General features: G+C 36.1%; 20 protein-coding genes across 22 annotated transcripts; 7 read left to right on the top strand and 13 right to left on the bottom strand.

Moving 5' to 3' along the window:
• Positions 1 to 22,663: 22,663 nt before the first annotated feature.
• LOC117338561 lies at positions 22,664 to 49,818 on the bottom strand. Its single transcript, XM_033899921.1, has 3 exons — positions 49,750 to 49,818; positions 35,703 to 36,114; positions 22,664 to 26,981 (listed from the first exon to the last, which is right to left on the bottom strand). Coding segments are annotated over exons 2-3 (906 nt in total). The 5' UTR covers positions 35,705 to 36,114; positions 49,750 to 49,818; the 3' UTR covers positions 22,664 to 26,077.
• A 45,509-nt stretch (positions 49,819 to 95,327) lies between these two features.
• LOC117338539 (alpha-L-fucosidase-like) lies at positions 95,328 to 108,540 on the bottom strand. The gene is made up of 8 exons (XM_033899900.1): positions 108,088 to 108,540; positions 105,805 to 105,911; positions 102,509 to 102,639; positions 101,221 to 101,354; positions 100,619 to 100,716; positions 99,455 to 99,587; positions 98,343 to 98,513; positions 95,328 to 97,643 (listed from the first exon to the last, which is right to left on the bottom strand). The coding sequence occupies exons 1-8, from the start codon at positions 108,435 to 108,437 to the stop codon at positions 97,316 to 97,318; spliced, it is 1,452 nt and encodes a 483-aa protein (XP_033755791.1). The 5' UTR covers positions 108,438 to 108,540; the 3' UTR covers positions 95,328 to 97,315.
• A 110-nt stretch (positions 108,541 to 108,650) lies between these two features.
• LOC117338550 (methyltransferase-like protein 22) lies at positions 108,651 to 123,815 on the top strand. Its single transcript, XM_033899912.1, has 9 exons — positions 108,651 to 108,927; positions 110,588 to 111,055; positions 112,736 to 112,776; positions 115,321 to 115,465; positions 115,940 to 116,059; positions 118,348 to 118,422; positions 120,212 to 120,311; positions 121,863 to 122,031; positions 122,991 to 123,815. The coding sequence occupies exons 1-9, from the start codon at positions 108,846 to 108,848 to the stop codon at positions 123,027 to 123,029; spliced, it is 1,239 nt and encodes a 412-aa protein (XP_033755803.1). The 5' UTR covers positions 108,651 to 108,845; the 3' UTR covers positions 123,030 to 123,815.
• Positions 123,816 to 130,193: 6,378 nt separating this feature from the next.
• LOC117338528 (polycomb protein SUZ12-like) lies at positions 130,194 to 147,135 on the bottom strand. Its single transcript, XM_033899889.1, has 15 exons — positions 146,936 to 147,135; positions 145,697 to 145,743; positions 145,066 to 145,130; positions 144,121 to 144,192; positions 142,830 to 142,882; positions 142,478 to 142,542; positions 141,905 to 142,139; positions 140,832 to 141,028; positions 140,109 to 140,277; positions 139,097 to 139,308; positions 138,448 to 138,605; positions 138,092 to 138,184; positions 135,126 to 135,231; positions 133,895 to 133,974; positions 130,194 to 132,451 (listed from the first exon to the last, which is right to left on the bottom strand). The coding sequence occupies exons 1-15, from the start codon at positions 147,033 to 147,035 to the stop codon at positions 132,247 to 132,249; spliced, it is 1,857 nt and encodes a 618-aa protein (XP_033755780.1). The 5' UTR covers positions 147,036 to 147,135; the 3' UTR covers positions 130,194 to 132,246.
• A 1,562-nt stretch (positions 147,136 to 148,697) lies between these two features.
• LOC117338522 (phospholipase B-like 1) lies at positions 148,698 to 165,345 on the top strand. Its single transcript, XM_033899880.1, has 10 exons — positions 148,698 to 148,806; positions 149,764 to 149,983; positions 150,866 to 151,088; positions 152,548 to 152,709; positions 156,821 to 156,965; positions 157,378 to 157,578; positions 158,696 to 158,836; positions 159,807 to 159,992; positions 162,602 to 162,708; positions 163,021 to 165,345. Exons 1-10 carry the CDS (start codon positions 148,707 to 148,709, stop codon positions 163,201 to 163,203), a joined length of 1,668 nt encoding a protein of 555 aa, XP_033755771.1. The 5' UTR covers positions 148,698 to 148,706; the 3' UTR covers positions 163,204 to 165,345.
• An 8,313-nt stretch (positions 165,346 to 173,658) lies between these two features.
• Positions 173,659 to 199,577, bottom strand: LOC117338510. The gene is made up of 12 exons (XM_033899869.1): positions 199,372 to 199,577; positions 187,529 to 187,693; positions 187,151 to 187,294; positions 186,687 to 186,825; positions 185,998 to 186,188; positions 184,185 to 184,311; positions 183,347 to 183,364; positions 181,743 to 182,007; positions 178,305 to 178,444; positions 177,696 to 177,851; positions 175,848 to 176,026; positions 173,659 to 174,836 (listed from the first exon to the last, which is right to left on the bottom strand). The coding sequence occupies exons 1-12, from the start codon at positions 199,471 to 199,473 to the stop codon at positions 174,615 to 174,617; spliced, it is 1,848 nt and encodes a 615-aa protein (XP_033755760.1). The 5' UTR covers positions 199,474 to 199,577; the 3' UTR covers positions 173,659 to 174,614.
• A 6,318-nt stretch (positions 199,578 to 205,895) lies between these two features.
• LOC117338499 (zinc metalloproteinase nas-6-like) lies at positions 205,896 to 220,351 on the bottom strand. Its single transcript, XM_033899858.1, has 12 exons — positions 220,262 to 220,351; positions 219,864 to 219,876; positions 218,993 to 219,043; positions 218,489 to 218,535; positions 217,855 to 217,933; positions 217,063 to 217,198; positions 215,716 to 215,894; positions 214,251 to 214,604; positions 213,274 to 213,291; positions 211,604 to 211,741; positions 206,782 to 207,032; positions 205,896 to 206,050 (listed from the first exon to the last, which is right to left on the bottom strand). The coding sequence occupies exons 1-12, from the start codon at positions 220,322 to 220,324 to the stop codon at positions 205,961 to 205,963; spliced, it is 1,419 nt and encodes a 472-aa protein (XP_033755749.1). The 5' UTR covers positions 220,325 to 220,351; the 3' UTR covers positions 205,896 to 205,960.
• An 11,202-nt stretch (positions 220,352 to 231,553) lies between these two features.
• On the bottom strand, positions 231,554 to 233,154 carry LOC117320117. Its single transcript, XM_033874818.1, has 2 exons — positions 233,143 to 233,154; positions 231,554 to 232,066 (listed from the first exon to the last, which is right to left on the bottom strand). Exons 1-2 carry the CDS (start codon positions 233,152 to 233,154, stop codon positions 231,554 to 231,556), a joined length of 525 nt encoding a protein of 174 aa, XP_033730709.1.
• Positions 233,155 to 235,881: 2,727 nt separating this feature from the next.
• On the bottom strand, positions 235,882 to 394,724 carry LOC117338457. Its single transcript, XM_033899813.1, has 34 exons — positions 394,509 to 394,724; positions 392,082 to 392,147; positions 387,177 to 387,254; positions 386,287 to 386,418; positions 383,564 to 383,691; positions 382,505 to 382,610; positions 381,457 to 381,574; positions 379,996 to 380,093; positions 379,727 to 379,807; positions 373,902 to 373,986; positions 373,431 to 373,532; positions 372,949 to 372,980; positions 372,476 to 372,569; positions 370,793 to 370,884; positions 370,111 to 370,191; positions 369,300 to 369,419; positions 367,909 to 368,106; positions 367,074 to 367,199; positions 366,122 to 366,211; positions 365,361 to 365,475; positions 364,285 to 364,441; positions 362,872 to 362,936; positions 362,558 to 362,692; positions 361,736 to 361,884; positions 360,581 to 360,693; positions 253,705 to 253,824; positions 251,678 to 251,753; positions 249,673 to 249,796; positions 249,171 to 249,256; positions 247,837 to 247,933; positions 246,814 to 246,904; positions 244,574 to 244,684; positions 244,159 to 244,228; positions 235,882 to 239,141 (listed from the first exon to the last, which is right to left on the bottom strand). Exons 2-34 carry the CDS (start codon positions 392,127 to 392,129, stop codon positions 239,121 to 239,123), a joined length of 3,339 nt encoding a protein of 1,112 aa, XP_033755704.1. The 5' UTR covers positions 392,130 to 392,147; positions 394,509 to 394,724; the 3' UTR covers positions 235,882 to 239,120.
• Positions 286,492 to 297,265, top strand: LOC117338467 (BTB/POZ domain-containing protein 17-like). 3 transcript variants are annotated; one of them, XM_033899824.1, is made up of 2 exons: positions 286,492 to 286,650; positions 294,656 to 297,265. In XM_033899824.1, exon 2 carries the CDS (start codon positions 294,811 to 294,813, stop codon positions 296,263 to 296,265), a length of 1,455 nt encoding a protein of 484 aa, XP_033755715.1. In that variant the 5' UTR covers positions 286,492 to 286,650; positions 294,656 to 294,810; the 3' UTR covers positions 296,266 to 297,265. The 3 variants fall into 3 exon arrangements, with proteins under 3 accessions (XP_033755715.1, XP_033755730.1, XP_033755722.1); XM_033899839.1 differs by lacking the exon at positions 286,492 to 286,650 and adding an exon at positions 286,758 to 286,776; XM_033899831.1 differs by lacking the exon at positions 286,492 to 286,650 and adding an exon at positions 292,780 to 292,799.
• Positions 394,725 to 394,852: 128 nt separating the features above from the next.
• Positions 394,853 to 396,684, top strand: LOC117338490 (40S ribosomal protein S2). The gene is made up of 5 exons (XM_033899849.1): positions 394,853 to 395,112; positions 395,417 to 395,524; positions 395,669 to 395,842; positions 396,046 to 396,205; positions 396,436 to 396,684. The coding sequence occupies exons 1-5, from the start codon at positions 394,882 to 394,884 to the stop codon at positions 396,600 to 396,602; spliced, it is 840 nt and encodes a 279-aa protein (XP_033755740.1). The 5' UTR covers positions 394,853 to 394,881; the 3' UTR covers positions 396,603 to 396,684.
• Positions 396,685 to 405,062: 8,378 nt separating this feature from the next.
• On the bottom strand, positions 405,063 to 407,973 carry LOC117338435 (actin-85C-like). The gene is made up of 2 exons (XM_033899791.1): positions 407,667 to 407,973; positions 405,063 to 406,165 (listed from the first exon to the last, which is right to left on the bottom strand). The coding sequence occupies exons 1-2, from the start codon at positions 407,796 to 407,798 to the stop codon at positions 405,161 to 405,163; spliced, it is 1,137 nt and encodes a 378-aa protein (XP_033755682.1). The 5' UTR covers positions 407,799 to 407,973; the 3' UTR covers positions 405,063 to 405,160.
• A 5,672-nt stretch (positions 407,974 to 413,645) lies between these two features.
• LOC117338446 lies at positions 413,646 to 417,082 on the bottom strand. The gene is made up of 2 exons (XM_033899802.1): positions 416,623 to 417,082; positions 413,646 to 415,742 (listed from the first exon to the last, which is right to left on the bottom strand). The coding sequence occupies exons 1-2, from the start codon at positions 416,948 to 416,950 to the stop codon at positions 415,075 to 415,077; spliced, it is 996 nt and encodes a 331-aa protein (XP_033755693.1). The 5' UTR covers positions 416,951 to 417,082; the 3' UTR covers positions 413,646 to 415,074.
• A 1,913-nt stretch (positions 417,083 to 418,995) lies between these two features.
• On the top strand, positions 418,996 to 421,915 carry LOC117338424. Its single transcript, XM_033899781.1, has 2 exons — positions 418,996 to 421,178; positions 421,229 to 421,915. Exon 1 carries the CDS (start codon positions 419,815 to 419,817, stop codon positions 421,120 to 421,122), a length of 1,308 nt encoding a protein of 435 aa, XP_033755672.1. The 5' UTR covers positions 418,996 to 419,814; the 3' UTR covers positions 421,123 to 421,178; positions 421,229 to 421,915.
• Positions 421,916 to 427,797: 5,882 nt separating this feature from the next.
• Positions 427,798 to 478,181, bottom strand: LOC117338412 (kinesin-like protein KIF19). The gene is made up of 20 exons (XM_033899771.1): positions 477,792 to 478,181; positions 473,718 to 473,798; positions 459,764 to 459,877; positions 452,295 to 452,382; positions 449,788 to 449,924; positions 445,408 to 445,533; positions 444,573 to 444,852; positions 444,058 to 444,242; positions 441,201 to 441,354; positions 440,690 to 440,786; positions 440,276 to 440,353; positions 439,988 to 440,046; positions 439,602 to 439,786; positions 438,866 to 439,079; positions 438,470 to 438,588; positions 437,987 to 438,087; positions 434,300 to 434,843; positions 433,818 to 433,854; positions 433,552 to 433,587; positions 427,798 to 433,058 (listed from the first exon to the last, which is right to left on the bottom strand). Exons 1-20 carry the CDS (start codon positions 477,834 to 477,836, stop codon positions 432,946 to 432,948), a joined length of 2,793 nt encoding a protein of 930 aa, XP_033755662.1. The 5' UTR covers positions 477,837 to 478,181; the 3' UTR covers positions 427,798 to 432,945.
• Positions 478,182 to 495,384: 17,203 nt separating this feature from the next.
• On the bottom strand, positions 495,385 to 503,743 carry LOC117338404 (dynein intermediate chain 3, ciliary-like). Its single transcript, XM_033899760.1, has 12 exons — positions 503,561 to 503,743; positions 502,738 to 502,899; positions 502,296 to 502,414; positions 501,526 to 501,668; positions 500,354 to 500,467; positions 499,647 to 499,909; positions 499,125 to 499,304; positions 498,639 to 498,682; positions 497,682 to 497,817; positions 497,279 to 497,425; positions 496,885 to 496,983; positions 495,385 to 495,951 (listed from the first exon to the last, which is right to left on the bottom strand). The coding sequence occupies exons 1-12, from the start codon at positions 503,741 to 503,743 to the stop codon at positions 495,727 to 495,729; spliced, it is 1,815 nt and encodes a 604-aa protein (XP_033755651.1). The 3' UTR covers positions 495,385 to 495,726.
• A 994-nt stretch (positions 503,744 to 504,737) lies between these two features.
• LOC117338397 (AP-5 complex subunit zeta-1-like) lies at positions 504,738 to 523,576 on the top strand. The gene is made up of 19 exons (XM_033899747.1): positions 504,738 to 504,784; positions 507,758 to 507,895; positions 508,381 to 508,585; positions 508,993 to 509,039; positions 509,566 to 509,663; positions 510,565 to 510,732; positions 511,598 to 511,816; positions 512,167 to 512,204; positions 512,961 to 513,123; positions 514,167 to 514,345; positions 514,829 to 514,912; positions 515,468 to 515,667; positions 516,386 to 516,472; positions 517,196 to 517,318; positions 518,097 to 518,229; positions 518,904 to 519,092; positions 520,410 to 520,564; positions 520,765 to 520,812; positions 523,391 to 523,576. Exons 1-19 carry the CDS (start codon positions 504,738 to 504,740, stop codon positions 523,461 to 523,463), a joined length of 2,394 nt encoding a protein of 797 aa, XP_033755638.1. The 3' UTR covers positions 523,464 to 523,576.
• Positions 523,577 to 524,225: 649 nt separating this feature from the next.
• Positions 524,226 to 545,896, bottom strand: LOC117338389 (ADP-ribosylation factor-binding protein GGA1-like). Its single transcript, XM_033899735.1, has 17 exons — positions 545,832 to 545,896; positions 544,699 to 544,859; positions 543,514 to 543,612; positions 541,858 to 542,016; positions 540,889 to 540,954; positions 540,091 to 540,171; positions 539,510 to 539,647; positions 539,161 to 539,245; positions 536,629 to 536,727; positions 534,876 to 535,001; positions 533,575 to 533,666; positions 532,488 to 532,722; positions 529,900 to 530,044; positions 529,336 to 529,568; positions 527,620 to 527,783; positions 527,214 to 527,324; positions 524,226 to 526,666 (listed from the first exon to the last, which is right to left on the bottom strand). Exons 1-17 carry the CDS (start codon positions 545,866 to 545,868, stop codon positions 526,574 to 526,576), a joined length of 2,124 nt encoding a protein of 707 aa, XP_033755626.1. The 5' UTR covers positions 545,869 to 545,896; the 3' UTR covers positions 524,226 to 526,573.
• A 1,292-nt stretch (positions 545,897 to 547,188) lies between these two features.
• On the top strand, positions 547,189 to 552,448 carry LOC117338382 (WD repeat-containing protein on Y chromosome-like). Its single transcript, XM_033899723.1, has 2 exons — positions 547,189 to 550,760; positions 551,687 to 552,448. The coding sequence occupies exons 1-2, from the start codon at positions 547,290 to 547,292 to the stop codon at positions 552,041 to 552,043; spliced, it is 3,828 nt and encodes a 1,275-aa protein (XP_033755614.1). The 5' UTR covers positions 547,189 to 547,289; the 3' UTR covers positions 552,044 to 552,448.
• Positions 552,449 to 565,553: 13,105 nt separating this feature from the next.
• On the bottom strand, positions 565,554 to 569,200 carry LOC117338373. Its single transcript, XM_033899710.1, has 2 exons — positions 568,586 to 569,200; positions 565,554 to 567,699 (listed from the first exon to the last, which is right to left on the bottom strand). The coding sequence occupies exon 2, from the start codon at positions 567,634 to 567,636 to the stop codon at positions 566,077 to 566,079; it is 1,560 nt and encodes a 519-aa protein (XP_033755601.1). The 5' UTR covers positions 567,637 to 567,699; positions 568,586 to 569,200; the 3' UTR covers positions 565,554 to 566,076.
• Between the last annotated feature and the right edge of the window lie 7,516 nt (positions 569,201 to 576,716).

Raw genomic sequence — 576,716 nt, 5'->3', positions numbered from 1 at the left:
TTTTGCCGATTTAGAGTGCTATCTCACTGAAGCATACTGCCGAAGACATCCAGCAGCACACCCCACCCGGTCACATTATACTGAAAAATAAAGAAAGATACATGGTAAAGAACAAGGGGCCAAAATGAGTTCTTCAGGTCTGTCTGGCGAAATTGTCTGTAAGAGAGATAAGAAAACTATTCTTAATTTTCATGTATAACATAATATGTTTGGCAAGTCTATAGTATATATAACAGTGTTGTGTCCATACTAATAAGATACAGCATAGGTATTTGACAGGTATGTTTCTTGTAAATAAGACCTTTCTATTGGTACTACATTTGCGAACCTGATAACTTTACCCGTTACCTTCGATCTACATTAAAATAAATAATTCCGAATTTCAACCAACAAGTGAGCTATATTGTCTTCTGATAACTCTTGTCTTACTAGGGACCCTAATACATGGGAGAATTCAAAAGTGGGAGTGGACTCAATGGCAATTATGACTTTATTATTGGATAACACTGTAGTTTGAAAGCCATATTAACTGACTGACAAACAGACCAGCATACATTACATATTTATGGTTTTCCATTACAAGGTTCATGTACATTTTGTGCAAGTGACTCAAGAAGCAAATGCTGCATTTCTACAAATACATACTAACCCGGTTAATGCCTTATCCCAACGTCATCATCAAATGTCTGTAAATTCAAGGGCTTTGGTTTCTCGGTCATGCTGTGAAGGTGATCTATGAAATATTTCTCCTTATCTTTGTACAAAATCTCATGGATTGCAAAATCCTGTCCATCTTTGCCCTTACACCACTTTGTCTCTTTTGTTGAGCTACCGATACACCACTTGTGCAAGATGCGTCTCCCGACGAATTTAGATCTACGGTGTCCGATGGGACGTCCCGTAAAAGATGCAATTCTTTCTGGGGTCTCACTTTGGTGTGTGTTGCCACTAGCACTGGTGGAAGGAACTGCTGAATCTATAAAATAATGAATACATAAATGATCAATGATGTATCATATATTTAGATTAAACAATGTTTCTAATATTCAGAAAAACCCTACCATTACACATCACATTTCATTGGTGAAATCTCACAACTTGCTGAGATTAAAGCAATACACAAAACAATAATAGCCAGTGCTGTAAACATAATGCTTACTGTTATACCCTCAACTTGCACAAAAAGCAGAAATGAAATTTATAAGTACCATCATATGTAATAGATAGGGATGTCATAAAAGTGCACAACTCCAAGGTATATTTTTCGGCATAGCCGTGTAGATTTCTTTTTGCCCGGATATGACGCGACAGGTAGCGTTACTGGTCAAGGTGAAGTATGTGATTGGTCAATGTAGCGGTAAATGCAAAATACAGAACGAAACAAAGCTAAGATTGAATGCAAGCTGAATAAGTGGATGAATCTTTTCAAATGACACATTAATACAATTATATTCCTGATTCAAATACAGTCTTATTATCAGCAAAAATAATTCAAACTGATATAATTTTGTTATCCGTGCTGAAACGAATTGGACCGTTAATTTATTTCACAAGCAGGCAGCAGTTTTACATTCTAACCACCAGCATTAAAACTATGCCGTCTATCTTTTTAAAGATATTTCTTGTTTGAAATCTGTTGCAATCCTACCTTAGTTAGTTATACGGTTGTGAGGCTTGATAAAAATCAGTTGAGCGGGTTTACAGTTCTGCCCTGGGCAATGTTCTATTTACAGATGGACACCTTGATTACAGTATACTCCCCCTAACTTTGTTTCATGTGTTTTAAAAGAATATCATTGTAAGATAAATACTTAACCTGATGTGTGATTCGATGATTTTGATGCCATTGTTGCATTACTGCCTCAAAGGAAAACAAACCATCCATTTTAATAACATTATCAGGACAACAAACAAGAGGCATAAAAGGCCTGCCTTTCGCTCACACATACATTAAGCCGTCATTACCGACAGGATGATTGTTTTTACCTTTCCCATAAACATTACTGAACTGTAAATCTGAAGTAATTTGAGGCATTTATGACAATCAATTATATGACCAGTAACCAGAGCCTTATGGAACGTCAGGAGAGCATAAAAGCATTTTAATCTTAGCTACACGTTAGCCTTTGACCACTATCTAAAGATACTATTTGACCTAAAAAAAACTACAAAATCTAAAAAATATAAATTGATGTAATATATATTAACATACCGGGTATTATGATAATTACCCAATGGTTTATCTGGTTAGCATACGCTTGTGTTGGTTTCATTCCTAGGTAGAGCCAGCTCGATAAGCATTGCCTTATAGTAGAAAGCAGTCAATTTTGGTTCCATAATAACACAAACTTGTATCCCTCAATATTCTTTCAATATGAAACGGATATGGGTTGGTCCTACGTACCACAAAATCCACCAAAGGTGTTCATCTGACCTTGGTACTGATAAAAGAAAGTGTGGATTTTTTTAGATGAAGAGATCCATTATGCAATTCCTGACAAAAGTTCCTCTCTGTAGCCATCTCCTGGGGGATTTTCCTTATATTATAGAAGATTTTTAACTCCTACAAGTCCATGCTCATTGCCCTCTTTCACTTTACTATCTGGGCTAGCTGCCAAGAACTTGTGGTTTTCATCAATGACTAGGCCTACAGGAGATACGGTCACTATCTTCTTTCTGGTGTATTCCGTAATGGTGATAGGCTCATTGTTAGTTCCATATGATGTAAATCGATTGCCTGTGAAACTCTTTACAATAGATCCATTACCAATGATCTGACATTCCGGTTAACGTTTCTGCGTACAACATCCCCAAATATGGACGAAGTCAGTTGCTTCTTACGTTCTTCATTCCACACAACATTGAGAGACAGCTCTCTGGTTAAAGCTTCGATTCCTCTTAGTTTGTCACTTGTCCGTGTTGTGTGAGTGGACATATTCTTTGTATACTCCTCTTTGAGATCTTTTGCTGAAACATCTTCCTCTACATCCAGCATATCTTCATCATACTCCTTACGCGCTCTCGTGCTGGTGGACTGACGCACGTGACATTTTACATTTGTATGCCTGAGCTTTTACTTCCGGTTTGAATTTACTGCGTCGACTTACTTACAAATGTCTTGCCCATTGATGATAGTGTGATGTAAATGCTGACCCTAGTTTGATACCTAAACAACTGGGGTCATACTACACCATAGCATCGACTCTGCCAAGATCTTCGGTTTTAGAGTTTGCCGCCATCAAATTTTGAACGTATCTGCATCCATGACTCAGCCAAGTTTGTTGTGAAGTTTCCTATCAGACGAGAGCTTTTTGATGCAAGACGATTGATCAAAACACTGTAATCCCTCAACATTTCTGGATCAATACTCGAGAAAGTGGATAGCTGGTATCTGCTTTCCTCAATATCCCCATCATATATCGCATCATTCCACAATAGCTGTAGTTCCAACAAAACAGACGGAATGATCAGAATCACCAGCATTTATGTCAATAGATGCAGGTTCTAATGGCGTGTCTGAACGGGTTACTGACTTCTAAAGTAAAGTGTGCTGTGGCTGTTTTTTTCTTTACAATAGTTACTACAATGTGCCACCAAACAAATGATGGATATAATTAGAGATGTCATAATGTTGCTGTCGTGCGGCACAATTTGTGTTAAAATCTGTAGACCGCTTGCGGATTGCACGTCTAACACCTTTAACAAGCCTTATCCTCATTTGTTTTGGTAAATTTCCCACGTCCTTTATAAAGTGGTTTGGCCTCCACTAACTTTTCTAGATTTGACCTCAGACATTTGTTGCACGCTATTAGACGAATAAAGCGAACTCCGTGCAGTTTTTAGCCTGCATAAACCCTTCAATAATGATATCTGCCTTCATGGCCTTACTGGTTTCATCCCAATTTTTAAAACATAGGTGAGGAGTTGAATCAGTGTCTTGCCTCTTCAGATGAACATATGTAGCGCGTGTTACGTACTCCTATGTGAAGTAGTTTGCTAGTCACAGCTCCAACAATGACACCAACTCCTCATTGGGCATTGTATGTATGTTTGTGAGATCGTTTGGACTACCCTCCAACACAAACAATAGATATGGCTGGCACTCCTTGGTGGTAGTCATTCCTTGCAATGGCTAAACGTTTTAGCTCAATATCCGGTATTGAGCCCTGCCTTTCCAACCCCCATGGAGCCCATCCCTCCTTTTATACAATATTTGATCCCTTTGGCTAATAATGCTCCAGACCAAATTTCATCAAATTCGATTCAGGCATTCAGGACAAGTAGCGATTTGGTTTGGTTTTATTTGTTAAACGTCCTATTAACAGATAAGGTCATTTAAGGACGGCCTCCCGTGCTTGCGATATGCATGCGTGTGGTGAGTGCGTATGTGTGTTGTGGCAGGCTGCGGTATGAAGATTTTTGCCGATTTATAGTGCTACCTCACTGAAGCATACTGCCAAACACATCCAACATGACATCCCACCCGGTCACATTATACTGACAATGGGCGAACCAGTCGCCCCACTCCTAATATGCTGAGCGCTAAGCAGCAACTACCATTTTTAAAGACTCTGGTATGTCTCGGCCAGGGGACAGAAGCCAAAGCCTTTCTCACTGAGGAGAACGCTCAACTATAGGCCAAAAGTAAGGCATTGTCAAGGGAGACATTAGGGAAAAGAATATTGGTAAGAAAGAGAAAAGATAAGATCCCAAGTTTAGCCGCATTTTACGATCAGTCAATTGGGCAGCAGGTACAATTCTTACGCCCTACCTGCAGGGCTAGATTAGGAATTTGATACTTATCTTCTTTATATGATGGTAAGAGGTGACTAGATTTGGGTTCATATCTTTTATATCTTTATAATTATGATTGTAAGAGTTGACTAGATTGGGTATCTCCTTTTTCATCTTATATGTATGATTGTAAGAGACGACTAGATTTGGGGTCTTATCATTTATCTTCTTTATGTTATTGTAAGAGGTGACCAGATTTTTGACCTTATCTTTTCTTCTTCTTTATATGATTGTCAGAGGTGACTAGATTTGGAATCTTATTCAATTGTATCCTTTCGATGAGGTTAATACATGGTTTTATCGACATTAAAAAACATATCAACCTCGGACGATGAGGTCGATACATGGTTTTATCGACCCAAGAAAAAATATCGACCGAGGACGGAGTCCGAGGGAAATATGTTTTCTAGGGTTGATAAAACTATGTATCGACCTCATCGAAAGGCAATAATAGTTTTATTATAAATTGATATTCTATATATTAATTCAAACAACAAAATTATGTTTCCTTCAATGAATTTTATTCATATTCTCTAACAATGTATTATAACAATTAGTACTCCTCTCAAGGAAGCATTTTGCAGAATTTTATTTGTTATAGATATTGTAATTTAATAGGAAGTTTTGAAACTTTTGTGTGGTTGGTGAAGCAATGGGAAAGTGACACATGGATTTTGTTACTGCATTATTTACAAACTGTGGAGAGGATATCGTCAAACTCATTGACCATCAGATCCTGTATTAGCATGCCCAACTGCGAATTTGTTAATGGCTGCAATTGATCAAGCGAAATTTCATCTTAAACATTATGCACAATTGAATCATTTTCTTTGTTTTTTCATTTAATTTTTCCGACATCAACCTTTTGGATTTTTTCATCTGTTTTCCCAGAATAAGACTTCAAGCTACTCTCAGATTCCAGCACTGAAACAGTGGTAGCTCGACAAAAATGGTTGGTACATATATTTATCCTGCAACTGCCACCGCATTGTCGGAATACATCCACCGTATAAAGTTTTACTGTATACGGCAGTGCCGGAAAACAGCTGTATTTTGGAATCTTAGCACATGCGTCAGTTCGACTGACCTTCTTCAAAGTAAACTACGTTTAAAAGGCGAACATATTTCTGTCATTTTTGACACTGTTTCACTTCAAAATTATTATTTTTGATGATAATTTTCATGACTGTTGCAGGATAAACAGAATTCATGGCCAGTGTCTTAAAATATAAGCTGTATTTTTGGCTCGGGACAGAAAGACAAAAGCGGTTCGCCAAGGCTCGCCACTTTTGTCTTTCTTTACCCTTGCCAAAATACAGCTTATATTTTAAGACACTGACATGTATTCTCTATTAATAAGACCCGATAATTTCCTGATTACTGACATAAATTCACCATGTCTATTATATCCAGGTACAATGTTATAGTGAACTCCATCCTTGGGCTCTTTTCCTGCCTGTAGGAAAAGCTTCTGACGGCTTGGATTTACTCACCTCGGGTATTTTGCAAATGACCCCACAAGGCATCTTATACTGCCTGGAAATATTGTTAAAACACACTTGAACACTCAGAACACACTTAAAAATATGTCTGGTTAGACCAACAAATCTATATTTTATTAACACTGTCTGAAATATGCCGTATCAATACACAGACAATGTAAGCTTATATCTTTTATTTCATAAAAAGTGTGTCTTATTGAAATATTGAAAGTATTATTCAATTCAAATATCATTACTTGCGAAAACAAGATAATACTGACAATATCGTGTTCACGTACTTTTATTGATAGCATACATTTTATTCCATTTGTCTGGTAAACAAATAATGCCCCAAACAGCGTCTGCTGTTACTGCAAAATTACTTTCTTTTCATGGTTTTCTTCACTTTCTACCAAAATGGAGCATGATGTCCAGAAAGACCTTGGAATACCCTGTTTTCAATTCCTTTGTCATTCTTTTGAAGGCTGTACTGTTTGAACTCACCAAACTCACCAGCGGTAATATTGATATTATCATGGGTGGGGTCTTTTGCATTCAAGGTACCTCTGTAAACCATGTTTGTACGAAATCAGATTTTGTTGTGTAGTTGCCCTTTCCTGGATCGCATTTCCATGTAGAAATTACCAAGTGAGGTGTCCTGGTCCAAGTCACTTTTCGTGAATACCTCGAAGTTATATGATTCCCCTAACGATGTGAAATACTCCCTTAAAGCTTTAACAGTTGTTGATGTGTCCATTTTGTATTTTTCGACTCCACACCGTCGATAATAGCCTCTTTTTGTTCGTTTATAGGAACGGCGAACCTGTCAAGCGGTGTCAAGGTCTTTCGGAGCTCTTGACGTTACGTCTTATATCTATTTTTAGAAACACCCAGTCTACCAGCTTTTTTGGACGGCCGGTCATATGACTTTTTTATCGGGACATTTACCTTTGTCTTTTTAAGGATTGATTTGAATTTTTTTTTTTTTTTTTAGTTTTTTTCAACAGACCTCGACTACATTCGTAGTCTTGAACATATACAATTTTTTTAGCTAACTTGTGTACTTATTTTCCGTGAACTAACTTCCGCAGGTCTAAAAGATCCAGTCAATGTTTGGTCGAGCTTCCCTTCCTTTCTGGCGTTTTTCCCAGAGTTGTGAAGCAAAACTTGGGCCCACACCTGGGAGAACATCTTCTTCACATATCTTTTCTTGGTGAAACTTTGATTGTTCTGGGTATTATGTTATGTGCTGCAGTTTCTCTTTTATTTTGAAGGGTCACAAATTCCTCGATCCTTGTTTTATTGGGTCATCAACACTTTTTCATGTTGATAGTGCTGGAATATCAAGTTCAAACGGTAACTTCGTCTTTCCACCATAAACTTATGAGAAGTATTTCCCTTTGTTGATTCATGCCCAGATGTACTGTATGCAATAATGGCTGAGGGAAGTTTAATGTCCCATTCAGATTGATTTCAATTAACATACGTTGATGGTTATACACAGAGTCCTATTGTATCTTTCGATCAATCCTCCTGTTTTGGGATGGTATGGACATGAAATTCAATTCCAAATACTACACAGTTTCGGCTGATTCGTCCTTGATAGGTTTTTACATCAACCCATTGTTTTAAATAATCTTTTAATCTAAGTTAATATCGAATTCCTTAAAAATGTTGGAAAATAGGAAGAATGTCATTTATTTTGTAGCAAAAGTCAAAATAAAATACCGTGCGTCTCTTCTCTCGGAATTCAGAATGACAAACACCATTTAACAACTTATATCTCTCCGTCCCGTTCAAATAATTCAATGGTAGGAAATATAACTGGTTCCTATTCATTTAGTTAAAAGATAAACCGATGTAAATTATCCATTGTAGAATTTTGACCTGGTCATTTTATTTCTATTGAAGAAAATATGCCTGAGTAATTTTTCAACAGAAAAATGATATACACGGGACATTTTTTCCATTGTAGAAAATGAACCCGAGTTACTTTTCCATAGAAGAAAATATACTATTTTTCCATCGTAGAAAAATATATTATACCGGGTCACGTTTCCACTGCCGAAATAATACACCCGAATCACTTTTCCACATCAGAACATATACTTGGGTCACTGTTTTCCTTAATAGAAAATATACCAAGGTCATTTTTCCACAGTGAAAAAAATATTGCATGATTCAGTGTCAGTTTATACGAAATTAAGATTTTCCGTGTAACCAACGAACCTGTGATATTTAAATGTATGAAATTGTTAAATATGGTATTAATATGAGTTTGCTTTAAGAACTTGGGTTTAGGATGAGTCACATTATAATATATATTTTGGACTGGCAATGCATTACGTTTCTTAAAATAATCAGTATCTGCCTTATATAGCATTAACGTCTTAGGATTTTCCCAATGGGATCTGTGAATTCGTTACAGTCAATTGGTATTCTGACATATCCTAGTCTGTATAGAACATTTTCAGACTTTTGGGGTCTATATAGTAATGATCCTTAATGAAAGGACAACCAGAAGATTCACAAATTGGACGGCTATTTATTGTTTGCCTCTCACATAAAAAGGAAATAAATTACTGGATAGCATTTCATATTCCAGACGAAAATACCAAGAGACACAATACAACGTTGGTTAAGCTATTTATCTAGTATCGACATACAATTATACATCACAGTAATAGAAAAAAATAATTAAAAAACCGCTTGATGAAAGTTGTAAATTTTGTTTATATCAATTTGATCTCAACAATATAACAGCTATCTTTTGTAAGGCGTTGATGTTACGTTATATAGATATAACGTTGATTAAATGGTGTTATAAAGAAATCGTCACCCCAAGAAATTCACAGAAGCTTTGTTTTACATCCTTATTTTGAATTTGTAAATGCAAGGAATGATCCAGGCTGTATATACAGATTCTTAACTCGTTCTCCACTTTGTATTTTGTGTTGCTGTTGTGCACGTATATAACGATTGTGTATATAATATGTACTAATGGGCAATATGGCCCACAGTTATATTGAAATTGATTTTTTTAAATTGACTTTTGTATATTTTTAACAGCAAGACCATTAAAGGACGTGCCAGGTTTGGATGGTGGAGGAAAGCCTGAGTACCGGAAAAAACTGCCACACTTCAGTTTCGAACTCATGAACAACTGGGCCATGGCGGCCCAGAGGTGGAGACTAGCGGTACAATATCGAACACCTTAACAAATCGGCTAACTCAACGAATGGAGTAGGCATACAAGATATTGCATTGTTATGATGGCTGATATCTTTAATCGCGTTTGATTTTCATTTGATCTGTTCGGGACGAAAAAAACGAAATTTAAGAATTGCTAATTCTCGTATTTGAGGGCTAAAAGCCGAAAGGGAAAGAATCTAGATACATAATTTTGTTTAATTCACAGACGATATGGCACAAATCGACCACCAAGCATTGGCTAAACAATAATATGTGTATACGTGGTAGGCAAAAAATATTGCCCCCCTAATTTCGTAGAACTAGAAACATTAATCTGCTGTTTGATATGTACCTGACGTATGACCGTTAATGCCATATGTATGATATTGATGTTGTTCGATATCGTAAATTCTTCCTCACAATATCTCAATTATATACAGTTTTGTATTACCAACAGGGAAAGGTACGACATGACTTACCGAATGGAAAATTTAGTTAATTAAAAATAACTATTACTATTATGAAAGTGAAAGGGTAGTATAGTGGATTGTTTTCTCTTTCTCTGTAATGACAAATATCACAGGACAGAAGTACCACCAACATAATGATCTTTATCGGCAGTAATACTGGAATATTTATTGTTCAATTATTCGATATCATATAAGTATACCCTCGTTTTGAAAACTAGGACATAGCCTCCTTGTTCCATATCCATTTTCTCAACACACGAATGCATGTCGCACGCACGGGAGGCTGTCCTTAAATGACCTTAGCTGTTAGTAGGTCGTTAAACAAAATAAACCAAACTAAACCTGATGTTTTTGAGATAGCCTTTTTGTATACGACTCTCCATCTTTTACGTGTCGTTATTTTATATAGTTTTCATCATCGATTCCTAAACAGTATTTAGTACATTCCTTCTGAAATTTCGTATTTTCCTTGTCAAATCATCTCATTCTTTTGGGGTACTTCCCTGTCTTAAGGCAGAGCCTCACTTTATCCATCGTGGCCGGAGTGACCAACAATGGCGGGTCGTACCTGGAGCTGATCAGTAGGATTTTGTATGTTTATCTGTCCATACTTGGAGTTAACAGCCATGTCTATGTTCGGTGTCGATGGGATGTCGGAACCATTCCGAATTTCTGATACCTGGAGCTGATAGTAGGATTTTGTATGTACCCAATTGCCTGACTCAGACGACTTTATTTGTCCATACTTGGAGTAAACAGCCATGTCTATGTTCGGTGTCGATGGGATGTCTGAATCCATTCCAGATTTCTGATACCGAGCTGCACACGAGTAGATTTTCATCACAGTACAACTACGACAGGAATTCAAATCATATCCTTCGAATCACCAACGCATAGTGCCTGTGATACGTTGTGTTATTATTTAGTTATTTATCATAGTAACACAAATGACGAAGGAAGACAACTTTATTTATATGAATATATTCCAATGTTTATACTCATTTTAAATATGTGTAAACTTCGCATCAATGTATGTTTATACATTGCGATGTAGGTGTTCATTTCATTCAAAAGAGGACTTGTCAGGGTACAGGCCGACCATCACTGCGCCATTGAAACGTTCTTTTTTTAAGAACGTGTATGTGGCGCAGCGGAATCCGGAACTATATGCCTGTTAACTTTCAATTGGCGTATTTCTACTATGCTACAAGAGTTATCTTTCTTCTTTGACCTTTTCTGTATTTTAATGTAAATATACTTCATGCGTTCATATAACGCTGTAAACCGCATATAGCAGACCATGTGATTTTGGGGTGGGGGTCCGCAATGATGTAAGCCTTTATGATGTATTGTTGTATACAAAACCAGTGCTTATTGTTATTTTACAATCTCAATGATAGTGTTGAAATAATTGGATATTTGCATTATGTTGTGATATGAACTGTGTGATCATAGCTAGTCATCTCCTCCAATATTTTTCACGCTGTTTAGGTCGTAATTTTGAGATTGAGTTGTCTTATATAAGTCTTGAGACTCCATTCATCAGAGTATTTCACAACCATTATGCATTTATATATAGTATATCTTGTATGTAGTTATTAGATTTGATAAAGTTTTTTTTCTATTATAGCATAAGTTGGTTATTGAATCTAGTCTGCTATCCTTTCTAGTTAATTCCATTTGTATTTACATGAGAGGTATATGTAAAGTATGTAATGTATCATGTGAGATTGTAAAGCAAATCTTGCAATTGTCTGTTACAGTTCTTTACTAACAATAGACCAAAGTACAATATGGTTAAGACAGATATTTTATTATTCTTTGACCAAGCAGGCACTCTGCGGCTATTTCTGGCTAGGGGATTGGGTGTCGTAGATCGTGAGTTCGAGGTACGGTCATTGCACGAGTCATAAAGTTGTCTTCTTTCGTCATTTGTTTCTATGTTAAATGTATATATATGGTTACATATTGTTAAGCACTTTTGCTGTCACATTTCTGATGAGGGTAATAATTTAATGTATTGTATCACTTAAACATAAAAGACAACATACAGAAACATATAATCATTACCGAATAATATTTAAAACATATCAAGAATACATCTATTTACTGTTGAACAAGAGAAGTTTTATAGCATGCTGTAAGTTTACGACATCCTTATATTCTGCTTAAGAGAATTAGTAAATGGAAATTTCATGTTTCCATATTCCATAGACTAGCTCTACGTGTAGCTGGTCGAATACCCCCATGTGAAACCTAAGTGACTAGAAGGAAAGTCTTTCTTCCTTCGAAATAATACCGGTAATAACAGTGGTGAAAAGCACCAAATTACTGAACCTGAAGAGCAGGGATCCTACCCTGACCCCTTCCCAAGAAACCCCCAGGTCCACGCATCTGACTACGTGTCACAGTTCCAACACACAATATAAGTAATCCATGAAATATACAAACTATCAATCATAATCAAATATCTTATTTCTTATAAAGAAATAAATAATGAACATTTGCATAATTATATCTATGTAAGTGACCATGGAATAGTATGTGTATGTAAATGTATATATTACAAATGTAGCTATGTAATAATGTAATGATTAGTTAATCATCACTTTCGTAGTGATGATAATGATAACAAGCATATGCATGTGTAAGTTATAATACATACTTTCACCAACCACAGAACATGTATAACTTTGGTTAAGGGTTCATCTAACACATAATATGAGAAGTGATGAAGATATCATAACAAGATCCATTTATATTAAAACACCACAGCCGTTGCAGAGTTTGATATATCTGATGTGTATGGTCCTCTCCAGTCACATGGCTGGTCATTTCACTAGAATATGTGCATTTCAGGGATTAGTCAGTTTTATCACATGATTGATCAGTTTCTGCAGTTTTAGGCATCGTGAGTTTTTCTGTGCGCCACACTTTTTTCTGCTTTTTTCCAAAAATTAGATCGGATTTCTACGTATCCATTACTTATGTGTATACGACTTGCGTGGGCTGTGTTGGGAGATAAGTTTTCCCGAGGAATCTGTTTTACAGGAATCAAGAGGTAGGATTAATTACGTTTTAGACCTAATTATGACGATAGTTAAGAACAATGGCAACTCGAAATCGACAATCGTCTACGGATGTTTGACATTCCTACGATATTAAAAAAAAAAAAATAACTGGACGGTTGGAATGTTTAGGGAGAAACTACCATACATCGGCATTTGGACTCCTTCGTCGATGCGTAAAACGTTAAAAAGAATGTACGCTGATAATTCGAAAAGAATGCCTCGAAGGTCTACGGCGAGTGCAAGTGAAATATAGACATAAGCACGAACACTATTCCAGTATACGTCGGTAGGCAGACAAGATCTCGTTCTCGGTTGGTTTCGGAAGATATTCGGCAAATAAATAACTCTCCGAATGCAGCTGGTGTGATTTCAAACAGCGATTCCGACACTTACGGGCCGATAATAACAAACCACACGAGTAGGACGGAAGTGCATGTTGCTGCAGCAAGAGGGGTTGCTCACGCACCTTCAAACATGGCGGCGACTTTGCACATAATGTGGAGTAATTACACAGCGAAATCAATCTCTTTCTTTAAAGAGATATAGAGAGAAAAGTGCACTCGGTTAATGATACGAACAAACTTAAAGCAGACATTGCAAAATTAGCAGGACGCACAACATAGAAACGGAACATTCGACAGACAGAATGACTTCGCCAGAGATCTCTTAGGTTTGTACCCTCATATCCAATATACTGTCGGCGTATCCGCTGATTGCTTGTCATCACTTGATCTCGTGTGAGACAATTTGAGGAAACTGATTGTAGAAGGCAAGAACGTTAATCTAGCCGCCTTGCTGATTCCAGATTTCGAAGTGGCTAGAGACAGGGTTTTACACATGACTGGAGTTTAGTTTCATATCAAAGTCCCCGTGGACCCGAGGCTCAACAAAAACCTCAGCATCAGTGAATTCATTACTGCTGTCTCAATAAAGGAGATGAAGTTTATAAATAGCAAGAATATTATATATTTTAGAATATTATACATTTTCATAACTCATACGGGGCTAAATTATATAAGTACTTCTCGGCAAGAAGCGTATATGCTCTCCACCAGCTGAACACTAAAGTAAATTGGATCCTTGACGACAACAATCTCCTTGCCATGTTAATGGCTGTCGCAAAACATGAACATGTCCCTGTGGAGCTTCGTTACACATACCGGCTTTTCTGTCCTCTAAACAAATTCATAATAAGTATCCTCGATCACATGACAGTGTACTTCAACAAGCAAAGCCCGATTCCAGGATGACATATCAATAGAATATTTCACCCCTTTTGGGGTGAGATAGGGGGATCTCAACCCGATGAGGTATTGCTTAATTTGCAAACACGAGGCTTGCCGAGGGTTTGGGGACTTAACAATCTCCCCCCGAGGGTTGAGATCCCCCTATCTCATCCCAAAAAGTGTTGAATTATTATTTTTCTCTTACCCTGTTTCCCAATCGAAGGGTGAACCAAATCCAAACATATGTGAACAACAACACATGGACGGCGGATGAATATTGTGATAAGGCTGCAGCAGACGCTTTACACCTCACGATGTGGATTTCATATAAAATATAAATTTCCGATTAGCTTGTCAAAATGAACACTTAACACTCAGTTAACTCTGATAATAATACATATTTTAATTTCTTTGTGAATAATATTGATATTTAATATTCAAACGTTTCAGATCAGGTCATAGTGACGTCATCTTATCGAGAACAAGAGCACGTGTAGCTTGTCTTTTCCCTAATAAAATAATCTCACCATGGTAAAACTGCGGATATCTCTATCCAGGGTAAGAGAAATTTATAAACCATCTTGCAGCAGTTGAGAAACATGGAAGGTCCAGAGTTAGTGCTGAAGGCTTAGATCTCTGCAACAAGTACAACAACGGAAGATGTTTCCATACCCTCCTGTATACTAGTATTTACAGATGCAAAAATTGTTTGAATAACTCTGTCTGCTGTGTCCTGCAACAGAAACAAAACATGACAAAATGCCAATTTTGGATAAGAGGCATCTACACCTACCAATGTGAACAACTTACGATAGGAGCTACATCATCACCCAGACCAAGAGTGGGTTGAATATCTGTGATCTGGTTTACAACATGGACTGTACATTTCGGTGAAAACCGATGTGGATTCAAACAAAGTAGGTAAAAATCTGCGATCGGCAATTAATGAGGCAGATGTTACCACATAACTGATAGAAAAAGAAGTTTTAACACATTTCTGGTTGGACTTTTTCAAAAGCCCTCTTTCGATTAGTTTCGATTTAGTCCGATTGCTTTATCTACAGGAAAATACTCAGGGAAGGTAGGACTTTTCGTAATTTGTTCTTCCCGGTAAGATGTAATCATTAATTCCAGTGTAAATGAATTGATCGACAGGGAGAAATGTTCACTTAGCCACGTCAGAATAGAAGATGCAATAAACAGCATACAAGATATAAGAGTGACAGCAGCAATGTGATAAAACTGACATCACAGATGCATTTAAATTGATCCCAATACACAGAGTGGCACCTCATCTCTCTAAGATGGAAGGATAAATACTATTTTTACCAAAGTTTAGCTTTGGGTGCCGATTCAGTCCAAATATAGTTGACACTCTATTAACAGCAATCTGTTGGATAACGGAAAATAAATAAATATCGGAAACATTCTGCACTTGCTTGATAATTTTTTCACTATCAATCTACCTACCATGGATGGAAACCACACTATGGCAATTTTAAAATTTCATATTTTATCACGTGAATATCCCTCTAACAATACACAAAACAGATGTTCTTGAATACCTAGGAATTGTTTTAGACTCTAAGGGCGTGGAAGCTAGATTGTCCGTAAATAAATTGGAAACACTTCTCCATATGATCGAGGAGTTCCAGGGAAGAAAGTCCATCACTAAATTAGAACTTTTGCAATTACTGGGTCATTTCAATTTGCCTCACGAGTGTTACACGTAGGTATATCATACATTTCATACCTAATAGCTTTGTCAACAAAAGTCAACTCCTTGAGACACCGCGTTAAACTATCTAGGGAATGCCGGTAGGACCTTGATATGTGGATATTTTTCTTAAGAATTGGAATGGAGTTTGCTTGTTTTGTGATCAAGCCTTTTCTCATGCACATATTATATGGAGCTCTATACCGCTGCTTCTGCCGCAATAGGTTTATGAGGTTATTTCAGTAGTGATTCTGTTCAGCTTCGCTACTCCCCTTAGTTCAGGGGACATTAAGGAACTTGTCCATTGCATTCAGGAAAACAAGTTCTGTTCTGGTGTGACAATGTAGCAACAGTAGATATTTTGACAAAGGCAGATCTAAAGCCTTACAGATGATGACTTGACCTTATTTGAAGCACAACACCAATATACTGTTAGTGCTGATTATGTACCAGGTGTGCACAATATCATTGCAGTTGTTCTATCACGTTTAAAGGTGGCAAAGATCCGGAATTGAGCACCGAATGCGGATCCAGCACCACATACGGTCCCACAGATGGAAAAAAATTGTGGAACTTCAGTGCCACCCCGAACCAGAATGGCATATGAGACAGGTTTTAAAACATATCTTCCCTCTCTTACACGGAATCAGCATTGTGGCGTTGCACCTCCAGTTGGTGAGGACCTTTTAGTTTTATCAGTGGAACACTCTTACCAGTCTTTAATATTAAGCCACTCCACAATCAAGACGACATTTGTGGCATTAAGCACATGTGTCTGCATTTCTGCATGCGTCCCGTGTCACTTCTACCACTGTTCTACAACAGTATCAAAAGACAAAAGACAGACTTCCTATAACAGTGAGATCCTAGCTAGTCTATATGCTTCGTTGACTGGAGTTGGTTTTTTTTAGGATTCACAGATCCCATGTTGGAAACCGTGTGTATTATGGCTTAATATGGCTTTTTTGGTTTCTTACGATGTGGGGAGTTTAATCCAAGAGTAAACCTTTGTGTTGAGGATGTCACCATTCAGGAAGACCATGTTGTGGTAAAGTTAAAAACAGACCCTTTTCACAAAGGAGTGACTATTCAGGTATTTAAAACATATAAACAAGTGTGTCCTTATGTAAGTATGATTAAATATTTACAGGTTCGCAACAGAAGGAACAATTTAAGATGTCGTGCTTTGTTTATAACAAACTCTAATACTGTCTTAACTAGTGTTATTGAACTGTTTAAAGCGTACACTAGCTGAAATAGGACTGGACCCAGGTTTATAGGGAACAACCAACCAATTGAAAAAATAGATTTTTGAAACAGCCCCTGTGTATAAAAGTTGAGCTAAGGATAAAATGTCTGGCAGCCACTGATTGGCCACTATGTTATGAAGCGAGAAAATAGATATGTAGCCTGATAGGTAACTATCAATAAGAAATGTTGATATTAATTTCGTAAGTCAGATTGATTTTTTCCCAAAAGTTCAGGTAATAACAATTAACATGTAAACATTTAAGATTTTTGAGAATTTTTACTGCGAAATTCACCGAATTTTCAAAATGGCTACCCTGGAGAAAATTTGAGCTGAAGGACCCAACTTTTTAATTTTTTTTGTTTTTTTTGATTAGGTGTTATATCAGACCCTAAACTTTTGTTATAAACCATAATTGTCATATTGAATTCAAGAATTTGAATGAAATACTGGAAAATGTTAACACTAAATTATATGGGAAATCAATTGGTTGGTTGGTCTCTTATACAATAAACGTTCTTTTCGGATATGGACAGTTACATCTGCCGCCTCAAACAATGTTCAGTATCATTTAATAAAGACATTAGGGCGCTGGTCTTCTGATATTTATTGTAGGTATATAAAACACCTTAAGTGACATTGAAGAAAGCGCAGTCTACCATGGCCATAATAGGATATATATATAATCGTATCAGAAGTATGGAACAAATCTCGGAGTTCCGAAAACTAGTTTGTCTGTAGGCATTTCGCCATAGACCTTTACCGTGTTCTTTGTATACAAATTCATGTTTTGTAAATAATTATTTCATATCCGTGCTGCTGATGAGTAAACTTTATGAGCTTTCCAAGAGCTGCCTACAGCCAAATTAAACGATGTCTTCCTTATGTAAAAAGTACTATACACAGCATGGTATATGTAGGTATTTGTTAATATAAGGTTGTGCACATGAACAGGTACAGGTTGATTTTTAGCATATGTAGCAAAGTCTGCTTACATAAGTCTCAGTTAACAATGTTTTTGATTGGCTATCTCTACAGAAACCCTAGTTACCCCGTGACTTGCAGTAAAATTACCAACAAATGTTATCATTAAAAGTTTCAGGTGACAATTACAATTGCAATACAAGAAGCCACAGAACAGCTTCTAATATAGTATACAGGTAGCCACAGTTACCAACTCATTCACTAGTTCCAACATCTACCGCTTCGTTACAGTTACCACTTATGCACAGTAGCCGCTGCTACAATAAGAGGTAACCGCAGTTACTATCTCAATACTGTAGCCGCAGCTACCACAAGTATACAGGTAACCGCAGTTACTATCTCAATACAGTAGCCGCAGCTACCACAAGTATACAGGTAACCGCAGTTACTATCTCAATACAGTAGCCGCAGCTACCACAAGTATACAGGTAACCGTAGTTACTATCTCAAAATAACATGTATAACAAATGTACATAAAATATATTTGAATTTGTATTTGCTCAAATTTGATATAATAAGAATCTTTTCTCAATTCGTCATGCTGCTAAGTTATTAAGAAGCATTTGTGTAGCAGAATAGAGCTGTGGTATATCCTTAATTTAAAAAATATGAATAAATATCTTAACAAGATACTGTAACGGTTGCGTGCCTACAGTCCGTTACCAAGTTCCATCTTGGACCCAATATATATCTAACTGTTGTAAGAAAACATAAACATTGCCGACAATATATACAAATCAATGGCTAGTCTACCTGACTTCAATATATGTATATAATTATTACCTAATTTACGCCTGGTAAATATTTAACACTCTGATAGCCTGAATACAACCTGTTATCTAGATAAACCAACTGTATCACAATGTACCTACACTCGTACACCCTGTACCGCAACACTATGTGATCACGTCAACTTGACCGCGACACACGTACACCGTGACTGCGACTACCTTAACCGAGACACACTTTGACCGAGTCACCCGTTTACCAAAACACGGCAAACACTTATCTCGGTACTTGTCACAGTCACCGTAACACAGTACGTCGCCCTGTACTGTGATATCCTGTAACGGAACCCTAACTTATGCAGCTAGGCCCAAACCTACTCAGCTTGGTCAATTTACCTTTATTTACCTTTTTGTAATGCTGAGTGTTCCTTCATCCGGCGGGCTGGAGAACAACCGAACAACTAAGCCTGCCCGTCTGATGGAGCCTCTATTTATACCCCCGGCTAGGATGGAATTAACCAATCAGAATCGCTCTTACAAACACATACATATTCAAGGACTTGAGCAAGACTATACAGCTACAGATCGTTTATTAATCACAATATTTACATTCATTCGCTTGATAAGTTCTTGATAGACTTCTGTAACGACCCAAGCATACTAGTTAGGTTCTCTATAGCCTCACCTCCGTGATTGGGATTATGATCTGGGTCTACCCCCGAGGCAGATATAACATATTTCATTTCACCCCTTCTGTCCCTTTCCACCTTACAGAATGACTCTATCTCGACAGCTAAACCAACAGCCTCATTCAGTGACTTTGGTCTGGACTGTTTTATTCTCAGTCGCATATCGCCGTCGGGTAGGGCATCAATGAAATTATCCTTAGCCATCATCTCTACTACATCTCGAGATACCGTAGGGTAAGCCAGATATGTCAGTCTTTTAATTCCTTCACCTAGCTCCGGAATTGTCTCTGATGGTCCCAATCTCTTCTGTTTCAACATCGAACGATATAGCTCCGTTTGGTTTTTCGGAGCAAATCGCGCCTCGAGTGCTGATGTTAACGAGGTATATTGACACGGTTTGTCTTTTGACATGTTACCTAATACAGTCTGTGCGTGACCCCTTAATGACGCTGCGAGATATAACCCTTTTTGTGACTCCGTCCAGTGGTTGATACTGCTACAAGCTTCAAAATGTGCCTGATAATCCAACCAAGAACACGTTCCATCGTATGTCGCTGGCTTCATGTAATTAGTCATGGGTTTCGGTCTCATCTCAGCTTCGTCACGTATTTCCTTTTCATGGTCACTTGTTTTCCGTCTCCGTATGGTAACATTGTCGTCGATATTATTTCTGTCCGTAAGAGGGTTATCATGTGTGGACCCCTGTTGACTGGAGTACGAATCTCCGTAGTCCTCGTATTTTGTACTCTGTGACCACAGTCCAACATCATCATGGGCACGTGTGTTACTGGTATCATCATCAAACCTAACCGATAGCCGCGGACCCATATACATAGTATCCCTAGTGTTTTTGTAACCAACACTTTTACCAGACGGCCCACGTAGAATCCAAACCAGAATCCCTAGGTCCACTACCTTTCACCTGCTTATGTTTACTAGACAGAGGAGTTGACTGTGACTTTAACCTAATGCTAGTGTCATTTAATGCTGCTATCCTCGCATCTAAATCGGCGATCTCTCCGGTTAAATCAATGTTATCCATTTTGACATATATAAATGAAATATAGCTACCACAATAAACAGATTATACCTACGTACTTGTACTGAATAATGTAACTAACTTACTACGAAAACTATACCAAACACGTAGAAATTAAAATAAAACAAAACAATTTTCTGACAACAGTGACTGGATCCCACAACGCTGCCACCAATTTATGTAACGGTTGCGTGCCTACAGTCCGTTACCAAGTTCCATCTTGGACCCAATATATATCTAACTGTTGTAAGAAAACATAAACATTGCCGACAATATATACAAAACAATGGCTAGTCTACCTGACTTCAATATATATATATAATTATTACCTAATTTACGCCTGGTAAATATTTAACACTGTGATAGCCTGAATACAACCTGTTATCTAGATAAACCAACTGTATCACAATGTACCTACACTCGTACATCCTGTACCGCAACACTATGTGATCACGTCAACTTGACCGCGACACACGTACACCGTGACTGCGACTACCTTTACCGAGACACACTTTGACCGAGTCACCCGTTTACCAAAACACGGCAAACACTTATCTCGGTACTTGTCACAGTCACCGTAACACAGTACGTCGCCCTGTACTGTGATACCCTGTAACGATACGTGATACTGGTACAACAGTGGAACCCTAACTTATGCAGCTAGGCCCAAACCTACTCAGCTTGGTCAATTTACCTTTATTTACCTTTTTGTAATGCTGAGTGTTCCTTCATCCGGCGGGCTGGAGAACAAACGAACAACTGAGCCTGAGCAGCGAATCAATGAAAGTATAAAGTTTTGCAGTAAAAATTTAAGATTTTGCAGTGAAAATACAAGTTTTCGTTTTTGACCAATAAGAGTGAACCTTTGTGTTCACCTCATTGAAACTTGCCGATATTTCCATTTCAAAATGGCGACGTCAAGTTGACGTGTAATCACGTCACAAAGACACTCCCGCACTTTCTGACACTATTAGTTTTACGATGTTTTTGACTTTGTTTTTAAGCATATAAAATGCAATAAAAAGAAAATCAAATGGTTTCTCGTTTAGTATTACATATATTTCACTCGTATGACAGAATATTTCGATTTCTTTCGATCGTTCTTCGCACGCGTGAAAATATCGATATTCTGCCATACTCATGAAATATATGTTATATTAAACGGGAAACCATTTAATATCCTCTATATATTTACACATTCAATATGACAATCATTCCACTTAAAATGTATAGACAATTCCTGAAAAATAATTTGATATGGTGAGAAGTTGTTGATTTATTTATTTATTTATTTATTTATTTATTTTGCTTTCATCATGTAACCATATTGGTCTACAATCTTGTATTGTGTATACAAAATCTATAAAAAAAAGATCAGTATGCATGTATGCAAATTAATGAAACTTTTAATTATTAACAAACATAAGTCTTATAAGTGGTAAGTGTATAATACCCTTGCAAGTCTATAATGAACGTATTATATTTGTTTAATATATTAATTATTATCTTAAAATAATGTTAAAAAATGTGAACAGTAGCTTATATATTTAAATATTTACACTATTAAGAACCCTCTACCTCCCTTGAAATTCTTAATGTAGAATACTGGCTTTTCTCAATACATGAACTACATACAATATCATTAAACTAGATTAAGAAAAAGATTTTAGATATATTTTGTATATTAACCAACCGTTACAAATGTATGCACATTGTATAATTGATTGTGGTCCTGATGGCTTTAAGTAGCATGTATCAGCAGATATAGGCCATTACACGTACAGCTGTAATACTTACACCTTGAACATTCATAACTCAGTACTTTAAATTGTATCCAGTACTTAGAGACGTGTGTACATGTAACACAACAACGATAACAGCATGGTTTTGTAAATCCTAATGACCTATGTAGTTCCAAAATAGATGTAGCCTAGATATCTTTGATAGCTCCTTTTGCACAATTCTTCACAATCCAATGTTGACGATACCAGGTACATGTCTTGAACAGGCTCTCATTTTAATGGCCATCTCTCTTTCTAACTTTTTTTTTTTTTTGACAGACTGGAATGGCTTGTATTATCAAAAAAATCTACTGCGATACGTTCATATTATTTAATGCCATCTTGCGTTAATAGAGTGAAGTGCTAGTTGAAACTATTTGTTCATCAAAGATGAGCTGTACAACATCTGATCAGTATGTGCTGACTTGATAATTGAAGGCAAACCAAATCCTACTTGTTAGCATGCATATACATCCATCAATAGTCCAACTCGTGTTGAAACCATGCTTCCTCCGAACCTACCTTTAACATCTTTTACGATGAATCTACTTAATGCAACATATATGTTTACTTGTTGTTCTGCTAATTTTCCATATTACCTTATGTTAATTATATCCCTGTCCATCAGCCCACGGTTTTGGTTTCTTTGTACATCATCATCATGTTTATGTTATGCAAGTATTGATGTGTCCACAGTCTCCCAAAGTAGTGTTTTTTCACAATGGATAATTATTATATCTTTGCAAATATTTATGTGGGGACCCATCTTTTCTTATATTGTGAGGACTATTACCATATCACATACCCTCGTAGTTCATTATTTATATCTGCTTATCACTTAACTACAGAATGGTTGCCACAGCGTTATATCTCTTTAATAATCAAAAACACCAAGTATCATGAATGTACAGCACAAACTATATTGAATCTTTGCAGCGATATAGAGCTAAATCCAGAGACCCCTTAAGTCTTAAAATGTCTAATCTTAATATAAGATCACTCAGAAACTGGGTATAATTATTTCACAAGCGCTTAGGGATAATTTTCAGCAGTGATGGAAAACGGACTCGCCCTAGCATAATTACAGGATTAAGACGAGGGACATCATACAATTAGCTTCATGCAGATACTTCCAGACGAAAACAACATAAGCTAGTACTAATGAATAAAATTTTAAACAATTAGTTCAAAATATTTTAGAGATATTGTTGAAATCTTCATAAATAGAAATGAAAATACTAGATATCCTTTGAGAAACCCATTTTATGTAAAACTGAAAATAATGCTAACAGCTTTTTTACGTCAACTATTAGAGAATTTAGTCTACTCACATTTGATACTACATGTACAAACATTAATTCAATAAAACAATTAAAAAAACAATTAAACATCTAGATCATAACTTATTACAGCTATCAATGTATTTAAATATATCGGAATTAGAAAATATAACATTTATTTTGTCAACTCAGAAATAACGCCAGTAACCTTAACTCCGATCTGCACAGTAGCGATCTGAGTGAATCAACAGCATGTAGATGTAATCATGAAATTAAAAATGCACGATACTATATACTCTAGGTGACAGAAGCATCAAAGTCTATCACAAATATATAGCCATGATCACTAACATCTACATACTCTTCTGAATGGATGTATATTGTACCACTAATATAAATAAATCTATTCTACAAAATTATTACTGAATTTGAATACCTAGCTAAAAGATTTGATATGTGTTAATCCTCACAACTTCAGCGAAATCTAAAACATTATAAATGACTCTCAGCTGCTGCTTGAGAGAAAAAATAGAGCTATTCTATATCATGATGTATATTATAAACAAACAACAATAATATAAATATGAATTTCTGATGGACTGGACTTGAGTGAAATCATAGTGAGGTACGTAAATACGTCCGCGTACAAGCTTGACCAGGTGTAGACTCCGCCGATAGTGGTCACGCACGGCCGAACATCAACTCTGGGACAAGGTAACATAAACACCTTCGCTTAGAGAAGTTAGTTCGTCATGTACATTCAGAACAATATTATAATCAAACAACAATAATATAAATATGAATTTCTAATGGCCTGGACTTAAGTGAAACCATAGAACTATTATATAGCATGATGTTTATTATAATTAAGCAACAATAATATAAATATAAATTTCTGATTGACTGGACTTAAGTGAAACCATAGAGCTATTATATATCATGATGCATATTATAATCAAACAACAATAATAAAAGTATGAATTCTGATTGACTGGACTTGAGTGAAACCATATAGCTATTATATATCATGCTGTATATTAAAATTAAACAACAATAATATAAATATTAATTTCTGATTGATTGAAATGGATAGATATTGTTATATATGACAATAATATGGTGTTAGATACTTGATGGTGATGAAATATAATCTTACTATTCTCGTTATATCATATGGGTGATCTCCAAACATTGAGAAAAATTATCCTACAAATTAAAACTGTCCTAGTACGAAATACCATGCTATGCAGAGTTACTGATGAACTGTCATGCATCTATGTTGGGTAAATGGTCGATTGTTTATATACACAGGGACCTTATGACATGTTTTCCACTGAATCAGTGCGTGCAGGTATGGTATGATGATAATTGAGTCAATGAATTTCTTTTAACACTCAAAATAACTTGAAGTTCTCTCCCTTTACTTGTGATAGTAGATACCACTGTGGAATAATGCAGTATACACTAATTTTCATTGTAATAATATGGAAATGACTTATATATCCTATGCCTGATGTCTGACCCTTTGATATATTGAACGTCAATAAAATTTTGTTTAGATTACAAAAAAAAAGAAGAAAAATCTTCCTTTGAAATTTCATTTCAATAGATGTTATCTGTTCTTTCCGGTGCATCATAATTAACACAGTCACAATTAAGACACTAAATATCAATAATCAGTTTTACATGTACATGTTGAAAAGAATATATTCGAAAAAAGATATATTGTCGTTTTCTCATCTAAATTAGATTTCATCAGTAGCCTTATACACATGGACAGGTAATTCTAAAAATTTGTGCTCCAATCACACTAATACGCAACCAGTTGTTCCCAAAATTAGAAATGATCATTCTGCTCTTTTTCAACCATCCCTTTAAAATGTCATTCATTCTGCTAGACTAAAGAAATAATGATAATACTAAATTCATTAGTCAAAATGATACTTACTCTTCACCTGCCAAGATTCATTCTGCTCATTTGAAAAAATCTATAACACTTTACAGAAATTGCAACATACAATGTACTTAATTTCCAATGGATTATCCGTTATTTGCATGTTTTTGTGCATTAAGTAGCGTAAGCGACCGTCCTTCAATTTTAACAATACTCATATACTAGAACTAATCGTGCGGTTCTACTCAATAAATGTGTGTGATTACGATAACATGAAATCAAACTTTTCCAAAACAGAAAGCAAATCATCAACCAGTGACCGACACTTCGCGTTTTCACGCTCTGTATCTCCACTTTCTGTTCTATCATGCGTTTTCCTGCCCTTGCGATGGACCTGCTGTCATTGTACATTTCACGCCCACCCCTAACTTATACATCCCTCAACTATATTTATTAAGTAATGCAGATACATATGTGTTCTTTTATTTTTCTGTCCAACTTTCCCACCAAAATTTATGCTGAAAAACGAGCTTGTGCGTTTTAGGTAAAAGTTCTTGATACCAGCAAAAACGTTTCACAGGATGGCAAACTGCCGGCACTCTATGAGACTGGAACTGGATGTTTCGGAACTGGTGTATGTTGTTCGTCGAAAGCAAATAATCCAGAATTGCATATTCACACCCTTCACAGTTCAGTGTAATAAGGTCAACTTTCTTTTCTGAAATCCGTAGCATTTCGAAGAACCTCGAAACAGCAAGTATCTGAAGTTTAACATTACCTTTATGTTTGCTGAATATTGAGGTAGCATCATCGCCTCTATTGACAAGGAAGGTTCTGTTCCTAACATCGACTCCAAAGTTATACAAAACAATGTTCGACGAATTTTTGAATTTCTGTTTCAATATTTCGAAAAATTCAGCAACAGGCTCCAGGATGACATACACGCCTGGATGATACCGCGAGTTAAACTCGTTGGCATCCAGTCCCTGATGACCACCGGCTTCGATCATAAAACTGTTACTGTTTAAATACGAATGACTTTTGTATCTGATGTTTTTATCAGCATGTGTTTGTTGTAAACCTTTTGCTCCGTCAGTGTTGTAGTTGATCATGCAATGCTCGACTCTTTCTAATTGTTCTGGAGTCATTGATGTTCCAAAGTCTATGTAGCTATAGTTACTGGTGCAGGATTTCGGAACCAACTCGGGCGTGTTACTACGGTTTTCGCTCGATCCGATGATTTGCTTCTGTGCTTGCAGGGGTACATCAGTTCGCTTGTCATGAATATGATACTTCGCTAGATTGTATACGATGAATAAAAAGGAAAGGATGCACGTGCATTGCATCAGTGTCGTTATGTGGCGCATCTTGCAGACGTGATCCTTCCTGGAATGTAAACACATACAGTAAATTATTGGAAGGTTACTGGGTACGACAATGGTAACATCATATCAAATTGATCTTACATCAGGTATGTATGTTTCAGTGTCAACGGAAAACTTGTAAGCTGACCTTCATTCTAATCTCTATTGTTTTTTTTAATACAACATATCGTGTTAGATTATCAAAACAGATCAACGTTATTCGTGTTAGTATACCAGATGTGTGATACCAGTCTTTTTTATAATTGATAAGTCACTGGTTATCATGTTATGACCTACATAATTAGCAAGTTATATTTTTATCGTCTACATGTCTCTGCCTTTTGCTAGTTTCGTCTCACTGACTAGTCACTTATCCGCCGGCTTTAGCTAGTTCCTGGTTTGCTGTGTTCTTTCTGACTTATATGATTAGCTAGTTACTAGTTTGCCGTGTTTCTATCTGACTTATATGATTAGCTAGTTACTGGTTTGCCGTGTTCTATCTGACTTATATGATTAGCTAGTTACTGGTTTGCCGTGTTCTATCTGACTTATATGATAAGCTAATTACTGGTTTGCCGTGTTCTATCTAACTTATATCATTAGCTAGTTACTGGTTTGCCGTGTTCTATCTGACTTATATGATTAGCTAGTTACTGGTTTTCCGTGTTCTTATCTGACTTATATGATTAGCTAGTTACTGGTTTGCCGTGTTCTATCTGACTTATATGATTAGCTAGTTACTGGTTTGTGTTTCAATCTGACTTAAATGGCTAGCTAGTTACTAGTTTGCCGTGTTCTTTCTGACTTATATGATTAGCTAGTTACTGGTTTGCCGTGTTCTTTCTGACTTATATGATTAGCTAGTTACTGGTTTGCCGTGTTTCTATCTAACTTATATGATTAGCTAGTAACTAGTTTGCTGTGTTCTATCTAACTTATATGATTAGCTAGTTACTGGTTTGCCGTGTTCTATCTAACTTATATGATTAGCTAGTTACTGGTTTGCCGTGTTCTATCCGACTTATATGATTAGCTAGTTACTGGTTTGACGTGTTCTATCTGACTTATATGATTAGCTAGTTACTGGTTGTTGTGTTTCAATCTGACTTAAATGGTTAGCTAGTTACTAGTTTGCTGTGTTCTATCTGACTTAAATGATTAGCTAGTTACTGGGTTGCAGGCTATATAGATCTGTTAATTGCTAGGTTTCGTCCCACCGAAAACACAATGTTCTGACTGCCTTCTTTAGTTACTAGTTTACCGTCTACATGACTCCGCCTTTTGCTAGGTTTTGTCTTAACCCATTGTAAGCAGTGTTTTGCTTGCATTGCATAATTATATATTTACTACATTACTCCGCCTACTGTTGGGTTTCGTCTCCCCGACTTGTCAGTGTTCTATCGGTAGACGTTCTAGTGATGCTGATGGAACTATATCTAATGGAAAGTCAGAGGGAACTAGTAAAGGTGTTGTTTCGTAGAATACCAGTCACATCAGGTAACGTGCATATGTAGTTGAACATTTATCCCTTTTTATCTAACATTTATCAACCACTCAGAGCGATGACAATAAAAGTTGTCAATTTAAATTCATGATCTGGCCATTCTCCTATTGATTTTTGTTTTCATTAAAAAAAATCCTCATATAAAAAATCATCATCCAGCTCATCAATGAGAAACTAATACGAAGCAAAATAGAATATTGATAATTAAATAAATGACAATAAATGGCCTTTTACATTGAAGAGCCCCTATCTGTATTATTTCAATACCTCTTAATCGTTGAAGTATATAATAACGATTTATCTATCTGTTATAAGTTGGCACATATTAATTACTGGCATTAAGTGAAATAAATACTCTTTTTCGACATAATATGCATTTGTCCTGTTTCTTGGCAAAAATAAATCATAGCATAGTATTGCCAGTGTGTTGTTTTGTATGTTTCGTGTGCTAAACAAGAGTGTATTCAATTGAGTTAAGAAAATGGTTAAACAATATGAAAAATACCGACAGTGCAAAGTTCTATATTACAGCTTTGTATAGTGCTTAGGGAAGTGTCCCGCCGTCTAGTTTCCAACCTCCCCATTGAACAGAATGCGTGTATATTAAAGATAGAAGACGCTACCTGGAACGTTTTATTTACATACAGTAGGGTAGTATTTAATATCAATAATATACTCATGGTTAAAACCGGCTTTAAAGTTTTAAGTTCGCCTTTGTTGATCCTTCTGAATAAAATGATACGCGTGCACATTTGTGAAGCTCCTCAAAACTATTCACTATTGATGCATGTGGTGTGGCTGCAGCTGTGTATCTGACTACGTTGTCACTACACTGACAAATACATCGACCAATATGTACACGTCTTCTTTAGCCCTTTCAACCCTAGAAACTTTAGTGGACTCTGCTATTGAAGTAAAATATGGTCTGTAGTTGAGAGTAGATTAACTTTTCCTCAAGTGTAAAGAATAAATATAGAGCATAACATTTCAGAGCCAAGAAAAGTGTATATAAAAATATCGTAATTGCAGAGTTGAATCAAAATTAAATACCTAAGAAATCAATAGGCCCCTTTCATTTCTTCAATTCATTATCAAATCTCAATTTTTCCTGATCTTCTTTACTGGTTGAATACTTTTTTTTACGTGGTATAAGACTCTTTAATATAATAGATAAGTGAATTTAAGCTTAGCGTCTGGTTTTATATATACTGAAACAAAAAAGAAACGCAACTTCAAATTGTAGGTTTAATAAAATAATACTTGTGAGCATTATGTTTAAATTTCATATGTAATAGTTAATATTGAATATTGATGTAACATCCTTTAAATGTTTAGAGATTTTTAAGAACAGGTCACTTTGCTAGAAGGTCATGATTGGTAGTACCCTACGTGAATCCAAGTTGAAATGGCAGCAGTTTTGAAACCGTGCCCTAATATCGTGTGTGTCCTCCTCGAACAGTTATCACATCTCTAATTATTTGTTGCATTGAGTTCATCAGGGCATTGACTTTCCGTATTGGAATGTTATTCCATTCTTGGACGAGTGCATTTGCTAACTGAGAAAGGGTATTTGGGGGGTTACGGCGATTTCGAATTCTTCTGTCTAATTCATCCCACAAATGCTCGATTGGGGACAGGTCGGGGCTATATGGAGGCCAATCTATAGGAACAATGTTCTGTGTCGCAAGAAAGTCTCTACAGACTCTTGCAACGTGTGGTCTCGCGTTATCTTGCTGAAAGGTTAGATGATGCTGCCTAACAAACGGCACAACATGGGGCCTAAGGATCTCATCCCGATAGCGTACGGCCGTTAAATTCCCATTGACTATCACCAAAGGCGTCTTCAAACCATGGGAGATTCCCGCCCAAACCATAACTGATCCACCCCCAAATCGGTCGTGTTCCAAAACACAGGCGTCAGCAAAACGTTCGCCTCGACGCCGGTACACACGTTGACGGCCATCTGCTCGAAATAACGTGAATCGAGATTCATCGGTGAAGAGCATAGACCTCCAACGTCTCATAGGAAAACGTCTGGGCATATGTGCCGTTGCCCATTGCATACGACGTGCTCGACGTTGCGGTGTTAGTGGTAAACCAACGTACTGTCGCCTTGCACGCAAATTAGCCTCACGCAGTCTGTTGATCACTGTTTGGGGATGAATTCGACGGTTATGATTACCAATCGTATTCCTTGCCGTTTCAGCGGCCGTTAATCTCCTGTTACGTAGGTGTGCCAACCTAAGAACCCGGTCTTGACGTCGCGACGTTACGCGTGGACGTCCTGATCTCGGCTGGTCATCGACTCTTCCTGTTGCGTTAAGACGTGAAACTAATCGACTAATAGTCGATTTGTGAACTCTGAATTGTCGAGCGACGTGAAGTTGCGTGTTCCCTGCCAGAAGCATCGCTATAGCACGTCCTCTATCAACCTTTGATAACCGTGGCATAATTTTAAAAGGAATTATTGTTTGCAAAAGTATTGGCGATGATGTGGCTCAATGTTAGTGATGAATTGATACTGGTTTGAATGAAAAAAGAACGCATATGTTTGTACAGGCACGGTTTTTGATGTTTTTACCGCGCCGGAAGTGCATAGGTCTCTAGTCACACTTGGGTGATTTTGAAGATTGGTATGGGTGTTAGGCAGGGTGCATGTTTATTTCCGCGATTTTTATACAGATATGTTTATTTAATACAAAATTAATCACAATTTTCCATGTTGCGTTTCTTTTTCGTTTCAGTATATATACAATTTCATGATCATCGTCAAAACTGTTATCAGGAATACTTTCATTGTCAACAGGCAGCCCAAAAAGAAAACTAATTTTATTGAATAAAAAGGGAATAAGAAGAGCCTCGAATGAAATTTAATATTTTCTATAAAAAAAATCGGAGCATTCCCACATAATATGTTTATAGTTTCTCTCTTTGAATAACAAAAAAGAACAGTGTGGATTATATAATAGTCCTATTTTGAACATGAAGGAATTTGTAGTAAGGATTTATTGTACTATTCTGTACTAAAGCCATTGTAATTTGATATTTCTAGTTGCTTAAATAATTTCGATAACCTGTTCTCCAATTAAAGACACTTAATTATAATAATTCTATCCATCTCTTTCTACCTGTTGGAATTGTATATTCCTTAGCCCTAATATCATATAAATTCTTGGTTCCTTTCCTTTTCATTAAAAATATTCAATATTACATGGAATTCCTGGAAGAGATGTTTGGCTACTTTCAAAATTAAATTTGGTACAATAGGATTTAAGAGCAGAAACTATACCATGGAATTGAAGAAAATTTGTGTTTAGCCGATAGATCTGGCTAAATTTTTGAAATGTATAAAGAGTGCAAGAAGCAAAATCTGCCAATAGGTCATTCACTACCGTGACACCTCTGTTATACTAATCCTTATAAAATATAATCTTTTGCCAACAATCATATCCCTATAAAACCATAAAGGAGTTTTCGAAATACTTATTCTAATATTATGTTCCCTTATTTTTTCTTTAAACCTTATCCAAGTCGACATTCCTGTATTTAAACACTATCAAAAGTAGATAATATATGCATATCTGTGTATGTTTTCAGAATCACTTGCCATTTAGTGGTTTTTTGATACAATCTTCTAATTAATCCAAGTTTCAAAGAATCAATCAATACCCTTACATCTACCATTTTCAGTCCTCCATCAAAATAAATCTGAATAACAGTATCTCTCTAAACTTTATCCGTATTACTATCCCATAAAAAGTGAAAAATGGCTGTTTATTCAGGAATGGAACATCTGGGTCTGGCAAAGCCATTGATAAGGTTTAAACTGTTATTTCAATGTAATTAAATTCTTATTATATTTTAATTTGGGAATTTCATGAAGATTACCAAGAAGTGTGCATTAATCCTTTCTCCCATTGTAATTCCAACTCAAGCAAAAAGTTGTCCTCACTATATTTTTGCTCCCTATCCAGATTACCTGAGTTTTGTCAATGATTAATTTAAGGCCAGATAACTTTGAGAAAGCATTCAATTCTGTAATATATTCTTTCAAAGATACCATCTAATATAAGAGAGGTGTCATCAGCATATTGAGAGATAAGAATGGGAATATTACTTAATGTATATCTTTAATTTTATTACTATTTTTTAATCTAATTGCCAACATTTACACACAAAGAATGAAGATATATGGGGCGATCGGATCCCCTTGATGGCTACATCTCTTCATACTTCGGAACGATAACAAATTTCCTTAATCACTCAGGTATAACCTACCGGTAGCCCTAGTCGTCTTCGATGATCTCCGCCGCCATTGAAATCTGCGATCGGTGAGTAAATTTTACGGAACAGTAAAAGAAGCGGATCAGTTTTCAACACACACAATTAGCGATGTCTTCACTTACACTCAAAGTGTCAGGTTTAAACTTACATACATGTTGTGTAAATATCCATGTTAATCGATTATTTGTCATTCAATCATGCCTTATCCAACTGATCGGCATTCCGCATTTTATATATGCATATAACGTAAGCACATGTGTCTTCAGCAGAAAAAAACGTTAACATAAGTGTGCATTGTACTTCTATTGCTTTTTCTTTGAAACGTGATAAAATTGTTTTATAAACGATACATATTTTGTTTAATTGATAAAATCCTTAGTTGATGAACAGTATTTTCTTTATTTTATTGCGTTTGAGGTAAATTAACTCAACTTTGCGATGCGAGCCAGGCGACGATCAACACAAAGACACCGAGGACATTGAAACGTTAAATGGCTAAGGTCATTATCAAGAAAAGATTTTCTGTTAGTCCTTTGAACTTCGAAATATACATTTGAGAATATACATTTGACTGTATATCTTCTACTATTTGTATGCAATTCTCTGGAAATATCTACTAATGAGAAGCTTTTTGTAATTTCTATCAATTTCTCCCTAGCCTGCTGATAATTCACTTTTTTATAACTTCTATCATGATCTAAATCGGGATTTAAAACCAAGTTAAAATCTCCACAGATCATGAATCTATCATTTCCAAAATAACCTAATGAATCCGCTATACTATCATAAAAATGTTTGGACCATACAAAATGACAAGAGAAAAATTGGTGCCTTCTACAATGAATATCGAACGCCAAGAAATTCCCTGAAATATTCCTCTTTTTCCTTTTTACCTTATTTTCAAAATTGTTATTAAGAATACAGACAGACAGACAGACAGACAGACAGAACGTGTGTAATGGTTATAATGCTATTATTTACCAAAATACGGGCTACGTTCTGAACAAAGTATAGAATCATTACTTACCTGAGTAATGATTAAGGAAATTTAAGTACGAGAAAGAAGCTTGATTGTGTAGCCCAGTTACTGCTAAAAAGAACAAAGTCTAGATTGTTTTAACAAGTAAAGCGATTATTCAAGTCCGGTATCATTACATGTTGTCACGCAAACAATTTCGGTATTTAAATGCCTTGTATTTCAACTAGAATGTGTATTTAACCAACCATACTTCATATTTATGACAGACCTTGAATTATTTGTGTCAGATCATGCTACATTCAGTATGATTTGCCACATAAACTCGTGTCATTACCAGAAATAATATCGGATTTATTGACAATGCTAAGACCAGAAAGCGTTTTGTGTGTCGTATGGAGATTTTTTACTGTCTAGTGTAGACTTATTTTTTATATTATTAAATTGCGTTGTTACGTCATATCATGCTACATTTTCAAACCATAGCAAGACAATTCTATACTCAATAATGAAGTATTATCTGTTTGACAATGGGTTATATCTATACTTACAAGTATAACATAGTGCACTCCAGCGGTTGTCACCGATGTATTTGTATCAATCAGTTTTTAACATTCTCTGACAAACTCAACATACCTACGCATTATATATATATATATATATATATATATATATTACTACGGTTACCATTATTCATATGACCATTCCTCCCTTGTTTTAATATTGATTTTTGTTGTTATGTATATAGATATTGAAGAAAAACTAGGTCCTCTATGCAGTCTAGACATTGTTTGTTTAAACATCCATTCGGTTAAGTAAACAAACCGGTTTTATTAGAAGCTGAATCAAATGATAAAGAAACTATATGATAAGTGAAAGTTATTTAAAATGTTTAATATCAGTGACTTACATTAGAAGAATGTTCTAATCAGATTTTCAAAATGGACCACTGTCTAAACCAAGGGGGTGGCATCATGGTATATTATAAAGAATAAGACTTAACGTTGAGAGTCCTGATTTAGAGTTGCTTTGGTCAAATAACATAATTTTCCTAGGATGTATTTATAGAGCTCCTGATAGTAACATCAGCTACTACTGAGATCGATTTGATTATATATACTTAATCCTGAAACTGATGACTCACATCACACACATTCAGATATTTTTTTTATTACTGGTGACATTAATGTAAACATGAGTAATATTTAACCTAACTACTTGAAAAGACTCTTAACAAAATATAATCTGTACAACAATGTTAAGGATCCTACAAGAATAAATCAAGACTCCTCTACCTCAATTAATATTGTCCTTACCTATAATGATAATATTGTTAAAAAAGTGTATTTGTATCTCCTCCAATCTGAAGTGACCACTCTGTAATTATTTTCATTGCTTCCTATGCTGTGTTTAGAAAACAAGCATACTTAAAAAAGGTAATCATGTACAATTATGCTGAAATTGTTTAAATGAATCAAATGTTTGATAATATAAATTAAATAACTATAGAAAAACAACAAGATGTGAATGGTTTTAATGCTTTACTTGTTGATAATATAAATCAAGCTAAATGATTGTATACCTATAAAGAAAATCACTATTCGTTCGAATGATAAGCCTTGCATATCAATAGGGGTAAGATTGAAATTAAGACAGAAGAATAGAATTAATAAAAATAGCATTACAGACCAATAGTCCTGATCATTATTAACAGTTTGAAGGATCAAACGAATGTATGCCTATTCTTATGTGGCTACTTCGAAGTAGACTTTCCAGTTTACAAATTTGAAATTAATAACCATAGTACAATGTACCAATAGATAGATTTGAAGTGAGAATCGGCGGGTAGCTCTTTGATAGGGCAGTTGTGACAAAATAATCATGTACACGTCTATTAAAAATGAGGTGGTTAAATTATCCTGCAAATAACAGAGAAAAGAACAGAAATTAAATGTTTTATTTTCTCATGTGGTACTCACATTTAGGTTCAAGGTCAGCGTTGTTATCAATTAAGTATCAAAGTCTGCGATGATAAGTAAATGGTCGGTAAATGGCGTCCTCACGAAGTCAGAGTTGTTTTCACTTCAATGTCACAGGCTATGCTGGTCGGTAAATGGCGCTCTCACAGAGTCGGCGTTGTTCTCACTACAATGTCACAGGCTATGCTGGTCGGTAAATGGCGCTCTCACAGAGTCGGCGTTGTTCTCACTTCAATGTCACAGGCTATGCTGGTCGGTAAATGGCGTCCACACAGAGTCAGTGTTGCTCTCACTTCAATGTCACAGGCTATGATGGTCGGTAAATGGCGTCCTCACGAAGTCAGAGTTGTTTTCACTTCAATGTCACAGGCTATGATGGTCGGTAAATTGTATCCTCACAGATAGATTTTGTCTGTTAGCAGGAAAATTTAAAACTTGTGTATGTTATAAACAGTGCGTTTCCCCCGTTACTATTCAGGCACTAGTAGAAATTGATTTCATGCAACTGCCTGCTATGAATATATTTATATGAATGTCGGTTTTTAATTACATACGGATCGTTCGATGCAGCTTGTTAAGCATTTCAATAAAATTAGAGATATTTGTGCAATAGAAATTGTAACTGGTTACCAATCAGGTTGTGTAATAGTAAGAATAGTAAGGTAACTGACCAAAAGAATTGTAACATATTTATGTTACATATATGGTCAAAATACTCTGGTATGTAATATTTTTTCTTCTCTATCTTAATTAGAAAAAAGACGACCCCATAAACAGTTCCACGTGCCATTTTCTGTATGCACAAAGTGTGTTGATATTCAAATGACCGTATATTCTGAAAATAGTGTATGTGACGTAATACAAATCATTGCCTTTACTATGGGCCAAGTTTATTGATATTTAAATGGCCGTGTGTCATTACATAACACAACACATATACATTATGTTGTGTTTTTATAACGTCTATTGGAAAGCATTAGTTAGTTAGTCTGGTTCGTTTGGGAGTTTGCCAACAGCTTTTGTGTTGTATTGAAGGCATCGGTCCTAAGGTGGTTTTATTTACTGTAATGCTCATCATCGCAAACTTCATATCTTACCTACCATATTTGTTGAAACTTAAAAAAATGAATGTCAAAGGTCAAAAAACGATTTCTACAAGTACATTGTTTTTATTTTCATGCGATTAAATTATGTTCTTTGTTCTCGTCGAACTTCATACAATGTGTGCTGTAAATGTTCTTGCCTAAGATAAACAATCATAACTGATTTTTAAAGGTCATTTGAGGGTCATATTTACAACAAAAAACATTTAATACTATTGAGAGAATTGTAAATCGCATAATAGATGGAGGTTCCTGGGTTTAAGATCAATCTAACAGTCTTTACAGTAAGTACATGTAATATATGTAACATATGTGGATTAAACGAATCTGAGTAAATTGTAATCAATTGTGTGTGTGGAATTATAGGCCTACATTGATATTAAAAGTGTGCTATCAATAAAACCCTCTCCTTACAGGTATCGCCAGAACATTATGATTTATAACAAATAATATATGTATGAAGACTATCGGAAATGAGAAAGTCGATAGGAATACCGATATTTGAAAAGTAAGGAGGTATGGCCAGGGCAAGGGGTTCAACAAAATCAAACAGTAAAAGGTATTTTCCAAAAAGTAACGTGAGAGAAAAATCATTGATGTCCGTTACAACAGAGATTTATCATCTATGTATGATACTGATATTCACAAATTAATTTTCATTGATATCGGAATTACCAACATAATTTTCAATGTTTCAATATGTATATAAAATATATGCGCTTTGTACGATTTAATGTCTATTTTCATTATTTATTTATTTATTTGATCATCGATCCCCATGAAACCATGCGGTGCATGCTTAATAATTCTCCATATTCAGGTAAGAAATAATTTTAAGGATGTCAATGCCATATAATTCTCCATGTTCTGGTCAGAAATAATTTTAAGGCTTTGAATGCCATATAATTCTCCACATTCGTATCAGGAATAATTTTAAGGCTTTGAATGCCATATAATTCTCCACATTCGTATCAGGAATAATTTTAAGGCTTTGAATGCCATATAATTATCAATATTCTAGTCAAAAATAATGTTAAGGCTGTGAATGCCATATAATTCTCCATATTCTAGTCAGTAAAAATTCTAGGGCTGTGCTTTCCATATAATTCTCCATATTCTGACCAGTAATAATTTTAAGGCTCTGAATTCCATATCATTTTCGATATTCTGGGCAGAAATAATTTTAAGGCTGTGAATGCGATATAAGTATCAATATTTTGCTCAGAAATGATTTAAAGGCTGTGCTTTCCATATAATTCTTCATGTTCTGGCCAGTAATAATTTTTAGGCTGTGAATGCCATATAATTCTCCATATTCTGATTAGAAATTACTGTAAGGCTTTGAATGCCATATTATTATCTATATTCTAGTCAGATAAGATTTTAAGGCTGTGAATGCCAAATAATTTTCCGTATTCTGGTCAGAAGTAATTTCAAGAATGTGAATGCCATATATTTATCCATATTGTGGTCTGATGTAATTTTAAGGCCGTAAATACCATATTATTACATATTCTGACCAGTAACAAAATCAAGGAAGGTCATACGTCATTGGTAAATTGATTGGGAAAATGTTATCATAATACGTTTTTGACACACTCCTGTACCATTTATATGCGACACAAACGTAACAATACTTATTTCAAACATATAAGAGAAGTTACACGCACCTTAATCAACAACAAAGTTTCCAAGGTCTTATAATACAGACAGTCTGACTGGTGTCAGACAATTTTACTTCCTCTTCAGCTCTTGTCTTGTTTTATATTTACACCGTTGGTATTGCCACTCATATAGTGTTGACAAACAACTGACATACAAACAAAACCGTAACCATCACTCAAATTCGATAAAAATTGACAAAATATGAAAATAACGTAGATTTGTATAGAGTCCTTTAAAATAAGACCCGGCGACCGAATATAATAAAGTTGCTAGTTTCCGATCCTCACCACGCTAGATAGATAAACCAATGGCATACCGCATGTACACGAGTTGCATAATCTGTTTTGTATACATGGGCGTATGCTCCTATTGTGTCAAACGTGACTTTACAGCTTGTTCACGTCGTAAACGTAATGAAATTTAATCGGATTTCTCATCGACACGTGAAAATCCTTCTATCATCCACATTTACAAATATTCTGTGGATGCGGTAACATATACTACTGTCGTTTTCAATTGGTATCATATTTGTTAAACTCGTCTCTCAAATTCCTTGCTGGAAGTGGTTTACTCATATCAACTTGTTAAATGTGTATGCTTAATGTAAAAATAATGAATCAAAGAGAAAAGATATACCCTGGTACTATCAAAATGCATGACCTTTTTACTTTATACAATGTAATACTATTGTAAGATATTAGCATATTTCTAGAACAAACTAGAAATACCACTGGATGTACACTCGTTTATTACTGTGGTCTATTCTTCATTGTTATCCGCCATGTATAGATAATGTAATACATATTTAACTCGTGTACCATAATTTGTATGTATGAGAGTAATAAATAATCTTGAATATAAAATGAAGGTGATATTAACAATAACCTTAATCGATTTATATAATTTTGATTTGAATAAATATAACTTCGATGATTTCATTGAATAAAATTCCATTATCAATTAAAAAAAATATTTTAACGTTTAGGAAGACTTTCGCGATCAACTACATATGTTTCAATGATTAAAGTCTTTGGATTTTGTACTCTAATAAATCAATTTTCAGACCAAGTCTTTATTGTATAACCCTCCTCAGAATTCAATGATTCGTAGATGCTTTTTGTCGTCTTCTGTAACCGACTTACCAGGTATCTTATCTGATATTATATCGTCTTCTGTCACCGACATACCAGGTATCTTACCTGATGTTATATCGTCTTCTGTCACCGACATACCAGATATCTTACCTGATATTATATCGTCTTCTGTCACCGACATACCAGGTATCTAACCTGATGTTATATCGTTTTCTGTCACCTACATACCAGGTATCCTATCTGATGTTATATCGTCCATCACACGCTATATCACATCCTTCATCACAAAATGAGTCAACATGACACCCTCTATCACACTTGTCACCATGGCATCCTCTATCAAAAAGAAGTCACCATGACAACCCTCTATCACACGTGTCACCATGGCACCCTCTATCACAAAAGAAGTCACCATGACACGCATTTTCACAAAAGAAGTCACCATGACACTCTCTACGACAGAATGAGTCACCATGACACCCTCTACCACATAATGAGTCATATGTAATATTTAATGTGCTCTGTGTCCCAGCTCTTTGTTTCAGAATGATGAGAATGAGAGACAGGGGTTACTATCCGGTGGATCACTTGCATTTCAGAGAATTGTTATAAATCTCTGAACCCCAGGCCTGTTCTGATGGATATCAAAGATTTTGATCTTCAGGTATTCGGAGCAGGTGGGTCCAAGTTACCATACTTGGGATATATTGAGGCAGATGTCAGTATTCCATTTCTGTCTGATTGCGTGATGTGTGTACCTATATTGGTAACACCGATGACCAACTATAACAGACAAGTTCCTGTTATTGTTGGCACAAATATTATACGTATGTGTAGGGATATACAACAGGCTAGCTCTGATTCTACTTTTCCAGATGCTTGGCAGTCTGCTGTTGACAGTTTGTGTGTCAATAATCCCATGGTGGTGAAATCTGCCAATACATACCCAGTGTCCATAGGTCCAAACCAGGTAAAGACTGTCCATGGGTTGGTACGCAAGGTGGGGAACTTTAGTACAGCTGTGACAGAACAGGACAGCTCACTGCAATCCGGGAACCTGGTGGTATGTCCAAGGGTAGTGTCGCTGGAATGCGCACCTGGTAGACTCAAACGTATACCAGTCCGGATCTGTAATCTGTCTACAGAGTCAATTACTATCTCTCCAAAATCACCTTTGTGTACTCTAACAGATGTAAAGGTAATGGACAGGTGGTCCCCAGAACCCTCTGACAAAGATGATACTGAATCCTCTAAGGATCAGGTGGAGGGGGAATGGTGGGACAAACTGGGGGTCTCAGTAAACAAGGACAACCTCTCTCCTGAACAGTTGGAGAGAGCATACCAGATACTGGGCAAGTGGCAGCATATTTTCTCCACATCCTCAAAGGATTTGGGAAAGACAGACTTGGTGCAACACGAGATAAAACTCTTGGACGATGTTCCATTTAAGGAACCATATCGTCGTATTCCACCAGGGATGTATGAGGAAGTGAGACAACATCTTAAGGAGATGATGGAGTCTGACGCTATCAGAGAGTCTCACAGTCCCTACTGTTCGAATGTGGTCCTCGTTCGAAAGAAAGATGGGTCCCTAAGATTTTGCATTGATTTGCGTAAACTCAATGGGAAAACCATTAAGGATGCCTACACCCTACCTAGGGTGGAGGAAACCTTGGACTCCTTAATTGGATCAAGATACTTCAGTAAGCTGGACCTGAGGTCTGGATACTGGCAAGTCGAGATCAAGGAGGAGGACAAGGCAAAGACAGCTTTTTCTGTGGGACCACTAGGTTTCTTTGAATGTAACCGCATGGCATTTGGTCTAACTAATGCGCCAGCAACTTTTCAAAGATTGATGCAAGCTTGTATGGGTGAAAGCCATCTTAAGGAATGTTTAATTTTCCTGGATGACATTCTCATATTTTCAGACACCTTTGAGGAACACCTCAAAAGACTGGAGGGTGTGTTTGAACGGCTTGAAAAACACGGCTTAAAGCTAAAGCCCTCCAAATGTGAATTCTTTAAGTCTCAAGTGTGCTATCTGGGGCACATTGTTTCTGAGGAAGGAATTCAAACTGACCCAGATAAACTTGCGGCGTTGAAGACATGGCCAGAACCTGTCAATGTCAAGACGCTACGCTCATTTCTAGGTTTCACAGGGTACTACAGGAGGTTCATTAAGGATTATGCAAAAATCATAAAACCTTTAAATGATCTTCTTGTTGGACACTGTACCCACAAAAATGTTAAGGGGCCAAAGAAAAAGATTCCCTGGGTATGGGGGGATAGTCAGCAGAAGGCTTTCGATACCATAGTCAGTCTTCTAGCTTCTCCACCTGTGTTAGCATATGCAGACTTCACTAAGCCTTTCATTGTTAACACAGATGCCTCTGTAGAAGGTTTAGGTGCTGTGCTGTACCAGAATCAAGGGGGCCATGAAAGGGTGATTGCGTTTGCCAGTCGAGGTTTACGTCCGAGTGAAAGAAACTACCCAGCTCATAAGTTGGAATTTCTTTGTCTCAAATGGGCACTCACTGACAAGTTCCATGATTACCTGTATGGCAACACCTTTGAGGTACGTACAGATAACAACCCTCTAACCTATGTGACGACCACAGCGAAGCTGGACGCAGCAGGTCATAGGTGGTTAGCCTCACTCTCAAACTATAACTTTAAATTATTTTATAGAGCGGGCCGTCTCAATGGGGATGCTGACGGGTTGTCAAGACGACCGTATCAGCAAGAGGAAGTTTTCCCAGATGTAGTGAGAGCAGTTACCTGTGCTTCTTTGTCCACTAGAGAGGAGTTGCCTTTAGCAGAAACTGTGGTACTCTCAAATACATCATCCCTAGAACCGGAGAACAACACCCTAAATATAGGGAATGTAAAACTCTCTGGTGTGGATTGGGAAAAACAACAGTCCTTAGATAAACATCTTAGGAGGGTGATAGATTTTGTCAGGGAGGGGATTCGACCTGATAAAAAGATATTGAAACACGAACCTGAGGAGGTGTGTCAATATATGCGGGAGTGGCGGCTGTTGAGGCTACTTAAGGGTGTTCTGTATAGAAACACCACAGTAGATGGTGACCCTGTTCAACAGTTAGTCATTCCCAAGGCATATAGGGAGAAAGTCCTCAGGGGAGTGCATGAAGATGTCGGTCATCAGGGACGTGGCAAGGCGAAGGTTTTTCTGACCAGGCCTTGATGCTGAGGTGAATAGTTGGGTTGAAAGCTGTGGTAGGTGTGTTCGTAGAAAAACCCCTACTGTCCCAAGTGCAGAGTTAGTCAATATCCAAAGTTCCCGTCCAATGGAGCTTCTCTGCATTGACTATTTGACCTTAGAAAGGTCAAAGGGGGGCTACGAAAACGTGCTTGTTATCACTGACCATTTCACCCGCTATGCCCAAGCAATTCCAACCAGGAACCAATTAGCGAGTACCACCGCCAGGGTGTTGTACGAACAATTTATGGTCCACTACAGCTTTCCTGCCCGTATTCATAGTGACCAGGGCAGGAATTTTGAAAGCAAAGTTATCAAAGAACTTTGCAAGATAGCTGGAGTGGAGAAAACCAGAACTACCCCTTACCATCCTATGGGCAATGGCATGGTCGAACGGTTCAACCAAACACTGTTGAAAATGTTAGGTACTATGGAGGAAGAACAAAAATCCAGTTGGAAATCCTATGTGGCTCCTCTTGTTCATGCATACAATGCAACAAAACATGAGACCACAGGATATTCTCCTCATTACTTAATGTTTGGTTGGCACCCGAGACTTGGTGTAGATGCATTTCTTGGCATCGATACCAGTTCTGAGACTGTAGGGAGTCGTCAGAATTATGCCCAGAAACTTAAGCGTCGGTTAGACTTTGCCTACAAAGCTGCCTCGGCTGAAAGTGAAAGGAAGGGTAAGCGGTACAAAGATAGGTATGATAGGGGGGTTAGAGAAGCTACCTTAGAAGTAGGAGACCGGGTTCTGATGAGGAACGTTGGTATATGTGGCAAGCAAAAGTTGGCAGATAAATGGGCTAAGGAACCCTACATTATCCTTAGTGTGCCAAATGTTGATATGCCTGTATACAAGATCCAGAAAGAGTCGGGAAAGGGACCTATAAAAACTGTACATAGGAACCTGCTCCTCCCTTTCATGTGGTTACCCAGAACAGCGGGTGCCCAGGAACCAAGGGAGACAACCCGAAATCATCAGAATGCCGGAATAGAGTTAGTTGAGAGTTCCTCCTCAACTACTGACTCTGATAGCTCAGATGAGGGTGGGAGTCAAACACCCAGATATGTTATTCCTGCTAGGAGACCCAGACGCACTGTTGCTGAGTCGCGACAGCCAGTGCAACCACATACTGTTGGTTCAGGGGATTCTCCGAAACAGGGTAATAAGGGTGTGTGTCGAAATTCCAACACTGCAGGCAGTGAAAGTCAGACACAAGACTCTATACCAGCTGCAAGGCCCAGGCGAGTCTGTAAATCTCCTAACTTGTATGGGGAATGGCTCATGGGAACCTTGGTACCGTCCAATTCTGGAGCTGAGGTCTACGTCTAGATACTCAGAGCAGTGGGAGAATGTCGTGGTGGACAAGTTTACTTCAAATTGTGAAATTAATATTTAATCTCTACAGCTACTTGTGTGTATTACCTTATGGTTTACCATTAAATAAGTAGAAACTGCAGCATAATTGTAATTTACATTCAATTATAAAGTAAAAGATTAATATTCACATCAGGAAAGCTTTGTTCCACATGGCAGAGGAGAAAATCTCTAAGTAGTTATGGAATATATAATTATATTACCTTGGGACACTGGCCAAGGTGATAATTTCATTTTATACAGATGTTAATTGTAGATTTTTCATTCTATAGTGTTATATGAGCAGTTATCTTGTATTCCTCGTAGGTAGGGATTGCCCCAATCACTTGGATATTAGATAATTAGCTGCTCATTCTTTTATATTATTAGTAGATTCAACCATTGTGGTTGATATATTAGTTTAAATGCCAGGAGTCATTTTCCTTTGCAGGGGAGAATGTCACGGTGTTCAAACTTTAATAGTCTGACCAACACCTGTACATGTAAAGTGTGTATAGATACTTGCGCTGTGTGTCCTGTATAATGTTTGTACAAGTCCCTGTGTCATATAATGTCCTATGTACCTGTGTATATAGTTGTTATGGTGACGTATGAGAGGTGAGCGCAAGGATTGGTTGAGTGTGTCACTTTGACCCTGCATGACCCTATACCCGTGCACGTGGAAAACCTTACCTGGGCCTTGCCCAGGTGAGTGCAGCCACAACGGCTATAGACCCCACACAAGCCACACGTCCGGTATAAGCCTGTGCGCTTTATGGCCACAGTGCTTCTAGGTAAGTTGATTTAATTTAAAATAATAATATAAATACATATTTAATGTATTTTAGCTATTTGATATATAAAATACATTGAACTAATATATTTGCATTTTAAATATCTTGCCCTTAATATGTTAAAATATTTAACATATGACATACACGTGGTCGGGCTCTATAGGGTGAAAGCTATTGTAAAAATAATGTATTATAATTGTTAATTGTAAAAGTGTAACTATGGAATAAAATAGAATATAATATAAACATATAAAATATACCTAAATGAATATTTAATGCGTTAAGTATTAAATAATGTAATTGTCGGCATCGTTTACACGTGTCCGTATGTATTTTAGGTATTGTTCTTTTTATTTCAGGTCACTGTCTCCGTGTGTCTGTTTTTATGTCCAATAAACTGTTTTAAATGTTAAACATCGTTGGTGCATAATTTAAGAAGATAATCCACATATTTATAATACTCGTGTGACAAATATATCTATTCGACTTAAAGTGTGTTGTGTGTAATAACAATGTAGTATTAACACTAGTGTGATGTATGCTTTAACACTAGTCTGGTGTGTGTAATAACACTAGTGAGATGTGTGTAATAACACTAGTGTGATGTGTGATATAACACTAGGGTGATGTGTTTAATAACACTAGTGTGATGTGTATATAACACTGGTGTGATGTGTGATATAACACTAGGGTGATGTATTTAATAACACTAGTGTGATATAACACTAGTGTGGTGTGTGTATTAACACTAATGTGATGTGTGTAATAACACTAGTGTGATGTGTGTTATAACACTGGTTTGATGTGTATAATAACACTAGTCTGATGTGTGATATAACACTAGGGTGATGTATTTAATAACACTAGTGTGATGTGTGATATAACACTAGTGTGATGTGTGTAATAACACTAGTGTGATGTGTGTAATAACACTAGTGTGATGTGTGTTATAACAATGGTTTGATGTGTATAATAACACTACTGTGATGTGTGTAATAAAATTAGTGTGATGTGTGTAATAACACTAGTGTGATGTGTGTAATAACACTAGTGTGATGTGTGTAATAACACTAGTGTGATGTGTGTAATAACACTAGTGTGATGTGTATAATAACACTAGTGTGATGTGTGATATAACACTAGTGTGATGTGTGATATAACACTAGTGTGGTGTGTGTATTAACACTAGTGTGATGTGTGTAATAACACTAGTGTGATGTGTGTAATAACACTAGTGTGATGTGTGATATAACACTAGTGTGATGTGTGTAATAACACTAGTGTGATGTGTGATATAACACTGGTGTGGTGTGTGTTATAGCACTGGTTTGATGTGTATAATAACACTAGTGGGATAGGTGTTATAACATTAGTGTGATGTGTATATAACACTGGTGTGATGTGTGTAATAACACTAGTGCGATGTGTATAATAACACAAGTGTGATGTATGATATAACACTGGTGTGATGTGTGTAATAACACTACTGTGATGTGTGTAATTAAATTAGTGTGATGTGTATATAACACTGGTGTGATGTGTGTAATAACACTAGTGCGATGTGTATAATAACACTAGTGTGATGTATGATATAACACTGGTGTGATGTGTGTAATAACACTACTGTGATGTGTGTAATTAAATTAGTGTGATGTGTATATAACACTGGTGTGATGTGTGATATAACACTAGGGTGATGTGTGTAATAACACTAGTGTGATGTGTGTAATAAAATTAGTGTGATGTGTATATAACACTGGTGTGATGTATATAAGAACATTAGTGTGATATGTATATAACACTGGTGTGGTGTGTGTAATAACACTAGTGCGATGTGTGTAATAATACTAGTTTGATGTGTGATATAACACTAGTGCGATGTATATAATAACACTAGTGTGATGTATGATATAACACTGGTTTGATGTGTGTAATAACACTAGTGCGATGTGTATAATACCACTAGTATGATGTGTGATATAACACTAGTGTGATGTGTGTAATAACATTAGTGTGATGTGTGTAATAACACTAGTGTGATGTGTGATATAACACTAGTGTGGTGTGTGTATTAACACTAGTGTGATGTGTGTAATAACACTAGTGTGATGTGTGATATAACACTAGTGTGATGTGTGTAATAACACTAGTGTGATGTTTGATATAACACTGGTGTGGTGTGTGTTATAGCACTGGTTTGATGTGTATAACAACACTAGTGGGATAGGTGTTATAACATTAGTGTGATGTGTATATAACACTGGTATGATGTGTGTAATAACACTAGTGCGATGTGTATAATAACACTAGTGTGATGTATGATATAACACTGGTGTGATGTGTGTAATAACACTACTGTGATGTGTGTAATTAAATTAGTGTGATGTGTATATAACACTGGTGTGATGTGTGATATAACACTAGGGTGATGTGTGTAATAACACTAGTGTGATGTGTGTAATAAAATTAGTGTGATGTCTATATAACACTGGTGTGATGTATGTAAGAACATTAGTGTGATATGTATATAACACTGGTGTGATGTGTGTAATAACACTAGTGTGATGTGTGTAATAACACTAGTGTTATGTATGATATAACACTAGTGTGAATGTGTGTAATAACACTAGTGCGATGTGTATAATAACACTAGTATGATGTGTGATATAACACTAGTGTGATGTGTGTAATAACACTAGTGTGATGTGTGTAATAACACTAGTGTGGTGTGTGATATAACACTAGGGTGATGTATTTAATAACACTAGTGTGATGTGTGATATAACACTAGGGTGATGTATTTAATAACCTAGTGTGATGTGTGTAATAACACTAGTGTGATGTGTGATATAACACTAGGGTGATGTGTTTAATAACACTAGTGTGATGTGTGTAATAACACTAGTGTGATGTGTGCAATAACACTAGTGTGATGAGTGTAATAACACTAGTGTGATGAGTGTAATAACACTAGTGTGATGTGTATAATAACACTAGTATGATGTGTGATATAACACTAGTGTGATGTGTGTTATAGCACTGGTTTGATGTGTATAATAGCACTAGTGGGATAGGTGTTATAACATTAGTGTGATGTGTATATAACACTGGTATGATGTGTGTAATAACACTAGTGCGATGTGTATAATAACACTAGTGTGATGTATGTTATAACACTGGTGTGATGTGTGTAATAACACTACTGTGATGTGTGTAATAAAATTAGTGTGATGTGTATATAACACTGGTGTGATGTATGTAAGAACATTAGTGTGATGTGTATATAACACTGGTGTGATGTGTGTAATAACACTAGTGCGATGTGTATAATAACACTAGTATGATGTGTGATATAACACTGGTGTGATGTGTGATATAACACTGGTGTGATGTGTGTAATAACATTAGTGTGATGTGTGTAATAACACTAGTGTTATGTGTGATATAACACTAGGGTGATGTGTGTAATAACACTAGTGTGATGTGTGTAATAACACTAGTGTGATGTGTGTAATAACACTAGTGTGGTGTGTATAATAACACTAATGTGATATGTGTAATAACACTAGTGTGTAATAACACTAGTGTGGTGTGTATAATAACATTAGTGTGATGTGTGTAATAACACTAGTGTGGTGTGTATAATAACGCTAGTGTGAGATGTATAATAACACTAGTGTGATGTATGTAATAACACTTGTGTGATGTGTGTATTAACACTAGTGTGATGTATCTTATAACACTAGTTTGATGTGTGTAATAACACTAGTGTGGTGTGTGTTATAACACTGTGTTAGTAAAGTCACTTTATATTGACGGACGCAATGTGGAAATATTACTGATGTTGACGCAAAATTACAGTAAGGACGGTACTCCTATTTAGGTTGTGATTTACTGTAATAGTATTTTTCACGAAAGCGAAGAAACATTTAACCAAGCATGCTTAGGAACAATTTAATGCCCAGTGATTAAATTATAAAAACTAGTTGATAGTTTCTATCATTATGAATATTTTTTGCATTGGATTCGAACTCCGTAGGAAAAAAATGCATCAAAATGTCATTCGTGAAGCGCATTGAGATATGACACACTAACGTATATACTGTTAGTAAACGTAAATAAACTTAAATAATACGAAAATGTTCGAAAAGTAAAAGTTACACACTCTCCCAAGTCGAATGACACACTCTCCCAAGTCGAATGGCACACTCTCCCAAGTCGAAATGGGCGCTGTTTATGTAGGAATCATGACGTAGATGCTACGACAGCGCCACGTCTCCCCATCACCTGACCACTGACAAAAAGTTGACCACATAGCTGGTCATCTGACCCGCAGTCGGGCTTCGGTCATCTCAACATGATAATTAGTTAAAATGGGGTATACCATCTATTAATGTTATTCTTCAATAGTTAAAAAAAAAAAGGTGTCATCCCGGGACATTGTCCACTTAGTACACAATACAAGAACTTGGAGTTAGATTGCTAATTTACCTGCAATGCACCGTTAACTATCAGTACTCAATTAAGACCAATTATAATCCACATTATGTCTGCCCAACTATACTGATCATGGCTATCTTTGTACATGTATCATAAGTATAACCAGCAATATTTAACAAAATAAATCACAATTAAAGATAGACAATTACTCAAAATAAAACCAATATAAATAAATACGATTACGCAATAAATACGTAATCAAGCCTATTGTGTTATATATAATTACAATTACAATACATACACCTGTACATATATTTATACCTATCCACTTCATTTATGCAAATGAAGTTGAGTAAAAATCTTACCTGTTTTGTCAGGCGCAAAATCAGAACTTGCAAGCGTACTTTGTGGCCAACCTCTCGGCTACCTTCCTGTCACATGAAGCGCCCGTCTTCTTCCTGTTTCCTTATAATTACCTATCTGGTCACGTGAATGACAAATAATACATCTTTCCTTTGCTTGATCAGATGACATTTGTCACATGCTCGCTGCCTACAATGAGTTCAACAACAAAATACCCCAGGGAGATCAGGGCTTGATGAAAGCAAACAACAGGGACGTTAAGATACAAGGTGAAATATAAATCCTGGTTATATCCATACAGTCAATGCTTAGGGCATTGCTTTCTCGGCTGGGACTATAACTATCCTCATATGGGTTAGGGCATTGCTTTCTCGGCTGGGACTATAACTATCCTCATATGGGTTAGGGCATTGCTTTCTCGGCTCGGACTATAACTATCCTCATATGGGTTAGGGCATTGCTTTCTCGGCTCGGACTATAACTATCCTCATATGGGTTAGGGCATTGCTTTCTCGGCTGGGACTATAACTATCCTCACTATGGGTTAGGGCATTGCTTTCTCGGCTGGGACTATAACTATCCTCATATGGGTTAGGGCATTGCTTTCTCGGCTGGGACTATAACTATCCTCATATGGGTTAGGGCATTGCTTTCTCGGCTGGGACTATAACTATCCTCATATGGGTTAGGGCATTGCTTTCTCGGCTGGGACTATAACTATCCTCATATGGGTTAGGGCATTGCTTTCTCGGCTCGGACTATAACTATCCTCATATGGGTTAGGGCATTGCTTTCTCGGCTGGGACTATAACTATCCTCATATGGGTTAGGGCATTGCTTTCTCGGCTGGGACTATAACTATCCTCATATGGGTTAGGGCATTGCTTTCTCGGCTCGGACTATAACTATCCTCATATGGGTTAGGGCATTGCTTTCTCGGCTGGGACTATAACTATCCTCATATGGGTTAGGGCATTGCTTTCTCGACTGGGACTATAACTATCCACACAGGGGTTAGGGCATTGCTTTCTCGGCTGGGACTCTCACAATCTATACAGGGGTTAGGGTATTGCTCCTTCAGGGCGGAGTTCAGAAATACAAACGTCATGTACCCGTCCAATGGAAAGAGGAATGGTAAAAACAAAATCCTCTTCCCGTAAAATATAATGATCAAAATATCTGTTATCGGAAAAATCATCAAACAGCTTTGCAAGTCGTCATCGAGTGCAAATTTTATGATCGAAATATATTTTTGTACCTGAAATGCTGACAGTATTTAATGGACAAATAGTCTTAAACGGTATATACTACTTCCAAGTCCAACCGTACAAAAAACTGTAAATATTTTGGTTAAACTCAGATGATTTAAAGCTGTTTATTTGTGTATGGTATATGAGTCCCAGGTAATCAGAATACAAACACACATATCGAACTTTATTCATTATACCTTTTTAAACATGCTAGCTTACATGTTTAGCATGTGCTGGCCCTGATCGAAAAGTAATGGGGTTCATAATGAAAACATAAATACCCGAATGAAATCCATATCGTTGGGAAAATTACCCTACACCAACCGTGTACAATCAAGTAATCAAATACCAGTCTAAAAGAAAAGAATAAACAGCACGCCACCCAACAGCCCTAGCTAGTTAACAATAAGGTATGAAATGTGTCCTTTCTGTGTCCCTGGTAAGTCAATATATAGACTAAATTGGACTGTAGCCTCAAAGAACTCCAAGGCGTTAACGCTGTTGCCTTTTACATTCGTCCAGCAGAGTGTACCAGTCTAAATAGTCGTGCATCTGACTAATAAAGAGTGTACCAGTCTAAATAGTTGTGTATCTGACCAATAGAGAGTGTACCAGTCTAAATAGTCGTGTATCTGACCAATAGAGAGTGTACCATTCTAAATAGTCGTGTATCTGACCAATAGAGAGTGTACCAGTCTAAATAGTCGTGTATCTGACCAATAGAGAGTCTACCAGCCTAAATTGTCGTGTATCTGACCAATAGAGAGTGTACCAGTCTAAATAGTCGTGTATCTGACCAATAGAGAGTGTACTAGTCTAAATAGTCGTGTATCTGACCAATAGGGAGTGTACCAGTCTAAATAGTCGTGTATCTGACCAATAGAGAGTGTACTAGTCTAAATAGTCGTGTATCTGACCAATAAGAGTGTACAAGTCTAAATAGTCGTGTATTTAACCAATAGACAGTGTAATCGTCTAAATAGTCGTGTATCTGAACAATAAAGAGTGTACTAGTCTAAATAGTCGTGTATCTGACCAATAGAGAGTGTACTAGTCTAAATATTCGTGTATCTCACCAATAGAGAGTGTACCAGTCTAAATAGTCGTGTATCTGACCAATAGAGAGTGTACCAGACTAAATAGTCGTGTATCTAACCATTAGAGAGTGTACCAGTCTAAATCGTCGTGTATCTGACCAATAGAGAGTGTACTAGTCTAAATATTCGTGTATCTGACCAATAAAGAGTGTACCAGTCTAAATCGTCGTGTATCTGACCAATAGAGAGTGTAATAGTCTAAATCGTCCTGTATCTGACCAATAGAGAGTGTACCCGACTAAATAGTCGTGTATCTGACCAATAGAGAGTGTACTAGTCTAAATAGTCGTGTATCTGACCAATAGAGAGTGTACCAGCCTAAATAGTCGTGTATCTGACCAATAGAGAGTGTACTAGTCTAAATAGTCGTGTATCTGACCAATAGAGAGTGTACTAGTCTAAATATTCGTGTATCTCACCAATAGAGAGTGTACCAGTCTAAATAGTCGTGTATTTAACCAATAGACAGTGTAATCGTCTAAATAGTCGTGTATCTGAACAATAGAGATTGTACCAGTCTAAATAGTCGTGTATCTAACCATTAGAGAGTGTACCAGTCTAAATCGTCGTGTATCTGACCAATAGAGAGTGTACTAGTCTAAATATTCGTGTATCTGACCAATAAAGAGTGTACCAGTCTAAATCGTCGTGTATCTGACCAATAGAGAGTGTAATAGTCTAAATCGTCCTGTATCTGACCAATAGAGAGTGTACCCGACTAAATAGTCGTGTATCTGACCAATAGACAGTGTACTAGTCTAAATAGTCGTGTATCTGACCAATAGAGAGTGTACTAGTCTAAATCGTCGTGTATCTGACCAATAGAGAGTGTACCAGCCTAAATAGTCGTGTATCTGACCAATAAAGAGTGTACCAGTCTAAATAGTCGTGTATCTGACCAATAGAGAGTGTACCAGCCTAAATAGTCGTGTATCTGACCAATAGAGAGTGTACTAGTCTAAATAGTCGTGTATCTGACCAATAGAGAGTGTACTAGTCTAAATATTCGTGTATCTCACCAATAGAGAGTGTACCAGTCTAAATAGTCGTGTATCTAACCAATAGACAGTGTAATCGTCTAAATAGTCGTGTATCTGAACAATAGAGAGTGTACCAGACTAAATAGTCGTGTATCTGACCAATAGAGAGTGTACTAGTCTAAATAGTCGTGCATCTGACCAATAGAGAGTGTACCAGTCTAAATAGTCGTGTATCTGACCAATAGAGAGTGTACCAGACTAAATAGTCGTGTATCTGACCAATAGAGAGTGTACCAGTCTAAATAGTCGTGTATCTGACAAATAATGAGTGTACTAGTCTAAATAGTCGTGTATCTGACCAATAGAGAGTGTACCAGTCTAAATAGTCGTGTATCTGACCAATAGAGAGTGTACCAGTCTAAATAGTCGTGTATCTGACCAATAGAGAGTGTACCAGTCTAAATAGTCGTGTATCTAACCAATAGAGAGTGTACCAGTCTAAATAGTCGTGTATCTGACCAATAGAGAGTGTACTAGTCTAAATAGTCGTGTATCTGACCAATAGAGAGTGTACCAGTCTAAATAGTCGTGTATCTGACCAATAGACAGTGTAATAGTCTAAATAGTCGTGTATCTGACCAATAGAGAGCGTACTATTCTAAATAGTCGTGTATCTGACTAATAGAGAGTGTACCAGACTAAATAGTCGTGTATCTGACCAATAGAGAGTGTAATAGTCTAAATAGTCGTGTATCTGAACAATAGAGAGTGTACCAGTCTAAATTGTCGTGTATCTGACTAATAGAGAATGTACTAGTCTAAATAGTCGTGTATCTGACCAATAGAGAGTGTACCAGTCTAAATAGTCGTGTATCTGACCAATAGAGAGTGTACCATTCTAAATAGTCGTGTATCTGACCAATAGAGAGTGTACCAGTCTAAATAGTCGTGTATCTGACCAATAGAGAGTCTACCAGCCTAAATTGTCGTGTATCTGACCAATAGAGAGTGTACCAGTCTAAATTGTCGTGTATCTGACCAATAGAGAGTGTACCAGTCTAAATAGTCGTGTATCTGACCAATAGAGAGTGTACCAATCTAAATAGTCGTGTATGTTACCAATAGACAGTGTAATATTCTAAATAGTCGTGTATCTGAACAATAGAGAGTGTACCAGTCTAAATTGTCGTGTATCTGACTAATAGAGAATGTACTAGTCTAAATAGTCGTGTATCTGACCAATAGAGAGTGTACCAGTCTAAATAGTCGTGTATCTGACCAATAGAGAGTGTACCATTCTAAATAGTCGTGTATCTGACCAATAGAGAGTGTACCAGTCTAAATAGTCGTGTATCTGACCAATAGAGAGTCTACCAGCCTAAATTGTCGTGTATCTGACCAATAGAGAGTGTACCAGTCTAAATAGTCGTGTATCTGACCAATAGAGAGTGTACCAGTCTAAATAGTCGTGTATCTGACCAATAGAGAGTGTACCAATCTAAATAGTCGTGTATGTTACCAATAGACAGTGTAATATTCTAAATAGTCGTGTATCTGACCAATAGAGAGTGTACCAGACTAAATAGTCGTGTATCTGACCAATAGACAGTGTAATAGTCTAAATCGTCGTGTATCTGACCAATAGAGAGCGTACTAGTCTAAATAGTCGTGTATCTAACCAATAGAGAGTGTACCAGTCTAAATAGTCGTGTATCTGACTAATAGAGAGTGTACCAGTCTAAATCGTCGTGTATCTGACCAATAGAGAGTGTAATAGTCTAAATCGTCCTGTATCTGACCAATAGAGAGTGTACCCGACTAAATAGTCGTGTATCTGACCAATAGAGAGTGTACCAGTCTAAATAGTCGTGCATCTGACCAATAGAGAGTGTACCAGTCTAAATAGTCGTGCATCTGACCAATAGAGAGTGTACCAGTCTAAATAGTCGTGTATTTAACCAATAGACAGTGTAATCGTCTAAATAGTCGTGTATCTAACCATTAGAGAGTGTACCAGTCTAAATCGTCGTGTATCTGACCAATAGAGAGTGTACTAGTCTAAATATTCGTGTATCTGACCAATAGAGAGTGTACCAGTCTAAATCGTCGTGTATCTGACCAATAGAGAGTGTAATATTCTAAATAGTCGTGTATCTGACCAATAGAGAGTGTACCAGACTAAATAGTCGTGTATCTGACCAATAGACAGTGTAATAGTCTAAATCGTCGTGTATCTGACCAATAGAGAGCGTACTAGTCTAAATAGTCGTGTATCTAACCAATAGAGAGTGTACCAGTCTAAATCGTCGTGTATCTGACCAATAGAGAGTGTAATAGTCTAAATCGTCCTGTATCTGACCAATAGAGAGTGTACCCGACTAAATAGTCGTGTATCTGACCAATAGAGAGTGTACTAGTCTAAATCGTCCTGTATCTGACCAATAGAGAGTGTACCCGACTAAATAGTCGTGTATCTGACCAATAGAGAGTGTACCAGCCTAAATAGTCGTGTATCTGACCAATAAAGAGTGTACCAGTCTAAATAGTCGTGTATCTGACCAATAGAGAGTGTACCAGCCTAAATAGTCGTGTATCTGACCAATAGAGAGTGTACTAGTCTAAATAGTCGTGTATCTGACCAATAGAGAGTGTACTAGTCTAAATATTCGTGTATCTCACCAATAGAGAGTGTACCAGTCTAAATAGTCGTGTATCTGACCAATAGAGAGTGTACCAGTCTAAATAGTCGTGTATCTGACAAATAATGAGTGTACTAGTCTAAATAGTCGTGTATCTGACCAATAGAGAGTGTACCAGTCTAAATAGTCGTGTATCTGACCAATAGAGAGTGTACCAGTCTAAATAGTCGTGTATCTGACCAATAGAGAGTGTACCAGTCTAAATAGTCGTGTATCTAACCAATAGAGAGTGTACCAGTCTAAATAGTCGTGTATCTGACCAATAGAGAGTGTACTAGTCTAAATAGTCGTGTATCTGACCAATAGAGAGTGTACCAGTCTAAATAGTCGTGTATCTGACCAATAGACAGTGTAATAGTCTAAATAGTCGTGTATCTGACCAATAGAGAGCGTACTATTCTAAATAGTCGTGTATCTGACCAATAGAGAGTGTACCAGACTAAATAGTCGTGTATCTGACCAATAGAGAGTGTAATAGTCTAAATAGTCGTGTATCTGAACAATAGAGAGTGTACCAGTCTAAATTGTCGTGTATCTGACTAATAGAGAATGTACTAGTCTAAATAGTCGTGTATCTGACCAATAGAGAGTGTACCAGTCTAAATAGTCGTGTATCTGACCAATAGAGAGTGTACCATTCTAAATAGTCGTGTATCTGACCAATAGAGAGTGTACCAGTCTAAATAGTCGTGTATCTGACCAATAGAGAGTCTACCAGCCTAAATTGTCGTGTATCTGACCAATAGAGAGTGTACCAGTCTAAATTGTCGTGTATCTGACCAATAGAGAGTGTACCAGTCTAAATAGTCGTGTATCTGACCAATAGAGAGTGTACCAATCTAAATAGTCGTGTATGTTACCAATAGACAGTGTAATATTCTAAATAGTCGTGTATCTGAACAATAGAGAGTGTACCAGTCTAAATTGTCGTGTATCTGACTAATAGAGAATGTACTAGTCTAAATAGTCGTGTATCTGACCAATAGAGAGTGTACCAGTCTAAATAGTCGTGTATCTGACCAATAGAGAGTGTACCATTCTAAATAGTCGTGTATCTGACCAATAGAGAGTGTACCAGTCTAAATAGTCGTGTATCTGACCAATAGAGAGTCTACCAGCCTAAATTGTCGTGTATCTGACCAATAGAGAGTGTACCAGTCTAAATTGTCGTGTATCTGACCAATAGAGAGTGTACCAGTCTAAATAGTCGTGTATCTGACCAATAGAGAGTGTACCAATCTAAATAGTCGTGTATGTTACCAATAGACAGTGTAATATTCTAAATAGTCGTGTATCTGACCAATAGAGAGTGTACCAGACTAAATAGTCGTGTATCTGACCAATAGACAGTGTAATAGTCTAAATCGTCGTGTATCTGACCAATAGAGAGCGTACTAGTCTAAATAGTCGTGTATCTAACCAATAGAGAGTGTACCAGTCTAAATAGTCGTGTATCTGACTAATAGAGAGTGTACCAGTCTAAATCGTCGTGTATCTGACCAATAGAGAGTGTAATAGTCTAAATCGTCCTGTATCTGACCAATAGAGAGTGTACCCGACTAAATAGTCGTGTATCTGACCAATAGAGAGTGTACCAGTCTAAATAGTCGTGCATCTGACCAATAGAGAGTGTACCAGTCTAAATAGTCGTGCATCTGACCAATAGAGAGTGTACCAGTCTAAATAGTCGTGTATTTAACCAATAGACAGTGTAATCGTCTAAATAGTCGTGTATCTAACCATTAGAGAGTGTACCAGTCTAAATCGTCGTGTATCTGACCAATAGAGAGTGTACTAGTCTAAATATTCGTGTATCTGACCAATAGAGAGTGTACCAGTCTAAATCGTCGTGTATCTGACCAATAGAGAGTGTAATATTCTAAATAGTCGTGTATCTGACCAATAGAGAGTGTACCAGACTAAATAGTCGTGTATCTGACCAATAGACAGTGTAATAGTCTAAATCGTCGTGTATCTGACCAATAGAGAGCGTACTAGTCTAAATAGTCGTGTATCTAACCAATAGAGAGTGTACCAGTCTAAATCGTCGTGTATCTGACCAATAGAGAGTGTAATAGTCTAAATCGTCCTGTATCTGACCAATAGAGAGTGTACCCGACTAAATAGTCGTGTATCTGACCAATAGAGAGTGTACTAGTCTAAATCGTCCTGTATCTGACCAATAGAGAGTGTACCCGACTAAATAGTCGTGTATCTGACCAATAGAGAGTGTACCAGCCTAAATAGTCGTGTATCTGACCAATAAAGAGTGTACCAGTCTAAATAGTCGTGTATCTGACCAATAGAGAGTGTACCAGCCTAAATAGTCGTGTATCTGACCAATAGAGAGTGTACTAGTCTAAATAGTCGTGTATCTGACCAATAGAGAGTGTACTAGTCTAAATATTCGTGTATCTCACCAATAGAGAGTGTACCAGTCTAAATAGTCGTGTATCTGACCAATAGAGAGTGTACCAGTCTAAATAGTCGTGTATTTAACCAATAGACAGTGTAATCGTCTAAATAGTCGTGTATCTGAACAATAGAGAGTGTACCAGACTAAATAGTCGTGTATCTGACCAATAGAGAGTGTACTAGTCTAAATAGTCGTGCATCTGACCAATAGAGAGTGTACCAGTCTAAATAGTCGTGTATCTGACCAATAGAGAGTGTACCAGACTAAATAGTCGTGTATCTGACCAATAGAGAGTGTACCAGTCTAAATAGTCGTGTATCTGACAAATAATGAGTGTACTAGTCTAAATAGTCGTGTATCTGACCAATAGAGAGCGTACCAGTCTAAATAGTCGTGTATCTGACCAATAGAGAGTGTACCAGTCTAAATAGTCGTGTATCTGACCAATAGAGAGTGTACCAGTCTAAATATTCGTGTATCTGACCAATAGAGAGTGTACCAGTCTAAATAGTCGTGTATCTGACCAATAGAGAGTGTAATAGTCTAAATCGTCCTGTATCTGACCAATAGAGAGTGTACCCGACTAAATAGTCGTGTATCTGACCAATAGAGAGTGTACCAGTCTAAATAGTCGTGCATCTGACCAATAGAGAGTGTACCAGTCTAAATAGTCGTGCATCTGACCAATAGAGAGTGTACCAGTCTAAATAGTCGTGTATTTAACCAATAGACAGTGTAATCGTCTAAATAGTCGTGTATCTAACCATTAGAGAGTGTACCAGTCTAAATCGTCGTGTATCTGACCAATAGAGAGTGTACTAGTCTAAATATTCGTGTATCTGACCAATAAGAGTGTACAAGTCTAAATCGTCGTGTATCTGACCAATAGAGAGTGTAATAGTCTAAATCGTCCTGTATCTGACCAATAGAGAGTGTACCCGACTAAATAGTCGTGTATCTGACCAATAGAGAGTGTACCCGACTACATAGTCGTGTATCTGACCAATAGAGAGTGTACTAGTCTAAATAGTCGTGTATCTGACCAATAGAGAGTGTACTAGTCTAAATCGTCGTGTATCTGACCAATAGAGAGTGTACCAGCCTAAATAGTCGTGTATCTGACCAATAAAGAGTGTACTAGTCTAAATAGTCGTGTATCTGACCAATAGAGAGTGTACTAGTCTAAATATTCGTGTATCTCACCAATAGAGAGTGTACCATTCTAAATAGTCGTGTATTTAACCAATAGACAGTGTAATCGTCTAAATAGTCGTGTATCTGAACAATAGAGAGTGTACCAGACTAAATAGTCGTGTATCTGACCAATAGAGAGTGTACTAGTCTAAATAGTCGTGCATCTGACCAATAGAGAGTGTACCAGTCTAAATAGTCGTGTATCTGACCAATAGAGAGTGTACCAGACTAAATAGTCGTGTATCTGACCAATAGAGAGTGTACCAGTCTAAATAGTCGTGTATCTGACAAATAATGAGTGTACTAGTCTAAATAGTCGTGTATCTGACCAATAGAGAGTGTACCAGTCTAAATAGTCGTGTATCTGACCAATAGAGAGTGTACCAGTCTAAATAGTCGTGTATCTGACCAATAGAGAGTGTACCAGTCTAAATAGTCGTGTATCTAACCAATAGAGAGTGTACCAGTCTAAATAGTCGTGTATCTGACCAATAGAGAGTGTACCAGTCTAAATAGTCGTGTATCTGACCAATAGACAGTGTAATAGTCTAAATAGTCGTGTATCTGACCAATAGAGAGCGTACTATTCTAAATAGTCGTGTATCTGACCAATAGAGAGTGTACCAGACTAAATAGTCGTGTATCTGACCAATAGAGAGTGTAATAGTCTAAATAGTCGTGTATCTGAACAATAGAGAGTGTACCAGTCTAAATTGTCGTGTATCTGACTAATAGAGAATGTACTAGTCTAAATAGTCGTGTATCTGACCAATAGAGAGTGTACCAGTCTAAATAGTCGTGTATCTGACCAATAGAGAGTGTACCATTCTAAATAGTCGTGTATCTGACCAATAGAGAGTGTACCAGTCTAAATAGTCGTGTATCTGACCAATAGAGAGTCTACCAGCCTAAATTGTCGTGTATCTGACCAATAGAGAGTGTACCAGTCTAAATTGTCGTGTATCTGACCAATAGAGAGTGTACTAGTCTAAATAGTCGTGTATCTGACCAATAGGGAATGTACCAGTCTAAATAGTCGTGTATCTGACCAATAGAGAGTGTACAAGTCGAAATAGTCGTGTATCTGACCAATAGAGAGTGTACCAGTCTAAATAGTCGTGTATCTGACCAATAGAGAGTGTACCAATCTAAATAGTCGTGTATGTTACCAATAGACAGTGTAATATTCTAAATAGTCGTGTATCTGACCAATAGAGAGTGTACCAGACTAAATAGTCGTGTATCTGACCAATAGACAGTGTAATAGTCTAAATCGTCGTGTATCTGACCAATAGAGAGCGTACTAGTCTAAATAGTCGTGTATCTAACCAATAGAGAGTGTACCAGTCTAAATAGTCGTGTATCTGACCAATAGAGAGTGTACCAGTCTAAATAGTCGTGCATCTGACCAATAGAGAGTGTACCAGTCTAAATAGTCGTGCATCTGACCAATAGAGAGTGTACCAGTCTAAATAGTCGTGTATCTGACCAATAGAGAGTGTACCAGTCTAAATAGTCGTGTATCTGACCAATAGAGAGTGTACCAGTCTAAATAGTCGTGTATCTGACCAATAGAGAGTGTACCAATCTAAATAGTCGTGTATGTTACCTATAGACAGTGTAATAGTCTAAATAGTCGTGTATCTGACCAATAGAGAGTGTACCAGACTAAATATTCGTGTATCTCACCAATAGAGAGTGTACCAGTCTAAATAGTCGTGTATTTAACCAATAGACAGTGTAATCGTCTAAATAGTCGTGTATCTGAACAATAGAGAGTGTACCAGACTAAATAGTCGTGTATCTGACCAATAGAGAGTGTACTAGTCTAAATAGTCGTGCATCTGACCAATAGAGAGTGTACCAGTCTAAATAGTCGTGTATCTGACCAATAGAGAGTGTACCAGACTAAATAGTCGTGTATCTGACCAATAGAGAGTGTACCAGTCTAAATAGTCGTGTATCTGACAAATAATGAGTGTACTAGTCTAAATAGTCGTGTATCTGACCAATAGAGAGCGTACCAGTCTAAATAGTCGTGTATCTGACCAATAGAGAGTGTACCAGTCTAAATAGTCGTGTATCTGACCAATAGAGAGTGTACCAGTCTAAATATTCGTGTGTCTGACCAATAGAGAGTGTACCAGTCTAAATAGTCGTGTATCTGACCAATAGAGAGTGTAATAGTCTAAATCGTCCTGTATCTGACCAATAGAGAGTGTACCCGACTAAATAGTCGTGTATCTGACCAATAGAGAGTGTACCAGTCTAAATAGTCGTGCATCCGACCAATAGAGAGTGTACCAGTCTAAATAGTCGTGCATCTGACCAATAGAGAGTGTACCAGTCTAAATAGTCGTGTATTTAACCAATAGACAGTGTAATCGTCTAAATAGTCGTGTATCTAACCATTAGAGAGTGTACCAGTCTAAATCGTCGTGTATCTGACCAATAGAGAGTGTACTAGTCTAAATATTCGTGTATCTGACCAATAAGAGTGTACAAGTCTAAATCGTCGTGTATCTGACCAATAGAGAGTGTAATAGTCTAAATCGTCCTGTATCTGACCAATAGAGAGTGTACCCGACTAAATAGTCGTGTATCTGACCAATAGAGAGTGTACCCGACTAAATAGTCGTGTATCTGACCAATAGAGAGTGTACTAGTCTAAATAGTCGTGTATCTGACCAATAGAGAGTGTACTAGTCTAAATCGTCGTGTATCTGACCAATAGAGAGTGTACCAGCCTAAATAGTCGTGTATCTGACCAATAAAGAGTGTACTAGTCTAAATAGTCGTGTATCTGACCAATAGAGAGTGTACTAGTCTAAATATTCGTGTATCTCACCAATAGAGAGTGTACCATTCTAAATAGTCGTGTATTTAACCAATAGACAGTGTAATCGTCTAAATAGTCGTGTATCTGAACAATAGAGAGTGTACCAGACTAAATAGTCGTGTATCTGACCAATAGAGAGTGTACTAGTCTAAATAGTCGTGCATCTGACCAATAGAGAGTGTACCAGTCTAAATAGTCGTGCATCTGACCAATAGAGAGTGTACCAGACTAAATAGTCGTGTATCTGACCAATAGAGAGTGTACCAGTCTAAATAGTCGTGTATCTGACAAATAATGAGTGTACTAGTCTAAATAGTCGTGTATCTGACCAATAGAGAGTGTACCAGTCTAAATAGTCGTGTATCTGACCAATAGAGAGTGTACCAGTCTAAATAGTCGTGTATCTGACCAATAGAGAGTGTACCAGTCTAAATAGTCGTGTATCTGACCAATAGAGAGTGTACCAGTCTAAATAGTCGTGTATCTGACCAATATAGAGAGTGTACCAGTCTAAATAGTCGTGTATCTGACCAATAGACAGTGTAATAGTCTAAATAGTCGTGTATCTGACCAATAGAGAGCGTACTATTCTAAATAGTCGTGTATCTGACCAATAGAGAGTGTACCAGACTAAATAGTCGTGTATCTGACCAATAGAGAGTGTAATAGTCTAAATAGTCGTGTATCTGAACAATAGAGAGTGTACCAGTCTAAATTGTCGTGTATCTGACTAATAGAGAATGTACTAGTCTAAATAGTCGTGTATCTGACCAATAGAGAGTGTACCAGTCTAAATAGTCGTGTATCTGACCAATAGAGAGTGTACCATTCTAAATAGTCGTGTATCTGACCAATAGAGAGTGTACCAGTCTAAATAGTCGTGTATCTGACCAATAGAGAGTCTACCAGCCTAAATTGTCGTGTATCTGACCAATAGAGAGTGTACCAGTCTAAATTGTCGTGTATCTGACCAATAGAGAGTGTACTAGTCTAAATAGTCGTGTATCTGACCAATAGGGAATCTACCAGTCTAAATAGTCGTGTATCTGACCAATAGAGAGTGTACCAGTCTAAATAGTCGTGTATCTGACCAATAGAGAGTGTACCAATCTAAATAGTCGTGTATGTTACCAATAGACAGTGTAATATTCTAAATAGTCGTGTATCTGACCAATAGAGAGTGTACCAGACTAAATAGTCGTGTATCTGACCAATAGACAGTGTAATAGTCTAAATCGTCGTGTATCTGACCAATAGAGAGCGTACTAGTCTAAATAGTCGTGTATCTAACCAATAGAGAGTGTACCAGTCTAAATAGTCGTGTATCTGACCAATAGAGAGTGTACCAGTCTAAATAGTCGTGCATCTGACCAATAGAGAGTGTACCAGTCTAAATAGTCGTGCATCTGACCAATAGAGAGTGTACCAGACTAAATAGTCGTGTATCTGACCAATAGAGAGTGTACCAGTCTAAATAGTCGTGTATCTGACAAATAATGAGTGTACTAGTCTAAATAGTCGTGTATCTGACCAATAGAGAGTGTACCAGTCTAAATAGTCGTGTATCTGACCAATAGAGAGTGTACCAGTCTAAATAGTCGTGTATCTGACCAATAGAGAGTGTACCAGTCTAAATAGTCGTGTATCTAACCAATAGAGAGTGTACCAGTCTAAATAGTCGTGTATCTGACCAATAGAGAGTGTACCAGTCTAAATAGTCGTGTATCTGACCAATAGACAGTGTAATAGTCTAAATAGTCGTGTATCTGACCAATAGAGAGCGTACTATTCTAAATAGTCGTGTATCTGACCAATAGAGAGTGTACCAGACTAAATAGTCGTGTATCTGACCAATAGAGAGTGTAATAGTCTAAATAGTCGTGTATCTGAACAATAGAAAGTGTACCAGTCTAAATTGTCGTGTATCTGACTAATAGAGAATGTACTAGTCTAAATAGTCGTGTATCTGACCAATAGAGAGTGTACCAGTCTAAATAGTCGTGTATCTGACCAATAGAGAGTGTACCATTCTAAATAGTCGTGTATCTGACCAATAGAGAGTGTACCAGTCTAAATAGTCGTGTATCTGACCAATAGAGGGTCTACCAGCCTAAATTGTCGTGTATCTGACCAATAGAGAGTGTACCAGTCTAAATTGTCGTGTATCTGACCAATAGAGAGTGTACTATTCTAAATAGTCGTGTATCTGACCAATAGGGAATGTACCAGTCTAAATAGTCGTGTATCTGACCAATAGAGAGTGTACAAGTCGAAATAGTCGTGTATCTGACCAATAGAGAGTGTACCAGTCTAAATAGTCGTGTATCTGACCAATAGAGAGTGTACCAATCTAAATAGTCGTGTATGTTACCAATAGACAGTGTAATATTCTAAATAGTCGTGTATCTGACCAATAGAGAGTGTACCAGACTAAATAGTCGTGTATCTGACCAATAGACAGTGTAATAGTCTAAATCGTCGTGTATCTGACCAATAGAGAGCGTACTAGTCTAAATAGTCGTGTATCTAACCAATAGAGAGTGTACCAGTCTAAATAGTCGTGTATCTGACCAATAGAGAGTGTACCAGTCTAAATAGTCGTGCATCTGACCAATAGAGAGTGTACCAGTCTAAATAGTCGTGCATCTGACCAATAGAGAGTGTACCAGTCTAAATAGTCGTGTATCTGACCAATAGAGAGTGTACCAGTCTAAATAGTCGTGTATCTGACCAATAGAGAGTGTACCAGTCTAAATAGTCGTGTATCTGACCAATAGAGAGTGTACCAATCTAAATAGTCGTGTATGTTACCTATAGACAGTGTAATAGTCTAAATAGTCGTGTATCTGACCAATAGAGAGTGTACCAGACTAAATAGTCGTGTATCTGACCAATAGAGAGTGTACCAGACTAAATAGTCGTGTATCTGACTAATAGACAGTGTAATAGTCTAAATAGTCGTGTATCTGACCAATAGAGAGTGTGCCAGTCTAAATAGTCGTGTATCTGACCAATAGACAGTGTACTAGTCTAAATAGTCGTGTATCTGACCAATAGACAGTGTAATAGTCTAAATAGTCGTGTATCTGACCAATGGAGAGTGTACCAGTCTAAATAGTCGTGTATCTGACCAATAGAGAGTGTACCAGTCTAAATAGTCGTGTATCTGACCAATAGAGAGTGTACCAGTCTAAATAGTCGTGTATCTGACCAATAGACAGTGTACCAGTCTAAATAGTCGTGTATGTTACCAATAGACAGTGTAATATTCTAAATAGTCGTGTATCTGACCAATAGAGAGTGTACCAGACTAAATAGTCGTGTATCTGACCAATAGACAGTGTAATAGTCTAAATCGTCGTGTATCTGACCAATAGAGAGCGTACTAGTCTAAATAGTCGTGTATCTAACCAATAGAGAGTGTACCAGTCTAAATAGTCGTGTATCTGACCAATAGAGAGTGTACCAGTCTAAATAGTCGTGTATCTGACCAATAGAGAGTGTACCAGTCTAAATAGTCGTGCATCTGACCAATAGAGAGTGTACCAGTCTAAATAGTCGTGCATCTGACCAATAGAGAGTGTACCAGTCTAAATAGTCGTGTATCTGACCAATAGAGAGTGTACCAGTCTAAATAGTCGTGTATCTGACCAATAGAGAGTGTACCAGTCTAAATAGTCGTGTATCTGACCAATAGAGAGTGTACCAATCTAAATAGTCGTGTATGTTACCTATAGACAGTGTAATAGTCTAAATAGTCGTGTATCTGACCAATAGAGAGTGTACCAGACTAAATAGTCGTGTATCTGACCAATAGAGAGTGTACCAGACTAAATAGTCGTGTATCTGACTAATAGACAGTGTAATAGTCTAAATAGTCGTGTATCTGACCAATAGAGAGTGTGCCAGTCTAAATAGTCGTGTATCTGACCAATAGACAGTGTACTAGTCTAAATAGTCGTGTATCTGACCAATAGACAGTGTAATAGTCTAAATAGTCGTGTATCTGACCAATGGAGAGTGTACCAGTCTAAATAGTCGTGTATCTGACCAATAGAGAGTGTACCAGTCTAAATAGTCGTGTATCTGACCAATAGAGAGTGTACCAGTCTAAATAGTCGTGTATCTGACCAATAGACAGTGTACCAGTCTAAATAGTCGTGTATCTGACTAATAAAGAGTGTACTAGTCTAAATAGTCGTGTTTCTGACCAATAGAGAGTGTACCAGTCTAAATAGTCGTGTATCTAACCAATAGAGAGTGTACCAGTCTAAATTGTCGTGTATCTGACTAATAGAGAATGTACTAGTCTAAATAGTCGTGTATCTGACCAATAGAGAGTGTACCAGTCTAAATAGTCGTGTATCTGACCAATACAATAAAGAGTGTACCAGTCTAAATAGTCGTGTATCTGACCAATAGAGAGTGTACCAGTCTAAATAGTCGTGTATCTGACCAATAGAGAGTGTACCAGTCTAAATAGTCGTGTATCTGACTAATAAAGAGTGTACTAGTCTAAATAGTCGTGTATCTGACCAATAGAGAGTGTACCAGTCTAAATAGTCGTGTATCTGAACAATAGAGAGTGTACCAGCCTAAATAGTCGTGTATCTGACCAATAGAGAGTGTAATAGTCTAAATAGTCGTGTATCTGACCAATAGAGAGTGTACCAGTCTAAATAGTCGTGTATCTAACCAATAGAGAGTGTACTAGTCTAAATAGTCCTGTATCTGACCAATAGAGAGTGAACCAGTCTCAATAGTCGTGTATCTAACCAATAGAGAGTGTACCAGTCTTCATTGTCGTGTATCTGACCAATAGAGAATTAATATTCTAAATAGTCGTGTATCTGACCAATAGAAAGTGTACCAGTCTAAATAGTCGTGTATCTGACCAATAGAGAGTGTACCCGTCTAAATAGTCGTGTATCTGACCAATAGAGAGTGTACCAGTCTAAATAGTCGTGTATCTGACCAATAGAAAGTGAACCAGTCTAAATAGTCGTGTATCTAACCAATAGAGAGTCTACCAGTCTTCATTGTCGTGTATCTGACCAATAGAGAGTTAATATTCTAAATAGTCGTGTATCTGAGCAATAGAGAGTATAATAATCTAAATAGTCGTGTATCTGACCAATAGAGAGTGTACCAGTCTAAATAGTCGTGTATGTGACCAATAGAGAGTGTACCAGTCTAAATAGTCGTTTATCTGGCTAACAGCGCGTGGTGACCACGCGGCTAGAGCGTGATGACAGCGAGACATACCTAGTCACAACATGTCGACCATGAGGCTATGGCGTGCCGACTGGAAGGGAAACAGTAAACTAAAACCATGATGATATGGCCTTAATAGCGAATGAATTTTACACTTTTTATCGGGAGGAGTTAAGTCTACCTACAGAAAAGGAGAAACGATTACAGAACAGATGGTTAAAAGCGGAGTAAATATAGTATTATGGTCTCTGATTTCCAAGAGATATTCCCATCGGATATTTGTAATTATATACCTCAAATATTGAAGTAAATCTGTCATAACCGAGTTGTCAATTTACCTAGAGAGGATATCAAATGTAATCAGAACAGGTTTTCCTTCCCTGTGTGTATAGCGTATTGATATTTAAATGACATAAAGCATTTTTCTCACTAAAATTTCAAGCTGATGCCAGGTTTGGGAGTATTATCGACATGTTGTTTTTTTTCCACATTCGCATAGTTTTGTATTCATATTAATTACAAGCAAAGTTTGTCTGATTTTTTTATTTGAAAAGATCTCGTGTCTTGTTAAGATTTTTCTTCAAGTACGGCAATTGACAAATTTTGTTATAATAGAAACTTGAAAACAACAATTTTAGCATTGTGACACGAATGGATTTTATTTTACAAAACTATTTAAGATATTTCTATTGAGGATGAAAGCCGTGTACCTGTCTAAAAGGAGTTGATTGATCCAAAAGTCAAAATGAGTGTAAGGGTCAAAACGTCATGTATTTGTCGAAAACAGAATGTAATGGTCGGAAAGTCATGCTTTCCTCAGAATAGAGAGATTGTAATAGTAAACAAAATCATGAAACAGTCTAAAAGGTGATGTAATGGTCAAACAGTCATTTTCTGTTCTGGCAAAAGAGAGAGTTATGTTTAAACTTAACAGCACTATATAATAAGGGAAGTAAAACTCGTACATCTCATGTACGTTATCCAATGAAAGGTATTATTCGAATGGTCTTTCTACCTGTATGATATACTTACATTGGGTATACACAGATTGTGGATATCTTAGTGGGGACGTTTTCTACACCATAACATTGAGAATTTTGGGGGGATGGGTTATGTTGGCGTTTGTCTCCTTGTGATAAAGTGGAACTGATATCGACTTTGTAGTGCTACCTCACAGAAGTACACTGCCGAAGACAGCGGGCAGGACATCCAGTCACCTTATACTGACAACGGGCGAATCGGTCGTCTCACTCCCAAAAATGCTGAGAGCTAAGCAGGTGTATCAACTACATGTACCATTTTAGAGACTCTGGTATGCTTTGGCCAGGGTGAGGGTACCCTAAGCCTTATTCACAGGGTAAACCACTCATCTAAAGGGCACAAGAGGGACAACGTCAAGGGAGACACAACCCAGAGCCTTTTTACATGGTCAACCGCTCATCTAAAGGCCAAAAGCGAGACAGTGGCAAGGGAGCCATTAGAAAGAAGAAATGACTGCAGAAAGGAGATAAAAGATAAAATCCCAAATCTAGTCGCATCTAACAATCCTACAAAGAAGATACAATATAAGATCCCAAATCTAGTCGCTTCTTACAATCACTGAGCACCGATTAACTGCTGTAAGTTGGTAGGTTTCCTGGTATTTCCCCACTGGCTAACAGTTTTAAGTTGCTTGGTTTCCGGGTATAACCGCACGGAGTAACTATTGTAAGTTGGTAGGTTTTCGGATATACACAAACTGAGTAACTTGTTATATTGATATTGATCGACATGGACCTTTGACCTTTGATGACCCATAAAATTACCTTTTATATACATTTTAGTTATTCATGTAACATGTATATGATTTTGATCGAGGTGAATAAACAATTTGTCCTATTAAACGTTCGGTTATTTATTCATAAACTGAGATCCACTGTAACATTTGAATATGAAACCGGTGTCATTTTGAACATCTGATATGGAAATGGGTCGATATGTTGCAGGATCCATTATCAGCGTTGAATATCCGGGGTGGTTTTGAATGTAATCGGTAAGGGTTGATAATGTTTTCTCCTTGATGCTCATAGCAAGGGAACATTGTAAATACTGAATATGAAATCGGGCTCATTTTAATGTAATTGGTAAAGGTCGATGATATTTTCTCTTCGATGATCGTAACTTGGGAACCCCATTGAACGTTGAATACGAAACCAGTGTCACTTTAAAAATGTGATATGTAAATGATTGAACACTCTGATATTGATTATCATATTCCAATGTAAATGTTCAACGATATTTTCCTTTTTTGTTCGATTAGATACAATATATCTTAAATACTAGCTGAATGTCTTCAGTGACTGATCACATTCTTCGCAGGGGTATGAAAACATCAATATGGTGTGGTCTCACTTATATTATGTATAGTGAATTGATAACGTTTTGCATATATGTATTTTTCTGTCGTTACAAACAGTTAGCTCTGTGTGACGTGAAAAAATTACCCGGGGTCATTATTCTACGCTGAGAACATCAGAAGTAGAAAAATAACCGATAGCTATTGAAAATGATCCGGTTAGTGTTTTCTTTTGAAAGAGTGATATAATAAAATAATTGAAATTGCAATAAATTGATTCAATGAATTATTAACCAGAATAAGAAAAACAATGCATCATGGACAATCTTGGAGGAATTTAGGAAATCTTCGGAAATCTTTACGGGGTGTGGGGGTGGTTTGGGTGGGTGGTGTGGCCCATTTAATTTTCGCAACGACTTATTTGATAACAGTGCCCATCGACAAATACATTTAGTGTTTTAGTATGTGCTTCAGAACACTCTCCTTTGTCTGGTCAAAATGTTTCCCGTTTAGATATTTGCAAGTGTATGGTCGAGCCCCATGTTGGAAAATGAACGCGCCTGTTATTATTTGGTACTATAGACACACAGAGTTTGAAACGGATGCCACGATGGTTAAAGTGAGGCTCTAGGCTTTACCTTAAGACAGGGACGTACTCCAAAAAGATGAGATGATCAGGCACAGAAAAAAAGGAAATTTCAGACGAAAATGCAACAAATACTGTTTAAGAGGCGATGATGAAAACTACATAGAATAACGAAAGGTAAACGATTAAGAGTCGTTAATAAAGAGGATATCTAAAAAAAAAAAAGCATCAGAAAAATGGATGTGGAACAAGGAGGGCATGTCGGAATTTTCAAAACGTGGCTTTACTTATATTATGGTATCGAATAATTGAACAGTAAACATTAAAGTATTAAAGATAAAGATTATCATGTTGGTGGTACTTCTGCCCTGTGATATTTGTCATTACAGAGAAAGAGAAAACAATCCACTAAACTACCCCTTCACTTTCATACTAGTAATAGTTATATTTTTATAGACTAAATTTTCCATTGGATAAGTCATGTCGTACCTTTCCTGTTGATAATACAAAACTGTATATAATTGAGATAATGTGAGGAAGAAGTTACGATATTGAACAACATCAATATCATACATATGACATTAACGGTCATACGTCAGGTACATATCAAACAGCAGATTAATGTTTCTAGTCCTTACGAAATTAGGAGGGCAGTATTTGTTTGCCTACTTTGCCGACTACGTATACATACATTATGACTAAGGTGGTGGTCGATTTGTGTCATTTCATCTTTTATAACATATATAATCTCAATGCATTAAGTAACACAAACACATATTGAATATCCTCATCTATCAAAGTAAGGTTAAAGTTCTATTTGACTATTTTAGGTTAGGGGAAATCGGCCCCACGCCTACACATAATATCAATAAATTTGAACAAACTTTGGCAAACTTACTTACCGAATAATGGATTTCCGCACTTTAGTAAAAATAACTGAATTTAAGCAAAATGTTTACGAATGCATACAATTCACTTGCTAGCCTTGTGAAAAGAGAATGCAAAAGCCAGAGTTTATGCAGAACAGCTTCTAGTGGTGATGGGGCAGGAGGCGGGAATGCAAATAAACAAATAAACCCATTAACCTTTGGCCTTTGCACTCTCCTTTCCGCTAAAGTGACGTCACTTGAGCTGACTGCGCAGTCTCGCGCTGCTCACATGATCTTTTCATTACCATATTAGACGAGTAATTATTATATAAAATCGATACATTATACGGTATACATAATAAAATATAAACCACAAGCACATAACATAATTGCAATTAAATACATGTATTTAATTGTTTATTTATGCCTCCTCTATTCGTTGTGTTGTCCGAGTTGTGCAGGTGTTCGACATCGTACCACTAGTCCTCCGCCTCCAGGGCGACTTGGCCGAATTGATTTCGAAACAGAAGTTGGGCATTTGTCCGGATTTTTTCGGTACTCCAGTTTTCCTCCACCATCCAAACCTGGCACGTCCTTTAATGGTCTTTGCTGTTAAAACAAACAAACAAACAAACAAATTGATAAAAAAGGAACCAGTCGTTGTTTTACAAATTCAAAACAATGATGTAAAAAAATGCCTCTGTGAATTTCTTTGGGTGACGATTTCTATTATAACACCCTTTTACGAATGTTATATCAATATAATGTAACATCAACACCTTACAAAAGATTTATGTTGTTGAAAACAAATTAAAATAAACAAGATTTACGACTCTCATCAAACTTTGGTCTTCTGAAGTTCTGCCCTGCAGGTAGGGCGTAATAATTGTACCTGATGCCCCCATTGCATGATCGTAAGAGGCGACTTAATTCAGGATCTTATATTTTCTCTTTTCTTCCTAATGTCTGCCTTGACAATGCCTCACTTTTGGTCTTCAGTTGAGCGTTCGCCTCTGTGAGGAAGGCTTTGGGTTCTGTTCCCTGGCCGAGACATACCAGAGTCATTAAAAATGGTAGTTGCTACTCCTGATTAGCGCTCAGCATTTTGGGAGTGGGGCGACTGGTTGGCCCGTTGTCAATATAATGTGACCGGGTGGGGTGTCCTGCCGGGTGTCTTCGGCAGTATGCTTCAGTGAGGTAGCACTATAAATCGGCAAAAGTTCCGGCCTATCACAAGGAGCCTTAACACAATCATACCGCAGCCTCCCAAAACACGCATACGCACTCACCACACGCATGCACGTCACACGCACGGGAGGCCGTCCTTAAATGACCTTAGCTGTTAATAGGACGTTAAACAAAATAACCCAAACCAAAGTCTCTTGGTATTTTCGTCTGGAGTATGAAACTTTTTTTTCAGCCACCATAGATATCAGCAATCATAACAATGTAATATGTTTTATGCCTTCTCCATTAGGGTGGGGCCGCCTTGGCCGAGTTGTTAATAAGTTAGAAGCCGAAGTTAGGTAGTTTCCAGGTACTGACCGTAGGTCGATGGTTTTTTGCGGATACTCCGGCTTTCCTCCACCATCCAAACCAGGCACGTCCTTTAATGATCTTTGTTGTAAATAGAACGTAAATAATAATAAAACTATTATAAAACCCACACTAACCAATCGTTGTGTTTACAAATTCAAAATGGTATATATAAGGCTTCAGCTCTGCCTTTTGAGAATTTCCTGGAGTGACGATTTCAATTAACACGCTCTGACGAATGTTATATATAATGTAGCATCAACGCCTTACAAATGATATAGCTGCTATATTGTTGAAAACAAATTGATATGAGCAAATTTAACTTTCATGTATCTTCGGTTTTTAGAACGCAAAGTACTGCGATGTATATGTGAATGTAGATACTGGCAAAATAATTTAACCGACGTTGTATTATATTTTTGTCCAGAGTATGAAATGTTATCCAGTAATTTATTTCCTTTTTATTTGAGAGGCAAACTGTGAAATAGCCGTCAAATTTGTTAATTTTCTGGTTGTCCTTTCATTAAGGATCACTACTATATAGACCCCCAAAACGTCTGAAAATGTTCTATACAGACTAGGGTAGGTCAGAATACCCAAGACAGTAACTAATTCACAGATCCCTGTGGGAAAAACCTATGACGTTAATGCTATATAAGGCAGATGTTGATTACGTCGGTTTATCTTTTTACTAAAGGAAAATGAACCAGTCATATTCCCTACCGATGAATTATTATCGAATTCATTAAAGACAACTTTTATGAAAAAAAAATTGTAACGTTTGATATATTTATATAAATGTACTTACCAACATTTGGATAAAGTAGGATTTAATAGCAAAGCGTACATTGGGCTTACGTAAGCACCACAGAAGACATCGGGACCACTGTCTATGGTAGCGATAAGAACATAAGATTCATTTTTGTAAGCAAGTAAGTTCAGATGTGACCAATAAGCTAAATTACCTCTTGTCTTACAGCGACAGGCAAAACAATTTAAGATCTGGAACAACATGGTAACAGGGATTACATCATGTTAAATGTCACTTGTCACTCTAGCTGCCATGTGATTCTGTTCTGATAACTCGACACTCGGGATCAATATAGAGAAGGCACGTGCGGGATTTTAGTTTGACTTGTGCTACAAAACAAATGACATTTTTCCTATTTTCAAACATTTTTCAGGAATTCGATATTTACTTAGATTAAAGGATTATTTAACACAATGGATTGGTGTAAAACCCATCAAGGACAAATCGGCCGAAACTGTGTAGTATTTGGAATCGAATTTCAAGTCCATACCATCCCAAACAGGAGGATTGATCAAAAGATACAATATATAATCATCGACGTATGTTAGTGAAAATCTGAATGGAACATTAAACTTCCCTCAGCCATTATTGCATAGAGTACATCCGGGCATGAATCGACAAAGGCACATCCATTCTCATAGATTTATGTCAGAAAGGCAAAGTTACTGATTAAACTCGATATTTCAGGTGTTCCAGCAGGAACCCCTGCAGAAAACCCACTTAAGCAAGAATCGAGGAATTTGTGACACTTCACACTCTAAGAGACTCTACAACACAGAATATAAACAATCCCAAATCAAACAAAAGTTTTATCACGATGAAAAAGTTTTGATCTCGAAAGGGAAAAAGTAAGCAAGAATCTGGAGCAGCACTTAGTTCCAAAGAAGAGGAAACATGTTTACCAATCAGTGTTAAATAAAGAGAAGTGATACTACCATTATGTATGAATGGGAAGAGTCCCTCGAAGATAATTTGTGCTACTATTACCAATTTTTTTTCTTTCAAAATCACTAATTTGGCGAATATGTGTATTCGGAAATGTACAGTTTACATTATTATTTAGGATAATCATCTACACCTGCGCTTGCGGCATTCGAAGGGATTATTCCATGGAACACGCCAAATCACAAAGAGTTTCTTTTATTCATATATATATAAAGCATGGTATCCAGAAGTACATAACAATGTAAAATGTGTGCCCTACTTGATACATGTGCTGAAGTTAACGTACACTCGATAGTATTTATTGTAATGAATTAGTTTAATAATAGTCATTGATGTAAAGTTTTACATGAATATACCTCTTTCGACGATAAATTCTGTGAAATGTCGGTAAGTTTGGTGAAATGTCGACCGGACGTAATTTTGTCGAATTCAGAAACGAAAATATCGGATTGGTACACCAATTACAGTTCTTTAATTAATAGCAATATAGCTATTTCATATATTCATTACTCAATTCTTGTAATTCAGATTGCTTCCTCGAGTTCGACAACTATATTTACAAGCTCACAGGTCAATCCACCCTAGCCTTAGCGGTGTCTTCAACGACACACAGCAAAATATGTAATGATAATGAATTTTTATTCGGTATCCATTTTCATTGGTAATATGGAATGCTTTATTGCAACAACAACAAAAAGCCGCCTTTGTGATTTCGATAGTCGTTTTGATAAAGAATCCTTTGGGTTTTATACATACAAACACCCTCACACCCATCCACACACACACACCGTTTAAAACGCCCTTCGTACACTAGTTTTCCTGCACGATACAGACCGCACATTCTTGCTTTCGTATATGCATCCTGTGCACACTGCACATCGTGTACGTTGTAACCACACAACTCAATGAGAGAAAAATCTCCATCAGCTGTTTATTGAATTATCTCATTTCTGTTAGTGGCCAGGAAGTCCATGGATGAATGAATGCTGGCATCTCTTGTATTCTCTTCATATCGTGTTGGAGGCTGTTACATATGTTGATGGTGCTCAGGAGATAACTATATAAGAAAAGATCCAGCTGGGCTGGTATCTGGTATAAGTTAACTGCTTATATTCAAGTTCTAGAGTCTGAAGGTTTTAATAGATGGGTCAGGCTGTTGTCCACATGATGATTTAGGATTTTATGAAACAACAACACCCAGGCTCTTGCTCTGTGTAGTTGGATCTGGTCCCATCCTAGTTCCTGGAGCATGATTGTTACGCTTCCTTGCTCTGTAGTGTTATAGTCGCTCATAGCAAATCTGGCCGCCCCTCTTTGAACTCCTTCCGATTGTTCAATTTGGGAAAGGATGTAAAGATCCCAAGCTATTGCAGCATACTCTAGAATTGGTCTTACCAGGGTGGTTTATATACTGGATTTGACTTGACTTCTTGTGGGCATACACGCAGGTTCCTGCGAAGAAAACCAATGTTTCTTGATGCCTTGGTAGATATGTTGTTGATATGTTCTCGCCATAATGTACATATGTATGTTATGGTGACCCCTAAGTATTTGCTGGATTTTACTTACTCTAGCTGTATCTATGGAGGTTGCAAGTTGCTTAACTAACTTTTCTTTTTCAGTTGATTTGCATGGCCACGAATTTTTCTGAAGGGAATCACATCTGCCAGGCACATTCCCATTTCTGGAGGCTCTCAAGATCTTGTTGGAGACGTTGGTGGTGCAGAGTCTTTTTGATGGTCCTATAGAGGATACAGTCATCGGCAAAAGCCGGACTTTCGATGTTACTTGATCTGGCAGGTCATTGATAAATAGGAAAAACACCATAGGGCCTATCACCATCCCTTGGGGGACTTCAATTATAACCTTAGAGGGTTAAAATGGTTGTCATTCGACGTTAAGTAGCTGTTTCCTGTTATGTAAGAAATCTGCAATCCAACCGTGGGTGTTACTTCGGATGCCGTAATGAGTTTCCAGATCAGTCTTTGACACTTTATTAAATACTTTACTGAAGTCAAGGAGCACTAGCTAGGTCAATATTCACCTATGTCTATGATGCTGGCAAGCTCGTGGATGGTGTGGATGAGCTGTGTCTCGCATGATCTTTTCTTGCGGAAGCCGTGTCGAGCATCAAATAGGATGGCATGGTGGTCAAGATACTTCATGACCGAGAACTTTGGATGATATGCTCAGCAATCTTGGAGCAGACGAATGTTAGGGGCTCTGGTCTGTAATCAGCCGCGCAGGCTTTGTCACCTTTCTTAAAAATGGGCATGATGTGTGCGTTCTTCCAATCCTATCCGGAACATTGCAACTTTCTAATGATAGTTGATATATCCTGCGCAGTTCTGGAGCCAGTTTGACAAATAGTTCCTTTAGTTGACTCTACGGGCAACCGAGTATGATTTCTACTGTGGAATAATGACCCTAGGTAGCTTTAAACGTGAGAATATGACCCCGGGTAATTCTAACTCATGTCCTTTTTTCACGTTGCACCGGTCACACCAGGCAAGTTTGATCCAATCACAGTTGTATATGACAGTAAGGGTAATATTGTCATTGCTGACTGGACAAGGAACACAATAGAACTGAAAAGTGGAGAAGGGAAGTACATAAAAACACTTCACACAAACAAAGGAGACCAGGAAGTAAAAGGGCGTGTTGCTGTAACAATTAGTGTTAGATACATGTGAACCGGGACTCAAACTCCTCAATCTTGAGTGAAGATACAGAAATTAATATCAATGGACTTAAACAACATTAACTTTATATTGTATCACTATGGCCGATATATTCTTCTGATGGATACTTTTATCATCAGTGTTAGAATGTGTTTGCCATATTCTTTCACTGATTTGTTGTAACATTCATATCATACTAAAAGAGATATTTGTTATAACATCAGGTAAAATAACTGGTATGTCGATGACAGAAGGCGATATAGCATCAGGTAAGATACCTGGTTTGTCGGTGACAGAAGACGATATAACATCAGGTAAGATACCGGGTATGTCGGTGACAGGAGGCGATATAGCATCAGGTAAGATACCGGGTATGTCGATGACAGAAGGCGATATAGCATCAGGTAAGATACCCTGTATGTCGGTGACAGAAGGCGATATAACATCAGGTAAGATACCCGGTATGTCGGTGACAGAAGGCGATATAGCATCAGGTAAGATACCGGGTATGTCGATGACAGAAGGCGATATAGCATCAGGTAAGATACCGGGTATGTCGGTGACAGAAGGCGATATAACATCAGGTAAGATACCCGGTATGTCGGTGACAGAAGGCGATATAGCATCAGGTAAGATACCCGGTATGTCGGTGACAGAAGGCGATATAGCATCAGGTAAGATACCCTGTATGTCGGTGACAGAAGGCGATATAACATCAGGTAAGATACCTGGTATGTCGGTGACAGAAGACGATATAACATCAGGTAAGATACCCGGTATGTCGGTGACAGAAGACGATATTACATCAGGTAAGATACCTGGTATGTCAGTGACAAAGACGATATAACATCAGGTAAGATACCTGGTATGTCGGTGACAGAAGACGATATAACATCAGGTAAGATACCTGGTATGTCGGTGACAGAAGACGATATTACATCAGGTAAGATACCTGGTATGTCAGCGACAGAAGACGATATAGCATCAGGTAAGAAACCCGGTATGTCGGTGACAGAAGACGATATTACATCAGGTAAGATACATGGTATGTCGGTGACAGAAGACGATATAACATCAGGTCAGATACCTGGTATGTCGGTGACAGAAGACGATATAACATCAGGTAAGTATGATGGCTGATTTGTGCCATTTTCGCTTTTTCGCCATGGAAAAACCGCGAAAAAGCGAAAATCGAATGTTAAAATTTCGCTTTTTCGCGTTAAACTATCACGAAAAAGCGAAAATGGGAAATAGCGAAAAAGCGACAAATGCACGCGAAAAAGCGAAAACGTTTTCGTCCTACAATCCGGCGCTTTTCGCGGTATTTTATCGTTTTTTCACTTTTTCGCCTTCCGATTGACATGCTAAGCAAATGCAAAGCTCATGGAGGACGCCATTACTGCATTGTAAGTAAGATCAGCTGGTGTTTACAACCCCCTTAATCCCTCCTTTAAACGCCGCAAGGACATTGTTAACATCATAATTTAACATTTACGAATAGCGAGTGTAATACACCATGTTGCCACGTGTCGAGAATTGTCAAGATTCAAGTAGTATATGTAAACATATGAGAAATTTATTACAGTCTATTGTATAGATATTCATTTTTTACACATGTTTGATTATTATTTTTATGATTATTATCTATGATGTTGATTTGCATGAGTTTCAGATAAATTCGGAAAAACCATTATCAAAATTTACATTGTTAATAGATAAACATCAACACTAAACTAAAACGTTTGATTCATGTTGATCATGGTGTGTACGGGCTAAAAGGAACATTACTTTTATATATTAGATACATACCTTTATTTTTGTTCAATTGAGTGTTTATATTCTAGGATTCATGTTTTGCATTTTCCGGCATACCCCTACTGTTAGTACATGCCGCTAGGATTTCAAGCGATTTGCTTTAAAAAGAGTCATCTATCGTCAATGCTTGATTACTTTAGCAGACGCCATTTTTGTTATTATCGAATTTGCTTACTTTCAAAGGGTAACATGCTGCATAACTACGATGTATACTTTAGTTTGGAACTATCATTATAACTAAATAAAAATAAAAATATAAAAAAAAATATTATTTTGCTTGGTAAGTTTCCATGTTGTTCTGGTTTAACACAGAACACACCTATTAGGGCATGGGCGTTTTCAACACCTGAACATCTGATATGATTGTCGCTAGTAGCTTGAAACTAACTAACCACTTCTTTTAAATACAAAAAAGACCAGCTTTTCACACGTAATGACATTTTATCAACATGGAGTCGTCAGTTAAAAGGCGTATTGTGATACTCTGGGAAGTACGTGACATCTTGTTTGTTCAGATTATTTGTAAATGGATCAATGTATTGTACATTGTATTTGCATTGTTGTGATAGTTCCTCCCAAATCTTGTAAGTTGTGTTACTACTATTCTACAAAATGACATAAAAATGCGTTTTGTAAGTGTTGAATTTTTTTTATTTCTGTTTTTGTTTTATTCTTTAAAATGAGCAAGCTAACATGTCTTGTTCATCTATGAAATAAAGCACTTAAATGTAGAATGTGTGTGTGTGTGATTTCATTCGTTTTATTAAGTGGGTGTGTCTTGAGTGAATAAAGAATCTTGAATCATGAATTATTAATAATAGATTTAATCTATATCCGACTTGCTAGCAAAATAGAAGTATGCATCTTTTACAAGGTAGATATACATATACATATATTTATATTCTGTTTTGCCGTCGCCTATACATCATTAGTAAACCAAATTGCAGTATATCACACTATACTACAATTTGCAATGCCCCGTCACATGACGTTATTCTCACGCCATGTTGGACTACGTTACGTCAACGCTTTGTACTCTGCCTCAGATAACATATACAATGGCTTTAAATCAATAGCTTAGATGACATTGATTTAAATCAAACTCTTCCAGTAAATAAACACACGGAAAGAGGGAGAACGTTTACAGACTATATTCCAAAGAAATAGACACAGTTATATTTTTAAAAAAATATCCTTAATGTAAATATAAGCAATGAACTGTAACCGGATGTAGTATATAGTCGACATGAATACAATTTGGGTGACGGGTAACGGGCGACATTTTATTTATCTACCACCCAAAGTTAATATTGCGTTTATGACGTCATAATCACTGTGACGTCACATTACACCTCTGTGAATTCCATGCTTTAACAAGATAGATATTATGCAATTTGATTAAGTGTCGTTGAAAAAATCATTCTCTTGTAGTCTGAATTTAGATAACCAAAGGGCCAAAGGCCCTGAGAAACGTCAGGGTCTGAGGTCATATTATAAGAAATTTAAAATTGGATTTTATAGTCGGACAGTAACATTTGTATCAGATGAAATGTCTTCATCTGGGTCTGGTATTCCTATTCTATATATATATTTCAGCTGACAACTTTACAATAGCTGAGTATAGTTCTTTCCCCCATTTCTTTAATGCTTGTGGAAGATTATTGATATACTCCTGAATCAGTAACGCTGCTTGTAAACTTTGATAAAACTGAACGACAAATCGGTCAGAACATGTTGTTCAAGTAACTACAACTAAAGATAAAATGAAAGATGCACGCAGCCGAATTTTTTTTTAATTTTATTTGTGCTACAAGTTATTAATAAGGCCTATCAAACATCTATTTTATGACCCGTAGTAACACATTTTCACTCCGATAGAAAACTGCGGTCGCGTTGTCCGACGAGAGATATCTAGTTTTGACACCGACGCCAGTACATTAGATTCTTTTCAAACAACAAATAATAACCTTATCAAATAAAATCCTCACGAAAAACGGCAATGTAGTTTGTTACAACTTGCCCTCAATTCCTGGTCATATTTCTTGCGTATTCTAGCGACATACAAATAAATATGTTGCCCTTGAACAACATGGACGGTGTTGACAGATCAGCTCCGATAGAAATGTGATTTCTGTCTATTTCGGGGTCAGGTTTGGTACATACTCGTTGCTGTATGATGCATTGATTAACATTTAAGCTACATACACTTTGCCGTACCTGTGATGTGACCTATTCGAGCTGAATATCATTATTTTGAAAGTGCTTATTGTGACATGTATGCATTCTTTTGATCATCGAACCGTGAACATAAACATGTACGTGAACGTGTACATTTGAAATGAACTGATACCATAATAACATGTACACACATTTCTTACATGAACTTTACCACTTCCGTTTATGCTAAAGTACATAGCATTATTCTCTGCATCGACATTATATTTTTTATGTGCTTATTGTGACATGTATGCATTCCTGTGATCATCGAACCGTGAACGTAAACATGTACGTGAACGGGTACATTTGAAATGAACTGATACTTACCCTATTTACCCGTACACATGTCTTATATGAACTTTACCATTCCAATTTCCTCTAAAAGAGCGTTATCCTCTTCATCGACGCCAACCCCGATCACCAGAGACAATAAAAAGCAGAAACATTATCATCAACCCCGTTACCCGATAGTGTGTTTGGTTTCAATTTATCCTCGATGACTTCCACACCCCCTACCCTCCAGCAGGGAATCCATAATCCTCAGACAGGTCTTATACCTTTTCCACAACCTAGCTTTTCCGAGTCATCTTTCCTGCCCGCCGATCCTGGGAATGCGAAGTTGTCGGATATTGATGTACAGCGGATCGCCATGGCTGTCCGTGTCCACATGTCCAACGACCTACAGACCATACAGCAGAATGTACAACAGCAGATTGCCCCGCTTGTGGAGAAAGTGGCTAGGCTCGAGGCTGAAAACGATGAGCTTCGCCACCAACTAGACGACCTGGAGCAGTACGGGAGGAGAACTCTTGTTCGCTTCTCCGGTTTTCCAGAACAGACGGGAGAGGATACTTCCGCAATCATCCTGAAGGCAGCTGAAGATTGTGGTGTTGACCTCCCCCCACAGATTCTTTTATACCCTCTTCTGTTGACTTATGGAACACACTTCCTGAAAACATCAAATCCAATCCGTCCATAACTAACTTAAAAACATGCCTTAACTCCGACACTATTTCTGCTCACTCTGTCCCCCAGCACTATTACCACTGCAGAAGCAGACACGGCCAGATCCATCATGCACGTCTAAGAATGAATTGCAGCTCATTGAATACTCATCTGTTCGCTCGAAACTTAGTTGATAGCCCTATGTGTTCGTGAAATATGTCTACTGAAACTACTGAACACTTCCTCCTCCATTGTGCCAATTACCGGCAGCTTAGACTTCAATGTTTTAATCGCCTTCCTCCTAACTACAATGCTAACCTTTTACTCTATGGTAGTTCAGAATTCCCTGTTCAGTTCAACGAAGTTATTTTTGATTGTGTTCAAAGTTTCATCATTCAATCTAAACGTTTCTGAAATTACCACTGTCTTTATGCTAGAAATCCTATTTATCGTCGCGATAATTATATACACTTTGTTTGGCGCAGATTTCGTTAAGATTTTGTGTTTGTATTGTTTTACTATATATCAATAGTACATATTCACAGAAATACATGTACAGTCCCAATACTTATATCATATAGTGTAAGTACATATTTGTTATGAACTCTGATGATAAAAAACAGTGTTTGTTCCATTCTTGCATTTTTGATGCCAACCCCGATGCCACCAAGTAATCCCCAACCCAACCCCTGCACCCGCTCCTTTTCTCTTCCCTGCACATTATATATATATATATGTATATAAATAAATATATATGACAAATGTATTATTAATTTTGTCAATATCAGTCCATAGCCTATATCTACATCAGGAGACGGATTAATATAAGTACCAAGTACTTGTTTCTGTATCCTTATATTTGTATTATTTGTATGTACCATTGCTTTAACCAAATAAAATACAGTTTAAACCAAATATGAAAATGCGAACGGTCGTTGGTTTAGTAATTAGCCTACAGTAGACATAACCGCCATAGTGATGAGTCATGTGACAGCTGAAGTTATCTCGTGGAATGCTCGGGTGCATTTGACTACGTAAATAGGATTGGTTTTAAGCTATCAAATGTTCCTGCATATGAACTCAGGATGAACAGATGTGGACAGTTTCTCTGTGAATGCATGTAAATTTCCAAGACGATCAAACTGATTTTGTCTACTTTCGTTTTCAAGGCAGTATCGAGACAGAACTACGCAATCCTACGCCAACAAAATTGCATATACTGACGAGGAAAAATGTTGATATTTATACTCTAAAAGAGTCTAGAACACCAAACATTCACATTTCATTTTAAATAATTGCAGTAAACACGGTTTACATCACTTAAATTGTGTCAATAATTGCTATCAAAATAGGAACTATATTAGGCTGCGGATGTATATCATTTGTATGACAGAAAAGAGGAATAGTTAGCCGGAACAGATCTGTCAGTAACAACATTTTCCCACCACGCCTATAACGGCAGGTGCCAAAGGCACCCTGACGTTAAAACATGTCAATTTATAATAAAACTATTATTGCCTTTTGATTTCGGTCGATACATGGTTTTATCGACATGAGAAAAAAATATCAACCTCGGACTTAGTCCTCGATCCAAATTTTTTTCAGGTCGATAAAACCATGTATCGACCTCATCAAAAGGCTATAATTGTATAGTATTGTATTCGTGCCGTATTTATAGGTCTTTGTGGAATGTGCAAATATAGACGAATGTATGGAAACACAAATTGTCAGTGTTGAAGTAATCTGAGCAACCGGTGACATGTACATGTAGGTAAAAGTATGACCTTTGACTTACCGATATAGGGTATGTAGACATACCAATGCTAAAAATATATTTGGAAGTCATTTGACAAATAAATTTTATCCGTAATGGCTCATGATCTTTGAATTGAATCATTATTTGATAAATTATAGGCAATACCTACATAATAATAAAGCTGCGTTAATATTGTGAAATATCAAGAAGTTGTTTCAAATTTATGAATATGACGGTTAGAAGAACAATAGCAGTTTCGAATATCGTACTGTATAGCACCCTAGTCGGCAAGCATTGCTCATTATAAATGCATTTTCCCGTCATAACGAATGCAGTTTTATTTGAATAATGTTTAAGGTGGGATGAATTGAATGTTTATTCCGCAGATCTTTGTGGCATCTAGGACATACACCATCCTACGATCAGTTCTTCAGTCAAAATGTTTTATTTATCTATAATCTTTACCATTCCAAACTGAAGTAATGTCTTCATTCTCTAGTTATTAGAGGTATATTTTCCTTCCAGGAAAGGCATTACAAGTTCATAGTTGTGAACTTTGCAGGAGCATATTCTATTCGATAACATATTCGTTGAGTTTGGTGACAAATCAGATCTGTTCCCAACACCACACATTTTCGACGGATGACAGATGTCAACTTCTGTCGGAGAAATGAACTACATAGAGATGGTTCGAAAACTGCAAGATGGTGAAGGTTGTGACAAAGTTCTACCGTCGCCATGATCACCTCGGGCAAAACTCATTAAGTGATCTTGTGTCGTTGCTTCTAAATATGTCTTGTGATTCCGTTCATCGAATTATCATATGATTTTATTTTCCTATGGGTCAAGTGATCATTAAGAAGTCTCGAAATGAGATTTAAACTAGCCTGAAACCTTGAAAAAGTACACCCCTTAAATCACGCACACTTCTATTGGCGTCTAGTTGTGTTTAAAATACAATACTTTCCCCTTACTTACTAACTATACGTTTTTCCTTTGCACAAATTGAAAACAAATCACTAATTACAATGTATGAATATTAGTTAAAGCATCTACGAAGTCCTTAATTGTCCAAACATAACCTAATTCAAGAGGAGAATATGATAGTGTGACAATGTTGAATTCACGTGTACAGCATGGTACAAAACAGAATTTACTATTCCTCTTTTATTAATTTTAATTAACTTCAAAACAACTTCAAATGCCAAATCATTGTTGATTTTAAATGCATAATTGAAAACAAAAGTACATTTTAACAAATCAACGAATTTCTCTACAAGCAGTAAATTTTGCACAAAATCACAGGATCGCACCATTAGTGTTCCCAACAAGCTGTCCGAAGAGCTAGACTGCTTCATCCGCTGAAGATGGCATACGTAAACCTCTTTCACTCATAAAAGTGTGGAATTGTGCTGCATTAATATCCACACAACCCCTCGGAATGGGCACCTGATATTCTGCAGTTACTGCATCCAAATCCCTTGATCAACAGCTATTTTATAGTCAATAGCTCCTGTGATTAAAACGTAAATTAAATATTATTTTATTACGCATTTTTTCATCGTGTATGTTTCGAACATCATACACACCACAAACCAGTGAATATATAAATATATCATTATTTATATAATACTTAACTCGAATCAAAAGATCTATCTCGCAAAATAAAAAAAAAATCGTATACATGTGGTAAATAAATAATAATGAATATAATATGTAAACATTAATTTATGACTAGGTCACTTCGAGAACAAAGCCAGGTTTTAGTGTCCCAAAACAAATGATTTACAGCCGTAACTACAAAAATAAGATATTTTACCGTACAAACTTGGGATGTAGAACAGCATATCTGGTTTACCATATGGTGTTTCTTGTCTATACCTCCTTACACTATGATGATTCCATTCCATTCGAATTGAATCCAACTTGTATTGCTGCAAATCCATAAAGCAAAACCTCATGCATTCTCTGGAAAACAATATCGATCCGTAGATATACTATTTCATGCAGTTTGAAATATACTTAGTTTTGTAAGAAACGTTCCAAACGCGAAATATTTGATAAAAACAACAAATGACTCTCCAAAATTTCCAATTTAACTCCCTGCAGTCGCAACGTTGTGTTTTATTCAGTCAATGTCAGTATTCGATATTTTTGATGCACACCAAAAACATACTAATGAATTTTAATGTAAATACTATCTGTGTCACAGCGAAAACCCCAGGGCAAGTTCACAGCAAATTAATAATAAAAATAACAAATTGGGTGGTGCGTTTTAAACTGATTCTAACGTGGCATGTTCATTCAAATAATCAGATGTTAAAATACAGTCTTGGTAAAAGATACGACACAAAGATACACAACAGAATAGGTCACTTACATATGCATGGCGTTAGTTGTACACAAAAACCCAGACGCTTCCATATCACTGAACAGGTTCATCCAAAACTGACATCCACCTTGCTTATTGGACAACCACCAGCGCTCAATACGCTAAAATTGATCAATATTTTATATTTCATTTTATTTCTTTTTTTTAATTTTAAGCGTGTATCTTAATTCGATCCTATATTTACAGGGCAAATAATTACTCTTTAGGCATTTAAAAATATTTATGGTGTATTTATTCACGAATTGGATATTCTTGCAATGATCACTAATGAATAACTACTGAAAAAACACCACATTCTGTTTGGTCAAAATTAGCGATTTGGATGTTGTGACAACTAGAAGTTTGACAATAACGTGAACGGAATCAACTTTTAATTATTTTACTAACTGAGAACCTCGTTTTCTAGTACAATTGACCATTCACAATAAATTCATGGTTTAACTTCTTGCATATAAATATTGAAGTTATTTTTCATTTTTTAATATACGAAATCAATATACTTGATTGGAGTTGGAGGAGGCTTTTATAACGCTATTTTCTGCTGCCATTTCATTTTCATGTTCCCATCGAAATGACTTTTGCATGTCTTCAACCAAAATGTTTTCTGTTCCACCGTCCATTCGAACACATCGTGGAACACCTCCGAAAAATAATTCACAAATATCACATTGGTAAAGCAATTTAAACGTCCAGCAAATCCGCATGGCTTACAGACATTTATGGAATGCCATGGTTGCCACAGATGGAACAAAATACAATATTGGCTTATAATTTCATTATCAAATATGACTTCATCAATATATGTTTAGGTTTGGTCAATATAATTATACAGTATATGTCACATAACCATGAACGCATAAGATTACGAGTTAGAACCATATAAGCATATTATGATCAATATCGTATTTTATACACAATTTATTATTTCAATACCTTTAATTTCGATCAAGTATTCCAAGAAAAACGTCCCTATAATTTTCGGATTGTTGGTATTTGCTAGCTTCAGCCATAAATTCCGACGGGAGAAAAATAAAAGCCAAATATACACTATGCTCTTGTATCGAAAGGTCATTACAATTGTTAAAGGAGCATCCACGCGATATGAAAATTTGTCACCGAAGCTGAAACTGGAATATTCAAGAAACCTTTCATCGTCTCTCGGTTTTCGGGAGTTTTACGTAGAAAACATATGTTTTTACTGTTTGTTACGTCATAATTGAAATTTTCTAAAACTATTGTAGATGAAATGTCAACGATTTTGATTTGACGTTATTTTACAGCTCTATAGTTTCGTAGACGCTATATATGCCAAGTGGCAAAAAGTATTATACAAAAAGTATTGATTGCAAATCATTTATGCAAGGCATCAATTCTTTAAAAATAATTACCCACAAATTGCCCCATGGCTAGTAACGCTTCAATTTATCATATCCATCGATGTGTATCAAATGATTTGGTTCTTTATTAATATGTATCCGCCTGCTGAACTGATGTCGTCTTCTTCTTGAGACACCCTCGGGATCCAAGTTTCTCAGTACATCTGATACAACAGTTCTGAATGAAGAACAGAAAATTCAAAAATGCGCTTATTGAATCAGTAAGTGTTTGCGATATCATCTATTGTATTATAAACTAAATGTATGTATGTAAATCTATTCAAAATATGATAATTGCATTCTTGTATATTTTGTACAATATTGCGGAAGGGCGATTTGTAAGTTGTGATAACTTGTGCCCAATCCTCTTGTTTAAATTTTGCAATGAAATATGTTTAAGCTTAACTTGATTATTGAGCGACAATCGGGAAAAGTAGACCTGGTTGAGAGATTATTACCTTAGAATTCGATGCCATGTTATGAAGAATTCTGTCAATAGTTAACGAAATATAAAACGAAAACTACCTGATAGATGAAAAATAACAAAATGGGAAGCATATGCACAATATATGTACATACCTCGGAACCACAATTCCGTGTCTTGTCAAAAGTCTGCGTGTTATACTTCTGTATCCAAGGCAAGATCCACTGTTTTGAAGTTCATGCTATAGTGAAATTTAAAGAATATTTTACCAATAAAATCGTTTAATTTGTAACCATGATAAGTAAGAAATATCTTTAAAAAAAGATAAACGGCAGAATCTTAATCATTTCAATGCAGATTGCATTGTTTCATTGGGGTTTACGTATGATTATTTCATTTTTTTTTTTTTAATAGACTAAATTCAACTGATAAGGGATAGTATTCAATTATGTATGTTAACGTCGAAACATTATGTATCAGGTATCCATTTTATGTACTTAAAAATTAATCTGTTGATTTAAGTCTCATAGTGTGAAAATTAAAAGGAGGTAACTCGCAAATATTGGCTTTTATCGATTTTCTAGGGAACTGAGTCAGTTAACTGTTTTGTTGGCCTCGCGCCCTTTTATTTTTCAGGGAATCTCGAATCGGGTAACTGACGGTAACAATAAACATGTATAAATTAAAGGGAAACATGTAATTATCCAGCTTACATTTAAACTCTAACTTCGCGTCTTATTTCTGTATTTACCGTTTTATTCACATAACAGAGACAGCAAAATCAGTGCGCTTCGTTTTTACATAAATTCTGATTTCCGCATTAATTAACCAATCACAGACATCAAATCTACCAGCAGCGCCACCTGTCGCGTCATATCCGGTATCAAAAGTAAATTTATAGGCTCTGCGTAAAAAACCTTGTCTGTTTGTAGTCTCTTCATGAATGTAAGCATATTCATATTGACAACATACTCTACAATTTATCTAGATTACACACATGTCTTCTCTTAAACAAGTGAAATGAGGGCGTTGCTGCAACTCCACAGTGATAAGATTAAAGAGGCTTACCCGCAGACGGACCGGTAAACGGCACATCTCCGATCACTAAATAAACTTCAGTACACGTTTCTATGTGACAAAATTAGAGTCTTTCCTACTTTATTTCTTGAAAACAATTACAGAATATGTATTTAAAAGACGTTTTAAAACTCAACCTGAGAGGGAAATGTATGGAATATAACGGCAAATCTTCTTTGTAAATCGCCGCTGCCTTTGAAGTTATCACTGTGCGGAACTGTGCACGTGCTTGTTTCTTTGATGTGTCAATCAAATTAGACTCCGCTTTATAGCGAGGACTTATTGCGGGTTGCGATTAAATAAATAATATTTAAAAAATAAGGTTTTAATATCACTTTTCAGCGTTTTATAAGGAAAATAAAATGAAAAACTCAACAATTCCAACAATCTGTCATGTGTAAACAATCTTTTTCTATTAGCCAATTTTTCTGATCTCTCTGCGGGCAAGCCTCTTTAATGCATTTCACAACATCCTTTTTTCTGAGTTCCTTGTAATTTCACTGCTGAAAGGGCCATTCCGTCCCGAAATTATATATCTGTAAAATAACTTAATACCGAAACCGTTGACTCTTCATTTAATCAATTAAGACGAAACATAAATGAAAATGCCCTCTTCAGTACCCACCGATAGGAAACGAACGAAAGTGAGAATGCATTTCTGTCAATGGCGAAAGTACGAATGTTACTACTCATACCCGAATTATTTTTCGACGAGGAAAATATATATTCGTAAGACGTAGACTTATAACATGATAATAATAATAACAATCATAAATCGAGGTTTTATATACCGCTTTATCACGATCTTAGAGGTCGTCTAAAAGCGTTTTACAAATTATTATCCGTGGCTATAGGGCCTTGGCAACCAGCCAATATCGTTCTCAGTTCCCTGGGGAGCATACAGCCGGTGCTGTCATTTCGGCGCTCACAGCTAGCATTCTACAATTTCTAGCACTGCTCCACCACGTACTCATTTACAGCTGAGTAGACTGGAACAAGTAGAGTAAAGTATCTTGCTCAAGGATACAACATAAGTGTCGTGACCGGACTCAAACTCGCAACCATCGGTCTCGAGCCCGGCGTCCTACCGCTAGACCGCCGTACCACTTTATTTTCATTTAAAATGAAATGAAAAATGTTTAAGAAAACTCTAACCAAAGAGTAGGTTACTGTTACTTAGTTAAGCATTTGAGCAAATTTGTAATTATTAATAAAAAAAATCATCAAAAAACCTCAATTTATTATAACCGTATATAGCTTGGAATTAGTACTTCCAAATGTATTGGGATATTGACATGAAGTTTTCAATTTAAAAAAAAATGGGTAACATACAAATAGTGATGAAGTTTTTTTGCTTTTTTTTCTATGGAGCATCTAATTGGACATATATTTAAGTATTATATCAATGCTTTTGGGTTTGTTTTTTTGTGATTTAAGATTATTTAGAATAATAAAACTAATGTTTCTTACTTGTATGGCTATTTCAACTGCAGAAAGAGGAATATCGTTTCTCCCATATAGCCCATACCTTCTTTAAACTCGATTCAGCTGTTTTAAGCTACAACAGTGAATTATATAACATACATAATGTACAATACTGCAACTGTAATGAATAGCAATCAAAGTATTGTAAAACTGGATAATTCCAAAGGAACCTAAAAAATATGGTCATTTAATTTGTAAAAAAAAATATGAATGCATCTTACAACTTCATTAATAAATGCTAGATATCCAACTTATTTACTCAACTTCTGAATATGCACCAGAGAGTAATTGACACATATACATGTACTTCATATATATGTATATAGAGACAACATGTATATACTCACCTTATTGATATCGAGTGTCGACAGAATAAGATGATTATAATTTCAGAGTACGTATTATCTTATCAAATAATTTCCTTCTTGCGTTAAGGCATTTAATCGAATTATACATATTAAAGTGTACATATAAATAAAAATGTTTTAAAATCATACAAAACTACAAGAGTTTGCTTAAGGATACGTTCCACAAAGTCATAATCATCTCCTGATACGGAAGAATAAACGGGAGGCATCTTCTTACAAATGGCGAATGATATGGAAATACTGCGCATGTTAACCGGAAGGCGAAAAAGTGAAAAAATACCACGAAAAAGCACCGGATTGTAGGACGAAAACGTTTTCGCTTTTTCGCGTGCATTTTGTCGCTTTTTCGCTATTTCGCCTTTTCGTGTTAGTTTAACGCGAAAAAGCGAAATTTTAACATTAGATTTTCGCTTTTTCGCCATGCCAAATTAGACTATTGCATATACTCTCCCTTGCGATACTCTTTGGTAAGGTGTTCAGTGAAAACCATGATGGTTTGGTCTGTGTTGTATTTGTTTAACGTCCTATTAACAGTCAGGGTCATTTAAGGACGTGCCAGGTTTAGGAGGTTGGAGGAAAGCCGGAGTACCCGGAGAAAAACCACCGGCCTACGGTCAGTACCTGGCAACTGCCCCACGTAGGATTCGAACTCGCAACCCAGAGGTGGAGGGCTAGCGTTAAAGTGTCGGGACACCTTAACCACTCGGCCACCGCGGCCCCTTTGAGACCCGGTATGACTAGTCTTAATAAAGGGCCCGAATTGCCCATATACTGATGTTTCTACAATGATTACTTAAAATAATTACTCACATTTTACTATATATATAGGATTTGGTACACGTATCTAGATGAATACATTCATGACGACATGGGAAAACTGTGGATCCTATTTGCAAAAGGTCCATACCAGCCTAGGTTGAAAATCTCTAATCACAAGAGTTGAATGGTAGCAAACGAGTTACCTATGCAAATTCACAGAGCCTTACTCTAAAATGAACAGTTCTGTAATTTCAATCCTATGTATTCCCATGTTACGCTTAATTGAAATAAGTTATTCTTCTGATGTATAAAGCGTACTTGGTAAACTCCCAATATATTTCAACATGTAGATGATTTAGTATATAGAAATATTTGTATATTTGTCTATCATTGTCATTATGCTTTGTGTCAAAAGGAAAATAAAAACAATGTGTAGATGTCTATAATATATTTGTAAATATTTTAATATGTACAATGTATATTAATATGAGTGTTACAGGACAGTCCTACTGTTGAATTGGTTACGTATTAATCACTAAACTAGACATTTCACAGAGGGAAGGGCCTAAAATTTGCACTCTTACAGTTTCACACAAGAGATTTGTTTTATAAAATAATTATATAGCACCTTGTTAATCCACTCGATACATTCGAAACTTAGGCGCGGAAAGCGAGACTCCGTACCAACAAACAATATGGCGAAGGTCTTTCCTGAACATGTTAAGAATCTTCCCCAGTTCTGTATCCTCTCTTATTTCACCAATGTAAACATCATACCGTTAGTCTAAGACTAATATTGACTCTTTGTTTGGTGGTCTTAAAGTTGACCTTTTACAATCACCCTTTACTACATAATATCTACCGTTGAATTTGTTTAAGTTTTCTGGGAAAAGGCAATCACTTAAAATTATTGGCCAGCCATCATTTACATGTGGCCTCAAAGTTCTGTCTCCCTCTGTTTAAGATAATTTTGCTCAGAACTCAAAGCTTTTGTCCTGACAACTGTTGTTCAGCTTGCTGGACTTTTCCGATTTCTTTGTAACGGGTTAAACATCTAAATAAAACAATGTCATGTGTTGTTATATCCACGAGTATCGATGGGTGATTGGCCATTTGTAACACTTCATGTTGAAGAACTGAAACTTCATAGTTTGGCATCAAAAGTTGATGTTTACACCAAATAAATAACAAAACCAAATAATATAGATACAAACAAACATGCTTCCATTGTTTGGATTTTATCTTTCTCCCGTTACTATGCCCTTCTCTCCCAGATCTCGCGGTCGAGACGATATACCGCTAACCTCGAAGTTGTGAATCGTAACAGAATTCCATACATCACACATTATTATAATTATATTACTATATATAGAGTTAAACATTAATTAATACTCATGCTGCAGTGATGTTTGGGGGTATCCTGGAATAAGGGTTTTTTTTTGTCTCTTGATCTGTTCACCTGCTTGTGTCGTGCTTTTGAAGTAACGTCTTTTTTACTTCCATTCAAGTGAGGTTTTCATTTATTTTCAATAACTTTTCAATAATGACACCTGATATTGGGCCTGAGCATGCTTGGGCTAAGTGCCAACAAGTTTGTTCAATCTTAAAAGATACTCTTATTTTTTATATGGTATTATATCTCAGTTTACTGTCAGAACTTCAGACGCCTGTGATGAAATAAACCAAGATTTATGTTGAAACTAATATTTTTAAAACAAGTTATATATACTGGTTACATGCATGTATAAATATCACAAAATTAAAGCGTATATTTAAATTTAAATTTGCAAAAAAAAAAAAAAAAAAAAAGAAGTTTGTTCAATCTTTAAGCAGCCTTTCCTCTAAATGACCAAAATGCCCAAGGACCCGATAATTATTTGACAAATGCAGCATATTTGATGAATTATACGGAAATATTCAAATACAGGTATGCTTATAAGACAGCAGGTGAGTTGTGGTGGCTAATGTTATCCAACATGACAGTTTTGTTATTTTTCGATTTAATCGAACATTATAGAAATATTTTATTTTCCCAATCCTATCTATGGAGATTGACATGGTGTCAGGGCCAGAGGAAACTCGGGCTAAATACATATAAACTGAACAAAGTTATGTGCTTTTCTTACTGTCGTGATCTATATACACTGTATACATGAAGTTTGAATACATCATTTATTGTATGTTAAAGAATTCTATGATAACTTATACTGCTACTAAGGTAATATGATGATGAAAATTTTAAAATCTGTCCTACTTTCTAACTATTTCTGTATATATGACTATGATATTGCTTGAAATATCAATCTATTTAGAGGGTAAAGGTGGCAATTAGATTGTATGATAATTATCATTAGTGCGACTGCGTTGAAAATCAATCTAGGATCTTGCTATTGTTGCCATGCCATTTTTTTTCAATTTTCATTTAACACAAAGTAAACCGACTCTTCAGATAAAAAAAAATCTAAGCAAATACACAACAGATTGTGGTCTTTTGAACCATGCAGAATGAATTGAATTTGTGAAAAATACGATTAAGTGTGTATTGCTATGGTGTTTATAGTTGCTATGTGATTAAAATATTATCAAAATCGTCATGTACGTTGTCTCACAGGTAAGTCTGCAGGCACTCAAGTGTGTCCAACGAAAATGGTAATTTAACCAGACAAAATGGGATTTCCTCGGAAAATGGGAATTTCCTCAAAAAATGGGATTTTAATCAATCAGATGAGAATCTCTAGAATATAATGGGAATTAGCTTACCCAAATGGTAATTCCTCAGAAAATGTTAATAATTCCCCTTATGCGCGAGATAAATCCCATTTTGTATTCCCAAGTGTCATATGTCTGTTTTTTTTCTTTATAAACACTGTTTGTCATTCATATGCATCAGTTTTGCAGTTCAACGTCAGAAAATGTGAATAGATATTCTAGTTCCCCTTTGCGTGAGGAAAATCCCATTTTTGTATTCCCTAATGAATCTCATGTCTTTGTTTTTTCCTTCATTAACACTGTTTGTCATTCATATGCATCAGTTTTGCAATTGGTCAGATTATTTTTACCCACAACCAATGAAATACTGTACAACATGAAATGGTTGTTGTGTATAAACTTTTCTTTGTGTGGTTGCTATGGAAACACTAACATAAATACAATGAATATTGATTGCTGTATGTATTTTTGTTATCTAATTATTGTTCATTGTTGTAGGGGCTAACGACAAAAGTTTGTGCCCACAAAATAATATGCACCAACCCACGAAAGAAAGTACACAGACATTTCATGTTTTACAGTAGGTAACCACGTCCCTACAATTTTGTTAGGACTTAGTCGAAAACACATGAGACTCGGCTCTGCTGTTTTGTAGGTTTCCAATGACGATTCAAGTGGTACAGAAAGTGAAAGAGAATATTATTATATATATATGTTGTCAAGTAAACATTTTGGTGTCTACAGTAAAACATGAAGTATGTCACTTGTTTGACTGCACTGTGAAATGATTTAGGAAAAGACAACATAGATCTTCATATTATCTTTATTTGAGGTTTAATTTTCTCAAAAAACATTAACAAAAATACTTAAAATAAACAAATATTTATAGAGATATCTTACAAGTGATAAGTGAGAGATATACCATTATACAACTGAGGTATGTGGACTAAAAATCTTTAGCAGCTCTCTGAAATTAAGATGTTTAGGATTTTTCCATGACTGCCACAGAATCATTTTCCGTGAGATTGTTATGACAGAGGCACATTTTTCAAGAAAACGAATATATTATTTCATTCTTTTAAAAAAAATACCGACATGCACTTCAGAAATAGGTAATCTATATTGATTTAAGAAAAATTTCATATTTCAATATGGTTGAAATTTAATTTGAAGAAACTATTCAACCACTGATAATATTTCTCTCAAATGTATAACCTTAAATATATGTTTTGGCTAATTTTTTTTTCCACCAAATATTTCAGTTGCAATTATTTTATAAATAATGCTGGTAAAATAAATTAAAGGGAGACAACTACAGACTAGATTATGCTTGGAATTCTTTTTTGGTGTAAAGATTTCTTTCTCCAGTGCCTGAGCAATTACAAAAGAGGATTTCAATAAATCATCAAGATAATATAGTCATTCACACACTAAATACATAATATGTAGGTAAGATATATATATATTTTCAATTTCATTACTTCTAGTGCTTTTATTGTTTTAACACATATAGATTTTCGAAGAAAAATCAACACATCATCATTACTGTTCACAATATCTGAAAATAGAATATTTACATGTATAGAATAAAAAATACCATTCATTCTACTCATAAATCAGGTGAGTGAAAGCAATCTGAAAATAACTCTATGAGATAATTGACATGCATCACAAAAACATTTCTATTGGAATGTTTGAAAAAAATATTAGGAATAAAATCATGCCAGATTTTTATTCCACAAGACAATCTCATCAATGGAATACTTTGAAAAACATATATTTACATGAGCAAAAAAGCCAAATAATCTAACCGATGAATTATAAAACAAAGATATTTCTTTACAAAATCTTGTCGTTAATTTCAAAAAAGGAAAACAAAATAATGATTAATGAAAATCAAATGAGATTGCCATAATAATATATTAAGTAACAATAAGAAAAACAAAATATTTTGAAACATAAGCACTAGAAATATAAGTAAACATTTACAATATGTTTAATAAGATGTAAGCGTGTTAAAAATGAGTATACAACATATAGAAGTCATCTAAATGAAGGCTATTTCACTTCTCTGAGGACAAACCAGTTTGTCAATTATTTAATGTAACATTTCAGGCTTATTACATCTTGAATGAGCTGCAGATGTTAATACAGGATTTAAAAGTCTTTGACAAGACTTGTCTGAAAGTGACATCAGACTAAAATGTCTGTAAATGAACATATCTCATCTTATAGATTAACTATTTAGTCCACAGTGAATGAAACAGGCCTTGTTTTTCTTTAGTAACAGACTAAAGATATAATGATCGCAGGATCGGTCCTCAGTAGAAGTTTTACCATTTGTATTGCTCAAACTCTCTTATAAATATAATATTCAAATTTACTGCCAAATTTAAGTTGAACATGTTAACTCAGATCTATATGGGATAGAATAGTGTATACAAAACAAAATCTATAATTATTTAAAACATTTCGTAATCAATTTCAAATGTGTTTCGTCTAGTTTTGAGTGTTTTCATAAAATCTCACAAAGGGACAAAAGCTTGTTAAACTAGTGATGTGTGAAGTGGTGGAGTGGATTATAAATATCATAAAAACTCACAGGGACTTGGCAATTGGTACAAAAATATCGTGCCTAATTTGACATCCTGTCAATATAATTTTAAAAAATGCTGCTCTTTTTTTTAAATACCAAAATAAAACCTGTGAATTATGCCGTCACTATGTTTAAACAATGAACTGAATACCATCCCTGTAATAAGAAAAACAACAATGGTGTCAGAAAAAACAGTTTCACAGGAAGTCCACCATGTCTATAGGCTTGACAAAGACATCTTTGTCAGGTTTGTGATGATTTGGTACATGTTGGTTTTCCAAATTTGTCATCTTCAGGACCCATGCATCATAGGAAGGCATCAAAGGGACAGGAATGTTTGGAAACACGATCTCGGTTGTGTTGTTTAGTCCAGCATAGAACTTGAACGGTTTGTCATATCCAAGCATCTTGATGACCGTGTTTGGTCCAGTGATTGGAGCTCCTAGGGTCTGTACATCATACTCTGGCCATGTTAGGATAATAGCATACACAGATGTTCCATTGGCGTCTTTCTTGGATGTATACCTAGAAAAGATATTCATCATTTGTGTATCCAACAAAGACCGTATTTTACAATGGACAAACCCAATCTCGGGGACAAGCCCAATCTCGGGGACAAGCCCAAGCTCGAGGACAAGCCCACGCTCGGGGACAAGCCCAATCTCGGGGACAAGCCCAATCTCGGGGACAAGCTCACGCTCGGGGACAAGCCCAATCTCTGGGACAAGCCCAATCTCGGGGACAAGCCCACGCTCGCAGACAAGCCCAATCTCGGGGACAAGCCCACGCTCGCAGACAAGCCCAATCTCGGGGACAAGCCCACGCTCGCGGACAAGCCCAATCTCAGGAACAAGCCCATGCTTGTGGACAAGCCCATGCTTGGGGATAAGCCAACCCCTCTATTTTATTATTTTATATTGCAGGGCAGGTTTTAACAGGCAATCCACAGTCAATTTTGATATCATTATCCAACGGCTACAACTCTTGTATAAAGTGGGACAGGTGATACAACATGTGAATGTGACATACGCATATTGGGGCCAACCCAACAGTAGTAGTAGGGGATTAAAGGGAACTAATTACTCTTCTTGTTAACAACAGAGTGAACAGACAGAATGACAGACGGATGGATAAGGTGCAATTTTATAAACCCCCTCCCCTGTAATTCTTCTGTCAACAAGGAATTGAAAACTCAACAAAAATGTGCAAAATGAAATAATGTACCAGACACTTTTGTCAAATGTGTCACTCTGTGTGTGCCAGGGTTTAGATTTGTAGATAGCCTCTCCGTTGACCTTCATCCATGCTCCAAACTGTCTCAGCCTCTGTTCAAAAATCGGGATGATTCGTCCATCAGCTGTAGGGCCGACATTCATTAATAGGTTACCACCACAGCTGTTTATACAAAGATAATGAAAATCTCAATCAATACTCTTTGTGTAATTAAAACTAGTCATCTCTTTTCTCTCTATTTTAACTGTTGAATCTTTTCCACTTTTCCTCTCTAGCTCTAGACAAGCATTTTTTTCTCATCACGTTTTATGTAAAATCAGTGATATAAGCATCATCAGACACCCACAAGACTCTGTTTGAGTTGAGTCCCATGACTCAGATAACAGAGCAGAGTCCCATGAGTTTCCAACAATAAGCTGTTTGATGTATGATACAGGGCAAATTCAATTAGTCCTTACCAACAGACATCAAAATAGTCGGTTAAGAAGTATATTTAGTTTTACCAACAGATATCAAAGTTGTTGGTTTCAGGAGTATAATAAGTTATTTTCCGTACATATTTTGTAATTCTAATTCCTGAAGCGAACGATGCAGGTGGCCATGCAGAATCGACAATTTCCAACGGTATTACATGTAACTGGTGAAAAAGGTCAGCAATGGCCCCATTGTGTGGCTATACATCCAACAAACTTCATATATAATTATGATCCACTCTGACCTTGACATTTGGACCAAAACGACATTGTCCTTAACCCGGTGACCTTGATTTTTTGGTCAGTTAGTTTCTTGTTGAATTCTGACCAACTATTGCTTGATAATGTCCTAACAATGTTCTCCAGTGGGGAATTCTAGTATTTCTATGAAGGGATGCACAAAGTGTGACCTTGACCTTTTGACCTTGAGTTTTATTGTGAACTGAACAAATTTCCTGTAAATCGAGCCATAAAGTAATCCGCCATGATCCAAGAATCACAGATTGAGAGGCTAATTATCATACAGCACAAACTATCCGCATTCAAGGCCCTAATAAATTTGACTTCCTGTTACAAATCACAACCAACCATTTTGATGAACTCACACTTCACATGGGCACCATGACATACCTAACGGTCTCGGCCATCACAGTGATCAGTTCGTTGACAGAACGACAGTCCTCGGCAGTGACATCACGGCGGTGAGTCCACGCCCTTTTATCCACTGTCATACAGTTCTCCCATTTGGGAGTGAATAGTTTTCCTGTGAAAAGAACAAGCAACAAGCATATGGAACATTTTTGTTAAAACAAGCATGCTGGGTATTGTTAAAGTGTCTGTATACATATCCCCTGCCGACCCCTAATATAAATAGTAACAGTGAGCTTGACCTTGACCTAAATACCTTGAAACTTGAACTTGTTCTCATACTGAAGTTACATACCAACTTTCACCAACATACCTTAACGCATGGCGGAGAAAAATGTGGAAAACTGAGTGGACGGACGGACTGACATTGAGGAAACCTAAAAATAGCCCCCTCCCCCCCCCCCCCCCTCCCCAGGGGACTAATAATCTATTATTAGGTCTAATAATCTGTTATGAGGTCATCTGCCAGATGTAGGTTTTCCCCAGGTTTTCCGGTTTCCTCTCACACTAAAACCCACTGAGTACTTCTGTCTGGACCAACAGGAGTGATAAATATAAGTCTGTAGAACTTGATTTGCCACTTTTGTAAAATAAATATCCTCTGTATTTAGAAATAAATGGTTTACTTGACCTGGCAGCGAGGTAGTTTTTGCCTACAATGGCTGCATATCATAACAAGAGGCCCAGGGACCTTAAATGTCACCTGAGTACTGATTTGTACACACTGATAGATGTTTTACTTATAAACGGCCATTTAACACATCTCAGCCCTATGACCTTGAAAGCGGGTCAAGGTCATTTATTTGAACAAACTTGGTAGCCATTCATCCAGCATGCTACTGGTACATTATCTTGACCCTGGACCTCTTGGTTATTGAGAAGTCATTTAAAGATTTTTAGACATTTGACCCCTGTGACCTTTAAAATAATTCAAGGTCATTTATTTGAACAAACTTGGTAGGCCTTAATCCCAGTATGCTACTGGCCCAATATCATGACCCTGGATCTCTTGGTTTTTGAGAAAAAGTGAAAAATGTAAATTGCTTATGATTCACAATGGACGATGCAGGACCAAAGGCGATTGCATAAGGTCATTTGAGACTTACCAGTGGCAGTGACAGATATATCAACTGATAAATTTCCTACCTGGGTTGAATCTGTCGTTGCAGTTCCAGAAGCCTCCATGTCGACATCTGGTGTTATTTCCCCAGCGGTCATTGGTCACCACTGTATCTTTCACTGGACTGAAAAAACACATTTCAACAATTATACCACAGTGCTGAATGATGTATAACATGCATGTACATGTATAATGACCGGCAGGTGATTCTAAACATAATGTGGATGATTTATATACGTATCTAGATTTATAATTCTGCTTCAGGAAAGAAGTGGTATTCAGTCAAAGAACACTTCCAATAGACTCACCCTTGGGTCAGGTTTGTTGTGTAACAGAATATCAGAGCTGATCAATACAAGGAAATCACATAAAGAAAAACAGAGAGATTTCTGTCCAATACTATTTTGGTAATTAGAGGAACAGATATAATGATTGACAGTCTGAACATGACAAAGACAAAAATGTCAGATGGTAGGAAAACATAAATAGTTCGGCTTTAATATAATGCACAGGTTATAAAATTTTTATCCTTTCAAACCTCTAACAGTAAATTTGACAAAGAATGATTCCTGAAATCTTCAAGCCATGAATGTTATATGTAGTGCTACAAATATCTAGGAATCCGTACCTTTCATTGTAAAGCCAGGCAATAAATTCTGTAGAGTTCCAGTAGGTATCCTCAGCCTCCCAGTCACCGTCGGACCAGACAACATCAGGTTTGTAGTTGTTGACAAGCTCATACAGCTCAGGCATAGTCTTTCTCTAAAGAGTTATACATGCTACATTACTGTAATACTGTATTTATCCTGTAATATACACTATGTTACTGTAATACCGTATTTATCCTGTAATATACACTATGTTACTGTAATACCGTATTTATCCTGTAATATACACTATGTTACTGTAATACCATATTTATCCTGTAATACACACTATGTTACTGTAATACTGTATTTATCCTGTATAACCATGTTACTGTAATACCGTATTTATCCTGTAATATACACTATGTTACTGTAATACCATATTTATCCTGTAATATACACTATGTTACTGTAATACTGTATTTATCCTGTATAACCATGTTACTGTAATACCGTATTTATCCTGTAATATACACTATGTTACTGTCATACCGTATTTATCCTGTAATATACACTATGTTACTTTCACACCGTATTTATCCTGTAATATACACTATGTTACTGTAATACCGTATTTATCCTGTAATATATACACTATGTTACTGTAATACCATATTTATCCTGTAATATACACTATGTTACTGTAATACCATATTTATCCTGTAATATACACTATGTTACTGTAATACCGTATTTATCCTGTAATAAGTCCAGGTGGAGGGTTACAGGTGATATATACCATGTCATGTTACTGTAATACCGTATTTATCCTGTAATATACACTATGTTACTGTAATACCATATTTATCCTGTAATATACACTATGTTACTGTAATACCGTATTTATCCTGTAATATACACTATGTTACTGTAATACCATATTTATCCTGTAATAAGTAATAATTCCTTAGTCCTGAAGTAAACTTACTCTAACCAGTTCCTGAGTCCTGTAGTTAATTAATTCACTCTAATGAATTCCTGGTTCCTGTAGTTAATTGATTTACTCTAACGAGTTCCTGAGTTTTGTAGTTAATTAACTTACTCTAACGAGTTCTTGAGTCCTGTAATTAATTAACTTACTCTAACGAGTTCCTGAGTCCTGTAGTTAATTAACTTACTCTAACGAATTCCTGATTCCTGTAGTTAATTGATTTACTCTAACGAGTTCCTGAGTTTTGTAGTTAATTAACTTACTCTAACGAGTTCTTGAGTCCTGTAATTAATTAATTTACTCTAACGAGTTCCTGAGTCCTTAGTTAATTAACTTACTCTAACAAATTCCTGAGTCCTGTAATTATTCTTCTTGTCAGCGATATATAACGGATTAAAGAACTCAAACAGAGAATGGTACACCCCAAAATGCATATCCTTCTTCTTCTTAACAGCAGTGGCCAGCTCAGCTATACAAAAATAAGACCAAAACATTTTCAAGACATTTATATGAATAAAACACAAATGTAAGAATGTGAAGTAAAGCCAAATATATATGGAGGAATCATGTATAATGTATCATTATACATGATGTGATTATGAATTCAAACAGAAATGAGAATATATATTCAAAGGTAGTTTAAACATTGCCGTGATACCTTCTACCAGTGGTATGTGGGCCAATGATTATTTAAAAAAAAAAAAAAAAAATATCATTGATGACGATTTTGAAAAGGCCAAAAAAAAAAACTATCATTGATGACGATTTTGAAAAGGCAATCAATTTGAAATTTCTGAAAGTGTTCATAAATCTTTGGCTTCGCAAATTTTTGTTATGTTACCGAACCAAGAAGTAGTTGATCTATTAATCTTACATTATACTGATATATTCATTGGTCGTTTACAGTGGACCCGCGATAATCCGGACGCCGATAGTCCGGAAAACTCGCAGTCCGGACGGAATAGCACGGGAACGGATTTCTGTAACGTTATTTGTACTCACCAGTCCGGAAATTCGGTTTCCGATTCCGGAAGCCCATTTTGGGAACGGAAAGTACTTTTCATTAGTAAATTTCCCCCGATAATCCGGACGATTTTTTCACCACGAGGAAAGAAAAATGTCGGGCAAGTCACCCGTGTCGACAGCTGTACAGACTATCGCTTGACACTGTGCGTAGTCATAGCGACCGCTGCCAGGTCATAGCCCCGGGTGTTTACCTGTGTTACAATGTAGCTCTGTTTTTATAACGGTACATTGCTTTTCTTTACGATCGACCTAAATGCTTCAGTATTAAAGGGTTTTATAGTGTAGACTGGTCTTGCTTTTATCAACTTGACGTACAATATCTATTATAGTTATTTTACATATTGCAATTTCGTAGTTAGCAATAATTAATTCACTAACATACAGTATGTGATACGATACTTAATCAATCACAAATGCATGTAATAAATTTATTATCGGTAATTAACATCACCAGAGACCTCTGACATCACTAACAATTGTGTTGGGTAAACAAGGATATCGGCTTGTAACACCGTTACGTGTAATGACGACTCATTGAAAGATGCATGTTATTAATTACACACATGGTACATTTACCGGGTCTTTCATTTCAGGTTCATAATTTACGTAAAAAAACGTACATTGTACATAGTGGGTCTTTCATTTCAGGTATTTAACGTATGTAATTTCTACTCGTTTGTGAACCTCTGGGACGTAACCCATGTGTGTTGTTTGTAGGTCACATATGTCCGCTATAAATAAAACAACTTTCACTTCACATGTTCTTTTAAAAACATTGTTTATTTTTTAGTTTCTACAAAATAAAAGAAAACAAGAATCATATCAAGAACATAAGTATATTTATTTTTTAAAAAGACTGACAATAAGACGTGTTTATGAAACGTCATTAAAACGTCCCGTATTGTATAGAGTCAAGGGAGATAACTCTTACACAACAATTTTTTTTGACCTGGTAGACGAAATTCGGTAGTCCGGAAAACTCGTAATCCGGACGGTTTGGGCTGGGAACGAAGGTGTTCGGATTATCGAGGGTCCACTGTATATTAACAACCATCAAATACTTTATTTGTGTTCAGTATTAAAATATTGATAGCAAAGGCTAAGCCATGTAATAAATATACTTGAGATGTACTTAAGATGTACATAAATTTTCTACAAAAGGGCAATTCTGTGCTAAATTTAGAAAACACATCATATCTGCCAATTCCCATTCATCACTGCCTTCCACAATTACTCATTCACAGTTTTATCTTTAAACACATTCATATCCTCTTTTAACCTTGAGATGGGGATGGAGGTTTTTTTCAGGACCAAATAAAACCAGTATTGTAATATTTACATTTGATAGACTTGTTATCTGTGTAAAAGGAATGGGTTGGTGATTCGTGTTAAATAAGGTGTCTGTCAACCAGCTGATCATGATGAAGCATGCTTACTTGGTTCATGATGTTGAGTAGTGCATAATTATCTGATTACCACATTCGAGACAAGGCCTGGGGGACCTGGGAGATCTGGGTTTGTTTGTTTGTTTGTTTTTGTTTAACGTCCTATTAACAGCCAGGGTCATTTAAGGACATGCCAGGTTTTGGAGGTGGAGGAAAACCGGAGTACCCGGAGAAAAACCAATCGGCCTACGGTCAGTACCTGCCAACTGCCCCACGTAGGTTTCGAACTCGCAACCCAGAGGTAGAAGGCTAGTGATAAAGGGAGATCTGGGTTCAATTCATATGTGGACAATTTGCAGGAAGGTGTTTTCTATAGTGCTAAACTAAAATAACATGATAGTGTTCAGGTATTGAGAGTCTAGGCTGAAGAGAGTTGGGAAGCCACGATAAAAAAAACTCAAAAAAACCCAGGGAGAGTAGTGTAAAAGGATTGATTCCAGCTTACAGGCACCTTGTTTGCCAGAGACTCTGGTTTGATCATATTTACTGCTAGCTGGGGAAATTGACAGGTGTTCCAAAGCACCTAAAAATCCCACCGTGATGGGTCGTACTAAGAGTCTTTGTTGAGTAAAACTGGGAAATCTTAAGAAAAACAGGGGGAGTAAAGTATAAACGGAATGACCTGGTATGCCAGAAACCTCAGTTTGATTCCTGTCAGAGGGACTTATTTGTCAGAGTTACTTCCCTTTGTTCCACTATGTCAATGGTATAGCAATATAGCTTGACAGCCAATTCAGTGTGGTCCGAGAATGGTGGGACTTCGTTGGTGTATGTATTTGTGTTTTTCCCTGTCCTTTTACATCAGTAATGAGACAAAGAAAATAAAGTCTTGAATCAAAACTTGTAGGGATTAATCTAGATTTTAGGGGAAACTACCCTTTTTTTACCATAGGGGAAAATCAGTTCTGAAAAGGGGAAATTTAAACATCACAAAGTTTCAGTTTTTTGCTTTAAAAACACATTTTCCAAGTAAAAACAGCAAATGGTTAATTAGGAAAGCAAATCTGGAGTATTTGGGAATATGATTGCCATAAAAATGAGGGAAAATACAATATTTCTGTGAATTTAACAGCAGTCTGAGGGGAAAAAAGGAACAAATTCTGAGGGGAAACTACCCATAAACGGTAGTAAAAAATCCCTAGATTGATCCAATTAAAACTTACCCACTAGATCTCTTTTGGGTCCAACGTCACCAGCATTCCAGTTCCAGGAATAGTTGGATGGCCACATGGTGAAGCCTTCATGGTGTTTTGTAACCAACACCACATATCTGTATAAACAGAGGCAAACAATTTTTGTAAACATGGTTATTTTCGCAGTATTTAATTTTGTGATGTCGAAATGTAAACTATACGCGCTGGGGTATTTTTCGCGATTGACCCACCTTCGTTTCTAGTTCAAGTTTACTCAAATTAATATCAAAATAATACACGTGGGGGGAATTTTTGCGATCAAAAGTGTCCTGCATAATTAGCGCAAATTTCCCCCTCAAGTAAATTTCCATGTTTACAGTAGTCTAAACATACATATTTGAGTGATAATCTTATTTTAGCATTTTTTGGGGTAAGATGCCAGGGATCAATCTAGGGATTTTTTTACTGCCGTTTATGGGTAGTTTCCCCTCAGGATTTTGATCCTTTTTTCCCCTCAGACTTTTGTTAAATTCACTGAAATATTGTATTTTCCCTCATTTTTATGGCAATAATATTCCCAAATACTCCAGATTTGCCTTCCTAATTAACCATTTGCTGTTTTTACTTGGAAAATGTGTTTTTAAAGCCAAAAAACTGAAACTTTGTGATGTTTAAATTTCCCCTTTTCAGAACTGATTTTCCCCTATTGTCCAAAAAGGGTAGTTTACCCTAAATTCTAGATTAATCCCTGGGTCATGCATTACGCTTAATTTCTATTACATTAATCACACTTTCTATAAACTATTTCTATATGAAAATAATTTTGGAGCGTGCCCCAATTCATCATGATCTGAAATCAATTCATAGATTGGCAGTTAATTTATTTTTCAAAATTAATTATCATTAAGTATCAATAAAACATGCAAATAGTTAATTATAGTCCAAGTTCCCTCTGGCCCTTAGGTCTACACCAGACATTTTGTCAGGACCAGATTGAGGAAACCCAGGCTAATTTGATTACTAATAAAATCATGACATCTTGATAAAGATGATGTTAGCGTTTGGGCTATGGAGTTCAAAGGCATATGGATGCCATCTGATTTTATTTTAAGATTATATTGTAGCAGTGCCAGTGTGTTAACTTATAGTAATTTTATCGTGTCAGATCTCCATTTTATTACATTGAACTTGAAGTACCCGTAAAATAGTTAAAATGCAATCTAAATCTAGCACATAACTTACTTAGCCCAAGTTTCCTCTGGCCCTGACACCATGTCACTACTATATGATAAGAGGGAATTCTCCAATGATGTTTGGTGTCACCAAGATTTTGGTGCAAACACAATAAAATCGGGCATGACATAACATCTACCTCACATATATGGATAAATCAGATATTTACATGTATTACCCCAAAACACCCATTTAGTCCCAAATTGATGTTATATTCCGTCCGTATAGACCCTCGTTTTTCACTGGTCAAAATCTCACTTGACTCGACGCCATAATGCTAACTATGTAGTCGCGGGTAGCATATTAAAATCACCCTAAAAAGTGTGTGATGGAGTGAAAAGAAAAAAACCCATTTATTTCTATATAATTTACTGCTTAAAATTTGTAAATAATGTATTCTTGTATTAAATATGATGGGTTTGGGGAAATAATAAGCTTAGTTTTCTTGACTTAAACTATGCAATAAGAAAACACAATAAATGATATTTGGTCTTTTCGATCCATTGCATTCCGATTCGGATGGTTATATAAGTTGCACTGTCACTTACAAAATGGCGGGTCAACAGTGTGGAGTTTTAACCAGTATAAAGCGAGCTATATATATGTATGGTATATGGACGGAATAGAAAACCAGGACAAAATGGGTGTTTTGGAGTAAATAAATATGTGACATAGGTGTTATGTCACACGTACAACCAATTTTATTATGTTTGCACCAAAATCTTAGCGACACCAAAAATTAAACGGTGTCGGAGAATTCCACGTTTTCATATAGTAAGCCTAGTGCGCTCTGGACCTACATCTGACATGGGCCGTTTTTGTTGTTGCAGTCCAAACGGTTCGTCCAGTTGGATCGGTGTTGTTAGTTTATGAACCAAAGACGGACCTGGCGATTTTTTTTTATTTTCAGACGATCCTTGACAAAAACTCTCAAGGCCTGTATTAACAGTTTCGGGTCCATCAATATATATGTTTGAAATATTACATTTAAAACCTGACGAACCGGTTTGTCCGCATAAACGAACAGGCCCATGGTGTCAGGGCCAGGGGAAACTCGGGCTAGTTATTAGGCCTACTCACTTTGCTCCGGAGGCTTCAAAAATATCTGCCCATCCGTCAGGGTTATAAAAAGATGCGTGGAAACGCGGTCCAAAATCAGCAAATGTGAAGTCTGGTCCATAGTTATCGTGTACAAACTGCACGTAGTCAGGATATTTGTGATTGTAAAAGTAGACAAACCAAGCTGACCTGTATGCGGGCACAGAAAATAATCCCCAGTGCAAGAATATACCAATTTTGGACTCGTCGTACCATGCCGGCAACGGCCTTGAGTCTAAGGACTTCCAGTCGGGCGTATACGTCACTGCATGTGTAGCCGATAGGCCTACTATGAATGAAAATATCTGAAGAAATGCTGATTTTGCCTCCATGATTGTTTACAATCACGAGACTTGTCCCAGTCGTTATCTCAACGAAACACAAAATGCAGCAAAGGGTACAAAAAGCAAAAGGCGGAAATGTTTTACGTTAAATTAGGCCTAGTTGGTCAATCGGAACTCCTCGTCATTTTCTACGAAACGAAACTAGAGGGAGGCGAGGTACTCCGATTGCTAGTTGGGAAGTACTACAGTGCGGAATGGACACACTGACCGGATTTACCATAATTGATATTAAGCATATGCGGTGAAATCTATTTAGAGAAAACGATCGTGTTAATTAAGGAAACTATTTTCCTTTATTTCATCAATTGAATTAAGTGTAAAAATAGAGAGTGTACCGCGCTTAAATGTTTGTTAATTTCCAACCGGAAGACAAGTGCTCGTTTTACTCTCTCTCAAATGGAGCCCGGAGAGAAGGTCCTTTCAGATGTTCATTTGTACCACTCAAGCGAATTTTTGTCAACAAAATTCAATAATTCTGGTATTTATTGATGAGTAATTCATATCTCAAAACCTAAACCTCTATACATGTCTATAACGTTCAGCACAGGAACTAGTGAAATAACAAGGACTAGCTAGGCCTAGCAGTTAGCCTACAATACATGTACATATATTACTATTAGGCTAGCCCAGACCTTACTTTAGTGTTAACCAAGTGTGCCAATATAGATATTAAGGTTATTAATTTGGAAAAGTGTTTTAATTTTACGAGATGAAGGGCAATACATTCACACAGACATCAATTGTGGTCCTCTTTCTTCTAATGTATGGTTACAAGTAGGGATTAGAGAGGATATCAAAATACTCGAGGATCAGATAAGACAGGGTGTCAGAATACTCAGGGGTCATATTAGACAGGATGTCAGAATACTAGGGGTTAAATTTGAGAGTATATACCGTATAGTGGGAAATTTTAGCAGTCATAAAATTTGGCGATTTGGTCATGTCGAAAACTGAAAGTTAAATTTTGGAGGGTTAAAGTTTAGCGATTTCCCTGATCTAGGGTTTTAATTTGGCGTTGAGCATATATATTACCTACTGGTATATATAGATAATTATGTTAAGTCCATACATCCAATCGATATTGATTAAGTGTGTTTTGTATTATTGATCCTCGATCTGTCTCGAAACCGGAAACTATTACCATAAAAATTCAAACGAACACATACATGTAGATTTGTCAAGTTAGTGTTTATATGGGAATTTAATCAACCGTAAGATATCGCCATGGTCATCTATTGTATGATGTGTATACGTACAAGTAAGTTAAACAATGAGTCTACAGGTAAAGTGTTAACATCAGTACATTGAATGATATGGGTAGATGGCTTTGTTTTCACAAAAAATAATTATGATGCAGTATATATCATACTTGTATTGATATACATGTATCATGAGTAGTTGTTCACTAGCTATTCGTATGTACCTATCAGCATTTTGGCCGACAGTTGCCAGGCAACAACCAACGTTACGCACCATTCATTACTCTCTTGAGTTATCAAAGGTAAATGGTGGTCGGGACGCAAACTATTGGTGAAATTGAAATTTTTGCGTCTTTTTATTTGGCGGTGTTAAAATTTGACGGGTAAAATTTTGGTTGGCGATCTTTATACGGACCCGCCAAATTAAAGCCGCGCTAAAATTTCTCGCTATACGGTAATAATACTCAGGGGTCAGATTAGACAGGATGTCAGAATACTAGGGGTTAAATTAGAGAGGATATAAAATACTCAGGGGTCATATTAGGCAGGATGTTGGAATATTCAGGGGTTAGATCAGACAGGATGTCTGAATACTGAGGTGTCAGAAAAGACATGATGTCAGATTAGAGAGGATGCAGAATACTCAGGTTTAGATTAGACAGGAAGTGGGTCAGATTAGAGAGGATTTCAGAATGCTCAGGAGTCAGATTATAGCCGATGCTGGAATACTGGCGACAAATAGGGGTCTATTATACAGGATGTCAGAATACACATGGCCAGATAAAACAAGATATCAGAATATTCAGCCATCACATAGAGAGGACGTTGGAATACTCTAGGGTCAATCTAAATAATGAGTCGGAATACTCAGAATATAAAATTTAAACTGTGTTTTCACTCAACAACACTCATCATAAAATTATTTGTTATCTAATTCAGTGACAAGATTTGAAATCAAGTTACCATCAGGTGATAGTGACCAGGCTGGAGACAATGCTGTACAATCTGAGGACAGCGTTGACACAACTGGACAAACAGAAGACAGAACGTTGCAGACAGAACGCTGTAGTGTGGAGACGGATGAGGATGGTGACCTGATTCTCCGAAGGTGTCAGGACAATGAAAATACAACAGTGGAGAGAGATCGTCATCCATGTTTGGAGACGGATGAGGACGGTGACCTGATACTCCAGAGGTGTCAGAACAATGAAAATACAACAGTGGAGAGAGATCGTCATCCATGTTTGGAGACGGATGAAGACGGTGACTTGATTCTCCAGTGGTGTCAGAACAATGAAAATACAACAGTGGAGAGAGATCGTCATCCATGTTTGGAGACGGATGAGGACGGTGACCTGATTCTCCAGAGGTGTCAGAACATCGAAAACAGAACAGTAATAACTTTAGGTATTACGGTTATTTATTACTTTCTAATAATCTACTGATAATTCAGACCTCAAGGTGGCGCCTATTTTAGTGGCCATGGCGCTTTAGATTCACCATTGGCGACCAGTTATTGACCTCTAAGGTGCCTGCATGGCCACTAAAAAAAATGTGTAAATTTGCTGTTTGGTTAATCTTTCAAAGGCTGCTGTCAATGCTAAAATGATCTAAAGAATTAAAGAATTTTTCATAAATTCAAGACAACTAGGCCAGGCGACTAACTTTGCCAATTGGTGCCTAGATTTTTCGGCATAGCCGTCTAATTTTGTTTTGGCCCCGGATATGACGCGACAGATGGCGTTACTGGTCAAGATGAAGTATGTGATTGGTCAATGTAGCGGTCAATGCAGCGGTCAATGCAAAATGCAGATATGCAGTTAAAAACGAAACAAAGTTAAGATTGAATGCAAGCAGCAAAGTGGATGTATCTTTTCAAATGAAACATTAATAAATCATATTCCTGATTCAAATGCAGTCTTATTATTACCAAAAATTATTCAAACTGATCTAATTTTGTTATCCGTGCTGAAACGCATCAGTTCGTTGATTTATTTCACCAGCAGTATTACATTATAACCACCAGCATTAAAACTATGCCGTTTATCTTTTTTAAAGATATTTCTTGTTTGATCTGGTAGCCAATTTGGCCACCTGGTAAATATATACACTTTGAGCCCTAGCTGTAATTCATTCCAAATAACCAATTTCTAAAAGTTAATCAATTCTATCTCGCTAATTAATTATATATCTACATGCTTATACATACATGTGAATGAAGCTATTGTTATATAATGAAGGGTGGCCGGGTGGCACAGTGGTAACACTTGCCTTTCAACTAGGTATAGCCACAGTTAGATTACCCATTAAGACATAGAAAGGGTCACCTGCCCAACAACGTGGCTTTTCTGCGAGTAATTCTGTTTCCTCCCACAGTAATTGTAAGACACCTTGTTCACTTCCATGCGGGCTTCTAGAGTGATTTACCCATATAAGTTGTTATAACCTGCTTCACAATTGCAGTAAAATAGATAAAGCTTACGTTTATTTTGATGTAACACACAAGATATCATGTTGTTAATTTAGCTTATTTTGTGACTGTTCATCTTTGATTGTAGACTCCAGTTTCATCCTTAATATAAACTCTTATCTTAAAATTTCCATAGGAAAACATTTCAAAATTAAAAAAAGAAAAATTCTTAAGATCTCACACAACTAAATCAGAGACTGTTTCACCTGAATAAGGCCTAAATTGTTTATAGGTAAGCATATTTTAAGGTAAGCATATTAAATAGGTAAGCATATTTTATAGGTAAAGCATATTTTATAGATAAGCATATTTAATAGGTAAGCATATTTTATAGGTAAAGCATATTTAATAGATAAGCATATTTTTGGGTAAAGCATATTTTATTGGGAGGCATATTTTATAGGTAAGCATATTTCATAGATAATCATATTTCATAGGTAAGCAATAAGCATATTTTATAGGTAAGCATATTTGATAGATAAGCATATTTTACAGGTAAGCATATTATATATATTTTAAGACACTGACCATGTATTCTCTATATATATCTCTATTGTTGAATTACAGTTTATATTTCTGTATCAAATCTAATATATACAGATTTATTTTCATTATAGAACACAGTCTTGCAACAGAACTTAAGGATGTCGGTGAACAGGTATGTTTATTTTGTTTACCTACAACTTTTTTACAAATTAAATTAATGACCCTATGAAATTGCCAAAATAAATAAATAAATAAATAAATAAATTTGTAAAATTCAGCAGTGTTGATTGCCTGTATGATTTAACTTCCCTCTGTTTATGTAAAGTTTAACATACATTTATTTTAGACATGCTTGTACAAATATTCATCAGCACTTAAAAATTTACTTTCAAATTAATTACAAGTATCTAAATATATGACTCTAATTTACTAAGTATGGATTATTGGTTGGTTTTCGAGTAATGATGGATTTATTACACTTAGAGCATCAATCTACAGTTTATAGGTCCTGGGTTCGAGTCCCGTACACAGTTTATAGGTCCTGGGTTTGAGTCCCGTACACAGTTTATAGGTCCTGGGTTCGAGTCCCGTACACAGTTTATAGGTCCTGGGTTCGAGTCCCGTACACAGTTTATAGGTCCTGGGTTAGAGTCACGCACACAGTTTATAGGTCCTGGGTTCAAGTCCCGTACACAGCTTATAGGTCCTGGGTTCGAGTCCCGTACACAGTTTATAGGTCTTGGGTTCGAGTCCCGTACACAGTTTATAGGTCCTGGTTTCGAGTCCCGTACACAGTTTGTAGGTCCTGGGTTCGAGTCCCGTACTCAGTTTATAGGTCCTGGGTTCGAGTCCTGTACACGGTTTATATGTCCTGGGTTCGAGTCATGTACACAGTTTATAGGTCCTGGGTTCGAGTCCTGTACACAGTTTATAGGTCCTGGGTTTCGAGTCACGTACGCAGTTTATATGTCCTGGGTTCGAGTCCTGTACACAGTTTATAGGTCCTGGGTTCGAGTCCCGTACACAGTTTACAGGTCCTGGTTTCGAGTCCCGTACACAGTTTATAGGTCCTGGGTTCGAGTCCCGTACACAGTTTATAGGTCCTGGGTTCGAGTCCTGTACACAGTTTATAGGTCCTAGGTTCGAGTCCCGTACACAGTTTATAGGTCCTGGGTTTGAGTTCCGTACACAGTTTATAGGTCCTGGGTTCGAGTCCTGTACACAGTTTACAGGTCCTGGGTTCGAGTCCCGTACACAGTTTATAGGTCCTGGGTTCGAGTCCCGTACACAGTTTATAGGTCCTGGGTTTGAGTCTCGTACACAGTTTACAGGTCCTGGGTTCGAGTCCCGTACACAGTTTATAGGTCCTGGGTTCGAGTCCCGTACACAGTTTATAGGTCCTGGTTCGAGTCACGTGCACAGTTTACAGGTCCTGGGTTCGAGTCACGTACACAGTTTACAGGTCCTGGGTTCGTGTCCCGTACACAGTTTACAGGTCCTGGGTTCGAGTCACGTGCACAGTTTATAGGTCCTGGGTTCGAGTCCCGTACACAGTTTACAGGTCCTGGGTTTGAGTCCCGTACACAGTTTACAGGTCCTGGGTTCGAGTCCCGTACACAGTTTATAGGTCCTGGGTTCGAGTCCCGTACACAGTTTATAGGTCCTGGGCTCGAGTCCCGTACACAGTTTACAGGTCCTGGTTTCGAGTCCCGTACACAGTTTACAGGTCCTGGGTTTGAGTCCCGTACACAGTTTACAGGTCCTGGTTTCGAGTCCCGTACACAGTTTACAGGTCCTGGGTTCGAGTCCCGTACACGGTTTATAGGTCCTAGGTTCGAGTCCCTGTCCGGACTACAGCTTGAGCTTCCCCACAATATTTTCACAACATTTTCAGAAAGTTTTGTGCAAGTAATAGCAACTGCTAAAATTCACAATGTTTCTTATCCTTTTGTTTGTTTGTTTTTGTTTAAAGTCCTATCAACAGCCAGGGAATTATCGCCTTACTAAGACATCAAGGAGGAGAATATTAACATTTTGTTTATAATTTCTGTAGGAATACCTGGAATAAGTTCATGTTTTAGGGTGCCAAGGTCATCAATTAATTCATTGCCACAGCTTCTATTGATACAACACATCTTGTCATTGTTCTAAATTGATTGAATTTTAATGGTGTAATGGTTCAACGATGCATCAATGTATTGCATCGCAGAGTGGTATATGTACATCGATGCATCATCTATCCTTAATTTGTGTCGCGATACTTGAAAATTTGTAGTTATCTCCCTTGACAAACGTTAACTTACGTTTTGTAGTATACAACATGGCGGACAAGGCCATTCCAGCGAAGATCTTTCAAATCCAAATTATCTAAATTCAAGAACACATTGTGGGAAACGAACAAATGTAGACAAACACCCCAATATTCAGGAAATACCAGTACCACAAACAAAACATGACTTCTGTACAATGAAATACCAAATATCTGATAGGTCATCAGCTTCTCGTATATCATGATACGTATCGTATCGTGACTCCTGTATTGTGATACATATCGTATCGTGACCCCTGTAGCGCGATATGAATCGTATTGCTGCCCACCTTGCGATACACAGCTCTAATAAATTCATATCTTGGTCAAATATGAGAATACCTCATACGAATTTGAATATGAAGTGATTTGCATCATTTGCATTGTCTTGTATATGTATATGTGCAGGTTTGGGCAGGAGCCTTGGTTCTATGTGATTTCATTCTGCATCATATGTCCGACTTCTGTCAGAAGGTTGTCCTTGACCTTGGAGCTGGTACAGGATTGACGACAATAGTAGCAGCCATGACAGCGAAAACCGTTTACTGTACAGGTGAGAGAAAAAAACTTTGATGTGTTCACAGACATAGAATGATAACACCTGAATCGTTTTACATGTTATAGAGATTCAATTTTGTATTCATCAGCTGAAAAATTCCAAAGAATAATCAGGGGAAGTAACTCCATTGACGTGAATATTATGGTATGGCATCATCCGTCTGTCCGTCACCGTCCGTCTGTCAGTCCGTCCATCTGTCTGACATAAACTTTCTCCTCCCAGATTTATTGACTGGTATTTTCGAAATTTGGTATGCTTTACAATATCATGATATGTTACTTTGTTTCCCTGAAAGAATTTTTTATTCCAGTTTTGTTGCAAAAGTTATTACCTTTTGGTTATTAGAATAAATACGGTAGTAATGTTTTTTGTCTGCAGACCTCATACATTTTTTCAACCAGTTTCTTTGAAACTTGGTAAGATTTATAACTATGATCTAAAGTTCCATTTTCTTCTTCACTGTTACAGATGTAGGTGAGAGTGTGCTTGGTATGGCTCTACATAACATACAGCTAAATACTGACCTGACATTGAACTGTGACATTGTTGTCAGGGAACTGGACTGGTGTCAGGGCACACTTGTACAAGGTATACACTACATCCTCGATACATTGGGGGTTACATTTCTGCACTCCAGGAATCGTCCTCGATACTCTAGGGGTTACATTCACTTTCCCTTTCTGCACTCCAGGAAACGTCCTCGATACCCTAGGGGTAACATTCACTTTCCGTCTCTGCACTCCAGGAAATGTCCTCAATACTCCAGGGGTAATGTTCACTTTCCCTCTCTGCACTCCAGGAAACGTCCTCGATACCCTAGGGGTAACATTCACTTTCCGTCTCTGCACTCCAGGAAACGTCCTTGATACTCCAGGGGTCACATTCACTTTCCCTCTCTGCACTCCAGGAAACATCCTCGATACATTAGGGGTTACATTCACTTTCCCTCTTTGCACTCCAGGAAACATCCTCAATACTCCAGGGGTTACATTCACTTTCCCTCTCTGCACTCCAGGAAACGTCCTCGATACCCTAGGGGTAACATTCACTTTCCGTCTCTGCACTCCAGGAAATGTCCTCAATACTCCAGGGGTAATGTTCACTTTCCCTCTCTGCACTCCAGGAAACATCCTCGATACATTAGGGGTTACATTCACTTTCCCTCTCTGCACTCCAGGAAACATCCTCGATACATTAGGGGTTACATTCACTTTCCCTCTCTGCACTCCAGGAAACATCCTCGATACTCCAGGGGTTACATTCACTTTCCCTCTCTGCACTCCAGGAAACATCCTCGATACATTAGGGGTTACATTCACTTTCCCTCTCTGCACTCCAGGAAACATCCTCGATACTCCAGGGGTAATGTTCACTTTCCCTCTCTGCACTCCAGGAAACGTCCTCGATACATTAGGGGTTACATTCACTTTCCCTCTCTGCACTCCAGGAAACATCCTCGATACATTAGGGGTAATGTTCACTTTCCCTCTCTGCACTCCAGGAAACGTCCTCGATACATTAGGGGTTACATTCACTTTCCCTCTCTGCACTCCAGGAAACATCCTCGATACATTAGGGGTTACATTCACTTTCCCTCTCTGCACTCCAGGAAACATCCTCGATACTCCAGGGGTTACATTCACTTTCCCTCTCTGCACTCCAGGAAACATCCTCGATACATTAGGGGTTACATTCACTTTCCCTCTCTGCACTCCAGGAAACATCCTCGATACTCCAGGGGTTACATTCACTTTCCCTCTCTACATTCCAGGAAACGTCCTTGATACTCTCGATACCCTAGGGGTTACATTCACTTTCCCTCTCTACACCCAGGAAATGTCCTCGATACTCTCGATACCCTAGGGGTTACATTCATTTTCCCTTTCTGCACTCCAGGAAATGTCGATACTCCAGGGGTTGTGTTCACTTTTACTCTCTGCTGACCCCTGAAATGATCTTTGATAATCCTAGGGTTACATTCAATTTCACTCTCTGCTGACCCCTTAAATGATCTTTGATAATCCTAGGGTTACATTCAATTTTACTCTCTACTGACCCCTGAAATGATAATCCAGCGGTTGTGTTCTCTTTCACTCTCTGCTGATCCCTAGAAAATATGGCACCAATCCAATTGCTTGTTATGTGCCTTAGATTTTGCCATGACATATTCCAGGGGCGTTGAGATCACAAATGAAAGAAACCCATGGAGTATTGAGGTTGAAAAATGTGGGATGTAACACAATAGTCAAATTAGCATAACTGTTTGTTTTTGAAATTATGGCAGTAATTGGTGCTGATTTTGTGAAAGATTAAGTACAGAGCAACCCGCTTATTTGCATAGCCCTTTTTCCATGACAAAATATGCAAATAACCGGAGTATTCATATAGGCGGAGTTGGGTTTTGGCCCCTCTTAAATACACATGTAGATCATCAGGTAGGTACTCAAAATGGGCGCTATATGATTCATTGATTGTTTACGTTATTTGCATCGAACGTAACCTGTATTGTGAACCAATGATTAGATAACGTTGTACATCGTGTCAAATCAATATGTAAGTTAAAACACATTTCATAATACTTTTATTAAGGGAAAATCACAAAAATACCTGAAAATCAATTAAAAATTTTCGATTTTTTGAAATTTTTATTTGCATATAAGCGGGAATCGGTGTTTTAGTCGATGCAAATACACAGGATTCAAATACAAAGATAAAGAAGAAGAAAATCGGGACCTGAGAATTTTATGCAAATAAGATGGTTATTCAAATAAGCGATATGCAAATAAGTGGGCTCCTCTGTATATGTAGTTCTATACAATGTAATCAGGAGAGTTTTTTTGTTTATATACTGTAGTAGTATTTTATTGTGTTTTCAGGTAAAGGAAAGTTTCAACTGACTGAGTCGGACATTACAGACATCTTACAAGCTGATATCATCATTGCTGCTGATGGTAATTTAATTGTCTGTTACAAAACTTTAACTTAAGACAAACAATAGTAAATGTGGTTAGTGGTCTCCAGGTTTCTAATAGGTCAGCAATGGGCCTTGACTCCAGGGTCTGACCTCCAGACCACATTGAAATATATAACCCCAGTCTGACCTCCAGACCACATTGAAATATATAACCCCAGGGTCTGACCTCCAGACCACATCGAAATATTTAACCCCAGTCTGACCTCCAGACCACATTGAAATATTTAACCCCAGGGTCTGACCTCCAGACCACATTGAAATATTTAACCCCAGGGTCTGACCTCCAGACCACATTGAAATATTTAACCCCAGGGTCTGACCTCCAGACCACATTGAAATATATAACCCCAGGGTCTGACCTCCAGACCACATTGAAATATTTAACCCCAGGGTCTGACCTCCAGATCACATTGAAATATATAACCCCAGGGTCTGACCTCCAGACCACATTGAAATATTTAACCCCAGGGTCTGACCTCCAGACCACATTGAAATATATAACCCCAGGGTCTGACCTCCAGACCACATTGAAATATATAAATCCAGGGTCTGACCTCCAGACCACATTGAAATATATAACCCCAGGGTCTGACCTCCAGACCACATTGAAATATATAACTCCAGGGTCTGACCTCCAGACCACATTGAAATATATAACCCCAGGGTCTGACCTCCAGACCACATTGAAATATATAACTCCAGGGTCTGACCTCCAGATCACATTGAAATATTTAACCCCACAGTATGACCTCCAGACCACATTGAAATATATAAATCCAGGGTCTGACCTCCAGACCACATTGAAATATTTAACCCCAGGGTATGACCTCCAGACCACATTGAAATATATAAATCCAGGGTCTGACCTCCAGATCACATTGAAATATTTAACCCCAGGGTCTGACCTCCAGACCACATTGAAATATTTAACCCCATGGTCTGACCTCCAGACCACATTGAAAAAAACTCTTTCAATGTTGTAGAATAATAAATTTAAGCTAAAAGTGGTTAACAAATATATCTCCAAATTTAAATACTTGAATTTTATTCTTGTCTCTTATACATTTCATAATTCTTCTCTTATTCAATCACATAATGATGCATTGATAACTTATGATATCAAATACCTATGTATTATTTCAATGGTTATTGTTCATGTGTACAATGCCTTTGACTTGTTCTATATTGACCTATGGTCTGTACAAGTTTTATACAGTGAGTTAAGTTCATTACAAACTGATTGTCCCCTGTAACCACCCGCTATTTCCCCAATTTTGAACCTGGTGTTATTTCAGAATAAGTATATATAAAATACCATTACACCATGCATACATTCGACCAGATATTTTATAGAATCTGCCACCCTGTCAATAATTGATCAATGAGAAGACCTTGTCTTGTATATGGTGACATTGACCTTTGTACATTGACCTGTGACCTTGTCCTATGTAAACTGACTGATGGCCTTGTCCTGTGAATGTTGACATGACTTCTGTTTGTGCATGGAGAGCTTGACTTGTTCTCTTTACAATGACCTATAACCTTGTTTTATGTGTGGTGACCTTGACCTCCTTTTGTGTATGATGACCTTGACCTTGTTCTCTTTACAATGACCTCTAACCTTGTTTTATGTGTGGTGACCTTTGTCCTTGTTTTGTGTATGGTGATCTTGACCTTGTTCCCTGTACACTGACCTTTGACCTCAGTTTGTGAATGGTGAACTATGACCCTTTATCTAAAGTGATGATCCATGTCTTTGTGTTTAGTAATCTATGATGACGGCCTGACTGATGCCTTACTAAATACAATACACATGCTGATGTCACAAGGACCAGCTAAGACCCTTTACATGGGACTGGAGAAAAGGTAAGATTTAAACGAGTAAATCTAAATTTCTCGGTAGTTATCTCCCTTGACAATATTGAGACATACTTTTAATTCTATTTAAATTAATACTCATTTTACAAGATACTGCACTAGATTCCTATTGCTGAACTCTTTTGACAAGGAAACACATATCATATATGTAGCTTAATTACCTCCTTAAGAGAAATAATTTTGCTGTAACATAATGTAATTATATTGAGATGTACTTTTGCTTGATTCTTTTTCACTCTACATTGTTAAGTATTGTAAGTATTATACCAACACAAGGCTCAACTTTAAGTGTTTTATCAAGAATATAAATGGAGAGTTTACACATTTTTCATAATTTCAATATGCAGTGTAGCAAGCTTTGGATAATAGTACTTGTTTCATTTTTCAACCTTCCATCATCGTTTTACCTTTGTTCTCATTTCCTTATACTCCTGTGTTGCAAACCTCCTTTTTAATGCCAAAACATTCAAAGACAGAAGATGACATACAAAAAAGCTTTTTACTCAATAATTTTTAAACTCCATGTACAACAAGTTCAAGTTCAACTTCAAGTTGCATGATATTTTTTTTTTTTTAATAAAATAGTAATTAAGCTACACGTAGTTAACAAATAAATCCTCCCCAAACTAGAGGATAGGGCTTATTTGAGGATAAATACGGTAATTAACTTTAACACTAGAGAATGGAGCTTATTTGAGGATAAATACGGTACTTAACTTTAACACTAGAGGATAGGGCTTATTTGAGGATAAATACGGTACTTAACTTTAACACTAGAGGATAGGGCTTATTTGAGGATAAATACGGTACTGAACTTTAACACTAGAGGATAGGGCTTATTTGAGGATAAATACAGTACTTAACTTTAACACTAGAGAATGGAGCTTATTTGAGGATAAATACGGTACTTAACTTTCACACTAGAGGATGGGGCTTATTTGAGGATAAATACGTTCTTAACTTTAACACGAGAGGTTGGGACTTATTTGAGGATAAATACGGTACTTAACTTTAACACGAGAGGTTGGGACTTATTTGAGGGTAAATACAGATAAGGTATAAAACATTTACACTAGGGGAAGGGGCATATTTGAGAATAAATACGGTACCAACTTTTACACTAGATGATGGGGCTTATTTGAGGATAAATATGATACTAAACTTTTACACTAGGGGTGGGGGCTTATTTAGGGATCAATACCAAAATATACACAGATGAATTGTTGGTTTATATAAAATTAATTTATTTTACAACAATTGCGAAACAAGTTATATCAATTTATATTAATCACGCTTGTTGGCCCGGACAGAAGCGTGTGAAAGGTCTTACTTTGGAAGGAAACCGGAGTACTCGTGGAAAACCCACGTGGTTTTGGCAGGTGACCCCATACCTTTTCAAATCAGATCGGGGAATCGAACCCCGGCCACATAGGTGAAAGGCAAGTGTGTTACCACTGTACCGCCTGACCACCCACTGCTGGTTTATGACAAGTACCTGTATATTACACCTGTATAAATTTTACCTGCCTCTGTCCCCAGATTGGTGTTCACCCTGTCAGATCTAGATATTGTCTGCCCTGCCTATACCCACTTCCTTGAAGGCCTAAACAGACTGACACAGCTGGGCTGTAAGGGGAGACAACTCCTTTACTCCAAGGTGGATGAAGACCTGCCCATGTATCTCAACTACAACAGAACTAAACAACTGGTAAATTAAAAATTCTAATTAGGAATTTAATGATTAAAGACATGCATGGATCAAAGAAATAGTCTCAGAACTGGCAATATTTAAAAGAATGTCCCACTCTTTCAGGTAATTTAGACACTATTTTCATTGATCGACTTTTGTCCAAGGTATTGTGTATTATGAATGCATGGACTCCTGAAAAAAGTTGGATTCTTCATAATTTTCATGCTTCAAAATACTATGGGGACCACTTTAACAGCATTTCTGTCATGATTTTATTTTTTATTTTTCTAAATTATATTATTACAAAGGCTAAAATTTATATTCTTAGCAAGAGTACCACAGTGCGGAACAATGAACACGTGTTAAATGCCATATAGTGCTATAATTATACTATTGCATTAAAAAAAAGATTAACATCAGCTTATGAGTGGGATATGCTGTAACCCTCACGATAAAGTCAATGTTTACCAGTAATCAGGAGTAACTTAAGTTGTCTCATTAAACACAACTTGATATCGTGATTATAAGGTCTACCATTCCATCCAAAAAATTTAAGATTTCAGGACAAAAATCAAACACTGAAATAATCAAAGGGGAATCACATTTGCAAAAACAGTCAAATCAAAAAGCCTCTCGGGGAAACAACTGTATGTCATATGGTTAAGAAGCTAAAGAGATTGGAGGACAACAACAAAAAATAGAAAATGCAAAAGGCCAAGAAGGCCCGAAAGCATCATCAAATTACCAGGTCTGCCAACCATTCGGACCATGACAAATGAGAAACGACCTTAGAGATTGCTTTTTGAAGTATATTATTTGTAATTATATGTACAGATCTTCATCAATTTTATAATGTAATTATGTAACCACTTATTTTGATTTAATTGACTATATAAACTCAGAATATTAGGAAAATAGTTTGTTTTGAAGGAATTCAAATCTGAGCTGTAACTTTAATATGTTGAAATTTATTGTAGGAAATTTGGAAAATTCAGTCCATTATACCAAATGGATGACTGCTTACATCATGCCATATTCATTACGAGAGAAATGAAGGTGTATGGGGGCAGCAATGGCTCAGTCGATTAGTGTATTTGCCTACATGACCTCCAAGTCATGATCCAAGATGCGTGGTTCGATGCTCCCTACCTGTGTCGGTTTGTATTTCTCGGGAAGCTGAGAAACAGGCCAGTCTGTGCTGTCGTGGTTGTGTCCCTGGGCAAAACACTTCATCCTAATTGTTCTGGGTTGCATGCAACAGGCCTTCCGTATGTTGTTCAGTGAGGTAGTCACCAACTACTACAAGGAGATCCCTCTTCAAAATGACCCTTACTGTTCACGGGGCTATAAATCTCACAACATACAATCCTGTGCATGGAAACTTATCAATAATGGTGTAGTTTCTTGGAATAAAATCAGTTAAAGTATCAGCCAATTAAACTCCATGCTGCAGATTCATTTCAGAAGCCTGACGACTATGAATCACCGTCTTCAACAATAGTTTAAATAGGTGAAGGACGAAGATGGAGGGTGTACAATGTACATTTGTCATTAAAGAAAATAAGATCCAATGTCTGGTATAGGTAGTTCTGTATGTACGCTAGTGTCCCTAGGATGGATTCAAAATGAAATACACGAGTCTGGTTTATAACACTTCATAAACAAGGAGTACACAGATTTAATTGTTTACATATTTTGACATACTAAGTATGCCGTCCTCAGAACCTGTACGCTAATACTAGGTATGCCGTCCTCAGAACCTGTAGGCTGTATACAATTAAACTTATTGATGATCTACCTAAGGATGTTGTCTGGTCTTCTTAACTTAAAATTTTGTTAAATACCATGGTCATAATCAAAGGAACTTCTCATTCTTATGACCCCGAATGGGCCGCGGTGGCCGAGTGGTTAAGGTGTACCGACACTTTAACACTAGCCCTCCACCTCTGGGTTGCGAGTTCGAAACCTACGTGGGGTAGTTGCCAGGGACTGACTGTAGGCCGGTGGTTTTTCTCCTGGGTACTCCGGCTTTCCTCCACCTCCAAAACCTGGCACGTCCTTAAATGACCCTGGCTGTTAATAGGACGTTAAACAAAAACAAACCAAACCAAACCCAGAATGAAAAATTAACTGGGGATAATTTTTCATTCTGGGTCATATGAACGTGTCAAGCCCCTGTGGTCATAGACAGGTCCCTGAACTTTTTATACAATGTATTTGGTCTCTAGTAGGAAATGTCTGATTCTAGACAAAGTTTCAAACTAGGGGGAGATAATATAAGAATTCAGCTGGGCAATTCTTTTACGAAAACTTGGGGGCTTGTGGCCATGTCATTGATAGTCATGGTTTAATGAATTATAATTTGTCTGATGTCCGAAAATTTGATGAATACAGAATTTTTGGGAATGGTAGACCTAGATTAATCAAATCTGTTGCCTAACCCACCTCAAATGATATCTTATAGATAGTCTACCGAGATAAATTTCTCCAACACAACGGTACAGGATTCTTTTTCTTGTACATAGTTATTTCAAAATTGCATAAAAATCATGCAATTAAAACTATTTTTGTTTTCTTTATTTTAACTTAATTGTCGCCCATATGGGTTATGAGAGACAACAAAATAGACAGCAATTTTTGTTATAGAAGAAAGGTCATAAACACAGGGGCTTGACACTTTCCTTATGACCCAGAATGATAAATTGACACCAGGGTCGTTTCAATTAAGACATTACTTTGCACCAAATGTCATGCGAAAGTGCCAGGTAGATTAGACGAGACAGAAAAATCTAGTACTGGGTAGTACATGCAAGATTTCCCTGTCGTTTGTACAAGAAATATTGTTCAAGTATCTGATTAAGAGAGGAGTTTCAGAAACAAACCTCTAACTGTTAAACCACATTTAGGAAAAGATTTTACAAATCTTTAGAATTCTCTGGGATTAAAATAGATATCGGAACAAATATTTTCATTGAAATGTTTTTATTTTGTTGAATTTAGGAAACAAGCATACAAATGCATCAAGATACAAACCTTACAGGAACTATTACATCCAACTTGTAAAATCTCGATCTAGACATCAAAAAACAAGTACGCAGCTTTGTCCAAACAACTCATTGTTCCAATCTATTTGAAACAATAACAATCATAAACACAAGATCTTGCAAAGAAACATTTCCTTAATTCACTGGGAATTTTTTTCATGAGTTGCCAAGAAAATTAATGTATATATGATCCGGGCCAACATTTCACACAAGTATTTGTTGGGTTTCACCGACTGATTACTTGAAATTTCTATAAAAAACATGATGTATTTGAGTTTGAGATGTGATTTTTGTTAATTAAGTTCCAATGTTTCTAGAATATATGTAATGAATGTATAAAATATTGCAAGAAGTTAGAATTCATCATGAGTGATCATCAACCGGTTTGTTACAAATACCATACTTTCTAATAGAATTATCAAAAACATATATATATATGTAAACCATATACCACCTCACAAAATAAAACGTATTACACAGATTTGTATGACATCACAACTACAGCTGGTCACATGATACACAAATTTTGATGACATGAACTGATGTCAACATAACTATACTTTGTTCACTTGATTATTAGCCATTTACACCTAGTTCCAAAAATAAACCTCAATTATTTGCCGCCAAATGCCAGTAAATCAGAGCATGTCGACAACTATTTTCCGCGAAATATTCATACAGTTGAACTTTTGACCTCATTATGAGTGCAAAGTTAGTAACAATAACAAATCTAAGTAATCTTGTGTAATCCTACATCTGAATACAAAATGTATTCCAACATCTTGGGTTATTCTACCTCTGAATAATCCAACATCTTTTCTAATCCGACCATTGAGTATTCTGACAAAGCTTACATAGCTGTGACTAAACTTATTTTAGTTTTTATATCAATCGATTTGGACACCCTGTCTAAACCAGCCAATTTGATGGATCTACCAGATGTCAGATTAGACAGGTTTCACTGTAGATTGCATTTCTCTCTGGTTAAAAATCCATGTCCTGAAGTCTGTGAATGAATATAAATAAAATTCCTTTTGTTCTGCAAATACTGTTTTAATTTATTAAAAATAAAAACTGACAAGGCACAACTTATATCACAAGGATTGGATACTGTAAACATACAAATTTTAGAGGAAATTTTATTTTACACTTTTCACGCTGAAAGTATTCTGCTAAATTATGACTGCTAATTTCAGTTCCTGTCTACTCTTTTCTTTGACAAGTACTTAGTGGGCAAAATTATCAATGCTGAGCTTAATCTTTCAATTCATTTTTTTTCTCTATCTCAATTTGAATACCTCCAAAATAAGTACATATACTGTACTCTAACAACATACCAAGCTTAAGACACAAAAAAAGTACAGATAAGTCTTACAAGTGCAGCCAGAAATTGCTATCCATGTATAATAATCATAAGACTGGCATGTATATCCATTGTTTGTAAATCACACAAAAAAATTGTAAATCTGTTCCAGCAACAGTATAACATTACAAGAAGCCAAACAAAATCTGGTCCAGTAATTTTGTCTTTATTGGAAAGTTGCCAGTAAAATTTCAGTCAAATCACTTTTGGTCTGCAAAATATTATAATCCTATCTACAGAAACATGTCCTGTTTCAAGCATACATTCCCCTTTTTCTGGAATTACTTTTATGAGGATCCAAAGCTTCAGGATTAATCACCCTTTAATATTGTCTTCTAATTTGAATCTGTGTAGTCACTTCTGCCTGCTATATTCTTATTAAATTATGGAACTAATCTATATGCACCAATCTATATGCACAATAAATATGATTTTAGTATGAATTAAAGTTACGAAAATTTCCAACTTTTTTCTCAGAAAACATTTCTTTTTTTCTCAGAAAAACATTTCCTTTTTTTTTTTTTTTTTTTTTAAATTTATCACATAATTTCAGACCATGACCCCTCTTTCTTGCTTATCAAGAAAAATCCTAATTTTATATAAAATATAATGCAACAATTGTAATAACATTCTTAAATGAATCTTGACAAGATGCAGGATGGTGGAAAGATGAATTGATAATAATATGAAACTATCTTATGAAATCAAATTAAGAACTGCATGTACATTAAAAAAAACTTAAGCACTTCACAGTTGTATCAAATTCACCTTGAGCAGTGTGATGGGTGTGTTTGTAACGGGTAGCATGCTGTACACGGGCTACCAAGCATGTTGAAGAACCCACAGCCACTGTTGGAAACCCGATTGATGTTCAAGCACCGATGTTCATCTTTGTGAGGTAGGTAGTAACGCTCGTTACGGAACTTTTGAGAAAGTAGATGTCTTAAAAATGATTCAATTTCTTGATATAACAAATTCTGCAGTCTCATCAGTAAATTGTTTCTAAACTCACAACACTGTTCCTGAGAAAGATCTTTTTGTCGGAACAAAAGTATTCTATGTCCGATTCTTGGGCATATTGTCGAAAATTCCATTTTCATATCAGTTAAAAGATGGAAAACAAATCCACCTTAACTAAAGTTGCCTTATAAACACACAAGTAGCCAACCTATAGTTTTTTAACAATCCTACTTGAATGAACAATTATTTATAACCATCTATAAAGACCTAAACACAAAACATAATCCTATACTTGTATGTAGGCAGAATGATTTTGCCAAGGAATATCTTGGTATAGCATCACAACTTGTGTCTATATCTTATTTTACAAAACTATCCAGCGATTTTTTTGTTCCAACCAAAGAATTTAATAAGTTCATTTACAAAAGCTCCAATTACTTAAAAAGTAGAAAATATGGAAAACAGACCCATTTTTGGAAACTGTCGGAGTGCAAGGTCGTTTAACATTACCGATAACATTCCTCGAGAAATTGAAATTGCCAAAGGGAGACAATTTCGAAGCTAGGTTATCTCCCCTTGCCTATATCGATCTATATCTAGGTACGTACGCTGTAGAGTACCGGTTTCCGGTTTTAATACAATGGTTTATTTTCAATAGGGTTCACCTTTGAAATTTTTTTTAATAAGTTATGTCACAGTTTTGTGCTTTTATCCCCCACTCAATGAAGTGATATCAAAATGATCCCATAGATGCCCTTGGTTGTCTTAACAATGTAAAATAATTTTACATAAACACAGTGATGATGGAAAATCTTATCGGAATGGAAAGATACAAGGATTCTAACAAATTTCTCAAAACTCGGGATGTCACCACTTAACAACTGCAGATGTATAAAAACGGCTGTAAGGATGCATTAGAAAAAGAGGCCACGAAATATTATATCTGCCTCCATAACAATTATACAATACTATCGCGCACTTAAATTAAGGAATTATACAATACCACAAAAAAAAAAAAAAAAAAATTGTGGCTATCAAACAACATGCATACATATAGCTATACACTGTATATATATTTTTGAGTGGTTACTCGCAATGAGATGGATATTTAAAATCGTGATTATCTGGCATATCGAGGATTAATTGAAAGATGAGCACTGGAAAAATTATTCATGGATACAAATCATATCGTCACAGAAAAAGAGGGCAACCTACAAATGAAATTTCAGAAAGATCCCTTCAGCAATTTCTGATAAATAGCAACAACAAACTTGAATTGTCAAAATCCAAGATGGCTGCCTGTCGGCCATGTTGTTTTCCTATTGGTCCTAAGATGCAATATGCAGAACTACAGACCAAGGGCAACTTACAAAAACGTTTGAGAAAGATCCCTTCAGTACTTTCTCAGAAATAGCGATAACAAACTTCAATTGTCAAAATCCAAGATGGCTGCCAGTCGGCCATGTTGTTTTCCGATTGGTCTCAAAATGTAATATGCATAACTAGGCACCAAGGGGAACCTATATATGAAATTTGAGAAAGATCCCTTCAGTACTTTCTGAGAAATAGCGATAACAAACTTCAATTGTCAAAATCCAGATGGCTGCCTGTCGGCCATGTTGTTTTCCGATAGGTCTCAAAATGCAATATGCATAACTAGGCACCAAGGGGAACCTACATATGAAATTTGAGAAAGATCCCTAAGATTAAAAAAATATCTGCATGTTATGATTAAACTTTGAATCTTCAATGATGCAAGAAACAAAACTGGATAAAAGTAACTTAAGTCAAAATGTTTAATATGAACACACATACACCATGAACAGCAAGGCCAAACAAATTTTTTTTGTTTCCAAAATTGTTTGTGCCAACTCAAAAATTTGTGTAAATTATACAATTTGGAATATTCTAAGCATTTGTGCTTAAGGGAGGAAAACAAATTGAAATAAAACAATTCTTTTTGCAAACAAACTTAGGCAATAGACTCCTAATGTCTTGGTTTATTTGTCCTTCATTCAACAGAATCAAAGAATATTACAAGAAACAGATATTTTTTTTATTTGGCCTTACATGATGCGAGAGATCAGTATGACTAGTGATGCAAAGTGAAATGGCAATGATTACTGATAATAGTGCCTTTTACAACTCCTGACACACTAAATATATCTTGCGTAGACTTGGGGTTATATACCACAGGCTTCTACTAGTCCTGGGACCTGGACGTTTGTTTTGTCAACAAACCAGTTCGTAAATTTCTGAACATTTCATGCCAAATTATTGTCTCACCCTAAGATATTACTTGTAATACAGGACTTTTAAGTCTTTCTCAAGGTTTGTCAGAAAGAAAAACAAGATCACGAGGCCCGTACTTATCTCTTAAAACACAACTCTGGTAAAAATGGTCAACGAATACTACCCACGCTATTGAAAATAATTTGGTTTGGTTTGGTTTTATTTCTTTAACGTCCTATCAACAGCTAATGTCATCTAATTGAAAGTATGGTTTTATTTCTTTAACGTCCTATCAACAGCTAAGGTCATCTAATTGAAAGTAAAGTATTTAATAGAAATTAGTATCACGGACAAAGGTCAAAGGTCATAGAACTGTTATCATTACAGTTTTGGAACGATTGTAGGGCATTCGTAGTTAATCGCACCATAGCCAAATGAAAGCAAGTGTTACCAAACTTGAAGCAAGTCTACAGCTAGTAGATTCTTCACTCATGCAGGATGGCAGCGAGTCGAATATAGTTTAAAATATTATATTTCAGCGGTGAATCAAAAGAGAGCTGTAGTTTGGTACTTGCAGTATAGTACAGTACAGAAGCACCCCTATATATACAGCTTTTGATATCCTCGTCATTTAGTCTGTGTTTTTTTTTTATGATCATGTTGCAGTATTTCGGTGAAAATGTCTATTTTACCAGGTGACCTACTATTCCTATGTTTCATTCAGACTAATATCAACATCAGTTAATAAATACAGTAAGAATTGTAAATTTGGCTTTGAACGAGACTAAACACCATTCTATATGTGAATATTATTTTGCAATGATTGTGAATAAAGTTTTGTCACACGGTACCCAGAGAAAACCCATATGGATGGGCGGTGACAAAAATACCTTTTCATGTCAACTCTGAGAATTAAATCCTGGTTGCCATGGTGAAAAACACTGTTGTACATACATGTCTCGTGAGATTGGACATGAATATTTGTGCTAAATTTCAGAGGTAAATGAAATATAGAAACAGAAACAGTATTTCTGACAATATTTCTCACAATTTTAAACTGTTTTCTACCGCAGCAAGCCTCACCCCACCCCAATAGAGACAAGTCGGGCAATATCACTTACAACCACATAATCTGTAACAGATAAAATCATTTTACATATTTTCCAGCACAATGAAACCTCCGGATGATGTGGGAAGGGAGATAACCCACGGCAACATGAAAGTCAAAGAAAAATAAATTCTCACAAAATTTTACACACAGATTTATCCAGTATGAGTGACTAACATAAAAATGTTTAAAACTTAAAAATTTGAACGAAGATGCTGACAACTTGACGAACATTTGAAAAGTTTAGTTTTACATCCAATAGTTTAGCTGCTCCATTGGTAGTTTTAGTCCCTGATGTTTATCATTTAATTCATGCATAGAAGTAACAACAGAACAATCGGCCCACATACACACACCACACGTCGTGTTTGAAACGTGAAAAGACCGACAAATCCACCCAGAGTCACCCTTTTGATTTTTGAGTCAAAGTTCAAACGGAGTAAAATTTTGTTCGTAACAATTAAATAATAAATAACATTATTATATGAAAGATTACTGTACATCTTATGTACGTGTACCCCCGAATCTTCTATCATCTTTGACTCCTCTCTGTCTCAGAAGTTCGGTCTTTTCCAGCTCAAAATAATTTCCATATATGCAAACCCACGTTTCATTCAAACAATCCTCCCACTCTTCATCCATACTGACAATTATATACATCATAATGGCAAACATTCGAAATTTCATTCAGTATACGAAACTAACAATGTGTTACAACGGAGAGACACCAGTATGCCGTACCAACCTGTTTGTGAGGGAATCTTGTTTTCATCTCCCAACACATACAAATTTAATTTGAAACAACTCAATTTCGCTGTTCCATATCTTGACTGGAGCATTCTCTATAGCCATACGCGTTCTTTCTCAAAAGTTTTCTATGGGTTATATTTTAACTTTCACAGATATTCAAACAAATACCATGGAAAAGGAACATACACATACATTCAATAATTAAAATATCATCTGCATTGATATTCCAACGAAGAACAAATTTGCGGTACCACTGTGGCACTCCGGTGATGTAAACCCTGGAGTCTGTCCGCGGCCAGAACAGATGCAAAAACTTGTGGATGGTAGCATGGAAGAGGGCTAACATTATGTGGCTTGTAAGTTTAATGATGAACTCAATCTCATGCTAAAACATATCTCTTTCTCCAAGACATTTATCTATAGACTTAGAAGCAACTTTCCCAAAGTTGATATACTGAGTTGACACGAAAACAAATTTTTAAAATATATTAAATGCGCAAGGAGGATGCCGAAAGTTTAAAAAGTATGTTCTTTTGAATACAGAAATAGGTTGGGGAAAAAAGTAGACAATTTCTGAAAGGATCAAATATGTTGATATCACAAGAGTAAAATCATCTTCAATATATTAAACTTTCAAAACAAACTTGATATTGAAATAAGAAAATACCCGACCACTACTTAAACTAATAATATAATATTTTCTCCCTTCTATGCTACAATCCAAAATCCTCACAATCTTGCAAGAAAATTTTCTGCCAAAGAAGCCTGCAGTTTGATCACAAAGTCGCGGACATTTGATCTCGAAGATTTTCTAACGCTGCCATTGTCCGCTGCACATTTTCTGGTCGGATTAGACTGAAGTCAAACAGGTTTATCACATGAAGAAGGAGGTTCCTGCACAGAGACCTGGTCACAATGTCCTGTCCATGTTCCTCGATAAACGTGTCGCATGCCTGGGGAATCTGACAGTCGGCAATGTAGCTACAACACATAAATATTTCTATAGTGAAATTTTCTTAGACAAGGTAAAAAGGCTGAACTATTTCTAGTAAAACTTTCTTAGACGAGATAAAACAGCTAAACTATTTCTACAGTAAAACTTAGACGAGGTAAAACAGCTTAACTATTTCTACAGTAAAACTTTAGACAAGGTAAAAAGGCTGAACCATTTCTAGTAAAACTTTCTTAGACAAGATAAAACAGCTTAACTATTTCTCCAGTAAAACTTAGACGAGGTAAAACAGCTTAACTATTTCTAAAGTAAAACTCAGACGAGGTAAAACAGCTAAACTATTTCTACAGTAAAACTTAGACGAGGTAAAACTGCTAAACTATTTCTACAGTAAAACTAAAACGTGGTAAAACAGCTGAACTATTTCTACAGTAAAACTAAGATGAGGTAAAACAGCTAAACTGTTTCTACAGTAAAACTTAGACGAGGTAAAACAGCTTAACTATTTCTACAGTAAAACTAAAACGAGGTAAAACAGCTTAACTATTTCTACAGTCAAACTTAGACGAGGTAAAACAGCTTAACTATTTCTACAGTAAAACTAAGATGAGGTAAAGCAGCTAAACTATTTATTTCTACAGTAAAACTTTCTTAGACCAGGTAACTATTTCTACAGTTTAACTGCCTTAAGATGAATAGACTTAATACCTGTGAATTATGAAGAAAATTAACTTTCCAAATACGGTTCAAACTTCTAAAACCGTATCAAAATTTTTTGGATATAATTATATAACAATAAGTATTGTGGAATTGATATAAACAGGTTTTAATGTATCTAAATTTTATCACCACTACCTGCTTCACCAAAACTACAGACAATTTTTTTGCTGGTGCTTATTCATTTTTAATGCAAGAGATATATAGTTGGCAGCTCTGACAGCCTATGGCTGAAAGGATTAGGCTACTGGTTAATGTTTGGCAACCACTTTCCCTAGATCTATATATATTTTTTGGTATTTGTAATAAGCCCCCTCCCCTAGTATAAAACTTAAGTCTCTGCCAACAAATAAGCATTTGCCCACAAATACGCCTCTGTCCACAGATAATCCTCTACCCACAAAAACTCGTCCACAAATAAGCATGTACCCACAAATAAGCCCCCTCCCCTAGTGTAAAACTTAAGTCTCTGCCAACAAATAAGCATTTGCCCACAAATACACCTCTGTCCACAGGTAAACCTCTACCCACAAATAAGCCTCCACCCAAATAAGCATCTGTCCACAAATGAGCACCTTCTATACTTTTGCAGAAAAACTAATTCACAAACAAAAGTATGGTTGAAAGAATGCATTACTTTTTTCACTTTCTTTCTTGTGAAAATGCTTTTGAACATTTAGCTATGAAAATTCAATATTCAAGTAATTTTACTCCCAAAAGAGTAAATAATAATGAAATCCGAAAATGTTACTTACTCGTGTTTCATTATATGCAGGTTCCATAATTTCATAAGTTCTTTTTCACCTTCATTGACATCTGTAAACTCATCTATCATCTGTGAAAATAAAGTATTATGGTAAAATTAAATGAGTTACTGTAGCGTACATGTTTTAACAGTATTCTTATTTTCATGATTTTCACGGAGAAAGTATGGCAACAAAATATGATTGTGTTAATCCTATTTACCACTGCTATGGCAAAAAATTGAGTATATTAAAATTTGAGGATGCGTTAAAACTTGAGTTTGCTAATTTTAGAGGATGAGCTAAAAATTTGGGTATGATCATTTTAGAGGATGAGCTAAGAATTTGAGTATGCTCATTTCAGAGGATGAGCTAAGAATTTGAGTATGCTAATTTCAGAGAATGAGCTAAGAATTTGAGTATGCTAATTTCAGAGAATGAGCTAAAATTTGAGTATGCTAAAATAACTACATTTACAGTAGTTTTTATTAATAAATATAATTTTAATTCATCTGACTTGTTGAATATGAACATTTCAATTTCTTAAATTTCACTTTGATTTCTTAAATGTGGCATGTATTTTTACAGTATTTTCAGAATTATCTTGGCCATTTGTTTTTAAATAGGACATATATCTCTTCTACAGAACATGTAGAGAATTTCTTTAAAAACTCCAGCTCCAGCAAGCACAAAAGGTTACCATTTGCAAATATGGTGTAAATGCTCAAAGGTTAAAAGCCAAACTGCAAACTACTGATTCTTCGACATATACCACCAACATATTTAACATTTTAAAACTTAACACAAGAAAATTCATTTTTTTCATGTTTCAACTTTGATGAAGGAATCATTTGTAACTCATCTTGTACATATATATTATTAAAGGAAATTATCATAACATTTTAACACTGAATACTACAAAAAAAGTTTTCTGTTTTTAGGAACTGAATCAAGTCATTTGTATACAGCACCCTTTAGAACTATTTTCCGTGTCTAGTCTTCACTCTATTATATAGCATAAAGTACAACATTGTTTAGGTCACAGTACAGGCCCTTTTCACCATTTTGTACTATATGCTGTATATAAGCTGCTTATTTTTGACCAATTAAGTCATTCAAATTTCAAAATTTTAAAATCTTGTATCTTTTATCAGAAGACAAAATGGCCAGGAAACACTATGAATTACAGTTTTCTACGTCTAGCATTGATTTCATTGTGTGAAATTTTTTAACTAACACAAACCTGTACTGTTTTTTGTCGTAGCCACAAGGGGTCGCTTTCTTCCTCCGTCTCGACATTAATCTCCTGCGGCGTGATGGGTAAACGAGTCCCAGTCTGATAGTATAACCTGAAAACACGTCGTAATAGATGTTGATAAAAACCAAGACATGCTGGTAAAATATACAGGATCTTAAGAGATTTCATTTCATATGAGCTTTAATGAAAACGGTCTGTACAAGTATACTATTGCAAACCTTTGAGAGGCTAGTTATATAGAATCTTTTTATGAAATCTAGTTTTTTCTGAGGGCTATTAGAGGCCGTCATTGGAGCCAATGCCCAACTAAAATTATCCCATATTTAAGCTAAATTCCAAAAATAAATGTGAACATGTAACTCAGAAAACCAACACTTAGAACCGATTTGAAGTCAAAATGGGGCGGATAAAATTAAACAGAGGTAGTTATTTTGTTGCCAAATATCTATCTGATGTTGTAACTTCAATGTCCATTTTATTACATCAGGATTGATTTCCAACTTGCACAAGCAACAAAAAAATAGTCCAAGAAATATCACATTAGTGATGTACATATTTACATACTGATTACATGTTGAAATAATACTATGTACGACCTCTATATATCTTACCTATTGTGTTCCACCTCTATATATAATTTACCTATTGTGTTCCACCTCTATATATAATTTACCTATTGTGTACCACCTCTATATATAATTTACCTATTGTGTTCCACCTCTATATATAATTTACCTATTGTGTTCCACCTCTATTTATAATTTACCTATTGTGTTCCACCTCTATATATAGTTTACCTATTGTGTACCTCTATATATAATTAACCTATTGTGTATCACCTCTATATATAATTTACCTATTGTGTTCCACCTCTATATATAGTTTACCTATTGTGTACCACCTCTATATATAGTTTACCTATTGTGTTCCACCTCTATATATAATTTACCTATTGTGTTCCACCTCTATAGATAATTTACCTATTGTGTACCACCTCTATATATAATTTGCCTATTGTGTACCTCCTCTATATATAATTTACCTATTGTGTACCACCTCTACAGTAAAACACGGTTATAACGAATTCCAGGGGACCAACTGAATCAGTTCGTTATATCGATAGTTCGTATTACGTGTATTACGAAATTTATTGTTTTTTCCTAAAAACTTCGCTGTATGAAAATATGAAAATAAAATTACAAGCATGTACAAATTAAAAGCAATTCAATTATTTTAAGTCAGTGATAATTTTCTGCCGAAACTTTTCATGTGAGGCAAGTGTGTACAAAGTACTAAAAACATCTGACATATCATTTTGGAACTCCAAAAAATGGCTTATCTCGTGTAAATAATCACTCGCCGTAGCGCCACTGATTACGGAATGTTCCTACTCTGTCTCTATTTTCTCCTCGTCTTCACTATCCAAAACGTTCATAACGTCTTTTACAACATCTGCATCGATACTGACGAAATCGGTCGCGGTGACCTTTACCCCGGAAGTCTCGTTTTCACTAGCTCTCAATCGCTTGATGATAAAGCCATTGCGAAACATACATGTACTGTGTACACACTAATAAGACATCTTAGAATGGATTAACAATTTGACATACACATCGTCAAAACAACTCACTTTATTCAGAGGTCATCGAAAACATAACTCACTGATTCAATAGCCGAACAAATATATACCCTGAAACATGTCCTCGGGTGCCTATCGAAAACACCGTCGTGATCACCAGGGCATGACTCCGACTTCGGAGATGAGTTCGTACTAAAGTGTTAAAATAACATGGAATTTCAGCCGACGGGACCGCTAAATTGGTTCGTTATAGACAATATTTCGCTATGTGAAATTCGCAATATAAATACAGAATTACATAGAAGTAAGAGGGAGAAAAGCTGGGGAATCGGGATCAGTTCGTAATATCCATAAAATCGCTAAAAGCGTGTTCGTACTAAACGTATTTTACTGTATATATAATTTACCTATTGTTTTCCACCTCTATATATAATTTACCTATTGTGTACCTCCTCTATATATAATTTACCTATTGTGTACCACCTCTATATATAATTTACCTATTGTGTACCACCTCTATATATAATTTACCTATTGTGTACCACCTCTATATATAATTTACATATTGTGTACCACCTCTATATATAATTTACCTATTGTGTACCACCTCTATATATAATTTACATATTGTGTACAACCTCTATATATAATTTACCTATTGTGTACCACCTGTATATATAATTTACCTATTGTGTACCACCTCTATATATAATTTACCTATTGTGTACCTCCTCTATATATAATTTACCTATTGTTTTCCACCTCTATATATAATTTACCTATTGTGTACCTCCTCTATATATAATTTACCTATTGTGTACCACCTCTATATATAATTACCTATTGTGTACCACCTCTATATATAATTTACCTATTGTGTACCACCTCTATAGATAATTTACCTATTGTGTACCTCCTCTATATATAATTTACCTATTGTGTACCACCTCTATATATAATTTACATATTGTGTACCACCTCTATATATAAAGTTACCTATGGTGTACCTCCTCTATATATAATTTACCTATTGTGTACCACCTCTATATATAATTTACCTATTGTGTACCTCCTCTATATATAATTTACCTATTGTGTACCACCTCTATATATAATTTACATATTGTGTACCACCTTTATATATAATTTACCTATTGTGTACCACCTCTATATATAATTTACCTATTGTGTTCCACCTCTATATATAGTTTACCTATTGTGTACCACCTCTATATATAAAGTTACATATCGTGTTCCACCTCTATATATAAAGTTACCTATTGTGTACCACCTCTATATATAAAGTTACCTATTGTGTTCCACCTCTATATATAAAGTTACCTATTGTGTTCCACCTCTATAGATAATTTACCTATTGTGTCCCTGTACTAGCTGCCTACTTGTCTGATGATTATCATTCTCATGGTCCATGAATTCTGTTAAACTTTCCTCTGGTCGCTTCGGTCTAAAACAAAATCATGAAAAATTTAACATAGTCACCAGTGAAAGATTCTGTTCATCACATAAATGAAATTCATCAGAATGTCAATGAAACCTTACAAATCAATTTTCATACAAGACGGGCAAATTTCAACTCGGATGTTATGTTTTTCCAAAGAACAATTACATCATAAATTATTTGTGACATCTTGATAGCATTTTTTATGGCAGGGCTGTTTCACACAGCAGACCAGGCCAGCTATGTAATAAATTCCTAAGGCTACGTACCTGTAAACGATGACGTGCGTCACTGGGGTACGTCGGACAGGGCCATTCCGACTGAAGGCGTACCCTATGTGACTATGTAGATCCTGAGGACTCCCAGCATACGCACCGTCATATCGCTCATTGATGGATACATCCACCATGGCACCTTTGGGATGAGGCTGTCAAAACAGGAAATAAATATCGTTCATACAGACTTTTGAGTTATAAAATTCCAGCTCATCAATAAATACAATTTTTCTTTTTTTTTCATAAGCCTTTATAACCTTAGTACGCATTATTCAATGTCATTAAGTTTTCAAGTATTATAATTGGTAGATATTTTGCCTAATGGTCAGTAATTGAATCAACTATGTCATTCATTTCTTTGATTTGCAGTGACCCAATCAAGTGGTTTATTTACAGTTTTCAGCAAGAGATATTATATTTCACTCAGCTAATATTTCAGTTGTCCTGGTCCAAACAAATTTGTTGATAACGAATTTCACGCATCATTGCATTTCAAAGATTCTGCAGTATTAAAAAAGCTTTAAATATTTGTGTGTAGAGAAATGTATTTAATTTTTATTCTCACAATAAATTTAATGACAGGGAATATTTTCCTAACTTTTCAGTGCCAAGTTTTTAGTTATTTTCCGATTCATAAGCTTACCACATAGATAAAATTAAATCGAGCGTGACAGAGGCGTAGATGTTTAAAGAGATTGTAGAGCTGCATACAGTTTAGTGAACACCACGGACAGTGAAGATCGTCTTTCGCTTCCGTCTGCTGCCTTGAATTGTTGTTATATAAAAATTGATAAAACATCCGTGTGCGTTTCTTTGGCGTAGTTTGATAGGCATCTTTTGGAGAGGTTTTCATCCCTGAAAAGAAATAGACAACTGATACAGCTATATCTACTAGTGATGCGAATCAGGTTTCACTTTAAGGATCGATAATCGAAAAACTCAAAATCGATCAATCGTAATCGGATTTCTAAATTTAGCAGAGAATTGCCCTTTAGAAGTAAACTGATGTAAATCTAAAGTACATTTACAGGGATAATTCTGGAGGGGGCCATGGGGCCATTTGCCCCATATTTTCCAAAATGGCCCACCAATACTCTTTGTTTCTATGTTTTGGCCCATACGATTTCTGAAATCTTGTCAAAATGGTCTATAATTTTTGGGTCGCGGGTGAACCCTGCATTTATTACATGTTATCAATATTTTTAATACTGAACACAACGCATTCAATACAGTTGTTAACATATTCAAATCTCCTTAATTGCTTGTAAATGACTGATAAATCTTTCGGTAAAATATAAGATCAACTAGTTCTTTGTTTGGTAACATTACAAAAAAAAAAAAAAAAAAAGGAAGAAAGAAAGCTGTAGATTGACAAACACCTTCAGAAATTTCTGATAAATTGCATTTTCAAAATCATCATCGTTGAGTGGAATATTAGTGAGACCAAGCTGTGAGAGAATTCTACACTTTCCTAGAGTCGTGTGCTCTGGTCTCATACCAGCTATCTAATCATCAAAATCTCCAATGTCTGGTGTCGAGACCAGAGAAAACAGAGGCTAACTATGACCTTGACTGGCCGACTACTATAACTAGGTGGTGACATCGACGAGGACAAAAATCACTGGCTATGTATATATAAGAAATACAAAATGTACCTGAGTTATAGTTGGACATTATGTGGTTGGAATACTGATTGTTACTGAGGAACTCCTGGTGAGCGTCTAGCATGCCTGAGTTGTGGTGGAGATCCTGAGCAGTGTCCGTCCAGCTGATGGTGAAACGTAGCGTTGGATACGAGTTAAATACCTCAAACGCACCTACAGCCTGAAACACAAACACATTCATTAATGATCCATGTACGTTAATATGAGATACTGCAAGTAGCTCAGCATACTGCATGTCTTACTACATTTGTTTCTACCTATAGCTACATGCCAGACAAAAATATGGTGACTTTAATTGGTCAGTAGCTCATGAAATCTGTATTTTCGTAGTTTTTTCTATTAAAAAGGTTTCACATTGGGAGAAATAATCTTTGACTCTAATAGCCCTTACTTGAAAATGATTGGTAAAATCTTCTTGGTCGGTACCAATTTATAGGGTAAGAAGGGCAGGGCTTTTTCTCACTGGTTTGGGATGGGGCCTTTGGGACTTATTTTGGGAAGAAAACTGGTGAATTAGGAAAACTGGTGAATTGGGAGTTTTTCAGTAGTAAAAATCTTTCCCAATTCACCAATTTTCTTCCCTAAATGAGACAAAGGCCCCATCCCAAACCAGTGAGCAAAAAGCCCTGTTAACCATTTATCTAAGCTGAAACTGAAAACTTTTAAAGCATGGTATGGTGTTGAAATTAGTGGACCATGCATTTACACACTAACCTTGCCATCCATTATTGTTTCCCAGGATGCTTGTTTCTTTGGCAGGACTTTTGCCTGAAGATCTTTGAGAACGACTTCATAGTCTCCATCACTGAGCTGACACCTCTTCTGTCTATCGTATATCACAAGTTCTGATCCATACACGATGGCGGTTTTATAAGATTGGCCGTTCTTCCTTTTCTTGCTCATTGGCTCTTCTGTATGAAAAAACAACACTTATAATATACATCAAATAGTTTATCTAAATAACCGTACAGGGGTGTAAAAATCCACTCTCCCGTCTCCAGAGGCAATCAAATTTTTATCCCTACTTCGTGATTACTGTAAACGTGATTATTTTCGCGGGAGGGTAATTTTGCGATCGATCCACTTTCACTTGTATTTCAATATTATTAAAATTGATATTAAAATAATATGCATGGGGGAAATTTAGCGAACAGAGTCAGCGCAATAAGCGTAAATTTCCCCCTCGCATGAATTTCAATGTTTACAGTACAAACTACAACAAAACCATGATTCAAGCGTAATTTTCCCCTCGCATGAATTTCAATGTTTACAGTACAAACTACAACAAAACCATGATTCAAGCGTAATTTCCCCCTCGCATGAATTTCAATGTTTACAGTACAAACTACAACAAAACCATGATTCGAGCGACAACCTCCCCCGTCCAAACAATTTTTTTTGTTGATAGTGTCAGACTGAACCATATCAATCTGTAGGGCTGTAATGATACACTTATACGATACGTATCACAATATCCACCCACGGTACGATACACTTCGATACAATACAAATCGATACAACCTAATTACACCTTCACAGGTAAATCAATAACCAATGTTGTTATCAATATTATTTGTAATGATGTAAAAGTTAAATAACTTATAGCTAACATCACCGCTTTCCAAATTATAAAAAAATTTTTATTTTCCCTTATTTTGTCGTAGATGACATGTAGTCTATCGACTGACTATTCCCATTTCCCCCTTTATTTTACTGAACAAAATATTCCCAATTAGTGCAAAAATCCCCATCTTTAGATCAATGCATCTTTCCAAACATGTTATTACCGTGATCACTGGAGTCGCCATTGCACATGCCGTTAGTGTGTTCGGGAGTAACTGGACACGTCACGCTGACCAGTAAGGCAAATGACTTGACCGTGTGGCCGTTGTGTTGGACAAAATGATCCTTTGGCACAGATACAGTTGACACCGGACGGCTAGGGATGCCGTTCACATTGGTGGGATTAACAGACACCTGAACCTTTCCGAGACTAGTCTTGATCACCGGCGATGAGGCATCCTATGGAAAAATTAATTGAGTCAATAAACTTCAAAATTTCATCTTCCATACCCTGTATAAAGACCATATTTGCAAAACAAGTGTATTAACAGCCAGGGTCATTTAAGGACGTGCCAGGTTTTGGAGGTGGAGGAAAGCCAGAGTACCCGGAGAAAAACTCACCGGCCCTACAGTCAGTACCTGGCAACTGCCCCACGTAGGTTTCGAACTCGCAACCCAGAGGTGGAGAGCTAGTGGTAAAGTGACTGGACACCTTAACCACTCGGCCCCCTTTGCAAAACAAACACATTTTGGATATGTTAGAGTATTTCAATATCATCAAAAAGCATGATACTTGCCTTTCGTTTTTTGTGGCAAATTTTTAAAAGTGTCACTTCCACGTCCACAGCGTCTCTGTCATAATCTGTTAAGAAAACCGTATTGCAACAATATACAGTAAATGCTTTCAATTCACATATCTAATAATCAAATTTTCATATCACTATCTTCAGCATCAATATGAATCATTTTCAGGTCAAATATGGTGAGATATTTACATGTTATTGTGAAAGTGAAGCAATAAGTTCATAAACAGGTTCATTTAAATTTTATACTGAAATATTAATGATATAATTCAGATCTGAATTTTTTTTTTTTGAAAATCTGATCAAAGTTAATTTTTTCATTTTTTTTTTTTAAATCAACACTTACCTTCATCAATATTGAAAGCACTAAAATTCAGGTTCATAAATTGAGACTTGTAACTACAAAATAAACAAAAGTTCATTTAATATCTATCACTATTGTAACATTTACATGACAGGTACAATTCTTTTAAAATATGATGAACGATTAAAATATCTATAGTATTCTCTGCATGCCTTCTTTCCTTACTTTCGATAAAAATATTTTGATGTAAACACAAAAAGGTTGCTTTAAAGTCACTAGTGGGCCGGCCCTACTATCGGCTTCAAATTTTGTTTTATGTTTACATCAAAATACCCCTACATCTACAATATTTTTTTTTTTATCTAGACATATTCAGTGATTTTTTTTGGGTGGATTTGGGGCCGAATACAGGCCCCTTCCCCTAGAGAAATTTTGCTGTATTTTCCCAATTTTTAGTTCATATTTTCCCAATCAAAAGGTGTAAGTTTCCTTGTTTGTTAATAGATATGAAGAAATGATGATCATAATACATTTCACATAATGTTTTCACAAGCCAATGTTAAAATAGATTGATTATAGCTATAGTATGCATATTCAAATGATATTAAAGCATAGTTTTGATGATTCTTTTTAAGCTTGGAAGAAGTACATTTTTCCGGACATTAAAAAAATATGGCCTTATTTTTCCAATGGAAAAGGTACAGGCCCCTGTATAATCAGGGTAAGATAATCATTGATATTTGGTTTGTTTTACGTCCTATTAACTTCCAGGGTCATTTAAGGACATGCCACGTTTGGAGGTGGAGGAAAGCCGGAGTACCCAGAGAAAAACCACCAGCCTACAGGTCAGTACCTGGCAACTGCCCCGTGTAGGGTTTCAAACTCGCAACCCAGAGGTGGAGGGCTAGTGATTAAGTGTCAGGACACCTTAACCACTTGGCCACCGCGGCCCCATATGTAGTGCAGTATAATATACAGGTCCAAGTGACCTAGTTTGGCGTTACACTCCTCTCAATGTATCCATATACATGTACAAAATTAGGACTAAAATAACAGCTGTTTTTCTGCTATCCCTACCGACCCTTTATTTTTGTGCCTACCCTAAAGTTTTAACGGGCCATTTTCAAGGAAGGACTATTAAAAGTAATTATTCTGTCCAAAAAACTTCAGTAAAATTAATCAGAAATAAAAAAATTTCCCTACATACCTACCCTATTTTTTCTGACACATTAACAGAAACACAATTATTATTTTTTAAGGTCTTATGTGACAGTACAAATGCTCATTTATACCTGAAAGCAATGCTGAGATAAAGCAAACGTGTGATTACTACCTGTCTGTTTGTGAAATTCTTTTTGTTTTGTCTTCAACAGAGTTTAGGATCGAGTCAATCTTGAAATATTTCCTGAAACAAGAAACATAATTTTACAGAGCATATATTGTGTTTTAATATCAATACCAGTAAAGTTTAACAATAACAAAAGGTTTATATTCATGGGAGGTGATATGAATTATTTGTATTTGACATATTGTACAAAATACCAGGAAGACATGTTGGAAATCTTGTTTTTCATATAAATGATAGAGCTTATTTTCAGGAGTTTGGAAAAAGATAATTGTCCTCTGGAAGAAGATTGGTGTCCAGAATTTGAAAGGAAATTTTCAGCAATAAACTTCCAAAATGTGTTTGGAAATTTGGTATACGCCGTAAATATTAATCGAGAAGGGGACCCATTATCAGCCCTCGGAAAATAATCTAAATTTACAGATGTAGTTAATAAATTATAAAATAACAGATTATCAATTCTTTTTATATAAAAACAGGATCTTACAACTTTTCATTTCACCCGTGTTTTTATGAAATGAGTCCATAATGTGATGTCACAATGGATTACTAAATGGAGCATTTGGTTTGGTTCATTTTGTTTAACGTCCTATTAACAGCTAAGGTCATTTAAGGAGGGTCTTCCGTGTGTGCGACATGCATGCGTGTGGTGAGTGCGTATGTGTGTTTTGGGAGGCCGTGGTATGTTCGTGTTAAGTCTCCTTGTGATAGGCCGGAACTTTTGCCGGTTTATAGTGCTATCTCACTGAAACATACTGCAGAAGACATCCAGCAGCACACCCCACCTGGTCACATTATACTGACAACGGGCAGCCAATGAGAAATGCTCCAGGGTATATCACACATGCTAAATTATTACAAAGGCGAATTCACCAGATAACAGGTCTGATTATGTGACAGATATACATATATACATATAATTATTTTCTTTACCTTTTCTTATCTCTGCATGTTCTTCTTTGTTTCATGTAAGTCAGTGTACGGTGGAGAAATATTGGCTGGAAAAGGGGGGAAAAATTGGTTAATGCTTCCTTATCTAGTTAAACTAAATATGTCCCCCTACTGGCCCTTGCTAAAAATTGTATGAGACCTTGGCCTTGACCCATAAACCCTGAAACTCAAGCTTGTCCGAGATATTATGGTCCTTTATCATTACGTGAAGATTAAACTAATCATTCAGCGAAAAAGATAAACTAACCGTGCATTGACTTAGTATTAAAAGTGTCTTTATTGAATAAAGATCTAGCAAAGACCAGGGCAAACTCTTAAATGAATTGTTTAAAACCTTGGATCAGTGACAATTTCCACCAATTTTTAAAAGCTTCTGAATCACCAGTGCTAGGAAAAGATAATACTCAAAGAAGTCATAAAAAATGATAACAAAACAAAAGTTGTTTATAATATAATAAGAATGCAGATATCAATCAAATACACAAACATCCAAAATTTTGATTATTATATAGGGTTCGTTGACTATTTCATAAAATACAAGATTGTCTCATAAAATCAAAACTGACAGATTTTTGTTCCAAAATATTAATAACTATATCATTTATTCACTTACCGAAGCTATATTTCTTGTACGTAGGTATCTGTATATTTGTGTAGGTTCTGAAATTCATAAGTAAAACTGTATCAAATATGTATCTTAATTGAGAATTTTGTTAAGTGTACACATAGATAAACAGTATACTATAGTTAGGTCCCCAATAAGCAAAATATTTTAAAAGGAATTTTGTCTTGAATTCAGCAAACAAATAGTACTCTACCTACCTGCATATCTATAGATCTTACCCCAACTTAAAACTCATGAAATTTTTAATTATCTAATTATATAACTTCTTCATCTTCCATAATAGGAGATTACTCTTACTACTGTTTGCTTCTCCAGCAGCCTGATGCATGTTATATTGCCCGATAATCATCTTTCCTAAACTTCAAGCTGTTTCATTATCTTAAAAAAAATATCAAAACATTTCCTCATTGTTAGGTTAATCATGACTTAAATGTTGAAAATTACAAACCTTTTAATGCATAAGAATTTGTTATCATCTTCAAATTTCTATGTAGCAAGAATATACAATGAGGTTTAAATATCAACTTGTAGTTCACATAGTTTTGATACCCCCTAGGTGGATTGGATAAAAAAATTCTAGTTTTCACATTTTGAACAGTAAATTATATCAGACCTAATAAGTTAGTTACAATGATTGAAATTAAAGACAATATCAATGAGTATCTTTAGAAACACAAAAGGAGATAATTCTATAAGTTATATAAATATAATTGATTAATAACATAAAATATACAATAGCTGATTTTTTGAGAAATATTGTTTTACAAATTTTCATTTACTCTAGTTAAGATTTTTAACGAAATGACAGCAAAAATGCGCCAATAAAAACTGTCACCACAATATTTATCGTTAACACCATACGGGAACATACGGCAGCTGACGATCGATCGATAACCCGATTACATTTAGCGTATCGTTACCATCAACAGATGTCAATCAATGATAAAAATCGATACGAGACCGGTCTTACCAATGTTTTCAATCCAAATATAATCGAATTTTACTACAAGTGATGATTATTTATTTAATTAGGTATCAATCATCTCATATAAATATATAGTTAGTATTTAAACACACATGTCATTTAACAAGATGTGATAGTATATCAACACAATATATTATATTCAACACGATTACGGACAGCGATAGACCAAGATCTACATAAATACAACTTCCTGTCTGCAGTCGCGAAAACTGGGACAGCAAAAGCAATGCCGATATGTTTACTTTCAAATGCCTGTAAGAAAAGCTCCCGATCAGCTTCTGCCGACTCATTCTGCGACTCCTGAACACCACTGTTATCCTTCTGACGTTTCCTGTTTTTCATTTTGACCAAAATCCCTTCCCCAGTCGACGATCGGTCGCCTTTCGCGGGAACAGATCATACACAAAGCATGGTGAGATCGAGGCGGACGAGAAACGCTGACGGGAGCACCTGTCTAAACTAGTCGATAAGCGTAGGCGTGCTACTCGTAGCAGGCAACACTAAGCAATAATATACATGCGGACAAGCTACACCGCTCGCCAGACGCTACAGATGATAGATACTTAATTAAGGCTAAGGTTTTGGACAGATGTTGGACAACAAATAAAATAAGGCCAATATTACTATTTAAGATCACATTAAAATCAAAGTGATGGTTTGTGTTGCAATCTATCTCCTATTTCTGTAAACGAACAAAAGTAGGCCTGGACAAAAGTTATCTAAACATTATTAAAGACCTTTCCCAAATAAGTTCAATATTTGGCAAAAAATTGAAGGTCATCAATTACATATTTTTGTATCAAGGTTCTCTGAAGATTCAAAAGCAGTTTTTTTTTTTACAATTCAATATTTCTGAATATAATCATGTTTGTGTCTAAGGAGATTTGCCGCATATTGTACAGCGATAAAATTGCAATAGGGTAAACATGTCACTTTATGGTGAACTGACTGAACTCGCATTCATCTTAAGTGCTCACTAAGTCATAGGTAGTCCGAGTTTCCTCTGGATCAAGCACTTTTACATACACCGGGCAAGCAAATTGTGGAATTTCAAGTGTGAATTTTGATGATATAAATCGGGCCTAAATAATCAAACAGTTTTATGTTATCAAAGTTTTAACCACGCTTTTAATTGACTAAAAAAACCGGAATCTATATAATGCTTTCATTATCTCTGTGTGTCTAATGCCGCGTAAAATCATACGCCCCCTTCAATGACTGAAGAAGAAAACTGCTATTTAATGCTGTTACAGAGATAACATGTATGATTATAGCGATAGCGTCTTATAAATAAGCTCCCCAGTTTTTATTCTGGATTAAACTAAAACGATCAGATTCATATCGACACCACTTTACCGTTCAGTAAAAATGACAATCTATTCTTTTTTTTCTTTTAAGGTAAAATGTCATCACTAAATGAAAAAGGTCATATCACCATAATAAAGTCATTTTAGGTATACATGTATATTTCAAAGGGTTTTCAATGAGATGAAGATTGTTGTGATGTAAGACAATATTGGTGATATAGTGAATTTACAATAATGGCTTTGTGATATTATTATGATTAGGTAATAACGCTAAAACGAATAAGTAATATTACTTATTACAATGATATCAATTATTCATGTTAGCGATCTATGACTTGAATCACGGGCTATCTCGTACATTCTGTGTTTAAATTTGAATGAAAGTAAATTTTACCGGTGCCCTCTTAATCCATTTCCGTGGTGTGCCAACCCGAAAACTTTCCTGTGAACTAATCTGAATGAAGTTCAACATATCATTCATAAAATTATGCTTAAAAGCTGACCGAATCGTGAAAACATGTCAACAACTTTTAGTAAAAAAAACCAAGTATATGTCTCTTTAAAATTTATGTTTTTTATTGTTTGAGATGGTCCCTCATTATATTTTGCAGATGGTCCCTCTTAAAACTGGGTCCTAAAGATGCATTAAACCTTATTATTCTTTTACAGGCAAACAAAGCACTCTTGTGACTCCGATGAAAAGCACATGACGGAGCAGGTGACAGCTGAGAGGAGAAAGAAGAATATGGACCGTTCTTTAATAACACTTATAGTGTTAGCTGTAATTTGTCAATGTGTAACATCAGGTAATACTGTCATGCATATTCATTATGTGTATTAGAGACAAAGGTCTTACAGATCTTAAACAATGGGTATTATATCCCGTTTCTGAAACATTTCTATCTCATTGTTACTACACGTAGATACACACATATAGACGGATAGAGGTAAATTGTCTATTGTCTGACAAATGTACCGCTAATAATAATATGTATATACGAGCATATTGGTGCTATGAATCAAATTGTATCAAATACAACTTGAAGATTGGCCATTTACATGTTTATTTAGACTGTGGATATGTAAATTGTAATTTAATGTATGCATTTTTTTACTTTCGTTTTGTTTATAGTCTCCGGTACAGATGGTTCTTACATGTCAGTTGTAAAGAACAATCAAAGGCTTGTGCTTGCACTGTTTTAACATTGTACCAATTCTACATAAATTTGATGAGTATCAGCAAAACGAGTAGTGATATTCTTCACCGGAGATTGAACTCGTGACCCATGCCTAAAATTAACTGGTCCGCCGCTCCACCAACTGAGCTAAAGGGAAATTCCCATTAGAGTGAAAATAGAAGGTGGCTGTATCAGTATGTACACTAGTACTATTTGCAGTTAAAACGGAAACATTTCCGCCCCTCCCCTCCTTTCAGATACTCCAAGTTCTATCTCTAACGAAGCCTCAAATTCTCCTATATATAGCTTGCACTTGGAGTGGTCAACAGCACCAAATTAAAGAAAAGCAAGAAGTGTGCCTCCACTAAGGACTGAAACCACCCTTGGCTTACAGGTCCGCTGCTCTAATGACTGAGCTAAAGGGCGAAGCTAGAACGTGACTTTATTATGTAGACTATATTTACATTTAAACTTGCCATACATGTATTCTGTTTTAAGATTTATTTTACTAAAAAACTTTAATGTTCTTATTATATTAGAATTAAAAACAAATAAAATCCTTACATTTGATTTATATTAATACAGCATCCTATGAATATGGCTGTGTCTACTGCAAAGGCAAGAGCTGCCAATACAAAAGCTCTGTGATGGCCGGTGATTGTACAGCTCTCGGCTCATACAATGATACTCTCTTGGAGACTGGCTGGGGAGTACTGGATATCTCCGCTGGCTATGGCAAGGTTAAGTTTACCGACCAGGAACTTATGTATGGCACTGGTTTCATGGAAGGAACAATGACATATAAGTAAGTAAGGCACCATAATGCATGTTGTTGTTGTTGTTGTTAAAGTCATCAATGTTGTCATGATTGATGTAATTGTTGTTTGATACATTGCAAAAGTTAAAAAAAAAAAAAATTATATAATTTTTTTATATATAAATATTGACCAAGATGTTATTTAGATAACAAATTCTATCTTAAACATAAATATCTTAGCAATATTATATCTGTCCGTCCTCCGTCTGTAACCTTGTGAACACAATAACTTGAGTAGATGTCAACTAAATTTGATGAAACTTTGTATGCAGCCATATATCGACAAGATCTCGAAGGAGTTCAAAAATGGGAATTACTCAACTGTAACTGACAGAGTAATTTCCCTTTGTAATAATATTATTAACACTTTTTTAGCTTACCTTGCCCAAAGGGTAAATCTTTTAAAAACGCTACTAGTTCTTAAAAACTAAATGGATTTTGATGAAATTTGGTCTGGAAAATTATTTGGCAATTTTGTATGTTGCATAAATTGAAAAGGCAATGTTTTATGTAAGGATTTGACACCTGTGAGGCTGGAGATATGGGGCCCAATAAGGAAAATATAGCAAGCGAAAAACAAAAACAAAAATACTTTTTCAAGAATGAGAGAATTTAGTCAACCTGTAGTTAGAACCATTATTGCGAGAATCAGTTCTTAACTAGGAAAATATTTGAAATTCAACTTAAATCAGAGTATTTTGTCGTACTTACTGTAATATCTAGGTGAGCGATACAGGCCCTCTGGGCCTCTTGCATTGATCATGGCTTTAAATTTTATTGGATGGTTAAAGCTTGAAGATTTTTTTTTATAAACTTGGATTGCTTCCTATTAGACTAGAAATTCAACTCTTTTGTTTTCATTTATTTTAGGAGGATATACGAACATTATCAGAACGCAAAAGATTTTTTCTTAAGTTCAAAGTCAGAAGAGTACATAAGTAAACTGCAAGCATTCCTGTCAATCCAAGATGTGTGGCTGAGACAGATGGTGGAGAACAATCTAGCTGATCCCGTTTGGCGGCATGTTGGTCTTGTCATAGACCAGTATGATGGCCTGATAGATGGGTACAAGTCTGTAGCACCTGACAATATGGTATGATACTCAAATATTAAACATACTGTAAATCACTCAGTTTTTGTGAAAAGTCATTTTTGTTTGTAAATTCTGTAAATGGCTTAGTTTTGGTGGAACACCATTTTCATTTATATACATATATATATATACTGTAAACCGCTCAGTTTTTGTGATACATCATTTTCATTTATGCATACTGTAAACCGCTCAGTTTTTGCGATACATCATTTTCATTTATACATACTGTTAACCACTCTGTTTTTGTGATACATCATTTTCATTTATACATACTGTAAACCACTCAGTTTTTGTGAAAAGTCATTTTCTTTTATGATGCATACTGTACTATAAATCACTCACTATTTGTGATATTCATTTCTATATATGTACTGTTAATCACTTCATTTTTGTGAAAAGTCATTTTCATGATTCACCACAAGCTGTTTGCAAGTATTTGAATTCACAAAATAACAACAAATGCTTGGTAGAGAAATGTTTAACTAAATGTTTGCTGTTGTATAAATAAATATACAAAAATACATAACATTTATTATCAAATCTGTATTAAAGCAACTTGAACAGGAAAGCGTACTGTAAAAATATCAATACAAAATTCCAATTATTCATGTGTGGATTATTCATTTTGAATCTTAAACTTTAAAACAAATTGTAAGAAAATGAATTCCAGAGTACCATTATTATTTTTCTTAACAAATGAAGTACTCAACTTGGCTCCACAAACATCACTGTAACCTCTGGAGGGGGAGTATGTAACCCTGGTAAATACTAGCTGAAATATACTGCTCGGCTAGAGAGAACTTCTCTTCAGCTCGGATGGTGTAAGATAATAAGCCAGAGGTCATGGGTTCGATCCCTAGCGGGGGCAGTGATTTAGATTAATCATGCACTCTGTTACCACAGTTCTAAAGGATCCTGCACATCCTTAGAAAAATTCCATCTAATATGAATATTACTGACATTTTTTGGTCTTTGGGAGCCACTACAACTAAATGTATGTGGTGTTTTTCACAGTGAAAACAAAGGTCATGTCACCAGAAAAAAACAGATATGAAATTATGTCAATGGTAGAGACTAACAGTATGAGGTCTACATTGGTGATTATTAAGTTATTAAGGATTTTTGTGTATAACCTAAAGAGGCAAAAGGTTTAACCAATTTTGATTGGTCATAATAGAAAATAATAAATAGTTCTTGTATCTATGTAAAAGTTTTTAGTCTAAACTAGGGAGCTTTAATAAACTGTCAGCTGACTTAATTTTACACACTCAAATTGATCATTTAAGTGCAAAACCAAATAAAAACACAGTAGAAGGCAGTTGGAGACCTATGTACATGTAGTGTGTGTACATGTATTTGTATTTCTGCTCTGATCTGTGAAACAAGTATATGATACATTCTTGGTTTAAACATGTATGATGATGGTGTATAATGTAATTCAATTATTAATATGTTTCAGAAACTTGATGTGTTCGCCTTTCAAGTGTTAAATGGTGCTGGTGATCTGATTGACCTTCAACATGCTCTTGACCCTGAAAGCATTCCAAACTGGAAAAAGATGTCTAAAGAGGAAGCCAAACTTTACGTTCAAAGACATGGTTTCTGTTCAGCTCTTGTCAAGGTACTAGGCTCTAAATGGCTCAAATTATCGATGAGGTTACCTTCACTTTCACTCCCCTCTATACTCCAGGGGTTACCTTCACTCCCCTCTATACTCCAGGGGTTACCTTCACTTTCACTCCCTCTATACTCCAGGGGTTACCTTCACTTTCTCTCTCCTCGATACTCCAGGGGTTACCTTCACTCCCCTCTATACTCCAGGGGTTACCTTCACTTTCTCTCTCCTCAATACTCCAGGGGTTACCTTCATTTTCACTCCCCTCTATACTCCAGGGGTTACCTTCACTCCCCTCTATACTCCAGAGTTTACCTTCACTTTCACTCCCTCTATACTCCAGGGGTTACCTTCACTTTCTCTCTCCTCGATACTCCAGGGGTTACCTTCACTCCCCTCTATACTCCAGGGGTTACCTTCACTTTCACTCCCCTCGATACTCCAGGGGTTACCTTCACTCCCCTCTATACTCCAGGGGTTACATTCACTTTCTCTCTCCTCGATACTCCAGGGGTTACCTTCACTCCCCTCTATACTCCAGGGGTTACCTTCACTTTCACTCCCCTCGATACTCCAGGGGTTACCTTCACTCCCCTCTATACTCCAGGGGTTACCTTCACTTTCTCTCTCCTCTATACTCCAGGGGTTACCTTCACTTTCACTCCCCTCTATACTCCAGGGGTTACCTTCACTTTCTCTCCCCTCTATACTCCAGGAGTTACCTTCACTTTCACTCCCTCTATACTCCAGGGGTTACCTTCACCTTCACTCCCTACAATACTCCAGGGGTTACCTTCACTTTCACTCCCCTCTATACTCCAGGGGTTACCTTCACTTTCACTCCCCTCTATAATCCAGGGGTTACCTTCACTTTCTCTCTCCTCTATACTCCAGGGGTTACCTTCACTTTCACTCCCCTCTATACTCCAGGAGTTACCTTCACTTTCACTCCCTCTATACTCCAGGGGTTACCTTCACTTTCACTCCCTACAATACTCCAGGGGTTACCTTCACTTTCACTCCCCTCTATACTACAGGGGTTACCTTCACTTTCACTCCCTCTATACTCCAGGGGTTACCTTCACTTTCACTCCCCTCTATACTCCAGGGGTTACCTTCACTTTCACTCCCCTCTATACTCCAGGGGTTACCTTCACTCCCCTCTATACTCCAGGGGTTACCTTCACTTTCTCTCTCCTCAATACTCCAGGGGTTACCTTCATTTTCACTCCCCTCTATACTCCAGGGGTTACCTTCACTCCCCTCTATACTCCAGAGTTTACCTTCACTTTCACTCCCTCTATACTCCAGGGGTTACCTTCACTTTCTCTCTCCTCGATACTCCAGGGGTTACCTTCACTCCCCTCTATACTCCAGGGGTTACCTTCACTTTCACTCCCCTCGATACTCCAGGGGTTACCTTCACTCCCCTCTATACTCCAGGGGTTACATTCACTTTCTCTCTCCTCGATACTCCAGGGGTTACCTTCACTCCCCTCTATACTCCAGGGGTTACCTTCACTTTCACTCCCCTCGATACTCCAGGGGTTACCTTCACTCCCCTCTATACTCCAGGGGTTACCTTCACTTTCTCTCTCCTCTATACTCCAGGGGTTACCTTCACTTTCACTCCCCTCTATACTCCAGGGGTTACCTTCACTTTCTCTCCCCTCTATACTCCAGGAGTTACCTTCACTTTCACTCCCTCTATACTCCAGGGGTTACCTTCACCTTCACTCCCTACAATACTCCAGGGGTTACCTTCACTTTCACTCCCCTCTATACTCCAGGGGTTACCTTCACTTTCACTCCCCTCTATAATCCAGGGGTTACCTTCACTTTCTCTCTCCTCTATACTCCAGGGGTTACCTTCACTTTCACTCCCCTCTATACTCCAGGAGTTACCTTCACTTTCACTCCCTCTATACTCCAGGGGTTACCTTCACTTTCACTCCCTACAATACTCCAGGGGTTACCTTCACTTTCACTCCCCTCTATACTACAGGGGTTACCTTCACTTTCACTCCCTCTATACTCCAGGGGTTACCTTCACTTTCACTCCCCTCTATACTCCAGGGGTTACCTTCACTTTCACTCCCCTCTATACTCCAGGGGTTACCTTCACTTTCACTCCCCTATATACTCCTGTGGTTACCTTCACTCCCCTCTATACTCCAGTAGTTACCTTCACTTTCACTCCCCTCTATACTCCAGGGGTTACCTTCACTTTCACTCCCCTATATACTCCTGTGGTTACCTTCACTCCCCTCTATACTCCAGGGGTTACCTTCACTTTCACTCCCCTCTATACTCCAGGGATTACCTTCACGTTCACTCCCCTCTATACTCCAGGGGTTACCTTCACTTTCACTCCCCTCTATACTCCAGGGGTTACCTTCACTTTCACTCCCCTCTATACTCCAGGGGTTACCTTCACTTTCACTCCCCTCTATACTCCAGGGGTTACCTTCACTTCCCTCTATACTCCAGGGGTTACCTTCACTTTCACTCCCCTCTATACTCCAGGGGTTACCTTCACTTCCCTCTATACTCCAGGGGTTACCTTCACTTTCACTTCCCTCTATACTCCAGGGGTTACCTTCACTTTCACTTCCCTCTATACTCCAGAGGTTACCTTCACTTTCACTCCCCTCTATACTCCAGGGGTTACCTTCACTTTCACTCCCCTCGATACTCCAGGGGTTACCTTCACTTTCACTCCCCTCTATACTCCAGTAGTTACCTTCACTTTCACTCCCCTCTATACTCCAGGGGTTACCTTCACTTTCACTCCCCTCTATACTCCAGGGGTTACCTTCACTTTCACTCCCCTCTATACTCCAGGGGTTACCTTCACTTTCACTCCCCTCTATACTCCAGTGGTTACCTTCACTTTCACTCCCCTCTATACTCCAGGGGTTACCTTCACTTTCTCTCTCCTCGATACTCCAGGAGTTACCTTCACTCCCCTCTATACTCCAGGGGTTACCTTCACTTTCTCTCCCCTCTATACTCCAGGGGTTACCTTCACGTTCACTCCCCTCTATACTCCACGGGTTACCTTCACTTTCACTCCCTACAATACTCCAGGGGTTACCTTCACTTTCACTCCCCTCTATACTCCAGGGGTTACCTTCACTTTCACTCCCCTCTATACTCCAGGGGTTACCTTCACTTTCACTCCCTACAATACTCCAGGGGTTACCTTCACTTTCACTCCCTACAATACTCCAGGGGTTACCTTCACTCCCCTCTATACTCCAGAGGTTACCTTCACTTTCACTCCCTCTATACTCCAGGGGTTACCTTCACTTTCACTCCCCTCTATACTCCAGAGGTTACCTTCACTTTCACTCCCTCTATACTCCAGGGGTTACCTTCACTCCCCTCTATACTCCAGAGGTTACCTTCACTTTCACTCCCTACAATACTCCAGAGGTTACCTTCACTTTCACTCCCCTCTATACTCCAGAGGTTACCTTCACTTTCACTCCCTCTATACTCCAGGGGTTACCTTCACTTTCACTCCCCTCTATACTCCAGGGGTTACCTTCACTCCCCTCTATACTCCAGGAGTTACCTTCACTTTCACTCCCCTCTATACTCCAGGGGTTACCTTCACTTTCACTCCCCTCTATACTCCAGGGGTTACCTTCACTTTCACTCCCTACAATACTCCAGGGGTTACCTTCACCTTCACTCCCTACAATACTCCAGGGGTTACCTTCACTCCCCTCTATACTCCAGGGGTTACCTTCACTTTCACTCCCCTCTATACTCCAGGGGTTACCTTCACTTTCACTCCCCTCTATACTCCAGAGGTTACCTTCACTTTCACTCCCTTCTATACTTGTAGCTTAATTAGGTGTTGAGAGTCAATGAGAAAGAGTGTTTGTAAACAGTGTGTTAGTAATTTTAGGTATCAAGAGCCATGGAGAATGTGTATGTGTTGTATATCTAAGTGTTAGTAGCCAATGAGAATATGCATTTGTAATTTTAGATGTCAAGCGCCAATGATAATGTGCATTAATGATTTTTGGTGTCGGGAGCCAATGAGAATGTGTGTTTCATAATTTTAGGTTTTGTTGCCAATGAGAATGTGTGTTAATAATTTTAGGTGACTGGAGCCTATGAGAATGTGTTCATGTCCCATTCAAGCTGGTTTATGTACCAGTTCACCATGAGAATCTTCAAACACTGGAACATCAATGTACAAGACAGTGCTACTGCTGCCAAACAGATATCCTTCTCCAGCTACCCAGGTAAAAAAAAAAATACCCAGAATGACATCACTGCCTCCTCATAGGAGTTTTGTCATCATATTACAGTTCATCCCTTTCCATGTTATTCTGACATAATTTACTACAGTAATATTACCATAACCCTCACTAATTTAGATGGCATTCATTTGTCTATGAATGCCATGGCTTAATTTATTCATATCTTTACTACGCAAAAATTATAACTATTACCAATTCCTCCTGGAAAATTGTTGTTCTTTTAATATTAAGCAAGCATACACAACACTCCTTTTTGTTTAAACTTGATTTTGAAAAATGAATGCAATATTCTTAAAAATTGAATTATATATATTAAATATATTAGTTAAGTTAGGTATTGAACTGTTAACAGTTGAAATTGTTGCTATTTACACACTATTCAACCTACCCGCAGGCTTCCTCGAGTCCCTGGATGACTTTTATTTGCTGGGAAGTAACATGGTACTACTACAGACTACTAACAATGTGTTTAACGCCTCTCTGTACAAGATGGTGCATCCAAGAACTCTGTTGGCATGGCAACGTGTCAGAGTAGCAAGTATGATGGCTCACACTGGCAAGGAATGGGCCGAGATCTTTGCCAAATACAATTCGGGTGAGACATAAATAATTAAATAAATAATTTTCGAGGTTTATCTAGGGACAGTTTGGGGTAGATTATGGGCCTTATTCACAAATGGAAGATTTGTCTTGTTTGACCTTTTGCAATTGCTGTTTGTCTTTGTCATCCAGAAACAATTTACATTTTCAACATGTAAAAGTTTACTATTGTATTTACATCCTTGAATTAGCCCCTTCCATTGTGTTAAAGTTAAGTACTGTATTTATCCTCAAATACGCCCCTTCCCCTAGTGTTCAAGTTAAGTACCATACTTATCCTCAAATGTGACCCCACCTCATGTAATAGTTATAGTACTGTATTTATCCTCAAATTTATCCCTTCTCTCGTGTATAAATTTAGTACTGTATTTATCCTCAAATAAGCCCCCTCCCCATGTGTTAAAGTTTAGTACCATATTTATCCTCAAATAAGTTCCCTCCCCATGCGTTAAAGTTTAGTACCATATTTATCCTCAAATAAGCCCCCTCCCCATGTGTTAAAGTTTAGAACCATATTTATCCTCAAATAAGCCCCTCCTCATGTGTTAAAGTTTAGAACCATATTTATCCTCAAATAAGTTCCCTCCCTATGTGTTAAAGTCTAGTACCATATTTATCCTCAAATAAGCCCCTCCTCATGTGTTAAAGTTTAGAACCATATTTATCCTCAAATAAGCCCCCTCCCAATGTGTTAAAGTTTAGTACCATAAATTATCCTCAGATAAGCCCCTCCTCATGTGTTAAAGTTTAGTACCATATTTATCCTCAAATAAGCCCCCTCCCCATGTGTTAAAGTTTAGTACCATATTTATCCTCAAATAAGCCCCTTCCCCTAGTGTAAAAAGTTAAGTACCATATTCATCCTCAAATAAGCCCCCATCCCTCTTGTATAAAAGCTAAGTATCAGTATTTATCCTCAAGTATGTTAAGTATTAATGTTTGGGGAGGTCTAACATGTGAACAACTTTCAGCTTAAACTTTTTTTTCAAAATTGATGATTTTGCAAAAATAAAGAAAGTGGCATATTTGTGGGACAGAGGCTTATTTGCAGATAAATACTGTAAGAAAAGATATTTCAAGTATTACATCAAATACCGCTGTTATCCACACAGGGACCTATAACAACCAGTATATGTTGGTGGACTTGAAGCAGATAGAACTGGGAAAGGCCATCAATGACGATGCTCTGTGGGTCGTAGAACAAATACCAACTCGAGTGACGGCTGGAGACCAAACACCCATCCTTAGAACAGGTGAGTTAACTATCTATATTGTGGAACCTCCGTAATGTGGACACTTTGGAAAGCATGTTTTCTAAATGTGGTTTAGCCCGAGGTTTGTAAAAAAAAAACCAAGGTGCGAGGTTTGACACTCCCTACTCATGTCTGGCTCCATGACACACTCACAACACCCTATATCACCTTATATGAGTATTTTTGTTTAGTGCAAACTGTAACAGGAGTAGAAAAATTTAAGTACAAGACCGGGATTCAAACCCAGGACCTCTGGACTCTAGATAGATGCTCCAACCACATGAACTACCGTACTTTGGGATATTTTGGATGTGGTTATATTTTGGTTTATTTGGCGCCTGGGGTGAATGAGCCAAAATCAAACACACCAAAATTTCACGAAAAAAATCATCGGAACAATATGGGTAGATTATAGCTGTGTTCAAAGACAAGTCGCGTCTCAATCAATCAATTAACTTGTGTAATTTACAAAGACTGCATGTTTTCCTGTGAAACCAGGTGAGACAAAATATAAAAGGCTTACACTGACATGTTTTCAGAAAATACCTATTCAAACAAAGGCTATATCTCAGGTAGGTGATAAAATCCTGCCATTTAGCCACAGAGCTTTTAGTCCTGTGTCCACGCGACATGGCTTCTAAATATGTAGACTTTGGTAGCGTAATAAACAAATATATCAATTACATAACGACAGGTAAGTGCCAAAATTTAACACACATGATGGTAAATGCCAAAATTTGACCCACCAATATTTAGCCATCCTATTTTGAGCAAAAAAATGCCAAATTTTGGCAATGCCAAAATATCCCAAAGTACAGTATATAACCACCGTCCTTTAGCCCTGTCCAATTCGGATACAGCCACATATGCCAAAAAAATTAAATGTGATTGACCTCTGAACTGTTCAAATATGCAACCTTCTACTTTTAAGTATTTTGACTAATGATCCAAAGGTTTTTGTAAATTTTAGGATATTGGCCATCGTACAATGTTCCATTTTACGAAGACATCTACAATATGAGCGGCTACCCTGAATTTGTGGCTCAACATGGAACGGACAACTCCTATCAACTAGCTCCTAGGGCGAAAATATTCCGTAGAGACCAAGCCAAAGTGGTGGATCTCGAGAGTATGAAACACATCATGCGTTACAACGGTAAGTATCAAATTACTGTAAACGTGATTATTTTCGCAGGGGGTTAATTTCGCGATTTCAATATGTAAACTATACGCGCGCGGGTAATTTTCAAGATTGAACCACTTTCGCTTGTAGTTCAAGATTACACAAATTTATATCAGATTAATATGTGTGGGGAAAATTTTCGCGAACAAAAGGAGACTGCGTAATTAGCGTAAATTTCCCCTTTTCGTAAATTTCAACAGTGTTGGACTGATGATGGATTATAATGGAAACTTTATCAATTAAAGAAAAGTCATCTACAAGACAATCAGTTATACATGTAATAAAGTCATAATAGGTAGTGAAATTTCCTTTTAGCATTTTCTGTTTTCCAGAACAAGTTTTCTCTTGGTTTTTAGCTCACCTGGCCCAAAAGGCAAGTGGGCTAAATGCCATAGTGCTGTGTGTGTCGTCTGTCCGTCCATCGTTCTGACATCAACTTTTTCCTTTTAAAATTTTTCTGCATAACCAAGAGACAGGGTTATGGTATTGGGTCAGTAGCTTAATGGGAGAAAGGTCTACAAAGCTTGTTCAAGTGAATCTTGTTTTCCAGGGTACAGGAGTCAGATACAATAAAATCTTTGAATGACTTTTTCTCAGCTGAGAGGTCCAGGGTCATAATATTTTTCAGATGCATGCAGGAATAAAGGGCTACCAAGTTTATTCAAATAAATGACACAGACCTTCCCCTAGGTCATAGGGGTCAAATGAGTATAATTCTTAAAACAACTTTTCCTCATTACCCAGAAGGCTCAATGTCATAGTATTTGCTATTATAGCATGCTGGGATGAAGGGATACTATGTTGGTTAAATGACCTTGACCTGCTGTCAAGGTCGCAGGGGTCAAATCATTAAAATCTTTAAACACTTTCTTCTGATTAACCAAAAGACTCATTATCATTGGCCAGTAGCATGATGGAATAAAGCACTGTGAAGTGTGTTTAAATAAATGACCTTGACCTTATTTAATGGTCACACAGGTTAAGATGTTGAAATATTTTTAATGACTTACCGTAAATATTCGCGTATAGTGCGCACTTTTTTTCAAAAATTGACAAGTGAAAAAGACCACTGCGCACTATACGCAAGTACAAGCCTTTTCCCAGTGAGAATGGATGTGATTTGACTGAGATTTGTGATCGTTTCCTTCACAGCAGGATTGATTTAATACTTATATATAACATATATAAAGCATTAAGAAAGTAATAGTTAACAAATAATCAAAGAAATGAATAATTATTTTAATGTTTAATTTCTTGAAATTGTGTATTTATCAGCAATTACGTGGATTTATCTAAGTCGGTCGTGAGCCACATGTTCCGTACACATATGATCTCACTTGAGCATGTTCCCGTATTCAGGTCCAAAACGATGTATAACATCTCAATTAACATCAAACAAAACTTGAAATGATATAGCAGTACTTAGTTATTTCATACTTCTAAATTAATCACCTTATAAATCCAGAATGTTGCCAGAAACTGATAACGTTCAACTTGTTTATTTACGGAAGCTGTAACAGCACGCATGCGCAATTAGGCACGGGTAACACTAATGCCTTGATCTCGTGCGGCAGTCACTGTCACTGACCAACTGGCCTTATAAAATACGATATGACTGTGAAAACTACCGGGTTACTCTTATTTATCGTCTGCACTGTAGATTTATCCATTACACATGTTAATTCATTGATATAAAAGTTGTGACCAGCACGACGACTGCAGACTTGTTTCCGTACTGTATACAAAATGGCGGCCTGTGTTCCATTATGTAGCAGTCAGCTTACTATTCAATCTTGTTATAATTAAGCTTAATTAGCTTTGTTTGTTCGTGGAAAGATACCACAAGAGACCATACCTGCGTGAAAATCACAAGATAATTGAGAGTAGGATTAATTATTTTGTTGGTACAACAGCGTAGATGGGACCGCTACAATTTGCAAGCTGACTAGGCCTGTGGCGGTATAATGTAAACAACCTGTCAATCCAATGTGTCAAAGCTGGCCGGTGATTCCAATTAAATGTGGTATATTGTAAATTAGCTTTCATAAGTTACAAATTCCTATCATTTTATGCTTTAAAATTCATCTACCGCTCAGTTGAAAATTGAAATTTTTTTTTTTTTTTTTTTTTTTTAAATGAACCTCAAAAACGTACCTGCGCACTATACGCGAGTGCGCACTATACCCGAATATTTACGGTATTAGCCCATCCCACCAATCGCATGATGGGAACAACTATGAAATTTGTTCAAATGAAAACCATAGCTATACTTTTATATTCAGAATGAAGTGATATTCTGCTTAACATCCAGATCAACTTTAAAGTTGCATTCTTAGTAGCTGAATGATACAGGCCAATTGGGTCTCTTGTTATATTGCTAGGTAGTTGTAAGAGTCAAGAAGATACTTGAGTCGTACTCTTATCATGGTGCTACACTTGTAACTGTCTGACCAATCCTGGTGTTCTTAATTTTTTTTTTAAATATCTTTTTGAGTTATTCTCATTACATTTTTTTTTCTTGCGTTTTGCAATGGTTCTTTTTGTCGTATAAAATTAAAAAAAAAAAAAAAATTTCTTTACAGATTACCAACATGATCCCTACTCAGAGGGAGATGCATGCAACGCGATATGTTGCCGTGGAGACCTTAAAAATTCTGGGTCTTCTGCATCTGGTTGCTATGATACAAAGGTCAGTTCAATAACACATCATCAACTCTCTTCTTTTAGCTTGTTATCTCTTCGTGAAAAAGTCAAAAGGCGAATTTTTTGCGCCATTTGCAATTCATGACGTCATATCATTGTACATATTATGAAGTCACAATCAATTTATGACTGGCGAAGCCAATGAAAAATGCTCAATGGTATATTACACTAGTGACTCATGCAAAAATATTACTCGAGCAAATTCACTTAATAAAATGGCAAATATATATGATGAAAATATTAACCAATTGTTCCTCCATATCTCTATACCTAATATGTAGTGATTATCTTTCTCTAGGTATCAGACTTTCACATGGCACAGAACTTTGTAGCAGACATAATTAATGGTCCTACTCGAGGAACAGGATTACCTCCCTTCCAATGGACAGAACAGTTCAAGGACTCCCATGTTGGGCTTCCGCTGGTGTACAGCTTTGAATTCCTCCGTACCTCCCCTCGTTGGAATGTAACCTTTGGTTGACCTCCAAAATATCCTTATTGGATTCATACTTTGATCCTCAAGTTGCCTTTTCCTTAAGGGTGTATGCTTCTGTACTGTATCTTTCATATCCTTTTGAAAAAGTTGCATAACCAAGTAATGAATTTGATTCATAAAAGTACACTTTAAAAACTGCAAAATGATTAAAAATAAGTGAAAAAAAACCAACAAAAAACAAAGGGAGAGAATTCCAGATATAAAGATGAATAGCATACATCCTTAAGTGTAAAGCCAATATACAATGAATAAATACTTTGATTCTTTTTTAGCATTTTTTGTGGTTTTGATCATCATGAAAATAGATCACCCGATTTCATACAGATATACATACAGTATACATGTATCCTCATAGAAAACTGTATTAATATTTGATACTGTATTTTGATAAAAAAAATGGTAATCTCACATTTCTTTCCAGAACATTTTAAGAGTGTACTTCAAAATCTACAGAGTTTTGTGGTATAATTCTATTAGATTGACAATTATTTGATGAATTTTTTGTTATTTTTTTGTTATTTTTTTTTATGTTTAAAAGCGTGCCTTTACTGATGTTAGACTATTCAACAGCAATTCTTGAGAACTAAAAAAAAAAGACATTATGACTGTGATCAGTCTCATTCCATTAAGAATTGTTGATAGGTAGGGCAATGGTGTATCCCTGTTAAATGAAATGTGTATTCTTTGACCTCTGAAATGAAATATGATAGATTATCATTTTACATCTACATAAGCATATGTGTTACATCTACATTACAATGTGTTACATATAAATTGCCATATATGTGTATTAGTCAAATCATTCCGTTCATGATTCAATAACTTTTTTCAGGAGAATTATATAAGTAGGAGCTCCACTTTTTGGTTCAAAACTTGATGCCATCATATCATAAATTTTGTCTCGTATAATGTTCTGGAAAACAAACAATAGCTCAATAATGAAGTTTTAAAAACAATGTAAAATCTAATATTTACTTTTGTTAACTCTACGCCTTATTGTTTTCCCACAATTTTATTAGGAGACAATGATAATAAACAAAAATATGTTTTACTCCGGTCAAGTCTTGTTTCAGTTTCATCATTCTGATTACTTCATTTCCAAACAGATTTTGATAAAACTACATAGACATATTAACTAAGGGAGAATGTCTCAGATTGGTTCATGTTTCACTCAGAGGACCAAGGACACAGCCAAGGTCACCAATTTTTATTTATACAGAAGATATTTCAAATGAGTTTCTTTTTTAAGGTTCAAAGGTCAAGGCCACTTTTTAAGGTCATTTTTGTCATTCATGAAAACTTATTTACAACACTTCAAGGTTTCACATCTGTGGATAATTGTTACTATGGTTACCTTGAATGCTGTATTATTTCAGTTACTGGATGTCAAGGTCAGCATTTCTATTTATAGATTTGAACTTATCAAGAATTCCTAAAGTCAATTATCATTACAGACGGCAAGTAGTTAATTCACATGATACTCACAAATGAAAATTTTTGGCTAGGCAGTGAAAAATTAAAGTTGCTTACATTAAATTGCTTTGTCCATATAACGCATAACAATTTTAATATGCTTGCTACACATCACCGACATTGTGTACACTTCCTGAGACAAAAATGAATAAAACATCACCCATGGTTTGTAATCTGAACACCAAGAAATGAAAAAAATCAAAATAGTATTATAAAATTTTTCTCTTTTTAGACCACAAGTTTCATCAGGAGTATGAATGATAGAGTTTCTTCTGGATATCATTGATTATTTGTTCATTTTAAATTCAAAAGATGAAAAGCGATGCTCAACCTTTTGATTGGTGGTAAAAGTGTTCATATTTTGTCACTTTATAAAATATGTACAACTTTTAAACAATCAGTCATAAATACAATTTGAGATGTAGAACTTTTAATATAACATTCAAACTCTGAATGGTTGAAAACATTTTTGGTTGTACTGCTTGATATTCACCACAGAAATGTAAATTTATATAAAACGTAATGATGATGTCATATTAAAGCCATATCTGTGATTGTAAGGAAAACATCCTACTGAATGTTTTTACCGTATGTATGATTCAATTTATATATTTTTCAGATTGGTATAATAAAATTTTGCGATTCTTTAAAAAATGATTTTTGTTTTGTATACCTGTATGGCTAATTGTTTTATAATATTATATCATATATAATATAATATGATACAGTGTGTATATTATAATATGATACCAGATCTGTATGTATCCTGTATCATATGACAGATATACGCCTATGATAATCAACATTTTTTTATGAAGACATTATACATAAATTAGCATTCGTTTGACGTTCATGAGAAATGTTTGTCATGGAATGGAAATTGGGTTTGGTTTGGTTTGGTGGCCTTTCGTGCGTGCAATAAACATGGGTGGAAATTGGGTATCGGGGTATTTTTATAACATTACAGTTTTTATATTTACTTATAGAACAGGAGATCCCAGAGGGATCTTGGCGCCCACCATTGAATGATCCATATCAGTCAAATGGAAGACTGATACTTTCTCTTTTTTTCCCTTCTTTTCCCTTCTTTCACTCTTCCTTCAAAACATTTTCTGATTGGTCCAAAAATGCAATATGCATAACTAATGACCAAAAGGAAACGTAGATATGAAATTTGTGAAAGATCCATTTGTACTTTCTGAGAAATAGTGATAACAAATTTCAATCGTCAAAATCCAAGATGACCGCCTGTCGGCCATGTTGTTTTCCGATCTGTCCCAAAATACAGTATGCATGATTAGGGACCAAGGGGAACTTACATATTAATTTTGAGAAAGATCCCTTCAAAACGTGAGAAATAAGATAACAAACTTCAAATGTCAAAATCCAAGATGGCCGCCTGTCGGCCATGTTGTTTTCTGATCGGCCCAAAAATGCAAACAACTAGGTACCAATGGAAACTTCCACATGGAATTTGAGAAAGATCCCTTTAGTTTTTTCTGAGAAATAGCGATAACAAACTTCAATTGTCAAAATTAAAGATGGCTGCCTGTCGGCCATGTTGTTTTCCGATCGGTCCCAAAATGTAATATGCACAACTAGGGACCTAGGGGACCTTATTTATGAAATTTGAGAAAGATCCCTGCAGTGCTTTCTGAAAAATAACGATACAAGAATTACTTACTATGGGACGGACGGACCACAGAGAGAGGACGATTTGAAAAGCCCACCATCTGATGACGGTGGAATAAAAATGTTTCAATGTATATGTACATAAGAACCTCCTTAACGCGATATCCAAATTGGTAACGGATATTAAAACGGCTTGCTGTAAGCGGTCATTATTTAAAGCAGAAATTGCCGTAAATTGACACTCCAATTATGTATATTTTTGTTTTTAAATACTATTTCAAGCATTTAATTGGGCTTAACATTATTTTAGGATATTTTTTGTCTGCAAAATGTTCGGAAAATATTCTTACCAATAAAATTTAGGAAGTTAGATGGGTGTGCGAAACAACGTTCCCGACCGGCTTCGAAGCTTCTATGTGCAGTGATACGCTCAACACTATTTAAAATAATATCTTGCTTAACAAATTATTTCCATGTATCATATCCTATGTCCTGTACAATTTTGTACAAATGTATGTATGTAATTCTCTACACTTTATATGTTTATGAGAATAAAATCATTGTTATTGCATGTGCACATCAGGCTGCACACTTTTATGTTAGAAGCAATTTGTACACCTTACGGCGAAAATTGACATTTTGTCATTTCCAAATGTCTACTCACGTTCTGAGCGAAGAAGGAATTTCAATAACAGTCATTTTGGGACCAACATTTTTTTTTTATTCTTTTTTTTTTTTTTTTTTTGAATCTTCGGCTGAAATTTTGGGAGATGAATTCGTAACGTTAACAAATTAATTTCCCTTTGTTTTTTGTAAATATCACGGATATGAACGTTAACATCATTATAAATTAAAAGCGGATGTCATAAGAGAGTCTTTCTAACAATTCAGATAAATATTAGCCTGTTCTGGTCGTTCAATATGAGCAACCTCACGACCAATCACTCCTCGATGCCGAGTTTTAAAGTTCGTCCAACTATACGAAGGATTCACAGTTGTTACGAACTAAACACCATCCCATAAATGTATTGTCATATATTTTTTACCTATTTCTGAGTTGACTTTGTATTTGTCTCTGTCAAATTGCTCTTACAAATAAGTGATTTTGTAGCTGAAAGTGCACCACTGTCCTCTGTGATCATAATGGCCCGCCATCTTGAAAAGATCATTCACACACGGGTACATCATTATGTACTTAAAATCAGGAAAGATGCGTTTTGTCTAAAAGGGTGATCCGATATACTTTTTATATGTTGATTTATATAGCCAGTTGTATGAAATGACAGTGAGGCAGTATACTGTCTACATCTCGATTATTATATTATCATTTCAGGTTTTTATAATACTGTGAAACCATTAATTTTCGTGGGGATTTAATGTTCGTTTAGTTCGCGGATTCACTTGATCCACGAATTCATATCCACGAATTACACGAAAAACTTCCAACTACAAACGTGAAGATATTCTTTATCCACGAATTCAAATGTCCGCGAATTCCAAAAACGGTAAAAGTACATACACGAAGATATTGTTTATCCACGAATTCATGTCCCCGCGAAATAGCATTTTTTAAGAAAACGACGGAATTTTAAGCCCACGAAAATTTAAGATTTTACGGTATCTAAGTTCACATCGCGACAAGGCAATTGACGGAACCCTTGATTTTTGGAAGTAAACAGTCATATATGAAACCGTTTTCGCTGGTCATAGCTGAAAGTTATGAAATCCAAAATTGACGTCTGGTAGCCATTTTTTTTTGTCTTCACAATCAGACTGAAAATAATACACCAAAACTGAGAAATTAGCGAGAAATGTTCAGACAAATGTTACCATAAAAAATCGGCCGTAAAATTGTATACATATGTACACAGCTAATCAATAAGAGGATTTACGTTCAGAATTACGGCTTTAGAATATCGAGCAACATTGACAAACCACAGATTAAAGACAAATTGAGAATGGTTGGATAAAAAGGCGATAATTCTCAATGCTTGCACATAAGAAATATTTTTCTTCGCAGATTTGTTCACACAAATGTCTTATTTTCGTTTATCCTTTTTTGCTGATGAGGTTTTCAGGGGTTTTTTTATTTTGAAAAGATATCCTGATATTGATTTTAAATGATATATCAATTCGGTTTTTCTTTTATACGATACGCGCGACTTTTCTTTCATCTCCTGAAGAGTTATAAAGAAATCCACCCCCGTCAAGCTGATCTCCTCTAATCCGGTAGCAATTGCGTGTCTGTCTGCAAACGTTTGTCCAACAGGGTCGAGACCATAAAATCACGTGTCTCGTACGACAACGCTTAAGTATGACTTGACCTGCTGCATGAAGGCATGCCAAGAAATGAAAGCAGACGCCATATTTGCGAAACATCCGGGGCTTTTGCGGAAATAACGTGTTTATATATGTTGTGACTGATCATTAATGAACGTATTTAAGATTGACCTACCCCGGAGAACGTGTAATGCTCAATAATAACCTCATCGCTCGGTAATGAAGAATTCACAGCATGGCATCTGTGTCACCTTGTCTCCAGATAAGATTGCTAAGCGATTGGCTTTGCACATACTGTATACAATTCGAATCTCCAATCTTGGCACATCGTTAGGCATGACGCGGAGCTTCAGTGTTAACGAATGACTTCAAAGGGTGGGTGGCCATGAGATTTTCTGTGATATTTGTGCATTGATGAATTGGATAGTTCGTTTAAAGTAACTAGATTCCGCTATTCAGAAAGTCATTTATGTTGGGAATTCGTTAACAACTTTCTTAGCGGTATATGACTGATGTTTTTGTTGTAAACATGGCGAATAGCTTTTTACCGGCGCTTAAATTCTTGATCCAATGTACATTGCTTCCATGACAGACCAAGTCAAGATTTACAGAGAAAGCTAATAGCTAATACGGGTTATTTGTAACAAAACCATCCATTTTATGAAAGGAAGTGACGATATTCAATTTAGACGTCTCGACTTCACTAACCTTGTATGGAGGTTGAATTGAGCTCGATACCATATTGCGAGCTGACTTATAAGACCCATCGTTTAACCTTGCGTTTCCCAATAGTCCGTATCACGGGGACTTGAGAATTTGCTAGTCTACATGTATTTGGACCTTCCCTAGTGTGTATATAGAGGTTACACCACGAGTGGTTGTTGGATATGGAATTTATTTCACACGAGTAAGTTATTTTTTAAAAGTTACAAAAGACACGAGCTTTAGCGAGTGTTTTTTGCAACTTTTAAAAAATAACTTACGAGTGGGAAATAAATTCCATATCCAACAATTTCGAGTCGTGTGACCTATTTCTACCACAATAATATCGGCTTGAATCAAAGGGAAACGCTGTATTAACTGATCTGAGAGTTGATTAGCATGGCGTATTGTGGTAGAAAGCACATTTTGAGATGTTTCGGAGGTCAAATGTGCTATACACACTAGGGAAGGTCCAAATACATGAAGACTAACAAATTCTCAAGTCCATGTGGTCTGTACACGCTAAAATCGCCCTAACAACAGAGAGTTTGTTAATAGCCAATTTTTCTGATCTCTCTGCGGGCAAGCCTCTTTAAGCTGTGCCATCGTCATGAAGTAGCAATCCAAGCTAAAACATTAAAATTCTCCGAATTATTTTTAGATTTATTTGGTTTGGTTTATTTTGTTTAACGTCCTATTAACAACCAGGGTCATTTAAGGACGTGCCAGGTTTGGAGGTGGCCTATATGGTCAGTACCTGGCAATTGCCCGCCGTAGGTTTCGAACACGAAACCCAGAGGTTGAGGGCTAGTGATAAAGTGTCGGGACACGTTAACCACTCGGCCACCGAGGCCCCTTCAGATTGAACCATAGGCGCTAACCCTCAGTGTGACTGTCTTATGTATTTGTCTACATGGCTAGATTTGTATTTAAATTTATTTATTTATCTATTTCATTTGCTTATTTATTTCATTTTTTCGTACATGTTTGCGTGTTTATTTTGCAGGTAACAGCATGTTACAACGCCTTGCGTGTTGTCATCGGCTTAACTAACGACACATGGAGCAACGATCAATATATCTTATCTAAACTGGCTGATTTTACAGCTATCTTCAGAATCAAATGGTTCCGTTTTTGGTATAACTATCTTGTTTTCTTCGACTTAGGATATGTACATCATAGCAAAACGGTAGACTCTTTAAACGCCATCTTGCAGATGATAGGATTTGACTTTCATCTCTAACTTCGATCTTTCATAAAATCGCGTGGCAACGAAACTGTATAATTGTTAGGTTTGTATTTTATTTGGTTTGGGTGCAGTCCTCAGATCTCTGTCGTATTCCAAAATACTTCCATTATATATAGTATATATACACAAATCGTAGGTAACAAGTTCCCTGACGTCAAAAATAATTTCTTGATATATATTTTTATATCAGAAAATGTTTTCTTGATATCATCAAGAGATCTCAGAAGGATCTCCACACCAACCATTGACTGAACTTTTTTAGTTCTATGTAAGATTTTTCTACTTTTCCTTTCTTTCCCTTTTCCCTTCAAATTAATTTAAAACAAGGAGCCGCAAAGCTTGGCATTATCCCCCGCGCCCCGCAGTTGGTATGGAAACACAAACACATGTATATATCAAGCTCAAAGTAACAGTTATTAAGGAAACAGTAATTTGGTATTTTTGATTAAGTCTCCATGGTGACAGAAAAAATACCGAAAATGGAAGGTCCGCAATAGCAAAAGGCACAACTAGTCTGATATATTCAGAAAGTTTCAAGGAGCTGCGTTGAACAGTTTTGGAGTTATAGCCCAGAAACAAAAGGAAACAGAAATTTGGTAATTTTGATTAAGTTTCCATGGTGACAGAAAAGATACCGAAAATGGAAGGTCCTCAGTAGCAAAAGGCACAACTAGGGCACTAGTCTGATATATACAGAAATTTTCAAGGAGCTGCGTCGAACGGTTTTTGAGTTATAGCCCGGAAACAGTAATTTGGTATTTTTTACTAAGTTTCCATGGTGACAGAAAAAACACGGAAAATGGAAGGTCCGCAATAGCAAAAGGCACAACTAGGGCACTTGTCTGATATATACAGAAAATTTCACGGAGCTGCGTTGAACGGTTATGGAGTTACATTTGTATAGCCCGGAAACAAAAGGAAACAGTAATTTGGTATTTTTTACTAAGTTTCCATGGTGACAGAAAAAATACCGAAAATGGAAGGTCTGCAATAGCAAAAAACACAACTAGGGCACTAGTCTGATATATACAGAAAGTTTCAAGGAGCTGCGTCAAACGGTTATGAAGTTATAGCCCGGAAACGAGAGGAAACAATAATTTGGTATTTTTGACTAAGCTTCCATGGTGACAGAAAAAATACCGAAAATGGAAGGTCCGCAATAGCAAAGGCACAACTAGGGCACTAGTCTGATGTATACAGAAATTTTCAAGGAGCTGCGTTGAACGGTTATGGAGTTATAGCCCGGAAAAGAATCTCGGACGGACGGACGGACGGAGCCCAATTTAAAATCCCCCGCAAACGCGTTTTGCGGGGGACAATAAGAGAAACCTACAAATGAAATCCTAGAAGAGTCGGAACATTCCGCGAATAAGAAATAACCATAACAAACCATAACTGTCAAAACAAAAAAGATTGTCGACTGTCAGCCATTTTGTTTTCAAATCACACTGAAATTTGAATAATACACATCAGGTTTGAGAAATATTACATGTACTTCCGGAGAATTAGTGATAACAAACTTCAACGTTAAAATTCAAAATGGTCGCCTGTAAGCCTTTTTTGCAATCAATCTCAAAATTCAATATCCACAACTAGGGACCAAGGGAACCTACTTATGAATTTGAATAAAAACATCCATAACATACTGTCTAAGAAATAGCGGTAATAAACTTCAACCTATCAAAATTCAAAATGGCCGCCGAGGTGTTAGTTGATTTCAAAATTTATTCTTATACAAGTATATATAAATATAGTGCAATACAAAGTGAAACGGTGCCTCATACTAAAAAGATGCTACCATGATGAATGCTAGGAGGGGAGAAAGCCAGAAAGGATAGATATGCATTTAATAGCCCGTTGTCAATTTTAATTGGGTAAGCCTAATATCAGGAAAATCATACAGGAGCTTGGACATAGTATATAGAGGACATTGAATGGTTTCCCGTTTAATATAACATTTATTTCACGAGTATGACAGAATATCGATATTTTCACGAGTGCGAAGCATTTTTGCATTTAATAAACTTAAAAACAGAATTAAAAACATCGAAAAAATTTAAAAAGTCAAAAAGTGCGGGAATCAGTAATGACGTCATCTCTTTGTGGCGTTACTCCACGTCAACTTGATGGCGGCATTTTGAAAGGACTGATCAACGCAATTTAAGCGTTTTCTGCTGTTATGGGATAATCTGTGCATGAATAGCTAACGCGAAGTGAGTATTTTGTCATTAACGAGTCAGAAATTCAGAAATACAGCAAAATAACTAATTTATCTATCTCCGCTTCAATCGGAAAAATCGGCAAGTTTCAACGAGGTGAATACAAAGGTCTGCTCTGATTGGTCAAAAACGGAAAAGTTATATTTTCACAGCAAAACTTATATTTTCACTGCAAAATCTTAAATTTTCATTGCAAAACCTTATACTTTCACTGCTCATCGCTCCAGTGAAAACCGAATATAAGTTTCATTAGTTTGATAAATTTCTATATTTCGCTGGCAAAAATGCAATAAACCTCCTTATTCTCACTGCATGGCTTTTTTTAAAGGGGCGATTGATTATGGACCCCCTGCAGAATCGAGGATGGTTTCTTTTGTCGTGTTCTTAGCTCTTAATCAAAGATGAAAATGATATGAGATTCCGCAACACAGGTTCAATTAACCGATAACATACATGTACGACATTAACAAATACGGAGTCCTAAGTAGACGATAATTGGACTATTCTCTCCATCCGGAACTCCTCGTTTTTTTTTCAAATTGAGTTCCGGATGGTACAATCGGAACACCTCGCCTCCGTCTGCGAACGTAGGCTGAGTCTAGTTTCGGAGAAAATGACGAGGGGTTCCGATTGCCGGATGGTATTCTCTGCTTTTGGAGACATTTGAGGGCCCAGGAATAGAATCGACTGTATGTATGTACAAGTTGATCGTTGGACTGTATACTGAATCGAGAAGTTTCTACTTAGGTGACGTTCAAGGAGATAAAAATGATCTACAACCATCCATTTTCATCATATAACTGCCGGACGTTCAACCTAGACATTTACATATTGTCAGGGCATTTCCGGATTTTTTTAATGGAACAAAAATAGAGAGAAAACAACTTGGTTCATATGCTTTAATATTACCCGTTAAATACAAAATTCCCTTAACCAACATCTTGATAATGTTTTGTTGGTAGATATTAAAATAACAGTGACAAACGCTTTGTTGCTGATGAATAGCATCCGAGGATCCGAACGTATCATTCGGACTATCTAAAATCTAAGATCTCATTGTTTCCTCTCCACTAGGCTAAATTCGTACACGAATGAGCATTTTCAGAAGGCACACTGTAAATTGTTCACATGGTAACCAAACGTCACTATATATCTAATCACACCGGAAAGTCAAATGTAGTAATAAGACACGGAGTGCGTATTTATTTCCGGATATGGTCAACTCTGATGATACGTTGGTCCTATAATGGCGGTTTTGGCGTCTTCATCAGATGCTGATATTGACGACAGGTGCCGATTAAATTATACACACTGAGTCCATGTAGATTAAAGGCTTTTACCACCGATCATTGATGTTCTGCACAAGAGATATGAGAAACGGTGTTCGTAATTGAGCGGCATATCCAATTCATACCGGACTCACACTTTTCATCTGTAAAATATTCATAATATCAGAAATGTGGAGGCATATAAATTGATAATATCCGGATTTTTTAGTACTTCTATGAACAATTACAATATCCAAAACTATTTCATATTCCAGTACATGCTCGCAAACGCACGTTACGGTAATATATCCAGACTGTGAAACTGTCTTTACTTCAGAAAACTTGATATCAAAATATATCAGAATATAAAAAGTTGAAAATATCCGGATTTAAAACGTATTCCTAGTGTGAATCTGTTTCTCTATCGGTAGCTTGCATCCGGTACAGATATCATCCGAATTATGGAATTTTCCCATAGAAATGTTATAATATCCGGATTATACATTTTGCTTTGCGAAAAAATAACATTTTCCTGGATGTGAATATATTTATATATCCGTCCGGAGCTTGACTCTATTTCTGTATCAGTGGATTGTATCCGGTATTGATAACATCCGGATGTTCCGGGTCGTCCGAATTCTGTACCAAGGTCGTGTTTATCCAGTTGATGAAGGACGATATCCGTGTATAGATGCCGGGGAAATCCGGATTAGCGCATCCGATTCCTATGGATACGATTCCGGCTTGGACCCAGTGATCTCCGTCCTCACAGAAGAGAGGCCCTCCGGAGTCTCCCTGAAAACCATCACAGATCGCTCTACATATTATTGGGTAACATTTTACAGTTCCGCTTTGCTAAGTTCTTCTCGATATCATTTGTGCTTAGTTATCCATACATCAATGTACTTATCCGAACGGCTGATAAAATATTTCGCGGGTTTACATCTTTGACGAATATAGTTTGAAGGATTTTTTTGTTTTTGTTAAATTGGAAATTTGATTTGAACTTAATATGATTTTTAAATATCGTTTGTTTGGTTTTTTTTGTTTTTTTGTTTTGCGATTGTATCATTACACTTGAAAACAGCGAAAAAGTATAAATACTTGAACATAACAATTTCTACAGTTTAATCTATTGTTTAAGATGAAACAGAGACGTATATGTGTGATACACACGTCACTGGATAAAGTGAAAATACATAATGTAAAAAAAAAACATCATAACTACTCAAAATAAATTGTTCTAAGATAAATACAAATTAATTGATAGTGTGAATGCAAGATGTATTTTTAAGACTACAGCTTGGAAAAGCTACTCTTTTACATGTTCACATACAAAATGTCTGTTTACGATTAGTACTTATTACATGCAAAGGTATGGCTTACTTTTAATGAATAAACTTATTAAATTTAATGGCTCAGATTTTCGTGTTTATTGTTGTCATTTTTTTGTGTTTTTTTTGTTTATATATAGAAATTTAAAATGAAGCAGAAATGCCATTCATTTTGTGAAGTTAATGAAATGAATCCAACGATTCTCTACTACATTTGTTATCTATTTTTGTGAGTTAATTCAATTAACGACGTGACTCTAAACCTTTTACCGTCCGAATTGGAATTCAAACCCCGGCCGCCTTGGGTGAAAGCAAGTGTACTACCACTGTTCCATCCCGACCAATTAAATTTAATTACTTCCACGCTACAACACAATCAAAACATCTCGAGACATTTCCGAAAATCTTACGAAATTATTTCCGAAGATTGCCGGAAATTTCCCAAGATGGATTAAGGTAAGGACAAACAAACCTGGCATGAGTCACGTCCAGTCTGACTGGACTCGGTGGCGGCACACAGCACAGTATCATCGATGGACACAAAGTTTTTCATCACGTGACCCTCGGGTAGAGCGTCATACTTTGCGTTACAGTCAGCCGGTGGAATGATTGGCAGCTGGGCATGGAGCGGAAGGCGTACTCCCTTTCCATCTGAAATGCGGTGAAAGTAAAAATTTGGCCTCGCTTTCATCATCGTCGGATACCCACGGTTGATTGCACAACGCTACGCTACACTTCGGATACCCACGGTTGATAAGTGTAGTGAGGCCTAGTGCAATCAACCGTGGTTCACCGACGATGAGCTTTGATCAACTTGGAGAAACTGTTTTAACTTTAAAATGTTCCAGAGTTCCAAAAGCTTCATTGGAAATAAGAAAGAAAATCATTGTATTTAGATTCTTTCAATTTCCCTTAAATTATGTAATGCTTTTACCTTTTGGAGCATTCCAAGCTAAGGAATTCCCTTATAGTTAAGAAACTTTGATGAAACCGGAGCTTGGACCGTGAGAGAAAAACAACTAACTCGCTAAGTACCAATGCCAAAAAGTATAACTTTGACAATGTCAAAGTCAAAGTTACTTCATGTGACCAGAACAAAAACAAAAGCCAACACTTAGTATCAAAATGCTTTTTCAACTATGCATAAGAACAGTTTGAGAAGTCTTCATGGCTACACAACAGTAATGGATAGAATGGAACTAAAGGTCATTTCCGGGTCACACGGAAGTTCATTCAGGTCAACAAGACAAGGAACAATTCTAATTAGTTTATTTTAATTGCATCAGGTTAATTATCAACCGAAGATTTTTTTATTTAAGAATGTACGCCACCTTGTCGTAACATATGGACCTCCTTTGTAAAAGAGTTCCAAACTAGTCATACGAATATCGATTGGTCATGATTAATGATTTGGTGACACTGCATGAGACCATTAAAGACAGACATTTGACGTCAATGGAATCATTAGGCATAGTCCGATCAGAATGACCCGTTCTGCTGAACTTAGTCATATTGGGAAATAATGATGTATAAGACTGCATGCCATGCCACAAGTGGGCGTATCGCTGTGCATGAGATACAGATGACGGTATTCGTTTTATCATATTTGGCGAATTCCAAAACGTAGTTTACTATCGTAGGATTTGGTTTGGTTTATTTTGTTTAACGTCCTATTAACAGCCAGGGTCTTTAAGGACGTGCCAGGTTTAGAGGTGGAGGAAAGCCGGAGTACCCGGAGAAAAACCACCGGCCGGCCTACGGTCAGTACCTGGCAACTGCCCCACGTAGGTTTCGAGCTCGCAACCCAGAGGTGGAGGGCTAGTGATAAAGTGTCGGGGCACCTTAACCACTCGGCCACAGCGGGGCTTGCTATTGTAGGACAGTCTTATGAATTGTCTTAAATGATACAATGTCCACGCAACCAATACAGACTTAATTTAACATTTGATACCATGGCGTTGTTTTTTGTTGTTGTTGTTTTTTTTTTATTAATGCATTTTTTAGATTTCTCCTCGCATAAAAATGAGTTTATATCCTATAGAACACAATATAATAACATACAAATTATTGCCTGATTGACAATCACGTGCAATCTCAGAAAGCCGATAAACTGGTAGGGAGTGACAATGTTCCAATATTTCGTTCATTACGAGAATATTTTAATGTAATATATTACTTGGTTATCGATATCTCTGCAGCGAATGATACAGTTGATAGACACTGGTGTCTGAAAATCTTTGATAAATGACGTCAGTCATAAATATTTAAACATGTCACACAATATGGCGAACGGAAATAAATGACTTTATGGTAAAATTACCTTGGGTATTTTGTCCCCAGCCGGCCGTGACACACGCGGATCCCGGCGGGAAACGATTGGGCAGGACGTTCAGACAGACTGGGTTGACATAGTCGGACAAAATAGCTGGTCGGTCTAACTTCAGCAAGGCGATATCTTGCAACAGCGGCGTGTCCCCTGAAATAGATGAATAAATATGAACGAACGAACGAACAAATGGATATATATATTTTTTTTTTTAAATGAAAATATACATAAGGTTTTACTACAAAGGACGTCTCTGTTTATTTTTCTTCAAAAATCACGATTATCGAATTTCCTTAAGAAACATTACATTATACATTTGTAGTATACTTTCACAATATTAAGGGTGTATGCTGCATTGCCTTTTCTAAAGAGTTCCACAACTGGTAGGTTAAGTTATGACACACATGTAGACCGGGTTTTCATTGTATGACAGAATGAAATGCCAACGGAAAGTCGTCATCATCAATGACGTCACAGCCTATGTCAATCGCAATGTCAATCGCAACCTCTGGGTGAGATTTCCGGAAATATATTGATTTCCCAAAATTGCTGGGAATTTCCCCGAGATATTGATATTGGGTATAGAGTATGTTATATACTAACATGAGATCTGAAAGTTATCCCGCTTGTAAACGTTGCTGATGCTGAAGGCCTGCTCTGTACCGTCTCTTCCCGCCTGATTGTGTTCTCCAATCAGAACCTGCCAATTAGTAGGTTCGGCCAAGCCCGGCCATACCGTGTCGCTGGAGTAACAACATAAATAAAACTATAAATAAAATTCATAATTCTGCAGGGTTTTCAATTATTATCGCCGCTTACAATCATGATGTGGTCAATAACATGCATTTTCTCTACCCCGGTCTATTTGATGAGCTCTGGCCTGTGCATTGTGACCAGCCTATTGACATTTGTTGTTGCCACTTGGGGGCGGGTTATTAGAGAAATAAAACTCTTAATAAAATTCATAATTCTACAGGGGTTTTCAATTATAATCGCCGCTTACAATCATGACGTGGTCAATAACAGGCATTTTCTCAATCCGGAGGCGACCTATTTGATGATCCTATGTAAAAGCAGAAATGACCTTGAAACTATTCGGATGAGAAAACGCAGAAAGTAGCATAGAGCGGAAATAATTATATAAACAGTTATTAACTTCAGTGGCATGGTTACGCCCCTTAAACCTTATCGAGCCAGAATCATAATCGGTGCTCGTAGCGTTTCTAACACTTCCATGACGTCACAATGGAAATACTAAACCACGAACCAATAGGTCATAAACCAAATAGGTATTGACATGGAAGTTTCGTAATGTACTCATATTTCACTCGACCTACATCACTGGAAGGCCAATTCACATGTGTGGTCATTCATATTTGTCGGATTAAGTTGCAGATAACACCATATCAAAATGCTAATCTATATAGTCATGTAGTGCTTACATCATTTATAAACTAGATAGATAGATAGATAGATAGATAGTGCTATGGTTTGGTTTGGTTTATTTTGTTTAACGTCCTATTAACAGCTAAGGTCGTTTAATTACGGCCTCCCGTGCGTGCGACATGCATGCGTGTGGTGAGTGCGTATGTGTGTTTTGGGAGGCTGCGATATGTTCGTTTTAAGTCTCCTTGTGATAGGCCGGAACTTTTGCCGATTTATAGTGCTACCTCACTGAGGCATACTGCCGAAGACACCCAGCAGGACACCCCAACCGGCCACATTATACTGACAACGGACCAACCAGTCGTCCCACTCCTTATATGCTGAGCGCTAAGCAGGAGTAGAAACTACCATTTTTAAAGACGTATGTCTCGGCCAGGGAACAGAACCAAAAGCCTCACCTAAAAGCCAAAAGTGAGGCATTGTCAAGGGAGACATAAGGTTTGTTTGTTTGTTTGTTTTTGTTTAACGTCCTATTTACAGCCAAGGTCATTTAAGGACGTGCCAGGTTTTGGAGGTGGAGGAAAGCCGGAGTACCCGGAGAAAAACCACCGGCCTACGGTCAGTACTTGCAACTGCCCCACGTAGGTTTCGAACTCGCAACCCAGAGGTGGGGGGCTAGTGATAAAGTGTCGGTACACCTTAACCACTCGGCCCCTAAGACATAAGGAAGAAGAAAGTTGTTCCCAAATTTAGTCGACTCCTACGATCATGCAATGGGGGCACCAGGTACAATTCTTACGCCCTACCTGCAGGGCAGTTGTGCTATGGCCTGGCCGTTAGTGTTTAACTTTTTTAGGGAAAAAAATGTCATATGCTGTCGAATGATCTGATATTCTCAAGAGTACGTACGGGTTGCTGCAAATTATGAGCTCAAATATGTAGGTAAATATTTCATAATGAATATTCATCAACACAAATTTAAAATAACAAAATAACAAAATTATTCGCAGGCGACACAAATTAATGGTAAACAAAACACAAACTTTCATTCGGCGATAAAAGGAAGCTTGGCAATCTATCCAGGATTTGGTAAATATCGGAAATTTGACTTAAAATAGGCGAGAGTGATCTTCCAAAAAAATATATACATAGATTCTTTTGTATATTAATTGTAGGAATTCAGCATTTAAAAAGCATGCATATAAAACCATTACGATAATTTGAAATGCGATTTCTAGATTCGATGCCGCATAGTGATTCTGCCGTGTATGAGTCTTTGTCGCGAAAACAAATGGAATTACAATTCTCTCTGGGAAAATACATTTAATACTGTTGAAATAGTATACAGAATCAAAGAACGATTGCAATTGGAACCAGGTAAAATTATGAGCTTCTAGACACTTAAAAGGGGAGATTAAAACCAACAAATCCTAACAATTGTTACTACTCTCTACAGGAAATGAATAACATATCACAACCGAATAAACGAAACCGGATGTCAATTTATCCGGAATTCCAAATTAATTAAAATCAATAACTCATTACAAAACGGTCATATATACTCGTTGAAATGAAAAGAAAAATACATATCTTATTCCTTAATATTGAATATTAAACACGCATCGCGTCAATTATGCGTGAAACCTGATTAGGCGATGGGAAGGGATCGTGGTTTTGTATTATACGGACAAAATATAATCAATAAAGAGAGAGTGGTCAGCGGTCTGAAGCCTGATCCGTCCCCTGTCCATTAATTGGTCAGGGTTGTATTACAACAAATTCAATATATTGTACGTATATGTGAACGAGCTAATTAGTCATTGTCAACAAGCACAACGACCATTTCCTTTTTTTTCTAAATTGTCCGCCAGAGCGCTTTGATGCTCACAATATATAACGATGTACATTTCAATATCATATAGATAAAGGATTTAGGTTTTACATTTCCAATGTATCATTCATAATTTGGTAAAGATTTGATTTTGATAGTTTTACTACATTTTCATTAACTGTCAATCAAAGATTATTTTTATCATACGTATGCGCGTCATCACCGTATGAACGCCACACCTTTTTATGATCTCGAACGTTATAATGCATACAATGTTATGCAGTTTACGTATCATGATATACTACTGAATCAGTTTAAGAGTTTGACATAAAAACAATTAAATCTCGACATAACGCCCCTCTTATGTCACCCTGCAGAACTCCGATTTACCGCCCTCGCCTAATGACAACAACACGTAAGGGTCGCTTTTCTTTTCTTCCTTATACTTTTTCTTGACATTATTTTATTGCAGTGTTACGAGCTGGGGAATACCTCATGGAATGCGTACGAAAGGTCTGTTGCATGCTCTCCAGAACAATTCTGATGTTATATATACATAAAGCTTGGTACACAAGTCTAGCACAAGTCTAAGAAGAAAAAATGCAAATATTTACAAGTGTCCTCCCACGAAAAGTACGGGAGTATTGAATTGTTCACGTCTTCAAATCAAAGAAGTTCAAGTTTCACCTCCCACGAAAAGTACGGGAATATTGAATTGTTCACGTCTTCAAATCAAAGAAGTTCAAGTTTCACCTCCCACGAAAAGTACGGAAATATTGAATTGTTTACGTCTTCAAATCAAATAAGTTCAAGTTTCAACTTACTCGAAGCAATGGGCGGCTGTAATCACCCACTGCGGGTGTACGAGAGAGGCGCCACATAGGTGGGGGAAACCGGAAGTGTTGGAGAACATGTGGTACCGCAGGAAGTGGAGCGATACAAGCCATGGCCACTCTCCCGGCGCCGCGTGAATGCCACCTACCACGCGCTTCTGACGGAGTTGTCTGTTGCCATGGAGATTCCTGAGGACGCTGTGAAGGTCGTATCTTTCGTTGTGGAAATGAGTGAGTCCGCACGATACGTGAATTTCTGTCAAATAAAACGGAAATTAAGTACTACAGCTGAATGATTTGGCAATATTAAGGATCTCACACCTTTTACATTTACATACTAGCATTCTCGATAGAAATTTTTAGAATTTTGTTTATTTTCCAAATGATTGAGACGTCAAATTAGGTATATGAAGTATTTCTATACATTTTGTACAAGTTGGAATGTTTGTTTATGCAAGTATTTTGTGACACAAACAATGAGTGTTTATATGTGATGTTTTCGATGACTAGAACGGTATGTACACTGTCACCTTCGTCAGACAAATGATCAGGGCGGCATGTGAACATGTCCGATTAGGGGATCGAACCCCGGCCGCCAAGGTGAAAGACAAATTCAAATTCAAATTCATTTTACTCTCTTTTCACATGTTGACATGATGTATAGAGAAAAACCTAGTATAGAGATACACGTACGGCACTGTTTCACAACAAAATATGTTCATTCTTATCAAGGAGGACAAATCATGTTATTAATTTAATCTGATAAAAATACACATTTTCATTAGTTTTTTAACATTAGTTATATTCATTAGTTTGTTAAACTTAATAATAAGTAAATAATGAAATTCATCACCAATTTGTTGACCATTACAATGTGGACATTTTTTCCCCTTATACTCAATCTGGTGCCATCTGCCAGTTTCAATAATAAATTTATGATTAGTAGTGTGAAATTTACAAAAAAAAATAATCTATCTTTATCAGGTAAAATATCTAAATAATTTTCAAAATTACAGTTATCCTTAAAAGTTCTAGACAAGTGTATTCAGTTACTCCAGACTACCCGTCTCATATTTTTAATCCGTGTTTTATATAATCCAAAATTACGAAATCAAACTCGCTGGTTTTTCGCTTAAGTAAGAAATACGTAATACATGTATATTTTTATCTTATACCTGTGACATTGTAATAGGGATTATCATACCGTTTCATAATTTGCTGTAACATTTTCTGTAAGATCTTCTATTTCTTCAATAATATGTATCATATATCAGCTGTTGTATAATGCCGATTTGCCTTGATTTGAACTTCGATAATCCGAAAGGAACGGGGATAAGGCCAGCTAACTAATTTATCAAGAGAGAGCCCCGCGAATAAGACTTCCGCCATCAGACGAGTTCCGATTGCACAAGGACGGACTGACTAAAATACAAATTGTATAGAAAATTCTCGGACACCTGTTCTGATTTGTCTCCTGGCTAAATCAGAGGCCGACAGTTTCTGACTGAATTTCCACACTAAAGTGTGATAATTTACGACATAGCTAGCAAGACTGTCCGGCACCTGCTAGGCGCCGGGGAAATCTTTTTTCTTACCTTCATTCTCTGTAACGGCTGAAACAGAGACATTTATTTACATTATTCGTATATTCTTTAAACCGGATGTATACATTCCGGATAATTCATTAATCCGGAATTTCGTTATAACGTACTTTTTGAGGGAAAATATTGAATAAGGTTAGCATGATATAAATATTATTTTTTGTGAGTTTCATTTTCAAATTTTAATTTGTTTTACATGACAGCTCCGCAATAAAACTTTTTATCATTTTGTGCCAAAATATTGAATCAATGAAAAGAATATGATACATTTTGCAAGCAACCTGTCTATTTAACACATATCATTGGTAAGACGTTAAATAATTTTTCATTGAACCTGTAGTTGTACATATATTACGAAGAAGGGAGACAATTTCAAGGGAGATAAATTCTTAGTGAATATTCAGTTTTTTCATAAAGCATGTCTGTTGTGGTATCATGGGGAAATAACCAAAAAGGTTTGGACGATCTTATTTTTTTAAATGTTATTTCATTTAATTGTCTTCTGAACTACATTGTATAAGAGATTATTTTCAGTGATATAAAAGTATAAACAAATGCCCCATTATACACAATATAGCGAATGGTTCAAACAGATATGACTCAGCATAAGGAAAAAATGAGAAAAACAAAACAAAAAAACAAAAACAAAAACCACAAAAAACTGAAAAACTAAAAAACAACCCAACAAAAACAAAAATAAAAAAAATAAGTTAAAGACAGGATAAATTAGGTGAACCAGGCCATGAGGGGATAGAAAAAGTAAGACGCACAACGACAAAAAAATGCCACGAATAAGTCCTCCGTGTCAGCCATATAAATGTCTGGTACGTACCACAGCCCCGGAGCCTGGCCACAGGCGGAGTAGCCTGGCCGAATGGTGTAACCCGTATACATAGCGTCCTAAGTGGCCGGAGCTGGAGATTCACATCTATAGCCTCCCCATCCATGCTTGTGAATACCTGAAGAAAACATGTAAAACTTGACTTAAGGTAGTATGGCATCAAGGGCCATAACTCTAATTAGAAAAAAAAACATTTAAAACTTTTACTAGCGCCCATGTGCACCCATCAAAACCCCATAAATGTCTTCATTGACGGAGGGGTTTCACAATAAGAATTTATAACGGAGCAGAAAGAAATACAGCAATATGTTATTCATGAAAAATGCAGTGTGATCATAATTATCAGATGATGTTTAAAGGGTAAGCGATATATTTAATCATTTAAAGACCGTCAATGGATGCTAAATATTAAGCTATAAACAGTTTAAAATATTGTTTGGTAGGATTTGCCAAAAGATGTTGGGTTGGTTGCAAAACATGAAAGATTTTTTAGTTATATTTCGTCAGGATAGATATATTCATTCATTCATTCATTCATTCATTCATTCATTCATTCATTCATTCATTCATTCATTTATTAATTAATTTATTTATTTATTTATTTATGTATTCGTTTGACTGGTAAATGATGAAATTTTATCGAAATCTTGAAAATGCATCTTCAAAATATTTTTATAGAAAAAATTATGATATTTTCTGAGATCAGGAAGTATGTTTGCAGGATTTTACCAAGAAGGCAGAAAGGCCTTGCGGTACAATCTTGGTTTATGTTTTATTTTTCTTACATTTATCCTTCATTTGATAGTTATATACAATATTTATAGGTCGACCTTTCAGGTGGATAGTCTTGATTCCAAATTCGGAGAGATGATTGATATCCATGGACATGTCATAGCGAGGCCTAATCACTCGTTGGACGGAGGCACTGAACAGCTGCATCAGGTATAAGAGTCAAATATAGTCTAGAATCTCATCATAGGACCAATTATAGCCGAGTCTAGCAAGAAGACTAATTGACATCCGCTAAATCGACAGATCATAGAACAAACAGGGCCTAATACGATCACAGGAGCTTGGCACAATTTCACAAAATTGCCGTAATTTATATTATAAAAAACGTACATTGCGGAATGGCCTTTGAAAAATGCATTTGTAATATCTCCAATATTTCTCTATTTCAGACAATTTATCAAAAAATGAACTTCTAATTGATATTATGATTCATGATTTCCTTGGACGGCTTGTTTAGCCGTCTGGCGGGAATATATATCATTTTTATTTTTGGTATGATAACGATGTTTCTTAAAATGTTTGTGTGTTTGTTTGTTTTTGTTTAACGTCCAATTAACAGCCAGGGTCATTTAAGGACGTGCCAGGTTTTGGAGGTGGAGGAAAGCCGTAGTACCCTGAGAAAAACCACCGGCCTACGGTCAGTACCTGGCAACTGCCCCACGTACGTTTCGAACTCGTAACCCTGAGTTTGAGGGCTAGTGATAAAGTGTCGGGACACCTTAACCACTCGGCCACCGCGGCCCCTCTTAGAAGGTAATTCATGTCAAAACGTTCATATGCAATGTTCAATATTGATCTTAAATGCATGGTAAATCAATCATCGAAGACCGATTATAGAAAAAATAAGAAAAATATCATTCTTATGTGTTTTATACAGTTCTTCGAGTTTCAAACCGACATTGTTGATTCAACCGGAAGTACAAATATAATCTATTTCCGGTTTACAATGATTTACCAAACTTAACACATATTTCGGAATAATTGCGACTATTATATACTTTTGTTTGCTTACCTTTGGTTGGTTGCCCTCCAATACGTCATAGAACGTGACGCACGTGCGGCTATACGAGATGACGTAACTACTGTAGCCAATGGCAGTCGGCTCTATACGAATCATCGATACGAGTTTTTCTCCCGCCAGGCGGAGCTGCACACCACTATCACTGGCGGTAGCATTTAGAATCTTATGGCACGAAGAGGGTACTTTAAAGAAAATAAATAAATGTAAATATGTTGTAAATAAAACGTGCATATTACGAGAACTGTTCATAGATCATCGTCCAGGTGGAACCATTCGAGACAGTCAGCATTTATACTACAGCAAGTACGCATTATACTGCCATTCTCAGTCTATTAAAAGGCGTTTGGCGATATGGTAAGGTCACGTGATTACTGAATTACTGAGATAAAAAGGGAAATGGCACATTGGAATACTTCAGTATTTTGACTGAAATCAAATTGGGAAATGACATTGGCGTTATATCGACATCCACATTAATGATAATTGTAGGTCATAATATCGAAGTTTTACTGTCAGATAAAATTTTCACAATTGTACAAACAAAAAGATTCATGCAAATACTTTTTTCCCATCATTATTTCTTATCATAGAGCTCTTTATTTTGGAAAATAAGTGAGTAAAATGTACTGTTAACAGAAATGTTGCTTTGGTTTTAGCCAGGTTGAAGCAGTAGAACTTACGACAGCCTGTGAGCTCGAATCTGAGGGCGGACAAATTGCCATGACGCTCAGTCGGGATGAGTCGGACACACTTCGCCACAAAGACGTGACTGAAAACTATGATGGATACGGAACTGGTGTCGACGTTAGCGGCAAACACCTAAAACAAAGGGCAGATAACTCATGACAGGGAACAAATAATTAAAAACACATCACAACTCTGACATGGTATATGCGGACAACATTTTAGGAATAACCTCTAGAATCATATTTTTTTATTTTTTTTTTTTTATTTTTTTATTGTTTATTTATTTATTTATTTATTTTTTAATCTAACTTCTTAATGTGAAAGTTAAGGAACAGATAGGAATCAAGACAGATAAAAATTTAAAAATACATTATCCGCGTTTCGCAATTTTATTTTGAAGATATCCTAACTTTGACTTGACATCTTTGAGTTGCCAGTTAAAAAGCAGCTTGTATACCTGTGGCATGCCATTGTCTTCAATGGCGTAGTAATCCCGACAGTTAACGCTGTAGTTTACTTTAAGTGACGTCACCCATATATGTCTCTCGCTGTCGCCTTGTACTTGTAGACCAGTAACTAGCATGTTACTTTCGAACTCAACCTGTTGATCAAAATCGTAGAAGCATTTTTTTGCAATCGGCAACCTTCGGGACTTTCCGTAAACGAGAAAACACTCAATTTTTTTCTCGTTAACGAAAAGTACCGAAGGTTCCCGATTGGCATTATAATTGTCCAAATATCAAAACAAGTTCCCTGATACGATCTTAAGTAAATCACGAATAAAATCTACCCTACCGATGACGTCACAGAGATGGACCAATGAAATATGCCGTACCTGTACAAATGTAGTCGGTCCAAGCGTCGTCCCGTACCAGGATCGCCGACCGTTGAGACGTGCGTCCTGAGCCTCGCCCTCTGTAGCCGATAGGGTGTAGGGCAACATGGCCCGGGAGCCCATGGCCACACCCAGAGGGGTGGTACACTGGGTTGATTCCGGAGTCTGAGACAGAAAGAGCGAGGGAAATATCTTAAAATTTAACTGGGGGAAAAAACCACCAAACAAACAAACAAAAAACCAACAAATAAAAACGGAAGTCAGAATCTTAATTAAAGAATATGCTGTTTTATATCATACCATAAAATGCATATTTTACATTTTTACTGACCTCCAAATTTTGGAGATTTCCAACGTCTTTTAGGCTTTAAAGTGAATAAATGATTATTTGATATATAAAATAGCAACACAAATGACGAAGGAAGACAACTTTATGACTCGTGCCCTGACCGGGCCTCGAACTCACGATCTACGGCACCCAAAATACCAGAAATAACCACAGCTTATACCGCTGCGCTACATCGGCGTTCTTAGAAAGAACGTTTCAATGGCGCAGTCAATATCATCTAATAGACGACTTCAACAATGATCATGTCAGGGTATCGGGCCGACCCTCACTGCGCCATTGAAACGTTTTTTTAAGAACGCCGATGTGGCACAGCGGTATAAGCTGATGATATAGTTTATAATTGGTATATAGTCAGAAACTAAGTGTAGCAGGAGAGGAAAATTCAACGCCCAGAATGGGACTCGAACAGGGACCACCGAGCTCTAGACGGACGCTATATTTGAGCTGCCTGGCCACCGGCGCTCAGCCCAGTCCAGTTCCACTTCATTCCTCCCTCCTTTAACAAAGTCTTCGACCCCGAAGACACACACGAGATCCTATACCACCTCTGTGGGTATTTAGTTGGGCGCCACATGTATCAGGAGATGAAAATGCACCGATAAGACCGGGACTCGAACCCGGAACCTCCGAACTCTAGACGGACGCTCTGACCATTTGAGCTTACTGGCCACTGGCGTTCAGCCCAGTCCGGTTCCGCTACACAAGTATACAGCTGTATATACCCTTTCCGTGTTGAGACACAACAAGCGACCTGTCGCTAGAATCTCTAAACGAACGCTCTACCACTACGGGAGCTATTAAATAAAGATAGATCAAAGATATTCTCTGTATCCAATATCGGTGGGGAAAAGTGGGTACATTTAACACTACATCTTTCATCCATGAAAAATGGGTATGGCATTTTTTCACAATTATGGATCAGACACAATATTTGATTGACGGCGAAATTGAGTGTTGGTGTCCTTATCTGGTGCATACACACCTGTATTTTTCACCTGTGATGTATAGGTGATGATTTTACCTGTATCGTGATCAATGACGCAGATTTATCATAGTTCTTACATCGCCATCTTAATTGTTATGAAATATGACTGGAGATTTCCATAAATCAACTTTCCAATAAGGTTTAATTACCTGTGTAGCACATATATAGCTTTTATAGCTCAAATTTATGTTCAATTAAAATTTTTCCTGGAGCTAGATAACACCAATAACCGAAACAATGACGTTATTTCAAAGCCGATTTTTTTTTTTTTTTTTTTACAGATTTAGTTTCGTAATGTGTTTTTTTTTTTGTGTACATATCTGTTATATTTATAAACAAATATATGTAATAAATTTCGCTGCATAATAATATTATAGATAATAATGAAATAATTTAAAATTGTCTTGAAGTGTCTCACACCATCATGTTACACAAGATCCATATTCGGATATTTTAATCCGAACGCTATTTTATGATATTCTAGGGAAAAATGCGTTGATTAGCAACGTAAAAAAATCTAATATATCAGAATATAACTGAAATGAGTCCGGAAGTAGATTATTCCTGGTTATAAAAATCCATTTTTATTTATTGCAAGCCTTCTGAAGATGACGTCAAAAACACATATAGAACAAAATGATAAGGAAATCTTATTAGATTCGTAACCAAAAGCTATAAATAGAAAATTATGAGGTCCTTGACTGCCTGGGTAACTACTATGTAATAAAATGGAATCTGCGTATTGAATTCATGTAATTTTAATCATAGTTTCCGATGTACGTCTTGGACTTATTGAATTTCTAGCAAGGAGAAATTTCATCCAGGGTTTTTTTCAGCCATTAACCTTTCCTACTAATGACTTCTATTTCCGCCAAACTCTCGAACGCAACTTCGTAAACAACCAACAGAATTTAAATACAGATTAAGAAAAAAGCCGAGGTACTTCCGCATTAACGTATTTAGGACAATGGAGACAAAAACAGCATATCATAAACAGACTGCTACAAAGAAATGGATCGGTGTCAATAGCACAATGGCCGCGAAGGGACGTACGCGCTTCTGTGGTCAGTGCGTAATTCAAGTAGCTAATTGGCTTCTTTAAGTGGAACTGTCGACAACTGCAAACGATTGGTGAATGTTTACGAGCGAATCATCGGATTCATAAAATAAAGCGTATTGTTTGTATTGAACTTTTATGCATTTGTTTGTCTGAAATAACAATGTTCGCATAAAACTATGTGGAGATTTATTGAGCTGGTGAACTCGTTGTTATATGACTAAAATGGCAACATTGAAAAAAACGCCGTGTTGATATTTAAAGGTGAAAAGAGTCATAATTCACAACGTGTATATAGCAATAAATTGGAAAACATTTCCGTCTTCACTGTTGCACGATTACCCCAGTAGAAGTTCGCAAATAGATTGATTTGTGACGTTATTTGCTCTCAGATTAGCAGCCGAATAGGTGGATTTATGATACATATATATATTATCCTGATTAAGTGGGAATCTATTTTTTTGCCTGGATTCAGTGCAGTACAAATCAACATATGTCTATAGGTTGGCCATGATCTAGGACAAACCCATCAATATGTGTCTGTAAGGTAGCCCCGATCTAGTATACACCAATGGGTGTCTGTATGGTGGCCCCGATCTAGTACACACCAATTGGTGTCTGTATGGTTTGGTTTGGTTTGGTTTATTTTGTTTAACGTCCTATTAACAGCTAAGGTCATTTAAGGACGGCCTCCCGTGCGTGCGACATGCATTCGTGTGGTGAGTGCGTATGTGTGTTTTGGGAGGCTGCGATATGTTCGTGTTAAGTCTCCTTGTGATAGGCCGGGACTTTTGCCGATTTATAGTGCTATCTCACTGAAGCATACTGCCGAAGACACCCAGCACACCCCACCCGGTCACATTATACTGACAACGGGCGAACCAGCCGTCCCACTCCAAATATGCTGAGCGCTAAGCAGGAGTAGCAACTACCATTTTTTAAAGACTCTGGTATGTCTCGGCCAGGGGACAGAACCCAAAGCCTTCCTCACAGGGGCGAACGCTCAACTAAAGGCCAAAAGTGAGGACATTAGGAAGAAGAAAGTTAAGAAAGAAGAGAAAAGATAAGATCCCAAATTTAGTCGCCTCGTGTCTGTATTGTGGCTCTGGTGTAGCATACAGCAATATTGTGTTTCTGTATGGTTGCCCTAATTCAGTACACACCAATGAGTGTCAATAAGTTAGCCCTGAGGTAGCATACAACATTGGGCGTCTATATATTGGCCATGATCTAGGACAAACCATCAATTGGTGTCAGTATGGTGGCCCCAATCTAGTACACACCAATTGGTGTCTGTATGGTGGCACCGATCTAGTACACAGCAATGAGTGTCTGTATGGTGGCCCCGATCTAGTACACACCAATGGGTGTCTGTATGGTGGCCCCGATCTAGTATACGCCAATTGGTGTCTGTATGGTGGCCCTGGTTTAGTACACACCAATGGATGTCGTTATGTTAGCCCTGATATAGCATACAACAATATCGTATTTCTGTATGGTGGCCCTGATTGGTGTCTGTATGGTGGCCCCGGTCTAGTACACACCAATTGGTATCTGTATGGTGGCCCCGATCTAGTACACACCAATTGGTGTCTGTATGGTGGCCCCGATCTAGTACACACCAATTGGTATCTGTATGGTGGCCCCGATCTAGTACACACCAATTTGTGTCTGTATGTTAGCCCTGATGTAGCAATATTGGGGATTTATATGTTGGCCATGATCTAGGACAAACCCATCAATAGGTGTCTGTATTGTGGCCCCGATCTAGTACACACCAATGTGTGTCTGTATGTTCGCCCTGATAACTTTCTTCTTCCTAATGTCTCCCTTGGCAATGCCTCACTTTTGGCCTTTAGTTGAGCGTTCGCCCCTGTGAGGAAGGCTTTGGGTTCTGTCCCCTGGCCGAGACATTCCAGAGTCTTTAAAAATGGTAGTTGCTGCTCCTGCTTAGCGCTCAGCAAATTAGGAGTGGGACGACTGGTTCGCCCGTTGTCAGTATAATGTGACCGGGTGGGGTGTGCTGCTGGGTGTCTTCGGCAGTATGCTTCAGTGAGGTAGCACTCTAAATCGGCAAAAGATCCGGCCTATCACAAGGAGACTTAACACGAACATACCGCAGCCTCCAAAAACACACATACGCACTCATCACACGCATACATGTACATGTCGCACGCACGGGAGGCCGTCCTTAAATGACCTTAGCTGTTAATAGGACGTTAAACAAAATAAACCAAACCAAACCAAACCATACAACAATATTATGTTTCTGTAAGGTGGCCCCGATTCAGTACACATCCACCAATGGGTGTCTGTATGGTAGCCCCGATCTAGTTTACACCAATGGGTGTCTGTATGGTGGCCCCTATTTAGTACACACCAATTGGTATCTGTATGGTGGCCCCGATCTAGTACACACCAATTGGTGTCTGTATGGTGGCCCCGATCTAGTACACACCAATTGGTATCTGTATGGTGGCCCCGATCTAGTACACACCAATTGGTGTCTGTATATTAGCCCTGATGTAGCAATATTGGTGATTTACATGTTGGCCATGATCTAGGACAAACCCATCAATAGGTGTCTGTATTGTGGCCCCGATCTAGTACACACCAATGTGTGTCTGTATGTTAGCCTTAATGTAGCATACAACAATATTATGTTTCTGTATGGTGGCCCTGATTTAGTACACATCAATTGGTGTCTGTATGTTAGCCCTGATGTAGCATACAACAATATTGGGCGTCTGTATATTGGCCCTAATCAAGTTCACAGCATTAGATGTCTGAATGTTGGTACTGATTCAGTACACAGCGATGGCTGTCTGTGAGCCGATCTATGTTCAAACCAATAGGTGCCCTATAATAGAAGTCTGAAGGAGCACTCAATAAGAAAGTTTCTGTATGCTGGCCCTGATCTAGTACACTATTATGAATGTCTGTATGTCGGCCCTGATCGAATACACACAACTAGGTGTCTATAAATTGCCCATGATCTAGTACACAATATTCGACGTCTGAATGTTGGCCCTGATCTAGTACACAATAATAGACGTCTTTATGTTGGCCCTGATCTAGTACACAATAATAGACGTCTTTATGTTGGCCCTGATCTAGTACACAATAACAGACGTCTATATGTTGGCCCTGATCTAGTACACAATAATGGACGTCTGTATGTTGGCCCTGATCTAGTACACAATAACAGACGTCTATATGTTGGCCCTGATCTAGTACACAATAATAGACGTCTTTATGTTGGCCCTGATCTAGTACACAATAATGGACGTATGTTGGCCCTGATCTAGTACACAATCATGGACGTCTGTATGTTGGCCCTGATCTAGTACACAATAATGGACGTATGTTGGCCCTGATCTAGTACACAATAACAGACGTCTATATGTTGGCCCTGATCTAGTACACAATAATAGACGTCTTTATGTTGGCCCTGATCTAGTACACAATAATGGACGTATGTTGGCCCTGATCTAGTACACAATCATGGACGTCTATATGTTGGCCCTGATCTAGTACACAATAATGGACGTCTGTATGTTGACCCTGATCTAGTACACAATAATGGACGTCTGTATGTTGGCAATGATCTAGTACACAACAATGGATGTCGGAACGTTGGCCCTGATCTGGTACACAATAATGGATGTCTGTATGTTGGCCCTGATCTAGTACACAATAATGGATGTCTGAATGTTGGCCCTGATCTAGTACACAATAATGGACGTCTGTATGTTGGCCCTGATCTAGTACACAATAATGGACGTCTGTGTGTTGGCCCTGATCTAGTACACAAAAATGGACGTCTGTATGTTGGCCCTGATCTAGTACACAATAATGGACGTCTGTATGTTGGCCCTGATCTAGTACACAATACTGTCTGTCTGTATGTTGGCCCTGATCTAGTACACAATACTGTCTGTCTATATGTTGGCCCTGATCTAGTACACAATAATGGATGTCTGTATGTTGGCCCTGATCTAGTACACAATAATGTATGTCTGCATGTTGGCCCTGATTAATGACTTCCCTAATTATGTATATAATGTTTGCCCGGATTATGTACACACCAATAGGTACCTATAGTTCGTCCTTGATCTTGTAAACAAACAGTTGACACCTTAATATTAGTACTTTATATTTAGATTATATATCGTATGAAGCAAAGGAGTCCTATGTAGATATAGCCACACCAGTTCACCTTAAAATTACCATACTATAAAGCAATACCCAAGCTTCTATTTTATAAAAGGTTTTTAAAAAGATGAATCTACAGTATATACGTGTTTCAGCTTTACGGGAGATGCAATCGGATCCCCAAGGACAATTTTCTTTTCTGAATGGCAGGTAGATGGTACGTCTTGTGAAAATCACGTGTAAACACATTTGACAAATAAGATTATAAATTTCACTGAATACAATCGATGAAGTTAACACGTGCTTGAACCTTTTGATTTAATTAATAAATTGTCACACCTCGAGAATTTTCCTGTGTGAAGACATATATTTCTTTTCGGAACGATCGTTAACAGCCCAAAATGAACGTTTGTCAGATTTTGAAAAAACTACATAGTTTAAATTAATAGAATGTTTCAATCATCTTGACACTTACATTTGGTAAAGAGGAATGCTTTGAATTCATATGATTTTAAGTCATTGATTATATGAAATACTGATGAATGTTGTAATGTTAACAAAGCATGTTAATATTTAGGATGAAATAAGCCGGTATTTACATCGTTTGTATTTTCCAAAATTCAAAATACACTGGAGTTGTCTTTAATTCTACTGTACCGGGATCTCCTGGTGAAATATTATAGTTCACTAAAGCGTTCCCGTGACCTTGTTTGTTCCGAGAACCGCTGTAAACTGGGTCTAATTTTAGAAATCGTCGATTTTTTCCCACTTTCTACCGGAAACCTGCCAAGAAAATGCGTCATAAGGCGATGAAAACCAGCCTTATAAGTTTGAATGAGGCTTAGGATAGAAAATGTTGTTTTAGTGTCTGCGACAGCTAAATGTCTTTGAACCGGAAGTAACGTTGTAGCGTCACAGACGAATAACAAATACACTTCAGATTATCGACTAAGTCGACTTAGACACATATACAAACATCCATGCGCCTGTGTTTATATTAGTAATGAGTGTTTTGGAAACAGCTCGCAGATAACTCCGAATCGCAGTATTATATATTCTTCTATATACACCACGGTAAAAATATTTGAATCGATATGTAGATATTTAAGGAGATGACACCAACAAGGTCCAAATAGCGTAATAAAGAGGGAAAGAATTGCTGAATTTTTTGCTCTCAAATGATGTTTATTTATAGCAAACCAACGTTTCCTATCCATTACATGCTAAATTACTAGAGAAATATAAGTAAGAATCTATCAACTTGATGAAACATAATATTGAAAAAAGTTATATATACATGTATATGCACAAGTTTCCTTGTCACGCAAGCGTTCGAGTGACCAGAAATACAAAATGTAGTTATGGAGCGATTTTTTCTTCTTCTCGAATTTTGATTTTTGGAGCGGTAATTCCTAAAGAACCTTTTTTTTTTTCAAATTGGTGTTGTCTATTATCAAATAATTTATTATTCATTTCATTAACCAATCAGAGCGGTGATTTTTACTCATCTCAATTTTATACTTTTCTTTTCAGATAGAAAGAACGCAAAAAACGTAATACAATGTAGTAAAATAATAAACCATAGTTCGAATCAATGAGTAAAAGAAAGTTTAGTATATATGACGTCATCACTTTGTTGTAATTTTTTTTAAGTTATGATATATAAATCGAAAAGATTATCATGAATGAAAGGGAGAGAACATGATATACATGATCAACATTGCTTTCTGAAATAAATGTCAGCATAGACTGTACCATATCGAGTGAAGGTTACCAAATTACAGCGTCACGCATAATTTGTACAACGCGTTTAATAACAGCAATGATTGTATATCGACCTTATGGATACATTATAATAGTTACGTGCTATGTACGTATATAATATGCCTCTCTAGCTGTACCACAAGGACCTATTCTCGATCCTTTATTATTTGATGATCATTTATTATTTTGTTTTTAATTCAATGATCATTTTGACATTATGAAGACTTATAATTATTATCATCATTATTCGGAAAAAAATTCTTCTATAGACTTAAACCTTAACAAATAAAATTTTATTCACGAAATTTACTTTTTCAAAGCAGAAATGAAACCTATTTCATAGAAGCAGTTGTTATTGGTGTGAACATTGTTCTTCGAATCATAAATATACAACAATTGGTGTCATATATATATTACAACAATTCTTCTATAGACTTAAACCTTAACAAATAAAATTTTATTCACGGAATTTACTTTTTCAAAGCAGAAATGAAACCTGATCATTTTTCTTTTGATGATAAATCTCTTTCTTTCATTTAATCTCGTAACCAACTTGGGATGTTTCTTAGTAGCAATTGTCATTGGTATGTTCTACAACAATTAAGAAATAAAGTTACTAAGGAGACGCTAATTACACACGTCCTTCACCAGACCGTCTACCCAATATGTCTCTTGTGTTTGAGATGGCTAATCCAGTGAACTATCAAAAGCCTTGGAAGGAGTTAGGTTAGTACTACTCTACCCTCTTGCGAAGTCAATCCTTCAGGCTGGGGAAAGAAGACACTTGCTGTTTCGCAGTGCATGGGTGTAAGCCACAACTGAAGTTATAGCCCCCTGCTGAACTTCAGATTTGCTTTCATGTCCCAGAAAGCGACCAAAATATATCTGCTGTCGCTATTGAAAAATCCAAGTCTATAGGTCTCATTTTTGCTCGTTCCTCGTGGTGCTCATGGAAATAGTTAGTTTTGATTCCCCTCCAAGACTTTGGTTTAGCTTGGTTTATTTTGTTTAACGTCCTATTAACAGCCAGGGTCATTTAAGGACGTGCCAGGTTTTGGAGATGAAGGAAAGCCGGAGTACCCGGAGAAAAACCACCGGCCTACGGTCAGTACCTGGCATCTGCCCTATGTAGATTTCGAACTCGCAACCCAGAGGTGGATGGCTAGTGATAAAGTGTCGGGACACCTTAACCACTCGGCCACCAGAGGTGGAGGGCTAGTGATAAAGTGTCGGGACACCTTAACCAATCGGCCACCGCGGCCCCTCCTCCAAGACGAGGACGGCACTGAGCTCTAAACCTAGATTGAGACAATCTACATAAAGTCTATAAAATTGGTACACTCTATTTCATATTAGGCGTTGAAGCTTCGGTATGCACTTGCTTCAGTATAATTGTGGTATGGGTGTCCAGCTAACGTGTCCGGGTGTTGCAGATCTGAGTTCAGTATTAACGTGGATCCCATGGCAGCCGACGTCCCGCGGCCGCGGTGGCTGAGTGGTTAAGGTGTCCCGACACTTTATCACTAGCCCTCCACCTCTGGGTTGCGAGTTCGAAACCTCCGTGGGGCAGTTGCTAGGTACTGACCGTAGGCCGGTGGTTTTCTCCGGGTACTCCGGCTTTCCTCCACCTCCAAAACCTGGCACGTCCTTAAATGACCCTGGCTGTTAATAGGACGTTAAACAAAAACAAACTAAAAACAAACCAAACCGGGTGTTGCATTTCTATGTGATAACACAAAGAAGGCTATTCTTTGGCAAATATTATATCATGGTAATTTTTTGTTTAATATGAAATAATAAATCAACTGTAGCGACCGTTTAAACATAATATCTGAATGCTTGAAACCGGAACCGTTGGATCTTTTTAGCATGAACTTAACAGTGCTATATTGAAGTGATAGAATAGTGTTGCTCTTGGTTTAACTGTCAATGAGATGAAGGAAATGAAAGATTTCTAAAATGAAGCATTGAATTATTAATATTTCTGATAACATATTGGTATTAAACCAAATCTACTTTTTAATGACCATGGGGTAGTCGGGTGGCACAGTGGTAACACATTTGCCTTTTACCCAGGCGGCCGGGGTTCGATTCCCCGATCGGATGTGAAGAGGTATGGGGTCACCTGCCCGACCACGTGGGTCTTCCCCGGGTACTCCGGTTTCCTCCCACAGTAAGACCCCTCGCGCGCTTCCATCCGGGTCAACAAGCGTGATTAATGTAAGTTGATATAACTTGTTCGCAATTGTTGTCAAATAAATAATGTTTACATTAAAAAAAAATGACCATGGGGTATTCTACGAAAACAATGTCAATGTCATACCTGCTATGCTGACCACTAGAAGGTTAACTTCAGATTAACTTCACCATCACAATCCATACATGATCCAAAAACCGTTATACACGAACATATATCATAGATATTAATACTTAACGCATTATCACCCTCCCAAGCCACATATCAACAGGTTGGGTTTGAAAGATGAAAACGTGTTGTTTTCTCGCTGGGTAACTACATGTACGTAATGTAAAATCAAGCGCTGCTACGGAAAATATCAGGTTGATTTGAATCTACTTCTGGTTCTAAGGCAGACAGTTTTATAAAGTCAAGGGTCAAAGATGGAAATTTATGCTATGACAATATCGCAAAAATATCACAACCTTAAAATTGTTAAATTGGAATTATCAACAAACCTTTTTAGTTTTGATATATATCACATATATATTGCATTTTTCTTTTAATTTCAAATGAAGTATAAAATATACCAATACAATATTGAAATAACATCTTAAACGTTCAAAACTATGCTGAAAAAAAAACAAAATAACTGATACAATATTGAAATAACATCTTAAACTTTCAAAGTTATGCTGAAAAAAAACACCCCAAAATAACATCTTAAAATTTCAAAACTACACTGAAAATAAAAACAATCAACTCTATCTGCATGGTCATATTATTAAAGATATTAAAATCGTCATCATCAAAATCATATAATTTCAAAATATCTTTTGAATTGTTCCTTTTTTTTTATTTATATAAAACATCAATATAAAAGAAGAGCTGATTACGTTATGCAAGATATGATATATAAATCTTAAACACTGACATAAAGATTTTTGCAACACATTTGCAAATATTTATGTTTTTTAGAATATTCTTTATTAAACTTTGATATGTGATTTGATAGGTGGAAAGTTATCTCCTAAAATATATACACTTTTCTAAGCATATATTTCATTTAAATATATATATATACATGTATATAAAATCATTGTATATATATTACAGAATAGAGTTTCATTAAAAAAATAATATATATTTCTTATCATTTTACATTTATATTGCACGGAATCGAAATTAACCTGTAAGCTCATACTAAACCTCTTTCAGATACTTTGAGAAAACACAAGTTCATCTACAATGGCCACTTTTTAAAACATAAGAAGTAATAGCCGGTTTAGGAAAAACATGATATATCGAAAAGAAATACCTGTCAAACGTTTTTGGAAAGAAATATAAGAAAACTTACCTGTGTCTGTGAAATGGAGAATCTTTGAAATACGGTGATGATCGTAAAAATACTTGTCCATGTCGTTCTAAACATGCAGCCTCTTTTACACGACATGTCCATGTTGCCAATGTGTATAATGTTTCAGACGTTGCGGTTATTTGCTTTCACAGTTAAACATCCTTGCTGCCGGCGTGTCAACAGACGAGCATGCGACTTATGAGAGCGCCAACAACGGTATACGCTGTTGATAGCGGAAGGTCTATACGTCATCAACTCCCGGCTTCTCTGTCACCATGGCAACTACAGTGACATCATGGTAGACTCCAACTGAGAATTAAGTTGAGTACGACCTTTTCTAATTAATGACACTATTAATTCAAGTTATTTGTAAAAAAAAGGTAGCAATGATTTTGGTGTGATGATTTGAAATAAATTCGATTTAATATACATTGAGGTAGAACAGCAAACCACGCTGTAGTGATTGGTATGTAAGATTGCATGCATAAGTGATAATTCATCTTGTGCATTTTATGCAGATGTGACCTGCCATCTTGTATAGTTAGTTTCAAAGCTGAAAAAAAACATGTAGAAAATTTGGAGACATATTAATATAAAGTCATGGTTTAGCGGTACATATATACCTTATAACTACAAAATATCAGACTAAACTGCACCCGATTAGTTGTTTGACGAATTTTTATAAATAGTAACAATGACCTTGCATTTGAAGCATGAAAACCCTACGAAATTCTTTATAAACATAGTTTGAACAAAGTCAATTAGGGAATGAAACGCCCTGAGGCATGATAATGCTCTCCTTTGTCCCCAATAATTGTTGGAGATAACCAATTGATTACAAATTTTGCTTTCCAGAAAACTGAAAAAGGTTGAAAATAAACTAGCATGTTTTGGCCAAATAGCGTAATTTATCTGCAAAGTTTTGCATTAACATTTTAAAATAAAAAAAAACGTTTAACCCGAAAAAATATCTTAATATGACGTCATGGCGGCCATATTGTGTTTTATCTACCCGAACAAGTTGCACTGATAGCTCACAATGATCTGCATTATACTTGACAAATTATGAACATGTCTAATATTTTCGAAAAATTTAAACTTCACAAAATCTCAGAATAATGATTAGAAACATAACAAGCGTTCTTTTAACCTGATGGTTAAAGTCCTAGAATATAGAAACATTCATCTTTTCATCTCCATTAAGGTTCCTTAAATCAAAGAAATTACCAATCGGAACCCCTCGTCATTTTCTACGAAACTACGTTTGCAGACGGAGGCGAGGTGTTCCGATTTGGAAATTACTTTACCTAAAAACTTGCATTGAAATTCAGGAAAATGTTAGTTAGGGAAACTTTCAGTGCGAGTAAAGAAATATCTTTAAGTTAGAAGCATTGGTGAAAATGGAGCCTGATGTTGAAAAAACCAATCAGAGATAAGAAACTGAAGTTGTTTTTTTATTTATTTATCTCTTAGATGAGCTACGTTTAAACTGACAAAGATAAACAACACAACAACGCGTGAACAAACCAGAAAAAATCAATAAAACGAAACAGAATTAGCATAAAGTCTTCTATACCTACCAGAACAAAAGACAAAGGACATGCTTTATACGGAGATTAACACAATGAGAGCTATATGTATTGTCCCAAGGATAATCCCTGTATACACTGATCCTGAATTATCCGTAGATAATCCTTTTGTGTCCCTGATGTATGATGCAAACATGTCACGTTTGAAATTAAAATCTTTAAATTATGGGGTTAATTTAACCCTCGTTCAGACAGACTTCGATTTTCCAAACTTTCCATCAAAAGGCTTTTGGCACTTAGCATCACTGATGAGTCCTAGATGGGCGAAACCGTAGTATCATGTTCCTAGCAGCACTGACGAGTCCTACATGTAATTTTTATTTATTTTACAACAATTGCCAAAAAAGTTATATCAACTTATATTGATCACGTGTGTTGGCCCGGATATAAGCGCGCGAGGGGTCTTACTGTGGGAGGAAACCGGAGTACCCGCGGAAAAACCCACGTGGTCGGGCAAGTGGCCCAATACCTTTTCACGTCCGATCGGGGAATCGAACCCCGTCGCCTAGGTGAAAGGGAAATGTGTTACCACTGTGCCAAACATCAGTATCATGTCCCCCTTCAGCACTGACAAGTCCTAGAAGGACGAGACAGTTGTATGATGTCCCTAACATCACTGACGAGTCCTAGAAGGACGAAACAGCTGTATGATGTTTCTAACATCATTGAAAAGTCCTAGAAGGACGAAACAGCTGTATGATGTTTCTAACATCACTGACAAGTCCTAGAAGGACGAAACAGCTGTATGATGTTTCTAACATCATTGACAAGTCCTAGAAGGACGAAACAGCTGTATGATGTCTCTGACATCACTGACAAGTCCTTGAAGGACGAAACAGCTGTATGATGTTTCTAACATCATTGACAAGTTCTAGGAGGACGGAACAGCTGTATGATGTCTCTGACATCACTGACAAGTCCTAGAAGGACGAAACAGCTGTATGATGTCTCTGACATCACTGACAAGTCCTTGAAGGACGAAACAGCTGTATGATGTTTCTAACATCATTGACAAGTTCTAGGAGGACGGAACAGCTGTGTGATGTCCCTAACATCATTGACGGGTCATTGAAGGACGAAACAGCTGTATGATGCAGTTTTGTTATTCATTTTTAGACATTTTCTTATTTATTGATAAATTCATATACAAAGGTGTTATTCTGTAACTTATTTTGAATGTTCTTCTACAGCTAAGTGTCAAACTGTTTCTGCTTTTGGTAGTTAGAATTTATCCCCTTGCGTTCAATATATCTTAAATGAAACAAAATGAGATTACCCTAGGTATTTTTCTCTGTTCCGATAAAAGCTCTTCAATAATATGCTTAGATGTCTTTATTTGTTAGCGTTGTATCTCCGATGACTTTAATGAAAATATCATTTTACTTCAATGTCATTTAAATAATGAGACATATCTTATATTTCCTTCGTCACAAAAGACAGAAAACAAAAGACAAACTTGATCAAGCATTGCAATGTAGGCTGGCAAAATTGGTCTTCTCAATATCTGTCCAAAATAGAAAGCATAAAAAAACTTGTGGCAGTGGAATGATTTCGTAGTGCCTATGAGATGCAGTAGAACTATATATACATCACATTTGACGTTTTTCATGTATATTATGGATATCATCTATCACACAAATACCCAAATACGAAATGTTAAGGTCGACTCATTTTAATTTACTAGTATATTAACGACAAAAATAAATCAAATGACATAAGAATATCTATTAATCTGTAAATGAGTTCTACTATACCTAACGGCGATAGAGTTAGACGTCACAGAACTGAAACGAACGTCAACACAGATTGAAATCAACATAATGTCTGGTCGAAACACCACAAGTCAATTTCAACTGTGAGTGATATGAACCTGGTGTTAATTACCCGATTTGATTTCTCATATCCCGGCCGTCGTACGCCGTACTAAGTAGGGTGTATTTAGTGATATCAAAACTATTATTGCCCGTAAATTGATATTAGTTTGGTTAACGATGATTATCAGCTTCTAATAAATCATAACGATTATCGCTTCCATTACTGCAGGGACGTAAAGGTCGGGGCCTGCTACAGGTGAAGTGTGTTTGTGTGTCTGGAGAAGAAATGGTCTCTCTGGTTTTCTCATAATACTCTACAAATGCATCATTTTTTGTGTGTTTTAAATGTACAGAAAATACCAATAGCAGCTCATCATCTTTAATTATTCAAAACTCTGTACAAGAAATTCAGTTTGTGATTTCATTGTATGTAATGAAAAGACATTTTGTTTTCAGAAAGGACGACATCAATTGTTGTCACTGTACCGAAATTACATTACCTGGAGTTGTCACTGTACCAAAAATACATTATCTGGAGTTGTCACTGTACCGAAGATACATTATCTGGAGTTGTCACTGTACCGAAGATACATTATCTGGAGTTGTCACTGTACCGAAAATACATTACATTGAGTTGTCACTGTACCGAAAATACGTTATCTGGAGTTGTCACTATACCGAAAATACATTACATTGAGTTGTCACTGTACCGAAAATACATTATCTTGAGTTGTCACTGTACCGAAAATACATTATCTGGAGTTGTCACTATACCGAAAATGCATTATCTGGAGTTGTCACTGTACCGAAAATACATTACATTGAGTTGTCACTGTACCGAAAATACATTACATTGAGTTGTCACTGTACCGAAAATACATTATCTTGAGTTGTCACTGTACCGAAAATACATTACATTGAGTTGTCACTATACCGAAAATACATTATCTGGAGTTGTCACTGTACCGAAAATACATTATCTGGAGTTGTCACTGTACCGAAAATACATTACATTGAGTTGTCACTATACCCAAAAGGCATTGCCTGTTGTTTTAACTATACTGAAAAGACACTTTTGTCATTGTTCAAAGCGACATTTTTCGTTTCAAAAAAAGATACAGGCCGCTAAGCTATACACTTATTTTAAACGAATAGATGCTTGGCTTACATGTTTTATCCATGTAACCTATAATCTAAATTCACCTGTATTCTAACGAATATATCAAATCTATCAAACGTTATGATCTGGCCAAACAATCATTTAAAGACTTCAACTTTGACCTTCTGGTTCATTATCTTAACACGGCGATTAGCAGCTGCGGTCCGTATAAACGGTTCTTAACTTTTGACCCTCCACTGCAAATGACATTGACCTTGCTTGGTGGCATCGTCCTGAAAGTAGCACCATTGCGTCACGATGTGTTCACATCTATGAGCCTTTGTTGTGCTAATTGTAGGCGAACGTAACTACATGTTTAGGCCGAACAGAAGACTCTATGACCTCTGAACTTTGACCTTGGGTTCTAAGTGAGTATGCTGTGCAACCAAATGTTTAGTTTCATATCGAAGTTTTGGGGCTTTTGGTTGTGGTGGGATATCATTGGGAACATTACACATCCTCCTTACGCTGTGGGAACGAAGGAGTGGGTTGGGAGCTTGTGTTTCCATGGACAAACATTTTACGAAACCGATTTACAGAAAATGAAGCAAAACTTTTAGGAATCGTGACCGACATGATTTGGATATCAGTGACGTAGATAACACGTGACCTTTTACAGGTGAGAAGGTGAAATGTCCCAAGAGACTCGACGAATGGCATGGCTTTGTTTATGGTCAGCGTTCTGACTAAACCTTGGATTTTACAAATGCAGTTACATGTAGTTCAAATTGGTTGGGTCGTTCTCGGAACGATAGCTCTTCTGATAACTGTATTGATACAAGGTACAGCTAGCCAGATGTAAGCGAATAAATGAGCTCAGAAGGCAAAGCGTCGGAGTAATATTATACCTCAGGTGGAGATCCGTGATGTGTGGTTCCAACCTCACAGAAGACATGTTGTGTTTTTAGTAAATTCAGATCATAGATTGTCCTGTACTGTTGTTTCTTTGGGAAAGACTCTTTCTATTTTTAGAAAGCATGCGATGATGTAACCACCTGCTACTACAAGGCTACTTCGATATGGCCTTGAATGATTGACTATTTATGCACAATATTTTGTGCAAGCCTCTCAAATTTCTAGGTGGTATCTTCCTTCCTTGTTTCAACATTTCGGGGATTTGTACTTTTCTAAACTTCATATATGAACTCTAACATGTTTTTGTCCACTATTATCACTGACAAGGACAACACAGGGGTATGATGTAGCTTTAAAACACATTTGGTTGGTATATGATACATCTATAATGATAAATTCAGATTCCATGTGTTCTTTATTTATGTGTGTCTTATCAGTGTATTTTGTTGCTTTACGCTCAAGATGTGATGTTTAATATTGAAAATAAAAATAAAACTTAAAACTGCATGAACATTTAAATAAATCAAAATGATATGACGATATGACGTGAACGACATTTTTTAAAATTACATATTTCTATGTTTGACTTGGTATGTTGTAGGTAAGAATTCGGAAGAGACACTCAAAGCCGAGTCGAAAACACTGAGTCACATGCTTTTGACGACACTACCCCGGTTCTCATCTAGAGAACGCAGCATTTTTTTTAACTGTGGAAGCAAATAATCATGTTTTGAAAGGTGCCTACATTTTGTGTGTCTTTGTAAAATCCTACATTTTACACCTCACTGTATATACTAATACAGTTTAGCCGAACTGACCTGTCAATTTGAATACATTCTCGTACACTTTACACCTCAATGTACATACAGTACTACATGTATTACAGTTAAGCCGAACTGACTTCTCGATTTTAATACAATCTCGTTCACTTCATATCTCATTGTACTACAGTATAGACGATCACACCTCCCGACTTTAATACATTCTGCAATACTGCACAACTAGTAATTAAATATATGTAAAGTTTCATTTCGTTACAAAATATTGAAAATGACGATTCAATACAAAACAGGTGTTTTGAAAAATATAGTATAGACGCAAAATACGAACTGTTTTTTCTTTTTTATTATTATTATTAAATAAATAAGAATACATGAAAACTCTGAGCATATTTAATGAGTACATTGACCAGGGGTCACTTGAACATCATCAATAGCCAAATCTCCGTGGTAGTCTCCTCCAGTCGTTCCTTCAATCTCGAACTGAAATGAACACACAATCTGTTAGTTTGTACATTTTTTAAGTAAAATAAAACCGAAAATTACACTTACTAAACACACTTATTTTTAGCGCATACCCTACTTTAATCAGCGCAATGACATATTAGCGCACTTAAAATCTTACCCGTAGAAACCAAAATTCTAAATTTGCGGTATTATTTCAGCACAAAAAGCTCTAAAATTCTGAACGGTTGCAGTATTACAGAAAAGTAAAACTTTTTTTTTTTTATAATTTTCGCGACAAATTTATTTATTTTGCGATTCTTAATTTGGTAAAACCGTGAAAACAATTACTCTATTAGATAATGAGTCAATGGTTATTATGATAAAAATAATTTATATTAATACAGTGTATTCATTAATTATACTATAGTTTTAAAATATTGATAGCTAATTCACTTAGTACGTTTTTGTCAAATAATTTTATAGTTTCTTGTCAATTGACCTATTGTATGGAAATAATGGGTCTTCTGAGGTGACTAAATTGCCGTTCACCAGTTCAGCGACAAGCTTGTCTGACCTCATTTTCTTTTCCATTACTATCTTTAACATTTCACTCGTGCCAAAGTTGCCATATTCAACACATTTTTACCCCCCCCCCCCCCCCCCCCCCTCCCAAAAAAAACGATTATGAAATTGCTCTTAATGAAAGATTTAATATCGATAAAAAGAGTAATTGTGTACAGAGCTGTGTGGATACCCTGTGTACTTACGTGGAAGCTTGAGGAACCGCCGATTCTCAGGTGCATAGTGGCATGATGCCAGATATCGTTATGGTTGCCAGTGATTGTTCGCATGAGGGCTCGTGAAGAGCCATGTACGAAGTACATCTTCAAGCTTCCGATGCCACTTCCGTTCATGTTGTACCAGAACCGGAAGCAGTATTCTCCGGCACGATAAGTAGGTGAGGTAAGGACAGCTGACTTATGAAAATGGCGAGAGGATTCCAGGAAGAGGTAGTGAGCTAGTCAACGAAATAAAGACGATAATTTGATAAATAAACTGCATTTCAATACTATGAATACTATGTATTTATATAATTATTTTACAGTTTATTAACTTATAGATACTGCAAGTAATTTAATTTTTGCGAAATATTATTTTTGCGGTAATTCATAAAGACGGGTTTTCTTGAATTTAAATTGTTCGCGAATGTTCATTAATTGAATAATTAGTACCAATACTGCATGCTTATCAACACCATATGAAAACTGACACATACAATGGTCAGTATATCAACAATAACTAATATCAAGGTACACAAGAGAAAAAAGATTGTGAAATATATGTTAACATTATAATCCATCGCGAATTAATGGTTTGTGTATTGTGATATAGTGAGAACGTAGTTTGAAGACAAAAATCGTACAATTATTGCTCTGAAGTTAAACTCAATAAAAATTACAAATACACCCGTTCAAATTATTATCTACATGTCAGAAAGGTTCAATATACATTTAGCTCTGATGATTTACTTGATGAAGATGAATTAATCAAAGATATATAGAGAATACATGGTCAGTGTCTTAAAATATAAGCTGTATTTTGGCGAGGGTAAAGAAAGACAAAAGTGGAGAGCCTTGGCGAGCCACTTTTGTCTTTCTGTCCCGAGCCAAAAATAAAGCTTATATTTTAAGACACTGACCATGTATTCTATTTATCCTGCAACAGTCATCAAAATAATCATCAAAAATAACCATTTTGAAGTGAAACGGTGTCAAAAATGACAGAAATTTGTTCGCCTTTTAAACGTAGTTTCACTTTGAAGTAGGTCAGTCGAACTGACGCACGTGCTAAGATTCCAAAATACAGCTGTTTTCCGTCACTGCCGTATACAGCAAAAATATATACGGTGGGTGTATTCCGACAATGCGGTGGCAGTTGCAGGATAAAATTAAATATATATATATATAAAGCACAACAAAAACTTTTCAGATTTTGAAAATGATTTGCCAAATCATGTCTAACCAGAAAGAAGTTTCATTAATGAAAATCTATTAACATTTATGGTATGGACAAGCAACTAAGATTGTATGTGATCGACATAAAAAAATAATAACAACAAATGACAAGATATTAATTCTCAAATACACAGCAAGGTCTAACTAACTGATTCATACACACTGATGACAACCCTTATTAGAATGACAACAGTGTTTTTTTACGGAAATATCACCTCAAGAAAGAACTTCGATACTGAAATTATTATAAACAAGAGGCCCAAAGGGCCTTAACGGTCACCTGAGATTTGAAATATTTCGGCCAACTAAATTGACCCTTTTTGGCCCCACCCATCAGTCCTAATGGGGTCAGTCTATGAAGAGTATTTGATTCTAACATATAGTTGATAAGAAGATTTTGGAAATTTCAGTAAATTTGACCCTTTTTGGCCCCGCCCACCAGCCCCTGGGGGTCAACCAGGGCCAACATGTACATAACATCAAACTGTAATCCCATGCTGATAATTTGAACCAAGTTAGAATGAATTCCAATACAAATCCAACAAATAATAGTCAAAAATGTGATTTCCCTATATAAACTATAGTAAAGTTTACCCCCTCCCAAGGGGCAAACGTGAGACCCCAGGGTCATGAAATTCACAATTTTGGTAAAGCACCTTAAGACCCTTCCATCTATGAAGAGTATTTGATTCTACCATATCTGAGAGTAGGGAAGAAGATTTTTGAAATTTTAGTCAATTTGACCCTTTTTGGCCCCGCCCACCAGCCCCTGGGGGTCAACCAGGGCCAACATGTACATACCATCAAACTGTCATCCCATGCTGATAATTTGAACCAAGTTAGAATGAATTCCAATACAAATCCAACAAATAATAGTCAAAATGTGATTTCCCTATATAAACTATAGTAAAGTTTACCCCCTCCCCAGGGGCAAACGTGAGACCCCATGGTCATGAAATTCACAATTTTGGTAAAGCACCTTAAGACCCTTCCATCTATGAAGAGTATTTGATTCTACCATATCTGAGAGTAGAGAAGAAGATTTTTGAAATTTCAGTCAATTTGACCCTTTTTGGCCCCGCCCACCAGCCCCTGGGGGTCAACCAGGGCCAACATGTACAAACCATCAAACTGTCATCCCATGCTGATAATTTGAAACCAAGTTAGAATGAATTCCAATACAAATCCAACAAATAATAGTCAAAAATGTGATTTCCCTATATAAACTATGGTAAAGTTTACCCCCTCCCAAGGGGCAAACGTGAGACCCCAGGGTCATGAAATTCACAATTTTGGTAAAGCACCTTAAGACCCTTCCATCTATGAAGAGTATTTGATTCTACCATATCTGAGAGTAGGGAAGAAGATTTTTGAAATTTTAGTCAATTTGACCCTTTTTGGCCCCGCCCACCAGCCCCTGGGGGTCAACCAGGGCCAACATGTACATACCATCAAACTGTCATCCCATGCTGATAATTTGAACCAAGTTAGAATGAATTCCAATACAAATCCAACAAATAATAGTCAAAAATGTGATTTCCCTATATAAACTATAGTAAAGTTTACCCCCTCCCAAGGGGCAAACGTGAGACCCCAGGGTCATGAAATTCACAATTTTGGTAAAGCACCTTAAGACCCTTCCATCTATGAAGAGTATTTGATTCTACCATATCTGAGAGTAGAGAAGAAGATTTTTGAAATTTCAGTCAATTTGACCCTTTTTGGCCCCGCCCACCAGCCCCTGGGGGTCAACCAGGGCCAACATGTACAAACCATCAAACTGTCATCCCATGCTGATAATTTGAACCAAGTTAGAATGAATTCCAATACAAATCCAACAAATAATAGTCAAAAATGTGATTTCCCTATATAAACTATAGTAAAGTTTACCCCCTCCCCAGGGGCAAACGTGAGACCCCAGGGTCATGAAATTCACAATTTTGGTAAAGCACCTTAAGACCCTTCCATCTATGAAGAGTATTTGATTCTACCATATCTGAGAGTAGAGAAGAAGATTTTTGAAATTTTAGTCAATTTGACCCTTTTTGGCCCCGCCCACCAGCCCCTGGGGGTCAATTAGGGCCAACATGTACATACCATCAAACTGTCATCCCATGCTGATAATTTGAACCAAGTTAGAATGAATTCCAATACAAATCCAACAAATAATAGTCAAAAATGTGATTTCCCTATATAAACTATGGTAAAGTTTACCCCCTCCCCAGGGGCAAACGTGAGACCCCAGGGTCATGCAATTCACAATTTTGGTAAAGCACCACAAGACCCTTTCATCTATAAAGAGTGTTTGACTCCACCATATCTGAGAGTAGAGAAGAAGATTTTTGAAGTTTTAGTCAATTTGACCCTTTTTGGCCCTACCCCTCAGGCCCCTGGGGGGTGGGGGACCATATAATTCACAATTTTGGTTGACCTTCAGCCATACAAACTTTCTGCCAAATTTTATTGAATTCTGTTAAGTGGTTTTGGAGAAGAAGTCGAAAATGTAAAAAGTTTACGGACGCACGACGCACGACGACGGACAAAAGGCGATTAGAATAGGTCACTTGAGACTTCGTCTCAGGTGACCTAAAAAGCCACACAATACATTAGCAAGTTACAATAAACCTTTGGGACTACAAAGTACACAAGAAGTATCTACCACCTTACATCTTAAATGATTCGACAAAAGACAAACAAGATATTTGCACCATTCAAATAAATTTAGATTTAGATACTAAAGAGACAAAATGAATTGGATCACACAGCTGTTTGGTCCTTATAGGACTCGTCAGTGTTGCAGAAAAAACCCATGAACCTGATACTCAAAGAATGACTCAAGAACCTCAATATCCAAGGACTCTTCAGTGATGCCAAATGGCCGAAAGTGATAGCAGAGGACAACACACTCAAAGGCCAAAAAGAAATGTAAAATATCTGTAATTTGTGGTGCAAATAACACTTCATTCGATCAATTTCAGCATTTTCAGGAAAATATACATATTCTTAACCATGTCACTATTCAAATGAATCGAAGCGTAACAAACATCTTACAAGTGACTACCACCTCCAATCTCAAAGGATTTACAAAAGACACAAGATATTTGCCCCTGTAAACTGTCAAAATGAATTAACATGGATCACACAGCTGTTGGTCCTTTTAGGACTCGTCAGTGATGCAGAAGAAGAACCCTTGAATCTGATACTCTAAGAAACCTACTAAAACTTCGATATTCAAAGAATGGCCCAAAAACTTCGATATTCAAAAATTGGCCAAAGAACGTCGATATTCAAAGCATGACCCAAAAACTTCGATATTGAAAGAATGACCAAAAAAATTCGATATTCAAAGAAAGACCACAGACCTTTAATATTCAACAACAAATTACCACAAAAAAACTTCGATATCCAAAGAATGACCAAAAAACATTGATGAAAGCTTTTGACGTAAAACAGGGCAAATTGTAATCAACCAATACGAATATCTAGATGAGATAAAGGGTCTTCCTATGAATATCCAGACTTGAGAGCATTGGCACAAGACAAAATAATATTTTATATAGGTATATATACTTACCAGAAGCACTGTTGTCGTGGTCAGCATGAGGACCAGTGTGACTGCTAGGGGTATTACCATGACCAACTGACCAGTTCATAGTATCAGTTGTTGACTGTGTCCATCCACAGAGACCATTGTCAAAACTACATGTCGTAGCTAGAATGTACAAATACAATCCTAAATATCTGCCAAAGTTGCGTCAAATCAAGCATTTAATCTCAACGGGGAACGCTTAAAAAACTTAGTATTGTCATTCAATGATTTTTTTTTGAAATGTTAATTGGTCTTTCTTAATGTTTCTTCTTGAATAATGCAGTTCTCCAGAATTGTCGTTAGCATTGTATTAATACATTAGTTTAGTAAAATTTCACAAAGAAAATCACGCTTTGAAAACATGAAAATAATGTAAAATTCTTTTGTATCTGGAAAATAAAAACAAATATATCGTTTGAAAATCATTGTAAAACATGTCTTTCATGTGCGTTCTGAATTCAGTTTTATTTTAGAGAGAGGGGGAAAATGAAAAAGAAAGAAAGAAAATAAATATGATAAAAAGTATGTTTTATAGTTAAGATATAGATCCCAGAAAAATGTTAGCAGTATGTATCAAATGAATGTCATTGAAAATAGTGTCTCATCCTGATATGGGTGACTGCAGTTCAGGTAAACTGGTTCTTTGCTTCCCGTTTGTTATACATCTAAGCAGCCTTGACCTTTGATGCTATTTGTTACAGAATGCACGTAATAGTCATAATCAGAATGTAACTCGATAGAGATAATTGCCATATTGAACGTGATAATTCTTGACTGTCTCGACTATGATAAATACCAGAAGTGAAATCTGATTGTTTGGAAATGTATATTTCCTCGATGCATGCCGATGATTAAGGAAATTCCATATTGAAAATGATAGTAACATGATACCTAGAAATAAATGTGGCATAATGTGTTAAGGATGCATTACACGTGCGTCATTTCCCGTTATCTGTTTTAATTTGTGAATTCTTTACTGCAATCTGGTATAATTTAAAGATAACTGAAGTTACCTTGTCCAAAAACTAGTACGTATGCTGATTAATGTGTCCAAACAAATGACCAATACATATAAATATTCAACCAAAAGTTGTCAGAGGACGACCTAGATTGCCGAGTAATTTGAAATTCATAACAATTTTTTTTCTTGAATTTTTAATGCCAAATATGCAAGCCCTATCTCGTAAGCGTCATATACATTTGTCACTGTTAAAGATTTTTAGAAGTAGGCCAAAGGCCATGGTCAGCAGGTCAGCAAATATTGCACCAATGGAAAGGTCTTGTCACAAGGAACACACAAGTAAACTGACCCCTATCTCTAGAATATTAAAATTATAAATAAAACTGAGCCTAAGCATCAAACTAGGGGCAGATAATCTAGTATTAGAATTTAGCTTGGCAATTCTCAACAAAAAAGCTTAGGGTCTGTTGGCCAGTCTACCATATGAGTATTGACACTGTAATCTGGTTGTCTACAGACGCTGAGGCCGATACCGTGGTATACCAATAGCTACGCTGGACTTCGTATCGGCGAGCTAAAATTAATTTTGATGTGGAACTCTTTGGGGGGGAAAAAGTTTTATCATAGTCAGATAACATACACCCTTAACACTCAAAAACATAGTTTGTTTTAGCTATTCTATTATGATACTTACCGCCATTGGTTACATGATCTGTGGAAAAAAGGGGAGAATATGTTCCATAAGATAATGTTTACGGATAAAGAAGACAATTTTATAATGCCACATCTCAATGTGCAAAGTATATGCAATATTATCTATCTAGCAACTTCCAGTTAGAGTTATTTAAAGATGTCGGAGTATCACAATACTGATGGGATCAAATTTACCATTGAAATGTAGTCAGATTGATTAATTTTCACTTTGAATGCTATCTGATTTCACAATTTCACCCAAGATGCGTTCATAGCGATAACAGATACAACCAGATATCCGTTCAGAGTTCATATTTGCCTTTCAGAAAATGTTTTTTTTAATGTCTTTGTTTTTTTTCTTCAAATCATCAAGAAAAGGATTTCGATTAAAAACTAATCCATTCATTCATGGTCATCAAAGTGATTGATGCAAAGCTATAGTGAGTGTTATCTGAAGCAACACGCAAAGCGTTGGCGTAACACAGGTCAACATGGCGCACAAATGGCGGCATATCATTTTATGTTATCTAAAACGTAACTGCAATCATAAATGCAGATTTAATGAGTTAAAAAAAAAATTAATTCCTCTAGCAAAAAAAAGGTAACGCTGAGTTTGGGAGCCTAAGACCCAGCCCCGAAAACTCATGTACCCTCACGTACGGCATTCGTTCAACACCACTTTCATACCGCTTTGAAATAATCAAAATGAAATAAAAAATAATAATAATGAAGTAAATCACTTAGCTATCGCGAACACTTAACTTACTTCTTCAGACATATTCGTGAACACATGATTTTTTTTTCTTTTCTTTTCTTTGTTTATTTAATAAGCATATCTATATTGGTAAAATTGTGCATCAGTTAACTAAAACACTTTACCTTATGATATATGAAGCCGTAATTAACTTCTCATTTGTTATATTTCCGAGGTAGAACGTAACTAACAGGTGGATTTAAAAGTAATGACGTCATACATACGGGGTGCTGATGTAATGTGTGTGATTACAGGCGCATGGGTAGCGACAGGAGCGGAAGTGTGGTGCGGGGCGGAAGTCTGGTGTTGGCCAGACGTTTGGTGTGGAACAACCGTAGCGTGTGTATCGGGACGGGCGACACAACCGTAATAAATCTGGACCTCCTTGGCATCTTGGTCGCTTAGTCGGACTCGTTGGCCGATGGTGACACCGCTATGTTTTGGGACGATGGTCATCTTGCTCCTGTCGATGGCGAAGGCGTAAGCACTGTAATGCATGACGGAGCCATAGTCGTAGGGCATACCCAGATGATCAATGGTGCGGCCCAACACATACTTGTTGAAGTTACTCTCATGACCTGAATTCGTTAAAATATCAAAGAAAAAATTAGAATGCCCCATAATGAATATTTCAAATTTCCTAAGATGATTTCTTTCGAGATCTAGAGTGCATGTTACCCTCCATGTCAATTCGTTATTCTCCTTGAACGTTTCCATACAAATCTTATATTTTTTGTTATATTTTTTTGTCCCTCCTTTAATAGATTTGGAATATTAATTATGATTTCAGTAATATTTCGTATTCTTTGTTGAATTTCTATGGATTGCAGACATCAAACCTTCGGACATGTGTTCGTATATTCAATATATATCTCAAATATCTAACACGAACTCTCAGGAGAGCAGGTGATGAAAACCTATCTATCGAGTTCTGATGTTAATCAAACTTAAATATCATAGAGAACGTAAAAAACTATCGATAAATATTCCATACATATGTTAAATCTCAGATTTTTTTCCCAGTAATGCATGTTTTCTTCAACATGTTCCTTTTCTATGGATCTCTGAGATATAAAGTCTCTATATCGTGTTTGCATTTAAACAAAGTAAACAAAGACAGACTAGAAAATCACTGGTTTACAGTATTATTATTGAATTGATTGAAATCCTATTACAATTAAAATCTGATACATTTATTTCAATGATTAAATTAAATAACTTGATAGCTGTTCTGCCGTGTGTGTTATGGCTTCACAGCTTTAAAAAGGGGATAAATCTGATTTTACATTTTATATTCAGGCTTTGAATACTACATTTATCATTATCAGTCTCATTGTGTCTGAGATGAATGCTAATGATGGCATTTTACCCCTACCGCTCCAGTTTCTGAATACTAGTCAAACACACGTGGTACCTGCTATGATTGCCAGCTCGCTGTGGCATAGGAAAATTATGTTTACAATCTTTCTATAATGTTTTTGCTTACAATCTATCTCTATTGTTTTTGTTTACACTTTATTTCTATTGATTTTGTTCTCACGTTACGACAAAGTTTTTAAGCCAATAAGAATGCCTGTTTCCAATTGACATAGTTTTCAAGTGTAAACCATTCAGGTTACAATGCCAACAACATTGCCGCTACACATAATTTGTGACGTATGCAAAAAATGTGCATGTTAAATAGATTACCATGTTGGATGTTGTCCCAGTTGATGGTTACGTAATCGTCACGATCAGCACGGCTTTGCTCGTGCCAGAATCCGAGCGCGTGCAAGATCTCGTGGATGACGGTTCCGTGACGTAAGCATCCTCGTCCAAGAGTTACGTCTGATCTGTGTCCACTCATGTATCCGATAGGTGTATGACAGCTGTACATAATAAAATCCAATATTACATGAATATATCCGTTTTTCGGCATAGCCGTATACTATTCTTTTGGCCCGGATATGACGCGACAGGTGGCGTTACTGGTCAAAGTGAAGTATGTGATTGGTCAATGTAGCGGTCAATGCAAAATGAAGATATGCAGTTAAAAACGAAACAAAGTTAAGATTGAATACAAGGTTAATAAGTGGATGTATCTTTTCAAATGACACATTAATAAAATTATATTCCTGATGCAAATGCAGTCTTATTATGACCAAAAATGATTCAAACTGATATACTTTTGTTATCTGTGCTGAAACACATTAGTTCGTTAATTTATTTCATCAGTAGATTTATATTATAACCACAGGCATTAAAACAAACTATGCCGTTTATCTTTCTTAAAGATATTTCTTGATGAAGATCAGTTCGTTTGCATATAGATGACAGCACTATTCAATTTTTCATTTCATTTCATCCAACTTATTCATGTTAACAGACAAACAAAATTCAGGTAAAACAAAAACAACTAAATGTAACTATCTTTATCATTTATCAATCAAGTATATTAACGTTCAATTTTGTTTCGTGTTTATTCAACCATATTTCTTTTAACAAATAGCATGGTGTCATTCCTCGACATGCCACAGTTTTCAGGTCCTATTTCATTTTGGATCTGTTTATCCAGTTATAGACGATTACTTCAGGAAATGTTTCAATAACGTGGTACACAAACAACTTGTTTCTCCGAAAAAACATTGATTTTTGCTGCTTTCGAACAGAATACTTAGAACAGAAATGATATTAACTTGTCCCTGACGACCGACGCGCGGGAATTTTGAAACTGCCTGTGTTTGATCAAAATCATTGCGACATAGATAAGAATTCTTCGGATGTTGTAAATTAAACATATTTTAGTATGGTGTTTTCTAGCTTAAGAATTAAAAAAAATAAGGATTTGAATAGATTACAAATTGATCTATCGATGTATATTCACCGAAAAAGAATTCAATCGCGAAGCTGTCTCTGAAGAGTGAACTTTAGTTTTTGGTCTATTCATTAATAGTCCAATAGATCATATAGTTCAATCGGTTAAAAAAACAAATTCGGAAAAAAATTGCATATTACAGAAAATAAGACATGTAGATATGAGCATGACGTCATATTTACCCGGAACCGGAAGAGAACTGGATGTATGTGTGCTCGTTGGTTCGGGGAACGAAAGTGATGCAGCTCTGGCCGTTGACCAACGTTTTGGTCATGATTTCATCCATGGCCTTCTTGAAAATAGCCCTATGAGAAGCAGCTGCATAGAAACATACTTTATTAACGTCAGGCAACATTGATTTTACATAGCATACCTCTGTACATACGTACCAAGCGTTCTAATGATCTGTGTGATAAAACTCTACCATAATGCATTGCGATACCTTACAAACACCTTTGAAAATGATTGACGTCAGGCTCAAAGATGCCTATATCTCAAAGCAAGATGGCGCCATTCGCATATGAATATTTCTAGAAAAATTACATCAATATTATCACTGTTTACTCATTTAGTAAGCAATTAAAGAATTGTATTCAACTATCAGTCAGTAGGTTGGCAGGAAAATAGATAATTCAATTGAAGGTGTTTAATCACCGATAAAAGTTTTTTATGATCGATTTAAAACAAGAATAGGCTGTCTACATAAAGTTAAAAACTTATTATCACCTTATCAAACCTTATTAAACCTTATTGTTACCACCCTCCAAAACTCTGAGCTTCTGCTTTTGACTTTTAAATTTGAAGTTTTTTAAGTAATTGAATTTCTACCGTACTGTTCTTTCTCTGTTTTCATATGCAACTTCCGGATTTAAAAGTGTTTATTTTAAGTGGTTGTTATTTATTGTTTTCTTTTTTGTTTTGTTTTCACGCACAGTGTGTACACTGCTGGCGATGAAGAATCTTTAAGAACTTACTATCATGGGTAGATTGGACAGTGTAAGGAACAACTCCATTTGGCCAATGGTGACGGCTCCCAATTATGGCATTCTTGTGCTGCAGTAAAATATTCACAAATATTGATCCTCATGAAAATTTGATACAAAAGTCATCTTTCACTATATGTCCTTGTGCCGATTGACTGCTGTTTAACATATTAAACGATCTTAATCAAAGATCTCAACTCAATCCATAAAACCAGTGTTTTGATTGGTCAAATCCCTTTTTGGTTTTTTGAATATATAGCGGATAGAAATATCAAAATATTAGTTACACGAGTGAAATATATTTGGTATTACTGAAGATACTGTTAGATATTCTGTTTATTACATTTTTACAACAAAATATACTGGGTCAGCTTTAAATTTTCTCCATTGTCGTTTGTAATCAGTGTTTTGATTGGTCAAATCAGAAAAGGTGAACAAATGTAATGAATACAACTATTTAATGCAAATTCTCCCTCGATATATCATAATTCCCTGTTATATAGGCGACAGCTTGACAAATTCTGACATCTTTTTGAATCCTGACGAGAAGAATTATGTTTATAACTGCAATATCATCTGTAGTATGATTTTAACTAATTGTATATCATTTCATATGTATACTTACAGTCGGGCTATCACCTCCTCGTAGAACAATATCACCCTCGAAAAGCCCTACAATTTAAGAAAAACCATCAGTATAATAACAGATTCATGATTAATAATATGTTTCTTAAGCTGAAACTCATAATGATGTGTTTTGGCAATATGTCAATTTACACCTCGTGAATATTTTTCATGGTAAAATTTTAAAATTTTAAAATTTAATAAAGTATATTATCATATTTTAAATGGCGCATTGCAAGTGAAAGAAAATAATCATGTACATGTACCTTAAAATTAGCGAAAATATTCATACCGCAAAGAAAGCACTATAAAAGAGTAAAAACAGGGAGTTCTCTCCAAAATAAATTAAAATTAGTTTTAGGTACTTTTAACTTGCATATTGCTCTGTCGATCATTTTAACTATAACGTTGGTGGGAATAACAGTATTTACATTGTAAGATGTGTTTTTTTTAATATACATTGTGATAGATTTAAACAGATGTTCGCAAATCTAAACACACTCACCTGGGTTTTCCTCGGGATAATAATCAGCATCGAAATCATCATCAAGGTTGTCTGTGGAGTAAAAAGAGTTATACATCACCTTAAACTTAATATGATTATTTTTAAACACACTTTGGTATTTTGCAAAAGTGAAAGCCGCATACATATATTAACTTGAATATCAGCTTTAGAACATTGTGTATTTCAGCCATTGTTATATAACCAATTATATTAATAAATTATTGAAATGTCTTCATAAGATAACTATCTCAACACCAACTTAAGACTAATTATTATTATTATTTATTGTAGTAGGCTTTCGGAAAATTATCGGTAGTTATCGACTGAAAGGATAATTAACACAAACAACACCCAACGATATTGTTCGTAGTTTATCTACTAGATTTATGTAACCAATTCATGTTCTTTGTAGGTGACCGTTTTGTAATTTGCTCGCGTCTTGATAAAATGGTGGCTTGCCACAAAAATTCAGCAAGTCATTTGTCTGTTTTATCGCTATTACTATTGATCACTATAAATAACACAGGTGTGCTGAAATGAACACACTATTGTCCGAGGTATGACATTCAGAGTCTATTGAATGATGTAGCTTTACAAACAAGATTCACAAAAGCAATATGGTATGTTTGCGCGATCGGGGACATTTACAGACCTATCACTGCCGCTTTTCGACTTTCTCGTCGTTTTTATGAACAAGCTTACAGGTGAGCTAAAAAAAATGGAGGTTAATACGTAATTTACTGATAAAATGTATGAATATTGATCATACTTCATAACAATCATCAAATTTGATAAACAAACCTGTCATCATAAAATTCAAAAATAGGGAATGGCATTTAAGAAAAATCTTCTTGTCAATTTTAATACTTACCAAATGTATCAACCTGTAAAATAAACGATCTGGGATGAATATTGCAATAAAATAATTTTTCATCAATGCCTTGTCATCATCGCAGTCAGAAGAAATACGTCCCATTTATTAATTTAATATAAATAATCAAAGTACTTTAATATGACAGTTCTGGGATTAAAAGTATATCACTCTCAGATTTTATTATAAACAAATTACAAGTCAGAGATGACATTTTAGAAAATGAGTCTTTGTTTTCCAGTAATAAAGATTACATTGCAGAATCAACTTTAAAATCTGGAGACATCATGGAATTCGATTGCCACAAGTTTGTTCTATTTTTCACTGCAAACAACCAAAAAGAGATCATTCTTGACTTGAAAAAACAAAACATTGAGAATACAAATAAAACCTCAAACCTGGTCGACCGGCAGAGCTGCCACGACGCCGAAAAGAAAAATGCATAAAACTATTGGGTGCATATTGAGTCCTTTCTGCTTCTAAGACGAACTGATAAGGACATGAATCTGATAACCTTATATAGGGCTGTCCTCCATTCCAGGTCGCTCTATGGAGATCCATATCAAACAAAATTTAGACAAAGTGTGTCGGGTTCAAGGTAAACCTAAAATGATCTATTTACAGGAGAATAAACAAAAATGTACTCTTGAAAATAAAAATTGATTGGACGAGAGCATAAAACAAATAAATGAATATAGATAAATAAACAAACAAAAATTAACATGGGGACACTTGAATGAGTATATAGCTATCATGACCATGTATTTTCAAGACATTCTCTATGGAAATTTTCGTCAAATATTGCGTTTTAAAAGTGAAAACAGGTTAGAGAAATAAACTATCGGGCATAATTACAAGTAGTGAGCAGATCAAAATGATATCGGTGCAAGGAAATAGAAGGTTTCCGAATGAGATCATTGTGGTTACTATAGAACTTCATCAACCTGCAGCTCTTGAGCATCTGTGTCAAAGCGTAATTTCCTTTTCGTCAGCTGTCGACGTTTATCACATATACCGTGATAAAAAGGACATAAAAAAATCAAAACCATACGACCTGTAAATTCATTGGAAGCAGGTGTGATCAATCGAGAATAGTTAAGTAAACGCGTTGGTAAGCTTCGAAACATCAAGTCTCATATGAAAATACCAGCAAATGTCGTCCGTCAAGAGAGACACGATTTGATCCCATAGATATGTCAAAAGAACAATGGAAAATCCTCTAAACCAAAACAATATGTTATCGACCAGGAAGATGTGGATGGCCAAAGGGCACACAGGCGTGTTATTCAGTTTTCAGTGATTCTATTGGACAAGGAAAGGGAAGTATTGGCCAATTAAAATGGGACTGAACATATGTCAAAGAAGACCGTGATGTGGAATAAACAAACATTCTTTGGATACTAGATAGTTGTATTAAACAACAGGAAATACCGACATGAAAAAAAAACCAGAATTCTAAGTTGGACCGAAATGTATGGTGACCCCTGAAAATGAACAAATACAATAAACCCAGAAACGTATTCTGTTTCATCGACGAAAACCGTCAGGTAAACTCCCTTCTATTTTACGTTCTCAAAATGAGAACAGGGGTAGTGACAACGGAGTTACAAGGTATATCAACAACCATATGACGACCTGAAATGCATGTCTGTATTCTGATTGGTGCCATTATTCAGTTTTCAGAGTCCAGATGAAGCATGTTGTATAAGACAAGGTTACAACTACTTTATGTGGTGTTAGAGGTTTAAGGTTTTTCTTTAGGACTCATATTTGTGACAGTGAAAAGTTTTTTTGGGTGATTATGACGTCACGATCTCATTTTGTTTCTTATATTTTGTCCGATATATAAAGTTAGATGTGTTCGATAGTTTTTCATTTGTATTCCCTTTGTTATCACCCCAATTCTCACAAGAAGAACATGTCATTAGTTGGATTCTACCTAGAATGGCGTGTTAGGTGTCGAGATCCAAGCAGAAGGTAGTAACTTTTCTTGAAAGTATTTCTGGTTTGCATTTGAGGATATTTGTGCATAAAAATAGCCTGTAATATAAAAACATTTGAACAAATACATACCTGTGCTACTGCAGTAGCCACACAGCATGCATTATTGAAAAATAAACTGTAAGGACATGCTTTAGCGGTCGGATGGCGCAGTGGTAACACACTCTCGTTCGCCTAGGCGAGCGGGGTTCGATTTCCCGATAGGACGCGCTAAAAGGTTTGGGGTTCATCTGTGTAATCTGGTTTCTTCCCAAAGTAAGACCACTCACACGCTTTTATCTGGGACAACGAGAGTGATTATTTATATAGCTTGTTTCAGAGTTGTACACAATATTAAGTTCAAATTGTAGAACTTATAGCTCGTAGAGACATTGCACAAAATATATAAATCACGGTCTATATAAACTTTATATATAAGCCTAGCACATAAAAATGGAGCTTTGGGCTGGAAAATTTACGCTATGTCCTATGCACAAGCCAAGTCCAAGTAGGCTGTACTGTACTGCATACAGGTAAATAAATGTATGCGCATTTAATGTTTTCGAAATTCGGTCAGTCTTGTTGGCTCTGTGGCTCATAGTGAGTGTCCAGTAGAAATCATTGTAGACGCAGCCATGGTACAAACCGTCACGCGTTTTCAAAAACAATCATTATCTTTTTCTAAAATATTAAATGTAACAAATATTGGACATTAAAAAATATGCCTAGTATTGATAAGTGTTTGGAAAATATTCAGTAAATATAAATTGCTGTCCAGTGCGCCGGCCATCGGGGTAATTTCCGGGTTACGGAATGTGCCGAAGGTTCCCGATTGTCTTCGGTAATGAAAAGCTTGAAATTTGGGTATCTTTCCGACATCGTTATATGAATCTTAAACTTTTTAAATTTTGCAACCCATATGATTGAAAAAAGAGTGTAAATACAACTATGAAGCAATGAAATTAGTCAGTGACCGAATATCTGTGTCAAGTAAATTTGAGATGACACTCAAGTCCACCATAGTTTAAACTGTTTGGTTTAGCATTGTATAACGTGATTGTGATGTATTCCTACACAAGGTTTGCAGGTGTATGACCCACATTTCCATGTTCTCCCAATTATCTACAATCTAAACAATGTAGACTTCGTTTATCTAGTGCATATTTCTTAAGAACGAAATATTTACCAACAACTGAACTTTCTTCGATCATAGAGTAAATGCATTTTAGCATTCGCTCAACCACTCACGAATCCTAGGAGAGAACGAAACAGCTGTAATGTACAGACCCATATCAACTATTCGCCACACAAATGTACAATTTCATTGATAAATTTATATTTATCAAATGCCTATTCATTGTATGTCGTTTGTTAAACTTTTATTATAAAACACATGTAGAGTATCTTGTTGAATTCATAATCTTTTATTTATTTCCGAAGGCTAACGTCTAGCACTCTTAGTATAAACTACATTGCATGGGAACTATAATTCCGATGTGACAGGGATGTATATATACATGTCCCTGCTTATGGAGATCACAGATTCATCATCATTTTATTAAACTTTTCACTTTCAAGGGTCAATGTCAACCTAAATGAGAACGGGGTCAAAAGTGTAAGAAACTGGCCAAGTCATATCACAGAATGAGTTTTATAAGTACACGTAAGTACCCGGATGATCCATGTCTAACCAGGCTCTATATTGAGGTTGCTACTCGATTAACTTTTCTAATGATACATGTATACATCTAAGCGATATCGTTTTCCATCTGAATATGAATGTGAAGTTTAGTTTCCGTGACCTAGAAATGGTGTATATGAGAACTAACCTGTATTAAGCTGTTCCGTCAAAAATAGAAACCAGAAGTTCACCGAGAAATTTCAAAATGAAGTTGATTAAAAATTATCTGGTAAATGTAGTAAATCACTCTTGTAAGCCATATGGTGAATCATGATGAACTAAGGGAGGCAACCGGAATATCTAAAACTCATTTACAGAGAATCGAACCTCGGTCGTCTTGACGATAGGCGAACACTATCCATTAAGTTAACGAATGCTTATATATTGTAAGAGTGCAAAGAAAAAAATGAAAGAAAGTGTTTAGTAAGAAACAAGGAGAAAATATAAGGGGAAAGGTTGTTTAGATTTTGAATGCCAAAACCAAATCGGTCTCAAAATTTAATATGCAGCTTAACTTTCAAGACACATGAAATCTGTGAAAGACGTTTTAAGTCAAATCAGATATTTTTTTCTTGCAATTTGCTCCAAAATTGAATAAACACAAATTATGATAAAGAGGACAAATTTGGTATAAAACCCATGAAAGATGTATTGAATATTTCATCAGAAATAGCGACAAAAAAAAATATCAAAATAAAAGACCGTCATTCATTTTCTGACAAGGTAAAAACTTCATAAATCATAAACCATCCCATGGTCAGTACTTTCGGAAGTTTGGCATTAACAAACTTAATGGTCAAAATCCAACAAAGGCTCAAAATCCGCAATTATTGGTCAAGGAAACCCTACGAATGAAATTTGAGAAAGATCCTTTATCATAAGTTATCAGGGTATTTCAATAGACATCGAACAACCTGGCGATTGGCAGTCTCGAACAACCTGTCGATTCGCAGTCTCGAACAACCTGGCGATTGGCAGTCTCGAACAACCTGTCGATTCGCAGTCTCGAACAACCTGGCGATTGGCAGTCTCGAACAACCTGTCGATTGGCAGTCTCGAACAACCTGTCGATTGGCAGTCCCGAACAACCTGTCGATTGGCAGTCTCGAACAACCTGTCGATTCGCAGTTTCGAACAACCTGTCGATTCGCAGTCTCGAACAACCTGTCGATTGGCAGTCTCGAACAACCTGTCGATTCGCAGTTTCGAACAACCTGTCGATTCGCAGTCTATCACCGCCACAAAACAATATCGCTTGATTTTATACCTTAATCTCTCATCTGATGGCATTGGCTTGTAGTTTATTGAATTCTCATCATAAGCGAAACCATTAACTCTAAAATTGTGACCTTGACCTATACAATTTTTAAAGTGAGTTGTTTTGTCGATGTTTATGTCAAGTTGTTAATCCATTCTTAGATGTCTAATTAGTGTGTACACAGTACAATGGCTTGATCATCAAGCGATTGAGAGCTAGTGAAAACGAGACTTCCGGGGTAAAGGTCACAGCGACCGATTTCGTCAGTATTAATGCAGATGTTGTAAAAGACATTATGAACGTTTTGGACAGTGAAGACGAGGAGAAAATAGAGACAGAGGAGGAACATTCCGTAATCAGTGGTGCTACGGCGAGTGATTATTTACACGTGATAAGCCATTTTCTGGGGTCCCAAAATGATATGTCAGATGTTTTTAGTACGTTTTATACACTTGCCTCACACGAAAAGTTACAGCAGAAAATTATAACTGACTTAAAATAATTGAATCGCTTTTAATTTGTACTTGCTTGTAATTTTATTTTAGTATTTTCATACAGCGAAGTTTTTAGGAAAAAACAATAAAATTCGTAATACACGTAATACGAATTATCAATATAACAAACTGATTCAGTTGGTCCCCTGGGATTCGTTATAACGGTGTTTTACTGTAGTCAGACGAATTACCGTTTGATGTAAGAACCTGGTCTCTGTTCTGGTGGCCTTGATTTGTAGCTTATTCGCATTTGATATAAGATTCACCGAGACCTCCGACATGGTCTCTTTGACCGATAGACGACTTCTTATTTGATTTCAGAATTTGACTTCTGATATGGTGAAATGGACATATAGTCAATCGACTTATCATTTATGTCAGACCTTGACCTCTAACGTGGTGAGCTTGAGCTGGTGGTTTTGACTTGCACATGTAGTTACTCAACTCAACATATGATGAGATACAATGACCTCTGACATGAGAAAAGTTTTGTATTCAAGTAATATTTCTGTTAAATTGACTGTCATAATTTAATCAGCATTTTCACGTATAAACCATCCTGTTTTTTTAGTGTATCAAGCATCCTTAATGCTTTTGTAGTGTATAAGCATCCTTAATGTGTTTAGTGCATCTAGCATCCTTGATGCTTTTGCAGTGCGTCAAGCTTCTTTAATGTTTTCTAGTGAATCGAGCATCCTTAATATGCTAGCAGCGTAATTAAACCCTTCACACCAACTCTTTGATATTGCTAGTTTAGTAATAAGTAGCATTACTATAGTCTCTAGTACATCTAGTAATGTCAGAGGTACATTGTCAGATGTTATTTTATTAAGTCCCCCAAACAGTTCTTTAAAAAGTTGTTACTGTTACTGTTGTTTATAGTCCGTTTCTTATTATTATTCTTCCGCCAAGTTTTGTCCGACGCGTTTCTCGAACACTGTAAGTCGGATTGAAATGAAACTTTGCGTGAACAAAGATGGCAATTTGAAGGTGTGCACCATACTATTTATTTTTCGATCAGACATCCAATATGGCCACCAGAGCCCATAATTGGCTAAAATGTAATGGGCTATAACTCTATAACCGTTGGTTGCACTGAAATGAAACTTGGTGGGAATAAAGATGAACATGTGAAGATTATTTTAAGAAACTTTTCCCCCGAAATCAAAGATGGCTGTCGCGGCTACTGATTTTGAAATTTGAAAATTTTCCTATTTCTATGGTGTACGCCAGGGTTCTACGCCAGCTCCCCTTATATTTTCATTATAACTTTGATTTCATGAAATTTGGTATTAAGGTGTCTCATGATACTTAAAACATTACTGCAACTTCCGTTTCTAGATTGAAAAACTGGCGGCTATTTCCTAGCCTCTGATTGGTCGAAATTTAGATATTGTTTGATTTTGATAAAATTTGGTATGTAAGGATATTAGGGGACTGCAAAATCAACTGAATGCATTTTGTTGCCACAGCAACCATACGGAGGCTTCTGATTGGTCGAAATTTAGATATTGTCCAATTTTTGATGAAATTTAGTATGTAGGTACATCATGGGACACCAGTCACTCTCCTAACCTCGCTTTCACTTTTTTTAACAAAATGGCTGCCAATTCCTGGCCTCTGATTGGTCTAAATTTACATATTGTCCAATTTTGATGAAATTTGGTATGTAGGTACATCATGGCACACCGGTCACTCTCGTAGCCTCACTTTCACTATTTAACAAAATGGCTGCAATTTCCTTGCCTCTGATTGGTCCAAATGTGCATATTGTCCGATTTTGATCAAATTTTGTATGAAGCTATATCATGGGACTCCGGTCACTCTCGTAACCTCACTTTCACATTTGAACAAAATGGCCGCCATTTCCTTGCCTCTGATTAATCCAAATTGCATATTGTCAGATTTTGATGAAATTTGGTATGTAGGGGTATTAGGGGACTGCAAAATCAACTGAATGGGGTTCGCTACCATAGCAACCATGCCGAAGCTTCTGATTGGTCAAAATTTAGATATTGTTTGATTTCAATGAAATTTGGTATATAGGGATATTGAGGGATGATGAACGTAATGGTGTGACTGGGGGTGTTTTGGGGACTTCTGTAATGGTTTCCCATTACAATTAGCACTTGTTTTTAATAATTTTATATTATTATTTCTATGATTTTATCTTTTGTCTTTTTGTCATTAAGTGCAGCCTAACTCCTTTTCAGTGATTTTGTTTATGACAGTTATCTTAAATTATCTATGATTTCAGAGCTTGACCCCCAATATGATGATCTCGTCCAGTAGTAAGGCAATACATTCGATTCAAACCCTAGCATCCGAGTTGGATATCTTCATTTAGTCAGGTGACTTTGATGTCAGACCTTGACTTTTGACTTGGTGATATTTACCTGTTGTTGAGGTTCTCATTAGATTTGACCTGGTGATCTTGACCTGTAGTCAGTCGACTTTTCATCTGATTTCTGACCTTGACCTCTGAAGTGGTTACCTTGATCTGTATCTGGGTTCATGGACATTTGACTGCTGTGACCTTGGGAGTAGGTCAACATGATTAATTTGAACGAACTTGGTAGCCCTTTGTCCCAGTATGCCAATGAGCATCAGCTTAATATCATGACCCTGGGTTCTTGATTAATGAGAAGTTGTCAAAGATTTTAACACATTGGACTTCTGTGACCTTGAAAGTAGGTCAAGGTCATTCATTTGAACAAGCAAGGTTATCCTTCATCCCAGCATGCAACTTGCTAATTGAGAAGTGGTTTGAAGGTAAGTTGACACCTGATGGGCAGCTGATGCTGCACCGTGGTATAATCTCAATTACTCTTGAGGCAGGTGAGTTATTGATGATCTTAACCTCTGTAAGGTCAAACTAGAACAATTACAGGTCAGCAAGGGCCCATCGTGTGTCTCTTTATCCCCATAATCATCAAGATGCCAATATCACAGAGGTTGACATTTGACATTTAGATTCAAAGAAGCAAAATATACATTATACATGTATAAGTACTGTGATGTGACTGTTCAATACGAGGAACGAAGTAAACTTCTGAAGAAATATGAGGGATGATTGATATGTTGTGAGCCTCATATTGAAGGAGATACTCAAGGATTTTCTTTTAAGTCCTACTATTCTTTGACTATATAGGGTCGTGTTCCGAAGGACTGGTCTCGTTTGGTTAGTTTATATTGACAGGGTAGCACTCCAAAGTTAACAAGACAAGTGGCTTTTGCAAATTGGACAAAGTCAGTGAAAGAGCAGTGATGCAATATTCGCATAAAAAAGGTTTAAAACCTAGGATCCATAATGATATGGTAGCAACACTAAAGATGCACCTTCATATGCTACAGTGGAAAGGTGGGTGGCAGAATTTAAGCGCGACCGACAGAGCCTTGAGGACGACCCCCATCCTGGAAGGCCTGTCAATGTTGCAACACCAGAAATGGCCAATAAAGTTCATGATATTGTTATGACTGAAAGGCGAGTCACAGAAAGATATATAGCCAGTAGAGTTGGCTTTCCACAGGAAAGAGTAAATTCCATTTTGACCGAGGATCTTGCAATGAGAAAGCTTTTGGCCCGATGGGTACCATGACATCTGACAATTGATCAGAAGCACACCAGGCACACATAATCGCATGCTTATCTTAACCTTTTTGAGGAAGATCCTGCCAACTTTCTTCAGAGATTTGTTACTATGGATGAAACATGGGTCATTCATTTTACCCCAGAGGCTGAACAACAATCGAAACAATGAAAGCACCCTTGCTCTCCCCCGTCAAAGAAGGAAAAGACTGTTTCATCAGCTTGGAAGGTTATGCCTCTGTTTTCTGGGACGCAGATGGTATTCTGTTAATAGATTATCTCCAAAAGGGACAAACAATCAATGACACACACTATGCTTCACTTCTGAGGCAGTTACGGGAAAATGTTTAACTTAAGCCGTGGAAAGCTCACTTAAAAGGTGTGTTATTTCACCAGAACAATGCTCCTGTTCAGAAGTCTGTCGTTGCCATGACTACCATTTATGAGTATGGCTTCAAATTGTTTGAGCATCCGCCTTATTCACCTTATTCATCAGACTTTCATCTACTTCCAAAACTGAAAACCGTTATTTCAGGCACCAAATTTCAGTCTGATGATGATGTCTTACATGCAGTGGATGACCTTCTGAACAGCCAAGAAAAGGAGTTCTATAAAAGTGGCATTGAGGCCCTTAAACACTGCTGGCAAAAGTGTATAGATACTGAAGGGGATTATGTTGAAAAATTATAAAATATGTCCGGCAAAATTCAAATCCTTCAATATGAGGCTCAAGACATATTAATCAGCCTTTGTATATGCTGGACAAACAGAAAACTGTGAACACTGATCTTATACTCAAAGCTTTCAATTGCTTTATTTAAACATTTAAATCCTCATTTATTAACAGCAAAGGTCATTGTCAGAGATCACCCTTATCCTTGATCTTTTGACCTGAAGGACCTTGACCTTTGACCATAACCTTTGATCAGTTGACTTCTTGTTTAATTCCAACAAACTTTGCTATATGATGTCATAACAAAATGTCATACAGTGAATAGATAAAATATGTGACCTTGACTTTTGATCCAGTGACTCACCCTCATTCGACTTCTTAAGCTTGTTTAGTTCCACATAACTTTACTTCATAATGATATATGAAAATATCTGTATAAAAGCTACAAAATTTGACCTTGACCTTTAGCCTAAATTAGGCCTGATGACCTTGACCTCTTACCTTGTTTTTTATTTTACCTCAGTGTGTATTATTATTATGAACAGAACCTCACGATCAATTTTCATGTAAATCAGTCCATCAATAATATTGAACAAAACTTTTTTTGTAGACAGACTGATGGATGGACAGACAGTTTGATTATAATTAGGAACCTGTATTTCCGACACAGGGCCCTAATTACTAGAAAATGTGTGAAAAGTACATGTATATTGTTATTAACCAATTTAAGAATGAAACAGTAAAAAAAAAAAGTGCTTATGATTTTGTTCGCAGCTTATTAACTTCACCATTATCAGTAAGATGTATTTTGAGGTGTGGGCCTTCCTTGTGGAGACAAGATGCTGGATATTTTCTACACAATCCATGTGGTCAATGGAGAATAATTTTTGGCACTAGTTGTTGGCGTCAAGGACAAAGACAGGAAAGTTGATGTTGATTAATTGTCAAAAAATCGCAGAGTTCATTAAGTTATGGTGGAGACTAAAAGAAAAGAGCTGGAAGCAGGCAGGCAGTGATTGGCCAATCACTGTTGACGAAATTACCAAATTTTCCAGAATAGGAGTCAAAATGCCTCATTAAAGGACTAACTGGCCGATGACATCCTCAATTAGGCAATGGTATTAATGCAATGTTAATTACTCTAAATAAAAGACACAACACAAAACAATGTATTTCTATGTTTATTTGTACGTGATATTTTACTCATCATCAGCCTATACATTGTTATCATACTAAACAGTATATATATATATATATTTGGTTAATCTCGAGGTGTTAACTTAATAATCATCATTATATTCTCAAATATAAGTACAGTAATCATTTCAACCTCAGGTCACACAGGAAACATGTTGAAAAAAAAAGAAAAGTAAAAAAAAAAAAAGCTCCCCAAGTCTTCTGATGCTATAACAGCACAAATTCCCATCCTGGCTTTGACATTCTTGTATTCCTTGAAAGTTCTTTGACCTTTAAGATATCCTAATCCAATCATTTTAAAAAATTCATCAAATTTAAGCATCTTTTCACAAATCTATCTTTTAAACCCTTGAATTATAAGTGTCTTCTCTCCTACCTATGTTTTGTTCATCAAGTTTAAAATGTCTTTTTTTCTTCTAACTACCATTGCTTAAATTTCAGGGCTAAAGATTCTTGTAATATATATACAATGTTCTATTTGAGCTTTCATTGTTATTAAACATTAACAGGATGGATAACACTTCAACTCATTTCAGCTCTGGTGAGCACCAATTTTTGTCTCCCTTTTTCCTATAATCTTTCCAGATTCCTAGATCCCAGGCTTCTCTGAATACCTTCCTTTCCCTCCCAGGCCTCACCATTTCCACCTACTTGATCTTCCGTCCAAGGCCTCACCATCCCCCACCCTCACTACTTCTCTGAAGTCAAGTGGTTTACAAAAACCTTCATTACCATCTTTATACAATTGGAGACCTGGCTGTGATTTCTTGAACCTTCCTTAACTTATAAAAATGTTCCATAGGACAGAATTACTGGATTTAAGGAACTGTCCTTAAATTCTGTAACACTTTCCTATATGAAGTTTTAAGTTGAGGAATATCGATGAATCTGGCCCCTGGAAGTGCAGGCAGGATAAACCTGGCTCCTGAAAGTGCAGACAGGATAAACCTGGCTCCTGAAAGTGCAGACAGGATAAACCTGGCTCCTGAAAGTGCAGGCAGGATAAACCTGACTCCTGAAAGTGCAGGCAGGATAAACCTGGCTCCTGAAAGTGCAGGCAGGATAAACCTGGCTCCTGAAAGTGCAGGCAGGATAAACCTGGCTCCTGAAAGTGCAGACAGGATAAACCTGGCTCCTGAAAGTGCAGACAGGATAAACCTGGCTCCTGAAAGTGCAGGCAGGATAAACCTGACTCCTGAAAGTGCAGCCAGGATAAACCTGACTCCTTGAAGTGCAGGCAGGATAAACCTGGCTCCAGGAAGTGCAGGCAGGATAAACCTGGCTCCAGGAAGTGCAGGCAGGATAAACTTGACTAAGCTTGCAGCATTCTTCTTTAATACAAATAAAACATTTACTTTATTTTTCAATATGTTGTTGCCTTATAGAAAAAGCACAAATGATGATGATCTAACATTGCAATAAAAATTTCAGCTATAATGAATTTGTTAGCTAAATGTAATGTGGACACGATTTGTTCTTATGAAAATATGTATTTCAAACCACGATATAAATGGTGTATTACGATAACATAAAGACACTAACGGTCTCTTTTTCAATATGATTTTCTCCCAAAACAACCATCTGTCAACCAAAGTACAGCAGAATGATGCATATCTAAATGGCACACATACAAATGTTCACTCCAAACTTTGAAGTACTGTATATGACCTAATAAGGGCGCAAGGCATGGGTAATTGACAGTGGGGCGCCCTTATTAGGATTCGTTATTCTGAAGTTTTATGAAACAGACTATACCTTATCGCAGAATACCCAAGGCTGTGAAAATATTCAAGATGAAGATATCTGTTCATAATCAGAAATCAAGCTCAAACTTTGACACTCAACGATTTTTTTTCTTGTGAGAAAAAATGTAGGGGCACCCTTATTAGGTCAAATACGGTATCTTAATTCTTGCCATCTCTCACAAATAGTATACCTGTCCAAAAAAATTACTGCAAACCAACTTATTTTTCGTGTGCGTTTATTTTTCACATCTGAGGCGATCAAAATTTCTGAAAATTACTTGCCGTGAAATAGTTTCAATAACAGGTACAGTAGGCCTTTTGTTAGGGTAAATCATGAATTTAAATCACTGTGAAAAAGTCGTTAGATATGAAAACGTTAAATTATGTCGCCATGAAGAAAAGGTGGTTTATAGTATTTCTGAGAGGTTTCAATATGCAGCACTCTACTGTAGTGTCATTGTATACTGTAACCGTACACATTCTGAACCAATGGAAAACAATTCAATACAGTACTATAATATTCAGGGATGTCAAAATATTTGATTGTAGTTTTTTTTGAGGCAACAATGCCTGTTGGAAAAATACAGAACAACAATATTTAAACCAATGCGAAATATTCATAACAAGTATTTCCAAATTTCACAAAAGGACTAAACAATTACCATTTGAACCATCCTGCTAATTCATGGAATAAAACTGTCAAAGTAAGAGTGCCGAAATTTGTGTGACAAAATATGAATTACCTGGTGAGGTCAGAGGTCAATGGTCAAAATAAGTGTTATACACATGGCATGGACAATATAATAAACACATCAGCTGAAATATATCACTAGTTTATCAATATTGTATTCAATGTTATTTATCCAACAATAAGCCCTTGTCTGTAAATAAGCTCGCCCCTATATCGAGTCCGAGTTTTTTTATGTGTTGGAGCCCCCCCAGGGCTTATTACAGGATAAATAGTTCAAAAAGAAACAAGCTGAATGGTGGATAGTAGTAAATAGCACCATGGCATAGTGTGGACAGAAAATGGTGGTACAGTGAAACCTGTCTAATCTGACATTTCTGTGTTCTTACCTGTCTTGCCTGACATCTCTGTCATTAAACTTGTCTAATCAGATCCCAGGTATTCCGACAACTTGTCTAATCTGACATCTCTGTAATTTAACTTGTCTAATCTGACACTGTATTCTGACAACCTGTCGAATCTGACATCTCTGTATATTAATTTGTCTAATCTGATGCTGTATTCTGACAACCTGTCTAGCCTGACATATCTGTATATTAACTTGTCTAATCTGACTCCTGTGTACTCTGACAACCTGTCTAATATGACATCTCTATATTCTTACCTTTCTTATGAGACATCTCTGTATATTAACTTATCTAATCTGACCATGTGTATTCTAGCAACCGGTCTAATTTGACCCCTGCGTTTTCTTACAACCTGTCTTATCTGACATTTCTGTATATTAACTTGTCTAATCTGACTCCTGTGTATTCTGACAACCTGTCTAATCTGACACATCTGTATTTGTCCTCATCTGACCTGTTTCATCTGACAACCTGTCAAATCAGTCATTTCTGTAATATGTCTAATCTGAACCCCTGTTTATTCTGACAACCTGTCTAACCTGACACAACTGGATTCTGATATTCTGTCTCCTGTGGCTGTCTTATCCTTATCCTTTGTATTCTGACGTCCTGTCTAACATGACCAGTAGATGGGGGCAATATAAGTCAGGTTTCACTGTAGCATTCTGGTATAATATATAACGACAAGTTAAACATTTTAACACTAAATACAAATAAAAAATGTACAAGTATATAGTTTTTTCATTCCAAAATCAAATATCAGCAGAAAAAATGCATATGAAGATGTACCACCATCTGTGAAAGAAACATTATGCAAACTGTTGATAGATGAATAATGTTTTTCCCCTTGTCAACAATACGATAATCATAAATATAAATTACCAATGATTTAAGATCAACAACAAAATATTTCACAAAGTTGGCAGGGATGTTGCAAAACACATAGTTTTCATGAATACATTCATTTACTTGTTCATATCTAAGAATTTTTATTCAAAAAGGTTACAATAGTGGTAACCTTTACCAGACATTCATAGCTGTGAATGGCCTCTCTTAAGAGGATAGTGAAACCTGTCAAATCTGACCTTTTTTCAAAATTTGTGAATGAAGTAACTCACAATTAAAGTGAAACTGAAATATTGTACATTTTTGTGTATAAACTAACAATGGACACAGATTATATCTAGGAACACTTAATAATTATTTCATGATACAACAAATATTTCAAAACTAATGTTAAATAGCTATGGAAGATTTAAATGATTTCATTTCCACAAATTTAGCAAAAATTTATCTCTGACAAAAAAGTGATCAACTAAATTCACTCATGAAATATTGCTGATTGGAGTAACGGATAAGACAGATTTTTTTCATATTTTGTCAAATGACAAAAATCTGCATCTAATTGCCATATTTATCAGGTAATAAGCCCATGTCTGGTAATAAGTCCATGTCTGATAATAAGCCCATGTCTGGTAATAAGTCCATGTCTGATAATAAGCCCATGTCTGATAATAAGCCCATGTCTGGTAAATAAGCCCATGTCTGATAATAAGCCCATGTCTGGTAATAAGTCCATGTCTGATAATAAGCCCATGTCTGGTAATAAGCCCATGTCTGATAATAAGCCCATGTCTGATAATAAACCAGTGTCTAATCATAAGCTTTCTACAACCCATTGTAGCTCAGAAGAAATGAAAAAAGCTAGAGTTTGAGCTTATTTTGTCCCCCCAGGCTTATTGAAGGATAAATACAGTAAAAAAAGAGACGATAAAAAATAGTATATTTTTAACCTTTCTTATAGAATTATAATTTTTTTCATTCTTATCAACAATTAAGAATAACCCTAAAGATGAATGCTAAGCTTTATAGAAACAAGAAGATCATAATAATACATTTTCTTAATTACAGAAATCTGCAAATTTGCAAAAAAAAAAAAATTGTACAGAATTTTTCCAAGTTTACAAGATACAACTATACATGGAAGCCATTGGTGTTTCAGTTGTATTTATCAACTGTGTCTCTATAGTAAAAATTCTTACATAAATCGTCAGCATGTTTTTCTAATCCTAAAATGTTTCTGATCAATATCCCTTAAATATAAAACTATATTTGCCCGTTTCACATCATGTTAAAATAGATTATACTATACCATACAACCACATGTGCAGATTATTGTGATATTAATGTGAACAACACAAGCCAAGATCACAACCGTTTAGTAGGAAGATAATCATCCTAAATAAAGCGCCAAAAATTAGCAAGGCACAAAATAATCAGAAACATACCAATGAGAGAAAAAACAATTATAGAAATGGATGTTAATTTTCTGTGTTGATAATCAGATTTAATATTCACACACAAAGCCCACAATTTAAAATCAACTGAAGAGAGATCTTGGTTTTTCATTTAGTTAAGTCACCCAAAATGAATGCATAAAATAGAATGATTTGAAATTACAGTGGAACCTTGTCACCTTGAAGTCAGTAAAGGTCATAAAAACTTCATTATTTCCCACATTTTTGAGGTAACAAAGTATATTCTATATAGAATTTTTGCTGTAAGAACTGAGATTTGAGTTTGCGTTGTCCGAGTTCGAGATAATGAATTCAACTGTATTTAAAAAAATTCCATTCTATATACTATTCTATCCATCTTTGATTAATAATTCTAAAACAAGCAGAATTCAAAACGTGTGTTTTATGTTCAAATTAAATTAATTGCATAGAGAAGTTAACAAAAACATCATAAATTTTAAGTACATTTTATACAGGAGCAAGATTTCAAGAAAATTCAAGAGGAACAGAGTTATGTCCCTTTGTAAGAAGAGGCAAGGAACAAGAGTTATGTCCCCTTGATCAGATAATGTACATTTGAAATTCTGGTCTGAGAGAAACCTGCAAATAGGTCTACAGGACAAGAATACATGCATGCAAATAGGACCCAAAGTGCAACCACAAAAAACAATAAGAATACATTATATATATTTAAACTGTGAAGATGGTGATATAACTAGCACATGCTGTGGAACGCTATCAATTTCTAATGCAGCTTGCTCAATACTAAACTTGTTTGTGCAAAAAGCCTTCAAGGAATAACTACATGTATCAGTATATATTTCTTGTGTATAGTAAAAATAATTTTTATAGTGTGACCTCAATTTACAGCAAGAAAGCAGGCACTAATGTATAACGACATACAAGCTATTGTCAAATTAAAATTAAAATTGGCACTTAACCTATAGAATTTGAAGACTTGAAATTGTAACAGATTTTCAGAAAAAAATTCACTACTACAAAACACAATGGTTATATTTGTATGGTATCAAATTCTGTACTAACAATATTGATACTGTAATATACTATTTAAACATATAGTGATTCAAATCCTATACATGTATCTTATGATAGCAGAACACCCTTAAGAAACTGAATGGCCATGGTTAAGCTGATAGATAGCTCATTAGGGTCAATTTTTTTTAAAGAGATTCAAAATGTGATTAAAACAATTAAATTCATTCATATAACATCCCATTAGTAATTAGTCAATTTTGCTATTTAGTCAATTTTTTTTTGTTTTTTATAGTCATTTTTTGGTTTATTCAGTCATTTTAAAGTGTTTTCATCAGATGGAAAATAAAACTAGAATATTATGCTTAAAATTAGAAAATCATGATCAATGCAGCCACACATTGAAATGATAAATCTTCTCAGATTGTGATCAGTAAGATGCTGACATTTTTACCAAAGAAGATGTTTCGGTGTCTCTTGTTTTATATTGAATATATAACTCACATAACAACATGTTTCACATTCTTCTTTTAAATGACAAGATAGGGTGAACTTTATTGCTATTCGGTTGGTTCATCCAGGGAAAGACACAATCAAGTCAATTTGTGACGCTTTGTTGTATTTCCAGTATGTACATCACTGGAAACACAATAAAATAAATGTCTTGACTCTAAAAATCTCTGACATTTGTATAATTGTTTGATTATGCATTTTCTTTTGTAATAAACGGCCTGGTATTTCACAGTCAGACTAGGATTACCGACTGTAATTTGTATATTGTACAATTGAGTCAAGCTTGCTGTGTGACTAGTTATCAGATTTGCACATCATAAATGAATGACTCCGCTAATTATTTTAAGGTACATCTAGAAAATTACTAAATATATAAATTTTAAAATGTTATGTAAACTTGATCAAATTTTTGTCATCTATTCAACTCGGAACTTGATACATACATTTAAATTGAAAGAAAAAAAAAGAAAAAAGAAAGAAAAATCACATACATAAACAATATTCCAGAAATGTTAAGACACCTCGAAAAAGAAATAATGCAACCAACAATACAATGAAAACATTACTAAAAAAAAAAAACCACAAAATAAACAAGGGGAGATAACTCTATCATACAGAATTTCTTGTCAAAAGTACCTCTTTGGGTGTTCTTTTCCTACTCTTGAACAAGCAAAATAACATTTTAACATAGCTTTTACCACACAAGTCACAAATATTATCTCGATCACCTCCTTAAAACATCATTTTAAATTCTTGAGCAATTTCAAACAAAAAATTATAATAATTAAAATTCAATTACACACTAAAAATTTTGTTGACTTTGTCACATGGGGGAAAATATCTAAACTGAAATGTCAAGGTCCAAACATATTATTTACCTGTCATGGTAAAAGTACTTTGAAAATTATGGTTTCAAATTTGTACAGTGGTTACCACCAAAGTTTATTTCTCTCAGCAGGAAAATATGTCATATTTGAATATGTCCATCTTAATGTGTAAATTTTAATTTAAATGGTGTTAATAATACAATTCAACCACATGCAGACACTGTTTAAAATACTTTCTGAAGAAGTAAATATGATAATTTGTATAACGAAGATTTAATTTGAGAAAATAATTCCTCAAGTAAATTGTCCGTTTTTTTTCTACTCTGTCAAAGCAGTTCCAAAGTGGTTAAAGATTTGATAATTTAAGATATTTTTCATCAAGAAATATTTTCATATAAACATCTTGACGTGATCTGTAAAGTGCTCAGATCATACTAACACTTTAATTAAATTCCCCTTAATCAGAAACATCTGCTTAAGCTTCTGTAAAGTTCACATAACTTGAAAAGTAAAACCTCTATATACTGCCCCTTGTTCCAATGACATTAATTCTTTTTACTGACACTTTCTGTCAAGGGTCAATTCTTTATAAATTTTCCCTCTCCCAAAATAATTTTTCCAAACATCATTTTTAATTTATTTATTTATTTATTTTAACAATGTTATGCTGATATATAATCAAATTTCTTTATTATGCCAATATTCTTCTAGACAAATGATGACAGTATACTAAGGTTTCAAAGCTATCTATTGTAAAAAATGACAGGGTTCTTGGTTAATGAAAACTATACAATCTGAAGAAGAATTAGAAAGTGCAGAGATAGTGCGTTACGTACAGCACATTAAAATTCGAGCTAAAGAAACCAATTATACCGTAGAGTGCAGAACAGTATACAAATGATACCCCTGGGAACGTCATTCTGCATGGGCCTTCACCTGAAAATTGCATAGTTTGTAAAAAAAAAAAAAAAAAAAAATACTCAATTAAACTGAACACATTAATAATCATGCAAGTAACAAAACAAAACAATCAAGATAACTATCATCAATATTTCATACAAAAAGCAAATTATGCATGAACTAATTGTTAAAACGTAACAAGTCATGCATGAAATTAAATTTCATTGAACTTCTGCCATTTTCTTTAAATTAGTCAGTGCAGGCAGATTTGGGAAAACCAGAAATCTCAAAGGGGCTTTGATGCCCACCACCCAAGTCAGTTTGACCTTTTCTCTAACTATTCTATCTCCTCTTTGCTCTTAATTATCAGTGCTATATTGCTTCATTAACCAATTGTTTGGATCCAAGTTCTATCTGCAGATTGTGGAAATCTTAAATGTTTTAAATTTTAATTTTAAGTGATCTTTTTCACCAGTCCTAGAATTGAACATGAAAAACAATGGATGAAGGTGAACCTTTATCTAAAATTTGAGAAAAACCTGATGTGTTTCTTTCTAAGAAATAGTAATAATTATCTGTAACAATCCAAATCCAAGATGGCTACCTGTCGGCTAATTTATTTTTATCTTTTCCCCCCCAAATAAGTCTCCATATTAAAAAATATCGAAAAAGAGTGAAAATGGATCAAAAATAAGATTTTTTTTTTTTTTTTTTTTTTAATTATGAATCCTTCTGTCACAGCACAAATCAGGAAAAGACTGAACCGCTGACTGCACCACAGAAACGAAACAAAGCACAGACAACATATAAAATCTAAGTTTTCCCAAGGCTATAATCTTACACTGAAATCTGACCACTAAATTTGCCGTTAAGATCATTTGTTTTCATTAAAAGCAAAGAAAAAAGAAATTCTGGTAGACAGTACCCTTAACTATATATTAATAAGTCCATACCTGAGAAAAAAAACACCTATGTTCATTGCACTGACCCTATTTAACCCAGATTTGACCTACATTTGTACAACAGGTGTCGTAAATGAAGCTGAGGACACTTACTCTTCCTGAATACCTGGTCCGATTCTTGTAATTTTTCAGGAGTCTCGATGGAGATCTATATATTCGTTTCTATTTTGACCTTGTGATTTTGAGTTTGAATAATGGTTTGGTTTCTATGTCAATATTCTTTGTTATATTCTAACAAATACTATTTGAATTGTCCTGTATTATGCCCCACTACATATTTGAGCCCAAATGTTTTTGTCTTAGCCCCTTGGGCTCATTGCAGTATAATAGAGGAGATCTCATGGAGCGGAAAGGTTTATATAGATTCATTAGTAGACTTAGTGACTTGGATACTAGCTATAATTACATGTTGAGGACACATTTTAAGCTTTATGAAGTGTAGAAACCTGAAGATTTCAGAGTACGTGTATCTTTTAAAATTCTAAATATGCCTACATACATAAAACAATTAATATCAATGATTTTCAACAAAAAAAAAAATCAAAAAAATCATCAATTTCTAAAGATCTTTTTCTCACATGAATACAAAATGAAATGTTAAACCAGGCCTCCATTTATATTATGTTGCCAGCCAGGATGGGAAAAAGCAAAATATACTGTCAAAAACAAAAAAATACTAGCAAAACATTCAACAACAAAAAACACAAAAAGAGAGTATTAAAAATAAATTGACATTTAAAAAAAAAAAAAAAAATGAGATTAAGATTCATTGATAAATATGACATAACTAACGAAAACATTGCATTTACTAAAATAACAAATCAGTTCTGCTAATAAAGAATTTGATATGAACTGTGGAGAGTGATGTAAATAATACTGGCACAAGCAGACAAATTAGGCATAGTAAAACTGAAGAGAGACTGCTGGGAAGACGAAAAACGAAGACTAGATATACAATGTATGTATATATATATACAAAAAATGTATATGTATACACAGTTATATATGTATGTGCTGTTCTACGGTGTTTTAAAATCTTATGTAACAGCTCAAAAATGCTTGTGAGCTAATGAGACAATTTATTAGCCGTTTTAATTAAGTTTAGTGGAGAAGGTCGCCTTAAAGATTTATTCAAGCATCTTCTGGATCCTGATTCTTGTAATATTACAAACATCCCAGTGACCCCGCCACCACATCATTTTCATGATTTCATACACTATTATAGTTTTAATGAATTAAATGCGATTCATGTAGTGCAACAACTTAAACATTTTTTTTAACCTTTTCTGAAACATCCCCAAAACCTTAGGGTTTTTCTGAATGAGTTTTATCATTTGTTCATTAAATTAATCAAAGATTTTTGTCATTTCAGTTTTCTTCTTTAACATTTTTTTTTTTTTTCAAATCCCTTTTTGGAAAAAAAAGATTAATAGCTCTGCTAGGTTATGAGTACCATACCAAGAATACATTTTTAATTAAGCTTGCCTGTTAATTAAAGCCTAACTTTACTAATGGATCAAGTTAATTCATTAATTCATTATAAATCAAATAATTTGTACAATCCATTTTCCTATTTTTGAAGGAAACTTTTTTAAGATTAAAGGTTTTAAGCTGGAAATGTACATGTACTGTAATATTTTCTATTTTTTCCCCCTGGTTTTGAAATAAATTTTCATAAACTTGTTCTTGAGGCTCAACAAGTCCAATTGATAAAGAACTTTGGATAATTATTTTGAAGCTGTACAATATCAAGATTGGTGAAAGTTTGATTTCTCGATTTACTTTGGAAACTTTCGTGCAGTTGGTGAAAACATAAATTCTTCTATCAGTATTAAATTAAATACCAATTTTTTAAAGACAAATTAATTGAAATACTGAATTTCCTGTGTAGCACTATACTGAATTTCCTGTGTAGCACTCAGCGGATGTGAAATAAGATATTTTCAAAAAATGTTAAATAATTAATAGATTATCTACACCGCAGATTGTCAATGAGCGATACAACAGTAAAATTCATATCATGAATACATTTATTTGATGTATGTGAACCAATCGGATGTTGAATTTGTAATAGATGTGACCAGTGTACATTATAGACTATTTTTCTTTTGATTTTCTTTTTACATCTTGACTTTAAATTTGTGTGTAAATAATATGAGCTCAAATCTGTCTAAATCTATGTAAATTCCTCAGATAGCCCGCAAAAGATATTTCAAGATAAAAATCATGGCATAGTTAAGAAATTATAGTAGATATTTAAATTCATGATGTTAGCTGTTGTTAAAAAGGACATTAACTGGGAAAGCAGGCCTAGAGGTTAAATGGATGTACAAGTCTGAATGTGAAAATCACAGGGTTTATACCACACATGTACTAAATAATAAATATTCATGTTTAAAACTGCAATCTATTGTATATAATTAAATATTATGATGCTCTTTCTCAATTATTTGTAAAAATGAATATTCATAAATCATTATGATTAAAATGAATATTCATAAATCATTATGATTAAAATGAATATTCATAAGATCATTATGATTAAAATGAATATTCATAAGATCATTATGATTAAAATGAATATCAATTAAAACGGGACAAACCCAAGATGGATATGGAAGGAGAATAATAATCAATGTAATTTTGTTTGGAATCAAATTCCCTCAGAAAATGTTTTGAAGATTTTTAAGGGAGAAAAATGTTTATAAATGGGAAAGGTATAGTGTTCTTCATCTATTATGCTGTTCTGGTCTGACCAGGGTCCAGTAACGTCACTACAGTAGAAAACACATCTTATAAGTCGGGGATCGGCACCAGATGAAACTGGGCATTGGATCCGATAGACTGAACATACCAGAATCAGGACTAGTGGGTATTGGTATAAAGCTAAAGGAAAACAGACTTCAGACTCACAAAAATACTTGGACAATCCTAATAACGTTTGTAAGATGGGGCACAAATACAGACACTACTACCAAGGTCCATCTAGAAAATCTTTCTTTCTCCTTCATTCTTTCTCTCAGTCTCTTTCCTTCAATTCTTCATTCAGACATTTTCTTTTCTCTCCCTTTTCCCCCCTACATCAAAGCGAGGCTTGTGGTAAACCAACATTGTGTAAATTAAATAAATGTGCATTGATTTTTCTAGGTGGGAAGTAAGGTTAGCAAGTTAGCAAAAATAGCACGAAAATAGCACTGGTACCTCAGACCTGATGTTATTTTATATTTGTTTTAGCATGGGACGGGATAAATGCATGATAAATGTTGTGTTCTCTGTAATAGGCAATCATGCTAAAAATGCAAAGATGAAGTGATGCAAAATAGCACAGATATATCTTGTGCCTGTTGTTATTCTTTCTATTCTATAGCTTAAATGCCAATCACATCTCGGCAATCAAAACTAGAAATTTGGGTTTGAAAGATTGCAAAGACTGTCACTCATTGCACAATCAGTTGTTTTATAGCCTTCAGTTATGCAAAAAGCACTAAGGTAGGCAAATATCCTCAGCGGTCAGTCATTGGAGGTTACGAAGAGGTCAAACTTTGTGATGATGTATTAAAACATCAATACTCTGCATTTGTGCTTCCATTCGATCTCTGCTAGGTTTTTTTTTTTTCCTAAGCAGAGAGTAAACTTGCATAACAGAGAGTATTTATAGAACAATTTCCCTTTGCACCGAGTTGTGGTTTTATTCTCGACCCTGTCACATCGTTAACTCACACCATCGTAGAGTCATCGTCACCATTATCAAAATCACTGAAGTTTACAACACAACTGTTGTCTTTCTCTTTTTCTGCATAGACAACTCGAGCCTGTCCATCATCTTTCTCTTGCTCCGCCCCTCGACCTTTGACCCTTGCCCGCCCCCGACCCTCTGATCTGTCTAACATGCTATGGACCACAACTTGGACACGTCGTTCAGGAACGGGGCTGTGATTGAAAGGATAGGTCATGTTTTCCTCCGAGAAAGTTCTTTCCTGCTGTGCTAAGTGACAGAAGGTATGTTCTGAGTCTATAGTATTTTCAGGAGTACTCAATTCAATATCACACATGTCCGAGGACACAGATTCCCCCATAGGAACAAAAGGTACCTCTTTCGTGGCCCGAAGGATCCGCTGGCAGTACACATCCTCATAAGCAATAGGGTTCTGGTCATGGTCTCTGAAACACAAAAAAGGTCAGTATCATCAAGGAGCTGCAAAAAAATCTATCAAAACATTCAAGCTGATGACGAAGCATTAGAAGTACATGTATATTATATATCTAAGCCTCAATTTGATTGGAACAAAATCCAGTGAGCTTCATATTTTTCATAGTTGGAAACCAGTTCTTTTTTTTTGGAGTTCAGTTTAAGCAGATTTCTTTATGAATTGGATTTTAATTTAAGCAGGTTTCTTTTATGAATTGGATTTCAGTTTAAGCAGGTTCCTTTATGAATTGGATTTCAGTTTAAGCAGGTTCCTTCATGAATTGGATTTCAGTTTAAGCAGGTTTCACTTCATTTACCTGTTGTATATGAGCACAGCTATCACAACGGGATGAGGGATTGGTAACGGAATCTGTAGTTTGTCAAACTGAAGTTCCTTCCAAACTGGTTTCCATGGTTTGGATCTTGACCTGAAAATATGTAAAGAAAAGACAATTTATCAAAACAATTACCTTAACTTAAAAGGTCCATAAGGCCTGTGTTGTTTACCATTCCTACGCTATATCATTGATTAAGAAATATGTTTCTTTCATCATGAATTAAGTGAATGATACTTAGTATAGGGTAGATTTTCAATTTAACCAGAGGCTCTCACTCACCTGAATAATTATAATCAGTTTTCATGGCAAAATATTCTTACTTAAGTTGTACTGCAAACATTTTTCCCACTTGGAGACCTGTCTCAAAATCACAAATGGATGTCCATACATTCTTTTTTCGTCAAATGTTTGTTTTTCTGGTTCTTAAGATGATATTAATCAAATTCAGTTAAAAAACATTTAATTTTAATATTTCATCTTGATATCCATTATTGGGCTCCACCTCTTTGCCAGTATGGTGGATTGGTTCTCAACTTATACTGAGTCCGGTCAGAACAGGGTAACGAAAATCTTCTCAAGGATAATCTCCAACCACTGTTTTACCATATGTATGATAGCTTATGCTAAATCTGACACAGAGCATGAAATGTACATAGCTGGCTGCAGACAAAATTGCTGACCTTACAAGCAAGATCCATACTTTTCTATCTTTTTTCTATCTTTATCTATCTTATTGAAGGGTCGTTGAATTCAATTTCCTAATAGCTTTATGAGATGACAGACTTAAAAAAAGATATTTTCCCGAATCGGGACAAGGACAAGATCCTTCAATAATGTTTGTGTGATTGACTGTTTACTGGGTTTATCGCCCCGTGAACAACCAGGGTAATTTTGAGGCGAGGGATCTTATTGTAGTAGTTGGTGACTACCTCACTGAACAACATAAATCACATGCCATCCAGAGCAATTAGGGTAAAGTGTCTTTCCCAAGGACACAACCTTGGCAGCACAGACTTTACTGTTTCTCAGCTTCCAGAGAAACACAGACCAACACAGGTAGGGAATATGTCGAACCACACACTTCTGTGGGTGAAAGTGTTCCGGTTCCAGAAATACTGAAATAGCTGGTTTTGTCAAATTTTAACATTGGCCCTTAGGGGAGGAGGGGATTTTTTTCTCTCCAAAATACTGAATTCAGTATTAATACTGAATACTTTCATTCATTCACCTCAGATCTTCACCTGACAGTATGTGGTCAGTGCTCTAAATGAGTGAGCTATCGCAGCCCCTTGTCTTCAATAGAGACAATAACAGCCTGATCAGACAGACATACCTGGGTGTGTGGTCGGTACTCTAGCTGAGTGAGCTATCAAGGCCCCTTGTCTTCGATAGAGACAATAACAGCCTGATAAGACAGACATACCTGGGTGTGTGGTCGGTACTCTAACTGAGGGAGCTATCGCGGCCCCTTGTCTTCGATAGAGACAATAACAGCCTGATAAGACAGACATACCGGAGACTATGTGGTCTGTACTCTAACTGAGTGAGCTATCGCGGTCCCTTGTCTTCAATAGAGACAATAACAGCCTGATAAGACAGACATACCTTGGTGTGTGGTCGGTACTCTAACTGAAGGAGCTATCGCGGCCCCTTGTCTTCAATAGAGACAATAACAGCCTGATAAGACAGACATACCTGGGTGTGTGGTCTGTACTCTAACTGAGGGAGCTATCGCGGCCCCTTGTCTTCAATAGAGACAATAACAGCCTGATAAGACGAACATGGTACTCTAACTGAAGGAGCTATCGCGGCCCCTTGTCTTCAATAGAGACAATAACAGCCTGATAAGACAGACATACCTTGGTGTGTGGTCGGTACTCTAACTGAAGGAGCTATCGCGGCCCCTTGTCTTCAATAGAGACAATAACAGCCCGATAAGACGGACATACCTTGGTGTGTGGTCGGTACTCTAACTGAGGGAGCTATCGCGGCCCCTTGTCTTCAATAGAGACAACAACAGCCTGATCAGACAGACATACCTTGGTGTGTGGTCTGTACTCTAACTGAGGGAGCTATCGCGGCCCCTTGTCTTCAATAGAGACAATAACAGCCTGATAAGACAGACATACCTTGGTGTGTGGTCGGTACTCTAACTGAGTGAGCTATCGCGGCCCCTTGTCTTCAATAGAGACAACAACAGCCTGATCAGACAGACATACCTTGGTGTGTGGTATCTTGTTGTCTGAAGAATCACCTGGCTAGGGTCGAAGAAATGAAGATCCATCTGAGGAGCCTTGGCACTCACTTCACCTGTTACATCAAACAAACACAAGCTTCAAAAGGACCATACAAAAGACACATAAAATATTTTGATACAAACCAAGCATTATACGAGTAGAGATGACAATGAATTTAACTTGTCAGTGATGCCTTGGAGGTGACAGAGAAACTATTTGAAAGTAGATTGAAAGAAATGCCAATATGCAGATTGGAGGTGTTACAAGCATGCTAGGTATTGCTGAAGCAATACATGTCCCCTATTGGCCCCCGCTTAAAATAGTAACAGTGACCTTGACCTTGACCCAAAAACCCCGAAACTCGAACTTGATCTGAAGCTACTCATACTGAAGTTACATACCAACTTTTATCAACATACCTTGAAGCATGGCTAAGAAAAGTGCGGAAAACTGAGTTGACGGACGACATGCGAAAAGACGTCCTCTCAATTTTCTGCACTTTTCTCAGCCATGCTTCAAGGCATATTGGTAAAAGTAAAGTTATATAGTCCCCTCGGATTCACCAATAGGGGACTGATAACCCCACTACTCAATAATGTTCATAATTTTAATATTGAATTTCAAAAGAATGTCAAGGAAGCATGTAAATTCTGTACTGTATCACTATTCAAATAAATTCAAATATGACACACAAGTCATTTCTAGCCAAGTGGAAAATAACCAGCAGTTTCTACCACATACAATATATAAAGAGAGTTGATCATTGTGACCTTAAATTTCATTATCCTAAAGATTTGTTTTCAATTTGGATATATTTGACTTCAATGACCTTGAAAATGTTGAAGGTCAAATATTTGAACAAATCCAAAAAATCAACCAAGGCAATCTACAGAGCAACCATCATGAATCTTGGATATATGGTTCAACTGAAGAAGATGATGTTGTTAGATAACGAGTTTTGGTATTACATCAACATTAGTATTTTTAGAATATTGCCTTTCCTACCAGAAGGTGTGTGAATCTCTGTCACAAGGTCAAGGTCATCGTGGAAGTCTCCCGAAGCAACCATCTTGATGTATCTCTCCATGTTGATATGATTTACCTGCACAGAAGAGCATTCAGTGTCATTTTGGCAATGATTTGAAATTTCAAAAGACTCAACCTAAAGTTAACATGTAGTCTGAACGATGAGAATGGTTTACTGTATTTCCACCTTAACAATAGATAATAATTTATGTATAATGATTTGAGATTTTCATATATACCACATCATCGAAGCAACAAAGGCTGTCTTAGAGCAGTTCACAATTTTTTATCTGAAATTACCCAGCCTCTAGGTACCAGCCAATGTCTTTCTCAACTCCCTGAGGAGCATGCAGTCGGAGCTGCCATTTAAAATTTGTAATTTCCAGCACTGACATATCACATATACTAATATACAAATTTTCATCTGTAGTTACCGGGCTCTAGGTACCAGCCAATTTCTTTTTTAACTCTCTGAGGAACATGCAGTCGGAGCTGCCATTTGAAATTTCCAGCACTGACATATCACATATACTAATATACAGCTGAACTGACTGAAACAAGATAGAGCGAAGTATCTTGCTCAAGAATACAAATCAATGCCCCTCTTGGGAATCGAACTAGCGACCCTTTAATCATGTAGCGCTGCGTCCTATCACAAGACCACCATGCCTCTGAATGAGGAGCTATTTACCACTATAAGTCAATGCAGTGAATACACTAGGTTGTATTTAAGTAAATCACACAACAGAGTCACTTCAGTGTTTGAATTGAAAATTATCTGGTATCGGTACAAATATGAGTTGGAAAAATCTTTATCCTAAACACAAACAGTGACTGAAAACTGTGTTTGCCAGCTTTCAAAATCATTTATTTCCTTTGTCAAGCAAAGAGTGCAATGCCGTAACCTTGACAACCGTTCACGATATTTGGTGATGAAGAGTAAAGTCAGCTGTCAAAATATCAAGACAACTTTTGTCTCAATAACACTCTGATACTGCAGGCAGTCTGAGGGATGGCCAATGTTTTACCCATTCAATCCTTTCAGTCATTTTAACATCGAGATTCCCTACAGTATAACAGCACTATTGAGACCAAAATGAATATTGATATTATGACAGCAGAAACTTTTCTTCCCATTGCTGAAAAGTGAATGGTCGGAAAATGTCCTTGCATTTTTTGCTTAAAAAAGGAAACAATATATTTTTTCGAAAGCTTGAAACACAGTTTTCAATCACCTTCCGAGTATAAAATAAACATCTTTCCGTCATTAAATAAAAAAAATTAAAAAAAGGATCAACCCAATCTGAACTCACCTCAAGTTCAAAATGGTTATCTGTATCCTCCAATGGGATTAGGAAGGTCTTGGAGAAGATCTCTATAAATTTCTTGCTAGCAAGTCCTGCAACATCAAGATCATCATTACTGTCTGCAAAAACGTACTATTTTTATTCAAGGTGACCTTGACCTCTGCACTTTTGAACTCTATATTCAAGGGGACCTTGACCTCTGCTCTATGAACTCTAGTGTTATAAAAAAAAAGATTATCCCATATGCCTGAGCATGATGTGAAAATCTAGACACAGAGGATGTATGAAATCACAGAGAGAGGGATGGACACTACAGAAATTAGTTTTCTGTTAACCTCCATCATGACAACATATAACAGCTTGTGATTCTAAAAGTTGGAACAAAGTTTTTAAAACAAATTTTCTTTTTCCTTTCAAAAATAATTTTTTTTTTTTAAAAATCTCTTAAATTATCCATGAAATTTGTTTTTTCATTTTCCTTTCGATAAACTTTGTGTGGTATACCTACCTCTCCAATCTCGATATTCCAACCCTTTTCCTTCCCAGAATTCCACCTCAGGCATCAAAAGTTTCGGAAAGACACGCTCGGTGTAAAACTTCTCCAACATTTTACCAGCATTCAAAATAGAGAGCTGTTTGTAAAAAACAACGGGAAAACTTTGAAAACAAAGAATATCTCCAGCCACTCTCTATATCTGCTTATCGCAGTTTTATAAACATTAATTAACTTACAGAAATCCCTTAACTGAAAATTTTCCACAATTAAGCATTTCAGAATTTAAGAAAAATTCCTTAACCAAGAGTTTAATTTCTTCCTTAAACAAAATAATGCTTTTTCAAAGAATTTTTTTAAAGTTCGGGAATTTTATTTAATTAGGAATATTGATACAATTTGGGTTGGCTGCTTTAAATGTAGCCTCAGTGGCCGAGTGGTAAAGGTGTCCTGACACTTTATCACTAGCCCTCCAACTCTGGGTCTCAAGTTCGAAACCCACGTATGTGGGGCAGGTAAATTGCCTGGTGCTGACTGTCGGTCAGTGTTTTTTCTCCGGGTACTCTGGCTTTCCTCCATCTCCAAAAACCAGCAACATCCTTAAAGACTCTGGCTGTAATTAGGACGTTAAACTAAAACAAGAGGCCCAAAGGGCCTTAACGGTCACTTGAGATTTGAAATATTGTAGTTAATTTAATTGACCCTTTTTGGCCCCACCCATCAGTCCTTGGGGTCTGTCAGGGCCAATATGTGCTGATCATTAAGCTGTCATCCCATGCTGATAATTTTAAGAAAGTATATATTGTTTTTGAAGCTTGATGAATTCCAATAGAAATAAAACAAATGATTGTCAAAAATATGAATTCCCTATATAAACTATAGCAAAGTTTACCCTCTCCCTAGGGGCAAACGTGAGACCCCAGGGTCATGAAATTCACAATTTAAGTAAAACACCATGAAACCCTTCCTTCTATGAAAAGTATTTGATTCTATTTTATATAGGTATTGAGAAGAAGATTTTTGAAAATTCACAGTTTTAGTAAAGCACCATAAGACCCTTCCATCTATGGAGAGTTTTTGATTCTACCAAATATGAGAGTAGAGAAGAAGATTTTTAAAATTTCAGTCAATTTGACCCTTTTTAGCCCCGCCCATCAGCCCCTGGGGGTCAGTCAGGGCCAACATATGCATACCATCAAACTGTTATCCCATGCTGATAATGTTGACCAGGTTAGAATGAGTTCCAATACAAATCCAACAAATAATATACAAAAATGTGATTTCCCTATATAAACTATAGTAAAGTTTACCCCCTCCCCAGGGGCAAACGTGATACCCAAAGGGTCATGAAATTCACAGTTTAAGTAAAACACCATGAAACCCTTCCTTCTATGAAAAGTATTTGATTCTATCTTATATAGGTATTGAGAAGAAGATTTTTGAAATTTCAGTCAATTTGACCCTTTTTAGCCCCGCCCATCAGCCCCTGGGGGTCAGTCAGGGCCAACATATTCATACCATCAAACTGTTATCCCATGCTGATAATGTTATCCAGGTTAGAATGAATTCCAATACAAATCCAACAAATAATAGTCAAAAATGTGATTTCCCTATATAAACTATACTAAAGTTTACCCCCTCCCCAGGGGCAAATGTGAGACCCCAGGGTCATGAAATTCACAATTTTGGTAAAGCACCACAAGACCCTTCCATCTATGAAGAGTGTTTGACTCCACCATATCTGAGAGTAGAGAAGAAGATTTTTGAAGTTTTAGTCAATTTGACCCATTTAGGCCCCACCCCTCAGGCCCCTGGGGGTTGGGGACCATATAATTCACAATTTTGGTTGACCTTCAGCCATAGTAACTTTCTGCCAAATTTCATTGAATTTGGTTAAGTGGTTTTGGAGAAGAAGTCGAAAATGTAAATAGTTTACGCACGCACGACGGACAAAAGGCGATTAGAATAGGTCACTTGAGACTTCGTCTCAGGTGACCTAAATAAAAAGGGGGGGGCCTACCTTCAGCTCCCTTTCAGGTAACTTGATGCGCCTCTGTATGTCAGGATGGAGGCCAGTGTTCAGGTTCTTCTCACGACTGGAAGTAAAATATTCCAGGATGAATTAAATGGCCAGAGTTGCTATTTGAACTTTTAAATCATTAATGACTACCCACAGTATTTTGTGATAAATCATTAACGACTACCCACAGTATTTTGTGATAAAGTTGTAACAGTTATCTCCCTTGTTAGGGTCCCGAGCTTGTTCAGCTCCAGTCTTGACAAATCATAAAGGGATAAAAACTGCGAAAAAGATCTGTGTTTGAGATAAAAAATAGTTGTAACCAAAGAAATTATGTTCTTATTTTGATAAGAAATCTTGAAGTTACTTCAAGTTTCCAAAATGTTAAAGAATTAGTATGCAAGCATTTGCCATTTATGTAAATTATTAAGTCCAAAAACCCTTTCTCTTAGACATATTTGACAGGTTTCTCACAGTGAAACTCTTTTGGATTGAAAAACATACAACTGTAATGGCACATACATACTTAAGTGAATTAACATCCCCCTTTTGAACACTCCATTTAAAACAAAATATTCAAGCAATTCAACTGATCACTTTTGTATTTATTTTTGCATTTCTTGATAGAATTCCCAACCATCACTCCACAAATATTTATACAAAACAATATTTCACATTATACAATATTGAATAACAGGTAATTTCTGCTTTGTTGGGGCCAGAGACCTTTTGGATTGGGAAAAATCACAACATTTTTTGCAATATACATTTTTGTGAAAATCTGCAACATTTTTAATATATTGCAAAAATTACCTTTACAACAAAACTGCCTCAGAAATATATTTTTGTGTACTATGGAATTTTGAATAACATTTGAATATTTGCCTTCTCTTTTCTGGTGCCAGTATTCTAAATTCTGAATTAAGAAGAAGAAAAATTCAAATTTGAAATTTTAATATCGAAAAAGGGAAAAATGGCAGAAAATTTTCATTGGGATTGAGGCCAAATCAAGTGACCGAATTTAGATTTTGCCAAAAACAGACAAAAATCTAGAACTGTCCCAGGATGGCTGACTATCAACCCAGCAATCTGCATGAGTCAATGGACAACTGGAACTGTTATTTGGAGGCTAACTAAGATAACCTGTGCATGCCCTTATTACTGAAATTCCATATGGCTAGAATATTTGTTGTTCATAATAAAGAGAATTTAATCAAAAGTTTTGTTGAAATCAGTCCACATGTTTTGGAAGAGTTGTCTGGACAATAAAAACCTGTTTATAGAGACCAGTTACCATGGCAACAAAAGTTTGGAATTTAAACCGCTGCATGCATATCTGCACATGTTCCCTAACATTCCCATTAAGTTTTGTGATCGGTTCACAAGTTTAGGAGGAGTTGAAGCCTATGAACAGTGACCAGTAACCATGGCAACAAAATTTCGGAATTAAAACAGCTCTGCATGCACATCTACACGTGGTCCTCTCTTTTTGTGTAAAGTGTCTTGTAATCGGCCCGACGGTTTATTATTGTCCAGACAAGACGGACGGATGGACAAACAACCCAAATCCAGCATCCCCCCCCCCCCGCCCCCCCTCCCCCCAAACTTTGTTACGGGGGGTATATAATTAGCGTAAATAGAGAGGTGAAGCGTGTGTTGCAATGCATGTGATGGATTATTTTTGCAGGGAAATATCATCATTTGATTCTAAAGTACAATAGAATCTTCTCCTACCTTGAGAGAAATCTCCTACCCCCGAGGAACGATATTCCTGCTTGTCTAAGCCGAGGCTCTGATGGATAGACTATAGAAAATATCACCAAAGGGTGGAGATTTCTCGTTCATACCCTCAATGTTGCGAATGATTGTTTTTCTCCAATCTTACTTTACAAATATCAGACAATGTGCGTAAAAGTAGTTCCGGTCATGCTTTCTGTCGCATAGAGACAGAGAAATCTTTAATGGGAATAAACGGGAGAAAAATCTGTGGATTATAGAAGTTAATGTCAAATGAACTCATGACCTACTTTTTGACCTTCATGGTAAGGTCGGTGAGATACTGGCTGGTCTCGGCGCAAAGACGTTTGTATACACCCTCCTGGACGATATCGGCCGAGAAAGGCTTGAAACATTGCTCCACAAACAAACTGAAACACACAAAAAGATCAAACATATAACATTTACTAATTAACTTATTACCATAATTGACTGAATAAATACCCTAGAGGGAAAAAAAAAGATTGTAGGCCCTGCCAAATTCTCAAATAGCAATACCAGATCTATCTTCTAATAAGTTCCGGCTAACAAATGAGTCCCCTTCATCCTTTTTTTTTCGCAGAATCATCAATTTTGATACAGTAAGCTGAAAGTGGTTCACAAATAAGCTGTCCTCACACTTTGATACAAAATGTTAACACTTTGGGAGGGGGCTTATTAGAGGATAAATATGGTACTAAGCTTTTACATTAGGGGAGGGGGCTTATTTGAGGATAAATACGTTTATACAAAATCTGAAAAAACCTGATTCTATAGTCAGCACATTAAGGAGAAATCAGTCTTTTTATAAGGAAACAGGGCCCTTACTGGGTTAAATACAGCAATTCATACATCTACAGACCCTGTGTATGTCCAGAGTTTAATTCAATGATCATACACAGGAGTTGGATTGTTTTTCTTTTATTGCTAAACAAATAAAATCAACAAAGATACCGTCATTTACAGTAAAAACTTTTGTACAACTTTATGAAATTTTCTGCTTCTTATAAATTCAGTGAAAATCCCAGAATTTGAACCAATTTTAATGATATTTTAAGATCCTATTACAAATTTCGGACATTACATAGTATTTCCTCTGTCCCATTATATTTATTATAAAGCTTTCCAACGCTACAAAAAGTTCAGTATAAATATGACAATTGCTAGCTTATTGCCATGTAATAAGCCAATCTCCTTATTCTAAATATGGCTAGCTGGGCATTAAGCTTATTATAAGCAGAGGGTGTATTGTTTTTGTCTATGGAGGAATTTTAGCTTGTTTTAATGACACGACACGATGACAAACAATGTTCATTATATTTTGAAATCACCACCCTTTTTCATTTTTAAAATTACTCAGTGATGCAGAAAATAAGCATTGGCAAGATCCTCGCAGAGCTCAAGCAAAACCTGTCTATTATTGAAATATGAAATGAGGAAGGAATGAAAAATGTTGACTGGGAGGCTAACAGCATTACAGTTTCTGTTTTAATGAAAGCAAAGAGGGCTACATGTAAGAGATTCTTGTTGGTTCTTTGAGAGACCTGTCTACAGAGAACATCTGTTGAATGTAAAACCTGTGTATTATGGACATAAGCTGGCAACACATGCAGGTAAAATGATACTTGTCTGTAACATGTATTGACTGCAGAAAAACCTGTCTATAATGAACTTGTAATAATAGAGAAACCTGTCTATAGTGAACTTGTCATAATAGAGAAATTTGTCTATAATGAACTTGTAATAATATAGAAACCTGTCTACAATGAAGAATATGTCAAAATGAGAAAACCTGTCTATAATGAACTTGTCATAGTAGATAAACCTGTCTATAACGAACTTGTAATAATATAGAAACCTGTCTACAATGAAGAATTTGTCAAAATGAGAAAACCTATCTATAATGAACTTGATATAGTAGATAAACCTGTTTATAGTGAACTTGTCATAATAGAGAAACCTGTCTATAACGTACATGAAATATGTGCTAATCAGATCTGATCAACTATCGGATCCATTGTAACAAGGTTGTGTTGATGCAAATTCTCAAAGAAAAACAAATCTTGAGGTGAAATGTGACCCGAGTTCAGGAATGTGTAGTATATATGTTTACGAGTACAATTTCATCATTATAAACACAATTTGAAGAAATCCTGACAAAAAACCTATATCTGCCACTGGAGGTGAATTCAAACCACCAACATCCTGTCCTTATCACAAGCACCCAGGGTCATAAAGTCGTACAGAGTTTACAAATCTACAGAAACAGGCTCCAAAAAGCATAACTGTCATTCGGCTACTACAAAAGTCTTGTTATACCAGGCACCGAACTGAAGAATATCTAGTTTATACAGTGAACCCTAATGCGAAATAAAGTACTGAGGTCTATGTGCTAAACCGGGTCTGTTTGAACTTAAAACATGCCATATGTACGCACTTAAGAATGACGAGATTTCATTGGCTCCATCAGACACACATGTATACAACTCAGTTATGGATAAAAACTTGTGGGATGATGTATATTTGTAGAAATAATTTCCATGGGAACTTGTAGATCCCTAAGGGCCGTGATAATGTGATATATACAGTAATTAGGAGACCAGACAAAATGACTTTAAGCTGGGCTATATAGCACACCCCACTTTACAACATACAGGAGAAAACGTACATCTCCATAGATATTCACACGGCTTCCTACCTAAAACTTTTCTTATGAAATCTAACTGTTTAATATCAATTTTGATAAGTCTCCCCAAACAACATCAGTTTTTGATAAATCTCACTGTTTTTTCAACAATTTTTGATAAATCAAATGTCAGGAGGCACATTTTTTGGAGATTGAGAAGTGATCTACGCTGGCATTGAGACGGTCCAGAGCTGTTTTCTAAGTTGAATGAGGATGACGTTTTCCTCTGAGACTGTGGGGTGATATATGACTGTGTTGATAGAGGAATAGATTTGGATTGAGCCATCCCTTTGCACCTGTCACAGCCTCCGTATCAGTGACAAATCTTGCTGATGAGGTAAGTCAACACACACTCACACATATCATAGGAAGTTTCTTACTTCTAAAAGACCGGCACAATGATAAAATCTTCAGCAGTGGGGAACTAGTAAAAAAAATCTGAAGTGCATAAGACATTTTGTTTTTGTCACTGTTCATGTAGAAACAAATAAAAAAAATTCCGGAGAGAACTTTAAAAGAAAAAAAAATATTGATTAATCCACATAAAAGGTAATCTGCATTTTTATTGCATAATTGGGTTGAAAATTAACTTGGAAAATTTAGAAATAAAACAACTTTTCAGAATTGTACTATGTTGATTTTGTTAAAATGGAAAAATCAGCGACACAGTGAACCCTGTCTAATCTGACATCTAGTGGAATGTATTGGTCAGAATAGAGATATCAGAAGGCTACACAGTGAACCCTGTCTAATCTGACATCTAGTGGAATGTATCGGTCAGAATAGAGGAGATATCCGAGAGCTACACAGTGAACCCTGTCTAATCTGACATCTAGTGGAATGTATCGGTCAGAATAGAGGAGATATCCGAGAGCTACTGTGAACCCTGTCTAATCTGACATCTAGTGGGATGTATTGGTCAGAATAGAGGAGATGTCAGAATACACAGTGAACCCTGTCTAATCTGACATCTAGTAGGATGTATTGGTCAGAATAGGGGAGATATCAGAATACACTGGATTTGTTTGGTAATTCTTATTACAAATGACTTTTTAGCAACATGTCAGGTTAGACAGGGTTTTATGTCGATAGTGTTGAATTTATTTTATCTAAATAATGTTGGATCAGAAAGGTTTCGATATAGATTATTTTCAATTGATGTAAATTATTTTCAATCATATACAGAGCCATAAACTATAATTGGTATATGGGAGGAGCGCACTGTGTGGAAATGATTTTTTTTCAAACCTGATTTAGTTCAAGAATAACCTACAAATCAAATAAGATCTTGAGGGGTTTTAATTGATGAAGGCTATTTAAAATTTCCTTGTTTCTTCTCTGACAAACTTAAGAAAAGCTTAATAATACTCCAAGAAAATTTCAATGTCACTTGAAAATTTAAAACCCAAGACACATCAGAATACTTGCATTAACACGGCATTGAAGGGGAGATAACTCCTCAAAGCTTGAAGAGACATTGCTCTCGTGTATAAGAAGCCTTCTTTCCAATTTTAAAATTTATCCTTTTTTTTTTATCAACAAAGAATGAAAAAATAAAACAATAAAGGAAATATTGAAAAAAGAGAGTGTATCCTTAGAATTAAAGTTTGAAAAACTGTACATGAAAGTCAACAGAAAAACAAGGCCACCTATGACTCTACTAGTAACAAGCTATTCCCGAAAGACTAGACCAAGATTGATAAGAGTCCTGGTGTGCCACAGAAGTACATAAGCTGTGCTTTCCCATGGTAGAGGAGTTTATATTAAATTATAAATGTGTAATTTGGATTAAATAAAGACATGTGGAGATAGTTAGCTATCCAGGCACAAATCAAATCACAAATAAAGCCATGATATCATGTCTGTGAAGCAACATGGCCGTATCTTGAATGAATTACACAGAAAGTAAGACATCGGAAATTTTAAAGATCAAATGTTTCCCCGAGAAATTAGACCCTGCCTTATAATTTGCCTCCACATAAAAACTTGCCATCACATAGATAAATTGATTTAATTGTTCACATACGAGAAAGACCTTTGTTCAGAGGATATTAATCATCATGAATGATTCGTTCTGTCGAAATTAATAGCTTGATGATCAGATTAGGTAAAAATTTCATCAAATATATCAAAGAAAAAGAGAAAAAGAAAAAGATTCAAAGCAAATAAACCAAATGTCAATGTATAGGAATTTAAAATCATAGTGTGAAAAAAAAAAAATTTAATAATAAAAATTCTGAAAAATTACATGAAGAAATATATCTTAATTAATAATTAAGTCGAAACTAAATCTTTAATAATAAAAAACAAAATTTTAAAATTCTGAAAAAATTACATTAAGAATTATATCTTAATGAATAATTCAGTCCAAACACAAATCTTTAATAATGTCTTGTAGATGTCCAAGTTTTAAATATTTATTACGAAAAAAGCCTATCTGTGAAATCGTTACACCTAATCGTACGTCAGGGAGATGTCGCCACAAATACATAATTTACAGAACAATACGTTTTTTGTGATAATTTACATGAACAAAACATTACAATATCAATCAATTGTTTATAGCTCATAAAACCTGAAGCCGAACAATAACTAGGTTTCATTTATTTGTTTAATGTCCGAGTTTACTTCCTCTAACTGACTAACAAAGATTATAAAACGATGATTTATGCCTTCACCTTACAAACCTCTCGAGTCATTGTCTATTTGTCTGTGAACTTGGTTTCTCGACAGGTAAACGAAAATTAATACATTTACTAACGATCCTTTAACAATCTACTCATGTCTGTGAACTTGTGTTTCCCCGACATTTAAAAGAAAATGATGTTTTCTAAGATCCTTTTCCAATGTGTAAACTTGCAATATATCCCAACAGGTGAAATAAAATTTGCAGTTTTAAACGATGTTAAATTTTACTCAATTTAATCAATTCTGTGAACTTCCCCTGAAGACTGGGTTTCAGATGTCTGTAAAAATTTTAAAACATGCCTTTGTTTTAAAATTTCTACATTTTTTAATTACAATTTTTTACATTTTTACATTTTACATAAGTTTGATTTTCTGTCACATTGTGATAAAATTATCTGTGTTTTCGTGCAAGTTGAAAATTGTAATTCACTTTGAAATATAAGAATTTTTATCGCTATAAAAATGATAAGACAACCACTTCTCATAAAATTTGAAGACAGCTGGCATGAATTTTCTCAATCAATTGTCTTCTTCTTTTTTTTTGGGGGGGGGGGGGGGGGGTCTTGTTGATTCTCTAATACTGTAAAGGGTTACATGCAACATCACAGAAATCAAAACGGATAATTCTTTATAAGGTTTTATTTCACAGATCAAACAGCTGTAGTAATGATGGTTTCCCTTCAATCCAAAATAATCGGTTTCAAAGTTATCTTCACAACCTTGATACATGAACATTAATCAAAAACCACTATTAGCTTGCAGCGTGCCAATTTGTTTAAACCCTTGGTGTAAAAGAAAAAGGGCAATCTGTCGCTTGACTTTAATTGACAATCGTTATTAAAAAGATCATCCAAAAAAATTTGTGAAAATCATGCCTCTTTGATGTGAAGAGCGGAGAATATCACTACGGATATAAAATCTGGCTGTCAACATTGATATTGCACTCTCTATCATATAAATGGCGATATATTTCTACTCTATTGTCAGGAATCAATAAACAAGCAATTTGGCTCAGGTTGGTGACGACTTTTATGAATATCAATTAAGCTGTTGTGTCTCTTTCAAGGTCATATCATGTCATCATACTTCAGTTTTCACCTTGAAGCCTCAAAAGCTTAAAGATGATCGATACATTGCTGACAAAGAGTAATTATGATCGTTTGAAAATACGAACAAGCATTTGTAAATTTTTATACAATACCAAAAGCAACACGCATTTTGCTATTATGGCCGTCCAAAAGCTTGTATGTAGCTTTCCGTATTGTTCGCAATTACTTCTAGGAAGGTTTTGTTCGTTTTCAATTGTTAGACTTCATTAGGTATGTTTCTATACCGTGGGTGCCATTTTATGCATATTTCTGAAAGGCAGTGTACACGCTGTCCACAATGTAGACTCTTTGATGCGAAAATCTATGTAGGATACAAGCCATCCATACAAGTATCTGTCTGAGTTGTCTCCCCTTGATCTTGGTTAAGTTCCGTTTGTTTGTTTATCGCACCATGAACAGCCAAGGTCATTTTGAAACAGGGTCTCCATGTAGTAGTTGGTGAATACCTCACTGATCAATAATAAGTAACCTGTGGTATGCAATCCAGAGCAATTAGGGTAAAGTGTCTTGAACAAGGACACAACTGTGACAGCACAGACCGGTCTGTTTCTCAGCTTCCCGAGAACACAAACTGAGACATGTATGGAGCATCGAATCATACACATCAAGTCGTCACCTGTGATTACGTGGTCGGTGAAGCTCTAACCGACTGGGCTATCACAGTCCCTGGTTTAGTTCAGTATTATCCCATATGTCCCATTAATACGGCCCCTAGTTTAGTTCAGTATTGTCCCATTAATATGGCCCCTAGTTTAGTTACGGCCCCTAGTTTAGTTCAGTATTGTCCCATTAATACGGCCCCTAGTTTAGTTCAGTATTGTCCCATTAATACGGCCCCTAGTTTAGTTACGGCCCCTAGTTTAGTTCAGTATTGTCCCATTAATACGGCCCCTAGTTTAGTTCAGTATTGTCCCATTAATACGGCCCCTAGTTTAGTTCGGTATTGTCCCATTAATACGGCCCCTAGTTTAGTTCAGTATTGTCCCATTAATACGGCCCCTAGTTTAGTTCAGTATTGTCCCATTAATACGGCCCCTAGTTTAGTTCAGTATTGTCCCATTAATACGGCCCCTAGTTTAGTTCGGTATAGTCCCATTAATACGGCCCCTAGTTTAGTTCGGTATTGTCCCATTAATACGGCCCCTAGTTTAGTTCGGTATTGTCCCATTAATACGGCCCCTAGTTTAGTTCGGTATTGTCCCATTAATACGGCCCCTAGTTTAGTTACGGCCCCTAGTTTAGTTACGGCCCCTAGTTTAGTTCGGTATTGTCCCATTAATACGGCCCCTAGTTTAGTTCGGTATTGTCCCATTAATACGGCCCCTAGTTTAGTTACGGCCCCTAGTTTAGTTCGGTATTGTCCCATTAATACGGCCCCTAGTTTAGTTCGGTATTGTCCCATTAATACGGCCCCTAGTTTAGTTCGGTATTGTCCCATTAATACGGCCCCTAGTTTAGTTCGGTATTGTCCCCTATGTCCCATTAATACAATGTTAGGATGGTCCCTGGTTGATGGGTATCTTAATCAATTAATATCATTAAAAGACACCAACACTATACATTGATATCACCTCACACTTAATAATTGTATTAGAGAATGATGGAGTTGTCTCCCCTAATAAACATGTTGGCATGGTAGTGGTACGTACCACATACTTTGGAGAATACAACACCCCCTCCACACACCCTACAGACACACAAAGCATTAGTACAATTATCCTAATTGTATTACGTTAATGGGATAATAGGGACCACACTTTCTCTAGGGTAGGGCCGACATCTGTGACCGAGAGCTGATAGATGCAATGCAAAAAGTGCAGTTGATGGCATATGTGAAGACACATCCTAGGTATATTACTATCGAAAAGGAGGAAACTTGTATCATCCATGTTTTAACATAATAATCTGAAGAAAAAAGTGTATTGACATTCATGATAGCATATACCCAGTAGTTGAATAGAAAAAGCAAAACCTTTATTTTGGTTGCCCTTCATAAACTATCAAATAGATAAATGGTGGCAGTATAACAAGGTTTACTGGACAAATGGTGGCAATATAACAAGGTTTTACTGGACAAATGGTGGCATTACAAAAAGGTTTTACTGGAAAAATGGTGGCAATATAACAAGGTTTTACTGACAAATGGTGGTTTTACTGTACAAATGGTGGCAGTATAACAAGGTTTTACTGACAAATGGTGGCAGTATAACAAGTTTTACTGGACAAATGGTGACAGTATAACAAGCTTTTACTGGACAAATGGTGACAGTATAACAAGCTTTTACTGGACAAATGGTGGCAGTATAACAAGGTTTTACTGCCAAATGGTGGCAGTATAACAAGGTTTTACTGGACAAATGGTGGTAGTATAACAAGGTTTTACTGGACAAATGGTGACAGTATAACAAGGTTTTACTGGACAAATGGTGGTAGTATAACAAGGTTTCACTGACAAATGGTGGCAGTATAACATGGTTTTACTGGACAAATGGTGGCAGTATAACAATGTTTTACTGGACAAATGGTGGCAGTATAACAAGGTTTTACTGGACAAATGGTGGCATTATAACAAGCTTTTACTGGCCAAATGGTGGCAGTATAACAAGGTTTTACTTGACAAATGGTGGCAGTATAACAAGGTTTTACTTGACAAATAATGGCAGTATAACAATGTTTTACTGGACAAATGGTGGCAGTATAACAAGGTTTTACTTGACAAATGGTGGCATTATAACAAGGTTTTACTGTTCAAATGGTGGTGGAATATGGACCAAGGTAATTGACCCAGATGTCATACTAATAGATTGGAATGCAAGGTCTTACCAGGATGTTTTACGGACAGTATACAAAAAGGCCCCTCAAATAACGCAGACGGATTATAAAAAGATCACTTTTACAAAACAACCGAATAAAAAAAGTAGTTGTTTAGGCAACAAATCAAAAACAAGTTGCATTTAAAACATCTCAGAGATCCAGACTTTTATCTACATTTACTCAAACCACCCACCAGACTGTAATTTACTTGATCTAGCAGTTAAAACCAGGTAGACTTTGTCTCAGGACATAACCGTCTGTCCTCGAGGGTTTCAACCATCACTAAGTCACACAGGTATCTGTAATTCAAACTCAACATGCAATCACACAGCCTAATCAGCCTCCTGTATCGTCTTAATGCCGACACAAACCTATCAATTCACTGTCTCTTTCATTATATATCAATAATTGCTACATTTATTTCCAAATCAAAGTGAAGTGGGTTTTATGGGATTGTGTTATGACATCGCTACATGCAATAAAGCTCTGTAACATGCACCTATACACTTAATTTTGTCTGCCACTTTTAAAAATCACAAGAAAGGTTTGTGGGATGGGTTGGTGCGACTCTCTCTTATCAGGAAAACATTAATTGTTCTTCAAAGTTAGTCAGGGCTGTACTCAACAAAATGCTTCCTTTGTTACCACAGATAAATAATATCAGTATACGCATATATATATATATAAATATACATAAAGTTGTCTTCCTTCGTCAATTGTGCTACTACGTTACATATCAAATATTTAGCACAATGTATCATATGCACTATGTGTTGGTGATCTGAAGATAAAGATTTGAATTTCCTGTCATAGTTGTACCGAGAGAAATGTTTATAATATATGTACAATTCTGATCCATGTATGTAAATACATTTCGATCCAGGTATTCATATCATCTTATAGACGACTTCCACAATGACCATTAAGGATTTCAGGTCGACTATCACTGCACCAATGAAACGTTCTTTATCAAGAAGGCCGATGTGGCGCAGCGGTATAAGCTGTGGGTATTTCTGGCTAGGCGATTGGGTATCGTAGATCGTGAGTTTGAGGCCCGGTCAGGGCACGAGTCATAAAGTTGTCTTCCTTCGTCAATTGTGATACTAAGTTACATATCAAATATTTAGCACAATGTATCATATACACAATGTGTTGGTGATCCGAAGGTGAAGATTGAAATTTCCTGTCGTAGTTGTACTCAATGAATATTAATAAATATAAATACATATCTTGATATATATGAATACTGTTGAATATATGTAATATTTTGTGTACAATCACATACATATATGCATATACATTGCTATCCAGGAATTCATATCATCAAATAGACAATTTGTAACTTTGATCATGTCAAGGTATTAGGCTGACTATCACTGTGTGCCATTAAAGCGTTCCTTTTTAAAAACATGGATGTGGTCTAGTGGTTTAAGATACAGGTATTTCTGGCTAGGTGATCAGGTGCTGTAGATCATGAATTTGAAGCCTGATCAGGGCATGAGTCATAAAATTGTCTTCCTTCCGTCATTTGTGTTGTAATGTAAATGTGAAAAATTTACGCTAATTACGTGGAGTCCTTTTGATTGCGAAAATTTCCCCAACGCATCTTCTTTGATATCAATTTGCCTAATCTCAAGCTACAAATGAATGGATCGATCGTGAAAATTACCCCAACACGTAATATAGAAATCGCAAAATAAATCCCCCACAAAAATAACCACATTGACAGTATATATTTTCCTATTTAAGCTAGTGAAGATAAACCATAACATTTGAAACTCAATCTACCTCAAAGGGAGACAATCTTGTCATGACTGACAGATATGGTAATAATGCTTATTCATTTTCATGGTCCTCCGATCTACGATTTCTCCCGATGTCAAGCTACACTTTCTACCAATGTCATGTCAAGCTACAATTTCTCCCCATGTCGTCTGTGAAAGTCGTGCCTATATCCTCTTATCAGTGCAGTTATGCGATTTGGGAATCCCATCTTAAAGATGTGTATCTCCCCCGGGAGACTGTGTCAATCTTTTTGCAATGACCTTTAGTGACCTTGCATTTGACCTTTCCAGTAATTAATATGTGTGCTGCCTAACTTTGGTCTGGAATCCCCATTGTAATGTAAACTGATTTTCCCACCCAGGACTCCACAGCATATTCCTGCCTGTATTCATATGCTGCTAATTAGAAAAATTGATTTCACGCTACATTTTTCACATAGCTTGTTAGGTAAACTCCACATAGCATTACATAAACCAAGGCAAAAACAACAAAAGTAGGTCGTACAAATTTACAACAAGCGGAATCAGTCAGAATAGAAACTTTCCCAACCAATTCAAACTTATAGGACTACAAACTTTCAACACAGGAACACATGTACAAAACCATTTAACATATAAGCAAAATATATTCAAATCATTCTTAATGCTGATCTCTTAGAATTGAGAAAAGTTCTTAAGAAAATTTATTGTAAACTCAAAACTGGAATAATAATTGTCTTGTAAAAATCAGTTAATTGCAATTTTTTTTCTTTAGAGAAAAAGTTAAAACCAGTCCTGAATGGAAGTGATATAGTTTATTTACATCAAACTCGCGTGACCTCGTTATCTAAATCTTGAATGTATAGAGTATTAGCATAACACGTTACACAACATTCACAATAAACATTTCAATGAACAGGAATAGCGTTAATTAACTTCACACACAGCCAGGCCACAATAAGAAAGCAGTTCATTTTGAATTTGTATTTCAATTATATTCGTGACATGAGAATTGGGCTTAATTTGGAACAATAAAACAAGCGTAGCGGGTCATAACTTGAGCTATCTTCGAAGTAAATTAATATGGAAATTCGCATCCACGCATAGCGTGTTACCTCATACATACAAAATTTATCCTCGGACTTAAAACGCATTTTATTCGTTTCAGACCCAATAAAGAGATTATTTATGGTATTAGAATAGTCGTTCATAATTGGTGTATCCAAATAAGGTAATATAAACTAGATTTATTTCAAATTTTATGGCACTAATCCTGAGTTTAAATACATAGGAAATGTTCACAGCACTAACGTATATCAATTGTTGTTTACTTCATGAAATATTTTCATACGAAGGGTTTTATACGCTGTATAAATACATTCCCTAGTTGGACTTCCTCTCTCGTATTTATACACTGTATTAATGGATAAAAGCAGGCAGACTTTGGATCCGGTGGAGTCGAGGTTCACTGTTGAGGAATAGAGAGTTGGACGGTCCTATAGGCTAGTATTAAAGGTCTCTAAGCCATTTGAACAGCTGGATGGCGACCTACCGAAATTCAGTTACTTCAGACCCCCTGCAAACAAAATTTGTTTCCTGGGGAAGAAACTCTATTGGCTATTTCCACAAATATTTGACTTTGAGAACTCTGGGCAAATTGTTTAGTTTATGAATTATGGACTCTGTGATAAGGTTTGGTGCCAGACTTATTCCATTTATTTTAAATCCTGAATTCTCGCAGGTACACTAACACATGAGAAAAAAAAATATAGCATTTTTTTTTTCATAGAAGAGGTGATTGTGCTTTGAAGTGTTGAGAACTATGGACAGAGTTTACCAACATTTTCTCTGCAGAGAATGTCCAGAATGTTGATGATTAGCTAGGGGTAATACTAATGTCTTGACTTCCTTAGTGGGATCCTGATCCAGGCTGAAGCAGTAATTTAGTGTTAACCTCAAATGATCATAGAGAGCCAATAGCAAATACCAATGTTCAGATTCTTGGACCCGGACAAATGGTTATGACTCTACAACACCTCTACTTAATATAGAAGGGATTCTAATGTGGCGAAAATATTTACATGACTCCCAACACCTCGTAAACTATACCCCAGTCAACGATCGCTACCATATTGTACTACATACATAGCAAGGGAAAAGCCACAGGGAGGAGAATTTTTAATTATAATCTAGATGTGACAACCTATCACCTTGGCTAAAATCCCCTGCAGGTTTTATGATATAGGAATATAATTGGCCTGCTTAAACCCACTGCATGACTATACAAGGCGACTAATATGAGCTTAAATGTCAAAAAATTCATTACTACCAGCATCAAAAGTCACCCTCAGACCATTCAAGATCTGCTAGTCCTTTCATTATACTAGGACTTCATTTTTGTGTATCTTGAAATTTTTTTTTTTTCAATTTTTTTTTCATTTTTTTTATTATGACAGGGTCTCCATACACACCTTCATTATAAAAGGACTTCATTTTTGTGTATTTTAAAATTATTTTTCCCCCATCTTTTTTATTATGACAGGGCCTCCGTACACACCTTTCATTAAGTCTGTTGTTAAGACAATACAAGGGCCCAATGGGCCCAAATCGCTCACCTGCAATGCAGTGATCTTTTCATATATGGATCCTGCAGTTATTTGAAAGCATGCTACAGGACCAATATAATGTCTCTCTGCACTTTGGCTTTTCACTAAAAGTCATTTAAAGATTTAAGCATACTTGATCGACGTGACCTTGAATGAAGGTCAAGGTCATTCATTTGAACAAACTTGGTAGCCCTTCACCACAGCATGCTACAGACCCAATATCAACTCCCTGGGACTCTTGGTTATTGAGAAGAAGTTGTTTAAAGATTTTAGCCTTTTTGACCCCTGTGACCTTGAATGAAGGTCAAGGTCATTCATTTGAACAAACTTGGTAGCCCTTTACCCCAGCATGCTACAGACCCAATATCAACTCTCTGGGACTCTTGGTTATTGAGAAGAAGTCGTTTAAAGATTTTAGCCTTTTTGACTCCTGTGACCTTGAATGAAAGTCAAGGTCATTCATTTGAACAAACTTGGTAGCCCTTCACCCCAGCATGCTACAGGCCAAATATTAGGTCTCTGGGACTCTTGGTTATTGAGAAGAAGTCGTTTAAAGATTTTAGCCTTTTTGACTCCTGTGACCTTGAATGAAAGTCAAGGTCATTCATTTGAACAAACTTGGTAGCTCTTTACCCCAGCATGCTACAGGCCAAATATTAGGTCTCTGGGACTGTTGGTTATCGAGAAGAAGTCGTTTAAAGATTTTAGCCTTTTTGGCCCCTGTGACCTTGAATGAAGGTCAAGGCCATTCATTTGAACAAACTAGGTAGCCCTTCATCCCAGCATGCTACAGACCCAATATCAACTCCCTGGGACTGTTGGTTATTGAGAAGAAGTCGTTTGAAGATTTTAGCCTTTTTGACCCCTGTGACCTTGAATGAAGGTCAAGGTCATTCATTTGAACAAACTTGGTAGCCCTTCACCCCAGCATGCTACAGGCCAAATATTAGGTCTCTGGGACTCTTGGTTATTGAGAAGAAGTCGTTTAAAGATTTTAGCCTTTTTGACTCCTGTGACCTTGAATGAAAGTCAAGGTCATTCATTTGAACAAACTTGGGAGCCCTTCACCCCAGCATGCTACAGGCCAAATATTAGGCCTCTGGGACTCTTGGTTATTGAGAAGAAGTCGTTTAAAGATTTTAGCCTTTTTGACTCCTGTGACCTTGAATGACGGTCAAGGTCATTCATTTGAACAAACTTGGTAGCCCTTCACCCGAGCATGCTACAGACCCAATATCAACTCCCTGGGACTCTTAGTTATTGAGAAGAAGTCGTTTAAAGATTTTAGCCTTTTTGACCCCTGTGACCTTGAATGAAAGTCAAGGTCATTCATTTGAACAAACTTGGTAGCCCTTCACCCGAGCATGCTACAGACCCAATATCAAGTCCCTGGGACTCTTGGTTATTGAGAAGAAGTCGTTTAAAGATTTTAGCCTTTTTGACTCCTGTGACCTTGAATGAAGGTCAAGGTCATTCATTTGAACAAACTTGGTAGCCCTTCACCTCAGCATGCTGCAGACCCAATATCAAGTCCCTGGGTCTTTTGGCTATTTAGAAGAAGTCGTCTAATTTTTTTTTAGCCTTTTTGACTCCTGTGACCTTGAATGAAAGTCAAGGTCATTCATTTGAACAAACTTGGTAGCCCTTTACCCCAGCATGCTACAGACCCAATATCAACTCCCTGGGACTGTTGGTTGTTGAGAAGAAGTCGTTTGAAGATTTTAGCCTTTTTGACTCCTGTGACCTTGAATGAAGGTCAAGGTCATTCATTTGAACAAACTTGGTAGCCCTTCACCCCAGCATGCTACAGGCCCAATATTAGGTCTCTAGGCCTTTTGGTTATTGAGAAGAAGTCGTTTAAAGATTTTAGCCTTTTTGACTCCTGTGACCTTGAATGAAGGTCAAGGTCATTTATTTGAACAAATTTGGTAGCCTTCACCTCAGCATGCTGCAGACCCAATATCAAGTCCACTTTTAAAATCACAGAGTTGGTTGTAAAAAATTTTTTAATATATGGGTTTACACAAATGCTTCCTTTGTTATGACAGATAAATAATATCGGTATACGCATATATAAATATATATATATATATATATATATATATAAGAAATTGAAATCTGTCCTTGCGAAGGTGAATGTATAAAAAATAACAAAAAACAGACTTTGTATATATATATATATACATAAAGTTGTCTTCCTTCGTCAATTGTGCTACTACGTTACATATCAAATATTTAGCACAATGTATCATATGCACAATGTGTTGGTGATCCGAAGATAAAGATTTGAATTTCCTGTCGTAGTTGTACCGAGAGAAATGTTTATAATATATGTACAATTCTTATCCATGTATGTAAATACATTTCGATCCAGGTATTCATATCATCTTATAGACGACTTCCACAATGACCATTAAGGATTTCAGGCCAACTATCACTGCACCAATGAAACGTTCTTTATCAAGAAGGCCGATGTGGCGCAGCGGTATAAGCTGTGGGTATTTCTGGCTAGGCGATTGGGTATCGTAGATTGTGAGTTTGAGGCCCGGTCAGGGCACGAGTCATAAAGTTGTCTTCCTTCGTCAGTTGTGTTACCATGTTATACAGTATATCAAATATTTAGCACAATGTATCATATGCACTATGTGTTGGTGATCCGAAGATAAAGATTTGAATTTCCTGTCGTAGTTGTACTCAATGAATATTAATAAATATATACACATATCTTGATATATATGAATACTGTTGAATATATGTAATATTTTGTGTACAATCACATACATATATGCATATACATTGCTATCCAGGAATTCATATCATCAAATAGACAATTTGTAACTTTGATCATGTCAAGGTATTAGGCTGACTATCACTGTGTGCCATTAAAGCGTTCCTTTTTAAAAACATGGATGTGGTCTAGTGGTTTAAGATACAGGTATTTCTGGCTAGGTGATCAGGTGCTGTAGATCATGAATTTGAAGCCTGATCAGGGCATGAGTCATAAAATTGTCTTCCTTCCGTCATTTGTGTTGTAATGTAAATGTGAAAAATTTACGCTAATTACGTGGAGTCCTTTTGATTGCGAAAATTTCCCCCAACGCATCTTCTTTGATATCAATTTGCCTGATCTCAAGCTACAAATGAATGGATCGATCGTGAAAATTACCCCAACACGTAATATAGAAATCGCAAAATAAATCCCCCACAAAAATAACCACATTGACAGTATATATTTTCCTATTTAAGCTAGTGAAGACAAACCAAATTGAAACTCAATCTACCTCAAAGGGAGACAATCTTGTCACGACTGACAGATATGGTAATAGTGCTTATTCATTTTCATGGTCCTCCGATCTACGATTTCTCCCGATGTCAAGCTACACTTTCTACCAATGTCATGTCAAGCTACAATTTCTCCCCATGTCGTCTGTGAAAGTCGTGCCTATATCCTCTTATCAGTGCAGTTATGCGATTTGGGAATCCCATCTTAAAGATGTGTATCTCCCCCGGGAGACTGTGTCAATCTTTTTGCAATGACCTTTAGTGACCTTGCATTTGACCTTTCCAGTAATTAATATGTGTGCTGCCTAACTTTGGTCTGGAATCCCCATTGTAATGTAAACTGATTTTCCCACCCAGGACTCCACAGCATACTCCTGCCTGTATTCATATGCTGCTAATTAGAAAAATTGATTTCACGCTACATTTTTCACATAGCTTGTTAGGTAAACTCCACATAGCATTACATAAACCAAGGCAAAAACAACAAAAGTAGGTCGTACAAATTTACAACAAGCGGAATCAGTCAGAATAGAAACTTTCCCAACCAATTCAAACTTATAGGACTACAAACTTTCAACACAGGAACACATGTACAAAACCATTTAACATATAAGCAAAATATATTCAAATCATTCTTAATGCTGATCTCTTAGAATTGAGAAAAGTTCTTAAGAAAATTTATTGTAAACTCAAAACTGGAATAATAATTGTCTTGTAAAAATCAGTTAATTGCAATTTTTTTTCTTTATAGAAAAAGCTAAAACCAGTCCAGAATGGAAGTGATATAGTTTATTTACATCAAACTCGCGTGACCTCGTTATCCAAATCTTGAATGTATAGAGTATCAGCATAACACGTTACACAACATTTACAATAAACATTTCAATGAACAGGAATAGCGTTAATTAACTTTACACACAGCCAGGCCACAATAAGAAAGCAGTTCATTTTGAATTTGTATTTTAATTATATTCGTGACATGAGAATTGGACTTAATTTGGAACAATAAAACAAGCCTAGTGGGTCATAACTTGAGCTATCTTCAAAGTAAATTTATATGGAAATTCACATCCACGCATAGCGTGTTACCTCATACATACAGAATTTATCCTCGGACTTAAAACGCATTTTATTCGTTTCAGACCCAATAAAGAGATTATTTATGGTATTAGAATAGTCGTTCATAATTGGTGTGTATCCAAATAAGGTAATATAAACTAGATTTATTACAAATTTTATGGCACTAATCCTGAGTTTAAATACATAGGAAATGTTCACAGCATTAACGTATATCAATTGTTGTTTACTTCATGAAATATTTTCATACCAAGGGTTTTATACGCTGTATAAATACATTCCACAGTTGGACTTCCTCTCTCGTATTCATACACTGTATTAATGGATAAAAGCAGGCAGACTTTGGATCCGGTGGAGTCGAGGTTCACTGTTGAGGAACAGAGAGTTGTACGGCCCTATAGGCTAGTATTAAAGGTCTCTAAGCCATTTGAACAGCTGGATGGCGACCTACCGAAATTCAGTTACTTCAGACCCCCTGCAAACAAAATTTGTTTCCTGGGGAAGAAACTCTATTGGCTATTTCCACAAATATTTGACTTTGAGAACTCTGGGCAAATTGTTTAGTTTATGAATTATGGACTCTGTGATAAGGTTTGGTGCCAGACTTATTCCATTTATTTTAAATCCTGAATTCTCGCAGGTACACATGAGAAGAAAAAAAAAATGTAGCGTTTTTTTTTTCGTAGAAGAGGTGATTGTGCTTTGAAGTGTTGAGAACTATGGACAGAGTTTACCAACATTTTCTCTGCAGAGAATGTCCAGAATGTTGATGATTAGCTAGGGGTAATACTAATGTCTTGACTTCCTTAGTGGGATCCTGATCCAGGCTGAAGCAGTAATTTAGTGTTAACCTCAAATAATCATAGAGAGCCAATAGCAAATACCAATGTTCAGATTCTTGGACCCGAACAAATGGTTATGACTCTACAACACCTCTACTTAATATAGAAGTGGTTCTAATGTGGCGAAAATATTTACATGACTCCCAACACCTCGTAAACTATACCCCAGTCAACGATCGCTACCATATTGCACTACATATATAGCAAGGGAAAAGCCACAGGGAGGAGAATTTTTAATTATAATCTAGATGTGACAACCTATCACCTTAGCTATAATCCCCTGTAGGTTTTATGATATAGGAATATAATTGGCCTGCTTAAACCCACTGCATGACTATACAAGGCGACTAATATGAGCTTAAATGTCAAAAAATTCATTACTACCAGCATCAAAAGTCACCCTCAGATCATTCAAGATCTGCTAGTCCTTTCATTATACTAGGACTTCATTTTTGTGTATCTTGAAAAAAAAAATTTCAATTTTTTTTCTCATTTTCTTTTATTATGACAGGGTCTCCATACACACCTTCATTATAAAAGGACTTCATTTTTGTGTATTTTAAAATTATTTTTCCCCCATCTTTTTTATTATGACAGGGCCTCTGTACACATCTTTCATTAAGTCTGTTGTTAAGACAATATAACTATATGGGGTGTCACGCTACAGTGTCAAGTTTGTGACGTTTAAAATTGAGACAGGTGACCTCAAAAGAAGTGGGCACTAACTGCCATCATGAAAATGTCCTTCGGAAGACATATAATACAACATTTTCTCCCCCTTTTTTTACATTAATTCCTAATGCTTTTGGTCTATTTCAAATGTATACATTATTCTCAAGGTCACTTCCTGTTTTTGTTTCCCAAGTGTCACACAGTCAAATGATTAATTACCTGAAACTTACAAGTTGACTATTATTTTGCTACAAAGAATATTTGTATCCAGACTTGCAAAAAAAATGACAAAAAAAAGAATTCATTGTTCGTACATGTATCTCTACTGATTTTATCTATATCTTAAAACTCCATTGACAAAGAGAACAACTGTAGCGATGAAAAGAATAAATTAAAAAAAATACATTTTTACCCTTTGAATAAGGTAAACTAAATTCAGCACGCATGGTAAATAAATCCCAAGAATTCTCCGAAAGTAAGTGATCATTTGGATGCAGTTTCAACAAAATCAGAAAGATTCTTAATTGATCTTATAATGGATAATTGTATATAATGATTACAAAAAAAAAAAACGTTATTAAAACTAGAAAATGTCTGTAAGACATAAATGCCCCTGCTGCCATTTGACACCCCAAAACCTAGTTACATTGCATCGGGACGGGATGGAACGGGACAGAATGGAATGGGACTGAATGGTATGGAATGGAATGGGACAGGAAGGGACGGGAAGGAATGGGATGGGACAGCATGGGACTGGATGGAACGGGACAGAACGGACATAAAAAAAACACAAAATATATATCACACTTATTTTACAAGAAATCTGATGAACAAATAAATGTATGATGTATTGAAATAGCTCCCCACCAAATCCTAAATCAGCTTTGTTCTCTAGGGCAGGTGCACTAAAAATAGCACTTTCTAATTTACTTAAAATACTCTGTGTTAATCAGGTTTCCTGCATTACCAAGGAATGCTTAGCTGGATGTTCATATTGTGTGCTATGTTATTCCTATACACATCTACAATGATACTTTAAAATAACAGCTACTGTTGTCTCCTCAAACATACGCCTGATTTTAAAACAACATTACAAGTCACCAACCCTATAATGATTTGGGTTGTTTTATTATGTCTATTCCAAATACACACCTTCTCTCGTTCCCCATTTCTTCCCTCCTTCCCCAAACCTACTAACCAATGATATACCTGCCACAAAGAACTATGTATGTAGGTAATACAGCTGCTTGAAAGTATTACAACATTTCGGCTAACTATCACAGTGATCGGCTGAAATTGGCACCCAACCACTAATTACTTGCCACTTCCTATCTCGTTAACTGCGGCCAATGGTATACCATCACTTCCAGTTACACAGACATAGATATATATATACAAGTTTGCTATCTTAACAACATGTTGATACAAAATTACAACAGATGATAAATTAATACCTAAGTTAGTTATTTGAACATTTTAAAAACTTGAATATCCTGGGATTCAAAATGAACGCCTTTTGACAAAAAACATGAAAATGTACAACTTGTTATGAACAATTTTGATTTGGACAATTTGGTTTTGGACAAATTATTTCTGAACACTTTACATTTGGACACTTTGGATTTGGACACTTTAGATTTGGACAATTTGGATTTGGACACTTTGGATAAGCTAAAAGGATCATGGAAGAATTCAGTAGAAACAGTTCCAGTGTGTATACATCAATCACTTGGTCATGGGACAGGAATCTAGCTTTATAAACAGAGTGAAAGGGAAGGTTTCCATTCACAAGATACCTGCTGCCATCACCCATCAGGGGAGAGGCCTTGCAGTGTGTGCTGTTATGTAATGTATTGGACATATAGACTCTCCCCCTCAACATTGTTTATTTTGATCTGTATCTCAACCTGTTTTATTTATAAATATATACCTAACACATACAGACATCCATCCCTAAACTACAGACATCTCTGGTACACACAATCTTTTACAAAGCTTAAGGTCACCCATATACTAACTGCCTTCATTTAATTGTCAAGTGAAATTGGAGCTTTTGGATATGAAATAGATAAACAAACGAAGGAAGCAAAAAAAGGAAAAATAAATGGATAAGAAAGTCAGTAATAAGCATAAATGGACAAAAAGTTTAGTGCCTTTTCCTCAAAAATTGGAAAAATATATTGGATTACCTCCCTTTTTGAAGTTTTTTTCTTTTTTTTTTTCCAATTTTTAAATTTTTCCAAGTCCTACACTTTAAAAATAAGAGCTTTTTTTCATTTTGTTCTTCACTGCAATTTTGTATAACTTTAAAATCACCAAATTAACTGTGTTTAATGTGAAAAGTTATAAAAATATATAACTTTTGTATAAATTTAATCTAGAGCATGAACAATTTATTTTAACCAAATGATGATCGAGTAACAAAGTTTACAATCATTATTCAATCCTTGGCAGGAGGGTAAAAAACATTGTCAACATCCCATTAAGAATACCAATGTTGAATTTTAAACATATTGAACATCTCAAGGCAACATGTATGTTTTTTTTTTGTTTTTTGTTTTTTTCTATTTCTTTTTTTGTTTTCTATATATCAACATTCTTGTAAGCAATTGAATTAAAAAACAATGGACGATTATAATCAAAAGAATGAAAATATTCACAAGGTATAATCTTTAAATGAAGTCTCTAATTTTGTGAATTTTTCTAAAATCATTGATTTGAATAAATTGCTGTGATTACAAAATATCGTGAAATTGAGTATATAACATATCTTTTCATACACGTATATGTCATAGTGTCAACGCATATGTGTAGCCTACATACACACGTAATGATAATTATCCTCTCTATTGTGTAATGGAACGTACATGAACGATTTTGATTAATAGTGTGACGTACATTCCATCTGTTCAGTAAACTTTCCCATAATAAATGTTTAAAAAACTGCTGGGTAAAAACTCCAGTACCTATGTTTTGTCCCCTGACCCCCAACCCCCGACCCCCAACCCCCAACCCCTGACCCCGTATAGTGCAATGAATCTTTGGTGTAATTGTGTGCGAAACATCAGATATTGTCTACAAGTACATTGAGTACCAGGGGGTGGAAAGTGTTAGTTAGTGTAGGTTTACACTGACAATGCTTACGGAGCCAGCCTGGAGCCGAAAAGGTGTACAATCTTTTTCTATAGAGCTTCAACAACCTTATGTAACTTATATCTTACCTATATAGATATATATATAGGTCTATAGTCAACCATGTTATCAGGTGACAGGGTACAGATATTAGTTACAAGTGTTTCTGGTCGGACAGGTGGGGTGCCGTATGTTTACTGGGTATCACAGGGCCAGATGTATACAGCTATACTCCTGTGTGTACAACTGTCTACTCGACTTCCACTAATTCCGGCAGGGACAAGCAGATTAGCTATTGGACTGACACAATTTACCAGTCCGGGGGCAGAACTGTGACTCCGGACTATGAAGATAGCAGAGATATGGACATCAATTCATAAACACTACAGACGCCTGGACAGAGATAGCATAAATCCTTGATAAAGACGGACTTCTTCCCGAGATAGATCACACGGATATCTGTCGAAAAGATAAAGATTTTAACATATCCCTAAACCGACGAAGAGTTCTGTCTTTAGTCCGTTGACATTTTTTCCAAGCTAGCTGCAGGATATTCCTCGATCAAATCTATTCTCTTCAAGAATGATGAAGAAATTACAGAAAAAGCCATGTAGACATAACAATTTCATAAGACTGTGTAAGGTTTCATGTAAATCGAATGACAATCATCGTATGCTTGCCCCAGCATTCTCATATCAAATCCTGCATTCCAAAGATAGCAAAACTACTTCAGCAAACGAAGATTACAAGGCTCCATATTCATAGACTGGAAGATTTCTTGATCCAAATGTATTCTGACAAGTATGCCTGCCTTCAGATTCTGTTAAGAAAAGTCGGGATTCTGGGTAAAAGGATAAAAAAAATGATACATAGTCACTGTATATCAAAACAGACATACGTAGCCACACACTGAAAATATCATGGAAATCTAAATTCTGTTGACAAATTTTTATGTTTGGCTCAAGTTTCAGCCACAGGCCATACATTTGTCTGCCCATCCATAAAGATAATGGTCCGTGTCTGATTCTGGTAGCATTTACCGAGTAATTGAGCTAAATCGTATGATTAATTCAATCTGGACTTTCAGTATATAATATACAAGCCACCAGCAGTGTTATCAGCATAGGGAATGATTTATATGTCACCCAAGGCTGGGAAAACATTGACCTTGTGCAATCATTCAACACATCTCATCTCATTAGCATATGATATACAATATGTTTTGCAAAATAGGGGCATGACACTATTTATCAGCAATTTTTGGAAAATACTTAATGCCAGCGTGATTCAAACTTTTTAGAACAAATCTGCAATAGGATGACACAGAATATTTATAAATAACATGCCATGACTTTATTTACGGGCAAATTTTCTGAAAATTGCAAATTAACAGTTTAATTGAGATTTTTCAGACAAAAACTCCTATAGAAGATTTCCGCACAATAGGACAAGGTTTAGTTTATTTATGTGAAAGTTTAAAAATTATTATATGCCTTTCCTAATTGGAGCTTTTTCGGGACAAGAAAAAATTACAAGCTCGGGTCATATGGGCATATATTGGTGATGGAAATGACACATTTGACAGGGCTGATCTCATGCCGAACAGAAGCTTAATTCTACGGAGAGTACATGATGTCATTTCTTTGTCATCCTGCGCATAATCTGCATCGGAAGCATGTCAAAAAATTTCATGCACAAGTTTTGAACAAGTAATTCTCATAATATAACCAGAAAAGAAATCCATCAGTAGAAAATATTTATTTAACACACATGAAAAATAATGTGAGAGAGTTGTAAACAGAAAAATATTTTAACATTGAATATTCATTAGATCTTTTTTACGCCCAAAAATAAACTGTCTTAAAAGTTACAGGTAACTATCCATAAAATTAGCAATATTGAACCGGTTCTTTCTAAATAAATCAAATTCAATACCTTTATATAGATCTTACAAATTAAATTTAAATATTGTTTTTTTTTCAAAGTTTGAACAGGTTTAAAACTATACTTATCACAACTGATGAGAAGTTTTTCAGTTTGCAATTGAACGATAATTTGTCAAGTGACACCCTGTGTTATCCGAGTGTTGCATAACAGGACACAGTGATAGGATATATTATACAACATTTAAGATTTAAATCTATTTATAGACAAGAGCCTATAACTAAGTGACATCTCCATCAGGTGACAGGTCTATACCCTATCATTAGTGTGACACTGAGGCACGGCTCCCTGTCCCCTCCAGCCTTGTTGTCATTATTGAGTAGACAAATGGAGAAGGTGAGAGTCATCTGTGTTTTATGTAAGATCTTGTCTGTTAGTTTTCAATTAGAGTAAGTGTATATGTGTCCTGTACCTCTGTCAAGTGGTTGGGTCCGTCCCTCTGTTAAGTGGGTGGGTATGTCCTGTACCTCTGTCAAGTGGGTGGGTCTGTCCCATCCTTCTGTCAAGTGGGTAGGTATGTCCTGTCCCTCTGTCAAGTGGAGGGGTATGTCCCTCTGTCAAGTGGGTGGGTATGTCCCATTCCTCTGTCAAGTGGGTGGGTATGTCCCATTCCTCTGTCAAGTGGGTGGGTATGTCCCATTCCTCTGTCAAGTGGGTGGGTATGTCCCATTCCTCTGTCAAGTGGGTGGGTATGTCCCATTCCTCTGTCAAGTGGGTGGGTATGTCCCATTCCTCTGTCAAGTGGGTGGGTATGTCCCATTCCTCTGTCAAGTGGGTGGGTATGTCCCTCTGTCAAGTGGGTGGGTATGTCCCTCTGTCAAGTGGGTGAGTATGTCCCTCTGTCAAGTGGGTGGGTATGTCCCATTCCTCTGTCAAGTGGGTGGGTATGTCCCTCTGTCAAGTGGGTGGGTATGTCCCTCTGTCAAGTGGGTGAGTATGTCCCTCTGTCAAGTGGGTGGGTATGTCCCATTCCTCTGTCAAGTGGGTGGGTATGTCCCGTCTGTCAAGTGGGTGGGTATGTCCCATCCCTCTGTCAAGTGGGTGGGTATGTTCCTCTATCAAGTGGGTGGGTCTGTTCCGTCCCTCTGTCAAGTGGGTGGGTCTGTCCCATCCCTCTGTCAAGTGGGTGGGTATGTCCTGTCCCTCTGTCAAGTGGGTGGGTATGTCCCTCTGTCAAGTGGGTGGGTCTGTTCCGTCCCTCTGTCAAGTGGGTGGGTCTGTCCCGTCCCTCTGTCAAGTGGGTGGGTATGTCCTGTCCCTCTGTCAAGTGGGTGGGTATGTCCCATCTGTCAAGTGGGTAGGTATGTCCCATCCCTCTGTCAAGTGGGTGGGTCCGTCCCTCTGTCAAGTGGGTGGGTATGTCCCGTCTGTCAAGTGGGTAGGTATGTCCCATCCCTCTGTCAAGTGGGTGGGTATGTCCCGTCTGTCAAGTGGGTAGGTATGTCCCATCCCTCTGTCAAGTGGGTGGGTCTGTCCCGTCCCATCCCTCTGTCATGTGAGTGGGTCTGTTCCGTCCCTCTGTCAAGTGGGTGGGTATGTCCTGTCCCTCTGTCAAGTGGGTAGGTATGTCCCTCTGTCAAGTGGGTATGTCCTGTCCCTCTGTCAAGTGGGTATGTCCTGTCCCTCTGTCAAGTGGGTATGTCCTGTCCCTCTTTCAAGTGGGTGGGTATGTCCCGTCTGTCAAGTGGGTGGGTCTGTCCCGTCCCTCTGTCAAGGGGGTCTGTCCAGTCCCTCTATCGAGTGGTTGGGTCTGTCCAGTCCCTCTATCGAGTGGGTGGGTCTGTCCTGTTCCTCTGTCAAGTGGGTGGAAATGTCCTGTCCCTCTGTTTAGTGGGTGGGTATGTCCTGTCCCTCTGTCATATGAGTGGGTCTGTCCCGTCCCTCTGTCAAGTGTGTGGGTCTGTTCCATCCCTCTGTCAGTGACCTTGACATTGACCCAAAAACCCTGAAACTCGCACTTGATCTGTAGCTACTCATACTAAAGTTACAAACCAACTTTCACCAACTAAAAAGAAACAAAAGTTTATATGAGCTAGGTGTGGATCTGGAATCATAGAAAGGCGGGTTGGTGGAGGATGTTGAACACTGACTCAGACATGTTGTTGATATAATAACGTGAGGATTGCCCTGCCATTAGGATCGGTCTATAATTTCATTATGATAAAGATGGAATAAGTCACCTTTCTCCTCCAAACTCTAAAACACAGGGTGATATAAATTAGTTAATCTGTGAATTAGGGAAGGCCTATAGACTGCTGTTAATGACATAGGTACCTGGTGTTGAGTCAGTTGAGAGGGAGAGATGAATCTGTTAGAAATGAGGTGGGTGTCTATTTAAAGATGAAAATTACTCGAGTTAGGGTGGGACTGAAAACTCCTGGGGTTAGAGAGAATTTGGTATAGAGGAGAAAGAAATCCTTCAATTTAGCAGAGTACATCAAACCCCGTCCACAGGATATGTTGAGGGAGTAAGGTTGGGAAATGTGTTTTTTAGCCAGAGTGAGACAGTAAGGGTTGGGAAATGTATGTTTTCAAGTCAGAAAGAGCCATTAAGGGGTTGGTAAATGTAAAAGTCAGAGAGAGCCATTAAGGGGTTGGTAAATGTAAAAGTCAGAGAGAGCCATTAAGGGTTTGGGAAATGTAAAAGTCAGAGAGAGCCATTAAGGGGTTGGGAAATGTAAAAGTCAGAGAGAGCCATTAAGGGGTTGGTAAATGTAAAAGTCAGAGAGAGCCATTGGGGGGTTGGTAAATGTAAAAGTCAGAGAGAGCCATTAAGGGGTTGGTAAATGTAAAAGTCAGTGAGAGTCATTAAGGGGTTGGTAAATGTAAAAGTCAGTGAGAGCCATTAAGGGGTTGGTAAATGTAAAAGTCAGTGAGAGCCATTAAGGGGTTGGTAAATGTAAAAGTCAGTGAGAGCCATTAAGGGGTTGGTAAATGTAAAAGTCAGAGAGAGCCATTAAGGGTTGGCAAATGTAAAAGTCAGAGAGAGCCATTGGGGGGTTGGTAAATGTAAAAGTCAGTGAGAGCCATTGGGGGGTTGGTAAATGTAAATTTCCTAACTCGAGAGACAGTAGGGGGGTTGGAATTTTTTTTTCAGCCAAAGTGATATATCTAGTCAGGGTGTAGGTAAATGTATGTTTTCTAGCCAGAGTGAGAAAGTGGGGGTTGGTAATTTTTTATTTTTTTCCCCCGGCCAGATTGAGATAGTGGGGATTCAAGGAAATGTACATTTTCTAGCCAAACTTAAACTTAAAATGATGGGAAAAGGTGCGTTTAGTGCTTCTAAAGGTTACGTATACTAATTAGAAAATGGATGTGAGTGTCCCTCGTAATCACTGGTATCAGAAGAGCATCAATCACGATTCCTATCACTGTGTGAACGTCAAATCTACCCCAAACTCCCTGGCGAGGAGGAAGACATCTTCTGCCCTCAATACAGTATGGGGATCATAAGATATCTCGATAGCGAGTAATGGAATTTTTTTCTGAATGTACTAGTGATGAAAAAAATTAAATTTAGCAAGTCATATACTGACAGTACATGTAGTACTTCGATGATATCTTCGTCTGATAGGTAAAAGGAAGACGGAAATAGAAAATGTATCAGAAGCGTTTTAAGATTTCAACAATACCAGCTCAATAAAACATGCAAATGTGATTGACAGGATGTAAATTTCATCTGTTGATCAACACTTCCTCATCAGCCTTACAACGCTCGGGGACACATTCACGGTTAAATAGCTTTTCCTTGCTGTATCTTAACTATAAATACACTATTACATGTTTTACGGATACCCAAGACCTCTTAAAAGTTAATAATAAACCACAGTATGAGAAATATACAACAACACTATAGATTTTTACATCATTTTTCTCCCACAATTTTCATTTCAAATCTGTTAAAAAGTTTATCTTAACATGTATTTGACACTCGGAAAGTATCAGAATCTGCCTGATAAACTGAAGAAATCTAGATTTACTGACAAAAAAGTAAAGAAAAGCAATTCTTTGTCGAGTCAGCTACGTTTGAGATGAGAGGAAGCCTTCGATGAATATCTCCATGATAACTGGCGGTCTCAATGCCAGAGGTTGTACTGTATTCGGGGAGGAGAATCCTGTGTTTTCTCTTGGTTCATCAGACAACTAACAGTACACAGAATTGGATGAAAGAGTCTTCCTCTTGTTTTCTCCTCACACTTGGTGTTGGGTCTTGTTTTGATAAAAGCCCATCACAAACTTTGTGAAATTCCAAACCTTTTTTTCTTTTATTTTTTTTTTACTTTTGAGTAAAACACTGGCACATTTGCTGTGGAGCCAGATGGTTTTCCTTCCAACTTATACACGGGGATTAAAGTCTATCAGATATAGGACTCTCTTATGCAGAACATTAAACATGCGAAAAATTATGGAAATGTATGTTCTAATTAAAGTTAATCTGGAGAATTTGCATGAAAATTTATGAAATATGGTGATGTTGACATTGCTGTCAAGTAAAAGTCGCGCCAGATGTGTGATTCCATCAGATAAAAACATCTTTGATGACAATATAACAAAGTTTTACCAGCCAAATTGTGAAAGCTTTTACAGGAAAATGGTGGCAGTATAACAAAGTTTTACAGGAAAATGGTGGCAGTATAACAAGGTTTTACTGAAAAATGGTGGCAGTATAACAAGGTTTTACAGGAAAATGGTGGCAGTATAACAAGGTTTTACTGGACAAATGGTGGCAGTATAACAAAGTTTCACAAGGCAAACCATTGTAGTAGTTTCACTAGACAAATGACGGCAGTTAAGGTTAAAGTTCAGGTTTTACTGGACAAATATGGTGGCAGTATAACAAGGTTTACTGGAGAAATGGTACGTGACAGCTTAAATATCTTTTACTAACAAAATAGTGGCAGTATAACAAGACTCTACTAGACAAATGGTGGCAGTATAACAATGTTTTACTGGACAAATGGTGGCAGTATAACAAGGTTTTACTTGACAAATGGTGGCAGTATAACAAGGTTTTACTGGACAAATGGTGGCAGTATAACAAGGTTTTACTTGACAAATGGTGGCAGTACAACAAGCTTTTACTGGACAATGGTGGCAGTATAACAAGGTTTTACTTGACAAATGGTGGCAGTATAACAAGGTTTTACTTGACAAATGGTGGCAGTATAACAAGGTTTTACTTGACAAATGGTGGCAGTATAACAAGGTTTTACTGGACAATGGTGGCAGTATAACAAGGTTTTACTTGACAAATGGTGGCAGTATAACAAGGTTTTACTTGACAAATGGTGGCAGTATAACAAGGTTTTACTGGACAAATGATGGCAGTATAACAAGGTTTTACTGGACAAATGGTGGCAGTATAACAAGGTTTTACTGACAAATGGTGGCAGTATAACAAGGTTTTACTGGACAAATGATGGCAGTATAACAAGGTTTTACTGGACAAATGGTGGCAGTATAATAAGGTTTTACTGACAAATGGTGGCAGTATAACAAGGTTTTACTTGACAAATGGTGGCAGTATAACAAGGTTTAACTGACAAATGGTGGCAGTATAACAAGGTTTTACTGGACAAATGGTGGCAGTATAACAAGGTTTTACTGTACAAATGGTGGCAGTATAACAAGACTCTACCAGACAAATGGTGGCACTATAACATGGTTTTACTGTACAAATGGTGGCAGTATAACAAGGTTTTACTGATAAATGATGATAGCTATAAAACAGTACAAGGTTTCACTGTTCAATTGGTGGTACTTGGTGGCACACTTTTCACACAAAATGGTGACAAGATTTTACTGTTTTGTCTGTTTAACAAAGTTTTCACATAGCAAGAAAGAATTTATTTTAAAGGCACAAGATTTTTTTTTTTTTTTTTTGGTTGAAAACATGAGGTGATCTTATCAAGGCAGGTGCTCCTAGGGTTGGCAGTTCCAGAGGACCGAGCTCAGCATCTCATACAGGGGGTTCAGTGGTACAGAGAGCTTGGGGCCTGCTCTGCCTCTATAGCAGTAACCTAGGCTATGATAGATGTAGGATAAATATAAACAAATCTCTGCACAACAGAGCTATCAGAGACAGCACACCATATTACCAACACACAGCCGAGCTCTCACAACTCAAATCCTGGCCAGTGCATCGCTCACCACTGCATAGTCTTAGCACTAAGTTACAAGGTAAATATCAAGTTGATAAGGAAACAGTGATTAGGGGCTATATATATAGGCAGGAAATTGATGTTGCACAATGTGGATTAGCAGTTCCCAACTACCAGGTACAAATGATTAACTTTGGAATGGTGATCAGTCCTATCCCCTTAATGCACCATCTTGGTTGCCAGGGCGGTGTTAGCCATTAACTCAATCAACTTATCATTGCCAGTTCTGTCAAGAATGTCCGCAGAAATGGACTGCTGACAGAGTCTATTTCACTAGGAACCTCGACAATATGGCCAGTCTTAGTCCTCACAACACACAAATCACTTTACTAAGTCTTTTCCCAATTACTAAATTATGTATTAATTCTTAAAAAGTCGGTCATAAAAACTGAAACTTTTAAAAAGAAAGAAAGAAAGAAAGAAAGAAAGAAAAATGTTGAATATAATGAATTCTATTTTTAAGTCAGTCATAAAAACTGAAACGTTCGATACGAAAGAAAGAAAGAAAGAAAGAAAGAAAAATGGTTGAAAATGGTTTTATTAAAGGATGATTTTATACAATTCTTTGATAAATTTGTTTTAGAAATTTGAATATCCTCAGAATTAGTGAAGCTATCTCTACTGTACACCTCCTGACCCTGACCCAGTTTTTAGTCCCTATTACAGTTAAAAGCTCCACCAGATGTAAATTAACAGGTCCATCTACTTCTCCATAGAGTCTTTCCTTCAGGATCCCCTGTAAAATCTCCTGGTCTTTACATCAGGTCAGAGAAATACAGGATGTTACTGATGGTGTCTACTCTATATTATAAATGTATTAATCCAGATATCAAACTCAAATGAGATAGAGAGTGAGAGAGAGAGAGAGAGAGAGATTAATTGAGATGGATAGAGAGAGTGCCTGAGAGATCGACAGTTGAGAGATGCACAGAAGCTGGGAGAGATAGACATTTGAGAGAATGAAAGAACCACCGACGGAGAAGGAGAGAGTCGAGATCTCAATGAAGCAGATAGTGATAGACAGTCAAGATGGAGAGAAAGGGAGATAGATAGACAGTCAAGATTGAGAGAAAGGGAGAGAGAGATAGTCAAGATTGAGAGAAAGGGAGAGAGAGATAGTCAAGATTGAGAGAAAGGGAGAGACAGTCAAGATTAAGAGAGAGAGAGATATACCGAGAGAGAGGGAGACAGATAGATAGTCAAGGTTGAGAGAAAGATAGAGAAATAGACAGACAGGGAGAGAGAGAAAAACAAGATGACAGAAAGAGAAAAAGAAAAGAGTTGGACAGACGAGAGATAGCATGAATGAAACAGAGAGAAACAAGAACAGTAAGAAAGTGATAGAATTTATATTTCAATTACCAAGCTCCTGGAATATCATCAAAAAAAATATTTTAATTGATACTTTTTATCTCATTAAATATAGTATCCACATGTTATTTATTTTTGCCTTTTGGAATTGAATTCATTCCTTTCATCTATAAAACAAAATTCTATATTTTTTTTTTATCTCTATGATATATAGAATTATTTTTATAAGTAATTAAATCAAGGTCTTTGATAATCAATAGCAAGGTTATCTCTGTCAGATATATATATATATATGTATAACAGACTTGTAACATTATATCATTTTGAACTTGTGCAACTTCATTGCTTGCATGAATTATGGCAGTCATTGAAAAACCCAGCAGAAAAGTGGCAATTTATCATACATCAAAGAAAGCAGAACTCGTACTGGGGAAGAAGACAAATTATATTTTCAAAAAAAAAAAAAAAAATTTTTTTTTGGTCTGAAGCAGGTGACTTTCTACTGTGTAGTCGTATATAAACTTTCCCAGGAACTGACAGAGAAATAGGCAGCAGTGAATGCCATTTAATTCATATATGAACTATCATATTTCTTTTTCACCGAGAACTTGGTTATTAGCCACTTCTATGGCTGAACGTAAATTGCCTTTGACAATGTTTAAGTCATTGGCACTTAAGAGTCTTTCGGGAAGGGTCTGTTATTTCTTATTGAGAGAAGTTGTATACGTTTTTCTAGCCATTTTGTTCTTGTTCATTGTGCGTATATAATAAGTGATTTGTGGATAACTGACAATTTGAACAGAACTGCTTCCTGTCGTCCAGTACAATACTCGGTAATGACCTCAATGGCCCAACCTTTTTTGCCCAGGAGCCGAAAGTTGGAGACACATGTCTGTCGATATGCTTGAGCGCCTCTTTCTACAACAACATACACTTACCCAATCAGAGTGCACGGTGGAGACCAGGCAATCTTAACCCAACAGTACACACACACACACACACAAACACAAGCTCACATTTGATCCGACCAGTAGGCCACTGGCGTCACAGTGATTTTCTTAACAATTCAATGACTGGAGTATATATATATAACATTCAAAGGATATCTGTGTAGTTCTACTGGACCTGGAGGTTAGTATTCTATAAATGTAACTCTCCTTTTACAAGGAAAACATGAGTTTGGTTTTCTCCTCGTGTGTATAGTCAGTACAGGTAACATTGAGGTGTTCATTTCCGTCCATCATAAGAACCACTCAGGTAAGATGAACGCTCGGCTTTGATCTCTTTAAATCGCTGGCTCAACTAGTGTTGACACAATGTATGATAATCGGCACAACATCAGAACAATGTCTACCTCAAAACATTAGAAAAAACATACGGTCCTAACTGTCTTATAAACATTAACCATGCTAACTTAAAGGGGGTTTAAAACTGGTCTAAAGATTTTGCTTGTCAGATTTTCTTATAAATAAGTCGGTTGAACTTCGGAACATGCTACAAATTCATGATTCATGGAGCAAAAATTCTTCACATTTGCTATCTGATTTATTATAGTTTAAATCTTCTCTATTATAATTTCTACAGGTAATCGGTTTGTATTTCCTGTGTAAACTTATACGACGACAGAAAAAAATTACTTTTGTACCGAACAGCCCTTAGATATAAATTATTCTTCAAGAGGCCAAGCAGTACGTCAGTTTTAAAGGAATTATAAAGAAGAGGAATTTTTACCAGTCTATATTAAGTGAAACTTGGAATGACAGGCAAAGTGAAATGGATGTCATCATATATGATGGATGATTCTTCAGTACTAATTTAGCCCGCGTAATAGGTCCATCATTTGTTTCTGGGTTAGAGTCGTCGTGTAGGAGTGTTTAAATAGTTAAGCGAAATGGAATACTCTCGACATTTTAGTCGAAATGATAACAGTCGCTCCTCCTAACGGATCAGAAGTGTCCTCGGGACTTACTGTTAGTGTTTGTACAGGAATCACTTAAACAAACTAAGGTAAGGTCCACACTACGACAAAGACAAGGTCCTACGCTAATTTATTTACAAGTCTCAAACGATGGCTTGTTTTTCAACATTCCTAACAGCGTATTATACTTACGCCTACGCTAATTTGTTGATCATATTTAACACTTAAGTGAACTTTCTGTTTTCATTAAGAGAAAAAACGTAACTTAAAATAAATCATGTCATTCTTGTACTTTGGGAAAATATTAAACATAACCAAACCAATGTTGCTGTGTCTTATTGTTCCATCTCTAGACAAATTTAAAAAAAAAATTTAATGAATATTTTAAAAGTCAAAAACACTTATTTGTTATAATAATTAAAATAACTGTGACACAAAGAAACTTAATCACTCCTGATTCTAATTAAAACGAAAAAAAAAATCTAAGTGACGTTAAGAACCTAATTAAATCCAACATCACAAAGAAAGCATTATTTAATGATCCGGAGAAAATTTTTATTGACAATAATGAGTCTTTATTTAGATTAACGATTTGATGTTGAAAGTACTTCAATCTCTCCTTTGCATACTTAAAAAGAAACTTTATCTAGTAGAATGAAGCATTTGTTTCATGTAATGTATACACGTTACTTGTCATCCATCATATTAGCTATTAGATTGTTGACATTCTAATTAATGGGGGGAAATTCTAGCATGGGAGCCCCGGGGGCTGTTTGTCAGTACAAGGCAGGTTTGGAGGACGTTGCACTTTAGCTGTACTCAGCAATCACAGGTTGATGGAGGATGTTTTCAGGACATGGCGCTTCTACTTTACGGCTCAATTAACCACAGGACATTATTAGTTGGTGCATTTTGGCTATCTGATCATAATCTTTCAGTCTCCTGTACTTCAGACCCACCGTCTTGTCTTGTTGTGCATTCCTAATTTCAAAAACCCTAGCTGTCTTTAATTTTGTACCCGTACATTCAGAACTAATCTTTGAGCCCTAGGTTCATCTCTGAACCATCGGTTCAAAACCCCCAATTGTCTCTCTTTGAGAGATTCATCTCTGAAACATCAGTTCAGAACCCCTAATCATCTCCCTTCCAGAGATTCATCTCCGAACCATTGGTTCAAAACCCCTAATTATCTCCCTTCCAGAGATTCATCTCTGAACCATTGGTTCAGAACCCCTAATTGCCTCTCTATCAGAACGAACCATCAGTTCAGAGCTCCCAAATGTCAGCACACTTCTAGAAATTCATCTCTGAACCATTGTTTCACAACCCATTGTCTCCCAAATCAAGATATCACTCTGAACCATATATTCAAAACCTTTCATCTTCCTGTCTCTAAATACTGTTTAAAGCACCCCAAGGTCATTCTGCCCTAACGATCTACTTTCTGTGAGCTAGCAGCGTGGTTCTCAGAGGTTCAGAGTGTTGATGTCCTCGACCGTCCCGGTCCCTCAGGGTGTCTGCTCACAAATTTGACTACAGACATCATGGCACACACTTATTATAGAAACAACTCTCACAGGGAACTGAAGATCTTTCTGGGGCGATAAGAATATCAACTTGAAATGTCTTTTTTACATTTTCACTTCTTGTTCAGTGTCAATCAGGCTAACTTATGTTCCTCCACTCGTTGTGTCTCCATATTGTTGCCCTTGATCTGTTTTGCGATCGGCTGGCTCCCTATGATAATGGGCCTTTTCCTGTTGGCCTACCCTGTGTGGTGTTTGATGATCGGAGCTGTTCGGGGGCATAGGTAATCATCTGGAGCACCGCTAATCAAGTGTAATAGCATGATCATACCATGAAATATGTCGGGGTCTGCCTGGTGCCTGCTCCCGTGCTGCCTCTCTCCAGAAAGAGAGAGTAGCATGGCTTGTCAGCTCGGTGTAAATGCTATGTGAATTATTGGTTTGTTCTGCAGGTTAGCATAGGCTTCTCTGAAGAAACTTTAATCAAAAGACTATAAATATTTATTCGAAAGGTACACAGCACCAAAGATTTCCCATTTATCACGAACATAAAAAAAAAAAAAAAAATGTTTTAAAAAAAATGTTTTATTCGTGCTAACTATCGCTATTATCTGCATCGTGACTGAAAAAACATTTTTCATGTCAGCTACATTCTATTGAAGTCAGAAATTGAGAATGGAACAAAATAAAAATTAGGTAGGTTAGACTTTTGAAGGTTGGGAGTGATTTAACAAAGAGTACACATGCCCCCTTAAGTGACCGTCCTGGAGGCCTATAAAAAGGTCATAAAACTGTTCAATACTAAAATGGAAACGAATATTTTTATTATTTTTTTTTTTTTTTTGCAAATCATATCGACTTTCATAAATCAAGTGTAACAAGAGGCTCTAGGTAGAACAGTCATTAACCTTTACAGGGAAAATTACCTGGTACACACGACAAAGTACCCAGAGTATCCGTAGATAAAATCTCCAAGGAAACCGACCGCTATCGTTTCAGCGATTCAGGACATGAAATCAATAGATGTAAGGGAAACAGAATCAATGAGGGTAGCAGGCTTGTTATGTGGTTAAAGTAAACCGACCGGCTGATAAGAGTGTAAGTCTAACCAATAAAAATTGTTACGACTGTATAACAAGGCTGTAGGGACATACAAACATTTACTTTGGTTTGTAATGGAGGAAAAGTAAAACAAACACATTATAGTGAAAAGGAAATTTGACTTATAAACCAAGGAAGCTGTTAGTTTTTACTGATCTACCTCTATTATAATATAATCTTCTACGAAATACTGTCCTACAACTTAAAGGAATGTTGTTATTCTTTTAAGAGGTTTAAAGTTTTCCCTTTCTCCGTGGGCTTTCCTGTTTAAAAGCGGAATTTTAGATATATTTTAAGTCTTTTCCAAAACATTTTTTTTAAAACCTTTGCTTTTCACATGATTTTTTTTTTAATATATCTTCTTAAACCGTAGATTATGAGATGTCATGTCATAGCACGTATGTTAAGAAAATCTCTTGAACCTAAATTTCAAACAAAAATCACACGCAAAAAATTATTATAGAAATAGAACATAATGAATATACCTCTCTGATAATTGGTATTGATGACTAATCAAAAAACAACTTTTATTAAATTCGAAAGAAATGTAGAAAATGTCCTATTTGTTATGTTCTGACATTTTTCTTTATTGTGTGAAGTAGCTGGGGAGTCTATATAGAAATCAATAAAACAGACTTGATACGCACAAATCTTGGGTGATTATTAGGTACAAGGGCTGTCATCAGTCAACCATGACAGCGGTCATTACTTTGTAAGGTACATATATATCAATCATGATTAACCCTATCTATTATCATCGGCCCTCCACATAGGCCCCCAGTCCTTGGATGCCTAATGGACCATCACGCCAATCATAACTAATCATAACCATATCACCGGTCAAGCGGCCAGGCTTTCCTGTCTACACCCTGTCAATCAAACTGGACATGCCACCATGCTCATGTCCACTACCAAAACAAATAGCCGCAGGTCATCCATTTGTAGCGACACCTTCTTCCAACACCTCTGTCGCCAGTGTGCAGACATCTGTGCACCGACCCTACAAGGTGACTGGACATTAGTGACCACTGAGTGGACACTCTGTCCACTAGACCTCCTTACTGTCAGAAAATTGTCTTCCGATTCTCCATCACCTGAAGCCGTGCCTGTATAGTTTATGTGTCCCAAAAGGAATTGTGTCTGCCCTGGTTTGGCCATTATGTGTCTAGTATATATTTTCAAAGACTCTCTGGACAGAGATATTGGTCTGGTCAGTTCTGGTCAGTATGTGTGGTCAAGGCTATAAAAAATATCTAGATATAGGAACATTTCTACTTGGTGACCAGAACACCATGTACTTTTATCAGTTATAAAACATCAATCAACAAGATGTCTTATTATAAAGGTATAATATTATACAATAAATTTGACAACTGAAATGAATGTAGTTTGAAATATTACTTCTCTTACACTCAGAACACCTCATTAAATTATCAATCTAACTTTAAAAACTTCATTTAAAAGTTCTTTTCATGTATAATTTTAATTAAATATTAATTTTTTGAAATTTTTTATCAAAATACTTCTTTTCCATGGTATTCATTATAATATACAACGGCTTCATCATTCAAAATATTTCTTTTTTCTCAAACGTTTCATTAATAAATTTCCTTTCTCTTTCTAAATCTCATTCAATCAATCAATATAAAAAAAAATTACTGAATAAAGTAATTAAGCTTTTCTAAATCAGCATTTTGCATAAATTTTAATAACTGTACAAAATGCAAATGCGAAGCCAAATGCTTGTATAATGCAAATGTATTTTAAATCATACCATCGGGATTACATTGTCTGTATTCTGACCTTCAGCAGGGTTTAAGACCAATAAATACTGCTTGTCGGGTCCTTCATTGGACACCAGACATCTTGTAAGTCCCGAGACGGCCAATTTTCCATTCTAAACAAGCACATCAGTGATCCAGATCTGCTTATTCGTTATTATTTCCTAATCATTAAAGTCTTTCTGAAGTCTCGACATTTTGAAAGTTTATCACTGCAAATTCCGGCATAATGATGGTTCCGATGAATGGTATTAAGAGTCATGCGACAAGAGTTGTGCGGGACATGGGGACCGGCTGCCTGACTCAGACCCTGAAAAAACACTGATTTTTTGTCAGCTGCACTGATAGATGTCCTTTAAAACCAGCAATTTCCTTATTTTTCCCCCAGACAGCACTTAAATTCGCCCACAGTTTTGAAAAAGATTATCAAAACACCTAATGATAAATGCATCGACCCCACCTCTTCTAGACACAGTGACTGCGAAAATTTGTACAACCGATAAAAAACGAAAACAGTCCAACAAAAAAAAAAAAAAAATCCTAACCATATTTATATCATGGGTGCACGAATCATTGTGAAACACATACAACTTATCGTACTAAATCTGATCGATTTCACTCGTGTGATTGACACATAGAAAAGCGGCTATCGTTGATAGGCCTCAGTAAAGGGATATACAAACTTCCTAATCTAGTGGGCAATGCAAATCAATCGTCCAGCAAACATTTGCATTAAGCCAGATTATGCTTGTCAGACAAATAGTCTATGTAGCTTAAATGCTTGGGGCAGTTCAAATATGGTTATTATAGGAGGTACATGTGGATATAGTGGTTATATACAGACCGGGCCGTAGGTATTTACGACAGGAGGCAACGCTTCAAGGCATGGAATACACTCACCTACAGTAATATATCCCTAACTCCTTGACTTCAATTGAGTGAATACATGTTGAAGTATGTTGAAGTATTGTTCAAGTGCTCTTGTTATTTTGCCAATGGCTGTTCTGATTAATACTTTCTTTCTATAGATTCTATTTTAGCAATGGGATTGTAAAAATACTACGGTAAGTAGTGAAATTTCTGTGTTTTCCTTCAGCATACACAACTTTTAAAACATTTTTTGGTTTCTAATTTTTACGACTCAATAGTTTAAAAATATTTCTCGTGTTTTTGTTAATGCTTCAGATAAAATATGGCTTCCGAAATATGCTAACAACATAATATAACTTCCTGCAATTCATAATGATGTTATAATCAGCAATTTGCATTTGAAATTTATACTGTACAGTTTCAAATTATTCAGCAGTGGTGTATATGGACAAATGTATGGAATATTATTCAACGTGATAAAAAAAAAAAAAAAATTGAGAAGAACGATGATAAACAGTTATTATGTACATGTATAAAGAGTAAGGTTTTACATGTTTTTGTAAAGAAGAACACCCAGGCTGAACCCAACTGGAGAAAATTACACAGTGATATGGAAATGATATTAATGCAAATGATATCGAGCTAATCTGTTTTATCTAAAGTGGCAGGAAAGTGGCCATAAACTATTTTCTCAATCACATTTCTGTTTACAACTACTTCTTAATAATTTATATGATAGCATATCACAGCAGCTGTGCTGTACCGAAAAGTCCAACCTGGACCTACCCTGACCTAATTCACTGCTGATTATAAGGCCGTATCACGCTACCTGTAAAAGTTAAGGTGTGTTAACGAGATAATCAATCAATCATAATTAACGATAATTAGGCCAAGAACAATATGACCACCTCTTATCCAATCAGTTTATTCATCCGTCAGTGTTAACGTAATTAGCTGTCCTGTCCGCCCTCATGTCAACTGTCGTGATCAATTCATACAGCGCCTCTCGCTGCATTTGTATGAGATTGGAAAATTTATTTCAAATATCCATTGCACAAAGCTATGCATTTTCTCGGTAATTGGTTGCAAGTCGGGTAGTTTGCATAAAAATGAATGCCTTCTTGAGACACAAAAGTGCAAGTACCATCCCCAAGGATTCAGTGTTCCAGCGAAAGGCGGGCGAGGGGGAGGGGGTCGGGAAAGGAGGAGGGGAGGGGGAGGGGAAAGGGGAAAGGGGAGGGGAAAGGGGGAGGGGGAGGGGAAAGGGGGAGGAGTAACGGTAATGAGGAGGATAGGTTTCCAGTCCGCCACACTGCACATGCATTCAGCGACCAGCTCAGTCAGAACGAGATTTTATTTTGCATGTTTATTGATTGGGAAGTTTTAATTAACTTACATGATGGCTCAATCACCTGACTGAAGAACGCCAGGCAAGATATATAAGGCCCACTCGAGAGTCACTACTGCCATATCGGCAGCCTCAGTGCGACCCCTCATCACTGGAGCCTCGTACATAGACACTTAGATGCTCATCATCGGCAGGTGATATTTTCTGCCTTTTATATCACAGCTTGTTTCTGTGGGACTATCTGAAGGTGTAGTTTACACAAAATCACACACTGGATGACATTTATGTACATCGGGGGGAAAAAGTTTTTGAACACCTCTGCAAAAGGTAAAATTAATGTGAAATTTGTTTTGGGCTGCTGAATGAGTAAAGTGTATGGGACTTGGCTTGTGACGGGCTTCAAAGTGATGAATAGCAATCTTTCCACTTTTAAACACATCATAAAAACTTCTCGTCTATCTTGCCTCAACTGACACACTTCAACTGTTCAACTTTGATGCACAATCAATTTGAAGGAACTTGAATTTGATATTTATGTTTTTATAATCAGATTTACATTCAATTAGTTGGATTTTTTTTTTTATCGTTTCAGATTTTGGAATTTTTTGAGATGACTGGTGAACTGTAGTCGGAGAGAGAAACAGCATCCTCTGTAGGGCCTGTAGTTAACACAATACTGACAAAACGAAGGGCAACGACATACATGAACACTTTCGCCGGTTTGTGGTAAAATGCGGTTGTCGGATAATGAAAAGATTCAGTCCAAGCGGCCAACACTATCCTGACCCGTCCAAGCCCCCAGAAAACGGGCCCGAGGAAATAAACGCTGACAATATCAACGATGGAAGTAAGAAAGTGAAAACGTCACAGTCATTTGAATCCCTTTTTGACAACGAAACTTTGAGTGATGTCATTCTTAACGTTAACGATGGCCAATTTGTGTTCAATGGCCATAAGATGATATTGGGAATGAAAAGTGATACATTAGCAGCTTTATTAAACGAAACAAGTGGTTTGGATTCGGACGAAAAGCCGGTGTTGTGCCTGCACGAGTCTATCGAGTGTAGCCTCGTATTTAGTCGTTTTCTTTATTTCATATACAGCGGAGCTGTTTGGCTTCATCGTGATTACGTACTCCCACTTCACAAGCTGGCGGCGAAATACTCCGTCAAGTCCCTTGTACATCATTGTCAGAGTTATGTGACACAAATACTTCACAATATGATGGGAGTTTATGAAAACATTCGTGGATTCCAAGTCGAGGTTGTCTGTGATCTTTATGAGTGCAACTTATTCCCAGAGGACATTAGGAATTTATCATTCAAAGTCTTGTGTGCCAAATTCAAAGAGCTTGTGCAGTGTGACAGGTGGCAAAACTGCAGCTGGCAACTCGTATGTGACCTTATCCGTTCGGATGACTGCATGGCTGAGGAAAACTTAATCCTCACCTCCGCGACGGACTGGATGAAGAAGAATAACCTAAGTGACAAGACACTTATTGAGGATATCCTTGTTAACATACGGTATCCATTTCTTCACAGACGCATTTTGTACCAACTTCAAAAGAACGGAGCGTTCAAAAACTTTCCCCAGGTTCAGGTTTTGGTTAATAATGCAGTGCATTATCACTGTTTTAAAGATTTGGCCGAGGCAAAAGACGAATTCGTAGGATTGCAGTATACGCCGCGCCATTATCAATCCCGATCGTTTACCCCCAGTGTTCTTTCTAGTCGTGCCCAGTCAACCGACCAGATTTCAAACCTTCATCACCTTCAATCGAACATGGTCAACGGCACCATGCCATCTAATCAACTGTCGCACTCGAACCTGGAGCAAAACATTCTCAACCACAGTGTTCTTGTTCAGAGCCTAAATCAACCGGTGAGTTTCGTTCAAAACCTAACTTCTTCCCAACTTGTGCAAAGCGTACGGCCAAATGTGATTCGTAACACGGAACCAGTAACAGTTTCCATGACTCCGGGAGTAATTCCGTCCTCCGTTGTTTTAAACGGTAACAACATGTCTCATAGCCACAGCGACTCTCGAAATTCGACAGTGGCAAGTGCTCTTGGTCCTGTGACATCATCAGTGACGCCTAATATGCCCCCTGCAATGAATCTAGTGCAAAACCTTGTGTCTAATACTGCTTTCGGGAACCCTGGCTCAAAGATGGGAGAAGCTCATCACGCTGGTTATAGGTGATGGGGACGGATGTGTTTTTGATCTGTTTAACCTTAAAGTCACCTTACGGAAATGTTGACAAGATTTCAGTGCTTAAAATACTCACAGAAAATCACAAGTATCGAAATAACATCAAACTCCTGTACATTTTATGAGGAATTTCATTTTGATAACCATTTTCTATATAAAGTGCTTACATTAAAGGCCTAATAAATCAACATTATAGCACCCCTGTGAATTTCTTGAAGGATTTCTTGAAGGATTTCTTGAAGGATTTCTTGAAGGATTTCTTCATTTTAAATGAACACAATATATCTGGCTGGTGTTTTTTGAAGCATTTTGTTTTGTTTACATTCATGGATTACAATAAAAATACTTTTATTGAAGGATTTATTCATCTCCCTTCATTACGAAATAAGCAGACGACTGCTGTTGGAATCTGAATCAGAATCAAGAAATGATTTTGTGAATAGAGAAATTCAAATCTTGATATGGAAAACGTGACAAACTGACATCGTATATAAAGGACTGTTATGTATACTGCTGGTTTTTCACCTTGAAATTCATCTCAAATACGATTCAAGACTTTTTTTTTCTTTTTTTTCAGTAACTGTTTTTCAGTCACAGCAAAAATTGGGAAGTTAACTGTCGAAAATATGATAATGATATGAATGAAGCACAATTAAAGATATAAATTTGGGTTAACTTTTTTGAGAGGGGGTTGGGGGAGGTCGGTTAAACATTAAATAAATACATACATTTGTAAATGCATGTGGTTCTATGAAATACAAATGATGAAATATCATTCAGCCTGCTTATCATTTGACGACGATGACGACGACGATGATGATGATGATGATGAAATCTACAATAAACTATTTAAATACATTCAATTGTCAACATTTTATATCATTAATGTATGATTTTAGGATGTTGTTTCAGTATCGAGGTTTTATAATTCTTCATCAGGCGTGGCTTGATTTGTCATCACTGAACTCAATAAATCAGATGTTAATTTTAATTCAAATAATCTTTTTTTCATTTTTAAAACCCAAGAAGTAGGAACGAAACAACACAAAATGGAGATCAGTATTTACGAAACATTATAATACATTACAACTTGACATCAACAATTAAATGACTGAAACTTTCAGATAATCTCTTGGGGAAAGACATCTTTTTCCAAATCATATACAGTGGAACTTTGTTAACTCGAACACAACGGAACCACGAGAAAACTTCAAGTTATCTGGGTGTTCGAATTAAGCGAGATGTCATTTTTGGTGCAAAGTTTGGTCAATATTTGTCAACATTATATAATCATTATAACTCCGCTCTGTCGCTCATCAGTTTAGAGTAAAGACTGGTCAATACATGTAAATATATATGTCATATTTCCTTCTGTCTCTCTTCTGTAGTTTCGCCGATACGAGTTTCTTTCACTTAAATAACGGTATAATGTTCATGTCAAGTTCACAAGTATTAACGATAAAAAGTGGAAATCAACCGAATAATAGACAAAAAAATAATTCAGACAAATAATCAACTTTTATATGAAATTAATGAAAATTAGAGCTTAAACCAGACATGTTGGAAAACTTGTGTAGTGGCCAAATATTTAACTTCTTAAAAAAAAAGAAAAGTTTTTTTCATCAAAGACCCTTAAGTCATGAATAATACAGTTAATATTGTATGTTGGCACCAAATAAAGTTTGAAGCCGATCAGGAATTATTCACCACAGCCAAAATCTGATTGTGGAAACAACATTTCATTTTTGATGGCTTAATTTAATCTAGTCCCTAAACTGACGGGAAATTTTAAGTCTTTTATGTCCAAAGGGAAAATTTACAAGACAAAATTTGGTTATCTACTTAAAATGAAGGTTCTAAAGATAAGAAAAACCTGCTTGAGAAAATCCCAGCCTTGCTAGAAGAATGTCTGACTTAAAAAGAAAGGGATTCTTTTGACATTTTAACTCTGGTACAAGTTGAACATGCAGAGTTTCCTTTGATTGTGTTAATAAATAATTATCTGATAATTGACAACATCTTCAGTAAAATTAAATCCAGAGTGCCAGGATGTATTGACAGGCCATAACTGCTAGCTCTTAATAAGTCCACATATATACCACACAGGCAAGGATGAGTTTTCCAGCCATGTGCATAAATCATTTCGCAATTCTAAAACTGAAATATCTCATAACGCAAGCAAGAAAAAAATCTAACGATTATGTTGTTGAAATAGAGATTCCAGACACCAAAGAGAATTAAAAGGTCTTCAAACAATTAAAAGAAATACTTGGCACTTTTCCCTTGGATATTGCTCATTAGGGAACATTATTCATTGATCAAAAGAAAACTTTGAAATTATCATATGCTGATAAACATAGATTAAAGAAATAGTTCTGATAAGCACAGTCATTATGGAATTACGAGATTGATCTAATTTTCAAATATTTCGGCTTTTCCATAAAAATATGTGCCGGTATGTGACCTTGTCATAGATCCTCTTACAGGTACCTTATACCTTAACCGGACCCCATCAGTCAGAACTAACATACAGCAAGTCCATCAATAATCATTCCATTAAAATTTCTCCCATTAATATATAGAAATCCATTAAAAGTCCAAGTCTCATTAATGAGTTAATAGATTAAGGCAAATTTTTAAATTATTTATTTAAGAACTAATTATTACTGCGGTATTTTTTTTTTTTTTTTTTTTTTTGCTTTGTTTTGTTTATGTTTTTTTTTAAATATGCAAAATATCTTTATTTAATTATATATATCATCAAAAGGTGACAATTCTTATTCCCAAGGCAGGTATATCTTTATTTTGTTTTGTTGAAACTACTTTCATCATTTTGACAGTGCATGGTTAAAACACGACTGCATCTGACTTAATTATATGTTAAATGTTTATATACCTACACATATTTACTTATAGAGAAACCAAAACATATTTGACAGGTTTATGACAAAAACAAAATGTGATAAAATCTGAGAATTCAAGGGAGATAACACAAACCACAAGTTAAGTAGCATACACCCTTAAATTAATTCTATGCTGCGAAGGTGGTAGCCTTGAGCACAAATCCCATTAATCTAGACATGGTTGTTCTGTAAGACAAATTGATAATATTCAATTGAGGATGCACAAATTGGTGTTTAGACAATTTCGGCTGTCAAACATTTATAAATTGATCTCGTTAGTATGTTAGTGATACACACAAAAAGCCATCAGGTCTGTTCACAGATTTGACTGTACTGTACCATAAGGCATTACGGAGCCACCAAGATTCTATCTTAACTCACGCGTGCAACATGAGCGCATGCGAGAGCGTTGGAAGAGCCGAATACTTACAGTGCATGTGCATCTCCTGTTGTGAAGTTTACCTCTTTCTATCCAATTAAAGCCCTTCATGTGCACGGACTACATACGCCACAGTGGCCTCTAATTATATTACAGTCAAGTACAGAAAAAACTCAATTTAATTTAGACAAACTTTGGTAGACAAATGAGAAGTTAATCTCTTATCAGACAGCCTCTTCCTTAGCCCTGTACCTAGCGAGACTCGAAGTTCAATCTAATAGCTATTAGGTTATCATCCATATTCACTAAAGCCTGAAGCTACTGGGCACACCGCCACAGCTAAATCCCATTTGTATTTATTTTCCTTTCACAGTAAAATTAAGTTAAATGCTTTTTAGATCATCCAATTTTATCAATAAGATATTTTAAGTTGTCCTGGCACGGTGGTTGGTTAAGTTTTCTGGCCCAGCCTTTCCTAGAGGGAGGCCATGTTCCCCAGGACGCAAACGTCTTGTTTCGGATATGCAGGGGATGGAGTCCTTTGAGAATGAGGCTAATTTTTTAACACATGGGATATGTCAGCCCCGATAGGTGAAACACATATAGCAGTTGGATGAAGGTCTGACAACTGATCACCTTCAATAAAGAGAGCACTTCATATCTATTACAGCAACTGCACAATGCAGACACAGACAAATCTCTATATGTTTCTAATTTAATGTGATTATAGTGAAACGAATCTGTCTCCTGATAATACTGTTGTGGTTCAACCAATTCTCTGTCTAGAGAATAATACCCATAGTTTACGAGTTATGATATGTAAACGCTTGGAGCTATATTCATATTTCAAGTGGAAGATTGACAATTTGAACTTAAAGAGCATCACAAAGTTTGATTATTTCAACCAATAATTCATCACAATTACATTACATTAATTACATTTTACTTTTTGGACTGAAAAAGCATCACAGATTTTCTTTCTTTCAATCACAGAGCATAACAAACTTGACTATTCCAACTGAAAGGGTATAACGCAATTTTTGACAATTTGAACTCTAAAAGCACACTACTTTTGCACTAAACGAGCATCTCAAATTTGGAGTATTTCATTCAACTAAGCCAAGTCTCACAAATTTTGACATTTCAACTGAAAAACCATAAAAAGTTAAACTATTTCAACCATATTTCAACTGGAATAGCATTATAAACATTTCAGCACCATTTTTGATGACCTTGAACTTGAGACATTCGACCTCAAGGCAATTAATTATTATCACAATACTTTTTAAAAGCCTACTATTTCAACTATATTTCAACTGGAATAGCATTATAAACATTTCAACACCATTTTTGATGACCTTGAACTTGAGACATTCGACCTCAAGGCCATTAATTATTATCACAATACTTTTTAAAAGCCTTTCTCTGATTGGCTGGCTGTATCATGAAACAGTAAAGACATGTTTATCTATCTGCACATATGTGAACAATTGCCTTTTTCATAGAAATCAAGTAATTTCAAAAATACGTACAGACGATCAAAATCTTTAACAAATCAAATTTCTATTGTTTCAAAGACTCATATTCTGATCCATATTGCATAATTTTTTGCTAATTTATTCTTTTGTGTCTGAATTTGTGAATTTAAACAAAGCAAATTGATCATCTGACAAATGAAGAAAAATTCTACTAATTGATTGTGGCAGGAACACAAGAGTTGTGTTCAATGGTTACAGACCATCAATATGTTCGTTTTTTCATTTTTCAAAAGAGTTCAAACAATACTTGTTTTGTATACATTATCATAACTGTATAAAGCAAAATGAGGGGAAATTGGAAAATCAATGAAAACAAATTTTGAAAAACTATTAACGGATGACAAACTGCTTTCTTACATTGTTGCTCAACATCGAGTTTTACTTGAGAAACAATTACAGATTTCTTGAGAAAAATCAATTAACGTCATTATAGACAAAATGGCTTTCAAAGATATTATCGATTACGAAGCGACGACAGATGGACGCCGGGCTAATAGCTGTGTCAAAATCCTTTCACAGCATAAGAATGAGAAAAATAAAAACCTACCCGTATGATCAAAAATTGAAATTTTATGTAAAGTAGTATAGATTTCATCAAAGTGTACGAGTGTGAAAGCATGGTGAGTGGCGTCTTTGTCGGCCAGGTATAGCTAATGGGCCCCGTATATCACCAATGTAAACATCCTGTACCATATTGCTCTCTGTTAAACTACCTGTAACGGGCTGGAAATACAGTACAACATTCAATCTCCAAACCTTTTCAATTATTCCATAAACCACCTCCCTTGTTAACTCAACTTACAAATATATCATCTTTTTACTCTGTTTGTTTATTTTTTTTTAATTTTTTTTTGCAAACCACTTCACCACTTCATAGATTTTTCACAAAAGTTCACAAATATTGTATTTAAGTCGAGTGCCATTTCCAGCCCCCCTGCAATTTCATTGACTTCTCCGATGATGCTAAGCTTCTTTCACAATGTATGAACAGGCGGTTACTTACTGAAGCGGAAAGCAGTTTTCATTCACGCTCAGTCATTTGTGACATATTTTATGTTGGAATTAGCAATTTAAGCTCGATTCAATGATGTAAAATGGCTTTTCAGTTACAGCGGAGAATTTACATAAATAGATTCAACAAATAGCATGTCACAAATGAAATTAGTCCCACTGTACTGCGCAGTTAAGTGAAGTCTTGTCAGCCCAGCCAGGTATCGCAAGCTCAGAGTGTTCAAACACAAGACAAGTCCATTAGAGTATTCTATTACAAAACTCATAACAAGTCAATTTACAGAAAAAAAAAAAGATTCAATTAAGAACTTTTCTACAACTGTAGGGAAAGATCAGTTAAAAGCAAAAAACATCTGAAATAAGCCTTTATACAATGTTTTCTCTGTGAAATTTAAAGTTTACATCAGAAAAAGATACAGAAAGTCTGAAATCAGAATTTTAGCTGAAAATTTTCGTCTCCGAATCTCACGCACGCATTAACACTCATTATGAATTTATACTTTTCTTAATGCATTAAGAATTTTATTAAGTATCAACTCCAAACTGTGATATGGAAAATCACATAATACTACTTATACTGACACAAAATCAACTTGACTAACAAGAATCGAACACTGGTGATCCTATCACAATGTTTCAGCTCTTCAACAGTTGTCTGTGGAAGTCTACTGTTGCTTTAGACAACTGAATCTTCCTGTGATATATTCCCATTTCTAGTTGTAGCAGCCCTTGACATTATAATATTTAGGAACGAATCATAAACCCCTGTTGTATATCTTCACAACACAATGTCACACAATGTGAAGTTTCAGAAAGTTTGGCCTTCTTGATTCTGAAATAATCTCTGGAAACGAAATTACTGGTAGGGGGAGGGAGGGACAAACAGACAGACGGAGGGTCAAGGACAGACAGACAGACAGACAGACAGACAGACAGACACTGTGATTATGGTTGCTATAGAGCCCCCGCCATGTCATTAATGTAGGGACCTAATATCTAAAATATCTACAGTTGTATCAGACAACTGCATTTCCAATGGTATATTCCAAGTTCTAGTATTGTTAGTAACAGTCACCTTGACCTTGAGATTAGGAACTTCATAAAGTTTCATAGAGTTTGGCCTTATGGGTAACGAACAGACACGACACCCTGATTTAGGACAACTGCACCTGTCAGACAGGGCCTTAATAAATGAAACGACACCCTGATTTAGGACAACTGTACCTGTCAGACAGGGCCTTAATAAATGAATCGACACCCTGATTTAGGACAACTGCACCTGTCATACAGGGCCCTAATAAATGAAACGACATCCTGATTTAGGACAACTGCACCTGTCATACAGGGCCCTCATAAATGAAACGACACCCTGATTTAGGACAACTGCACCTGTCATACAGGACCCTAATAAATGAAAGGACACCCTGATTTAGGACAACTGCACCTGTCATGACGGCCCTTATAAATGAAACGTACAGTTGCTCTAGACAACTGCATTGCCTATGGTAAGTTCTGATGTTTTATATCCCTTTAAAGTTGAACTTGCTCTCTTGAAATTTTCCTGTGGGTTGTTCTTGGTTAAAATCTATGGAATGAGGACCTGTTGTAATCACTCAATGGATTTCATTAAAATACCAAGAATTTGTGAAGTTTTCACATCTAAATAAAACACCTCCAGTAGACAATCATTATGTTAGCTGATGGCAGGACTCGACAAGCTGATTTTATACAGGACGGAATCATAAATATTTCACAGTTATTAACAAGATCTAAACAGTATAACTCGTCTTTGTCATATTTTAAGACGGAAAACAGAGGTGATTTATTGTATAAGTGGAAACTGTTGCCTTTCAGCTGGTAAGTAGCGATAAAACTTATATTAAAATGTCCACGATGATGTATGAAGCAACTCATCACGTTTATATGGTCAGCAGTTTCATAGCCATGTCACTTTTTCTCTTTATAACCTACTAAGTGGACACTTAAAATAGCCAAACATATGACATTTCGTAGGTTGTCAGTTTTTTTCTGTATAATGCTTTATTCTCAGTGTTATTATTCCTTTTATGTTTAATGTTTTTTTCTGTCTTTTTCGTCCCTTTCTGTTTAATGCGCTTTACTCTCAGACGTTTCGTCCCTTTCTATAGAATGTTTTATTCTCAGCCATTTCGTCCCTTTCTGTATAATGCTTATTATAATTTAATATTCTCAGCCTTTTTGTCCCTTTGCGTTTAATACTTTATTCTGTCCTTTTCGTCCCTTTCTGTTTAATGTTTTTTTCTGTCTTTTCCTTCAATCAATAAAAAGACAATAACCTTCTGTATGATGTTTTCTTTTTCTTTAACTTTTGTTTTCTTTCCAATATTTACAATATTCATGAGATTTTTGGAGTGATTTCTTTTGAAAATTGTTAATCATTCTGATCAAATATCCTGCTAATTTTTCCTGAAACTCTAGGATATAATCACTTCTGATAGTTGGAAATATGTGCTATTAACTTTTATTCATTCTTCAAATATCTGAAGAATTTCAAGAGTTAATTTTGGATCGAAATACATAAAACATCCTAGCAAATGTCTTTAAGATATGAATGTCCCAACCCCCATACAAATTGATATTATTGTTTTACAAATTTCTATTTTAAGTATGTTGACCTTCACCTCGGGACCCTAAAACACAAACTTCATTGTGATAAAGCTCGATGTAAATCTCTTAAGACAGGAAGATGCTCAAAAAATTAGTTGGTGATTTTCTATAAATAGTAGTGATGACCTTGACCTTTGAACTCTGAAAATAAGCAAATCCCAGGAATTGTCCTGGTTGACCATTCCAAAGAGCTTTTTTAAATCACAGTTTACAAGAGAATGATTTTCTATAAATAGTAATGATGACCATGATCTTTGAACCCTGAAACATAATTCAGTCCCAGGAATTGCCCTGGTTGACCATTCCAAAGAGCTTTCACAGTTCTATAGAAACAGGTTGACTGACACAAATTTATATCAGATTTCTTCGTCAACTGTACAGTAATGTGCATGTAAGAGATTTTCAATTTGAACAGCGAGTACACATAGCAAAATGATATCTAGTCTAAAACTTACTGAAGACAATACAATGTCCTGCATGACCACCAACTGACAGATTTTACCTATAAAAGTCATCAGACATATATATCACACAGCCTACAAAACTTACTGCAATACTGCTGCATCTACGATTTCTATTTATAGAAACAGGAGTGATGTACGCTCGGCTACATCTTAATCAACATTAACTGTTACAAAAATAACGTACAAAAAATTTAATTCTCATAATGAATGACATGACAAAGTAACCTGCAATTCAATTATTAATAAATTCTCCTCATTATACATGATTTTTACGAATATTTATCGTCCTGTGAGGATGGTTGACTGATCGTACAGGATATCCTATGTAAAGTATACAGCTCGTAATCTTCAATCATTGCCAGAATTAATGGAGCTTTCTGCACTTGTTTGGTCCCTACAGAAATTCCACCTAAATATTGCATGTCAGACACACAGAAATCCTGACTCCATAATCAATCGTTATTTTATTGTTCATCTCAGTTGGTTAAGCACCAGTCACGTTATCACAGGTGAAGATCCGAGCTCTCTACCCGACGCTTGAGAAGCTGAGAAACGGGCCAATCTGTGCTGTCGTGGTTGTGTCTGTGGGACACTTTACCCTAATTGCTCTGATTGGCATGTCATGGGCTTTCTGTATGTTTTTCAGTGAGATGGTCACCAACTACTACAAGGAGACCAGCCCTCAAAATGACCCTGGCAGTTCATGGGTCACCAACTACTACAAGGAGACCAGCCCTCAAAATGACTCTGGCAGTTCATGGGTTACCAACTACTACAAAAAGACCCGCCCTCAAAATGACCCTGGCTGTTCACGGGGCAATAAACCTCATACTAAACCAGCATCATCGTTCAAACAGCGATTTCAAAAACACTAATTTTAATTTGTCAAACATACCTGAACCTTGATCGGAACCACAAACAAGTGTCAAAATAAGCAAGCAAAAAATATTACTCACTCAGAGACAGACACGAGGCCCAATTTCACAACATGGTACTCTGCCTTCCCCGAGAGATATTCACCCACAAAATTTGGCAATGGCTGAGCATACTGATACACTAGTGAGAAATGGCACACTGACAAATTTAATTAATATGTGAATCTATAGTTCTGGTTGTACCAGTTGGAATTTTATAAACAGCTGATGGAATGAAAAATAATCTTTAACCTGATACGTCCGCTTTTAGAAAACACCAGAGAAATATACCTGTATTAAAATGAATGATTGATGATTTCTTACTTAAAATTGATAAAATATGGGCAAGTATGAATATTAACATGGATTCCTTTGAAAATGTAGAAGAAAAATAATACCAGGTCAGAAGAGTAAGCGTCCTCAGATAGATCACGACGACACCAGCCATACAAGTCTAGGTCACGACGACACCAGCCATACAAGTCTAGGTCACGACGACACCAGCCATACAAATCTAGATCACGACGACACCAGCCATACAAGTCTAGGTCACGACGACACCAGCCATACAAGTCTAGGTCACGACGACACCAGCCATACAAGTCTAGGTCACGACGACACCAGCCATACAAATCTAGATCACGACGACACCAGCCATACAAATCTAGATCACGACGACACCAGCCATACAAGTCTAGGTCACGACGACACCAGCCATACAAGTCTAGGTCACGACGACACCAGCCATACAAATCTAGGTCACGACGACACCAGCCATACAAGTCTAGGTCACGACGACACCAGCCATACAAGTCTAGGTCACGACGACACCAGCCATACACATCTAGGTCAAATCTGGGTGATCTTGGTGCCCACCATTGAATGAATGATCTTAATTGGATCAATATCAGACTGTGATCTTCGATTTTTCCCTTCTTTGTTCGTTTCCTCTATATAATCTGATAACAAGAACAAATTGAACCTACGTGTGAAGTGTAAGAAATATTCCTCTAGTTCTTTTCAAGAAACGGCAAAATAAATTTTCAATTCTCAAAATCCAGGAAAGGTCGCCTATAGGCCATTTTGTTTTTTCTGATCAAAAATCAAAATTGAATTAGCACAAATAGGTACCAAGGGGAACCTATACCTAAAGTTTGAGGAAAAATCCTCCAGCACTCTTCAAAAAAAGTGTTGTTTATAAATGGACGGACCATGGACAGACCAATGACGGACCAAGGACCAAGGACGGACCAAGGACCAAGGACCAATGATATGCAGGGCCATTTGAATAGCCCACCACCATCATCAGAAGAATAAACAGTCAAATCAGGTCAATACTAGAATGATCTCACAAAGGGCCATCTCAAGAAATTATGTCTATGTTTAATCATTTCAAGACCTAGTTTTCCTCTGTCAACACTCTGAGAAATAAAATTGAAGCTATGACAGCAGTAGGACTCCAAACTACAGCTAAGTTGGAACAAACTATCTCACAGTAAAATCTTCTAGGCAATCATAGAAATCACAGTCACAATAGTGTCTGATTAGCATTTCCTTAAGTTTGTAAAGAACCTGGACCTTAATTTTCGTTAGTATCACCGAAATAAATCTGAAACCTTTCACAAAACTAGGGCATAAAATCAATATAACCTAACTCTTCACGGATTCTTCCAGATTTTATTGTATCTTATACCGATTGTAAGATTTCCATTCTGTTGATGTTACCGACATCATGCTAAAACCATTTCACTAAATATCAGCAAGATGTTTCAGTATAATCCTTTTTCCATTAACCCTATTAAAAGCATGAAAGCATATTGAGGAATTAGATCAATATTCATTAGCGTAAGTGAAACAAATTCTACACGATATGTTTAACGAAGATATAAAAACCATGATGTTATTTCCGTAATCTGGTTAATTTTCTCCAAGTAATGTTACGTTTTACTTCGAATAACGATTATTAAATCTCTTTATTTTCCCATCAACTGGTGAGCTAGTTAAAATGTTTTTAAATTCAGATACTTACCCTTACTTTTTTTCACAGAATGGAAATAAATGATTTTAAAGATACTGTACTGAATTATATATTTTAAATAGGCATTGTTGCACTGAGTTAAAAAATTTGGATATTGAATTTCAAAGGTAGGGAGTGTTAAACACGACCATGGAACAGTACCAGTACTGGGCGTATTAAAACGAGCTTATACGGTGAATTTGTCAACTCTGAAACGATCAGAAGATAGGCTACGCTAATGATTGACGGGGAGAGACTGAAGGAAAGTTCTCAAGGTCTAAACGACATCAATATGATTATCAAAGTTGTGAATTGATATCAGCGGCCATTATTTGTAATCTAACTCCAGTTTTAATGATAACGGAGCTGTTTCATTCATGCAATGGAAACAGTCCTCAGAGAATCATTCTCACCGACTAACGACTATGATAATGTGTTGTGGTCTTAAACAGGTAAAAATTTGGTAGAAGTATTATAAGCAGAAAGTGTGAACTTCACCAACTCGTAACTATGAACTTCAAACCAACTAGGGACTTATTGAGAATAACTTCACCAACTAGGGACTTATTGAGAATAACTTCACATCAATTAGGGACTTATTGAGAATAACTTCACACCAACTAGGGACTTATTGAGAATAACTTAACCAACTAGGGACTTATTGAGAATAACTTCACACCAACTAGGGACTTATTGAGAATAACTTAACCAACTAGGGACTTATTGAGAATAACCTCACACCAACTAGGGACTTATTGAGAATAACTTCACACCAACTAGGGACTTATTGAGAATAACTTCACACCAACTAGGGACTTATTGAGAATAACTTCACACCAACTAGGGACTTATTGAGAATAACTTCACACCAACTAGGGACTTATTGAGAATAACTTCACACCAACTAGGGACTTATTGAGAATAACTTCACACCAATTAGGGACTTCTTGAGAATAACTTCACACCAATTAGGGACTTATTGAGAATAACTTCACCAACTAGGGACTTATTGAGAATAACTTCACCAACTAGGGACTTATTGAGAATAACTTCACCAACTAGGGACTTATTGAGAATAACTTAACCAACTAGGGACTTATTGAGAATAACTTCACCAACTAGGGACTTATTGAGAATAACTTCACCAACTAGGGACTTATTGAAAATAACTTCACACCAACTAGGGACTTATTGAGAATAACTTCACACCAACTAGGGACTTATTGAGAATAGCTTTACACTAACTAAGGATTTATTTCACCAATTCATAGCAAAGTAAAAATCTTTCAACCAAAACTAATGACTACCTAATAGCTCTCATACCAAAAAGGCTGAAAGAAAATTATTTTCTTACAAGCGAGGTTAATAACTAAAACTTTTACAACAAAAAGAAACTAAAAGAGAACGATTATACCAACTATAGTGACAGATTGAAAACTTAAACACCAACTAGTAACTTCAAGGAAATTACACTTTAACACCAACTAGTAACTTCAAGGGAATTACGGAATTCACCAACTAGTAACTTCGGGGAATTACAAAATTCACCAACTAGTAACTTCAAGGAAATTACAAAATTCACCAACTAACCTTTAACTGGAAACAATTACACCGACCAGCGACTCAAAAGCATATGAACACAGCTTTTAGCCTATATAGTAACTCAACATTGATTTTTGCCACCTAAATATTATTAAAGAACACAAAAACACATGAATCACTCGCTACATTATCAAAGACTTCATTATGAGAAGAAGATTCAATCTCTTTAGAGAAACAGAATGTTGTGTTAAGCTCTAAAGCCCATCAAAGGAGACAAGTTCTTTGATTCTTTGGTAACTTGAGCAGCAGAGAAATGCCATGAAATGAGATCGTATGTCTCCACACCAACGCTCAAAGTCCCCAAAACTCTTTTTAGCCTTTTTGTTTCTGTATCATTTCCCCGTCTAATAATCAGAAAGTTGATGAACCAAATAAAAATAATATTAAGTAAGGTCTGTTTTTCTCCAGAGATTTTCCTCTCGTAATTATCATTATAAGTGATTATGGGGGCTTCTTACCCAATAATTTGAGGCTAAATTTAGACCTTCTCTTGGTCAAACAGCATATATACTGTATACTGTTATACACTATTATATACTGTACTGGTATATACTGCTATATACTGTTAATGAGGGTTAAATATATTCAATACAATTCTCAAGTTAAATCACAAGATTCTGTTATTTCTAAGCCTTGTCAGCTTAACAAACATAAAAGCCAAAGGTTTCAACTTCGATATTTTCAACTACAAGCCTATCCAATGACAGGCAGACTACTTTATGGTTTATTTCTTAAAATTTCAAAAAAATAATGTTTGGAAAATCTGAATATACAGTGTAAGGAAACCATTTAAAGGCTATACTAGTGGATAACAAATGCTTCATCTTTCATTTGGCAACAAAAATAGAGGATTCAATTTATTGTTGAATTTCATATCTTTTGTCTGTATAAACCTGTATCTGGAGACACAAATTTGAAGATTAAATCCATTTATTTCAATGCATTAATCCTCGATACAATTTTTCTTCAAATTTTTTTTTATCAAAACCAGCAGACCATAAAAATCTCTTTATTTCTTCATTAAATTGATACCCAGCACAAGAAATATTTATCAAAACCAATAAAGTGTTTATGAGATGGTACGAGGACCGGGTGCGGGCGATTAAGTCCCGTAAGGCAGACAGCGAGGCATTTTTGTGGTCATTATCTTCGACGTATAGGCATTGTATTGTTACAAAAGCATATGTACTCTATCGCATGCAGACATAACGTCTTCCTATATAATTTAAAATCGTACAAAAACACACTGAAATCTATTGACAATCACAACACACTGTGAAACTATGTATATGACTTTTTTTGTGAAGAAATTGTCCTGCACTCTAGTTGTACCTGGACATTAAAACAGGCCTACCAGCTAGACCCGCAATAATTACGGCTGTTTGCAAGTTAGTCGGACATCAAAACAGTTGGAGCCAGGTTAAAAGGGAACCAAAATTGCAAGATGAAATAGGATCTATATGATTTAGCTCCAAAAAATTAAGTTTGACTGAAAACTTTTTAAACAGCAAGTGTACAAGTTAATTGGCCATGGAAGTGAACAAGATAGTCATCGCTGGATTTAGGACGATTAAGTCTGGGACATCTCGATGGCTCCTACCCTCTAGTTTGAGGTTCCATTCACTGCCGTTTCCCTGTTTGCCTTAGAGGAAAGCAAGTGCAAAATAAAGCCAGTCGTACATAAAAACCGGCAAGATTTTTTTTTTCATTTTGGCAAATACTCCAAAATTTTTATTTAACAAAATAGCATGCAACTTTTTGTGGTGATACCAATATACAATTTTGGTCTTAGGGTGAAAAAACTTTGAATAAATTTCCCACTGTGAAAGGAACCTAGCCAAATGTCTTCATCGTCGGCATCAACAGTATATGAATTTCCAATACTGCAAACGGATATTAATGGGTTATTGGTCTTAAGGATAAGCTCTTAAGATATATTTTAGCTCCTACTGCACTAGTAAAGGAGTCATGCCAACTCACCAACAACAGTTTCCCTATTCACCTCGAGTCTGGAAATCAAACTGACTTATTTTCACATATTTTGATATTAACCTTACCCAGATTTGACTTAAGATTAGCATGGTGAGGTCCCAAATGAATTACAGAATGGTTACCCTTCCGGAACACCTGTACCCGGGTATCGGATTTACCTCCTAAAGTATTGAGTTTGAGTCTGAGCACAAAATGTGTGCTGGAGCCTGAGTACAGTTTCATGAATTCAGGTCCTGGGTCTGTATTTAAATCTTTTATTGTTTTTTTGTTGGTTTTTTTTTTTCTTCTTCTTTTCTTATTTACCCTTTTAAGATCAATTCTGACACAGAAGTTTAATTTTGTTTTAATGTCAGTATTCTCTCATGTTTCTGTTTCATTATTTTTCAAAATGATACTGAAAAAAAAATCTACATATTATCAATAAATGCAATTTTTATTAAAACCATTTTGGTAGTCAATTATTTTTTACTACCTTGCCAATAACCTTCTGATAATTTCGTGAAATGAAATGGATTTTCCTGGACTAAAAGCCATTTATTTTCGGGTGAATCATCCACAGAAAAAAACAGCATATTCAAATTTCATCGCAATCTAACAGTTGTTGGTGAATGCAACACAGTTGGAAATATTTGAATCCTTGGCCTATGACCTGACAAAGCGATTTGTCCCGACTTGTGATCCCATTCTGAGGGTCTACGGAGGAGAGAATGCGATGCTTCATCAATTCAAACATCAAGTTATTTACTTGGGAATCAATCAGAAGTGAGGATCTAACCACTAAGTGGCATTCCTCAATCAATACAACTCCCGAGGAAACGATCCGATCAATGAGGCGATTTGTTACAAGGGGAAGACACCAACGGTACGAAGTGATGTTTTTGGCGAGAAACAGTTACGCCAAGAATCACACCATGGAGACGAAAAGTTAGGCAGGCCAAATCATCTTCACTTATAACATGTTACTCTTTTTTTTCTCTCTAGAAGAATAAAAAATTTATCCTTATTCAACTTCAAGAATGAGAATTTTTTATTAGGTAGTTGATGGTACAGATTCACACACCAAATATGGAATGACACACCAAATATGGAATGACACACCAAATATGGATAAAGATCAATAAACCAAATATGGGATGACACACCAAATATGGATATGGATCAATAAACCAAATATGGAATGACATGCCAAATATGGGATGACATACCAAATATGGGATGACACACCAAATAAGGTATGCAAACCAAATAAGGCCATGATCAGCATTAATTGTCTCCATCTCTCTCACATCATCATAAACAAACTCTCATATCTACATATGACACGCTACATACATAATTTCTATACAATCAGCACTTCAGATAACAAAATAAAAGTAACTTAATGCAGAGATCCTACTACAGTCAACCTCATTATCTCAAAGTCAGCTGGGTTATGAATTATTTTTTTTTAAATATTTGAGTTTTCGGAGTATATTTTATAAATATTTATTACTACTGGATGGAATCTTTTCTTGGGGTAAGCCGTGTCTTCGAGATAATGAAGTTTGACTGTATCTAGATGGTTACAATTAAATCTGAAGCATTATAGCATCATCTTAACCATCTCAAACTTGGAAGTATATCGAAAAGACAAGAATAGGTAAGTACTTAGATGATAGATGGCCCACAAATCTTCAATTCTTTGATACCTAATAACAGATGACAGCTGGTAGCTAATCAGGATCTTTTTCTCCTTAGACCTGATTATTTGCTATGTCCAATTATCACTGACAATCTTAAAACAGTGCTATCCAGGTGGAGTGTTAGATCTATACCCACAAACAATAAGACAGATGTGGGCCTACCCTGACCCTAGTGACCATCACAAAGTCAGTTTCTAAGGCCACCATTGGGTCTGTTTTATGAGGTCACCATGGATTTGTATAAAGGCCAAAGCTATAAGCTCCCCAGCATGTTGTCTGGCTGTGAGGAGTCAAATAAGGGTAACCAGCTGGAGATGGAAGGAGAAATTGTACAGTAGAACCTAATAATATCATTGTAATGGTCGCCACGATGGTCAAAAATTCGAGACGGGAAGGAGAATTTGTACAGTAGAACCTAATAATATCATTGTAATGGTCGCCACGATCAAAAATCGGATTACAACACCATATGTGTCCAAAGGAACAATTCTGAATTCAATTATAATGTCATTCAATTAGTTATTCGTTTTCATTTTTCATCTGTTTTTTTTCTTCTTTCTTTCACAAACTGTGTTAATTAAGACTTTTTTTTTATAAACCTTCAGTTTTCCCCCTTACATGTAGATACTTAATTTGATGGAGACTTTTGAAAAATTCACAATTCTTCCCTCATTACATCAATAGTGACCATGCTCTTTGACCTTTTGACCTGAAAAGTAATTCCGAGCAAGCATTCTCATTAAAGATATATATATATGTATATATATAAAGCTGGAAGTTGATGTGTCTCAGTAAACTTAACATTGTATGCCGGAATTCTTTGTTCGAAAAACAACACAATTGTCATTTCAATGCAAAATTGTTCCCAAAATTTGGTATACAAGAAGCATCGTGTACTTAAAGACTCATTACTATCTCAGCTGTTAAATTATCGGCGTTAAAAAAAAGAAGACAAATTTTCAACTCTATTTCATCATGATAAATGTAAATGAAATTCCTCTGGAGATCCAGGTTAAAACAGTGCATACTAGAAAAGTGAAGTGAATGAGGATGGATGGGACAGGATCAGCAGTGTCAGAATATTCAGCTGTCTGAAGGGAAAGGGTATAATTGGCCTGCGGTACAACTACCTGTGACAATATAAACGCCCAGAAAACATCCGTCATCTGTTTATACTTCAACACTTACCAACAATTAAACAACAATTTAACATCTGTTTATACTTCAACACTTACCAACAATTAAACAACAATTTAACAGACACCATTCAGTTATAACCGCGCTTCCAAGGACATTTATCTTGACTCAACGCGAGAATCATGCAATGTTTACCTTTAATACGAATTTTCCCTTTTTTACCTCCGTACTCTTCCTATTGAATTTACTTTGTCTTTATCTTTCCAATATTCTCACCTTTCAATTTCGCACAATTATGTTTTTTTAACGACTTTCAAGACAAAAAATATGAGTTGGCAATAAATCTAAATTAATGACCCATTTGCGTTTTCTTATTCAAAATGAAATAGAAATTAAGAATCATTAATAACACATTATGTTCCACGTTGAATGACTTGCTTCTGTGGTTCTAGCTTACATTATAAATCAGCAGTCAATTTGGCTATTAATACCGAGATTTACCCAGATTATATTTTTGGTACGGCTTGTGCATGACTAAGCATCTAAAAGCAAAGTGTTGAATGACGCCATAAGTTGAATGAAATGTGCATGTACGATTACATGGGGCAAACAAAAGAAAACTGATTGCCAAATTTTTCTGACGCCACTATATGATATTCTGGCTATAGTACGATCAACTCTAAGCAAAACAGAGACCGTTGGACTGTATTTTATCCGAAGGGGTCATAACTGACAAACATCCGATACCGGAATTAACCGACACCAACAAAACAGTCATTTGGCCGTCTATTGTCCGAGCTCACAAAGCGTACCCATATCTGATAAATAATAATCCCTGCATGAATGGAATTTTATTTGTGAGAGATATCGTTTTTCATAAATCTAATTGTTCTTCTGCACAGCCGCCAGTTTCTTATATCTCTCGCTGAAATGAGATTCCCTTTCACAGATACAAGCATCTATGGTGACCGCTCTGACGATAATAGCCGTCTAAGATGGCCGCCCTAACAATACAGTCAGTCGACTGGCAGAAAATACAATTAGGTAGACAAAAGGTGGAGCATTCCCCTAGATTTCACACCTATCAGGTGAGCGCAATGTTATACCTGTAGATTAGGGACGGCTCGTTAACCTGGGGAGGCTGGTATACCTACTGATATACAGAGTATTACTATACAGCTAAGGATACAACCAAGCACACATATATATAGAGAGAGATGGGTGATCTTAAAAGTACACTGTTAAAGTGCATTTTTACTGGAGAGGGATGGAAGGGAAGGGAATGGGATAGGAAGGAGGTGAGGGGAAATGAGAGGGAATAGGAGAGGGTGGCAGGGAGGGAGAGGAAGGGGATGGGAGAGGGAATAGGAGGTGAGGGGAAATGAGAGGGAATAGGAGGTGAGGGGAAAAGAAGGGAATAGGAGAGGGTGGCAGGGAGGGAGAGGAAGGGGATGGGAGAGGGAATAGGAGGTACGGGGAAATGAGAGGGAATAGGAGAGGGTGGCAGGGAGGGAGAGGAAGGGTATGGGAGAGGGAATAGGAGGTGAGGGGAAATGAGAGGGAATAGGAGGTGAGGGGAAATGAGAGGGAATAGGAGAGGGTGGCGGAAGGGGAGGGGAGGAGGGGGAGGGAGGGAATAGGAGGGAGGTGGACAGAGAGGGAGGAGGGGTGGGACAGGGAGGGGAGGAGGAGAGGTGACGAGGGAAGGGATGGGGATGGATAGGGAGGGGAAGAAGGGAATGGAGATGGGGAGGAGGAAGGAGGGGATGGGACGGGAATAGGAGGGGAGGGACAGGGAGGGATGGAGAGACAGGAGGGGAGGAGGGATGGGAGGGGACGGGATGGAGGGGAAGGGAAGGAGATGGGGCAGGGAGGAGAGGAGGGAATGAAGGGAAGGAGAGGGTGACAGGGAGGGAGAGGAAAGGGGGATGGGAGAGGGGAATAGGAGGGGAGAGGGAAGAGGGAGAGGAGGGGATATGGTATGAGGGAGGGGAAAGGGATGGGGACAGGAGGGAGGGATGGAGACGGAAGGAAGGGGAGGAGATGGGGACATGAGGGAGGGAAAAAGGGGGGGGGGGAGGGAAAAAGAGGGAGGGGAAGGGGACAGGAGGGAGAGGGAGGAATACAAGAGGGAGGGGAGGGGAGGGGGACAGGAGGGAGGATGGGACAAGAGGGAGGGGGAGAGGGACAAGAGGGAGGGGGAGGGGAGGGGACAAGAGGAAGGGGAGGGGAGGGGACAGGAGGGAGGGATGGAAACAGGAGGGAGAGGGAGGGATACAAGAGGGAGGGGAAGGGGACAGGGTAGAAGAAAAAACTGTGATAAAGGGAGGGTGAGGCAAGTTAATCAGCCCTCAGAAGAAGTTAACATAAATATACTTAGACTATTACACATTTGGACCCTACCCTAAACAAGAAATAGATACTCTATATATATATACATAAAGTTAGAGTTTGTTGTAGAGGTAATATTTTGGCAGGTCTCCAATTGTGTTTGAAAAACACAAAATTAGTATTTTTTCTCCACAGTGGAATCAACAGAATTTTCCACAAATTCTTTTTACCAAAAGCTATTAACTTCCTGTACAGAAATGTTTATAAAACTACGGCATATATCACACATGGATCATAATTCTTTCTACGAATTCTTTTTACCAAAAGCTATTAACTTCCTGTACAGAAATGTTTATAAAACTACAGCATATATCACACATGGATCATAATTCTTTTTAGATAAATATATAGTTTTTTAGATAAATCATTCTGGGATATTGTTATGTGAAATATTTGAAAGGTATCTTATGACTTTAAAGCAAAGGCAAAGGAAAGAGAAATCAAGTTAAAAGACCCATCATATTGTAACATAACGTGCAATAAACAACAAAAAAATTACCAAAAGTAAAAGGCGAAAAGCTCTTGGATGAAAGTTAACAATTTAGTCTTTGATTCCAGTTTTATGAATCTCACTCTATAAAATATCTAAACCAATACTGAGTGAACGTTTTCCACCCTATTTCACTTTACATCTGAATCCTGATCAGTGGAAAAGGCTTTAACATTTCAAAAGTTTTTGTAATGTGAAAGAAACAATTTTGATCTATGACTTCAAATCGCTTATAGAAAACAAATTCTGTTCAGTAATCTCATATACAACACGACAATGGTTTGATCTACTGGTTCACAAACCAAATCAATCATTTTTTCTGTGGAAGTAATATTTCATTGTGTTCCCAACGGAAGACCTCTTCCCTTAGGATACTGCCTGCAACTGTACGGCATCATTTCATCTCCGGGAACATCTCCCGCTACGAGTCGTTAGCCGCATGTTAGCCACACGACGTTATGTTATTAATAACCAGTAAAAAACCGATGGAGTCTCTATTTGACGAAGACAAACAGATAACGATTTAATTACGTGTTCTAATCACAGGGCTAGGTAGCCGTTTGCACCTATTGATGATCATAAGCAAAAGACGTCATTTTGTCGTCAACGGCGGTCACAGATCTGATTAAGTCGGCCATACTCGATGAAGAGAAACAAAGATGGCTATCTCATTCATTGATGAGTACAACATGATCTATCACTCGTCTTGTTTTCACCCACCAACACAACCAACATCATAACCCGCAATCTCATTTCCAAATTAAAAACTGTTTATCTCCCTTTAAATCTGAGCGAAAAAAGGAAAATTTCGCAAGGATTGACATTTTAATGGGAAATGTCTGAATCAACATGTGTGACACCGTACGACAGCCACACAACAATCATGGACGGCTGCTTGTGGTCTCGGAGAATTCACAAGAGCAGCTCCCCTGACAGACTGACAAATTCTTGGCTTTTAACATATTGCTACTGGCCTGTACACTTCAGTACTTTCTACACATTCATTGATGTGCTTTGTCGAGCAGATCATCTCACCAAGTATTTCATTACTTTATTACAAAAGAGCTCTTCCGATGTTTGTGCCTGACCTTGACCTTGGTCAGAGAACTAAACAATATACTTCAATGGACATTTTTTTCTGAAGAGTTAACATGGAAACTGACTTCAACATGAGTCTATGTGTTATGGTTTTAAAGAAGAAGTTATTTTTAAAAAAAAAATGACATTGAAAAATTTCATGCTTTGTTTTGTTGTTGTTGTTTTTTTATGCCCATCAACAGCTGAATTCATTAGTGTGTTATTCTATAACTTTAAAAGCAAAGTGTATCCATAATTGAAAAGATTTTTCACAATTAATTAAGCAACAATTCTTTAACAAATTTTTACATCATATTAACAGTTTTAACCAAATCCTGACAAATTTTACCTATGAAAAGCTATAAAAGGTACAACGGAACAAACGTTCCTGTCATTTCAAAAAACAGTAATGTTCTGGATTGATAACTTACCTTAAATATCTTGGATGTTGAGAAATCACTAGGATTTTTTTTTTTTTTTTTTTTTCAAACCTTTCACCTTAGCATAAATAGGTAGTAACACATACAAGCTTAATATGATACTTGTTTACAGAGAAGATACTTGGGCAAGAATAATATTCCTTTGTCTTTCCAACATCTTTAACTTTCACTTTTCTTTTAAATAAAACTATGGAATTTGAAGCTCTAATGTAGAAAAAAAGCCATGTCTCCAGCACCTAATTAAAATATTCCAGACTTTCTTACAACAAAGATGGCCCTAACTTTGGTATCACTGAAAGTACTCAGGGCTTTCTATTGACCAGAATTGGTAATATTTTTCATTCAATAATTAAAATATATTTAGCTTTGTTTTATAATAGATATTAGGATAGGTATAAAGAAAGATACATTTCTTGTAAAATACAGATCTTAAAAGTCAACAATCACAAAGAAATTATTATTTTGCTGTAGACAACGGAAATTATTTCAACAAGAAATTATGACACAGATATGCCTCCAGGTCATAAAATAATAGCTTCAAATAGAAGTTTTGACAAATTAATTGTAAATAAATCTCAATTTAATCAATTTTAAGTCTGCTAAACAATAGCCAACCACATAAAGTCCTGTCAGGTGAATTTTAGATGAGACAGCTGGGTAATTCCATATCAACAAGCCCAATGTAGGTTTTAATTTACTTAATTCAAACATGGAAGGTTGTGATATTATCTCTAAATGTATCTTATTTACTGAGAGCTTTCAAATGAAAAGTGTGTATATATGTATAAATCGTTCGAAAAGGATGTAATTATTTTAAATTCAATGAAGTTGGGACAGACAGATTTTTTTTTCTTCTGTCAACATACACGTAAAATATATGATCTTTAAACTGTTACCTGAACAGCAATTATTCCTTTTGCCTGCGGCTTTATTTTAATTTAAACTTAATATGTGTGTATATATAAATACGATATATATATATATATATATATATACAGATGACAGGTACATATACATTAATACGAGCAGAAGACTCGAGAAAATGATAAATCGCAGTATGGCAGGTAGATGTAATAGGAAATCACATACATCAGACACTGTGTCTCCGCAAACTGGCTTTATTACCGACGATGAGCCGATAGCTGGCCCCAGTCGATGACGGCTCTGATAGTCGATGATCAGTTACGGATGATCAATTATTGATCTTTAATAAATATCTTAGGGACAGACATCTTTCAGATCAACGAGGTAAATATTGGGGGCGATAGCGTCTCGAGTCGATGTGTTCAAGTGCTTTTGTAGTATAATCGGAGGTATGTTTCGAGGGGATGATTACCGGCCAATTACAGATAGGGTTATATAAGCGGGCGTGGTATGGGACAGACAGGCTCCCCATATACAACAACATGTAGTAGAATGTTTCCTTCAGCTAATATTTATACAGTCATTAAACCATAAATTCATCACCGGTTTACGGAAAGGCCAGTCACTTTAAATGCTAATATACAAATACAACGACGTTAAAAAACACATATGTCACAATTTATTGAGAGACTTTACAGTTAAATCTTGATGCTTTAGAAAACACCTCTCCATTTCTAAACGGTCTCTCTTTTTATTTCTTCGTGGGTCAATACCTGCTTTATCCAGCAATCAAAGTAAATTCTGAACACAATTCTACAACCTTTAAAATTATCATGAAATTGAAGACAAGCAGATATGTTATTATATAAAGCTATCTTAAATAAAGTCAAACAAGCCTTCAAAAGGGTTCTACAGCACAAACATATGTATCAGCTAACTCTCTATATTAACTGTCTGCTTTGAAGGTTCGGAGGGTGTTCTTTTTTTGTATTAGAAACTTAAATGTCTCTCATCCCCCCCCACCCCCCATCCCACCCCACCCTCCCCACACCCAGTCTGTATAAGATCTGTTTCAATGTACTGAATTAGAAACCAATACAAATCTCATCAAATATTTAAACCAAGAGCCTGGAAAAATTCAGATCAAGTAAGGTGCTATATATGGTACTATTACCTTATGGCAAGATACTTCAATTAAATTATGATTATGCAATAAATTTATATAAATGTTTACGCTTCAATAAATGCAATACTGTTGTTCTAGATGTATCTAGTATTGTTTGTCTGCCAGAATTATTGCCCAGTGAACAGTCTTGGTCGTTTTGAGGTGTGGGTCTCCTTGTAGTAGCTGGTGGCTACCTCACAGAACAACATATAGGAGACACATGCCATAGCCAAAGTGATTGTTCAGGAACCACCAAACAACAAATATGTTGCTCTATTTTATTTTTGAAATTTGCTTTTAGTCATCGAGAGTATCATGCATGGTTCACAAACAGAACTCCCATCCATCCATGGGTCTGGCTTTTCAAATCCAGTTTTCACAGAGATTTTTTTTTTTTTGTGTGTGTGTTAAATCTTTGCAAAGTTTTTGAAAAGCTTCATAAAGGCAGAATATAAGTAACTAATAATATTAAGAATATCCTAAATGGACCGTTTGTGATAATGTCAAAAGCTTTTTTTTTCAAGTGAATGAGAATATTATGGAAACTGAAATGACCAAAAAGAGTTAACAAACGAAGGAGATATGACACTTGTGCTGTCAAACATAATTCTAATATTAACTAACATGTGTAATGTGGGGGAAAAGAAAGAAAAAAGAATCCATTTGATTTTTTTTTCGAAGGCGTTGAAGCTTTGGAATATCACTTCAATTCCACTTCTTTCCAAAGTGTGACATTCCCCTTTTTATTTCATGCAGAAAATTTATTCTTCAAGAATTTTTTCTCTCCCTACGATCCTACAAGGCAACATAAAAGCAATAAATCTTCCAACAAGTGAAAGCTTCTCACAGAAGAAAAAGATCGCCTAAATGAGGCAAAACTGCAGAAATCTGATGCGTTAACGCCACATGTTAGCAGTCAAAATGGCAGGTTCAGATTTTCATTTGAAATGAACTAAATTTACAAAATCATTAATTCTCTTGAAATTTACTAGGGAGTCGTTTTTTTAATTAACACTAAATTAATGTATTCTCAAAGTCTGCAACAGTAAATTTCAGTAATGACTGTCATTCATTTGTGTCATTAGACAAAGGCCGTGCTTTTTGACAAATTTACGGTACTTTTAATTATAAAAGAATCTTGAAAGATAGCGAGAGCAATTCCACCACAAGATTACATGGCGATGTTTGAGCAGATCACACCAGGTTTGATTGTGCTAAACTACATGTCACATGCAAAATGCATCATTGCTTTCATGAAATGCATTGGCATCAGGCATGTAATTACTTGGCTTTCGATGGTGCACATTCATTACGAATCAACACGCTAATCGTGGAAAAGGGCTCTAACCATTTTTCTGGAGCCTTTGTATTCTACAAAGTCGGGTTAAATTCCTCCACTGTTCGAGCCATTTTTTTTTTTTTTTTTTAAGACTTCGCCATTCGCTTTAATTGTCACGTTCCAAGCCTGAACTCTTCCAGAAGAACCAATTTTAGTGTTTCATTAAACAATACATTCTACTTTCACTAATGATCAAGATAATTAATTTGGCTTGCTTCAACAAATGAAATACTGAATCGAACGATGATTTAAGCAAAATTAATTGTTTCAAATTAATGTCAGATTTACAGGGTCCAAAACAAAGAGGACTTGTTTTCAAAGAATTGCCAATCTCTATAATTGTGCACTTTTCAGTTTTAATACCTTAATAGCGATATACATTAATCAAATTCTTTGGATATTTATTCAATCAATCATCAAAATATTGCCATTCTCTAAAGTTTTAATATCTTAAAAGCAGCATTAAATGACTAATTCATTACATTATCTGGTACGGTATTAATCACTGCTAAAATACAGACAATTCAATCTCTCCATCTGAAGTTTGTCTTTTTCTTTTCTTTTTATAACAAGGACGACTTTCTGTCAGTATTATTCTAAATTATTTAATACAATTATGTTCACGCACTAACTACAGTTGTCTCGGGTAAGCTGTCTTGAAATGAACAATATCCATACATTTGATTACAGCATTTTGAGATCAGAGACATCAAGTCTGAAACATCAGTCAGAGAAGCAAGTCAGACATTAGTCAGAGACCAAGTCAGAGATTTAAGTCTGAGACATATATATATAGTCAGAGACACAGGTCAGAGAAACAAGTCAGAGACACAAGTCAGAGACACAGGTCAGAGACACAAGTCAGAGACACAGGTCAGAGACACAAGTCAGAGACACAGGTCAGAGACACAGGTCAGAGACACAAGTCAGAGACACAGGTCAGAGAAACAAGTCAGAGACGTAAGTCAGAAACATAAGTCAGAGACATAAGTCAGAGACGAAGTCAGAGACACAGGTCAGAGACACAAGTCAAAGACACAGGTCAGAGAAACAAGTCAGAGACACAGGTCAGAGACACAGGTCAGAGAAACAAGTCAGAGACACAGGTCAGAGAAACAAGTCAGAGACGTAAGTCAGAAACATAAGTCAGAGACATAAGTCAGAGACGAAAGTCTGAGACACAAGTCAGAGACACATTGAGTCAGAGACATAAGTCAGAGACACATTGAGTCAGAGACATAAGTCAGAGACACATTGAGTCAGAGACATTTAAGTCAGAGACATTTAAGTCAGAGACATAAGTCAGAGACATTTAAGTCAGAGACATAAGTCAGAGACATTTAAGTCAGAGACATAAGTCAGAGAAACAAGTGTGAGACACAAGTCTGAGACACATTGAGTCAGAGACATTTAAGTCAGAGACATAAGTCAGAGAAATTTAAGTCAGAGACATTTAAGTCAGAGACATAAGTCAGAGACATAAGTCAGAGACACATTGTGTCAGAGACATAGTCAGAGACACATTGAGTCAGAGACATTTAAGTCAGAGACATAAGTCAGAGACATAAGTCAGAGACACATTGTGTCAGAGACATAAGTCAGATACACATTGAGTCAGAGACATAAGTCAGAGACACATTGAGTCAGAGACACATTGAGTCAGAGACATAAGTCAGATACACATTGAGTCAGAGACATAAGTCAGAGACATTGAGTCAGAGACACATTGAGTCAGAGACACATTGAGTCAGAGACATAAGTCACAAGTCAGAGACACATGTAGCCATTAAAAGTCAAACTGTCATATTAATTACATGTTTAAGACTTTGTGGTCACCAAAATCCTGTTTAAAGACTTGTCATGAATAAAATTGCTGTTATATCAAGTTTCAATACTGTTGAAATCCCATTTTAACTGGTAGAGTGAAAGCAGACTTTCAGCTAGCATTTCCACATATTCTTCCTATGAGTCTAAAGTTACACTGGAGTCAGAACAAATTAATTTAATCAAATTAAATTGAATTAATTCAATCAAACAAAATTGATTTCTTATCTATGTTATATTACATTTATTGGAATAAAGTAAAGGATTACATTGTTGACAATGTATTAGTAAATCCAAATTGTGATTTAATGAAATAAGATCTGCAGAAATTATCGTGATAAAAAGATCATAGTAAATAGAGTTAAAAGATGTAAAAAGTCAGATAGTTTAGGTCAAAACTCGGTCCACATAATAAAATCTAATAGTACAAATTTAACTTACACAACAATAATGAATTTCTATTTATTTCAAACTTTTAATTGAAAATCAGTTTTACATATTGAAACTTACTAAAACTGAACATTGTGAAAGTTGTCTGATTTCAATCATATCATCAGATCATAATTTGAGTTGTGTCCGACAAGTTGTCAGATAAGATTTGGTTTGTTTTTGTTAACGTCCTATTAACAACCAGGGTCATTTAAGGACGTGTCAGGTTTTGGAGGTGGAGGAAAGCCGGAGTACCCAGAGAAAAACCACCGGCCTACGGTCAGTACCTGGCAACTGCCCCATGTAGGTTTCGAACTCGCAACTAGTGGAGGGCTAGTGTTAAAGTGTCGGTACACCTTAACCACTCGGCCATCGCGGCCCCTGTCAGATAAGACAGATCAATCTGACCAACATGTTGTGCCCCACAAGATGTCAGATTATACAGGTAAATCTTATCAATATGTTGTTTCCTACAGGATGTCAGATTAGACAGGTTATTCTGACCAATGTGTTGTGTCATACAGGGTGTCAGAATAGACAGGTAAATATGACCAATATGTTGTTTCCTAAAGGATGTCAGATTAGACAGGTTAATCTGAACAATATATTGTGTAAAAGGGTGTCAGATTAGACAGGTAAATATGACCAATATGTTGTTTCCTACAGGGTGTCAGATTAGACAGGTTTTAGTGTATTCCTACAGGGTGTCAGATTAGACAGGTTTTAGTGTATTCCTACAGGGTGTCAGATTAGACAGGTTTTAGTGTATTCCTACAGGGTGTCAGATTAGACAGGTTTTAGTGTATTCCTACAGGGTGTCAGATTAGACAGGTTTTAGTGTATTCCTACAGGGTGTCAGACGAGACAGGTTTCAGAGTACCTTATCTACATCAAGTTATATCATTTTTGTGTGTTCAGAGTGAAATTATCAAGAGAAGACAAAAAACAATCGGATGTCCTGGACCAGTTGTTAGCCACATTTTGTGCCCAGCGTTATCAGATGAGTTTGGTGCCGCTAGATCCAGTTATCCTGGCGGAACATCAGTAAATTTGGCTGGCATCAGACCCGTACATAATTTCTCTACATACTGGCCCTTGTTTTTTGGCGGAAAGGGCAAAAGTGATCTCCCAAGTAAATCTGAAGCAGGACTATCTCCAGACATATGTACACATTACAATTATTTAATTGTTAAAACAGACTTTCAACTACATACAACATACGTTGTGTAAATTCTCCTTTCACTTAAAACTTCCTGACCAAATGGTCAAAAACACATAAGTCCACTAGAGCGTAGCGTTTTATTGACTATATGCCGAGATGATAACGACCAACGACCAATTTTCACGTGACTGTTTAGCACATCTCCGTCTGTATGAAGGAGATAAGTTTTTATATGACATAAAAACTACTGCTTTGCTCTGTGCGGGTTGAATCTCCAGCATTTATTACCAACTTCGATATATATACGCTGTACGGGGAAACAATTAATTTGTTTCCTTAAGGAAAATTTATTACCCCTGAAAGATGTTTATATTCTTTGTGAAAAATCCTTTTGATAAAATATTTATATATCAATTTATTTTTCCTTTGGATTCAAACTTTCCGACATCTGCTTCCAGCAAAATAACAAATATATCACTTATTACTTTGTAACATTTTTTGCAATTGTGTCTGTTTTGCAGGAAACATCTTACATAATGACTAAGAATAGTTTTCAAAACATTTCAAATTGTCATTTATTATTTTATATTCTATCTACCACAGAATTAATCTGAATTCTGAATATAAAGAAAATCAGGAAAGATATAGATTTACTATTTTACATCAGACAAAACAGCTTTCTGGGTTACAATTCAAACCTCTCATTTTATCATTTGTTCATAGTTTAATACCTAGCATCTAATCTCAGAACAAGCAATAAAGACCAAGATCTAACTCAGGCCCTATATAAGTCCTCAACTACAAACCCTGAGCTCTACAACAAGCCCTGTAGTCCTCAATCACAATCCCTAAGGAGCTCAATCAAGAAGCCCTGTAGTCCTCAACCGAAATCCATAAGGAGCTCTACCACAAGCCCTGTAGTCCTCAACCACAATCCCTAAGGAGCTTTGCAACAAGCCCTGTAGTCCTCCACTACAAATCCTAAGGAGCTCTACCACAAGCCCCGTAGTCCTCAACCACAATCCCTAAGGAGCTTTGCAACAAGCCCTGTAGTCCTCCACTACAAACCCTGAGGAGCTCTACCACAAGCCCTGTAGTCCTCCACTACAAACCCTGAGGAGCTCTACCACAAGCCCTGTAGTCCTCAACCACAAGCCAAAAGGAGCTCTACCACAAGCCCTGTAGTCCTCAACCACAAGCCAAAAGGAGCTCTACCACAAGCCCTGTAGTCCTCAACCACAAGCCAAAAGGAGCTCTACCACAAGCCTCATAGTGCTCAACTACAAAACCCTGAGGAGGTCTACAACAAGCCCTGTAGTCCTCCACTACAAACCCTAATAAGCTCTACCACAAGCCCCATAGTCCTCAACTACAAACCCTGAGGAGCTCAATCAAGAAGCCCTGTAGTCCTCAACCACAATCCCTAAGGAGCTCTACCACAAGCCCTGCAGTCCACAACCACAAACCCTAAGGAGCTCAATCAAGAAGCCCTGTAGTCCTCAACCGAAATCCATAAGGAGCTCTACCACAAGCCCTGCAGTCCACAACTACAAACCCTAAGAAGCTCTACCCCAAGCCCTGCAGTCCACAACTACAAACCCTAGGAAGCTCTACCACAAGCCCTGCAGTCATAAACCACAAATCCTTAGGAACTCTACCTCAGTCCTGTAGTCCTTAATTTGAAGCCCTAAAATGTCTATTAAAAGCTTAGAAGCTGCCGATTACAAGGAGTGAAATGATCTCTCTTTTCTAACTCAAAATGACACAGGTCTCGAATAGTAATGAAGACCTTAGCCTTAATTCCAGACCAAAAAAGTTCAATCGAACAGCAGCTTGGAAGGTAAGTATGGACAATTTACCTTTAACCTCGTTCTCACTTATGTCTTTGCACTCAGTGACAGGATGAGAAAAAGACTGGAATTGTATCAAAGAAATTTTCATCTCTGTCATGCTCTATGGATTCTGTACAGATTTATTACTCAGCACCTCTGAATGAGGTATAATAATATATCCTTTGATAAAGGAGACATTCCAGAACTATACTGATTATCTTGTGCCAATAGATGCAACACCAGATATACAGAAATGCTGAATTCTACAAAAATAAACAAATAATCTGGACAAGTGATACCATTGTAAGACCTGCCAACACAAACACCACCCCAGAGAAAGCCTTCATCTTGATAGTGTGCGTTTTTCTCCCCAACAGCTTGAAGATGTTTAGTCTGCACCGGCAAGGAATGTCAATGCGGAGTTGTCTTCCCTTTATCTAAACCTTGTTTTTCTTCAGTCTAATCGGCTATCTTCAACACCTGATGTGTTGGTCTGATCGGTCATCTGGTCTAAATTGACAGGTCAAGCTAGTAATCTGGCCGAAACTGACACTGGTCAAGCTAGTAACCTGGCCGAGACTGACACGGTCAAACTCATACACTGTCATGTATGTGTGTGTACCTCTGTCTTTAGTAAAGATACTGATCCAACAGATTTTATCAGCAGATTTGGAACCACTGACCACTGGCCGGACTTGACCACCCATACAAGTCTTATACACCTTAATCTGAGGTCTGAGCAGGGCTAGTGCCATGGTCCTATAAGCTTTCTACAAAAACACCAGTTTGTCAATATAATAGCCATATGGTCGATTAACTCTAATTCTTAATGCGCCTTTTTCCATGATTACAAGAGAACCGAATATAAACAAAAATTCATTTTAGCAATTACATCTGAAAAACTTTTTTTTTTTTCCAAAAGAACATCAGTATTTTTATGGTAACATTTTATATTCATAGAGAAGTTAGAAGCTAAATATTGACACAGGTTTGGGTGTTGGGGTCATTTAAAATCATGTAATGACATATGATCATAATTTTATACATTAAACAATGATATTACAGTAATAAACCTTAGTTATCACTCAAACTTAAGGGGCCGTGGTGGCCGAGTGGTTAAGGTGTCCCGACACTTTATCACTAGCCCTCCACCTCTAGGATGCGCGTTTGAAACCCACATGGGGCAGTTGCCAGATACTGACCGTAGGCCGGTGGTTTTTCTCCGGGTACTCCGGCTTTCCTCCACCTCCAAACCTGGCACATCCTTAAATGACTCTGGCTGTTAATAGGACATTAACCAAAATAAACCAATCACTCAAACTTGAAGGTTTCTCTGGTTTTTACTTCCTTACTGATCTACTACAGTAAGCAATGAAGGGCAGAAAGTTTGCATCTAGACTGGCCACATGACCCTGATTTTTTTTTTTTTTATGAATTGCCAAGCTAAATCTGTATATCCCAGGGACCAAAATTAGAAAGCTCCATTTCATTTATCATTTTAATATTCTAGAGACAAGGTTTGCTGGTCTGCAGCTACCTGAAAACTGAACTATTAATAACAGAAATTCAGATATCCCAGTTTCACTAAAATACTTTTAAATCTTTAAAAGGTGTCCAAAGTTTTCTTTACAATCCGGTACATCTAAAATTCATAGCCATGGTGCTACATTTTTTTCAAAGCTTGCTTAATTTACAGGGTTCAAAAACCACCAAATTAGTATTTAAAACTTAGAACAGTCTTGTACATTAAAAAAAGCTCTGTACAAGAAAGATGACCTGTTTCAGCATTAAAAATATTACCCAAGATTACAAAATATTTAATGCTTCCAGGCCAACAACCGTGATTAATATAGGTCGATACAATTTGTTTCCCAATGTTGTAAAACAAATGAAATTTACATTTTATATGACATTCAAGATGCAAAAATAAAGAAATCAAACAATATGAAAGAACAGTTTGCTGGTCTCCAATGCATTTAAATTGAAAACCGAGCACAAAAATAATGATCACAGCACCTGGGTGTTGGAGATAGCGATTCCGAAATTACCCTGAAAAAGTTGTTACATTGAGAAAACACGGGATAATGATAGAGTACCACCTTAATTCACAGCAAACACCAAACTCTAATTATTCTCCATTAAATTTGTGAGCGGCAGAACAAACCGAAAAAAAAAAAATTTAAATACCAGCATTGCTCCTCAGAGTAAAGAACTGTATGCAATTTGGCAGTGTTGCACTTTGGAGCTCTTCTGTAATGAAGGTAGAAATAGCACATAAAAAGTCAATGAGATGATACGAGAATTCATCATCCGATGCTTAATAACCCGCCATAAAATTTGGGCCATCAGCCAAGCACAGTATACCTAATACTATTGCTGTTCTAGTATCTGAATAAGAAAACAATATCACTCCGTTAACAATGACTGGTTGTATGACATCATACTATGGAATCAATGTTGCGTGACATGTAATTGTCAATTTATTTCAATGTCATATAACGTAGAAATCATAAAACATCAACAATAACAATTTCTTACAATTTACATCAACCGACTCAAATGTTAATATTAATTCTGATTTTTTTTTTTTTTTTAAATCTAATAGGGTGTTATAAAGAAAATGATTCAGTAATAATTTCTACTTTTTGGCCGTAGTAATCATGGATTTACATTCTTAAACAAATGAGCTAATAAATTTTTCAGTTTTCAAACTGTTTTTCTTCCTAATATTTCAAGCTAATAACTGTCTTCGTTGGTTGAATACTATTTACACTTTGCATCGTAATCATGAATGGTGAAGGGACAAGAAGTTGAGTCTGTCTTCGTTGGTTGAATACTATTTACACTTTGCATCGTAATCATGAATGGTGAAGGGACAAGAAGTTGAGTCTGTCTTCGTTGGTTGAATATATTCACTTTGCAACATAATCATGAATGGTGAAGGGACAAGAAGTTGAATTTATGATATTGCTAAGAATTTACCGCCTCTTTTTTATTTTTGTTTATTTGTTGTTGTTTTTTAAATTTTGTTTCCCTTGTCAACACTACAGCTGAGAACTACAAGTAGGTTTCATTGACAAAAATGGGGAGATAGCCCTAAGTTGCTGTAACCAGGAGGAGATAACTCTGTCTGGTAATATGGGGCAACACCAATTCATCTGCACTCTCATCATCATCATCATCATCATCATCATCCGGGTTTTTTTCCTGATGCAGGTTTTCAGCATCTTAGGTGCAGAAAAAACATTGTAGATGTATTGGTGGGGGAATCCTACATGCTACAAGAAGGGGGAAAAAAGAACAAGGCTTGTAGGAAAAAGGAAAGTGAGAGAAAAAAAAATGTTAGAGAAGATCAATGAACAAAATTGATGAGGCCTCATCTTGGAGTTATTTACAAACAAGAAATCTAAAAATTATATTGTTTTGTTTTCTTTGTAATTAAAAGGATACTGACAGTCATATTTTCATTGTCATCATACCAATAATAATTAAAAACCAATTTTTTACATACAGAAAATTGCATTTTTCATGGTAAAATACTTTTTTACATGATTTTTCATTATGTAGAAACAGCAATTAAAACAGACACTGTTTCAGTGAAGAAGTTTCATAGATCCTATGCATTTTAAGTTTAACATATCACAATTAATAAAATTCCATTTCATTTGCTGAAGGAAGACATTTGTTCCACATGAAAGAAGTAACACAATGTGTCAGTAAACCATTTGAAGAAAAATATGCATTTGAAAGGAAATCTTTCACCTCCTTCAAATAAAAAACAAACTTTTCAAACACATTAAGTAGGAAAAACCAAGGCTCTCAGGTTTCTCAGCGTGTGAGTACGGAGTCAAGCTGGTCGACATAGACCAACATTACCAACCTGATACAAAATTGAAATCATATATCTGTTATCAGATGCATTAATGTTGCAAATTTCTACTAGATATCGTATGATAGGAGTGATAAAATCTCTGACATAACACAGTAAATGGGGGACATGTCAGTGGTAGTTATTATCACCGTGACAGAGATGAAGCGTTGGTGGAAATGGAGATGTTCCGCTAGAATTTCGCTGTCAGGATTTTGTCCCCACACACACCAGCAAATACACCCAGCAGCTGTCAAAAACGCCTCAAATTTGTCTTCCATTTCTTGATTTTTTTTTTTTTTTTCCGATCAGCAGGATAAGAAAATGAAGTGCTATGAACCCAATAGCAAAGAGACAAGTATCAAGGATGTGTGCCACTGGAGATAAAGACAACCTCTCAGCATCACAAGAGATTTTTAGGCAGTAAGTCTTGACTTAATAGTGTCAAAAAGTTTAGATATTCATATAACACCATTATATGACGACGGCGACGATGAAGACAATGACAATGACGATAACCAGGAGGATGACAACGACGATGATGACAACGGCGACGACAACCAGGAGGACAATAACGACAACAATGGTGATGATGATCGATGAGGATGAGGATGATGGCAGTGGCAGCTGCGATGATGATGATGGCGGTGGTAGTGACGACGGCGGCAACGACGACGACGATGATGATGATGATGTTCCATATGAACAATTCATATTACCGAGTGTCGATCATACCCTTTTGATTTCATATATGTATCCTGCATGTGAAAATAGATTATCAATCCAGTATATGTTATACTACATACATAAAATGATAGTCATGGTGTGTAACTCTTTTATAAAGAGGAAGTACTATTACAGTAAGGTAACATTTACCCTTAAGTGATAAGACACAAACCGTGTATGTAAAACAAGTGGTCTACACGTTATCGACAATAAAATGCAAACAGAATTTACGACCTGCCCCAGATAATTGGTGTTTTCTTTGACAGCTTTTTTCTTGAAGTACACACTGGTGTTTTTTCCCCTACAACAGTAACACTACAGCAATGGTGTGATGAGATGAGGACCACCAGGCTGGCCTTCAAATCATTGGTATGGGGCCACCCTGGCACCATCCTAGTCACAAATTACACCAGAATCTGCAGCTTTCTTCACCGTCAATAACCTTGGGAGGTTTTTTTTTATCGCTGTTTGTAATACTGGTCAGAATCAGAGGCAACTCGAGCAGTGAGAATTGACAAATGTACAAAATAGTGAGAGGCTATAAGTGAAAGAGTATGTGTATGCCTGAACACTTGACTGGCTTGGCCAAAAAAATATGTAGACTATGAACTGTCATGTTGTTATGCTAATCAACTCATAAATGTAAATGTCGTTGTGAATTCTCTTCATCTTCAATAGTTTTACAAATTATTCCCCTCAAGCTGTTTGTTCCAAGGTGGTGAACAGGGCGATTTATATTAGAAACTTGCGAAAAATAACTTGTGAAAAATACCTCAATGGAAAATTTACAAAAAAAAAAAATCCAAAATTCTTGTGAGGTCATTCAATGGAATTCCTCTCAAGGAATAGTTGTATTATGACATGAGGACATTGAACATACAAAGATTGGAATTTTGTTTTGCACGGAAAATATTGTTAGATAGTGAGGATACCTCATATTACCATAAATATTCATGGACAGTGGGCACTCGTGTATAGTGCGCAGGTACATTTTTAAGGTTCATGTAAAAAAGAAAAAAAGAATCTTTTTTTTTTTTTAGTGTTTAATTGCATAACACCGGGAGAGGAATCTGTAAGTTATCAAAGCTTCATAACAACCTTTAATTGAAATCACCGGTCCGATTTGACACATTAAATTGACACGTTGTTTACATTATATCTCTGATATTTTTAATTGGTAACCACACATCTTTTATTGTTAAAAATTCATGCATCTGGTGAGAGTGTATTAAGAATGACAATAGTTCTTCACAACCTGTTTTATAAAGGAAAATGAATAAAAGACTCCTTATATTTATTTAAAATTCCATGCTTAGAACAGATTCTATTTTCATAATTCAGGAATGTTCTATAGATATAACAATCATGATAAATGTGTTGACAGCACCAACATTTTGTCCGTGACGGCATAACGTCGTCAATATTCTCTCGCTTGCTGTGCCACATCAGTGAAGGGCAATGGAGATCTGAACAGAGCATATGTTGCGGATGTGCATATACGACCCCCGGAAGTCACCTCTACGCTATCAATGACATCATAAAAATGAATTCTACAACTGAGAGAGGATTGTCGTTCATTTCTTGCCCTGTATTGTGTAAAACTCGGAGGCTGAGCATCCCGAGAGAGACATATACTAAATAAAATACCATTTGTAAGTGACCTTTTGAGATCGGTAATACATCACCACAAACCACATGAGGGTTATAAGGTAAATGTTTCATTAGGCCTTCGTAATGACAAAACTTTTTTTTCCAAGACGGTGGCAGGATAATTGCGCAGAAAAGTTATGACATTCCGCGGAAAATGATCAATATTCGACCAAAAATCTCACCCATCATGTCAGAGAAACTGTTCCAAATTTGAAGTTAATTTGACGGCTGGCAGATGTATCGCTTGCCATTGATTTAATATCAGAATGGGAAATCATGGGTACATCAAATCGAACGTGTGCCACGAGACGGCCACCATGACAATCTGAGTGGCATTGTTTGTGCCAGGTCTATGGATGTTGGGACAACTGCCCTTGGTTTGGTCTAGAACACCAATCTGGTTGTACAGACACGAAAACCTTCACTTTCCTGTAAAAACGTGACATTCCATGGACAATCAATATACTTACAGTATTACGCTACAGTAATTGTACATTTGTATAATTCCGATGTATTCTGCATTCAAATTGATCACCAAAACCTTGCCATATGTTTTACTTTGATAGGGCAGACGGTTGAGGAATTGGTACGTCTCGATTACTTTCCTCTGGTTTATTCAAACAACACCAATAGCTAGCCAATATATTTTCTTTTAATGCTTTTTATCAGTGTTTTGAATACATAACACTTTCTATGAGACTAGTAAAGAAAAAGATGGAGTAAACGGAGTGAGAGAAAGGGTGAGACAAATAGAGGTTGTAACTGAAAAAGAGAGAAAAAGAAATTGAGAAAAAAAGATAAAGACACAGAACAAAGTAGAGAAGGACAGAAAAAGACAACCAGACCAAAAAACATCACCAAAACGGCTCTTTTAAAAAAAAAAAATTGTTTTTTTCTTTTTTCATTTCTGATTCCATTTCGTCAACATTTTCCTGCACAGGAGCTTCAACAATTTATATAACTAATCTGGTTCATATCTGATCTGGCTTAATCTAATCGTAAACATAAATCGTGTGATGTCACCAACATATCGGTTAACCATGTCTGGTAAAACATCAGTGCTGCCTTATCTTCAGCAAGCACCTGTCAACAACAAAAAATAGATTTTATCCGAAATCTTTTCAAATCTAATCAATGCTTCACTAAAACTGGAACCAAAATTATAATGATTTGTTAACTTCACTAATTGAAAAATTAAAAATTTCATAATTTCAAAATTTTTCTTTGTAATTTTTTTTTTCAACATATATTCATTAGATTTTGTGTTTTTCCCCCAGAGTACAATTTCAATATCCCTTTGTTAGATATTTAACCCTACAGTATAAATACTTTCAAAAATAACATCATGCCAGAAGCTAAACACTGACATTATCTTATGAAGATGATAATGCTTTAACGTTGGGTTCTGTTGCTCACCATGACTTCTAAAAACTAAAATTTTCATATCTAATTATATATATGTTTTAAGGCAAAAAGTATGGAAAAGACGACCGATATTATAAGCTTATCTCTTCTATCAGGGCGTCTTTTTCAAGGTTTTCCCCAGGATGTGGTTGCTGAACTATGTACAGTCGTATTCAAGGTGATCAACAGGGCCAGACGATTTGATAATACATATATTGCAGGTTTACATATGTTTACGATTGGTACTCAAATGTGATAATACAGAGAACTGGAAATCTGTAAAAAAAAGAAATTTCTGTAGGCCAAACATTGGTACTAATTCATCGACAAACATCCACCAGGTTCAAATCGAAATGTACTAAGGTAGATCTGTAAAAGTTGAACCACATATTTGACATAATCCCCCACCCCCACCCCCAGGGGTTAAACCATCATTCCAAGTACTGAATATATTCAACATCATCCCCAGCCCCACCCCCACCCCCAGGGGTTAAACCATCATACCAAGTACTGAATACATTCAACATCATCCCCAGCCCCAGCCCCAGCCCCAGGGGTTAAACCATCATACCAAGTACTGAATACATTCAACATCATCCCCAGCCCCAGCCCCAGCCCCACCCCCACCCCCAGGGGTTAAACCATCATATAAAGGTACTGGATATATTTGAAATCATCCCCCACCCCCAAGGGGTTAAAACCATCGTACCAAGGTACTGGATCTATTCGACATCATTCCCCCACCCCATCCCGATTTTTGAATTTCAATTATCAAATCAGTTCAAGTCAGGGACTTGTCGAAGATAAGTCTATTTGATAACTATTAAAGCATATGCCATACGTTATTTCTAAGGAAAAGACTTAAAAAACTTTAAACTGAATTGGTATCAAAGAAACGAGTTACCGAGCAGTGTGAGGATCGTAACATCTCGTCTAGACTTAAAACACCAAGCAAAGGACTGGAATCACGATCACACTTACTGACCTGACAACGAATTACAGGAAAGTGACGGAAGACACATTTAAAATGTTTCTAGCATAAAAAAAAAGATTTATTTCAATTAATTATACATCATAAATCATATGAGAGCACTACACAACTATGTTAACGAAAAAATATGCTAGGGATTTCAAAACCTCTTACCATGTATGCATATGTAGTAACTATCTCTACCACTTTAGGAATTTTAGAAATTTAAAATGGCTGTCATTAATATACATATCTAATTTCTAAAACTAGTGACTATTTGAAGATCTGAAAATTAAATTAACTATGTAATATTTGCATATTAACTTCTAAAACAGTACTTTTTAAATTATTATTCATCAACAACTGCTTCATACAATGATTAATCTACATTTTTCCTTTTTTTTTCTCTAACATTTTGCTTTATTCAGTGCTAATTACAATATGTCTAATTGTTGTTGTTGTTGTTGTTGTTGATGTTATTATTGTTTTTTTTTTTTGTGGTGGTTGGTGGTGGTGGTTGGTGGTTGGTGGTGGTAGTAGTAATGGTAGTAGGGGGTTTGATAATAAAATCCAGTCTTTTTCATAGTCCCCAGAAATTATTTATAAACCTGTGTCCTCCGACAATGAGGTTCAACAATATTTCAATTGCTCTAATTAGTCTGTCATCACAGCTGTGACCCGGCTCATACATAGAGTACATTTGACCAAAAGTGATTCCATTTCATTGAATCCAAAATCACCGTTTGTGCAATACAAAGAAAAAACATCCAGAAATGTATCAGAAGTACTTCCTTCTAGAAAGATCTATCTCGGTCAGATGGGCATATATAAGTAGCTCAAATATTTGGCAGAGTGTAGTTGATAAGAAAATGAAAACCCTAATAACGTTTCTACATCTCAAACTCTTTAGAAGAATGCTGTCAATCACCAAAACTATCACCTAGTTGATGACAGAAACACAAAAAGCTTATAAACACAAACAAAGAGAAAAAAAAGTCCTTTTCATCAACACCTTCACAGTAAATCAAAAAGATTTCGTTCAGGGGAGATAATATATGTGAGAAATCATCACTTTCACCCAGACGTTCTTTTGAAACTTCCTGATTTCCTCTGTATCAATGTTATACCTTTCCAATGGTAAACAAAATGACATTATACATCTGCTGAAACTTCCCAGAGTTGATTAAATATGCAAAATCTTAAAAAATCTATGGTTTTGTCTACAAAACCATTTGGTTTAAAAAAAAAAATGCAAAATATTTTTGTATCGAGCCAGTCTTGCTTAATCAATTATATCTTTTTAAATTGACCAAAAAAAGTGGAGAATTTGTCTAATATAAAGTCAGTTTTGCTGAACAGTGTTATTACATAACTTTAATGGGAAAACAAAACAAAAAAGAACATCTGCATTTGTATTCTAAATATGGAAATGATAAAATCATCACAAAAATAGTTTACTACTACGAAAATTATCGATCTCAAAATTGCTTATTCTTGTTGGAATGTTTTTTTGTAGGTGCAATGCAATTTTAATGTAAATATAATTGGAAAATTCAAATACATTAATTTTGGTCGGATGAAAAGATGTGATATTCTTCTTATCTATGCATAAATGCTTCTGCTAAGAGAAGTGTGTAGCTAGATAAGGCAAAATTGGGTTCAAATTCTCAAGGTCAAATCTACGTCTTAGCATAAGTAGTTGTCAATTTATAGCTCAAAAATTACAAAACACGCTTTCTTTCACACTTGTGCTGTTTTATGCTACATAAACAGGATATTGTCTCACTATCAGAAATTTTTGGTAAATACTTGTCCATCACAGGAGAAAAGACGAAGAGATAAGAACAGCCTGATACAGATGCTGGAAGGACAGATTTGGAAGTTAACTGTCAGTACCACTTGTAATGTTAGCAGGAATCGGAATCGCTTGCAGCCAGCGGAAACCATCCCCAAACGCTGTGGTGTTTATATTTTGATAAGAATGCAACAAAATTGTGTTTCGAGTAATGAGAAATGACTGTTTTGTCTATCAACTTTGACACAGCAAGTTGAAGAGAAGAGGTAGTTGTTGTGAAACTCTTGGAGAAATGTTTATATATGCAGTTACTTTTATATATATTATACGAGTCAAACTGATGTGGGGCAATGGCTAATAGCAACCTGCTTATAACGGGTCTTAGGAATCGAGTGCTCAAATGCATCACTAAAGCATGCGGGCACCAAATAAAAGGACTCCTCCCTCCAGTCTAAAAACAGCCAACATTTTTCACATACCTTTTAGGCCGTAGAATTACAAAACATACTACAATGTCAAACAATGTCAAACGAAAAGTAAATCTAGATCACCACAACGTTTGGTTTACATTAAATCCAGAACAGGTTTTGACAACCCATGAAATATTATTACAAACAAGTTAGAAATATTTTTGTGGAGTTTGTGTGGAAAAATTTTGACAGCTAGCTCAAATTCATAACTGGTTATGATATTTCTTGTATATTTTAGCAAACAATGTTTTAATAGTTTTTTTATACCTCAAAAACAACAAAGAATACTGAGGATATTTAGACTATCTGGGCTTGTTTCACAACTAATGTACAAAGTTTACTTTTTTTAGCATTGGCTGTTTTGCAGATAACTAGTAGCATAATGTACAAACCTTTCAAAACTGCAAAAATATCAAAATATTCTGTTGACTAACTTTATGATTGCATCATCAAAATACCTGTTAGGTATACAGCTAGTGCTCTTTTTGTGTCTCCAACGAAAAAGAGTTCCAAATAATCTAGTGAGCTTTTTACTTTAAAATTTCTTTATATATAGAGAAAATGAATTCATTAAAACACAAAATCCTCTCAGCCATGAAAATTCACTATCTAAAGACCTCCAGATTATAAAAAAAGTTATCTAATTTATATTTTCTTAATACTTTTTTGCAAAATACATGATTTTATAAAATTTCATTATGTTCTAATTCTTTTGAAAAGCAAATCCATGTTAGAAAATGACATAGTAAACAGGAAATTTGTTTTTTCAAGGTTAATCCATCACAAAAACAGAGTGAAACTCCAGAGATATACCTGTAGCGAGGCTGAATATTCTCAAAGTGCTTCTCCGAACACTTAATTATATCCCTGATACCTGTAAACACCTGTCAATCAAATTGACATTTCCTGCTCCATTTCTGAGGTGTAATCCTATTACAAACTTCCCTGTACACAAGAACTGAATTAATCTACTCTAATTTATTTATTTTACCACTTAAGATTACAATCTGTGATAAAGATCTCCCTGCAACTTTTCCTTGGGGAGGGTGAGTCAACCTTGTCCCCTCTAAGGCATAATTTAATTCCCAATTCAGAGTTGTCATATGTATACCAAGTGATATTTTTGTCAGCTCCGTGCTGAAAGCTTCGAGCCTTTCCTTCACAGGAAATATCATTCTAACTCTGCCTTTTCTTCACACCAGATGGACTTCTCATATTTGACAGAGCACCCAATGACATTTTCTCTCGCCTTTTTTCTAGCTCCCTCAAAATTGAATCTCACCAAGAAAAGTCATTTATCCCTATTCATGTCACATTTGTGCCATTATAAATCCTGTCTTGCTTATAGTAACCATACCAATCCCTCACTCTAAAATCCATTCTATTTAATTATCTGACCCCTGTGTGTCCTGACATCCTGTCTAATCTGACCCCTGTGTGTCCTGACATCCTGTCTAATCTGACCCCTGTGTGTTCTGGTGTCCTGTCTAATATGACCCCTGAGTATTCCGACATCCTGTCTAATATGATCCCTGAGTATTCTGACATCCTGTCTAATATGACCCCTGTGTGTTCTGGTGTCCTGTCTAATATGACCCCTGTGTGTTCTGGTGTCCTGTCTAATATGACCCCTGTGTGTTCTGGTGTCCTGTCTAATCTGACCCCTGTGTGTTCTGACATCCTGTCTAATCTGACCCCTGAGTATTCCGACATCCCATCTGAGTATTCCGATATCCTGTCTTACCTAACTACTGAATATTCTGACGACCCTACTAATCTGACCCCTGAGTATTCTGATAGTCTGCCTTATCTAATTGTTCTTTTTTCTAACCTGTCTAATTTGACCCCTGTGTGTTCTGACATCCTGTTTTATGAGACCCCTGTGTGTTCTTGTGTCCTGTCTTATGTAATTACAACCATCGGATATGCTGCCATTTTGTTTCCAAAACTTGCAGAGCAATCTGTAATTTCTGTACATCACAAAACGTTGACTTTTAGAATATGTACCCAACATCCAACCTTTACTTCTCTCTCCAACACAAAACTCAGTGGGGAGAAAAAAAAACCTAATTTCGTCCTGTCACTTCTGAAGAAAAACAAGATTGACATCTGAATCTTGATTGAATGATGGACTGTGCTACAAGAATGACAAGGCTTTGATATCTACATAGCACGATACATAGGTTACAGCAGGACAGAGCCTGATAAGGCCAGCTGACCTAGACGTTTGACCCAATTTGACCCCTCCAGATCCCTATCCTCAATCTCCGGCCTTGGAATGTCTTACACAAATTATCAGAAAGTACAAAATCTAATTCAAATGTCTGTACTTTAATCAGTAATTCAATGACTTCAGAATGTCATACAGAAATTATCAGAAAGTTCCAAAGCCAATTTAAATGTATTTTTATCTACATAGCCAGGATGGAATGTCTACGAGGTTTGAAATCTAATTAAAACATGTCTACCATTAAGCCTAAAAAATCAAATTTTCAATGATTGCTTCTGATTGGAATCTCTTCTATTGGTTGATGGCCATGGAGTATGTAAAGTAAGGTCGGATGTACACAGATGTACAGAGTATAAAGGGTCATATTTAGACAGGTCAGGATGTACACATGTACAGAGTATGAAGGGTCATATTTAGACAGGTCAGGATGTACACAGATGTACAAAGTATGAAGGGTCATATTTAGACAGGTCTGGATATACACAGATTTTAAGAGTATAAAGGGTCCATTTTAGACAGGTCAGGATGTACACAGATGTACAGAGTATGAAGGGTCATATTTAGACAGGTCTGGATATACACAGATTTTAAGAGTATAAAGGGTCCATTTTAGACAGGTCAGGATGTACACAGATTTTAAGAGTATAAAGGGTCCATTTTAGACAGGTCAGGATGTACACAGGTTTTAAGAGTATAAAGGGTCCATTTTAGACAGGTCAGGATGTACACAGATGTACAGAGTATGAAGGGTCATATTTAGACAGGTCTGGATATACACAGGTTTTAAGAGTATAAAGGGTCCATTTTAGACAGGTCAGGATGTACACAGATTTTAAGAGTATAAAGGGTCCATTTTAGACAGGTCAGGATGTACACAGGTTTCCGGAGACATTAAAGGGTCTGGTTCAGACAGGTTAGGATGTACACAATTTTACAGAGTATATTTTTAAGAGTCTGGTTTAGACAGGTCAAGATGTATAAAGGGTCGATTTAGACAGGTGAAGATTTATAAATGGTCGATTTAGACAGGTCAAGATGTATAAAGGGGCGATTTAGACAGGTCAAGATGTATAAATGGTCGATTTAGACAGGTCAAGATGTATAAATGGTCGATTTAGACAGGTCAAGATGTATAAAGGGTCGATTTAGACAGGTCAAGATGTATAAATGGTCGATTTAGACAGGTCAAGATGTATAAATGGTCGATTTAGACAGGTCAAGATGTATAAAGGGGCGATTTAGACAGGTCAAGATGTATAAATGGTCGATTTAGACAGGTCAAGATGTATAAATGGTCGATTTAGACAGGTCAAGATGTATAAAGGGTCGATTTAGACAGGTCAAGATGTATAAATGGTCGATTTAGACAGGTCAAGATGTATAAATGGTCGATTTAGACAGGTCAAGATGTATAAAGGGTCGATTTAGACAGGTCAAGATGTATAAATGGTCGATTTAGACAGGTCAAGATGTATAAATGGTCAATTTAGACAGGTCAAGATGTATTAAGGGTCAATTTAGACAGGTCAAGATGTATAAATGGTCAATTTAGACAGGTCAAGATGTATAAATGGTCGATTTAGACAGGTCAATATGTATACATGGTCAATTTAGACTGGTCAAGATGTATAAATGGTCAATTTAGACAGGTCAAGATGTATAAATGGTCGATTTAGACAGGTCAAGATGTATAAATGGTCAATTTAGACAGGTCAAGATGTATAAATGGTCAATTTAGACAGGTCAAGATGTATAAATGGTCAATTAAGACAGGTCAAGATGTATAAATGGTCGATTTAGACAGGTCAAGATGTATAAAGGGTCCATTAAGACAGGTCAAGATGTATAAATGGTCAATTAAGACAGGTCAAGATGTATAAATGGTCAATTTAGACAGGTCAAGATGTATAAATGGTCAATTTAGACAGGTCAAGATGTATAAATGGTCAATTAAGACAGGTCAAGATGTATAAATGGTCGATTTAGACAGGTCAAGATGTATAAAGGGTCCATTAAGACAGGTCAAGATGTATAAAGGGTCCATTAAGACAGGTCAAGATGTATAAATGGTCAATTAAGACAGGTCAAGATGGATAACAAGAGATCCCAGAGGGATCTTGGCGCCCACCATTGAATGATCTTGATAGGTTCCATGTCAGATTGATCTTTTCTATACTTTTCCCTTCCTCTAAGTCTTACTAATCTGTGTAAATTCAGAAACAGCCCTCTAGTACTTTTCAAACAAAGGGAACCTTTATAACAAATTTAAGATTTAGCGATAATGGCTGTCTGTCGGCCATGTTGTTTTCAGATTGGTCCAAAAATGCAATACTAGGGACCAAGGGAAAGCTACATATGAAATTTGAGAAAGATCCTTTCAGCAATTTCTGAGAAATAACGATAACAAACTTCAATAGTCAAAATCAAAGATGGCTGCCTCTCGGCCATGTTGTTTTCTGATCGGTCTCAAAATGCAATATGCATAACTAAGCACCAAGAGGAACCTACATGTGAAATTTGAGAAAGATCCCTTCAGAGCTTTCTGAGAAATAGCGATAACAAACTTCAATTGTCAAAATCCAAGATGGCTGCCTGTCGGCCATGTTGTTTTCCGATTGGTCTCAAAATGCAATATGCATAACTAGGCACTGCGGGGAACCTACATATGAAATTTGAGAAAGATCCCTTCAATACTTTCTGAGAAATAGAAATAACAAACTTCAATTGTCAAAATCCAAGATGGCTGCCTGTCGGCCATGTTGTTTTCCGATTGGTCTCAAAATGCAAAATGCATAACTAGGCACCGAGGGGAACATACATATGAAATTTGAGAAAGATCCCTTCAGTACTTTCGGAGAAATAGCGATAACAAACTTCAATTGTCAAAATCCAAGATGGCTGCCTGTCGGCCATGTTGTTTTGCGATTGGTCTCAAAATGCAATATGCATAACTAGGCACCAAGAGGAACCTACATGTGAAATTTGAGAAAGATCCCTTCAATACTTCCTGAGAAATAGCGATAACAAACTTCAATTGTCAAAATCCAAGATGGCTGACTGTCGGCCATGTTGTTTTCCGATTGGTCTCAAAATGCAAAATGCATAACTAGGCACCAAGGGGAACCTACATATGAAATTTGAGAAAGATCCCTTCAGTACTTTCGGAGAAATAGCGATAACAAACTTCAATTGTCAAAATCCAAGATGGCTGCCTGTCGGCCATGTTGTTTTCCGATTGGTCTCAAAATGCATTATGCATAACTAGGCACCAAGGGGAACCTTCATATGAAATTTGAGAAAGATCCCTTCAATACTTCCTGAGAAATAGCGATAACAAACTTCAATTGTCAAAATCCAAGATGGCTGCCTGTCGGCCATGTTGTTTTTCGATTGGTCTCAAAATGCAATATGCATAACTAGACACCAAGAGGAACATACATGTGAAATTTGAGAAAGATCCCTTTGGTGCTTTCTGAGAAATAGCCATAACAAACTTCACTTGTCAAAATCCAAGATGGCTGCCTGTCGGCCATGTTGTTTTCCGATAGGTCTCAAAATGCAATATGCATAACTAGGAACCAAGGGAAACATATATATGAAATTTGAGAAAGATCCCTTCAGCACTTTCTGAGAAATAGCGATAACAAGAATTGTTTAAGGACGGACGGACGGACGGACGGACGGACCACGGACCACGGACGCAGGGCGATTTGAATAGCCCACCATCTGATGATGGTGGGCTAAAAAGCCAAGTATTCTGCCGGGCCAATAAAAACCTATGTTAAAGTTTAGAAATTGTCGGGTGTAGTCTCGAAAAATAAACCACATTTCTATTAATTGTTCACTTAAGAAAGTTTTCTACACAAACAATATAAAGCCAAAGTAAGACAGACAGAAACTGTAACCTATATATGTGTATGGGGAAGTGTGAGTGGCAGCAGAAATCTTCTCCGGATTTTAAACATTAATTCAGTTCAATACACATTGATAAATTGGACTGTCTTTACTTAATTTCGAAACAAATGTGGCTACTACCATTGTGGGATTTTTGGCTTTCCATACCAAATAGGAGCTGTTTGCATTTTATTGCTCATTAAAATTATCCAACCACTGAATCCGACATTTGCTTACCAATTCATCACATTTCAGGTCACAACTCATCTGAATCAACGACATCATTTAGACTAGTCAAGATGTATAAATGGTCAATTTAGATTGGTCAAGATGTATTAATGGTCAATTTAGACTGGTCAAGATGTATAAATGGTCAATTTAGATTGGTCAAGATGTATAAAGGGTCGATTTAGACAGGTCAAGATGTGTACATGGTCAATTTAGACAGGTCAAGATGTATAAAGGGTCGATTTAGACAGGTCAAGATGTATAAAGGGTCGATTTAGACAGGTCAAGATGTATAAATGGTCGATTTAGACAGGTCAAGATGTATAAATGGTCGATTTAGACAGGTCAAGATGTATAAATGGTCGATTTAGACTGGTCAAGATGTATAAATGGTCAATTTAGACAGGTCAAGATGTATAAATGGTCGATTTAGACAGGTCAAGATGTATAAAGGGTCAATTTAGACAGGTCAAGATGTATAAAAGGTCGATTTAGACAGGTCAAGATGTATAAAGGGTCGATTTAGACAGGTCAAGATGTATAAATGGTCAATTTAGACTGGTCAAGATGTATAAATGGTCGATTTAGACAGGTCAAGATGTATAAATGGTCAATTTAGACTGGTCAAGATGTATAAATGGTCGATTTAGACAGGTCAAGATGTATAAATGGTCAATTTAGACTGGTCAAGATGTATAAATGGTCGATTTAGACAGGTCAAGATGTGTACATGGTCAATTTAGACAGGTCAAGATGTATAAATGGTCAATTTAGACAGGTCAAGATGTATAAATGGTTGATTTAGACAGGTCAAGATGCATAAATGGTCAATTTAGACAGGTCAAGATGTATAAATGGCCGATTTAGACAGGTCAATATGTATACATGGTCAATTTAGACAGGTCAAGATGTATAAATGGTCAATTTAGACTGGTCAAGATGTATAAATAGTCGATTTAGACAGGTCAAGATGCATAAATGGTCAATTTAGACAGGTCAAGATGTATAAATGGTCAATTTAGACAGGTTAAGATGTATAAATGGTCAATTAAGACAGGTCAAGATGTATAAATGGTCAATTTAGACAGGTCAAGATGTGTACATGGTCAATTTAGACTGGTCAAGATATATAAATGGTCAATTTAGACTGGTCAAGATGTATAAATGGTCGATTTAGACTGGTCAAGATGTATAAATGGTCAATTTAGACAGGTCAAGATGTATAAATGGTCAATTTAGACAGGTCAAGATGTATAAATGGTTGATTTACACAGGTCAATATGTACACATGGTCAATTTAGACAGGTCAAGATGTATAAATGGTCGATTTAGACAGGTCAAGATGTATAAAGGGTCCATTAAGACAGGTCAAGATGTATAAATGGTCAATTAAGACAGGTCAAGATGGATAAAAAGCCAAGTATTCTGCCAGGCCAATAAAAACATATGTTAAAGTTTAGAAATTGTCGGGTTTAGTCTCGAAAAATAAACCACATTTCTATTAATTGTTCACTTAAGAAAGTTTTCTACACAAACAATATAAAGTAAGACAGACAGAAACTGTAACCTATATATATGTATGGGGAAGTGTGAGTGGCAGCAGAAATCTTCTCCGGATTTTAAACATTAATTCAGTTCAATACACATTGATAAATTGGACTGTCTTTACTTAATTTCGAAACAAATGTGGCTACTACCATTGTGGGGATTTTTGGCTTTCCATACCAAATAGGAGCTGTTTGCATTTTAATTGCTCATTAAAAATTATGTCCAACCACTGAATCCGACATTTGCTTTAACCAATTCATCACATTTTCAGGAAAGACTTCAAACTTTCTTAGAATTTCAAATCATCTTTCATCATAAGTGACAAAACTTCATCGAATAATTTTCGTTAAAATTTGCATTGAAACATCAGTAATTGTTACCATAATTAGGGAATAGAGGCAAAAAAAAATCAAATATCCCACATCCGGAAATGATAATTATTCATTACAGCTCGGGGAATATCTGAAAGCTTAGTGCACGATCTTCAGTCTCCGTATCCGCTAGAAATGTGATATCTTATGTCAGCCTTCAGTTCTACGTTTAACGCGTTTCAAAAAAAAATTACAGAATTGAAATATGGCATTAGCACTTTAACAAAAGCTTAGCTGTCATATTTGAGAATATCTTGTAATGCAAATTACGTAAGTTGTTCAAGCAAATAAAAACTTATTGAATTCAAATTTTCAAAGTTTTTGTTTTCTTGACAATGATCATCAGTGCAAAAGGCGTGTTTTTGTTTTCTTTATGATAAGATTACAGATTAATAAGAGCGATATAAAAAAAATTAAGAAAGGTCTGATTATTGACGGCAATGATGAAGACATATAGATTGTTTATTCAACCACTAAATATATTGTCACTGATTGCCATTCCAGAATGAACTGCATTGATTTAAAATGATTTACGAACTTGTTCGCACTAGATGAACATTTAAGTGAATCAAACAGTCCCCTGAAGAAAATCACTGTATTTACCCAAAGTCTAAAAGTAGGAAATGGGTGGAATATATTAGACAAAGAAAACCCTATTTGTTACTTATTTGGTGAACTGTAACAGACATTATTGGACTTATCAGCAAACATGGGCTTATTATCAGATAATGGCCTAATATTGGATATGGGCCCATTGTCGAACACTGGTTTAATATCAGACATGGGCTTATTACCAGACATGGGCTGATTATCAGACATGGGCTTATTACCAGACATGGGCTTATTACCAGACATCGACTTATTACCAGACATCGGCTGATTATTGGACATGGGGCCCATCGTCGAACACTGGCTTATTATCACACATGGGCTAATTATCAGACATGGACATATTATCAGACATGGGTTTATTACCGCAGACATGGGCTTATTATCACATATGGGCTTATTACAAGACATGGGCTTATTATCAGACATGGACTGATTATCAGACATGGGCTTATTATCAGACATGGGCTTATTACCAGACATGGGCTTATTACCATGTATGGACTTATTATCAGACATGGGCTTATTATCACACATGGGCTTATTATCAGACATGGACTTATTACCAGACATGGGCTTATTACCAGACATGGTCTTATTACCAGACATGGGCTTATTACCAGACATGGACTTATTATCAGACATGGACTGATTATCAGACATGGACTTATTACCAGACATGGGCTTATTACCAGACATGGGCTTATTACCAGACATGGGCTTATTACCATGTATGGACTGATTATCAGACATGGACTTATTACCAGACATGGGCTTATTACCAGACATGGGCTTATTACCAGACATGGGCTTATTACCATGTATGGACTTATTATCAGACATGGGCTTATTATCACACATGGGCTTATTATCAGACATGGACTTATTACCAGACATGGGCTTATTACCAGACATGGTCTTATTACCAGACATGGGCTTATTACCAGACATGGACTTATTATCAGACATGGACTGATTATCAGACATGGACTTATTACCAGACATGGACTGATTATCAGACATGGACTTATTATCAGACATGGACTGATTATCAGACATGGACTGATTACCAGACATGGGCTTATTACCAGACATGGACTTATTACCAGACATGGGCTTATTACCAGACATGGTCTTATTACCAGACATGGACTTATTATCAGACATGGGCAATTTTTCAGACATGAACATATTATCAGACATGGACTTAATATCAGACATGAGTTTATTATGATGTTACAATGTAACCCCCTTGATGTGGAAGGTGAATTTCACTTCTTACTGATTTGTAACAAATTTCAGACTCTTAGAGTTAAATATATATAAAAAAAAATATTACTGGAAAAATGCTTCAGTTTTTTAGGCTATCCAGCTTCTAAATTCGCAAAGTATTAATGAACTATGTGCATTAGGTAAATATATTTTTGATTCAAATAACATAAGAACTGCTTGAATATGTTTTGATCTGAAATAATTATACATTATTCTGCATTGAATCTCTTCTGTACCTTTGCTCTGTACTGATGGGCCAATGGCCTAAAGTTTTGAATAAAACTTAAAAACTATACCACTGCTAGTGGCAGTAAACTATCAGTGTGTTAGAATGGTTTATGACAGCAGATCGTCATTCACACTGCCGTCATTCATAGCGTCATTCACAGCCTCGCAAACTACTCCCGATGTCCTCTATCCATAGTTCCTCACACTAATGCACTGTTAAGGATCCCCTATAGCAGGGTCAAAGTTCACATCACCCCTAGGTGTTTCAAACATCATTAAGTTTTAAATGGATGTTCGAAATCCTACAAAAGGACAGTCTCCGAAGATTTCAATGGGTTTACGCAATACTGCTGGGACTACAATTTTTTAAATTTTAAAATATTTTCGCACATTTCAATATATTTTTTTTCAAACCCTTTAAAAGCACTCGCCAATTTAACTGCGTATAAAGTGTTTCAAAATTTAAGTGCAAGAGATTCCAGCAAAAATGTGCAAACAAAACACATTTTTTCGACATTTTTTTTATTTTTTAAAATTACTAATTTGCTGGTGAAACCCGCATTTTGCTGAATTCATTTGAGCAAATAACAACCATTATCACCGATGCGATAACAATTCCATTATTGATTTTCATCATCCATGCTAATTAGAGGAAAAAAACAGCAATATCATTCAACAAGAATAAACGAGCTGCAGAATTAAAACAAGTACTAAACTCAACACTGACAGCAGAATGTCGCATAACACAATGATTTTTTTTTCTTTGACCTTAATTTTTTTTTCTCTAATTTTAGCTTTTTATAATCCATAAATGCCTTTGTAGAAGCTCCTTTATATCTCAAAAAGATTTTAAAACGTCAAATTAAAACCAATCCAATACATACGTTGCTGTTACAAAGGCCAACAGCACATACATATAGAACTAAAAGCTAATGGACAAGCTCTGTGAAGGTTGTCTTGGTGTTTATAACAAAACGACAATGCTTTGTTTTTGTTCCAATTAATTTCCTTTTATCTCTCAGGAATTTCACTACGAAACATGAAAATCATTCTTTCTTTAAAACTGCGACATACACAATATTGCTCCTCGATATGTGAAATTTCAAACTTTGTTACCATAGAAACAGTGACATCCATTCTTTAAAAAAAATATTCAAAATTAATTTATTATTCAACTGTTATGATTGGAGATACTGATAGACAGAAATGAAATTAGAAATGTTGGCATAACTGCAACATAAGGACTCCTACATCTCAACAATAGATTAAACAATTAACGTAACAAAAGAATTTTTAAACAATTAAAGTAACGAAAGCATTTTTCTGATTGAGAATAAGATTAAGCTATTGTTTATTGTAGTCTCGGAAGGACTTTGTGGAATCTCTGAGCAGATGTATAGACCCCTGTTTTAACTGGAAAACACATTGATGATAATTTCTGTGTATGATACAAGGGCCCTGCAGAAAGCTTGGCCTGTGTTGTACAGCCATATTACTTCATTTCTGCATGTTCTGTACTGCTATACTACTTCCTGTTACAAGACTGCGCGAGTAAGTTTATAACTTCCTGCGTAACCAGGCATGTCTGTCTCTTGAAACAAATGATCTTATATACAGTGAAACAGTACCAAACATTGTTCTAACTAACTTTTTTTTAAAGGTCCCTTTAAGAAAATTGGACGGAACCATTAATCACATTAACACACAAACTCGCTGACATCTGTATCGTCCCTGAGGTCAAAAGGTTAACGTTTGTATCCTCACAATCTAAACCAACGAAAACATCATTATTACTTACAGATAAAAGCACTTCACAGCTAACTTATCATTTTAGCTTGCATATTTCTACAGGTAAGGTAAATAAACATCTACTGCATCTTGAAATAAATCTTTTTTTTAAATTCTGAACAGGGACAACAAAAACTCGTAAAAACAAAAATCTAAGAAGGGTCTGTAATGAAGGAAAATCTCTTTTTTCTTAAAGTTTTTGATTTATTTTTGTTATCAGAATCTTTAATAATCAAAAAAATTCAAAAACTGGTATTATAATTATTATTTCATAAACATTTTGATATTTTACTCTTTATTCTATAGATACAAAACATATTGATTTTTTCCAATTAATAGTAATACAACAGTATCTTCAAATAACAAAAATGATCCCATGCCTGGATATAAGTCCTAGCAACCATAGCCACTGTTGAATTACAAACAAATTCAAATTCATTCTCCTGGAATTACAAACAAATTCAACTCCATTTTTCTATATAAACTTCAAATGATTTATTTGTCAGAAAAAATAAAAATTCTAAAATTATTAAAATCAGAAGTAAAGCCATTTCTACCATTTAATAGTGCTGTGTATCGGCAACAATGTCACGATACGTATTGCGATACAGACATCACGATACGATACGTATCGCGTATACGTGAAATTGTCATAAATTGAAACAAATCAAACAATATTTAACGTTCAATCTGAAGTTTTAATGACACTCATTGAACACATTTTTAACAAAAACAGTAGACTTAAACAGATCTAAATAAATGTCAAATATAAACAGGACTCTTGAGTCTTGTCACTGAAACATTGTCGACTCTGAATGTTATACCTTGGGTCAACAACGTGCAACAAGTTACAACTCACGGAAACATTAATTTCCACTGCCGAAAAGGGCGCAGATCATTTATTATAAACTAGTTATCGATACATCATGTAGAATGTTTGCTATTGGCTTTTAAACATAGTGGTTTTCGGCTTTATTTCTGTAAAACCTGTCCACGGTTTTCGGTTTTCAATACTTGTCTTGCTGGTGGTGTAAAATTGTCAAATGAGGGTGATGCCGATTTAATGCGAATTCAAGTTATTGTGTTCCCGGAATACGTTAACTCCGCCTCCCATTCTGTGAATACGGCAATACTGAATACTCTACTTCGATAGGTAAGTTCCATGTGCCGTGTACCCTTGACTTGTTTAAAGTCAACGAATATCTTTGATTTACAAGTCGGAGGCTCGAGGTTTAGTACTAAGATATAGATATAGATAGAGAGATAAAGTTAAACCGAATTACACATGGCTGTCAGCGTTATCCATTGTCCATATTTATTCGCAATCATCAAGGTGCTCTGCATTGGCGACTTCATACAATCCGGTTACAAGCGTTTTACTGACGGTGCGCTTCGGCGCGCTCGATTCGCTGTATCAAATGTGTTACATGGACCCGCACCCATGCCGGCGATATTACGATACAGGGATGACTGTATCGATGTATCGTATTGCGGCAAAAAACGAACATATATCGATATGTATCGATGTATCGTTACAGCACTACCATTTAAGCATTGAACGGCTTTCAGTTGGCATTCATAGTCAATATGAATGCCAACTGGACAGAGGCAAATTCATGTTGAATTTGCCTCTGTCCAGTTGGCATTCATATTGACTATGAATGCCAACAACATGAATTTGCCTCTGTCCAGTTGGCATTCATATTGACTATGAATGCCAACTGAAAGCCGTTCAATGCTTATATTTACCATCTGCGATTTTTTATTTGTCGTGCGATTTTTTTTGGAAATTTTCAAATTCAAATTTCAGTTGGCAGTTCATAAGCTGGTGAACTCACAACTGAATTGGAAGGGTTATATAGTGGCAGTGCCATACAATGGTAAATATATATATTTATTCACTGACATGACCTTGGCCTTGTGATATTGAAGACGTTTGCTCTTGACAAGGTCAATTGGCTTCCATGATAGACTGAGGAATGTATTACGGATAAACCATATGAGAGAATCAATGTTCCTTCCAGACAATTACTTGTGTAACTGTTAGTTCAGCCTCCTCATCAACTCTGCAGCTGTCTCATCAGTCGTTCGGTATGAACCCGAGGCTGCATGGCAGTGGTAGAAACTATTTCCATTGTTGATGTAACAATGCTTTTAGTGGCATTCATCCACCAATATATGCCACATGTTGGGTGTTTACTGACACTGTCAAAACTCTCAACACAACACACTGAGAGGTCTGTAAGATGGGTATGTATGTTGACCAACAAGGCTCTCATTCAAAACTCTCAACACAACACACTGAGAGGCCTGTAAGATGGGTATGTATGTTGACCAACAAGGCTCTCATTCAAAACTCTCAACACAACACACTGAGAGGTCTGTAAGATGGGTATGTATGTTGACCAACAAGGCTCTCATTCAAAACTCTCAACACAACACACTGAGAGGCCTGTAAGTTGGCTATGTATGTTGACCAACAAGGCTCCCATGTATGTAATTATTTCTGGGTTGGAGGTGTTACAGATCAGTGATTTTTTTTTCCATTTTTGGGTATGCGGCCAGGTTCCGAAATAGGGAAATTAAGCGTGGTTTAAGGATAAATTGTAAAATATCTACTTAATGAAACAGGTTAGCAACACTTATGTACAACAAGAGGTAGTTTATCAAGTGACAAGGTGGTTTATCAAGTGACAATGTGGTTTATCAAGTGACAAGGTGTTTTATCAAGTGACAAGGTTGTTTATCAAGTGACAAGGTGTGTTATCAAGTGACAAGGTTGTTTATCAAGTGACAAGGCGGTTTATCAAGTGACAAGGCAGTTTATCAAGTGACGAGGCAGTTTATCAAGTGAAGAGGTGGTTTATCAAGTGACGAGGTCGTTTATCAAGTGACAAGGTGGTTTATCAAGTGACGAGGCAGTTTATCAAGTGACAAGGTTGTTTATCAAGTGACAAGGTGGTTTATCAAGTGACAAGGTTGTTTATCAAGTGACGAGGTGGTTTATCAAGTGACAAGGTGGTTTATCAAGTGATAAGGCAGTTTATCAAGTGACAAGGTGGTTTATCAAGTGACAAGGTGGTTTATCAAGTGACAAGGTAGTTTATCATGTGACAAGGCAGCTTATCAAGTGACGAGGTCGTTTATCAAGTGACAAGGTGGTTTATCATGTGACAAGGTGGTTTATCAAGTGACAAGGTAGTTTATCAAGTGACAAGGTGGTTTATCAAGTGACGAGGCAGTTTATCAAGTGACAAGGTAGTTTATCAAGTGACAAAGTGGTTTATCAAGTGACAAGGCAGTTTATCAAGTGACGAGGCGGTTTATCAAGTGAAGAGGTGGTTTATCAAGTGACAAGGTGGTTTATCAAGTGATAAGGCAGTTTATCAAGTGACAAGGTGGTTTATCAAGTGACAAGGTGGTTTATCAAGTGACAAGGTAGTTTATCATGTGACAAGGCAGCTTATCAAGTGACGAGGTCGTTTATCAAGTGACAAGGTGGTTTATCATGTGACAAGGTTGTTTATCAAGTGACAAGGTGTGTTATCAAGTGACAAGGTTGTTTATCAAGTGACAAGGCAGTTTATCAAGTGACAAGGTGGTTTATCAAGTGATAAGGCAGTTTATCAAGTGACGAGGCAGTTATCAAGTGACAAGGTTGTTTATCAAGTCATGTGACAAGGTGTGGTTTATCAAGTGACAAGGTGGTTTATCAAGTGACAAGGTTGTTTATCAAGTGACGAAGTGGTTAATCAATTAATTTTTTTTTTAGAGTTTTGTTGCATTTTATACCACATCACATACCTCATCACATAACTAAACCTCAGTAGACCCCAACCTGATCCTAAGTTAGGCAGAATCTTGTATAAACTGTACAAAGCTGAGCCTGTGCTTTCTGAAACCCTGTCTATTCTGAGCAAAATATTGGTTTCCATTGAGTTCTAATTGGACAGGTTTCACAAACAAGAGGGCCAGGGGCCTTAACGGTCATCTGACTCTAAATTAAAACCCTTATATTATAGTAGTATGCATTCTCTCTAGCAAGAATATAGTGACACTGTTGGCCATGGTGGCCATCTTGGATTTCTGACCGACCCAATAAATAACAACACTTGGTAAGGACCATCTCAGGATCATTTCTGGTAAGTTAGAGCTGAATCCCGCCGGTGGAATTTGAGAAGAAGTTTGAAATAGATGTTGTTTAGGAAAACCATGATTGCACAATCATGTTACAAAATGGCTGCCATTGCTGCCATGTCAAAGTTTTTACGAGGCTGAAAAAATAACAACACTATGTTGGCTCGCCTTCCTTGAGATCCTCACCCATTTCCAGCTCAATGGCACCAATGGAACTTGAGAAGAAGTTTAAAATGCGTTTTTCAAGATGGCGGCCATGGCGGCCATCTTGGATTTCGGACCGACCCGAAAAATAAACACCCTTGGTCAGGATCATCTCAGGAACATTTCAGGCAAGTTTCAGCCCAACAGCACTGGTTAAACTTGAGAAGAAGTTTAAAATGTGTTTTCAAAATGGCCGCTATGGCGGCCATCTTGGATTTCGGATCAGCCCGAAAAATAACAACACTTGGTGGGGATCATGTCAGGATCATTTGAGGCAAGTTTCAGCCCAACAGAACTGGTGGAACTTGAGAAGAAGTTTAAAATGTGTTTTTCAAGATGGCGGCTATGGCGGCCATCTTGGATTTCGGACCGACTCGAAAAATAACAACACTTGGTCGGAATCATATCAGGATCATTTCAGGCAAGTTTCAGCTCAAAAGCACTGGTGGAACTTGAGAAGAAGTTTAAAATGTGTTTTCAAAATGGCGGCTTTGGCGGCCATCTTGGATTTCGGACCGACACGAAAAATAACAACACTTGGTCAGAATCATATCAGGATCATTTCAGGCAAGTTTCAGCTCAAAAGCACTGGTTGAACTTGAGAAGAAGTTTAAAATGTGTTTTTCAAGATGGCGGCTATGGCGGCCATCTTGGATTTCGGACTGACCCGAAAAATAACAACACTTGGTCAGAATCATATCAGGATCATTTCAGGCAAGTTTCAGCTCAAAAGCACTGGTGGAACTTGAGAAGAAGTTTAAAATGTGTTTTCAAAATGGCGGCTGTGGCGGCCATCTTGGATTTCAGACTGACCCGAAAAATAACAACACTTGGTCAGGACCATCCCAGCATCATTTCTGGCAAGTATCAGCTCAATCCCACTGGTGGAACTTGAGAAGAAGTCTGAAATGTGAAAAGTTTACGCACGGCGCACGGCGCACGGCGCACGACGACGGACGAAGCATGATGACTATAGGTCATCCTGACCCTTCGGGTCAGATGACCTAAAAACTGACTGATATCAATCAAGTTGACATGAATTTCTTGCATGGAGATGATGTAGTTTCTCTATAAAACAGCATTCCTCGCGTATCTTTACTCAGAAACAGAATCATTAAGCATGAATCAGCTGGTAACAATTTACATGTCAGTAAAGTAGAGGACTTGAGGGAGACACAGGATTTACTGTACCCTCTTCAAGCTGTAGTAACCTCCTTTCAAAAAAAAAGACAGGAAAACTTGTTCATCTAAATCAAGCCATGTTCCCCCGAGGTTCAACAGAAGGAAGAGCCACTTGTTTCGTAATAAACATCTTTCCATCTCTCCTCGCAAACTATCTAATTAGATAAACCAGGAAGCCACACATATTTCCTACTTTTATTGTTATGCTGGCAACAGTTAAAAATTAAATGTACTTTCCAAGATAACGCCGTAACTTGTGTCAAAACCTGCCATAAGACCATGAATGTTAGTTTGGTTTTAGTGGAAGATATATGCTCTAATGTTAAAGCCTATTAATGTCAAATTTATTTCAGTTGTGGATGACATAATTCTAATGATCCCATCAAATATTAACATTTCGTAGAACACTCCCATGACGCGTTTAAGAAATGTTAGCTTGGAGGAGATGCTGTCGGGCGGAAATATAGCTTTAATTCCTATACAACAATTTATTTTTAAAACGTTTTGATTCATAACTTTTACATAATTTCATGAATGACAGTTATATTTACGATTTACATTTATTTGAATGTAAAGTACATCAGACAGACATATAAATATTATCATGTGACATAATTCCTGAAAGACCGTTTCTGAAGATTTATCTTCAAAACCAAAAGCAGTCATAATCAGTAGACATATGATTATATTTCTACTGTAAAAGTCTGAGCTAAAGCACATCTCCCCCCCCCCCCCCCCCCCCCCCCCCCCCAATAAAAAAAATTAATTAAAAAAAGATTAAAAAATTAAAGCTTCAATCCAACATCCAACATTAACAACATCAAGACATCACAATCATATTTGGATGTCATTCAAAAAATTTCTGAAAGACACTGTCTGAGGTCCGATAACTATAGAAAACATCGCCCCCGGGGTCATTTCACCATAATGGTATATTGACCCCGGGGTCATTTCACCATGATTCAAAAAATACCATGATACACTGGGTATGTTGTTCTAGCTGTAACAGGCTAACCAAGAAATGCCATTCAGAAATGAGAAATAGTATTTAATACACATTCATTTGTCGTATTTCAATTGAAATAAAGGGGGAAAAATGAATCTTTTTAAAGATTATGATGCTAGATTATACATGACTAAATTCCGTTCAAATCTCCATTCAAGATGTCATTTATCATAAAATAATGTTATAATGGATCTGTACTTCGTTGAGTCTAAAAGTTGAAAGGATGCATCTTAAACATCAGACATAATCATTATATATTAGAACCTGGAAAAATATTTTCTGGGAAATTTTATGTGCTCATAACCCTTCTCCCTTGAGAAGTCGGATGAATAATTCTGAAGCTATATTTCAGTGTTAACCAGGAAACTAGCGGCTACCTATAGACCTACGATCGTAGCTGAATGGAGGACATCTTCCTCTTGACAACTAGCTATATATATAGTCAGACTGGAGATTTATTTCCTATGTTAATTTGTGGGTCGAGACTTTTTGCATTAAAAAGTCTCCAGCATGACACGTGTAGGACTATAAAACAGAGGTAATGGAAGTGAACTCCACTGACACAGAGAATCAGTCTGTCCACCGTGACTTGAAAGGTTACTCACAAATAATTACGATAGGTCACCTTACTCAAACCTAACTATCAACTAATGCCAAGGTCACACACAGCTCTCCATTTTAATTTAAAACAAGTAACTTCTCAAGACTAGAAAAAAAAAATTATGAAGAAAATTTTTTTTCTAGTAACTCCTCATCTATTCCTTTGCAGATCTCTGATATAATCTTCAAATTGATGAAATAGGTCATATGGTTGAAGTAAAAAAAGTATTCACAATCTGCCTTGAGTCAGAAAAGAACCTGTCAACTCTCCCAAAATGTTAGTGTGGGAAGGAATAACTGGCATGCATTATGTATCTAATTATAATAAATTATAATATTTATCATAATGGTAATTTTTGCATATTTCCCATTAGAATATTCATGGCATTTCTCATGAATATTCATGGCTTTCTCATAAATATTCATTACAATGTTCGAGATTTGAAGTAAATCTCCATTACGATTGACTAACCACAAAGGACTTCAACCCATCCATTTCAATTTTCACTTTGTCATGACAAGTTACTAGTCACTAACCTCTGTACCTCGACTATGTATCATTATATTGGTGTCAAGGTCAAATTTCAATGTCAAGGTCACTCAATGTCAAGGTCATCCTGAGAAGCCTTGACCTTCACATCAAGTTATGAGCTCTAAAAAAAGTAATAAAATATATATTATTTTCTACCATTTTATTTTCAGTTTTGATCGAGGCTTTTGATTTACTAGTATTGAGTCAAGTAACAATTACTTGTATCTATTTATGTAGCCTAGAATGATAAATATGACTGGTATTTATCAAGGTCATTCCCCAGGATAAAACACTTCTGTGTGTTAACATTTTACAAACATTCTGGAAAAAGAAACAACATATGCTGGGGTGGGTGGAGGTCATTCTTTAACATGTTTGCTAGATGGTAATCACGGAACGTTATTTTTACATGCAAATCCTAAACTAAACAAGGTTTTATCTTGGTTACTGCACATAAATGCTAGCAGCATGCCGAGTCTGATCCTCCAGACTTACGGATCGAGACACCACGCACAGGAAGTAGATGGTATCCCGTCCATGCTAACAGGAAGTCCTCTGATACCGGGCGTAACGTTTATCTCTTTTACGCACAAAAGCTGCGGATTTGTACACACAAATAACAAACATCAAGCCTGTTGGATGTTTTCCACCTTGTAGAAAAGCTTAAAGTGCAATACATGTCAACTGCTGTATGCTTCTAAATGCTGAGGTTTCACACTGGAAACTTGACATTTACATAACGGTATTGGAGAGTTTTAAAAAAAATCGCAGAGAAAAAATAAGATTTTTTTAGATTATTCGAAGCAGATGATGTCATTTTAAAATAATTTTGGTTCTGGAAAAAAGATTCTGTAAAATAAATAATCTCAACTGTTCAAACAAAAACATTTCTAAGTTTAAACAACATGATCAGCATTAAATATACTCATATTTTGGTATGTAATAACACAAATTGTGACATCACAATTAACACAACAAACATGACATCATGGCATGACATCACAATCAGGACAACTGACATTGAAGACAATAGACATGACATCATGTTGTGAATAGACAAAAGACATTTGTCGTGATGTCACAACGAGGAAAGAAGATATTACACAGAAAGTTTTAGCAATGCTGAGAAAAAAAACACCAGAGCATTCAGTTGTAAACGTTCAGACATTTTTAGGTGATCTGTTTTATAAAGGGGCCAAATTCATTTGCTGTTTTTTTCTTATTTACGAGATTCTAATTCTCTTTTACAGTGAAAACACTTAGATACTCATTTCATCCCAAATTAAATGGAAAGTCTCTTACATCATTCATACATTTTTTTTTTTTTTTTTTTTTTTTTTCAAATAACACATTATAGTGTTAAAGATTTGTTTGTTTAGCATGTTAAAATTTTCTGCAGTTTTACCAAAAGACTTCAGCAGAAATGATTTTCGTATCATTTTTTGTAAAAATAATGAACAAACGTATCTATTTTCACTATTTTCAGAGTGAGAATAAAATCCCTACCCTTAAACAACCTCCTCAAGCAAAAAAAAAAAAATTCTTAGCCTCCACACTTCAAAATTTGACTGATAAAGTCTGGTTGGTATTTTTTACTACAAAATCTCATCCTGTTTATCTACTTACTTTTAAATCATAACAATCACACATTTGGCATACTGGAAGTAAAGTTCTGATTTAAACCAAAACAACAGAGTGAAAAAAATCTACATTTAAGGGGAGATAATCCAACAGAACCTGAGCTCATACAACACAGATGTGGAAGTCCAATCACAAAGACGGTGAGTAAGAGGACATCCAATGAAAGTACTTCAACAATATTCACGACTTGATATTCGAAAAATTTCCTTGCGAATTGCAAAAAATATGGAGCAATCTTTCGGAAAATTTTGTATTAGCACAAAATATACAATATCCTTGCAAATAGTGAAAAATATGGAGCAATCTCCCAGAAAATGTTATATTACACAAAATATACAATTTCCATGCAAATTGCAAAAAATATGGAGCTATCTTCCGGAAAATGTTGTATTAGCACCAAATATACAAATTTCCTTGCAAATTGTAAAAATATGGAGCAATCTTCCGGAAAATGTTATATCAGCACCAAATATAAACAGCTTTAAAAACACATTGATAAGCCTTGATAGAACCAGAAATTCCTTTATAATTATAGATCTGAGATGGGGCAATGATCCAAGTAAGAAGAAGAAGAAGAAAGACTTAACCAAGAAGAAGAAGAAAAAAGAAGAAGAAGAAGAATATCTACCTGTAGGAAATTATATTTTTGTCCTACCTGAACTTTTCCTTCGGCAGATCTATGACTTTTGTGACATGTGACTTCCAGGCTTCCAGCTCGTCTAGTTCCATGCGTGCCTCCAGTGCTGCAAGTGCTTGCTCGGTCTGGATCTGGAAATGCAACAAAATTTTACATTATTGTTACAAAACATCTACAACTATAAATTGGGTACAGAATTTTCAATAGAGATTCGCCTTTTTTCCCTCAGGCTGAAAACATCTACAAATATTCATTCCGAATCATGGTAATTTTATAAAATAATTGAATTATTGATTATGTCTTCGGAAAAATGTGAATTTGAAAGTAGCTTTGATTTTATTTTTTTCAAATCCACTGTAAAAATCAGAGAACACTGAATGCTGTTATGATATGTAACGGTTGTACATTCTATAATCGTTCAATATAAGTCTAATCTTCTCCGAATTTCTTTTCTTTTCCTATCTTTTTCTGAATTATCTGTTCTACAGACTTCTTATACAGACAAAATATGCCTGTAGTTTTGCTATTCTGATCATTCAAAAAAACAAGCATTTACATAGGAACACAGTGCATGTACATGACTTTCTAAAACTTTCAAATCTCAAAATCCAAGATGGCTGTCTGTCGGCCATCTTGGTTTCCAATCAGTTCAAAAATAGAATATCCATAGCTAAGCACTACATACAGACACAAGAATTTAAGCAGAGAATTTGGGAAAGTTTAAGATAGTGATAATGAAGTAAAAAAAAATCCTGGGATAAGTGTAAAGGCCGCGATAGCTTGGCTCTGTCTGTTAGAGTCCCGGCCACAATACGTCAGGGAAAGAGCCCATGGTTGGTACTTTCTACCTGTGCCGTTTTGTTTTTCTCAGGAAGCTGAGAAACAGGCCAGTCTGTGTTGTCGTGGTTGTGTCCTTGGGCAAGACACTTTACCCTTATTGCCATGAACTGAATGCCAGGGGCCCCCTGTATGTTATTCAGTGAGGTAGCCACCAACTACTACAATGAGACTCTGCCACAAAATGACATTCACGGGGAGATAAACCCAACAAACAATGGGATAAGGTAATTTGGGATGAGAGTCCAGACAGACAGATAAACTCGGACATAAAACATTTCTCACCTTCCTTCCATTTATCTATGTGGCAGGGGTATTTTTAGCAATGCAATTTACCTGGAAGAAGTAGTTTGAGGCTAGTCCAGGCCCTGCGATCCTACGAGCCATGAAGCTGTCCTTAGATGGGACTCTTCCCCGGCTCTTCACAACCGTGAAATACATGACTGTGTCCCATGCTCCACGCCCTGTCCGCCTCAGCCCACCGACTACAAGACCGAAAATATCAGGACAAATAAACATGTACAGAAAAATCTTGAAACATGAAAAAATCGAAGAAATAAAATTAATATCGTGACAAAAAACATTGCCAACACTGATGTCACAAAAAAAGCCTCAAATGTGAGAAACTCATTTTTGAAGATGCATTTTTTTCCAATTTGATTACTTAGCTCTGCTTGATGTAGAGTGAAGGTTGATCAAACAGGAGTACAAATAAAGATATGATTTTAATCAGACTGTATTATTGTCAATTTTACTTGAAATTGATTGATACCACGATTTCTTAGCTTCAACAAGATGCCCAATTGTCCTGCATTGCTCGCCTGCTTCTATTACAAATATGAATTTGCTCTAGGTTATTTATGCAGATACTAATCCGATTACCACTTTATGCAAATATAAGAGTAGGTTAGGTTTATTCTTTAAAACCAGTTTTTTAGCCCTTAATCCCAGCTTACTACTTGCCAAAATATCAGATCTCCAGGTCTCTTGGATATTGAGTTAAGATTTTAGCACATCTGATTGGTCAAAACTGAGATATTGTCCAATAACGGCTGAAAAATGGTACTATTTTCCATAACATTGATTGCAATAAAAATTCATAGGTGTACCAGGAAAAAACTAAGAAACATAAATAATTAAATAATAATTCAGACATACAGACAGACACCCCTAAGGCAGCCAGTGGACAAAAAACACCTCCTGTTAGCAGTGCGGCTATCGGCTGGACAAGTCCCTGAAGAAAAATCCTTCCAACTAAGGCTTCGAAAAGCAGGAACAATCGATTGCTTTCATCTGAAACAGAAAACCAATAACACTCCTTAGCTATCCTCAGTTTGTTAATCATGCGATTTTATTATATATTGGTCCGCAGAACAGCTTGATATCAAAAGATCTAAATCTGACAGTTCCGGCTATTGAATCTAAACTTATGGCAGTAAAAATGTTTTTTATGTAAAGTAAATAAAACTCACCTGGGCAGTCACAATCAAACACGAGGATGAAACTCAAATGGACAAATAGGGTAACAGCTGGCATCCTGTAAGTACACAATAAAGTTATTCCTCTTAATATCACATTCCTCTTAATATCACATTCCTCTTAATATCATATTTACATAAAACAACATTTTCACATCAGGATGATACTAAAAGGGACATATAGGGTAACAGCTGGCATACTGTAAGTACACAATAAAGTAATTCCTCTTAATATCATATTCCTCTTAATATCATCTTTACATAAAACAGCATTTTCACATCTAGTTATGTATATCTAATCACCTTGTGTAATATTCTAACTATTTCATAATTTTTTTTTACATGAAGTTCTCTTGAAATCCAGTACATACACAATATAATCATTCCACTTAATATCACATATCTGTTAATATCATCTTTACATAAACAGCCTATCCACATTAATACATTTTGTGTAAATATACTTGCATTTTTGATTTTGCATAAGTGTCTCTTAATATCACATACTAAAAGTGGATTTTTCAACACACAACATGAATAAGCAGAAATAACCCAAGGTATGAAAATTAATGTGACTTTTCCTGCAATTACATTAAACTAATGGTCTATTTTCACATTATCATTCTATAAAATACAAAAACAGGAGAAAAGATAAAGATGTACCTATGGTGAGTTTTTTTTGTGTTATGACAAAATCATTTGCAGTAAAATCTCCCAAATTATTATTGATGCATCAGTATTCTGATAATGTCACATTTCTCTTTAAATCAAATATTTCTCTCACAAATTATACAGCTATCAAAATGACAACAACTATTAAAACAAGTGCAATCAATGATTGCGAAAGCTCACCGGTGGCAGCAATCACAATATGCATTCATTTTTATGTATGTATAAGCATGTCATTTTGAAATTTTATGTCACATAAAATCGCTCCTAGACCTCTAATGGATGTATAAACCAAATAAGAAGGGTGTGGACTTCCAAGCTTTTCAAAACTAACCCCCAATATCTTTAAAGTGACTTTTTGTGTCAAAAAAAGTGAGTCCACTCAATAGTAAAATGCCAAAATGGCAATTTTTTTTCTGTATGATTTGCCACAGCAACACTCCTGGATCTTTAATGAATGTATAGACCAAATTAGAAGGGTGATAGGTGTATACTTTTGGACTCACTCCCAAAACTTTAAAGTGAGTTTTTGGTGCAAAAAAAGTTAAGTCCACAAAATGGTAAAATGCGAAAAAATCACAATTTTTTTCCGCATGATTTTGCCGAATGTATGAACCAATTTAGAAGGGCATGAGGTGTATTCTTTTGGACTTACAAGCTGTCAAAAAACTTACTCATAACCGGTGAGCTAATGACAACTAATTTCACTCTTAAGATATATTAATTGATAAAACTGACCACAGAGGAGTCGTGATGGCAGCGGTCAGCGAGGCAGTGGACGCTACCACACAGCAAGCCGGGAAAAAAAGGACTAGTATTACTGTTCCGCACGCCCCCTTCAGGACGTAATTCCAGAAACGGTTCACGTGACGTGTGAAGCTCTTTCCTAGGAAGCCTGCATACAAAGTAAAACACATTTATAAGTTAATTCATTTTAATGAGTAATTACATTTCTTTCAAAATTGTACTTCAAAAGAACTTTTTTTTTCATTTAGAAACTTTTTTGTATTTTCATTCCAAAAACGTCAATACATATTTAAAAACACAAGAATACAAGAAGACAAAGAAGTATTGTTTACATAAAGATTGTAAGATAATGAAATGTTTGGCCTTCAAAGGTTATAAGTAATAAATTGTCTCATTGTTGTAATGGTGAAAATCTCTAATCTGTAAGATATAATATTTGATATAATTTCTAACAGAGATAATTTCTGTGAAATTGAATGAAGTTCAAAATTACTTTTTAGTCAAGATTTTAATCCATAAAGTGAGCATGAGGAAGAAATGTCGGGGGGGGGGGAATGGTATAAAAGCCATGGATGATAAATAATGTGTTTTGTTTTAGACTAACATAAAACAAGCATAGAAATAAAAGAAATTGCTATTAGAGTCAAATATTGGTATGTAGTATTTCTAGATTTGTCTAGCATTATACACTATAAGATTAAGAATTTTAGACAAAGATAATGTCTATTTACCAAGAAAAATTCATGATAAGTTTAAAAGATAATCTGATTTCAGACAAAGAAAATGTCTTCTTTTATTATTTACCAAGAAAAATTCATGATAAGGTTAAAAGATAATCTGATTTCAGACAAAGAAAATGTCTTTTTTTTTATTTACCAAGAAAAATTCATGATAAGGTTAAAAGATAATCTGATTTCAGACAAAGACAATGTCTTATTTCTAGATTTATCTAGAATTAGACATGAGTTTAAGATAATGTCTTATTTTTAGATTTATCTGGCATTAAGACTGGAGACAGTTAAGATACATTTGGTGTCAGAAGTAGGACAATATCAGATGTCATTTACCTTGATCTGGGGTGTCCTCAAACTTTTTCCTTGATTCCCAGACATTTATCCAAAGCTGACTGAGACGAGAACAGAGAGTCTGCGTGATGGAGCGAGCATTGCGGTACAGCTTTCCCTGAAATGATCAAATATCATCACCTTACTAGCATTGTGGGAAAACGGAAATTACAGGAAAATAAATTAAGTTGAATTCATAGAATTTTTTTTTTAATTTTCCTGAATGGGAGGTGTAAAGATATCAAACACATATCAGGTGACACCAAGGCTACAGAATGTAATATGAAATTCAAAGTCTTTTACGTTACTTTTCGGGGCTTATTTCCTGTAAAAACAAGGCCTTTCATTGTTAACATTGTAAATAATACCAACAACAATGAAATGAAGAATTTTAAAAGATTATTTACTCCTTGCTGTTTTCTCTTTCTCAAAATGGAAAATTTCCGAAAGCATATTTAACCAAATAACTGTCGGACCTTCTACTGTTCCAATCTTTCACCAACAGTATTTTCACCTGTTAATTTTCTAAACGAGAATTCAGCATTTTACCAGGTAATTTCTAACAAAACTATCAAAATTAACATGAACCCATAGTTTAGAATGATGGTTAGTCCTATTCCAGGCTCATTTTGACACTTTGAAGACATTTTTGTTGAAATTTAAGGTCTTTCAGGGGTTTTTCACCATTTAGGGCTTCTTGTTATAGCCTTTCCATAGTCTGTCCGAACTCCGGATACCAACTTATTAGGAAATCATGTACTTACATTTTCCTGACTTAGCGTAGTGTCCGGTTTAAAAGGTTTGATGCCGAACAGAGCCCTCAAGCTTACGGGGCTGCACCACGGTATCACTACCTGTTAACAGAGAAATCATTGTACAGAGAAATGAACGCAAAACACAAACGCAAACGAAAAACGCTCGACGAAACGAAACGCAAACGCACCATGGACGCGTTTGAGGGAATGTTAAATGCTTCAGGGTCTGTAGTGTAGAGAAAAACCTCTCTGCTCTACATCTCATTGTTATATGGAGTCAGCCTTCCCTACCTCTCAACCTCTCAGTTTAACAAAGTCGGCATCAAAGCTTTTCATAATAATGGAAAACCAGAAACTAACAGCAATGATTTTTTAACCCCCTTTTGGGAGTGGGGTCTAGGCCCTTGAAATTGCGAAATTTAGCGTAGTTTAAGGGAATATTGGGAATTTTACTTTTTTTTTACTTCATAAAACTTAACAGGTAAGCAACACCAAAGTACAACAACAGGTAGTTTATCAAGCGACTGAGTTTTGTTTTGTTGCTCTTTATAAAAGTGAACAGAACAATTTGGTGACTGTTTTGATTCTTTTTATAAAACCATTCAAACAATTTTTTTTTCACATTTTCCAATTAGAAATTTTGGAAAAAAAAATTGAAAAAGTCATTTTTTAGTGTGAATGAGGTCAAATTTCAGTCCCGAGTGAAAAAAAAGACTTGACAGAATTACTACTACGTAAAAAGTGTATTGATTAACCATGTTAGGAACAACTAGAAAATCACTGCTCTTTCAAAATTCAATTCAAATCTTTCAGTAAAGGTCGTCTGGCAAATCTATTCTGAAATGTATTTTTAGAGTCAACCACTTAATTAATTAATCTGACAAGAATTTTTTTTTTTTTGTTTTCATTGTTTTTTGTTTTTTTATGTTCACACTTCAATCAATAAAGGGAAGTAACTCACCCCAAGAAGGAAAATGGCATTCCACGTCCAGGACCATGTACGATGAAGGTAGTTCCACCATCGCCAAAACGGGTAGCGCGAGGAGGTGACACGATGATGTAACTTCTCCACTGTGTAACTAACAGTCTGGAAATGTATGTAACATTCATGTGTACCAAACGTCGCTTTACATGAACATATGGTCACATGACATTAGGGTTGTTCCAAAATAAACAGTAGGGTAAGGCAGGTAGATAAACCCGACTTCATTTTCTATTATTATAATGGAATAGCCCTTAGAACTAATTTTAAAATGGATGGAAAGAAGTCCATCATTAGATTATTTTTTTTGACAAGTAAGAAAAAGTATTAATAGGATTACTCAATCATGACACTCATTGCCTTCAAAGTCATAATAAGAGGACAACAAATATCATCATCATCATCATCATCATCATCATTATCATCATCATCATCATCATCATCATCATCATCATCATCATCATCAAGAATTGAGCAAGACAAAGTTTATAAAATCTCAGAAATGAGATGAAAACAATTTTAAGATACTTTTATGTCACATAATTTAAAAAAAGAAAATGCATTTAGACGAAACATGGAGGACAAAATCAAACTGTGGCAGCCATTTTGATGCACTATTTTCAAATGATGAAGTAAGGTCATTGTCCATATTATGATGTCGCAATCGATTTCTGATTGACGTGTCCAATGAAAGCACTTGGTGGTATATTACACTAGTGACATTGATGAAAATATAAAAAATTCACTGGATAAACTGTCTGATTATGCCATTAATATTTTCTCCAATAATTAACAGGACCCAATGATAACCTACCCTCTCTCCCTCACTCAGCGTCAAGGAACGGTTTGGTGGACTTTCCTCGTCCAAGACCACAGTTGGAATTCTTTCCTGTTGATTTCCGACCTTCTTCATCACGATGTAGTTCTGTGGAAGCCAGATCCGTGTGGCAAACGTAAACTTCCTTCTGGGATGTCTCACTTTTCCCAGTTCCTTAATAAGGACTGCTTCTCTCTGAAAAAATTAACGAGATGTACATTCTATATTAATTAACACCTTTATCAATTTACAACACAATACAATTCAAAATACATCTCAAACAAAGGGTGATTATAATCACTTAAATACAAGAATAGGATCTTGTATATTTTTATACAACACCAAAAATTTCATTCTTTACACTATATTACCAACCTTCAAAAGTAGAGCTTTTCTTTTTATCTTTAAAATCTAAGATTAGTAAATTCTAAAATAATCAAATGGCATCCTGAAGAAACTCTATTACACTTTGTTTGTACATATGGTAAGTAACTTTTGATTTTATCATTTTCTCACTGGTTTGGGAAAATTGGTGAAATTAGTTTTCTCAGGAGTAAACTGCAAATTCGGGGAATTTGGCTTAAATATGAAGAAATAAATTCAACTGAAAATGAGGCCCATTAACGGTCCCAAAAATCCCCCAGAAAAAGCCCTGTACTATGCTGTTATTATGTTTTCCTGGGCCATCTGTTGGTGTTAATAAGATATTTTACCTGTCACTTGGAGGTTACTATTGTGAGATATTGACCTGACGTTTCTATTTTTAGAAACACAAAGTTAATATGACCACCTGTATATATCAACTCTCTGTCTACGGAAAATACAACAGAGAATATCGACATGTGAACAGAACCATTATTATAACTCGCAATAAATCAAAAACAAGAGGCCCAGAGGGCCTGTATCGCTCACCTGGTTGGATTTGACTTAATGTCAAATTACATGTTTAAAATAAATGTATGTTCATGTTCAATTTGTTAATAGCTTTATATAGTACCAGGTGAGCTAAAAACAAAATATGGATTAACACTGATACCCTGGACAAAGTGAGATTCGGACCAGGCGTTTCAGAAGAGTAAGAGTCTTTAGCTTAATCAACAACAGCCATATCAAACCAATATCTGTACGAGTCCTCCGAAAGATGATTATGGACAGATCTAATAAACATTAAACTTTCTAAATCAATGGATCTTAATATCCATATTATACCATTCATTGATGATAACAAAACTTATGATATTTTCAATAAACATATTTCAAACAGCCAATGCCTATTAAAAATATCCCAACTCCTGAAGACTTGACCCTGAGACAGAAAACAATAGGTAAGGTTTCAAAATGTCTGGAAAAAGAAATTTTGTGTAAATCGTAATTCTACAAAAGCTCACCTGCTTGAGGAAATTGAGGTCACGTTTGAGAAAGTAGACAGCTTGTTTGAGTCCTCCGTCCTCACAAATACTGATAGCCTCCTCATGGGCAGACCAGAGGTTTTGTTCCACAAACTCCGTCTGAAACAACATATAATTTTGTATCTAAGATTTTGTGTTAAGACTCAAAAATACTTCAAGTTATTCAATCATTTCAAGTAGGATTTTTATTGTTGGGGCCAAATTTTCACTTTGTACTATCAGGTTTTTTTGAGTTTTCCATATTCAAGTTTTCTGAGTTCCACTGTACTAATAATTCTAAATGGAAATCCAGCAATATCAAAGAATCTGAAATATACATATCAACTTTATTTCATATATCATGTACAAGACATTTATTCTTAGAAAATGTACTCACCATTAAAATAATTCATAAACAATATTTCTTTTTAAACTATTAGAGTGAATTTCTCACTTCTCTTTATATAACATGCATATAACAGGAATATTTGGTCGGTTTAGAGAGAGTTCGGTTTGGAGAAGTGGTCCTATTTCACAATTCACAGTCATTATTACCAAAAGGCCTTGGCTGTTTTTTGTTTATCAAAGTCAAAACGAGTTGTTTTTTATGACAGAAGAACGAACCAAGCGACCTGATTTTGCATTTTGGCAAAACTAAACCGACTTCCAAGACCTGTGTTAATATCTGCAAGTCCAATAGGATTCATATTGAAATATTACATATTTTGGAGACAGATGAGCCAGTTTGTCCCCTTAATGTGCTGAACAGCAAGGCTCGACTTAATACTGTGAAATATATGTATCTGTATACCTCAAAAGCTCGGATCTGTTCGTTCATCCATGGTTCGATCCGAGATTTCACCCTGTATCCAGACTTCAGGTGGGAAATAAGCTGTGAAAGCAAAATACCAACTCGGCTTCAGGCAAAAAATATACAAACTTGATTTAACATACATAAAAAACATGTTATTGTTGACTGTGCGAGGCCTGCTGACCAGGAGATAGGGTTTTGAATCATATAAACACAACTGTCAACAGTATTTTAAGTGAAGACCTAACCAGACAACTATTCATTTAGATTGATGATGCAGTCTACCTAGCTATTTAAAAGTGTAGCAGCATCCTTGGAAGTATCAAAATGCAATAATTTATATAAACACAACAATAGCTTATGGATATCTATCCAACTGAAGTTAATACTGGCAGACATGGAGACAGAAAGTTTTTTGTGATAAATAGATTATCATACTAGTGTCAACGTAATGTAAAATTGACTCCTTACTCCCTCAACATTTGTATATTTGTAACAAGTTCTACATCTGTATCAAATGAAATGACTACATCTGTATCAAATGAAATGACTACATCTGTATCAAATGAAATGACTACATCTGTATCAAATGAAATGACTACATCTGTATCAAATGAAATGACTACATTTGTATCAAATGAAATGACTACATCTGTATCAAATGAAATGAAACAGTTCTTACCTTTTCCTTATGTTTGAGCATTTTCACCTGGACATTGTTGACAGCTTTCTTCATAGCTATCACAGTCTTAGCTTGAGCCACCAGCAGTTTTCCTTCAAATAAAATAAGTTGTACTGACAGTATTAACCAAAATATTGAATTCATGATATTAAATTCAGTTACTTTTTAAACAAACCAGTCTCTGCTCCTCTTGTGAAAAAAGAATTTCAATTTCTTTCACAAAAACGAAACAACTAAACTAAAAACAAAAGAAATGAAAATCAATATGAATTTTTTTTCATAAAAAACTTCAGCCCCGGTCATTTCTTCCCCAGACCTCTTGATTATAAAATAATTAAACACACTATCAAATACGGCAATACTGTGTTGATTTTCAGCAGTATCACCAAGAGTAAATTCAGAATGTTCAAATTTTCTAAAAAGACGTTCAACGTATAACTCGCTCAACATCGTCAACAGTGTTGCCAGGTGATGCCTAGGTCTATAACAACTTCTAGACTCATAAGGAATTTTAAGTGAGTAGACACTTTCCAGCTGTTTCCTAGTATGGATAAATCAAACCTTCCCCCTTCCTTTTTAAGGGAGTAAGGGTTTAGAGACCCAGCTCAGCAGAAAAATATTTTTAGAGGGCATCTTACTGCGTTATGCTATTTGTAAGTCCCCAAGAATTCTGTTATCAAGCTAGCTCCAATCAGGTTCATGGACTCGACCAACAGTGTCACCTGCCAAGCTTATTATTTATGTAACTACCAATTTAATCAGGTCTAACTGAAGTCTAGTCAAGTGCCAAAGCTGTTATAATCCATCAACCTAATACAATAGAAATCAATAAAAGTTGTATTTAACCTACATATAATCTTTGTGTCTTTTGGTCATAAAACGTAGATTTATCCATTTTGTTTGTTTGTTTTTGTTTAACGTCCTATTAACAGCCAGAGTCATTTAAGGACATGCCAGGTTTGGAGGTGAAGGAAAGCCGAAGTACCCGGAGAAAAACCACCGGCCTACGGTCAGTACCTGGCAACTGCCCCACGTAGGTTTTGAACTCACAACCCAGTGGTGGAGGGCTAGTGTTAAAGTGTCGGGACACCTTAACCACTCGGACACCGCGGCCCCTGATTTATCCATACATAAAGGAAAGCGGCGAGACTCTATAGAAATTCAAACTTGTTTTGGGGTCCAAGACATTTTCTTTTAATGTATTTCAAATTAAAACTCACTATTTACCTCTATACAATCATTAATTTGATGGTAGGATGTATCGATATGTATAACAAACTCATGTGTTATCTTTAGACTGTTCAGAAGAGTGTGTGTAGGTAAGGAAAATGTTATCAAATACGCAAAAATTTAAGGGTTGTATTTTAATTATTGCTGCAGATTCCACACAAAAATCTTGAAAACAATATAATTTTGTTAAAACATGGTGGTTTAAAGCCCGAAGCATATACTGTAAATGTACTTAATTTGGTGCAATCAAATTTTAGCATGACCGAAAACACACCAATTAACGGTGTGATAAATTAGCACATCCGAATATTTTAGAAAACAATAAAAATTAAATGTCATTAGCACGATCATCAACTAGCGGAATGTTTTCAGGGCAAAAATTGGTAAAATAAGATCACCACTGAAATTTGTACATTTACAGTATATCTTGAGATATAGTCATACTATACTTACCTATACCCTGTTGTAAATTTTCCAGTTCCGTGTTGCTACATATTGCAGTAAATACGCGGTCTAGATACTCATCCATGATGGAAGCATTGACTCTCTACAGAACATAAAATAACGACAACAATTACTAACTTTGTATACATATGCTGGTGGTCCTCGGCAACTGTTTAGCTGTTAAATCAATCCTTAAATTTCGGTAAAACCTTGTTATACTGCCACCATTTGTCCAGTAAAACCTTTTTATACTGTCACTATTTGTACAATAAACTCTGTTATACTGCCAACATTTGTCCTCTATTTGTTGTACTGCCATAACTTATCAAAGCATTAATTTTTGGCATAATAAAGAGCTTGCAAAGAATTTTTTTTGTGAAAAAAAAATAAAAGGAAGACTTTGAAATAATTCAGAGATAAGAAATATCTTTAATAAGAGGGCATTTATGGCAGTTTTACCATACAATCAAACACATACATACCTTGGAGATTTCTCCATTTGTTAATCCTTTACCTTTAAAACAGAAGAAAGGTATATTTTACTGTATCAATGTAAATTTGAATCTCTCAAGGAATGAAGCCGCAAGAGCGCTGACAAACTTTGACATTACGTTCATATGAACAAGATGGACGGAGAAGAAATATTTAGTCCCCGCTCAGTTTCATAGGCCGGGGACTAATAAGATATTCTATGTGTTTCAGTATTATAAAATACTAAAAAAAAAAATTTTTCATTACCCTGACAAAAAAACCACAAAAAATAATTTTCAGATTTTTTCTCTCTCTTCCAATTTTTTCTGGAACTATTTGAAGACAATTTTACAGGAAAAATAATTAAAAACTTATTCAAACATGCTTATCCTATGTCAGACCTTGACTAATTAGCATAAGATATCAACAAAAGATTTGATTGGTCAGCCTTACAAAGCTACTGCATACATTGGTTATATCGTTTCTCTCATACCCTGTAACTCGCGAATCAGCTTCAGTCTATATTGCACGTGCCATCCCCTCGATCCTCGGTCAAGTATACTACTGAGGATCGGCAAGCAGTTGTTGATTAAGTCTACAAAATAAAATGTACATTTAATCAAATTTTTAATCTGGTGTTATTTAATTTGAAATTGTCAAATCTAGAGAAATATGTACATGTATGTCAAAAAACAAGAATGTATCTTCAAAAGCGAGTCTTTCATCATTAACTCTTAAAAGATTATGTGTCTGTTTATTTTTCTGGATGTGTTTTCATATATATATAAACGTATTAAAGATTAACATTATTCTTAAGTTAAAAAATAATTTCAACATTAAATAATATATTTTTGTTAAAACTATTAGTAACAATATCACACTCGTCAATTTCTCAACACAGGAATTTTAAAAAAATTTTCTTCACATAAGGAATTCTATAGCCAAAGATTAAGAAAAGACAAACCTTTGTTGAACAGCCGCAAGTCAATATCAAGGCCGCTTGGAGTCTGATAACAGTATGGTATAGGCGGAGGTCGGATGGGGGTACCCTAAATTAAAATCAAAAATACTATCTATAATATCCATTTATTTGTCAAACAATAGACTTAATATAATTTCAATTTGTTACAAGTTACGAAACAAGGGAGGACATTGTCAACAAGCATACTGAGTATTGCTTAAGAAATACATGTCCCATACCGGCCCCCCACTAAAAATAGTAACAGTGACCTTGACCCAAATACCCGAAAACCCGGAAACTCGAATTTGTCCAAGATATAAAGGTCCTTTATCATTGTATGAAGTTTGATTTAAAGCCCTCGAGGAATGAAGCTGCCAGTGTACTGACAAACTTAGTTTCACATTACATCATACATACAAGACTGATAGAAGGGAAACATATACTCCCCTCGGTTTCAACGGCAGGGGATTAATATCATATTATTTCGTTGAATAATTAGATTTTCATATAAAAACTAATTTGTCCATCTAAAGTTGTGAAATTTAAATAACCTAAGAGCCCTGGATTAGTAAATTTTATACCAAAACTTGTAAAAATGTTTTAATATGTAAAATGAAATTATAGACAGAAAAGAAAACAAGAGGCCCAGGGGCCTTAACGGTCATCTGACTCTAAATCAAAACCCTAATATTATTGTAGTATGCATTCTCTGTAGCAAGTATATAGTGGCACTGTTGGCCATGGTGGCCATCTTGGATTTCTGACGGACCCAATAAATACTAACACTTGGTCTGGACCATCTAAGGATAATTTCTGGTAAGTTAGAGCTGAATCCCACTGGTGGAATTTGAGAAGAAGTTTGAAATAGGTGTTGTTCAGGAAAACCATGATTGCGCAATCATGTTACAAAATGGCCGCCATTGCTGCCATGTCAAAGTTTTTACGAGACCGAAAAAATAACAAAACACTTTGTTGGCCCTCCTTCCTTAACATCCTCACCAATTTCAAGCTCAATGGCACCAGTGGAACTGAAGAAGAAGTTTAAAATGTGTTTTCAAGATGGCTGCCATGGTGGCCATCTTGGATTTCAGACCAATCTAAACAAGAGATCCCAGAGGGATCTTGGCGCCCACCATTGAATGATCTTCATAGGTTCCATGTCAGATTGATCTTTTCTCTACTTTTCCCTTCATTTTACTAATCTGTGCAAATTGAGACACCCCTCCAGTACTTTTCAAATAAGGGAATCCTAGCTATATAAGAAATTTGAGATTTAACGCTGGCTGTTTGTTTGCCAGGTTGTTTTCAGGACAGACTGGTCCAAAAATGCAACACAAGGGACCAAGGGGAACCTACTTATGAAATTTGAGAAAGATCCCTTCAGTACTTTCTCAGAAATAGTGATAACAAACATCAATTATCAAAATCCAAGTGGCTGCCTGTCAGCCATGTTGTTTTCAGATTGGTCTCAAAACGCAATAAGCATAACTAGGCACCAAGGCAAACTTACATATGAAATTTCAGAAAGATCCATTCAGTACTTTCTCAGAAATAGTGATAACAAACTTCAATTGTCAAAATCCAAGATGGCTGCCTGTCGGCCATGTTGTTTTCTGATTGATCTCAAAACGCAATATGCATAACAAGGCACCAAGGGAAAATTACATATGAAATTTCGGTAAGATCCATTCACTACATTCTCAGAAATAGCGATAACAAACTTCAATTGTCAAAATCCAAGATGGCTGCCTGTCGGCCATGTTGTTATCCGATTGGTCTCAAAACGCAACATGCATAACTAGGCACCAAGGGGAACCTGCATATGAAATTTGAGAAAGATCCCTTCAGTACTTTCTCAGAAATAGTGATAACAAACATCAATTGTCAAAATCCAAGATGGCTGCCTGTCAGCCATGTTGTTTTCTGATTGGTCTCAAAACGCAATATGCATAACTATGCACCAAGGGAAACCTACATAATAAATTTCAGAAAGATCCCCTATATACTTTCTCAGAAATAGTGATAACAAACTTCAATTGTAAAAATCCAAGATGGCTGCCTGTCGGCCATGTTGTTTTCTGATTGATCTCAAAACGCAATATGCATAACTATGCACCAAGGGAAACCTACATAATAAATTTCAGAAAGATCCCCTATATACTTTCTCAGAAATAGTGATAACAAACTTCAATTGTAAAAATCCAAGATGGCTGCCTGTCGGCCATGTTGTTTTCTGATTGATCTCAAAACGCAATATGCATAACTAGGCACCAAGGGAAAATTACATATGAAATTTCAGTAAGATCCATTCAGTACATTCTCAGAAATAGCGATAACAAACTTCAATTGTCAAAATCCAAGATGGCTGCCTGTCGGCCATGTTGTTATCTGATTGGTCTCAACACCAATATGCATAACTAGGCACCAAGGGAAAATTACATATGAAATTTCAGAAAGATCCCCTATATACTTTCTCAGAAATAGTGATAACAAACTTCAATTGTCAAAATCCAAGATGGCTGCCTGTCGGCCATGTTGTTTTCTTATTGGTCTCAAAACGCAATATGCATAACTAGCGCCAAGGGGAACCTACATATGAAATTTGAGAAAGATCCCTTCAGTCCTTTCTCAGAAATAGCGAAAACAAACCTCAATTGTCAAAATCCAAGATGGCTGCCTGTCGGCCATGTTGTTTTCTGATTGGTCTCAAAACGCAATATGCATAACTAGGCACCAAGGGAAACCTACATATGAAATTTCAGAAAGATCCCCTATATACTTTCTCAGAAATAGTGATAACAAACTTCAATTGTCAAAATCCAAGATGGCTGCCTGTCGGCCATGTTGTTTTCTTATTGGTCTCAAAACGCAATATGCATAACTAGGCACCAAGGGGAACCTACATATGAAATTTGAGAAAGATCCCTTCAGTACTTTCTCAGAAATAGCGATAACAAACTTCAATTGTCAAAATCCAAGATGGCTGCCTGTCGGCCATGTTGTTTTCTGATTGGTCTCAAAACGCAATATGCATAACTAGGCACCAAGGGGAACCTGCATATGAAATTTGAGAAAGATACCTTCAGTACTTTCTCAGAAATAGCGATAACAATCTTCAATTGTCAAAATCCAAGATGGCTGCCTGTCGGCCATGTTGTTTTCTGATTGGTCTCATCCCTTCAGTACTTTCTCAGAAATAGCGATAACAAGAATTGTTTACGGACGGAGGGACGGACGGACGGACGGACGGAGGGACGGACGGAGGGACGGACGGACGACGGACCACGGACGCAGGGCGATTTGAATAGCCCACCATCATCAGATGGTGGGCTAAAAATAACAACACTTGGTCGGGATCATATCAGGATCATTTCTGGCAAGTTTCAGCTCAATAGCACTGGTGGAACTTGAGAAGAAGTTTAAAATGTTTTTTTTAAGATGGCGGCTATGGCGGCCATCTTGGATTTCGGACCGACCCGAAAAAAAAAACCACTTGGTCGGGATCATATCAGGATAATTTCAGGCAAGTTTCAGCTCAATGGCACCAGTGGAACTTGAGAAGAAGTTTAAAATGTGTTTTTCAAGATGGCGGCTATGGCGGCCATCTTGGATTTCGGACCGACCCGAAAAATAACAACACTTGGTCGGGATCATTTCAGGATAATTTCAGGCAAGTTTCAGCTCAATGGCACCAGTGGAACTTGAGAAGAAGTTTAAAATGTGTTTTTCAAGATGGCGGCTATGGCGGCCATCTTGGATTTCGGACCGACCCGAAAAATAACAACACTTGGTCGGGATCATCTCAGGATCATTTCAGGCAAGTTTCAGCTCAATGGCACCAGTGGAACTTGAGAAGAAGTTTAAAATGTGTTTTTCAAGATGGCGGCTATGGCGCCATCTTGGATTTCGGACCGACCCGAAAAATAACAACACTTGGTCGGGATCATCTCAGGATCATTTCAGGCAAGTTTCAGCTCAATGGCACCAGTGGAACTTGAGAAGAAGTTTAAAATGTGTTTTTCAAGATGGCGGCTATGGCGGCCATCTTGGATTTCGGACCGACCCGAAAAATAACAACACTTGGTCGGGATCATCTCAGGATCATTTCAGGCAAGTTTCAGCTCAATGGCACCAGTGGAACTTGAGAAGAAGTTTAAAATGTGTTTTTCAAGATGGCGGCTATGGCGGCCATCTTGGATTTCGGACCGACCCGAAAAATAACAACACTTGGTCGGGATCATCTCAGGATCATTTCAGGCAAGTTTCAGCTCAATGGCACCAGTGGAACTTGAGAAGAAGTTTAAAATGTGTTTTTCAAGATGGCGGCTATGGCGGCCATCTTGGATTTCGGACCGACCCGAAAAATAACAACACTTGGTCGGGATCATCTCAGGATCATTTCAGGCAAGTTTCAGCTCAATGGCACCAGTGGAACTTGAGAAGAAGTTTAAAATGTGTTTTTCAAGATGGCGGCTATGGCGGCCATCTTGGATTTCGGACCGACCCGAAAAATAACAACACTTGGTCAGGACCATCTCAGGATCATTTCAGGCAATTTTTAGCTCAATAGCACTGGTGGAACTTGGGAAGAAGTTTAAAATGTGTTTTTCAAGATGGCGGCTATGGCTGCCATCTTGGATTTCGAATTGGCCCGAAAAATAACAACACTTGGTGGGGATCATCTCAGGATCATTTCTGGCAAGTTTCAGCTCAATGGCACCAGTGGAACTTGAGAAGAAGTTTAAAATGTGTTTTTCAAGATGGCGGCTATGGCGGCCATCTTGGATTTCGGACCGACCCGAAAAATAACAACACTTGGTCGGGATCATTTCAGGCAAGTTTCAGCTCAATGGCACCAGTGGAACTTGAGAAGAAGTTTAAAATGTGTTTTTCAAGATGGCGGCTATGGCGGCCATCTTGGATTTCGGACCGACCCGAAAAATAACAACACTTGGTCGGGATCATCTCAGGATCATTTCAGGCAAGTTTCAGCTCAATGGCACCAGTGGAACTTGAGAAGAAGTTTAAAATGTGTTTTTCAAGATGGCGGCTATGGCGGCCATCTTGGATTTCGGACCGACCCGAAAAATAACAACACTTGGTCGGGATCATCTCAGGATCATTTCAGGCAAGTTTCAGCTCAATGGCACCAGTGGAACTTGAGAAGAAGTTTAAAATGTGTTTTTCAAGATGGCGGCTATGGCGGCCATCTTGGATTTCGGACCGACCCGAAAAATAACAACACTTGGTCGGGATCATCTCAGGATTATTTCAGGCAAGTTTCAGCTCAATGGCACCAGTGGAACTTGAGAAGAAGTTTAAAATGTGTTTTTCAAAATGGCGGCTATGGCGGCCATCTTGGATTTCGGACTGACCCGAAAAATAACAACACTTGGTCAGGACCATCTCAGGATCATTTCAGGCAAGTTTCAGCTTAATCCCACTGGTGGAACTTGAGAAGAAGATTGAAATGTGAAAAGTTTACGCACGGCGGACGGCGCACGGCGCACGACGACGGACGAAGCATGATGACTATAGGTCATCCTGACCCTTCGGGTCAGATGACCTAAAAACAAACACAACAATTCAGCAAAGGAAGGTCTCTCATCGGTTGTTAAATTATATACCAAGAATGTACGGTAATAAAAGAATCTGGTGAACCCATACCTCCAAGTATGAAGCTCTAGTGACAAGTAGTGTGTAAGATAAAGCTTGGACAAGTTAGCTGAAGGACAGACAGAAGGACGGACGGACAGAACACAAAAATAGACGCATGTATCAGACTGTCAGTGCATTCACACTAATACATGACAACTATAAATACAGACCTTTGAGCTGTCAGCTTGTAGCTGTTCACATTTTTCCTTTACATAGGTACAAAATGTCTGAAAATCTTTCTTGCAATGAGGCTGAAAAAAACAGAAATACGACACTTAAAAAAAAAGATGACCAAATAAACAAAAAAATCTTACATTTGAAATTTAATTGTTCTGTATTTTACATAAACAAGTAAAATATTGAAAAATTTGTTCTTCTCAAATGATTTTTATTTTTAAATCATGCAAAGGGAGATAATTGTGTAATTAAAAGTTTATACCTTGATGTCCAGTTCTGCCACCAAGTACCTCATGTGTTCGTCTTGGATCTTACCATCTAGGTCACCGGAGGTTGTGGAGGGAACGCCAATCAGGATATCTAAAACGAGAAGCACGTACAAATCTCTTGTGTAATTTATCTAAAACGAGGAGCATGTACAAATCTCTTGTGTAATTGATCTAAAACGAGGAGCATGTACAAATCTCTAGTGTAATTTATCTAAAACGAGGAACATGTACAAATCTCTAGTGTAATTTATCTAAAACGAGGAACATGTACAAATCTCTAGTGTAATTTATCTAAAACGAGGAACATGTACAAATCTCTAGTGTAATTTATCTAAAACAGGGAGCATGTACAAATCTCTAGTGTAATTTATCTAAAAGGAGGAGCATGTACAAATCTCTTGTGTAATTTTTCTAAAACGAGGAACATGTACAAATCTCTAGTGTAATTGATCTAAAACGAGGAGCATGTACAAATCTCTAGTGTAATTTATCTAAAACGAGGAACATGTACAAATCTCTAGTGTAATTTATCTAAAACGAGGAACATGTACAAATCTCTAGTGTAATTTATCTAAAACGAGGAACATGTACAAATCTCTAGTGTAATTTATCTAAAACAGGGAGCATGTACAAATCTCTAGTGTAATTTATCTAAAAGGAGGAGCATGTACAAATCTCTTGTGTAATTTTTCTAAAACGAGGAACATGTACAAATCTCTTGTGTAATTTATATCTAAAACGAGGAACATGTACAATCTTTAGTGTAATTTATCTAAAACGAGGAATTATAATTATAATTAAGTGTAATTATATGGGTTAATGTAGAAATTCTGTAATCTGAATCCTTTTTGTTCTTCTAAATGATTTTCGCTGACACACATACGGTTACTTCTAACCATATTATATGAAATATTGTCAGTAATGTCTTAAATTTTTTTGGAATTATTATTATCACACTGACCAGATAGTGTCAAATTCTTTATAAACATACTTTATTATCATGGCCTGAAGTAGGAATGTATAACATCATACTGTAACACTTTTTAAGGTCTTAAATTATTTTATGAACTTTCATACTGGTTTTTTATCAAATCACAATCATAGAACCACCTGAACCTTCCTGTGTATAAATATATTTGGGTTTTAGATAATCTAGTTCCGAATGAAGTCATTTTTTTTTTCATGCAAGGACACAAAATCCAGTAATCTATTTGTCACATGAAAACTTTCCCAATATCCACCCTGATGACAGCTATTCAAAATTCCATTCTAAAACTTTGAACAAAATATTGCATCATAATAAATAATTTATGCAATTCAGGGTTTTCATGGACTCAAATCCTAAATGATTTTATCAATTTTGGGAGTTTTTCAAATTAAGGGGTCAAAATGAAGGATTTGGAGAGTCCGAGAAAACCCTGGAAGGGTCTACTATCTAACACTTGGGAACCTACCTAAGATCTTCATAAAGCCTAAACCTAGACCCCTGAAAGAGTTGGACACACTGAAGAAGTGCGAGACAAATCTGTTACGGGCGGTGATGATCAGCAGCCGCAACACTAAAGCCATATCCTGAAACATAGAAATACTGAAAATTTATATAACTGTACTGACATCCTGCGATCCGGCACGTTTTCTTTTGTCGCAAAATTATAACAGTAAGCACACATTATTATATTTGACCAATTGACTGAATCCTTCTTGTCGTCAGTAAACAAAATTTTGCTATCTAAACAAGTTATCCGTGGAAGCTCAGTTGGTTAGAGCTCATCCACGTAACCTCTGGTGAAGATCTAAGGTGCGAGGTGCCAGGTTCGCCACTCCCTTCGAATTCCAATGTCAGTATTGTTTCTCAGAAAGCTGAGGAACAGACTGGTCTGTGCTGCTGTGATTGTGTCCTCAGGAAATAAACTTTACCCTAATTGCTCTGGATGGCATACGACAGGCATCTGGTATGTTGTTCAGTGAGGTAGTCACCAACTACTACAAGGAGACTCTGCCTTGAAAAGACCCTGGCTGTTCACGTGGGCGATAAACCCAGAAAACAAATAAATCATCAAAGTTCTTATATTGTCAGTAAGGTAACATATTTCACTTATCAGGGGTGGATAAGTGCAGTAATATATGTTTTAGACAAACACAAAGGGAAACAGTTCAATTTTCAGCCAAGATCCAAGTAAATATATTCCTGCATTACTTCTTCCTGCCTTGCTAAAGCTTAATTAATTTTAGTCCTTCTGCAACAGGTGCAAAATTCACTATGGCTGTGAGCGTTACCACACAAGATAAAATCTGCTAACTCGAGGTGAAATCAACACTGGACAGATCTGGCAGGTACAAACATTCTACAAAGCAGTACAAATTCAGTTTTTACAGGTTAGCACTGGACTATGCCAAAAGACACAAATTTTCCTGCATTATTCTGTCTGGCAGATTAAAGTAATATTAAAGGCATGTAATGTTTAAATTCTTAGATGATCTACGACTTGGTGAGAGACCTACATTCAGCAGTGAGTCCTGTGCGGTCAGGGAACCTTTTTGTAACAGGCGGGTCAGTCTCCACTTGTGTACTTGTCCAGGGAAGTTGATACTGTCCACCTCAAATTGTCTGTAAACATTTAAACTTCAATTTTAAACCATGTACCACACCTATCGTCAAAAAAAGGCTTCTAAAATCTTCAGGGAGCCCTTAATCGATTCTTCCAGGGATTTTGATGTTGATTATGTCATGACATCATTCAATGATATTATGACATCATACAAATGTACCAATGGTAATTTTAGGTCAATATTTTTATCTTCTTTTTTTTTTAAATTACTTCTCAAGCACTGATAATGCAAAATTTGAATGAATAATTTCGCATCACATTCATGCATCTGAACGGCAAAGGCTTGTACCTGCGTATAGTGCGCAGTGGACTTTTTCACTTGTCAAATTTTGAAAAAAGTGTGCACTTCATGAGAATATTTACAATGAATAAAATAGCAAAATTTGCAAACAATACATTTCAATGATTTTCTAAAAAATGATACATCACAAAAATGACCCTTTGCAAGAATAACCTGATATACATTATTGTATATAAGATTACAAGGATTACACAGTTTAGTCTTTCCTTGAAAGATGAAATCATTACTGAGCAGATCAATGAATCGTTTGAACTAATATTCAATACCTGGTACCAGAGCTAGATTACATCTCTGTAAAACTACTACACACAGCAACAATTTTGTATTGGTACTCAAGTGGTTTCTATAAATAGTTTTGACTTACTTTGTTCCAATATGAAGACATGTTTTGATAAATTGATGTTATTTCTTTCAAAGTTCCACAATTCTGGTTACAATTTCAACCATGACAGCATGAATGCAATAAGCTATAATACCTATAACCACAATAACCAATGAATCGCTTTTACAAAATATTTAAGTATGCAATGTAGATAATTCACTATTGCAGTAACAAATTACCCATAATTCCAGACATCTTGTTGCTGTCTAAGTTTAACAAATTACCCATAATTCCAGATATCTTGTAGCTGTCTAAGTTTAACAAATTACCCATAATTCCAGACATCTTGTAGCTGTCTATCAGTTAGTTTCTTCAGTACGCCTGCCGAATTAATGGCCACCTGGTCTAGTTCATCAAATGTTGGCGCTTTGAACAAGTCATTAAAGTTGATCTTCCCCTGTAAATGTAAATGTAATTAACTTTGTCAACAGGAATTCTTTTTGTATATCAGTACCTTATTTCAAGGGTACTATATGGTGACGGTCTGATAGTGTTGTCGAGGGGTGGTATGTTGTAAATCATTTAGATTTCGCAAATACAGAGCAACCCGCTTATTTGCATAGCCCTTTTTCAATGACAAAATATGCAAATAACCGGAGTATTCGTATAGGCGGAGTTGGGTTTTGGCCCCTCTTATACACTATGTAGATCGTCAGGTAGGTACTCAAAACGGGCGCTATATGATTGTTTACGTTATTTGCATTAAAAATATAATTAAAAAAACATTATTTAAAATATAAGAGTAAATACGAAATAAATGGGTTGTTATTCTTTGTAAATGTACAAATATTTGCATATACTTCATCGTTTACTACTTGTCACTCCGAGTCTGTGGGTCCGATATCGGTCATACACGCGTGGGTTGGCACTACGATGTACAATGTGATGGTTTCAATTAACATTCATTATCGTCTCGAGATGCGTTTTGTTCCTGCTATGAGTATATTAGTTGTTTGATCATAGATGATGAACTGCTTAAGCAATAGACTGTCTTAAATGACCGTGAGATGTGTATTGTCGTTTGGGTTTGTTTTGGAAAATGGCGCACACACACAAAGAGTTGTCGTTCATTACACATATGCCCCCACAATGCAACGCGCCTAGTAAACAATCATGGCGATCGCAACCTGCCTCAGCGAGTGTTCAAGTGCACAGAACACAGGTTTGGATCGATGCTATAATAAATAAACAAATCTCATCAAAAGATGAGGCATATAAATATTTTATTCAGTAATTCTTCTTCACAATGCTACTGATATGGTCTGGATAATAACTAAATGTCGATATCGATGCATCGAACATAACCTGTTTTGACGAAGTGGGAACCAATGATAAGATAACGTTGTACATCGTGTCGAATCAATATGTAAGTTAAGACACTTTTCTTAAAACTTTTATTACGAGAAAATCACAAAAATACCCTAAAGTCAATTAAAAATTTTCGATTTTTTGGAATTTTTATATGCATATAAGCGGTAGTCGGTGTTTTAGTCGATGCAAATACACGGGATTAAAATACAAAGATAAAGAAGAAGAAAATCGGGACCTGAGAATTTTATGCAAATAAGCGGGATATTCAAATAACCGATATGCAAATAAGTGGGCTCCTCTGTACTTTATTTTTGCGAACTTCCTTCTTCAGACATATTCCAGAATACATGGTTCCATAAGCATTAATATAAAATTACTACAATTTCGCAAATGATGACCTATTAGAGTCCTGCTTTCTTGTAACACTCCTATATATCGGTTACCGATAACTTGTAACACTCCTATATATTGGTTACCGATAACTTGGCTGCCACCAAAAGGTGTTATTTTTAATGTTTGCGAAGGATTTGAATTTGTGATAGACTCTCATCACGTATTAACTCCAAAATGAATCCCACATGAAATTTAAGTAATTTTTGCTTACAGGAGCTACCCAAACCAAAGAAGGCATCATGGTTTGACAGTGTTCTCGAGGGATGGCACAGTTCCCAAGCCGAAGAAGACACTTTGGTCAGACAGTGTTGTCGAGGGATAGCATTGTAGAACTGGAGAAGGCACTGATTTTTTTTAAGTACACCACACATACATTTACTTTGCTAATTTCAACATTCAACTTAATATTTCACTATCTGAGAGCCAGTTGGTGTCTGCCATTTTTTCCTTCTGCATCAATTACAACAGTGATGTCACTTTAGATACACATTTAATTTCACATCATATTTGATAGTGCCTAGAAGAGCGGGCAGTGGCGTCTCATATATCCATTTTTGTAGCCAATAGGAAATCAGTATTCTGTCATGTGATGCACTAATTAATGATTTAAGGCTTTAGGTCTCACATTGGTTGAGCTCTCTTCATCCACTCAGTGATTTAACGTTTTGAGAATTTAACATGATATGACATCACATCTCTGTGTAACTAAAAAGTAGGTCAAGGTCTTTTATTTCAAGAAACTTGATAGCTTTCCATTCCAGCAGTCTATACTGGCCCAATATTATGACCATGGGCCTCTCAGTAATTTAAAATTAATCTTTTAAAGATTTTGATATAACTGACCCCTATGACCTTGAAAGTAGGTCAAGGTCATACATATCTGAATGAAGAGTTTCTCCAGAGTTACCAATCTACATTGATATCAAGTAAAAATACTTTATGATTAATTTTATAGTTACCACATGTGTGTAAATTGAAGTTAGATTAATTTCTGATAAAGAATCTTTAATTAAATTAAAATCTTGAGCATATATTTACCTAATCATCGTAAAGCGAGGGTCTATACGGGCAGAATAGAACACCTATACGGGACTAAATGGGTGTTTGGGGGTAAATAAATATCTCCTTTATCCATATATGTGAGATAGGTGATTTTCATTGGATTTGCACCAAAATCTTAGTGACACCGTTTGGTGTCAGAGAATTTCCACGTTTTCATATAGTAGTGCACTCTGGCCCTACACCAGACATGGTGTCAGGGTCAGAGGAAACTCAGACTAATATTTACCCTATGTTTGCTTTCTTTTTCCTCCTTTTCCCCTTCTGCAGAAGGTACAGCAGTTTCCTCAACTATTTCCGTAATAGACGAAGGCAGGATTATAGGAAAAGTCTTCCAGTGAAACAACATGCTTTCTGCCAACTGTGAAAAAAAACAAAATTGACTCATTCTTTCAAATTCTATTTTTGTATTATATCTATCACACAAGCAAGATGTAAATTAGTACAAAATATATCATACTTGAAAATACTTGAAAAATAAATGCACCACTTTATTGGTACATGTATTTTCCAGCCTCGATGGAATTTTTACCCTTTCAAACCCTCTCACAATGTAACTCTATAGCATTAATGAACTCTCATGTTACAGATATCATGTAAACAATTTGTTGACTGAGAAATGTATCTAAATCAATCAAAGTGCAGACAAAGTATGATGAGCAGATGAAAGGACAGACAGCTGGGAGAACACCATACATTGTATATTGCTAACAAAAATATTCAATAATTTTATAAATAATATAACAAAAAAGAAAAATTTAAAACTTGTTTCCTGCCTTGGTATTTATATATTTAAGTAATATATTACATGTCCATTTTTCTAAATTTGTAATAAACCTGTAAAAAAATTAAATGCTGAACAAATAATTTTTCAATTTTTCTTTTTGTGAGAAAGCTGGAAGTGTTTAAACTGAAATCACTATATCTACCTGCAAATAAGTCTGTGTCCATAATTATATGCCCACTTCCTTGTTTTTGCAGAATCATAAATTTTAAAATAGTGAGTCCTCCCCAAACTTGAATGCTAATTTTTTTACACTATCCACTAGGGAAGTGATTTGAGCATAAAAATGTGACTGCATGACAATTTAAATGAGAAACTTTAATTAAAGATCTCACCTCCTTGATTGATTTCATCACCTCTGCCATCTCATCTGGTACAGAGGAGGCATCGAACTGGAAGAACAGCGTTTCCTTCTGTGGGTGTGAAAACAATACATGATCAGCTGATGCACAAATAAAATCATACAAGCTAACAGACACATTCCATTTTAAATTTTCTTTCTATTCCAGATCTGAGAGATAATTGATATATACCTTAACTGATTAGACACACTTTAAGATATATTTGTCGGTTTGTGGAACTAAAATTGGTATTAATTGCTATAATGATTTTTTTTGTTTTTTTTTTAAGAATTTTTTTCTTCGGTTTTCAAATCAATATATACATGTATATAAACATACAAAAACTAAAAAGAATAGTTGTCCAAATAAATTAATCAAATTACTTATCAACTTTTTTTTTTTCACCATTTCTCCATATTTTTATTTTATTTTTTTTTATTTGTTAACAAAGTAAAAATAAAAATATGAAGTATATATATATAAATGATATCACAAAAATCATATACTTTGTTCTGAGATTAATTTGATCTTTGACCCTTGACCCAGACAAAAAATACAAAGGCTCTAGCCTTCACTTTTGATTGAAAACATCCATGCACTCTAGATCTACTATTTTTCTCTATTCAGGATAACCTTTAAACTTGGATCTGACTTAAAGCTTGTCTAATTGACCTCTGACCTTGGCTGTGACATGGCCATGACCCTAAAAGATGGAGATGTTTATGTAATTGTTGTGATTTGATAGGAAGATGAAACCTGTGAGGAATGCTTCAGATAGGCTATATTTGGCCTTCTGCCAGATCCGAAGCCCAGGAATCTCCCTGTTAGCAGTAAGTGTACATATGTATATTACCAATAGTTCAAAGCAGACTGACAATTACCTCAGAATGCAGCAAGTCCAGTATATATAAACGAACCACACATGTATACATGTGTTCTTCTGGACCAGACAATTATTTGTATTATTGTTGTACAGTAAACAACAATAACAACCACACATATAACAAATGACATGTACAATTAATCATGCATGAATATCAACAATGCAAACCACACCTATTAAGAATCATGAAGTCTATTCACAATTCCTACAAACAGAAACGTTAACACTGAGGTTAAGATTTGGCATTTTGACCTTGAAGGCACTTTGACCTTGAATCCAAATTTTAATAGAAAGTATGAAAAATAGAATAAATAAAAAAAATATGAATATGATATACATGTACACGTATAACGATTCACTGTATCTGAAAGAAAGAAAAGCACAATCACATGTACCTCTGATCAAAACTAACTGATAGTAAATTATAACCTTTGACCTTAAAATTAGGAACGAAAAAGAATACTGGATCTGTCATGACTGTTTATTTAATGGATCTATATATGTATTATTCATTCTCAAAAAAAATGTATAATTTTTCTTTTAATGTCTCATAACACTAAAGCCTAGACACACAACATTTGAACTTTGACACACTATATAATATAGTAACTACATTGTATTGCATAAATTGTTTACCATATAGATATGTTAATTGAATAATACATTATTATACTTTTTATAAATACTAGATTATGTAAAAACAAAAATACAATCCTGACCTTACCATAAAAATAAAAATAATGCAACAAATTTTTGTTTTCTCTTTTCGTCACAAAAAAATGAGTTATCTCCCCCTTTATATTTCAATACGCTGCTCTGTTGTGTCTTGGTTTGGTTTGTTTTTGTTTAACGTCCTATTAACAGCCAGGGTCATTTAAGGACGTGCCAGTTTTAGGAGGTGGATCCCCGGAGGAAAGCCGGAGTACTCAGAGAAAAACCACCGGCCTACGATCAGTACCTGGCAACTGCCCCACGTAGGTTTCCAACTCGCAACCCAGAGGTGGAGGGCTAGTGATAAAGTGTCGGTACACCTTAACCACTCGGCCACCGCGGCCCCTGCTGTGTCTTGGTGTCACAGACCAACATGGTTCTGGATCATGACTACATGTATCCATATTCAGTGCAAGGGGAATAATTTTTATGAGCTTTACTCAAACATCGGTCTGATGTTCAATTGGAAATCTTTTTCTTTGGAGATAACATTTTGAGTGTTCCATATCACATTAAGTCTTTTAAGAAGCTACATATGTATAATTATTACGATAAACCTCCAGGTAATTCCAATCGGTGAATAGTTCAAACACATTTTTTTCTCCAATACAATCAATAATTTTCAAGCTAGTGAAAGTTTGAACTCTGTTTATAATTGACCCTATTTTGGATAGTTCAAACATGTAAAATGAATAACTTATAATTACAGTAAGATTTTTTTTTGTGGCGAACTCCATGAAAGCTTACGGCAATAGTTTAATCAACAGACACGTTTAGGGTAATGGGTTGTATATATATGTGTGATCATCGCAGTACATATATGTCAGACAAACAATAACTATATTTCACAGATTTGGAATTTCAGCGTTGATTCAGTTCTTTACATTGTAAAAATACATTGTAAAATACCGTGTTGACTATCAGTAAGCATTTTGATTTTTCAATTACGACCAGACATCCCTTAATTATTACCTGTAAACGTGTGCCCTTAATCTAAGTACAGGCCTATAGGTCTCAAAGAGAATATTTTTAACAGGTGGCCTATTTGACTACCAAGTCATAAATAAATGGTGCCAATTGGAAAAGTTAGTCACCTGGCCTAGTTGTCTTAAATTTGAAAAAAGAAAATCTTTTTAATTCTTTAGATCAGTATAACATCTCTCTGTAACTTTTTCAATTGTGAACATCATTTAAGCATTGACTGCTACCTTTAAATTTTTTAAAAGATTAATCAAATCGCAAATTTACGCAATTTTTTAGTGGCCATACAGGCACCTTATAGGTCAATAACTGGTCGCCAATGGTGAATTTAAGGGCCATAACACTACTTTGAGCCCCGTAAGTAGGGCATGTCACAAGAGGTGTTGAGGTGTGAAGTTGAAAGGTTCGGCAGTCAGTCATAGTGAGTGACACAATTAGCTTTCATGTCCAGTCGAAACAATCCTAGGTGTCCCAGTAGGGATGACTAATTTTGAAGGTGTAAAATTAGTTCAGAAGATACAGCAGTAGGAGTATTATATTACTTATAATTTAAAAGCTGACATTTTGGATGTTCTGACCTAACTTTACTAACACACAGATTTATATTTACAGTAGCACTGGACGGTTATGAAGACTGCTTTCAATTTGTTTAATCGACGATTCACTATATAGCTATGAAATGATAGTCCTATAAAAAATATTATATATATTATAGTTTCCAATTCAAATAAAATTTATATCCGTGCAAACAACTCATTATTAAAGTCTCGGGTAGTCTACCTTTTGTGTCACGAATGAAATGTGTGCTGTATTAGGACCTACACAATAGCCTCTACTTCGCACAAGAATGATCATACTTCAATATTACAAAACGAAGAAAGTCCATGATCAATTAACACTAGTACTGAATTAAATAAAGAAAACTACAATGGCCTCTGCTTCGCGCAAGAATGATCATAATTCAACATTACAAAACGAAGAAAGTCCATGATCAATTAACACTAGTACTGAATTAAATAAAGAAAACTACAATGACCTCTGCTTTGCACAAGGATGATCATAATTCAACATTACAAAACGAAGAAAGTCCATGATCAATTAACACTAGTACTGAATTAAATAAAGAAAACTACAATGGCCTCTGCTTCGCACAAGAATGATCATAATTCAACATTACAAAACGAAGAAAGTCCATGATCAATTAACACTAGTACTGAATTAAATAAAGAAAACTACAATGGCCTCTGCTTCGCACAAGAATGATCATAATTCAACATTACAAAACGAAGAAAGTCCATGATCAATTAACACTAGTACTGAATTAAATAAAGAAAACTACAATGGCCTCTGCTTCGCACAAGGATGATCATAATTCAACATTACAAAACGAAGAAAGTCCATGATCACTTAACACTAGTACTGAATTAAATAAAGAAAACTACAATGGCCTCTGCTTCGCACAAGAATGATCATAATTCAACATTACAAAACGAAGAAAGTCCATGATCAATTAACACTAGTACTGAATTAAATAAAGAAAACTACAATGGCCTCTGCTTCGCACAAGAATGATCATAATTCAACATTACAAAACGAAGAAAGTCCATGATCAATTAACACTAGTACTGAATTAAATAAAGAAAACTACAATGGCCTCTGCTTCGCACAAGGATGATCATAATTCAACATTACAAAACGAAGAAAGTCCATGATCACTTAACACTAGTACTGAATTAAATAAAGAAAACTACAATGGCCTCTGCTTCGCACAAGAATGATCATACTTCAATATTACAAAACGAAGAAAGTCCATGATCAATTAACACTAGTACTGAATTAAATAAAGAAAACTACAATGGCCTCTGCTTCGCACAAGGATGATCATAATTCAACATTACAAAACGAAGAAAGTCCATGATCACTTAACACTAGTACTGAATTAAATAAAGAAAACTACAATGGCCTCTGCTTCGCACAAGAATGATCACAATTCAACATTACAAAACGAAGAAAGTCTAATGATCAGTCAACAATAGTACTGAATTAGATAAAGAAAACTATCATTTAAATCATTTATAAATGTGCCATTTTTTCACCATTGTTACATATCGGCCTTACATCAGATATGCCAATGTACATGTTTGTGCCTTGATTTTTGCCGATTACATTTTTGTTATATATATCGACTTTGATAGTTCAAACTCACGCTTACTTTCTGAAGCATAATTTCGTATAATTCAAACAGGTTCATCAATATTTGTTTAATGTTGTTTAAACTGACCGAAGGTTTACTGTATACTAGTAAACAAACGAGTAAGAATTACCTCAGGATCCATCTCTTTCAGAGTCAAATCTTCCATCATTTCTGTCATTATGCTTCAATTTTCAACCTGGAAAATAAAATTATTTTCATATCATTAAGTGAATATCTAGACCATTATGACCAGCACATATATATATTATGCTGACAATAAATATACCATCAATTGCTTCGAAACATTTTCTCTGGCAATTCAATTACCAGAACCAATAGTTTCAATTTGTTTTCATCCCGAACCTTGTTGTATGACCTACAGCCTTTTATCACCTAAATGAGCATCTCATGATGACAAAGACTCAGGACTGAGGCAAAGGTGAAATATTTAAAGAATAATCGTGCCTGGTATATGTTGCCAATTACAATTGTAAACATGGAAATTAGATACATCACTGAGAAAGGTGGGGTCAGCGTCTAAGGGGATTTTACATTAGTGCCGGCCCCAACTCCAATTTCTTTTATTTTTTTTACCATATGTTGATATATACATGAAAATAAACCATAATCGCATAAACAATTAATCAATATCAGCTGATAGTCGCAGAGGACCTCCTTGCATAACACCTAGTTGAGTGAATGGGGTATAGTAGTGGGTACCCTAACCAAATGGTTAATAATTTTCACAGGCTAATTAATATAGATTTGAAAATCAGTCTTGATAGTTTATAATGTACAAATTTACTGTTATTTTGATACCAATAATGTCATATTGACATACACAAGGTAAGTGAAGTGATCAATTTAATTAGAAAAACATGCAAAATTTTCACAAAATCTAAAATGTATCCAATATTGTAAAATTGAATATTAATTAGTAAAGTTGTAATCACAGTCTATATTTCATACTACAATGTACTTTTATAACTTCCAATATATGGTATATATATATATACCTTCAACAGATTTGAGAAAATTTCAAAACCAGTAAATTACTACAGGAGATCTACTGGCCAGGAGTGTCCATTATTAACAGAGAGCAGAGTTGGACACAACAGGGGATAATCGTGGCCATTCCATTCACACATCAGGCTTCACCTCAAACAACATCAACAGGGATATCGATAACGGAGGTTTTACCCCAAAACAAAGACCTCTTCATTTCACATTTCTGATATCTAGATAGCATTAATTGTTTCATCATTGGTTAATGAGTAACATCAAAAATTTGTGAGAAAACAATGTTATTTTCTCAGACAAACTAATGACAGAACAATCAATACCTGCTCAAAAGAGCAAATAACTCTGCATTGTTAAAAGTTGGAAACTGTAAGTATGCCTTATGAATGAAGGCTTGTGACGATGTCTTGAGATTGATACTCAAATGATGTTTTTTTTTGTCATGTATAGTATGTCAGCAATGAATACTGAATAATGATATTTTAGATATTGTATTGTTTTTTGGGGTTTTTTTTTTCAATATCCAGTTCAAATTTCCATAGAGGCAGAAGTATGATAGGTCCATCTTTCTGTTGTTCAAATTCCCCTCAACTCTCAAATTTATATACTTACAAATGCATCCAGTTGACCCTTGAGTTTTACCAATTTCAGAAGTCTAATCACTGTTTTTCAGAAATAACATTGTCCAATGGTCAAAACACGTCTAATAGACATATCTGGAAGCCCTACAGACTCATGAACTGTTTGAACACCTACCTATACTGACAAAAGATCTTCTGATGGTTTGATGATGGGAGAATTAATCTCCATTAGGGTACTTTACTGTATCCAAGATCTCTGGTTGAGTAGAGTAGACCGATGGATGATCTAACGATTGATTCAGCTAAAGAAAAAATTGCCCTTGAAATAAGTATGAAGCCGTTCCTGCTACACCAGGGGTCACGCTAGTGCGAAAACCAGGTTTTTTTTTGTTTGTTTGTTTACTTCTGCACACAGTTTTGCTGCAACCCCCAATGAAATTTCTCAGAATGTACTATAAGATATACAGGGAAATCCCACCACCCATTATTTATGTCAAATTAAATAAGGAAGTTTAACAAGTGACATGGGGATTACCAGATAATATCACGCTTCATGCTGCAGTCATTTGAGCTGAACGGAAATCATGGAGTACTTGAGTTGATATATAATTTCCGATAAAATGACAATTTTGTGAAACAGACACCTAAAATATCAAATTTAAAACAAAATTCTAGGAAACTTGCCCAACAACAATATGCAAAACATGTCCGTGTATTTAGGAACTTGATGTCAGAGTTTGTCGATCAGTCACCCAAAACTTATGTCACAAGTCTTACACACAAACATAACTTTAGAAGACACTTCAGAAAACGATACCCACATGGACAGCATCTTGAAAGAAAACAAACTCGAGAATGCAGCCGAAACTTCGCTGCAATCATGTCCAGATTTCCCTGACTTTTGGAACAGAAACTAACTATTATGATAACATTTGCACTATCTAAATAAAACTTACCGCGTGTTATTCCACAGTACCAATACAGAAGCACTACGCTACATAATGTCAAAGGAATTCATGTTTGTTTTAGTTTGACAGTATGTATCTTTCGTTTCTCCATCTCTAATCTCGTCGATTCTCGATTACAGCGTTGCTTTGCGAGACCCTTCCTTTCAACTTCCTTTTCCGGTTTAAACACGTAAGAGACGACATGGTGGTTTTAAGAGCGCTAACAAACCCATCATTTATCATAGCAATCGTCAATAAAATTCAACAATTTTTCACATTTTGTGTTGTCATAGCATGTTTTTAACACGTTTACATATGTTCTGATAAAAAAATTACTTGGAAACAATAAAAATTATCCCATTTCTTTTGTAGCTGATCACCAATGGCGGACGCAGCACCAGCCGGTGGACGTGGGGGATTTAGGGGAGGATTTGGGTCTGGCGAACGTGGCAGGGGCCGCGGTCGTGGACGTGGGCGTGGTAGAGGAAGGGGACGTGGACGTGGGGCAAAGGAGGAAAAGGAATGGATGCCTGTAACTAAACTAGGACGTCTAGTGAAGGATCTGAAGATAAAATCTCTGGAGGAGATTTATCTGTTTTCCTTGCCTATCAAGGTGAATACATGCTTCCTTTTAGAATGAATTCTTTAAGTAAGAGAGGGAACACGTATTGCAAAGGTTTGGGTGCATTTGGCTCTTTAAGTTAAAAGGGTTTAAACATTCCTGTTAGTCTAATTAAGGTGTGAAACTAACCCACGTGGTTGACTGGTGGAGTGGATGAACTCTCCGTTTTCACAAGGTTATAGCAATAAGATTTGTAATACAGAGCATCTAATTAGTGGTTTTACAAAAACGGGATAAGATTTAATTTGCATGGATTTTGACCTAAATAAATAATCTTCGATATGTTCTTTTCCAGGAGTTTGAAATCATCGATTTCTTCCTTGGGGCTGCCCTGAAGGATGAAGTCCTCAAGATCATGCCTGTCCAGAAGCAGACCAGAGCTGGTCAGAGAACCAGATTTAAGGTAAATTAATTCAAACCATTTCATTGTTGTAGTAATTTGGGCAATATTGTTGATATTTCAAAAGAAACCAAGTAGGAAATTCAATTAGTATCGCTTGTTCAACTGATAAACCTGTGATGATATTCGTAAAATATGTATTTGTAGGCCTTTGTTGCCATTGGAGACCACAATGGACATGTTGGTTTGGGAGTGAAGTGCTCAAAGGAAGTGGCCACTGCTATCCGAGGGGCTATTGTTCTAGCCAAGCTTTCCGTTATCCCCGTACGCAGAGGCTATTGGGGTAACAAGATCGGAAAACCACATACAGTACCGTGCAAGGTAATTATTTGCAAGTGAAAATTAAGTCATAACTTAAATTTATCTGTTGCATACATTTTTCAAAAACGCAAAAACCTAATGAAAAGTGCAAGTATTTAGAAAGTTAATTTTTTTATGTGAAGCTCCATACAATAATAAAACAGAAACATTTGTTCATGCTCATTAAATGTTTAGATTAAATGTTTCTCTCTTGTTTTTGACAGGTGACTGGTAAGTGTGGCAGTGTCACAGTGAGACTGATCCCAGCTCCCCGTGGTACAGGCATCGTAAGCGCACCTGTCCCCAGGAAATTGTTGAACATGGCGGGTATTGAGGATTGTTACACCAGTGCTAGAGGCTGCACAGCAACACTGGGAAACTTTGGTAAGTCATTGGTAACATTTAGGAAAAAAGTTATTTGTTAACTGTTGAAAATTGGACAGTGTCTGTTTACTGAACTGAAAATAAGGTAGATATACTTGGAAATTTGTCACCAGACCTGTCAAATTTCAGGATGATGATTTGTAAAATAATGTAGAGACTAGTATGTGAAACTTAATTTTAGAAAATTTGACAGGAGAGAGTGCTAATAACAAGATTACTGTTCATTACAGCCAAGGCTACATACGCTGCCATTGCGAACACCTATGCCTACTTGACCCCTGACCTGTGGAAGGAAACGGTGTTCACCAAATCTCCATACCAGGAGTTCACGGATTACCTGTCGAAAGTGCATACAACAGGTTCGTCTGTTCAGCGTCAGGAACAGAAGATTTACTGATTCAGGGACCCGCTCCAGCATGCCACAGCTTCTCAAGTTTTACATTGTGTAATGTCTGAATAAACTGAGACTTGGCATTGATTGATAATAGTATGTGTTATGTATTCTGACTTATAATTAAGTTTTTATACGCCCGTTAACGACTGGTTGTATTATGGTATACCCTGCCTTTTCTATCCAGTAACTTTTCCTTGTTAGTGCCTTTATTTATCGTCAGATTTTCATGAAACTTGCTACAAATATTCTTTACCACAATAGCTAAACAAGTTAGTTGCTAAATTTTGTGGTTATTTTTACCAGAGTTATGTCCCTTTAATGCCAAATATGAGCATTGTGTAGAAAATACAAGAAGTTTCCTATTTCTTATTCAATTCCTCTAAGATTTTGTTCACTACAACAAGTAGCAATGATGCTTGTCAATGATGCTACATTTTTCGGTGGTAGTTTTTCCTGTGATTGACATATCGTACTCCCGAGGCGTGTGATTGACATATCGTACTCCTGAGGCGTGTGATTGACATATACTCCCGAGGCGGAGCACCTCTTTATCCTTATGATTCCCACCCACAATTAAGAATATTGACACACAAAAAAAAGATTTTTCTGTCATGTACACAAAGGGGAGCTGTGGGGAATCTAGGATATTCTATGTTTTTTAATATGGCTGATGAGCTGTAAAATGATATCCATTCCTTATTGCTTTAAAAGATAAAGCCTCAAATCGAATTTATTGAAGGGTGATAACTCGCAAGTTATTTGCCTTTGAATAGTATGTAGGTGTATTATGATTGTGAGGCAGCAAAATGATGATACTAAATTTGTTGACCAGCAACAAAAGCCTCAAAATTTTGTCTTTTTAATTATTGTGGAATTTATTAAAACTGGGAAAGTTATTTCCTTTCAACAGTCTCATAATGAATCGACCAACCAGAGGCCTAATATTTTAACCCGCAAGACGTACATCCGACTAAGTGATATGTTACAACATTTAATGGAGATGTATTTTTATTGAGGGGTCAAATATGTTCAAAAGTTGTCCTGAAAGATCCAGGGTAATCCATTCTCTTAAGCCAGTAGGTACCAAGACCTCTGGTCTCTTATAACAACCATTTCTTTAATTTAATGGTATGAAGGTATTTTGTGTTGTAAAGCGACATCACAATCCTGCTTTGACAGAAAAAGACTTAAATGCAAAAATTAATGGGCAACACCCAATGCCTTTGGTTTTAATATATTTCCTCCCGCAATAAGACCTATGATGAAATAATATCTCTGATAAAAAAAATAAGTGTTAAAATTAAACAGTATGGCAAGTTTGATCTCTGGCGACTGGCAGGGCCCCAAAAGGGAAATTAGCGAAATGTTTGCTTTAAAATATTAATGCTGCTATTTGTTAATCTAGTTATTATAAGAGAGTGAACTCGATTGGTAGCTCTACTTTGCACATTTTCTAAAGATGTCTGGTCTGTTTTTAGGATTTGGATGATGTATAATGGATTGGGCATGATAAGGCCCTTATAAAGTGTGAAAAACTAAATTTGGCATCATATCTTTTTCCTATTCTTACTTTCTCCCTAATGTCTCTTTTGAAACTGCCTTACCTGTGTTGAAGGCTTTGTGTTCTGTTCCCTGGTCGAGACATGCTACTCCTGTTTGAAGCCTTTCGGGAGGGGGACGACTGGTTCTCCAGATATCGGTATTATGCAATGTGTCCTGGTTTGTCTTCGGCAGTATGTTTCATTGAGATAGCACTGTAAAGTCGGCATCAATTCCGGACTTTCATAAGGAGACCTACATGTACAACATACGAATGTATCTCGCACACACAGGAGGCCGTCCTTATATTATTAAATAACCATAGCTGTTGATAGGGTGTTAAACAATACAAAATATATAAACACAGTTTGTATATACATTCTATATGAAACCAGTAATTTCGATTATGTTTTTGAAGTTTCAACGTTTCGTGACGATTACAATGTATTGTATAACATAAATGAAAAACTAAAATAACGTACATTCGTTTCATTAATTAGTATATAGATACAAAACAATAACACTAAATTTATATATAAATGATTTAGAATCTTATTGATTAAGAATCTTATTTATCGGGCCTCTTCTCCATTGTTGCCTGGACTCCGGCGTAACTGTTCGCCCATTTGCCTTTTCGCTCTGCTGTCTTCCTCTCTATGTTGCGTTTTGCCCGTGCCTGTTTGGCTTCAACAATAGATGTCCTGTTTATTGGAGGAGGATGACTTGGAAGCCCGGTGCATCTCCTAGGCATTCGTGGTGTACTGAGGATATTTCCTTTTGTATTTGGGGGGGGGGGGGGGGGGGGGGAAGAGTTTAGGAGTTAGAATACTCTAGTACAAAGGCCACCCCTCCATCTACCTTCCTTGGAATTATGCCCTCTAAGGCTCTTCCTTAAGTTGCGTTGAAACAACATAAAACGAAGAACTGAAATATAACATGATATTCGTAATATGTTTTAATATAAATACAAAACAATATTACAATACAATGTATATGAATATAAATGATATAGAATTTTATTTATCGTATATAAATGATTTGAATATTATTTATCGGTCTCTTCTCCATTGTTGCCTGGACTCTGGCGTAACTTTTCGTCCATTTGCCCTTTCGTTCTGCTGTCTTCCTCTCTCTGTTGCGTTTTGCCGGAGTCTGTTTGGCCTCAATAGATGTCCTGTTTATCGGAGGAAGACGACGTGGGGGACCGTAGATTAGAGGTCGACACGCCCCTCAGGAGTGGACACGCCCCTCAGGAGTGGGTGGCGTACTGGGCTGGGGGCGGGCTACTTCCCTTTGTATCCGGGAAGAATTAGGGAGGTCAGATTCGGACATACCGTTAAGTTCCAGTACAAAGGCCACGCCTCCGTTCCCCTTTCTTTGGATTATCCCTTCCTCCTTCAGCTGCATTAGAACCGTCTGTTCAGTTTTACGTGTCGTGTTGCTACCGACGGTCCGGCTTTTCTGCTACATGTACAATGATGGACGCGATCTGTGACGGAAAGAAAAAGATAAATCGGGTTTATATTTGTAAACAAAAGAAGTAAATCGCACTATGGTTTTCTAAACTATATCAAGACGATTTAATGAAAAAATGAATACTTTAAAAGTGCATAAAACATTAACTTTGTTGTTTATTTTCCTTTCGCTTCGAGTTATTGCAATTCATATTTGGAATATTTACATGTTTATGCGTGTGATAGTTCGAGCGGCAGTCATTGTCAAAATTCAAATTCATTTTATTCTCTTTTCGCATACTGACTTAATGTATTGGGAAAAACATTTACAATATATAATATATACAATTAAAGTAGTGTTCGTAGTTGATACATGGCGCTGTTTCACAACAAAACATTTTCATTCTTATCAAGGAGGCAGTTTTTTTTATTAATTAATCTGATAGAAATACACATTTTCATTATTTAACATTAAGTTTTCATTAGTTCGTACACTTGATAATATTCCAGCTGTGTATATATCACCAAATGTATTATGACGATATTGAATGGAAATGTTTCATGATGTCATAATTATTTCTTTTACGAGGTGCTATTATTCGCCAGAAACGTACTCTTGGAAACATTGATATGAAGACGTAACGATAACAAGATTTTCAAGGCAGTCGCCATCTTGAATTTTTCAATGATCCCAAATTCATTTATATTAGGACGGTCCCTACTTACTCACTAATTGAATCCATGTCTTTTTGTTTTCAGCCATTCAGGAGGAGTAGCGATAGTTAGAGAATTGTTTAGACAGACGGGTACCAGTACATAAGCTCTTCAGCATGTATGAAAAAAGTTTGTCTTTATTTTAGTTTCAGTTAGATTAGATTTCTGGCGCAGGGTTGGAATCCGCTATACCAGACTAATGACATACACAAGTTATATAGTATTTTGCGATATTGTGATAATTGAGTCGATGTTCTACTGTATGTTCTCCAAACGTGTGAAGTGGAAAACCTAAATATTTTTCATTTTGACAAGCCTTTATCAAAGACAGCAAAATATTTTAAGGTCATGTCTGTGGTAAATTTAAATTTCCCGCGGTTCGGAGAATAGCGGAAAATATTTGTCCTATAGGTACGTGGCACTAGTATAGGTTTGGGAAGCACGTGCGGTTTATAGTCGACCAATTAGATCTTAGGAGGCGTAAGACGTGGTTAGATTATTGTGTTATGCATTCTAGCGTTTGGTCAAATCAGGAACGGACCGTTTAAATTTAACATAATTTTATATAATATAAGGAAAGAATAGCTTGTATAGGGGTAACTGCGGAATGCATGAAGATCGTGTTTTATATTTGACGTTTAAAAATCCCAGCAATATAAACCTGAAGCATTGGGCTGGTACTTCCCAAAAAAATGGTTTTCATGTGGGATGGCTTGATTGGGTTTATTAGGATAAGCACGGTTTGAGAGAGGGAGATTAGGGAATACAATTACAATTTTAAATGAAAAAAAAAAAAAAAAAAAAATGATATTAATTAAACGTCGACTAAGTCGTTCCTAAAGACCGAGCTGCTAATTGCATATAAGGATAGTGTTGTTTGTTATACTGAGTAATAAGTATATAGAGGACCAATATTTTGTGCCATTCTCTCATTTCTTCATCTTTTTTTCTGTCCTCCCTCCTTTAGTTTTTTCTGTTTGAACATATTTTGTCAATGTTATTGATGTCATCTATACTGTATATATTAGTATTGTGGACAAAGTCTGACTAAATTGTGCCTAATCCATGTATGGGGGGGGGGGGGGGATAACCCCCCACTTTTTATAGTGCCCCCCCCCCCCCCCCCCCTTTTGACATTCAAAATCTAAAAAAAAAGGGAAAAACAGCAAATTTTTATATTCATTTCGATAAATATCTGTAAATTTTCGAACCGAAAATGTTTTCTTGAAGGCAACAATAAAAACTTAATCTTGTACATCCGGAACATTCCGACTTTTATACTAGTATATCAATCCTCACACCTGTGTGTCGGTCGTCTGCACTAACCTGGTAAGTCAATACATGTATTTATATCTTAATACGAAATTTTGCTTAACTTCATCACATAGATTCGATGAGTTGATGATAATTTGTGAAGTTGATTGATTTCATTAGGAAAATAAGACAGAAACACAACATGGATAAGAATGCGCGGTTTTAACGTGAATAGAGTGATACTAATTACCAACAGGTACCAACGAGGAAACACCGTATAACATGAAACGGCACTGGCATCTGTTGTCGACAAATTAGCAGCATATAAGGTTCGCTTCAGATACACATTCTATCAGATTCGAAAAGTTAAAAACCTGTCAATTATTAAGGAAAAATAATAAGTTTTTAACGTGAATACCTATTCTAGGTAAATTTTCCCTTTTTTCGGAAGAGGAAATTTTTTTATAGCCTTAAAAATGGAGAAAAAAAAATCGGCTCGCGCCTATGGCGCTCGCATTATCACTGAATCACTGCCCCCCCTTTTTCGAAAATCCTGGCCCCCAGACCCCTCGTAAAAAGAGAAAAAATCGGCTCGCGCCTATGGCGCTCGCATTATCACAATTACTGGACCCCTCTTTCGAAAATCCTGGCTCCGCGCCTGATCCCGAACGATTGCAAATGTGCTATATTCATTTTCCGCATGGAACCCCCTACCAGGGCGCTGCCCTGGACCCACTGGGCGGCCCTCAGATACCTCAGGAAAAAAAACCCACAAAAAAGCGGCTCGCATTATCACTAAATTACTGGACGGGGGGTCCCTTTCGAAAATCCGGGCTTGGTGATTCATGTTTTACTAATAACTTATTTTGTACTACATAAATTATCATGGGATGTTGAAATGATAATTATTGGCTTATTTTGCGGTGATGGCATACGATTTGTTTAGTGCGTAAAATTCAAGGTTAAAAAAAATATCAACTAAGTCACCAACTACTACAAGGAAACCTCGTTTCAAAATGACCCTGGCTGTTCACGTGGCGGTAAACCCAGCAAACAAAGAAAGGTCGTCGTCCACAATGTCCCCGATATTCTTTTTTATTTCTTGAAGTGTCCTGCAGTTTAGAACAGATCTTTATGTGTTTTCACACATTTCTGGATGAAACTTGAGCAGCCAGTTGTTAGCTCCATACCATTATTTAGTCCAGGTCCATTTGACCGGAGATTACGTACGTTTTTCACCAATTAGTCTAATTAGATGTAACAGCGCCATCTATGGATTAAATATGCAAACAACTGTTGTTGCAAGGTGCCTAGTTTGCCATTGTCATCCTTAATGAAATATGTACTGCAAAAATAATAATAAAACAATATCAGGAAACATCTTTAACGGAAATGAAAGTAGGGAAAAAAATCCAAGGGTGAAATTAAAATGTATGAATTGGCATAGATGTTACGGATGTGATAAAGAAAATATAAGCAGGACGGATTGGAATGAACACGTGAGGAAGACCAGACTTTTGGCGGGAATACGAGTCCATAATCTTTATCTATTTAAAGTAATAATAAACCTTATACACCCGCACTCTAATTTGCCTGGGTTCTGGGAAAAGAATATACTTTGTGCTACACGTAGTCTTCGTAGATTCCTGAAGTAGGGTAATTGGATTTCCTTGGTTGTTAGTTAGAAATCTGGCGCAATTGAAAAATTGTTATCACCAGGTTATCAATTTTGTATATGGTCAGGTAAAGCAAGTTGTGGATGTTTACAAATACAGAATGTACTTAAATGACCTCGCTTCTGATAACATTGAATTATTTAATTAAGCCTTGCTTGGAAGCCTGCGATTTCGGATTAAGATCTGTGTCATAATAATAATAATCTTATTCTTCCGAAACCTAAATCAGAAAATTTTGAAAAATAAAAAAAAACAAGAAAAACTTTCAGTTTCTCCATTGTTCTAATTTTGAATGCTATTATTCCCTGCAGTGTTCAACCACTGCTGTCCTTTAAAAATAAACTGAAAAAAACATTTGGTATCTTTGATTTATAATGATATCATTGTATATGACTGTGATCGTCTTGGGTTCTTGATAACCTGGTCGATCCTCTTTTTTTAAATTCCTGATATGATAACACCCATTCGCCAGCGTGATCTTGAGCTCATTTCAAAGATTCGTTTGTCTGCACATGATCTAACTATTGAACGTGGAAGATATGATATGCCGAGGCAAGAAAGAAAATGCATTTTATGTGATGAAAATGATATAGAAGACGAACACCATTTTATTTTTAAATGTAAGGGATCGAACTTACCATACTGTTTATTTTTAACAACACTTTTTTTTTTATCAGAGATATCATTTCATTATAGTACTTATTGTGGGAGAAAATATATTAAAACCGAAGGCATTGTGTGTTAAAACTTATTCAATTACTTTAATTAGAAAATATGAAAGAATTTAACAATTTAGGATATTATTTATCACTAACGAATAAACGTAAGAAAGATTTGCTATCAAATTTTAGTTAAAATATATTCATTTTCAACTTATTAGAATAATAATATATTAATTGTTATTGTTCTTTAAGATGGTCGTAAGAATCATTTTTGTTGACTGTAAATGTATGTGAAGACAGTAGGTACTATATATATATATTGTAGAATGTTTAATGAATTGTGTTAGAGTGGGTGCCTTTGTCCTTAAATGTATGTATATAATGTTATCCAATAAGTTGTAAAACTTACGGAATAAAGTTGAATTGAATTGAATTGAGCGATATGATGAGGTATTTGGTACTCATTAATATGCATTGTCGGGGTTTCTTGTTCGAACATTACATTAATTGGATTTGACTTAGATTTTAATTGCTGATCTCTATCGAGAATTAGAAATTCTTCCCTTCCGAAATATCTTTTCTTCTATCATTTTCTTTTAACGTTTATTATTTTTTCGTATTTTGTTCTCATTTAATCTGGGTTTTTGTTTGTTTTTGTTTGTTGTTATTGTTGTTGTTTTTGGGGTTTTTTTAAAGGTAAAGCTGATAAGCTTAATAGAGCACCTTGTCTTATACCTCGGCTAATGGAGAAAACTGTCATATGTTTTCCCTTTCAACAAATCCTTCTGATGCTTTGAAATTTACGTTCTTCAGAAATATGAAATAAAGATGTGTTTTTAATCACAGCATTTTGGCAAATTCCGAAATTTGACGAAATTGGCCAAGCTTTTTACGAATTGACTACGGCTAATGACGGCATTAGTCGATATGCTGCGATCGTTTAACGTTTCTCAAGAGATCGAATGACCACACTGTATTCCGAAAGAGTAAGCGCCCTCTGTTTCCTAGACTACGTCCATGTGACGTCACGTTTTCAAATTGATAATAGAAGTGATGACAACTCAACCATCAGCTTTGTCTGATATGCTGCCTTTATACAAAACAACTATTGTGAGTCAGAGAGAGAGATATTGGGAGTTATAAACAAAGGGGAAAACTGGAAAATCTTAATAAAACCATAGGTTTATTTTTAAACAATCTATTTGTACGAACTTTTTTTTTCAGATACAAAAATACAAATTAACTGAACAATAATTAAGACACTAAAAACATTTTCTATGAATGATGCCGGCCCCTGCCTCGTTGTACTCTTGTCGACTTATCCACATCTGTTCAAATGTCGACAATGACGCCAGGATCGACCCTCCGATCCAAACCGAGTACTTCCGCTCAGGTGGCGCCACGACCTTCACCTTGATGAGTTCTGGTGCCAAGGACGCGACCTCTTTACTCATGCGATCCGCAACACCCGGGAACATTGTGGAACCGCCAGATAATACAATATTCGAGTATAAATCTTTCCGGATGTCCACATCGCATTTTAGGATTGAATTGAAGGTAGATTCGTGCATTCCCGCCATTTCCATACCTATGAATGAAGGTTGGAACATCGCCTCTGGACACCGGAACCTCTCGTTACCGATGCTGATGATCTGTCCGTCTGGTAGTTCATATGTCTTTTCCATATCTTTAGAAGTGGCAGACGACACCATATCATCATCAAAATCGAGCGCTATGTAGCAGAGTTTCTCCTTGATGTCTCGGACTATTTCTCTTTCGGCCGTTGTGGTGAAGGAGTATCCCCTCTCCGTCATGATTTTCATCAAATAATCAGTGAGGTCCCTACCTGCGAGGTCAATCCTCAAGATGGCGTGAGGCAAGGCGTATCCTTCGTATATGGGAACGGTATGAGTTACACCGTCCCCGGAATCCATCACTATTCCTGTGGTGCGTCCCGAGGCGTACAGGGACAACACGGCCTGGATGGCTACGTAAAACGCCGGTGTGTTGAAGGTCTCGAACATAATCTGCGTCATCTTCTCGCGATTGGCTTTTGGATTTAACGGTGCTTCCGTCATGAGTATGGGGTGTTCATCTGGGGACACACGGAGTTCGTTATAGAAAGTGTGGTGCCAAACTTTTTCCATGTCGTCCCAATTCGTGACGATTCCGTGCTCTATAGGGTACTTTAGAGTGAGGACGCCTCTTTTGCTCTGAGCCTCGTCTCCGACGTAAGAGTCCTTTTGGCCCATCCCGATCATGACGCCCTGAAACACACCAGGAATAGAATACAGTTATATTTTTAAATTGCCTGAAATTTGCTCCATCCCCTACCCCAAATCCAGTAAAATATACGGAAATATACAAACGTCAGGAATCTGAGAACCGTCTTAAATACTTTGTGGTCATTCGGCTAATCTCGACTGATTCCCGTACCCTTCGTTGTTTTATATAAGGTCCGGAATCTGTCGATAGGTGATGAGTGAATTTCAATCGCAGCATCTCGGGGAAACCGGCAATCCGACTCGCAGATCAAGTTGATATCGGAGGATTGCCGGTAATTTTACCGAAATGTTGCGATTCCGGCAATCCTCGGAAATCAAGTTGTTTTCCGTGGATTGCCGTGAATTTCCCCGAGATATTGCAATTAGAGTGATGTTTGTCGTTAAAGAGCTTCAGCTTACAATGAATGATACTACAGCTTACGGAGAAACACAATGCCAGAAGTTATCGCTTTGCCTTGGATGCTATATAAATCGATATGGTTATATCGGGTATCAGCCACGCCCGGATTAAACGATCAGTGTGCTAATATAGGACTGCTATGTCGTGTCTGTCTGTATGGCCGCATGTCCATCTGAGGCGCCGCGGTGGCCGAGTGGTTAAGGTGTATCGACACGTTATCTCTAGCCCTCCACCTCTGGATTACGAGTTCGAAACCTAATGTGGGGCAGTTGCCAGGTACTGACCGTAGGTCGGAGGTTTTTCTCCAGGTACTCCGGCGTTCCTCCACCTCCAACACCTGGCACGTCTTTAAATGACCCTGGCTGTTAATAGGACGCTAAACAAAATAAATCAAACCATCTGTCTGTTCGTCCGTACTTATTCCATCACATGCGGTCTAGGCACTTCTTGCACATTATGATTGCATTCGTTACGATTTTGGGCTTGAATACGAACCTGCGCACGCTGACAAGAGCATGTGAATAAAATTCGAGTACACTGGTACAATTTATCACAACTGTAAAAAACACGGGCAACAATAAACGAATAAGCAATAGTCCATTACACTTGGCAAAAAAGGCCGGCGCGTGTTCAGATATTGGCTTGTTAGATGCGACAATGAAGAAAAATTTGGTAAAACAGACAACATACACAAAGATAAAATCTCCGTGAGAAAAGAAATTTGACGAGAAACGAGAAAATGCAGGGTCAGACAAACGACATTTTCTCAAAAAGGAGGGGAAAATATACCGCGTAAATCAATAAAACGATTTTGTCAGTTACAATGGAAGCTTTAGCTTCTGTGACAATTTCTTTCGTCGGAGAAAACAAGTGAAAATCTACAGAATGAAAATATTTTGTGTGATAAATTTTTTTTTAAGGAAAATAGCAACAACTTTTCTTGTGCATCTAATTAACAGACGGGATATCTCTACTGTAGATACTTAATTACAATGTACTAAAAGTACGACTTCATATGAAGAATATTGGATTTCAAAGCAAATCATGTTTGTATGCAATTTCGGGATTTGAGAGAAATCATACCTGATGTCTCGGCCTTCCGACAATAGACGGAAATACACTACGAGGGGCGTCGTCCCCTGCGAATCCAGCCTTGCACATCCCTGATCCATTGTCCAGAACCACAGCGCTCAAATCCTCGCTCATTGAAGCCATTCCCGGTCAGCGTCACTCTTCTAGGAAACGAAGTGCACGACTTAGAAATATTTGCAGAGATTCTGGTTTAGATAGGAGAGAAAACAAAATGGTGTTTTGTACTGATGGTCTGGTGATGTCGGAATGTGACACCCGTTTGTCGTCACAAGTTTGTGCCTAATCCTGCTACATACTGCTTTGGTGAGCTTAGCAGCTAGTTTCGTAGGTAAGTTGCCATGGTGATTAGAAAACCCCGCCTTGGTAATGATAGATACATATGAAATGAAACATATTGATGGCGTATCAAGTTTCTGACAATGGCAATAATTCTATTCTCTTTAATTCGCAAATTACGTTGTCGATCTAGCACAGGGACCAAATTTATATTACTATCATTGTATACTGGTTAATTCTATAGCCGTATATTTATTGATTTTTGTAAATACATGTATGTAAAGTTAGATGCATGGTCCCTGTGCAACATGAAGTTCATAATTAATAAATTAATGTAATATGCGGACTTTAAAAAATGTTGATATCAGTGAAACTATTTTGCGTATATACATATAGAACGTTGTAAACAATTACCCTGTCTATAGCGACCTTAACATACACTACCTGGCTGCTGTATAGAGGTACGTACGTTCATACACAGTGAAACCTTGACAATCTTTCATGTTTTAAATGGATTTGTAAAACTGAACAGAAACGTTAGCTTAAAGTGAAATTCTGTCGCATCAAAAAAGCTTTAAATTCATTTACTAAATGCCATCAAAAACACGTGGATATTAGATCGGATGTAATTTATAATGTAACATAATATATTGTGTATCGAAGCAGATATGACGTCACAATAATATATTTGAAATCAGCAGATACATGCGCGATATTTATTGAAAACTTTATTTATTTTACAACAATTGTGGAACAATTTATAGTAACCACGCTTGTTGGCCCGGATGGAAGTGTACGAGGGGTCTTACTGTGGGAGGAAACCGGAGTACCCGGGGAAAACCAACATGTGGTCGGGCAGGTTACCCCATACCTTTTCACGTCCGAACGGGGAATCGAACCCCGGTCACCTAGGTGAAAGGCAAGTCTGTTACCACTGTACCACCCGATATGTATCTCTGATGGCTGAATTAATTAACTTAATTAAGCATTGGACGGTTTTAATTGTGTCTGAAATGCCGGAGAAAGCCAAAATTCCACCCGTTAATTACTGAAGAAGCAATGGAAGGTATGGAACCGCAAAACCCTTTGGAAAGAAGTATTTTCGTCTGAGGGTTGCTCCATCATCAAGCGGAATGGAGATATTCTTCACCTACCCCTTGTGTAAAATGAGACAGAAGGGGTATGCGTTGGATAAGAGACAACCACCCAATTCATCCATGTTCTCACCACCACCCCGTCTCCGCTTCAGGCTAAAGCCAAACCAATTCTCCCTTCTCCATGATTCACACCTTTACTCAGATACTTACTTCCAACAATGCCGCGCTCCGCTAAATCCAGTTCTTCTTTAAAATAACTTTTGACCTGCGACTTATAAATCTCCAATATGTATGTTTGATGATCGGATTGATGAAAACCCTTAGGATGAGTCATGAAAGAACACGCTTCCAATGACATTTATGTATTTCAGGAGCAACGAGTAACGGCCGCCCTCGCACTCTCGCTCCCTCGCGTAAGGAAGTTCGCTTATTTTCTTGAGAAACATACATATATAGGGATATACATTACGTTGGCTATATATATATATATATATGTATGCGTGGAAGCGAGAGTGCGAGGACGGCCGTTTAAACCCAATCTAGCGTTCTCGCGTTTTCGGCCTAAGGTCAAAAACGCGAGAATGCGAAAACTCGACGGTGAGAATGCGAAATCGCGGCGGCGAAAGTGCGAGATTAATCTCGCGTTTTCGCCGTCGCGTTTTCGCATTCTCGCCTTCGAGTTTTCGCATTCTCGCGTTTTCGCTCTTTCGCATTCTCGCATTCTCGCGTTTTCGCATTCTCGCGTTTTCGACCTAAGGTCGAGAGTGCGAGAATGCGAGATTTGATACTTGGCCCTAACGAGCCACTATAACATGGCGAGTTTTTATGTCGCATTGTCGCGTTCATTTTTTAATGAATCGTCCTCTGTAGTTTGTGTGACCTCTGAGAGTATCCGTCCGAGACACTTTGATTTAAAATAAATCTCCGTACCATGCAATACGATGGCGTGGGTTTGTTCTCGGGAACAGCCAATGTATACAAAATATTCTAAATCACAGTGATTTGTCGGAAAATTGAAACCCCACGGCCCGTGAAAATGTGCATTATACGTAAGATACATTTGATTCTATATGTTGATAATTATGAAACTAATTTTTTTATCGGGAAATTGGATTGGTCAAGACAGAATTATCTATGATGAGAGCGTGCGTGCGTCCGATATTGGTAGCTATTGGTCAAGGTTAAAGGGGTTCTAATGCAGAGAGATACTCCCTTTCGGCGACAGAACCTAGAAATAACACAGGGACCTGAGAATCTGTTACAGTCTGTGTTATTGGACTATGTTATACACATGAGCAAAGGTTTAATTACATATAGACTGTAACAAATTTTCAGGCCCCTGTGAGTAGTAGTAGCAGATTTGTAGGTGGTAAACCAATAACTATCTAAACAAACTAACTAAGGTCCGAGGTCAGTTTTACATTCTATTAGCAAATCATTTAATATACTTGTACATCATCACAGGACGCCCTCAAGGTCATCAGACAACTCCGTGGGTTCTCGGTCAAGAAAGGTATGCATGATCTTCTTAGAATGATCAACACAGCAGAGGACCTTTTGGAGGAGCAGGCCTTTGCTGATCGTGCTTCAGCTAGACAGTGTACACTGGACTCATTTTTGTGCAAGTGACTGTTTAAAACATTCATTGGATAAATACACGTGTATGTGTTCTTGAAAATCAAAACCATAATTCAATCGAGAGACTTTAGTTTACTGTGTGAAAATGGACTAAGTTTTTTAGTTAGTTTAAACATATTTTATTGTCAATTAAGTGAACAAAAGGATAAGGCACAAGTTATGTCAACTTATTGACGCCCTCTCCTAAATACAATATAATATCTATTGGCCTAGACAATATTAATGAAATATAACACATTATATACATGTATATATAGTACGAATGTATATCTTAAAATCTTTTGCTGGACTTTATAAAATAATGCACATGTCTGAAAATATTTAGATTTACATTATCGGCATACAGATTGTTACCATACAATAAAGTATTCAATGTTATATTAATATTTAAGTTTCTTAAATTGTCAAATAAAATGCCTCTGCAATTTACATACTTTTCACATTCAAAGAAATAATGATAGGCACTCTCGCAACGATTTCCACAACTACAATCTGGACTATTTATGAGATTTACACGGACCAAATCATAATTCAATGCACTGCATCTATGTCGTAATTTAGTATGGATAATATTTGTCTTTCTGTCACCAAAATTATAAAATGTTGGGTATTTATCAACATTAAGTGTGTAATCAACACAAAGGATACGTAAAATAGATATTAATTTCAAACTTGTAATGATTTAAGAGCATATATTGAAATATTATTTATTAAATGAAGATTATTATTAATTAAATTGTAAGAAACAAACAATTGTCTTTGTTTTTATTTAAAGTTAAGAATATGGCATGTATTTAGTCAAATCTATACAACTTGCACCTGAGTTCAGTCAATTAAGAGTTACGGTTCCTAGCTGATGGTCTAGCTCAATTTGGTCCACCTCGCTATTAAGACCACTTTGACCCGGACCCCCAGATGGTCTTAATAGTGAGGTTTTACTGTACACTGTATATTAAACTTATTTTTTAACTGAAGAGGTCTCCTCTCAAATGCTTACCATAAGTTAGTGATCGGACACCAAAATAACACTTAAGTATGTTTTCAATGAAAAAATAATCAAAAAAGGCATCAGGCGGCTTGGAAAGAGTATTTCATACAAGTACAGTTGTAATTGTAATATCTTATCTCATTTCACCATTTTTGAAATGCAACATCGATGTCAATCACCCTAACCAGTGGTATTTAAATCGATTCCGTTCATTCCACGATTAAACCACGCCCCGAAATGGACATCTCTTGTCAATTAAAGCAGAGCACGCGCGCGTTTAAGAAATCGAAGTGTCGTCTGCAAAGCAGAAGCAGACATATTGGAAAGTTTGGAAGTTGCTTGCTGTTTGTTCGACCTTTGAAAGAAGAAAAATCTGAAAGGAATGGAAGAAAAAAGAACGGACGTCGGGAACTCTGATGGTTTACAATGAAGACAATAATATGGAAGATAGTAAGTGTTAAAGTGAAATTCTGTAAAGCAGATTTCGACTTTTTAGTTCAAAACCTCCAACCCAATCCCCATCCCTTGATTAATATATATATGATTCGGATAAGAATTAATAATAATCCCATGCGAGCCTTTCAAAAAAAGGGGAAAAAAGAAAAAGAAAAATGCCCTCACTTCAATATTTAACAGGTCGACATTTTTGGATTATATGATGTGTGATGTGACCCTACATCGTTCTATAATAGTGACATTCATATCGCTTGAAATAATTACAATGTAGTTAAAATCTGAACATCTTTGTTTCATAAGTCAAAATTTTAAATTAATTACTAATTTTTTTTTTTCAAAATTACCGGCGATATCATGTTTCGCGACTATGGTAAGAGATAGCTGAGGTACTACTAAAATTATGTCAACTTTTGTTATTTGTTCTCTTCTTTTTTCCATCTTTTTATTTGAATTTTCCTGATTTGATTTTTCAATTGACTTGTCCAAAAGTCTGCACACTGATCAAAAATTGTCCCTTCTTTCAGCTTATAATAATGGCATCGTTTTCCGTTTTGCGAAATCATTGTTTTACTGGCGAGCATTTTGGAAACAAATTGGGGTAAGTACAAAGAAGGAAATGGTATAAAAACAACGTTATAAAAAGGTTCTTGGTGCAGATACATGATTATATTTTGAAATAAAACAGCTGGAAATGATGCCAGCATTATGAGCTGAAAGGAGAAACAATTTTCTACAAATGTGAAAATACTGTTCAAATTCAGAAAATCCAAAGATTTTTTTAAATGCATAAAATAAAGAGGAGCAAATTATTTGAAAGCGGGAGAACCTCCCTCGAAAGTTGCAAATAGCCCGATGATGCAATTTTAAGGTCATTTGATAAAACATCCATTGAAATTACAAATACATTTTTCGCAAATAAGAATATTTATATTTTATAGATTTAAGGGTATTTTTTAAGAACACAGTTTTTTATTTTAATTTTGACTTTGAAAACGGTCACCGTTAAGTCGAAATAGGCCAATAGGCAGTATACCCTTTACATATAGAGACTATGTGATGGTTCGTGGTTCGTGGATATGGGCATTTCTAAGCATAGTCCAATAGCTAGCATGTGCAGCTGTGCGGTTGAGTATCGTGTCGGTGTACCGAAGGTAAGCAACGTCGAGCGTAGTCAGCTTTTGGATGGGTAACCGCTTTGAGAGTGGTACCCGTGTACATGTACCCGCGTACACAGAGGCTTGGCACGATTTTACAAGCCCCTGTGTCGTGACCTTGCAATTTATTTGAGATTGTGTTATTTCTTGATGTAAAATTGAAGAATGTAGTGGAGAAAGAAAAGATATGTTGTACGTGCACAAGAGAGCTTTCATATGACCAGCGTTTATCGAAAATGAATTATTTAATATTTCTTGACCGAAAAGTAACATTAAATTACGTGACTGTAATTATCCTATAACACTGTATCGTGCATTCGCCTTCAACAACCCATGGCAAGATATAACACAAAATTTCAAATAAATTGCAATGGCTCGACCACACCGAGTGCTAGTTTTATTTCTTTACAACATCAACAAGATTAACAATGCTCAAAATCACACCCTTCACTCGCCAGAATATCCGTGACCTTAACATCCTCCTCCTATTCTTTCTTGAATATTTCATCGTATTCAAAATTTGACGAAGATATATGTCTACGAATACCAGCATAGGTGTTAACCTGTCAACGTGGCTCGCTAAATGAGACATACGCGTGTATCCTACCCGCTTTCCCACTAGGAAACGCTCGGCACTTTCCGCCATACAGAGACCCTCTCCGAAATAGGAGAAAACATTGTCATTCTTATTCATTCCATTCAAACGAGTGAAATTATATTTCATTTCCCATAAAATCGGTATGTTTTTTTCAGAAGGTTTATGAAGCTTGAAGTCGGAGGACCTCCAAGATATCTGGTAAGTAAAGTGGAATCCAATGTTTTGTTTTGTATATTGATATTTAACCTCCCAACCCTATGAGGTTGTGTCGGGTTGGTTTGTGCGAGTTATTTCCCTTGTCACCGCGGCGACCTCTCGTGCTCTCGATTTTAACGTCTATATCTCCATATAGTGGTTATGGTTATGGCGTGTTGTAATATTCAATAATTACACATTATTGTTCGAATTTCACGCTTGTATTCATTATTTCATACGACATATTTTTACTGATATTAAACTTCATATTTTTATCCAATTAATAATCAATAGTTTGTAATTTAGTTACCACCGTGTCGACGTCATTTAATTTACCAGAATCCAGATATTATATGCCATTCATTCTCATCACCGGCAGAGGGCGTCGTCGAAGATGATGAAATTCGAACGTGAATTGTAAGTGGTGTATGTACTATTCAGTATTCAGCCGGAACTATTGCAAATAAAACATGTGTATACTTATGAAATTCGAAATAACAAGGAACTGTTAAAGACGAGAAATGTCACTACAAAAAAAAAAAGCAATATTATAGGTCACTTGGGAAGATATTGAGGATATCTAACAGTGTATTCACAAGTGAAAAAAATCACTTTTATTTATTGAATATTTTTCGATATCTATTTGGTAAAATTCAAATAAATCTATTGATGAGATATACTTCGAAAATGGCTGGGTTTCCTTGTGTTTTCCCGTTGTTGCAAATGAAAGGCCTATCCAGCGGTTTCTGGTGTTTTATCAACCGTTTAAAAAATCCGATATGGCCCGACTAACCCATACCAGATTACTTAAAGGACAATACTAGACAAAAAAACTTGACTCGCATAAAGTTATATTGAAGTTGTTTTTATATACAGTATGCTTTTGACACATTATCGAACGGATGGATGGACGGAACCCATTTGTTTATTCCCCACCAATTTGCCAATGGAGACATAGTTGGCAATAAAAATGTATTCTTGTATATGTATCACTCCCTCAGACATCAATCCATGTCCTCGATGACACCAGAAAACTATGACGTAACGCCATCACCACGTCACTACTACTCTTTGCATAGACACCGAACATAGGCCAAAGCTCTTGCGTGACGTCAATATCTGTGAAATTACAGAGGACGGCTAATGAAGATCTGTCCACAACCGTCATTATGCCATCTGCCATGTTGACTCGAATTCCCAGAGACATTTTCTGTCGTGTACCGGCCGTACTGTTACTTATATCCGTCAATTCACCATGGTTCATTTGGTGTGATTGACATGCACTTATGACCCGACCAGTGACGTCATCACGAGAAACAACAAACGACCATGTGGAGTCGGGCTCCCATCCAATGTAATGGGAATTATCAATAACCCAGTCCCTCCCTATTCCGATCTCGAATAACAAGTTTCGTCCAGTCAAATTAAAGTATATGCTATAGAATGCGTCCACTTCGAAACAGACAGTGTCCGGATTTCTTAAAGGAAGGGAACCCTTCACACCGTAATATGTTTGAAGGGTGTCTTTACCTCCCGTCGGCCAATCGAAGGGGAAGTCATTTGTGAGATTTTCCCATGGTTTCTGGGAGTTGAAAAGGGATTTCCTGTTAAATGACAGAAACGTTCTTGGGTTCAGCGATGCCTCGCTCATGTAGATGGGGAAATCTAAAACGAAATGGAAATAATTTAACAGAGTGTGCTATTAGGTTTAACTACATGTACTAATTGAATACATTTATATAATCAAACTGTATTTATTCCCATTTTGTGATTAATAATAATGTAGTATTTTCTTTTTATATTTTAACGTGAAAATATTTTGGTAACAAGACAGGATTGCACTTTAACTGTGTCTTTTAATAATAACTGTTTTTATTATTGATTATTCGTAAGAACAACATGACGATTAATATAAAAAAAAAATGCCGAAAACAAGTGTAGGAATAAATTTCCTAACACCAATGCCTTCCACAAATTACCTTTTTATCATACAATGAGACAAAAGCAATACAAATCTTCAATATTATCTTTGATGATATATTTGATAAGCACTTTGGAGCATAGGAAAAGACACGCGTCATACATGTACAAGAGAAAAGAAGTTGAGAATGTCGAGAACATGTATGTAAAGAGGGTTTTTTTCAATACAATTCAAGGTTAACAATATAAATCCCAATATCGTTAAATAATGCATCGGTTGACAAAACATAAACTTTATATTTCGTAATAGTATTATAATTACTTTATGACTATTGGGAAAAAACCACGTGATTTTAAACTGTTTGGCAGTGCCCGAACAATTTGCCAAACAGAAAAAATCTAGTTTTATGACATATAAATTACATACATGTAAATTATCTTTGTTCACCGTTTAATAAGTTTGCTGTTTCACAGTTTTGTTTTGAACATTTCCCTGTTCCGTTCATGGCGTCACCTTATTTGACATACTGACGTCACGCACAATATTCCTAAATCTTTACCTGAAAAGATTAAGTGTTTTAAACAAAAACAAAAAAACCCATGAAATTAGAGAAAACATTCTTACCTTCCAGTAGAGTATTATCTGAATTCGTTCTCTTTATTTGTCTCACAATCTTCTCATTTTCTTCCACTCTTTTTGAAAGATCTTCATGTTCCAGCTTAACGTCTTGTAGGAATGGCGTGCTGCTGTTCTCTGTTCTGCCACACACTCTCACGCACTCATCCACAGTTTTTTGGTGCTGGGTTCTCATCAAATCTACGATGAATGGTCTGATATTGTCCATTACTTTTTGTTCTGTGATTGCACTTTTCAAATCCGCATCGCGACACAAGCTTTGAGCCTGAAGTTGAAGAAGTGAAACTATCACAGGGACAAATTGTAGAAAACGCATCGTTGTCGGTAGGATTGGGAAGGACGTGTAGGATTTTGTCAAAAAGCAAACGTAGAAAAGGTTGTTTTCACTCAGCTGGTTAAGATTGTGTTATGGGCGGACAGAATGTTGACTGTTAAGTGTTGTGGAATGTCGAGTATCGACCACTCAGATCGTATTGCACGTGCATCTCTGAACGACACAAAAAATAGTGAAGTGGTGAATCCTAGTAGCCCTGACAATTTTAATATCGTGTGAAATGATAATGATATCATCGATATACAAAGGTTTCTGTATACAATGTATTATATAATATAATGAAATTAAATTATCATTGAAACACCCCCTTCTCCTCCCATTTTATTCGGGCTGAATACATGCCGTACTGAATATGTCTCTAATCGTTACCACTTATATCCATACCCAGATAAGATATAACTGTTCTTTCTATGTACAGTCTTTATACTTAACTGATGAGCGACAGAGCGGAGTTATAATGATTATATAATGTTGACAAATATTGACCAAACTTTGCACCAAAAATGACAACTCTGCTTAATTCGAACACTCGGATAACTCGAAGCTTTCTCGTGGTCCCGTCGAGTTCGAGTTAACGAAGTTCCACTGTATGTAATACTGATGAACTGTTAATATACAGTTTAAGTTGTATGTTTTATTATGGTATTGCATCATTATTTATGAATACTCTTTGAATGTCACGTCTCTGTATGTACATTTATTTCAACAACAGGTGTCCAGCGAACACCAGCTCATTACAATACCTTACTTATCACCACGAGGTCTCTAATTATTGATTAATACATATCAATACGTATGGTATTCCTGTATGTATAAAAACATTGCTCCACATACCACATCAATGCCTAAAACATGTCCTATTCTTTTGGAAACGACGAGAGCAACATGTGTTAATGTATATGTATGTAAGTGGTAATGATGTTTTAGCGGTTTACGCTAAATTGTGACTTGACCAATAATAGTAGTTTCTGTGCATGGTATAAGTGTCCTTCATCGTTTTGTACTAATCTGTTTAAATGCATGCCTTATTCTTGGGGAAACAGACAAGAGCAAAATATGCTTTTCCATCTTCATGAACTTTTCTTCTTTTATAAACTAAAAAATTATCTCAATAAAATGGCCATTGTTTAGCAATCTGTGAACCATGTAGGACTGTTGCGAGGCGAAAGATAGTGTAGACCAATAGGTGTCTCTTCAGATGGGTAATATATTGGGTTTTGCTTGTGAAAAGTTAAAGGAAAAGGGAATGACTGTTTATACTGTTATATTTTATCCAAGAAAATACCGACGTTTACAGTAACAAATTAGCCAACGGGACAGTCAGCCCTGACCCTGGTTCCATCAGCGTGCATTAGCTTAAAATGTTCCATGGGAAGACTTAACATTTAAGAGGAAATTTATGTTTCCCCATTCGTTATTTATATGCAGTGCATGTCAGTTAACAAAGACTCGTTTGACTTTCATTTACATCAAAATAAGATATACTGTAATTAGCTGTAAACTTAGTGATCATTTGGGCGATGTTTTGCCGCGTCCTAGTTCCGACATTTCAGCGAGATTACGCTTTAAATTTACCCCAAATTGTCTATTTTCTTCATATTAGTATCATGAGTAAATTCGACGTAAATGATATCCAATGTGCTTCATACAATTCTTTGAATTCTATAGGTAATCTCGAGGATATAACCGTTAGATGTGTCTGGCCTTTATGTTGTTAGCGTCAACACTCGTTATTAAATCACAAATTCAATATTCAAAAGATGTTAATTCCTGTTCATAACAGTCACGTCAGAAATACATAAAAAGCCATTGAAAAAAGAAATTCACAATATATATATATTCACTATACAAGGTAAATCCTCTCGTATTCACGTTGCTGTCTTCGTTTTTTCAATCGTAAAAAACACATTTGACATGCGGTTAATCCGGCTATCGAGCAGTGACGACCTTTAATAGATCGCTTCTGATCAGCTGTCTGTCAATAGAGACCGTTCCTATCCTGTCCGCGGCGGTATCGGGTTCTATGTATTCGGTCGTCTGCGTATTGGACCAATGGTCCGTTTTGACAAAAAATATGTACAGCGTTGAGCTACCTGTAAAGGGAAGGCGATCGTAAGATTGGGCACAGAATGTTCAGAATCACTTATGGCGGCCACATAGTGCTCGGTTCTCGTCATGTGTCGAGGTAGAAGAATGTTAGCGTTGATTTGATGTGACGGAATCAAAATCGTCTTACCATCTACTTTACATAAATTGTTTTGATCACACGAAAGGTTGTGTATTTTATACGAAGGGAAGCTCCCCCAGGGAACATACACGAACGCGATTGGAGTTATTCCATTTCTGTCGGACATGAAAAAAATGTAACTAACAGTATTTGGAGTTTAGATGAATTGACAAGGATATGACCAGTATCTAATGGCTGTGCCTATTTTGGACGGAATTATATGTGTACGATTGTGTACGAGGAGGACAAATTCTATGTTCCATGAGTGTTGTTGTGTGGATGTATGAAATAAACAGCGCGCATGTGTCGTATGTTTTGGGAGGATAGGATGAGGATACATTGGTGCATAGATAGCATGATCAGGTGCAGTTAACGGGTATTACGGCATAGACTTAATCTCGGATATGTATATCAACAAGTGTGTTTACATGATAATATCCAGGTGCGAAACACGTGTACAGGTGTACTAATATAACTGTGTATTTACGATTAGGAGGAGACGTTAGTGTCAATTTGTACGATTACAGACACGGACTACTGAAAAGAAGTAGGCTATATCTACACTGATGTGCGAATTTGAATACCTGAACTAGGTGTCAGGTACGCCCAGGTGTTACAGATGTCGGCAGTGCTTCCTAGCGCGCCCGATTCATTATCACACCCATCGCCTACTCATCCTCTTCGCTCACCTGTCCAGCTTCCCCACTCGAGCACCATGCAACGTAATTATGCCTTTGCTACGTTGCCTAGTTACCTGCGGTACGCTCGCAGAGAAACCATAAAAGCAGACGTTGCCAAGGATACCACAGCTTACGCCAATATCAGGCAGAAAATCAGTTCTACAAGCCTAACAGTTCCTTATGAGAAAGGACTGGACACCCTTAGAGCACTTCAACGCTCAAATAACACTTCAACAGCAGAGCTTGGATCCATTTTAAAACTTCAAAAACGACGGACAGAGACAATCACGTATAACAGAATTTCGGCAAAACAAATCATCAGTGATGTGCTTACAACCGGGAGGCAACCGTCACGAACCCGGCTAGGATCAGAAGGTGGTTCTTCTGTCCGGAGTACGGAATCAAAACAGTCCAAGGTCAAGGCCATACGGACAAGACTACCGTACCGGAAGGACAGGATAGATTCGGAGACGAGTAGCATTGCCTCTAGAAGCAGACCTACTTCATATACAAGTTGGTATACGGACGATTCTTTATGGGGCGATAAACTAGACGAAATAAAGGAACGTTACGCCGATAGCAGTGACTTTATTACGTCTATGCGCCGTGATAAAGCTGACAGCAAAAGTGACGTCAAAAGTGACGTCAGTGAATCAGATCTCGCGCCACGATTCGACGTTAATAGTACTTCACCTGACACCATCAAAATCAAACATTCGAAAAAGAAAAATCCGAAGTTAAAGAAAGCAGGATTTTTACCAACAATTCCAATTCATGACGAGGAGCAACGGAGTAGGGACGGCAGTTGGTCAAGTCATACAACGGGAAGTAGCAAGTCCACAAAAATGAATGTAAACTTCTTGTGCAAAGAAAACCTCGATAAAAGGTACATCCCGAAAAGGAGAAAGGTTGAATTTAATCTAAAGCCAAAACGACCAGTGAGATTACCACCCATACAATCAAAGAAGGAAACAAAACTTTACAAAAAACCGAAATCAATTTTGAAAAAATACGATGATGTTTTGGACGGTCTGCCGCCATCTCTTTCGCCTTCCCCTACGTTCGGAGAGACGAGGGAGGGAAATCTAACATCCAGCTGGCAGGTTCATCTCCCCCGTTTAAGGTCACCAGTTCCGAGTGCACGGAGACAAGCTATGTGTTTTCAAAGAAAGAGTATCAAAGTGAAATGTAGTAAAGAATTTGAAACTGTAGCTAGTGACATTCAATCTGATAAAAACGAAACGTGACTCGTGATTTGGCTGTATGGATAATATTCGGGCTGCATTTATTCTGTGTAATGGTGTAATCATGTGACAAAGCCAAGTGTTTGGATGTTAATGGTATGCTTACCAATAATGCAATCTCGTTAATCCTCGTTAATCAAGGCAGATTGGATCCAGTATAAAGAGTTATATTGATTTTCGCGACGACTTAAGGCTACATGCTACTCTGACGTGAAGCATACAGTATATCTATTATACAGTAACGTTTAAGAATTACAGTTTGAACTTGGATATCTTTGTCGAGACATTTGGAGGATACACAAGAATTTATGACGCTTTAAAATGAGCCAAGAATTGGTATTACACTTGTAAAGACACAAATATATGTTTTAACAACACGAAATTAGAGAACGCAACCAAATTCACTATTATTGTTATAATATTTTTTATATCAGTTTAGCTTTCATGGCATTTAGGGAGACGACTTTCTTCGCGAGGCTCCCCCTGATAAACTTGACTTACGGTATTCTTCAGTTGGAAACAATAATTAATTTGTGATGATATATTGTGCAACTATCGAGTAAAATTCGTGTGCAAATATTTACTATGGAGTTAAATTCGCCGTACCTAATTGTTAAAGTATTCGATGAATGGGAAGATAAAGAGTCCCCTGTGAAGTTCTCATTTCAGATCTCTGTGGATAACGTCACAGGTAAATACTGTTTCTCGGGTTAGTATAGTAAAGATGTGTAAACAGGTATAAGATCAGATTTCTGTATGGGCTCTAACTGTCGTATTAAATACATTGAATCATCTCGCCCCATTTGTGTCTTGAATTCATTGAGGTGGAAGTTTGTGTTTCGATAGTAGATCCGTTTTCTATTGACGTTACAGGGATAACAGACAAGAAGCCATTGATTGCAAATTTTAAAAGTATGCGGCCGCTATAAGAAGCATTGCTTAAATCTAGAACGCAAGTTACAAAATTAAAAAAATAAACAGATTTTCGTTAGAAAGGTAAATATATTATGCATTTAAATTTTATACATGCTTATATGAATATTGGATTTACAACAAAATCAGACAAGTTTCTATTAGTATAAAACTCACGTCCCTGATGCAAAATATTAATGGATTTCATTAAGGAAAAGCATATATCCTACATTATTCTTTAATTTTGTACCCGTTTGAACGAATTATCATTAGGTTGATGACATATTAAAACCGTGTCTACTTGAATCTTGGATTAATGACATTTGTTTAGTAACAAAAGATTCTTGATACTGTAAACTTACCTATTTTAGCGGTGGAATTATTTTAGCAGTCTTTTCACTGAATTCCAATTACGCTAATTGTATTATATTTTATATATATATATTATATATTACATAATATTTTCTACAGCAAGTACCTTACTTGTGTGTGCCAATAATTCAGACTAAAATTTTAGCTCTCCAAAATAAGTATATTACAGTATCAAATTAGATAATGCTCCAGTTACATCGTTTGTCTTTAAAGCTTGTTTGATTCCAATACAATGTTATATTACGGTACAAGTATATAATTTTAGGTAAGACACATAGCCTATAATCTATAAACATGGACAGTTTCTTATCCTTGTTTAACTTGATCCATGAATAACCATATCGTGGAATACTACATTTTGGTTTGAGTAGAAATAATGGCACAGAAAACGGAATATAACCTCCATTGTGCCCTTAAACTATTCCGGGCTTTAACACTAATAGGATTGACAGAAGACCAATGTTGTTTAAAGTGTACCCCTGTCTCGTTTACATTTATACTGAACTGTCACTACCTAAGGTGTGATTATATTGTCTGACGATTAACAAAATGTCGATATGTGTCCGGTAGGTGTCGCTGTCGTAAAAGTACATGTCTATCAATGTTTCTTAGCTTGGGGTATCGGAACCTGTGATAGCGATCAAACACCTTTGTGGGAATTTCTTTTATCTTCAAAAGCTTACTGTGTTGCACTTTCTAACTACAAGTAATCGAAAATGTCTTAACGCCATTGGTCACCATAAGGTGGCGCTGTCGGTATTGTTAAACTTTCGTCGTTATTATCCGCTAGATGTCGCTATCGACTTATAACTAGTGCTGTGACGACATTTACATAACGTCCAGCACATCAAACAGTCCCGTTAATGAGTTATGTAAAGAAAATGACAGAGAGGAAATTAACCGCGAATTTACGACCGTAACTCTCCCGGAGACATACCTCAAGTCTCGACATAATTTGCTCATATGCAGTATTAAGGGGTAATCGCGATCTTGTGGAAAATTGAGAACAATTTCTCACGAAATAAATCACTCTTATTTCCATCTCCCTTCAACAGTCATTTGACAATATCCATATTTACTGACCTCACAGATTTAATTTGGAACTCTTTAGAATGAAGGTGCACGTCACAGCTAGGTAGTGTATGGCCTTAATTTATTTATGTCGCTATATTTTAATTCTTTGGTGGGTCATTGATTTTAAAATCACACGTTTCCTTATACATGTATAACATATTTATTTCATTTCCTTCTCTGCCATTTATTTGTTTGCTCTGTGTATGGAATAATAGAAGAAATGAGAAATTGTTGTGATGACGTCATTCACATACATTATTAATTTTCGTCCCGTGTCAGATCAGTTAGGTTGACTTATTATCTAGCTAAGTTTTAAAACTGTAAAAAAAATGATTAATTCACAATTAGGAAATCATCATAATGGCACTGCTTTAGGCAAACATGTTCTGGTATAATTTTTATGCAAAAGATGCGAAATTCTTATACATTATGTTAGATTTTTCCTTTCAAGATATTTTGATTTGCATATTCAAACTAAGGGTGAAACACATTGAATTTCAGATACAAATATGGCCTGTTGGGGAAGATTTTTTACGGATTAAATTTAAAAAACATTTCAAAAATCTTTACGAAAATAATTCAAAAGATTATACTCCTTTCAAATAAGCTTTGTGTATGTAAATTTCTGACGTAATATTTATTGAGTGGTTAAGTGGTCAATATGCACATCCATTGAATTTTGTATGAATATAGCAATACATATATTTACCTCGTAGGTTGTCTGTCAGATTTATTAAGTCGAAATTGATGTAACTCTTACGTAAACGCGTGGTTGTTATTGTCAATAGCTTATCTACATAAACATTATCAACAAAACGAATCAAAATATTGCGCATATCTAATTTAATTGGCAACGGTTGACTGGCTTGCATCGAGATGTTCAGTTTACATATAGAACACAAGAACACATACACCTGTATGTACGACATATACATAATGGTTTGTTAAATACTCGGTCTCCGGAACGGCAGGACAGGGCGACATTCATCTCCTTTTATCTCGTACGTTTCCGATTTCTTCCCTTTATTCTGATTTAATTGACAGAAATGGCACGCGACTTTATTGAACTTCAAACTTGATGTTATGTAGCTATACACCTACCTGTATATATCGATGATATCCAACACACCTGTGGTGGCGATACGGTCGCCCAGCGCGGACAAAGCCTGCACTGTTGACGTCAGAGTTACATAATGGTCTCTTATCTGACGTCATACGCTAAAGACGTTAAGAAACGCGATCATTTATCATTATACCCGTAGTTATAGAGGGAATGGTCAGTCAATAGTCGAGAAATTTCAGGAAGAAGCCATTCTTGGAGCATTACCTAACAGCTTCGTCAGTTAAATATGCCTTTTTTTCATGTTTGATGAAAACTGTAATGCGACATGGAAATTCAATTTGTAAGGTCTATCATTCCTTGGATTTTCCTGAATCTCTTAAAGGGAAATGAATGGATGAAATGAATGGATGAAATGAATGAATGAATGAATTATTCAACTACATTTCACGTTTATTTTCCGATAGCTACTAAGCTTATATTCCGTCTAACTCCGAAACAGTGCTTATTGTTGAATTTGAAATTCTCTCATTCGAAATTTCTCAAAGTAAAAATTACGCATACAGTAACATTGACATCATTCAAACAAACGAGGGTGATACGATTGACAAATCACATTTTGACCGCCAGTTTGCTGAAGCATGTAAACTCGGAGTGAGCCAATCTTTTTGTTTTTGGAGTTTAGTACAAGCAGATTATTTACGTGATATCTTTGGTTTGTTTTTGTTTAACGTCCTATTAACAACCAGGGTCATTTAAGGACGTGCCAGGTTTTGGAGGTGGAGGAAAGCCGGAGTACCCGGAGAAAAACCACCAGCCTACATGTACAGTCAGTACCTGGCAACTGATCCACGTAGGTTTCGAACTCGCAACCCAGAGGTGGAAGGCTAGTGTTAAAGTGTCGGGTCACCTTAACCACTCGGCCCCATTACGTGATATTTACCATTGTATGGCACTGCCACTATATAACCCTACCAATTCAGTTGCGAGTTCACCAGCTTATGAACTGCCAACTGAAATTTGAATTTGAAAATTTCAAAAAAAAATCGCACGACAAATAAAAAATCGCAGATGGTAAATATAATAGCGCGCTTCATGGAATTTGCCTCTGTCCAGTTGGCATTCATATCGACTATGAATGCCAACTGAAAGCCGTTCAATGCTTAAATATCATTTCTCCGGATAATATATCTCCGACTCTCTAGTTAGCTTTGTCTTTAAGAACGTATTACGTTGTAGATTAGGTTGTGATCCAAATCTGTGTTTTAGAACATTTGTGGCCAATGCTTCGTTCCGTACATGTACTAAGAGCACGACATGGATCGTATTCGATAAATCCACAGGGAGTCCTCAATTGAACATAAGTCAGGTATATCAAATTGTTTACTTAGCTTGTTTTATCGAACAATTGGAGAAAAAATACATTCCAAATGCTGTAGATCTAAAGAATATCTGGCCCGGTTTATTTACGGCGAAGTATTTGTGGGTCAGGTTTCAATTGCTTTGTCCTCGTCTATTAATCGCCGTCGACCACAAACAAGTAACCGTTTATATGACAAAGATAAGTAGGCCCTCTCAATGGACATATAAGTACTTTAAACCCTCGTAGATGTTCACAATTGTTGGCCGATTAAACTACTTACTGTCTTCCATGGTAGATTGAGGAGGAATTCGTACTGATATGTTGATATTGTTGTAATGGACTGCGACAATCTCGGAGTAATGACATACGTCCATCGCGGCCACAGGGACTTGAGGGTTTGTTACAGTCTACGTGTATTTGGACCTTCCCTATTGTGTATAGCACATTTTGAGACGTCTTTTCATTTGTTTGTTTTTTTGGGGGGGGGGGGGGGGGGATATATTAAAAATAAGTAAAAATGACAGTGGGGTAGCACATTTAGAGACGTCTTATGAAATGGGGGGGGGGGGGGGGGGGGGGGGGGGGTTAAAATTCGGTATTTTAATCTAGACCAGGTTCAGAACAGATCAAGAGAAATAAGATGTTTTAGTAAGATATCAATTTACTAATGGCCAAAGTGTACTACATGAACTAAATTTGTCGACCGACTTACCGGCTGTGGATAACACCATCATTGACCCTTGGTGAAAATCACACCGTCGCTTTTTAAATATCATAATGTATATGTTTTCTAACGACTATCGTGCTTATATATTTCATTTGTACTTTACACTAATGTAATAGTTATAACTGAAACGGAACACAATGACTCGACATGTCGTCAAATAGATGTCTAGGCCTATGCTGTTGTGTGTTGTGGTTGTGTCCCTGGCAATACACTTTACACAAATTATTCTGGGTAGCCTCGAATATGTTGCTCAATGATGTAGCCACCAACTACAACAAGTAACACCATGTCCCAAATGACCTTGTATGTCCAGTGGATGATAATCTGGTCAAATAAACAAACTTGCCATTCTGATACTAACTACCGTTGTATGATACAATTGTGTACCACATTCCAAAGCAGTCCCTCTCTGGCTTTCGCACTGCCATTGTCTCATTTCACAATGTTTTGTTGAATTAATTTAGTGGGTATTAGACCAAGATAATACCTACATAAGCCCTCTCCACCATTGTCCAGGCACATGATTCAGGATTCTTCAATCATAAGACACATACAAAATGCAAAATCACAACGGTAGACAAAGCATATTGTTAGCAGTAAGAACTATCAAACTTGTTAAATGGTAATGTCTTGACTTCAGGGGTAAATATGCAAGACTTTTTAGAAATTTCCAAATCAGAGGGAGGGACACGGCAATGGTCTCCAAACGACTAGAAGTATCATGCAACAATGAAGGCCTATCAAAATTACACTACTGCTGTCGTCCACTCTATTCCATTGACCAAAATCTCCTAAGTTTCCAACAGATTTCTTTTGATTTTAGTAGGCTTTACAATAATGACATGTAGCTAATCTTTTCAGAGAAGCAAAAGTCATTGCCCCTCCCCCATTTTTGGCATTTTCGCTCGTTTTGGATGAGTGGTGTTTTTCACCAGATTGTCTATGAAATGTTTTAAGCTATATATATTGCTTAATCAAACATATACTTCATATAGACAGATTATCAAAAAAATATTGGAAAATTAATCTCATATCCCTGATAATGATAATGGCATTGATATAGACCTTACCTAAGAGGTACTCCTTTTTAACTGACTGCAGCCAATACACATCACATAGTTTAACTTGACTGTGTTTGCTTTAGATGTAATGAAAACACTGACAGACATATTCAATCTATTATATCTTTATTTGGTTTCCTCAAAGAAGTGAAAATAACTTACTTGAATGTCAATAAGATAGAACTTAGTATCACATTATTATTGGTATTTAACTTTCAAGTTTATACAAAATATCCAACAATATAAAGCAACGTTCATCAAGCAATCATAATTAAACATGATATTTCATAATGAGAGACAGATTAAACAGAAATATTGAAAAAAATATTCCCATACCCCTAGAAAGCATCAAAAAGTTATCTATGGAGACTAATAATAATGGCATTGATTTAGTCCTTACAAGTATGAAATTCTTGCTTTCCAAAACATATACCAACAGATACAATTTCAAACACAATGTAATGCTTTATTTAATCTAAAAAACATTAATATGTATATCTAACATTGTACATTTATTAAAACAAACTACAACAGATGAAAAAGTTCTTATTTCCTTACAAGAAAAGGAAAATGTTTAAGGATGTATGCTACTTTCTGTGTAAAACAAATCTTCAAGAGAGATAACTCTGAATACAAGTGACAGGGATAATGTGAAAGGTAGCATATAACCTTAATCAGGAGATTCTTCAATTTAACTCCGACACAAATCACTGGTATGCTTGTATGTCACTGTTATACTTTGGAATGAATTCTTTAACTCTAGCACAAAACGTACCATACACCCTTAAGTTGAACGAGAATACATTTACATTCTGAAGTATAATGATCTAAAACAGTCTGGAATGACATACAAATGATTTAAGGCACATTATCAGAGTAGAGATGTGGCATCAAAATCCCCTTGTCATCACAGAACCACCAGCAATCGGCAAGGGAGATAACTCCAGTCATTATGCTTATTTCTGTCATGGCAGCATTACAACTATGTTCATTATGAAAATAAAATCATTCCCTGCATTATAAATTGTCTCATTTTTATTTCAAAATGGGTAAAAATCCTTACTGCAAGCAGCAGTTTTTTTTATATGAGTTCTGAATATTTCTGTTCTTTCCCAAACCAAGAATGCTAAGCCAGATGATTTGCATGTTTTCAGATTGGAATGTATCATTATGTATTCAATTTTGATAATTAGTTGATGAAAGCGCTCTGTGCAACTATTGTAAACAGGAATTCAGAATTACTTGCAGATAAGCAGTCTACTTAGAATATATTAATGTTATATAAGTTCTCGTTGACTGAATGACACAAGGCAAGACTGGCTATGTCAGTGTATGTGTACTTTGTTCACTCATTAACAAAAGGAGAGGATCTGTCAAGGAACGTTCTGGATAACATTCACTAGAAAACCTGCCATTTAAAACTAGAAATAGAGGTAGCAGTCAATACTCCCGCACAAAAGACAAAGTAGAGACATGTTTTTAGCACAAAACGTTCAAAAACATATACATGAAAATAGGTCAAAATGAAGATTGTGTGATACACTAATATGTTCTCACATAAAATTGCACTTAGCACATAACCAATACTTCTGTCTGAACATTGTGTAAACCAATCGGCAAGCCACAATACAGTAAAGCCAGGACGAATATGTGTTAAATGTTTTGATTACACAGTGCAGATGATGCTGACATATTATCTGTATATATATTGTATCATAAAACAAAGCAACAACAGCTGATGTAAATCTCAATGACACTGCCGCAGTACATCAATAATATACAGGATCCAAATAAAGTGATTCAATTATAAATAGTTACCCCCAAAAATATTGAAAAAGTAAATGAAAAAGAATTCAGAATATTGCATAAAATGTGGAGAATTTTAAGTAAAGGTGACAAATGGTTTACAGTTATACATCAGTAATGATAAAACAAAATCACTTGCTCACTATGTGGGCCATCCACAACAAGCTAGAGGTTACCCACTCCTTATTTAGGTCCCAGATTTAAATAAGGTCACATATTCATAATTTAGGTCATTGACTCGGTATAAAGGTCAGCCATTCATTATTTAGGTCACAACTCACAAGTTTGGTCAATGACTTCAAATTTAGGTTACATTTCACAATTTTGGTCATCGACTCACAATTTAGGTCAAATCTTACAATTTTGGTTTATCACACTACAGTTTGTGCTCTCTGGCAGTTTGTGTTTCTTAGAAGCTGAGAAACGGGCCAGTCTGTGCTATCGTGGTTGTGTCCTTGGGCAAGACATGTTACACTTATTGCTCTGGATGGCATGCAATGTGCCCCCTGTATGATGTTCTGTGAGGTAGCCACCAGCTACTACAATAATTTTCATTTTTAATGAATGATTGAAGAAAATCATGCATCATTTTCCAACTACAAACCTGATCACGATCTGTCTCTTCTCTCACCATCTCTCTCTATATACTCTCACTATCTTTGTCTTTCTATACTCTCACCTTCTCTCTCTCTCCTCTCACCATCTTTCTCTTTCTCTTCTATACTTTCACCACTTCTCCTCTCTTCTCTCACCATCTTTCTGTCTCTTGCTCTCTCTATTCTCTCATCATCATCATCTCTCTTTCTTCTCTTCTTGTAAATATCTGAGTCAATCAAACAACTTTGTGTAGTAAAAATAACTCTCGGATTAAGCTGTAAAACTGTAGGATAAAAGGTCCAGGCTGCTATACACAAGGCAGATATTTACAGACTAAATCTACATATCACAGTCAGTATAATAAGCAACGACATTATGTTGTCATGTGGGACACACTTTTCAACTTACACCTAGTGTATCGCTTCAGCTGGAAACACTGAGCTTCATACACTATAATGCATTCAAACACAACATGGCCAAAACCCCTGTCACAAAAATCTCACAGTGACAAAATAAGGTGTTTTTTTTTTATATATATATCAATAATTATAGACTTGTTCTTATTTTACTCTCACAGGTGAAATGTACCTCTTTAGACACAGCACTAACAAGTCTGATTTATTACATTGATTTTAATACAATGTTGAATGGAACATTTTTAACACTAGCTTCAACATCAGTTGTATATGTTCCTTTTTCAATTATAAACAATCCTTTACCGGTATATGAAATTTGCATAGAATTGAACATAATATTTCTGAAGTATTTCTGTATGACCTAAAAAGTGTATGAGAGGCTGCATATTGATGAATGTGTAATCTTGTGATGCTTTTCACATGTGTAACAATAAGTATGTCACATGGCACAAAATAGCGACGAAGTCGGTGTCAGTCAGCAACAGTACAAGGGACTTAACTGTATAACAAATCAGACCTTATGACCTGACAATAACATCCTTCAGCGATTCAACACACTCTATGGGATAAAACATATAGCTTCCGCTTCAAAAACAAATTACAGTAATATTTCATAATGAAATGAAACCAGGTTAACCTGTAATCAAAACTTTTTTCAAAGTTAATGATTTTTAATGTGGTAGCAAATTCAGTTGTTACTGTTTCAATGACCTTTATGCGTAGTAATTTACAGACAAAACTTTAATAGATTATAATTTACCATGCCATTTATGTGGTTAGATAAAACAGGCCAAATAACTTTCTAAAAATATTAAAATAATTTCAAATATTTTCCTATTTCAAAAAGTTATTTACATTCATAAAATTCAAACGAAATGCATAAAATGTAAAATTTGGCACATGTATACAATCACTTAGACATTCATTCACAGCTTACTGTATGTAGCACATAAGTTTACTGGTAGACAGATACAAAAGTCATAAGGTCATAAACAGTTCACATACAGATACATACATGTATGGATATTGCAACCATTTCAACAATGATATCACAAGCAATATACTTATTTCCAAAAAATATACATTGACAATGCAGCAAATCTGACATTTAACATGATGATTTAAAATATTAACAAAACAAACAGACAAAAATAAAGACATGGGACTAGACATTGATATATTTCCTACAAAGCTGTCCAGACGACGAAAAATTATAGTTTTGTTCACACTGGAATGTTAGTTAAGTATACAACAGTTTCCAACCTCCATGTTTTACAACGATGACAGACGTTTAGGATATACCGTATACCATTTGGCCACTAGATTTAGCACTACATTCACTGCTGTAAGAAGCCACCCCCTGAACTTCTTGCTTGATTCTTCTTACATTCAAACCTGTCTAAAGTGGCCACTCAGGGAAATCAAAACAGAAAAACCTTTGGTTTTTATGCTATCAATTAGACCTAATTTTGAAAAGCTGTGTGTTCAGTTACATATACATGTGGCAAAAACAGAAATCATAAAGGGAGGACGGAGAGCACTCTGCAGCATTTGTACCAGGGAAAGGAAAATACAGCACTTGGAAAATACAACTATTCAGATATAAGTTCTCATTGAGGTATATGTAACATTTAGTCAAAAATTTATGAACCATATTAATAAGCATACTACAACAGGAATTAATATCACAGAAATTTCTGTCAGTTTTTTATTTACTGGCAATATGTCAAGCAGAAAACGTTATCTCTGTTTTAAATATTCAGATCGTCCTCAAACATTTGAAAGAAAAAAAATCATGATACATGAAAATTACAGATAACAGTAAAAACAGCTGTATACTTCATTAAAGGGGACAGCAAAATCATTCAACAAAATGTCCAGTGGCTGTCCGATTGACCGTACACATGATTGTAGACTTACAGTAACCAGGACACTTATGAATGTAACATAAACCCAAATTCAATATATAGTTATGTTAACAATGAATATAACAAAACAGTTTCATTTAACTAGGGTATTACAAGTCTATTCATTAATGTACAAATTCACCTTGTATGCAGAATACATGATACTTGAAATTGTCAAACAGGTGCAAAATCTAAAAAGTGACATAATATTTTATTATTCTGAAACTCTAATTATTAATCATGATATCGGTCTAAGTATCAGATGTAATTAATTTCCCTATATAGTAGTGAAAAAGGATAGCCAACCAATGTGATATTTCAGATTTCCTTTTAAAGTCTAATGAAAGGGATTTGGATGCTTGTAGTTATGTACACCAATTCCATAGAAAATAGTGAAAACCTTCTTTCTCTTTAAATTCTGATACACTTTCCAACTAATAATCGGGAAGTCGTGCAGATCTTTCAATCAAACGTCAGCACCATTTTTATCTGACCCCTGGATTAGGTCACAGGTCAGGTCAGAGGTCAGTCTCAGCGTGGGAGACTAAAGCCATGTACAGCGATGTCTCCCTTCCTGTAACTTGTTATTGTTGGTACAGGATTTTTAGACTTGCTCTGAGGGGTACTTCCTCCTGATGAATCACCTGTGGAGAGATAATTTCTAGTGAGTGATCTAGGGTTATAATGACATGTAACATGTGAAATAGTTTAGTGAATTGTCTCCCTTGCATCGAATGACAAGAACACAAAACATTCTAGGGAATTATCTCTGTTGGGATTATAAATGACATGCAACAGCATATAAAATAATTAGTGAATTATCTCCCCTTGATTTTAATGCTATGAATGCAAAACAATTGTGAATTATCTCCCTTGCACCGAATGACAAAAATACAAAACATTCGAGGGAATTATCTGTTGGATTATAAATGACATATTTACAACATTAACATATTTTCCACACTAAATACCCTCTACAACACTTGGTTCACTATATTAAATGTGTCTGTGTATATAAAATCAGGTGATACAGGTTTGACACAAAATGATTAATACAAACATGCCTTAAGACATTCAATGCCCTTTTTGATAAGACTGATATTAAATGCGTTTTTAATAAAATTTTCATTTTTTTACCTTTCTGTCCTCGTTTTGTTCTTCCATAAACATCAACTGTAACAAACAAATGTAGATTTTAATAAAACAAACACAAACCATTTTCTATATATTTCAATTCTTGATATCAAAACAATGAGGCCAAGCAGAAGTACCTTTAATATAATGGTCCCTGGACACACTGGTCAAAATATTTCCTATTATAAGTATTAAAACATTTTTAATCATTATAAGCAGTTAAACAAATTCAGTCGTTATCAGAAAATTGCTTTTTATAAAATATTTACCTCCATGTCGACCTCGACCAGCATTCATTTTTGCATACTACAAAACAAAATTACATTCTGTTAGATAACAAATTAAACAAGTGAAATTTTACAATATCTCAACCAAAATGGATGCATAAATGAAGGAATACTGCAACACAGTAATCTAAAACTGCAAAACTTAATCAATTTATGACTGAACTGCTTCAACCACATCAACTGATACATTTTCTTGATTTTACAGGGCATTAAGTATTGTAATGTCTGCAGTAAAGTACATTATTACAAAAGAGGTAAAAATTACACTGTACTGCTATAATCTCCAGTCGGAAACCAACTAATTGGTCACATAGAAGTTTGTTATAGTGCAAAACATTACTTCTTTATTGCAACATTTTAGAAATGCCACATAAGGGAACACATACAAATGAATTATGAAATAATTTTGCATAGAAAATCCAATACGGTTGTGATTCTCACACAAATTAAAAACTGTACGATACCTGTGAACTGTAGCTGTTGTCATAACCACGTGTACGTCGGTTACGCTTCAGGTCCGACTCTTTGGTTCCTTTCCGCACAGCCCGTATCGGTGGCAAGTTACTATTGTCTGTGTTTGCACTCTGCTTTGTTGCATTTGACAAATTATCTTCACTTGGAGGTTTGTGAATTGATGGGAGCACAACATCATCGTAACTTTGGTTATGTCTTGCCAAAGTACGAGGTGACAAGTATGCATCGTCATTTGAAGGTCGATATAATGACCTTGGTTCCCCATACTGCCGCTCAATGTTAAGAAGGTTGTTCTGTGCTTTGGATCGTTTCTTTGCGGCCAGGGCAGCAATATTGCGTGTGTTGCTAGTGATGGTTGTGCGATCGTCACTATACACATTGATAGGTTGCGGACTGTTATGTCGAGATGAGTGTGGAGATCGTGGAGTACGAGGACTACCATTTAGATTCAAGTTATCTCCCCAATTCACAGACAAATTGTCATCCCGCAAACGTTGTGCCTTGGCACTCCTAGAAAACAACTTCTCTCCCTCTCTGGAAAATTATTAAAACATTTTGTATTTTTCAACACTTATCAATGCAAGTTCAAATTCATAAAAAAAATTAATTAGTGCAATTTTAATGTTCAATTAAATTACAATGATTTAAAAAAAATATATTCATAATATTTTTACATGCAGAGAAATAGCTGAAAGGGGGAAAAGCTTAAAGGAGAAAAAAGAAAGACTGGAACAAAAATAGGTATATCTAATTATTTACTGAAGACATTAAATTCTGGTTCAAGGTTTTGAGCAGCTATTTCGTATATTGTATTACATAAATCTTGCAAACATACATCCAAAACAAGCGGCGTTTTTTTTTTTTTTCATTTTTTTTTTCATTTTTCTCCCTCCAGATCATTAAGGTCTTTCATGGGTAACGAGCAAAGACAAGGACAAGCACAACTTCATTGCTGCAATTACTAGTATACATTGGGGCATTAATACAGAAATTTTGAAGACTTTTTACCGAGCAGTTCTCAAATTATGTTACTATAAACATGTGAACCCACTTCAGCTCAAACACAGCAAAGGTTTTTCAAGAATTCTGGTAATATTTCTTCATATTTTTGCTAACTTGATCACTAATTCATGTTAAACAAGAGGCCCATGGGCCTTAACGGTCACCTGAGATTTGAAATATTTCAGTTAATTTAATTTACCCTTTTTGGCCCCGCCCATCAGCCCTCAGGGGTCAGTCAGGGCCAACATATGCATATTATCAAACTTTCATCCCATGCTGAAAATGTTAACCAAGTTAGAATGAATTCCAATAGAAATCAAACAAATCAGTCAAAAATGCAATTTCCCTTTATAAACTATAGTCAAATTTAACCCCTCCCCAGGGGAAAACTTATGACCCCCGGGTCATTAAATTAATAAATTTTAGTAGAGCACCTTAAGACCCTTCCAACTATGAAGAGTATTTGATTCTACCTTATTTCGGTCTTGAGAAGAAGATTTTTGAAATTTCAGCCAATTTGACCATTTTTAGCCCCGCCCATCAGCCCCTCCGGGTCAATCAGGGCCAACATGTGCATACCATCAGACTGCCATCCAAAGCTGATAATGTTAACCAAATTAGAATGAATTCCAATAGAAATCAAACAAATTATAGTCAAAAATGTGATTTCCCTATATAAACTATAGTAAAGTTTACCCCTTCCCCAGGGGCAAACTTGAGACCCCAGGGTCATGAAATTCACAATTTTAATAAAGCATCTTAAGACCCTTCCAACTATAAAGAGTATTTGATTCCAACTTATTTCGGTCTTGAGAAGAAGATTTTTGAAATTTCAGTCAATTTGGCCCTTTTTAGCCCCGCCCATCAGCCCCTGGGGGTCAGTCAGGGCCAACATGTGCATTCCATCAAACTGTCATCCCATGCTGATAATGTTAACCAAATTAGAATGAATTCCAATAGAAATAAAACAAATAAAAGTCAAAAATGTGATTTCCCTATATAAACTATAGTAAAGTTTACCCCCTCCCCAGGGGCAAACGTGAGACCCCTGGGTCATGAAATTTACAATTTTGGTAAAGCACCTTAAGACCCTTCCATCTATGAAGAGTGTTTGATTCCACCATATCTGTGAGTAAAGAAGAAGATTTTTGAAGTTTTAGTCAATTTGACCCTTTTTAGCCCCGCCCCTCAGGCCCCTGGGGGGTGGGGACCATATAATTTACAATTTTGGTTGACCTTTAGCCATAAAAGCTTCCTGCCAAATTTCATTGAATTTGGTTTAGGGGTTTTGGAGATGAAGTCGAAAATGTAAATTGTTTACGGACGCACGACGGACGACGCACGACGCACGACGACGGACAAAAGGGGATTAGAATAGGTCACTTGAGACTTTGTCTCAGGTGACCTAAAAATGCTTAACATCATGGAAGAGACAAATAATAAAACTTATGTATATCAAAGCAAGTTTTATTGTTATATTTTACATTTTTCATATTACTACATTGTACTGCTCCGAAATCAAATTTCGGGCATTCACTATTTATTTTTGAACAGTTTATAAATGTGTAAAGTATGAGGGGCACTCATATTTGTCTTATTAGATTTTTTGCTATAAGCATAGTACTCATTTTAAACCAAAAAATATAAATTTTTACCGATTATTTTTCCTTCTATAGGTTATAACTTACCACTACCCCCCTTAAAATCAAAAATACGGCAAAAGTCCATTTTTCAATATTTCTCTAAAATAATACATCTATAATAGAATTATTGCATGGAATTATCTAACAGATTAATATTTATGAAAAATACACAAAAATAAAGACTGTGTGTATATTTGTAAAGAAAAAACATGGCAAAAATTTTAGTTTTTCTTTATTATTTTTCAATTCCGGAACTTTTGGTCCGGATTCCGCCTTCAGTATTAGTTGCCAAATTGTACTTCCAGCAAGCATAAACAAAGATCGTTTTCACATGTTAAAACATTTTGCTGCCGTCTTATAAGAACATTTAGGCATAGATTGCAGTAAGTTAACTCTGTGCATCACTATTTCATACTTCAGATGCAGTTTCTATTATTTTTATCAGCATAAATGTCCTTAAAATATCTTTGAACTGAATGTGCCTCTGGCGACCTAGTTTCCTCGGCTTTTGAATTTTCATTTCAGATACGAAAATAAAGTAGTTTCAATAGCTAATTGTTACGTTTTTAATATATTTCAATATATCCAATTCCACTACAATAACTCTTCTGAATCACATATAACACGGGATTCTGGAAATCCAACATGAAAGTTAAGATAGAGACAATATTTATTTCAATTGCCCAGGGGAACTCAAAAACTACTTGTCCCGGGCGTCGGGCAAGTGGATTTTTACACCCCTGGTCACTCCACGATTACATCGTTCTTTTTCTTTCTGCTGCGTTTTGGTTTGGCTGATGCAAAGCGACCGCGTCCGTCTCGACGGTACGCCATCTTTGATTTACTTTCGATTTCGCGAGAGTTCCACAAAGAACGACAACTCAAACGGGGATTCCCCCAAATCCGAACAGTGACGGAAATATCCGATCAGTTACGATTCCGTTACCCATGAAAGACCTTAAGTCTACGAATGGGTCATTAAAATAAGGGGGACAACTTGCTGTAAAAATGCACATTCTATGAGGTACATACCCAAACCTGGGAGTGAGTCTTGCATCCTCCTCTTCCAGGGTACTCAGCTGATCGCCCTCATCTGCAATGAAGGAGCGGTTTATACGACCTCCTCCTCCAATCTGCAACAAAAGGACACAAAGATCATGATCAATTCACTGACAAAAATCATTTCCACATACAAAAACTTGTTATTGGAGATTCCCTGAATATATAGATAACTACCAGGTAAAATTTTTGTAACGTTTTTTTAAAAAGTATTTTCACCCCAGTCCAGTCGGTTGAAACAAGATTGAATTAATTATCCTGAACACAACACTAATAACTCATCTCTATAATACAATAGCTGCCGCCTAGTATGACCTAGTACATGTTTAACTCTGTAATGAGTGGTTAAATAGGAACCTAGAGTAAAAATGTTGATGTGAAATTAATTTAACCATCAACGTACAATGAAGTGACTATATTGTACAGAGACCTATATTCTCCCACAGAGTTGCCTACCTTGAGGTACTCTGGACTGAGACCTGAATCTTCATCTGTCAGCAGAAGCCTATCATCCAGCTCCAATTTATACAGGTCATACAATTCTTCTAGGTCTTTCGGTGTTGCTATATTCTTTTCTGTAAAACACAACAGGAGTTATTTCCCTTTCGTTAATAGGATTGTTATATTATTGCAAGATGCAAAACAAAAACAAAAAATAAACTCCAGTGTCTGGGTAGTTTTCTCAGAGCAATTTTAAAATGCCAAGGAGACATGTATAATCTTAAACATTTTAGACACATGATCTTTTAGTAACTGGCTTTTACTATTAACCATATTTAATCTTAGCAACATAAAAGAATGTGATAATATTTCCACTTGCAAGCTTGACAATTTTATTGTTCCGAGCATTACCTGCTAGAAGAACCCGCTGCCTTTTAATAATTTGGTCAGTTAGGTTCTGGTGTTGTCGGAACCTCGACAATACCATGTCCTTTTTCTTGATCTGGAACTCGCGCAGCAGACAAGCGGACTGGACCTCTGTGTTCTCTATCTCTAAGACATGTACTTTGTACAACAGACTAAGGATCTCACGTTGGTCTTCACCATTGATGCGCTGGGGAATGTTCTGTCAAAACAATGCATTATGTAGTATACAGTAGATTCCTTATCACCATATAACGGCTATTTGTCAAAATGAATATTTCAGTGATTTATCATATCTGAATATATACCAAAATTGATAAATGATACATTATGAAAGCAAGGTGATTAGGGGCTCACATAGATATTCTCAAACCAATCTCACTTAACAAATATAAAAATGTACAGAGGTTCATGAGATATCTTGAAACAAGACTTCTTTAGAAGTGGTCTAGTTTGACCATTGACCTTCAACCTTGACTCATGGCCACCAAAACTTAACCTTAACTTGTACACAAACTATGCATTGACAAATCCGATTACATTTGATTGGACACAAATATAAACACACAGATTAAGAGATCACTGTAACCCATTTACTAAGTGGGAGCTTTAATGGTAGAATATTTGCAGAATCTATTTTTACGAGATTTCAAAATTTTATAACCTGATAATATATGTGCTTACTGATGAGAATTACTCCCCCCTTAAATAAACATAGACTCACCTCCTGTAGTCTATTGGTTTTAAACTTGGCTGTTTCCAGCTCCTTCTGAACAGTTCCCCTAATTCTCTCTGTGCGATGTTTCTCATCATGCAGGACCTTTAATTCTTCCCGTGCCATGCGCACTTCATCCGGTTCCAAGACGTCGTCCGAGCCGAGTCCAGACAGTTCCAGGGTCTTTGTATCCTCTGTTGTTAATAAACAATATCATACACTGACCGAGCTAATTTGTAGCATATTCACAACTAAAAGCATTATTACCTTAATATGAAACAATCTATGTCTGAAGACTTGATCATGTTACTACCACTGATCAAAGCCCTTTAAATGAAACCACAGGAGTTATTTCCCTTAGTAGCATGATTTTCGTTCTAGGAGAGATCACTAACCTCTGTACATGTCCTCGCCACCTTCTCGCCGTGGTAACTTGGCTTTCTCAACATCCCATCTAATAAAAAAGAATTCATAAATAACACAGATAGCATTTTCACATACAATAAACAGAATTACAGACAAGGTGAATCTATTTCTATCTTTTTCATTATCTTTTCCATTATAAACTTTTGTAAAGTTTGTTCTTCAAAGCATGCATTTCAATCCATATATGTTAACACTCTGTATTATCATAATTCACTTACACAAATTAACTTCCTGAAGTAGAATATATAGATACTTACTCGCTAATAATCAGCTGGTTACGATTCGTCTCTAGACTTATTTCCATAGATGCATTATTAAGCTCCATTAAACTTTTCCTAGGAAAGAAAGGAAAAAAACTAATTTATTTTCTAAGATCAAAAAGGACCTTAACTGTGAAAACTGATGAAATTTTCTTTTAATAGATCATAGTATATGTTTATCAGGTAAATTGAATTAATTTGTCCACTGAAAACTGCAAAGTCAAACGATAGAAAAAAATTATTTCTATAATGTATTAGGTATTTTGGCAAACCAAATCAAATTTTTGATCAGTGAAACAAGTGGATGGTTCAAATATTTTACATTGAAAACAAGATTTTTTTGTTCCCTAAACACTGGGCTGACTGTTGAATAAGCACTGATAAACAAGGTTTTTCTGTCTTAGTACTGACCTCAACTCCATCTGATCCTTGAATGAGATGAGGAGCTGTTCCTTGACTTTGTTTAGCTGTTCCCGAGCTTCCCCATGTTGTGCTGACAAGACCTCAGCTGTTAAAAGTCAAAAGATCAAAAAATTGTAATGATAACCTTGACGTTGACCCAACAATCCTGAAACTCAAACATGATGGAGACATTATGGTCCTTGGTAACAGTGAAGTTTAATCATGATCCCTCAAGGAATGATGCCGCAAGAGTTCTGACAAAACTTTGATGTTATAATTACATACTTCATATATATATACTGAAACCTTGAGTCCCGCCGGTTTCACTGGTAGAATCCTAATAAGGATGAAAGGATCACTATCCTAAGACAGGTATTCATCCTATACAGAAAATTTTAAGTGAAACAGAGATTGTGACCATATTCTATATGCATAGCTGACATCTATAGCATTGACTGTCCCAAGTGAAAATCACTTAAATAAATACTTGCTAAGTTTGATCTGAATAACCTACACTCACCTTGAACAGTTTTTATTTTTGCACCACTAACAGGTCCACTCTCGACCGTGTCCTGTAGTCGTACCCGGAGTCGATTAATCTCCTCCCTCAGCTCCTGGATGATGTTAGTGTACTGGGCTATATGATACGATACATCCGCGACATTTCTTCGAACCTTTAAATGAATAAAGACGAATCATTTTGGTACATATACAATTTTTTTATTGGTAGGAAATATTAAGTAAAGGATGGCATGCAAACACATATTCTCATCTATAGGTGAGACCAACAACTTTGTTTCCTATACTGTTGTTATGCTCTGGATTAATCAAAGGGCCAAAGGCCCTGAGAAACGTCAGGGTCTGAGGTCATAAAATAAAAAATTTTAAATTGAATTTATAGTTAGACATCTACATTTGTATTAGATGAAATGTCTTAATCTGGTTATTCCTATTATATATATATTAAAGAAAACATGTATGATTAACATATTTATCTGCTGAAAAGTTTCCAATAGCTGAGTATAGTTCTTTCTCTGACCTAATTATTTAATGTTTGTGGAAGATTATTGATATACATGTACAGTCAAACCTGCTCTAACGACCCCCTGTATATAACGACTGCCTGTCTATAACGACCGGTTTTAAGATTCCCCGTGAGATTTTACTATATAACGACCCTCTGTATAGCGACTACCTGTCTAATGTGACTAACGACCGGTGATTTCGGAACGGCGGTCGCTAATTTGTTTTCTATAGCGACCGATTTCTGTCAGCCATCTTCTGCTCTCGGCAGTCATCTCTCATAAAATCCCCGGAAATTCAGACACATCGACCCTGGCCTGATTATACAACAAAGGACCACCACAACCCTGGCCTGAGTATATAAACAAAAGACCCCTACCACCTGTTAGCCTATAATTACTGTAGCTGCCCTGGCCTGGGGCTCGGTAAGAGAGGAGTCGGCCACCATGCGTGTCGGTATTACATTACAACTGTGCACAGGTGGCTTCATTTGACACGGTCAGTTAATTTTGTGATTAAAATTAGGATACATCACTTCAATAACAAACACTGGTCATATCTGTCAACAAGATTTACTCACATGAAAACCAATAATGCCTTTCTTAATCGTAGCTGTCGGTACTAGCGTTTGTACTGCCGCCATCTTTAATTAGTCAATACTAATAAAAAGTCGTAATCTGACACAAATATCCGGATTTCAATTTGGGTCAGAAAAAAAAATGGTTTTAAAAAGTAAGACTATCTAACACAAAATAATTAGTAGTAACACAAATATAATTAATTAATTATTGTGTATTCTTTTTCTTTATTTATGAAAGAAAGGGAGATAATTTGATAGATACATATAGCATTATTTCAGAACAAAATATTAAAAAAAATTATCCATAAGACCATTTTGAGTTATACATTGTATTTTGTGTTTGGGTCCACAAAATCATTAAATATTAAACCCTTCAGATTTATAAAGTTTATGCATTTATTTAATTTCTGACTGGTCTTCTGAATGCCCTGTTCAATGACAATTTATTTATGGCAGTTTTAAGTAAATTGGTTGGTGCAATAATTTTGACCTGTCTATAAAGGCAACCTGTCTATAGTGACCGTTTTTCTGCCTCCCCTTGGGCGGTCGCTATAGACAGGTTTGACTGTACTTCTGAATCAGTAAAGCTGCCTGTAAACTTGAAAAAAAATTCAACTGAATGACGGTTTATTAACAGTTACATGTACTGTACAACCAGAGATATAATCCAAGATGTACACACCCTAAGTTTTTTTATCTATACCATAAGATGTTAATTAGGCCTAGCAAACACCTATTGTATTACCCCTAGTAACATCGAAAATGCATATTTCACCTCCGATATAAAACTACGGTCGCGCTGTCGGTCACGCTGTCCGACGAGACATATGTAGGCCTACAGTTTTGACAAACAAAATGCTAGTACTGTGGTATCCTACATCAGTCACGGATCATAATCGTTAGATTCTTTTCAAATAAACAAATAATAATCTGATTTAACAAAATCCTCATGAAAAACAACATTGTAGTTTGTTACAACTTGCCATCAATTCCTGTTGACATTTCTTGCGTATTCTAGCGACATACAAATAAATATGAAACTGCGAACGGTCGCTGGTTTAATTACATTAGACATAACCGCCATTTTGGCTGATGATCACATGATTAGTCACGTGACAGCTGAATTGTTATCCCTGTTTCGCTGCAGAACTATTTATAGATTTGTAAATATTTGACTACGTAAACACGGTTGGTTTTAGGCTTATATGAAATGTTCCTGCATATGATCTCAGGATGAACAGCTTTTATGAGTCTAAGACATGTGGACAGCTTCTCTGTGGACGCATGTAAATTTCCATGACGATCAAACTGAATTTTTTTACTTTCGTTTTCAAGGCAGGATTGAGACAGAACTACGTAATCCTACGCCAACAAAATTGCATATACTGATAAAGGAAAATGTTTTTTATTTATAGTCTAAAATAGTTTAGAACACCGAAAATTCATATTTCATTTTAAGTAATTGCAGTAAACACGGGAACCATCGGTTAAATCATGTCAATAATTGCTGTGTTAAAATAGGAACTATAGTGTGGCTGGCGGATGAATATCATTTGTATTACAGAAAAGTTGTTAGCCGGAAACAAATGTGTGATTAACAACATTTACCCACGACTGTAACGGCAGGTGCCAAAGGCATCCTGACGTTAAAAACTGCAGATAAATTTTAGAAATTTTACAAATCTTCTGCTATAACTTCAGTGCATGCACCATCACCAGACACCTTCTGACAGTCTTGATGTGAATATCTGTAAACATGTTGGGAGTTGTCTACCTTTGTTCTGATATGCTTGGCTCGGTCTGCGTATATAAGGGTGTTGCGGGATTCCTCAAAGTGTAAAGAGGCGGGGCTGATGTGGGCAATCATCACTGTCTTACAGTTGCCACCTAGTGCATCCTTCAACAGTCTGGTTAACTTGCTGTCTCTGAAGTTCACATATTTTGGTCCATTCTTGTCACCTAAAAGTATAAATTATGCCCACAGTCAATTTGTTGGACAACCGTTTTGTTATCATCTATATCAAATTTAGAACAGCACATAAAACCTCTGTTGCCTTCTTGCAAAATGAAATCGGTCATTTAATTTATTATTCAGAAATTGTACAACTAATGTTGGAAAGAACATTTCTGTCACCGTAAGGGAGATAATAGCCTTAAACTATTCATATTGTTGAGATTCAGAGCATTAAATATTTCTTTCTTTATAGAAATTCCGATTTTTATATATTACTTGATTAACTATTTGACTTAAAAAAACATAATGTACACTCCTATTCTTTTGAAACTTACTGAGGGCATTTATACAGTTGCCGAGAGCAAGCAGAGAGCGGTTGATGTGGGCGCCCTCTACCATACGTTTGCCCCTGTTGTGGGTAGCAGCAGCACGCTCTGAGCCTGCCAAGTCCACCATAAAGAGTTTACCCATACGGACCTCCTGGCTCGTGTTTCGTACACGGTTCTGCTGTTTGACCAGGACCTGTAGGACGGCATGGGAGCGTGAGGATGTCTTGTTAGCTGCTGTCGGCTCCTGTGTTCTCTCTTTATTCCCCATCAACAGCATCTCCATCACCTTCGAACACAAAAATAATATGTTTACAGCAGGGAAAACTTACCTTAACATTATGGAAATTATTACATACAAATTGTCCTGTTTATCACTCATTTGCTTTACATAATTTCTGATCTCACTGTCACAGGAAATATTAATCTTTCATCTGTCTTCACTTAAGCATTGATGTAAAAAAAAATTCAATTTCATCGAGGTATGAAAAAATATTTGTTTGCAAAGTGTATGAATCCGCGTAGTGGATTCTTACAGAAGTTTGCAAACAAATTTTAATTAAGCTTATTATTAATTTTTGAAAATAATTTTCTAATTCAAAACATGTTTTATGTACAATTTTACTGGTTTTATATGAGATTCTATTTCTCAAATCAATAAGCAATGTCAATTGTCGTATTGTGATGTCACATATTTTGCGCCGTTAGTGCTATGAAAAAAATCTCACACAATCAAAAAGCCGCATTCTGTAAACAAACAATGGACAATTAATTATATCAGTCTACTTTCCATAAAGACATTGGTAAAAGCAGTAAGTAGAGACCAAGATGGCTGTGGACTGACCTCACTTGTTGTGTGGGTGGTCACTTCAGACAGTCCCGCCACCTGCACACCACCCTTGGCATCTTCCCTCAGTTCAAGGATTCCTGACGCTGGACTTAACAAGTCTCGGATCATCTCATTGTAGATCTAAAACAAAAGATATAAAAAATATATTGAGTTGTGACAGAGATACCGCCTTTCCCCACCAATAAAATAAATCTGTTCAGGGGTTAATAGAATACTAGTACAACGATTTTATTTTAGAAGTGGTCAGGTGACAACTTTACATTGACCAGTGATCACCAAATTCTAATTAGGTATAGAACTTGATGGTTTTAACATGAACAAAATCTGTCCAGGGGTCCATAAGATATTTTGTAACATGCTGCTCATATCATGAATTTTATGCTTTTTATTTTGCAATTGATTTTGTACATTATAGTACCATACCCTGAATCTAGATTGGGAACCAGGAGTGTTATGTTATTAGAGAATATTTACATTTAATTGGCACCACAGTCTCCTACAGCTACCTCAATGTTAATCTGGGCTGCATTTATGAGCGTACAGATTAAGTCAAGATCACATAATTTGGGTGACAGATAAATAGAGTAGTTAATTGTTACCTGCTTATGGTCAAAATAGTCATTGATTTTCAACACATATTCAAGTGCCTCAGATAATAAACAAAACTTAATGATTTCATACACATGAATTGTAATTCTTATCTCAACACATCTGGATATTGCATAACAGGTAGTACTTGGTTAATACAAACACACGATCACATCCTTATCATAAATCAAACAATTCTGAAAAAAATTCCTACATTGCAACCAAATCAACCTTCTGATGTTAGTTTGTAAAATTGATGTCTTTCGTCTGTATACAAGGCATTCAAGGGTGTTTAATTAGCTAGGCTTTGATCTACCCTTACAAGATTCCCAAGAGACAGATAACATGTATTCCAGTATCCATGAGAAAAGTCTGTTGAATGCTCCACTCATCCTCAGTAGTTGTATATGATACATGGGATATACGGGGTATACTCTGTCATAAGCTGGGGCATTCTCACATCAATAAATAACAGGTTTCTGTGCTGTAGTGATTGATGGGAGGATTACAGAAGAGAATTGTGAATTAGTGGCTCCATTGTCTGATACAAATTATAATACTGGGCCTGACGGAATGCATGGCGTGATGGGGTTTCCCGGGATGGGATACGGGGCATGATGGGTTTCCCGGGATGGGATACGGGGCATGATTGGTATCCCCGCATGGGATACAGGGCATGATGGGTATCCCTACATACATTAAGTTGTCCACTGGGTGGGTATTTTCACATTTAGGAATCATCTGGTCCTATAGTTTCCTGGATCATTACATTACCTGAGGTATTTCCTGCGAGAGTGGTCTTGTATATGGCAGTTCCACTGTGACCATGCTTGTGATATTAGATATACAAAGCATACTGTAAATGTACATATTACTATTTCATATCAGCAGTCAACTTATTTTGACAATTTTTGCTCTGAAAGCATTGTGCTACATGTAAATTACAATCATGATTATAATTACAGTTGCCAGGGGTCAGTCAGGCTAACACCTGCATACCATCAAACCGCCTTCCAAAACTTCTAATTCTAACCAAGTTAGAATTATTTCGAAAAGAAATCCAAGAAATGATAGTCAAAAATGTGATTTCCCTATATAAACTTTAGTAAAATTTACCTCCTCCCTAGGGGCAAACGTGAGACCCCAGGGTCATGAAATTCACAGTTTTGGTAAAGCACCATAAGACCCTTCCATCTTTGAAGAGTATTCGATGCTACCTTAATTGGGTCTTGAGAAGAAGATTTTTGAAATTTCAGTCAATTTGACTCCTTTTGTCCCCGCCCCTCAGTCCCTTTGAGGGTATGGACCATATAATTCACAATTTTGGTTGAACTTTGGCCATCAAAGGTTTCTGCAAAATTTCATTAAAATTGGTTCAGCAGTTTCTTAAAAGGACAGACGACGCATGGCGATGGACAACAGGAGATTAGAATAAATCACCTGTGTCTCAGGTGACCTAAAAACAAACATTTTCAATACATACATCCTATTTTATGCAATACTATTGTATCGTTTTGAAATCAAGTAGGCGTATACCTGTGATTAGAGACGTTTCTGTCATGTCATTTCTTAGTGAATGAAAGACGAGAAGATAAGTACAATTTCAGCATTTTAATATCTATTTAAATAATTCCTATCATGGTACATAAATAATATTACTGTAACACACGATAAAAAACCAATATATGAAATCTACAGCATGGGCCACGTGTCTCCACAAATTAAACAACTCAACAGTAATTATTTTCTAACTTCTTTGATTTCTTGGGTAAGTTAAAACATGTTCACTTCTGTAAAAACCTGTTAAACAGTGTTACCCAGCCAAGGTTGTGACTTAATCCGCTGTGTCAAATAAGTTCTGCCTGACCCATGTTTATGTAATTTAATAACAAATTGAAGCGAAAACGAGATATTTCCTGTGCCTAAAATTGTAAATAATTTACCAAGACGTACTATGAGTATTTTAATGATACATTTTGTTGGAAAATACTGTTTTCAACTTTGGGATAATAATCATTTTACATAGATTTTATGAAAAATATCGGGATCAACATTTTACTTTGGGTTAACCGAATTTTTCGAATTATCAGAGTTTTTATTACTAAGAAAAAGAACGGTTTTGGCGCGGGGGGACCACGGTAATTAACAAAGTTTGACTGTACTTTTATACCTGAAATACCAAAGTAGTTAAGAATGTATCTCTCAAATAAAAGACTTACGTACTTCTGAGGGGAAGACACAGAAACTGCCATTAGGGATTTAGTCTTTAGGGATGTAAAATTTTTTAGACTAATACCCAGGCATGTAATGAAATAAAGTTATACCTATGTATACTGGTACATTGCATCAACAGCTATGCATCAACAGCTATGGATGAAACCGGTATCTTCGTAGACACGGGTATCAGATTATGTATATTGTTCATCCAAGATTTATGGAAAATCTATGAAAGCTGATGATTTGTTTTCACATACACACTATACACAGAGCTTTGTAACATGCTTCACCACATCCCAGCGACACCAATACTGTCAGGACCAAAACATAATTATATACCCATAACTAGATCATATCATTGTAATGGTATCAGCATGTCAATCGGTTTTCCCCCGTGTTACGATCTTAAGATTGTTTTCTGAGTCCCACAGGTCTCTGGCATGTTATATGTACACCTTCAATATGCCAATGTAATATATAAGCTTTGAATATTAATGAGTAAGCATGCTACCTGTCAACTGTAATTAATCATGTGGACTCAGGCATGCTATCTAATTAACTGACAAGTGAAAAGGATAATTAACAATACATGTGTTAGTATGTGTACCAGGGTATTTTCTAGCTTCTAATGATATGGTAGGATACTCAAGTAATATAAATAAACATTTCAGTGTCAAAATCAATTAATTCTACCTCGTTAGCTAGAACATCTTTGTTTTCATAGAAAGTTAAGAGAGGTCATTTTGACAGAAGGTAAAGATGGGTCACCAATATTTATAATTCTTTGAATCTGGAACATTCAAATACTTAGTCAGATGCTTGATTTCCATGACAATATTGTAGAAACAACTGAATTGTTTAGGACAATTTTTTGTACAAATTGATTGGATGGTAAATGCTAGAAAACATTTTAGGTCTTGTTAAGAAACAGATTGGATGGAAGAAACTGTTGAGAGAATCCGGATTGGTCAGAGAATGTTCATGGAGACATGGGATTGGATGGAAGAAACTGTTGAGAGAATCCTGATTGGTCAGAGAATGTTAAAGGAGACATGGGATTGGATGGAAGGAACCGTTAAGAGAATCCTGATTGGTCAGAGAATGTTAAGGGAGACATGGGATTGGATGGAAGAAAGATTTCCATCGTAATAGCATGGGAAGATGTTAAGGGAGAAACTATTGGTTAATTGGGAGAGGTATTTGGATGTTAGAGGTTGACTTGATAAGGGAATAACAGGAGAGACCTCATTGATTAACTGGGAAAGGTATTTGGATGTTAGAGGTTGACTTGACAAGGGGACATCAGGAGAGACATCATTGATTAACTGGGAAAGGTATTTCAATGTTAAAGGTTGACTAAATGAGGCAATGTCAGGAGAGACCTCATTGGTTGATTTGGAGAGGTATTAGGATGCTGGAGGTTGACTTAATAAGGATATAACAGGAGAGACCTCATTGGTTGTGAATGGGAAAAAAGACCTGTTCCAATTAGAAGGTTGGTGTTGAGATCAATCTAATTAAAATTACAAGTCTAATTTTAATTAGATTCGTGTTGAGATGAAACCTTACCTCGAGATAGGACATGGAGACTTTGTAGACCATATCCTCTCTGGTACGCTCCATCTCCTGGAACAGCACGTTAAGGGACATAGCCATTATACCAGGGTTGTCGTTGTTTCCCAACATAGTGTAGGTCTTCCCCGCACCTGACAGAAAGCAACATACCATATATATACTCAAACATCTTCCCCGCACCTGACAGAAAGCAATATACCATATATACTCAAACATCTTCCCCGCACCTAACAGAAAGCAATATACCATATATATACTCAAACATCTTCCCCGCACCTGACAGAAAGCAATATACCATATATATACTCAAACATCTTCCCCGCACCTGACAGAAAGCAATATACCATATATATACTCAAACATCTTCCCCGCACCTGACAGAAAGCAACATACCATATATATACTCAAACATCTTCCCCGCACCTGACAGAAAGCAATATACCATATATATACTCAAACATCTTCCCCGCACCTGACAGAAAGCAATATACCATATATATACTCAAACATCTTCCCCGCACCTGACAGAAAGCAATATACCATATATATACTCAAACATCTTCCCCGCACCTGACAGAAAGCAATATACCATATATATACTCAAACATCTTCCCCGCACCTGACAGAAAGCAACATACCATATATATACTCAAACATCTTCCCCGCACCTGACAGAAAGCAACATACCATATATATACTCAACATCTTCCCCGCACCTGACAGAAAGCAACATACCATATATATACTCAAACATCTTCCCCGCACCTGACAGAAAGCAACATACCATATATATACTCAAACATCTTCCCCGCACCTGACAGAAAGCAACATACCATATATATACTCAAACATCTTCCCCGCACCTGACAGAAAGCAATATACCATATATATACTCAAACATCTTCCCCGCACCTGACAGAAAGCAATATACCATATATATACTCAAACATCTTCCCCGCACCTGACAGAAAGCAATATACCATATATATACTCAAACATCTTCCCCGCACCTGACAGAAAGCAATATACCATATATATACTCAAACATCTTCCCCGCACCTGACAGAAAGCAATATACCATATATATACTCAAACATCTTCCCCGCACCTGACAGAAAGCAATATACCATATATATACTCAAACATCTTCCCCGCACCTGACAGAAAGCAATATACCATATATATACTCAAACATCTTCCCCGCACCTGACAGAAAGCAACATACCATATATATACTCAAACATCTTCCCCGCACCTGACAGAAAGCAATATACCATATATATACTCAAACATCTTCCCCGCACCTGACAGAAAGCAATATACCATATATATACTCAAACATCTTCCCCGCACCTGACAGAAAGCAATATACCATATATATACTCAAACATCTTCCCCGCACCTGACAGAAAGCAATATACCATATATATATACTCAAACATCTTCCCCGCACCTAACAGAAAGCAATATACCATATATATACTCAAACATCTTCCCCGCACCTGACAGAAAGCAATATACCATATATATACTCAAACATCTTCCCCGCACCTAACAGAAAGCAATATACCATATATATACTCAAACATCTTCCCCGCACCTGACAGAAAGCAATATACCATATATATACTCAAACATCTTCCCCGCACCTAACAGAAAGCAATATACCATATATATACTCAAACATCTTCCCCGCACCTGACAGAAAGCAATATACCATATATATACTCAAACATCTTCCCCGCACCTGACAGAAAGCAATATACCATATATATACTCAAACATCTTCCCCGCACCTGACAGAAAGCAATATACCATATATATACTCAAACATCTTCCCCGCACCTAACAGAAAGCAATATACCATATATATACTCAAACATCTTCCCCGCACCTAACAGAAAGCAATATACCATATATATACTCAAACATCTTCCCCGCACCTGACAGAAAGCAATATACCATATATATACTCAAACATCTTCCCCGCACCTAACAGAAAGCAATATACCATATATATACTCAAACATCTTCCCCGCACCTAACAGAAAGCAATATACCATATATATACTCAAACATCTTCCCCGCACCTGACAGAAAGCAATATACCATATATATACTCAACAATGTCTATTTTCAATTGAGTTAAGCATTTCCTTTTTTTTCAAATAATATGAATATCAAAAATGTGCGAAAAAAATAATAGCCTAAATAATATGAATATCAAAAATGTGCGAAAAAAATAATAGCCTAAGAACTTTTCAGGTAATTTGATTTTAAAGGTTCTGAATTCGATCAGCTTTCCATATTATAAGCGAATGAATACAAAACATGCATTATACAATATGAGATGAAAAATCACTTGTTCAATACAATTTTGATATGGAAAACTTTATTTTTTAATTGTGATTGAACATTTACGGTTTAGGATAGAATTTGGCACTGACAGAGATTCATCTTTGATTTGTACACGAGATTGTAACTTTATGACTGAGTTATACCTGTAGCACCGTAGGCAAACACCGTGGCATTATAACCAGACACCACACTCGGTATCAGGAAGCTGGCTGTCGACTTAAACACTTCTTCCTGTAATACAAAATCATGAATTTAGGTCCAAAGTTCCGGTATGCATTGTAGTACAGCTAACGTGGAAGAGGGACAATAGTTACCTCCCATGTACAACACTCCTTTGACCATCCTATTTACAGATGTGGTACAGTATTGTCTGGTACAAAGATATACTATGTAACGATAGGTGAAATGTTTTCATCAAGAATATGTCAAACTGTGAGGGGTTTAATTTTGTGATATTGACAAGCAAACTACAGATAAGAAGCTACCTGAAATACAAATGCTTATTAACTCTGACACCTATTACAATAGAAACCCTATACCATGTAGCACAAGTGTTCTCCGTAACATATCCAATTTACGTTGGGTAAAAGTGTAGTACGACATATGAATTTTTTAGGGCTGACGTACAACATGAGTTCTTTAGGGTTGATCTACACTGACTTAAACAACCATGGTCATTTTGTGGCTGGGCCTCTTTGTAGTAGCTGGTGGCTACCTAACTGAACAATACTCAGAAGGCCTGTGGATGTTATCCACAACCACAATAGCACAGGACAGTCCGGTACATCAGCTTCAGCACAACCCCACAACATTTTGTGTCTTCCCTTGAAGTTAAAGATAAGCTGTTCCAACTAAGTTATTTCTCCTTTTCTTACAAGCCAAGATGGGAGATAATATATGAAAAAAAAAAATATGTTGAAAGAAAACAAATAAAGATCTAAATTTTTGTTGCCTCTTACAATCATGCAATGGGGACAACAGGTAAAAATTGAGAACATCAGAAGTAAAGATATGCAAGTGTAACCATTATAGATATTATAAGTAAAACAAATCAAAGCATGTCCTTGTCAACCAATTTTGATGTGACAAAAGTATTCATGAGGTACCCCAATTCAAATTCAAGATTCATTTTACAGTAATGACTCAAGCTTTAGTTACATCTTGCGTGATGTAGACAGTAAATAAATCTAATGCTGACAAATGAGTTTAGGTTTTATACTTTGTAATTAGGAAGTCATTTAAATAATTTACATACAAACATTATGTGATACTTTTATATATTTCAAACATGTTCTCCTTCCATTACACACATTTTAATCTTTATTGCTGAAACCAATAACCTTTGAAATAATTCATTTTGAAAGAATTCCAAATAATAACTTGATATATCTCCAACACTTCTAGTATTGAAATAGCATAGCGGTATCATTATCACCAAGTGTCATCTTTCTTCACTCAACCGATGACATAGCACATTTGTGTACATTTTATCTAAACTTCCTGTGGAAAGAACTTCTGTAAATTTAACAATTATATTACTAGAAAATGTTTGTAAGACATAAATGCCCCCGAGACAAATATTGTACTCACAATTAACCAATTACTTGTGTTAACTTTTGGTAGAATACATTTCTGATCACGAAAATTGAGGCCAAATTTGGGAAAATACAGGACTGCACAGGACCTTCAAAACACATGTTAGCAAAATCCCTAGTCAACCATCTAATTGTCAAACATAATTCTTAATTGATCTTGATAGAATAGTGAAACCAAGTATCAAAACTGATATATCTCAATTCATAGGATAATGATCACAAGGTATTTAATGACTTATCACAAAAGTAGAACTGTTTAAAGTAGAACTGTCTGTGTGATTACCAGGAAACCTGCTATTTATAATTAATAATATCGTAATTACCAGGAAAGTTTTAGAAAGACAGAATTAAAGTTTTGATTTTGTAAGGCAATGCCAACGAACTCAATCACCTGATATCAAGAAAATTTGGCATACATCCAAATGCTGGCCTTTATCTTATCCTGATCAAACGTTCTATTGATATCTCAACATTAATTACAACTCCTTGTTTATTTTCCTGAACATAAAATTACAATTAAATCCAAAGTGAAGAGTTGACTTAGAAGATTTTATTCCTTTGATAAATGCATGGTTTACCAATGCCAAGTGAGCTGTTTTAAATTCCATGACCAAGCAAAATGTTCTGTAGCAGGTCATGATATTCACCCAAGCTACGGATACTTAAGGATTTCTATATAAAGTCTTCTATTATCTAATGTACATTATGACTGGTACCAACCTAGGTATGCCTCTCTTATACATGCTATTCAAATTTAGGGAAAAAAACACTGGGCCTTGGGTGGCCTTGGTTGAATATATATTTACCAAACTGTCAAACATTCATTGTCTTTGACAATAAAATCGGTGATTTATCACAAAGGACATGCTTTGAAAGAACAAACCCAATACTACTGTTGTGCCTTTACATACAGGCTTTGAAGCATTGTTACAGATTCATTATAATTTACATGCCACTTTGTAAGATGACAAGATTGGCCATTAGCCTCTCCTCAAAACATTGTTGACCTTTCAGAGAGCAGGACCAAGCCGAGACAAACGGCACGTGACGGTGAAAAACACTGAACTGTGTGGTGTTAGAATGTGTACTGGAGCAATGTTGGGGTATACCATTATGGTTAATTGTCCAAAATATATAATACAATATATCGTTACATCTATATGTCTTTTAAAAGCTGCACCGAAATCATGTTTTGAACTCACAGGTTCTACATACTTTTAACTATTGAAACAGGACTATCTAATTAAACTGCAATTTGTACCTGGTCTTGGAGAAAAGTCATTTACTTCCACTCAACATTTTGTTCTTCCATACATGATTTATACATTAATACTACACATTAATTTAAGTTCAGAGTTTCTTCAAGAAGAATGCTGTTACCAGGTACTCTGTAATTTATCACCATGATAGAACTGCAATCAAAGGTTTTTTGTTTTTCTTAAATGTTTTTATTTTCATGGTTATGCTAAAACTTCAAAGAAGAAAGAATTTATTTCTCATGGAAAGCATGAATCAGTTTTATTTTCAACACTTAAGGTATTTGATTTTTGAAATTCCATTTTCTCCTTGAAAACAGTGGTAACAAAATTTGAGTTTGAAAATAAGCAACCATGGCCAGTATTAGCTGTATTGACATAGAAAGAAGGGATGAATTAAATGTAAATTCTTAGGGAATTAATTTTCAGAAGCAAACACCCATTGTTTTCTTTCCTCTGTGTTCCACTGCAAATAGGGCTATGGAATATTTATTACTTATTGAAAATAACAAGAATCAATAAAATGAAACCCGAACATTTAAATTATGAACTAAGTATTACAGATGTTGATGTTAGGATATTCATTGCCAATAATTGTCAGAAACTTCATCATTATAGATGTTCTGATGTCATGCATACCCACAATACATACTGTTTTATAAAATATTCATGAACACCAGAATTATCATAATGGGGTACGGAATTTAAAATATGTTTTCTTCAAGTCTTGTGTTTATGACAACAACATGAAACGCAGTAATAGACGAGTTTCACCAGGTCAAAATTTTCAATCTTTTAATTTTAGGAAATTTTTGCATGTTTCAATTGAAACCCTTTTCTTTATTCTATAATGTAGTAAAATGTAACAATTTTTTCAATAATTTCAAATCAATGCAAGCTGACTTGAATACACATGTAAATTCATATTGCGACTTGGGATATTAAATTATTTAGAACTTCTGAGTTTTTTTATGATTTTGTTTTTTTCTCAATTCCGACCCAGAAATTTTATACATCATGTATAATTCAAGCTTTATGGAAACAATATGTCAAGAGACACAATGATGACAGGTGAAAAAATATCATTGTAATCCCCAGGGAAGTCTCTATATCCTACCAACATGGTAACATGGCTTCGTTGTTATGGCCGTACAAATTACTATGTACCTGAGGGATGATGAGGTGATACACATCGCTGGAGCTGTAATCAATTTCTCCTCCATTGTTAATTTACATCACTTCATTTACGATAATGACATTTTGTTTATAAACATTATGCATATCGATCACGATTTCATGAATAGCTAATGAGTGCAGTTCCAATTTTAATTTTGTTTTTGTAATTAATTAGAGCTTTCTCCACTGCATCATATCCAAGTCCACGTATTACAGAAACGCATGACCAGCTAGCCCTTTTATTTGATTCAATGATACATTTATCAGACAAATGCTTTAACAGGGACACATGCTAAATACCATGACATTCAGCCACGAAACATCATGTATGATTTCCACCATAGAAACTAACACAAGCATATTTTTTTGACTGAAGGAAGGAACTATTGCAGAAAATACATGTTTAAGGCAAAACAAAAAATATTGTTTGTTTCATGTTACTCTACCAACCAAAAACTTTCATTTCTTCCACAAACTTTTAACAACAATTTTCAATATCTTTATTTTCATGATAACCGTCTTATTGTAAATCCTACCATTTTTTAACCCAACTGTAATATTTTGTTTTAAATTAACAATGACAGCAGGAAACGAGCACTTTTATGTTTGGCCTAGAATGATCATCCTTCTGATATAGGTTATCACAACAAAGGATCTTAAAAGTCATTCAACCTAGTTTGCAAAACATTTCCAGTAAGATGCAATGTCAACTTCAGCCATTGTACAGTGTGAAACTCAATATGTACCAAAAACAATTCCTTAATATTCAAGATCAGCATCCCCTAAAAGATGGTACATAATCAACTGAAAATCCTTCACAATAGGTCATATTACAGGCCCAAATTAAAGAGATGTGCACGTGTAAAACATTATGTTCAACCCTCAGCTAAGAATCTACCACACACATCGGGCTCCAGGGCCAGTAGGTCAAAATACTTCACTCTTTTATACTTATGTTATTTATATTGTTCTGGCTATTTCGATTTAACCGATATTGCATGTGGCACTTTCTATATGCAGGACATTTTGACCTCAATAGCATGTTCACAATTTTACCACCTAGAGGCACCAGTAGAACAATTGCAAGCATGCTGGATATTGCTGAAGCAATATATATCCCCTACTGGCCCTCATTAAAAATAGTAAGAGTGACCTTGACTTTGACCCAAAAACCCCGAAACTCGAACTTGATCTGAAGCTACTCATACTGAAGCTACATAACAACTTTCATCAACATACCATGAAGCATAACTGAGAAAGTGTGAAAAACTTAGTGGACAGACTGACAGATGGACAGACAAGACAGATGGATGGGGAGGAAACCTATAGTCCACCGGTTTTAATAGTAGGGGATTAATTATCTATACTAGAGTCATATATATATATATACACTACAAGACAATGACTGTTCTTCGAAGGATTTCATCACAAAAAGAATTCAAACAAATCAGTATAAATTTATACACATTCACCAGATATTTGCAAGCCTAGCCCCATACCATTTGATGCTGTAAAGCGTACACCAAATCGTGTACACTCTTCATCAACAATGCTATATGGGAGTTTTTGGCAACAGCCAATTCACAATAACACTATAGCGCTACTACTACTGACTTAATCACTCAATCCTAAATCAATTTAAGCATCATCGTCACCAACACTAATATCAAATAGGAAATTAAGACCGATTGATTTTGGCTTTCAGCTACCAGCAAAGTACCATAACAGCTAGTGAATGTCATAGTGAGATGTTTACCTTCTAGTTTCTGAAGTGCTTGATCAAGTCAGTGTATCAATGCTTACAATATGCAAGTACTGTCTATAGGTAAAAGGTGGCGGTCAACAGTTCTTATTGTTGGTATGGCAGGAAATGCATATCATAACACCTACTGAACATATATTTTGATATTTACTGTAGTGGCAGCCTCCAGATATGGCCTGGAGCATCTAATAAAATACACCTTTTCTTAAACTCAACCCAGTGACTTTAAGACTGAGTAGACATGAAGGAGACTTTTTTTATATACAAAAATGGTCATTTAAAGCTTCTTAAGTTCTCTTAAATATTAATAAATAACCATGCTTTTTAAACTTTTTTTTTTTTATCTAACTAAATGCTAAAAGCCCTGGGTGTGGTGCCCTGATTGGCCCATATAGGGTGTGGTGGGCCCTGGGTGTGGTGACCTTGTGGCCTACATAGGGTGTGGTGGGCCCTGGGTGTGGTGACCTGATTGGCCCACATAGGGTGTGATAGGCCCTGGGTGTGGTGACCTGGTGGGCCTACATAGGGTGTGGTGGGCCCTGGGTGTGGTGACCTGATTGGCCCACATAGGGTGTGATAGGCCCTGGGTGTGGTGACCTGGTGGGCCTACATAGGGTGTGGTGGGCCCTGGGAGTGGTGACCTTGTGGGCCTACATAGGGTGTGGTGGGCCCTGGGTGTGGTGACCTTGTGGGCCTACATAGGGTGTGGTGGGCCCTGGGTGTGGTGACCTGATTGGCCCACATAGGGTGTGATGGGCCCTGGGTGTGGTGACCTGGTGGGCCTACATAGGGTGTGGTGGGCCCTGGGTGTGGTGACCTGGTGGGCCTACATAGGGTGTGGTGGGCCCTGGGTGTGGTGACCTGATTGGCCCACATAGGGTGTGATGGGCCCTGGGTGTGGTGACCTGGTGGGCCTACATAGGGTGTGGTGGGCCCTGGGTGTGGTGACCTTGTAGGCCTACATAGGGTGTGGTTGGCCCATGTGTGTGGTGACCTAGTGGTCCCATATAGGGTGTGGTGACCTGATTGGCCCACATAGGGTATGGTGGGCCCTGGATGTGGTGACCTGGTGGGCCCACATAGGGTGTGGTGGGCCCTGGGTGTGGTGACCTTGTAGGCCCACATAGGGTGTGGTGGGCCCTGGGTGTGGTGACCTGATTGGCCCACATAGGGTGTGATGGGCCCTGGGTGTGGTGACCTGGTGGGCCTACATAGGGTGTGGTGGGCCCTGGGTGTGGTGACCTTGTAGGCCTACATAGGGTGTGGTTGGCCCATGTGTGTGGTGACCTAGTGGTCCCATATAGGGTGTGGTGACCTGATTGGCCCACATAGGGTATGGTGGGCCCTGGATGTGGTGACCTGGTGGGCCCACATAGGGTGTGGTGGGCCCTGGGTGTGGTGACCTTGTAGGCCCACATAGGGTGTGGTGGGCCATCATTAATGAGCATTATGTGTATGCAACCTGATCGCCATAATTAAGTTCTTCATGTAAGCACCAAAATAGACAGGCTCATCAATAATAGATAGGACGAAGAAAGTGAGCAATCTCAACAGATGGAAACACATACCATAAGTTATTCATCGGTTTCAGCGCAAAGTGTCTTTGGCTGTCAACAGGTAAGTGTGACCCTGTCTAGTAATACCCAGTATGCTTGTGGATATAACAGAAAATGGCAGCTATATATCTTTACTTTCAAGTTCCACATGGTATTGTCATGATCAGGGGCAATGGAGCAAAATAACCAACTACAAGATTACAGTTCATGTCAATCTACTTCAGTTTTTAACGGGAAGATACATCTATGATAAACCAAAACTCTTACCTGTGACGCATTGCTGTCAAATGTGTAATCAAACACAAACCTCTTCTCACGTGACCGATTGGCTCGTAGAACATCATCATGTTCTGTATCCATGGGATCCATGAGGACCACCATCTGAAACAAGCAAATCATATACTATGAGTATAACAAGGTATCGCTAACGATACAAATCCCCTCGCGTGCTAACACATGAACTCTGACGCAAAATGGGGGGTGGGGTTATTGCAGGACATTGAAATAACATCAGTTGTCATTGGCACTGAACTGCAATAGACATGGATGGGCTTATTATCAGGCATGGGCTCATTGCCAGATAAATATAGTATATCTTGTTATGCATTCAACAGTATCTGGTTACGCATGCTGGACCAATATATGAAGTTTGGTCAGGATCGCAAGGGTGCTGACAAAGATTTTCTATAAATAGTAACGGTGACCTTGACCTTAACCTTGGCACCCTGAAACACGAACTCGTTCGAGGTATTCCCATGCTGGACCCATATATGAAGTTTGGTCAGGATCCGTTCAAAAATGAAGTCGCAAGAGCGCTGACAAAGATTTCCTATAAATAGTAATGCTGACCTTGACCTTGGCACCCTGAAACACGAACTCGTTCGAGGTATTCCCATGCTGGACCCATATATGAAGTTTGATCAGGATCCGTACAGAAATGAAGTTGCAAGAGTGCTGACAAAGATTTTCTATAAATAGTAACGGTGACCTTGACCTTGGCACCCTGAAACACGAACTCGTTCGAGGTATTCCCATGCTGGACCCATATATGAAGTCGCAAGAGCGCTGACAAAAAGTGAACATATGTACATACTTATGTACAAGTTTACGAAACGCTATATCCCCTCCCCGACTTTCGTCGTGAGGGGATAATAAGTATCATAAGAATTTAATTTAACCCATGTACTGTTTCCTGCTTCTCACAAAGGCTATTTTATTTTGCAGCTGTCTCTATTCTGGTGCCTGGTTTGACATTCCCAACTGTGTTTGTGTTTATCGGAAAGCTGAGAAGCTGGCCAGTCAGAATTGTTGTGGTTGTGTCCTTGGGCAAGACACTTTACCCTAATTGCTCTAGATGGCATGTGATGGGCCTCATGTGTGTTGTTCAGCACAGTGGTAGTCACCAACTACTACAATGAGACCCCACCTCAAAATGACCCTGGCAGTTAATGGGACCTTAAACCCAGCAAACAAACAACCTCTATTTTATAATAGATTATTACCGTAAAGTGTGAAATAAGATAAAGGCTTGATGGCTGCAAATGTGTAGTTATTAATTCTAATCGGAGGGGATGGGAAATTGTTTTTAAGATTCATAAAAAACAACATGCATGAAACCCAGGGAATACCCACTGTTCCCTATAGCAACTCCCTTATGCAAAATTTCTATTAAGCTAGCGCTTAACTAGAAGAGCATCCTGCAGACTTTCAAGACATGGGTTCTGGGTTTGATCACTCATGGAGACAATAAAAAATTATTACTTTTATTGCAATAATCTTTTATCGTTAAGCAAAATAAACATAATTTCATATCTGAATCATACCGCCATGTAAACTTGTGTCTTTAGTCATCAACTCTCGCGTACATGTATACAGAGTGAGTGCATGGGTCTTTGTATTAAATATTCAAGTGCCCACTTATGATAATTAAAGTCCATTGTGCCCCTGGGTGCCTGGTATATAGCAGTAAAACCAATACATGTATATATACGGTCACGTTGAACCAGGTGTGGGAGTATTTCAAGTGTTTACTGTAATCGATCCATTTTTGTAATACATTATCTTGCTAGTCATAAGCTGAGACATGGATTTATTAAATCCTCTTCATTCTAATCGCAATTTACTTTCGATGAGCTGTTATCTACATTATGTATGGGATTAAATTCATTTTGAAGACTTAGTACTGCTGCCTTCGACTAGTATATGCTTGCTGTAAACCTATTTTAAAAGTTTCTGACAAAAACTGAGGCTACTGGTTACCGGTGCAACATACTAACCAAGTACTAAAATCAACAAAACTTTTCATAATAATACAACCTATATAGTATATATCATGGTTTAAATTGTAACGGAATGAACATGTCGCACAAGTTGATAACTGGCCAACAAACGTGATTAATATAAGTTGATATAACTTGTTTCGCAATTGTTGTAAGATAAATAAAATTATCATTTTTAATAACTGGCTTCCTAGTTATGTACTGATCTAATTGGTATACATGTGCAATTGTTGGCCTATTACATGTTCATGTATTCAAGTCAATTCTGCTGTATCTAACACAGAACTTCAACCAGCTGTGTTAGTGATGGGGATGGGTTTTGCAAGAATTTTTGTATAGCGCTATATTGCGATACAGGATGAGCTTACCGTGATATCTATCACACTCCTATCATCAGCGCCCATGACGCCTGTCATTTTCAAAACGTTACTACGCACTAGAGCAGTCTGGGTGAACCAGACGCTTCATATGCTTGAGGTCAGGAATGCATACATTTTTAATGTATTTATTCCATCAAAAAACAATAACTATGCAAGTGAATTGTTATATTATTTGATATTTACACCTAGAGAACAAAAATCGAAATCAGTTGTTTGAATATTTTTAAATTTCTATTACAAAACAAAGTTTTCATTGAAACATAAAAAGATTTCCAAGTATACCGATATGTCAAAATCATACCGTGATATTATTCTTTTTCAAATAGAATCTTAATATACTGGTATGCCGATGATACTGCGCACCACTTGTTAGTGGTAAAAATAAACAAGGCCAAATGCTTTATGATTCACAAACTGATATGTAGGGTTAGAAGATATATCAAACCAGTATTGTAAGTCTATGGTGTCTTCATAAAACTTCTAATTTCATAAATCATTTTCAAAAAGATTATATTGAGAAAAGATTAGAGATAACTTGACATGTTAGAGAACCTTTTAAGAGTTGCATGTCTTTCAATTCAGAGTGTTCTAAACCTGTTTGGATATCCCTCATAGCAAAAACAATATACCATTATCAATCGTAACATTCGGAGTGTTCTAAACCTGTTCAGATATCTGTGTGATATAGCCAAAATAATGTACCATTATCAATCGTAACATTCAGAGTGTTCTTAACCTGTTCAGATATATGTGTGATATAGCCAAAATAATGTACCATTATCAGTCTGGAAAATCTCTGGACAACGACAGTAGCCATCGATCGCTACAAATTAAGTGTCTGTGTAAGTTGACAGCAGTACACATACACTGCACTGTGTTCTCCCTGATATTTCAAAACACAAACATAATTTCTGTGAGCAAATAAAGATGATTTAAAGGCCCCACTTGAGCATTCATGGCTGGTGTTTGCACTGCTGAATTGCTTCTGAATAGATAAACATGTAGTGCAGTTCTGTATATACTTGTCAATCGGATGACACCATTGTAGAGATAGACACAATATTTAATATCGCCATGCAAAAGCACAATAGTGCCATTCATGTTCTGTAAATTTTTACATTCAGCAAATATGTAATTACATGTACTTCAAAACAGCGAATATACAATAGTTTTCCTTTATTACTTATAAATTAGGTTTCAATTTTTTTTGTTCTACAAGCTTAAGCTTCTTCTATGCTTTACTTATAGAATATGGTTATTTACTTTTAATTGCCATCAGCTGATTTCTACCACAATACGGTGTGTTATTCCACTCTCAAGCCATTATATAAATATGCCGACTGTTGGATTATATGTGGAATATATGACCTTCCAGTCTTTTGATTGGTCAAGAATTTAAACTTTGACCTGAACTGCAATTGTTATTAAGTAATAACGTCATCAATAATGGAGTGACATCACATCATCGGTCCCAGCCATCACTTGTACACCTTATTTGCATACGCCAAATTAGACTTCGCCACATTTCTCCTTTGATTCAAGCCGCTATCATTGTGGTAGAAATCACGACTCATGATTTTTTAATATGGAATTTATTTCACACCATTAAGTTATTTTTCAAAGAGTACCCGGAGAAAAACCACCGACCTACTGCCAGTACCAGGCAACTGGCGAATTGAGTGCAACCTAGAGGTGGAGGGCCAGTGATAAAGTGTTGGAACACCTTAACCACTCGGCCACCGCAGCCCCCAAATAACCCTAGATAGGTGTACCTTAATATGTTAGCTTTGAAAGCTATTTTAAAACTTAACTTTTCTTCAGCATTTGTAAATCTAAAAACATACTGTACAAAATTGTTCTGTTTTTCACACTGATAAACCTCTTCTTACTTGTTCTTAAGAATTTTAGATCATTAACTTAGAGTATCGTTAGCCTAACGTTGCTCGATTCATCAAGATCCATGCAGACAGTCAGTATTGATCAATGAGGAATGTTGCAGCATGTATTCATACCGTTATTTACATCTGAAACTTGAAACCTTTGATGTACTAAATAAGAAAAAAAGTTGTTTGTATACATCCAACCGGTAACAGTTTTAAAAAAGTACAAAAGAACCTGAACTGAATTTTTAATGAATAATTTGTTCTAGCAAAAAAAGGGGTTGATATTAAATTTGTTTCATCTAGCATATCAAAGCCTCGTTTTGTACGCATGAGGCTTGCTTAGCTTCAGAGGCAGAGATAAGATGTGTAATTTATTACTGACAGTGAGTTATAGCTTCTACCATAAAATCATTTGATAATAAATATCTGCCTCAATCAATGGAACGTGGCAGGATTTGGACACAGACGAGCTGCAACTCTGTGTTTTAATATTGATTTATCAGGTAAAACCATTCCACAGGGTTTGTTAGTGAAAGCATTCTCTATTTTGTAGTGTAAACCTCTGTATTAGAACTGGTTTGGTAAAAAATCAGATGTAACAATTTCTAAATTCTAATTTCAAACATTGAATTTCATATATCTTTTATTTTTTGAAGTTCTGTTAGGTAAAAAACAAAAATTTTGTATTCTGACCAAATTCTTCTAAAGTTTAGCTCAATTAAGATGTCAAATAGAAATTAAAATATTTCAGCTAAAGATATCAAATGAAGAAAAGATGAACAAGATAATTTGGCGAATTACAGTTCTCTACCGAATGTGAAATCATATGGCAAAAATGCACAGTTGAGGACTTTGCAGGTTAATGATACAAATATAGGTCAGAGTGACCTACTTTTGATACATGACAGTACACCTCACCAAGGTGAATCCATGCCCCAAGTATCAAGTTCCAATGACAAGAAGTTATTAGATGAATGAGTTCGGACAAACTTTTCTTTAATCTAGAAAGGTCAAATGTAGGTCAAAATGATCTATTTTTAATACAATACACACCACCTATACCCTAAGTATGAATGACACAATTGGTGAAGGAGTTCGAGCCCAGACAAGTTAGTGGAAGGATATATGGACAGAACGACTGACAGACAACGCAAAACTAGAGCCTCCAGCTCCTACCCAGTTGCCGGGTGGTGAACAAATTTGTAATTTACAGGGTTTGGTACGGAGGGCGTATTGAACTACCAGTGATCTTATATCCTGTATATGTTTGTAATCTGTTCAGGAGTTTCTATATCAACCAGTAGTGATTCCTTTGGCACACCCTGATGAAAAAAAATATCAATTTCACAGCTAGTATAAACAAGACTTCATTAAAAGGTTGAAAAAAAAAAGACATTAACCAGTATTTCTTATCCTCTGACCAATCAGGGCCGAGACATTCTAGTTAGTAAAAATCTTAATTTATATTCAAAATGTTAAATAATTTTGTAATTTTGTAACTAAGCAGATTCTCGACCTCAAATGGTAAAGTATCACTAAGAAAGTATTTAATGAAAAATTCAAAAACCACATTACACATCATTCTAAAATGTACGTGTGATGAATATTAATTTATTTATAGACAAGAAGAATAGTGAATGGTGTAACATTCAATACAAAAATTGCACTGATAACCACATTCTGGTACATTATAAGAAATACCAGACAAAGCAATGAGCTTTGTGAGGTGGTCCAGGAGATACATTATTAAAATGTAGTATGTTTACATGTAGCCTTTGAAGATATGTGCCCCGGCCATGTTCTGGTCGGCCTTGGTAATAATCTGATAATTGAATGTCCATGTAACCCTGATACAAATCATGTTATAAATGATGAATGGTTCGTATAGGAGATGTTTTATTTCAAGACAATACAGATTTTAGCTTTGAATGGGGCTTGACTTTCTTGTGTACTGAAATATATATGTATACATTGGAAATCAGGTACAATAGGAAATCAATGTGTGAAAAATCAATATGTGGGTATTGATCGCTGGAGGTTCTCAGTGGTTTCAATACACAAAGGCTAAAGTACATTTTACTAAGTACAAATTCGCTAGCATTCTTAGTGTGTTTATATGGTTTAAGTATCGAGATACGTACTTCACCGTATTTTCGCCAAATGAAAAGGGCCAATATAATATTCGCCACTGTAAACATCTCCATATTGTCTGGGCCAAACATGTTGAAAACATTTACTTTAAATTTGGATCATAGGATGGAATTTTTCTTTTCTATGGCAGAAGTTTCCCTGTGTACTGTTTGGGAATTATGTAAATTCTACTCTATGTTAAAACCATTAAATTCATAATCAAAATTTCAAAACATTAAAATGCAGAATTTTGTAAATTACACTATATATATATTTGTGATCTGAGACCTATGTATGAATATTACCAATATCAAGTGACTCAACCAATCATGAAGTTATTAAATTGTTAAACCTTTTTGACAATCCAAGCTGATCTGTCAAATCATCATCATAAACTTCAAACAGAAATCTGACATGTATTAATGCCGACAGTCTTCGTATTAGCCATTGCTTTCTCAACATACAGGTCCATCCAAATCAAATGATAATGTCGTTTGAAATGATCTATTTTCGAAATCTGCTTTCTCAACATACTGGATTCATTCAAATCAAATGATATGTCATTTGAAATTATCTATTTTCGAAATCTATCATGATATCAAATTAGATGTTCCATTCTGTACAAGCTCAACAAAAGAAAAATGAATCTATTCACCTTGAAGAAAACTTTAACCGGATTTTTGTTTGTACACAGGTAAATAATCTCGCTTATAACAGGACATCACATCAAGAGACATCATTTCAGACAGGATTGATAAAGGTCCACATTCAAGATCGATTTACCAACATTGTTAGAGCAACACAAAAATGGCCTTTCAGAATTCTTGTCTTCGCTAAAGTTTAACTATTCATATCAGTTAACCTCTCTTTTTATACCAAAAAATCAAAGCTAGAACGTTCAAATATGTTTAAAATGATCAATGGCACCACCTTATAATATAATACCTCAAAAGGATCTCGTTAAATATGATCTTGATATTTGGTCATTCATTCAATCCAGTATGTGCTAGAATCAATTTTACAATGACATATCAAGGCCTATACTTACACAAAGATTTGTTACCAAATAACTCAAGAAAAATATGAAAATTTTACACAAACAGTTATCATAGATGTCTATGCTTTGATCAGAATCACAATGTCGCTATATAATAGGTGTCGCCATATTAGAAATGCGACTTTTTACTAGTAACAGTACCCTACTGTGAATAATCTCACCTAAGCAAACACAGAGCATGACGTTTGACCTCTGAAGAGAAAGAATACACAATCTACAGCACTTATTCAACTAGCCACCCACCAATCGATCGACATAAATCATGTATCTGTGTAGCCTGAAAATAGCCAGGGTCGTGTGGTTGGCCGAACCCCATCCCCGTGACTTAGTCAGATTACCGCCTCAGGTCTAGATCTACCTTACTTATAATTCCACATTGAACAACATACAGGTCTGTAAAATAACCCTAAAAGTGCTGGACATCCAATAGAACTCTAATCCTTTGGGTCAGTGGAAGTGAATGGTTTGAATAAAAAAAATTGAAAAGAAGAAAGACATATATGTACAATTGATTTTCAAAATTAACACAGATGACATGATTTTATATTGAAAATGAAGGGAACCATATACTGGGATTAGATATTCTACCAACACTGATACTCCGGAAACCATGAAAACTTATGGGAAAGAAAATTATCATATAAAGTTACATGTACGATCATGTTGATAAAAATTGATAATCAATTTATTCTGAAACTGTTCTATCTTTAAACATCTAATTCAAATGAGTTTTTAATGAAATAACATTTAGTTTTTTTTTTTTTTTTGGTTAGTTTGTTTAATGACTCTAGATAAAGCAATTCAGATCGTTTTTAATGTGCTGATGTACATGCCGATTTATTTGTGAATCTTGACCTGTGTATGTACCGATAGCAGGAGTCATTGTACTGAAGTCTGGTCGGACATTGCAGTGCATAATTAAATATTAACTAATAAATTGCAATTAGACTAATTCCTACTGTCTTTAGTACAGGTATGTTGAAACCCATAGGTTAAACAAAATAACTACCTTTGGAGCCCTACAACATTCTACCTGTATATGGCTGTTACAGATTTAATTAAATATAATAAAACTTTGTGTTTGCTGTAGTAAACATTATTTGGTCTACAAAACGACCTCTTGCTATTCCACTGATCTAAATCTTAGAACTAGTTTATTGGTTAACATATTAAACTGTATCACAAATAACATGATAAAATCTCAAAACCGTCATTCAATCACAAAGGTGTATTAATTACTAATTTTGACACCTGTATATTACCAGGTAAATACATATAAGTCCATAGCAAATCATAATGCCAAAATAATTTAGCCATCTAGGTCATCTAGACATAATTTTATAAGTTTGAATGCATGTAAATATTTGTGCATTAAAACTTTAAATATTGCTCATATCGTCACAAACAGAGTTCGGCAAGGAGGTAAAATTACGGAGAAAATGTCTCTATGTGGAATAATACGGACAACAATGATTAATCAGCTGGTATATCTATATTGGAGGTGTGTAATTTCATTTGCTTGATGCCTTGGGTGTGAATATTTCAACTCAGAGCTTGTGAAAAAAAAAAATTGATATAGATCGATATGAAAATATAGGATAAAGTAGATCCTTATTACCTGTCAGTGCGGTTCTGGTCTAAAATAAAACTATACACCCTAGCTATGTATTATTTAGGTCACTGTTATAACTGATTGTACCAATAACATTACGCGTAATAAACATAATCATAAATATAATGTAATAGTCATACATATTTCAGCATTGTCCTTCAGACGACCTTTACTCAGACTTATTATACCAACATCTACCTGTCCTATCGGCCTATAATTCAATAGTGATGATTTCCAATTAACCTGTATCATTAATGTATCTCATTAATTGTAACTCTTGTTGAGTCATCTTTCATATGTATGCTTTCCCTGTAACCTGCATGACCTTGCTGTTGTTTATAAATAATAGGTGTTAACTTATCCCTTTAGCATATATGTACAGCAAATCGAAATCAACATCACTGATAATAAAGAAATATGTTCATCTTTGGCAAAAACAATTTTCATTTATGTTATGTTTTTTAGAATTAAGAAAAATAAGATTTCCAATATATGCGCGACATATATTTATCTAACTGTATACAGATAGTATATTATATATACCGTATTTATAATGGCATGAATGATAGCTTCTTGGTAGAAAATAACAGCTTTATGACAGCAACATTAAATTCATTTTAAAAAAAATTGTCTCAATGTCATTTGGAAAGTTTTTCATTCTAAAACAACAAAGAATACAGACATTATAACGAAATTGATAAAATTATTACCCAAAATCGATAAAAAGAAGGCAAATTCAAACAAAAAACAGGTTTGTAAACTTTAGAAACCCTTGAAAAAGTATGAGAATATAGGCCAAGTGTTTTGGGAAGGTAGGTACTGTATAGCATGGTATTTTGAATCATGGTGAAATGACTCCGGGGTCAAAATACCACATGATGCCAAAATACATTCATAAATTATGTTTAAAACATTCTGGAACCTGTTCACATTCAAAGTATCAAAACCAAACAAGAAATATCTTTAAAAAAGATAAACGGCATAGTGTTAATGCTGGTGGTTATAATATAAAACTGCTGGTGAAATAAATTAACGAACTAATTAAGAAATGCGCAGTTTCAGCACAGCTAGATAACAAAATTATTTCAGTTTGAATCATTTTTGGATAATAAGACTGCATTTGAATCAGTAATATGTTTTTATTAATGTGCCATTTGAATAGAAACATCCGCTTATTCAGCTTGCTTTCAATCTTAATTTTGTTTCGTCTTTAACTGCATGTCTGTATTTTGCATTTACCGCTACATTGACCAATTGCATACTCCATCTTGACCAGTAACGCCACCTGTCGCGTCATATCCGGGAACAAAGGAAAATTATATGGCTATGCCGAAAAATAAATGAGAATTTTTGATACACTATATATATATATAGAAAGTCAATTTAGTGTTCAATCAAATTAATTTTTCACTTATAAATACACGTAACTTAATTCATTCTGTGTGCTTTAAATAATCTCTCTGACATATTGTCCAGCAAATTAATATTTTACTGTCGACAAATTAAAATTTGATGAGAAAGGTGTTTCATTACAAACAAAACAGTTGCTACCTATATGCATACTGAAATGTTCCGTGGCCCTAGTGATTTCAAATATTTAAGCAACAACTTATAAATTATGAATTGGTTTTGACAATTGTATTTTAAACAAGCAGGAAAACGCCCCAACAGTTATATATCTGCACTCTCTTATCAAAGCAATGAATGAAAACGCACTAGAGATCTACTTGAAGTTCACTCTTGAAAAGTGTTCCAAAGTGCTCCGCCATTTGTAGCTGCTACGCAACACTAAACTGTACACTTCATCTGCCCAAAGACATTTAAAAATGATTTTGAAATCATTCGCAATTTCAAATACCCGATATCAGTAGGATTATCAAATTCAATGGGAATGTATACATGGATATATGAGCAACCTAAAGGAGAAAAAAAACAGGTGCAATCTTAATCTTTACTGGGTCATCAATCCTCTGTCTGGATTACATAACATTAAATTGATCTGAATGACGTTTACCAACTGAACATTAAGTGTTATAAAGCTTCTCTGAACAATATCTCGATACACAAAAGCCAAGATTTCGATAATTTTACATACTGTAAATAAAATAAAATAAACACCATTATATCATTTAACTTCTCATAAATAATTCTTAAATGGTACAATTTTCTAATGAGCAAAAAAAAAAAAAAAAAACAAAAATCGAATGACAGAAATTTTGAGCATTTGTGAGCTAATTACACTTGGCACATGTAGTACCAAAGTATACATGTATCATATGTTACTGGAAAATGACTTTGTCCTAACAGGTGACGCCAGTGACTCCGATTTTTATATACAAAAGGATTATACCAGATTATGTACAGGCAAAGATATGTATGCCAGTATTGAACTTTAGGGTCTAGCACCAAGCTTTGCCAGGGTATTACATATATGGCGGGTTGGATATGTGTAATACAAATCAAGGCCGCCTATATGGATTCCAGACCAGATATATGCTACCATTACACCTATCACAGTGTTTATAATACTGATCTGTGTCTTGGCAGTGTTTCAAGCTTCTGTCTAAAGGAACTGTTACACTGAATCCAACACAAATACAAAAGTCGAATAGATTTAGCAATATATGACATCACAGCTGTTTCATTTGTTTCGGATTGGGCCTTTTTGAATCATTTTGGGAAGAAAACTGGTGAAAAGGAAAGGTATTTTCAGAAGAAAACTAAAATTTAGAAATTTGGCTTAAAAAATAACTAATTTCATTTGGGGATGGGGCCCATATAGACAGTCAGTCCTAAAAAGTCCCCAGAAAAAGCCCTGGGTCATATCTAGAGCATACATTTTGAGTCATTGGCTCCATAGCATGCATATCATTTGGCATCCTGCACTAAAATAACAATTCAGCCCTGTTCAATTGACCTTGTTTCACCATTCTATACCTTTGGTACGTATACCACACAATGGAATTTGTCTGGTTGTAGGAAAATATTCCCAAGAACTGCTCTTCTAAACTTTAATTTACTGTGCCTGTACTTCAATACCTATTTACTCTATAAATTGGTGTGGAATTTTGTGGATTGCGTAAGCAGATTCTACCTCTGTTCAGAACTAAAAATATTTAATTTTTTCTATTCAGATTCTAATTTTTCCTGTTTTTTATTTCGGTATGTGTATTTGGCTTTTTCAAGCTCATTCAAGCTCATTCTGGAAAACTTCTCCCAAAATGCCTGAATTGATTGTCAGTTTCAGGATTCAAAATGGCCACCATAAAATGCAGCTGTATAGTTTTTTGTTCTTCGTTCCACTTGACAATAAATGTCTGACAAATAAAAGCAAAGTGAGATTACAAATAAAATAAATCTGTTCAGGGTCCGTGTAATATCTTGTATACAATTTTTTTTATTTCAAGAGTGGTCAAGTGCAATCTTTGACCACTGAACTTGACCACAACCAAAATCTTAAAAGGTGAAGACCTTGATGGTATGATGTCATTGTGCAAATATTATATGAACTAAATCTGCCCAGTGTTTGATGAGATACAGGTCTTTTTGGGCTATTAATGGTCCAAATTTTCAGTTTACTCCTAAAAAAATCTTTCCAAATTCACCAATTTTCTTTCTAAAATGAGACAAAAAGGCCCCATCCAAAACCAGTGAGGAAAAGCCCCGATATATACTGAAAACTAGCTAAATATTCAAGCTCCAAGAACTTGTGACAAAGTATCAAAGAAAGAGTACCAGTAGACTAAGATAATAACGGACTAAACACTATAAACAGACAGTAATATTCTAACCCGGATGTATAATAGATCTCATCATGTGACTGCCAATGGAATCCTCCACAGTCACAGACTTGCAACTCTGTTTCACAATAACAAATTTTCAGCACGACTGGATCCTTTCATGCGGTAGTTATGTACATGTGATTATGGCCTACATAACAATTAGAGTAAACAGGTATTGTTTAGTTTCATGTTAGAGTGGCCCAGTTAATATAACAATTCCATTAAAAATGCTGACAAAGTGACCTTCATTCTGACAACTCAACACAAAATAAATACCTTTCATGCTATTCTTTAACTCATTTGATTAATGAAAAAAAGTAAACCAAAAAGATGTTACATGTACTACATTTTATTGGCTATACATGTTGAGACAAGGTAAACATCTAATAAAGTGAAGAACCCTTGTATTTTAAAGTAGACATGTCCTATCATAATGTACAAAGTGTCATTTAATTATCTTCAGATCAAGAAGTATAGCAAAGCGCAGACATATTGCTTTAAATATTATAAGGAAATTGCATTGGAAATATCAAAATTAATTTTTTTTTTCCAAGTCTAAATAATATATCTACAGACCTCCCATTTGATGTGACCAGTTTCTAATTTCAAACTAATTATTAGATAAATCCTTCATCAGTCCAAAATGAATCGATAAATAAAATTTGTCAAAAGAAAACCTTTAAAACAAGATGAATCATCTTGCTCTCCTAGAAATGTCATATTCAGCACAGGTCACATACAGTTACTGGGTCATGCAACATGAAATTGCAGGTACATCTCCATTATAAATGTCACCAGGCTTTCCATATCAGAAATGCAATCCTTTGTATCATATATTATACCTGGTTCATAAAGTATAAGATGAATCGTGGATGAAGTCACAATTAAACCACAGCCATGCTACCCACATTCAAAAGGCTTTAAATAATGAGCTCTAAATGTCAATTTTATCTTTTCATAATATATCTTCTGAATGCATTCCAGAATGAATACATACAGTAGTGCTTGCTTTAACGGACATCATTGTATAATATCATGCACCTCTGCAGACAGGATAAGACTAGAAATGTCTGATGCAGAAAAATGTGTTTTACTTACCTTCTTTTGAACTTTGTGGGCGATTGTAGTAGCCCCCATCATAGTTTCATCCTCATTTAAAGGGCGAATTCGGAGAGCTACCTGCAAGACAAATTAAAACCATGGGAGTCAATATCAACCAAAATATTTACCAGATTAAGTATTTCCTAATTAAACAAAACAATGGGTTACTCTGTCAATAGAGAAAAGGACATTGCAACCTCGGGTATAGATCCAAGTGGCAGATTTTGTTTTTTAATGTACCACGCTTTTTTTTATACGTCGCTTGACTCGCTTTGTGGATATGCATGGTGACGTTGGTATCTTGCTTTGCAGGGTACAATACACACTTTCTGCCCAATACACCCTCATACACTTTTGATTCATCAAATCATCTCAAAATTATGATCAGTTTAAAACAAGAACTTGCTGTTATATATATATTCTATATAATACCTAAAGATACATGCTTTATATAAGATAAACACCCTCCAAAAGTTTTAGATTCTTATTTCAAATTTGAGGTGAACAAATAATGAATCGCATCCAGAAGAAATTACATATATATACGGCTTTTAATTGCCTCTATAATATGTACATATATTGATCTTAAAACCACTCATTTCTGGCATGGGCACTGTTAATTTTTCATTTTTTGGTATCCATTTCTATACCATGGTACCATTTTATGCGGTTTTTGTGTGAGAAGCAGCGCATGTGCTGTCAGCGATGTATACAGCATCCTTATAAAAATACAATTTATTAAATATACAAATAAAGCAGTCTTAGATTAGATGTATGTCCGAGGATAAAGTGATAATCATATCTGACTTGTTTTTTTCCCAGGATATCTGTCAAAACCGTAAAATAGGACATATTTATTCTTTCCATGCATCTCCTTAACAGGCCGGGTACCTTTTCTTATCAACCCAAAACCCATCTCCTTTACATTAAACATTATACACATATACACAAACCACTTGATCAGATCATTTCAAAAGAAACTGTCATTCCACTTAAGATATTTAAATCAATATTTCAGACATGATCTGGACAATTTGGCACAATTTATGGAGAGACGGCACATTTATATCTCAACATAAAGAGAAGATTATATCCCTGGTATACAGCCAGTACATGTACACCAATACCAGATCATACATATACACAATTACATTCTAGATCTTTCAGTGCTAGTTTTCTTTATATGCAGGGATCAATCTAGGGATTTTTTACTGCCGTTTATGGGTATACGTAGTTTCTCCTGAAGATTTTGTTTCATTTTCCCCCTCACACTTCTGTTAAATTCACTGAAATATTGTATTTTCCCTCATTTTTATGGCAATAATATTTCCAAATACTCCAGATTTGCCTTCCTAATTAACCATTTGCTGTTTTTACTTGGAAAATGTGTTTTCAATGCCAAAAAACTGAAACTTTGTGATGTTAAAATTTCCCATTTTCAGGACTGATTTCTCTATGGTGCAAAAAGGTAGTTGCCCCTAAATTCTAGATCAATCCCTGATATGCATAAACTACTGTATACCAGTAATCAATGTAAGGGAATTAAATTCCAATTTAACTGAAATTTTAGACTGAAAATATATGGTTCTTATGAAATCTGTGACAACACATGTACATGTACAAATTTGTTTTATTCAGAACATTTATTTACAGAATAGGTCTTAATGCCTGGTATCACAACTGGTAATTTGTAAGGTAAATTCTTGAAAAATGTGTTATAAATTTTCTATGCCTTAACCGCTGGCTCTGTATAATGTATTCACACCTGATAAAGACCTAGCACCGTTAATGGAATATTAATATAAACCATACTCATTAACATACATACATTACAACTTAAGTCCTCTCAGACATAATTAAATATTGATACAAAATGTATACCAGAGCTATTGAAAAGTGTTATTGTTTAAAACACACAGTGAATCAGAAATTTCATTTCCTTCGAAAATGTTCCCGAATTCGAAAAGGGTGATTTCCTCTCTTAAACAAATTAAAGCTTCCTCCTGTTTTCATGTGTGTCTTACATATTAGTTCCTTTGGAAGATACTGCTGACATGGATTTAATGCCGCAAATGCCCGCTTCTAAGCCGAAATAAAATTCATGCTTACGGTGTATGTACTGTAATATTGTAATATTTTAGCTCTAGATACTATTATTTTAGCACTTTTCATGCTAGAAGCAATGTGCTAAATTATGCTTGGACTGAAATTTCTATCGCTAAAAATGTTGGCCAAATCATTGAACGAACTTGTTTAAATTTTGTATGGCTAAAATTTGAGTGTCCCAAAATTAGTATACTTACAGTAAAGTCATTTATATAACACACTTAAAAAATCAGTTTGATCGGTAAGAAGTTGTCATCACTCGGATACATGTTTAATACATACATACATGTGTATTAGGTCAAACTTGTGTTCCTCATATCTCCAGAAATGCTATTCCTGCAAGCCTCATCAAAATGTGCAATACCCTGGAGATCTAGTCGAATAATAATAATAAGCCAGCTAACTTGTTATAACTTAGAACTGGCAAGCATCCATCCTTGATTGACAGAACAACGGTTCATCATCAGCTTTCATACTTTACAATTTAGCCCTCGGAGCAAACATGCATGGTATCCAAAAGCTTTTGCTCTTTCTGATTTCATGGGCCCATAAACTGCAGAAAGATAACTACTATAAGCAGCTTGCAAGGTTTAATTAGACTTGAATCAAAATTTGTTAAATATTCATGTTGAAGTAACTATGATGACCCAACGAACCTAACATAGCCGATGAATCTCAGCTGCTTCCAATCATTGGAAATGAGTTTATTACACCACCAGGCAAACCAACAGTTTAACAGTATGCCAAAATGATATATGAAATCTTTTACTTGGGCGCAATAACGCGATACCTGATTCCATTAAGCTTTGGCAATACTGAATAGGACCTTCGGGCAAGGCAGGGCTCGGTATCAAATGGATTCAGCTCCATATTTTGCATTTGAAATCTGTCTAAATTTGTGCATAAAATATAATATTTGATGGGCAAGAATTGATCGAATTAGTAAGTCAAAAGCGTCAGCATTTCCCTAAGATAAGAAAGAAAAATTCTTTAGTGTTAACATGTAATCCAAGAACATCTCAACCAGACTTGATTCAAAAATACTGGTCATTAATATTTGATCAACAAATCTTTTACCTTTTACAGAGGATTTAGTTGATATATATTATCAACAGAGAACTCTACCAAAATTACCACCACAAAAACCATCAATATCCGACACCAACGAAGAACTTTACATTGAAACCTAAACTGGTTGGTCAAAAAAATTCCATTATTTTTCTTTCTTTACATCATACATTAACAGACTTATACATATAGTGAGAATTTGTTTGTTTGAAATCTTGTCTATACAAATAGTATTGATATGTTGTAAGAGTCTTCAAAAACAGAAATCAATTTTCTAATTATGTATTAAATTACAATATGTCGGAATTTAGGAATTTAACCAAACATATATAGCTATAACAGAAGTACCTACAAACATAACAGTATGAAAAAGGAAGTTAATTAAAAGTAAACACTGCCAATTATTATACACTGACATTTATAACCCTTATAAACTACTGTAAGCTTAGACTTGATGGCAGATACCGCCAACATACCAGACCTTGTACTTTTGAATTAACTTAAAAATCACAGAGAAAAAGATATAAAACGTGATATTTTCCAAGTGTTGGTTAAAAAACTACTAACACTTTCTATTTATTACTTATTAAAAATGGAAAATACATAGCATAAATTAAATTGTGAAGTTTTGATTTAGACATGTATCAAAAAGTTTGATTATGGTTGAATGAACTCCCTTTTACCTGTAAATTAATTAAAAGATTAAAAGAAAATCAATTGATTCCACAGGCAATGTTTGTAAGTTCATGTCGTATATTAATTTGATCTAGATTCTACATGTGCATGTAAAGATAGATTAATCATTCCAAAACCTTCACTATCTGTCAAAATGACGGTGTGCCGTTTACCTGCCCAGTACAGTACTGTAGACATTAGAAATTAACAACATATACCCACCGCAAGCGTTTGCTCTCCGCCACCCTTGTTTTTCGTATCTGCCATTATTCCAGTTAATTTATCCGATTAAGTTGGTAAAAGCATGATCGCATGTACTTAGAACGTGACACCTGTAGAAAACACCTTTGTAAACACTAACAGGTTTCTAAACCGTTATAATTTCGAAACCGAAAATGGCGAACAAATCAGGACATTCTGTGTACAAATTCCAATAATATATCCCAGGTTCTCGTCAGTTAAGTTGTCCCTGTGAAATCCTGACCTCTTCCTTCTATAATAGTTGGCTAACGATTGCCTGTCATTCTACATTCCACCCGCAATACACAAACCACAGGTACAACCACTTGACAGACGACAAACGTGTTGTGACAGCGCCACGATACCGTCACATCTCACTGAACACGAGAATCAATAAGCTATCGGCGAGAAGTTGGGTGATTCGCGGTAAAATTACTCCGCGAAAAAAAAGTGCCTGATTAATGCTGGATGACTGGGGGAAAATCGAAGTGATATCTACCTGGGACTCCGAGCTATTTATGGCATCATCCCGCCCTAGTTGGTTCTAACTATACAATCGAAATGTATTCGTTTTTTTATCCGATGTTGTTTAGCCAATTTAGGATTCCTAAGGTACATTCATCGGTGGACGTACAGCAGTTAAACTATTCTAGCAGAAATAACATGCGAGCGGGGTATTGTAAAAATAGAACTTTCAAATTAAAACGCTCTACTGGAAATATTTTATGGGACGTCTCTAGTCTACAGTTTTATCGAGGTTGACATGTACTCTGTATTAGTACTTTTTCAGTTTGCGATTCCAATCATATTTATTTATCATATAAACCAGAGACCTATATACTAGGGATTCGCGACAACCGCTTTTCTCGCAGAGTCACGACCTCACCTTTTGTTCTCATGACCGGAAGTATATTTAGCACGAGATCTAGCGAGACCAAGCGCTGCGGTTGCGCAATAGGTGGATATCAGAGTTGTTTATATTAGTGACATATGTGCCGTGCCAAGAGTGTCACCGCGTTTGGCCGAGATAACTTCATACTGGCGATAGTTATACCTTTGCACTGTAATGTATATCGGCAGATGTGAACAACGATATTTAAGTAGTGTCTTACCGAAAAAAGCACCATTTTTCCGTTAAAGATTTATATAGAAAAACATGGAAAATGTCGTCCGATTTTCTGCCATTAGACGATGATCTAAATTTAGATGTATAGAGAAATATACTGACGACGATTTTTATATTTTCGATAGTGATACTGACTTCAGTCAGTGCTTCCCTAATTATACCGGACTCTTACAAGGGGAAATATAATCACCTGTGTTATTTTCTTTGTATCTAAATACACTTTATTAATGACAACTGTCCAAGTATTGAATCACAGGGACATGTCTAGTTTTATATTACAGAAATAGTCATAAATACCTATATATATTGACAATATATATAGGTATTTATGACTATTTCTGTAATATAAAACTAGACATGCCCCTGTGATTGAATTACAGATGCTTGATCTTTTCTTGCTAATGTATACCGACGACATGGCTTTATTTGTTAACTGCCCAGAAGATTTACAAATTATGTTGGATTCTTTTATATGCATATATCATAAAATGGAATCTGGTGGTCAATGTTGATATAACTAAAATCATGGTGTTTAGAAATTGTGGACAAATAAGAAATAATGAGCCATGGAAATATAATAATGAATAATAATGACAATATAGAAATTGTTGACAGTTTTAAATTATTGGGTATGCTGTTCAACTACAATGGGAAGTTTTACAAAACACAAAAACATTTTGCAGAACAAGGCAGAAAAGCTTTATTTTCTCTGACAACTTCTCTTAGAAATCATTGCTTGAATGTAGAAACTCATTGTTCTATATTTGATTCGTATGTAAACAGTATTTTACGTTATGCATCGGAAATATAGGGATTTCATAAAGCACCAGATGTCGAAAGCGTACATTAGAAATTCTGTAAAAAAAAAATACTGAACTTAATAAGGTGCCTAAATCAACTTGCAATGACTTTGTTTACTGTGAATTGGGTAGATTACCATTAACTATTATGAGAAAATTAAGAGTGTTCAAATATTGGTGAAACAGTCGGGTAATCTGGTATTGAAAACATGTCTTGATGAAATGGTAAATGAGAATGACGTGTGGATATGTGACATTAAGAATGAATTAGCCGCTTTAGGTATTGAGTACATGTTTTATTCTAAATCACCAGTAGACTATGCTTTTAAAAGCATTGAGCAGAGATTGACCGATGTTACAAAACAAAACATGTTAACAGACATCTAGTTCTTCGAAAGGTAGATTATATATCGATATCTGATAGATAGCCACTGTGTACAGTTTTAAACCTATAGAAACTAAATATAAATGTATGTGGAGCATCCTCACATAAATTAAATATAGAAATAGGTAGACATAATAATATTACCCAAAGAAATAGAACCTGTAACAATTGTGATTTGGGTGACATCGAGGGCGAGTTTCATTTTATTTTGATGTGTCCATTATATACAGATCTGAGGGTAAAATGTATAAAACAATATTACTACAAAAGACATTCTGTTTTAAATTAATCCAACTATTATCTGTTAATAATGTTAGAGAGTTGTCAAATTTAGGTTAATATCTATACTTGGCTTGCAAAAGACAAAATTTATTAGTGTAGATAATTTTATATTGAACAGTTTTCATGTACATGTATGTAACACTCTCCTGTACACATATGTAGTTGTTTAATGTTATATATCTTATATACCTATAGGCCTTAGAGCTCATCTGCACCCACCACTAGACCAGTGATTCGTTGATTTATTTCACCAGCAGTTTTACAGTATAAAAACCAGCAATAAAACTATGCCTTTTATCTTTTTTTTAGAGATATTTCTTGTTTATTAGACAAATGCTATAGCAAAAGTCTTAAGTAAAATGAAAAACAAAAACAAACAAAAACACCGTCATGTTTGATGATTGATAATATTTTATTATTTAGTATTGAAAACTTTGATAGGTCATGTGCCAATGGTAGATCTTTTCTTCTTTGGCTTTCTGAAAAAAAAATCAAGTTTAATAAGTATTGATACATTATGGTATAGAATAGGCAAAGAAGCTTCTATAAGATTTAAATTTGAAACATTCAAATTTCAAATACCCTGCAGATAATTCATATACCCCAAATGTTGATTAAACAGATTCGTAAATTCAAAATTAACCTAAAACATATATATCTAAATATGAATGGACACATTAAAGTTTAATTAGGGAATGAGGACACACCTGAGGGATTTTTGTCTTCCAGAGTACAGGTAAATATTTAGATTGTATACTGCACAGCATGCCTTTAGTGAACTCTGGTATTTTGGGGAGATGGACATGGCCAGCCTCAGGACAGGTGTTGACAATGAGACACACCTGTTGATTGATGTATATCTCAAAGGTAATAAAGGTGTGGCCAATGTCCTTATGGTTTGGATGGATTGGGGCAGCCCGGGTGATCACCATGACAATATTTTTTCCTGTAGACCCAGAAGTACAGGTACATACTCTACAGTCTGAATGGACCCCCTTTGAGTTTATTAGGAGATGCCCCATGACTAGGTGTTAATGTCTTTATCAAAGGTGAGGTGTGATCAATGCCCCAAAGGTTTGGGGGGGGGGGGGGGTTATATATCGGTCATAATGGGGGGAAAAATATATAACATTTTGATTTTATTAATTTCCCACACAATACAATAAAATATATACCGCAGTATTTAATGTTTTGCTATGTGCAAAAGATATAGCTATTATATCCCAACACACTCATTCCTCGATCAATCCCTGCAATTCTGTATCAAATATCTGTGTTGAAACACTAAATAATTTACAAAAAGTATAATATTTAATTTAATTTACATTAGACTGATTTATGCTTTTATCAATTAGTTTCAATTAATGCATTTCTTTCAAAAATGGCTTTATTATTCATGAGATCAGTGTTAACAGAAGTCATGATTATACTATATAAAATTCTACAGATTATAGCTATCAAATCACTAATCTAATCATAAATATGATATTAAAGTTGAATTGAATATAATTAATGGATAGTTTGAATTATATACACCTTCCAGTTAAAAACAAAATAGACGATAGTATATATATATATACCAGCCATCTTTTTCTCTTGTTTTGTTTACTAATTTTCACCGGGCAATAACTAAATATTCACAATGAATTACACAACAAATTTGACTAAACGCGATACAGTAACTATCGAGCAACACTTATTTGAAAACCATTTTGAAATTGGTCAATAAATAAAAAAGGAGTTTAACTGAAACCATGTAGCACTGTACATGTCCTTAACACCAGACATTCACAGTATAACCATCATTTGTTTTGTTTACTTATTTTCACTGGGCAATAACTAAATATTCACAATGAATTACACAACAAATTTGACTAAACGCGATACAGTAACTATCGAGCAACACTTATTTGAAAACCATTTTGAAATTGGTCAATAAATAAAAAAGGAGTTTAACTGAAACCATGTAGCACTGTACATGTCCTTAACACCAGACATTCACAGTATAACCATCATTTGTTTTGTTTACTTATTTTCACTGGGCAATAACTAAATATTCACAATGAATTACACAACAAATTTGACTAAACGCGATACAGTAACTATCGAGCAACACTTATTTGAAAACCATTTTGAAATTGGTCAATAAATAAAAAAGGAGTTTAACTGAAACCATGTAGCACTGTACATGTCCTTAACACCAGACATTCACAGTATAACCATCATTTGTTTTGTTTACTTATTTTCACTGGGCAATAACTAAATGTTCACAATGAATTACACAACAAATTTGACTAAACGCGATACAGTAACTATCGAGCAACACTTATTTGAAAACCATTTTGAAATTGGTCAATAAATAAAAAAGGAGTTAAACTGAAACCATGTAGCACTGTCCTTAACCCCAGACATAAGCGGCCCGACATAAGCTAACCAGCACGGTAATCGCCGTGAAAAGAAGTTGAACGGTCACATGTGCAGTCTTCCGAACATAAAGTACGACGGAATACGTTTGAAACACCAGTTTACATAAAAAAATTACACTTACATTTGATTCCCGTGATTGGTTATCGGACAATAGTCTTCTATGAGCTGTGATAAAGCTGACCGTGTTTCAGGCGTACTTTCAATATGGCGTCTAAACAGTAGGAGCAGCAATGCACTCTGGGATAAATCACCCGAACTTCCGCTCGGCGGTGACGTTTGGTAAGCCAATGAGCTTGTTGCGAATCCCTAGTATATAGGTCTCTGTATAAACTAACAATTTGTAAACTCCACCGACTGTAGCAATGTTTCTGGATTTCCACGATGATATCTTGAGATGTATATTTTGTCAAATGTCAAACTTGTGAGTAGAAGAATCTCCTATGGTGCTTTATCTTTATGCCACACATATACATGTATATGTGTACACATGTATCTCCCACCCTCACACAGACCAGAGACTTGTATATCAAGTCTCTGCACAGACCAATAGACCACATTACGTACCATGTTGGCTAGTAATGCGAAAATTTTATGTCTTCAGTTTGCATATTTAATCATCCATCCTAATCAGAAGAATTAATGCCGAGGTCAGAAAGTGCGATCACCGATACATCCACATACAAAACTTGCGCTGGGTGACCGCTGTGTTATTAATTGTTACTTGTATCGAAATTTTCTGTGAAACAACATAAGATTTAATGAAATGATGAGTCATACTTATTTTATCGGAAGTATTCTATTTCTTTGTATGGTAATAACGTGTCTGCAGTTCAGCAATACGTCTGATGCAAATTCGTTGTTCCCACGTACCCCAGTTCTCATCTTGATAACAGGGCATTTCCAATTTGACATATTATATATATATATATATGGCGGAAGTTGTGCACCCTTCCCGAGCACATGTACATGTGATGGCCTTTATTTTGTTCATGTTTCATTCTACTTTTGTATATTTTGAATTTAAGGGGCATTCCTTCGTTAAGTCAAGTTAAGGTCGTCAAAATTAAACTTACTGGAAAATATTATTTCCCCCAAGTAGGTAAAAGTTATAATCTTTACATTAATACGGCAGTTTTACTCTCAAGATAAACCAAAGTTCTTCCAGTATTTTGAAAGTCCTGCAAATTCTTAATTCGACCCGGAGTATCACTAACTACCCGACAAAGACATACGGTATTTGTATATATCGCCTTTTCACTGTACATTCGGTGTTATTTCATTACATGTAGGCACAACACTCATATAATCATCGTTCGGACATAGATTTCACCAATAGAAATTGTGCATGTTTCTGATGTCCGAACGCAGGAATTAAGGTTTGCATTTTGTTCCTTTCCTTTGTTCTTTGAGAAAGGTCAAACATAACTGAAAACGATTAAAGACAATTTATAACCGCCCTTGTTCATCGATTTGCTATCTGGCGTATTTTTCAAGCATTAAAACAGAAGGTCACGGCAACTTTCGTCTTCACCTAGATCAAACAAAGAAGGAATATCGGTATTGACATATCGATCTCAGGTATCCGTTGATCAGATATAGGGAGCATCTATATTATCATCAAACAGTATTTGTAAATGTTTTGTTGAAACTTCACTTTATTGGAATTCCACAAATGTGCACGACGGTGATCAATGACAGAAATACGTTTAGTGCTAAAGAAAAACATCATGGCTACAACCCAGAATAAAACAAAAATCTACGACTCGACGAGAGAGTACCTTACCCTCTGTGGGAGGATGAGGCCCCCAGGGGTGGGGGCAATAGTATGATATTGGCCTATTCCATCTATAGAATTGAAATATATGATTAATTGATGTTTTTTCGTTATATTTCTTAACATTTGTAAATAGTGATGAAATATACAGTACATAAACATATACCTAAGCATGTTAGACTACTGTGTAATTAATAATAAAAAAAATGTAGTCAAACTGTACAATTTCTTGGCTTAGGAAAAAGGAACTTGAAATGAGTACAGAAAAATCAGCATATTGTCTAAGCAAAATAGTGAACATATTCTATAAAAAAAAAAATTTCTATATATATGCGTGTATCAGTTTTCTTGACTATTTTTAGTTTCCGTATCAATTGATATCAATTATAGACAAGTTAATTGCCTTTGCGGATCGTGTGCCAGCGTTATTTATATATTTTCCTATAATTTCTAGGTTACATAGATTTTTTTTTTGATTTCTTGTGTTCCGCAGGTATTGTTTCTTTAGTTGTAAGTATGAATCAGTATGCCGAATCTGACATAATACTTTCCAAATGTACACATCATAAAGCTGTAGTTTCGCAGTGTAATGCTTGTTGTATACATTGTAAGTAGGTGTGTCGAAAGACTTGGAAAAAGAATCCAGAAATAATATTAATAATTAAAATAACTTGAAGCTTTATATACCGCTTTAAAACATCAACATAGCTGTCTCAAAGTGGTTCACAAATCATTATCCGTGGTTATTTTGCCTTTAGCGTTCCCGGCCGATGTCTTTCTCAACTCCCTGGGGCGCGGTGGCCGAGTGGTTAAGGTGTCCCGACACTTTAACACTAGCCCCCAACCTCTGGGTTGCGAGTTTGAAACCTACGTGGGGCAGTTGCCAGGTACTGACCGTAGGTCGGTGGTTTTTCTCCGGGTACTCCGGCTTTCCTCCACATCTAAAACCTGGCACGTCCTTAAATGACCCTGGCTGTTAATAGGACGTTAAACAAAAACAAACCAAACAAACCAAACCCTGGGGCGCATACAGCCGGAGCTGCCATTTCGTCGCTAATGACTTACATACGACATTTCTTGCACTGCCCTACCACGTACTCATTTATAGCTGAGTCAACTGGAGTACGACGGAGTAAAGTGTCTTGTTCAGTTAGGCAATACAGCGCCCGTGCCAGGACTCGAACTAGCGACCCTTCGGTCGCCTACCCCTGCGTATTACCACTGTAAAACACCATGTCTCCAAATGTATACATTATATTTGAATATATCATGTGGAAATATATATTCATATTTCTGATATTATGTTCCGTCATGCGTAAATCATGCTGATATATGCATAACCTCTTGTTACATAATTATTTGGTCAGAGTGAACGATAAAATTTTGAAATCTTGTTTAATATACTGAAAATTTAGACTGTCTATTCGCTAATTTGAATCGCCCAGCTGGACAAAAACTATTTCGCAGATCGATATAATGTACATAGATTTACTATCTATAGGTCGATCGAACTTTCCCCTGCACAATCGTTTCAAATGATACATAGTTTTTGTTTTTGCCTTCAAACGAAATATGAACATGAAAGTAAATAATGGTGGAATTTCTGGACTGACAACGCGTAACGATAGGTAAACAATGGCGTGCCGGATTGTTTGTACGGCTTTGAGAGGGATGACGTTTATACAAACACGGTTGTAAGTACCCAGTATTAACCGGTACCATTTCAGGGCCGAGGGATCCACACACTGCTTTAGTTAGCTTGATTTATAGCAAAAATGACAATCTTTCTATTGGTAAAAATACACTTGTAGCAACTTTATCCGAAATATATGACCATGTTTAAATCAGTTGGTGTTCTGTTAGAGTAGCATAATAAATTACAAACGAAGAAAAATCAATATTTTTTCATTAAATTAATTATTTTTGCTATTTCGCGTGACGGTTCTATTTCTAATCAATATTATACGGAAATTTATTATTGTTTTTAATATTGTTTTAGTATCAAGCTATATAATATATTGTTTGTCCTGAAAGTTTGACCGAATTAATACGACTACATGTGTATCCCCAATGGACAACGGATGTGACTGCGTTTGATTTAGTCAGACATTTTGACGTTTCCTCTCTGTAGGTAGTTATTGATTAACTGGAATTTTAGTAACCTTGTATTTAATGAGATTTTTAGTTTGTTTTCGTTTTGTTTAACGCCCTATTAACAACCAGGGTCATTTAAGGACGAGCCAGGTTTTGGAGGTGGATGAAAGCTGGAGTACCCGGAGAAAAACCACCAACCTTACTGTCAATACCTGGCAACTGCCCCACGTAGGTTTCGAACTCACAACCTTGAGGTGGAGGGCTAGTGATAAAGTGTCGGAACACCTTAACCACTCGGCCACCGCGGCCCCATTTAATGAGAACTGAAGCAAAGATCGATATACATTGTAGTATGTAAAATAAACCTCGTGTACTATGTGCTAGCGACGACAGTTACAAATGGCTGAAAGTCTTTTAATAATTTATTATACCTGTGCACAAGACCGAACGTCAAACCGCTAATGGTCTCTAAGAGTGGATCAAAGAGGATGACGCAAACTGGATATGATATGGGAAAATGGCCCCTGTGTGCTTTAACAACGATAGCTTAGTGACAAGACCTTCCGCTGGAAATTTCGTCTTTTGAAGTTATTACTTTTACACACGAACGCTTAAAACTTAATGGCAAGAGATAGTGGCTTTTAATAATGTATTGAACACGATTTTGGCTTTTAATAATGTAGTGAACACAATTTTGTTATCTCAAAATGAAAGTTGTCGTTATCGTATTTTAACAGCGACAAAACGAAATAACGAAGCAAAATGAATACGCCCACTTTTATCATCGTCATTTTGCTTCGTAATCCCAAAGAGTATTGGCACGAATACCCAACCTACATTCAATATAATACATGGACAGTGGATTAGGTCTTCGATCTGTCTCTCCAAGGGGTGAAAAATTAATGTATCCATATTGCACGTGTTATAGCTTATATACCAAAAATATTATAGTTCCACCAATAGGATTCAACTAAAACTCGCCTGAAATGATCCTTAGGTGGTCCTGACCAAGTGTTGTTGTTTTTTGTCAGATCGGTCCGAAATCCAAGATAGCCGCCATTGCCGTCAAACTTCACAGATAGGTTTCCATCGGTCTACAGTTGTGTCCATTCGATTTTGAGTCTGATCCAGAATACAAAAAGGCAGCCAAGCGGCCATTTTGGATTTTAACAGGTGACGTTAACGCCCTTTCCCAGAAAAGATTCTGCAGCCATTCTCGAATTTCTTCAATTTGTTCAACTTGTTACATATACATGTACTTGGGCATGTTCAATTTGAACATGGGGGCTAATTTCGGCCATTTCGCACTGCCCCCCAACGCACCCACACACACACGCCATGCGAAGAGCAGTTCAGCAGCGGGCCGTTCGGCACAATTACAGATCTGGAAAACAAAATGGCTGGAAGGTAATTGTAATTTACAACTTTGACATCTTATAGCTCTTTCTTTGGTGGCTGATTTCGCCCATTTCGTACACCCACACCTCCCACACACACGCCATGCGATTAGCAGCAGAAGCGACAAGCAAAGAGCGACAGTGCGCCGTGCGACAATATTACGCGACAATGCGATATAAAAAATTCTGTCGTCCTGTCGCATTTGCGTGGTGCTTTTGTCGCGTTTTTTTTTTAAATGGGGTAAATGTATATTTGCTATCACTTCACAGTTTTCAAAACCCAAAATTTCACACGCTTACAATAATATTGCAACTGCAAATCACCTGGAAGTAAAATCAGATTGGCGTTTGTATAAGCCGCGCACGTGCAATCATTCGGACAAATACTCACTTTATTCAGCCAATCACATTCGAAAACAGACCTACTATTAAACACGGTCCGTTTTGGGGTGATGTTTATGAATTCCACACCAAGTCTTCTCTTTATGTTTGTAAGAATGCTTTCCTCATCTTCTTCTTATCATTATTGATGAACAATTCCATCTGTCATGACGATTACATTGGCTTTCTGTTGAAGGGGGGGGGGGGGGGGGGGGGGGGGGATTTTGCAGAGGCGTGAAAGGGTTATTTACAGTGATTGGTCATCTGCAGAAAATTGTGGTTTTGTTTTGTTTGCCAGGCATTATTTAACATTTGCCCCCCCCCCCCCCCCCCCCAACACATTCATGCCAAAATTGCATTGTCCTTAATACAGCCCCCCCCCCATCCACAATGACCATTTTGTATATCTATGTGCGAACCATCCTAATTGGCTCCCAGTCCCCACCCCTAATTACAATGTACTTGCTACCTGCCCAACTCTCTCCCGACCCGTCTTTATACTGTTCCACCCGCCCGGCCCCTATATAACAACCTTACTTACCCCAGCCCCATCCCGATTTTCACACCCTACCCCGTCCAAATTTGACTACCACCCTGGCTCCTTCATGCCCCCCCCCCCCCCCCCCTCCCCCGCACCCATTCCGATTTCCACACCTTTCCCGATCCCTATGTCTGCCATACCCTCCTCCATCCCTCCCTTGACCCCTTCACATATAAATTGCTGCCATGAAGACGCGCTTTCCCATATTCCCTGTCCATATCGTACCATTTTATTTCTATTTTTCGGCATAGCCGTTTAATATTCTTTTGGCCCCGGATATGACGCGACAGGTGGCGTTACTGGTCAAGATGAAGTATGTGATTGGTCAATGTAGCGGTAAATGCAAAATGCAGATATGCAGTTAAAAACGAAACAAAGTTAAGATTGAATGCAAGCTGAATATACGTGGATGTATCTTTACAAATGACACATTATTTTAGATATTTCTTGTTTATTTATTTTATTTATTTATTTATTTATTTATTTCATTTTGTCGAAAGGGAGGGTTCCCACGCACCCACCCACACACACAAAAGAAAACAAAAAATGTAATTTTCGGAAAAAATAATTGATCTTTATCGAAACGACCAAGCAGACATTTACTGCGAGTTGCCTCCCCTCCATCGACGCGAAAAACTGCACATTGATGGGCGGTTGTGTAGGATATCACCGTGATCAATAAGTCAGTGCTGTTCCTTTCCTCTGCCCATAAGAAAATTATTCCCAACAAAAAATATCCCCTCCCGCTCCAAATCAAAATAAATTATTGCTTGTCATTCTTATTCTATGACAGTATAATTAATATGATCTTTTGTTATCCCTTTTTTTCGGAGCGGACGAAATAAATCTGCTTGAACGTAATGGAAATGGAAGTTATCGAAATTCGCCTCCGTATTTTGTTACCAACGACGTTGACTCGAGACGCCGTCACTGTTTTCCTATCGGCATCATATGTTCCTCGCTTTTTCAGCAGAGTTGTTTTGTAATAAATCATTTTAGAACGAATACATATACCCTAAAATCGCGATAATAAGCCGTGGCTTATTTTCTTTATTTGGTAAGGAATCCCCGGCTTATTTTCGAAGGAGACCTATTTTCAAGACCGTCTTATTTTCGAAGTCATTTGTCCTGTAAGGCAAGTAAGGCTTATTTACGAGACCGTCTTACTTTCGAAACCTTTCATCGTTGAAAAAAAAAAATTTGATAAATAGCATTCGCTGATACTAATAATAGTTAATGAAATCGTCAGCATTATTCTGAGGCTGCAAAAGAAAATAACTATATTTTAATTAAGAATGGAGCAAAAATATCCTAGCTGTCTTCACTTTGCAATGCAAATATTCGTATAAATAACCCTTTTTGATGCATGCGTTAAATTATTGTATCTCAGTGAATGTTCATGTTTTTTGTCCGATGAATGTACATTTTGTATAAGGTTTAAGACTCGGACATCGTTTAGACTCGGGCATTGTCCAATTTACGTACATTTTAGATTTTAAAATTTTTTATTTTTTGTTTGATGAATGTGCATGGTTAAACTTTTGTTCAATAAACAATATTTATATTTCCACTCAATTCAGACTCAATGAACCTACCACAGTTACCTCGAGTCATTTTTCAATGAACTATATCAAGTCCGGCGTAGGAATACATTTGTTGAGCTTAGACTATATTTTTTTAATTCCTTTTCAAAAGTGACCATATTTATATGAAATAAATTCCTTTAAAACTAATATTTGTTTTAATTCGCTATTAAGTTTGTTCACGAAAGAAATCCTAAAAGTATTAACCATATGTAGACGAAGAGTGATGACGTACATTTCGGTAAGTTCTGTGGTAGACTTGCACAAGTCCCTATTTCTCAAAGACAAAATATTGTACAAAATATCAAAAAAATATAAATATATTTATTATTCGCAGTTCATAAAATTTGTCTCAAGACCTATTGAGGTTTATACCCCCATACACCTCAACATAACATTATTCAATCCTTAATTGAAGTGGAATGGAGATTTGTCGAATGAACGTTCATATGGGATGGAGGTTTGTCCAATGAACGTTCATATGTGATGGAGGTTTGTCCAATGAACGTTCATATGTGATGGAGGTTTGTCCAATGAACTTTCATATGGTATGGGAATTGGTCCAATGAACTTTCACGTGTGATGGAAATTTGTCCAATGGACGTTCATATGGAATATAGAGGTTTGTCCAATGAACGTTCATATGGAATGGAGGTTTGTCCAATGAGCGTTCATGAATATGTGATGCAGGTTAGTCCAATAAACGTTCAAGTAAAATGGAGATTCGTCCAATGGACGTTCATATGGGATGGAGATTTGTCCAATGAACGTCAATATGGGATGGAGGTTTGTCCATTGAACGTTCATATGGGATGGAGGTTTGTCCAATGAATGCTCATATGGTATGGCCATTTGTCCAATGAACGTCCATATGGGATGGAGATTTGTCCAATGCACACAAATAAGCACATGTATGGTTATAATTTTGCCCCATGTTGGTACTTTAAATGTATGTAAATGTACTTAAATGATGTTCAATCGGTTAATAACACGCATGTTGTTTCCCAAACTAACTTCCTAACTCTGTTAAATTATCATTTGTTGTATATCAAAGAATATGAAACGACTGTCTTTACTACAGATACCGCTGCGGCGATATCTCGTCAAGTATGAGGAAACAACATTGGAATAAATTGGTAAAACATCCTGTTTTAGAAATTCGAATTCCTATTAGTATCAGGTCAGGCCAGAATATATATTCTCGTTCAGCCTCTCTTTCCCGAGGTCAATTATATATTTCTTGGTCGAGTGGCAATCGGAACCCCTCGTCATTTTCTGCTAAACTAGACGTTGGCAGACGGAGGCGAGGTTTGTTCCAATTTGGTCGAGTGGCACAGGCAGCAGGGGTTCGATTCCCCGACAAGGAAAAGGTCACGGTGCACCTGTCCGATCACGTGGCTTTTCTCATGTTCCCTCCTGAATTAAAACCCCTCAAACGCTCTGATACGGGTCAATGAAAGTAGTTGTTGTGTTTTAACACGATTGGCAACTGAACAATAAATAAAGTTGATATTTTACATTTTACTAGAATCTTCTATTCGATCCCAGAATGAAAATAAGGGTGCGTTCATTGTTTCATATATTAATTAGATTCCGGTAAAAAGATTACACGGTATTACATGTACCTGAACATAAATATAAGTTACTAGTTGCCTTAATTTCCGCTTCATTGACTTTGCTAGATTTTTCCAAAATAGCTCAAGTTCTATCTGAATAATGTAGCGGTAAATGCCAAATGCAGATATGCAGTTAAAAACGAAACAAAGATAAAATTGAATGCAAGCTGAATACGTAGATTATCTTTTTAAATATTACATTAATACAATCATATTCCTGATTCAAATGCAGTCTTATTATTACCAAAAATGATTCAAACTGTATAATTTTGTTATTCGTGCTAAAACGCTTTAGTTCGTTAATTTATTTCACCATCAGTTTTACATTATAACTAGCCCGAGTTTTCTCTGGCCCTGTCACAATATCTAAACCAGACATGGTGACAGGGCCAGAGAAAACTCGGGCTACATTATAACCACCAGCATTAAAACTACGCCGTTTATCTTTTTTAAAGATATTTCTTGTTATACATTACTTCCACGAAGGGGGCCCTCCACCTCTGGGTTGCGAGTTCAAAACCCACGCGGGGCAGTTGCCAGGTACTGACCATAGGCTGGTGGTTTTCCTCCGGGTACTCCGGCTTTCCTCCACCTCACAAACCTCACACATCCTTAAATGACCCTGGCTGTTAATAGGACGTCAAACCAAGTAAACCAAACCAAAAATACTTTCACAACTAGTAGGTGACAGAATTCCTTATCCTCTAAGAGACAATAATAACTACACAACGCAGAACTTTAATCTCACCAACACTAGATCATCGTTTATACCAGAAACCACAGCAATGTGGAATTGCCTTCCTGAAAGTACCAGAAATCAGACCACTTTTAAAAGTGCTACAACCCCAGATCAAAATTATCCAAATAATACTCAAAGTTTCTTTAGTTACGGGCCTCGTCGCCTTAACATTTTATGAACAAATCATACACACAATTATAGCTAGCCTATATATATAATTAATTATGACCTGTATCGTGTTAATCTTGTAGAATCTCCATCATGTGCCTGTGGTTACCCTTGTGAAAATTATTTTCTTCATTTGACCAATATTTCGTTTTTCCCTGCTACTATTCGACTTTGGAACCAACTAGATTTAGAAACTAGGCAAAGTAACTCATACTCAGTATTTAAAAATTCTATCACTAATATATCAAAAGTACCTTATTATTACTCTGATGGAAATAGAAAGTCTAATATATTGCATGCAAGATTAAGAAATACTTGTACTTTAAATAATGACCTTTTCTGTCTAATCATTCTACATAGGTTACAAAATCATTTCTTCTTCGTCTGTAATATAATTATATACATGTTGAACATATATTCTTTATTCGTATAGATTTTAATTCCTCTTATATCTATATATATATCTGTGTAAATTTATGTGTGTTTATCATATCTATTGATCCGATGCCGATGGCAAAAGAGAAACGAATTTCCGGAGGCAAGGAAGCAACAGAGAAAGCAAACCATGGCACAGGATGTGATGAACTTTAGAAACAGCAGAGTATTTTGAAAAGTGAATAGTGTGAACTTCTGCTATCGACATCGAATAGTTTATTTGAATTGTTTATTCATTTGATAATCTATAATCATCAATGAATATTTTTTATTTATATTAGACGTATAATTTTTGATCAACGGTTACATCATCAGCCTATATACCCTTGCATTTATTGTTGTGTGGAAATGAAGACTTGACTACGGCTGAAAATGAATTCATCTTTCGAACAGTCATGTCAGGGTATCGGGCCGACCATCACTGCGTCATTGAAACGTTCTTTTTTTAAGAACGTCGATGTGGCGCAGCGGTATAAGCTGCAGGTATTTCTGGCTAGGCGTGTTCGCGCGGTCAGGGCACGAGTCAAAAAGTTGTCTTCCTTCGTCATTTGTGTTACTATGTTATATATATATTATATATATAAACCGTTTCTAATTAATACATTCGTGTGAACAGATATATATTTCAATGTTTATTCTATTTTTACCAATGTCGCTCTTTGAATATGTAATTTGATCATGTTTATATTGAATAGTTTCATATGCTCAATAGGTTAATTCACAAGTATAATTAGATTCGAATGCGTGGCATACGGTCAAGAAACATAGGAAGAAAAAGTTTGACTAAGAGAATGATTCATAGACTGTGTTTACTAGAACAATTGATAAGTGACCTGTTTTGGATGTATATCTAGAAAGTGCCATGTATTATTTCTAATTACTTTTGCTCTATAGATATATTGTGTACATTATCCATGAACCTTTAATTTAGTATTATTGGTAAAAGTAACAATTTTCATCTTCTCTCCCTGATATCTCTACATCTGTCCTTTTACCTTCCAACTATTTGTTTTTCTTCCTTTATAAATTAATGTAATTATTTTGTGTCGTTATCACACTTTCTGTAATATATATTTGTGGAGAGGGTTTTTCTAAGTTGTTATAACTTGTGCCCGATCCATTTGTTTCAAACAATAAAATATGTTCAATTCAATTCATTATACATGTATATATAAGGACCGATATAACATTGAAATACCTAAACAAAGGGCAGTAACTCTTTCAAAAATTATACATGTACTTCATTTTGAAAGCTTACTAATTTCAAAACAAGACCCAACAAGTACTGGGAGAGGAAATCTCAGAACGAGAAAGTCAATGCGGGATAGATAGACGATAGAAAATGCAATTAAACAAACATCACAATGCTCAAGTTTGGTCTAGAGCAAAGAATCTCAGTTAGTGGATAAGATTTTGTTTGTCATAATGAATTACCCTGGTTGTCCCTAATGAATTACTATCACTTCATATAAATATTCCTTTTATTCATCATTGATAAATTATTTGATCTCTAAAATTACTCATTATACATCTGCCAAAATAAGAGAAATACAAGACGTTCTTAGATGTTTTCTTAGCATTTTTATTTTAACAGTTTTTTTTTTCCATTTCATACGTCATATATAAATACATGTAGATATTATACAATGTTTAATCAATATAAAAAAAGATAAACAACTTCTGATTTGTAATCAGATCAGTCAACATGTTTATGGTCTAGGATGAAATGATATCAAATGTGAAAGTAATCTTTCGATCTTTCAAGTCCAGTCTTCCAAATCACATTTTTTCAAAGACAGCTCAAGAATATATGCTCCCCGAATTTTGTTCAATACATTATAGCACTGATAGTAAGGAAACTTGACAGAGACACCTCACAGTTCAAATTAAAAGTCTACAATTTGTTTTCTTCGAATATTGATTAGATTTAAATGCTAATTTAAATAGAACTTATTGTTATCAACAGTCTGCACGAAATCGTAAAGTTGAGCACTTATCCCAAGTGTTACTGCCATCCATCCGGAGGGAGACCTTTTTCTCCGTCATGATTTGAAAACTTATCAAAGTCACTTTGAAGCAATGTTTTCTTCCAAAGTGAATCTGACCCCATCACTAGTCGTCTGTCCAAATCTCTTGTGTTAAGATTTTTGTCTACGCTTATATGTCCATTTATTTTTTGGTGTCTGATTTCTCTTCATTTTCCGTTGTTTTTTCTTCCTCTCCTTCCTCGGCAATTGGGGACTGTTTTCCGGTGTCCCCTTTGTCAGTTTCCATCTGATTTGCCTGTTTCTTTTCCAGATTTTTCTTCTCCTTCTCAATGATATCGTAAAACTCCTTTTCTGCCCTGGCATAAAGATCTTCTTCTTGTCCATCTTCTTCCTTTTCCTCATCTTCCTGTAGGTCAAATGATTAAAGATAAATATGTATAAATATGTATGTGCAAGAAATAATTACAAAATTTATCTTCATTTTTAAAATTACTTTTACTGTCAAATGAACATCAATTAGAAGGAGTTTAAGATTGTCAAATTATACAGAATTATTTTTGGTTGATTTGTGGTCTTAGATTACAAAATTGATGTTCATGTTTTTGAAATTGTTTTTACTGTTAAATATGAAAATTTTAGATTGGAAGGAGTTTTAGCCTGTCAAATTATACAGAATCATTTTTTTGTTAATTGTGATCTTAAGAAAAACAGCTTTTATATTTTTATAAATGTTTGTATTACACATATTATAACAATAAACAATAGATGGTATATGAGCTTATTTACATCATTTTTTTTTCAAACTGATCAGCATTTAATTCAAGCCATACACATTTATTTGTATTCTGAAGTGGCATAAATTTACATGTTACTTATTAAAAGGAAATGAGAATTCTAGATTAAATCATTTATGAGATTGCTTTGAAGACAAATTATTGACAACACTCTCATACTGGTCGTGTTGGTATGTATATAGTAACCTCATTTAATTTTCCATATTTTACCTAAAATATTTTTTATTCTTGTGTCCAAATTATACGATCTGGTACCATGAATATTTCTTACCAAAAGGACATTCCTTAGCTTAAATTTTCAGTCACGAAACATCGCAGAATTTAAGGAAAGTTTTTGCACTAAGATTTTTCCTTAAATACAATAGAAAATTCTAAGTTATGGAAATTTCTAATTTAAGAAATATTGATGAAAGCAGGGCCACAAGCCTTTTGTTGATGATTTCAGTTGAACAATAATCTGCACCAAGATTTTTTGTTTGTTTGGTAATGAAGTGTTGTGGCTAATTAAAAACTGTGGCTAATTAAAAACTGTTCTCAGAAGTTACCTTGTCTTTGTCAGCTGAGCTCTTTGATCGTTCCTTGAGTTTCATTTCCCTGTGACGAGAATCCAGGATCTTCTCCCTCCTCGTCTCTCTCTCAAACATCTGAACAGAAATAAAATATATATAGCAAATCATAAATTTGCACATGAAAATCCATTCAGTTTGTCTCACAAGTAAGACAGCTTTCACATTCTCAAAAATAGAAGGAATAAAAAAATTAAAAAAAAAAAAAAAAAAAATTATGATAATAATAAAAAAGTGTTTTGTAAGGTAATTGAATTCTGCTTCATCCACAACACTAGCAAACTTGGTACAATTGATCAAACCGTGTTTACCACTGAAAACCTCCAATCAAGATATTTTTTTAAACATCTGATTATTTAAAAAATGTACATACTGCCGTGACTAAGTTCTTCTCGTTTCTCTGTAGCGTACACAGACCCTCAGACAGTTCCAGTAACGTTGTAGTTCCAGAATGAGATCCACATGCAATGAGCCGCCCTGATTCCTGTACTCGTAAACTGTGTAGAGGCTCGTCACAAACCTGAAACAAGCATCTCATCCTTATCAACATATCCTCAGAATTTTTAAAACAGCAAACATTATACTAAATCAAAACTAAAAATTTTTGACTGCCAACATTCAGAAATGTTTTCCAAAAATTTTTGTCCAAATTTATTTCATTTCCTATCAAATCTATGAATGACCTGATATTCAAGACAAATTTTTATTTATCATTTTCTTAACCTACACATTTTTTTAGGGTTGAAAAGTAAAAATTAATTCAATGTGACTCGCACCTGTAGGCTAAGTGTTGGGTCGCTCTGTTTAAAGATGATATCCCAAACATCCAATGTGCCATCCATTTTGGTGACAAAGAACACCGAAGGTCGGACCGGGCTCCATGAGCCGTCGGACAGGTAGGAGGAGTATTGTCTGAAATACAAACATACAAAAATATGAAATATGGGGAAAAAAAATTATAGACTTGCCCCTTAACATCTAAGAAGTTTTCGAAAGTAAAGGTGGTCCGATGCCCCGATGCTATAGAAAACCTGGTCCGTCTATGGAAAATGTCTAAGTGTTGGCCCGATTGGCTAAGAAATTTTGAGTTCTGACATACATTACGATTCATGTAAACAACATTTCTATATTTTCTGGCAATCGATCAGAGCTTATAATCAAGGTGTTTTTACTGAGAACAGTGCATTATTGACTTCAAACATTTGAGCGAGTATGAACTGGACGAAGTAAGCGTTTGCGTGACAGTTATGCTACTTTCAACAATATGGGTTTTAATACAAAATTGGTCTATTGAAAAATGACTCGAGCCATGGGATTTCAGTTTTCTGTAGATCAATTGTCTAAGGAATTTTCATATATACTTTCATACACTGTCTAAGAAGTGTTGCATAATTTTTGGGCAATTCACAGTGTAGATTTGAAATATAAAAGCTAATTGAGTGGGGTTCAGCCAGATACATGATATAACCCCCCGCCTACCCCAATATCTTGTACACAAGTTTTGCAAGCACGAATGTACAAATGAAGTAATTATATACTATATATACCTTGCACTATGTGGGGGCATCATCACTTAATTTAGCTTCTCAAATAGACTTAAAAATTGAAGACATGACTGAAAGCAAACTACTATTGTCATAAAAGCAGTATCAAAACAATTTATCAGACAATGAAATAAACATGGTTTTGTTTTCTGGTTTTAAAGCAGCACAAGTTTATGTATGGATTCTTACCTTGTCCACATGATTGAGGATTCCCTGATATCTTCAGACCAAATCTACAAAAAAAAACAAGCGTATATTGAAATGGCATTCAATTCAAACTAATCAATATCATTATTGTTTTTTTACGTATACAAGTTGTTTGTATACAATTTGAAATTAATAGCATGTAGCAGGGGTCATAATTTTCAACACTTTTTTTAATATTGTGATGCTCTAGATGAATTTGTCCTTTGCTAAATTGTAGGAAGTTGTTGGCAGTGCCTGATTTTACCAGGCTGACCTTATACAATATTAATCTGCAAAATAAGCACCCTTCTTCATTTTTGTAGAAACATTAATTTCAAAATGGAAAGCTATTAAAAGAAGTTCACAAATAATCCCACCCAAAACTTTATACTGAACAGAGGTTTCTTAATTTCAAATAAAGAAATAGTATATATGCCTTTTAAACAAACCTCAAATGGGATAAAAAAAATCATTAAATTTTGTCCTTACCCTTGCTTTCCAGTCGCCAACACTAAGGAAGTTTTTGGGGAAGAATGGATTCCTTTGTAATGAATATACGGGCCCTAAGTGACCGTGGTACAATGCTACAATTTTTTCTGCTGGCGTCTTAGCTTTTCTGTTACATGACATAATAGTTCCTGTTTCACATCCAACCATAAATTTTGTTGGCTGAAAAATAATTAAAAAAGATCAGATAAAAAAAAAAGTTTTTGTAACTTTGAAACAAATCCCACAACAATTTTACTAGTAAAATCTTAATTAAAAATATATGCATTATTTCTTTTCACAATGATTTTTTTCATAATATTTTCAAAAACAAAATTACAATTTCATTAATTCTAATATTTCTGAAATCTAACAATATTTTTATTAATAATTTCCAACTGTGATTTCATTCCCAAAACCACATCTTTACAATATTACATTATTTCAAGCAAAATATAAAATATGCAGGTTTTTCATATCTTAAATGTTTCATATTTCATGGAAAAGATTTAAAACTTCACATACCATGGTAGGTTCATACTCCAGTACCATGGCACCTTGTGCTTTCGTTGGGTCTTGCTTTTTTGTTGGATCCAGATAAAGTTTTTCGGTAGGTTCACCCATCTTACGGGTATCCCACCAAAGCACCTGACCGTCCGAGGACGTAGAAAAACACTCCGTACCAGTCTTTGATTGGATCCAGATGGCTTTATATGCGGGATCTCTATGGCTGTGTTCTATAGGTGACATCTCGACAGGCTGTGAACCTTTCCTTGTGTCCCAATAAGCTACAAATACAAATCGACACAAAACTCAAAACTTGGGATTTTGTATTTTGTGATATTTTAAATCATATTTGAAGTAATTTTATAAAATTTGTATTAATGATCTATTTTTTTCACTTTTTTTCTTTCTTGTGTAAATTGGATATTGAGTATTGTATTTTTATACTGTGAGAGATATTTAATATATTTTCATAAAAAAAAGAAAATTTATAAAAGTTATTTGCTCTTTAACCCATGAAATAACCTTTTCTTGCTAATACAGTAAAATTTGTTTATAACGAATTTCACAGGAATAGAGGAATAATTTGTTATATCCAAAATTTGTTACAAGATTTTAAAATGAATAAGGTTGACCTGATTTTTTGGATTTTAACCGATTTTTTGAATATTTTGAAAATTTAATTGTCGTAAATACAATATGGTTTTTGATGAGACAGACATACTCACCGATTTGACCATTGTAACAACCGCCGAGTAGTACATGGGAATCTTTAGGGTTGTATTCTAAGCACACCAATGGAGATACTGGCTTAAGTGTCATTTCTGGCTTGTTGGGGTTCTCTGGAAAAATCAACATTTAACAACATGAAACAATTGAAACATTAATTCTCCCTTGAGTCAAAAAGTAATTTCATAATTTATACACATTTTCTCCCTTAACTTCCCAAATTACATTATACATTGCATCCAAGATATTTATACTTTAAAAAATTGAATATACATACATAAGTAACTTTTAATCCTAAACTAGAATGCAGAACTATCATATAATATATCCTTTTTCACCTTTATAAACATTTCTTGTCCCTTTTTTCTGAAACTTTCCAGAAGTGGACTTTATACAATTAATTCAACTACAATTTTTGATCAAGTGCTGTTTTCTTTGTCACCAATAATTCATCAACATTTCATCATCTAAATAAATGTTGAAAATCAAAATTAATCTCCCAAAGGAAAAGGGCAAAAAATAAATTTACTGTAAAATATACACGATATCACAGTTATATAATTTTAGCCATTTTCACATCGAAACATTGCACTAAACCATTAATTTACTAATCCAAATTTGATAGCTCTATTTTAATTTATTAATTACACATTTTGAATTCTTCAAATCACTATCAGTTAAAATTTAAAGCAAGCTAAAATTCTAGCCAGCCAAGATATTGCACCATCAACACAGCATCTTGGAACTATTTTGAGTGAGGTTCTGTTGACACGTTTAAATTACCCGTTAGAAATCAGGGCTTTTTTTGGGGCCGATTAGGGGCCGAATTTCGGCCCCGTTCCCCATAGCAAAATTGGATATTTTTCCAAATCCGACCAGTTAAACTTCCCAATCGATTGATCTATAAAAAAATTTTGTCTTTAAAAATCCAAATGGTGCCGTCCCGTCCACGTTTTATTGGTTATTCTGGCCTGAGAAAAGGAGATAATGCTCTAGAGTCTAAATAAATATAGCATAGATCCATATTTATGTCTACTTGTTACTTTTACCATTATGTCCATTTTTCCCAATTTACCTGTTGCAGCACATTTTTTCCCAATCCCAAAGCCATAGGCCCCATTCCCAAAGTAGTGAAAAAAAAGCCCTGGAAATAGACAACTGAGCAACATACCAACATCCCAAATGTAGGACTCCATGCTTGTATCCGGACTAGAGCCCTGGAATTCCATGTTACAGTAAGCAACTGCAAGTTTCCTCGGACCATCCGGGAACCAGGAGAGGTTTGTTGCTGTTCTTTTGATCTCATTAGGATCCCTAAAAACAAACAGCATTAATAGCAATGAATATTTCTCAGAGCCATTGGTATGTTTTTCATATCTTCTGAGAGCTCTTTTGGACTCACGAGAGGCCACGTTCCCATTTATGATGATTTCATATTTAAACCAAATTTCTAAATTTGCAGTTTAATCACAAAAATTTCTTTCCCCGTGTCATCAATTTTGTGTATAAAATGAGGCACAAATGCCCCAACACAAACCAGTGATAAAAGCCCTGTTTTTATATAAACACACATATTTGAAAAATAGAAAAAAAATAAGCAGCAACTGTTCTTTCCTGCTTCCTTATTTTAAACTGGAGTCTTTCTGACATCATCTATGTTTTGGATAAATAAACTTCATCATTGAACAGTTACATCAATATCTGAACCTAATGTATTCAAATGCAAACATTTTTGCAAGATTCTATCAAAATATGTTGGTAAAATCCTATCTGCTAGTGTGATGGACAGAAAGGGAAAAAAAGGGAAAATATGGAGAACCTCTGCTTTGCCAAGCAGAAGAATAAAAACCCTGTTTAATATGACCTTAGTTTTTTTTAATTTCCTACAGGATAAGATTAGACAGTTTCACTTTATACATTGAAAAAGTGTTCTAAACTTACCTGAATACATTTATTGTTTTGGCTGACGGGACTTCGTCTACAGCATCAATTTCAATGTCATCAAAATACTCCTCGTATATATCAATAGCATTGTTTTGTTTGATGCAGTGTTCCATGACCTAAAAACAAACACATAAAATCAGCATTTTTTCAAAAGCACAATTTTTAGTTTTCAACAGTTAAAACTGAAAATCTATAATAGACTAGAAATTGTGATTTACACATTTTTTTGTCTTCATGTTGCAATAAATAGAATTTAAATGTGATTGTTCAAAAACATTGAAATGTGCTCACCCATAAATATAGAAATTATACCAAAAATATCAATTACTAAAATTTTTGCAAAAATAGAAAAAATACTCTCTTTTTTTTTTCCCCTTAAAATTCAGATTCAATCTGGGATGACTCAACATGTAAAGTAACGTATAATTAAAATACTTACTGTTGCAAGTTGCTGAATTGTGTTAATGTACATTTCATCTTTCTCCACTTTCTTTCTGTATCTGGTGACCTGCTCAACTTCCTGTGAGTTGACATCTTTGGGCCAGCCTCCTTCTGTATGGTTCACTCCCCGTGTGCTGGTTTCAAATCTTTCTGTGTTGACCTGTTAATTATAGTGTTAAAATTAGGAAGATTGGGTTCTCTATATTTTCCAACAATTTTGTCCAATCTACAGAAAATGTTGGTAAATAATTAAAAAAATATAAATAAACCAGTGATATTTTTTTCTCATATTTTACAACTGAATCTGCCTGTATCCCATGCTAAAAAGTGTGTTATTTTTAACACTGAAAAGACACTCATGATTATTTCTTAAATTTGGTGGCTGCATTTTCTGCATTTACACGGCCACACATTATTGTTTTTAAAAAGAAAATCAAAACACTTAAACAAAAATGGTTGATTTCATACATGGATACTAAGTGTCCCCAAAACATTATTTTTGAAAGATAAATTTATAAAACTCAAAAAATATATATATATATACATCCCATATGAGCTGAATTAAATAAAGGTAAAGCCTTTAAATTTCCAAGATTTTTCTCATTATAATTTGATTCAGATACAAACTTTTCTATGTAGCATTGCAATGTAAACAGAACAAATATAGCAACTTCATTACAATGTAAAGCAAGACATCTTTGGAGCAGACTTACAGTTATCATAATCATACATAGCGTTCGAAAAGCATCAATGTGAGTAATTTTTGGAAACTTGATCACAATACATTGTGATGCGTTTTAGTGTTGGTCTTAGAAATATACCTCATGCTCAGACATCTCTTGAACATGTTGGAGTCCATTGTCAACGGGATTCCTCTCAATGAAATTATCTGCTTGTGTTGCATCTGGTATGATGTCTACGTGAAGTTCAGCCGGCCTGTCGCTGAAGTTACACTGGCGACCGAACTCACTTCTCTTCTTTGTATATACATATACAATCTCCATGATGGTGGTCTATCCTGCTCAATAAAAAAATGCCAAACACTATTTTCAATTCTGCTTCATATGCAATGTACATGTATTATTGTACAGCAGTACATTTTCACATGGTTGGTAATGGTATGCGAATTCAAAGTGATCAGATTTTGTCTCATAGATAAAGAATGTACGTTTAAACTTATTGACTACTTATGTGAAATATACACTAAACACACAATGTCTGATTTATGAAATGTGTCTTGTCATTCTACAAGGCTGTACAAAATGCAGCACTTATAAAAGTGTAGTGCAATTTGCAGCACTTATAAAAGTGTAGTGCAATTTCCTAGTTTACCAATTTGAAACATTGTAACTAAGGGGGTTTTATCCAATAATCAATTATTTCCTTGGGGATTCGGAGTACAATTCGAAGCAACGACTATTGCAATTATTTTGGTGTAATTGTTGAGCATGGCTACACTCACAATATGTTTAGATGCCGCTCAAAACTTCATCGATAGAAAAAAAACAGCGTTGTCCCTGCACGTTGTCAGTGACATGTTATTCAGCTATTTTTATAAGAAAATAAAACATTCGGCAGCATATTTGTGCACACCTATATTTGAGCTATCGTTCAAACTAAATGTTATCAATGGTGACACATAAAATAAATTGAAAATAATGTACTTACCCTGTAAAACTACTACACAAGTTTTGTTTTTATCTGCTTCATGGAGGCAGGGATAGCGTAAAGTTGTCAATGGATACGAGTTTGCGCGAGGTCGATTTCCGGTGAGCTGCAAAAACAAATTGAAACTTTGAACTAAAACGAAACAAAATCAATTTGATTATTAATAATGTTGTTAGAACTTAAACATGATATACAAATAATAAACAAAACTCAAATTTTGGTTAAATTAACGTGCAACGTTTGCGAAATGTGCAGTAAAAAAATCAAAATAAACTACTCTGTTTCGTTTTATTTTGGAAAGTTAATATTTTGATATTTGTAAGCAACAAAATGGCGACGTCCATGATCCAAATTGACAATATTTTTCACCAAGCAAAGTAAGTACTATTGTATTTTGTTCCACATATTCAAGGTATGGCAACTGTTAAAAACGATAGATTGAAACATATTTCTACCATCTCGTGTGTTTTTGTTGTGTTTTTTAAACACCATACGTTTGTATACAAAAACAATAACTGTGCAAAAAGGTGGGTGTGTCCGTACCCTTGCTGAGTACTGGGATGGCATCAAATAATATGAAAACAGGAATTACCTGAAGCGAGCACAGCGTCTGCAGTAAATACGTACATTGCCCAGCACAGGCAGGTTATTTTTCATTACTCCTTCCTATTACAGATTCGGTACCATTGACCCATCCAAGTATAAGTCGGGTGGGGTAGGTTTTGGTTTGTTTTGTTTAACGTCCTATGAACAGACAGATTCATTTAAGGACGTGCCAGGTTTTGGAGGTGGAGGAAAGCCAGAGTACCCGGAGAAAAACCATCGGCCTACGATCAGTACCTGGCATTTGTCCCACGTAGGTTTCGAACTCACAACCTAGAGGTAGAGGGCTAGTGATAAAGTGTCAGGACACCTTAACCACTCGGCCAGCAGCATGATTTACCCCCCAAAAAACAAAAAGACCACCAAAAAAACAAACTTCTAAAAGGTTATAAAGACCTGTAAAAGGAGTAGTAGTGTGCAGCCAGCCGGGATCGAACCCGCGCCCCTTGGCTTACTGGTCCGCCGCTCTACCGACTGAGCTAAAGGGAAATTCCCCCTAGCCGGAAGCTAGAAGGCGACCATACAACTATTTTCAGTATTTACAATTAAAACCCGGCCTGCTACACTATTCCCTCCTTCAAACGTGTTCGCCCCCGAACACACCAACCCAGGTTCTATCTCCAAGGAAGCCTCTTGCTTTCACTTGGAGTGGTCTGCGGCACCAATGTAAAAATTCAAGGAGTAGTAGTGTGCAGCCAGCCAGGATCGAACCCACAACCCATGGCTTACTGGTCCGCTGCTCTACCGACTGAGCTAAAGGGAAATCCCCCCTAGCCGGAAGCTAGAAGGCGACCATACAACTATGTACAGTATTTACAATTAAAATCCGGCCTGCTACAGACCGAAAGAGGCCGACAGACACCCAAAAATATTTAATTTTAGTCGTAATAGCTGGCATTCACTTAGGAATACGAAATTCACCTTTGAGACATATAAGGAATGTTTATGAATATTCAAGAAAATAAATTGATTACATTTCTCACAATACGCTTATAAAATTCTCTCATAACTGTTCAGGAGAAACAAATCATTCTCGGATGTTATATGTGTAAAACAATGAACAGTCTATAATGATTTATATGTCTTAATTATTTTATATTATTAATTCATTGTTTAAAGTTCTGTTCTTAGCTTTTGTTTTTTTTTCAGCCTTTGTTATTTTTTGGGGTATTTTTTTATTTTTTTTTTGGTAATTCGTGCCGCCCCCACTCAGGGGTGGGGTAGACTTTGTGAAGGAGGGAGTAATGTTTACATCTTATACTTGCATAGGAATTTCCCAAGTGTGGGCTGAGGGTATTTTTCATCATTCCTTCAAAATATAATTTTAGGCATGGCCTATGTGAGAGCGCAGCAATCCCGGTGCCCATGGAACTCGAGAAACAAGCACACATAATCTAGTGTACTAGAATAGTAAATCCCACGTTACAAAATGAATATATTGCCAACAAATCTATACACTGGTTTGTAATAAAGTATATATCAACAAGAATTATGATTTAGATAACTTACTACAAAAACTAATCGTAGAATAAGTCTTAAAATAGACTGATTAAGCGATGACAAGGTGACGGGACAGCAGATCTCGCAGATGAGCAGCAGACGACAACAAAAAAATTCGGAAGTCCTCTTTATTTTATGTGCTATATTTGGTAAACTTGTATGCAACTCGAACGGACCGGAGCTGCACTCGTAAAACACCGGAAATATTTTCGTTGAAAATTATACCGTTACGTTTTGAATATAAAAAATTAAGAACTTGTTTGTGATAAATTTTATTAACAAATTCTAACTAGTGTGAAGTCGAACATTTGCATATTTTTAAAATCTTGATATTTTGTAATCTCCCGAGAATGTGACTTTGAATACAGTCTTGCGCAACACTGGATCTTGTCGTGACTTCCTGTTTCCGGTTACTGAGAAAGTTTTTGAACTCTAAGTATATTGGGGGAAAAGGGGGTTTTCCGAGACATCTCTACCATTAAGTTCGCTACGCGCTATGCGCTCTCTATTACACTTTTAAGTGCATTATCTTAAAAAAAAAATCATTCATAAATCATTGATGTAGATCTGGCAATCATCTTCCGGGGATAAGCCCAACCCCCACTTTTGCCCATTTTCACTGCTCTAGCCCCTGGGCTTATACCCAGTAAAATACAGTATTCATATTGAGATCTGGTTCTGAAATTTAGACCAAGGGGTACTACCAATGTAGCGGAACTGGACCGGGTCGATCATCGGCGACCAGGTAGCTCAATCGGCTAGTGTTCGGAGGTCCCGGGTTCGAACCCCGGTCTGGCCGGGCATTTTTCCACTCCTACTACATTTGGTGCCTGTGGCCAAACCTTGTTTCAAGTGAGGTGAATACTTGACAAGGGGATACCCGAACCTGGGTTGTGAGTTGTGAAGTCTTCGGGGTCGAAGACTTAAAAAAGGGAGGGAAGAGTGTAGCGGAACTGGACCGGGTCGATCATCGGCGACCAGGTAGCTCAATCGGTATAGAGCATTCGGCTAGTGTTCGGAGGTCCCGGTTTTGAACCCCGGTCTGGCCATGCATTTTTCCACTCGTACTACACCAATGCATTTGATGGCTGCATTAATTATAGAATTGGGTAGTTCTACTCTACTTGGCGATTGTGGATGTTCGTTATTGTTCAATGTCCAAGTAACACAAAAAAATCGTTAATAATAATAGTATAAACAATTTTTTAACTGTGTTACTATTTAATGTTAATTGTTTTTCATTTCAGAAATGCAACTCAGGAAGAAATTGATGGTATTTGTTCAGGAATTCTTGATAGTCTCTATGTCCCGGAGCAGTCTGGGGAAAGTTTGAATCTATTAAGACAACTCTTCCTTATCCTGCATGTTTCACAAACAGAGCCATGGTAAGTTTCCCCGTTTTTATTCAAAAACTTGCACATTTTTTTTTTTATTTCCTTTTTATTTGTTAAGTGTACAGTATTACTATAGTAATTTCATCCTGTAATAAGCCTGTTGCGGTTTGCGTTAGTTACTTAAAAAGCAGAAATCATAGACTCACTGTTGAATGGTGTTCTTGGGCGAGACACTTTACTTTAATTGTTCTTAATAGAAAGTGGCAGGCCTCTGGTATGTTGTTCAGTGAGGTAGCCACCAGCTACTACATATAAGGAGACTGCCTCAAAACAGCTCTTGCTGTTCACAGGGCAATGAATAAATAAATAAATAAATAAACAAATAATTAAATGAATAAAATTTTCATTAGTTTTTAATTCAATTGCTAGTAATATATGTATGTATGGGAAATGGATAAAGAGTAAAGTATTTTAGAAAAATACATTAAAAAAAATTGAAGAAACAATAAAAAATATTATACTTCATTTTTTGTCAGCTTACCCAAGAAGTTCATTGCTACAATGGTGAACATGGTGAGTTCCATGGACAGAGAAAAAACCAAGGAATGTTTGTTGTGCGAACAAATGATGACGGAACTGTTACCGCGGAACAGGGAGGAGTTAGGGCCAGATTTCTACACAGAGGATGAGCGTGTGGACCCAAAGTCTGTTGCCAACTCATTTACACTTTACCGAATCCAGGTGAATTGTTTAAATTAATAATTAATCGGTTACCCCAGTATCATCAATGTTTCTTAGTGTGAAAAATTTTCCATTGGAATTGAATTTAAGGAATAAAATCTTAAATCATTAACTGTTTATTGTTTTATATGAATAAACAACAGCTACATCTGTTAAATTGGCAAAATTAAAATTGTTATTACTTGCCTCAGAAAAAAATCTGTTTATCGCTATTTCGTCATGTAGGCAATAAAACTGTTATTACTATAACTAACCAAACAAGCAAAGGTTATATAAATTAAAATGGTTGCAATCAATGACTTTCTGATGTTCAGCAATAACCGGAAAATAAAATTCTACAAATTTGATTTGTTTATTTTTCTTCTTTTTTTTTAATAATGCTGGAAAATTATTTTGTCTTCATTCAGGGAAACAAAAACAAATGCATTGAAAAACTGATTCCACAAGCTGTAAGGTAAGATTGTTTGCCAAGGAAAGATAATTATGTAACTATAGTGTTGTCAGAAAATTGTACTGATTTTATGCCCTTGTATGTCTTAGTTTGGGGCATACTGTTTTACCTTGATTTTGTTCGTTCTTCTGCTGTCTGTTCGTCCTTCTGTCAGTCTGTCCACTCAGTTTTCCGCACTTTGTTCAGCCATGCTTCAAGATATGTTGATGAAAGCTGGTATGTAACTTCAGTATGAGTAGCTCGAGAGCTCAAGATCAAGTTTCAAGGTTTTTGGGTCAAGGTCAAGGTCAAGGTCACTGTTACTAATTTTAGTGGGGGACGGTAGGGACATGTGTATTGTTTTAGCAATGCCTTGCATGCTTGGTTAAATTACAGGGTTCATCCAGATTTTGACTTCTTTTTTTTTGACAAGTAAATCGCTGTAATTTGATTTCTTCTTTTTGTTGCATAACTTCAACTTTAACTTCAAATAATTTTCTTATTCATCCAAGAATTAAAATGAGCTATAATCTCCACTTTTTGCCCGTAGGTGGATGAGCAGCGAGAACGTGGACCCAGTCGTACAGAGACAGGCTTTCTCCTTCCTGGTGGCCATGTCTCTCCAGCATCGTCTTCTCCTAGCAGATGGTAATTGGTTTATTCCATTTGTAAATACCGTAAATTTAATTAATGACAATTAATATTGAAGTTTGTCCACAGTAGTGTAGTTTTTGTTTTTTTGTTTTTTTGTTTAAGAGGACAAATATGTTTATCAATTTTCCAAATGTAACATTTCATACGTAATTCTTGATAAAAAATCAGACTATGGTACTTAACGTACATGATGAAATTTTCACAGACGAAAGATGTTCCCAATCTTTCAATTACACCATTTTTAGCCCACCATCATCAGATGTTTGTTATTGCTATTTCTCAGAAAGTACTGAAGGGATCTTTCTCGAATTTCATATGTAGGTTGCCCTTGGTCCCTAGTTATGCATATTGCATTTTGGGACCAGTTGGAAAACAACATTGCCGACAGGAAGCCATCTTGGATTTGGACAATTGAAGATTGTTATCCCTATTTCTCAGAAAGTATTGAAGGGATCTTTCTCAATTTATACAGATTAGTAAGAGGAAGGTAAAAATAGAGAGAAGATCAATCTGACATGGAACCTATAAAGATCATTCAATGGTGGGCGCCAAGATCCCTTTGGGATCACTTGTTACATTCTATAACATCTTTTTATTTCCAGTAAACTGGACCGTTTCTAACTGCCTTTCTTTTTCCTTTCAGTATATTAGTGTAACCCTGGTAAATACTAGCCGCAGTATACCACTTGGCCAGAGGTTCCGGGTTCGATCCCTAGCGGACGCAGTGATATAAATTTAATTAATCATGCACTCTGTTACATTGGTTGTAAGATGTTCATATTTGGCCTGAAGGTTCTATAATAGTCATACAATCTGGCAAAATGAAATATTTTGATTTTGACTTTTTTTCCCCCCAATTTATAAGGTATGTGTTTTTTGTATATTTGTTATATAGGCAGTATAAAACAGTGCAGTAGGAGTGTGTCAGATTGGATGATGTCCGCCAGTCTACAACAGGCCCCGAACCCTTACACCAGGAAAATCTTCAAGAAGGAGCAGAACAGTGTTGTGACAGAGGTGGACGGCACACCAAGCCGTAACTTCTTCACAGTTCTCAATATCGGTGAATTTTGTTTTTTCTTTTTTTTTTTTTACATTAGTCTAGCTGTTCATTATATATTTGCTTTTTCTTGTGTATTTGTAATTTGATTTTATTGAGAAGAAAATGAAATTTAGATGTGCATATCTGTAGAAATGGTAAAAGTGTGTTAGTGTATCACATGCCATAAAACTGACATCCCATTGGCTACACACATGTGTACTAGTGCATCACATGACATAAAACTGACATCCCATTGGCTACACACATGGATACTAGTGCATCACATGACATAAAACTGACATCCCATTGGCTACACACATGGATACTAGTGCATCACATGACATAAAACTGACATCCCATTGGCTACACACATGGGTACTAGTGCATCACATGACATAAAACTGACATCCCATTGGCTACACACATGGATACTAGTGCATCACATGACATAAAACTGACATCCCATTGGCTACACACATGGATACTAGTGCATCACATGACATAAAACTGACATCCCATTGGCTACACACATGGGTGCCTATTTCTCCTGATATATAAAAGAGAACACTCTCCTGTTGCTTAATCAATTATAAATTTGATGATCAGAATCAGAAGGCCTTTCTGATTAGTTAATCGATTCCTACCGATAATCACTACAACACTAATCTCTGTAACCATGACATTAGTTTATGAATTAACATTGTTTATATTTAGACCTCAGTAACCATGCCAACTATTTATGTTTACATTGTTTCTATTTCTGTAACCATGACAATAGTTTATAAGTTAAATTTGTTTATATTTACATGTTAACATTGTTTATATTTACATCACTGTGTGACCATGACAACTGTTTATAAATATAGGTTGTTTATGTTGACCACAGGTCAGTATTACACAGATGACCAGTTCCTGAACATTTACAGTTTCTCCATGCTCTATAAATGGTTACATCACTGTTTTACTGTGGAGGCCTCAACATCAGCTGGAGAGAAGGACCGTTCGGACACAAACTCCGCCTCCTCACCTGTCCACCGTGTTTTTGATATCTTGGTCAACAAGTCCATTGATTATTGCTTCAGAATCCTTGACCAGTGTGACAGAAGTAGGTCAACTACTGAAATTAAAAAAAAAAATTAAATAAAATGTATTAAATTTTTCAATTTTTTTATAATCTTTGCACATGTTCGCTTCAATATCTTTTACCAGTGTGACAGAGAGGCAAACTGGTGTCATATTCAACAAGTAAAAAGTTTTAAAATTTCATTGTAGTTTAAAATCATTTCACTCCTCTCATAATTATTTACTAAGTTCTTTTTGATCCTATGATTTAGGTAACTCATCACAAAAAACACATGTTGAAATGTGGTCTAAACAGTAAATGATTTACCATGATTGTCACATGTACAAAATAATCTTACATGTAGATAAAAATATGATTTTTTTATCTTACAGAACCTAAGATACCATCCGACCAAGATTTACAGAATGCAGTGAGTAAGATTTTATATGCTTAGAAATATTGTCCAAAATCTATTATTAGAACTGATTTGTCATATTGAAAAAATTCAGTATTGTATAACAGTGTCAATAAAATGTACTACATCTAAATCCTTCAATTTACAATCTTCACTAATATAAGTGCCAAAGAGGTAACTTGTTTTGAAGAATATCATGTCCTTGACCTTGTTTCAGTATCTCCTTGAGACTGGATGTCCTTGACCCTGTGTCAATGTCTCCTTGAGACTGGATGTCCTTGACCCTGTGTCAATGTCTCCTTGAGACTGGATGTCCTTGACCCTGTGTCAATGTCTCCTGGAGACTAAATGTCCTTGACCTTTTTTCAGTATCTCCTCGAGACTAGACATCTTTGACTTTGTTCATTGTCTCTTCGACACCAACCTTTCCTACCTGTCAGTTTTTGTGTCTCTCGGGAAGTTGAGAAAGAGGCTGGTCTGTGTTGTCATGGTTATGTCCTTGCATGGGCATAACACATTACCCTCATTGTGCTTGATAGCATGCAATGGACCTCCCATAGTTTGTTCAATGAAGTAGTCACCAACTACTACAAGGAGACTCCACCTCAAACCCTGACTATTCACAGGGCAATAAACACGGCAAACAAACAAACAAAACCCCTTGACACTGTGAATGTCCTTGACCTTGTTTCAGTGTCTCCTTGAGACTAGATGTCCTTGACATTTTTTTCAGTATCTCCTCGAGACTAAATGTCCTTGACTTTGTTTCAGTGTCTCCTTGAGACTGTGAATGTCCTTGACCTTGTGTGTAAGATTGACACTGGCCAGATATCCAAGGTTTTCCAGGAGATTCGACGACTGTACAACAGACTGTCCCAGGACTGGAGCAAGTCTCGCCTACTCCTGCCAATTCTACAGTTCTACATGAACCACAGTGAGTGTGTACTGTATACTGAAATTTACTCTGTTTTAGTGTGCATTGTATTTTCTTAATATTTATTCACAAATTATTAAATTTATGATTTATATAATGGTGTATTTATTTCCAATAGTGATGATAATCACCATTAGAATTAATATGTTTTAAAGGTTGAAATTCACAAATGAGCCTCTTACAGATTAACACAATGAGGGTATATGTATACTGAAATAATTTCATTTTTGTGTGCATTTTATTTTCTTCAGTGTTATTCACATGTTTTTAAAATCAAATAGATTCCTTTCAGAGTAGATCAAATCTTTTACCAATTCGGACACTTCATAAGACAGTGCTAGTCATCGAAACGTCACACTCTTAAATATCATATTGGTTGTGTCATATAACTTCTATCATATGCCATATGGTTATTGGTTAAAGGTTTCTTCAGATGTCCATATTTTAGTCAGATGATGTTTATTGTTCCAATTTTTGGAGTGAATGTTCTTTTGGGCTCTAACAATGATGGATATGGATTCAATTTGTGATTTTTTTTTTTTTTTTTTTTTTCTTTTAAGTTTTTGGGACTTTACCAGTATTTCCAAAGATCTGAATGGGAATAGTCAGGCATCTATGCATCATTTATGCGGTTCTCTTGTTGTTAATGGCTTCAATATAAACTTGGTAGCCAGTATTATTTCCCTACCGCTGAAATCAGGCGGACAATAGGTTTCCTGTCTGTCTGTCAGTCTGTTCACTCAGTTTTCCACACTTTTCTCAGTCATGCTTCAAGGTATGTTGGTATGTAACTTCAGTATGAGTATCTACAGATCAGGTTTGAGTTTCAGTATTTTTGGGTCAAGGTCACTATAACTATTTTTAGTCATGCTTCAAGGTATGTTGGTATAAGTTGGTATGTAACTTCAGTATGTGTAGCTACAGATCAGGTTCAAGTTTCAATATTTTTGGGTCAAGGTCAAGGTCACCATAACTATTTTTAGCGGGGATCGGTAGGGGATATGTATTGCTTTAGTAATACCCAGCATGCCTGTTTTATACAGGTAAGGCTGTGTTACATGACCCTCAGGAGGCCTACAAACTGGTATTCCACATGGTGCTGGCTCGCAGCTTTATGGATAACGCTTTGATGTTTGACCTGGTCATGTTCCTCCGGCAGAACCTGGAAGCTTTATGTCACGACACAAAAATCCTCACCACTTACTTCCCTAACATCTTCAAGGTTTGTGTGAGAGAGAGAGAGAAGATTGAATATTAATATTTACTTTTGCCATTAAAGATAAACAATTTCTGTAACAATAGGTGGATGCTATTCAACTCCCAATACATCAATTAATCATTACAATTGTTGTATAAACGTACCATTTATACCACACATGGAATAAAATGTGATATTAACCAGTGTGATATTATTAACCAGTGTGAATATTAACCAGTGTGATATTAACAAGTGTGATATTATCCAGTCTGATATTAACCAGTCTGATATTAACCAATGTGATATTATCCAGTGTTATATTAACCATTGTGAATATTAACCAGTGTGATATTATCCAATGTGATAGTATCCAGTGTGATAGTATCCAGTGTGATATTAACCAGTGTGAATATTAAGCAATATGAAATCATGGTATTATCCAGTACTAGAGACATTATCATCAGCAGCATGATACAAACTTTTTATGATACAAACTTTTTATGACAGATACTGGCCTGGAACCCACGGACATACTTGAGTGAATTTGAGGAGCTGTTACCAGCTCTGATGTCACCATCTACAGCACTGGAGGTAAAACAATGATATGACAATATTTAGCTTGCAGGGATAAAGTCCAGTGGAGTTATTGCTGTACCACTGGTGTTGGCATCATAGGCATTGGCATATAAATGGCTAAAAAATACCTCTCTGAAAAATTTCAAGTCAAACACAGATACATGTATATGATATTATAGTAAACATTTGAATAGCATCAGAATTGTGATGGTAAATTTAACTTATCTTGAGTTCCAACTACATTGTATTATGTTACAAGATCTTAAAAAAACTTTTAAATGTACATATGTTGGTGCACTCAATTTTAACGCTTAGATTTTTTTGTTTTTTGTTTGTTTTATAAGTTAGATTTAAAAAAACAAAAAACAAAAAACAACAACAAAAAACCACTTAGATTTTAACAATTAGCACAATTATGAATTAGCCCATCAAAAATCCATGTCGCAGAAAACAGTATAAAGTATTATTCAATTAGCACAACCACAGTGTGAAAAGTGCTAAAATAAAATTACCGCCAAAAATTGTATGTTTACAGTATCCTGAATTAATACTTATATCCCTTGTGTCCAGATTTTACATGTCCTGCTTGACCTTCCGTGTATGACAATCGCCCTGGAGATAACGGAGCGATTGGGTGGGAAGGGGGAAGCCCTGACCCAGTCCGACACAGACCCCATCACCTCTGTAGACGCCTTCCATCATCTGTTCTACAGACCCATGTTTAACTTCTTCACACGAGTTGAGGGCGGCCATGGAGATACCATAAACAGGTTGGTACTTGTCTTAGTGGTGTGACGGGGGGTATTTACATCATGCACTTTTCAACAAAAAAACAAGTGTTTTTATCCTGGGCCATCATATAAACTTCGATAGCAGTTATTGTGTTGATTCAGGAGGGCAGTAGATATGAGTTGGCTTATTGCCAGGTATTGGCTTATTGCCAGACATTGGTTTATTACCAGACATGGACTTATTACCAGACATAGGCTTATTATCATACATGGACTTATTATCACGCATGGGCTTATTACTAGACATGGACTTATTACCAGACATGGGCTTATTACCAGACATGGACTTATTACCAGACATGGGCTTATTACTAGACATGGACTTATTATCAGGCATGGACTTATTACCAGACATGGACTTATTACCAGACATGGACATATTACTAGTCATGGACTTATTACCAGAAATGGACTTATTATCAGGCATGGACTTATTACCAGACATAGGCTTATTACCAGACATAGACTTATTACCAGACATGGACTTATTATCAGACATGGACTTATTATCAGACATGGACTTATTATCAGACATTGCAAAATAATATGAACTGTTTTCGAAATATCAAAAGCAGTAGGGTCATAGTAACAAGAGCTTCGGTTAACATACCATTTTGATTATGATGATGCCTGGTGATAATTAATCTACCAAAAATTTGTCAGAATTAATATCAACGTGTTATTTTCTTTTTCACAGACTGGCTAGCTTCCACAACGCTGTGAAGGATATGAGTCAACATCCCCGTGTGATCGTGTGCTCCCAGACGGTGCCGGTCCTTCTACGGTACATCTCCATTTTACTTGCATGTTTGTTTAATTTGGATTCAGTATATTTGCAAGTACAAGGTTTTCAAATACGTTTTCATATTAAGTTTATTTATGTCGATGTCACATATTCAAAGAATTTTGTAATATATCAAAAAAAAAGTTATGGTATGTTTCTTTGATGAAATTGGTGTTATTCTAAAAATCATCTGATCAGAAATTTTAATTTGAAACAAGGCAATAATCAGCAATTCACTCTTAAATGTCCATTCTTGTTCATCATATAAAGGGAAAGGACATGCTGAGGGATTAATCTGTTGCCCATTAAGCATATTTGTCCACTACAAGTGAACTTAGGGGGTGGTGGGGGGAGTTAAGATTTCCTCTTTGTCTATCTTGTACATATGTATGTACATATTAAACACCAAAGTTTTCTTAGCACTCTAGCAGCTTCTTTCCTGATTTGAATTTCATCAAATGTCAAACAATTACAAAGGACGATATAATTTCAGACAAGTTTAACTTTCAGGGTTGCAGGGTCAAGGTCAATGTCAAGGTCACCATTGCTATCTTTAGCAGGGACCAGTATGAAACATTTATTGATTTACCAACATTTAGTATGCTTATTTATACAATGAAAACTCTGTATAATGAAATTGAAAATATTGGCAGGGATTTAATATACTTACAACAGACAAGAAAGACATTTTTTGTTCAGTGTGATTTTAATGGTGTTTACAAGGGTGTGGTTTGAGGTGGTGCTCGAGGAAGGGACAACAGACTTGGCTGCACACTTGCTTCCAGTCCTACTTGAGCGGTCAGCACTGCTATACGATATGCCAGACTTTAAAATAGATGTGAAAAGGTATATATCATTAGTAACATTTCAAAACAGATGTTGAAGTTAACATTTCAAAACAGATGTCAAATGGTAACAATTTCAAAACAGATGTTGAAGTTAACAATTTCAAAACAGATGTCAAATGGTAACAATTTCAAAACAGATGTTGAAGTTAACATTTCAAAACAGATGTTGAAGTTAACATTTCAAAACAGATGTTGAATATTAACATTTCAAAATAGATGTCAAGCGTTAACATTTCAAAATAGATGTTGCATGTTAACATTTCAAAACTGATGTTGAATGTTAACATTTCAAAACAGATGTGAAACGGTAACATTTCAAAACAGACATCAAATGTTAACATTTCAAAACAGATGTTGAATGTTAACATTTCAAAACAGATGTGAAACGGTAACATTTCAAAACAGACATCAAATGTTAACATTTCAAAACAGATGTCAAATGGTAACAATTTCAAAACAGATGTTGAATGTTAACATTTCAAAACATATTTCAAACAGTAACCTTTCAAAACATATTTCAAATGGTCAGTTTTCCACTTTATGTAAAATTATATAGTTTCAAATGAGATGTGAAATTGTTAATTTTGAGAACTTGTTTCTTCATTTGAAGAAATTGATGTACTCAGTAAGGAAATCTATGAAAAAAAAAAAAATATTAAAGACAACTTTCTGTAACATTAAAGTTATGGATTATAATCAAATTATCTCAAATGAAGAAGCAAGCATCTTTAAAGTGTACTTCCTAGTATCATCACTATTTTGTCTTTATGTTCTAGAATATTGTCTGAGAATATTGTTCGGTTGTTCAAAAAGTTCCCTCAAATCCTAATCGAGGAGCAGACGGAGATACAGGACTTTATCACGAGTGTGTCCAATATCACTGGTCGCGAGGAATTCTTTGCGAACATGGTAAGTATATATTCTGTTTTAAGTCTTGGTTTTGCATTAAAAGTATTATTTCACGAGTAGTGCTTCATGTATATGTCTTGAACTTCACATGAAGGTTCTCCTTAAACCATAGTTTGAGACTGATAATGAGAATGACAAAATGGCCACAGTAGACGGCCATCTTTGATTTTGACCACAAGAGGTTTGTTATTGCAGGTATTCTTCAGGAAGTGTTTCATGGATCCTCCCAAAATTTTTATCGCAGTTTTTAAGATCTTCTTGATGTCCCTGTAACACAGGTCTGACATTATTTCATAGACAAACAACTCTCCCTGTGTCGGTGTGTGTTTCTAGGAAAGTTGAGAAACAGGGCTGTCTGTATTGTTGTGGTTGTGAACTTGGGCAAGACACTTCACCCAAATTGCTGTGGGCAGCATGTGACTTGCCTTAATGTTTTTCACTGAGGTAGTCACCAACTACTACAAGATGACCCCGCCTCAAAATGACCCAGACTGTCCATGGGGTGATAAAACCTGCAAAAAAAAATAAACAAATAACTCTGGTCCAAATGGTACAACCGTTTGAACCACAATAAATGAAAACAACTCTTGACTGAGAAGGTTTAGATATGAAAGGGAGGCAATTCAGTACTAAAACTTCTCTCTAAGACATGTTGTTTTGTTTTTACAACACAGGTATGGGCTGTAGGAGAATACTGTTCCTCAACTCACGACGACAGGTGTAACTCTGATGTCATCAAAAGATTCTTCGACACACTAGAGCCGCTGACGTATGAAATGTCCGCCATGGTTTCCATGGGGAGGGTGACCTGTGCTGAAGGTCATGCCAAGATCATTTCGATCCTGATGTCATCTATCGCTAAGGTAATGGTCATTGTCAACATATTAGGGCCTGTTTGTTTATGTTGACAGACTGCTTCCTACCTGTATTGGGTTGTGTTTGTGAAGCTGAGAAAGTCTTTGCTGTCGTGGTTGTGTCCTTGGGCAAGACACTTGACTCTAATTGCTCTGGATGGCATGGGACGGGCCTCCTGTATGTTACTACACAGAAACCTCGTCTCAAAATGACCCTGACTGTTCACAGGGTCATAAACTCAACAAACAAATTGTGTAATGTAATTGAAAAGTGTTTGGTAAACATTTGTGCCAGTATCGAGACTATCAGTGTCACTGAATTCCAATGATATGTCTATCAAAATGTTAAAATACACTTCAGAAGTTAAATTTTATGCTTAATTATATTTATTATTAAAGTATAACAAGTGATGCCAAAATCTTTTATGTAATACTCTTACATCTTCTAAGTGTTTGCTTCTTACTTTCACTTTATAATGAGGTCTGAGAAGAAGAGTCAAAATGACACTGATCAAATTGCATTGCCCAATGAGTGCAGTTTCTTCTCATAACATTCATGTACATGAAATTGTAGAGAAAAGGTAATGTCCTTGTGCAGTTTAATCAAGCTAATTGTTCAATATTGAGATAATCTGTAAAAAGATTAAATGAAATTTGTCTGTTTGTAGTTTTAAACTAGTAGGGAAAAAATTAATCAGGCACTGGATTGAAAAAAATAATTGGGTACAGTGAAAAAAGTCAAGTACAGTGAAAAAATTAATTGGGTACAGTGAAAAAAATAGTTGGGTACAGTGAAAATAGTTAAGTACAGAGGGGCCGTGGTGGTCGAGTGGTTAAGGTGTCCCGACACTTTAACACTAGCCCTCCACCTCTGGGTTGCGAGTTCGAAACCTATGTGGGGCAGTTGCCAGGTACTGACCGTAGGCCGGTGGTTTTTCTCCGGGTACTCCGGCTTTCCTCCACCTCCAAAACCTGGCACGTCCTTAAATGACCCTGGCTGTTAATATGACGTTAAACAAAAACAAACCAAAGTTAAGTACAGTGAAAAAATTAATTATGTACAGTGAAAAAAATTTATTAGGTGCAGTGAAAAAATTATTAAGGTACAGTGAAAATAGTCAACTACAGTGAAAAGAAATAATCAAGGGGAGAATTCAAGGAACTAAAAGGTTCTAGGCAATTGTAACTTTCAAATGAAGATGAACAAAAACTTTTGAAGTTACAAGTTTGATCCAAACATGCATTTAACTGGCCTATGTAATTTCACCAGTACAAAATCCATGATGATTCGTCTAACTGTATTGATTCATGATTGGTGAATTGTAGTTGTCATCACGATGTCAGGACCTCATTCCGAGAGCAGTTTTATGTCTCAGTAAGGTCAGCCAACAGCAACAGCAGTGTGGGGCCCAGGACCCAGAAATACAGGACGCGTTGGTCAGTCGCTCACAACACCTGGTCAACCTTCTTCAAGTTCCAAAGTAAGTCCGTTTTTCGAACTGGACTGGGCTGAGTGCCAGTGGCCAGGTAGCTCAAATGGTTAGAGTGTCTGTCTAAAGTTCGGAGGACCCAGGTTCGAGTCAAATGTACACTCCATCTTCTATATCATTTTCAATCTCAGAGAAAATTTTTAAGAAGTGTCTCCGATATTCATTAATAGTTTTTTTAATCTGCATTACAGTTTCGCTGCCGTTATTTTGAATCCTAGTCCAGGAATACACACTGGCAGGTAAGTGTTTCTGATTCTGTTTCTCCTGATCTGAAAATCTGAAATACCTGTATTCATTAGTCAGGTGGCCGGGATTTGGTTCCCCGATTGGAAAAGTTATGGGGTCACCTGCCCTGCACGGCTACGTGGGTTGTCTCTGGGTATTCCAGTTTCCTCTCACAATTTGTTGTCTCCCGATTTTCAAATATCAATTTCTATATATGGATATCAAAGTTTTTCATTTAAAAATTGTACAAATCAGGGGCCGTGATAGCTCAGCCTGTCAGCTACGTAATCTCAGGTGATGATCGTAGGTGCATGGTTCCAGGCTCCGTAACCATGTCAGTTTGTGTTTCTCGGGAAGCTGAGTAACACGCCGGTCTGTGGTGTCCTGGTTGTGTCCATGGACAAGACATTTTACCCTAACTGCTCTGGATGGCATGCGATGGGCCTCCCGTATGTTGCTCAGTGAGGTAGTCACCAACTACTACAAGAAAACCGCGCCTTAAAAATTACCCTGGCTGTTCACGGGGCGATAAACCCAGCAAAAAAAAACAAATTAGTAGTAATTTACCAACAGACATAGCCGATATAAGTCTGTTTTTTACAGCAGAGCTTTCATGTACCGGTATATGTCAATAAGTGAAGATTTGTAGATTCTGATATTAAAGTTGAAATATTTTTGATATTACCACGGAATTGATGTTTATTATTAGACTGCTATTAATAGTCATCTATAATGAATCAAATACCTATTTTCACAAATTTAACAATGAGAATTGACATGAATTGGAATTGATGTTTTAAATTTCTCGCATCTTCAAATCTGATGATAGTTAGCACATATTTATATGTAGGGACAAAATTCTACATAGAAACCTACCAAGTAGCTAGATTACATCATTACTATGAAGGAACCATGGAATGAAAATATCTCACAAAATATTTTTTAGTAATAATACCAATGTTTAAAAAGTAAAAAGAAGGACTAATGAAAAATACCCTGCCCATGACAGGCTTTGAACTAGCGACCCCTCGCTCGTAAGGCAAACATCCTACCACTAGGCTAAAGAGAAATTCCAGTTAGTCTGAGCTAGTAAGGTGACCTTATACTCTCTAATTTACACTACTCCCTCCCTCCCAAAGTCTCCGCCTTCAAAGACAACCACAACCCAAGTAGTTTATCTTCAAGGAAGTCTCTCCGTCTGCTCTACGTTTTACTTGGAGTGGTCAACAGCACCAAATCTGTAATAGGAAGTAAATTTGAAAAATACCCTGCCCATGCAGGGCTTTGAACTAGTGACCGCTCACTTTCAAGACAAACATCCTACCACTGGAAATTCCTGCTAGTCTGACCTTACACCCTCTACTTTTACAAAAAAAAACATTTATTATGACGAGACAATACAAGGAGTACGTTGTTGGGATAATTTACGATCTTGACATGTTCTTTGTAGCCCGATGCATGGTGGGATTTTAAGATTTGTCAGAGAATAATAGAACCTAACGTGGGTCTGTTCTGTGAAAACGGATATCTCAACCCAAGTGTAAGGAGTTTGGCCAGTCAGCATGGGGCCGAGTGCTGGCCAGGCAAACTCTTACACAAGGGTCGAGATATCCTTGTTTGCAGGACAGACTTATGATTGATTATTTTTCTCACATACTTACAAGCAAATGTAAGCTTTTATGGAAATTTTTTATCGCACAATCAGCAATGCTCCTTAGAATGTGTGTCAAAATTAATGACGTCATCATTAACGACATGGTTACTCAACGTAAAATGATGACGTTACGTTATTGTGAGCAGAGTCATATAGCGACTGCCAGCTGTCTTTACCCCCCCCCTGTGTGAGATCGATATATCTTTTCCCTGGTAACCGTAGGATTACCCTGTTAGGTATGTGAGAAATCTTTATGCTCACGTCCACGAGATAAAAGTATTCATAACATAACAGTATGTTAGAATATTTCAAACCAACATTCTGATTCCTCAAGCTAAAATCAACGAGTAGAGAGTCAACTATTTCTTGATAGATGCAGTTAAAAACGGCATCCCTTACACAGGTATTTTGGGACTATAAACCATGGTTGCCACCTCTTGGGATGCCCAAAGTAGGAGATCGCCCGCTAAGAGATTGTTCAAAGTGGGAGATCTCTCACCAAGGTATTGTTAAAAGTGAGAGATCTCCCACCAAGGTATTGTTAAAAGTGGGAGATCTCTCACCAAGGTATTGTTCAAAGTGAGAGATCTCCCACCAAGGTATTGTTAAAAGTGGGAGATCTCTCACCATGGGATTGTTCAAAGTGGGAGATTTAGGTTTATCAAACCCATCTCTATATATTGCACTTCAGAAATTTTGGCCAAAAATAATGTCCAGGTCTTAAAATCAATAAATGAAAATAAATCTGTCAGACGGATAATAATTGCATGGAAATGTTCTGATAAATGCTCATTTACTTAATTAACAGGTTTAATTTAACTGGTAATGGAATGGTTTTAAATTTTACATCCCTGGCTAAATTTCGAAGTATTGAACTAATTTAATGATAAATTACAGATACACAGGTAGAATTTTTGTTTGTTATTCATTTACTTCAGGTGGCATCGAGACAGTACAGGTCTACCAGCCATGCTTAGAGGTGTACATAGGATCGTAGTATCGGACTCTTAGTGACTATTGAACGTTTTTTCTCTGTTTATGAGATCATATTCGTACTGTGCCAATATTTATCGTTATTGATGATGTATTTATTCCTGTTATTAAAATGCTGATTTAATATTTTCCTTTTGTGTTTTGTGTTGTATTGAAGGACTGCTCCATTAAAATATAGGGGCCTAGCCATGTCAGTTTGTGTTTCTCAGGAAACTATAAATTCAATCTGGGTGAAAGATAGATATTCATGGCACCCAAAAGCACCATTCTTTTTATCTGTCACCTAGATTGAATTTATATTGACAATAAATACAACATGACAAGTGTTTGATTGTTATATTTACTTTTACTTACGTTAAAATTTGTCTCTTAAATAGATACATTCTTTACTTTCACCCATTTCCTTGTATGTTCATTTAAAAGAATAGCATTTTTAAATCAAGTTCCTTTCTATGATCTGACACAAAGGGGCCGCAGTGGCCGAGTGGTTAAGGTATCCCAACACTTTATCACTAGCCCTCCACCTCTGGGTTGCGAGTTCAAAATCCATGTCGGGCAGTTGCCTGGTACTGACCGTAGGCCGGTGGTTTTCCTCTGTGTACTCTGGCTTTCCTCCACCTCCAAAACCTGGCACGTCCTTAAATGACCATGGCTGTTAATAGGTTAATATATATCATGTATTGATATACTGCTCCATTTTATGGCCATTATAGACAGGTTTGACCGTGTATTTTTGATAATTTTTATATGTACATGCTTAAAAAAACATACAAGTCCAGGTTTAATGTACATATTTATTGTGTTCGATAATGAAAACGTTTCTCATAGCACAAAATAACATACACATATATTCTCATATCAAATCATGGCTTTCTCTCCAAAACAACCAGATTTCTGATTAAAACAATAATTTGTTTTTTTCATCACTGAAATTTATCACAATTTGTATGAGAATCATAATTCCCTAACAAAATTCATTTCTGTATTGTTGAACAATCATTATTGTAAAAGATGATTCATTTACAAAATGGCTTGATTTTATTGGAAATGTGATGTGATGAAACATTTCCTGAAAGAAATCCAAAACTTTAAACTTCAAAATTGAGTAACTATGTCTAGATACTAGTAATAATGATATCTGATAAATATGAAAACCACATTTTTTTTAAATTCCCTAGAGAAATAGAGGGACAAACCTCATCATCTTAACCTACATTTTTTTTATAAATCAACACAACAATGTTTACTTTACATTGTCGGGTGGCTTGTTGCAGGCGCACTATCTTTTCACGAAGACGACCAGGGTTCAAAACCCACTTCAGATACATTGGTCATCTCTCCAACTCAAACGTTTTCTCTGGTCTCCTCCGATATTATAACCTACTACTTGTTTCATCTTTTCATCTTGGCCAACAAAACTTGTCTAATACAAGTTTAAATCTGGTTTTGTAATTATTACAAAATAAATACCAGGATAATCTTCAGTATTATTATTAAATGTTTAACACAATATTATATTGCACTTGAAAAAAAATCTCACTTCTCTCAATCTTCATTCACTCTTCAAATTCCCTACACGACTAACACTACCCCTTTGTTTAGACAGGACGATCTGTCCATCGCCTTGCGACTTATTACGATAACAGGTCATTATTCTTCCAACCCACTTGTCCTAGATGATCTTAAATAATGGGTAAAACAATATTACAATACATCAGTAATTTCTCATCAAACTTCTAATTTGTTCTCATACATAAATATATGTACAACTTTTGCCGGAAACGCAAAACAAAACCTCTTATATCACATGACCAACTACAACTACATGTTCAGACTCCGGGATCAGCAACTATTAAAATATAAGTGCCGATAACATTTCATCACACAGAGCTCAAAATAAAGAAACTGCTTCTAAAGCTACATCACATTGATCTGAAATTTCAAAATGAGGTGATTTTACAAATAAACAAGCTTTAAATTTTACACTCTGGCAAAACTATTTTATTGACCCCCTTCGGTAACCCAAAACAAATTTGCTACAAATTTGCTGCATGTTGAAATTGACTTTCGCGAAATAATGAAATAAATTCAATTCCTTACCGATACTTACTGGTTCAAGGATGACTAGAAAATTTTGCAAAATAATGGTATACCGTTTCCTCTCTTTGTCAGAAATGGAGCTAAATGTTTAAGTCAGTGCGGCAGATAATTCAAGTCACAGTGACCTACATTTGATATATTGGTATATACAGCTAGATGTCGGCTTTCTAAGAAAAGAGTTATAAGATAATGCAAGCAAAGTCTATCCATGATCTTGTATGGATCGACAGGAAAACGCCAACATGGATTTGTCCCCAACAGTTTGTAATGGGACATTTAAAGGGGAAAATAAAAATGGAGAAAATAGTAATTAACAGTGTGTCTCTAATTAGTGCAGAATAAATTGGCTCTAGTGTAAAAACTACAAGATTAATCCTATAAATACACTATAAAAATAGTATAAATTGATTTATATAGGATTTCATTGAATGTTTAGTACTGTATCATATTATTTAGCAGTCATAAATTTTCTCATCAACTAGCACTTTTATAAAGATTATAAAGAACAGAAAACAACAGAAAATAATAACAATGAAAATCTTTAACCACCTTTCATTTAGCTATCAGTGGTAATTTGAATATTCTGAGCAAGCACTTAATTTTATTTCTGTTCATTTTCAAAAAAGTGCATATATACATTCCAAACACTTTTGGGTCTTGGGTGTCTAATTTTGTTCAGTTTGGTCAGTCATAACATAAATCAGTTCATCCAAGAAAATGTCCATTTCGGTTACCAGATCAGCTGATCATGGTGCCAGCCTGTATCCATTTCTTTATCAAATTGTCACGTCGCCGTCATTTAACTGATAATACTAGTTTCCATATCGAATGATATGGAGTCGGCTGCTCACTTAAAAGTTTTTAGTGAATCCATGAGAAAGTCAAGTTTGGTTTGCCCTAGTTTTGCTTTCAGATCACAGCATCCCTTTCCCAGAACTGTTGCTTGCAGTGATTGTTTAGGATGTCACACCGATTCTGACATTATGCGAGCTGTAGTGGTGGTCCACTCCACATTGACGTACTTTCTCTCACACAACTGGAAACGTATCTACCTCTCCAACGTCCGAATGTGACTCCTCTCCAGCTACATATGTTATCTTGAATTTTAACCGGATCTTTTCCTGAAAAATATCAGATATTCTGAAGAGATAGTCTGGTTGAAGGCAGATAATTTAGTTTCTAGGTCTGGAACAGAATATTTATCTAGTAATAATATTTTTTAAGCAATAATACAAAAACTTCGTTTTTAGGTCACCTGAGTTGACCTATTGCGATCGCCTTCTGACCGGCGGCGTCCATTATGCGTCGTAAACAATTTACATTTTCAACTTCTTCTCAATTACCAACAGGCCCAGAGACCTGATATTGGGTCTGTAGCATGCTGGAATGAAGGGCTACCAAGTTTGTTCAAATGGATGACCTTGACCTTTATTCAAGGTCACAGGGGTAAAAAATTCTTTTGTATTAAAAAAAAATAAATAAATGAAAATTTGCATTTCGTTTTATTCCTAAATGACCGTGGACTTGAAAATAGTGTAACTATTAATGTCAACAAGAACAATTTATCCAATATGTCTCAAAACCAAGCATTTTTTTTGTGTTTATCACAAGATAGAATTTTGGTGGTTAAAACAAGGGAGATAAATCTGGAAAATTGTTTTTACATACCTTGTGTGGATTTGCGAAGAGCATGACTTGAGTAATGGCTGCTGGGGGCAGTATAGGGTTGTAGGCGGGTAGGTCTGTGGCCGACGGTGGCTGTAGTTTTACTTTCATCACCTGACAGGTAAAAACAATAATATTTCATCAACAAAATTTACAACTGAGGGATTCCCTCGATCAAGACATCCTACAATTTCAATTACATTTTTGTGTGAAAAAAATTCCAATTGATGAAGGCTTTACAATTTTAATCCTTCTATTTTTATGAAAATATTAACTAAGTATGTGGCTGTAACTTTGGAAAAGATAAATTGACCAGAACTGAATCTACATATTATCGTTATACAGCTATATACCAAGTTACAGTTTTATAGCTGTAACCATTACAGAGCAATAACAGAACAGTTTTAACCTTTGGTACAGCTGCTTGGAAGCTGAAGTTTTTCACCGGGTTTGTATTCGTGCTAATAACTGAAACCACCATCACAGAAACATCTTCTCGTGGCCGGTCTTTAGCACAATGAATTACCATCTTCAGACCATTCCGATCGTATGCATTTACTGGGGGCATTGTACCTTACATAAAAAAAAGTTGTAAATTTTTTACAAAATGTATTCAATGGAGTTGGAAGTCACACAAACATACACTTTCTTCCAAAATATTTTCTTTCATGACATAGATGTGGTTATGCATAAATTATCTGGTCACGGCACACAAAGAATGGTAGATAATCCTGTAATATCAACCAAGAATGGCACATACCCCCTTAATGCTATCAACCAAAAATGGCACATAACCCCTTAATATTATCAACCAAGAATGGCATATACCCCCTTAATATCATCAACCAAGAATGACACATACCCCCCTTCATGCTATCAACCAAGAATGGCACATACCCCCTTAATTTCATCAACCAAGAATGGCACATACCCCCTTCATGCTATCAACCAAGAATGGCACATAACCCCTTAATATTATCAACCAAGAATGGCATATACCCCCTTAATATCATCAACCAAGAATGACACATACCCCCCTTCATGCTATCAACCAAGAATGGCACATACCCCCTTAATATCATCAACCAAGAATGGCACATACCCCCTTCATGCTATCAACCAAGAATGGCACATACCCCCTTAATATCATCAACCAAGAATGGCACATACCCCCTTCATGCTATCAACCAAGAATGTCACATACCTTCAAATATTATCAACCAAGAATGGCACATACTTTCAAATATTATCAACCAAGAATGGCACATACCCCCTTAATGCTATCAACCAAAAATGGCACATACCCCCTTAATATTATCAACCAAGAATGACACATACTCCCTTAATGCTATCAACCAACAATGACACATACCCCCTTAATGTAATCAACCTGTAAATGTACATACCCCCTTAATATTATCCACCAAGAATGGCACATACCCCCTTAATATTATCAACCAAGAATGACACATACCCCCTTAATATTATCAACCAAGAATGACACATACTCCCTTAATGCTATCAACCAACAATGACACATACCCCCTTAATGTAATCAACCTGTAAATGTACATACCCCCTTAATATTATCCACCAAGAATGGCACATACCCCCTTAATATTATCAACCAAGAATGACACATACCCCCTTAATATTATCAACCAAGAATGACACATACCCCCTTAATATTATCAACCAAGAATGACACATACCTTCAAATACTATCAACCAAGAATGGCACATACCCCTTAATATCAACCAAGAATGGCACATACACCCTTAATATCATCAACTAAGAATGGCACATATATACCCCCTTAATGTAATCAAAGTGACAATTCTACACTATAAAAGTCAATTCAGCTACGTTTGATAGAACGTAATCATAGATGTACATGAATATTTTATGTGTCCCCTTGCCTCGATGCAGCCCCTACAGTGCTTATACAAAACCTAACCAAATCACCTTGTATACTCTTTATTTGATACAATAACAAACTTCACAGGTCATTTGCCTGATGAAGGTTATAGCTAAAACTCACTGAAACGTTGCATGTAAAATCCAATACTGGTTGTGATATACAAACATATTGTCACAAGTGATTAACCCTACTACAAAACTTACTTGGCTGAATCTTCTCCAAGGGCACAAATATATCGGCAAGTGAGAGTATTTCCTGGGATGTAATTTTGGCTGGGGATATCTGTGGGACTGGGGGGAAGGTTGGAATGGTCGCCGTGGTGTTGACCGAGGCTGGTTGACTTGTTAACCCAAGTTGACTGTAGCTAACTTGGGAATTGTTGGTCGCAGTAGTTCCTTTGGATGCTATTTGGTTTAACGTCAACTTTGGTTGAGGTCTGAAAGATATTTGAAAATTATTTTTTTTTTTTTTTAAATTTAGCGAAAGGTCAGATTTACCTTGTACGATGCTGATCTCCAGTAAATCTATGGATATTTCTCTTGTTTATGAGCAATAGGCCACAGAAGTTAATTTAATATACCTACTCTCCAAAGGAAGGGGAGATAATAAACTAAAAACCTACAACAGGGTCATTACACTCATCGAATGTTAATTTATGAAATCATTAAATAATTTTTTCTCACCATAAATCTACAACAAATGCAATATTACATCACTAAATGAAATTTTTTTTTCAGAAACAACTTGATGTTAAAAAAGTAACATACACAACTTCTTGTATAACTTTTACGTCTTTTGGCAAACTCTGTTGCATCAGATCTTGTCCAAGTAGGTCCAGGTCTGCCAAACCTTTGGAGGTGGGAGTATTGGTGGTCTGGGCCGAGGCATTCACATTGCCAGCTGTTAGGCAACCTAAATAATGGAAAACATATTTTTTTTTTACATTTAGTTATTCCTGACACAAGGACATGCACCATTCCTTGACACTTTTTTTAGTTAAATTACAAACTTAAAGACAGTTTATGTTTTTATAATGAAATGGTGCATTTATGAAGAAAACAAAAAAAACAAGAGATCCCAGAGGGATCTTGGCGCCCACCATTGAATGATCTTTATAGGTTCCATGTCAGATTGATCTTTTCTCTACTTTTCCCTTCCTCTAAGTCTTACTAATCTGTGTAAATTCAGAAACAGCCCTCTAGTACTTTGCAAATAATTTAAGATTTAGCGATAATGGCTGTCTGTTGTTTTCGGATTGGTCCGAAAATGCAACACCAGGGACCAAGGGGAGCCTACATATGAAATTCGAGAAAGATCCCTTCAGTACCTTCTGTAAAATAGCGATAACAAACTTCAATTGTCAAAATACAAGATGGCTGCCTGTCGGGCAGGTTGTTTTCTGACTGGTCTCAAAATCCAATATGCATAACTAGGCACAGAGGGCAACCTACAAATGAAATTTCAGAAAGATCCCTTCAGCAATTTCTGATAAATAGCGACAACAAACTTGAATTGTCAAAATCCAAGATGGCTGCCTGTCGGCCATGTTGTTTTCCTATTGGTCCCAAGATGCAATATGCAGAACTACAGACCAAGGGCAACTTACAAAAACGTTTGAGAAAGATCCCTTCAGTACTTTCTCAGAAATAGCGATAACAAACTTCAATTGTCAAAATCCAAGATGGCTGCCAGTCGGCCATGTTGTTTTCCGATTGGTCTCAAAATGTAATATGCATAACTAGGCACCAAGGGGAACCTATATATGAAATTTGAGAAAGATCCCTTCAGTACTTTCTGAGAAATAGCGATAACAAACTTCAATTGTCAAAATCCAGATGGCTGCCTGTCGGCCATGTTGTTTTCCGATAGGTCTCAAAATGCAATATGCATAACTAGGCACCAAGGGGAACCTACATATGAAATTTGAGAAAGATCCCTTCAGTACTTTCTCAGAAATAGCGATAACAAACTTCAATTATCAAAATCCAAGATGGCTGCCTGTCGGCCATGTTGTTTTCCGATTGGTCTCAAAATGCAATATGCATAACTAGGCACCAAGGGGAGCCTACATATGAAATTTGAGAAAGATCCCTTCAGTACTTTCTCAGAAATAGCGATAACAAACTTCAATTATCAAAATCCAAGATGGCTGCCTGTCGGCCATGTTGTTTTCTGATTGGTCTCAAAATGCAATATGCATAACTAGGGAAATCTACATATGAAATTTGAGAAAGATCCCTTCAGTACTTTCTCAGAAATAGCGATAACAAACTTCAATTATCAAAATCCAAGATGGCTGCCTGTCGGCCATGTTGTTTTCCGATTGGTCTCAAAATGCAATATGCATAACTAGGCACCAAGGGGAGCCTACATATGAAATTTGAGAAAGATCCCTTCAGTACTTTCTCAGAAATAGCGATAACAAACTTCAATTATCAAAATCCAAGATGGCTGCCTGTCGGCCATGTTGTTTTCTGATTGGTCTCAAAATGCAATATGCATAACTAGGCACCAAGAGAAACATACATATGAAATTTGAGAAAGATCCCTTCAGTACTTTCTCAGAAATAGCGATAACAAACTTCAATTGTCAAAATCCAAGATGGCTGCCTGTCGGCCATGTTGTTTTCCGATTGGTCTCAAAATGCAATATGCATAACTAGACACCAAGGGGAACATACATATGAAATTTGAGAAAAATCCTTTCAGTACTTTCTGAGGATTAGCGATAACAAGAATTGTTTACGGACGGACGGACGGACGGACGGAGGGACGGACGGACGGAGGGACGGACGGACGGACGACGGACCACGGACGCAGGGCGATTTGAATAGCCCACCATCTGATGATGGTGGGCTAAAAAGTTATTAACCAACATTGAAATCATTCAATGCTTAAAATATGTTTTATGTAACCATGAAATGAGCAGCCTCTGTTTCTGAGAAAAGATCTCTTGGTACGACCAATGAGTATGATCTGATAAAATACCCCACCAATGGTGCCTCCCATACATTACAAGCTCCTACGTGACACCCTGACAATCAGAGATTATAACAGGTGTCTGTAGGGTACGGTCCCTTTCTCAATTGAAAATCGTATCTGTATTTTCCCAAATTACATCTTAATTTACCCCACTGGAAATATACACTACCAAAAAAGACAGCAAAAGCTTTAAGCTCAATATAATATTGTACTCCGATTCTGATGACAATTTGGAAACCAATAAAAATAAAACCCCTTTCTCTAATTTTCAGGTAAAATATACTGATAAATTTCCCCAATTTTAGGACAGGGTCCAATTTCTAAAATACCTGACAATATCTAAGACTGAAAATCCAGGTAAGAATCGCCTTACCCTGACCGGCCCCCATGGTGAGCGGACTTGTCATCTGTGCCGGGTGCTGAGATAACAAGGAAGGAGTAGAAAACATGTTGGTTGTCGCCTGATTGGCCTGAAGTACTGCGGGACCCTGAGGCTGTGTTGGAAGCTGTGCCATTACGGATGTCTGTATCATTCCCGTCCCTCCCATCTGGAGGCCGGGATTCACCGGCTGATTTGTGTTACTTGAGGGTAAAGCCATACCAGATGTCTGGAGAAGAAAAATGCTTTTCTCACACTTCGGTTTAAAATGTTCATGAATTTGAAGCAAAATTTTTTACAAGACTCTGGTGATATATTGATTGTGATAAAATACGTTTCTCACACAATGGTTTAAAATGTTCATGAATTTGAAACAAAATTTTTTACAAGACTGGTGATATATTGAGTGTGAAACAAGTGCTTCCTAATATTCTAACAAACCATCATCTTTAAAATATCAAACATTGGATAAACATTGTGCAGGGTTTATTTTGGGTTACCAAATGCATGGGTCATTTTCAAGAAAAAGAACTTTCTGTAATATAATTCATGGGCCATTTATAGGAATTAAAAGGATTTTTCTGAATCGTGTGGGTCATTCAGGAAAATTGTGGGCCAATGGCCCCATGGCCCCCTCCAAAATGATCCCTGATTGTGTATCATAGCCAAGTTTAATTGGAAAATTCTCTTTTCAATATGACTGAAATACCATTCAGTTGCCGAAGTGTTAGGATAAGAGAGTGAAAATTTAATAATGTTGAAAACAAAACAGGGTCGTCAACTAGCTGGTGGGATTAACACCTTAAGTCTGGTTATAGGGTGGATGTTTATGTTAGAGAGCAACAGGATGCTAGTTCAAGCCCTAGTGTGGGCAGAAAGAGTTTTTATTACTTCATTAAAATTTATCATAATATTTGTCACCAAGGTGAATTTGGCTTCTAAGTTCCATCACACAGTAAATGGAGTGAAGTTGAAAAATATTTTCAGATACATAAAAATGTATATACGAAGGTAGTATTATCCAATTAACCTTCATTTTCTCTGTATCAAATTTCTGTAAACAAATTATTTATATACTTACCACACTAGACGTTTGAGATGTTGCTCCAAAAATGTCATTAAGATCTGCCAGTAATGAATCGGACCTGTCAGAAGTCTTCGAATCTTGTAAACCTATAAATATCAGGCAATTAATATCAATATAAAATCAAGTGTACATGTCATCAATTTGTCCCATCTCCAGTACCTGATAGCTGAGCTTCAGGTAAAGGAAAGCATTAACAATATATTTTTTCAACACAAACAAAAAAAGGATAAATTTCATCAAAATCAATTCATATTTACTCCAGTTTGGTTTGGTTTATTTTGTTTAACGTCCTATTAACAGCTAAGGTCATATTTACTCCAGTTATGCTCACAATGTCTAATAGTTGTAAACTGCAAAGGTTCACAACTCTCTCTGTAAGTAACAACTGAATTGGTTCCATTCTTGAACTTCTCTTTAGATCTTATTTTCAATGACAAGAGGCCCACTGGCCTTAATGGTCACCTGAGTTTTTATATATTTTAGCATTTTTGACCCCTGTGACCTTGAATGAACATCAAGGTCATCCATTTGAACAAACTTTGTAGCCCTTTATCCCAGAATGCTACAGACCTAATATTGGGTCTCAGGGCCTTTTGGTTATCAAGAAGTCGTTAAAAGATTTTAGCATTTTTGATCCCTGTGACCTTGAATGAAGGTCAAGGACATCCATTTGAACAAACTTGGTAGCCCTTCATCCTAGCATGCTACAGACCCAATATCAGGTTTCTGGGCCTGTTGGTAATTGAGAAGAAGTTGAAAATGTAAATTGTTTACGACGGATGCCGGACAACGCCAGACAAAAGGTGATCAAATAGGTCAACTGAGATCTTTGTCTCAGGTGACCTTAAAAAGTGCAAAGTTTTATATAAATATTTTCGTATTTATTTAAGTTATATTTGTTCATGTCAGACCTCAGCAGGAGTGTTTGGCTCAAGTAACCTGATATCTCTGGAAAACTCTAGTTTTGTACCAGCACCTCAAAGACATGCATTTCAAATGACAATATAGATTTGATGAGAAATATTCTACTGTAAACAATGAATGTAACCAAAATTAACAGCCACATGCTCTAGGTATATTCAAACGAGAAATTATAAATTTTACCAGTATTACCAACTGCAGACCTAAATGAACTCTTGCCTGGTGATTTTTTTAACACCATCACAAAATAGAATTGAGAAAAACCATGAGCAGGTCATCATGTTACAAACAAACATTGGTTGATTGAGACATGGCTGACTAGTGAGAAATGGTTGATTGACCAGCGAGTCATGGTTGAGTGACCAGTGCATTACCTAGAGTCTGTAACTGGCCGTCCAGTATGAGAGAAATATCTGCATTGCCTTCAGACTGGCTGGTCACCGGCTGTGATGGTGGACTGGACTGGTCTAATGCGAGGTCAAGCAGGGCTGATGTATTGGCTAAAATGGGTGCATGGGGATTTGTCAAGTGCTAAAGCATCTAGAAAACATTCATTATACACTACAGCAAAACATCATTAATCATACCAGAGATGAAAATGGAAAATCTTTAAGACTGAAAATATTTCTTTAGTGGAAACGATATGCGAAATTAGCCATTTTTTGGGAGCTAAAAAGGCTGCAATCGGCCAATCGTCCGGAGATTTTCATCTCTGTCATACATACACAGGCTATTTGAAACCTGTTGACCTTTTTCCAAGAACCATTTTATTTTTTAAATCAAATTATTTTTTGTTGTCCAAAAATATTTATTTTGAAAATATTGCCTGGCCTTTTGTGATTCCGTGTTTTCTTATCGAAGTGTAAAGATTAACAGGTTCTGACTTTTGTGCACTTTTAATGTCAACAAGTAATTATCCCTACCAGAACATTGGCAATTTTCTCTTTTATAAACAATATCTACCGTATTTATCAATGACAATCAATGACTAAAACTGATATACAATTTTAAATATACATAATGGTTTTAAAATTGTATATGTTGGAATTTCAAAAATATATCATTTTCCAGCTCTGGTACAATTCTCTATAACCTTTGAAAATATATTTATATTACAGTCAAATTCTGGTTGATAATACACATAGATAATCATGATTAATTAGTCACAGTTTTAAACCTCCAGGCTCCATATTTAGGAGAAAACTTCCTATTTCTTACCATAGATTCAGACATAAATTATCAGTTATAATGTCACAATTTAAAAAGTTAAAGTATAAGTTTGTCAAATGGCAGTCTGCAAACATATTTTTCTAAGATCTAAAGTTTTTAACATGCACAATGAGAAATATAATCGGTACCTGGAATCCTTGCAAAAGGTTTCTTTCTATCCCAAACACCATAAGCATTTGATTATATTTGAAGCTGTTGTATAGAGCGACCAGTTACATCATATGCTAATCTTGTGTTACATTGAATAAGGATGTAGTGGAAAATTTAACAAATGATTCCCTCATTTTGAGACATAAAGAAGATTCCATTTCTGGAATTAGCCCAGGCAAAATTATCCAACTGATTTTTCATATCAATGCCCTCACAATATGTTCACTTTACAGTTTTGATGCAGACATTTGCATTCTGTGGTTTGTCAACTGAAATTACAGTCAAGAAGTCAAGTTTAAGGGAAAATAATAATGGATGGATTTATTAAGGTGGGAATAAATTTTCCACTGCATCATGGGAATAAATTTTCCACTGCATCATGGGAATAAATTTTGCACTGCATCATGGGAATAAATTTTCCACTGCATCATGGGAATAAATTTTGCACTGCATTGTGGGTATGAATTTTCAACTGCATCTTGGTAAAAATTTCCACTGCATCATGGGAATACATTTTGCACTGCATGGTGGGAATATATTTTGCACTGCATCATGGGCATAAATTTTCCGCTGCATCACGGGAATAAATTTTCAACTGCATCATGGGAATACATTTTGCACTGCATCGTGGGTATAAATTTTTCACTGCACCTTCTAAATCTGGGAGAAACATTTAACCGATCTCTACTGGGAAGAAGACAAGAAAAATAAATAATATAGTTCTAGATGACTGTGGAGATAACTCACCCTTTGCTGTTTCACTGTTGTCTTCAGACACACCCTCCACCGTCTTCTTGTACTGATCCATAGCCTTCATCACGTCATCATTACAACTCAATATCTCCGCTTGAAAACAAAAATAAATCTTTAAAATATACCACCACTAAATTCGACAAAAACTAATCTAATGTACAGTCTTCACAATCTGTTTGGCAATTCCATTAAGGATTGACTGCAGATCAGTTTGATTTTCTGGGTTAACTCATTCACCCCTGAAGTGTCATAATGAACTATTCCAATATTTGAATTGGAAGAGTTCAAATGTGTCTTCAAGGGTGAATGAGTTAACAAGGCAATATCATCTCTTTCTCAAGATGGAAGTAAGGTTTAACAAATGAAGAAATGAAGGAGGTGAGATAACTGTATCAAACTTGGACCAGATCTGAGTAAGTTACACTGTGTCAACATCAAGGGCTACTTGGAAACTTGTGTGTTTTTTGGTGATGAGAGTAGAGCATTGCGATTTAAGAACAAACCTAAGTCCTTCCTGTCAGTATCATTAGAGACAAATAACTTATCAGGAAACTTATCAAAATGCTTATACAGTGGAACTTCGTTAACTCGAATTCGGATAACTTGAATACCCCGCTTAACTCGAAGTACCTCGCCGGTCCCGGCCGAATTCTCTCTTTATCTTAGTAAAATAAACTCGGATAATTCGAATTTGGATAACTCGAAAAACTCGGATAATACGAAGTAAAAATTTGGTCCCAACAATAAAAATCCTACTTGAAATGTTCGAATAACTCGAAGTATAATTTTCGTCGATCGGTGGCAAACGCCGACATTTTTTAAGAGCTAAATTCCGTTTGTAATAGATCTACTGAACATATCGGTACTACTAACCTAACGTTACATGCTATTATAAGTGTTTCATAAATTCATAAAAGAAATTGTCGGTTGAATCTTATAACAACAAGTCTTGGTGATAAAAAGTACTGCTTTACTTACATCAGGTAATTTCCCAAGGCGGTCGCCGATATCAGTACACACGATAGTCAACAACTCATCTACCCGTTCGCTCAAGCGGATCTAATCTCTGACACACCGGTAGATCTACCCGGCTGATGTTTTTACAGGTGTAGAAATGACACGGTCACCAGCGCCTATTAAATCTTTAAACTGCTGAAACAATAGCGTTATTACTGCCGAGGTGTTCAGAGTACAACTGTAACGGTCAGTGCTGTCTATTAAATCGGGTAAAACGCCAACTCAGTTACAGTAACATTTTATACGAACATGCGCAGCCCAACTTCCGGTGCTAATACACATGGAAATGGCGTGGTTATCAATAAAAAGTAAGTAGGCCGATCAAACAGTATTTTATATATGTCCAATAAAAGGTAATGGTTCTGTTACGTTTTGTATGCAATCTGTGTTAAACTTAAACGGTTATTTGTTTTGACATTAATAACTTGTTATTTTGTCGAATTCCGTTTTATCGTTTACCTTTTGCAAACATGACTTTCACATCAGATCGTTATTGAAGTGACTAAGTGAAAGAAACTTTATCGTGACTGTATATCGGCAAAACTACACCAAATTACAAGTGACATAACGAAACATTACATATATATTTACATGTATTGACCAGTCTTCACACTAAACTGATGAGCGACAGAGCGAAGTTATAATGATTATATAATGTTGACAAATATTGACCAAACTTTTCACCAAAAACGATAACTCGCTTAATTCGAACACTCGGATAACTCGAAGTTTTTTCGTGGTCCCGTCGACTTCGAGTTAATGAAGTTCCACTGTACCTGCACACGTGTTTCTCATTAATGCGCTATGACACTCAACTTGTTTTCTCTCTCTTTTTCTCTCTCTCTCAACCTCTCTTTCAACAATTCTATCATCCGGTCAAACAATTAATGATAAATAGTTACCTGTTGACCCGAGTTACCTGTACATATATTTCTCGTTAATATGTGCAATGACACTTGACTACAAGTTTTGTTTTCCCAAACGGTCTCTATGTCTCTCTCTCACTCTTCGCCACTCTATCATCAGGTCAGACAATTAACAACAAGGATGGATAGTATTGCAACAGCAATACAAAGTCCCCTGCCTGAGCTAGAAGTGCACCTATTTATTCCCATTTTTTTTTTAAATGGTTTTTCGAAAAAAAAAATGTGGGATGCACAGCTACATGTTATACTGATCATGTATACCAAGTTTCGTTAAGATGTGAGTAGTACTTTAGAAGGAGTTGTCCGGACAAGTGTTGCATGACAGACGGACGGAGGGTAAAACTAAAGTCCCCCCCATTTTTCAAACGGCAGGGGACTAATAAACAGAGTTACCTATTGACCACTTGTTTTAACTTTATACTCGTTTTGTACAATCACCCACAAAAATTCTAAAAAACTGTTGACAAATGTTGTAAAATTACCTTATTTTGGGTGTCAGGTCCATTTCCCAGACTCTGCAAGCTATGGGCACACATTAAACATACTTTTATGAAAATGTGAGTCGAGCAATTTAAAAACTTACAGATTCCATCATTGTCTTTCTCATCAGCATCACTAGCTAGTCTAAAAAGGTTGGGTCGAAGTTTTTCCAAAGAGTCATACAGCTCCTGTAATAATGCCATTAAAGTCATTGACAATTAAATTCTCCCAGAAAACACAAAAATGGTTGTTCGAAATTAATTTAAAGATGCATAAATATTCTACTACATGTACATTGAAATGATAGACATAAAAAAAAATTATATTCATTGTATTCATCAAATTTGTAGCTCAAATCTTTAGCATTTTTCATGTGTAATGTAATATATTACCGTTCATAGATGTATATTTTTAAAATATTTTTTTTCATTTTTCAGATTTTTTTTTCTTACCTTCATCATATCTCGGTCTGACTGTGATGATGCATCAGGTTTGAAATGAGACACCATTTCATTTAATAACTTCACATTGATGTTTATAGTTTTTAGTTCATTAATACGTCTTGAAACTTTCTCCATCCTCGATTCATCCTACAAATAAATATGAATTTCACTTTGGTAACGTTTGAAAACAAAATTGTGAAACGAAAAAAAAAATGACATGCCTTGTATCTCTGAAACCTAAAATCTTCATTTATAGGCAAAAAAAAAGGAAAACAGCTTTTGTTTTACAAAATGGTTGTCAAACAATAATATAATTACATTTAAATATGTGGTTTTCCTTTATTCTATAGACCCTTTATATTTTTTTGCCTTTCCTTAATTTCTCATTGTTATTTTCTAGAAAGCATTACTATAATAATGATCACCCTAAAAGCCTAGTAAAAAAATAAAATTAACTTCCCTGTTGCTTTTCAACAATGATTGAAAACAATTTTTTTTTCATTTGGCCTTAAATTTGAATTTTGAATAACTGGGCCATGGGTCTTAACAGAAATGTACGGTTACTATGGTAACATACCAACGTTACTTACTTGTTTAACCATGTTTTTTATCAGTCTATTTGCAGCCTGGAGGTCATTAGGATTTTTACTCTTCAATAATTTGGATAATAACTGCAAAGAAAATCATATACAAATTTAATATACAGTTTGATAAACCTTGTCACCTTTTGACCTTTGTACAGAATCCAGCCACCTTCAATATTACCTTCTTGATAATACAAGAGATCCCAGAGGATTGTTTGCACCAACTATTGTTTAATATCAAATGGTTCATGTATATTTGATTTTTTTCCTTTATTTTTCTTGTCTTTTACCTTATGTATATCTGTTACACTAAATACTTGCAACTTCACAGGGCCAAAGAAGAACTTATACAAATGTAAATGAAATCTGGAAACTTTCAATTCTCAAAATCCAAGATGGCCATCTTTCAGCCATCTTTGTTTCCATTCAATCAATAAATTGAAAATCCATAACTAAGCACTATGATTCCCTTGAATAACATCTGAGAAATTGATTCAAAATTCAAAGTTGCAACATCCAAGATGGCTCTCTTCTGACAGCAATCTGTGACCCTTATATGTTACATGCATAATACAAGATGATGGTGGGCTTAACAAAATGACCCCAGTTGCAATATTTTCTAAATGAGAGGTGACAATAAAATTCTTTTTTCCTCTAAAATATTAAAGCTTGACTTGTATTTAACAATGTGACCAAATTATGTATACAACATATATTGAAACTCACTTGAAGCCTTCAATTTAAAGTGTTTAATTAATCTTTTTTCTCTCTCTCTCTCTCACTTTTTTTTAAATGTAAGACTACCTTAGATTTCTCTTCATCTTCAAATGATGCTGTTCTGGCTTTTGGTGGAGGCGCAACTTCCACTGCCTGAAAATTCATGGGAAAAAAATCAACATTTTTTATTAATTTATCAAAGTGGTGTGAAATGTTTGCTCTCAAAAGAGACTTTATCAGGGTCCTATCAAAAATAATCACAGAATGACAAGCTCTGCAAAACTTTTAACCAAACTTTGTGACTAATTTTAGTCAGTAATATTGGATTTGCCACCAGAAATTGTCACTGTTACCCGCTGTTTGGGCCGAGATTTGCGGGACGAAATGAACCTACCACGTACAAAAAACAAAAATATTCACTACACAGCATGCGCTGCCATCACATCGATTCAACTTGCGTATTATTCTGTTAAACCTTTTAGTTATATTATTTATTTATTTTTTATTTATTTATTTATTTATTATATATATTTATATATTTATATATTTATTTATCTATTTACCATTACCATCTGTACACCACCTAAGATGTTTTCTAATTGGTTATAATAGACCCTCGGCAAATTAATTATTGACAGAGGGGATCGTTTTTACAACATTACGATATTTATTGTTGTTTGTACCCACTATATTTATGTAACTGTTCAATGTTCTATGTCTATATGTGATCGTTTGTAATTTACCGGTGTCTTGATAAAGGGGAAGATTAATATTGCCTCGAAATTTTGACAATTAACTTGTCTGTACTGTCGTTATTACTACTTGACAAATTATATATATATATATATGTATATATGTATAAGAAAAAGAAATCTGTCCAGGTGAAGGTGAAGGTGAAGGCGGCCTGAAGAAGCCTGAGAGGGCAGAAAGGCCTTGCAGCAAAGTCTTGGTTTTTTTTGTTATTTTTTATATATATGTATATTTCCTTCGAGTAATACATTTGCTTTCTCCCTTGATTACTTAACAATGAAAATAAACAGAGAAACATTTCCGTACCTTATCCAGATATGTCGGATCTTCCTTAACAATACCTTGCTGTTTCAACATTTGGTAAGCTTCTGAAATCTTTGTTTCGTGAGGCAAACCTTTACTCCAGCTGTAGATCAGTTCTATACACCTCTTCTTCACTTTGGCCGAGGCCCGATTACCTAAATACTGGCCGGAGAAAACAGAAATGATAACAGTATGTGGCAACAAACATTATTTTTATTCAATACGTGAAACTATCATTTATTTTGTTTTTATCAAACTCTTTTAACAACTGGCTAGGAAGCCTGCAAAGAAATGTTCATGTTTCTTAAAAGAATTAATGATATTTTGTGTACACAGTAAAACCTTGATATAACGCCCATTATTTGTCACTCTACAGTAAAACCTTGATATAACACCCATTATCTGTCACTCTACAGTAAAACCTTGATATAACGCCCCTCGTGTGTCTCTACAGTAAAACCGCGATATAACGTCCCTCATGTGTCTCTCTACAGTAAAACCTCGATATAATGTCCCTCGTGTGACACTCTACAGTAAAACTTGATGTAACGTCCCTCGTGTGTCACTCTACAGTAAAATCTCGATAAAACGTCCCTCGTGTGTCACTCTACAGTAAAACCTCGAGATAATGTCCCTCGTGTGACACTCTACAGTAAAACTTGATGTAACGTCCCTCGTGTGTCACTCTACAGTAAAATCTCGATAAAACGTCCCTCGTGTGTCACTCTACAGTAAAACCTCGATAAAATGCCCCTCGTGTGACACTCTACAGTAAAATTTGATATAACGTCCCTCGTGTGTCACTCTACAGTAAAACCTCGATATAACTCCCCTCATTTGTCATTCTACAGTAAAACTTGACATAACGTCCCTCGTGTGTCACTCTACAGTAAAACCTCGATATAACGCCCCTCATTTGTCACTCTACAGTAAAATTTGATATAACGTCCCTCGTGTGACACTCTACAGTAAAACCTCTATATAACGTCCCTCGTGTGTCTACAGTAAAACCTCTATATAACGTCCCTCGTGTGTCACTCTACAGTAAAACCTCGATATAACGTCCCTCGTGTGACACTCTACAGTAAAACCTCTATATAACGTCCCTCATGTGACACTCTACAGTAAAACCTCTATATAACGTCCCTCGTGTGACACTCTACAGTAAAACCTCTATATAACGTCCCTCGTGTGACACTCTACAGTAAAACCTCTATATAACGTCCCTCGTGTGACACTCTACAGTAAAACCTCTATATAACGTCCCTCGTGTGTCACTCTACAGTAAAACCTCGATATAACGTCCCTCGTGTGTCACTCTACAGTAAAACCTTGATATAACGTCCCTCGTGTGTCTCTACAGTAAAACCTCGATATTATGCCCCCTGTGTGACACTCTACAGTAAAACTTGATATAACGTCCCTCGTGTGTCACTCTACAGTAAAACCTCGATATAACTCCCCTCATTTGTCACTCTAGAGGAAAACCATATTTAAAGGCCACTTGTTTTGTCAGTCAAGTGTCAAACCTTGATAAAATATCGCTCTATAGTTAAACCTGGATATAACGCCCTTCATTTGTCAATTTTCAGGAAAATTTTGACATACTCTAGTTATTAATTATTCTTCATGCATGTTTGAAATGTGTGATTTTCTTACCTTTGGTGAAACAACTTTGATCATTTCGTTTAAAAACCGAAACTTTCCCAATTCTTGATGAAACATTTTGCCACAATTCTTAACACAGGCTTCAATAGTCTGAAAAAAAAAGAGAATAATTATAAAGATTACATTCAACCAAATTACTTAATTTGTTATCATATTTAAACTTTGTAATTATTAAAATCAATTTTCAAACAAATTGGTATGAAATCTAAACCATAAGTACTTTTCATGGGACATTTGGTACATTTGTATCAAATTGCATGGAGAATTATTCATAATTCATATATATCTTGAGAAAAATTTATTTGGATACAAACAAAAGGCCCATGTAGCTCAACTGTCCCACCACCACCAATGGGACTATGCATCAACCCTCCTACTTTGAAGGAAGACAGAATTTTTCGGCATAGCCGTATAATATTGTTTTGGCCCCGGATATGATGCGACAGGTGGCGCTACCGGTCAAGATGAAGTATGTGATTGGTCAATGTAGCGGTAAATACAAAATGCAGATACATAATGTGTACAGTTAAAAACGAAGTAAAGTTAAGAATGCAAACTGAATAAGTGGATGTTTCTTTTCAAATGACACATTAATAAAATTATATTTCTGATTCAAATGCAGTTGTATTATCACCAAAAATGATTCAAACTGATACAATTTTGTTATCTGTGATAACGCATTAGTTCGTTAATTAATTCAGAGACTTATATACTAGAGTATATAGATCTCTGATTTATTTCTCCAGCAGTTTTATATTATAACCACCAGCATTAAAACTATGCCGTTTATCTTTTTTAAAGATATTTATTGTTTTGACCTAATTTTAGGAATGCATTTCAAATTTCTTTCTGAAATCTTGATGAAACAATTTGCTACAATTCCTAACACATGCATTCTTAAACCATTCATAATAACAAAAACAAAACAAAAAACAACAAAAAAACAATAAATAACAACAGAGCAACTTAAGATTTTGTAGTAAACTTTGTCAAAATGGCAAGTCTATAATTATCGTACTTTTCGTAGATTTGATGTGCCAATTGCAACCTCTCAATGGAAATATCAAAATGTCGACAAATACACAAACAAGATGCCTAATTTAGCAGGTTTCATTTGACCTGCAGCAATTGTGGCAATGATCATTTACAATGCCACATTTTTTTTCTCCAGTTTACCGTCAATGCCAACAGGGCTTCTTGCTCCTGTGGAGATTGTATTTTGTGAGCCAGTAAGGGAAGAGAGATTTGTGGCCCTTCCAGTTCCTTGTTAACCTGATCACAAAAAGCCATGATGTGGTCCCAGTCTTCATCTCTGCTGGCTGGATTGGTCGCTTTGTCTGAATGATTAAAACAAATTTTCAATTGCAACAGAGCTATAATTTTCTACTTATTTATAAAAACAATGCTAATAAGTTGGGTGTTCCAGATATTAGAAATTGTCATTTGATATGACAGGAAATTAGCACCATAAATTAATCAGCCATTAAGAAAAACAGCTGAAAGGGCTCATTAAAATAAATTGTAGAATGGTAATTACTGAGAGTTTTCCAACATCCAAAACCACATTTGTTCCTTTGGTGGTGTCGTATAATAAACGCTCTTCATAGCTTTTATTATTTGTTGAACTTTCAAAACGATGTTTATAAAACAGATTTTGTTTTTATTGTTCTCACAATAAACTTACTATGAACTAAATATGGTAACACTTTTCCAATATATAAGTATAAAATGTCCAAGTATGTTATAATCTTATAAATTTAATCTTGATGCGAGATATGGGATGCCACACATGTTTGTGAATAGAAATAATCAAATACATCTAATTAAAAAGCCAACATGACACTTTAATCAAATGTTAAGTCATCGGCAGTGCACAGGTCGGCAGTGCAAATGTTAAGTCATCGGCAGTGCACAGGTCGGCAGTGCAATGACCCCCCCTTTTAGGCTTTAAACCCCATAGTGGCTTAGTTTTGAATGAATGCAAGATCCATAGCAATTCTAGTCCCACTAAATATTTAATAGTTTATTGATCGATTGCCAATCAGTCGATCAGTCATTAGAAATATATCAAAATGCTGTGGATATTTCATTTCACAAAATAACCTGTTTTGAGACCCTCCCCCACCGGACACACCGGCATAGTCCTACATATGCACACGTCATATGCCGACATGTGCGTTCGGTTTCCTGACTGATGTTCCACTGTGGACAAAGACATTATATATGAGTCACTTGCGATATAAACTGAATAAAAGCTAAACTATAATCGATCATAAAACTACAATCCACGACAACAGGAAGCATCTTACTTAGAAGCGACTCGAGGCTCTCGCCTTCGACGGCCATCTTGAAAACAAACCAGTCACGGGATTTCCCGAAGTTTTCCGTCGTCTGCTTCTTATAGTCTGTTTCAAATAAGTTAAATACCAGAATTACTCCATATTGTCCATAATAGCTTAACGATCGGGCTGCCACCGCTCAAAAGCTAATTTTTACCTTGGGATATGAAATGAGACGAAACCAACATCAATATTGCAAGCATACAGTTTGCCTGCATATGAAAAGTATAATTGAATAAATTCCTAGAAATGGTAGAACGGGCTACGTGCTTAACAATTTAATTCAATTCAACTACATTTTTACCAGTGAAATATCGAAAATTATTCATTCTATAAAAGCGATTTTCACTAGTGACAAATATTACTTTTTCTGATTTGAATTAAAACACTTCTTACATTTTGTTATAAAAATGTAATAAACAGAATATCTAACAATATCTTCAGTTATACCAAATACAACCGATATTTTATATATATTGGCCCCATACTGAAGACACTGTTAGATATCTTTTATTTACATTTTAGACAGTAGTGTTTGAAAAAAAAAATTGAAAACAAACAAACAAAAACAGAAAAAAATATATCGATCTGAAAATATTCATTAGTATGGTTTCCGTTTCATATTTCCATCGAGTGTTTTTTTATTATTATTTATTTCACTCCAGTATTTTCCGAATCTTATGTGTAAGTATATATTTTGATTTTTACACATTAGATTACGACCTATTGGCATACAATCAAGTAAGATATTTTACATGCGAACCCCCCGAACCAACTGAAAAAAACTGCTAGAACAGTATGGGGCGCCGTTTTACTATTTATTCCCATTTGGTGATATCACCTATTCTAATAGTTGATATCACCTATTCGAATAGGTGATATCACGTATTTGAAAAATGAATAGGTGATATCACTGATTGAATAGGTGATATCACCAAATGGGAATAAATAGTAAAACGGCGCCCCATAGAATAGCACCATTTGAATCTGTTAACGGTATATCGTGTGAAACTATTAATACTATTTATGATAACGGAAGTACGGAAAGGACCTGTATAGGCTAAGCCTGTTGTCCAATCCAATTTGTAGATCTATCTCTATTACGAAATATTGTATTTAAATTAATTCAAATGCTTGATTGAATAAAATATTTTGAAATTAAATATCGTGTGAACTGTTTGTGGGAAGCTGCAACATTAAAAAGCAACAAACAAACAAAACAATAACTAATTGAATAAATAAATCAATAGATAGATAAAAAGTTGTGCAGATTGAACACAACTTTAATTTCGCCGTGACGATAAGTGTGATTGTGACGTCATAATAGCCCAAGGTGAAGACGTCATTAGAACATGCCATGACAACAAACAAAATGGAGACGTTGAATTCGCGACACGCTGGACGACGTGTGTAAGGGAGATCGCCGCGATGGAACCAGTTCTTCCGCCGGAACTGAATCCGGCTTTAAGACGGAGAAGGGAGTCAAGATACTACGCCAGACAGAGTTTAATTCCACACATAAACTTGAGTGCTCTAAAATTACCAAGAATCCAATCGGGAAAAGGGACATCTCTCGAGTCTCAAAAATCTGTACGTAGACTTGACGACGAAAGCGCGTATTCGGATATAGAGAAGCCAAAGTCGAATTCGAAACATAACAAGGAAGATTTTAATCCGGATAAGATCGCTGCTGAAATCAAATATGCGAAATTACAAGAAATATTCGAGAAAGCGGACACTGACGAAGAACCTGGTTTAGAGCCTCAAGAATTCAGATGTGCTATCAAAAAAACTGTGGGGTTCAATCTCACAGAGGAAGAGATAGAAACTTTGTTCATGAAAGTGGATGCCAACTGTGATGGAGTTGTAGACTGGGAGGAATACGTCACGTATAATCTTATGGAATATCAGGAAAAGAATCAAATGATCGAGATGATGAGAGAGAAACCATTTCCGGTAGAAACCAGAGATGTTCCGTCAAGGCATCGCGACGTCATAGTTAGAATAGCATTTCTCCCATCTATACAGAAACGCGCCGTACCACCGGAAACTGTTGATTATTCAAACGGTCGATATGTCACTCTTAGCAAAGAGGGTATCCTCATATTTTGGACTTTGAAAATGAAACGCATACGAAGTTTCAATACACATTCATGTATGGACCGAGCCACTCAGCCATGGCTAACGGACATGGTTTGCATGTATAATGTAAACATGATAGCTGTCACATCCACAGACCGTGACATCATCATCTTCGACCTGCAGGCAAATAAATTCATCAAGCGGTATCACATAGTTGGTATTGAAAACTGCATCACGACAATGTACTTCTGGGCTAACATGCGAGACTTGAACTACGCCGTTCTGCTGTGGGGTGACACTGCTGGAAACACCTTTGCTGTTAAGTTCGACTCTTCCTTACGCGGAGGTCCGTTTGGGGCAGTCGCCGGCAAAGACTTGTATAAGAAAGTCAGTTTACCGGAAGTGATTCGAGGATTTTTCATTGGCGCGAAAGCATACAAATTCAACAGAGTTCACGATGACTGGGTGTCTCAAATCGGTTACATTCCAGAGTTGGACTGTGTTGTGTCGTGTTGTCAAAGTACTAACAATTCGCTATACCTTGCAGACATAGAAAAGAAAAAGATCTCTACGGTGTTCAAGGTAAACAAAGGGATTCTGAGTTTTGATTATTGCCCGTACAATAACATTATAGTTACCGGCGGGATGGACTACCTTGTCCGGGTGTGGAACCCGTATGTCAATAGCAAGGCTATTGTCGTACTGAAAGGACACTCCAAACCAATAACCCACGTGGTCATTAACTCGTCCAAGAATCAAATAATCAGCATCGACAAAGGCAAGAGCATCCGCGTCTATGACATGAAAGACCAGACATGCATTCAACAACTCAGTGGGCGAGTTGTGAAGCTGGGTCCCTTCCCGATTTCCACCATCTGCTTCAATCCCGTGTCACAGACACTTTTGTTAGGCACGAACCAGATAGCGATGCTCGAAAAGCATTTTGAGGAGGAGAACCGGATAGAAGTGACGTCACACAATAAACCAGTGTTCGCAGCTCTTTATAACAGGACATTCCGGTTCGTTGTCAGTGCCTGTTACGAGTCGGTTGTTAGCGTATGGGACGTGAGAACTGGTGAAAAGGTCATGCAGTTCATTAACGCGCACAAACATACAGAGAGAGGTGTCGACATACCTATCGAAATTTCAGCCATAACATTTGACGGCCCAGAGAGGCGTCTCATCACCGGCGCGCGAGACGGTAGCGTTAAAGTCTGGAACTTCAATAACGGCGCTTGCCTGCAGACTTTCAACATCCCAGGCGGTCTGGACGTGACAGGTATCGCGAGCACGCGACATAGAATCTACGTCACCGGATGGAGTCGTGCCGTGTATGTTTACATTGATGGAGGCGGGGAGGAATTCCGAAAAGAGTGGAAGGTCAAACATAATGAGGACATTATTTGCATGTCCTACACGGGACCAAACATCATTGCGACAGGATCTTACGACGGTGATATCGTCATATGGTCACGTGACACTGGTCAAGCTTATTGTACATTGAATGCGTTTAAGGGCACAAAACCATCCACAGAAAACAACAAAAAATTCAAGTATACGAAGGACGAAGAGGACGAAAACAAATTTCCAATGATAGAGGAAGACGCATTGTTATCAGAAGACGCTACCGATAAACCAAAATCCAAGCGTTTCTCCATGAAAGGCATTAGAGCGGGCGTCGGACTTTTAAGCAAGGTACGCGAGAATAATAGTAGAAACGGCAACAGGCTTTCGAAGCAATTCTGCAGGATGGAGACACCATGTGAGCATCCTCTCCTTCCCCTGTTTGATGAACAGTTCTACACTCAAACTTCAAACACTGAACATACTAACAGCCGAATCGGTTATGATGAAATATGTAAAAGCTATGAGGCGGCCGTAGAAAAAATGATTTTCTTGGAAAGTCGAGATAGTTTGGATAAGGAAACGGCCGTTCTTTTTTGCAGTGGAGCAGAGGGATGGGTAAGAGCTTGGTCACTACATCATGAAGGAGGTCTGTTGGGCCAGTTCAACGCCTCACACAAGGTTGGGGAGGGAGTCCATGCCATTGCAACCGACACAGAGAACAAGTATCTATTCACTGCTGACACGACAGGATATCTAAAAATCTGGGACATCACGGAATACTGCATCAAAGATAAACACACGCCAAACCAGCGAGCGGCACGATGGAAGGAGTTGTTCGAGACCTTCATATTTATGTCGGTAGACGGACAAGACCCAAGAGTACCACCGCCTTGTTTCAACAGCAAAGATCCGAGACCAGATGGTATCCTTAACCGACCGCCACCATTGAACAGTAATCCTAGGAGAACAATACAATGGCCATTACTGGTGAATTCGTTCAAAGCCCACACAAAGGTGGTAAACAGTGTTGTCTTCATAGACGAATTTCAGTTCATTTGTACTTGTAGTGCTGATTGTTCAATTCGGATGTGGACACTTGGCGGCCAATATATCGGAACGTTCGGAGAAAGATGGGGCCCATTAAAACCTACTATGGCGCCAAAGATACCAGAAAAAGATTCACGAATTCCTCGTGATTTGAAGCGAACTGGATCTGCTAGAACTTTGAAAGTGCTGAACCAAGGTAAAGCACCTAAATGGAAAAATCTTTTGGTGAAAATGAGAAAAGTGGGAATGCCACGAGTAGAAACACAGGTTGAGGAACAGGCTGTCCAAGAAGAAGTTCAATTTCAAGATGATTTGGTGGAGAAGAAGCTGAATTCAAGTACCATACTAGGAAAATCGTACAAACGAAAAATCCGTCACAAGCTTCCACCCTCTCTTCCCAAGATTATAGAAACATATGCATCAGTAAGTAGACCATGTTGTTTGTTATATTCAACTGTTTGTAATTGACATACTTGAATTATTTAGTTTCACGTACAATCCTGGCTTTTGTTTCCCTGACACATGCCCCCGTATGACCTTGACTTTTGCTGTTGTCTCCGTGACACAGGTTCCCGTGTGACCCTTACCTTTGGTTTCCTTGACATCCGTCATTGAGTGGCTTCTTAACATCCGTCCTCATATAGCCATGACTTTTGTTGTCTCCTTGACATCCTTCCTTATGTGAACCTAGTTTGCAGCTCCTGAATATCTCTCCTGATATGACCCTTTTTGGCGTCTCCTTGACACCCGTCTCCATATGACCTTGACTGTTACGAGGACGTTAAACATCGTAGAAACGTAAGTTGCCGCACACACGCATGTATATAGTGTGACTAAATTCGAACAACAATGATGAAATGAATATCGATATTTTCCTCTTTCCAATTATGTTTTATGAATGCCATGATTGTATCCCTGACATATCACTGTTGAAAGGGCAAACATTTACAGGAAGACGTTCTCTGCTGTCCCCAAATCAACAAAAAGGTGAAGGTACCTCCTTGACATCCGACCTCATATGACCCTGGCTGTAGGTACCTCCTTGACACCCGACCTCATATGACCCTGGCTGTTGGTGTGACCTTGACACCTGTCCTCATATGACCCTGGCTGTAGGTACACCACCTTGACAACTGTCCTCATATGACCCTGGTTGTAGAAACCTCCTTGACACTCGACCTCATAAGACCCTGGCTGTTGGTGTGACCTTGACACCTGTCCCCGTAAGGCCCTGGCTGTTGGTGTGACCTTGACACCTGTCCTCATATGACCCTGGCTGTTGCAAGGACGTTAAGCCCCTACAACAAAAAAAAGCAAAATAACCTGATGTGGTACGCTATATGTTTCAGGTGGCCGTCTTCCATTCGTTGCCATTCGTGGAGTTGTCTCCCGTTGACCAGTATCAACCAACAGATGACATGAAAATCCGAAAGTACGGCGCCAATGTCCGTGATAAATTTCGCGGTGTAAAGCGGAAGGACAATGCACTTCCTGCTCTTGCCATGGTGGTCAACAAAATAACGACCAGTGGCAACAAAGTTGCCGCTCCTCGGTTCCATGTGAAGCCAAGTCGGGTCAAGAAACTCTACCATCAAATGCAAAACAAGATGTCGGACCCCAACGCAAACTTTACAACAAGTCCAACAGCTTCTGACGTCAAACTTGAACTTTCAAAAACCTCCTTGGATTCGGAGACGAGTTCGTGAAATGCTATTTATGTTCGTATAAGACAAACGGTTGTTTCACACGGGGCCTTGTGTTTTCAGCTACTATTTCAATGATACAGGAATAGCATTTTATCGTCTGGTTCCGTAAAAAGAGTCAGACTATTTGAGGATATAACGAATGTTACCTAGACTATTACATTCTTGCTAGATTTTTTCGATATGAGCGTTATTTTGTTTAACGATTCATAGAAAAACAAAGAAACTTATAACAAAGGAAGATTACATTTAATTTTACACATCGAATACATTTATTTTATCTTGTACATCCTTTTACACACACACACATATACATGTGTATATATGTAGATAATTTAGAAAACATTTATTTTTGACTTACCATCTCATTCCATTGGGTGAAATTATTGTATTTTTTGTGCGTTATATACATACACTATATATATATATATATATATATATTCATATTTATACTTAAATTATATAAAATATACATTTCTATATGCAACGGTGTTTGTGTGTCCTCTTTTTGACTTTGATCCGAGACACTTGTTTTGGATTCGATTTGTTCGTATAACGTTTGCTTGGTTTATCGCCATGTGGACAAAAGTGAAGCCGGGCCTCCTGGTAGTAGTTGGTGACTACCTCACTGAGCAACACACAGGAGGCCCGTCACATTCCAACCATGACAGCACAGACCGCTGTCGAACAACGCACATCTTCACCTAAACGTGACCGGCGTTCTAACCGACTGTGCTATCACTTGCCCGGCCTTGGCACGAATCGCCTACTCGCGTCCATATATGTACTGTGAGGTTCATATCACGCACACAATATGAACCGGGGATTTGGAATGCTTGCCAAGTCCCAGTGGACCTCGGCACTTTCGCGTAACCAGCGGCGACCTTTGATGCGCAGCAATCTAATTAAAATCTCTGATGCTCATTCTCACTACGTTCCATGAACTTCCAGCAACATCCCATAAGGGGTCACGCCAGGCGACCTTTTGGATTAGCCAATCAAATGGCTACTTCCAGAATCTTGGAAGTGAACTTTAGATGTCCGAATTAGCATGACTAGAGTGCATAGCTGGGATAATATGTCAATTTGTTGCAAGTCGTTTCGTCCCACAAATCATATAGCTATATACATGATGTGCCGAAATGTTTTGCTTCAGATTCATGCTGTGACGAAATGTTTTGCTTCGATGACATCGACAAATTGACAATTCGCCCAGGAAACTGAAATACACACATCTCAAAGGTCATCATAACGTGACCCCTTATGGGATGCTGTTAGGTGTTCATGTGACGTAGTGAGAATGACCATCTTTACGAGAAAAAAAGTCGTTATTACGAGAAAATAAAGTCGTTATTACGAGAAAAAAGTCGTTATTACGAGAAAAAAGTCGTTATAGATAATTTAAGATAATTTATGTTTAATTTTATAAAAAAAAAAAAGCTGCAATTTTCGCCTAGAGCGTCTAATAGCAAGAGATTCTTAACCACTTTCAGAATATAATGACTGTATACTAGTGTAAGATGGTAATCCCGTAATCACACATGCAGCTTCTAGTTGAAGTTTTTCTAGTTTGTCTGAGTCACCGAGACTACACCCATCCACCTCACAACAATATTCTAATAATGGTATAATATACGAAGTATATATTCTATATAAAGAATGGCGATTTAATATATATTTAAGTTTACGCAAAACACTGATCTGTTTCGATGCCTTTTTACAAATACCATCAATATGACTAGTCCATTTACAATTTCCGTCCAATATAACTCCCAAGTGCCTATGATTCTCTACGAAGTTCACACTAACATTATCAAATTTAATATCAATTACATAATCTAGCTCAGAATTATGGATAAGCAGTGCCTCTGTTTTTGAAGGATTAAACTTAACTAACCATTTATTTGCCCAATTTTGAATGTGCTCTAAATCGTTGTTGATTACAGATTCAACATTTTGAGGGGATGGATTTGAATATAATAATGACGTATCGTCTGCAAACAACTTTGAAAGACTTTGTAGATTATCGGAAATGTCATTAATGTATAAAATAAATAACAAGGGACCAAGTACAGAACCTTGTGGAACGCCAGCGTTAGTAGTTTTAACAAGTGATTTAGAGTCGCCCACACAAAATTGTTGTTTCCTTTCACTTATATAATTTAAAAGCCAATTCAAAAGTTTGCCGCTAATACCATAGTTTGCTAGTTTCACCTCCAGTCCCTTGTGCCACACACGATCAAAAGCTTTTGATATATCACAGAAAACTAAACATGTAGGATGTCTTTTTTCTAGATTTTCACATAAAGTGTGATAAATTTCAATAAGACTCAAAGGTAAAGCTACTGAATTTGCTGTATTTTTTAACATATTGTGACTGATTGTATCATTCCCAACAGCTTTATTTATATTTAATGATTTCAGTATGTCAGTTATGTCACCCGTTTCAAATTGTATGTCAGTAATAGTGGAGTCAGTCCGTAATTCAACTGTCGCTACATCAAAATTATTGTCGTCAATAGTAGAAATTGAAACAAAGTAATCATTTAAAATATTAGCTTTATTATCATCAGTCATTTCAATGTTACCGTGTATATCTCTAATAGGTGGGATAATGTTCGAATCATGAGGTGTTTTTATTAATTTACGAATAATTTTCCAAAAAAATTCTAGGATTTGAACTTGAATATCTATCTAAGATACCATTTATATCAACATAAAAAAGTTCTTTTGTTCGTTTCTTCAGGTTGTTTACATGATTACGTTGCTTCCGGAAGTTAGATAAGTTTCTGTCTGAACGGTCTGATTTATATAATTTCAACAGTCTATTTCTTTTCCTAATTTCCTTACGTAAAGTTGAGTCAAACCAAGGTTTGTCATCTGATCTGATCGTCACAGTCCGAGTCGGTATACATTCTCTGGCTATGTCGAGGTATCTAGTCGTAAAAAGATTACACATATCATCTGGTGAATTAGTATTCGCAAAAAAAGTCAACCCAGTCCATCTCGTCTAATATACTATTGAATAAATCATAATTTGCATCATTATAGCATCTTACTCCAACAATGTTAGAGGTTTTACACGGCGAGATACTTTTGACAGGCGCCGTGTAACAGTCGGCAAAATAATATCCGATAGAAAAAGAGCCGACCAGCGGCCTCTTATGTTATAGGAGTATATAGCATCTAATCTCCCTGTCATACGTCCTTCTAAAATTATTTCTAATTCGGCAGTTGTCGCTTTATGGTCAGAAATGTCACTTTCAACGTCAATAATATCTGCATAAGTAAAGTTACACGTGTCGGATAGTATAATGGGGTCAAGTAAGGTCGAGCTAGTGCGACCTTCACGTGTCGGTCTATCTATAATATTCGAAAGGTGAAAGGAGTCGAGAATATCAACAAATGCATGATTTCTACTAACAGTTAAAAGATCTACGTTTATGTCACCAACAATTACTACCCGTGAAGTTTCATTAAGAGCAATTTCAATAGAGTGTCGGAAATAATCCCAAAAAGTAAGAGCAAATTGTGGGGTCTATACACTGTACATAGAAGGTATTTTTGCTCTGGAAACTGGAGTTCTGTCCAAATCAACCTCCCCCTCCTGGAATTCTAGATCAACTCTACGACGAGTGCACAAGAGACTGGACGTGTAAACAGCTACGCCCCCTCCCGGTGTTTCACGGTCTTTTCGGTATAAATCATAGTCACTTAGGAGTATATCGGCATCTACAGTTGAAGTATCATGGTGAGTCTCAGTGACACAAACTACATCGTAATATGACGCTATATTTTCCAGAAACGGTATTTTGTTTTTCAGACTACGAATGTTTAAATGAAATACAGAAATGTCATTTTTATATTCGGACCAGGGTTAGGATGAACGTCGTTACAGGATAGGATGAGGAGTTGTAATAAAAGTAGAAAACAGGAATTATTAGTAATGGCAGACAGAGTAGTTTGAATGGCTAATAATAATGTTGTAATGCTATGCATCAACCTAGACCTGCATCTTTTTAGAATTTTACCTATAGAATTAAATATGACAAAGTGTAGTGTAGTTAATATACCATGTGTACGCTGGTAGAAACAACCAATAGCTACTCTATATTGTACTAAATCATTACCCATAATCATCGAAAATTAAGTATCGACAGGAGTAGTCATCAGTTGCACCCACCAACGTTTTATACTGCGAGAGACTATAGCCAACATACCCAACCGTAAGAGTAACATAGGGAAAAGGAGGAAAGGAAAGACTTGAAAAAAGACATAAAGGAAGGTACAAAAGGAAAATGTAAAGAAAGCATATTTATTACATTTTTACCAGTGAAATATCAAAAATTATTCATTCTATAAAAATGAAAAATATCACTTTTGCTGATTTGACCAATCAAATTAATGATTAGAAAATACCAAAATAATTGACCAATCAGAAAGCCTGACATATATGTCAGCACCTGGACAGGGGAAACTACTTTTTTTGTTTACAAATTATTGCTGTAGTCCTAGTTAGTATACGGGGTAGGTTTTCGTTAATAAAAAATGTAATAAACAGAATATCTAACAGTGTCTTCAGTAAAACCAAATATATTTCACTTGTGTGGCTAATATTTTGATATTTTTCACTCGTGCTGCGCACTCGTGAAAAATATCAAAATAATACCAAATATATTTCACGAGTGGGGCTAATATTTTGATATTTTTCACTCGTGCTGCGCACTCGTGAAAAATATCAAAATATTAGCCCCACTCGTGAAATATATTTGGTATTACTGAAGACACTGTTAGATATCCTCTATATATTTCATAGAAGGTATAGGGTTTGTGTGGTGTAGAAAAGATATATAAATATGTAACAGAAGGTATATGTTACAAGTTGTACTGGAAGTTAAACATATGCTACATATATGTATACTAAAAAATGAATGCATTCGAATAACATCAAAAAATATTCTAAAATTGTGTTATAACCATCAATCAAACAGATACTATACATAAAACATTAGACATATACCAGATATGTTTTTATACTAATCAGAAATTATCTTCTATATTATAGAATCAGCACCAGGTATGTACCAGATTATACTCATCAAACTGGTAATATAAATAGTATAACATCACATATATCTGGATTGAATATGACTTAACTGATAATGAGTAAAGCTATGGAGATATATCACTGCGCCATTGAAACGTTCTTGTAAGAACGCCGATGTGGCGCAGCGGTATAAGCTGCGGGTATTTCTGGCTAGGCGATTGGGTGCCGTAGATCGTGAGTTCGAGGCTCGGTCAGGGCACGAGTCATGAAAAACATATATTAAGTGCTTTTAGCTAAATTGCTTACTCTAGTAAAGTTTCCAATTCATTGTTATTAGGATAAACAATGCTGCACATATATACACAAAACGTGCTGCGTGTATTACAAATAAACTTCAATTATCAGAGTAAATGACTATAATACTGTAACATATTCATATGTATACATGTATGTAATAACATAAATGAATATACCAACAGCTTAGCTTCGATGGACTGTTGAAATACATTACATTTAACAGAAGGAAAATAGTTTTGCGCACGTGCTGCAATAACTAATAAACTTTATCAGTAAATGACATATTAAAAACAACCTGTCTGTTTGTCCAGATTATAAACTTTGTTTATTTTACAACAATTGCGAAACAAGTTATATTAACTTATATAAATCACGCTTGTTGGCCCGGATGGAAGCGCGCGAGGGGTCTTACTGTGGAAGGAAACCGGAGCACCCGGGGGAAAACCCACGTGGTCGGGCAGGTGACCCCATATCTTTTCACGTCCGATCGGAGAATCGAACCCCGGCCGTCTAGGTGAAAGGCAAGTGTGTTACCACTGTGCCACCCGACCACCTACACAGGTATATTAGGGACCATGTGTGGAAGCGCATGCAGGGTTTTATTTCAGCTGAAATGTTGTGTAATAGGCTATAGCGCATCAGTTGTTTGATCAATTTTATTCGAAATTGGTCACATAATATAGCTATCAATTCTTGTAATTTGACATATTAGCTGTATTTTTCCCGTTCAGATCCATTAATACGCAAGCAAAAGTTAATCAACTTATATTATCGTGATTTCAGTTGCTTATATGATAGCTATGACCTTAATCAATATGCTTCTCATGGGGTTGGGGTGGGGTGGGCATGTTGAAGTCATGCATATTCTTATCTCTCGTTTGACGATTGTGTACGCCATATAGGGAAACTTCAATATTGGTTAATTGCCAAGTGTTGTCATCAGATATGCAGATTTATGGAAAGAGGTATGGCGCATATTGGCCTGTTTCGACCTTACGGTGATCGTTTTCAAAATAAAAAAAATAAATGTTTAAAACTGAGTTTTTGAATACAAGCCATAAATCTATAACATATAACGATTCTTATTCACGAAAAAAATTGTTTGTTCATAGCAATGGATATTTCATAAAATGACCGCAAAGTTGCATCATCGGGCTATTTGCAGCTTTCGATGGGGGTTTTCCCACATTCATATCGATTTTTGACATAGAGCGCATCGGAAGACCAACTTTTACAATGTCTTATTTTATTCTATGTATCGAAAGACAAATAAAATCCTATTCTTAAAAAGTGGTCCTCTGATGCGCTAGTATAGAAAAATTGAAAAAACGTAGTAGTAAAAAACCATTTTAATTTAAGCATTAACTAGACTGACTCTAAATAATAACATACACTTTACACTCTTGTCACTCCGCATAGCTCATATGGTAGAACCATCGCTTATCAACCCGAAGGTTTGGAGTTCGAATCACTAAACTGTATCTTATTAATATTTTGTTGTTTCTAAGAATGAAACCTTTTTAATTTTTCTTTTTTCCTATTTGAAAGATATGTTCAACATTAAATGCATATTTGATATGAAGTTTTTCGTATAAAGATAGAAATGTTGAGATAGAAAATTTTCACTTGGATAGAAAAAGAGTGAAATCATAACCTACTCCGTATGATTCAAAGTAAAATCTAAATGAACTGCAGAGTCGACAACAGACATACATGGATGAGTGGGGAATCACTGAAGTCACGTGATATTTTTACCCGTATATTTAGCCCAGACTATCGCTGTACGTGGCCTAGGTCAGAATAAGCGGAAAACGACCATACCTCTTTGCTGAAAGTGTCGGTAGCTGGATTGGAACCAAGGACCGCAGAAGAGGCCAGGGCTTCCAGAATCGAATTTCAAAAGAAATAATTTTAATTTGTGGCGTTTCAAGTTAACGTAACATTGGCACATTCCAAGATTTGTCGTCACTACGCTAGAATCTGGTACACTCTTTGGATGCTTTGAATAGCAAAAACGATTGCCGTAGGTCTAACACTATTCATTTTATTTCTAAACTAAACTAAACTTATTAACTTGAATTTGATCACACGTGTAAAATGTATACATGGAAAAAATGGCGGCTAGTCGACATGCTCTCATACCTGCTGACGACTTAACAACTTTTTCATTTCCTCAGTAAAATAAAGAGATATGTAATATGGCGTCTGTGTCCGATCAGGGTTATTTTGGGCCTGTTCGTTTTTTAAATGTAATCTTGACGGACCTGCAGATTTTAATGCAGGCCTTGAACGCCTTTGTCAATGCTCGTCAGAAAACAACAAAAGTGCACCAGGCCCGTCCTTATAATATTTCATAAACGAACAACTCTTGTATAACCGGCCCATGACTCGTCGGGTGATTAGAACAGACCATCGCCATGTTTTGTGTTTTTGAAATTTTGAATGGCAAAGATATAAACATCTAAAAATTCAAAGGCTTAATAAAACGATTACGAATATTTCTAATGCGATTAATATTCAAATTTAAACTTATTGAATATGAAAGCACATTGAATATAAGAAAAAATATTGAATAATGCCACGTTTGGTATCCCATAGTAGGTTTATGAAAAAAAAAAAAATCTTGAAGTTAATAGATTTCAATAGTGCTCATTCCCACATTTTAATTTATAAGAGTTACTTCCCTTGGATAACCTCTGTAGGCATCTGGTCATCTGGTAAAATTAGGCTCGAGGGGTGTAGTGCTAACAGAATCTAATCAAGCCCCTCAAACATTCTGAAGTCTAAAGATGTGCTGTACATGCTAAAAAATTCTAATTACACATACATGTAATATATCTAATAAATTCCCAGGTCGATGTGGCCTAAATATCGTAACAAATTCCTAAGTCCCTGTGGTCTTACTATCGAACAAATTCCCAGGTCCCTGTGGTCTTACTATCGAACAAATTTCCAGGTCCTGTGGTCTTACTATCTAACAAATTTCCAGGTCCCTGTGATCTAAATATCTAACAAATTTCCAGGTCCCTGTGATCTAAATGTCTAACAAATTCCAAGGTCACTGTGATCTAAATATCTAACAAATTTCCAGGTCCCTGTGATCTAAATATCTAACAAATTTCCAGGTCCCTGTGATCTAAATATCTAACAAATTTCCAGGTCCCTGTGGTCTAAATATCTAACAAATTTCCAGGTCCCAGTGGCCTTAATATCTATCAAATTCCCAGGTCACTGTGGTCTAAATATCTAACAAATTCCCAGGAACCTGTGATTTAAATATCTAACAAATTTCCAGGTCACTGTGGTCTAAATATCTAACAAATTCCCAGGTCCCTGTGATCTAAATATCTAACAAATTTCCAGGTCCCTGTGGTCTAAATATCTAACAAATTTCCAGGTCCCAGTGGCCTTAATATCTATCAAATTCCCAGGTCACTGTGGTCTAAATATCTAACAAATTCCCAGGAACCTGTGATTTAAATATCTAACAAATTCCCAGGTCCCTGTGGTCTTACTATCGAACAAATTCCCAGGAACCTGTGGTCTTACTGTCTAACAAATTCCCAGGTCCCTGTGGTTTTACTATCGAACAAATTCCCAGGTCCCCGTGGTCTTACTGTCAAATAAATTCCCAGGTCCCTGTGATCTAAATATCTAGCAAATTTCCAGGTCCCTGTGGTCTTAATATCTATCAAATTCCCAGGTCCCAGTGGCCTTAATATCTATCAAATTCCCAGGTCACTGTGGTCTAAATATCTAACAAATTCCCAGGAACCTGTTGTCTAAATATCTAACAAATTCCAGGTCCATGTGGTCTAAATATCTTCTGAAGTTCAGTATGTAACCATTTTCATACGCCCGTCAGAATTTGACGGAAAAGTTATTCTATGGCGTTGCACGTCCGTCACTTCGTCCGGACGGACGGCGTATATTTTCATTTGTCCAGGTATCTCGTTCATTTTTCAACTAATCTTTTTGGAGTTAGAGACATCACATAGACCTAGCCTAACATAGAATTATTTAAGCATTGAACGGCTTTCAGTTGGCATTCATAGTCAATATGAATGCCAACTGGGCAGAGGCAAATTCCATGAAGCGCGCAATGCTTATATTTACCATCTGCGATTTTTTATTTGTCGTGCGATTTTTTTTTTTTTAATTTTCAAATTCAAATTTCAGTTGGCAGTTCATAAGCTGGTGAACTGGCAACTGAATTGGTAGGGTTATATAGTGGCAGTGCAATACAATGATAAATATATACATGTGCCGATACATAAACCAATGATATCTACCAACTTTCTTTTCATTATATTAGACGTGATGTTGTTTTTTTTTTTGTTTTTTTGTTTTTTTCTTTTTTTCGTACTCAGAGTTGGCTCATATAGTCACATCTTTGGTAATTCCATCAATACAAATAATAAATAATAATACTTTTTTTTTAAATAGATAAACCTTGCGAGGTGCGTGTTAGTATTTATTAGTTCGTGACGTTAATTGTCTAAAATGTCTGTAACTGCATACGTGCTATATTTTTTCATCTGACATCGAAGTATCTGGTGCTATTTAGAGCACCGAGCCATTTCATCATCGTACAATAATTATTAATATTATTATTAATATTTCTTCTTCTTTTTTTTTTCATTCATCATATTCTTTTTCTTTTAATATTTCTTGATTTAATTTACACTCTTAACTAGTATACTCTGCCGCTCTCTTTCATACACACATGTTTTATATATATAAACAACAGTAAAGTGTCACTTTCTTTTCTCTCTTTCAGGACATCTTCATGCGTTCTCTTTCACACTCACTCGGTTAAATTTACGTGTTGTTAATTTTGATAGTTTTGTTAGTAATAATTTTTATAATATTGAAATCTAGAAACAAACAAAAAGAAGAAAGGCGAACAAAGTTTTTTCCAGCGGTTGGGGAGCCCCCTACCAGCATGGATAACCTTTGGTTACATCAACATTGTGTCTCTTTTAAAACAAACAAAGGTTATATATATATGTATATACATATATACCTCTATAATAGACTGGTCAATCATATCAATAGCTCAGTCTCCGTGTTGGTCATATCAACTCTTACCACATCCTCCGAGCAATCGATATCATTGACCAGTCTTGTTCAATGTTTGACTCTTAATCGTCAAATATGTTAATTAATTTAATTGACCTTTATATTGTCAATAAAATATTTAATTATTCCCTTCTTTTTTATAATTGTTGTCTGTCCAACTAATAATAATTCTTCTTTGAAAATTCTTAAAATATTGATTGATTTCTTTTTTTGATCACTTCGATGATAAGTTTTGAATATTGTATAGCCTATTAGTGTAAAAGTTATATTCAATTCTTTACAGTTAGTATGCTGATTTTTGTACCCCATGATAAGGTAATGTAATTTTCTAGGATTTATTGTATATCCATAACCTTGGAATAAATGTTCAATTTGCTGCCAAAATTCATTCAAGTATTTGCATTCTATGAAATAGTGTAAATAATTTTCTTGTATTTTACATACATGACACATTTCGTCTTCTTCTATTTTCCATCTATAAAGATGCCATTTTGCCGGGATAATATTATGAAATAGTTTCCATCTGAATATTTTTTGTTTGTTGTCTGCTAAACATTTAAATATAAAAATCATAAGATCAATGTAAGTTTGTGTATGTGCTATATCAAATGTATTTCTCCACAATTGCCTACAATGTGTTTGCTCAAATTTGTGAGAAACAAGTATGTCATATACACTCTTATTTGTAAGTTGTTCAACTGCAACATATTTTGAGTTTCTTTTATCATAAATCTGAATCCGCGCTGTTGTTTTAACTTTTGTATGTTTTGATATCTGTGACTTTATTATCCGCTTCCATTCGAATGGTATAGCTTTTTTCAATTGCGTTATTTCACTAATCCAGTTTCGTTTATTTTTCAGTTTATGTAGTATATTTATTTCATCTATTTCATTATTTTCATTTAGGATATCATCTATAAATATCAGCCCGCTCGCAATGAAATTATCTATCAATAGACATTTCCCTTTAATTTTAATATTTCTATTTCCCCATATAACCTCCTGACGAATATTTGCAAAGTTAGAACTTTTTTTTTCTATACCCCCCATTAATGCTAATCCATGAATCTAAAATACCTCTATAAAAGGGTGGTAAAAACTCATTTCTAGTAATGAGATTATCTATCTTATCAATTCCCAGGTCCCCGTGGTCTTACTGTCAAATAAATTCCCAGGTCCCTGTGATCTAAATATCTAACAAATTTCCAGGTCCCTGTGGTCTTAATATCTATCAAATTCCCAGGTCCCAGTGGCCTTAATATCTATCAAATTCCCAGGTCACTGTGGTCTAAATATCTAACAAATTCCCAGGAACCTGTTGTCTAAATATCTAACAAATTCCAGGTCCATGTGGTCTAAATATCTTCTGAAGTTCAGTATGTAACCATTTTCATACGCCCGTCAGAATTTGACGGAAAAGTTATTCTATGGCGTTGCACGTCCGTCACTTCGTCCGGACGGACGGCGTATATTTTCATTTGTCCAGGTATCTCGTTCATTTTTCAACTAATCTTTTTGGAGTTAGAGACATCACATAGACCTAGCCTAACATAGAATTATTTAAGCATTGAACGGCTTTCAGTTGGCATTCATAGTCAATATGAATGCCAACTGGGCAGAGGCAAATTCCATGAAGCGCGCAATGCTTATATTTACCATCTGCGATTTTTTATTTGTCGTGCGATTTTTTTTTTTAATTTTCAAATTCAAATTTCAGTTGGCAGTTCATAAGCTGGTGAACTGGCAACTGAATTGGTAGGGTTATATAGTGGCAGTGCAATACAATGATAAATATATACATGTGCCGATACATAAACCAATGATATCTACCAACTTTCTTTTCATTATATTAGACGTGATGTTGTTTTTTTACCCATCCTCGATTTTGTCCGCTTCAACGATGACATTATATAATATAAGTAATGAAATTGTGTCAAGAATTAAATATGGCTGGATCAGGATATAGTTTTGAATTTGAAATGTAATTTGAATGTGTATTATGCAACCTTTTATACCATGTATCAACTGAAATTGAAAAACAGCGTCTGCAATTCATAAACCTTGGTGTGGCGATTGGAAATAGTAACACTGCCAGGTTGTTAAAATTAGAAAGAACGTCACCAATTAATAATCCAGTAATTTTTACAAATGACGTCTAGACCTATAATCAGTGGTTTTACTGTTTTAGGATTATACCAGGTTTTTGTGGGTAACACAGGTTTCGGACGATCCACTTGAGGAGGTAGGGGAGGTCAGATTATACACCTCAATCAGATACAGGAATGCTGGCAGGAATTTCCAAAACCGCGGTTATGTAAATGTATATTGATACATGTTCTAAAATCACTGACTTAGATAATCATATCTTTTTCCGTAATCAGAATATAAGATTGTTTTTATGATAGGAATGTTACCGACATAACGGGTATCTTACCTGATGTTATATCGTCTTCTGTCACCGACATACCGGGTATCTTACCTGATGTTATATCGTCTTCTGTCACCGACATACCAGGTATTTTACCTGGTGTTATATCGTCTTCTGTCACCGACATACCGGATATCTTACCTGATGTTATATCGTCTTCTATCACCGACATACCTGGTATCTTACCTGATGTAATATCGTCTTCTGTCACCGACATACCAGGTATCTTACCTGATGTTATATCGTCTTCTGTCACCGACATACCGGGTATCTTACCTTATGTAATATCGTCTTCTGTCACCGACATACCAGGTATCTTACCTGATGTTATATCGTCTTCTGTCACCGACATACCGGGTATCTTACCTGATGTTATATCGCCTTCTGTCACCGACATACCAGGTATCTTACCTGATGTTATATCGTCTTCTGTCACCGACATACCGGGTATCTTACCTGATGTTATATCGCCTTCTGTCACCGACATACCGGGTATCTTACCTGATGTTTTACTTGTCAATCTAATACAGGGTAACTGAAGTTGTAAAACATTGTCAATGACTTATGAAATATCTTATCAAAGACCGTTTTCCATTTTTACTTAGAAGTCATGCTCGGAGTTTTCTGCAGGCTTTGTATTGAAATGATAAAGGACATCATAAATTCAAAATTCAATTTTATTTATTACATAAAGACAATAGTGATATTTACAAATGATTTCTAGACTTATTACACTTAGTGGTGTTACTGTTTTAGGATTATACCAAGTGTTTATGGGTAAAACATGTTTTGGACGGTCCACTGGAGGAGGTAGGGAAGTCAGGTTATACACCTCAATCAGATACAGAGATGTTGATTTCAGGGTGGATATGAAACCGGTATGGATTTACAAACCCACGGTCAGATAAATGTGCATTGATACATTTACTATAAATCACGGACTTAGATAAACACATCTTAGTCCGTAATTAAAATAAAACATTGTTTTTAAATCAATAATGAATATCACATTCATATGATGGGAACAACAGTTCAGTGAAAGAAACATGTCAACACAGTCTAACATTGTTGATAAAAGTATCCATCAGAAGAAAATGTCGACCATGATGATAAAATATAAAGTTAATGTTGTATAAGTCCACTGATATAAACTGTCTGTATCCTCACTCAAGGTTGAGTCACTCAGTCAGTATAATACTTGAGGAGTTTGAATCCCCACTTTCCTGTATCTAACTCTAAGCGTGACCACAACACATCACCCTTCTGTATACCTACTCGTCGCTGTCCTCCTTTGTTTGTGTGAAGTGTTTTTATGTACTTCCCTGCTCCACTTATCAGTTCTATTGTTTTCCTTGTCCTGTCAGCAATAACAATATTACCCTTACTGTCATATACAACTGTGATTGGATCAAACTTGTCTGGTGTGACTGACTTCTGTACCTGTATTCCCTCCCCCCGGGCCTCTATCCTCTCTCCCCGGTAATGGACAAGAGGCTGGAGTGTTGGGTTGTACACAATGATGTGACGCCTGTAGTTGTCTCGATCATTGACGTCCCCACTGATATGTTTACTACTCACTACAGCTATGTTACCTGTAACACTACATTGTGATATTGACCGTACTCCCCCCGTCCCTGACCTCTCCACAATGTGTGTATGTAACACCTGGCCGTCTACAGTGTACATCACCACCTTGTACCCCTGTCTACCCTCTGTACCCACCACTACCCGACCCTCCCTGGTCACACACAGACTGACTGGGCGATCCTTTATAGTAAACCTTGTGACTGGTGTAGATGGTGTATAAACTTCACAGATAGACCTCTCACCATAACAACAGAACCACAGACGACCTGTGGTGGGGTTCAGACTGATGTTATCGATGTTACTGTTCTGCCGTATCGTCTGTATGACCTGACCTTTGTTGTTTATGAGATTTACTGTGTCGGTGTTATCACACAGCCACGCACGTCCATCAGATGTAGGACAGATCGATTTGATGGTATCCGGGTAAGAGAACTGGGCCATGACGGTTGGACTGTCAGGAAGTGTGTACCGGAGAAGGTCAGCAGGAATTTTCAACTTCCCGAGGGCCTGTTTCATGTGACTTTGTCTGTCCATACCTGGAGTATACTCTGCCATGTCTATAACAGGTGTCGGTGGGATGTCGGAATCAAGTTCCCGGATTTCTGATACCGAGTCGTACTTGAGAACACCCGTTCCTGTCTGGAGAGTCTGTTTATATTCTGATGAGAGTTCCTTTAAAGTATCCAACCTCCTCTCCAGGTCTGTGATGTGTGTCTGGATGAGGTCCGTGTCCGCCACCTCCATCTTATCACACAAAGTAATGTACTCCTCGGTGATTTTGTCCATTTCTAATTTGCACTCGTTGTTGTTGTCGATGATGTTTTTGCGAAGTTTATCGTACATAGGTTTACGTGAAGATATTTTTATTCGAGAAGATAAAATTTCCTGGTTTAGTTTTGGAATTTTTACGTTATCTGTTTCATCCAAAAAGTCCTGAATTATTTGATTTTGCTCTGTTTTAATATTTGTTAGTTCCTGAAAGCTATCAATGTGTTCTTTATGACTACTTATAGAACAAGTTATACAGATAAGCATCTTACAGTCCCGACATAATAATAGCACGTCGTTTTGTTTATGGACCTGACACTTTGGATGCCCCTTAGGCCTTACAGGATCTTGTGCTTTGATAATTGAGCGGCCGAGATTTGAAGCCATGACTGTTAGTAATTTAGCGTGATAAGATGGAGTTCGGCGACACACGGGATCCTCTTGTTGTATCTGTATAACAAAGAAATGACGGAATAAGTAAAACACATCTACACTATTATAGGTACAGTTATATATAGGATTCCTACAAATCTCAAATCGTTGTCCGTATAGAACAGAACTGAGTTCAGATGTACGTCAGACTTAACTGAACGAACCCCGAATCATTGCCTAAACATACTACATGTCGATAATACGGATAAAAAAAAACAAAAACAAAAACAAAAACCCCCGAAATATTCGTGCGCTTTGAATCTAAAACTCACATACAAGCATACCTGGTGTTGCGTTAGCAATATATGTGCCCTACTGGCTACCACGAAAAATGTATCAGTGACCATGACCTTGACCCAGAAAACCCGAAGTTGTCGAGATATTATTGTTCTTATCACTGCCCCTCTGGTTTCAACGGACTGATGACTCTAACATACAGACATAGAACATATTAGTCGATGCATAATCCGCGGTAATTTGATTATTATAGATGACGTTTGTACGTGTCTATATAAACTTATTTATCTTAATCAGAACTTACCGTCAGCCTCCGGACAAAGAGATTATGATAAGTTATTACGTACAAAATAATAAATCATGTGTACAAGATAGTAAGTTGTACATGTAAAATAATATTTCATGTGCAAGGTAATTAGTTGTACACACAAGATAATACGTTGTACTTGTAGAAGAGAATAAGTACAAATTATTCCATACTGCTATATGTTATAAGGGGGTAGCCACCAGCTACTACACGAATGTCCTGTTTTAAAACGAATGGCTGTGTCCGGGGTGATAAAAGTACCAATATAGAATGATTGCATTTAATGGTTACATGTGAACTTGAGAAAGAGAAATCAATCAAAAGACAAATAGAATATAAATTTTGACCCTGTATACTCACAGACTTGGCCTATTGAAGTATTTTAAAATAAAGTTTGTGTGCCCCTGTTTCCCAGCTCGTTGTCAAAAATCGATATCCTCTGAGCGACAAGGATGTAGTACCTGGTTGAAATAAAAGTAGGATGATAAACATTTTATGGCTAAAATGGAACATGACATGAAAAGATCCAAGAGGAATCTTGGCGCTGCCCAATGAATGTTCTTTATTGGTTCTATGTAAGTATTATCTTTTCTCTTGTGATACCAAGCTTTCAAAATATTTTATTGTCAACACAACAAGTATAAACAGACTTCTTACATAGAATATTTCATCACCGATACCAAACTTCAACTTTCAGCCATTTCGTTTTTTGTATCAGATTCGACATCAAATGAGCAAAACGTCATCGCGGATTTTTAGTTGCAATATACACCCAACGTATCATAAGATATAGTGTACACCAGACACAGACCGAAGGACGGACGTTATCGTTGACGTTAATACGAAGTTTTTTCGTAGCTTTGAAATATTTACGTTTTCTGTGTTATTGAAAAGCGCCATATAAGAAATCTTGAAAATATCTTAACGTTGTCCGTAAAGAGCATAATTAGGTCAAATTTGCAGACGAAAGTAACTCTCTCATAGGTAGTTACAAGCTACTACACTAATACCCTGATTTTTAGAAACACTGACTGTTCACGGGATGACAAAAGCAACAAACTAGAAAATGTTGTATTAGATGGTAACTTAACGCTAGAGAAAAAGACTTTAAAAAAACAACGCTAATGTTACCACATGATAAATTCGTTGATGACCTTCCGAGGGATACTCACAGACTCCGCCTATCAAAGCCTTTTCTATAGAAATGCTATATGCTCCTTTGCCCAGCTCTGTGTTGAAGAATGATGTCCTCTAAGATACAGGGGTTACAACCTGTTTGGAATAATAAAGTAAAACAATAAACACATTTCTTCTGCAACAAATTGTAATAGTCACTAGAAAATGAATCAAATTATCGCAGTACTAAATCCAATTCTTAATCAATAATGTAGACATTTAACACATAATTGTAGCCTGTGTCTGCTTGTGTTCCTACGGTGCTCATTCATTTATAGGTATTTGAATTTACACTGTGCAACAGAGCGGAGAATTAATTAAATTTAAATCACTGCCTCCGCTAGAGATCTCTAAATTCTAAAACAGATCTAAGATATAACGATAAGAAACGTCAAAATCAAAAGGGCTACCTGTCGGCCATTTTGTTTTTCGGTCAGACTCAAAATTGAATTGACGAACAAGCAACGCAAATAAAGACTAAGGCTTAAAGAAACATGTGTTCCCGCTAACCCTACCAATCCTATATTAGTGTGCCTACACTGAAGTTAATTGGTCATTTTGAAGGACTATTAGTCAGGCTTCCATGTCAATATAACCTTAGTAAAAACTATTTCAAAAATAACAAGAAATATCTTTAAAAAGATAAACGGCATAGTTTTAATGCTGGTGGTTATAATGTAAAACTACTGGTGAAATAAATTAATGAACTACATTTTAATTAATAAATACGCAGTTTCAGCACGGATTACAAAATTATATCAGTTTGAATCATTTTTGGTGATAACAGGACTGCAAATGTGTCATTTGAATAGATGCATCCACTTATTCAGCTTGCATTCAATTTAAACCCTAGGGACATCACGATAAACGTTGCAATTTTCACTGAATTTACGCGTTTTGTTCCTTTCCAGTTATGTTTCTGTGCTGTCCCAATGTTCACAGTCAATCCCTATGTCCAGCTTGACCACTCGATTTAGTTGGAAATCCCCCTCTTAATTTAGCGCGGAAATCATTTTTAAATTATTACGTGACTGTTTTGAAATCGTGGCAACACAAACAGACGATAGTTTACAAGGCGATATCTATATTCCGTCTGGGTTAGTTGGATAACGATATTATACAGTGGTTTAAATGTTAAATAACACGTTCTGTATATATTACGGCACATATATTTATGTGTAAATAAGTGTAAACACTGTTCATATAGTATAGTGACAGTAGCGATGTACTGGTACAGACTGTGTAAATATTACCGAGCTTGTGGAACTATTACAGAGTTTGTGTTAATATTACAGAGTTTGTGTAAATACTAGCCTACCGAGATTGTCATGACCTACTATCAAACAATCAAGCAGAATACGAGCGGCGTCCGTATTACTGCTGTTTTCATGTTTGACCTGTTACAATCTATTGTACTGCTTCCCAAGTTTAATTCTAGGATTGTGTTTGACCCATTTCCCAATTATTCTCTTCATTGCGGAAGCTGTTATCGTTTCCAACCGCAGTCGATTCACAATGGAAGCCATTTTTGTTTCCATGTGTTTTAGTTTGTTGTGCGCATGCGTTTATCGTATATGATGTGCAAGAACAATTGATCAAAAAAATATTTTGAGTGTTCAAGAAGTATAGATTTACGTTTTAATATGTATCATTGCTTATTTTGGTCGGTGATACGTTTATTGATTGACAGATACAATTTTACGGATCCCTGACTGCAGAATTTATAAACAAAGTGATGGAGAAACATTTAAATGAGCGCGGAATCAATGTATTCGTTATTGACAAGGTATAAGTCACAGAAAGTAAAATGGTGGACATGTTTTCGTTGATGAGTAACTCCAGTGGAATTAATTAAGATTTATTTTTTCTCACATTTTTTTTTTTATTTTTCAAGTTTATCAAACACTATTACATTCAAGTATTTAACCCGGAGGTCAAAACAAAAGTGTAACTTCTAAAGAGGTTACTAATGGGCATTGTTATTGTTTATACAGGAATCATGTGGTAAATAACAATTAATATATACAACTAAATTTGTATTTTAGAGCAGTTCTTTATTATTGGACCTCACTTTTACTCTATGGCATTTTGCCATATTTTATTAGAAATAATATTTATTTATCTTGTAACTATAATTGTACAATATTTTAACAATTGTATTCCCACAGTATTCCTGTATTATATAATTGTGTACATTTCAATAGTACCATATACCAATACAGCAGTAAATTAATACATATATATAATGAAAACACTTTGTATAGCAAATGACCTTAACTACATTATATTCTAAGTTGTGAAGCCATGTACAGTCGTTGTTATTTATTTACTGTTCTAGTTGAAATGCTAGGTCTTACTTTGACCATCGTCTCCTTACTAGTTCTGCCTTTCGCCGAGAGTAATAAAATAACTTAATTCAGATTTACTTAGAATCACCATTATCGGATGGCATTTGTTAAATTTCAATCAGAACATGTTCAAAATCGATTAGAATGATCAGTATCGGAAGGTAGTTTCATAACTTGCAAATATTAGTCCTGACGTCATTTCTTTCTGAAAGCTTTCTTCGTGTTCCGTCAATGAAACCTTCCATCCAAATATAATTATTTTATGACTTTTTGTAATTGAGAAGAAATACCACTGTCACCTTGGATATTGGTTAAGGTCATTAATGTTTCGCAAACTGCGTGGGGCTCAAGCTCAAGAGACTTTTTTGACTCTGGGCTTCCTGGTTAATTAGATGGAAAAGTTAACGTTGGACGGACGACTGACGGACGGACGACTGACGGACGGACGACTAATGAATACCGTGCCGCGGCATACGCTCACTTAGCACTTCGACCAGGGCCCAGTTGTTCAAAGGGGGATAAGCTTAATCAGCTTAATTAGTGAAAATCTCATTTATCCTTTACTTCAAATCATATGTGTTTATATTCTTCAACATAAGCTGGTAGGAAGAGACTGACGAGTGTTATAGTTTCATGAAAGTGTGTGAAGTTTGTTTTTCCAGAAATTATTATATCAGGATTTTTATAGTGTTGTTAAACTGTGATTAGCCTAATCACCTTTTGAACAACTGGGCCCAAGTGAGCTGAAAACTCTGAATGAACATAAATCGGTTCTAAATAATACCAGGGAACTTCTTGGCGCCATAACATACCATATTTGATCATCACAGTTTGCTTCATCATAAAGATTTTAACGATCTGTGTGGTGCTACTTTGTGAAGTGTTTTAGTGCTCCCCATAGACTATGTTTTTCACCAACTGCGTTCATACTGACATATACGCAGTCAACTAGACATTCGACTGTCACTGTAGATTTCATACTCATCAAACGGTGATTGCTTCTAATAAAATGTGAAATGGATTTAAGATATAACAAGACACGAGTCTATACAATATAACAAAATGTTTTATACATATAATTACCTGAGTTAAGCAGGTCTATTTAATAATTGAAAGCTCAGTAACAGATGACGAAGTTGTTTGTATAACATTTCACAGAACAGTGGCAATATAAGTAAATTTAAACGTAAATGACATTGCTCCATCCAAGGCGTTTCGACATAAGTACCATGATTTGCAGTTCAAACGAAAAATGAATTAAGAAAAGTTGTCTGGATTGATCAGGCTACCAGGAAACTGAATATGTATGTATGTGTTGGATGGATGTATGTTTATCAGAATATGTATACAGGTATAGGAGAATGTATGGTTTGTATGTCTTTATCCTTGTAGTTTAACTGATGTTGATGTTGATGATGAGTATGATGATGATGATTATGGTTATATGATGATTAGTATGATGATGAGTAAAATGATGATGATGATTATGATGATGACTATATATACATGATGATGATATCATGATGAGATTATGATGATGATGCTGATGATGTAAGGTTTAGTATTATCATTATGATGATAATAAGATTATGATGATGATGATGATGATGATGATATCATGATGAGATTATGATGATGATTAATGATGATGATGATGATGATGTTATGATGGTTATGAGTATGATGATTATGATAATGCTTCGTAGAATGATTAATATGACTATGATTATGATGATGAGATTATGATGAAGATGACTTTGCTGATGATATCATGATGAGATTATGATGATGATGATTTTATGATGGTTATGAGTATGATGATTATGATGATAATGATTCGTAGGATGATTAGTATGATTATGATGGTGATGAGTATGTTGATGATGATGAATAGTATGATAATGATTATTATTATGATGATGATTTTAATGTTTAAGTAGGATGATGAGACTATGATGATGAGAAATATAGGTTAAGATGACAGTGAAGATGATATTATGACTATGATGATAGCAAACCATACATATTGGAATCGATGTGTGTTTGTGTGTGTGATTCTTATGTATTTATGTATTAAAAATGTCTTTAAAAATAAAATATATATAAAAAAAAGAAAGGTTGTCTGTGTGTGTAAAGATTAGAATGACATTATTTTTGATCGCTAAAGGGGACATGTTCGGAAGAACACAGCTATAGAATCATTGCTCATCTGAGTGGTAAGTATGAACATTTGAATAAGAAGCTGGAGTGTATATGCCCGTTACTACCAAAACAAATCTAAAGTCTACATTTTTTACAAGTAATTATTCAAGTCCGTCTTATTAATTTCTGTTCATAGAATTATCGATATTTAAATGCCTTGTATATCAACTTGAGGGATATCTTACGAACCATACTACGTATTAAAGACAAACATTGTAATTCTGTGCGTCAAGTCAAGCTTGATTCAGTATGATTGGTCACCTTAACGCGAGTCATTTCCAGAAATGAGCTCGGATTAATTGACAGTCTCATGATAGAGTTTGTGTGTTTCATGGAAATTTGTTACCATCCAGTGTACACTGTTATTTCAAGAAATGATCTTAAACTTAATTCTTCTACTTAATGCAATGCTCAGGATAGCCGGGATAGTCTTATAACTTTGTCATGCATGTTGTCGGGAATGGCCGGAGAAGTATTTTAGCTGTGCAATAATTACTGTCAACAAAAATCTTATAAAAGGGCGCCAGTTATTGTCGAGAATTTCCGGAATAGTCTTATAGTCAAACAATAGTTATTGTCGGGATGGCTGAAGTCCAAAAGCCGGGCAATACTTTATTACCGGAAACGACCGGAATGGTCAGATAGTCAAGCAATAGTTTTTGCCAGGAATGACAGGAATAGTCTGAAAGAGAAGCAACATATATTGTCGGAAATTGCCGGAATAGTCTGATAAAGAAGCAACATATATTGTCGGAAATTGCCGGAATAGTCATGTAGTCGAGCAATAGATATTGCTGGAAATGACTAAATAAATAGTCCATATCTAAATGACATTTCGATTGAACATCATTACAAATATGGAGAACTTTGTTTGACTTGTACGATAAATATTAAGCTTAAGCACAAACAAGAAAAACACATTAGAAGTGATGAAAATTATGATTTGTTTTAACGAGTTTATATCAATATCGGCCCTTCAACTGTACAATATAGAATTAAATTTATTTTGACAAGTGGCCGATATGATATTTACTATTCCGAAGAATATTGACTATTGTCAAATTGGATTTAAGTGACTGTTACTGTCATTAATAGCTTGTCAATCATGATATCAAAAGTGTAACCAAGGCGACGATTTTTTTCACAGCGAAAATGGCTGCCCCATCTAAATGATAACATTGTCGGTATTAAATAACTTATTTAGTTGAAACCAAATGGTAATATATGTTTTGAACCGCTTTGTTATGCAATATTCTGCTTTATACCATATCAAGCCAATTCTATACTCAAATAAAAAGTACAAGTACAGAATATATTTTGTCTTTTGTGACGTCAAAAGTGTAACCATGGTGACGGCGAAAGAAAGCACAAGTACAGAAATGGTTTGAACAATAGATATCTATATCATTAATGAATAAATAAAAAAAATGAAACATTGAATGATTTTGTATTCTTGGTTTAGATTGTAAAGTTGTGAGACTTGTGACTGAGCAACGGAAAGAACAAGGGATAAAGTAAGGCATAAGACAGTACTGAAAATGTTGTCAGTGCAAACAAATTCTTAGATATCAGTAATGGAGGGTGCTATAGATGTAGTGTAGAACTGTTACATAGTGTCGATAGCTTTTATTATCGTAACTACCCAAACAAACGTCAAACTGGTACGTTCTATTTGCAGTGATTAGATCCGGTTTTATTGCCGTTCATATGTAAGTATATGATTGATATTTATCAGGATTGTATATCACCGTTACTACAAAAAACACTGGTACCTATAAAGTGTGAAATGAAACGAAACGAAACGAAATCAAACAAAACGAAACGAAAAAAAAACAAAAAGAAACGAAATCAACCGAATCGAAACGAAATCAACCGAATCGAAACGAAATCAATCACAACGAATCAAAAGCAATCGAAACGAAAAATGAAACATTGAAAAAATGCAAACAAAATTTGAACTGTACGTAGGCCTAAGTGTCCCATTCTTATCGGCGTAAAAAAAACACACAGGAAAGAGTAAATTTATCGCAATAATCACTCAGTTCTTCAAATATATAATAATTTTATTTAGATAATATGCTTAGTCCAAGATTTATAGGCATGCAAATCGCGAAGTGTATTGGTGCACGTTCGATCTAAAATCACGTGACATAGGCGATTGTAAGCGACTCCTTTTATGGTAAGAAAGCCAGGTGTGTATATGACCTTGAAAAAGTCAGAGTTTCGGGAAAAACACTTTACTTGAAAGGCGCGATTCCTATGAAAACACCAGATTAACGCACTGTTCCTGTATTGCTGGTCTGGAGTGTGGAATGTAACTTTGATGATCTATGAATAATTCTGGATATAGTTTAGACATTATTTAAGTACTGGATTAGTTAAGTGGATTATCCATGGTCAAAAAAAGAATAATGTCAGCGGTGCTCGGTGATTTTTGTAAGATTAACTTGTTCTTTTCATCTAAACCCAAGATCAGACATGCATTAAACAAACATGTTGTTGTAAGTGTAACGTCCCTTCATTTTGAAAATGAATCTAATTGGGTATCATTGATTATTAATTAAAAGATGAGTAAGAAATACTGTATATAGCTTATGATTATACTACTGTTTTGGTAAAAAGATATTTTTTCCAGTAAATTTGTGATTTTGTTTGGTTGATAAAATGTTTAATATACAATATTGTTGTACACCCAATGCAATACGCAATTTGCATGCCTATAAATCGTCGCAATTAAACACATATTATTTTATATTTAAAAAACA

This window comes from Pecten maximus, chromosome 1, assembly GCF_902652985.1.
Source record: "Pecten maximus chromosome 1, xPecMax1.1, whole genome shotgun sequence".
Lineage (NCBI taxonomy): Eukaryota > Metazoa > Mollusca > Bivalvia > Pectinida > Pectinidae > Pecten > Pecten maximus.
The sequence above is the reverse complement of the archived record's forward strand: the minus strand, read 5'-3'. Positions and strand labels throughout refer to the sequence as shown.

Coding starts and splice junctions, on each gene's coding strand:
- LOC117338539 (XM_033899900.1), bottom strand. CDS start 108,437: ATGGAGGCAAAATCAGCATTTCTTCAGATATTTTCATTCATAGTAGGC. Junction 100,717..101,220: donor GCCTGGCTTTACAATGAAAG/GTACGGATTCCT, acceptor GTGTTTTTTCAG/TCCAGTGAAAGATACAGTGG. Junction 98,514..99,454: donor GTGATGGCCGAGACCGTTAG/GTATGTCATGGT, acceptor TTGTATAAACAG/CTGTGGTGGTAACCTATTAA.
- LOC117338550 (XM_033899912.1), top strand. CDS start 108,846: ATGGAGCCCGGAGAGAAGGTCCTTTCAGATGTTCATTTGTACCACTCA. Junction 111,056..112,735: donor CAGAACAGTAATAACTTTAG/GTATTACGGTTA, acceptor TTTTCATTATAG/AACACAGTCTTGCAACAGAA. Junction 112,777..115,320: donor TTAAGGATGTCGGTGAACAG/GTATGTTTATTT, acceptor GTATATGTGCAG/GTTTGGGCAGGAGCCTTGGT.
- LOC117338528 (XM_033899889.1), bottom strand. CDS start 147,035: ATGAAAAACAGGAAACGTCAGAAGGATAACAGTGGTGTTCAGGAGTCG. Junction 144,193..145,065: donor ACATGCAGAGATAAGAAAAG/GTAAAGAAAATA, acceptor TTCTTGTTTCAG/GAAATATTTCAAGATTGACT. Junction 142,140..142,477: donor TTTGCCACAAAAAACGAAAG/GCAAGTATCATG, acceptor ATTTTTCCATAG/GATGCCTCATCGCCGGTGAT.
- LOC117338522 (XM_033899880.1), top strand. CDS start 148,707: ATGACGGAGCAGGTGACAGCTGAGAGGAGAAAGAAGAATATGGACCGT. Junction 152,710..156,820: donor TCTGTTCAGCTCTTGTCAAG/GTACTAGGCTCT, acceptor TAATAATTTTAG/GTGACTGGAGCCTATGAGAA. Junction 162,709..163,020: donor CTGGTTGCTATGATACAAAG/GTCAGTTCAATA, acceptor ATCTTTCTCTAG/GTATCAGACTTTCACATGGC.
- LOC117338510 (XM_033899869.1), bottom strand. CDS start 199,473: ATGGACATGTCGTGTAAAAGAGGCTGCATGTTTAGAACGACATGGACA. Junction 184,312..185,997: donor TGGAGGGCAACCAACCAAAG/GTAAGCAAACAA, acceptor TGTTTTCTTCAG/GTATTCACAAGCATGGATGG. Junction 177,852..178,304: donor GGATAACTTTCAGATCTCAT/GTTAGTATATAA, acceptor CATCTATTTCAG/GGGACACGCCGCTGTTGCAA.
- LOC117338499 (XM_033899858.1), bottom strand. CDS start 220,324: ATGCACCCAATAGTTTTATGCATTTTTCTTTTCGGCGTCGTGGCAGCT. Junction 218,536..218,992: donor TTATCCCGAGGAAAACCCAG/GTGAGTGTGTTT, acceptor CTTAAATTGTAG/GGCTTTTCGAGGGTGATATT. Junction 217,934..218,488: donor GAGGAGGTGATAGCCCGACT/GTAAGTATACAT, acceptor ATTTTACTGCAG/CACAAGAATGCCATAATTGG.
- LOC117338467 (XM_033899824.1), top strand. CDS start 294,811: ATGAAAAGATTCAGTCCAAGCGGCCAACACTATCCTGACCCGTCCAAG.
- LOC117338457 (XM_033899813.1), bottom strand. CDS start 392,129: ATGACAGAAATGATGGAAGATTTGACTCTGAAAGAGATGGATCCTGAG. Junction 362,937..364,284: donor GCCATCACGACTCCTCTGTG/GTCAGTTTTATC, acceptor GTGTACTTACAG/GATGCCAGCTGTTACCCTAT. Junction 246,905..247,836: donor AGAGATTCACACACCTTCTG/GTAGGAAAGGCA, acceptor TTGATGTAACAG/GTGAAGTGAGTGCCAAGGCT.
- LOC117338490 (XM_033899849.1), top strand. CDS start 394,882: ATGGCGGACGCAGCACCAGCCGGTGGACGTGGGGGATTTAGGGGAGGA. Junction 395,525..395,668: donor GTCAGAGAACCAGATTTAAG/GTAAATTAATTC, acceptor ATGTATTTGTAG/GCCTTTGTTGCCATTGGAGA. Junction 395,843..396,045: donor CACATACAGTACCGTGCAAG/GTAATTATTTGC, acceptor TGTTTTTGACAG/GTGACTGGTAAGTGTGGCAG.
- LOC117338435 (XM_033899791.1), bottom strand. CDS start 407,798: ATGGCTTCAATGAGCGAGGATTTGAGCGCTGTGGTTCTGGACAATGGA. Junction 406,166..407,666: donor TCGGAAGGCCGAGACATCAG/GTATGATTTCTC, acceptor GGTGTGTTTCAG/GGCGTCATGATCGGGATGGG.
- LOC117338446 (XM_033899802.1), bottom strand. CDS start 416,950: ATGCGTTTTCTACAATTTGTCCCTGTGATAGTTTCACTTCTTCAACTT. Junction 415,743..416,622: donor AGATAATACTCTACTGGAAG/GTAAGAATGTTT, acceptor ATTTCGTTTTAG/ATTTCCCCATCTACATGAGC.
- LOC117338424 (XM_033899781.1), top strand. CDS start 419,815: ATGTCGGCAGTGCTTCCTAGCGCGCCCGATTCATTATCACACCCATCG.
- LOC117338412 (XM_033899771.1), bottom strand. CDS start 477,836: ATGGCAGATACGAAAAACAAGGGTGGCGGAGAGCAAACGCTTGCG. Junction 441,355..444,057: donor CCAAGCATATCAGAACAAAG/GTAGACAACTCC, acceptor ATTCATTTAAAG/GTTCGAAGAAATGTCGCGGA. Junction 433,588..433,817: donor TGGTCGAGGTCGACATGGAG/GTAAATATTTTA, acceptor TGTTTGTTACAG/TTGATGTTTATGGAAGAACA.
- LOC117338404 (XM_033899760.1), bottom strand. CDS start 503,743: ATGGAGATTGTATATGTATATACAAAGAAGAGAAGTGAGTTCGGTCGC. Junction 498,683..499,124: donor TTGGCGACTGGAAAGCAAGG/GTAAGGACAAAA, acceptor TTTTTTTTGTAG/ATTTGGTCTGAAGATATCAG. Junction 497,818..498,638: donor TCCTCAATCATGTGGACAAG/GTAAGAATCCAT, acceptor TTTGTATTTCAG/ACAATACTCCTCCTACCTGT.
- LOC117338397 (XM_033899747.1), top strand. CDS start 504,738: ATGGCGACGTCCATGATCCAAATTGACAATATTTTTCACCAAGCAAA. Junction 508,586..508,992: donor TTACACTTTACCGAATCCAG/GTGAATTGTTTA, acceptor GTCTTCATTCAG/GGAAACAAAAACAAATGCAT. Junction 519,093..520,409: donor TGATGTCATCTATCGCTAAG/GTAATGGTCATT, acceptor GGTGAATTGTAG/TTGTCATCACGATGTCAGGA.
- LOC117338389 (XM_033899735.1), bottom strand. CDS start 545,868: ATGGCCGTCGAAGGCGAGAGCCTCGAGTCGCTTCTAA. Junction 540,955..541,857: donor ATCCGACATATCTGGATAAG/GTACGGAAATGT, acceptor ATGAATTTTCAG/GCAGTGGAAGTTGCGCCTCC. Junction 536,728..539,160: donor GAAAGACAATGATGGAATCT/GTAAGTTTTTAA, acceptor TTTGTTTTCAAG/CGGAGATATTGAGTTGTAAT.
- LOC117338382 (XM_033899723.1), top strand. CDS start 547,290: ATGGAACCAGTTCTTCCGCCGGAACTGAATCCGGCTTTAAGACGGAGA. Junction 550,761..551,686: donor TTATAGAAACATATGCATCA/GTAAGTAGACCA, acceptor TATATGTTTCAG/GTGGCCGTCTTCCATTCGTT.
- LOC117338373 (XM_033899710.1), bottom strand. CDS start 567,636: ATGGCTTCAAATCTCGGCCGCTCAATTATCAAAGCACAAGATCCTGTA.